This window comes from Ciconia boyciana, chromosome 11 (assembly GCF_034638445.1).
Source record: "Ciconia boyciana chromosome 11, ASM3463844v1, whole genome shotgun sequence".
In the NCBI taxonomy this organism is placed as follows: domain Eukaryota; kingdom Metazoa; phylum Chordata; class Aves; order Ciconiiformes; family Ciconiidae; genus Ciconia; species Ciconia boyciana.
Window position 1 is genome coordinate 5,557,760 of NC_132944.1, and position 567,183 is coordinate 6,124,942.

General features: G+C 47.5%; 12 protein-coding genes and 1 long non-coding RNA gene across 36 annotated transcripts; 11 read left to right on the forward strand and 2 right to left on the reverse strand.

Moving 5' to 3' along the window:
* The first annotated feature begins 44,809 nt into the window (after nt 1–44,809).
* CACNA2D2 (calcium voltage-gated channel auxiliary subunit alpha2delta 2) lies at nt 44,810–272,480 on the forward strand. The gene is made up of 38 exons (XM_072875834.1): nt 44,810–45,164; nt 67,848–67,929; nt 131,203–131,319; nt 226,329–226,388; nt 237,216–237,260; nt 245,391–245,529; nt 249,493–249,624; nt 249,897–249,954; nt 252,138–252,188; nt 252,361–252,460; nt 253,296–253,454; nt 253,946–254,053; nt 254,773–254,851; nt 255,069–255,118; nt 256,084–256,173; nt 256,837–256,905; nt 257,323–257,397; nt 257,841–257,915; nt 258,089–258,160; nt 258,473–258,544; nt 258,722–258,783; nt 260,786–260,862; nt 264,336–264,396; nt 266,807–266,904; nt 267,127–267,217; nt 267,362–267,424; nt 267,545–267,648; nt 267,733–267,831; nt 267,924–268,018; nt 268,288–268,335; nt 268,731–268,802; nt 268,969–269,121; nt 269,240–269,292; nt 269,398–269,453; nt 269,557–269,680; nt 270,186–270,295; nt 270,512–270,600; nt 271,256–272,480. Exons 1-38 carry the CDS (start codon nt 45,040–45,042, stop codon nt 271,382–271,384), a joined length of 3,342 nt encoding a protein of 1,113 aa, XP_072731935.1. The 5' UTR covers nt 44,810–45,039; the 3' UTR covers nt 271,385–272,480.
* A 1,826-nt stretch (nt 272,481–274,306) lies between these two features.
* TMEM115 (transmembrane protein 115) lies at nt 274,307–277,376 on the forward strand. Its single transcript, XM_072876018.1, has 2 exons — nt 274,307–275,362; nt 276,106–277,376. The coding sequence occupies exons 1-2, from the start codon at nt 274,509–274,511 to the stop codon at nt 276,302–276,304; spliced, it is 1,053 nt and encodes a 350-aa protein (XP_072732119.1). The 5' UTR covers nt 274,307–274,508; the 3' UTR covers nt 276,305–277,376.
* A 103-nt stretch (nt 277,377–277,479) lies between these two features.
* On the reverse strand, nt 277,480–279,741 carry CYB561D2 (cytochrome b561 family member D2). The gene is made up of 3 exons (XM_072876024.1): nt 279,553–279,741; nt 279,416–279,453; nt 277,480–279,176 (listed from the first exon to the last, which is right to left on the reverse strand). The coding sequence occupies exons 1-3, from the start codon at nt 279,677–279,679 to the stop codon at nt 278,673–278,675; spliced, it is 669 nt and encodes a 222-aa protein (XP_072732125.1). The 5' UTR covers nt 279,680–279,741; the 3' UTR covers nt 277,480–278,672.
* Nucleotides 279,742–279,890: 149 nt separating this feature from the next.
* NPRL2 (NPR2 like, GATOR1 complex subunit) lies at nt 279,891–283,581 on the forward strand. The gene is made up of 11 exons (XM_072876017.1): nt 279,891–280,063; nt 280,324–280,415; nt 280,921–281,089; nt 281,344–281,452; nt 281,769–281,905; nt 282,208–282,305; nt 282,400–282,436; nt 282,594–282,687; nt 282,762–282,879; nt 283,102–283,244; nt 283,503–283,581. Exons 1-11 carry the CDS (start codon nt 279,917–279,919, stop codon nt 283,568–283,570), a joined length of 1,212 nt encoding a protein of 403 aa, XP_072732118.1. The 5' UTR covers nt 279,891–279,916; the 3' UTR covers nt 283,571–283,581.
* ZMYND10 (zinc finger MYND-type containing 10) lies at nt 283,582–294,685 on the forward strand. Its single transcript, XM_072876016.1, has 12 exons — nt 283,582–283,854; nt 284,680–284,788; nt 285,366–285,482; nt 286,631–286,684; nt 286,784–286,936; nt 289,071–289,159; nt 289,447–289,547; nt 290,930–291,102; nt 291,414–291,539; nt 293,327–293,448; nt 293,652–293,777; nt 294,454–294,685. The coding sequence occupies exons 1-12, from the start codon at nt 283,757–283,759 to the stop codon at nt 294,536–294,538; spliced, it is 1,353 nt and encodes a 450-aa protein (XP_072732117.1). The 5' UTR covers nt 283,582–283,756; the 3' UTR covers nt 294,539–294,685.
* A 1,167-nt stretch (nt 294,686–295,852) lies between these two features.
* RASSF1 (Ras association domain family member 1) lies at nt 295,853–301,845 on the forward strand. 4 transcript variants are annotated; one of them, XM_072876022.1, is made up of 6 exons: nt 295,853–296,140; nt 297,141–297,262; nt 300,007–300,111; nt 300,191–300,485; nt 301,222–301,337; nt 301,444–301,845. In XM_072876022.1, exons 1-6 carry the CDS (start codon nt 295,879–295,881, stop codon nt 301,588–301,590), a joined length of 1,047 nt encoding a protein of 348 aa, XP_072732123.1. In that variant the 5' UTR covers nt 295,853–295,878; the 3' UTR covers nt 301,591–301,845. The 4 variants fall into 4 exon arrangements, with proteins under 4 accessions (XP_072732123.1, XP_072732121.1, XP_072732120.1 ...); XM_072876020.1 differs by lacking the exons at nt 295,853–296,140; nt 297,141–297,262 and adding an exon at nt 298,965–298,993; XM_072876019.1 differs by lacking the exons at nt 295,853–296,140; nt 297,141–297,262 and adding an exon at nt 299,110–299,288 and having other exon boundaries at nt 299,988–300,111.
* A 110-nt stretch (nt 301,846–301,955) lies between these two features.
* TUSC2 (tumor suppressor 2, mitochondrial calcium regulator) lies at nt 301,956–307,148 on the forward strand. 2 transcript variants are annotated; one of them, XR_012044590.1, is made up of 4 exons: nt 301,956–302,365; nt 302,650–302,770; nt 304,320–304,760; nt 306,996–307,148. XR_012044590.1 is itself a non-coding variant. In XM_072876025.1 (3 exons), exons 1-3 carry the CDS (start codon nt 302,214–302,216, stop codon nt 304,383–304,385), a joined length of 339 nt encoding a protein of 112 aa, XP_072732126.1. In that variant the 5' UTR covers nt 301,956–302,213; the 3' UTR covers nt 304,386–307,148. The 2 variants fall into 2 exon arrangements, 1 of the variants encoding a protein (XP_072732126.1); XM_072876025.1 differs by having other exon boundaries at nt 304,320–307,148.
* Nucleotides 307,149–310,258: 3,110 nt separating this feature from the next.
* LOC140657949 (hyaluronidase-2-like) lies at nt 310,259–313,288 on the forward strand. Its single transcript, XM_072875730.1, has 4 exons — nt 310,259–310,315; nt 310,819–311,760; nt 312,442–312,531; nt 312,695–313,288. Exons 2-4 carry the CDS (start codon nt 310,834–310,836, stop codon nt 313,091–313,093), a joined length of 1,416 nt encoding a protein of 471 aa, XP_072731831.1. The 5' UTR covers nt 310,259–310,315; nt 310,819–310,833; the 3' UTR covers nt 313,094–313,288.
* A 156-nt stretch (nt 313,289–313,444) lies between these two features.
* On the forward strand, nt 313,445–326,515 carry LOC140657948 (hyaluronidase-1-like). 2 transcript variants are annotated; one of them, XR_012044549.1, is made up of 5 exons: nt 313,445–314,116; nt 314,337–315,568; nt 315,704–315,793; nt 315,884–316,309; nt 324,497–326,515. XR_012044549.1 is itself a non-coding variant. In XM_072875729.1 (4 exons), exons 2-4 carry the CDS (start codon nt 314,558–314,560, stop codon nt 316,199–316,201), a joined length of 1,419 nt encoding a protein of 472 aa, XP_072731830.1. In that variant the 5' UTR covers nt 313,445–314,116; nt 314,337–314,557; the 3' UTR covers nt 316,202–316,757. The 2 variants fall into 2 exon arrangements, 1 of the variants encoding a protein (XP_072731830.1); XM_072875729.1 differs by lacking the exon at nt 324,497–326,515 and having other exon boundaries at nt 315,884–316,757.
* Nucleotides 326,516–335,120: 8,605 nt separating this feature from the next.
* LOC140658070 (6-phosphofructo-2-kinase/fructose-2,6-bisphosphatase 4) lies at nt 335,121–388,593 on the forward strand. Of its 12 annotated transcripts, none has more exons than XR_012044586.1 (16): nt 351,469–351,585; nt 359,291–359,407; nt 363,083–363,179; nt 365,623–365,689; nt 366,902–366,976; nt 367,867–367,923; nt 368,250–368,371; nt 370,064–370,271; nt 370,855–371,001; nt 371,597–371,701; nt 373,413–373,542; nt 374,027–374,089; nt 377,260–377,324; nt 385,661–385,921; nt 386,707–386,793; nt 387,318–388,592. XR_012044586.1 is itself a non-coding variant. In XM_072876012.1 (14 exons), exons 1-14 carry the CDS (start codon nt 335,253–335,255, stop codon nt 385,718–385,720), a joined length of 1,365 nt encoding a protein of 454 aa, XP_072732113.1. In that variant the 5' UTR covers nt 335,121–335,252; the 3' UTR covers nt 385,721–388,593. The 12 variants fall into 12 exon arrangements, 5 of the variants coding, with proteins under 5 accessions (XP_072732113.1, XP_072732114.1, XP_072732111.1 ...); XR_012044587.1 differs by having other exon boundaries at nt 388,173–388,591; XR_012044589.1 differs by adding an exon at nt 376,038–376,193 and having other exon boundaries at nt 385,661–388,593.
* Nucleotides 388,594–391,145: 2,552 nt separating this feature from the next.
* Nucleotides 391,146–466,376, reverse strand: PRKCD (protein kinase C delta). Of its 6 annotated transcripts, XM_072876106.1 has the most exons (20): nt 466,358–466,375; nt 466,180–466,229; nt 433,744–433,828; nt 421,568–421,702; nt 417,414–417,613; nt 414,284–414,344; nt 405,147–405,303; nt 404,429–404,460; nt 403,681–403,766; nt 403,184–403,313; nt 402,439–402,539; nt 401,170–401,266; nt 399,566–399,699; nt 398,703–398,876; nt 398,036–398,127; nt 396,760–396,822; nt 394,397–394,535; nt 393,362–393,550; nt 392,983–393,111; nt 391,146–391,687 (listed from the first exon to the last, which is right to left on the reverse strand). In XM_072876106.1, the coding sequence occupies exons 4-20, from the start codon at nt 421,680–421,682 to the stop codon at nt 391,529–391,531; spliced, it is 2,058 nt and encodes a 685-aa protein (XP_072732207.1). In that variant the 5' UTR covers nt 421,683–421,702; nt 433,744–433,828; nt 466,180–466,229; nt 466,358–466,375; the 3' UTR covers nt 391,146–391,528. The 6 variants fall into 6 exon arrangements, with proteins under 6 accessions (XP_072732207.1, XP_072732210.1, XP_072732212.1 ...); XM_072876109.1 differs by lacking the exon at nt 433,744–433,828 and having other exon boundaries at nt 466,358–466,376; XM_072876111.1 differs by lacking the exon at nt 466,358–466,375 and having other exon boundaries at nt 399,566–399,696; nt 466,180–466,301.
* A 51,278-nt stretch (nt 466,377–517,654) lies between these two features.
* Nucleotides 517,655–524,251, forward strand: LOC140658130 (uncharacterized). The gene is made up of 4 exons (XR_012044614.1): nt 517,655–517,858; nt 518,176–518,386; nt 519,314–519,411; nt 524,120–524,251. It is a non-coding gene; the product is annotated as an uncharacterized lncRNA (long non-coding RNA).
* Nucleotides 524,252–533,400: 9,149 nt separating this feature from the next.
* Nucleotides 533,401–548,516, forward strand: RFT1 (RFT1 glycolipid translocator homolog). 3 transcript variants are annotated; one of them, XM_072876137.1, is made up of 14 exons: nt 533,401–533,487; nt 533,594–533,679; nt 534,298–534,414; nt 535,127–535,153; nt 536,292–536,481; nt 537,083–537,184; nt 538,170–538,304; nt 539,223–539,301; nt 539,573–539,623; nt 541,061–541,191; nt 542,430–542,574; nt 544,866–544,971; nt 546,300–546,549; nt 547,443–548,516. In XM_072876137.1, exons 1-14 carry the CDS (start codon nt 533,425–533,427, stop codon nt 547,605–547,607), a joined length of 1,647 nt encoding a protein of 548 aa, XP_072732238.1. In that variant the 5' UTR covers nt 533,401–533,424; the 3' UTR covers nt 547,608–548,516. The 3 variants fall into 3 exon arrangements, with proteins under 3 accessions (XP_072732238.1, XP_072732240.1, XP_072732239.1); XM_072876139.1 differs by having other exon boundaries at nt 541,154–541,191; XM_072876138.1 differs by lacking the exon at nt 535,127–535,153.
* Nucleotides 548,517–567,183: the final 18,667 nt, after the last annotated feature.

Sequence of the window (567,183 nt, forward strand, 5' to 3'; positions counted from 1 at the left end):
GAAAAGAAATATCTTTTAAAGATTCTTTAGAATGGTACTAACTGGGGAATGCTTTATATCAATTGTCTTGTGTGGTATACTGATGAGGTTGCTGCCTCAGTTCCTTTCCTGTTGTGGCGAAACAATGTCATTTTGCTAGTTCAGCATTGTCGGTAAGCAATCAGTGCACTACCCTCTAATCTCCATGATGTAAGCGAGCACAGGCTCCCCTACTGCCTCCTGCCTATTGACTGTGAGAGTCCTCTCATCACCAGCAATCTGCTTCAGCCATTTGTATGCTCCTTGGTTTCAGCCCTTTCCTACCTAACTCCTCACCCTGCAGCCCTTCCTTTTCCCCAGCACCATCCCTGAAGAGGGATCTGTGCATCTCTCTGGAAACAAGCTCCACTCTTCCCTGCAGGCTGCACCTCTCTTTTCCAGCTGCCCCTCTATCAGGCTTTTGTTTGTTCTTGACCCCCAGTATGCAGACAGAACTGTGCCTATTTACAGGGAGAAATATGGGAGTCTCTGGGGGAGAACCAGACAAGCAGGGAGCTGAGGAAAGGACTCTAACTTGCAGGTCTGGGACACTGTCCAAGGCATCAGTCTTCCAGTGAAGTACGTCAAAATTCAGAATAGTCCCAGCCAAATCAGCATGGCTTCTTTGCTATCATCCTTAGCAGAGATGCCAATGAACACCTCAGCCATGAAGGCTCAGCTTCCTTCTATCTATCTCCCCTGTGCATGATGGAGGCTCAGCTGTAAGGCGGCACTGGGTGACAGAAACCTACCCCTATAGTATTTGTTCTGTCCAAAACTCTGATCAGCCCAGTATTTACATACAAGAAAGACAGGGAGCTCAGGGATTGCTGCAAGAATGGAAGGCTCTGCTCAAGCTTTGCTTTAAAATTTGGTCTTTCTAAAACACATCCCAAGCCGTGCATGCTACAAGCCAGCACTTCTATTGAAGATGTCAAGTAGCAATATAAATCATGAGAGCGATGAGTCTATATATAGTAGACAGGCATGTATAGGGGGAAAGAGAGTAAAAGAAAGGGAGAAGATAGACAGATAGATGTGTGCTGTAGAAATGTTTCTTAGAAGCTTTTGATGGTGCTCTTCTATCCTTGTCAGGAAAAACAGGAATATGTCTGAAAGCTCATATATAAAAGACTCTCTCTCCAGCTTAAAATTCATCTCTGTGTCTTCCTGTTTGGTGTCTACATACAGGCTCAGTGACATCGTGTATTTTTATACCATCTGACATTGGTGCATCAGCCCTCTAAGCAAGCCACAGAAATCTAAGGTTGCTTCTGCAAAGCCTCATTCACAGTAAAGGGAGCTGGAGATCTGTTTAAAAGAAGTGATCCCTCCAATCTGCTCTGAATAGCAAGACAGTTCTGGACTGAGAAGTGGCAGGGCACAGGGCTGTTCAGCTCACATTTGTGAACTTCTGTTCTTATTTTGAGATTTTTGCGATGTCTAAGCTCGCTGATACTTGCTTTGTGCCAGTACAGCAACAGTGATGCAATCCTATTGGACATGGTCATCAAGGCTTTGAGGAATGGCAGTACTAGAAGTAGTTTTCAATGTTTACAAATTAAAATTTGATGCTATATAGTACACATTCATTCTTGGAACTCTTTGTTTCTTCATCAAATGACAGCTTTTGGTGGCAAATTAAAGTCAGATTACTGAAATGGTTATCATCCCCAACCAATTGCAAAGTCGTTCTACCTTAACATGCTAGGCTGAAAACTGTGGTGGTTCAGGAGCTGATTCACAAGCAGATCAGACACCCATGCCTTGGGGGCAGTAGTGTCTGTCAGAGGAGAAGGGAAGAAAGACAGGGGAGGTAACCACTTCAAGTTGTCTGATCTTAATCTACCACAATTCTGTCACAGCCTTGAGGAAAACCTGTGCTGACCCTCTTCAAGCCTGAGACAACCTCAGAGGCCAGAAGGAAGCTGGGATATCTCGACAAAACAGGTGTTGGGCAATTGCTGAACAGTTTTTGCAATGAGTGGGGCAGCCCCACTGTACTGGATTTTGTATCTATGAAAAGAGTGGGCTTTTCTCCGGAAAGGCTGATAAACTTAACAGCTGAAAAATAGAAGGGAAACAGCCATGCAGTGATTTTTGCAAGGGCATGTAGCAAACCAGCAGCAGAGATGGAGTTAAAATTCAAGCTTCCTGAGTCCCAGTCCCATCCATTAGAACACATTGCCTGTAATCTAAGTGTAGTGCAAACATCCAATTGATAAGCTTTTTACAACAGAGATGACAAAGTGGAAACTATAATCTCTTGGATATGCTGCTTTGTGGCCAGGAAAGGATTCTGTTGTAATTTTTTTTTTAAACTAGAAAGATTAGGCTGCCTCCCTTTGAATAATAAAATAGAAAAAGAGGACAAATTATATTTGTCAGCTCTGTCCACAAACCAGACACAGTATTTGACCGCCCTGCCCCTTTCCTGAGTCTATGAGAACCACAGGACTTGCGTGGGAAGCGTGGTGAGAGGCAGGCACAGGAGTGCTGCCAGCAGTGAACACTGTATGTCCTGATGGGGACTCATCACAACTGGCAGCAGTGACTTAGTCCTACTGGGTCAGGCTCCTGATGGAGAACAGAGTGAGCCTGAGCAGTGGTGACTTTGCTGTAGCAGGCCCAGTGTAAATATGACAGAAAGTCCTATGTGACTATGGAAGAAAGGTCCTTATGGAGCCTTCGCCCATCCTGGCAACCCTGCCTAAAGACCAATGGATACCCTTTCCCTTTCCGCTTCGAGAAAGGTGCAGAAGGACTGTCCTCAAGGCATGAAATGACAGACCAAGGTCAAGTACTTTGCAGAGCCAAATCAGGCAATGGGATTATTTTGAAAATGAATTCAAGAATACAACTTGCGGATATTCTAGGGGTGACATCTACAGATAAAATCATTACCTGCCCTGGAGAACAGCAGTCAGGAAAAGGATTATCAGGGAAGTATATATGAGCTACACAGGCACATTTCATTGCCATGAGATCATGGTTTCCAGTTCATATGTTCCCAAGGGCTATTTATTCATCTTAAAAGAATAGTTAGTCAAAACTGGGAGCCTGCAGAAGGGAAGAAAAATTACAGATACAATCAGCTATCTCTTCTGCAGTTGCTTGTATTTATGAGAATAAACAAAGTCCTGAATGTTAAAGGATGGGAAGATCCAGAAAAACAAAGCTGGGGAAAAATTTTCATCTGAGCCACAGGTGAGATGGGGAATTTTCAGCAGAGTTCCTGGAACAGGGGTGCCCCATTAGACAGCACACCCCAAAAGCAGCGCAACCCCTTGTCCTCTCTTCTGCTCTGAGACCTCATTGAAGTATTTCAACTGTTTGGCAAGTCACGAACCTGCCACAGAGCAGGAGATACACAAAGGTGGTGTTTTGCAAATGCAAGAGATGCAGATTCAATGACAGCAGCACATGAGGAGGCCAAACGAGTGACGCACACAATGTGTGTGACCTGACATTTGTGCAGTGCTGTGTTCTAGAGAAAGAAAAGGCAGATACATTTAGCCTAGAGAGCCCCAGACAAAGCTCCTTAAGGAACCTGGTTCAGGCTGAGGCACTCACTATAGAGGGCCTCTGTGAGAAAAGGCCAGAGGCTTGCTGTTTCACAGCATATTTCTGAGTCACTGAAACGCTAAAGAAAGAAAGAAACAGCAAAATATTTTGCATGAACTTGGAGATGGAGAGGTAATAAACATTTCTCAGTTCTATCCCTGCTCTTTCTGTTTCCTTCTATGGCACACCCGTGACGTGTTTCAGTGCCATCGGCAAGGTGAAGGAGCCTGAAACCACCTCCCTCCAACCACTAGCACTTACTCTCTCAAGCCTGCAGAGTCAGCAGTGTTAAGAAAGCAGCTACAGAAGAGCATGTGACAACAAAATAAAGTTAATTTGCTGCAATGTGATATTTACCCAGAAGAAAATAACAGAGCAAGGCCCGAGCTTTTGGACTATTACCCACAATCCCTTGCACATGACAGCAGTGACAGAGTGTCAGCTTCCATATGCTGTATTACAGTGACACTTGCCGTGCTAAATGCTGATTAGAATTTAAACGGAAATGACATCTATGTGCATTACTCTGCCATTAATCTTGATGCCCTACGTTTTATGTTGACAGTGGGCTTTTGCAGGGGGAGCCCGAAAAGACTTGGGGTTGTAGGGGGTTTTATCGCAGTTGTTATTATAGAAGCAAACGTGGTTCTGAACATGAGCATAACCCAATGAATTACAGGCCTCTTGGTATCTCAGAAAGAAGACAAGATCTTCGTACTGCCACTTGTTGGACAGAGAGCCCCGTTTCAGAAAATACTTGTATGACTGCGTGCAGTAAATTTTTGCCACTAAACCAGAAATTTGATGTGTCATTATCATGAGTTTATTCAAATATTTGATGCAGGTGCCTGCAAATCACGTAACTACCTTACGCTGTTACTGACTGTACCATAATTGTGTACACAACTGATGTTCACAAATGGAGCATGGTTGATTAGAAAATGAGACCTATGAGATGAGATTCTTCCTAACTGAATGGAGTGGCTGAATGGAGAAATTCACCTTCAGGAAAAGGTATGCATTGAACAGAGTATTGTTCCAAGCTTATGGAAGGGTTAATTCACATCAAACATCCTGGGGTCTCTGAGGAATGCTATGGCAATGACACAAGCCCTTTCCACTCATTTTAACAGTGCCCACCCACTGGTTTAAAGCTAAGCCTCAAAGGCAGGCCAAGAACAGATCCTCTCTTCTCTGGACTACTTCCTTACTGAGTTCTGTTGAAAGTCCCTTTCTTGGGATAACACCATAAACGCCCTTTTCGGGAGGGGCAGATATTTTAAAAGCTCAGTAATCCTTTAGTGAGGAGGTTATCTATCATCCACTACGGAGCTGGATGTAGTAGCCAGAACTCATCCTAGCTTAGATTAGGGCCTGTGTCTGACCTGTCTCTGCAAGTCAAGTATCCTCGGTCCTCCTGCAGAACCACAGTCCAGAATGGGGAGTGGAAAATGGTTAAACTATTTCTGAATTTCCTGAAATCACCACCTCTTCCAACTCTTAAACGGCTGATGAAATTTTTTCTTTAAAAAAAAAAATACAGGAAGACTGCAAGGCAGTTCGGGCTAAAACTAAAATAAAATTCAGCCATTTTTTCCCCTTTCCTCAGTACAAGATCTGCTTACACAGCAAAAGGCAACAACAAACCTCATGCACTACTATGGCATGAAGGAGAAATACAACTGTAAGGGCTAAGAGCTGCGCCCTCCTAGCCGAGAGGCCTTGCAGAGCTGCCTGATCCCACGTGCAGAAGGTTGGTGGGACAGGTCCATCAGGCTCCATCACTGCATAGGGGCTAGCTCACACCCTGATAGCTCTCCTGTGCTCCATCAGGAAGTGGTGACATGGTTACAGTATTGGAGCCATTCTCCAATCTACCTGCTTGTCCTTGCCAGTAGATCAGATTCAGGAAAATACTTAGACCCATGCTTCACTTTGCCTATTCCTGTACGTGTAGTATGATGATTTAGGTGCTCAGGTATAAGCACACACATATGCTGTTTGCCAAATCATGGCTGAATTCCAGAATCAAGTCTATAAAAATCATCAGGAAGTGTTCTATCAAAATTTCCAGGATGCACCTTAACTCTGCCCCAAGCCCCTGGTCTCTCTTCTTTCTACAGAAGCATTCTCACCCGGGCTCCAGGCATGATGGATGGCTTCCCTCTCCCTTATCTCATCCCTACAACACTAAGGCATAATGAGGGGCTTGGAGGGGAGGGAAGAAGATGCCTGTAGTGCCTGTAAAGTTGAAGATAACGTTTAAGCTTTGTTACACCGACAAGGCTGCATTAAGCTCCCACGACCTTGAGCGAGAGCTGCAGCTTGGGTTCCTCTCCTAAAGACTTTAATAAAGTGAAAAATTGTTTCAATACAAAATGTGATATTGGGACATTGTTCGTGCATATATTGAGCTTAAGTCAAATATTCTGTGTCCTCAAATCCAACTGATTAATAATTAGAACCAGAAATTCTGTCTTTACTCTAATGTGTTTAGGAAAACTGATGGATTTAATTTTTTTTATCAGCCAAAAGTAAGAAAATGTAATCTTTCTTAAAGTATCTAATACAACAATGCAGAATAATTAGTTTCTATGAAAACAGGCATAATAGGACAGAATAATAAATCACTTTCTGTTTTGTATCTGTCCGTCTGATGGAGGAGAGATTTACTATACAGTATAGCGCATGATGCTGTAGGAAATATCAGGCAATAGAAGAAATCTATAAGGGGATAAAGTATTTCCAGCTGCGCATTATAAAGAAGTGTTTCATCTCGTGACAAAGCTTCAGGGATAGGTCCAAGGAATTATCAGGCAAAAAGCAGCCCCTCTTAGGATTACAACTTGCCAAAATACTTTGGCCCCTAAAGCTCCAATTCTGCATCCTCCATGGCAATACTCCCATTTACTTCAATAGACCTGTGCACTTACTGAGAGTTATCCTTTACCCTTTTCTTCCATCTTTTTTGGTGCCTTAGACACACTAATGAACGGAAAGGGGCTGTTCCATGCACTTCTCACTTGGGCAGTGTAATCCACATTTTGTATCTGGATAAGCCAAGGCACAGTGAGATATATTGACATGACCAAGGCCATTGTGACAGGTAGCTAGCTGCCTGAGCCTGGATCAGAATCAAGTTCACTGCCAACAGACTTAACCCAAAGCCCTCTTAATTGAATCACGAGGAATAACTCACAAATCTCAGGAGGAAGTGGGATTCTCCAGCTGCTACAGCTCTGTTTTACTTGTCCTAAGTTGCAGTTTTTCTTACTTTTCTTCAGCTTTCTTCTAGGAAAGGAACCAGAATGAAAGCAAGGAGGTTGATATCTTGACTATTCTCCATGTACATTCATGAGGTGTCCAAAACAGGTTTGTGGCTGGGCATTATCATCCTGCTTTCATTGTCAGCTGCTAGAACATCATCTCTGTGCCGGTTCCATTTGGACTTGACTCCAAAGGCATGATTTAGTCTGACTCTTTTTACTGCAGGTGAGTTCATTCTGATTTATCTTGCGAAACCAAAACAGAATCTGTTCCTGTGGGTTTAGTCAATACTTGCACAAAGAGCATTTTTCTTTGATCCTGGATTCTGCTCCCCTTCTTGGGAATTCTTTTGAGATCAAAAAGATGGTGGGAAAGACAAGAAATTGGACAAGGAAAAGTATATTTGCTTAGGTCCTGTTTGGAGGCATTCCCACAGAGCTAGTGACCTGAAAACAGTCACATGGAGGAAGCTGTGCTGTTAGATTCAAATGTATAACTTTCCTTGGCTGATTTGACTCAATTCATATGGAAAGTCCAAGAGTCTATGCAATTCTTGCTGACTTCTCTGCAGCACAAGTCATGGTAACATTTATCTTTTGCCTGGTGATGGTAAATGGTCTCCAGTTCTTCCTCCTTATAGTAGGGCATCTGAGAGCCCTTCCTTTTCATGCGTTGTCAATGCGCTATACACAGTTAGTAGTGATCCTCAGGAATAACAACAGTTATACCTTTGCTTTTAGACCACAATACTTCCTCAGGTTTGTAAATTTTTTTTTAAGAAACAAATGCATGCAGGAAGGACTTTACCTAGAACTCATAGGAAACTTGCTCTATAGTGAAGCATGACATCTCTTTAGCAGTACATAGTAGCAATATACAACAGTTTAGGACTAGAAAGAAGAAGAAATGAGCCACCAGACCAAAACCAAAGTGTGAATCTAAGTAGACAAATACAGATATTTACAGCATACCCAGGTATTCACTGCTATAAGAATGAATACAGATACCTTATTTCTTAGCTATAAGACATCTCACCAATAATAGATCACCCTCTACAGATCTGGTTTGGTTTCTGTTCCATACAGAATCACTCAGGCCTATGCCTAATCCTGCATTATCACCCCCAATTCCACCATAACGTACTTTTTTTCCCTGCACTCTTGGTATGCCACTGCCCAAACCTTTCCCATTTGCAAGGTCATCTGGGATGTACAGTTTAAAGGGATACAATCACTACAAACACCACTAGTTAAAAGATCAACTACAACATGTTTCCTTTGCAAATAACAAGTGCAGTAATCTGATCATGAGACCTCTGTCAAAAAAATATCAATTGCTTTTAAATGCCACAAAAAGCAAGGAGAATGGGAACTCTGCAATGATCACACCACCTAGAAACAAATACCATCTCCAGGTCAGTATACAACACCCCCCTCTACTGGATAAAACCCAAACAGATAAAGTGTGTGTCAACGCTGCTGTACAGTCTGGACTCCCTGCTTCTGCAACAGCAGGCCAGAGCTTCATTTGTGCTGCCCCTCTGCCATTCCTGGTATGGAGCATCTTCATAGCTTTGAAGTGCCCAAGCTAGTAGAGACTTACTTGTAACCTGTTTTGTGATATTACAGATGTCCAGTATGAAATGTAGTGGTTGGGATAGACTTTTCAGAATGTCTCCTTCACTTTGAAGGACTCCTCGCTCAGTTTTTCTTTCTCACTCCCAATGGGAGATACTTCTGGCCCAGACTTGGACTTGTTTACCCTTTAAGCTGTTCCCAACTCTTGGTAGCTATTCTCAAGCTGTCACAATCAGTGTCACAGGAAAATTACCACATAACATATGTGACAAGTCACACCTACACTACACAAAAGGCAAAATTATGCAGTGATGTGTCAAATGGATCATATTCGTGTATCACCCAACACGTACAGTTCATAAAAACTGACATCTCTTAGGCAGCCAAAGGAAATGACAAATTACAGAGCATGCAGGCTGAGGAACTGACAGGCTGCAACAGTGGCTAGCCCATTCTCAGGGCACAAAACCAATGCCTTCCTTCCTCCACAAAATCTATATACTCACCTATATAGATGGACTCTCCCATTTCATGTTGTGACAGGTTATAAACATCCCAGAGAACACATCCAAGCATCCATATCTGCAGTTGTCCCTCCCTCCATCTCTGGATAACTACCTGCTCTGTTGTCTCTGAGCAATTCCCCCAGTGAAGTGGAACTGCTAGAAGACGTAGACAGGCAGGCTGGGGGGGTCGATGGCTGCTGAAGGTACAAGCCTGGGACTTCAGAGTGCCAGATCCAACTCTCTCCTCTGCCACTGACTTTGTGTGTACTTTGGTACAAGTCATCTAGTCTCTCTGTGCCTCGATTCTCCTTCTGTTAAATGAAACAGCAAAACTGTCCTGCCAAAAGAAGTATCATGAGAATAAGTATTTTAAACAATGCAAGCGCTCGTATATTCTAACCTACATTTATGCGTTCTAGCTTAGCCCCTTCAACAGCCCAATAAAGGCTTTACCGAGCATCTGATGAAATCAATAAATAGATGTCCATGCATTTCAGCAGGCAGTGGTTAACCCCCTGTGAGAGAACGGGTGGTGTCTTCATTGCCTGTGTGGCCAAGAAATGTTTGTTGTTAGACTTCTCCCTTGCACTTTGCTATTCCCCAAATACATCTTAAAATGTAAGGAGGATCTCAATCACTGACAGCTTTGAACCTAGAACTAGGTAGCTATATCAAGAAAGCAAAATAACAAGCTGCAAGCAGCAAACAGAGGAAAGACAATACTAGGCTGGGACAACGGAGGTCTGAGTTCAGTTCTCAGCTCATTCACAGATTTCCTGCATAATCTTAGATGAGACATTTAGTATCAGTATGCACCAGCTACTCATCTGCAAATCGAGGATGAATAATCATTACTTTGCCCTTGCTTTCTATTTAAAGTGTAAGCTCTCGGGGGTTGAGGCTTCCACTTATTGTTGACAACTCTACATCAGCCATGAAACGTTTCTCTGAATTGCAGAAGAACTGTATTATAGATGCAGAATGTCCAGAATACTGTTTGTAAACCTGGGTCCTGTAGCCTGGGTCCTGTAGCCTGGGTCCAGAATAGCCACATGCACTGAGCACAGCCAGTAAGCTCTACTGGACCCTGTCATAGGCAAAGTAGTTGAAACATAGCATTGCATTAACAAAGCAAGATCACTTCAGCAGCAGATTGTCCCTGTACATTTGCGTAGAGCTGTGCCCTGCTAAATGAGATCCCCTTGATACAGATATACTTGAGAGGGCAGTGCAGCAATGCTGGAGACAGCTCTGTGAAAGTCAGCTCATATCTGGAAGCAATGGTATTATTTAGGAATTTCAAATGTCTGGAGCACTCTAGCCCTCTCTTGCTCCTGATGAGGGAGATGTGATTACATACATGTAGAGTGTGAGCCCCAAGCCCAACCAGGATGTTCAGGAAATGTCAAAGTAAAGGTAACAATGACTATAAACTCCCCCACGCAGGGTTAATCCCAGTCTGATGACAGTATGGAGACAGACATCACCCAAATATTCTATTCTCACTCCCCTTCTGTCTCCAAGAGACTCTCTTCCAGATCCCTCTCCTCTGACAGGAAGAGGTAGCAGAGCTCAAGTAAAATGTATTTGTTAAAGACCATATAGAACCAAGGACCCACGTCTACACAGTGGATTCAAGAGATTAAGCTCATCTATTTCCTGAAGATGGGCTGCATGAAGAGAAAGTAAGTGAAGCTTGAAACACATCCCGTGTGAACTCAGGGTTGATCATGAGCATCAAGCCATTTCTACTCTTCTACTGCAGGAGATGCAAGAACAAAGAAATGGCTCCTGTGGGTGGGTTTAATTTTTTAACAAGTTACCATGTGGCTCTTGTTCCAAATTTTGGGTATTTATCTTTGTAATGTCTATTGCAAAAACTGTAATTTTCCAGCAGCCAGGTACATTGAAGGCAAAAGTACTAATAATGTGACATCATTATTTTTGTTCCATAGCAACATCCCCCCACACCCCTTACACAACAGGTTATAAGTCTGTAAAACTCTGCATTTTACAGCGCTATAAAACTCCTCCAGCTGTTATAAATATATCGTTTTAAGCGCTTGCATTTAAAAAAATGAAACAGAAAAATACCACTGAAAAGTTCAATGCTTTTTCTTCTCTACATTCAATTGCATGAACTTTTTCCCTGCTGGTCTCCCAGACCCACTGCTGGGCTGGCAGATTTCCACAGAAACCAGGGGAACGTTCAGGATGCATGCAGGCTGTTTGTTGGTACAAAAGCATATATTTTACCATGAGAGATGTCCAGCGGGGGTGAACTTTTACTAAAAGGATGCATCTTGCTTGTTTGCCAACATGGCAGGTGCATGTTATCTAGTTGGATCCAGGGCCATTGGCAATGGATTTGTAGAGATGGAATCCATTGTGGTGCTGTAAGATGGGACAATATAGTCACTGGTATAGCTGCTTCCTAATTGCAGGCGAAGGGACTGGTGCTGTGGCTATTGGTTATAACTCCACCTCATGCCCCATTAAACTTCTCAGCGAAGCACTTAATCCCACTGGGAATCTTTCATTTAGTCAATGTAGGTGGGGCAAATCTTCACCGAAGCAGGAGGTATGGGCAGGGGAAGAGGCAGAGGTTATACAGTGGCACAGGTCCAGGTCTTCTCTAAGGAGTGCACAGGCACTACAACGGCAGGGACTGGGGAGAGCCTGCCTTGGGACAGCATCATCATTTGGCAAGCCCCTCGTTTTCAGTGATGCTTGTATTAAAAGAGTTCATGAATTAAATATGCACTATTTGAAACCAACACAAGTTTTGCCACCAATTTAAATTTGGGAAAGACACTTCAAGTCCAATAAGCATCCATGGAGTCTCTTTTCTAAGCCCAAAGAAAGGAAAATCTCAGCCTGAGCTTGTGCATTCAGTGGAAAGAGAAGCTAACTAACTGTAGTCCTCAATCACCAGTGCCTCCCATAGTGAAGAAAACCTAGTCCCTGGAAGAATATTGGCTGTTGTTGCTTCTGCTTAAGTTGAAACGCTCCAGGGCAGGGACTGGCTATCACTCTGTACAGTGATGAGTGTACTCAGAGCCCTGATCTCAGCTAAAAATCTAAAGGTGTTGCTAGAACATAAGTAAAACCCGTATTAAATAATCGCAGGTGAGTTCTGCCCACTACCTCAGATATGCTCTAAGCTGGGACCCCCATTTTACTGGGCTGTGGATTTTACCATCATCAATGAGGCTTCCAATTTTTTCCTTTTTATGCATATTATTATTATTTATATTTTCCTTGCCAGTGCTTGAAGCCATCATGACAGTGTATTGTGTAATGACAGGATAATTGTTTGGTTTATTGATCATTATAAACCATTCTGCATCTCTGTGTAATTTACAGCATTTTAAGTACTCTCTCCTTTCCTCTCCATTCCCCTGCCGTGGGGGCAGCTAAGTAGATCAAAAACCCACAGGCTATGAGCAATCCAATTAACAATGACAAAAAAAGAAAAACCTTTGGAAATGAATGAGTCCTTACACTGTTTCTTTGATGATTCCATATTGATCCTTTCAAGCCAAAAAGAAAGTAAAAAAAGTGAAGCAGTTAGACTTGAAGAAATGAAAGTGCAGGAATAGTGAGGAAGAGAAGGAAGGAATGCTGCTGAAGGGCTTTTCATTCAAGTTCAGACTTTGCCATCAAGATGTTGTGCTAACATATCAGGATGTCAATGTTACATTGCTGGGTCAGGACAACAGGCAACTGCAGCTCACTTGTGCTCAGCCTGCAGGCTGATGCCCTACCATGGGCAATGTCCTCTGGTAGATGCATCAGAGCAGTTGATGGAGGCATAGCTCATCGTTACAACAGCCCACTGTGACACTGCCTGCGTGTCCCAGGACAGAGAAAAGGCCGAGGCTATCCATTCCAACTGTGGTTTTATCCAGCCATTCATCTTCTGCCAGCTGTACTGAGATATTTTTATTTGTGCATGCAGCTAATGTTCTAGATGCTTTATCTACAGTTTACCCAATGGGCACTTACTCAACCACCAAATAACTCCTCCAACTTCCTACTTACACAGTTTTACCCCACTCCTCCAAAAAAAGCATCAGGCACCATTATAAAGACAGTACAGTACTGACACCAAGAATTTTCATGCATTTATACCTGAAATTACAGCAATTTTCTCTGTAGAACCAGGGTTTTCAGCTGCAAGATATAAGTAGATGTCAGCATGTCATAAGCATCCTGCTATTCACACACTGCTGAACAGTATGAGGTGTCCCAGTGGAATGAGAAGGGGACCACAGTACAGAATAAGCATATAATCATTGGAATAGGTGGTGCTTGCCTGACTCCTACTTGGAAATACCTGAAGAGACAGGAATTGGCTCATTTACATCCTTGAAAAAAATGACAGAAGTGTTCTGGGGCTGTTGGGGAAACCACTAAGAAATGAACAGGGAGCCAGAAGAGGTTCCTTATCCACTTTAATCGTTATCTATGAGTTTCTGAGGAGATACTCACTGGAATTTCTATCTGTTCTTTCAGCAAATGGTTAGGAGAGAATAGGAAAGGGGAAGGGAGGTAAGTTGCCCCTTGGCCATTTTTTGCAGGTTACTGAACCACTAGATAGAAATCAAACAATGCAGAAAAGTAAGGCAGGGGAAAACTCCTTGGAAGAGCCCTTTCTCCACCTGATGTTGCCATGTTTATGATGGGGTTGGGACTCCCAAGCTAGTTCCTCTCTGCAGGTATGTCTACAGTGCAATCAGGAATGTGATTGCAGCACATACTGGCATCCTTCAGCTAGTTCAAATTTAGACAGCATACACAGCAAAAGCAATGCAGACACAGAAGCACAGACTGGCTTTATCCTATGCAGCATCCTTTATTTATTAAAGATGAGAGCCTCCTGTGAAAAGCCTGGATTGTGCCCCCATTTTGACTGCCATCTGTTTGATGATGGCTTGGTTACACCTATACACCACTGTCAAAAGGGAAAAGATTCTGGATGAAGCCTATATATTCACAGCATACATTGAAAAATATAAAAACAAAAGCTTATCATCATGCTCATTTGACCTTCCAGGATGTGCCATCATGGCATGCCAATATATATGTATTGTCTCATTTTGAACATAGCTTATAGCTCCCAATTGCCCTTACAGTCAGGATGAACATCTCCTCACATGGGTTTACTTGACAGCTCTTAGTGAAACCTTTATTCCTCTCTAGTACACATGATCAAGATCCGTCCTGATTTTTCATGTTCCTTTACATTCAAAATCAACTTTTCTTTTTTTCAAGGTTTTTTTTTGCCACAAGACACAGGCATGACGTAATCAAGAAACCCAAACTACGAGCACCTGACAGAAGATTTTCTCTGAAATACAGAACTACTTTATAGCAATCAATAAAGCACTAGAGTAAACCCAAGCCTGCAATGGAAATTCCCCCAGCTAAAATTGAGCCTACCATCAGTGAAGATGCCATCACTGGAGGACTTAAAAGTATACATCAGAGAAGAAAGTGTTCAGTTATCATTACACCAATTGCATCAGTCTCTGGTTGCCTTTGAAAACTCCAATCTGCTAAATATTCTGTCCATTGTCTGTTTCCCTCTCCTTGCCCCGGAATTAAAGGAAGAGAAAGGACAATTTCAAATGTTTTTGAAATTCTACAGAACAGACATATCTGCAAAATCTGCCTGTTGAGTAGATGTAACACTTCCCAGCAAAGTGAGCTGATGCCATCAAATGGAAAGCAGCTTTGGAGGGAAGGGTCTCAAGCATAGAAGACTCCTCAAATGTATTCACTTGGGCTACTTAGAACAATACCAGAGACATAAAGAAGTCTCCAGAAACAGCACGAATCAAAACCTGTTGGTTTGAACTCAGTGGAAGAGAAATTTCAGTCCCTTGAATGGTTTCATAATGCATCAGGGCACATCAGAAGTGTAGGAAACAGTCTGGCAGAATTGCATTAATTTTCATGAACCCAGCAGTCCTGGAAAACCATGAAAACTGCAACATAATGAAAGCCTGGAAGGGAAAAACCTGCCCTCTTTTTCACTGCTGGAGAATCTGAATTCGGATTCCATCAAAGGAGAGAGTCTGAGAAACCACAGCAGGAATAAAAATTAACCCTTTGGCTCATGAGACTGCAGGGTTGAGAAGCCACCATTCTCCCAGTTACTAGTCTGCCAAAAGAGATAAACTCCTGTACGAGCGCTGGCCATCTCTATGCAATTAGACCTTAGCACTCTGCATGACACAATGAACTGCTGCCAGCAGGAATTAAGGAAGACATTTTCTTCTATCTTCAAAGTATTCATCTTCTGCCCTCATTTCAGGGTCTGTCTCACTGATTTTAGTGGGAACAGGATGCATGTGTTAGATTGATAATGTCCTAGATGGATAAATGATGCTCCCAACAAAACAAACAAACAAAAATACACTTCCTTGCTCTTATGTGAAGTGACAAAAATCAACCCCATGTGCAAACTCCTGCCAGATTGTGTAAATGGGCTTATCTTTTCAGATATTTCAATCTCATACATTTTATTCAAAATTTGCACCCCTAAACACAAAAAGCAGGAATTGTCTACATATTACTATTTTTGTTACTGAACAGAAGAATAACTTAAATTCTGAAAACTATCTTAACACACAGGGGTTATATATTAACTACTTCATGCCTACTTCATGCTACTGTATTGTGATGAAGAAAGTTACGCTACTGAATGTAAGCACAGATTACATTCTGTAGGGCCTACAAATGTACCTTGGTTTCTTTCCTGCCTTTGCTGGTTGTGAAGCAGCCAGCAATTAGCTAACAGCAGTTGCTCTTCCGGGAGCTTTGCTGACATCATCTCCAATGCCAGGGAACAAACAAAGCTCTTTTTGCAGGATAAAAAGCACAACATGCATTGAGGTTGTTGTTGTTAAACAAAAATAACCAAGCTAATTTCAGCTTCATTTAAAAGCATGGGAAATAATCATTGCTCAGTGAATGGGAAAAGGACAAAATCAGTACAGAGAGAAATCATTTGCAGGGTCGTGAGAGACTTCTACAAGCAATGAGTTCTGAAACTATTTTTAATATTACTCAACAGTGTCCTTTAAATATCTACTGCTCCCTAGTACAAGGTTTTGGGAATCTTTCAATTTAAAGAATTTCTAGATATGAATATTTTTTCTATTTTCTCCCCTTCATCTCTTATATAATAAACATTTACAGTTAAATAACATCATTATTTATAAAATGTTGTTTGATCAAATGACTTATTTCCCTCAAAAATTTTTAGCCCCCTTGGAAACCCACTCAGAATGGCAGATCATCACCTAGCTAGATGCTGAACATTTACATAGGAAGAGACATCCCTGATTTAACTGGCATAGTAAAAATTTTGCCGATGTGCAAGTGAGACACAGAGAAATTAACAGCCTTGTTCCAGTTTGTCTACAGTGCCAATCAGGGAGAAGGGATTGTAGCCACTGAGCCACTGTCCGATACCTTAACCACAAAACCAATGTTTTTATGAGACTTTGATCTTAATCACGCTGGAACAAGCCCAGAACTACTTTACTGTGTCAGTGCAGCATCCCTAGAGATACCACTGTAACCCTAAAGATCATTTTGCTCAGAATGGTCAGCATCCTGCTGACCACAGCCTACCTCATTCATTTTCCTCCTGGTCATGACATTTCCCATCTGCTGACCTCCAGAACAGCTTTCTCAGGAGTGGAGTGCTGGGATTTCTCACTGTCCTGCATTTCAAACACAAGCACTACTCACAAACAGGTACTGGCCCTGAGCTCCGAGTGCATGACAAGGCCTTCCTTGACCTCCCACCTGCTCTACAAGGTAAGGAAGGGTTAGACTCAAATCCTCCAGCAGTACAAATCAGAGCACGGCCTTGGCCATTTGAACTACAGGAACACCCTTAGACAGGGCAGGGTTCATAGAGCAACTGACTTATCTACAGGCCTGATGGGAAACCTCACCAGACAGTCTAGTATCATCATTCTCCCATTTCCAAGGGAGGAGCAGCTAACCCTCATGAGGGGTAGCCTGGTCTCATTTCTTCCCTCAGGGAGACTACTGCCCCTTGTCCCTTCAAAGGCCTTTACCGAGACTTCCCAGCCAGGGCCCTACTCCCTCACCACACACCCAACCCACATGAGGACACAGCACTGCCCCTCCAAAGCCCACCTCTGGCTATGCTGCCTGCCCTTCCCCACTCCCTCTGCCCTGGCCCTTCTTCCTCCCAGCACTGCCACAGAACTCACTGAGCCCAACGAGCTCCCCTTCTGTCACAGGTATCTCTCCGTCCTCTCCTCAGGTGGTTCCTGGGTAGCTGCTCTCCTTCACAGAGCTAAGGCCTGCACACCTCAGAGCCCCTTCCCTGAGAAACTACTCCACATACAGCCTAGGTACTCTCCCCCTTTAAAGGGCCGTTCCCCTCAGGCCTCTTCCTCTCTCTGAGCGGCTGTTCCCCTCAAGGCCCAGGGACTCTCTCACCATCTCTGAGAAGGCCGTTCTCCTCTCTGAGGGACCGTTCCCCTCACGGTGCCGGGGCTCTCTCCCCCGCTCTGGGGGCCGTTCCCTTCACGGTGCCGGGGCTCTCTCCACTGCTCTGAGGGGCCGTTCCCTTCACGGTGCCGGGGCTCTCTCCCCCGCTCTGGGGGCCGTTCCCTTCACGGTGCCGGGGCTCTCTCCCCCGCTCTGGGGGCCGTTCCCTTCACGGTGCCGGGGCTCTCTCCCCCGCTCTGAGGGCTGTTCCCGTCACGGTGCCGGGGCTCTCTCCCCCGCTCTGAGGGCTGTTCCCGTCACGGTGCCGGGGCTCTCTGGCAACCTGTCCCTTACTGTGGCGGGAGCAAAAGCCCGCCCAGCGCCTGGGCCCTCACAGAACGGGGCAGAAGCGGGGACGGGCACCTGGAGCTACACCGCGGCTCGGGAGCGGGGGTCTCTGGGTGTGTTTGCACGGCTGAATAACCGTGAAGTGCCCTGGCACAGGTGAAGCATGAGGTGTTGGGGGATGAGTGGGTGGGCGGGAAGCCGGGGACTGAAGAGAAGTCACTCGGGAGGCATGGCGTGTGCAGCGTAAGCACTAAATGTGTGGAGTGGGTGTCAGGGAGAAAATGACCATGTGTTTATGTAATCTTATGCAAATCGATGTATATTTATGCAAATTTGTGTTAAGTAGATTCTACTGGTGCTCTGGTTTCAAATATTGGTAGGTATGTGCTAATACATGTAATACACACTTAAAACTCTCCTGCAAGCCACTGTGACCCAGTCGGTATGTTATTACACATATAGACAACGTGCTGTCTTTTAGGTAAGACAGAAAACTAAAGTATCCCCAGCTGTTTAAGGTTTTAACATGGCTGTTAGGTGTATTTGATCTAGTGTTCTGGCCAAATTCCAATGAGTATAATTATACCTCCTCTACCTACTCCAGCTCTCCTGCCAGCTTTACCTGGTAAAATGTTTTTCTGTTTTCCTCTGGTATGTGGTGTTAAATACCTACTATTACCCCAGAGACTAATACATGGGTTAGCTGTTCCCCATGTCTGGAATTTGCCAGTACTTGAGCTGGGAAAGTTTCAGGGAGCGTGTTTCCCATCTCTGTGACTCAAAGGAAAATGGAAGGGTCAATTAGATGCTAGCAATTTTGATTCATATGATGAATATTCTCCTGCTTCAGTGTTGTCTTGTCAAAGTGCCCAAAGTTGTTTCTAATTTGCAGGGGAGTTTATGTTCTAAGCCTAGAAATGTTTGTGAAATTGATTTGTAGCTCAATATATACATATAACAATGCCTGCATATATGAATGTATGGAAAGTGACTCTGTAACCAAATAATCAATGGATGTTGTTAAGTGACTGAATTAAGGTTGAGACAGAATTAAGGTGGTAAGGAAAAGCTCTGAAATTATTGTTGTGCTAAATACATGTCTTGAAACACGCAGTGGAACTGATTCAAGCTTCCCTTCAGAGTTGAGACTGATAGGTATCAATATTCAGAAAGTGTCAGGAGCTGGATGTGGCAGAGGACTACAAAAGACCTGATCAAGTGTTGTTGAAGGTGACATCAGCAGAGCACAGCCACTTGTAAACTGAAGAGAACCTCTGTGTTGTCTCATCAATTGAAGTTGAAATAAATTGTAAACAACACTGAGTTGAGGGATTTGATTTGATTCAGAGTTTCAGAGCAAATGTTAAATAGCCTAGAAAGTGGAGTGTATGCCATGTTTTATATTCATAAGAGTGTTTTTCTATGTGCATTAATTTAGTCGCATAATGAGTGACTAAAATTTTCCTTTTCCCCAAAAGCAATTTTAAAAATTGCTACTAAGTTTCCAGATATTCCTATGTGCTCTCTAAAAGGAAATAAAAATGCAATTAAAGGGAATGCTAATTTCCTCAGGACTAGAACACACAGGAGGATGGATCATAGCTCTGTATCTGCTCCCGGACTGCTTGGTGGGTCTGGACAAATCTGCTCTCCATGCCTGTTTCCCTGTTTGTAAAATGGAGATAATGTCTCTAACCTTTGTAAGGCATTTTAAGACTTAATGGTGAAAAGTGTTGTAGAAGTGTTACATACTATTAAAGGTGTTCAGGATTTTCATTTAAAATTTAAAAAGATAAGAGTTTAGACATTAGAAACTAAGGCTGTACTGATAACTTCAGATCCTGTGTCAAGCACTTTTTTTATTTTTCAAAATGGCTTACAAAGTAAACCATTACAAAGTAAACCATGATGGTATGTCTGCAGTGTGTCAATCGGAGTGATGTTTTCCAACAAAAAAATGGGAAATTAGTCTTTGTTTCTCTGAATTTCTTTGCTGCTTTAAGGAGATACTCTTTGGGTTATTTTCCTTGGTGAACAATCTTAAATTACTTTTTTGTTCATTATAGATTTCTTCTGCGTCTTTTCATTGTGTAGGACATTCTTCTAATTGAGAGATTTTCACAATCAGCCTCTTATTTAGTATTTTTAAAAATAACTTTTTTCAGCTTTTGAACTTTTATACTCTGAAAACTTGTTTAAAGGAGCCAGAATCCACCTATTCCATCTGAACAGCTCTCCTGTGTAATGGCAATAGAGAAACCCTGAGAATGGTATGGATTACCACAGCTGAAAGAGGGCTGATTTTCCTGCCTTCACTAGGTAAGTGGAAATTTCTGATTAGATCTATAGTACTTTCTTGGCAACTGAGGCAGGATTTGGTGTAAGCTATTTAACAAATAGTCATTGGTATTGACACTTGTCATAATTTTATTATGTCTGGAAATATTTAATGTTTTTCTTAAATTGGTGTAATCTGGAGTAATTTGACCCTCAGCTTTTATTTTTTAAGAGAGTGTATTTCTAACCCTGATGATAGCAAAATGAGAAGCTTGCAGACGTCTTCAGCATGTGCCATTAGACCTTGGAAGTCAGAAAGGGCTATAAAGAAGCTGTGGTATGTGCACACACGTGTGTAACAATTTTACAACAAATGGAGTTGGTCTCCTGCAATAGAAAAGTAAACTCTCTATTGGTGCTGTGTTGTGTAGTTGTGTTCCCTGCCTCGGTCGGTACAACCATATTTGCCTTTGTGCAGGGAAGTTGGCAGAAACTGCAGCATTCCCTGGCATCCTCTTGGATGCTGTGGCCTCCTCAGACTCCTGCCCGGGGATTCTCATTCGAAGGCTGACAGGCAACTTGAGTGCTGCTAAGATCATTTTGCCATTTCTTCACCGGAATAATTTTCACGACAACTAAAATACTCTTGCAAAGGCATATTCTTTTCTGAGATTTGTCTTGGATTACTGCAATGATATGCAATATATTAAAAGGATTTGCCTTGTATTGTGATTGGCCTCCATCCTGGCCAACACAGCAGGATTTTAGCTTGGTTCTCTAGAATTAACAACTGTGAGCTGCTGTTGTGTGAGCTTCAGGCTCTAGCAAGCCCATATTCTCTGTGGTTGGGCACAGAGGGGTCTTGTAACAAATGCTCACCCCTAGGTTTGCCATGGCATTTTGTTTCCTCCTTCCCCCACAGGTTTGTTCCTTAGACATTCCCAGGTGTTTACTCGTGGAACAGTGCTGCCCTGGGGTGTCATCTGTGACATTTGGGTTTGCTGGAATAGGGAAATGGTTCATATCACAGGTTTGTCCTTTCAAGACTTTAAGGATGTACATGTATTAAATGTGAATCTGTCAATCGGTGTAGAAGAGAATACCACTGCGATACTAATGCTGTGCTGAATTGCACTTGGAGCTGAGAGCTAGAACCTCTGCGATTCCAGTTCTTTGGCCCATTCTGTTGCATTACCTTGGGCAAATCACTACATCTCCGTCTCTAGCCTAACTCACGAGAACATTCTATGTGGGCCCCAAAGAAAAGCAATCATCTCCATAAATCTTTGGAGCTGTCTGCTTTCTGAAGGCATATCCCTCGTGGGGTAGAATTAGGAAGTGATCCTCATGTCTACATAAATCCACTGGCCTTGGCTTAGCATCTAACTTGCATCTAAAGTCCGTTGTTGAGAGTACAGCTTCACGGTATGCAGGGGCGTGGGTTCTCTGCGCATTTCAGCTGCAATAAGTACATGCTGATTTCTCTGGGTCATATTCTTCCTTGTCGTGGTACAGTTCAGTCCTTAATCTCCCAGCCTCATTTTGTCTATTTGTAAAATCTGACATGTCCCTGCTCTGCTGTGGAATGCACTGGAAAGACCTAGATAGAGAGGCTAATAATGCTCTTTATTTTACTCACCTCCCAGGGGTCTAGGAGAGTTAATGTCCGCACAGTGCCTTGGCAAGTGTAAAAGTGCTTAGCTTCATTATATATTGATTTATGTGCAAGAAAACTACACAAACTAATAAAACATGCAATGTACTTAAAATGGACTGTAGGCAGAGGAGAGAAACATCTTAAATCTAACCTTAAAACATGGTGCAAGTCATGTGAATGAACTAGAGTTAGGTGGGCTTCCCGCCAAATCCAGCACAAATGGGAAAAGGTCCTATATTTGGAAATAGCACAAGGCCCAAAGGGGACTGTGTCTAGATGAGAATTCCCATGTGGAGACAGAGACACGAATTAAATTAGAACAGATATTAGAGCTCTAGGCCAGATTCATATCCTCACTGCAGCAAAGTAAACCAGAGAAACACCAGCAAATCACTGATGTAACGCCAGCATGAGTGAGAGGAGAATCAATCCACAGGTAATAAGGGCAGCATCAGTGCCTGCCTAGGGTTTCATCCTGTGCTTTGTCCTAATTATGAGTAGATTAATGGCATGCTAAAATACAAAACAGATTTATGAGCCATTGCCATCTCCCTCTGCATTGTTGTACAGCTGACTCAACAGTACTCTTACTCCTTGGCTAGAAGGTCAGCTTAGGTTTTACTAAGCTAGGGCTGGGGCTCAGACTCAGACATGCTGCCTTACTGAATGCTGCTGCTAGGATAATGCTAAACTGAAGTCCCATCTGCTCTCTCCATGTCCTGTCCAGATGGATATTTAAGATGCCACAGCACATCTTGAATAGAGGATAACCCTATGTATCTAGCCAGCATTCTTCCTTCATTACAAAAGACTCAGACTAGTTTATATTTGAAGTCAGCAGAATTACTTCTATGTTTTCTTGCAAAACCAGTATCTTTCCAGACTGGACATACTGAACCTAGAATGGGAAAGGAGCAATGTGTAAAATGAAAGAGGCAATATTATGTGTTGATCATTGAAGAAAATAAGGAAAAACACTGTGGGGAGATTACTGTGTGCTATTGCTTGAAGAGTATTTACTGAATGTAGTATACCTATAACAGTGCATTGCCTTTTGGGTAAAGAAAATGGGCTGATGCACAAAGCAGATGATCAGCCACAAGATTTCCTGGATTCTCTTCTCAGTGTTGCCCCTAATAGACTGTAGGCAAGTTCTTTCATCTCTCTGTGTCTCCGTTTCATGACCTGTAAATAGCAATAGTAATAATTTGCTGGTTTTCAGCCTGGCTGTGAAACTTGACCTGCCACTGTTAACAAAATGTTTTTACATTCTCAAGTGGGAAGAGGGTTCAGCTGCATCTTCACTCTGAGTTGCTGATTGCCAGAAAGTAGAAGGATGTCTAAAGAGAAAGATCATATGATAAATCTCTTCTTTCTTATATATTTCCTCATTCCCACCCCAAGGAAGCAGTTCTGTTCTAGACCTTTCATTCTATGCTTGGCAAAAATCACAATCATTTTCTAGTGAAACCTTATTGTCCAACTTTCTTCATCAACATGTGCAGCTTTTTCCTCAGTAGACACTTGTCTTTTAGAGGAATGCTGCAGATTGGCTTTGCTCTCTGCCTTCATTGCAGCAGCCTTTCTTGGGGCAAAATTCTCACTCGCCTTAAGCAGGAATTTGCTTGAAGAGCGAAGTCAAGACTCTGGCACTAACCCATTTGAGAGGAGCTTGCACATGCTCCTCTGAGAAGAGAGAGCATGCCATGGTCACTGCATTAGGACTTAGTACCTCTGGACTTGGATCCATTTGTTAGTGAATTTCTCAGCCTCCACCCGAGAAGATGCTGGTTGGATAGGATTGACAGAATAACTTTTGACCCATATATAATCATATATTGTCACAGCGAAACTTCAGGGTCATGACAGTAAAACAACTTTGTGATAAGATTTTCTCAGTTCCTCTGCACTGCTGGGATGCAGGTATAAAATCGGTGGACAGCTAGAAGGGTAAAAGAACCTCTTTCTTTTCATGGGACATCAGATGTGCACCATGGTGTTTGATACCCCTGATAGAGTTATATCCACATCTATCCCAGTAATTTTTCTTCGGGGTCAAGGCTATCTCAAAATATGCTGTTATTTTAGGGACAACGTGGGGAAGGTAGATGTGGGCATGGCATCCACAGCCCTCTGGATGCAACACCTGAAATCTCACGTGTCTGCTGGCCCTTGATCTGGCTTATAGACTGCAGCAAGACTGCTTCTCTTGGCATTGGCATCTCCCTGCTCATTGCCAAAGCTGGAGTTCTGTAAACAGACCTCATCGTGGCATATGTTATATTGCCATACAGGCAACACTGTTCTAACTGATTAATAACAAGCAGCTTGATAGGATTTGGGGAGGCACTGGAGTAATTAGTAAGATAAGGCCAGGTTTCTTTGTGCTGCACTTTCATGGATGACAAAAGCTTTCCCCCTGAAGAGTTTCACTGATAAATCTGTATATTATTATAATAATAATAATAATAATAATAATAATAAAAGCTTTTTGCTAAAATGCAAGTTAGATATTCCTTTAGGGAATAAGAGGAAAGGAAGTGTTCAAGCCCTGGTACTGATGGGAGGCCAAGAGAATGGAAGAGGAGAGGAAGATATGTCAAAGCTGTGCTGCTAGGAAAGGACCTGCTTTTCTGCCTCTGCTGATCGCAAGGTTTGGGATTTAATCTCCTAACAGCTAGCATGTTCATATTGGTAGCCACATTGGCAGGGCTGACCGTTCAGTGCTTACAGCCTGGGCTGTCCATGCATCACTGGGGCACAACGTGCTGGTTTCCTCTGGCAAGACAATCAGGATTGCTGTTCTAAACTGGGCCGTTCTCTGCCCTTCCACGGACTCGCTCCCACTTACACTGATCCAGGGATCAACAACATACAGACTGTACAGGGCAAGTTTCAGCTTCCACATAGCTGGCTGTTTAGCTGCTGGTGGCAGTGGGATCATAAATACTGAATATTCTTTATTTATCTTCTCAGCAGGCATAGTTTCTGTTAGCTGTAGTGAGAAATTATGAGTGTGGGTTTGACTCATACAGAATAAGTGACCAGGTATCAAAATTGGAAAAAAAAAAAAGAAAGAGTAAAAGGCTACAAATGTTGCCAAAGTGACAGCTGTTCATTTACTAAAAATATCTTTTAATATTGCTGGAACTTTTAAAATAATCTAATTTATATGGAATATTCCTCACTAATTGAAGCTGTCTCTTTTTTTATTAAATAGAAAGGTTACAAAAAAGTATATTGACGTTTTGAGAGTGAGTCCTCTCAGGAGCACACTGACTGTAATGAATAGGATTTTACATGATGCAAGCCCCTAAATGCCAACAGTGCTATGAGGAAACCTGCAGATTTTTGTAATAGTAAATGCAATAGGCAAGGCTTTGGGCTATTGCATCTCCTTTCTGGAGATCATTGTTGTAAAGCTCAAAGTGTTGTTTAGCCCTTGGTGTTCTCATTTATTTCCACAGCTTTTTCTGAAAGCAGAAGTTTGAAAAATGAAAGTCTTTCAAGAATAATCACTCTCTAAACACTTAATGCTGCTGTGACAGCACTGTCTATCACTCAAGATTTAACTTTGGAAATCCACATAACATAGAGAAAAAAACCTTTTCCAATTAGCCGAGACTGGAGGCAGATTAGTTCTCAAATGCAGCACTGAGAAATGCCAGGTTGTATATTAATGGAGCACAGGAGCTGACTTCTGACCATAATTCTGACTGCATTGGGTGGCGCATAAAATGGAAACAGCAGCTCTCCCGCCTAGAGATGCAGAACTAGCTAGTTAAGGTGAGCTACCCTTGGGTATATCTCATAGGTCTTAGTGATCTACAAACCTGTCAAGTACAAAATATGTCATCCTCATTCTTTTATATAGATGGGGAACTTGAGGTGTGGAGAGGTTAATAGATTGCCCAAGGTCATACCGTTGTTTTGGCAGACCTAAGAATGGCACCCATGCCTTCTGTCTCTAGTTTTATGGACACGTGCACACATTCAAGTCCTAGCCGCAAAGTCTGTTGAACAAACTTTTTCCCTTTTTTGATCTTTGGGACCTGATTGGTGTATGTCTTCATGATCAGTAGAGCTGCAACATTAACAGTCTTTAAAATCTTTTATAGTGTAGTTCTCTTCATTAGAGCAAAGAGATGGTTTTCCCCAGTCAGCAAGATTTTGATGTTTAGATCCACGGTGGAGCAAGGCTTGTAACAATTCTTGCATCAGGAGTTTAACATTGCTTTTTTCAGATCTGTAGCGCAGACTTCTATCACTTGAGCTAACAGGGTACATTGTTATACTGCTATATGTCATATGATCCCAACATTAAAGGATGCAGAATAAAGAAATAATCTGATGCACACTGTCAGGAAATTTCACAATCCTGTCTGACAACAGATGATGCAGGAGGGATGGGTTCAGTTTCAGGTCTGTGTTGTAGTTCCCTTGCTCTCAGTCAGTTCTCTCTCCTCTTGAGCTCTCCACTCTACCCCAGTTTTTCTCCTCATCTCCTTTTTCACTCATTCCATCAACAAGCAAAATTCCATCAGTTCCAACTCACTTTCCTAATTTCCATCTCCCTTCCTTTTAGTTTGTAGTTGCCCTGTGCTGTCTTTCCCCCTGGGCCTTCTTTTGACCCTACACACTTCATCTTCTGCCATCTGCTTGGCCCAGAACCTGACTTCTTCCCTCTGCGCTTCCAGCCAGTCCTGGGGCTCTTTCTCTCACCCTCTTTGTGCCTTTTTAGCTCCACACTCTAAGTCTGGTCCCTCCTATTACCTTACTACATTTTTTCCTGGAGATGGCAAAAGACATATTCAATTCCCAGTGTCATATGTGAGAAAGAGCTGAGCAACCTTAACTTTAGGCATTGCTACCAGTATTACATATTTATATTTTAGTTAGGCACACAATATTCTTTCAGAAGAATTAGATCTAAAGATTACAGGACATTAAATGACAAAAATAATTTAATCTGATGATAAGCAAATTGAAGATGTATTGAATAAGAGGCAAATGCTGTAGGTGAAAAAACAAACAACAAAGGCAATAAACAAACCACAGCACGGTTTGCTGTGCCATCCTTGGGCAGTCCTATCCAAACCCCTCAAAAGAACCATATTCTGGGCCCCTTCTTATTGAACAGGCAGGTATTACTTGGTTTCTTCCAGGTAATGCTTCTAATTGCTCTTTCATTTGTGACTGCTGTTCTGAGCTTTTGGAGGGTTATTTTATACCTCAGTATTTTGTGCTGGAGGGACAGGAAGAATGGGATGTGATCTGACCAAAGGACCAGATTCTGGGAATTCTCTTATTCTAACCCAGCTCTGAAACGGACTCTCACTGCATCCTGGACTAATCACCTAGCTTCAATGTCTTCAGCTTCTTCAGTTTTCTAAGACAGAGATAGCAGTACTGATCAAACTACTGCAGAAGGGTATTGCACCAGGAGTCATTTGCGTTAAGTAGGATGACACTATAGCTTTGGTTTCTCCTGCTGATTTTGATAGGAAAGGTAGGTAGTTATATTTTGCACCTCTGCTTGCTTCCAAGACGCTATTGCACTGCTGAGCAAAGATGAGCCTGCAGTCCCTGTACCTACTGTGCTGCTTTTATTAGGACTACTACATTAGAGCCTTGGTGACCAGACAAAAAATAGGGCAGAGCTGAAATGGTTCCAGGGAAAGGAAGTGTCACAGGGAAGATAATAGCAAAGCAAAGCGTAGATTCTAGCTTTCATATGTCTCAAGCTACTGTTGTAACTACTGGTCCAGATTCCCGAGCTCTCTGAAGCCTCTTTTTCTTCGGAATGCAGGAATTAAAAGCTGGCTGACAGTGGGAGAATATAAGCCACCAAGCCAGTGATACTTTGTTGGTTTGTTTGGGTTTGTTTGTTTGTTTGGTTTTTTTTTTTACTGAAGTCATAACCAGTTTTATACTGATGAAGGATGTGGGTTTTACACTTTGCATAGTCCACTGAATGAGTATAAATAACATAAACTGTGCAAGTGCTGCTTATATAAAATTGGTGAGACCAACTCAAAGACCACAAGGACCACCACTAAGGTCTGTGTGCTTTCCTTAATTTCCTGTAGAAAATGCCAGTAAGGATACCATATCAAAGAGGATTTTTGGATGTGAATTCTGATTACTGCAGACTGAACTACAATATATGGGGCACATAAAACTGCCATACAAAACCATCCAAACACAGTACAGTTTTCATTAAACTGTTTGCAGGTGGGTCTGGTGAGAGTGGACAGAAACATCCAGGTGTTTTTATTCATCTCTGAGATGGGGCAACCCACTTTTAAATAATTTATTTTATATATTTCGTGATACTTATACTGGCTTTTAGTATTGCAGTTTCTCACACCACCTGTCCAACATTGACCTATTTCTTTTTGCTTCAAGTTACTACCTGAGATTTAACTGCAGCAGACAGTCGGTGGACGGGGTACAGGGGCAAGCATTGAGGCATATTGGGGTTGGTTCTCACTAGAAAAAGGAACAGTCTTCTCCCCACTGCCAGGAATACACACAGCAGTAACAGACTAATGCTCCTACATTGCCAAGGAGAATAAAAGAACAGCACATTTGCTAAGAAGAGAAGCTCTAATAAATACTAAAGGGGTAAAAGTATAGTCTAAGGTTAGATCAGAACATTAGTAGTTGGGCAATGTGGATCCTATTAACCACTCAACATTTTATAGCAGATATTATGCATGTCAAATCTGTCAGCTGATTATAAATACTGGCTTATTTTACATAAGAAAACTGCTGTCCAAAGCTAATATGTTCAAGTCATCACTAAGTAAGTCCCAGTTAGACCTAGTGACTGTAGATGTTTAGGCTTAGATATAACTATTTCTGCATTGGGGCAAGGGAGTGTGCTAGATGCTCTCTCAAGGTCTTCCAGTCTTACCTTCCAAGGCTCTCTTCCAGTCTTACTTTCCAAGGCTCAGTAACGTCTGTGACTTTACAGTAGAAACTTTCTTGAGTTTCTACAACAGTGAAGCTGGCATAATAATATTTACATTTCCCAGGGGTATAACAAGAAGCTAAATGTAATATCATCAAGCCTTGCTATTCAAAAAATGTCAGAGCTCTGAATTTCACCAGCTTGGGTTAGAAATTACAAATTCCTTGTTCTTCAGGTTTGCCTACTGGGTTCCGAAACTGTCAGCCGCATGTGGCTGCATGAGAACCCTGAGGACAAGGAAATTCCTTTTTTCCCCAACAATCTGCAGATACTATGCAAAATATAACAAAAATCACCACCACTGTTTGTGCATAAAGCCAATCTGTGGAGGTCCCTGTAAGTGAGGTAGTAAAGAGGCATAAGGGACTGTGAGGGTTTTGGCACATCAGACTTTCCTCCATAGTTATCAAATGGTCTGAACACAGTGAGCTCTGCATGCCTGTGAAGGTGCTCTGAGCACTCGCCTGCACAGGTTTAAGGCAGACTTTCTTAGGTCAGTATTCCCCGATGAGGGCAACCAAAACTGGAGAGGTTTGAACTCCAAAGCTGAAGTTTATTACCCATCACCACAGCAGTTTTTAACCCTGCCCAGAGACGTGATCCAAAAGAGGGTCATGAAAAAGTGTCACTCCAGCTGAGATCTTTCTCATGTCATTCTTCCATGTACATGTGTTTTCTTCAGACTTCCAAATCCCAGGCTGCAGTCCATACGCTCTTGCAGTGCTACGGGTCTCCCCCACTGCTTCCTGCCAAGCCTCGTGCCATAGCCAGCTCCCAGAGGGCTGCCTCCATACAGGCCATATTCCTGTAGGAAGCCCTTGACAAACTAATACAATAGTTGCCAAAGAGCAGATCATTTTCCAACAGCTCAAGAGAGAGTGAGTGGTAGTGAGAAGACCTGTTAACTACTGTTTGAGTGGAATTTTGTCAGGGAAGTAGGAGAGAAGGAAACTGATTCATCTGAGCTAATCTGCAGACATGGGCTAACTGTTGTCTGTGGGCTACGCCCAGTTCACAGAGCTCCGGAGTGAGATGTCTTCATGCCTTGGAGACAACACCAACGTGAGCGTTGTACCTTAACCTCAGCCTGCCAAGCCCCATCCAGATAGACGATGCATACTGGGAGTTTGAATGACCATCCCTGCCCAGCTTTAAGCAAATCTCTTCATTCATCTCCAGCATGGCTCTGTAGTCAACTGCAGCAGAGCAGTGTGTAGCCTGCTCTTGTCAGCCATTCAGAAATGTAGAATTGTGAAAGTACAGTTAATCGATAAAAACATCATAACTGAGAATATGCAGAAAGATGTCATAACCCTTTTGGAGGGAATCTGTGTGAAGTTTATTGGTGCAAGAAGGATCAATCTGTGAGAGACAGGACCTGAGTAAAGTTGTCTTAAGGATGATGGTGATGATGACTAAATAAACAACCTACAAGCATGCACAATGGACGAAGGCGTCACTGGCTTTTCATTACTGCTCTTTGGTAACACCAGTTGGGATCAGGCTCCCCTGAACTCAGCTCTGCAGGCTGTCCTTGCCCTGATGAGTTTACAAGCTGAGAAATCAGATTCATGCTGACTATGTTTAAAAAATGTGGACCTAATAAATTACCAGGTTCAAATAATTTGCATTCCAATGGGGTGAGGGAGCTCCCAACTTGCTGGATGCTGACACCAAATTCTTGCTTCCTGCAGTATCAGTAATGGGCATAAGCCCAGTCTGTTTATGCCATCTACAATAAAATATTTGCATTTCTTGAGTGGCACCAGAATTTTTTTTCCTCATCATCAGGCCTTTTAACAACACTTCTGCTAGTTCTCCCTAATGGCTCCTAACTGTGCTAATAAGCATATTGTGTGCAACGTGGCATATCTGCCTTGGGATATTTTAGGGACATAGTAGACGAGAGGCAGCAGACCAGCCAGTGTGAGTGTAATGTTTCATGTTGCTAGTAATTTGTTCGTGTTAGAAGATATCTCATGTTAACCCAGCTTAAAAAAAAAAAGTTATCAACCATGTAAGCATCACTCATTTAGTTTAGCTTCAATATTTGACAAAATTATGAGGACTGACTTTAATCATTAGGACCATGATTTCAAACCAGGGTGGCAGCATTCACTGAATACAAACATTCCTGACTTACCCTCCTGTGAGAAGAGACCTGAGCCCTGTGGAGCCTATTATAAAAGACAGTTTGATGGAATAGGCTGAAATATCAAGATTTATAAATAAAAGAAGATCAAGAGAACTGTACATAAAACAGCCCATACCAAACTAACCTAATTACTCTCTATGGTGAGGTCAGTAAGAGAGCTGATAAAATGAATGTGTATGACATTTCTATCTGATTAGACCTTGGAAAGCCGTTGATAAAAATCTCCTATCAAAGGGTTGGACTCTTTGGCTGCTCTAGCTGCATAAGAAGGTCCCATGCGTTGAAACAGAGATGAGCAATGAGGAGGTCATTCTTGGGGCCACCACATTCTTACAGGGGTAGGTCACTTGCAAAGACCCTCAGCATAGTTTCCCAGCTCCCCAGTGACTAAGAGCAAGGCTGCATGCAGAGTAACAGTGGTTTTTATGACACTTACATCAGAAATGCTGTTAACTTCAAAGAATCTGCTAGACAATTCATTTGAAAAGCACGAAATATGTCAGGGGAATGGGATAGAAAATGGTTGATGGGAGGTAACATGGGAAAATGTGAGATGAAGCACTTGAAACTCCCAAGATCACACAGTCGGCAGTGTTTAGAGAAGACATGGAGTGTTCTAGCGCTCTCTGGGGCTTTGGGATCCTTGTTGGCAGGAACTAGAGCAGAGCAAGGAAAGAAGAAAACATATTTCTCTAAAAGCTCAGCCATGTTGTTGTGAAGCCTAGTCTTAGCCCTCTGTGCAACCATTCATACTCTCTTTTGTTAAATAACTGAGCAAACTTGGACACAGACACCAAAAGGGGCAATTCACCCTTGGTAAGAGGGTATGTGCAAACACCCATGTGCTTTTCTCTTGCTGGTGGCTTATGCTGGCATAGTTTACCTTGCAGCTGGGGGCAGAGGATAGGAATGTGCACACAGCTCAGCTGACATGCAGGGATTTGCTCAGTCTCCATAACCTTTAATTTGGAGTAACAGCGTGCATGCACAGCATTGCACAGGAATGCCTGCCTCCTAAACAGCTCCACGCTTACACAAGCCACAAACCTTGGTAGGATTTAGGAACAGATCAGTCTCCCTGATATATCAGCATCTCTGTAGAGCTGCCAGCTGAGACTGGGACATAGTAGACCTCCAGTTCATTTCCAGCTGGCTAAAAAATCCTCTCAGATGGAAATGACTTTCATACCAAAATTAACCTGGGCTGGTTTCAGACCAATATCTTAAAGGCGTACAGATTTTCTACTACCCTTTGAATCATCCAGTCCCCCAACAGGGAACTTTAATGCCAGTGCAGCATCTGCTGTAGAATATTTATATTCAGGGCTTCCTGTGTGAAGCTCTGGATGGATGTGATTACTGAGTATGTTGGAAAAAGGACAGTTTACTGCCTGGCTTTTATTTCCAGCTATTTTGTATTTCTATGCAAGGAGCTTATATGCCATGTTGTAAACGGCTGGTTTTCTTGTATGATGTCTCTTTTTTTCTCATTCTCTTAATGGGCTTCTCGCTAAAACTGACGTTTCAGCAGCATTCCCATTATTAGTTATGATGCCAGTAAATGGAGGTCTCAGTAGTGGGTGAAATTTAAATTGGGTTTGAAGAGCATTCAAGTAATTCAGCGCTTTACTTTCATTTGGTGGTTCAGTTTGCACAGTGTATGATTTAGTTATTCACATTTTAGTTACTGTGTTGATGTTGTTTAGCAAAGACCTTGTTTTGCCTGGGACCCGACTATAGCTCTCAGCCAGTCTAATGTTGTTTACTGTAGCTAGTATGAAACTAATGTTTTGTTCTCCGGGTTTCTGTTTGATGTTATAAGCCGAGTCACACTAGCTTGTGCAGGAATCATTTCCATTTTGCTTTATATTGCTCACATGAAAAACAGCTAGCAGTGGGAAAAGACCTATTTCTGAGCATAAATGTTAGGTATGCTTTGCTCTGTTGGGAATTTGTAGTAGTATAGTATCTTGGATAGGGCTTTACTTTTTATTCCAAAGAGCTACCCTAAACTGCAGCAATTGATTTGAAACAGGATATAAGAGACTAAGCAATCCAAATCTGTGTTGTGAAAGAAGCCTGCAAAGTTTACACCTTTCCCTTGGACATTTTCAATCATCCTATGAAAAATTCTGACTGGGAAGAAGTTTTCATAACTGAGACTTATATGAGTCTTGATAAATATCTCCCAGAAAAGAATAAGCTTAGCAGTAAATATTAGTCAGCATTGTCTAGAAGCACCAGAATTCTTAGGTTGTATTTCCAGATGTTGACAATAACTCTGTGCATTAATTTCATTAGCTGTAAAATGAAGACACATATTATCATTATCCCAGGCCAACCTGGGAGATGTTCCACTCAGATGCTAGCTTTGTCAGACCAAGTTGGCTCCCATCAGTTCCACATCTGCCTTACGTGTGTGCCAGGGGTTTCATCCAAGACCATGCATAGCTAAGCCAGCCGACACAGTTGTGATGTCAACTGGAAGCCGCAGTAGGCTCCGTTCCTCTGACCGGTGACCTGAGTGCGTGAGTAGGATAGCTTCTCCTTGTGAGGAGGTGCCATCACAACACAATGTAATGTCATCATGTCACTTGGTGCTGTCATGGCATGATGACATTAATTCATCATATCATGGAGCAGTGCTTGTTTAGCGTGATGGAGCAGCATCTCAGGAGAACGTCCAATTACCTCGAGATGTACATTGAATCCTCCTGTCACGTTTGAGATTCACCTGAATATGGATGTTAGAGTATACCCTGTGATGTACATACAGGAAGCACAGAATGAAAATAATCGAACCCAAATGATCTGGTCACTCACCTTGGCATTCAGTCCCATGTATCCACTTCCCTTATCTGAACAGAAGCTTGAAACAGAAAAATTAAATACCGTGGGCCTGATTACTCTTTCATTTATGTGCGTGTAAATCAGAATGAATTCCACTGAATTCAGCAATAGGTAAAACATCTGTCTGTGAGACCAGAATTGCACTCCTGAAACACTGAAAAGATACGTTTTAACCTTTACATTAACACAAAGGATATCCCAAGCTATTAATAGGATGCATTTCATTTTTGCCCAATAGCCTAATTAAGAGCTAACTCATACTTGAGGAGAAAAGGAAGCAATTTGATTTACAGTATCTTATGTGATTAAATCACCAGGGAAGAGAAAGAAGGATTTGAGATGGAAGGGGGGAGTTTTAAAACATATCATTTGTGAAGAATGGAATCTCTTTCTTCTTACAACCCTTTTGCCCCTGTGTTCACAGCTTAAAGAGGATTCACTGACTTTTATTTATTTGCGTAAACTACTGATTTTTCATCTTGCAGGGTGGCTTCAAAATCCAATGTGAACTTTTTAAGGCATCTAATGATCCATTCTATTATCCCCCAGGACAACGCTAGTTCCAGTGATTTCATGGGGAACTGAGTCGGAAAATACCCTTTTTCTCCCTTGCGGTCTCCTAGGCCCTTGAATCATGTTGATATCTGGATACCTCTTTTCTTTGCAACAGTATGGTGGTAGCCAGAGTCAGCAAATGGACCTGGAGTGAGGGTTGATTGGGGAAACAGATTCACACTGTATGTAGCCCAAACAATGTACCTACAGAACAGCTCAATTTCTATGCCAAAGATGAGGCCTTATTGTCAGGTAGTTTTAAAAGCAGTACAGATGCACAGGATTCCTTGCCCTTCTATCTAAGCATATAATACTGCCATTTTTTTAAAAAAGCCCTCTTTATTGATTTTCATTTTGCGATAAACATACTTACAAACTTAGAGAGACTTGAGAAAGTGTAAGCCAATACCAACAGAAAGTATCACGGGGCGTATAAAATAGAGTGTTCACAGATATTGTTGTTGAACTAATAAAGAGGCAATTCAGAATGTAATAAAGCATTGCAAACTTTGGCCATCAACTTTGGTCAGAAGTTTCATATGCATGAATCTTCATGAGTGAATCGTGCCACGTGATGACAGTAATGTTTTTCATCTGTGCATCTCAGTGCTTTAGAGGTGTCTAAACATTTTACTGACTGGAAAATTGTGGCACTATGTAGCAAACCAAGGGATTTGCCTAAGGAAACACAGATAATTTCTGATATAATTAGGGCTAGAAATAAGGTCTCCTGATACTCTTAGCTTAACCGTTAGACCTATTATCTCTCATAGCCTAGTGTAGAGAAAATATCATGGCAGAACTGCTGCACCCTTTCTTCCTAAAACAACACTGCCAGATCCTAATCCCATTCTGCACCTATGTAGCATATCTCTTCCAGTTCCTTCTCCACAGGATCGAGGACAGAATGGAAATTGAGATCCTCTCTTTTTCAAATCCTGCTTTTCTCCCCTCTATTGCACTACCAGCCAAAGGGAGCTCAGGCTGGTTTGAAGGCAAAAATATGTCAATTGCACTGAAAACTCCACTCCGCTTTCCTGAACCCCAGGTAGGACAGGATATTGCTGCCCCGTTGCAGGAATGATTTGGCACATGGCATGGGAAGGGGGTCTGGACTCTGCAAAAACGATTGCCACCAGAACAGAAAACCCTGCAGCCTTCACTAAACTACGAATCTGGCAAACTTCAAGGACTGTACAAAACAAGGGGTTAGCTCTGCCAGTAAGTGGCAGGAGCCATTTTGGCAAGGTGGGAGATTTAAAAAAATAAAATAATTGGCTATTTAAAGGAAAGTAGTAAATATGTTCTCACCTGAATGCTTATTTATTGTTCCAAATTGTTCGCAGCCTTGACCTTTACTTTCATTGCTAGCACCATTACTTAATTTTCCCTGTGTCCAGCATGCAGGCACACTCATCAATTTGTTGCATAGACTGCGTTATGGCATGGTTGTGGGTAGCACGAGCACTGTAGAGGGAAGGCGTGATTGGGCTGTGTTCCTTTTTCAGTGCATATCACTCCTTGAGTGCTTCACTTGCAGCAATAGGGTGATACCCAGTGAAAGCTGGAATGTGTTTAGGGGGCAAGAGAAGTGGCTGGGATGGTTAAACATGGAATGCATTCACCCTTGTGTGTTGATAACCTGTATTTGGCTTTATCTTTTCATGTCCCTTTTATGCCCCCCTTACACCCACAGACATGGAAGGGCCTGACCCACTGCTGTTCTCGCTGGTCTTTTGCTACACTTGACACTTTAACCCTGCCGAGCACTTGCTACATTAAAGCTTATGGGCATGCATGAATCATGAGCTACCTTGGCCATAATTCAGGGAGCTGTGGCAGATGTCTGTCTTCTGGAAAAATGCCACAGCCACCCACAGCTCATAGAAGAATTAACCTTGGGAGATGCATGCAATTGCACTAGACACATGTGCAGTGCATCTCCTCCAGCTGCAATAATGCCCAGTGTCTCCTTGGGAGGACACACCTTCTGGGAAGCATCTCTTTGTGGGCTCCTTGTTTAGTCCACATTATAAGGGATACTTCAGAGGTGATCTGACCAGTTTTCAGAGTTCACCGTGGAATATTAACATGCAAAATCATGACAATATGTTGTTACTGTCCAGTGAGCTGCACACACTGTGATTCACAATCCTTTAGCTTGGAAGTGGGGTGCCCTTTGAACATACCCTTCTCTTTTTGATTTTTCAATGCTTGCTGTAGCTGCCTCCTTTTGCTGTAATGCTAACTAGGATGAACAGGCCAGAGATATTTTTCTGTCATTTTGGAATACCCTCATCGGTAGCACTGAGAAGATCAAAATGACACAAGAAGACAGAGACTCTTGCTTTAAAGGAGTATTTCAGATGTAGGAACAGAGAGAAGTGGAGAGATGTAATGTTGGGAAGGAGAGAGAAAAAAGGAGAGAGAATTTGGCTTGGTAGCGTCAGGGAGACTGAGGGAAAGATCCAGGGGATTTGAGGAAAGACAGCGCTGTCACCTCATCTTCGGACTAAAGAGCTCAATAGGGCAGGTGAGAAAAGGGAAGGAAAGATAAGTAATGGGAGGGAGGATGCAGAGGGATAGGATACAGATTCAGAGAAAAAAAAGAGGAAGAAAAAAGGCTCTTAAAATAGCAAAGAATTCACAAAGTTTAGGTTATATCATCAAATCAGGAGGATTATACAGTTTTCACTTCTCCAGAATAAGTAGCACGATAGATTTGGATCCTTCAAATACTAGATGTTCAGGGGCCACCTGTATGTGGCCAGAAAAGAAGGCAATGGTCATATCAGAATATGCCAATGGTACTAAAATATGCATGGTGAGAAAGAAAGCAAGCTGGCTTGTATATAGGGAACAGCTGTGCAGAAACTGTCTCTGTACCACTGTAGAGAACCACCAACACCTCTGTTTGGGAATGCAAAGAGTCTGCTTTGTAAACCCAGAAACAGAGGCATGTTCTGATTTAGGGCTACTGCAGTTCTGCCTTGATGCTTACCACTTCCACCTCGAGGGGAAAAAAACAAGTGCCAGAATGATTTAAAGACAGAATATCAACCCACACTGCTGCAGGCCTGCTTTCCACATTTTCTTGCCTTTATAGTTTTAGCTCTTGTTCCAAGAGAAGGACTTCTCTGTGTGTGTGTGTCTGTGTGTGTGTGTTTCCTTCCAAAATTCACACACAAAATCAATGACTGAAATTCTTAAGAAAGACATTGGTAGAGATTTTCAGAAGCTTGCGAAGCATAATATCCCTCTTACCTTCCCCCCCATCAAAAAGGCAGCACTTTGCAGGGAAAATTTGTTTGTGTAACTTGATTTTTTGTGTCACTTTTCTTTCTATCATTTGCATTCCAGCCAAATGCAGAAGGGTGAAGACAATCTAGAATGAGGCACACCTCTTCAGAATCACAAGACCTTCATTCAGCCCCTCCTGTGCTACAAATGTCTTGTTTGATGTTAGGAAAATCACTTCATGTGCCCCATATCTCAGTTTTCTAACTGTAATGTGGGAATTACACTTCTTGTTGTCTCGGAAGTGGTGGGAAGATAAATCTGTTAAAGACTGTGAGATGCTCAAACGCTATGATGTGGAGATGAACGTTAGGCAAACATGCAAACAGAAGGCCTCACAGGTCCCTTTCCATGGATTTTATTCAGGCCCCTATCTGACAAACAAGTATCACATTCGCAACCCCAAGGGAGGACATGCAAGTCCTGAGTTCTAGAAGGACATTTAAATCAAGTGGAAGTTCAAGATCAAGGCTGTAGCATGACAGTAACAGAATTTTGCTTTATAGGCAAAGAAGCACAAAGCAGTGCCAATGTCTTTATTTGAAAAACTCCGTGAGACATTTCTAAAACAGATTTTCTGTAAAATCTGTTGCATTCACAACTACAGAATGTTATGATCTAGCACAAAAAGTTTTTATAGCTACTCAAATATAATAGAGGAATTCCAGGCTCAGGCCTATAAAACCTTTTATAGAAGAGCCCTCCTTTACACACTTCCTATGTATAATTCCTGCAAATCAGCAGCTATTTCTGTACCAACTGGGCATTTAAACGTTATGCAGGAATGTTGGCAATGCTGTTCAGGATGTAGTAGTACCTATTTGATTAATGGATTTTTTTTTTTTGCCCTATAATTGAATGCTAATTAAAATATTGTTTGGGGGAAAAATTTGGAAACACATGGCTGAAGTTTAAATAATTACCAGTCATGTGTTTAGTTCCAGAGCAAAGTGCTTTTTTTTTTTAATAATGTGCTTCTTTATTCTGTCTCCCAGCTATGTTGCAGCGTTTTACAAACTGTAACATACAATGATGGTCATTACTATTCATAGATTCATAGAATTTAAGATTGTAAAAGATGATTAGATGATCTAATCCGACCTCCTGCTTAGCAAAGACCAGACATTTCATCCAGTTACCCCCATATTGAGCCCAGTAACTTGTGTTTGACAAAACTGGATCTTCCAGAGAGACATCTACTCTTGATGTGAGGAATTCAAAAGGCAAATAATTCCTGGATAGTCCTTCCAGTATTTAATCATCCTTACAGTTAGAAAACCCTCAGTTCTGCACCTTGTTTCTAATTTGAATTTTCTGGCTTTAAATTCCAGCCATTGGTTCTTAATATGTCTTTTTCCACTAGATTAAGAAGCCCTTTAAAAACCCCTGTGTTCTCATGATAAAAGTACTTATATGATCTAATCAAATCACCTTTAGGTCTTCTTCTGAATTTAATAATAAGAAAAATCTATTTATTTTGTAGGAGCACTTACAGGCCCCAATCGCAGAGCAAGGCCCTGAGGAACTGACAGTTTTTAGGGCTCAGTTTTTGGGAAACTGGAGTTCACTTCCCCTCTGTCAGATTTCTGGCGTGTCCTTGGGCATGTCACTCAGCTCCTTTGTTTCTTAAGTGCTCACCTACAGGATGGGAGTACCACGAGTATATATACCACAAGTATATATTCCTCCACAGAGTATATATGTTAACAACTGTAAAGTGCTGGGGAAACAATATTAGTCGCTGTGCTGAGCACAGTAGAAGCACTTAACAAGACGGCAATCCTAAATCCTAAATGAAAAAAAAAAAACATCTCCATGTTAGATACGGGTCAAGGTTGAGTATCTCCTGTACTGAACTCTGAAACAAGTGCTGATTACAGTTGTGAAGTAACTGTGTTTTAAATTAAAGCAATAGTGAGGCATGACTACATTAGGTAACTGAGTGCAATGCTCTGTGACTTGATATGATGCTGACCTCAGCTGTTTCACCCTCACATCGTGCAGAAACATTGGATCCCAAAGATAAATGATTCCATGGCAGATGACTTGGACTTGAGCTAAACTGACTGACTGAATGCTCCCATATTTTTTTTTTTTGCCACACCAGATCTGTAGTTTGAGCGCAGGTACAGATAAAAGCTGGAGGAAAATATTGTCTTCAGCTGTCCCAGCTGCCTCCAAAGTGACTGTGGGACTATACCCAATTTTACATACTGGCCAATCAGCCCTTTGGCAATGAGGCTATGTCTTTACAGAGCTATAAAAGTTTACAGTCATGGATAGGGCTTTGCATCCTTGTACTGAAAACAAAAAACAATAAAATTGTTAAGTCAACAGGCAAATCCCAATTACACGTCCAGAGTAGGCTTCCAGTCATGCCCAAAGCCTCTGTAAATCACCCAGAAAGATCTTGAGACTTTTCAGTTTGAGATGGAGCGTATGTACTTCATAGACTGTCTAGAAAACATACATAGTACAAAATTATTGTGTTGAAGGAATCAGTTCCAGCTGTGAACTCAGACCAGGCCTTTGGCTTGGCATGACATCAGTTTGGGCAAAGAACCTGTATGCTTCTCTAAATGTGCACTCTACGGGCTCTGTAATGTAAGGCCAGCATAAGCCCTGAAACATGCAGGTAAGTGCCCCTTGGAGACAGATAGGAAAGGATTTTGGAATAGCTTTTGTCTCGTCCCTGTGCTGTTTCTCTTTCCCGTCCATGGGTGGTATCCTCAGGCCAGGTTGGATGGGGCTTTGAGCAACCTGGACTAGTGGAAGGTGTCCCTGACCACAGCAGGGGGGTTGGAACTAGGTGATCTTGAAGGTCCCTTCCATCCCAAACCATTCTATGATCTATGATTCTATGATGCCTCTTTGCTCTTACTTGCAGATTCTTACTCGCTCCAGCTCAGAAACTGCAAACATCCATGGTGCTGTCTCCTTTCTCCTTGGGCTCTTAAACGCAATGTGGCTTTCCATGACTTGTGGTAAGTGCAACAGTTACTTATTATGTTTTTATCAATGTTAAGTGCATTCTTTTCTCCTCTTTCTGAAGCACTAACATCTGGCATCAAGCAACCCTACACATCTTTAGCTGAGGAGCTCAGGTTTAAGAACCCTGAGTAAGAATAAACCTCTGAAGTCAGGATGTGTATTACCTGTTATAATTGGCTCACTCTTAATTACCTCTTCCCCTTATTTGTCTCCCTCTAATGGTATGTCAACAACATTTTCTAACCTCTCACTCAGCAACTGATTTGTCAAGACTGTAGGTACACATTTGCTCCAGTTACACGCGCGTGTTTAGCCATGGGGGGCAAAACTGCGCTAGCAATTATACAAGTGTGGATCTGGACTAACTCCATGAAAGTGCTTCAGGTTTAAACAGATGTATTTGTTCTGCTGAACTACCTTTCATGTACCAAGCCAGGTGCTTGTGCCAATCTGCCTGAAGCTGAAGCCTGTGTCCTGGGACACTGACTCGCCTTCATGGCGGGATCCTGTGCAGAGCTGTGCTCCCCCTGGACATGCTGGAATCTCCCCTACAGCTGCCTGTCAGAAATACATAAGCAGCAGCATTTCACTGTAAATTGCTAAGAGGGGGACAGAAGTAGCCTTGCTGTCTAATTCCTCTCAGTCACTCAGACTGCACGAAGGGGATGTGCTTTGTGAGGACAGTGTGGATGACTCTCCCTTCTCACCAATGTATGCATGAAAGCAGAGGCAGGGGAAGGCTGTACTTGGTTTACCTGAAGGAGTAAGGAAAGAAACATGTCCATGCAGCAGTTATTGACTGCTGCAAAGGCTCACATTTTTCCTGTGAAATGATCAGTCATGGGAGAGTTAAACTCACACGTTCTCTAGCATTCACCTGCATTTGCAAATAAATCAGCCATAAGAACAACTTAGACAGCCTCCTCCTACGTGGCTTCTCCACTAAAAGACGTGGGAGAATGGCAGTGGTGCTGCCTGCTTTGCTGCAACCCTGCCAGTATTTCAGGTATTGTGCTGAATTTCACAGGGTCCTGTATAGATTATGGTGCTTTGACTGCAACCTTAGGCTGATTCACACTTGCTCTGAGAACCTACACTGACATATTAAAAGCTCCTCTGGAGACTATAGCTTGAACTCCATGTTCAAGCCCACGTTCGTGTGCCTTGGTGGTGCTTGGTGCTGCAGGTTGGACAGCGTTTCGAAGAGGCCACAGTGCAGCAGCACCTGCTGCAGAAAATATGAAGGATAATGTATGTAGCAATGCTGTCTTTCCTGTCATTCTCAACAATACCAGGTAGAAGATGGCTCCACTGATTTGCTTCCCTCCCTTTTAGGGCAGTGTTGATCTTGCAAATTGTTGGCATAAGGTCTTCATAATACATAGTTTTACGCAGGTCCTGGGTGTTCCTCTCTCCTGTGCACAGCTTGGAAAACAATCTTACAGCGTTTTTAAGGGTGGTAGTAAAAGGAGCTCCCTGATAAATTCGTATACATTTGTGCCCTGAGAAATGGACTTTGGTTGTGAGGTGACAGGGTTAATCTAGCAGCACGCAGGTGTGAAACAACACTTTTTCCTGCCACATATCTTGGTTAATACCATGATTTTGCCCCTTTACATTTAAGACTGTTTCAAAGTGGCTTGCTACTAACCAACCTATCCATGTATGGACTGCAGAGATCATAGCAACAAGTACCACGTAGTCAAAAGCATTTGAAATAACAAAGAAAAACAACGGCAACAAAACTAAAACAAAATGTCCATCTCAGCAGTGTGGGACTGTTCTTTAGAAACAGGGACGTATCAGGCAAGGCTTTAGTGTTAAGAAACCCAAACAGCAACATTTGAAAGTAATTACTTGACGTCTAGAGGTCCGCTCCTACTGTAAGACTACAAGGTCAAATTTTGCTCTGAAGGATATTGATATCTGGATTAAAACAAAACAATTTTAAGGATTTTGGAGAGCCACGTCTCAAAGAAATAAATCACCCACGCCATTCTGAATGTGTCAGGTTACTGTGCCTGCGATGGCGAGTTGCTCTGTACATATGCACAGTTCAAGCACAACAGGCTGGAGCATCCAGCGTTGGAGCTGCTGCATACATGCGATGCATTTGCAATTGTAGAGCAGCCAGCTGCTGGATGCCAGGCATTTGGAAAAGCAGTTGATAGCCGTGGCAATACACACTTGTGTCCCTGAGCTTTTCTCACAGGACAGAGGATCAGATTGCATAATGCAGAAAAATCCTGTATTATAAAGGATATCTGGCAATTGCAATGTTGCCTCATAGACCCTGGTTATCCTGTTAGAATAGGAACCTGAAATCTGGACCCTGTGGGCCCATATCTTGAGTTGAATTTTATCTGTTAGACAGATGCTAACCCACGTCCTCTGGGAAAGAAAGTATGGATGTAACAAACAACAGAATTTGTCTTTCAAGAGTTTGGAAAGCCAAATTCTACACAATGAAGAGTGTTTACTATCTGCTGCCGACTCTGCCAGCAATGGACAAGCTGTTTATCATATTGTCGCTCTGTTTCCCATGCATACGCTAGAGATTATCCACTTACCACTGCTGAAACACACTTGGAGGTTGTAAATTGGAAACTTCTATCTGACAGGTCAGTAACTGCGATTTCAACTGTAATAGCCCATGCAAACCTGGCTTAAACTACGCGTGGTAGGTGCAGTTGCAATGCAGGATGCAAAACCAGACCATATCCTGAAGGGCGTGCAAAGAATAGCCATAGTCTGCACATGGTACATGAGCTAGAGAGGGAATAATGAATTATTTCTTAATATTTTATTGAAGTATTAAGTTACTGTGCATATCCATCTCTGTGTTGAACACATCAGGTCAGTGTCTGATGTTTTTGCAAGTCCAATTTTCTGGATTCGAGTGTCGGTTTTACTGCTGACTTCTAACATAAGTTGGGAAAACGATAGTGTTTTTCTACCTCATTAAAAGAATTGTCTCTGTGAACCAGCTCAGGCTAGAGTCAGCGCACCAAGTCCTCGTTGTTTCCATTTATGTATCAGTGCTCCTCACTGCATGAAATTCGTGGTGTGTCTGGATGTGACCACATGAATTCAGGCAGCAGTCTTGGTGCTGCCGGGATACTGGGATTCTGAGTCTGGGTCTGTGTCACTCCAAAATGTTTCTTTTTCCCATCAGAAGCAAAGGATGGAGGCAATTCATCAAAACCCCTCCTGCAAACCCCTCCTGCAAACCCCTCCTGCAAACCAGGGCATGGAGCGCTTCAGAGAAGCAATCTCTCCCCATCAGAATCCTACCCCCCTCCCAAGCTGGAAGGCTTTTAACCTCTGTGCTGGGATCCAAACTGCCAGGGGCTCCTGTCCTGCCGCTGCGCCTTGCTGTTCTAGCGGGCAGGGCCAAGGAGCCTTTGCACCTTTAAAGCGCTGAGGTATAGGTTGTGAGGCTCTTCCTCAAGGTCTGTCCACACGCTGGCAATCTTGCCAATATTACGCCTTTTCTGAAGTTAAAGAGGGCAAAGCGGCGGCAGCTACTAATTGCCTGGCCTGTGATTGTCCAGGTTTAGGCTATCTGGGGAGGGAATCGGAGAGCGTGTGGACGGCGTTCTTGCCTCTCCTTTGCCAGCTGTCCCTGTGACTCGCCAGTGGTCAGTTTCAATGAAGCCGAGCAGCTTGGCTTTGGATCTAGAGAAGACGAGATCGCACTGCAGCTACCCAGAAGACAGTGTTGCAAAATCCAGGCCTTCAGAAGTCCGGCTCAGAAACCCGGGTGACTTTGGGCTGTGTTTGTTAATTCTGTTATTTTTAATTTTTAGCCTGCCCCCTTGGCACGCTCCCGAAGGCTCCCCAAAGCCATAGCCTGTTATGAAAGAATAATCACAGCCGCTGTTATTATTATTTAACATAACTGGAGGTTCCCGTACGCCGATCTGTCTCCGGGAGGTGGCCCCGAAGGAAGGAAAGCGCGGTACCCTGCCAGAATGGCGATGACAGGTCCGCGGGGGGCAGCACCCGCGTGGGCGGTGGGAAGGAGCCCACGAGGTCCCTCGTTGGTCGGGGCGGGGACCCCCCCGCCACCGCCGCGGCCGCGCCCGGGGAGGCGCCTGCGCTTGCCGCCCGCCGGGGGGGACGGGGGACAGACCCGGGGCGGAGGGGGGCGGCGGCGGGAGGGGGGGGGCCGCGGCGCGGGGCGCATGCGCGGCGGCGGCGGGGCGGCGGGGGCCGGAGCGGCGCGGGGGGCCGGAGGGAGGGAGGCGGGCGGGGAGGAGGCAGGGCCGGGCTGGGCCGGGCCGGGCCGCCCGCCTGCCCGCCTATTTGAGGGAAAGTAGCGGTTCGCGGGCGCTCAGTGCCGGCCGCCGCGGAGAGGCAGCGGGCGAGCGGCCGCCGGTCGGTGCCCGCAGCCGGCGCGGCGCTGCCCCCCTGCCGAGGACTGCCGCGCTCGTCGCACGAGTGGCGGCGGGGGGAGCCGCCCCGCGGGGCCGCCGCCGCCTCTGCCCCTTCCCCGCCGCGCCGTTAATGGAAACATGGCGATGGCGGCTCCGACCGGCAGCGCGGCGCCCGTCGCCCCGGCCCTCTGCGGCCACCTGGCCCTGCTGCTGCTCCTCGCCGCCCCCGCCGCCCACGGCTACAGCTTCCCCCAGCAGCACACGTAAGTGCCGCCGCCCCGGCCGGGACCCCCCGCCACCGCGGCTCGGCCCGGCGCGGTGGCGCATCGCGGGGCCGCCCCGGGGCCTGCCGGCGCCGCGCGGGGGAGCGGCAGCGGCGGGCGCTGCCGGTGCCCGCGGCCGGCGCCGCGCCCTGCCGTGCCGTGCCGCGCCGCGCCGCCCCGCCGCGCTGGATGCGGTCGGGCGCGGGGTCGCCGCCCGCTCCCTGCCGGCCGCCGGAGCGGCGGGGCGAGGAACGGACCCAAAGTTGCTGGAAAGCACAAACTTCCCCGGCGGGTGCCGGCGTGCAGGGCGGCTGTTGAAGCGTTACTGTGGCGAGAGGGGGGAAAGACGAAAAAGGACTCCCCCCCCACCGGTTCAAGCACACAATGTGGTACCCCCAGCCGGCCGTACCCCCCGGAGTTGGGGCGTAAACTGATAATAGATGGATAGTTCCACAGGCTGTCCGAGCTGGCGGGTCTTCCTCTCCCTCCCTCTGGACCGACCGACATCGGCTGTAATCTATTGAAAGTCGGAAAGCAGCTCATTTGGGTGAGGGGGTGGGGGACTGGAGAGTCGCTGCAGGAAGGATATAAATAGATCTTTTTGGAAGAAAGCGAGCGTTTTGGAAGTTAATGTTTGGGAATATTTGCTAACACATTCGGCTCTCTTGCATACCGTCATAACCCTGAAGCCCTGTCCCCCTCCACACAGCCATGCGAAATCTTGCCGAGATGTATTTTAAGAGGCTGTCATCTCTGTTATGAAATGCTGAGGTTTGTTGACACAAAACTGAAAAAAAAAATCCAGACGATTCAAAGTAAAGGCTGACACCGTGTCCTTACAGTCTGCGTTTCTGAAGGTGGGGAAAGATTTCAATGACATAGAGTTAATAATAGCAGTGTTGCCCTTAACTTTGTGCTGCCCCAGTGGATGTGCACTGCTTTATGTCACAATTTTCTTGTCATTTTTGATTTGCTTAAGAACAGAAATAACGTTATATATATATATGTCATACGAAGTATTTTTGAAAGCCTTTTAGATTAACGTCTTTGATCTCAAAGTACATTTTTACAGGCATGTAGTCAGGCCTTCTGAAAAGAAGGCTTATCGGCAGAAGAAACAGCGTTGTTTATTTGGGAGAGCTGTAGCTTACTGTGTTAATATCTGGCTTCACCAAAGGCATGGTTGTTTGCACTCCTTGTTTATTCAGAAATACCTCCCATTCTAATAGATTCTTTCTGAATTATTTTAGGTCTTGTATCCATATTTCTAATTATCTTTGACCTTCGGGAGCCGATGGGTTCCCTTTTCTTGCTGTCACATAAATACAGAAATTCCTCAGAATAAGACCCTGAGAAATATCTCCCTACAGGGGGAGGAGAGGAGAGGGAACGTGCGAGTTCTCGTCCAAGTACCACAGCCTTATGGCCTGATCCAGCATTGCTCTCACTTGAATAATCTTTACTTCCATGAGAATCCCTATAGAAGTAGAGGGGATTGTATATGTGGCGAAGCACAGATAAAGTTTGTGGGATGTTTTGGGTATTTCAGCAGCTTTTTCAGGGGTTGTAGGTTGTTGCTTTCTCCTTTTAAATTTGGAACACAGAATCATATAATAGAATAAATCTCTTCTGGGTACCAGTTTACAAGTGTGAACTGTGATTTCTTTCTACCTGCAGAAAGTTTTATAAGGAGGTTCTTATACCAGGAGAGACATACTTAAGAGAGGCATATAATTTGTAAATAATGCATTGGCCTTCCCCTCACCCAGACGGATTATTATCTATATTGTTCTAAAAAGCTGTCTCAGTTTATTAGTCAAAGCAGTTTTATTCCAGATAATTTGGTGGGCTTTACTAGGATAGATTTAGTTAGATCAGTGGTCTTATCAGAGTGGGCCTGATCCTGTACTGAGAGAGGCAAGATGTGTAAAAACTGAACCCAGTGGCAAAGATTCATAATTTCTTGCAAATATGAAGGAATGGTCCTGAAAAGACTGTGTGTGCCTCTGGTGGGAAGTAATGCAGTCTGGCTGCATCCAGAGAAGAGGCACAGAAGGGACGCAAGACCTCAGCTTGACCTGGTATCTTCTTGCTCGTTTTATTCCCCTTATGACCTGTCCTGTGAACCCAGAGAAGAAGCGTCACGAACGGATATTTGATGATGATGCACAATTGCTGGGCAGTAGGTTAATGCTGTAACGTGTGGGCTGAAACACCTTGCGAGCTCTGCCCTAGGGCTGCCGTGGTTGTTTCTCGGGAAGGAAATATTTAATGGGAGTAAAGAGTGCAATGGTAGCTGGCACCAAGGCTCGAACAGCACTCCTTAATTGTCTGTTCCCCCTTGAGTAGCTCCCTGTCTGCAGTCTTTTTCTTTTTAAAGACGCTGGATATAACTTAAATCTTTTTGGAAGGTTTGTCGTCAGAAGCTGAGTTGAGCTGATGAGATGGGCTGCTAAATTCTTCTTGTTAGGAGCCAATTTTCTCCTACTTTGGACCACGCACCCTTGTAACAACAGCGAATGATTCGGACTGTTGATTAGAAACCTTGTTTGTCTTTGGAGGCTTTCTCTGTAAATCACTTAAGTCATCTTTCACTACAGGACTCTCAAAAATGAGGCTGCTTTTTTAAGCAGACCCAGAACTGTTTCATTCTGACAGGCAGCAGACTGAATGATTAGGATATTTTGCCTAAGGGGGAGAAAAGAAGAAAATAAAGAACAATTTTTTTCTTTTTTTTTTTTAATTTTTTGTTACAATTGTATTAATTATCATCAGTGGTTCTGTGTGTGGATTCTTGGTTCCGTCCCTGACAAATCGCTGGTGTTCCACATTATCTCTCTCCTCCCGGGTAGCATGCGTTTAATCATCTTATGCTGAGCTAAGGAAGGCTTGGCTCAGCCAGTTGTCCAAAGGGGAATTTCTCATTGAGATTTAAAAAGCAAAATCCCAGATTGGAACAAACCCATTGGGGCGGGCACATTAGGTGATGTCCACTGACTGACAAGGCTCCTTTTAGGAATGGTCACGTACAAGAATGTGCATCTGTGTGGTCAATGGGATTAATGGCTGTGGAAAGAAAGGCTGTTGGTTGCAGTTAATTTTTCTTTTAAATAGTACACAGAGGGATTCCTGTGGCGGCACGGTAACAACCTCTGCTTGAATTTCTGAGAGATTTGGTATTAGGTGATTGAAAGCCTGGTCAATCAGGGGAGTCCTGCACCTGTATTGCCGTCGCCTCCCGTTAGCAGGGATTGCGTGCATGTGAGTGCTAGAGAATGTGGCTGCCAGTACCGCTGCCTGGGAGCGGAACAAACCCCCTCCTCACTTTGCAGAAAGGCTTTTTGTCACTTGGACTTGAAAGAAAATTGCCATCTGCTAGAGGGTGGCGAGCCATTTGCTTCTTGTGAGGAAGCAGGTGTGTGCAGAATTGCTGTGCATCCGCTGGTGAGGCTTGGCTTCATCGCTGCTCTGCAGGGCATCTCTGACCAGCCAGCCAGAGGAGAAAGGGATGTCTGCAGGGGAGGGCACCAGCCTGGGGACCAGGGTCCGGTCCTGCCTCTCTGGCATGAGATTTAGCACTTGTCAGATGCAGACAGTAGTTTTGGGCAGCGACCTGGAGGTGTTACCAGTGTTCCTGTGGGATAGTGAGCAGCGAAGGTTCCTGCTGAGAGCAATAAGGCCTAATAGGTGCCCATCACCACTGGAAGGTGGTCTTGAGGCTGCCTCTACCAAATTAATTGCTTCCTTTTAGCAGCTTTTGATTTGTACTTGTGTCATTTCACCCCGAATGAGGTTAATGATGCTGGTAGTGATGGCACATCTGGGCTAGCAGGTCTTGAAATAAATAACTCTATTAGGACTGGATGCTGTAGGGTTTGCAGGATACCATGTAGAGGAAGCTCCTTCTCTTGTTCTACTGCCCACCTGCTGTGCAGTCAGAAGATATCTTCCAATTATGGTTTGATGCTTGGGAAGGGAACTTGTCTGGAAAAGAGCAGAGAAGAAGTGGGGAGATGGCCCTGCTTGTCTTCTGCTACACTTGGCTGAGCAGAGAGACAGCTCCCTGGGAGGGCAATCTACCCCAGTGAGTGACTGACAGATAATGTCGCTCCATCCCTGTGAGGGCTGAGCACTGGTACCCAGTGGAGGCACAAACACCCAGTGTCCCTGCAACAGCCCCATGTGGGCTATGCATCAGAGGCAGAATCTGCTTTGGGGTGCACAGAGGGGCCCTGAGCTGCCCAGAGGTAAAAGGACAGCCTCAGGGATTGGACCAAGTGTTTTTTAAAAGCCATTTGCAGTATTTCTTTGTCATTTAAAAAAATTTTCTCTATTCCTGTTGCCATTCCTGAATGCTTCTTGCCTAGGTATTGCATGGGGAAGGGGCAGGCATCACAGAGCAGGGTATTACTGCTTTCTTGCCTGTCCTTGTGAAACCTGAATGCCGTACCCTGCCTGCAGTGATCCCCTTCAAGATTGTGGTTTCAGGAGTTTGAGTTTTTCAACTGTATACATTGAAAAATTGTTAATTTAAATTCTCTTGAGGGAGTGTGTGGGTTCCCACTGAAATCAATAAGGCTCCTGCACGTAGACGTGAGGGTAGAAATGGGCTCGTGCTTGGTGTTTGACAGGCATAGTTCAGAAGCTGCATTGTGAAGAAGCTTTATGTGTGTTGTATGCATGTATGTAACAGTCCCTTAAAAGCTGAAGGTGGTTACATAGGGTTTAAATGAAAACCTGAAAATTTATCCTTGAACGAGCTTCCTGGTGTTAGGCTTCAAAAGCCATCAGAAAGGCTCTTGAGGCCTTAAGTGCTGGGGCATCTGCACACTGTAACATTGTACATGTGCACAAACCGTACGATAATTTAGACAATGCTTTCTTCAGCCACTGAAATACTCAAGTGGGATGAAATAAAAGAAAAAGTCATTACCAAGCAAAATACTTGAGTGAAATATTCAGCAAGAAAGGACACTATCTGAAAGTTTTGATATTTCCTTTTCCAGGAGCTTCTTGAAAGCAAAATGTGTTTTGATAGCAAAATTATTTTTTCCTCTCTGGGGTGTTGGTAGTACTTTGTTGTTTTAGAGCTGTTCCTGTAATCTAGCCTTCATCCTCAAGTTTATTATTGCTGGGTTGCGTGGGGAATGGGGTTGTACAAACTGTTGTTACTGGAGAGTTGGTTTGTATCAACAAGCTATTAGCATGGTTTTCTTTAGGCTGAATCATTTGATCTTTCAGAGAATGCACGTGGATTTTCTTCATAACTTTGACAGTTGTCCTACGACCCTTCCAATTCTGCCTCAGCTATTTTCTTTCGGTTATAAATATCATAAAAAATACAAGGTGTTTACCCAGAGCAAAGGATTAATTCTGCTGTAAAGCAAAGCGTTTTCTCGCATTGACTGATGGTGTGAGTGATCAGGATATTTAGCCAGATCAGCTTGTGGCTGGTGAAAGGGCTGCAGGGCAAGAGACACAAGGATCTGCATGGCAGTCAGACCAGACAAAGGTTGCACGTGGTTTCTGTATCTATTCATTAACTCTGCGCAAGGTCGTTATTCTTGCCTGTGATTAGGCTGCCGTGCCACCTCCTTGGAAGCTGCTTCTCAGTCTGGTGGGGACAGCGCAGGAGCTGTTGTACAGCGCACCTTCTCGCAGGACCAGGTGAGACTGCCTTTCAGGAGATCCAGGGTCAGGCCTCCTCCCCTTGGTTCTAGTTGAGGCTGAGAACTTCAGAGGAGGTAATTGCTGATAGCAATCAGATTGGATGCTAACTAGGGATATAAACCATTTAGTGCAATAGCTCTGATGATGATAAAGCCTTGGGCTCAGTTGCCAAAACAGAAGTTGAGTTTGCATAATGAGCCAAGTGCCTTTGTGCAGTAACACCACTGAAGTGCATGGAGTTAAACCCAAAAAGTACGGGATGCAACATGATTTTTAGCTCTGATTTGTGTCAAAAGTCCCTGAAGTTCTTGCAGTGAAAAGGAGATCTTTAATAAGAATGAGAATGAGTCCCCTGTCGTGTGTCGTGTCCCCCCCCCCCCGACCCTTCTTTCATTGTCCACAAAGGGTGGGAATGGAGCTGCTCTTTCCATGGACTAGGCTGGAGCTGCTTTTGCACCAGTGGGTATCTGTTATGAATCCACTGAAGCCCTGGACAGACTTTGGGTTTCCTTGGGTTCTGCTAGTTCCTGCTGTTCTGCTACCCTGTCCCGCACCAACACTTGGGGAATCTATGAATCGATATGGGTTGTGCCTACAGTGAGTATATGTATCACTGTGATAGAAAACCTGGAGTGATGGATTACAAAAGGCACGTTCATTTACCTGACAAAGGTTGTCTATCTTGAATTATTTATGAGGCTTCACAGCAAGCTAGTAAATTTTGTAAAAGCAATGGAGTCCTGGTAATGTGAGCCTCTTCGCTGCAGCTTCCGTAGTAGAGTTTTGCTGAGAAGGTACAGGAGGTGGGGGATGGAGGAGGAGGAAGAAACAGGCAGCGAGTGGAGGGATAGAGAGAGACTGCTGTTTTCATGTGCAAATGATGAGGTGTGCAGAGCAATGAAGTGCGAATTAGTTAGATCATGCTGTGCATTGGAGCAAAAATCTGTGTAGTGTTAGAAAGCAAGTTATGCTTCAGGGAAGGGTGGGGGGGAAAGGATGGGGAGTACAGCTGCAAGGACAGAGAAGGGTGAAAATCTCATGACCAAGATGCTGGCAACTTCCCATCCATAGGAGTGTTATTTGCAGGGGTAGCTTCTTTAAAGTATGTACTCATTTCGGTGAGGTTTCCTTATCTGAGTTCCACCAAATGAAGGATCAAGCCAGAACTGGCTAGGCTTTTCTGTGTGGCATTCAGCAGCTGGAAGGCTTCTGAACCTGCAGAGCATGTGGCTGTGGACCAGAGGGGTTTGCTCAGGATAACCTGGAAGATGTGTGGCCCACAGGAGCATTAAGTCGGTGTTATCCAACAGGGAAAGCGAGGGCAATAAGAGTCTGAGTGCTGGCAGCAGCATGTCAGCTTGCCTCGGTCCCTGCTGGAACACCATTTCAGAGCTAAAAATCAGTGATGCGGCAGTCACGGTGCAGGTTTGTGGTGTAGCTGCCACTGCATACCTGATTTGTTGATAAATAGAGCCTTCCCCACTCTTTCAGGCTTCCAAGCCTCTTGGCCTTCCAAGCACAAAGTTACCCCTTAAACTGTTAAACTGGTGGATAGAATTGGGAAAGAGTGTTGATATGATTCTCCTTATAAATACCAGTGCCTTTCAACTCATAATAGAGCTGGGTCCTGAAACTTTTGTCGCAAGCTGCCAGTCTGTTTGCTGTCAGTCTGTTTCTTCTCCAGTGGGCACTTAATATTCTTCAGTCCAGAAGAATCCAGTATCCAAAGTGAGTTCACATTCGTCCTCCAAATAAGAAAACAAAACAGGAGGCATATTTCTAAATATTTTTCAGAGCCGACCTTCTATAAGCCACTTATGCTTCAAAAATCAGCTCTCGCTGATTTAATTTCTGTTGAATTGGAGATACTCTTGTATTTGAATTCTCATCTCTATTGAATTTTGTGTAATAATATCTCTTTATGGTGGCCAATGAACACTTTCTCTACAGTATGACACAGTGAGGGTCGTGAATGCAGTGCCTTGTTTGCATTTCTAACGTATGGTGGGTTTCACAGTCAGGTTTTTGGCAGCTGTAACATGGACACCAAAATAGAGACAGACTTAAGCCAAGCGAAGCACCTAATATTCAACTTTATCAGGTGTTGAAGATTGAGTCAGATTCTGGGCTGTGAATGGTTGAACATTTTTTTTTTTATTGCTCCATAACGAACGCAGTAGACCCAGGAGTAGCCAAAGTACCATTTCCTCATGTCTGAGATAGTCTTATAAATTAGAGGTCTCTAGTAAGCATTCACTGTAGTGTCACATTCTTGGGATCAGCAGGGAGGGGAAAAAATAACGTATTGTGTGGTGCTTCCAGGACCCCTCTGCAGGGGGAGGGATGCCCATTGCCCAGGTAAAAGTACACCTTCTGCAGCAGCATGTCATGCATACCAGGGAAAAAAAGGGCAGAAGAAACAGCATTTAATTATTCAAGACCTGCAAGCTGAAAAGAGTTTCAGGACAGTGAGCTCGGCATGCGTTGCAGCTTTGTGGGCACTCTGCTTTCCCCTCCTCCCCTGCCTGCTCTGGGAAGGAGGGTAAATTACAGGGGGGGGGGGAATTAATATTTTTCTCTTCACACAGCTCTTGGTTTTTATTTATTCCGTTTTTGTTTGCTGGGAAATCTTAATAATTGTCAATCAGTGACCAAACTGATGACATTATTTTGCCTCCCACAGAATGACAGCACTTCTAAGAGCACAGACCAAAAGAGCATCAGCCCAAAAGGGCCCCCTCTGTGCACAGGCAGGGATGTTTTCCTGCCCCTGCTTGGCTGTGTGCTGTGGGACTGCTCATGATTGAGCCATTCTTCCTGATGTTGGATTTGTTACCATGCAGAAGAATTTGCTGTTGTCAGTCTTGTCTGCTGTACTCTGCTACGGCTATGTTAGGTTTAAAAGCTGAGAAATGTCAAAAAATTTTTTGAGATACTGGGCCAAATTCATCCCTGATGTAACAATGTTGGGGGATTATGCCGGGGACAACTTTCAGGCCTTTGTCTTTTAACTTTTAAATATCGTGGTGGTTGTGGTTGCTTATGATGTGATTTTTATTGTGAAATGGAGAAAAGAAATGCATCTAACACGTCTACTATCTGCTCATGCTTTGGTCCCAGTTTCTAAATAACCCCATTTAGCACCTGCCTGCCTGTTTGACCCGGCAACAAAAATGTTGTGTTGGCATTTCTGACATCAATACCGCCTTTTTACCCATCATCTTAAGGCTAAATTGAACCCTTCTGTGTCACTTGCTCCTTGCTATGTTTATTTGTTTTGATCTAGTCTTTACTTTAGAGAAAAATCTAACCAGCTTTGTCTTACTCCTACTGTATGCTAGGGGCTGGGGCTTTCTTTTGTGAGAAGTGGCTCTTTCCACAGGTGAACCTCATACCCTCAACTTCCCCTGCTTCTCTGTGCTCCCTGCCCAGATGTGGGGATGGAGCAGCCAGGTATGAAAGGGCTCTAACAGCTGCATCTTGGCATGAGGTCTCACTTCACCGCTGTGGCTGCTGACCTAGCTCGTACCTTTTCCTCCTCTTACAGCCCTGTCCTGACAGCCTTGCTGGTGCCGTATTTGCTCAAGCAGGCACAGCGTTACCAAGCCAGACGTGAGGCTGCATCCCGAGGCCGGTGCTCTGCGTGGAGCACTACCTGTGGCAACGCTGGTGTGTGGGAATCTTCTTTTCCTGCCTTTCTTCTCTTGACACCACTCCAAGTGGAGCCTTGTGCTGAAAGCATTGCTGATTTGTGTGGTTTATGAATGTGATTATGCGTGCTGAAAGTGGCCTGTTTTATTTTATAAGGGTCATTTAATAAATGTCACTTATTTGGTGACTCTTAGGCAACTGAGCGCATGGCCACCTTCTCATCGGGAAGTGGCTGCCAGACCCCGTCCTGTTCTCAGGATTCACAGCTGATTACCTGAGGCCCATATTGGGGTCACAAGTAATGCGTATACCTGCAGTTTCTCTACTTAAAAATGTATGCCCCTTGTTGGATGAAGGATTCATGTGCAAAGCCTGGTGCTTCAGGGGCTGGGTGGAATTGCTGTTTCATCCCGCACCAGAGCGGCCAACTTGCAGTACTGGGTAAACTGCACTTTATTGAAATGTTCTGAAGTTTGTGAAGTTCATTGCACAAAAGTCCAGATCCCACGACCAGACCCAAGGACTATTCCAAGTACATAGTATTTTTTTTGTCTAACTTTCCGCATGAAACTAACCTTGCTTCCTCATTTGGCTTGGCTACAATATTTATTACAATGTCATTCCTTCTCATTTTTTTCTGCTGCTATGATGTTCAGGTTTAGTATTTATCTTCTAATAGTTTCTGAATAGCGGAGTGCTTGTCTTACTGGCAGTGACATATAGTTAATCTTGAGCACAGATAGTTGTGAGAACTCCAGACAAACTTCAACCCTTAGTGGCATGCTTGTGAGTGAGGAAATTAGCTTGGAAATTGTTGTTAAAATTGCTCCTGCGTTAATCTTGCTGTGATACCACAGCTTCTGGCAGTATGTGGGTTAGCAAGATGCTTGTGGCTGAGAATGAGGGCAGATTCTCGCTTTGGAAGAGTCTCAGCAAAGACCTTGTCTTACACCTTTGCTTTGAGGAGATTTACACTGAGGAATTTGGCCCATTTTTCCATTGCAGGCCTGTCTTCCAGGTGTTCTCTTATCCCCGATTGATCTTCTGGCCTACTTTCTATCCACTATGCGTTAAAAGGTGACCAACCTGTCAGTCTTGGCTAGCATCGGGAGCAAAGCTTGTGTGCCTCAGGCTTGTTCCCGGGGGAGAAAAGTAATTCTTTCATGGCGCCCTTGGGATTGTCCCCCCTCCCCATTGCCATATAAGCATCTTGTCCTGTTCTCCATCTTCCACTCCTTATAATGTTTTTTCACACACACTTTGTAATAGCACTTGCACTTCCCTATTGCTCATTTTGCTGATGAAACTAAGGTTTCAGAGACTCCAATATGTCAGCGGTGGAGCAGGAAATGCAACCCGGATCACGTAATTCCTCTTTCTCTGCTCCTCCAAATGAATCCATGCTCTTCGTTTAGGGATAAATGTTTCTTCTGCTACGTACTAACAAAACATCAGATTAACTGCAAGAACAGAAACGTAGCCAGGAGGATTTGGACTCCAGGGACAGTATCTGTCCCTTTGGTGTTGAGAGAGTGGGAACTGTCCTTGTGGATGAAAATCTTCTCTGAGGGACACTATTCTCTGGCAAATGCCTGGACATCAAAGCTTGGGCAGTGTTGCTCTCTGTACAGTTAGGTGGAGGGCAAGAGGGCTTGCTGCCGAGTGCTTAGCACTGGGCTTTTGCAAATTAAATGGGTGCCCTCTGCTGCATAAGCCCTGCGTTGGCTGCTTGTGCTGTGTAAGTTACGGTCAGGCACCTTTCCCAATAAATGCTCTCTTTAAAATTGCATTTTTGTGCTGATGATGCACTCATTTAGAATTGGATCTCTTGTGCTCATTGCTCCTTGCGGCAAGCGCTCACCAGTGGGACTGGTTACTGGGGGAGCTTTAGGGCAGTAGCTTCTTACCATCCCTCAGATGTTTATCCCCTCGGACGGTACCTGAGATATCATCTGAACACTTCCCACTCAGAGAAATTCTAGAGGCCATTAAGCTGGGTAATTTACATGCTTCTTGAGCCTGTGCCTAGGGAAATATATTTCACAGGTAATTTCGAATCTCTTGGCGTGTGGAAGAAGTCATTATTCTAAATAGAAAGGGGCTGGTGATGTCACGGGCCCCATTGAGAGGACCACATTAGAGACTGGGATTTTTCTCTTACAGAAAAGAGTCCAAGGCATTATATTCATAGGGGTTTTGGATGTCAGATGTTTTTGGTCTTAATGTCAATACTCATTTAGAAAAGCAGAAGAGAGAATTATCTTGTAATCTTAGATTTCAGTTACCTGTGAGCATATTGTGTGTGAGGGCTGGGAGGAGACCTGCTCCAGGGTATCCACAGGTGGGTATCCATAGATTTGTGAGTTTCCTGCTTTGGTGTTTGAGTGCTGTCTTCCAAGGGCAAATGTCAAATTTAGCGTCAGGAGGTTGAGTTGCAGTTCTGACTCTGCTCCCAAAAGTCTGGATTTGAGACTACTGCTTTGCCTTTGTAGCTCCTTTCTCCCCTTCTGAAAAAAATGGACAATACTTTTGTCAGACTTATTAGGAGGATTTGACAGTTCAGTGTTGATCAGTCCCCTCAAAATGATGATTGATGGGCTGTTGCACTATCTGTGCTTTAATTGTGATACTGCAGTGGTGAGGGAATGTGGACGGTAACTATGATAATTGTGAAGCCAGGTTGTGGGTGCACTGCTGGCTTATTAGCTTGAGGCATGTGGCGAGGAAAGGGACACATCTGTGCTTAGGCTCCAGTAGAGTTTCCTAATGACCCTTCCCTTTTGAAAGGGAAGACAGCTCATTGCAGAGCGGTGTTTTCTTGCAGCAGGGGGAACTCCCAAGGTGCTTGGCACAGCATCCATGTTCCTAAAGGTGCTCCAGCACAGCATCCTCCTTCCACGGGGTCCTCCAGGACGGGAGGTATATCCTTTCTGGTGTGAAAAGCTGGCTCTGGCTGGAGATGGGGAAGCTGAGCCTGAGGGACCAACATCCTGAGCATGTATAGCAAATCCTGTAGTACCTTCTGAGTATTTCCAGTGTGGTTCAGTCACCTCCATTTCAATAGGCTTGTATCCTTTTCAAAGGAAAGGTTGTGTGTATATGCTTTTTCCCTGCGGAGGGAACAGTGTTTGTCCCAGCTGGATGGGGAGAAGGAGAGAGGAGGTGACCTGTGAAAGCTGACGGTTTCATCCCTGTTGCTGTAGTGCCGAGTGATGCAGCAGCACTGGGACAAAACCAAACTGGGCTTCATGTTTCCACTATCCCTGCCTCAGAGCATGTCTGGATGCCACCTTGCAACAGGAGAGGTCTTGCAGACAGCTTTTGGATGTGTATCACAAAGTAGTGAGGTAATGGCATAAAATGCAGTAAGCTATTATTTATTTTTTTTAATGCTCTCCACCCTCACCCCTTTTTTCTTTCACTGCTGAAAGGGACTAATACAATGAAGAGCTTCTGCAAATGAAGGCGACTGCATATGAAATAACAGGGTTCTGGGTGTTTGGCTGGTGAGAGATGCAATGAGTGAGCATCGCTAAGTGCTTTATAACAGCAATGATTACAATGCTCTCTTAGGAGCCAGGAATCTCTCAGGCAGGGGGATGGTGGGGAGAGGGGTTGTTTAAGATGGGGGATTTAACTAGATAGTCATCTAGTGACAGTGACACCCAGAAGGCCTCTGAGGAATGTTGCGTATGATGCTGTGAGAGGCTACTCCAAAACCCCAGGAGACTTGGATTAACGTGGTTAGAGGCTGAAGAATTATGGCAATGGATGCCCCTAAATAGCTCTTGTAGCAGGAGGTCTTTGTGGTAGAGGTTAATGATATCCTTTCTTGGTAAGGAGAGAAGTTGTAGACACAAATTCAGCAGAGCTCTGACTAGTCAGTAGTCCTCTATCAGACTCCTTAGCGTGGCTTGTGTTTTAGTGATCAGATTAATCATTGTGTGCCTAGTCTATTTCTGATCAGCAGAAATCTGCAATGGGAAGGGTGGATGCTGAAAGCAGTCCTCTGGTGTCCTGTGGCTAGTAAGAGTTACCCAGTGTGCCATTTTCAGCTTGGCCATGTTTGTGTTTTGCTGCAACTCTCCATAGAACCATGACTCTTCCTGGCAGTAGGAGCATCACTGGGTGGAGTACCTTGCGTGAACCAGAGCGCGTTGGGAAGCTCTTTCTTGTCAGGGGCTCTAGTCGATCCTTTATTTCCTGGTTGCCGTTGTGGCATAACATCTCTCCCTCACCCTTTAAGCAGCACACTAGAGAAATGAGATGACTACAATGTATGCGTTCAAAACTGCATTCCAGCCATCAGGACGTGGCACTCCTTTATCGTGCTTTGCCCCGTATCTTGACCAGACTCTACACAAATGACCCAAGCAAGGGGAACTGTTTTGCTTTGTCCAGTATCTTACTATTTGCATAGCTGGGAGGTGGTTGTTCTGAACTATGCTAAAGTCTTGCAGGAGCCTGCATCAGCTTGGGTAGTCCTGCTGTCGCTCAGCAATGATACAGGAGCACGGGGAAACTCATAGCATCTAATCACAAAGCTGTTTGCCTATGCTTTAGATGACAGTGTTCTGGTGGCACGATACAGAAACACTACCTGGACTGTTGTCTTCTAGCCATCTAGTTTGAGGTACTCAAGTGACAGCTTCGCTATTTCTCCAGGCTGTGAAAAAAGCTCTTCCATCTCCAACCAAAAGTGCAGATCCTGCAAGGTGTGGCTGTTTTGTCTTCTGGGGTGGTTCAGCCTTCCATCTAGTGATGAGGGTTTACTGGAATGAACAAGAAGATGCAACAAGTTATCCTACTTCTCTGTCTAGCTCCCAAGAGAGTAATGAATTATACACAGAATAAACAAATAACCTGATATGTCTGTCATTATATCATAAAGGACTTTAATAATTCATGCAGCTTGCAAAATCCTTGCTGAGACCTACCCTCCATAACCTTATCTTTGCCGTGGGGGATGGGATCTCTTCAGCCTCCACTCAGCTTGCATCTGTAAAACATAAGGAGTCAGCGAGGAGGAAGGTTTTATCATAAAACTTCATCTGTATAATGGGTTGCAAAGCGATGTGCAAGGGTTATCAGCCGTTGGGGTCTCAAGGGGTGCTGGAAATGACAAGTGGCTGCACTGGGTGAAATTTATTCAGGTAGTGTGCTTCATAAAACTGACACCTATTCTCGTATTTATTAATTCATTGTGTTTCAAGTCCAAATTTGTGACAGGCTTTGAGATCAGGAGCCCAATTCTAATCCTGCATAATGAGAGTGCAAACATGGTGGAACCCATGGGCTTCTCTTGCTCCTGATGTGCATCAGCAAGTATGCCATAGAAATCTAGTTTCAAGATGTAAAATAAGAGCATAGCTTTCAAAAAAGCAGGGAGGCTAAGGCATTAGGTTAGCTTTGGCTCCAAACAAAACAGTTAATTGTTTTGGGTAGCATGTTGCTGGTATCACCAATACATCTCCAGTAACGGCAGCCATTGCCTTTGGCTTATTTTGCATGTGTTACAGTCCTTCTGTGGCTTCTGCCACTGTCACACAAGAGGTCAAAGTATGTGAGCCACCCATTAAAGTTCCCATTTGCAGGACCATCCCCATAGCAGCAGAAACAGTTGATTTGGATCTCCAGACATAAATTCAATAACTAATTTATTCCTGTTGTTTTGCTTATACAGTTGGTAAGTGGCTTGATTAGACTCCCTGCGTGGCAGAGGACTTCTTGCTGAACTTGTTCTGTCTCCCAGTTGAAAATAGTGAACTAGTGTACCATGTCGAGGTGCCCAGTTCTGCTTCCACTTACAGAAGTATGAGTTGGTGGCAATATGCTGAGATTTACCCCTTAAGACTGTGAGGATTAATTCTTGCACATTTTCAGTGTATTTGGGGATCCTCATATGGAGGTCCTGCCAAATAGTGCTCTCAACATCCAACTATCCATCACAAGATGGCTGCATTGAGCGATTGGCCTGAAGATGAACTCTAGGCTGATAAGGATGGGAAGAACTTGAAGATGGGGTTCACTGCTGGAAGTGCCTTTTGAGAAAGCACTCTCCTCTGGCATACGGCCTGTAGAAGATATTTACTATGGTTGCTTTGCCATTTGTTCTTTTAATTGCTGTATCAATGAGAGGCACGTGAATGCGTTTGATCAGAAGAATACAGTGCCTGCGTGGGGGCCTTTCACAGCACTGCCGGGCAAATGTACCAGCTAACACACTCAGTGACTTCTCCTTCCTCTTTCTGTTGGCAAATCATCCACCAACAGATTGCGATTTTCCTCAAACCTACTCTTAGGCTTTAAATTATTCACTGAATTATCCTTTGGCCTCCAGCTCCTCTGCATATCAAATACTCCAAATCAGCTTTTTGTAAAGTTTGAAATTCAAGATATTTTGAGTGGACACGTAGCTCTCAAAGAATAGTTATAGTGGCTCTTTGTCATACTGGGAGGGCCTTTCAAGTGAGGTCTTGCAGGGATCTGCCCTGGACCTACTTTTATTCAACACTTTCATTAATAACTTAGGCAATGGAATGGGAAATATGCTTATAAAATTTGCAGGCAACGCTGAGCTAGGAGGGGTTGGATGTACTTTGGAAGGCATTATCAGAATTCAAAATGATCTAGAAAAATTGAACGGTGAGCCGGATATCAGCAAAATGAAATTCAGTGAAAACAAATGCAAAGTGCTGTACTTAAGAGGAAGAAATCAAATGTACAAATACAGAATAAAGAATATCTGTCTGGGTAGCAGTGTGGCAGAAAACATCTTGAGAATTATCGTGGATCACAAAATTTGAGTCAATGAAGTGCTGTCGTAGCAGAAGGGCACATTTATTCTGCAGTGTACAGTAGTTTCTTGGACGAGACTGGGGAGGTGGTGTTTTCCTTCTCATACAGCACTGGGTTTGACTTCTGTTGGAGTACCTGATCTCACTTTTTGGCATGAGCCTTTGGAGATGTAGGTAAACTGTAGAGGGTCCAGAACAGGGCAACAAAAAGGATGAAATGTTTAGAAAACAGTGCAAAAGAGGGAAAGCTGGAAAAATCTGAGTTTGGAGTAGAAAAATAAAGAATTGAAGGGCAAAGGATGCAACAGAGTAATGATCTTCCAGTTCTTAGGAGCTTGTCATAAGAATTTTTCAGTGTCTGCTGTAGGTGGGATAAGTGGGAAGAAGGAAGCGAGATTTAGGGTGGATAAGAAGGGAACTTTTTCACCACATGGTGGAAAATGGAAGTGGAAAAAGGTACCATGGGGATCTTGGGTTCACCTTCAGCGGAGGATTTAAAGAACAGATTAGATGATACTTCATGCAGAAGGTTCAGGTATTTGTGTCTTAGTGCAACTAATGGTGGAAGAGGAATTCCCAAAGCCCCTGCCATCCCACATGTCTGTGACTAACTGAAGATCTACTACCTGTCCTGTTTCTAGATGGAGTTAGACCTTAAATGGTTAATGCTTCTGTTTTCTGATGGAGAAATTGTATTTACAACTTGCTTATTGCCCTAAATGTCATTGGTGGCAAGTTGGTGGTTACTGTTGGTTTTCCCACAGGTAGCTACAAGAATATTTGTGCTCCAGAACTCTTAATGAAACACGGATTTTCTGTATAATTGTCAGACTATTTTCCCCTTGCTTGTTGCCCAGCTCTATCTATCCGGCAGGTTGAGAAAACTCCCCAGTTATCCTTTTTATTGTATTGTAATACTTGTTGGGGCATCAAACTGGGATCAGGATGGATCTGGTAGGGGGTTTGGCACTTGCTTTTTTTTTTTTTTTTTTTTTTGGCAAGACATACCCTGCTGCAAGAAGTTGTAAAGATGAGGCAGGCAAAAGATAGGACAAAGAAACAGGCACAGAAAGCTAGCGTGTGAATCAAGGAGAACAAAGTAATTTGGTGATAGAGCTGAATGTAGAACACGCTATCCCACTATCTTTTTCCCTTTCATGTTTCTTGAAGATCTTCCTTGGGATATAGTTTTAATATTCATTTGTCCCTTCCTTCCCTCCTATAATAATGTCAAAGATGCATGCTTATTATAGGGGAGACCAGATGGTGGAGGTGAATAACATCTTGACAAATATTAAGAAAAGACTAGTCCATCGGGCAAATTTTTCCCACCCCTCCTTTATATAAATACCTGTGCACATACTTCAAATTAAAAAGGAGTCATAAAATGACAGCGTGGGAGGCTTGATAATGTCTGGAAGCATGGTCAGTAAGTTAGTTATTTTGAAGGAAACGAGTGTTCTGTGGAAGTTGTATCTTCAAAAAGAATAAAAAGGCAACTTTGTTCTTCCTTGACATGTAAGTATTGGCTCGTGGGGTTTTACAATCTAGGTGTGTTAAATTCAGAAAAAACTCAGGGGGCATGAGTGTACACATACACACATGCACGCGTGCGCACTGACACACGCACTATTATAGTTAAAGGATTAAGCATCTTGAAGGAATAAGCCAATTATAAGAAGTTCCTGCACAGCAAAAATTAGACAACACAGTAATTAATAACCTTATTAAACAGCAATATTTGGGCACTGAACCAAAGCGTATGAATCAGAGTGAAGCATTCTTGGCTGAACACACTGTGTGAAGTGTAGACACTTGTACAGAACGCTCTCTGTGTAGAACCCAATAAGCTTTGGGGCAGTATATCTACTTAGCCAGTAGTTTTTCCTCTTGTCCTCTCATGTTTGTGTGAATCTTTCTCTTATTTTTTGGGCCAGGAAGGCAGCAAGAGAAAAGGACTGAGTCTCCTTTTTATTTATTTATTTTTTAACATCCTCTCTTGCTCGCAGCCAAACAAGCACTCTCCTAAGGCTGCTTCAAAAAAAAAAATAAAGTGTCCTCAAGCAGAAAACTAATTTTCTTTCCTCTTACTTCTCCTTTCCCTATGCTTTTGTGAGAGGCCGCTTGCAATGAGGCTTATATTCATTAGTAGTTTGTGTAACTGCCTTACCCACCCCTAGGTTAGACATGAAGAGGTGTCACTGCAACCCGTGAGGGGTCTGTCCCATGTACCCTGGGCCACCAAGGGGCAGAGCGACCCTGGGCTGAGCTGCAGTGGTACGTCCTCGTGGTGCTGGCCACAGGCTGTCGGCGCATGGCTTGCACTGGTGGCTTGTCTGCAAATGTCTTCAGCTTCTGTACAGAAGACCAGGACTCCAGGCTGCCATCTGTTGTGTGCACAAGTGTGGGAGGATGTGGGCCAAGGACAGCCTGTCTCCTGTCTTTCCAGGCAATTCTCATTTTCTTCTGAAGCCACACAGCTGGAGCAGTGGTGTAGACTCACAAACCAATGTGGGCATGCACAGAAGTCTCTGCAATGGCTTGGGTCACCCAAAGCATGAAGTGTGCCCTAACCCTAAGTAAGGGTTGCTGTGACCAGTGGCAAGGCACAGGTGCCCACGGAGCAGGAGTGGGACAGGTGGGACGCTTTGCTTCCTGGTCCTGACTGCAACAGCAGTTATTTGCCTCCTGATGTGCTGCTTGTCACAGTAAATATTTTTGAAGCTCTGCTGCTTTTTTTAAGCCTACTTTATCTCATCTTTAAGAAAAATCAAATATGCAAATTATGAAATCAATTAGCATTTTTGTAGTTTTCTTTGGAGAGGCAGTGATAAATGGTGTTGTGTTTTCAAAAATCATTTATGTCCCTTGTGAAATGTTTCACAGAAGGCTGTAAAATATACAGGGAAAGGAAACAAAACCATTTTTTTCAATGCAAGAGCTTTTTAATGTGTATCCTGAACGTGTGTGATCATGCTTGTGCATGTGATAGTTGTAGAGTTGTTAGGTTGGAAGAGTCCTATGGAGACTCCCCAGCAAAGGCAGAGCCAGCTGAGATGATGGGGATCACTGGATGTGCTGTGCATGTCACTGCTAAAGAGGGGACAGGGAATGGTGGGGCTGCCAGGCTCCTTGCCTGCGGTTCCTGTAGGCACAGAGCTACTGAGTGCAATCGCAAATACTTGAGCTCAAAGGTTTTCTCCTTGCCCATGTTAATTCACTACAGAGGACGCTAAAGTGGTACTTGGTTTAAGGGGGAGACTGCGCACATGGCTCATAAAGAGGGCCTGGTGGCTTTCTGTGAGCAGCACTACATCCGTGCTAGTGGCTTCCCAGTCGGTGCATCAGCTGTTTTCTTTATGCTTTATTTGTAAATGCCATTTCACAAGAGCAGTAGGGCACTCCAGGCTGTGTGTTTTGAGGAGTTATCGCTCCTCAAGCCCTGTAACGCCACCTGAGGCGTGCAGTAATGGCCCAGGAATGCAATGACTGTCATGTCTTATTGCTTACAGCTTCCATATGAGACACGCTTCAAAGAGAAATCTCCATGTTCATAATGGGCTATCAGTTTCTTTACCCTCTTCATCCTTGCTACCATCGTCTTACATAAAATTTTAAGTGCAGCGGCCTTGGGAGAGAAACAAGAGGCAGAAGGTCAACTGAGACAGAATAATAATGGATTTTATGTCTGTTTGGTTGGTTTTTTAAATGATAGCTTTCAACCCAGCATATGGCAAGTGAGGTGAAACCTCCAAATTCTGGGATGTGGCCCACTCTGAAGAATTCTGGTCACAGACATTACGAGGGCTAGAGGGACATAGTAATGGGTCAGATGATACACACAAGGGCTTTTGCCAGTGCTGTGGTGTGGGTAAGGGATGTGCTAGCTGGAAACAAGAATTTTTACTACCACTGGCAAAAGCTCTCGTATAGCCATACTACACCAAAAAAAGAAGCTGCTTCTGCTATTACATTTTTTTAATCTAGAAACCTGGTGTCAGCTATGCAGAAATCCCCTCCTGCCTTTTTTGACAGTGTAATACACTTTTTTTTTTTAATAGTGGTATCTAAGGCTTGTACTACAAGGCTTAGCTGGGCTTTTTGGGAAACTGCTGGTCTGTAAGGTTGAGAGCCAGGTATCGTAAGGCTGCACAGTTAAAGGGAATTGTGGTCTTTCTCATGAATGAAAAATCCAATGGCTTTTCCCTAAAATAGTAGTACTTCTTGGGGTGGAGGCAGGGGGTGGAATAAGTTAAAAAAAATTTTTTTAAACAAATCTGCTGACTAAATTTAAATTAATTTTAAATCCCAGCTCAACTGAGCGCTCAGTGTCTCTTTTGCATATACCAACAGAGTAATACTGATGCCTCTGTCTTCCTCTATAACTAATCCTCTCTGAAGGCTTGGCCATACCTGACATTTATGCGGATATGAGCCGTTGTTGATGGATACAGCTCAAGATAGGCGGTAATTTTCCCTTGCTGTGGTGGTGTAGGTGTTCCTGGAGGGACCTGACACAGGCAGGTGTCACTGAAATCGAGGATCTTGCACAGAGCTGGAAGTTAAGGAAAGGTGTCAGCTCCATAAGTCCTCAGTGGGGTTTCTCGGACCTGTGGCTGAGTATGAGTGTATAATTGATTTTTTTTTTTAGTTCACTGGACAAACTGGAGGAGGGGAAAAAAATTTGGTTTTGGTGTTTCAAGGCATTTTTTTTAAATTAATGACTTGTGTAAAAATAAATATTTTTTGGTGAAAATACTTCAGAAGATTTATGGATAACTTTGGACAACCTGAATATACCTTTGGTAGCAAGGAAAATGTTTGACTGGAAAAGGAAAAGAAAGAAAAAAAAACCCAGCGCAAAACCTCCCTCAGCTCTGTCTGTGACCTGTTATCTTTACATGGGCAGCCCCACTGAAGGCTTTGCTTTCCCTCCTTTGGCAGAAAGGTGGGTTTGCAGATGTCTTCACCCATCTCCTTCCCTGGATTTCCCTGCCTCCCCAGCCAGGGTTCCAGGGGAGAAGAGACAGCGTTGCCTCTGCAGGAACGTGGGAAATAGCATAAGTTACACTGGAAAACTGGGAGGATTTGGCATGTGCAATTAAATCTTTTTGTCATCCACAGCCTTGTATGTTATTAACTGGTATGAATTTTGCCTGTGCAAGTAACATGCGCCTGTCTGCCTCCCTCCCTCTGTCTGTTTGTCCCCCCACCCCTCACAAGTGATGCTTCAGCTCTGTTCTGCCGGTCGTCTCAGGCATCTTTCTGCTTTGATATTTCTGCCCATCTTTTGGGCCGTGCTGTATAATTCAGAGTCCTCCGTGGCCTTGCTTCTTAGTTGGGTTTCTTTGCTCCTTGATCTCCAGCAGAGCCTCTTCTGTGGCTTTGCGGGTGGTGGGGGAGCGTGTGTGGGCTGCCTGGGGAATGTCTCTTTGCATGAAGAATGAAATCACTTGGTGAACCGATCCAAAGTGCAAAACCCACAAGCTGGTCTGCTCCCTCCCACCATCGCTTTGCCATGCTGCTGGTCTTACCTCCTACTCCTTGTGCTCCTTCCCTCCTTTCTCTGGTGTAGCGTTGAGAGATGAATGTTGCTGTGGAAAAAGCACCAATGGCAGCGCCAAGTGGTGCAGAGGCAATCGAGCATTGCTTTTCCAGGTCAGGTGGGAGATTTGACATTTGCGTGGCCAGCGGCTGGAGTCAGGAAATCTCATTAAAAGAAGGAGAGTTATCAAGTTCTGTGATTTAGAAAAGGGTTTTTTGTTGTTTTAACTTGGTGTTACCGCTCTAAGTGGAAATCTGTGTGGTTGAATATATCAGAGGGTGTTGTGCGTGTTGGAAGGACTGGCAGCCAGCTCCCTTGCTGTACAGGGATCAGGACGAAGGAGATGCCACATGGCAGCTCCTGGCCCTTTCCATTGCGCCAGGAGACAGCTCTGCCCGTGGTGGACAGAACTGGTGTCTGGCTCTGGCTGGGCTTAGCTGAAGGTGCAAAGCAGCTGGGCCATTGGGCACTCAATGCCCTGTGCTTGGCTCCTGGCTCTGCCCAGGTCTCTCCTGTTGTGCCGCAGCAATATCAGTTGCTGCAGTAGGACAGGCACTGCTGGTCCTACCGTGGCTCTGTTTGCTCTCTGCCCTGCTGAAGCAGTAAGCTGTTTTCTGTACACCACAGCACTTTGACCTTGTTAATCACTGTGGGCTTAAATAATTATCTACTGCAACTGTTTATATAAGAAGGAAAAAAAAACCCCAAACCACAACCCACCTACACCTTGCAATTTTGGTTGTACCTTTTTCCCCCTTTTCTCTCTGTGGTGCCTTGTGCATAAATTTTGAAGTCTTGAAGTTTATAACCTGCCCCACCTGTAATTCTCAAAGCCGCATGTTCTTGGTATTCTGCCTGCACCTGGTGCTGCAGAAAGAGAGCAGTTAACTTAGCTGAGGGCACCGATTTCCTCCCTTTACCTTCAATTGCCTTGCTTATCTGCGAAGTGTCAGGGCTCTGACTCTTTCTCTCTTTCTTTCTCTCCCTTTCTCTTTCTTTCTGTCTCTCCATCTCTTGCAGTATGCAGTACTGGGCCAGGAGGCTGGAGCAGGAGATTGATGGAGTGATGAGGATATTTGGTGGAGTCCAGCAGCTCAGAGGGGTAAGCTGTCTGTCTTTTACCTGTGCTGCCTTCCTTGTGGCAATGAATGTTCTCATCTGCAGAAATCACCTGTGTGAACACTTGCAATAAGTCACCCTCTCAGCTCACTCCATGTGCAGGGTCATGGCTGGCTGTGCTTCTGGTTGCTGGTCAATTTGATGCATTTATCGAATGTGTGGGCGTGAGTGTGTTTTGTATCTGTCTGTCTCTCGGGCTGCATGTCACTGCTATCTGAGCATGTACCTGTAGGTTTTTTTCTATATGACACACTAAATGCATCTTAAATCCAGCTAGCCTTTCCTCCAGGGACTGAAGGTAGTCTAATCTTTGTTTTAATTTTAAACTTCTGTTGACAAAGCAGGAAATGTTCAAAGCATAATCTGACTAGCCATTGGAAGCTCTGTGTGTTTAAATATACATTGCAGATAAAACTGTAATTCTTGCTTGGCTTCTGTTTCCAAGTGCACAAAAAACCCTGTTACTGATGCCGGCATCTGCCTCCTGCTCCCTGACTTAGCACCAGGGTCCGGGTATGGCAGGCTGCAGAAGCCAGACCTCCTCTTTTTCTGGCAGCAGTGCTTTGGGTTGGGTTAAGGCAGTTACAGAACGGCTTTGTCATGGTTTATTAGGTTTATGGATCAAAGGGTCTTTGAGACCCTCCCTGTTTCCTCTTCCCAGTAAGACCCTGTTTCCCCTTCCCAACACTGTTGTGCTGATTAGCTGTTTTGAAATTAAGTAATTTGAAATTAAGGTTATGGTGTTAATCTAAAGAAAACCAGCTTCTCTAGCATGAAAAATGTGTTGCCCCAGAAAAAAGCATGGGGTGTATTTGTGTTTTCTCATGGCAGTGGCATGTTCTTCTCGGATGCCAATTATTTATGGGCCTCTTACTCTCTGTCTTACACTAGTTAGCCAGCTATTCTGGCTTCAATAGAACTGTTCATGTTTTATACTGTTGGTTGTAACCCATTGTCTAAACACAGAAGTTGCACTATTTTCTTTTAAATGCATTTTAAAATTAATTTAACCAAAGGCTTGCAAAACTCTTCATAGTTCATCCTTTATTCACATTCATATTTGAGCTCTAGAATGGTGTATCTGGGCTTTGCTTGCATTCATTTCAACCGAACTTCAACTGGATTGATATAAACTTCATGTGCAGCATGAAAAGTGTATACACCACTTTGGTTTTAACAAATATTTTTGATTGTATCTGTGCATTTTTGCAATGCAGTCTTGCATGTTGGCAGCATCTTAGAATCGGAGGTGGGGATGCAAGTTCTCCAGGCAATACGTAGGTGCAACAGCCAGCATACTCTTTAGCAGAGCACATTTAAAAAAAAAAAAAGACTGCTACTACATTTTGTACATGTCCTCTCTTACAATTTATTCTTATTAGCTTTGATTTTGCTCCTTTGCATGTTAAATAGGTATATCATGTAATTTTTTTAATGTCGTAATTAAATAGAAATTACACCTCCAATTTGCCAGCACTTGACTTCTATTGGCCAGTCAGTCAATTACAGGTAAGAGAGCTTCCCACTTTTTCTGTTTAATTCTTCTGATAGAACATAGTGCATCACTTTAATGGATTAATACCAGATAAACTGACTACAGAAGGATTGAAGGGGTTTTTTTGAAATCTGTTTTGGAACCTGCTTGTGAAGGGAGGGAGCTGTGCATGATTGTTGTCTCTCGTGAATGCATAAACCACCTGAAGCCAAGAAATAAGCTACTGAAAATTCCAACATGCAGCTGTTAAAACACCAGAAAGGACTAGCAGAGGCTGTCAGTGAATCTCCAGGGGGGAACTTGGGATGTGGAGTTCAGGTTTGATTCATAAATGCAATATCAAGTGAATGACACTTAAAGACCACATCGCTTGCTAGTGCAAGCTAGCATAGCTTCGCTGATGTGAAATAGCACAGAGTGCTTCATCCTGACGAACTCAGAGCTGTACTCGCAGGGAGTCCTCTTCTTGTAAAGGGCACTACCTGGGCATGACTTGGACTTTGTAGCTCACATGGTCGTGCTGGCTTGCAACTAGGATGCAGGTGTTGGAGTCCAGTACCAACCTGCAGAGCTGCAGTGTGCCCTGACGCAGAGTGAGCAGGCTCAGGGGAGAAGGGAAAGCCACTGCCTGAGGAGCAGTGGGAGCTGAAACGTCCGTCTAGCTGGAAGCAAATCCCACCCACTGGGATTTATCAGGAAGGTTTATTATTAAGCAAGAATAGGTCCATGTGGGGCAGGAAGGATAAAGAAAAATGGGGCAAGCAGAGCCTGTTTTGTGCCTGAACTTGCTGATGTTCTTTGGGGTTGCCATGTTAGCCTGCGACACTCAAAGCGTCTGCAGAGGCGCTTCTGGTACACAGTGCGTAGGGAGTGATATTAGAAGTAGGGGAAAAAGTGCTCCAGTGTCACCGAAGACAAAGCTGGTCCTTCTGAACTCAGTGGGGTCTGCCGTGCAGGTGGTGGGTCCTGCTGCCAGCTCTCCTGTGTCTATGAAGCCTGTAAGCACTGGGTGTGTTGCCACGCCAGAAATGGATCTTCCCTTTCCAGTTCAGGCCTGACTATCAAAATGACAGACCAGTAAATAATAATAAAAATAGCCTCCTCCGAGGTTTTTCACGTTTACTTACGAATATTTTTTTCTTGTGTTGATGTGAAAGGATGTGGACCTGTTCTTTGGTTATTGACTGAAATGGTATAACTGTTGTGGCATATGAGGCATGAAATTTATTGTCAGAAATATGGTGTCCAGGAACATAACAGTGCTGAATATTTTATCTCGCTGGAGTGCTGCCCACCCAAGAATGATTTTTATTTTAACTCTTCCGTCATTTCTTAGAGTTGGGGTACTAAATGTCAAATGCCCCTGCTTCCCTCCTCTCTTGCAGGGTGAACAGGCAGTCATCTCGTATGCTTCGCCTGGGGAGATTATCCAAGCTTACACCATTCAGATGCTTCTTTGCTCAAGTGGAGCATTTTTCTGTAGCAATTACAGAGGAGGGTGAGAAGCTCTGAGATGCAAAGGGGTGTCATGCTAGGGGCTCGCCTTTCAGCTGAGACACACCTCATTTCTCTCCTTAAGTCCAGACCTGGAAAACACTGAAGTGCAAATATCCCCGTTGGTCAGACTGGCTGTGGTGGGGCTACACATATATGTGAACGCTGTGGGCTTGGGGCTGTAGGGAGGACTGTGGCCTTGCTGAGTTAATTCTCTGCCCAGTGAAGTCGGCGTTCAGCCCTCTGGGTGCTTGTGGTGCAGCATCATGTTGGCTGGCCGGTTGCTCCTGGTATGCCTCAAAACAAATCCCAGCACTTGGAGATTAGGGCATGTTGCTCTTCCTGTCTGTCCTCGCCTCCCTTGTGGATCACCAGAAATAACTGAGAGCACAAATCATTGCTAGTTTAACTCTGACTGGCACAGTGATATGTGGAACCCTAAAATGCTAGCTGAATAGGTGGAAATTTTGTAAATAATTTTATTCTAGAATGAGGAATATTACACTAAAAATACAACTCCCTGACTACTCTATTCTTTTTCTGTTAGTGACTTTCTTCGTGGCTACGGTGGACTCTTCATCACTTTGCAGGACAAGAAAATGTTTGGTTTTGACATTTCCTGCTACACTGCACTAAATTCCTGTTTCTTCCAGTGTTTTGGCACAAATAAAAGTTGTTGACTTTAGTCAACAGGGGACAAATTTGTTGTGTTTCCAGCCTAGATGGTTTCTTCATGTGGCAAAACCTGCTCCAGGGTAGACTCTGGTTGAGAGAGATTTCCCATGCTGGTGCAGCCCTGTCCCAACCTACCAGTGTCCTGCTGTGCTGGCACTTGCGGCGGGACCGACGGCAGCAGAGCTGCGTGTGCTGCTGGGTTTTGTGCCTCGCGAGGCAGCTCCCCTGGATGTTGTGTTAAACCTTCCTTGCTGCATAGCCAGGCTGAGGTTGCAAGTCTCCTCTGGCTTGTTACCTAAATTGTGTTTGATCCTATGTCTCCTGAGGTGAGCAGCTAGCTGGTCAGACCATCTTCTCCTCCTCCTCCTTTAGTACCTTTTATCTGTGGCTGCCTGTTAATGGGCTTGTTTCTTTGCTAACAATTATTGAGGAAGCCAAAGCCTTCAGAATGAGATGGGGAGAAACTAACCAGTGTAAGTGCTGAGCCCCCTTTTCTGCGCTGTCTTCCTTTCTGCTCTTCTCTCTGGCCGTCCTTCCTGAGCACTGCTTCAGTAGCAGGGCTGAGCACTCACCCGGGGGCATTGCACAGCGGCGATGCAGCCGTTCGCTGTTCCGCAGACAGGCTTTAGCAGGGGCAGGGTGAGTGGCAGAGCTGGACCCGTGCTGCGCCTGCTCTCCTCTCGGTGGTTTTGATGAACGGAGCTTCAAGTCTGGCAAGCTGTTTTTGCACCTTCCTGCCCTTTCCTCTGGGCTATTGAGGGAAGTCAAGAGAATGTCCGGATCTGCCTTGCCAGCATATGACTGGAAGATATGGATACTGCTGGCCTTGGTGGTGAGGAAACACCCAGTCTATAAAAGGTCCAGCTGGCCCCAAACCTGAGCCCAGGGTGGGGCGTAGTGAGCACCTTGCTGGCAGAGCTGGGCAGGCAGTGAGCTGCTGCATGAGCTGTGCTTGGTCCTCAGCCCGTGGGACTGCACGGAAAGGAGGATGAGCCCAGGGAGAGGGTGCCCTTTGGGATGCAGCCTGCCACCTACAAGGGCTTTGCTGAATGTGGCAGAGCAGAAATGGCTGGACTTTGGTCCTTGTCATCAACATCTTATTTTACTTCTGTGGATTTTTCATTTCTCTGTCTTTTATTCTTTCTTGTTATCTTGTGCTGTTTTCTCAGCTTTGTTTTGCCAGTTTGGCATCTCTGCCTGGCAGAAGTGGTGCTGTTCATTCATCTGGCCTTTTGTGAAAGGGAAGGAGAAATCCTGCTGGCCAGGGCTTGGGGCAGAGTGACCAGGATCTGTGCAGGCGTCCCCACCTTTGTCTGCCTTGCCGCATCACCTGCAGCCTGCCTGTCCCTTCTGCTCAGCGCTGCTTCTCTGATACGTCACCTTTTGTTTTCAAAGCATGGCCATCCGTGAATTGAGGCAGCCACAAGTGAGGAACTGTGGTTGAGCCGTGCACAAACAAGAACTTGGATTAAAAAAAAATGGTGTACTAGCAGAGTTTTGGCTTGGACCTGAAGAGCTGAAGTGGCATCTACCTTGTATGTTACTGCAGTCACTAGCACTCCTCCTGTGATGGGGTCTCTGCAGTACTGAGTGTTTCACGTGGCTGTGTGAGTGCATCCCTTGCAAGGCTGCTGGTGCAGAGCTAGAGAGTCTCTTTAATGCCAGCACTAGGAGGTAAGACATGTTCTTATCAAAGGAGCTGCCAAGGTTTTCCGTTCAATTTTTTTTGATCTTGGGTAACTACTGGCATAATAGTAACATAGCCTAAATCTTCTGAGTAGCTGTGGTATTACATGATGTTTAATTTGCTCTTTTATTTTATCTGGGTATAGAAACACTCACCTGGTCATTCAGTAGGGCTGGAGAATTTGGAAAGTGTTTATGGCATTTTAAATGAATGATGCTAGCAAATCAGAGCTCCCCTGCACAGTGCTCTGCACACAGTGTCTGAGGAGCATGTCTGCTTCCAAAGGGCTCTGTCAGATGGACCGGGCATTTACAGAAGGACAGTGATGTGGTCCTTAGACATGGCAGAGTTGGGAATAAGATGCTAACTTCTGGTATTCAATCCAGTACCATAATCCACAGTTTGGACTTCAGAACACCGTAACAGAGCATCTGGCCTTTTCCTTCTGAGGAGTCAGCCCCAGCCTCCGGAGTGGGAGACGAGTGATGCCCAGTGACTGCACTGCGCTCAACAGAGTTGAGAGACCGTTTCAGCCCAAAGCTTGGGCAACACACACAGCCAGCTGCTTATGCTACAGCAGCGCTGAATGCCTGCCTTCGTCCAAATGCTGCAAGGGAGAAGGGACCTAACTAAGTTTTCCAACAGCCAGTGCCCCTCTGAGGGCTGACCAAGAGGATGGAATCTGTATCCCAGTGAGATGACAGCTCCATGCTCTTGGTTCCAAGAGCTCCATGCTCTTGGTTCCCAAGCTCATGCATTATCTGTCTGATCCTTACTGTTCCTCTCCCCCTTTTTCCTCCCCCTCTCCTACCAGCGTGCACACAGCCTGCTTCCGCACGCCATCACTGTGCTCTCCCCTGCTCCTCATGTTTGATAAGAGGAAGTGTGCGATGCCAGATAAACACATTCCTGTTCCAAACTGCTTGGGTTTATTTTAATCTGCCTGGGCCGTTCAGCAGCCTCAGCACTCTGTTCAGCACTGAGTGCAAAGCCAACAATATATTATCAAGGAGGAGCCTTTAAATGTCCTTAGCCTTGCAGCAGCTTGGTCGGAGAAGGGAGATCCTCTGTCACCCTTTGCCTGGGCCGGTGTCTGCCATTGTTAGCCCCCTTACGCCCATCGTCTACTTCTCACTCTTTCTCTCTACTAGAACCATATTGTATCCGTACTGGGAGATGTCAGGGAAACATATGCTCCAGCTTTTAGTACATTTGCATAATTAGAGTAATGTGTATGAATAATTTATAGCTCTTTGTGGCTGCTCAGTGTGTGACGTTAGCACCCCTTGCTAAATCCTTTCCAGTGGGTGGTGCAGATCCTGCACCAGAGCCATTGTGCCGATGCAGTGTACAGCCTGTTGGCAGATGCAGGAGCCCTGCTTTGAGAGATCGGGGTGTGCATATATATATGTGTGTGTGTATGTATATATATATATTTAGTGGAGAAAGATGGACTCTTACAGTTACAGGGGAAGAGCAGGCTAGAAGTCTGAGAGGCTAAATTGCCTTAGACTCTTAGGCTCAAAACTTGTTCCCTTTATGCAGAAGCTGTGAATTAAAATGTTCTGCAACATTTGAAAGCTGAGGCAGGGATTTTTCCAGCAGGACTCAGGTGTGACTAGTTTGTTAGTTTGTGTGCCAGGTTTATGGGGTTTTTTAAATGACTTTTCAGATCATAAAACTTAGTAGCTTGTGGGGGTGGGGAAATAAACTTGCCTGCACTGTATCACAGAGCCTGATCTCAATCAGTCAGTCAATAAATAGTAGCAAAGGATTGCCTGGGCACTATCTCACTATTTACCAGCTCTTCAGTGTGTGAGTTCTCATGCTGGAAAGCCCAAAGTCCCAGGTAGGTTTTCTAAAGGAGCGATCCTAGTGGTTGAATTCTGGTATTTATGTTCCAGTTAATTTTAGCTTAAACTGTATTTGGTCCTTTCCAAATGTTTGAGAGCCTTGGCTGGAAAGCACTGTGTAAACTGGAATGAAGTGCAGGCATGCACACTTACTAGCTCATTAGTATTACCCACTGGGAAACTGAGGCAGGTGGTTAAGCAGAGTAGGTCTGCATAACGAATGTGTGGTGCAGCCTGGGCTGTTCTCGATCATGTGTACAGCCAGTGGGTCCTTAGAGGGGTTTATGTTTAGAAGGGTAACAGGCATAGTAATAGTCCTTAAAGCCCTTGCTTTGAACCTTTTCACTTTACAAAATTACTTTGTAAAGATAATACACTTGCAGCTAGTTGGTGAGTTGGCAAAATCAGAGGGGATTGCTGTTGAGTTTTATGGAGTCATTTCTGATTTATATTGCTGTCAGTGACAAGTTAAATGAGCCCAGCATTCAACAGACTGATGTTCAGGTGCATGCATCTCCTGAGTGCACTACTCTTCACTTCATGTCCAAAAATGTAGCTGATGTACCAAGCCAGTCAACAACCATGTTTGTAAGATCCTCATGAATATTCAGTGAAACTCTTACAATTGATGGTGTTGCCATTACACAGCCATATGAACCCATGGGAGTGATGAGACCTTGGTCGGTGTTTCTGGAAACCTCCCTCAGACAGGTTGTCCTGCCCCTGACTGTGTGGTCCCCACATCCGTTCCAGGCTAAATCGTTACCTTCAGGCTGCATTTAAAAACAACGCAAGACAAAATCCAAACCAACCCTGCCAGAATGCAGGATGAATAATTAGGTGGAGATCATTAAAGTTTGCCTCCTTAAAAACATACATAGATTATTCTCTAATGGAAAGTTAATTGTTTTATTATTCTCTCCAGATGGTTCTTTTCCTTTACATTCACAGGGGAATTGATATAGCCTGGGATTCAGTCTCCTGTGAGCAGAGTTGATAACCAAAAATGCAACTCTGTCGCTGATCAAGATACAAAACAATAGTAAATATGTATACGTATTCCATCATAGTTTCAGATTTTAAATATTATAGGCTGTAAGTGCCCCCTCAACTCGAAATGCTGCAGGCTGTGGAGTTTGCATTTCTCTTCCTGGTAGGTTTGTCAAGCAAATGCTAGGTATCGGACACTACCGAATCCTGGTTTTCATGTGGCTGATGAATTGCTTCCAAATACTGGACTGTGGAGGAGCCTGCAACTGCCAGCGCTGAAATTTGCAGTTGTAATAAAAAGGTTTAAAGAAGGAAGCTGTCGTTGGATAACTCTGGGTTATTGTATGGAGGAAGCAATAAGATGTGTCACATCTCCTTTGTTCTATATGCAGAAATGCAGGAGGGCTTGGGAAGGTGGGGAGAACATGGTGGAGGTGACTTGTCAAGGGCACAGTTGTGGTTTTTATGTTCTAGTGTGGCTTCAACCTGGTAGATTGCAGCTGCGAGCTTGCATGTTAAGTGAGCATATTTATCGTTTCTCATTACCACAGATCACCTTTGACATCCGATGTGAATAACTTGAATGGGCCCCTTATTTCAAACACCCAGCCATGCTGACCTGTTGGCCTTCAATGATTCTGCTGGTTTTATAGGTACTTATTTCCTTTTAATTATTTAGAGTTAAAATATTATTGTAAGGGAGGGAGAGAGAGTGGAGTCTGATATTAGATCAGCCTTGTCTTCCTCACTGAAGTCCAGGTGGTGTGCTTATATCGGAGAGCTTTGCTTGAAGACTGAGGACCTGTGCTATGATTAAAGCTGTGCTTTGCTGTTGCTGTATGGAAAGAGACGGCTCTGCTTTCGGGAGGAACTGCCTCTTGGGAGACTCCAGGTTTTGGTAAACTTCAGGGTTCTGTAGCTTCCCAACACTTGTATCCTTTGCAGCTAACTTTGACGATGCTGCATACAATGAGCTTGAAGAAAACACACTCTTTTGTGTCTTACGGATAAGCCAGGCCTTCTCATAGTTTGAGAGGTCGTATCCAAAGCAGAGGGAATGAAGGGAGAAAGGAAGATGAACAGGCTAAGGAGGAAATGTAGCAGGAAGGTGATGCTAATGGTTATGGATTCTCCTCTCCCTTCTGTTGCTCTTGGGCTGATCAGTGCCAACTGATGTACGTGGAGCATCTCCTCTTTGTTTTGATATATTTTGGAGGATTTCTGTTTTGGTTTTGGGGATTTATATTTTTGTCTGGTCCTTGTGATTCAGTTATTCACTGGGCTTCAGATTTTATTGACTTTTTTCCCTTTTCTAACTGACCTTTCACACCTGTAAGTGTCCAAGACAGATTTAGTATGTGTTTGTTCAGCACCTACCATAACTAATAGCATCATGCTTTTTGGACACTGACCATAGTATAAATATTAAATAGTAAGTAAGAGTGCTTAGAAAAATCCTGTCTGAATGAAACATGAGATTTGCCTGTGTGAAGAGATGCTGTGAATGAGAGGCATGGCCATTTCTATCAGGGCTGTTCCCTAAATGTCTGGGTGATGTGTCTTGGACTGGTGGCAGGATCTAGATGTTTGTATGTGTCAGAGAAGGCACTCTAGGGATTGTTTAAGCAGTAGTATTAGTTATCATCTGTTGGATGCCCAAGTGAAGCCTTTGCTTGTAGCTAGGAGGCAGGGAGCAGATTTTCAGTTCCCTGCTGTGACTGTAAGGCCAGGTAAATAGAGAAGGAGGAGACAGCAGGGGGTTTATGTGACTTGAGGAGCAAAGAAGATTGTAATGGTAAATGTTGGATTACTTTTAAAAACAAGTAGGTCGCTGAAGACACCATGGTTGGTGAACAGAAAAAGAAAGAAAGGCTGATTTATTCCTTGTTCTTCTAAAGATTTGTTACACTGTAAAGCTCACTTCACTGCTCAGCGTGCTGTCATTTTTAATTTTGGAAGTTCTTTGTTTCTCTTTTTGTCAGTGGTCCAGCAAGGATGACACTGGACCTGAGATTAGGGACCTGGGATCTTCAAAAGAGCCTTGGTTCCCGGTTCCCCTGGGCATTGTGAGTAGGCTGGGCCTTACCATAGTGCTTGTTGGGAACATCATCTGGTGTTTCAGTTTCCTGCTGTAGCAGGGATTTGCCTGTGACCCTACGGTCCTCAAGACAAAACGTTTAAAATTCAAACTGTGTTTTGTCTTCTGCCCCTTTTGCAGAGTGCTAGCATGCAAAAAACCCCCATTCTTCTCCATCCCTGCCTTTTGTAGAAGGGGAAAAAATGGCTACTTTACATCAAGTGATAATTATTTGACATGAGGTATCTACATGGAGTATTCACAGCATCTATACAGTGTATGTCTGATTCTGTTTATAAATGATAGCTCCACTGTATTCTTAAACTCTCAGTGTCTTGGTGTTCATTGAAAAAGAAATCATAGCATGATAATACCGTGCTTACATCTAGTGCATTTCATGGCTGATTATTAAAATTACTTGCAAACAAGTTTGCTCTCACATCTCAATACAGAAGAGAAGGAAAACATTACAGTCTGTCCACTGTAAGTAGGTAAATTGAGGCTTGGGCAAGGGAAATCCTTACTCTGCACAGTGAGTCTGATGGAGAGCTGGGGAGGGAACCTGTGAATCCCGACTCCAAGGCTTATCTTCCAAACGTCTTCCTTAATAACAACTGTTCCGTTTGTCACTTCTGGCTCATTACTACATCTATTAGCACTGAGCAATGGATCCTAGGAAATAAGTGAGAGAGACAAACTTTCAGCTTTGAATTCTCCCTTAGGAAACTTATTTCTGGCATGTTTCACAAGTGGCAACTTCTTGTAGGGTTTATAATGTGGTATTTTCTCTTTGGCTCTGCCCTCAGCTCCCTCCCATGACCAGGTGATATGCCTTTGCTCTTGCCTTGCCTCTGCTGTTGGTGAGTGCGAGTTTGGAGGGCTGTGCTCCTGATGCAGAGCCTGAGCAGCAGTTGATTGCTAGCTTTCCCTCCTCCTTAGATGTGTGCTAGCTCTCGAACGACATTCTGAGGTGCCTGAAGCATTCTGTGGAAGAAAATTAATTGGTTTTGACAAACCACAGCAGTCCCTTGGGTGCCTGGGAGTGCAACATTTATTGAAACCAGGCAGGAAATCAAAACGCTCTGGTGTTCATTCACCTCCAGTGCAGCTGTATCAAAAAAAAATAATAAAAATATCCTTAACCTTCCTCTGGATTTTTGACTCTGACATTTGGATCATCCACTAACTTTCTAATAAAATCTCCTTTTTCTTGTTAAAAGCGAGTTTAATGGTCATGAAAGATGCCCGAATGACAGCCCAGGGAGTAGATGGTCTCTGTTTACCCACAGGGCAAATGCAGCATCAGGGCAAATGTACCTGCCATTGTACTTCCACCTTGACCTGCAGTATCCCAAAGGAGGGTAGAGAATTGCAGGTTTTCGGCACTTCTAGGTTTGGCCTCTCTGCTTACACAACTCAGTAAGGAATCAGGCTTCTCCTGCTATTGCAAAACAGTATTAAGGAAGGATTTTTCATCACAGCTGTAAGTATAACAACTTCAATGCAAACCTCAGACTGAAAGCACTCTGCTAGCAGAAACCATCTCCTAGCCCCACTCTTCCAGGAGTCTGGCCTGTCTTCCTAACATATTGGTTACAATATGATTCATTTCTAAAACATATGCTGATACCCAGTGCAAGTTACAACCATTCTTGTTGGCAGAAGAAGATACCTATATGTGTGGAAGGTGTGCTACGGTGCGTAGCCCCTGCTGTGTCTGTGCCTACAGCGATGTGGATGCCCTTCACTTGGACACTGGCTTGAGGTCACTGGTCTGCTCTGTGCAGACTTGCTGATGGGAGTCATTAAGTTACCATCAAGTTTGAATTAGTGTTGGTTCACCTTTAAAATATAATCATCAGCACTGTTCTTCATATGACTGAAGGCAAGACTGGGAAATGAGGGTAGCAGTTTTTAAACAAAAGCTAGTTACTGCCTAGGTGCAGTCACAAAATAGGATTGGTTTTAGTTTTACCTGGGGTGTCCACCTGTCAGCCTGTGAAGTGGCATGTGGTTGCTGGACCATGCCCTGCTTGATAGGGCTGTGGAATCTTTTTACAGGTCTTTTGCTGTCTGTAGGCGTCCCCAGGAATGGTGTTAGTAGGGGGAAAAACATGCTTTTAGCCTGTAGGATTAGGGTTATCGCAGGTCCTGGCCTCATGGACTGGAAAGTACTAGAGCCACTGGAAAGGACTGGGGAGAGGATTCACAGACAAATAATGTAATGGAGTTATTCAGCCCCTCCAGGGGCCTTATTGCAGCAGATTTTGGGGGGTTTAGCAGGGTTTTTTTTCTGTTGTCTGTCACCGCAAGATTTATGTGGGTATGGTAGGGGTGAACACTCTGAATTCAGTAAACAAGTCTCTGGGGGAAGCTGTGTGTTAGGCAGAAGGCCTTTGCGTGTGTTCTCGGCGGCTGCAAGTGCCAAACGGAGGTGGGACACCAGGCTAAGAAACGAGCTTTGCCCCAAGACTGTTGGTGTGGTTAGAAACCCTGCAGGTGGATTGAAGCTCCTGCTAATTGCTGGGGTGACAGAGATGGGGAAGCGATGAGGACAGAGGAAGCATTTGCTTCTGAAGTCTTGCTGTGAATTGGCTCTTTATGGTTATTGCTTGCAGAGATGGAGCAGGGGTGCATGGTGTCTGTAAAAGGGACAGATGGGGAGACCAGCCTTAGTAGGTCCTTGAGACAGAGCAGGTAACGTGACTGCGGCAGCGAGTGGAGGAGTGTGAATGGCTGCTCACTCTGCGTCATGGTGAGATGGTGAGAACTCCTTAAGCAATTAATTAGCACAGCTGAGAAGCCTGAGCTCAGTGCTGAAGGTGATCTGCAGTTGTACCAACAGATACGCAAGCAGGCTTTATTTTTCTGGCTTGAGACCTAGCTGGGGGCCTGTCTTGGTGGTTGTTCATGATTAGCTTTTAGAAGCATTGCAGTATCTTGTAGAATAGCTTGTAGAAGCAGTGCCTTTAGAAGTCCAGTAATGTGGGAGGCCAAAGAGGGGGTTATCAGCGATCCTAAATGCAGCTTTGGCAGGTCTGGGTACTGTAGGAGAAATGCTCACATACATGGTCCATGGCAGAGTGGTGCTTCCTCGCTGTAGGGCTGCACCATCCCACCTGTCTGATGTGGGGTCACATGGAGGGAGATAAATGGGCACCAGCACTCAGGAGGATGGTCAGAGTGTGGATGGCCATATGGATGGGGTAGTCAAAGGTTCGCACTGGAAGCAACTGTGATCTGAGTGCTGGCAGAGTTGATGCACGGAGTGGCAGCAGTGCTCTCTGTAATTACTGCATGGGTTTCTTCCTTACCTTTTTCCTCTTCTAATGATTTTGCTTTCTGGAATAACAATTATCTACTTTGGATATCAATTTCTGTAGGAAACTGTCTCTAGCTAAAATTGTAAATTAACTGCTTTGAAGCTTATGTCCCAGATGTCAGTAGTGATAGATACTGTTGAGTGGTTTCTAGCTAGAAAAGACTTTGAGCAGTGTCATTTTTCATGGGAAAACTTCCCATATGCTTCTCCAAGAGGCTTTTCTGGGCAATTAAGTGACATGCTGTATGCAGAGATAACGTGAATTCAGAGAGCTTTTGCATTTCATCTTCTATGACATATCGTACATACAAAGAAAGTGGTCACCATGGGTTTGGCCCTTGGTCTCAGTTACTTCTACAGGAGCAGGTCTACACCCCAGCTATCGCCCATAACCAACAGGACTCTGCGGTGTTTGTTGTATGAGCAGTGATACAGTGTGAAGCTGGGATGTGGGAGGATCTGCAGCAGAGAGAATCCCATCCTTAAGGACAAGGCAGCCCACTGAATGGCGGAGTAAACTACTTAGCCTTGCAGGGCACCAAGGCCCTTCAGCTCCTAAGCCAGTGGGATGCCTGGTAACAGAGGTGGTAATGCTCCGGACAAGGTTTAAGTGTCATGGGAGTAAAGAGCCTTTGATGCAACTGAATGGCACCTTCTTTTCCTCTCTTATTTAACAGACTAATACAATTCTTCTCACAAGGAGCACGTGACTGGGTGGCGAAAACCAAAGTGTGATGCTACTCACATCTAGGGCAACAGGACAAAGAAGTCTGGGGGACTTCTGCCAAAATCATCATTCTAGATGCATGCAGGGTCTCTTGTGGCTCTTGGCAAAGGAAGGGTACAGCAAGGATTGTGAGTTAGGGGGGTTTTGCAGAGTCCCCCACAGAGAAAAAGAGAACATCTTCTGGTAGCACTGGTTGCTTCAATCAGCTTGAGAACCAAGGTGTGGGCTCTCCTGGCTCCTGCATGGCTCCGTGCACCATGCCATCTGCCTCAGCGCTTCCCAGGAGTCAAGCTCTCTTCTGTTCAGGATTTTCCTTGCTTGACTCCTCTGTGCCAGCAGTCCTGAGGTTCCTGCTGCTTTGCATTACAGCCACGTGTCAAGAAATCCCAGCTCCTGGGGTCAAGAGCTAAGCGTTTGCTTCTTTATCAGATATTTACTTAGGAGGATTTCATTATATTGAATCTACTAGCTTTGAATAAATTCATATGCAGTAAATTTATTCTTGTTCTTTTTGAAGGGACTTCTATGCTAGAGAAAACTTTGAAGAAGACCATTTATACCAAAAGCAATTACTTTCCTGGTAATTTTGTATGTATTTTACTGCAGATACTGTATTTCTATTTGACTATGAGCTTTTTCTTGAGTGCTACTGCTGTGCTGGAAGTGACAAAAGTTAAATACTTGAATTTGTGGTGCCCCAACATTTTCACAGTTAACACTGTGAAAGGCATTTATTTGTCTACGCACTTATTTGAACAAGCTCCACCTGTCTGAATAAAGCTACGCGTTGATCGTATCAGAGTCCACTTGTGGTTGCTTCATGTGAAGTGTATGGGGGTTTGGTTTTGTTTTCTTGGGGTTTTTTGGTTGATTGGTGTTTTTAGCAAGACCGGTGTGTCAGCTTCTGTTGTTGGATTTCTTCAGCTGGATGGTAGAGATGGTCTTACGTGATACTGCAGAGGACACCTCCAAAGCCTTGTCACTCAGTTCATGAGCATCCAGGAACTGTACTCTGCAATATGGATAAGCTTAAGTATTGGCAAAAGCAGCTTACCATATGATTTGGAATAACAAACCAACCTGTAAAAATCCATCTGCAAATAACTGTCAAACGTGTGGCAGGGCTAAGGCTGAATTCTTCACTTCAGCAGCTGGTTTGCTCTGCAGTACGCTGTAATGCCATATATGCAGGAATCTCTTTCTGGTGCCTCAGTTGCAGCCCTCTGTGCACAGGATCTCCTGCAGTCACTTGAACACATTCAAAACAAAGCAGGAGGAAAAGTAAGAATTTAGGCAGTTTGGTCTGATAATCCAAGGCCTCTCTCCACTGGTTTATTTTGTGCGGTGTACTTCAAAGGAAAGAAGAACACCAGGTAAGTAATTCAGCACCTCTGTGTTGAACAATAAAACTACTCTGTGGTCCCTGTGATTAAAAAGCAATGCTTTGGGGCTGGAGGTTTGCTTTACCAAAATTACTGGTTGCATAGATATTGATGGTGGTAATAGCTGTCCATCCTCCATTTAAATGTGCTCTTAGCATTTCTAGAGTGCAAGCATGTGGATGGATCCTTTTCAAAATGGACAAGGGGAAATTGGGGGGACGTGCACAAGGGAAGCATATTCATACTAAAATCCAGAAGAGTAGAATATAATTTTTTTCCAACATGAGTTTCTCATTAACAAGATGTGTTTCATTTAGAAGTGGCTTATTGACTGGTTTAAAAAAGGAAAAACAAAACAAAAACCTTAAAGAAGTGTAGGTCCCTGTTAACTTGCAAATTCTATATTCCATGCTGGATTATTGTTTTTTTGGGAACCAATGACAGTTACAATGTGCATGTCTACATATTTCATCAGAAAGCAAAAATTGTTTTTTTAAAGGGAAACTATTGTACAGAAAAAAATCAATTAATTCTAAACTATTGCTGTTGTAGGCTGTAACAGTTGTGCTCAAGCCCAAATCTGAAATGAACAAAAAACATGTCATCTGAACAGCCCTCAACATCCCAGTCTAAACTTTGGCTAGCTTTAACCCTTGCAATAGACTGAAGAGAAAAATCACATAGTGACTTTCCTATTATTGCTGTAATGAGGTAGACAGAAACATTTGTCTGAGCATTTCTATGGCATGAGAATGTCGTAGAGCTTTCTGGGCTGTTCGTTATCCAAGTAAGCCACTTGCATCTGGAGGAACCACACATCCCACTTGATTTTTTGACCTTTTTTCCTCGCATGGCATTTGGTTTAGGATTTAATGACAAATAGAAAATTTATTTCTGGATCAGTAGGTCTGTGAAGTTTCAGTTAGTCCAGATAGGGCACAAACTTGAGCTGATTTGCTGGCAAAAGGAAGGACAGGCTTTTGTGTTCAGGTAAAAAGTAGTTGGTCAGAATATCTGTGGTGGGGTCCCGTCTCTGTCTTGAGCCTATTCTGCGAGCCTGCGTAGGTCCTTGATCTCTGTGCATCATCCTGGTGTGGGAATGTATTGATGGACTCCCACAGTGAGGATTTCCAAATTCACATTCAATGAATGTTGGTAACACCCGCCACAGAAAAACCTAGGGACAAATTGCACGCTATTGGTTATTTTTAAAAGGAAACCAAAAGAAAAATAAGCACGCTGTGAGTGTTTTGTAATTCATGTTTTGAAGTTGACACTCAATAGGTAGAAATTAGCCTGAACTGAAAGTAAAGAAAAACTTTGGGCACAACAGGGCTTTGCACTACTTTGCTAGTATTCATAGAAAAGTGCATTTTGGCAGATCTCTAGTTTCAGCTTCTTCATGTGCTATTATAACCCTCTTCATAGAGATCCAGCAAACCTTGGAAAAATCACACATGTGAACTCACTTAAATCTCCCCCCCGCAAGCTTCTGAATGGGGGTTTAAGGCTCAAGCTGCTTCTACTTGTTGTGATCTGCTTCAGTTTTAGTTATTTTTCTCATGAAAGACTGAGCAGAAGTGAAATCGGTGCTGTAATAAAAGGTGTCCCTATTTCATAAGGACCTTAAGAGCAGCTGTTGAGGACAAACATTAGCCTAAGAAGGTCTCCAGGGGTTGGCTTTGACGGAGGTAATCTTTCTTGTAATACCATTCCTAATGTGGATCTCTGTTAGCTATATGTAGTAATTTCTTCCTCTGTATTTGTTCTGGAACATCTCTAGGGCTGCTTGTATGTGCTGTAGAATATTTACTGTATTTCTTTCCATCTATTTTGCCATGGTCTTATAATATGTATCTGTTGCAGATCTGTTCTCTTCTAAATGTGTACTGTTCCTCCTAGTTTCTCCCTTACCCCTTATAGCAGGTTTTTGTTTGTCTTCTCCCTCAGATGTCCTTCTCTGAGCGTTGCACCTGTGAGCTGAGGGTACTTCAAATTGCAGTTGCAGTTCCTGCTCATGGTATTTGCAGCGTTGGGAGCAGAAGGGAGAGAAGCGGTACAGCAATGGTTGCCTCAGTATCCTCTGATTCTCACTGGTGGCTCCTGTTCAGATATGTCTGTTGTCCAGCAGATACTTAGGAATTCAACTATGGTAGCTACAGTCTCAAGCTTGTTGCATTTGGTCCTGGCGTATTTCCCCAGCAAATCCTTCCTGCTAGCTATTCACTTCTCCTGTCCTGACGCTAGATGTTATCAAGTGGCATCTTGATGCTTTGAGATGTCTGGAGGTGTTTTAGGAATCTTGTTGCTCCTACTTCTCTTTCTTTGCATCTCTTTTCCTGCACAGAACATACCATAATAGAATAACACCTCGTGGAGGAGACTGGATTTTGTTTTGACTATTACCGCTTGATCACATTTGTCATTGCTTTTTCCTGCTTATTTTTTCCATGTGTTGGATTTACCTAAAGATGTTTTGGTCAAATATTGAGGCACCCTAAACCATGGAAGAACAAGTCTTCTCTAAGAATAATATAGAACTCTTGTTCAAATCTTCCCCTAACTCTGCCACCCCAAAACCTATCTTCACCCCTATGCCACCCCACCCATTATACATGCAACTCCAATGTTTCTGGTGGCAGATGATTTCTTTTATTTGTCATCTAGAGCTCTCCTGCCTGTCTGGCCATTTGTCTAGAAAATCTAGATAGCTTTTAGACCGGTCAGAAGAATTCCGTGGCACCGAGTTAACTAAGAGGTCGGGGACTCTCTTCATCTCTGAGCTTTTGTTTGTTCCAACTCAACAGAAGGGTGTAGCATTTGGGATGGGTCTGTGTCACGTCCATGGTGTGCAAGGGAATCACTCTTGCATCTGTTCTGCCACCTCTTCTGAAGAGCAGCTCACAGCTGCAATTTCTGCAGCCAGAGGGACTCGGCAAGTGGTGGATCAACAGGATTGTCCAAACTGTCCCAGGGAGGGCCCTGGAGATCGCTGGGTGTCAGCCAGAGCCAGGCCTCTGCTGCTTTCCTGGGAGACCTGGGGCTGCATCACCCATCTGTCATCCCCTAGGAAGGGAAGAGATCCAGCTGACCAAACTCAATTACTTTGTCAATGAGGATAAATAAGGATCATAATCCAATTGTTATGGCAATTGCAATGCAGCAAACTCGAGGCACCTTTCCAAGGCTTCTATATTTATACTTCACTCATTTAAAGCAAAAGGAGGCAGACCAGCTTTTCCCGGGCTTTCCCCATCTCCCGAACAAAGCACATTGCCAGCTCAGACAGCCCTGTGATGGTTGATGGATGTCAGCAGGACCCTCTCTCTTACTGTGTCTTACTGGTACGCTCTGCGTCTAGCACCAGGGACTGAAGGCTGGTGGTGACTTACAAAAATAGTAAATACATAATAATTAATTAATAATAAAAACCTTCTTGGCACTATAGTTCCCAGCTGTAGAGCATTGACTTCACCCTCTCAGTACAAAGCTTTAGCCAACAGCTACAGGTGGTGATCCCTTGTACCAAAACTATGGGAAGTTAGAAGTATTTCATTTAAAACCTAAGTTCATAGTCTTTTTAATGTGAAAATATAGCATAGCATCCAAGTTTGTAGTACTCAGGACTATGGGTGAAGGAATTTTCTGAAAGTCTATAAGCAAATCTGAACAAAATTGATTATTATCAGGTCCTTTCAGGAATTTGTCTTAGTTTTTTTCTATGTTCCAATCATAACAACAAGATAATGAAGACAGATTTTTCCATAGCTGTAACTGAAAGCTTGGTACAGGCTGTAGTTGAGGCAACCAGGTCATACTTTGATTGAATTATTAAAGATTGTTGTATCTAATTGCTCGGATACAAGGAAGTTAGGTCAGCAGCATAGCACCTACAAAGTGAGGTCTAATGTTACATTAGACCCCTTCTACAGGTAACTTGTGTGCAATGCATTTGTTCTAATGACTCATGGCTGATGCAGATGAGGTGCGTGCCATGACTACTTGTACAGTGGTAGACCACATATCCACGATCTTCAAAGGCAGAGCTGCCATGCCCCGCTGCGTGCCACAGCGGCGGTGGTCGGGGGCTGAAGGGCTGAGTGGGGAGCTCTGAAAACACAAAGGTGTCGAGTCTGGAGGACTGATCTCTCCCTGGTCTCCTCCTATGTAGAGACCTATGTTCCCGCACTCACTGTGAAGTCATAAAATCAATTACAAATTGAAGGCCAGATTCATGAGTTCACTTCAGCTGCTCTAGTGGTACAAAACAGCTGCAAATTTCAGCTTTTATGCTGTTGTTACTTCCCCCAGCTTTTATGTGTTAGTAGCTTTGCCTTTAAAAGCATTTTTTTAAATGGCTTGAGATTGATGCTTAACTTCAAAGTGCTAACAAATATTGCATTGCAAATTCCTCCTTGGGCTACTTGATTACGTTTTTTTTTTTTTAATAATTTTGAAAACAAAGGATATTCTTCAGGGAAATACTATGCTAAGGTGAATGATGTTTCAGAGCACACATCAGTGCAATCTGAACGGGGCATTGCAGTTCCAACAGTCAGTTCTAAACCCAGGATTCACAAACTAGTACCATTTGGGTGCTCTTGTTAGAATTGATTGAATCATGTCAGAGTTCAATTTGTTTTTTAAATTTTTTTTTAGATTAACTGTGGTTATTTCATCGTTATCTTCAATACTGAAAGTTCTTACTCTCACTTCTTTTAATAGTATTAAGCAAAAACATAACAATCATGATTAAGGTTTAAGAACCCAAGTTAAGTAACATATTTCAAAATGTAATATATTTTTTAAAAAAAAGTCTCACATTATGCAACTACCACACAATTTAATTTTTGGATGGTTTCATTGTGCATTTCAGGTTGCAGATATTGCTAGCTTTTCTTTCCAGTCTAGTGTTAAAACATCAAATTTCCCAATTTCATCATGCATGTTCTTGCACAGTTGCTTTTTAATATTTCATCCAAAATTACTGATATGCCTGCTCTGCTTCATAATGCTTTTTTGGGGACTAATGACAACTCCTTAGGATTTGTAGGGGTTTTCTCATGTTCAAATTGGTAAGTATTCTTCCCACTTAGCTCTATCTTAACATAGATTTATTTATTGTAACTGAAAGCTCCTGGGGGACAAAATCGCCCCTGGCTTTATAGCCTTTTTAGCAGGTCCTTAAACAATTAACTTGAATTAACCAGCAATGTCTGGTGTGTGTGCCTGTACGGGAGGTAGGTTTGTGTTTGTATAGCCCCACAGTGCCATCGAGAAGAGACAACCCTACACAGACTAATGCACTGTTTTCCTGGATTTGAATGGCTTTTCTCTAGAAACATCCTAGCCATGGTTTTCCGAAGTTTATAAAATGACTGTCTCCATGTGTCTGCATAAGTCAGGTGTAAAACCATCCAACAAGTTAAATCAGAAATCAGACAGAGAGGGGACAAGGGAGGGGAGATTATATAATCCTCTTTACTGGAACAAGTGAAAGTCTCACTATTTTCCCCAAATAGGCAATATGCTCTGTCAGCACAACAATAAAGTGCGTGTGTGCATATTCATCACAACCTGTATAGCCATACATTTGTATAATTAATCAGGATTGGGGGAAAACACATTTGCATCTACGCAAATGGTCTTCCAAAAAATAAAGCAAGGAGAGACTGTTCCAAGTAATCACAACAACTCTCCTTGCTCAGTGCAGCAGGTCGGCTGACGGCGCTGTGAACTTCCATGGAGCGGCTTAAGGAAGGAGATTTGGCTATTAATTAATAAGTTCAACACTTGTGCCTTTGCACCCGTGTGACTGTGCCTGCCCAGGGCAGCGGTGTGTGGTTGTGGGGGGCAGGAGGCACGTGCATGCAGTCAGTGCGTGTGTTGATGATGGCTCCTTTGCTCTCGGGAAGATTAACCTATTTTTAGACCAAACTGTTGGTGTGAGGCCAGAAGAAACCTTCCATCTTTTAGATTTATGGAGGTTGCCAGGCAGATCTTAAACACTTTCTCTAAGCTGCATTTATTTGTATTTTGGCTTCTTTTTGAAGGCCAGGTTCCCTGTATCTCCTTGGATAGGACTCTCGATGTTGAAATGGGTCTGGAGTTTGTCAAGTAATCTAATTCATTCAACATTTGGAATTACCGTGCTAAAAAAAAGTAATTTATTTTCTAATTATTCCCTGTCTTGCACAACCGTGCATCGCTGAAGTGTCGCTATTTAAAATATTTATCTCTTTCCACTATGTGATCTGCTTGAAGGCCATGGAGGGGTGATGAAATAAAAGCACTCATTCCCAACGCAGGCACATTACTTTGACTTGTCTTGGGCTGTTTTGACGTCTCCCTGTAAATACATTTATTTTTCATTAGGATGTTTCTGGGTTTGTGGCATCCAGGAAAGCCAAAGCCATTATGCTGTTCATCTGTTACAGGCAAAATGAAGATAAACAAGTGTAATGAACTCCTGCTGAAGCCATTTCTCTGTTGTCTTTCCTTGCTGGAAGCGTGTGCCTGTGCGGGTACAGCCTTGCTCGTGCAGGCTGGATGGGTGTGAGCTGCTGTCGGCACTTGCATTATTCATTTGCGAGGAGGATTCAAGCTGCAAGTGCGCTGTAGTCCTAAGGTTTTGCTGTTGTGTCTGGAGAGCTCAGGCATGGGGCATCACACGTGGCTTCCTTCAGGGAGCTGTGGTTTTTAACTTGTAACCTTGCTCCCACCCACTTGCTCCCACAGCAGTTCCCTCCATCCCTCTCCACTGTGTGGCAAGGATAAATACAGCGGAGATGGAAATGTGAGGATGTAGTGCCTGTGAGGTCCAAGTAGGTACTGATGGGGCCGGTGCTGGGGATTGGAGGAACCTGCAGAAGATGACGTGCTCACTGCAGGGATTTCTTGTGCAGGCTGGATAGCCTCATCGCAGCGATGGGCTCAGGAAGACTAGCGGAGAGCCTGTGGCATAGTAGCAAATATCCAGTACGGTTGGAGGTTGGTGGATAGGGAGTTAAACACAGCCAGAGACAGGAATATTGTTTGGAGATCAGGGAAAGCTTGGAAAGGATAGAAAGTAAGCTGCAGAGAGGCATGAAGACAAGAATAAAAATGAAAGCGAATATTGAGCTTTCTGGGGTGGTAGATATGCTCTTTCTTCTTCCTAGTCTTTCAATTATTTCTCATTTATTTGATCCCTCCCTCCTGCGCCCATCCCCACCCTCCCAAACTGACTTGCTCATTGAGTCTGAGCAAGTTTATGCTGAATTTTAAAATAACTTCTTTTTCTCCATCTCTAAACTGCTAATCTCCCAGGCTGAGGAATCCTGGGACAAAGAGGAGTCTGCAGAGTGGAACTCTGTAAAATTAGCTTTTGCAGCATTAGTGTTTACACAGTTACAGGCTGAAGACCTGCGCCCCCCCGCCTGGCAGTCTGCCTCCCTTCCCCGGGGAGGCTGTATGGCAGCGCAGAGCAAGCTGCCTTCCTCCTCCTCCTCCTCCCTTGCAGCCATCCCTCTGCTGCAAGAGGAGCGGAGGGGAGACATTCACATCCATTCAGACAAGGGTTTAATTTGTGTTGTCTCGGGCTCGTCTGCTGTTACCAGAATGCGTTCTCTCTCAAATACAGCATAAAATCCAAATTCTGGTGCCGATGTCAAGTCATGGGGGTGATTAGCTGGGAAAAGAGGGCATGTGGGGGGATGTTTTTGGGGTGAAGGCGTTGAGCTCAGACTTGGCGCATGCTGTGCATTGCCGCCTTGTGCTGTAAGTCCCCCGTCTGATCTTGGGCAAGTGATTTAATCTGGGACCTGTGTGTGCAGGATAGGGATGGGTTTGGAGCCGAGGGAAGGTGCAGAGGTGAGTGCGTTACAGGCTGGTGTACTGCTGCAATACCCCCAAAGGGAGAGGCCTGTCCGTGCCTTTGGGAGATATGCAGGTGGTGAATGGCTTTGAGGGAGTTGCTGCAACATGGAGGCTGCAGAGCCACCCAGGGCCCTCTGCCTGGGTGCCCGAGCGAGCAGAGAAGCCAAAGCACCTGTATCTCCTGTCTTTACACTCATAACCATGAACCGTGCGTTGTCTCATGCACTAGAAACGCCTGCAGTCCCTCTAAAAACAGAGCTCTTCTGGCTTTTAGAGGCCTAATGAGACTGCATGTGTGTGTTGTTCTTATGCAGCAATAGATGGTGCCCTGAAATCTAGCTTTGAGCTCCTTTTGACCATTTCATGTGCTCTCTTATGCCCAATTTTGGTGTAAGAACACTCCTCTTGAGCAACTTCCACCAGTTTTCACTCTCAGCTACTTGCTCTCTGCAAATCACCTGTTCAAACCCTATCTCCATTGCCTGCACTTCTTTATTCCTCACTGCTTCTGCTGTTGTTTATTAAGTTGCTCTGCGTGGCATCTGGGGAATTTGTTCATTGGAAAAGCAAAATGAAGTTGCGTTACAGCCTAACACATGTAGCAGGCTACTCGCAGCCTGCCGGGCCTTGAGCAGAATCCAGCGCTAACGCTGCAAACCCTCCCCGCTTCCTCTCTGAGCCCTGCTCAGCTGATTGCCTTCTATTTTTCCTTGTGGTGTTGTTATTAATAATCATATACCAATCTCCTTTGACAATCACAATCATTTCCTGGGAGAGAGCGAATCCAAGTCAACCACATCCAGCTACCCAGCGAAATGATGCTGTGTCTACCGGCCTGATGAATGCCGCTTCTGTCTGTGCCCTTTCTGTGTGTGGAGCACTTGATGATGCTGGAGGCGGTGCTGGAGGTTTTGAGCTCCGTATGTTTCTCAAGGAAACTGGCTGCAGGGAGGAGACATGGCTGCCGAGGATTAAAGGGGATGGTGATTTTTTGGGAATGACTCTAAGAAATAACATAGGTCTGGCTGTTCCCCTGGATGCATCTGTCTGCAGAGGTCAGGTGTGATGAAGAGGCTGTCCAAGGAGCTGGTGTCCTCAGTCCGGTTCTGCATGGATAAAGTCTCTGCCCTTAGTGCATGGTTGTAACTGGCTTTGCAAAAGGTTTTTTGGGAGTAGAATGAGCCACATACCCTGTGCTTCCCCCTGTGTCTGTTCCCCCAGACTCCATCCTCCTGTGAGTCGAGTCCCAGGGAGCTCTTGCTAACAGGTTTCCTGCTGGAAGGGATTTCCAGTGGCAAAATGGGGGTGAAGGTTTTTTCCCAGAGCTCACCAGTTTCTCAGTTAGCTCCCTTTTACTCTTAGCTTGGCTTTATGGGCTCTTAAGCCACATGTGCTGCTAGGTTTTTCTACCAGACCAATTTCCCTCGTTGCAGTTCTTGACAGCACCACTTTTTCTCCAAGAAACATTGGGCTGCTGAATGTCTAGTGAACTCAATTGACCTGGATGGATGGGACAAGCCAGCTGGGTGTGCTTTGAGGCAGAAACCACCCTTCGTTCCTTAAAGGAGTCACTACCAAAGAAAAGGTCGTGACTGCAACTTGCTGGGGTGAAAGATTGTGCTTGGGTGGGAAGGAGAGCATGGTAGGGAACTGCTCAGAGGCACGGGGCAGGGGGCTCTGACGTGGGGTACCTCGAGTATCTCTGTTTCTTCTCCAGGGTGCCTTGCTCTGCAGCCTCCCTAGATCTGCCTTTTATTGCATTTCATTAAAATAGGTTGTCTTTTTGGCTGATGGGATTAGCATGGCTGGCTGTGCAACGTGGGAAGCTGGGGTGGGCGGGCACATGTTCCACGTGCAGAGGGATCGCCAGGGGCTCGTTGAAGTGAGGTGCCCAGGAATGGCAGAGCTGTGGGTTGTGTCTCGGGAAATGAGGTCAAGAAACCCTCAGGAGCTCAATTAACCACAGATAACCAGGATGAACTAGGACACCGATTGCATGACTTTGGCGAAGATGAGAGCCCGTGGCCTGCTTGGTTTGCTCCAGGCTTAGAGTGTCTTCGTTTATTTTGCCTTTATTTTTCACTATTTTGTTCTTGGATTCAGAGCAGAAAGCCCAGACCTGAGCTCCCCACGCATTGCCCTTGTGACCGAGCAGTGCTCTCGTGTAGGCAGAGGCGGTGAGTGGGGTGCAGTCTGCTCCGTGCACAAAAGCAGTGCGTGGCTAGCATCTCCCTGGCCATCTGGCTCCTCTCCTTCCCCTCATGTTCTTGTTCTTTGCTCAAGCAAACTCTGACATATATTTGTCTTTTCTGTATTTCCTTGTGGATCTTTCTGTGAAATATTGTGAAGTGGATCCTGTTTTATGTTACAAGCCATTCGTAATGAGATTGGAGAGAGATACAGGATTTGACTGCAGTGGCTGTTAATTTTAATATGCTGTGAATCTCGAGGTAGCTTTTTATTCTTCCTACATTGAACTTGCATGCTGCTGCTGCTACAGTCTGCATGGGAGACATGTCATGTGAAACAAAAAGGCTTAATGAAGGACAGAGGGAAGAACTTTGCCAGTATTTTATAAAACATGAGTTTTATTTTCTTAAACATAAATCATGATGTTTAGAGGTTCATGATTTAGCAGCTCTAAGAAAAAGTTTGGTAGCAGTAAAAAGGTAAGGCGGTGGTTGACCGAGGCCTTGAAAACGCACCCAGCTCTGCTCAGCAGAAGATCAGGGTGTGGTGGAAAATACCAGTCCCTGCTGGTCTGAACAGACAAAGTCCTTCACAGGTGAGGGACAGAGGAGAGCACATCAGCAGCATGAGGCCACGGATGGCAGGTTAGTGCTACAGAATATGTTCCTTAATGGTTGGATGAGTTGGGCAGAGACCAGTGAAATGAAAGGGGAAAGGACAGGTCAAAGTGGTCAGGACCTGGGAAGGAGGACTGGGGAGCTCTTTGTAAGATGCTTCAAGTAGATTCTTGCCCATGTCCTAAACCAAAATGAACTATAAAAGCCCACATGTGTCTAAAAAGCATCAGCTGTAGGGAAACCCCAAAGTGGTACCAAAAGATTCACAGTGGGGATCTGAGCAAGCTCTCTGTGTTCACCTAGCTCTGAGGAGTGCCTTCTGGACTGAAGTTTACTGAGCTCTGGGAGTAACGGAATAAGGGTGTTTTAGTTTTGTTGTGGTTTTGGGTATGTGGGTTTTTTTTTTTTTATTACTACAGCTGTTGAGCTGAATGGCTGCTCTCGGACTGCCTTTTAATTCAGAGAGGGAATGTCGCCATTTGTGTTCTGTTTGTCAGTTGTCTGTGAGCAGCAGACTGTAGATGCAACCACATTTGATCATTTGTCAACTTTTCCTTTTGTGCTGAATATCTGATAGCGTTTTCTGAAAACTCGTACCACTTATGCTCGTTTGACTAGCTGCTGCAACAATTGCAGGTGATGAAAGAAGAGAGGCTGGGACATGGCTACCACACATCTGCAATTGAATATTTGTCAACAATAAGGTACTCGCGGGGCTTGCTAATAACAGACATCGGGAAAGAGGTGGTTCCAGTCTTCACATGCAATTACTAGTTCCCTGAATCTGTGGGCAGACTGAAAGCATATCGAATCGCCTTTGCAGAACTGCTCTTGGAGGTGTGTTTCCCATCAGCAGCTGCCTCGGGGGTGTCAGATCCAGAGCAGACCTATAAATTCTCAGCGTGGTGGTGACCCATGGTTCCGAAACCCTTGGGAGGTGTGTGTGGGACCTGGCTTTGCTGCTACAACCATTGAAGATTTTCATGGAAGAGAGATGAGAAATGGTAGGTCTTTTCAGTATCCAGCCCTTGTACTCTGGTGCATGTAAAGTCCAGCTCTACAGGAGCTCCCCTGCACAGTGATCGCTGCAGGCAGGGGGGTCTTGATTTGGAGGTCTGGGGAAAGCTGGCCCCACTCAATGGGAGAGAAGGATGCCCTTTCCCTGTCTCCTCCCCTCTGCTCAGAGCCTCCCTGAAGCCTGAGCAGAGCAGAGCTGTGCTTTGACCTGGTTCCTGCTGTCAAGTGCTTCCATTTACTCTGTGAAAAAAATCTTCCTTGCTGGCTGTGGGAACCACACTCCCAGGAGGAGCCCGTGACTCTGGCCGCTCCTTGCCCTGCACAGGCACCTGCACAGAGCTCCCCAGTCAGACCAGGCTCTGTGAGCAGCAGCGAGCTAGTTTTTGGTAGGGTGGGTTTTTTTCCACTTTTGTTTCTCATCAGAGGCTGAGTAGTGTGCTCGCACATGGCATATCAGGCCTCTTGCAGCACACTTCATTTAAAAAGCTAATTTGTAATTGCAAAGCAATACACATGCTCCAGCAACCCCCTCCTCTCCAAAGCAAACAGAGAAACGCCACAGAGAAATAAAATAAAATGGGATGAGAATTATCCATGCTTGCTCTACTCCACTGTTTGTCTGCTGGGGGAAAAGAAGGGGCGAAGCGAAGTTGCTAAAATAAATATAATAAAAAAAGAAGAATAGAAAAACAGCCTCTAATACTTAGCGTTGCAAGTTGAGATGGGGATTAGCCCTGCCTGTCTTCCCGTTTAGCACAGTGGGCTCTGAATTGTTGTGGGATCGAGGTTGCCTTTTTCATATTTACCCTTCTGCAAGCAGGTGTGGATGGCGGCAGCGAGAAGGTGATGCCAGGCCTCCTGCCCTGCGGCAGGCAGGTGTCAAGGCTGAGCTGCTGTCCAGCGCCTGGCCAGGACTCTGGTTGAGCTCCTTCTGCACCCCTTGCTGTCCCAGTGTATTTTTGAGGGGGGAGCAAGTGTTTTATCTTGCTGTGTAGCTATGGATTAGACTGAGTCTGCCCCTCAAGGGACTCCTGAACAGCCTCTGCTTGTATTCGTTGTGTGCCCATGCCCTTCGTGAGTGCTTTTTCAGAGCAAGGAGACCAGCTGTGTCACTGTGTTAACAATGCAGCTGCTGCCCACCTCTGTCTCCTGCCTTCCCCTCCTGCCCTCCTTTGCTTGCCGGCTGCCTGGCATCTGCTCGGCTGTGCCATCCTCCTTGCCAAGCCCTCCCACTCGTGGTGGGTTGGGGAGGGGACGGGAAAGGTGAACTTACTGTTGGGCTTTGCTCTGCAGAGCTGCCAGCTCCGATTTTGTCATCCCTGCTCCGCTCTGCCTCTACGAGTTCAGCGGGGGCATTTGCAAAGACATTTGCTGTAGTTCCCAGCATGGGTTGGAGGGGCAGGGAGCTGAGGAGGAGTAAGCAGCGCTTGCTGAGGAGCATTTCAGGGTTGAGATGTGAGGTGGGGGCCGGTGTGTGCCAGGATCCTGTCACAGCTGATACCTTTTACTGCAGCTTTTTTGCAGCATCAGAAAAGCAGGGTGGAATTAGGCCATGTAGCCTGTGGTACGAGCTCTGCTTGTTGGTATTGTTAATGGCTCTGCTCAGAATATGCTGACTTTTTCTGAACAAAAGCTAAAAAGCAAACCTTACAAATTAATCATTATTAATACTTTGCACTCACTTAGCTACGCACGCAGCCATTCAGGGTGGTAAATACCCATTCCCTTGCTTGATCATTGTGGCTGTGGAGTGCTCAGCTCGGCCTCTCTTGGATAGCAGCAAAGCGTTGTACTGGGAGCTCCTGTGTTTGGGGGCAGCCTGGCAATTGTGGGACAGCAGCTCTCCTCTCCTTCTGTAAGCTCACGTAAAACACAAGTAAACCGCTTGAAGGCTAAGGGAGTTACAGGGATGCTATGCTGGCATGACTAAGATGAACCTGGGGAGCTCATCTGATGCCAGTTGTCATTGATTCTGTGACTCCTCTATTATTTAGATGTGAAGGCTGACTTACAGTGAAGTTTGCTCTGGCGCTAAGTTTGTCCTACTCTAGCAAGGTCAGGGATTTCTTGGGATTATGAGCCAGAACAGAAGGTTATGCCTCCTATACCGGGTGGTAATGTGGAGTTCTTTGCATCTCAGGTCTTGAGATCTTCTGGCAGGGTGGAGATGCTTTGCCCAGCCAGCAGGAGAGAACAGGGTACTGGTACGGCAGGAGGTTGTTGCAGGTCACGATATCTTGTCTGGCCAAACTTTATGGGAATCCAGCACTAACACACTTGGTGCTGGGCTCCCAGGAGGAAAGCAGGACTGGTGTGACAAGCACCAATGCAATATCTCAGCCTGCTGATGAGCATGGCAGAGCATGGCAGTGAGCATGTGTGGTTTGCAGAGCACATGGAGGTGGCAGGTTGGGTTGTCTTCTCCTTGGGTTGCACCTTGTGTGCTGGTTTAACTGCAGTAATGTGCTGCCAGATTACTGGCAACAACCAGCTGCAGCAGCCTGGTACCCTGCTCCGCTGGCATCTGTGGCTACGCAGGGCTGTGAACTGGGAGTGAAATGCTCATGTCTAACCTGTGAGTTTAGTCTCTCAGCGACCAAGTTCACTAGGCGTCTCAAAAATAAGTTCTCGGCCTTTCCATATCGTGACTTCTTCCACTCCAAGTACTACCCGTGTAATCTCCTGCACATTTCAAAGCTACTTGAAACAGCTTCTTGCTTTAGTGCTTGCCAGATTCCCCCCCAGCTGCCAGGAAGAGAGTAAGCAGCCGCTGCCTGTTCTACTTGAGAAATTCAACTGCCAAGTGGTTATTTACAGCGGGCAGAGGAATGAAAATGTTAAATGAAATCAATTGCTGGCAATGTGAAAAAAGGAGGGTGGGGGAACCCAAACCCTTACAAAATCAGGATTACGCTGGCTGCAAGCTGCAGCCACCTCAAAAGGATTGCAGACAACAAACAGCAAAATGACAACGACAGAAAGCTGTGCCCGCATTAACGCAGCCTTGTGCTGACTCCGACTTTTGTTTCTATTTAATCTCCCTATTCTTGTCCAGTTTGGTCCCTCTCTTGGCAGTGGGTGGGGAGATGGAAGAGTTTTGTGAAGGAAGCTGGATTGTGTTAAAACAGTTGTTTCAATTCATTTCAACATCAGGCTCCCTGCCTGGATTTAACCTGGAGGTAAGTGAAAAAAATAAAAACTAAATGAGCCCTATCTCCCTGATGAACATTGAATTTTGCCTTAAAAATGGGAGTATCTTTATTTCCCCTAACTTTTGCAGGGTGGAGGTGGTGGGAAGGTTACCAGGAGAGGCTGCTGGCTGGTTTAGTTTTGGCTGGATCACAAGTCAAGTTTTTTTTCAGTGTCAATCCCTTCCTTTACATGGAAGCCTAGGCTTCCCTGCTACATCTCTGCAGAGACAAGTGAATCACAGCCTTGCATTGGGCAGTGAGGCAATTAATCAGCCATTAAAAAGGAAGACCTGCTGTCCTATAAACCAATTAGAAGGGAACTAGTTGCTTGTGTAACTGATGCAGTGGGGTTACTAGTAAGTTAAAGACCCATTGTGGAGAGAGAAGCTGAAATAAGTCTCTGTTACAGGGGTTTAAAGAACATGTTGAAACCACCAGAGCACCAGATCTTCCTCTAAAACAGGAATCTCAATTTGCAGCCGTATGTTGCAGTAAACACTGTCCCCTCTGCTTGTCTTGCAGTTGGCTGAAGAAAGTATTTTTAACTCTTGATGATTAAGTGTTTTTAAAATTCCATCTTCTCTTAAATCTTTACTGGGTGTCTTGGTGGGGGGGGTGGAGAAGAGGAGGAGGATGCATGGTGGTCTAGCTCCTGGAGACCACCTCCGAGGTTGGGTACAAGAGGTCAAGCAGCGCTCCGGGGCGCTTCACTGCCTGCCGGAGCAGGGACGGCTCTGTGTCGTGCAAAGGGGAGCGATGCAGGATGTGGTCACTGAGGTGCAGCAAACCCTGGAGCGGGTTTTGGTGCTCTCTCCATTAAGGCAGCACCGTTTTTAGCTTGTCTGCAGTATGGGGCTGCTTTCAGGACCTGGGCTGATGCTTTTGCATAGCACTGCCTTTGTATTTGGGTCAGTGTTGGTGTGGGGCAGGATCACCGGCTGTAGGCATGGTCTGTGTTGCTGAGATGGCACGCTGTATTATCTGTGGCTTCTGCAGGGTTTACTCCAGCAGCCACTGGAGCAAATCTCAAGTGTTTAGCTGGTTGCATCGGGCTTTCAATTCTTGGCAGTTCTACTAATGTGCTAATTTGTGCTGCTCTCTCCTGACAACACGCTCAGTCTGCTGGCTGCTGAGCCAAATAGAGCAGGGAGGGTAACCTCAGCCTGCTACCTGGGAGCACCCAGCTGGGGCCTCGCCCCAGAGAAGGGCAGCATGTGGCTTTTAGGACCAGCCCCGTGCTCCATCCATCCTGGCAAGGACCCGCAGGGATCGGATGGTGCCGGCCGGGGTGGCTGTCCTGGCTGTAGAGAAGGAAGCACCTGGGTGGGAGGATTCTCAAGCCAATCCATTAGTTGCCTGTTCAATATATTCTGCTTTTAGAAGAGGTGTGATTGCCATCGTTGGACTGCTAAAGTAACAAGATGTATGTTTAACTTTACCTAATATACTGTGTGCAGCTACTTAGGAACAGTGCAAACTAGATAAATAAATCATGGCGCTGCTTCGGTCCTAGCAATGATTTGCTTCTGCTGCATCATAACACGGGGCCTATTAATTTCACTGGGAATGTGGGACTCTGTGTTCACTTACCTTACACTTATTTTCAACAGCATTAACGTGCAGAATTTTAACAGATCATTCTGGATCAAACAAGATAGTTGTTGCTAATCCTTTTTTGCAATTCCAGTAAGTAGGAATAATTTTAGAGTAGATTTGTGGTAGGCAGATGTTGTCTCTGTGTTTGTAGCATAAAATGTTGGAGAGGAAGTGTGGGGTGGTGGTTAGGGTGCTCTGAAACTTGCTTGGTGACTGCAGGAAAGACACTTAATTTCTCTGTGCCTCTGTTTTCCTGCCTCCCTTCATTTCACAATGTATTATTTTTTATTTGTGACTTTTCTTGAGAGCAGTATTTGCATTACTTCTACACTTACGATGATTAGGAGCGTTGGCCTGTCCTGCCCACTGATGCAATCCTGTACCAATCTGAGTACGTGGTGGCAACACAAGCTGTACCTGTGGTTCATCAGCGATGAACTGCTGCACAGGTCAGAATATCAGTCTGTGACAATAAGCTCATTTTGCTTACTGCTAAGGAAATTCTGCATTTTAGGGCAGCTTCTACAAGAGCTTTGGGCTGATCCTGGCCCTACCAACAACAGACCACACACTGTTGTGTAAATGCTTCAAGTCTGGCCAAGTGGAGTGCCTCTGCCTTGCTCTCCAGATCACTTGTCATGACCTCCTGTTCCTGACCAGCTCCAGTTCAACTAATTTCATCCTTATTAAGCAGTAAGTGTGGGCTTACAGTCGGTAGGGTTTGGTGTGTTTTGCTGAGTCAGGCCTTTAATTATGCCAAGCTGATGACAACTCTGCATCCTAAGTGAAAGATGCCCTCGTGATCCATCCAGCCCTTGGCTCGCGAGCAGGGAAAGCATACACTCCAGTTGAAAGGCACCTCAGCTGTAGTCCGCTGAGCCAATCCTCAAATTGAGTTTGAAGTCATTAAGTGGAAAAGAAAATTTTTGTGACAAGTGATTTCCCTGAGCAGGTGACAAACTATAATGAAGCAGGGCGGTTTGGCTGGAAAGGTTTATGATAGCAGCTGTGTTCCCTTCCTCTCCTGTGAGCAGTCTGGGCAGGAGAAGATTCGTGGAAAACTGTCCATGTAGCTGCAAGATGTGTATGTCGGACTTGGATTAACTTTCCCAATCTTTTCCCCTAATTGTTGCTGGAGATCCTTTGGGAACAAAGGCAGGATAGGTGACTATTTAATTGCCATTTAAGTTGTACTCTTCTTCCCAGCAAAGTAGTTGGTTGTGAAAAGCTTGTGAGCAAATAGCACCCCTGGAAAATGGTGTAACGTGAGGACTCCGAATTATTTAGATGTGCTGTTGCTGGTTATATTTACACCATTTCTTCCTCTTGCTTTGATTCTGTTCCTGTGGGACAGACGTAGCCAGCATGTGTTGGCAACAAGACGATGGGTGTGTTGGGTACATGACAGTTGGCATGGCTTTAGCAGGTGGCTATAAAGATTCAGCGATGGGCGTATCATAGCTGCATACAGAGCTCTTGCCAAAACAGCGAGATGTTGCAATGCTGCCCTTGGTCAGAGCTGGAGGAGAAAAGGTGCGAGTGAGGACACCGGGATGGCTCTTGCAGCATGGGGCGAAGTTTGGGTAGAAGAGCACCGAGAAGCTGATTTTAAAAAGCTGAAGATGCGCAGCGTAAGAGCTGCTACTGACAGCAGGATGCTGGAGCAGGGCAAGCAGTTGCTCATATTAATGTGCAGGTAACCAAGTGTGACAGACCACAGCGACAACACTTGGAAAAGTGGTGCAAAGGGTGAGGAGTAGGCTGTCTTGGCTGAGCAGCATGCGGGTGTCCTGGCCCAGACAGTGCCTGGCTGTCTTTAATTCCACTTCTGTGCTGTGTAGGCAAGAGATTTTTCTTGTCTTGGTGAGCTAGTGATTAAAAATTAAGTCCTTAAATAACAGAGATGGGGAGGGGGGGTGGGTGATGGTCCTTAAAACGGGTCATGTTCATAGTATACTGCTAGCCAAGAGGTTTCTGGGGTGTTCCTCTGAGGTGGTGGGTGCCTTGTTAGAGGTGAGGCTTGGAGCACTGCAGGCCAGCTGCTCCTGACTTCTTTTTTTCCCCCGATTGCTGGATATGCAGTGTGTGGGTGGGTGGTTTTTTTTTTTTCTTAGTACAATGTCAACTGCTGGCTGAGCAGTGTTGTGGATTTAAGGGTTATGTGCTCTGATGGAGGTGCTGCCAGTTCTGCCCAGGAGGACCAGGTGTGTTCCTGGGGAGCAGTCGCGTTCTGCGGGTGCTCTCACTTGTTGCAGAGGAGCCTGATCTCTGTGCTGCCTGCTCAGGGTGAGCTCTTAATGACCAGCCCTCACCCTCTGGGCTTACGCTGGTGCCTGCTTAATGGGATTTCTTCCACGAAAGATGAATCACCCAGGCTAGATGCTGCTGTCTAAGGCCACCAGCTGCTGACCTTCAGGACAGTCGGATTTATACCTCAGAGCAGGCATTGAATTCCTGATGCACGGGGCAGTGCTGAGCTGGGAGCTGCTCGGTCCGGTGTGCTGTCCATCCTACACCAGGTTGAATTATCCAGCTGTCCCTGCCTCTGCTGCTGCGCACACAGGCTGGGATCTCCAGCAGCAGCACGCAGGGTGGGGAGGTGGTAGATGATGACCAGCTGTGAGGGCCCCAGTGTGCTAATGGGCCTCATTTGCCTTAACCAGCCTCACCTGGGATCCATACCCACTGCCCCAGCCTCAGGAGCTTCATTTGAGCTCAGGTCCCTGTGTTTTCCTGAGCTGTGTTGGAGGTGCGCCTGTCCCCAGCCCTGGTCCCTGCTGTGCTGGCTCCCTGGGTGGACCCCAGACCCACACTGCAGGTCCTTGCTGCAACCCTGCCTCTGGCTGGGTCTCCTGGATGGACCTGGGGGTGACACTGCAGGTAGCTTGGCCTCCAAACCTGCTTCCTGGATGGACTTTGGATCTACATTGCAGGTAGTCTCTACAGCTCTGTCTCTCTCTTCTTGCTCTTGACTGAGCTTGGTGGGTGGACCCTGGCCCTGACTTGTCACCTCGCCTTGCCTGGGGCTGTCCGTGGGACCTGTCACCACTCAGCCCTGCTCAGGCTTGGTGGGACTGTGCCAGGTGAGCGAGGGCGCCCTGTGGTCACCCATGGTTCCTTGTAGGTTCCTATGTAGGCTTGTCCCCTATGTAGAGCAGCCCCACTCTCACTGCTCCCTGGCACCAGACGTGGTCTTGTGGGTGTAACATCAGGCTAATTCAATGCTGCTGTGGAACCCTTAGCAATCGGCTGGACTGATCTGAGAATTCACTTTTCTTGAGCTTCCACCTTCACAGCTCTCCCTTGTCCCTGCCCAGGGTTTCTGGGCTGCTGGTGTTTGGGATGTGGTGTGGAAAGTCTGTCCTGTTCTAGTTGGGAGGTGTCTCCCAGGCAGAGAAAGGGATGAGGATGTTACTTAAAGGGGTGCCAAAGATTTAATGCGTGTGCTGGGAATAGAGCAGGAATAATTTCCTGGAGGTGCTAGCTGTGCATAGCACTGCTCTGCACACAGGGGTTGAACGTGGACTGGGAGAGGGATCAATGGGAGCAAGTGATGCCAGCTGGAGACACCAGAAGCTTTTTAAAAAGAGCTTTAAAGCAACACAAAATCCAACACACTTGCATATTCCAAGCAATGCACGTAAGCAAGACTCACTTTTACATTTTTCAGAGCAGATTAGCGATTTTCTAATTAGGGAAAGAGCCGAATATTGAGCACTGAAATGGATAAGCGACTTAAAAAGAACACAGAAAATTGCAAAGTGAAATCACTTAAATCAGCCTTGTCTCCTCCCCCCTTCACGCTTGGTATGCTGTTTATCTTGGGAAATGGGGGGAAAATAAATTCCCTGGAGGTGGCACATACACGTTGCTACCTGAATGCCTCGGATATATCTATGCAGAGAAGAAAAAGCCCTAAACTGCAGATTTTGATTCAGCCTTCTGGACCTGCAGAAATACGAGCAGGGCTGCATCCTGGGCTTGGACTTGGTCTGTCTGTCTTACTGAGCAGCAGTTCTTTGCTAAAGTTTGGTCTGGATCTGGCTGTGGATCGAAAACATCCCAGTTGTTGAGGGCTATTTGGCCCTTTGAGTGGTTCAAAGCTGGGCAGAACATTGCCTTGGTTATGATTCTGACTGAGTTCCCGGCCAGCCTCTTCAGCTTCTTCCTGGATGCTGCCAGGCACAGATCTTGAGACCCAAAATGTTTTTGGCTGTCTGCTTCTAGAAGAAAGCATACTTTAAGGGTTTAAGGCTTGTTTTGCTTGTCAGGCCTGAAGCTCTTCACCTTTTCATGCCTTAGATTTGCCATCCACAAAATGGGGCACAGTAGTTGCCCAAATTGGATTGCACCGGTCTACGTTGGTGCCTGGGCTTTGGAAGGGGCCAACACGAGGCGCAGAAGGAGAGGTGCAGAAGGCAATTTACCCCAGGAGACCTTTTCTTATGCCCTTGTTATCTCCAAGATAAAGGTTAAGGAAATGTTATGAACTGTGAGGATGTGGGGCAGGGAGTGTATCTTGCTGTGCACACAGGCAGCACTCGGCACACAGCAGCCACTGCTGGACCATAAATAAATGTTAGTGGGCACTCTCTCTCCCAAAGCACCTATCATTGCTGCCATCCATGTGGAAAGAGGAAAGTAAATAGATTCTTGGATTGTCTTAAAGGCACAGGGAATAAGATAGGATCAGTCTATTGGATTTGTTGAATAAACTACAAAAAACAAGATATAATTCTCTGCTGACGCAGGGTAATGGACTATGTTGTATTTTGCATTTCAAGCACCAGAGCATTCAAACTGAGCTATCAAAAACTGGTGGGCTTGTTTGAATTAACCATGGCTTGAACTGGGCACAGTATTTTTATGACTTATTTATGCTCCAGTAGAATTTATGCCTGGCTGCAGCACACGTGGTACACGCTGCTTGCCCAGGGAGTTGTGCTGTCTGCCCCACAGTGCTTACAGCAGGAATTACATACTGGGGAGCCAAAAAGCTGCTTTTGTCTAAAAAGCTGACCGTGCATCTGGGACTGCATCAGTGGTGTCCCAGAGAAAGGAAGGTAGCTTGCTGGGTGGAAGCTCCTGGTGTAAATCCAGCCAATATCACTCCTGTGTTTTGATTAAAACTTCCATCCAAAAGCCATGCATCAGCATCACTTGGTTTGTTGGCAGCTCCATGGAGGCTGAGGACAACCCCTCATCCCCTGGCTCTTACCCCTTGTCTGTCTGAGATGCTCAGATAGTAAGATGTTACAACCCAGAAAAATCAGCATTGTGCTGGCATTGGTGCTGTTTGTTGTCTTCCCTGGTCTGTGAACACAAAAGCGTGGCGCTCAGTTTTTGCCCTAAGAGGGTATAAAGTGTCAGGGACATACTTTGTGCCCTTTCCTTTTAAAGAGGTACTTTGTACTGGCCTTAAAGATAGGTAAGAGAGATTTGTGCGTTCCCTGGCAGCTGTGGGGAAGGAGAAACTTTTCCTTTCATTCTCTAGGTGAAGATTAGAGATTGTGAGATGAGAGGAGAGAGGCTGGCAGTGGAACGACCCACTGGTTAGTTCATGGAGTTGGCATTTGGGGGATGCAGCTTCGGTTCCTACGGGGTGTTTCTAAGTATTTGGCCAAAAGCAAACACGTGAAGAAACTGAAGCGCACAAACAACATAAGAAACAATCAGCCCTGCGAGCAGGCTCTTGCTATAGCTTTAAGCCATCTAAAGAAGTATCATTGTATCTTATGAATTGTATTCAAGTTGGAAAACCTTTGCTGTGCCTCTACAGTTGCCTTGCATGCGTAGAGAGCACATAGCTCTTAGATATCTTCTGGCCACCTGCAAATTAAGAGAGCCTCAGAACGGTGTAAATTCATTCTAGTGTTCATTCCTATTTCCTCCCCCCAAAATAGCTTGAGAATTGCAGATTTCAACTGCATGGCTTGCTGTCTGGTGTTGGGCTGCAGTGAACACAGGTATTACTGGGCAGCTACTGTCACAGCAGGCTTTGTGGACAAGAGAGGACATTTTAGCTACAGTTGTGTTTTCCTTTGTCTTTGGGAAAGCAGATTTACAGTCTTTGGCGTGTGCTGATGCTGGCAGGTAGCGCAAGGTGATGCTCGCTGATGAAGTCCTGTGTCTCAGGTGGCCTCCAGAAGTGCTCCTGTCGGATTTACACCCAAGATAGCTGCTTCTTGCTGTACGTGACTAGTGTTGTTTTAAGCAAAGGTGAAACTGTTTGGCAAGTTTCACCTCTGTCACCTTTGTTTTTTCTGCTGAGGAAACATGGCAGGTGGGTGCATCTCCTTTGGGAGCCACAAATAGCTTCATTTGTGATATCTCGTGTCCTTTGAGGCCATAGGTTTGATGCCTTTCTGCTAAGTACAGCCTGCTGGAGCACATGTGATGCAACCTTGGTCATACAGACGGGCCCTCTGGCACGGGCACTTAAGAGTCCATGGACTAAAGCATTTATTTTTCTGTGTGTATGCAAATGCTCGCTTCCATGCACAGGCTCTATGTCATGGGAGAGGGGATGGCTTTTATCCCACAAGGGGCCAGCTAGAGGGACTCTGGTGGGGCAGCCATGCCTCAGCTGTGTTCTTGGGTGTCCCTTGCAGATGCAATGAAATATTGCAGCCCTTCACAACGCATGTTGCAGTCGCCGGGCACTGCAAGCAGGGCTTTGCTGAGCTGGCCTCTACAGACCATCAGACACGTGGCAGAAGAGGAGGTGGTTAGGTCAGTAATGCAGCAGGACTAAACAAAACCCAGCTACCCTGAGTTGCAGCCTAACTCTTTAGAGCTGCAGCAGCCTGCCCTGTCAGCCTGCCTTCTCTGCTGCCTCAAACCTGTGGTTTTTCATTAGACGTTGTATCTGTCCTAATAAGTAAAATAAGCCAGTGCCCATTCTCTGGCTCTGAAGATAAGTGACATGGCATGGTTCACATCCTCGTGGTTGACCTGTCCTCCCCAAAACAAAGTAACCTCACCTGGACTGTCTCTCTGCCACAGTATGTTGGGGAGAGGGCTGGTGGGTCTGGGCCATGACTGTCTGCTCCGGTGTGGATGGTGGTGGGGCAGTGCTGTAGCCTGTGCTGTCGTCCTCTTTAGTTCCTGGTGTAGAAAGAGCCAGCAAGTCTCCAGTAGTGCTGAGTCAGTAGGGCAGGGTAAGCGTCTGCACATCAGTGGGAGAAGATACCCTCGTGGCTGGGGTGCAGGACTGAGGGTGCTGTTCGAAGGTGTGCCCCGCTATCTGCGGGACCTTAAGCTGTGAGGATGACCATGTCATTTTTCTCCAGTAGCTGAGATGCTGGCTTACAAAAATCGGGAGAAATACAGCATGGAGGAGTTCCAGCAAGGTCTCACCACCTTTGTCAAGTAGCAGCCAACTTGCCCCACTCAGTGCCCAAGCGGGAAATAAACTTGCTAAATGAGTATATTTACTGCAAATGAATTTGTACCAAATCTTGTATGTGCAGCAAAATCCTCTTAGATGAGCATCTGATAAAGGATTAAAACTATTAAACGATTAAAAAATCCCCTCCGCCAAATGGTGAAATATGCAGATTATACGGTGCTTTGTTGTTTTGTTTTTCCCCTTGGCTTTGCTATTCCCACCCTCCTTGCCCTGTTTGAGGGGAGGGAAGAGAGGGAGAAAGGGCTCTGCTGCAGCCCCCAGAGGCACAAGGGGTGCCAGGGAGGCTTGCACTGCTGCGGGAGCGGTGGTGAACTCCATTACACAGCAGGAGGAGGAGGAGGGAAGAGGTCCCCAAAAGCTCTCCCAGCTGCATGCTGCATCCTGCTTTTCCAGGAAGCAGATGGGTTTCTCCTTAGTATGGAGTTTTCCTCATGGGAAAGACTGGGCACACTGGGAGGCTCCTGGGAATTTGGAAGCCAAAACTGGTGAAGCCAGGGAACAAGACTAAACTCTACGGGAGGGCTATTCCAGGCAGGGTGGCGTCCCAGAGGAGTCTGCATGGGTACAGTCCCACCAGTAGTCCTCTCCTTATGCAAAATAGGGGAAGGATTGCTTTCGGGCAGCTCCTGAGGTAGCCCTCTTCCCCTGAGCTGCCAAGTCTCTGGTGAGGAGCTTCTTCATTCACAGGTGGGAGGACCATCAATGTTTCCTTCAGCTTTAGGACATGTCACCTTCCTTGGTAAGCTTGTCTGCAGAAATGTCCTGGAACTCAGCAGCTTCCTATTCTTTACAACATCTGTGTTGCAGGTACTGGCAGGTGACCTTAGTTATCTCGGATGGCAGCAGGCCGTCTCCCCTGTCAGAACATCATTTGACTGTGACGCATGCATGCCAATGGTTGCCTCTTGGGTGTGCATTGCCAAGCATTCAGGGCTTGCTAGGGGTTACCTTAGCACACAGTTTTAAGGCAATAATTGGGACAGCAATCAAAGACCCAATATCAGAGGAAAGGTGCCAAATATTCCGTTCTGTGAGGGGTCCAGCTAAAGCTCTGATGGTCGTTGTGTTCACGAGGCTTATGTGTGTGTCCTGGTTACAGCTGAGATAGAGTTAATTTTCTTTATAGTGGCTGGTATGGGGCTATGTGCTTTGTCCTCATGCTAAACTAGAAGGTGTGAGAAGGCTGCCTCGTTACTGTGCCTGGGGTGGCTCCTGATGGCTCTTGGAGAGGAAGGTTTGGTGGGAGAAGGGGTAGGGGCAGGGTACAGGCCACTGTTATGACCCTAAAGGTTGAAATGAGAAAGAAGCATCAGCCTGTCTGCTGTGAAAGGAGCTCTGCTGTGGGCTCGAGCAGAGCCAGGATTTCCCTTGGGCTGCCTAAGGCTTGTTTCGCACTGTGGAGTTGGACCCACCAGCCAAGGGCTGCTGCTGAAAGTACCCATTTCCCTGGTGCGCTGGGCACAGGCACTGCTCTGCTGAGGATGTTTTGGGGTCAGGCTGGATGAGAAAACCGCTTCATTAATGTAACCCTGATTAGGCAGTTGGGGACTGCATTGGAGTCCAAGTCATTAGGAGCTGTCAGCAGCCGAGCGTTCACGTGGAAGGATGGGAGAGGAGGAAGGAAGAGCCAAAGGGGCTGCTGTAGTGGTGGTGTCAGCTCAGTATTTATGAGGGGAATAAGCCTCTGGTGTTTTATGGCCTGTAAGATGCTGTTTTCTCTGGGTCTGTTTGATTAGATAGGATTATCTCAAGGGCTTGAATGGCACATCATTGATTTCTGCTCACTTTCATGGGGACATTCAGCAGCCCTAATCTATACCCCCTGTTTCTGAAATGCTAAGAGGTGACAGCCACTGCTGGGGGGCAGCCTGTCCCAGGAGGGGCTGTTTGGAAGTGTGCACCCCTTATTTTGTGTGACTCCAACTCCCCTGCTTTCCTGCTCTGTGCCCTCTGTTTTGATTGCTTTTGGGCCATCACTCACTGTCTCCCAGAATCAAGAGCTGGTAGGATGATTCTGTCTCCTTGATGTTTTGGGGAGAGCTGGACAAGAGCAGGAAAGGAAAGAGATGGGGGAGGAATTTAGCAGCTCCGAGGGGTGACCAAGAAGTCCAAAAAGCTGGTTCTAGCTGGTATAGCACTGTGGGAATGAGTTCTGGTTAGAGGCATGAAGAGGTAGGGACCAGATTCAGGGTTATTGGGCAGGTGATGGGATTTCCAGCTTCTTGTGCCCAAGCCCTTATTTAGCATTCATCACCCATGTGGAAACCTTGTAAAAATCCTATCCCAGGTACCAAACCCTCAGAACCTGTCCTTGTGGGTGCCAGAGTGCTTCAGGTAAGGGCAATGTGGTGCTGGCAGCAAAGTCAGGCGGGTGATCTTGACCAAAGTGAGTCAGAGTATTTAAGGGCTGCAACAGAGACCAGCCTCCCTCGTTTCCACGTTGTAGCTGCTGGCAGAAACCCGAAATGAGATGCGAAATAGCTTTTGTAGCTATTGTCCATATAGACTGGAGGCTGAGGGGTTACAGGGCAGACTTTTCCAACAGGGTTAACAGTCTTCTGGCCACATGCAAAGAGGGGTCTTTGTGCTGTGGAGGCAGAGAGCAGGGCAGGAGGAAAAGGAGCATAAGGACAGGCTTTACTTTATCCTGGCCTGTTAGGTGTGGGAGAAACCAGTGCACCTTCAGCAGTGTTGGACTCGGTTGCTGTGAGGAGAATTGCAGAATATTTTGTGTTGCGTAGTGCGTGAAGGTGAAGGCAAGGACAGCGTGGAGATGTGGGGGCTTGAAGGGGACGGGAGAGGGTTTGGACAGTGATCTTGTTGGAAGCATCCTGGCTTGCATTTTGGTTCCTGCTTTGCCTCAAGGCAGTCACCGGTGAGTAGGTTACTTCTGCTGCTTCCCCGTGCATGGGGGACAGTGGCTTGATGAGCAGAGGAGCATCCTGACCTGGTGGCCGCCAGCATCAACAGAGGGGGCTGTCTGCAAGAGAGGCTGGCGTGAGCTGCTGGGGCTGGCAGCACCTCTGGGCATCTCTAAAGTTCAGTGACTCTGTTCCACTTGGCATCATAGAGCTGATGAACTTAACAAGCTCAGGGGGCTCTAAAAGCACTGTCCTTGTTAGCTGGTCTCCTCTGGAAGCAGGACCGAGGGAGAGCTGGGAAAGAGGAGCAGAGTGCCCGTGGCATGGCAGGAGGAGGGATGTGGGTGGCAGAGAGCTCCTGGGACAGGGCTGAAGTGGGGACCTGTGGGCAGAAGAGCTGGTGTGGGCAGACAGTCGTTATGATGCTGCGGTGCAATCTGAGGCCAGGGCACGGAGCATGGAGAAGAGGGTGGCAGGACTGCTCAGACCCTGGGGTTAATAGTTCCTCCCTTGGAAACTGCATTCTGTTTAGCTTTCTGCTTCATTTTTTTGGAAACCTTTGAAGCCTTTTTCTCCCAGTTCATCTGAAACAGAGACACTTTTTTTTTTAATTCAGGGGAAGTGCTGGCACTCGGCTCCTGCTGGGAAAAAAGTGCTGAAGCCCAGCGCCTGCTGGTCCCTGCTCGCACTGTGCCCTGATTAGCAACTTGTGCCGGAGGCCGTCAGCACAGGAGGCAGGGCCCCTCGGGGAGCGTGGGATGGAGGGGAACGTGGAGAAATCTCAGCCCTCGCTTTGAGGAGACTTGCTGCCTGGTTTACCAGTGCTGGCAGGGCATCGGGGCTGCAGTGCTTGCTGCCAGCTCTGCCCTGCCTGCCTGCCTGTGCCCTGCTGGCTAGCCTTGGCATGACCTGCCTTTCACGGCTAGCTCTGCTGCCTGAGTTTCTTTAGCTCCTTTTCCTATAATGGAGGCATGAGCACAAGTGAGGCAGGCTTCCCCTTTCCTCTGCCTGTCTGCCTGCATGGGCTGAGAACCTGGTTTCCTCCCTCGGCTGATGCTCATGGTGCTGCCCAGGCATTTCTTCTGGTGGTGTTTGGAAGGTGGGACTTGGATTAGACAGAGGGAAAAGAGTGGACAGATTGGGAGTTAAGCTGAGCTCTGCCAAACTCATTTCAAGAAGGGCCTCGAGGAGCCATTGGCAACGTCCAGCCTGTCCTAGCCCTTCGGCGTTGGCTGAGGAATGTTCAGGGCTTGCCACTGCAGTAGTAAAACCTCATCTTAGGCTCCCAGTCAACCCCTCAAAACATCGAGGCTGGATTTCTCTTCCCTGAGGTCTGGAGGCAGTAAGAGCAACTACCAGACTATTTCAGAGCTTGCGGTGTCAGCCCAGAGCTCAGATGGACATCAGGAAGCCTGCATCTAGTTCCTGCAAAAAAATTCCATCCCCAGCAAGTGAAATAACCTGTAAAATCATTTTACTCCCATCTGCTGGGACTATTTGCTACCATTAGTAGTAAAAATGGTCCTATAGCAACTATAGGCCACCTCCTCCTCCTCACTCCCACTTTAGTAATGAAAACACTCCCTTCTCATCCATATCTCTCCATCCTGGAAAGTTTTAATCAAATAAACCTGGCACATGCGCTCCTGAAAGGAGGATGCTCTATGTCAGCCAAAATCTGTGCCTGTTCCATTTTCTTCTGATTTAATTTTCTAGAGATTAAGATCCTGCTCATCTCCACTCTCAGAACTTGGCTGCCTTCGTTTTGTTTGTAGGTCTTACTCTAGTGGGTTTTTCTTTTCTGTCGGTGGCTTTGTTTTGAAAATCCTGAAACCCCAAGGGTATTGATTCCCGGGGACCCAGCCGGCCGTGAAATCGATAGGGAGCTGTGCCTCCCAGCACCTGGCACCATCTCACCCGCGCTTGCCCCCGCTCCTGAGAAGCAGCTTGTCGTCTTCCTCCAAATGGCTTTGGCATTGCCGGCACGTGTTGCTGCTGAAGAGCATTTCTCATGTGAATGTGTGTTTTCATAGCAGGGGGCTGTCTCCTGGCTGCTGACTCCTGCTTGCTGTGCAGAAGGTTGTCTGTCTTTGCTGCCATCTTTGGTTCAGCAGCTACATGTAGCCTTAATGGCAGTAAAAGTTTCACCCTCTTGTGCTAAAGCTGGGGTCAATCGTATGGATTTCGGAAGGTGGTTGAATCGCAGATTGCAGAATGGTTGAGGCTGGCACGGACCTCGGGAGGTCATCTGGTCCAACACCCCTGCTCGAGCAGCGTCACCCAGAGTGGGTTGCTCAGGACCGTGTCCAGATGGCTTTTGAATGTCTCCAAGGAGGGAGACCCCACAACCTCTCTGAGCAACCTATTCCAGTACTTGGTCACCCTCACAGGGGGAGGGAAAAAAAAAAAAGTGTTTCCTCATGGTTTGACAGACCCTCTTGTGTTTCAGTTTGTGTCCATCGCTTCTTGCCCTGTCACTGGGCACCACTGAAAAGAGCCTGGCTCCATCTTCTTTACAGCCTCCCTTCAGGTATTTATAGGCACTGATAAGATCCCCCTCAGCCTTCTCTTCTCCAGACTGAGCAGTCACAACTCTCAGCCTTTCCTTGTATGTGAGATGCTCCAGTCCCTTAACCATCACAGTGGCCCTTTTCTGGACTCTCTCCAGTAGTTCCAGATCTCCCTTGCACGGGGGATCCCAGAACTGTACCCAGCGCTCCAAGGGTGGCCTGACCAGTGCTGAGTGGAGGGGAAGGATCACCTCCCTTGACCTGCTCGCTCTTCCTAAGGCAGACCTGGGTACCGTTGGCTTTCTTTGCTGCAAGGGCACGTTGCTGCCTCATGGTCAACTTGGTGTCTACCAAGGCCCCCAGGACCTTTTCTGCAAAGGGAAGGGGGGAGGAGTAAGGGTCATATCTTTGAAAGCCTGTGTTTAATGGCTGGATTAAGTGCATTCATACCTCTCCCTGCTGAGTTTGTCGGTGCTTGCTTGCACCCTGTTCCCGTTGGCTTGGCAGACTGATGAGCTTTAGCTTCTACAAAGCGCAGGGCTGTGGATCTTCTGCCTGGAGTTCCCCTGGTTTCCCCAAGGTATGTTTGATGCAGGGAAGACTGCACATTTGGGGGAGAAGGCGTCTTCCACGGGAAAGACTCCTGTGTTTGTGCCAGTAGAGCGGAAGCGTCCCTAAAGCTGACCCCCACCCTGGCCTCTGAGGACTGTTGTTTGTGAGAAGACTGAAACACCCAAATATTTCCAGTGCTCTTTGCAGGCTGTGCAGATGTCTGGGGTCAGTGGTGACAAATTATGTAGATTCCTCCCCCTTCCCTCTATCCTTTCTCATTTCCATTATCTGCCTTTTGTAGAGGCTGTAATTTACTGCATTTTGCAACCTTGTAATTTATGGCTTTTTTATAATTCTTTCTGAGCTTTCAGAAGTAACAGCTCCATGTACCCCAGTGCATTTCATTGTCACACTTGAGGCTTTCCCACCTCCCCCTGCATTTCCACTCTTTTCTTGTAACTTGCCTGTTTACTTGCTAAATTATTATTGTGCACTCAATAAAAATTGCATTTAAAAAGTGATAACTGAAATGACATTTAACATGGAAAGCACTTAAGCATAATTACACTATATGCATTACATCATTTTGTGACAGTTAAAAAAAAATATCTGAACAGGGGGTTTTTTTGTTGTTGTTGGGGGCTGTAGAGAGTGAGTGCTGGCATTTCATCACTTCTAGACACATATCTCTCTCATTTTCACTGGAGGGCTTTGTCCTGGGATTTTTCTGTCTTCTCCTCCCTTGCTGGTACCGCAGGTCTCCTGTATCTGGTGCAGTGGCATAGAGTGAAGAAGTCAACCCTGTCCTTCCCAGGGGTTCAAGCTGGCATAACGTCTTGAGAGTTTGATATGGTTTATTCCCAGCTGGAAATTTTGATAGAGTTAGTTTATTTGGATCAGTGACTTTAGCAGACTTGCTGCGGAGCTGCGCCGTCACTTGTCAGCACCGGGGCTGTGGTAAGGGGGAAGGGGAGGAGGTGACAGCCCCCGTGGCAGTAGCAGTTGCACATTGTCTTGGTGGCCCACTTGTGGAGACTGGGGTAACAGAGTGCCAATGTACCCTCAGCTCCTGATTGTGCCCTACAGTGATTTTCTTTCTGAAGGAAGCTGCCGCTGGCTGTAGCTGAGAGCTAAACAGTTAATGTCCTTGCTTTATACTGTCCAATAACTTCTACAGAAACAGGGGAAGTGTGCCAACCCCTCGTGACCCCGTGGCTCGTATCCTCACTGATATGACTACTTGATTATTAGATTACCTGCAAATCGCAGCTCCTTGACCATCTGCTATGCAAAACTCCTCAGCTCAACCCCAGCATCTGTCCAGCCCAGCCATGCAGACTGCGCTGAATTCCTGAGCAGATCAGCACAGCTTCCCAGCCGTGGTTTCTTCTGCCGTGTCTTGTCCTGTCTTTTTCCTGCTTACCTGCTGCAGAACTTCCATGTATGGAATGCTTCAGGGGTGATCCTCATTCCCTGCCCTTCTTCATTTCACCAGAAAGTAAGATGAGCCTGGTCAGACGGTCATATAGGCTGCAAACCAGCTCTGTAAATCAGGTCCCCATCTCGTGTGGGGAACTGCAACTGGAGATACAGATTGGAGGTCCTGCATCACCAGGATGGTCTCCCCAGTAGGAATTGTGGTCTCCTTCCTCTGGGAGTCCTGAGCTGCTTGGAAAAGGGGTTGAGGGGTGGTGGACCTCTTTATGCACCATGAGCAAAGTGCAGAGACAAGAAGAGGGACCTTGAGTAGCAGGGCACAGGAAGATCTGAAAAAGCATTTGAAATCTAGTGAGCAGATGATAGGAGCCACAGTGCTTGACATTTCCAGGCTGCATGTGAGGGATTTTTGGGGCACGTTGAGATAGAGAGCACGTGTTTTCTGCAATTCAAAGGAGTGATCTTTAGGAAGTAATGTCTGTGGTGGGTTTGGATACCAGTCCATGAATTGGAATGGTAGTGGGCTTGTGGGGAAGTGAGAGGGGTAGGACAAAATGGAAGCATGCCTTTATTTAAAAAAAGAAGGAAAGGAAAAAAAAAATAGAGAAACAGTGAGAACATTAGTGTCCATAAGCAAACTCCCCAGCATGTCTAGAAATACTGTGTTGCTTTTCTGTGGTTGTGTTGTGACTTGCCCTGCAAGTTAATAAACTGTTAATCACTTTAAGGGTCATTTAATTCAAAATGTTCACTGAAGCATCCTGAGGTTGAGATAAAGGAGTTTTGTGAACTCAGGGTTTTTTTTCCCCTTTTTCTTCAAATGCACGCATAACTAGAAACCATGCAGAGGCAGTAATAACTAATATAGCTAGGAAAGGAATCTCCTGGAGAGATTAGTCTATGCTTTTTCAGGGAGGAAAAGGCATTTCTGGCTGCTTGTATCGTTTTTTTATTATGATTTTTCTGAGTTGAGCATAAAAAAGGGGGGGGGGAATCTATCTATAAAATCCTCATCCGCTTGACAATCAGTCTCATCTGGGAACTGCTTGGTGTTATCTTGGCTTAATTCATTAGTAAGAATAAAAAAGGCATTAAAAATGGACATCTCTATTGAGAGCACTTAATTCTTTGCAACAAGAGTCAATTATGTCCTATTGAGTAAGCCCCATGCAAAACCACTTACTTGTGAAATTCCTCAGCCTGATAGCAGACCTGGAAAAATAAGGCAGAAGGAGGGCAGAACCCTACGCTAGCAGGAGGCATGAGAAATACCTGTTTTGCTGTGGATTTGCCCATTGTCCGAGTTGGGAGGCTGGGTTGCAGGGGCTGGTGACATGGAGGTCGGTGATCTGAAGCTGAGTCTGTCAAAGGAAGAGAAGAGAGCAATTCTTCCATGAACTCAGCAAGTGGCTGGGAGAGCGCTTTAGCTTTCCTAATGGTTTTATGGCCGAGAGTCTGCTCCCCCCCCCCCCCCCATTTCTCTTGCACTTATTTCACAACAGCTTCTTCAGTTTCTAAGGTAATGGGGCTGAATGTTCCTGCAATGCATTGCGGAGGATGCTCCTACGCTGTGCAAGCTCTGCTTTCAAAGAGGAGACTGGGCTGGTTTTTTGTTGTTTTGTTTTTGGTATGGGCTTGTATTGGGACCCCTTTGAGATGACGGCACATTTGCTGCCTATTTGTCCAGGTGCTCAGGATGAGCCCATCACCACAGAGTCTGGGTGCCTAGCTCGGGTGTGGAGCTATGTGTGGGTTTGGTACTGAGAACTGCTGTCCACGTGTATAAGACCGATTGTTTCAGTCTGTGGGATGTTGTGTTTCTCATTTCAGCAGGAGTTAATTCCAGCAGCCCTGTCACCTGTGTTGCTCAAGAGATCAGGTACAGGTTCCTCCTGGCTGCGTAAGCTATGGCACTGGGTGTGCTGGGAACGCGGCATCGATCACTCGAGGCAGAGGATTTTTCTGGTGACGGCAGTAGTTTTGATAAGTTGGATGAGGAGACTTATAAATGGTAGGAAAGGGAACGGCACTAAAAGGAGAAGCAAATTGTGAAGCATGTTTCCTGCTACAATTTTTGTGGCTAAAATTTGGTGATACTTTAAGATGTATATTGGTCATCCAAACACACAGAGATATATGTGGTCTATATAATCGTCTGAGTTTTATTTATGATACAAAACCAAGTCAGCGCTATTATTTATGAATATAGCTGTAAACCTGCTTTTCTGTTATGTGATCAGCTAAACTCCACTGCAAAGCAGCCTTCAGGATTGCCCAGCCTGGAGCGCAGTGACGTGCTTCAGGGCTGCAGGAGTGAGCAGGGTGCTGCTGCCGTTCTGTGGGGCTTAATCCATGATCCACTGGGCTTGGGCGAAGAAGCTGCAGAATAAAACCCGAACGTTTGGAACACGAGGCAGAATCCTACGGCCCTGGGAAATTATGGTTTCCTCTTTAGAGCTTGCTCCTTCCTTTTAGGAGGAAAGTTATAAGGTGGCATTAAAAAGCACCTGCTGCATTGCCATCAGATGTCTCTCCATTTGAGTTTAAATGTCTTGTCTGAAAGAATTCCCAACCAGGTTTCCTTTGAAGCAATTGAAGCTGCTTGGGTTTCAGCTTTTGCTGCTGCTGTTTAGAGTAATGCTAATTAACATTCTGGGCAAAGGAGCAGAGAGTGGGGAAGGGAAATGCTTATGATTTGTAAATGCCACTTTGCTCTTCTGGCACTGTCCCTCCAGGGAGAGGATTTCTTTCTTCTTGTTCTTGTCGTCGTGCCCCCCCCCCCCACCCCCTTGGAGTAAAGCTGATGGTTGGGCATGTATTTTGCCTTAAGCGTATGCATAATTTTTCACTGTGTCTACCTGTGTAACGGCAGGTGAATCTGTATGGATGTGAGGGTACCTGCGTGCATGCAGAGCACGGATGTGTTGCTTTGAGTGTACGTGAACCCGTGGCTGGTGCGTGCGAGCCTTTACCAAAGGAGGAGGCATGTGGCAGGCTTGTCCGTGCTACAAGTTTCCCATTCCCTTGATGATAAGCTACAAGCAAACGGGGATGAAATCAGAAATTGGCAACATGCTGTCAGGAGGGATTAATTTCTGTCCCTGATTAACTTTATGCTGGAACAGCAGGAGTCTAATACTTCACTGTACATGGTGCCTGATGCAACCTTTTCTTACACCGAGTAGATCTGAATCCATCCCCAGTCCTGCTCTCCCCTGTTTACGTTATCTTAGATCCAAGTGGCAGGGCCGTTGCTCTGCATGTGTAATGACAGGCCACGTACGCATTTCCTAATGCTGATGGAAAGTACTGAAAAAGATCTGCCAGTGCTTTGGGGGTCTGGCTTGAGCCATACAAGGGCTTTGTTTCTGCTTGTAGTAGCTTTAATGCACTGGTCAGTTCCTAGAGGCTCCTGGTGGAATATTAATACTCTCCATTCATGTGCTACCTTTCCTCTAAGGCTTCCACAACACTTTGCAAAAATTAATGATAAATTCTTTCAAAGTGGGAGGTCAGTGAGACCATTTAGACACGGGAAGGTGATTTGCCCACGATCACGCAGGTAGGTTGGTACTGTGCGTGTGGCAAAGGGGGAATATGGACCAAGTCCCCTCTCTCAGCCATAACTGCCAGACAATTGCTCCCCATCTGTGCCTAAAGCTTAATTAAGATTGCACGCTGTCGTAGGGAGAGTGCAGGTGTGGAGCTGAAATAGCGCTTTGTGTCAACAGCAAAGTGCACAGGCAGAGCTGTGTGGGGAGCTGTTCCAGTAAGAACAGATGGGTCTGGAGCTCGGCGGTGGATTTGTGAGCATGTGCCTGTGTGCAGGGGGAAAGGGCTGGGACAGCAGGGACTAGAGCCCTCAAAAATTGGGAAAGAACTGAAGAAGGAGAGGACAAGGCAAGTGGGGATGCAAGTGCGTGCACAGATTTGTGTGATGGTGTTTGGGTAGATCAGAGCAAGCGCTTCTGGCGGCTCTGGGGGTGCTGGCTCCCTCTGGCCCAGCTCTGGCTTTCACACTGTGGGTGCTTCCCTGCACCCTGCTAATCCTGGGGTGCGATGGGGACCTGGGAACTGAGTTCTTCCCCATCTCTGGGACAGCCCTCCTGCGATTTTAGCAGTGTACGCAGGCAGAGTTTGTCGGCTGCTAGGAGTGATGCAGGGATTGCAGATCATCCTGCTGTCTCCTCTCTGGCCATATGGAGAAGAGAAGCTCAGAGCCCATATATACCTCCTTCTGCAAAGCCTGTATGTCTGGCTCTGCCTGGGAAAGAAACCGGCTACCCTTTGTTCTCTGTCCTAACCCTGTAACACCTCTTCTAGTGAGGAAGTCAGCTACACTAGTCGTATGGATCACCTATATCTAGCAAAGGGTGAGTGCTTTCCTTTGCCTTGGTCCTTCTCTCATGTTGAGGACCAGCCTTCCAAGAGCTGAAGCTGACCTGCTCCGGCTGATACCAGGGAGAGGATGGGAGAGCCTGTGAGTCTGTGCTGCACCATTCAGGGCTGATGGAGGAGAATTTGCCATCGTTAACCCCCAAAAATGCTGATCAAGCAAGTAGTGGCTGGTTTGGGAGGGAGCACTCGGTGAGGTTGGCAGGAGATGGTGCAGCAGGGAGCAACTTCTGCCTGCAGCCCAGCGAGTGAGCGCCTGCATGTTGGAAACCTCATGGGGTCTGTGAAGGGTGGATCCATGGGACCCTTGCCCTCTGCTCCCCACCGAGGAGGAGTCCATGTCTGGTCCTTCCCAAGACAATAGTGGGCAGCCCTGTGCCTTGCTTGCTTGTCATAGCCACAGCTAAATGAGCAGCTGATTGAGAAGGCGGCTGGTGCAGGGGGGAGGGCGATTTACTGCTCTGCTAAGAGGTCCCCACTGTATTTTCTCTTTAATTTGAAGGGCTCCTCAACAGACTGTCAGGGCTGGGATGTGATGGCTGCACCTGCACGGCACTGGAAGGCTGCGTGCTAGCAAATCCTGCGCGGAAATAGCCTGGAGTGGGGGGCTGCAGCAGCAGGCTGGATTTAGCAGGCGCATCTGACTGACGACTGCAGTTTTTCACTGGCATAATCACATAGTTTGGAGGTTGTGAACATGAGGAAGGTGGAGGAACAGGAAAGGGTGGGACACAGTACAGATGGATGCCGTTGAACCCCCCGTCGCCACAGTTTTGCCATCGCACATCGCTGCTAACCTTTACCTCCTGCTCTGTTACTCCATGGCAGGCTGCAGGCACTCACTGTCCCGCTCTCGTCAGCAATCAAATAGGGACCGGGGATCTCAAAATTCCTCAAATCTACTCTTGCAATTCCTGCCTGAGCACTCTTGTACTGTCTCTCTGCTCTTCCATCAAAAAATGTGTGCCTTGTTACGCTCAAGACTTGAGCTCTGGTTTTGCTCTGTTTTTTTTCCCCCTGCCTCACTCCTGATCTGTATTTTCTTTTCCCCCAAAGTTTTGGTTTTGGGCATCTGATCAAAAGTGCCCAGCTTTGACAGATGCCTGGATATTTTGGGGGCTGTTTTGAATAGCACCCTGGTGAATAAGGTTGCCATCACCAATGGCATTTCCTAATTGTCAACCTTAATTGTAGTTTGAACCCAAGACACTTGGATATGAAAAGCATTAACTTGTAGGGGAAGAACAAATGAATTTGAGTTTTTTAGCCTACAAGAGTACAAACTAAAGTAGGACAAATCTTCAGATATATAACAGGGAACAGCAGCACGAGGCAGAACTGCCTGTTCTTGATTAATTCTGGGTCTTTCCACCAAGAACATGGTTTTAAATTGCAGCAAGGGATTTTCAGTTTAAGCATCATAAAAAGTTTTCAAGTAGATTGTGAGGTACCGGAGCATTTTGTCCTGTGAAGCACAGGAATCTCTATTGCTGGATGTCTTTAAGAACAGGTCAGAGGAACTTGTTAGGAATGAGATGACTGTGATAGTTATGTTAGAAATGACACATCCATGATACTACCTTCTGTTGGAGGCATCTAAGTAGGCACTACATGAACTGATGAGATCCCTTCCAGCCCTATTCTCTGTGATGCTGCAGAGGTTTCTGAATCTTTTAGTGGAGTCTCTCCACTTGGATGTTGGATCTCTGGAGGTTGCCTTCAGAAGAGACGTCCCGTGGGATCTCTGTGGGTGCGTCTCTGTCCTGCCCCTGTCCCCCTCCAAGACTGTGCTGAAGACAATCCTGGGCTGGGTTTCCTGGCTGGAGAGTTTGGTGCTGCTGTGCAAGTCTTGCTGGTGAGGCTTTGGAGGTGGGACTAAGTTGAAAACCTCAGCTGATAGGACTTTGCAGAGGGTCACCTCTTTATTAAAATCTCCAGGTATGTGGTGTATTTTTGTTAAACTCTCAGTTTCTGGACCCCACAGGCTCAGGGAGCAGGAAGCACTAGCAGGAGAAAGGATGTGTCTGGAAACGCATGGAAGAAAGCTGTCTACAGATCTATTCTCCATATCCTCTGGGGACAAGGCAAAGCTTTATGAGCCTATGCCACAACAGAGAGGACTTTATATGAGACATAAGTAATGACTTTCTAACAGGCTGGCTAGGAAGACACTGGAGGACATCGGCCAGGGAAGCGTGGGCTCTCCACCACTAGTGGGTAAGAGCAGGGCTTTTGAACAGCACAGGTTAGATGGATCCTCCGTGAGCCGGAGGGATGGGTTGGACAAGTGGGTCTCTTCCAGCCTTGCTTCCGAGTCTGTGCATTTACAGAAATGCTTCCAGTGCTTGATATTAGGGAGAAAAGCTTGTAAACATGAATGCCTGAAGATCAGAGAAAGCCCCAAAACCTACATCAGAAGGTAAATCAAGAGAATTGCAAAGTTGCTATTTTTAAAAGTTCAATTTCTTTAAAATAGATCATTACTCTGCAGAAAACTGTAGGGGTAACTGTTGACAGTGCTGACTTATGCTGCCCTAGATTTCAATCGCTCTAGCTCTAATAAGAGATTTAGTTTAATTCCATGTCAGTGGAGTTATCCCAAATTTGCATCACTGCAGCTGAGAGCTGAATTTGGCCAGTGGTAGCCATCAATAAGAATAAAAGGCAGTGTGAGGTAATTGTTACTCTTTTTCTTGTGTAGTTAGAAGGAAAGCCTGCAAAATATGTCTGGGAGCTTTAGTGTTAGCGGCTGCACAGCACAGCCTTTTTCCACAGCCCTTCCTACAAGAAGCAGCAGCTTTTCTGGCACATAAGATAAAGCTGTTTTGGGAAAGAGGCCTAGTTATTTATTCAAAGTCAAGTCTCTGAGGATCCAAGAGTCTTGCATTGCTTGACGCAGAGCGAGGAAAGGAGCCGTACATGCTTGGGGTATGCTTGCGGGGAATGGGGGGCAGCCTTTGCCCGGCTGCAGCAGCCCTGCCCCGGGCACTGTCGGTGTGCTTCGGCAAAAGAGGCTGGGTGGGATGCTTTCCATCTTCTCTCATAGCAGTGGTGGTCCCTTCCCCATCCTCCTTGCTGCTGGGGAAACTGAGTCTGGTGAGATCCCGTTTTGTGTCTGTATTAGCTTTTGTAATTTCGGTGTCCTAAACATTTAGCCTTGGAAAAGAAACAGCACAATAAAGGCAAATGAAGTTTTAAACCATCCAGCAACTGTGAGAAAGGCAGAACTGCAGCCACACAGAGTCCAGGGGTGATCTGAGAAGCAGAGAAGTTTCTTGCTTTATCTTTCCCTAACCATCTTCATCATCTTCTCCCGTTCACCTCATTCACAAGCCCTCTGGAGCCATCAGCCCCAGCACAAACCCGCCCTCCCTACCTGGGCTTCCTGCTCCATTCCCCCTCTCCTCCAAACCCTCCTTCAGTGTCCCCTTCCTCCCAACCCCTGCGCTTGTCCTGGTGGGTCCAGCGTGGTGCTTCAGCAGAACGTGTGCCTGCCTGCCTGAGAGAGCACTTTAACCTCTTTCGGTTAAACTGACAATCCATTCCAAAATTGATTTTAATCCTTGCTTATAGGTAAACCAGTGGGAAATTGAGTTCTGTTGAACCAATATAAATCAAGCGTGTACTTCTGGAAGAGCTTCACGTGGAAGGATTTGCACCACTGTATCAATGCGGCTTTTGGTCTGACCTATCCCTTGTTTCGGTACAGCACAATTTCATTCTCTTAGGGACACTGGGGTAAACCCAGTATGATCCATCGTGTGAAGCACTGATTCTGATAAAAATAGTATAAAGCTCAAATATAGCATAATAGTACATCTTTATCTGTGACAGCATCCCTCCTAGCATGCACCTAGGGTATTCTAGGTGCAATGCCTCCTGGGGTATTCTAGGTGCAATTTTAATGATTCTGATCTGAAGTACGGCTGGTCTGTATAGACATGACTTAATCAAACTGGTTAAACTCTTCTGCATATATCCTGAAGGAAAGCAGTTGAGGTACCTTTTAAAAATACTGTGTTTTCCTTACTAAAGCTTTTGTTATGTCCCATATAACCAAAAGAGCAGCCAGAGCCAAGGATCAGGTTGGGTTTTTTTGTTTTGTTTCTCTTTTACTGTACAAGTGTATATTTTTAGAGATCGTGTGATCTCTGAATGCATTTGGGCATTTGTCTGAGATGCTGTAGCTGTTCTCTCCCTCTCGTACATTAGCATAGCAGGCTCTGGTGGGCTTGTGCCCTGACCTGGCAGCAAGACCCACGCCATCCACGTGGCTGTGAGTGTGCAGAGGAGTGCCTCGGCAGAGCTCCCATCCTGGTTGAGACCTTATGTTTTTAACTATGCAGTGATTTATTTTTAAAGCACTTTATCTGAAAGGAGAAGACTGAGTTTGAAGTTATGTGGTGCTGAATTACCTTGCAGAAGATTCACTCTCTGCAGACACCCAGGCAGGACTGTTGCTCAAGATCTCCCCTTACAAGGGTTTGGGCTGCTGAAGACTAAAAGCAGCTTTCCAGGCTGGGAGAGGTTTTCTGTAATCCAGGCTAACTGTGCATAGCCTTTTATCCCTGTCTAGTTGCTAAATTATGCATAGCAGTCTCAGGTCTGCTTCAGGGCTGGCAGGCCTGAAGTCTCAGCCATAGCGGCTCGTGATCCTGGGTTGAGCGAGCAGAAGTCCAGCCGGTGCCAGTGCCGCAGAGGGTGGGAGATGTGGGTGCCGGTGCCGGATGGGGCAGGACGGGGAGTGCTGGAGCAGCTCTGCCTCCTCATCCCTGGTGGAGTGGCCTGCCTTCCTCTCGTTCCCCATGTCCTCTGTGGTACTGCTGCCTTTTAGCAGGCTCCTTAGTGAAGGAAGGAGACCTTAGTTCTGTGGTTTGTTTGCTTCAATTATAGCTGACTGCCCCTGAGGAGCAGCTAAGCTGTGTGTTTCCCTGCCCTGCTTCTGCAGGAGAGCTGTGAAGAGCTACTCGGAGGGTGCTTGCTTTTTATTACGTAGGTGGAAGGAAGGAGCGCAGCAGGGAAGTGGCACTGCACGGAGAGAGAGGGAGATGGGGTTAGTAAATGTCAAGCTGTTTGCCTCCTGCACGCACTCAGGCACATCCGCAGGCTGCAGGAGCAGCGGCTCTTGCTGAGGACGAGGCAGAGGTTGCAGCACGGGGCAGGTCAGGCTCCACGGGAGCTGGCAGCCTGTGCTGCTCCTGAGGGGCACCGTGGCGGGCGCCTGGGCTCGGGGCTGGGTTCACAAAGCCACGTCCTCAGGGCTGGTGGCGTCCATGGTACCAGCTCTGGGAGCTGGCATGAGGTGGATTTGCAAAGTCCTCGCTGGACTGTGGCACCACTGCTCACCTGCGGCTGCTTCCCTTTGCCTCCCCTGCTCCTGACTCCTCGACAGGGAAAACCTGGATCTAGCACCTTCCTGGCCGATGGCTGCTTTGCCAGAAAGCCATCCCCGTGCCCTCTGCCGGTCCGCATCCCCCTTGGCCCTGCAGTAGTGTGTGATCTGCTCTGTACAGCGTGGTACAGGCAGCACTGATTGTCCTGGCGGGCTGTCAGCGAGGCCGCTATCACTCTTACCACTGCCTGCTTGATTATCCCTGACGCTGCGCCAAGGCTGACATCCTCCTAATGTAATATAGACACCACGATGATTACCATCATTGCAAGAACTATAAGCACCAGACGATGAAATTTAACAACAGTAGGTGCAGCAGGGACGAGGGTCGAGATGGGAATCGTGCTGTCTCTGCTTTGCCTGTGGCCCTGAGCAGTCTCCATCTTCCAGCAGGATCTCTGGGGTTTTACACTCCTTTTCCTCTCTGTTACCCAGCCACAGTGCTCCGTGCTTGGCCTGGACCATCTCACGGTGCTCTTGCCGGTCACTTACGTTACTCGGCAATTCTTCTCTAGGCTCCCTCTTCGTCAGAGGGGTCTGCTCTGCATACCCAAGGCACGAGCAAGTCTGCTCGAGGGTTCTCCCTGTTCCTCTTCAGTGATACTCTGAGCTGTGGGGAAATGGCAGGGCCCCACCGTAGGTGAGATGTGACTCAAAATGGGCCAGACTGCTGCTTGTCTGGTGGAGACCAACAGATCCTGAAGCTCCAGGAGCAGCACTAGACAAGCGTCTGAGCAAGCGGCGCCTCAAGGGCAGGTATCCTGCTGCAGTATTTGTTGTACCAACTAATTCCCTTTGCAGACACCTGGGTTACTGTACAAAGCTGATCAGCGTGGGCCTGGCTGCGGGAGCTTGAAGTATCCCCCTGAACAGAGAACCTCCCTGCCGCCCACAGTAATGCCGGGTGGGAAAAACCTTCTATTTGCCTGGTGTATGGCCTTTGTAGGGCATGACATAGCACAGTCCCGTCTCTGGGGCACGAGGACTTATCTCAGGTGTGCATGGCTGTCGTGCCTGTAGAGGTGCGGTTTGGTCTTTGGCCTCCCTCACCTGGAGCACCCCTACTTTGAGGTGCGATGCTCTGGGAGCAGGAAGGCAGCCCGCTCTGTTGCTGCACGTAGTACTTTGCTCTTTTGCAAACATGCTAGGTTTGCACTGTGATTAAACGCTGGTGTTTGGACTGCAGCTGTCCAAACCAGGTGTATTGGATTCATACGGGGAGGGAATAATTTCTGGAAGTGACTGTTACCCAGACCAGATGCCTTTGCAGCAGGAGCCGGAGCGCTGCAGCCTCTCCCGGCGGGGCTGCAGGGCTTGGCCCTGAGCAAACCCCAGCTGGGGTTTGAGCTGTGGGTACAGCCTGTATCCTGGCCCAGTGGGGCCGAGAGCTGCTGGGGTTACCAGCTGCCATGTTAGGGTTCAGCTTTTTGTTTGTTGGTGGTGTTTTTAAGTGGGGTGAAGGGGGAGTCTTGGCATGGAGATGATGCTGTGCAAGCATAGCAGAGCGCTGCCCCTCGCATAGCTCGATTTTGGGGAAGGGCTGCTTCTTGGGGGATGTGAAATGGAGCTGGGGGGAGAGGGAAGGAGAAGGGGTCTGTTTTGGATTGCACGTGTACCCCACCATCCTAGCCCTCCTGTCAGTGTCCCCCCCCTTATCCTGGGCAAGGAGGCTGAAGGCTGGCCCTGCCGCTGTGCACGGGAAGCCAGCGCCTGTGGGAAACAGCAAGGCTGGGCCTGATGAGACAATTTTTACTTTCTAGTGGTGCCCAACGGCACATGTGCTAATGGTCCTATACAGGGAGCTCCACCGGAGTTTGTTATTTTCCTTCATGTTTTATCATCAGATACCTTGACCCATGGGAAGGTGCTGGGTCCTCTTGTGGCAGCTCATCAAGTAGTGATTTCTGCACTCGTGGGAGTATTTCTGCACCCTTTTCTGTTCCTTCTCGGGCTGCTCAGTTTCACGGTGCTGGGTGCGCTCACGGGGGATTGGGGAGTGGCAGATGCCTTCTCTGAACCTTGACAGCTCCCTGGCTATATGGGCACAGAGGGAATTAGTAGCAGAGATGAGCATCATTTGGTGTGCATTAGGAGCAAGGCAAACAAGTGAATTTAGAGAATGGATGTTCTGAGGCAACATCAGATCTGCCTCTTTGGTTATACAGTTGCTGCTGTGAAGGCGTATTGGCAATTGGTTGTGTTACCAGCTCTGCTTTTTGGTAAGGCTCCTTAGCACTTCTGTGCTGGTTTAGATCATCTTCTCAGCTGTTTATAATTGTACTATGCTTAGAAGTATTTGGGATTACATTTTTCATGTTGCAGGTTGTCTTGAGCTGTTTGATTTTTTTCCCCCCTGACCTGCCACCATTATATATATATATTTTTTTTTTTAATTATTTCAACTCAGTACTTTCTGTTGTTTTGCCTGTGTTAATATGTCCCCCTGCTCTTGCCACTTACTAGTACACTCTCAGAATCCACTGCTGGGCTCTTCTTTCCACTGCCATGCCTGTATCTTCTGGCTGCCGCATTCAGCTTCAGCCCTTCCCAGACTTTTTATTGAGATTTGCAGTTTATAATTAGGTCTCGATCCTCATCCCCTGAATACAACAGCTTCCTCCTCTGTGCTGCCTGAGGGTTAGTACCTCCCTCTCCTGTCCAGTAACTTCAAGTTTGCCAACCATGTTGAGCAGGGCTAATGCAAGGGCATTACTTCTTGTTTCAGCATGGCTGGAGCATTGCAGGGTTGGGCTTCACTCTTGTGTTCCTGCATTGCCACCCACTTGCCCTGCCTGTCGGGGGATACGTGCAGACTGTGAGGGGATGGGGTGTGTTCACAAAGGGGTTGCAAAGTAAAAGCTGGTCTACCAAGAGCATGCAACCTGCACCCCCCTCCCCGAGGGTGCCGGTACGGCTGTGTGTGAGTGTACCTACATGGAATCAGAAGCAGTGGTTTCTTGACTCCGAGGTCGCTGCTGTTACAAATTTCAAACCCAGGTCCCGGAGCACTGGATCACAGGAGAATTTCAATGAGAATGGCTTTCTAATCTGGACAAAACTAAGGGCCTTTGCCATCGCTGAGGAATGTTTGGCATGTCTTTGGCCAGGAAATTTGCCCTCTGATTCAGCTCAAGGAAAAACCCAATGTGGGAAATGTCACCTTAGATAAGTAAAACCTGGCCAAGTTCTGAACAACCCAAAGTAAAATGCTACAACGGAGAGCACGAAGCTATCTTAATTGCCTGGAGCACTACCATTCATTCCCTTGCCTGTCCGATACGTTCTTGTGCTCGTATGGTCACTGTTAATTCATGCTGGATTGTTCTAATTAACGCAGATGAACTGTTCAGCCAAGAAGACTGCAGAGCTCTGCAGCTGCAGAGAGGGCTGGAGGAACATCTCCTGGTTTCTTTTTCAGTTTTTTCCTCCCTTGTGGACAGGCACCGTTTCTGTCCGTAACCAATAGGAGCCAATTTTCTGTTTCATAATAGGAAAATACTAATGTCAGGACGCCCTCCTTATCCAAAGCTTTCTCCTTGAAGATCGCTACTCTTTGCTTTCCTAATTGGCACTGCTCAGCTGGAGGTAGTGCACGCCTTCCAAACACATTATTTTGTTATGCTGTTACTTACAGCATAAGAAAAGAGTATGAGAGAATATTGCTTTGTTGAGCTTTCCTCGCTTTAACCCTTTCTGTGCCGACGTGGGGCGTTTTTCTCTAGCACGGGATGTTTTGCTATTGGCAATACGTGCTTTTCGGTTTGAAGCTCGGGGTGTGATGGCTCTCTGTGAAGAACGCCTGGAAATCATTTCTGTTGGAGTCTGAGGATGCCTCTAAAATGTGTTCTCTTACTAAAGCATCCTCTTTGGAGTCACTGTGCTCGCATAACGATCACCTATAATAAGACAGGAGTTGCCGAATTGATGTGAAATATGGGCGGTTTGGGGACCAAAGTGATTTGGGTGAAGCCCTTGGAATCAGGTTGGCTGAAAACTTAATGCTTGGAGTTACCCTTCCCTGAAGACTGGCAGGTCTGGAGCCTGCGAGAGCAGAGCCTCGGGGAGGGCGCTGGAGCCATGCTCCACGTGTTTCTTAGGGGCTGAGGAGTTGGACTAGGATCGCAGATGTTTGGCTTGCTGTCTTCTCTTCGCTCATGGGCCGTGCTCTTGCAGGTCAGTAACCAGGAAGATTCACAGAAATGCTGTTTTCTCCAGAAACTTCAGAAATGAGCAGGTCTGAGACTTTTGTGTGCCACCCCACTGATAGAGGCGGGGTGGGTTACCATCCTGGCAGCCAGGGCAGGTTACCTGAATCCCTTGGGGCTTTTTTGGGAAAAAACCCAGTTTCCTGGAGTTAGAGCTAGGATGGAGTAGTGGTCTATGTGGGCACAAGGCTGCTGGGAGAGGTGTGCTGTCAGGAATTTCCTAGTGGCATGGAAGAAAGGAGGAGGTTGGGCAGAGCAGGGACCCCCAGCGAGAGCTGCAGAAAGCAAAGCTGAAGCCTGAAGATTAACCCCGTAGGTCTGGAGGGACCGTGCAAAGCCAAAAGAGCAGCCTTTTGCTTAGTCTCCGAGCGTACTCCGGTGGCTTCAACGTCAGAAACCACTTTGTTTAACCAAAAAAAGGAAAGCGGAGGCTGGGGGGGGGCAGTTTGTGTGTCTCTGCTCAGGCTCCTGAATTCATCACCAGTTGCCTTTCAGTGAGCGGAGTCGCTTCCTGCTCCAGCTCATTAACATCTGGAAAAGAAAAAGGGTGGAGTAAGTAGTTTCCCAACGTATCAGGAGGGTCTCATCCTGTTCTTGAGCTGTGTGATGTGCTGCTGTCCGGATCCTGGGCACCTGCCTGCCTGTACCTTTATTTTTGCTGGCTCCACCAAGAGAAGCAGTTGTGGTGGTATCAGCCTGGTGGGTATCTCTAGCCGAACTTCTCCTTAGTCCTGCCTTTGTGCTGCCAGCACGGGGCAAAATGTCGGGGGTTTCTTGAGGTACACGTTTGTCTTGTGGAAGCTGGTTGTTTACTGTTTGTGTTTGGGTGCTGCTCCGAGGCCCAGGGCAGAGGCAGGCAGATGTTTAGTGAGGAATGGTTTCTGTACCACCTGGTCTCTTCCTTTGTTGTAATGGTCAGGTCCGCAACAAACCAGCAGTTACAGGTGGAGTATTTCACCTCTAATGAAGCTCCAGCAAAGAGGGTTTTTTGTCCTGTGGGAAGCAATGATTCAGCTGCCAAGGATCATGCAAGCTTGGGTAGGTGCCAGACATGCTTAGCATGGAAATTGCAGTTAAGCAGGGAGTCAGCTTCCTCCTTAGGGAGGTCCAGCTCTCCTTGGAGGGTTTTCTGCTGCTGGATGTCTTCATGTCTGGAATTGCAGGTATTTGCATGTAGCCCAAGGATTCAGAGAGAAGCAGAATCCTGTTTGCTGTGAGGTTTTCTTCATGTGTCTTACTTAAGAAAAGGTAAGGCATGAGGATATTTTTTTTTTCCTCTAATGTCAGATGATTGTAAAAAGCTCTTCTCTTTTACCCTGCATTGGTTGCACCTGAGTTTGCAGACAGGCCAAGCTAACAAGTCGGAAAATGATCTGAGGAGGTGACTGAGGAGTTGGTGGTTGCGAGGTCTTGTGTTGGGACTGAGCCCTTCTTGTTGGGGCAGTGCTGATGCCAACAGCGCTTCCCTCGGGGCTGGCATTGTCCTCTGCAGTTGTGTGATGTGGCTTGGAAGGGCAGGCCCATAGATCACAGCTGCATGCTTTGGGTGCAAACATTCAAATCCAGAGAATTGCATCTGGCCTTCAGGACAAATCCCAGTATAGATCTGTGCCTCTCCCGCCCCTCCCCATCACAGCCTGGCCAAGTTCTGGGTTGGTTGCAGAAATCCTGATTTCCTGAGGATGCCACTTTACTATGGCTTGCTTAGAGATGAGGTTTTATCTTACTTCATGTGATCCCCTTGCTCCCATTCCTGGTACCTACTGCTGCCTGTGCCCGGGGCTGCCCTGCTTGCACCCGTGCTGCTAGGCTAACGAACCCTGTGGGCAGTGCACAGGGGGCTAGGGGCAGGCAGGCAGTTGGTCCTGCATTTGCAAAACCCAGCAAGTGGCCTTGGGGAGGGGACACGTGAGTGGTCAGTGGGCTTTAGGGGTGTGTTTGGGCAAGGGAGAGCACAGGAGGGAGCGTGGTGGCTCTGCCTGTGCTGCTGGTTTGGCTCCACAGAGGTGGGGGGTGTGGGCAGCGTGGTGGGCAGCTCAGCTTTTGAGCAAGGAGGGGGATGCTCATAGCCTGCAAGCATGAAGGCAGGCAGCTATAAAGCCAATGGTGTGGGCAGCAGGTCGAATACTACTTTCTTTTTTTTCTTTTTTTTTTTCTGGTTGCAAAGCCTTTCTTCCCTTGTTCCCCTCATTTCCAAAGCTGATTGTTACCTAATCCACGTTGCTAAAATTCTTCTGTGTTACAGGATCAGCTTTTCTGTGGGAAGATTGCTGTACTTCTCTCTAGTATTGACTGTCTTTCTTTCTCTTGTTTCCCTTCTTAGATCTACAATGAGAATAGAAACCTGTTTGAAGTCAAGGAGAACGTGCCCAGGAAATTGGTGGAGAAGGTCGCAGGGGACATTGAGAGCCTCTTGGCCAAGAAAGTCCGTGCTTTAAAGGTAAGGTGATGGGCCTGTGTGCTGATCCTTTGTCTCATACGTTCAGTTTAAAGAAGAGGGTTGATGCTGGCATAGCATTATGATCTCAGCTTCAAAGTAATTTCTATGGTTTTGTGGCCTTTTCTGGGAACTGCATCCTGCAGTCGCAGAGATTCGTATGGAGCATGACTGGGGTGTGAGGCGAGGACTATTATGTAAGGATCTACTGTAGGTATCTTCTTGCTTTTTATTTCTTCCCACTGTCATGTGAACACCTGAAGGTGCTGCCACAAGAATACAAGTGAAAGCAAAAGCCTGGCAGCAAATTTGACCCAGTTGTTTAACTGGCGGTGTGGTGAGCGGGAGCAAAGGTACTGCGGTGTCCCTGCAATAGCTTATGGAAGTGTTTCAGACAAATAGGGTTTTTTTCCTGTTTAGGAGAGGATGCACTGAAATGTTTATGCTGGTGCCTGGCACTTGAATCCTGTGATTGACTGCATGGGTGAGTTACCCTCATGGGTGCCTGCGTACACTTCCACTCTGTTGTCCTATTTCATAGCACTCCTTTTAAAATGAATTCATTTTATCTGTAGTGGAGCAAGGTGACCTGCTCCTGGTGCCGGCTCGGTAAAACCCAGTGGTGGCTGTAACGAGGCAGCAGCGGGGCCATGCTCTGCTACAGCATTCTCTGCTACTGGGGCAGAGACGAGTAGTTGCCTTCCAGGAGAGATGGAGATACCCTCTCTGCTGCAGAAGGGTATAGGAGCCATGTAAGAGTTTCAATTCCAGGAGCTGTAGTGTCCTCTCAAATACCTGACTGTAGTGAGCAGGATGGAGTTGTGCAATGGACACCTGGCAGTATGGCCAACTGAGCATGCCTTGCAGCTTGATTAACTAGAAGGGTGATAGACAATGGGGAGGCTCAGAGCAGGTAGCATAGCTCTTGTGTCTGCATAGGGACACTATAGCTAAAAAGACTTGGTCACCCTTCAACCTGATCGGCAGGAATGGGAGAACAGGAAGAAGTACCATGGTGAGGGAAAAGGTGTTGCAATAACTGAGGTGTAACTAAGGGAGTGAGAGTTTGGAAGTGATCTATCTCCATAGTTGGGTAAGAAGAAGTATCTCAGAGGAGTTATGCAGAAGGAATGGCAAGACACCCATGGAGGCCAGGGGAGTCTCAAGACCCGATAGGATCTGAGTCAAGTGTGGTCAAAAGCCAGCTTGACTGACGGCATGGCGTGGGGTTGTCCACAGTAACTGATAAATATGGTAACTGTAGGGATTTGAGTGAAGAAGATTATTGTGTATTCAGTTTTTGAGTTAGGGAGGTAAAGATCAAGCCTACTTGGGACTCTCACCAAGTGTTTTAGCTTGAATGGAAGGAGCTGAAGTGGGACTAAACAGGTGGACGTTGTCACCACTGCACTTGGGTTTGCAGAACTGAAGAACAGGGAGACCAGTTCTTTTCGTAATACGAGCTTACATCCCTGTGTTCGCGTAGTTTGTGTGCATGCGTGAGCATATATCATCTATTAAATATTCCAAAGATGTGCACCACCTGTAGATGCTGGAGGAAGGCATGGGTGATAGAATTTAATTGCAAACTTGATACGCACCTGAACAACTTGTGGCTCCTGTGGGATGGGCGGGGTAGTAACATGGGGTTATACTGCAAGGCTGTGCTGGGTGGCTTCCACTGTGCCATTTGAATTTGAGCTGAGCAGTTACTGTGTTTTTTTTTTTTACCCTTTGCTCCAGCTCACACAGACTTGCAGAGAATTTGTGCACCTTCTGGTGCTAGGTCAAGGGTAGGACTGCTGCCTGTGGTACAAATAACCTTGTTCATCTTCCAATTTGACTTCCTTTTTGTTGGGTTTTTGGGCAGGACTGGTTGGTGTGCTGTTAAGAGCTCACCTGGTGCTGGACCCAATGCAGAGGAGTGATTCTGGCAGCACTGGTTAGGTAACGGGCACTTGGTGCTGTTGTATTGTAGTGGAAACAATGATCTGTTGACCTGAATTAGACCTTTCAAGAGGACTCCTTCAGAGCATAGTTGCCGGATGGAGCAGTCTCTTACATCCAGCTTGCATGTAAATTCTTGGCACCTTGGATTGGTGGTACTGAAAACAAAATCTGGAAATGGGGAAGTTGATGGGAGGAGGACAAATTGGATCTTCTGAATTTCTTCCACATTGTGCTAAGCTCCTTTGAAGCTGTGGGGCTCCCACAGCTTCTTTCACTCTCCAGCCTGTGTTTTCTTCTGTCTCAACTCTCCCCTTAGTTGAATCATCTCCCCTGGAGTCATTTCCTCCCCTTGTCTCATGACTCACAAGAGTGATGATGACTTCTTGAAATGTATTTTTCAGTATCTGAGTCAGGTGGGACTCCATGTATCAGTGAGGGCAGGTGAGGAGGGAGAAATGGATCCTCTCCTTGAAGTATGAATTGCCGTGTCACTCATGTACTCACTCTACTGAAAAGATGCCTCCCTGTCTCCTTTGCTGCAGGAGAGAGAAGGGATATTGCCTGTGCTTTGGTGAGGCTTTGCAGGAAGGTGCTAGCTAGCCTTTGGGCGTGCACGATGGACGCACGCTTCAAGAGTGCTGTTCTGATTAGGTGGTGATTCAGTCCAGCCATCAAAGAGCCTGTTTTCCTCTGTTTCTAAGTGAAAATATTAATGTGTCTTTATTAAAGTTAAACTATGTGCAGAGCACTTATCAATAATACATAGTTTCTTACCTTGTGCGTTGCATTTCTAAGCAGCAGAAATCAAGCACAAGGAAAGCAAACTCGGCTATCTGGTCCTGACAGCAATGGTGCAGTGCTGTGGCACGGGTCTGGCACTAGCAGGATGCTCTGATTTCACACATGCTTTTCGGAGGAGTGCCAGAGCCAGAGGTGTTTAGTGAAGAGGGTAATTGCTTCCTAAAATAACAGCCATCTACAAGGGGCTGGTTATTTGGATGCTGTCCCTCCCTTTTTGTTCCAGACCATAATATCTGATGACAGCCTCATCATGAGACAGAAAAATTCCTAGCAAGATCTTTTTGCAATCCCCACCTGTTCCAGCTGGCACTAGAGAAGGGCATCTACATCTGGGTCCTGGGGGACTTCTACCCCATGTCCCATGCAGCGGCCTCTATTTGACATGGAATTTTATCACCGCTAACTTCCCTTTTCCCCAGCATCCTCCAGTGTCCTTTCTCCATGATGATTTCATTGCTTCAAGCCTGCCCTCACAGTCTCCTTTGGGCTCTGTAGTTCCAGCTGCCTTTTATTCCCAAGCTTTAGCAGGAAAGGGAGGTCAAGAGGTGGTCTTCAATACCAAAAGTACAGCTACTCTCCTTTGAAATGGAAGTAAAAGATATTGCTAAGGTGGAGTAACTCCTGAGGGAGTTGATGTTAAATTTACACAGTGTATTGCATTGTGGGGAAGTTCCAGGGATCTTGCTACAAGGTGAGGTGTGAGGGAACAGTAGGTATGTTCCTGACTGGGTAGAAGTCTAAGGGGCTGCTCTTGTCCACGTTCATGAGCTTGCCCTTGTTAGGGCTCAGAAAGATATCTTCCTTCATGTGTGGAAAGGAACGAGGTGGCGGGTTGCCAAATGACTACAAATCCCGGTTGTATTCTCCTTGTGCTGGGAATTACAGCTGGCTGGCTTGTGGATCGACATCATCTGAGACTAGAATTCAACAGGTTGGTTGTTTGCCAAATAGATTGTTTTGCCTTTTTTTTTTTTTTCTTAAATTTCCTATCTCTTCTTTGATGTCTCAGTGTGTTTGGACCCCTCCTTGCCCAGAGAGATGTATACCTACAGGCTAGGACTTCTTTGGTGAGCTTGTTTAGGAGACCAGCCATTGGAGTTTGCTGCTGGTGGCGTGCTGAGCAAGCCAGGGCAAAGCCATCACCCCGGGGTCAGCATGGGGCAGCTGCCAGCTCTGGATTCCCAAACCCGAGAGGCATTTTTCTCTTTTCCCCTTTCTTTTCTTCTCTGTGTAGCCTGTGTAGGATTCCCCACTTCACCCGTAGTGGTGAGGCCTTCCCTTCCTCTAAAGCCTCAGTGGCTGTTTGGTGAGGTGGTGAAGATGAGCCAGTTCTCTGTAGAAAGGAAAGGAAGCAGCAAAGATAAAAGGCACTGGAAGGAGCCTTCCTTGCCATGAAATCCAGCCCCTTGCCTTCTCCATGTGCCCAGAACACAAGGGCATCTCTTCTTCTCTTCCCTGTGCTGTTTGCCGTTCCCGCTTTGTGCTCTGCCTGCAGACCCAGGCTGCTCCTTCCTGCCGCACCATGTCCCTGGATGCCCCAGCCCTGTCTGCTGCTTGTGGCCACCGATCTTGAGATCTTGGCAGCCCAGCCCCACTTCCTCACCTGTGCTGGCAGCGTCAAACAGCGTGGATCAAAGTGAGAGGGCGGTGGGGGGACTGCTGAGGTGATGAAAGGCTTCGGAAAGCATCGGTGCAAGCAGCTGAGGGGTTGCTGCATCATTTCTGCTCCGCAAGCCTGATGCCTCAGGAAATTCTTCTATTGCCACAAAAACATCTCTGCAGTAAAAAGGTGGTGGGGGAACAAGAGGAGGTCATTGCTTGTGGTGCAGGATCTAGGAGGGTACTCCCCCCTCTCCCTCAGGTCTACGGATACCCCAGATCTGTTTCTTTTATAATACTAGGTGAAGTGCATGAGTGATGCCTCTGAGTCTGTCCTTTCCTGAAGCTCCACAGACTGGGGGAGAAGGGAGTTGTGATTTGATGAAGGAGGAGGCTGAGAGATGGAAATTTTAGATCCTAGGGTATGTTTTAGGCTTGTTTGTACTTTTTATACAGTTCTTGCGAAGCCTGCTTTTGGATGCTGACTGCTTCATCCTTCACATATTTAACCACAGACAATTTGCTTTGCCTCCTGTGAGCAGCACATCCCACAGTTTACTGAGTGGGTTATGCCCTGAAGTGAGCTATTTATATGCCGTGACCGGCCTAAAGACTGCTGTCTGTGCTGGTGGTCTTCCCTCACCTCTAAAAAGAGACCTCCCTATACATAAAACATGGTACGAATGTCTGCGGGCTCTGACGTTGCCCCCATGGGATGCTGGTGGCATGGTTGGGCTGGTATTTTTTCCAAAGAGCTGGTTTAGTTTTGCATATTGTACATCACTGGCAAAATCTTTTGGCTTAAGATGAAGTTCGTTGTATTTCTGATGGACCTCAGCTGTGTGCAGTGTCAAATACAACACATTGAGCAGAAGTGCAGCAAAGTGGCATTTCAAGTTTCAGAGAATTTATAATATGTGTGTATTGTAGATATATATGTGTGTGTATTTTACATACATGTGTGTATACATAGGAGGTTCAGTGCACTTTGCTTGACTCTGGTGATGAGAGAACTAACAGCACTTACCAGTAGTGAAGGGAAAAGTTTGTGGGGTTTGAGTTCTCTGTTGTTGTGGAATTTAACTGCCTATTTTTCTTGCTATGTATTTAGCTCCAGTGTGGGATGAGCATTTGGGGGAAAGGAGGGGTTTGGTAGGAGGGTTCAAGGCTCCTGTTCCTCCAGCTAAGGTGTATATATTTCCGCTCATAATATATTTCACTGAAGACTTTCAGATTTTCCTGTAACAAGAGTAGGAAAACCTACACTTGGCATTAGACGTTTTCTTTTGGCAGAAAAATGAATACAAAGGACAAGACTGGGAATTTTCTGTGTTTTGAAAGCATACTGTGGGGACGTCTGGCTGGGTTTCTTGTGGTTGCGAAGCCTGGATGAACATGGCTCTAGGAGATTGGGGTGTTCCCATCTTCCTTTGCCTCGGATCCTAAGGGAGGGTGGCTGGAAGAGCTGGGATTTCATGCACGGCAAAGACAGTTGATCTGGAGATGAGTAAGGCTTGCGTTTTCTTACTGCCTTAAGCAAATTTCTCAGTTTTGTCTCTGATTTCCACCCCCAGCCCTCGATTTTGGGTTTTCCCACTTACTAGCATTTTTTCCTTGCATATTCCTTCTGATGTGACGGTGCACTTAGTACTTGGCCATGCTTTAGGATCCTCTGATGGAGGACAAGGTGGGAGTTTGGTGTGTTACCATGAAGTACTTACCAAGCCAGCTTTTTGGGAGTGAGAGCTGGTCAGCGGGGGCATCGCGGGAGGTAAGAGCTCAGGCCGGTTGTGCTTTTAGTCCCGGTTGAATGCTCAGTGCATTACTGTTCAGCTGGGACAAGTTCCAAGCTCCATTTATGTCTGGCACAAGCATATATCAAGAGTGCAGAGGGGATTTAATTGGACAGGTTTATCCCTCTAACAATTCTGATAGCCCTGAGATTTCCCTTGCAGGTATGTGTTGAACGGAGTCTTTATCAGCTCTTCTGCTCCCTGATAGGGACAATAAAAGGTTTCACTTGTCTGAAGAGCTGCAAAACTTGGCATGCAGCAAAGCATCTCTCAGCCCAGTTCAGAGCATCTCCCCATTCCCTCCTCTCTCTGCGGTGGAGGCGCTGACCCCTGAGGCGGCGTGGGCTGGTAGGAAACTGGCAGTGCGGGCACGGTAGCTTTCTCTTCTCTCCTTCACCGTTGGTGGTGTTGCTGTCCTCTGGTCTTGGTGGCATGTGGCCTTCAGGGCAGGCAGCGAAGGGGGTCAGCATTCAGCAGGAGCAGCCCTGGGGTTGTACTGGATTTCTCCTCTGCTGCTGGCAGTGCAAGGGCCCATTGCTGTCTCGCTGCCCTGCTGAGCTGTCTGAAGCAAGTTCTTCCAGGCACTCGTTGGCCAAGTCATTGGTGTGTTTAGCTAGAGGGGTCCCAGGTCAGAGGGGTCTCCTGAGCTGTGGTGCATCAGGGGTTTGGGTTGGGTGGCAGCATGCGGTGCTGCACACAGGGCCCTGGTGGGTTTTCCTGCTGCAGTGCGATACGGCCCTGGATTTTACCTGGTGGGGGACTTCTGGGCATGTCAGAAGGCCAGCAGTGGTCACACCCTGGCCTGCTGGGTTCCAGACCAGTGTCCAAGCTAAGGGACACTTTACCTGTCTCGCCTAGGCAGCAAAATGGGGGAGGAAAGAGGGAATAAACATAGTTCAGGTGAGCTCAGATGCAGCCTACGGTTTTGGTGGGATGTGGGGCTTCATTGCCCCATGCACACCCACCCTGTTCCAGCCGCACAGTCAGGAGCTCTTGCATTCGTGGAGGAAGGACCACAACCAACATCAACCTGGCACATGCTGAAGTACAAAACATTTAAAGGTATGATCTCTGTGCTTTGTTAATTCATAGTGACAAATCCATCCCTCTTCCTGCTTCTTTGCTAATTGCTGGTTGGTGGCTTTTGTTTTTAATTCTATTTTTAATTCGCTCCTAATCAAATCCTGGCTGACTGTCCCCATGTATTTATTTATTTATTCATTTGTGTGTGTGTGTGTCTTCTCCTGCCTCACGATTGTTCTTGCGCTGGACCTGCTCCAGTAATCCAATTTGAATCCAATCTCCCAGGTCTGGAATTCTAATTTACAGATTGCAGAGGGGAGCTGAACAATGCCCACACACCAGGATGGGGGTTTATTGTCTAATCTAATCGGGGACAATCAGATGTTTGTAACAAGTCTATCAAAACTGTATTGGGACAGTTTGCTGAGCAATGTAACCAGCTTTCTTAATAGCACTAACACGATTTAGGGCTTCCTGCACTTTCATGCAGATTATGTTGAATGTTTCCCTTTCTTCTCCCATGAAGGCTTGGCAGCAGCCCAGCCTGATGGGCTTTACAACTTTGTAAGCCGCTTGGTACACTCTGTGGCTGCGGAGGTTTGCGAGGGCGTGGGGGCTCCTGCTGCTGCCTCCCCCGGCACGGCTGCACGCTGGAGCTTGGAGGGCTCCTGGGGTGATCCCCTTTGGGGGCACCCATGCGAGGTCCAGAGTCAGCATCGCAAATGCATCTGGAGTCACAGATAGGGGAGTGAAAAGTGATGGTCCTGACCTGTTAAAATATTCAGTAAGTTTCTATAGCAGGTCTCTAGCCCTGTACGTGTGCTGTCAGCCTTCAGGCACCATGGGCTTGTCTGGCTGTTGGCAAAGAACAAATGAAGGAACCTTTGTCCTTTCTTGCCCTTGGCAGATTAAGGCTGTTTTTTCTAGGTATTTGCTTTAAGAAGTTTGGATGGTTGCAGTTCAGAGAAGAGACCTCTCTGGGGTTTTTTTTTTGAGATGTCCTCCCAGGGCCTGGAGCAAAAGAGGAGGCAAAACCAGTTCTGCAAATGAGCTGATGTCTCTTAATATAGCTCTTGAACCCAGAGCAGAGTTTCCTTACTTTTCCTGTGCAAATAAGTAGTTTCCTGACTTTCCCCTTCCCAAAATCTGAAATACCCCTCTGGTCCCTTACCCTTGCAGCTAGCTGTCAGCCAGGAGGTGAACTTACACTGGTTCTCACGCTCCAGGTCTGTACCCCTTAGCCCTGTACCCAGTGCCTTTGCCCAGGGATTTATTTTAGGCTTATGGGTTCCTCCCTGCCCCAAAGCATCTTCCCTTTGGCAGGTGCTATGAGCTGCCCTCATCCCCGAGGCAGCCGGTCCCTGCGTTGCGTCCAGGGCTGAGGTTCGTGTCTCAGGTCACAGAGCAGTGCTGCAAGCTTTAGTGGGGCTTTTAGCCTGAGCAAAGCTTGCCCTCATGCCCACTCTCTGAGCGCTGCTGGGCTGGTTTGCACGCACAGGGAGGAAGACACTGAACTCCCTGTAACGGGAGCTAACCTTTCCGTGAGGGTTTCATCGCTGTGCATGCCTTGTCTTTCTGCACTCTGCACCCTATGGTGTGAGGAACCCAGAGACCTCTGAGACCAAGTGAAGAGAGAGATGAATTGTGCTTAAAGGGTGTTTTACTGCCCTTCCTAAAACTGTGCTGTGTATTTGAGAGCAGTTTGCATGTTGTGTTTCAGTTTTTCCTGGTTTCTCCGGTGCAGGAGCAGTGCTCTTAGCACAGGTGGAGGTAACTAAAGCCATTAGTGTTGGCAAGGGATTTGCAACAGTTGTAGTTCTTGGCTGTCTTAAAGCTCGGATCTGTCAGCTTGGTCCTTACCCTCTCCAGCTCCTGAGGTCTGGCAGGGCTGCCTTATTCTGTGCACTAAAGGGATGTGTTGGAGGATGGTTGAAAGGGTAAAAGAAGATGGGTAAGACTTACTGGTCTATCTGTCTAGACAGATATAGATATAAAAATGGTGAGTGATGCAATAGAGGAGGGGGTCTCCGAGGGAATTGGTGCTAGGGAAGAGAATTGCCATTTAATTCTTTACAAAACAACCTTTAAATATGGTTGTGAAGAAATGTTTGCAATGATAGCAAAATAAAAGAAACCATGTCGCTGAAAAAGGGATTTATTTGAATTTCCTTGGTTAGTTTTGGTGTGAGAAAATGCATTTCCATGGCAGTTTGGTAGCTAGAGTTGCTTCTGTGCCCTGTCCTATGGCTTCGTAATCTGTGCGTGGTGGGAGAGGGCAAGGGGAGGATCTTTATTTCCCGGGGGTTGCCTGTACTTTTGCAGGGAGTGTGTACCTCTGTGCTTACGGATCTGCTCTCAGTCCCTGGGAGTTCAGCCCCTGCCCTCTGTGCTGCTGTATGTCCTTGAAGAGCATTCTGAAGCCCAAGATCTTGGGCAGAAAAGACTCCCACTAGTTTATTCTCTTGTTTCATGTTTTTCCCCCTGAATGTTTAAAATGCATCATCTGGAATGGAAGGCTCTTATATTGAACGGGAATAATTGACCTGGGAAGAAAAACTGAATCATTTTGAATTCAATTCAGGTAGAAGGAGGATTATTTTTTTAAGGGTTTTATCCCCTAGTTGAACTAAAAATCAATTATTTGTATTGTTCTGTTTATGGACAAGTAGCGAAGTTAAAGACTCTAATGATTGAGGGGGAGGAGGCTTGGTCCTGCAGGTTAATGGACTTGCATGAAGCTTTTTTTGTCTCAAAAGCTCTCTTCAAATCCCACCTTCTTTTCCTAAAGAAAGTGGATTTGGCAAGTCTCATTTCTGCAGCCCACGAAACGCAAATCGGCTTTGGCACTGTTCATCTTGGTAGGTCTCTGCACGAGAGTCCTATGACTTGAATGGCAGGGATAGCTGCAGGTGAAGAGCAGGAGGCTCATGTGAAGATGGCTTGCGTAATAAGCGTTTAGCTTGGCTCTGTGCAAGTGGTGCTGTGCTGCTATGTGTGAGTTGGCACGCAAGTGTGCTCTCTGTCTTGTAGCATGGTGTCTAGCGGGGACCGTGCTTTCTGTTCCATGTAGCTCTTCTGCATCCGCTGCATCTTTAATGGCGTGAGCCTGAAACTCATCAGCATCCAGCCCTACCCCATAGCAATTATATATTCCCAGAGCAGCTGATGTCCATTAAATATTTGAGTGACACTACAACAATGTGTAAAATATCTGTGATAAGGATCTAGCAAATCTTAATAAAAAAAAAAGCTGACAAGAATGTAAATTGCACATACAACTGTGATAAAGAGCCAGAGATAACATTAAAGAGATTGTATCAATATAATGCAAGTTTAGTGCCAAAGCCTGTGATCTGCTCTTTAAAGAGGAGTTGTCAGGAGCCCGTGGTATTCCAGCAGACAGTGCTCAAGTCGTCCCGATCCTCTGGACCAGCCGTCCCTGCAGCCAGCATGCTGCATGGGAGCTGTCTGCTTGCAGGGGATTAATGAAAACCTTTCCTGCCACTATAATAAAAATCATATTCCTTGGAAAAAATAAAGTGCTCCTCTGCTTGCTGGCCTTTGGGTCCCTCAAAATGCAATTAAAAAGCAGCTTAATACAGCCATGTGATGAGAAATCTGTCAGCGTTCACAGGCATGATCTGAAGTGAAAGCAAGATGAAACAGATGCGAGCAAAAATATTTAACCGTGCGCCTGCCTGCCTGCCTGGTGGTGCTTGCAGAGCAGCCGGCTGAACCGGGACGTGCGGGGCTGGAACTGGGTTAGCTGGAGGAGCTGGCAGCAGGAGCGGCTCCTCAGGCACGGAGCTGGGCTGCAGCAGCACCTGCGAGGGCACGGGAGCTCATCCGTAACCCAGCCTGGGCTTTGTGTGTCTCTGCTTGCCGGCGCCTGCCAGAGTCCCCTGTTTTTTCTGGGCTGGTGTTTCTGCTTCACATCCTTGGTTTCTGTCCCTCCTCTACTCTTTCAGATATGCCATGTCCCTGAAAGTGGCCAAGGAGCACGGCAGTAAAGGCTGTTGGAAGTACCCTTACAAGTTTGATGGAAGGGGCAACTCCAGTTTTCTCAGTGTGGTGCAGGGCTGCTGGCCGTAGGTCAGAATTTGTGCCTGCTAAAATGTCTTCCCAAAACTTTAAACATAGTAATGGGAATTAAAGCTAATTTTAAATGGTGGGGTGTTTTTCTGCAGGGATGAAAATTTAAAAAGATTCCTTTAAGTAAAGCAGGTAATTTCTTAGCAAGTGGGGATTATAAAGGCTGGGACTGAACCATGCTTCCAGACTGGGATGCTAGCGCAGGGCTTCCACGAGCACCAGCAGCGCTGCGTGTCTGTGGCTGGTCACCTGGCTTCGGCACTGCAAAATGAATGGTCGTCTTTGGCCGTCCTGCGTTTGCCTTTCGTGTGCTGCTACTTGTAAGAGGAGTGAGTTGAAATCCCACCTCAGCTCCACACAAAGAGCTGCTGTAGCAACAAGAACTTTATTGGAGTTGTGCTGGGAGCAGTGTTTCATGTTGCACGCCAGTAGATGGCACAGCTTTTATATCAGCTAATTATATAGGGAGAAAATGCGGGTCTGTGCCATTCCTGTTGCTAATCTTAGCCATGCCTCGCTCTCCCCTCACACAAATGAAGATGTCTCTGCTGATGTGCCTGTAACTGAGGAAGTTGGATAAGATTATGGGAGGAGATGTTGAGCTTTGCAACATGGGGGGCAGTGGGAAACCATGATGGGGAAGAAGAGGTAAGCAACCATGCTCTTGGATGAGCGTGGAAGCAGATGAGCAAACTTCAAGGTGGTGGTAGTTTGGCTTCCCACACACATTCCAACGAGTGGTGAATTCCCTTAGGATAGATATATTTGACAGCTCCCGCTTTATGCATGGGGAAACTGAGGCCTGGAGAGATCATACTTTGTCTTTGATACACCTGGGAACAAAAGCTGCACTACCTAATTAAGTTCTGGGACTTTAGCTACAAGGTGTCCTTCATGCGTGGTTACTACAATAACATCTCCCTAGAGCTCAAAGCTCCTTCGCTCTGCTCTGCTTGGGCTTAGCACTATTGTTCCCTGGCCGGTTCAGGCTTTGAATGTGAAATATTTTAGCAGAAAATGTGAAATGCACCCTTCTGAAAGAGTTCAGCCTCAAATGTTTTCCCTACATGATGCTGCCTGGCTGTCTTGCATCGCCCCTAAGCCAAAGCAGTGCTCTGGCCTGTTCAGGCTTGGCACGTGGAGCTTGGTGAATGGTGGCCGCTGGAGCTGGGAGGGTTGCTCAAGTGCAGCAAGACAGCTGTGAGAGGGAGAGGGAGGCTGCTCGTCCCTCTGCGCCCCGTCCTGGGTGATGTGCAGAGACCCCATCGTTAGAAGCAGTCTTTCTTCCTACCTTCTGCCTGCTGAGGAACTTCTTGCCATGAAGGCTGAAATTGATTCTTGCAAGTGGATGGAAAGGATATATCCCAGATCTTGAGGGTCTGGAGTGCATGTGGAATATAAAACAGAGTGTATGTATGTGCTGCTGTAAATAGAGTTGTCACTCTAAAAGAAATGGAGTTTCTAGTGCTTGTCAGATCACTTTAAAACCATTTTTATTACTAGATTACATTCTAAGATAAAGTTTATTGTAGCAAAAAAAAAAAAGGGAAGGTAGGATTTGACTGCAGATTTGGAAACACACTTAAAAATTATGAAGAGTCTTTGAGCCTTAGCTGAGGGCAGACTGCCTGCTTCAGGGTTTTCCTCTGGGGCATCTCGTGCCCAGCTGCGTTAAAGGAGGATTTCCTGACTTTGGTGCAAACTCTCCCCTAGCACGTCACCTTTTATAACCAAGCAATGATGTGCCGTGTGGACATTGGCACAGAAACTCCAGCTCACAAGTCCGTGTCCTGCGTGTGGGGCAGAAACTCTTCCAGGGCATGTGTCCCAGCTGGGAGTCCTGGGGAACACCTCGTTCCCCGAGTGTGGCTTTAAAACAACTGCCCTAAGGATTTCGTGTCAAAACTGAGGATCAATCCTGGCACATGTTGACTTTCTTCTTTCCCTTCCTCTCCCCCGGGAGCATTGCTCCTTAAACGTTTTGCTGTAGTTATATCCTTTGTCTATGCTCTTACTTCTAGTGCTAAGTCTGCAAGCAAAAGAAAACACTGGGTAGGTGCCAACTCTCTTCTTACCTCTTCCTTTCAGATACCAGTAGCATCCCTTTTTCTAACCCAGCCCCTTCCATCTTTTCCTCCTAGTTTTACCTAGTGATATTTGTCTACCTGTGATATGTATCAGTGAAAAAGTTGTTCACTTTTGCCTCAGCTCTTTCTTTGATGCAGCATGCCAGAGAAAACGGCAGTCTCCTCCTGCCAGACTTGGACTTTGGAGTTGTGTTGTTTCGCATCTACTTGCTCCATCTACCATCCTAGTTTAGCAAACCGCAGACCAGATGCTGGAAGAAGCAGTTGCTTTGCAAGCGCCATCTGAACGCTGCAGCCCCCCGCACTGCCCAGAGCGAGCGTGGTATGGAGACGCAGACGGAAGAGCGATCTGCGACTGGGGAGGGATGTTTGGATGCAGCAAACGTCCTACTCCCAAACCAGCTTGTGGGTTTGGTCAGAACTTGGCTGTTTTGGATGTTGCACAAATATTTGCAAGTTACTCAGTATCTGGAGTGGCGAGAAGAAAGTTGGCTGGATTTAACCTTTAGACTTGCGCAGAGCCATGTTTACCGTAACCTCTGGCCTCTAAAGAACCGGATTTATTTTGCATACAGACTAATGCAGGCAGTCTCCACTGCCTTGATACTAGTGTTTTTCTCTCTCTCCCACCTCCAGCCCCTACTCAAACCCAGAACCTCTGCAAGGTCCCATTCTGCATAGCTGCTTTGCTCCCTCTGTGCTGAGCGTCCCTAAAACCTGAGCCGTAATAGCATCCCTGCTAATTATATCACTGCAGATTTATTTCATGGTAATATTATTGCTGGCCTCAGGCATCACCACTATCATTGGAAAACATCGAATGATCACAGCTCCTTAGCTGCCTCCATTAAACCTGAGAGAAGCGTCTGGGCCTGTTTATAAGTTTGTCTTTTGATGAGAGCCAAGGATTGATGAGCTAGTGGATGCGAGGTTTGCAGAATGTGCCCTGGAGGGAAGCTTGCCTTGTCACGGCAGCCATAAGGTGCAGATGGTAGGATCGCTAGCTGAATGCATATGCAGCCTGGGAAGCAGGGAGCAAGGCGAGAGCGTCACCTTTATCTCTTCAGGGCAGACCTTGCCCCCTCCCTCGCAGCAGCATCCAGCGCTGAGGGCTGCGCAGCACTGTGCAGGATGGCTCTGCGCTCCGGACCGGCGGTGCTGGCAGCTTGGTTGGAGCTGCTCCCAGGGAATGGGGCGTTTTGAGTAGGCAAGACGTCTTGTGACGCTTTCTGCTGAAAGTCTTGGAGGTAGGGCAGAAGAAAAGACAAAAATATCAGTGCTGTTTTTCAACAAAAAATGGACAAAAAGAATTCAAGACTTTTCTCTGTTTTCCTTGCTAGAAATAAAATACTGTAGCTGGTGTGCTGGATACCGAGGCCTTCTGCTAAGAGCGTGGCTGTAGGTCAGTGCTGTATCCCCAGGGCTGTTCTGTTCCTGGGACCCAAGCTCGTAGCTGCTTGGTGCTGCAGGCTGCGTCCCTTACAGAGCGCGGCAGTGGGATGGCAGTAGGTCTGCAGGGTGAAGCACTTGGTGCTGAAGACCTGATAGCCACACTCTGCTTTTTGGAGGATATATTAAAATATTTCAGCATACATCCCAGTATTGTCCAGGTTTGTTGCGAGGGAATTTTTGTCTGCACCTCAAGCCTGGTTTGACTTGCAGGGATGGGGTGACCATCATCCCTGGCCAGTGTGTTGCTCTTCCCCATGGATGCCCGTGGTCCCCAGACAGCCACCTAAGGGAACAGCAGAAGATTATCACAGATCTGAGATTTAGCTCATGTGGAGAATGCAAGGAGGTAACTTATCAAGATCCCTTTCAAGATCTATAAAAGTAGATCAGTTGTTATTGATTTCACTGTGTCTGGCCGTAAAGTCCATTTTGGTTATGGTGTGACGTGCTCCAGCAGGGCAATGAGTGGGCCAAAAACTTGACTGAAATGGGGTCAATAAATTACATGCAGACAAAAGGCACTTACACTCAGACTGCATCAAGTCTCCTGGTAATTTCAGCAAAACAGTCAGAGCAGAAATATGCTGATAATTATTTAAATTAGACTCCAAGCACTGAATTTTTTTCTTCAAGTAACAGCACTTCAGCACTTGTCCAGATGAGTGCTAATTTACCCAAATGGAAAGGTTTATTAAACATGCCAGCCAGTGCTTTAGTAATATTTAGGACAGTAATTTTGCTTTATTATATCTCTTAACAAAGAGGACACAGGCTTCTTGATCCAGCACCAGAGCAGTCAGGGGATGTTGGGAAAGATCTACGTCAGCTCTGCCTGGTCTTGAATTAAGGTGCATCATTTCTGCTTCAATTCTGCCTCTTTGCTAAGTGCAGACCTGGCCCCTGATTTGAAAAAACTTCCCTGACTTGACCAGATTGAGGGACACTCAAAATCCAGGCATCTTCTAGGTGCAGGAGTCACGGCTATGATTTGGAAATGCTGAAGGATGAAATTGAGTTTGCTTCAGTGAAATGGGCCCTGAGCCATGTGCTGAGGAAGATGAGCCTCAGCTGCTCCTGCTGCCCTCACTTGCTCTAGGATACATGTGGCAACTGTGTCATTTTGTGGAGAAATTCAGGTGCACAAAGATGATTCCAGCCCATCATTTGCCGTCCCTCACTGCTCTGTCGCACGCGGCCTCCTGGTCTCCGTTGTTATCATGCGTGTTGTCATATAGGTGTGCCTACAAACTGGTAGACACAGTTGAATCTGAGCTGGAAGCTGTCCAGCGTGTTTATCTTTGTTTCACCACCAGGGCTGTCTTCAGACTAATCACAATGTGGTATGCTGGCTTTGGTGTTTCCCTTAGGACTCTAAATTTCTTTGTTTTATATATTTGAGAAGATGTTTCACTAAGCCCGATGGATTGAGGTTCTGCTTAAAACATCCAGTAGAAGTCTTCTGCTGCTTTTTGTCTGTGGGTGCAGATGTTTGGTCCTGTCGCTTCTCCCAGGACTCAGATGGGGAATTGGGACTACTTGCATGGATTAGAGATAATATAGAAGTGTCTTAGTGTGACAGTCTCCTCACATAGAGGATGGTTAAATGGCGTGAGTGCTTCTTGGAGATCCGTCCAGGGGAAAATGTCTTTTAGGCCTTGAAATTCCTCTGGGTCTTCCAGAATAAAGACCATCACCTCCTTTATGTGTGCATGCTTACCAGGGTCATGAGGATTAGAAACACTGTATAATGTACCAAAATCTATGGTGTGCTGTTTGTATCTTTAAGACCTTGTCTGGGGCAGAGAAGCAGGGATGGAATTTTGAGGAAGACTTCAGTTTGCAGCCGTTAAAGTTTTAATAGGAGTTGAAGGAACAGGGTACGGACAGAAGCTCACTAGCTTTCTGCTGTAGGACAGTGTGGTTTGCATACATCATGTTCATTGATAATGGTATTTCTCTATCATCTGATTATTGGTGGGAACTGTCATCTTTGCCGTTATATAGTAGATGTCTTTACTGAAAGTTTTTCCTCCTTGCTCCTTCCATAAATTTCTTCCTCTCTTTCTTTCCTCTTTTTTTTTTTCCCCCCAAGATTGTTACGTTAAGCTATCATACTATATATCTTGGGAGCGTCTGGAGCTCTGGCTGTTTGCAGAAGATTTGGCAAGGGAGAACCTATTGGAGTTCTGGGTTGTAAATTCTTCCAGAGCTCGGATGCAGGGTGCAGTCAACGGTGATGGGAAGATTTTGGCTCGATTCCAGGCACTTGGTCTGTCTCCTGTACCATCGGGTGAGCAAGGGGTGTCAGAGCAATGATTGGAAAGGCTGTGGCTGCTCTCCTATGCAAGTACAGATGTTGAATGTCCCAGAGGAGAAGCAGAGAAGTGGATCTTCTCTGGAGTTAATGCAGAGGCTCTCTAATCTCCACAGAGAGCTGGAGTCACCCCAGACAGGTCGAATACTGTTGTGTCCTGTTCTGCTGGAAGTGCAGAAGAGCTGCCGGGAGGAAATGTGCCTTCTCTGCTCCTCAGCGTGGGTGGGCAGGAGGCCAGGTCTTTGAGGGACCATTATTGATTCCCATCCTCCTTGTGCTCTGGAAAGGGTGGAGCACTGTGCTGTCACAGCTCCTGAGAGGTGGGCAGCGTGTGTCCAAGGGAGGGACCTGGTGGACAATGATAGCATAGCATGGAGATGGACACCTTGCTACTTGCATGTGCTTGGTCACCAGCTCAGCCTTGGGCTTCCTGCTCTTCATTGTGCAGAAAATTATGCCCATAGTGCATCTGACGGCATGGCGTCACAAATGTTTCTAGCAGGCTGTCGCATCTCTAGAGCAGCAGAGCTTGTTGTAGGGAAAACAGTGCTGCCTTACCCAAACGTGTTTGGTGAGACTGGCTAGCGAGCTCTGCTCTGCTTGCCCGCCCGCTGCCACATCCCACCAGGCAGCTCTCCTCTTCTGGTAAAGCCCACTTTCACCAAGGTTTACAAAATATGGCTGCTGCAAAGTGTTTCAGGGCAGCAACCGAGATAAAACCCAGCCATGGCTCTTGATGTCTTGTCATGCAATACCGTTGCTATTTACAGTCCTGGCAGTTGGCTGGTAGGAATATGAAATTTTCAGAATGGGGAATATTAATGGAAATAATTTGAAAGGAAACTCTTGCTCCGCATCATTGACAATACATGTTTTTTAGCGTTTGGCATCTGTTAGGGAAGTGTGCTGTGACACCTCATTTATGGTGGAGCCCCAGTGTGCTGTGGACCGTCAGTCAGTCTCATCCATCCACAGTAACAGGGATGTGGGGAAGCAGCTTAGAGGAGTCCTCCTGGCTTATCCCCCTTTAAAAAGTGTAGAGAGACAGACAGTCTGGGATTCAATTTTACTGTTCTAGCACCTTTCTCACCACCCTGATTGGAAGTGCTTAACCTCCTCTTCATTAATCAGTTTGAATTTTATCTGAAATTCATCCTCGATGAAGGCAAATTAGACAGAGTCTGCTGCTTTTCAGCCCAATCTTGGGCTGAAAATGATGGCAGTGCGTGCAGAGGTTAGCAGGTAAGTGCATTGCAGCTTGCATCAGAGTGACACTGTATTTTTGGTGGCTCTGTACTGACAAGGCTGGAGGAGTCAGACATGTCATAGAATCATAGAATACTTTGGATTGGAAGGGACCTTTACAGGTCATCTAGTCCAACCCCCCTGCAAGAGCAGGGACATCTGTAACCAGATCAGGTTGCTCAGAGCCCCGTCCAACCTGACCTGGAATGTTTCCAGGGATGGGACCTCCGCTGCCTCTCTGGGCAACCTCTGCTAGTGCCTCACCACCCTCATCGTAAGAAATTTATTTCTTAACTCCAGTCTAAATCTGCCCTCCCTCAGTTTAAAACCATTGCGCCTTGTCCTGTCACAACAGGTCTTGCTAAAAAGTCTGTCCCCATCTTTCCTATAGGCCCCCTTTAAGTACTGCTTGAAGTACTGGAAGTACTGGAAGGCTGCTAGGAGGTCTCCCCGGTGCCTTCTCTTCTCCAGGCTGAACAACCCCAACTCTCTCAGCCTGTCCTCGTAGGAGAGGTGCTCCAGCCCTCGGATCATTTTTGTGTCCCTCCTCTGGACCCGCTCCAGCAGCTCCATGTCCTCCTTGTGCTGAGGGCTCCAGAGCTGGACGCAGCACTGCAGGTGGGCTCTCACCAGAGCAGAGGGGCAGGATCCCCTCCCTCGACCTGCTGGCCACGCTGCTTGTGATGCAGCCCAGGGTACGGTTGGCCTTCTGGGCTGCGAGCGCACATTGTGGGCTCATGTCCAGCTTTTCGTCCATCAGGACCCCCAAGTCCTTTTCCGCAGGGCTGCTCTTGATCACATCATCCCCCAGCCTGTATTGAAACCAAGGACTGCCCCGACCCAGGTGCAGGACCCTGCACTTGGCCTTGTTGAACCTCCTGAGGTTCACACAGGCCCACTTCTCCAGCTTGTCCAGGTCCCTCTGGATGACATCCCGTCCTTCTGGCATGTCAGCTGCACCGTTCAGCTTGGTGTCATCTGCAGACTTGCTGAGGGTGCACTCAATTTCGCTGTCAATGTCCTATATGCTCAGTTCCCAACAGGCGCTACAGGCAGCATAGGCATGTGACATTGTACTGGTGAATCCCAGGTGGCGTGTGGTTGGGGTGCCACAACCCAGAGCAGCAATACAAGTCAATCACCGAGTCACTGGGGTTGGCAGGGAACTCTGGAGATCATCCAATTGAACCTCTGCTCAAAGCAGGGTGAGCTGGAGCAGGCTGCCCAGGAAATCAGTTGTTCTTAGGGAGGTTGCTGTCATTGTCCTCATTTTACTCATGGGGAGAGTAAGCCCTGGGTAGTGACTTGGCTGTGATATCTGGAAGGTGAGTGCAGGTGGTTAGGTTGACGTGCATGGCGTGATGGTGAGAAGGTGAAGAAGGCCTTGAGGCTGCAAGGAGCGTGTGTGTGTGCTTACTCATCGTTTCATGAGCTCCTGGTTGCAATGGCACTGTTTTTCCACTAAGGAATTTTTTTCAGGAATCAAAGCTACTAAGGTCTGTAAGACTTGAAGAGCTTTAAGATCAGTATATAAATGTATCAGAGAGGTTTGTCGTCTTCTCTGAACAGCTCCTTTACTGCTGGATGTTTTTGTACAGGGATGAGTGGAAAACAAGGAATAAGGGGGATAAGAGGCAGTGAACTCTGTTTGTAGAGTCCTTGGCCTTCTGGTCACGGGAGAAAGTCACCTTTCTACTGAGATCCTCCGTAACAAGGACTCTTGGGAAGTGGTCTTCCTCTAGTGGTCTGCTGAAGTTCAGCCTGTGGGGGCAGTTGCGCAGTCCCCGATGAGTGCATGGCCTGCTGGTCCATCCTGCCTTGCCCACAGAGCAGTCTTACAGCTCCGGCCACAAGGTTTCCTGGAAAAATTAGGCAAATAGCCAGACACCCTTGTTGGAGTCTGACAGAGCCACGTTCTCCTGCCCAGGTGTGGAACGAGCATCCCACTGCGGTAGCTCTGTCCCAGCCAGCCAGAGAGCATCTTAAATGTCTGATGAATCTTTCGTGGCAGGATTTCAGCCATACCCTCTCCTTGGGAAGAGGTAATGACTGCAAGGCGCTTGCTTTTGAACTCCTCCATCTATCCAAAACCTGCGGGCCTTCTCCCGGATGAGACTCTCTCCTGATGGCTGCGGCCGACGAGGCGGGGAGCTGGGACTGATTGGCTGCAGTATTGCAGAAAGCTGCCGGCTAATTTACCTAATCCATAGCGCTGAGTTGAAATGCAAAAGTGCCGGCTCTCATCACGCCGCAGCTGCAATTTACATTGGGAAGGAAAGGGAGGAGCACGCCCATGAGAGAGAGACAAGCTCTTTTGCTGTGTGGATCACCGGTCTCCACTCCTACTTGGGGTGCAAAAGAAATGGTAATCTCACATTCTGCTTTATTTTCTATTATTTCTTCCCTCTCGTCCTGGTGAGGGCAGATAGTGTAAGAATTAACCTCCAGGGACATCAGTGACTTCCTAGCAAGAAAAAACATCATTTGCAGGTTCCTAAAAATGAATTTCACTGGCAGGAACCACACCTAGAGGACCCTCTCTCTGTTAGGATATAGACATTTTGTAAAGTGTCCTGAGTCCTCAGTGTGTCGTGTCTGCTGTGGATCTGGAAGGCTTTTATAGCCCGAATCCGACTCCCTCCTGCAAAGCACCTTGCTGTGCTTCTTGTGGGGGTTCGGGACCTGGTGTGTGAATCTGCTCTTTGCATGAGGTTGCTCAGTTGATCGGTGGCAGGTTAACAGCTTCTCCTGCATCTCGTGGAAAAGAGGAACACGGTGAAAACCAGAACAAACCAGATTTTGCTGCACTGCTTGAAACAGCTTGTGAGCTGGGAGTTTGTCCCTGCAGTCCTTTCCTCATGCCTTCTGCTTTCTGCTGTGACTGCTGACTGGGACGAGAGCAACTCGGTGTCGCGGAGCAGCTCTGCAGGCAAAGCCTTCTGGCAGTCTGGACCTGAACCTCCTTTGTGCTGCTGCTGCTCTGGTCTAGCTGCTTAGCCTAATACTTTGATGCTTGTGGGTTGCCTCATTAGGAGCAGGAACTAATGATGGAGCTAGTGATGTACTCCTCGCTTCCGAGATCGCACACCAAGGCTGGTTTTGCTGATACAACATCTTTGCTCACAGTTGCATGAAATTCTTCCTAGAACAGTGCTTGGAAAGCTGTTCTTAAAATCCTGGGCAATATAGCAGGATTCTGGTCTAACTCCCTGCACGAAGCAGGGATGGCTAGATGTGTTGGTCAGGGCCTTGTCTGTTGGGTTTTGAAGATCTCCAAGGGTGAAGCTCCTACACTCTGGGTCCCTGTCCCAGTGTTGACCAACCATACGTGATTGGTGGTTTTTTAGAATTTGTCACATTGTGTCTGCTGCTTCTCATCTTATCCCTGTGCACCTCCAAAAAGAGTTTGGTTTCCGCATACTCTAGAGATGTGTTGAACTGCTTGCACCCTGCTATATTGCCCTTCCAGCAGCCGCAGGAGCAGTTAAAGCCCCTGTGAGTACCAAAGCCTGTTTGTTCTTCTGTCTAGAGACTTTCCCTCACATGATCTCTTGCTTGGTGCCTCTTTCTTTCTTTGTTCTTTGGCTCCTTTACCCCATTAAACACATGGTTTTGAATCAACAGCCAGCGTAACCCTCTGCCTGCGTACTTCTATTTCTGGCATGCCCTGCATACAGAGCCTGTGTTTTAGGTGATGCCCCATCTTATTTCAGTGTTCCTGCTCCAAAGAGACGACTTCTCAGCCTCCTTGCATTCAGGAAAAAAATGTTATGCAAACGGCTTCAAGCCCAACCTTTTGGCCCTGGATTGCAACAGGGAGCTGGATGTCACTGTGGACTTGGGCCAGGCAAGCAGAGGACGCTCCTCCCTGGTGCTGATGCTATGGAGAGACATAGAGAGACCCTCCTGCCTGCTCTGGTGCTCGCTTGTCCCCAGGGGAGATGGTGTAGCTGTGCTTGAGCACTGCAGTTGCCCGGTGTTGGGTGGTTGAACACTGGACCGGGTTGCCCAAATAAGTAGTGGAGACTCCATCCTTGTGGGTACTCGGAGCTCAACTGGACACAGTCCAGTGCCAGCACTTGATGGCCCCATCTGAATGGGGACCAGGACTTGGACATATGATGGTCTTTTTGTCTGAGAGAACTAAAGTGGGCTTTCACACTCTGAACTGAGGAAGGAGGGTTGTTGGTGGTGCAGCAGTGGTAGAAGACAAGCTGTGTGCAGTATGTAGGACACCCGCTCCTGACTTCCAGCCAAGCCGAGCTGGAGGAAGGAGTCTTACAGATGACTTTGTCGAAGTCATCAGGAGAAGAGTCCGTCTCCGACTTACTTTATAGGTCTTGTGCAGATTTCGTGTGCCAGAGCTAAAATAATACATGACTTGTTAAACTGGCTTTTTTCACAGTTGTAGGAAATAACCCAGCCATTCAGCTAGAGCGGCAGAGAGCACCCATCAGCGTTGGCAGGGTGGGTTATGCTGACTGCTGTCAAGATGCTGTTTCTGAGGAGGCTGGTGGAAACAAGGGAGTTGGAGTGGTAAAACTACGCCGTGCTGGGCCGCACTTGGCAGAGCAGCTGAAACAGGGAGTGCAGGGAAACTAAACAGGAGCACAAGGACTGCCAAACTGATGACAGTAACGTGTGTAGGACAGCATGTTAGAGAAGTGAAAGAATCAATCTGGCTGATTTTTCTGGTAAATTCGACAGGTGCCTCCAGGACATAGGTGTTGCACCAGTGTCAGGTTCACCTGGCCTTTCAGGTGGGGCATCTGATGGACTCGGAGTATTTTCTGGCTGCGGCAGGGTGTCTGCTCTTTAGGCATGGAGTTTTATTTAAGACTTCCTTTACTGCTTTGCTAAATCCAGAGCTGTTGCTGTAGAGAAGAAGGGTAATAAAAAAAAAAGGGAAGAAAAAAGGTTGTAAAATTGAATTGTGCAGAATCTGGAATATACCAGGAGCCGCCACACCTGATCCATGGTAAAGAGGAATTTTTCTGTTCCTTGATGGGGTTCCTCTGCACATTCAGAGCATTCAGAGTCTGCAGCTGTCTCTGGGCTTTTTGCTGTCTTTCCTTATTGTAATCTCCTAATTGGTTTGCTACATTCACTCCTCAATTGCTGTAAGCATTAAAGTGTAGTAAGTCCCATTAGATAGCCCTTTTCCATCTACATTACCTACTTAAGCAAATTTCAAATTAAGATTTTCTTTTTTTCTGCAACTTCAGCCTTTCTGATGTGCTAAGTAACTTGTGCATTAGAAACGCTGGTCTCATGGGCATTGGGTTCCCCACCTCCCTCCCTCCCTGGTCAAGTCATGGAGAACTGATAGCTCATCACAGGAATGCGTTCGCTGCATGCCGCTCTGATGTGGTCCTTTGCCTGGATGCGTGTTTGTATTGTGGTTTTGTTGTTATAACGGGAGGATGAATGATTCATTGCTGTCTCACAGCGGAGGGGTCAGCGGGTCGCCCACAGCCATATCTTATTATCATCTGGAACTTAGTCTGCTGAGGTATTGCTAACCATCTGTAACACATACCGCTTATTTCCGTGGCATGCTCGTAACCTCTGCTAATTATTTATAAAGGGTTAATTAGTAGGATTCTGTTCTGAACAGTGACCCAGTGTTCTTTGTTTCTGGTCCTTCAGCTAAAGTAACAGCACTCTTACTGAAAGCAACAGTAATTTATTCTTGAGAATAAGGGTTTTGAGGTGCTGTATCAAAGCTCCACAAAAAAACAAATGTGGCATCTACCTCTTTCCTCTGATCACTGATTTTGTAATTTTATAAAAGAAAGCAATCAAGTTTGTCTCATTATATTGGTGCTCATTGTTCAATTCCATTATCCTTTTAGGCTTTTCTCTGAATGTTTGTTCCACTGTTTTAGTAAGCCTTGAAATTAGACTAATTCCCCGGATCACTCTTCTTCCAGTTTTAAAATTTAGATGAAACATTAAGATTATTGAGTTCTGAAAATCAAAGAGACAATAAGGTAGAACCATTAACGTGCTGAAAGAGACCATTTGCCTGGTCCCGTTAGTCCCTGCTCCGAAAGCAAAAGCAGAGGGCACCTGCTATAATTAAAAGGCAACAGGTCTACTACAAGTTAAAGGAAACGCTTTTTAATACAGCTTGTAGCTAACTGGTAGAACTTGTTGCTCGAAGATGCTGTCAGAGCAAGAAATTTAGCAAGACACAAAGAAGGGAAGCTTATTATGAATAAGAACAGTAGCTCTGATTCTGCAGTTGTTGTGATAATCCTCGCGAGTGTAGCGTTGCTATTGTAACAGTGGGTTTACTTGAGTGATTGGAGACTTTCAAGATCAATGGGAATATCTGTAGATTGACCTGAGGAGAAGATAAATGACCAAGGCTGTTCTGTTTCTTGCTTTGGGAAGATTTAAGGCAATAATTAGTGAGGCCAGGAAAATTATTTCCCTTCTTGCAGATGGATTTTCTAAGATATGTAGTTGCAGTCTTTCAGGCTGAGAAGATGAGAGTTGGGTCTTTCTCTAGACAATTTGCAGGATGCAAGAGTTGGTGGGACTCCAGGCCACCTCCACTACAGCAATCTCTCTGCTTTTCCTGAAAGATGGATGAAAACTTTCCTGTTCATGCTTCACAAGCACACCACAGACTGAGACCACCTGGCAATAACTCTCTCTAGAGAACCTCCCACGCAGGTATCTCCTACTTTACTGAGCTCTAGACTGCTTTGTATCTACGAAGTACAATTGGTAGGGAGGAGGAGTATCTCTTATTACACCTGCCTTCGTAGCTGAGCCCAATAGCTACTCCACCTTTTCAACTCTATCAACTGTTTGGATATGAAATATATATTTCTTAATCACTAATGGGAAGATGAACAGGATAGATGAGAACAAGCCCACTGCTCTAATGGGAATTTTAGGCATAAGAGATGTGTGTGCACATCTTCAACACTGTCCCTACGCTTCATTACTGCTTTCTAAGCCTTTTCCTTTAAAAATGAAACAGTTTCTTAAACAGGCAGTAGTTTTTCATGCATTTTACTCATTCTGTCTATTAAAAGATCTTGACCCCTCCATTTCCATTTTTTGGGATAAAAGTAGTAAGTTGTGCCAATTTGGTAGTCAGCGTGTGGAAATCAGTGTGTCTATGAAATGCATATTCTCTTTGATTGCCTGCATTTAAGCCTGATTATGTTCAAATCACCCAAACATCACAAAGTGCTATGCAAAGTATAATAACCTGTCATCAGAGGCGGACAGAGAGAAGGGGAAACAACCCTTTAGATTTTGGTAGAACCCAAAGAGTTTTACACATCAGCTTTTCAAACGCCAGCCTGCTGGGAACATCTCGGAGCCCAAGAGCCTGGGTGCTACTTTGCAAGCACCGAAGCGCAGAGATCTCTGAAAGGGGCGAGGCTTTAATGCCAACAATATGTTTTGCATTTTAGTAAATCCACCCCAAAAGTTGCTAATGTTGCACAATTCACTTGTATGCTACCAGATTCCACCAGTCGTCACTGATACTAACAGTCTGACATGCCTGTTGGGTGCAATGGAGATGGAAACAGGTCTTTTGCCAGCCTCCAAAGAAAATGAAGTAATCTGCTAGCCTAACGCCCAAGTTGCTCCTGAGTGGTATGTCCCAGAGACTCTGCGCTTGGCCTTTGCCAGGCAGATTTCTTGATCCATTTCCCCTCTAATAAGAGCATCCAGTATGCTCTGATCGTGGTCAGGGGGGTAAAACCACTCCTGCTGCCTTGGACTGTCTCAGAGGCAGTGTCCACACTTCTCTGCATCCCTCCATGTGGTTTTTTTGGTGTAGTGCTCCCCACCTGGGAGGCAATTTCTGCACCCCTAAAATGATTGCCTGGGTTCCTAGCCCAGCAGTCTGTGGCCACAAAATCTAGATGTCAAATAAAATACCTTATTTATCTTCTAGGTTATGATGCTGGTGGGCTGGCAGTACCTGGCACCCATCAGGAGGGAGATGAAGACACCCTGTTATCCCCCTCCACTGCAATCCCGCTGTGGTACCGGGATGCCCTGCGGGATCGCTGCATGCTGTACTGCACGTGGCATGGACAGAGCCTCCTGCTTTCCAAGGTGGCCGGTCTGGCACTTCTTCATCGGAGCTGTGTTCAGTCAGAAAGGTTTAAGTGTGGGGATGGCTTTTAAATCACTAACTTACATTTATGAAAGCAGGGAGAGGGTTTGTCATTTCTCTTCCATAGTGCTGAGACTATTGTATGTAGAGTCCCATCTGGAACTGGGGTCCCCTGCTGTGCAGGCACCATGGGAGAAAGAAGGGATGGAGTGGGAGCCGTAACTCTGAGTCCCCATCTTCCTTCTGCCTCTGTGTGGCTGCTGGTGATTTAAATTGTCAGCTTAACGCATTCATCCCCTTAACTCAAAAATGTGTTTGAAGAGAGGAGGAGGATAAGGGCAGACCCCTTCCCTGAAGTGGGATGTTTGGCTTGCAGAATTCCGGCTTTACTGTTTCCCAATTAAGGCCCAATGATGTCTCCAGTGGATGGGAGTCACAGGCCTGCCTTTGTCTGATAAGCTTGGAAGGTCTCTGGGTTGGGAGCTCTCTCCTACATGCGTATGTGTGTGTATTTGGGTGTGCATGGACAATGCCTGGCACAGCAGGTCTCTGGTCTGGAGAGCTCTGGGTACCGTCACAACACAAAACCACGGCAGTACCGGTGCAGCGGGTGAGCAGAATGAATGCTGTTTGCTTGTCTCCAGGCAGCTGTGCCTGGAGGTTTCCTTGTCCTCTAAGAAAGCATGGTTGTTGCAGTTTTAGGGCTGTGCTCTCAATCTCTTAAGTAAATTACCAAGAAAAATGGTTGGTGCTATTTTTTTCTCCTTGTGCTCTGCTAGTTCTGTTTAGGGCTGTTGTGCTGGATTTTCTTCCTTTTATCCTCTTGTTTTTCAGCATGTCTGCCTTTTTCCTTTCTCTTTATATTGAGATTTGTCCTTTTTTTAATAGAAATTAAAATGCTACATCCCCACCAATCTGAGACTGAAGCAAAACTGAGACTAGAGAATAGTTTGTTTCTAATTGAGATTTGAAAAATATCCCTCAATAATGCTTTCAGCTATTATGTGTGGGAATATTTTGATTACACTTGTTATGGCAAGCCCACGTTCTGCCATTGCAGGATAAGAGGACAAACAAGAGCAGTATTTCCACCAAGAGGTGTCTATCCTGAAGAGCAGATGGCTCGGGGTGGAAGCCGTGTTGCATGTGCACATACATCACTGCGTGGTGTGAAGAGGCACGCGGTGATGTAAAACACTGTCAGGTTTGCTTACCCACACTGGGCTTTTTTTCTTTGTGCTTCTGTAGCCTTTAGCACTGCGGAGCTCCAGCCCTTTGGGGATTCCCTGAGCACCAGGCAAACATCCCCAGTGCCTTTGCACCGTTTGCGGTGAGAGTGCCCTGGAAGATGGGCTGAAGGCTTTTGACATGGGTCTGTGGGTGTCTATAAAAGACAACTGAGAAAAGCCAGCCTTGTATTGTTGAGCTTAAACTCCCTGCCTGGAACGTAGAGCTCAGCTGTAAAACTGGTAGGCGTCTATAAGTCCCAAAGAAAAAAAAAAACCCCAGCTGGAAAATGCTGCAGCGCTGCGAGTGTCCAGCATGGGCAGGCAGGAGGGGAGAATTGTCAGCAGGAATATTCTGGCAGTATTCATGGAGTTAAACATGCTTTGTAATGTCAAAATACAGACGGATGAGGAAAGGCTAAGCAGCTAACGGCTAGCTCAGTAGTCCTAAATCTGCAGTTGAGCTATAAACAAGCGAAGCCCGATGTCCATCGGCAGCTTGACTTGGGAGTGCCTGGCGTCTGCGCATGGCTGAGCTCGGCAGTTAAGTGTCGTCGTACAGCTGGCTCTGGGAGCGAGGAGTCGCTCGGTGACAGACAGTTAATGGTGAGGCAGCTCTGCCATTTGGGCAGAGTTCAGATGGATACCAACCCATGAAAATAGCTATATTTGGAGAGAGAAAAGAGCGTCTGGATGCTTAACGCCATCAGGTGCTCTGCGAAGGACAGACAGGAATGGAGACTGGTGAGGAGAAGTTAGTCTCCTTAGGTTTGAGCACAAGACACGGTTGAGCCATGGCATCCCAGTATCGTGATCGATGCAAGGCGTGACAGTGAGCTGTCTTGCTGCCCACACATCACCCGTGTACCTTTCTGCTCTGTGCAATGGGAGAGCCATGAGCCAACAGCTCGTAGGCTTTGACAGGTCCCTTGGCTGCTCGGTTGTGTTTTTTTTTTTCCTGAGTGTTCAAGTCTGGGGTGCCACGCTGGACATCAGGCAGTCAATCTGTGTGTGAATGCAGCAGAATAACTAAGAATCTGCCAGAGACAGCTCCTGGCAGAGCTGAGACCAGAACCTTGATGGCTGGAGTGAAGACCTGGAGTCCTCAGTCAGCCGCCTCCTGGGTGCTTAGACCAGGCTTGTGTCTTGTGTCCGAAACCAGCCCCTCCAGAGCCCACAGCTCAAGCTGGCATTCATCAGCGCTGCCTTCCTGCTTCTAAAACAAGCACCTGTGCGTGCCCGGCCTCCTCCGCCCCCCCATAGGGCTCTGCTTCATCCAGGTACGGTGCTGCAGAAGAGGAGGCTGAGGGCTTGCAAGCCTGAGGGCTGAGCAGTGCTGGAAGGGTTTCCCATACCCTCTTTAAAAATAAATGTACTTGCATGTATGGATTGCATTCTCTTATGGAAGGAAGTGTCCTTAATAATAAATGTCTGTTTTCCTACATCTAACCACTCCAGCGCTGCATACCTCCAGGGTCCTCGGTGTCAGCCCTTAGTTCCTCTCTCCATTGACTTGCTTCCCATACTGCGAAGAGATGGGAGTTGTTCGACCGGTGTGAATGCCACTGCCATGGCAGGGCGCACTAGTGCCTGCGCTGCCTCTGCGGGTGCAGGGTTCAAGACCCCATCCTCTTTGCAGAGCCAGGCCTGGCCCTCCTGCAGTCTCCCCAACGTCGTGCAGCAGGCAGCATGGGCAGGTGTATTTGTCAGTTAAATGTTTGCTCAGCTGGGCAGCTGAGAGTGAGTGAATCCATGATTTTTGTTCTCCTTTTTTTGGCGAAAAGGTCAAATTTACATTGAATAAATTTGTGTTCCACATGGTAAAAACAAATGTAACTGCCTGAGTGCATGCAAGGGGCATTGCCTGCTAACTAGGGCGCTCAGAAGAGCGCTCACTTATGTCTGGAGGCAGGCGATTACTCTCAAGTATTGTTCTTTTTAGAGCAAGGCTTTGCAGGGAGAGCAGAGGAGGAGGCGGGCGCTGCAGGGAGAGGGACGGTGGAAGCGTGGCGGCTGCTGCTGCAGCTTTCAGCTAGCTGTGGGGAGGCAGAGCCAGGGCCGGGCTGGTCAGGAGGCCTTCCTTGCCGCATCAGGGAGGGCTGGAAGTCGGTAACCCTAAAACACAGTGATTTGTAGAGCAAATGGCTGAAATCTGCTGGAGCTGCAGGGGTGGGGGAAGTGCTGAGCATCATCAGCTTCTCGAAACAAGGCCTGTGGGGCTTTTCTTTTTGACCTGCAGGCGTTTGAGGAGGAGCTGCAGGAGGATGCTAGAAGAAAGAGGGACATCGCAGCCATGGGGAGGAAGGCCAGGGCTAAGGTGCAGAGCCAGAGGCAGCCTCATCTCAAGGCTCTTCCCAGATCTCCAGCTCTGCCCTACTTTGTCACTCTGCAGGCTCTTCTCTCTCAGCAGTTCATCCGTTTGCAGCTTTCTCTCTCAAATAATCCTGCCCACCTCTGACCGTGGAAACTCTTCCTGGTCAAGGAGTGCAAAGCCACTGTGCCCTTGTCGTTCAGGTCTCCCTGGAGAGCTCGGATGGAGATGGAGAAGGGATGGCTCTTACCTGTTCCCCAGCCCTGTGTGTGTGGGTGCTCAGCATTTCCCTCCTGGCAGGCATCCCTCAGCACTGCCCCCCTCCGAACGTGGGTTTTCCTTGCGCTGAGTCTGTCTCCCTGCCCACGCAGCACCTGACACACTGGAGCTGAATCAGAGCGCTGCAAATCCCTCCTGGGGAGCTGGGCTCTGGCAAGCTTTAGAAGTCTTCTGCTGGGCATGGCCCGTAGATGACTGGGAGCTGTATCTGTGGGGCCACATTGCTGCCCCGTGCTATGTGTCTGAGTGCGGAGGGGTTGGTCGCCAGGCCGGGGGCTTTCCATGGCTGTTCGGGTGGCTCTGCTCCTTGCGCACTGCCTGCCTCAAGCACAGCCTTGGGCAGTGCTGGTTGCGCAGCCAGGGAGGAGGCGACTGAGCTTTTTGTATGCTGAGCACAGCTACATGGCGGGTCAGTCATCCCAGGCGTTTTATTACCTCTGTCTGGCCTCAGCCAGGAGCCAGCGATGAGTTGCATACACTCATCATTTATTTCCACTCAGAGACGTTTGTTGTCTATGTGCACCAAGGCCGTGGTTTTGCAAACAGCTAAAGCTGCTGGTACTTGGCACTAAGCACTAGTGACTGGCTAGCTACTCTGAGCCCTCCTCGCACTGGTGGACCCTTCCCTGAGCTGCCCGGACTCACCAGCTGAACAGAGCTGCCCCTTGATTTGTTTTGCTTGGACAGTTTTCTTCCAGCCAAGCATACTGGATCATCTCTTGGAGGAGTTGGCACATGGAGGAGGACAGCAGAAGAGGGGAAGAGAGTGGGACCATCCCTCCTCAGCAGCTTTTAAGCATCCCCATGTCCATGGCCAGCTGAGGAGGGATGAAGAGAATTTCACTGCTTATTAAAACAAGGAGTCAGTCAGTGGTGGACCAAGAAGATGGCATCAGCTCCAACAGACATATGTTTGCATCTCCAAGGAGGGGAAGCCATGCTGCTTATAATGTAGGGCCAGACTATGTCCTGGGTGGGGAAGAAAGGGAAACTATTTTGGGGAAGAGAAAGTAAATCTCTCCAGGGTCCCTGCAGAATTTAGGACAAGAGATAAGTGCAAATAAGTGTAGTAGAGGGAGAGGCAGGTTTCACTGCAGGAGGTGAAGCGTGGTTATCTTTTGTTCCTTCACCAGTACCTTTTATAAACCCTCCTAACTGTGTTTTCTCTTTGAGTAATCCCATCAGGGTTTTTCTGTTCTATCTTAATTTGTCCAAGTTAAATGTGATTTCCAGGTAAATGAATAAAACCAAATAATTCTCCATTCAAAGTTGTGGCAAGTCTCTAAACCGGAGCGCTGGGGACACGTTAGCAGTGTGCCCTCGTGGAAGCTGCCTAGATGAGGTGGAGAGCTGCTGTTGCAGGGCCAGAGGAGAAAAAAAGTGTCTTTCAGGGGGTGGGAAGCCTCCCTGATGTGCATCAAGATACTCCATGCTACTAGATGCTGATGATGGCCAGCTGGAAACCCAAAGGCTTTTGAGGAGTTAGTGAATGTGCATCTGGTCCAAGTGTGGTGTCCAGAGACCTCCACCTTTTGGTGACAGTGGTCACAGTAAGGAGTGAGCTCTGCAGCTGCATCAGTCTTATTCCAGCGCTGCATCTGGCTATGGAGCACGGAGAACGATGTGACGTGTGCTGCAGGGCTTGTTTCGTCTTACGCTTCCTTGCTATTGCTTTCGTGCCTGTTTTGCACAACCTCTGATTGCTGAAAGGATGCCAGTTACCCCCCTGGACCTCCCTGCGGGCCCAGGGCATTGCAGTGCTGGGAAACAGCTCTGAGAGCAGAAGCTGCACCCCATTGGGTGCAGTGAGCTCCCTGCACCCCAAAGGTGAAACGAGTGACAGCAAATGTTCCTGGTGCATGTTCTGCGCTGCATGTGCTGCTCCACAGGGACAGGTCCAACCCCAGGGCAGCCTGCAAAGGGAAGACCTCCCTGAGAGCAGTTCCTACCTGCTCAGCATTAAGTGATGTGGGTCCCAGCCCCCCTTCCCCAGTTGTTATGCAATGATTTATGGTATCTGCGATCTGCTGTTCCATGGATAATGCCCTTGTTGCATTCAGCGAGTTGTTCGTTGGGTTGATTGATTGTATGACAGTGTCTGGGAGCTCTTTTGAACCTGAGGATCCTGCAGATGCTTCTCTCTTCCTGACCACTGAGAGAGGGGAAGCTGTTCACGTGCCGGTGGTGGCAGTTTCACAGCACTGGCTGTGGTTTGAGAATTGGCATGTTACTTGGAGCTGATGGAGGTAAAATCATGGCTGTAGGGATAACGGGGGGATAAACCCATTGAACAAGGACTGCCTGGCCCTCAGTCACAATGCTGTGCTGGGGAGCTATGGCTTGGGTCCTGGCTCTGCTGCTGCCTCCCAGGCAAAGTTGGACATGTTTCTAAATATATAAAGGGGCCCTGGAGGATAAAGCTCTCCCCTGTCCTCTACTGTGAGGATAAATTCATAAGTGACTGTGAAAATTTCCAGCCCTGCTGCAAAGGGCCTTGGAAATACCTGGAAAGGACAATAAATTTCCAAGCTGTGAGCATTGCTTAACCTAAGCTGCTTTCCGTGGTCTCTGCACTGCAATACCGTGGTTTTGGAGTCACTCTACCATTTGTCCTTCAAAGAGCACAGCAAGGAAAACAGTTTCTTTCCCAACTCCAGCATTTATTCTGCTGGTACCATTCTGTTCCTCTCGTTTTAGATAGCATTTCTGTGCTCCATCTATCAGACCTCTGGGTGCCCTGGAATCAATCAGGAATTCCAGCCTTGTGCCTGCTAATTGCGTGGCCGTTTGGTGGCTGGGAGCTCTTCCAGCTGATAGACGGTGTGCATGGAGGTTTTACTCCATCTGACTGACACCCCGTGAGCAGCATGGCGTTGTGTGCATGCCCAGCGTGGGGGAGAGGGTAGGCGCTTGCGCAGCCGTGCAAAACAAGAGATGTTGTGTGTGCATGGAGGTGTACCCTCGCTGCTACTGGGAGAGTGTTTAGGCTGTCACCGTGGGAGCTCTGGCTGTCGAAGAGGTGCTGGGTTGGCCGGAGCACTGCACAGACTCGTGTGTGATGCTGAAATGCTGAGACAGACCCTGCAGGGGTTTGATGGACTCGGAAGGGTATGAGAAATCGGTGGCCCTCTGTGGTGGGAAGGCAGCGAGGAGCAGGTACACTCTGACAAAAGTAGCTTGCGCAAGATGCTGACCATGATGGCAGAGGAGTGACGCATAGCCAGGTCTGTCTCCCAGCCTTGTAGAAGCTGGGATCAGTGGCTGAGCTCAGAATAGCTCCGAGGTCTGCATGGCCTCCATGACTGCCCACAGCTGCCCTGAGCGGTGTTCTGGTAGCCCTGCATGGCTGGCTGGTGGTGACTGCCATGGCATGCCTTGGAGAAGCCTTCTTGCATCTGTAAACAAATTTGGATCTGAAGGCAGAGCGTGCCAAAGTGACAGGTTTACCCTTCTGAGGCACTTTCATTTTGCAGGTTTGACTTGACGTGTCAGGCAGCTTCTCGGATTGTAACCTGAAAGGGTGTTATAGGAGATGCTGTACTCGGGGTGACATTTTTAATCTTTCATCTCTTCTAGCTAATGCGTTTCGCTGATCAGTTTGCCAGGCAGAGCGGCCTCGCTGGCGATGCCAGGTCTGAGTTCCTCTCCCGTCTGCCTCTCATTCTGCACGCGCTGCCACACGGCTTACCAATTGTGTTTTTCATGAATAATTTGTTCGCTCCACATCAGGCAGTCTGTGTCATTCTGCAGCCACCGGCTTCGCAGGGGGAAACAGCCAAGTGAACGGAACAGCCGGTGACGCCGGTCATGGGCGAGTCTGCCCTATGCCTTCCTGCACTCAAAACAGGGGCTTATTAATTTCTCCTTGAAAGCAGCGTCCTTTGCTGCATGCACGCGCACCGTGTGCATCTCCTTTTGGCTGTACGATCTTGAGGAGTGACGTTTCAGTGTTAGCAGGTGAGCTGGATGTTGTGCCCTTCCCCAGGAGAGTGTCTCACCTCTGTTTGCTCCTCGCCATGATGCGTCTCTTGTGGTGGTGCACTGGAGAGCAGTGAGGGACCGAAACAGCCCTTGCCCCTGTTGTCCTGGCCTGGGACTTTGCTCTCTAGTTATCCTGCAGGTCCCAATGCTGACACAAGTTCCCTTTTAAGAACAGCACCCACCCTGACAGCCCTGGTGTGGGTATTTTGCAGTGAGTGCTCAGCTGGGACGCTCCCAGGTGCGGCTTTCCTTGGGGAGATTTCTTCCTATTACAAGTGAATCTCATTGCTGTGGTCCCACCAGCTGCTGTCTGCACGGCTTTCCTGGGGATCAGCTGTGTCTCGAGGCAGCTGAAGGAGCTGGTTCAGCCCTCATACTTCAGCGGAGCAGATAACAGCTTCGATGAACTGTGTTATTTGCCCTGGAAAATTCTTGTTAGCGCTCTGCTGTTGACAGGATCGCACAGGATTTGGATGTCGGATTTGCTCCTTGCGGTCCTCAGAGCAGCATCCCGGTCACAGCAGAAATCAGTTCAGATTCCCATGTTTGCTCAGGAAAGCCCCGCTGCCAGAATAAGGCGGGAGGCAGCAGGGCAGGCAGGGGGCTGGCTGCGGGGGGTGCCCGCGCCCTTGGGGTGCAGGCGTTGGGCATAGTGGTATCTCGGAGGGACACGGTGCTTGCCAAGCCCTTCCTCAGGAGACTGGTGCAGGGTTGTTTCTCCCAGTGTATTTTCTGACGTTTCTCCCATCTTGTTCCAATGTTTCATCACAGCTGGCCTTTACAGACATTCTTCCTTCCAGAAATACTGGCATTAGGCTATTAAAGCTACCCCCTTTAAAAAAGAGGGGCGGGAAATATATGAATATCCCTCTGGAGTACCAGGGCCTGCAGGCAGGCTCCATCCGTGCGAGCCCCGTCTCTGTCCTGGCACTGCCTGCCGCACTTCGGCACCCGACCCAGAGTCCGTGAAAGTTGAGGTGAAGATTTCCCATGGACCTTCTGAGCTTTCCGTCTGGCCCTAGCTCATTTGTGTAGCATGTGGTACTGGCCAAATCTGATATAATCGTGTTTTTACAGGTGGGGAAACTGAAGTCTAGAGTGGCTGAGTCAGGATATGGATCCAGTCGCATGGGAACTCGGTGCCCAGGCTCTGCACATGCCGGGAGAGGGACAGAGGGAAAGGTGCAGCAGCCCAACTATTAGATGGAAAGGACCGTACTTTCACAGTCAGGAGGGTTGAGGTTCCCTTCTACCATACCAGAGCTTTTTAATGGCTTTGAACCAATGACTTTGGCCTGAAAGCCTTGCTCCCATCTTTTCGATGACCCTTAGGTGCTGTGGTTGCATGGCCGGTTCAGAAGCTCAAAGGCAGACCGGCGCTATCGGATGCTTCTTGGATAACAGCCCATGGGCTGTCATTTCTGTTGGCTTGTGATACTCAGTGCATGTTTTCAAATACCAACTGGAGTTGTTTGCAAATGCCTAGTAAATCCCAAAATAGCCCCAATTTGTTGAATTTTGTGAATAGCATTCAGCCCACTCCAGTTACAATAGCAGCCTGCCTCCATGCCTCGCCGGAGCTTTGCGGAGGTACAATAGTGAGTGGAACGACGAGTGAGGCTGGGCGAGCAAATGTTATTATTCCAGCTTGCTGCACAAACAATGGATGCTATTTGTTTTGCTGGCTTCTAGAGCATCTTGTTTGTATCGGCTCGGATTCTTTCGCTGCATCCCTCGTTTTTCTTTTGTGGCTTTCTACTCTTTGGGGATTCATTGTGCTGGTGAAGCATGGTCCCTTTCGGTTGGTGCTCCGGAGCTGGAGGACTGGTGTTGGGATGTGAATCACCTCCGATTGCCTCTCCCTTGTGCGTGGGTGGGACACGGGGGATGTCTGTCTGCAAGCATCCTTTCTTCTAACCCGCAGTGGCATGTCCTCAGTTCCCCGGGCTCCCTGGGAAGCCTGGCAGATATGGGGCTGCCTTCCCCTCTCGCCCCAAGCTCCTCTTGCTCTGCTGTTTACATGCCGGAAAGTTTATCTGCTGCAATTTCTTCCCAGAGTCCAGCAATGTGATGATGATGAGGAGTGACAGGAAGGTCACAGCGCAGGGGAGGAACGGGTGGGGAACGTGCCCTGAGCTCGGCTCTGCCTCCCCAGCCCTGCTCTGTCTCTGCCGGGCACGGTCTTGCCGGGGCAGCGGGGACATCCTTAGCTGCCCTTGGGGCTGCTGGAGGTGGCAGCCTTCCCTTTCCCCAGGGACCTGCTTCGCGTGAGACGGCCCTTTATGGCTCTTTAAGGTCCTTTATTTATTCATTGTTTGTGTTTCTCATCCTGCTTCTGAGTCAAAGGGTGCATGTGATGAGCCTGAGTGAGCTGCTGGGGACAGGTGGGTGCTGATAACTCTGGCTCCTCTCCCCTGCCGGGGGGATTTCCCTGTCCCACCACCCAACCAGTAGGCCGTGTGCTTTCCTTTTTATAACGACTGTTGCCAAGTGTGGTGTGCTGCAGGGGAGGTGGGCAGACCTGCGCTCGTCCCGGTACTTGGTCTGGAAGAAACGGCATTGCTTGAGGTGGAGAAGGGGTCCAGGGAGGGAGGCAAGGCTGCTCGCGTGCTGCCCAAGCCATTGGGCTCAGCAGAGCCAAGAGGCTGCCAAGCCACAAACCCCGATGTGAGCGTGGGAGATGTACACGAGCGCGATGGGATGGGTCTTGCTCTGGGAGTCAGGTGGAGGTGGGACTCATCGCACAGCCCCAGGGTGCTCAGGCTTTGTTTGTTTATTATGGGAAGGGAGCACTGGGTGCTGTGCTCCCTCTCTCCAGCACTATCTGAAGCCTCAAACCGTGAGTGGGATTGGAAAGGGTAATATTCGTTAGCATCTTAAAAATAAAAACAAAAACGTTGCTGTCTCTTCAGATTTGCTGTAGGCTGATGGACTGCTGGTCCGCACCAAGCAGTCGCTGCCCAGCGGAGACCTCTCTCCGAGGCTGGCTGTGGTAATTGCAGGGCATGGCGCTCATCCGAGCTTGGCATCTATATCTAATCTGAAAATAAGTCACTATATATTTCATTAAACCAGCTGCTGCTGCTTTTATTTGCTTATTTTGAAAGATGCTCTGTTTCATTGAAAACCAATTTGTTTTAGAAAAATGGTCTGTTTGTGTTAGCAGCCCGTGCCCTGCATGGCCCGTCCTGCCCCGTCCCTCCCTCTGTGGGAGACTCAGCAGTGGGGCTGAGCCACCGTCCACCCACACTGCAGGCGATGGGACAGGAGGAGGTAGCCCCATGGGTGATGTCCTGTCCTGGGACGCACATCTGCATGTCCTGACTGTGCAACAGCCCTGTGACCTTGAACAAATTGCCTGCAAATGGTTCGGTCCCTCTGTTCCCTGTCTGTAAGGGAGAGATGGAGCAGCAGGTTTGGAGGTCCCTGGGTTGCCATGAGTACCTGTGGGTAGGTGAGCTGTCAAGATTTGCCCGTAATTTGGCCAAGATGAGGTGAGTGGGCTGGCTTCACCACTTTTCCTGCTGGAAAGCTGCCTGAAGTAATTGCTTGGCCTGCTGTGCTCAGCTTAGCTAGGTCTCTTTGACCGTGACACAGTCTCAAAACAACAGCAAATGAAACCTGTTAACTTTCCGGATATAACCCTGCCCCACCTCACTGAATTCTGAAGTTGCAGGAATTGTATTTTAAAGCTTCACGCCACAACTGTGAGAGGTAGCAATGTACTTTCCTTGTAAAGTGGAATTTGAGATTCTCAGGTCATCTCATGGCCGAGGGATTGTTGCTTTGCAGAGCGAAGCCCCCAGCCCCAGGGAGGGAGAAGGGATGCCACCAGCTCAGATGGGCCGCGAGGAAACCTCCTACAGCCGAAACTTTGCACGCTGGTTACGCATGTATCTGTTAACATACGGCAATTAGGAAACTTATTTCCAGCCCACTGTTTGCCGTGACAGATTCCTGAACCCCTGCCAGCGCTTTGTGGGAGGAGCTGTTGCGGAAGAGGAAATAATGGGAATCTCGGGCTTTTTATAGAGCTACCTGTTCTCTCTTGGCTGCATGCGTGGTGGCACCGCACGTGGTGGGCGGCCAGAGGGGGACCTGGCTCCAGGGGAAGGTGGGAGCCGGTGTTTCTGCCAGATGGTGAGCCATGAGGTTGAAGCAAGCTGGTCGCCCACCCATCCAAAGCCTGTCTGTACCAGGGTGCTCTCTTTTGGAGGGTGCTTCCCTGTCCTTGCAGCCGGCAGCTGCCTGACCGGTTGCTGCCTGTAAGAGGAGCAGATATTTGGGAATTTTTAGGAGTTGGTGGTGATTTTGATGCCTCAGCTGTTTGGCAATTCAACTGGAGATGTGCAAGCATGCCTGGTTCTCAGACAAAAGTAGAGCTCTGCTGGGCACATTAATCCAGGTCCTGAATCGCTTGGTTGCCCAAAAGTTTCTAGAAAATTCTCAGCCTTGCACCTGAGTGAACAACAGAGAGACTGACTCTTTTTTTTTTTTTTTTTTTTTTTTTACTTTAAGGCTTTAGGACTCTCCCAGCTGGCTGTGAACCACACAACCAGGAGAGAAAAAGAAATCCTCCTCTTCTGTCCCAAACCGAGTCTGTCTCTCCCCACTCTTACTGTCTGCTCACTCTGGTTATTCATTTCTTGGATACTCCCATTTTTTAAAAACTAGTCCCTTCTTTAACCTTCTGCCTCCCAGGCAGGGCTGGGCTGGAAATGGGCAGCACAAGGGCAGGAGTGTGGCAAGATGACACGAGCAGTGGTGATGGGAACGGGTCAGCGAGCTGCGGCTGAGACCTGCTGCTGGATGAGCTGAGCAGTTCGCACACAAATGTACTGGAAGCAGCAGCGTGGGAATTTATTTTTTTTTTAATGAGAATTTAGTGGTTTTTATAAGACTTTAATTTGCTACAAGAGCAAAGGCTGGGCAGCGAAAGGGAAGGAGGCAGATCTCGGACTGATGACGGGAAATGGTTTTGGTGGTGTTTTTTACCTGCACGGCACAGCACTGGCCGCAGAGGTGCTGTGGCTCAGGCCAAAAGCGTGGCCAGGTTTACAGGGAGGATGGGTGGCTGTGGATCACGGGTGTCCACGGATCCAGGTGTGGGAGAGAGGAGGAGCTGTTGCTGGAGGCCAGCTGGTCTCCTGGGGCAGATCTGGAGCTCAGGGCTGCAGGAGGTATCTCGGAGCAGACCTTCCCTGCTCTAGATGCAGCCTCCTGGGCTGGGCTTGCTGCTGCTAATCTTCCCTGGGGACATCGATGCTCCCTGCAGTTTTGGGAGAGAAGAACCCAATCTGACGTCCCCGTGCTGTCCCTGCCTCCCCTTACACCCAAAGATATGGTGCTGTTGGTGTGAGGGAAAGGAAAAATGTGGTCAGAAAGACCCTGGCCTGGCTCTGTGTCTCCTGCTTCTTTCCACACCTTTTCTGTGCACCTCAAGGTCATCGGGCTGTTGCTTTCCACAAATTGCATTTTCCGTTCCCCCTCTTGCTCTTGTGTTCAGCCAAGTCCAGCTGCTGCACAGCCGCCGTGATTGAAGCGTCCAGGTTCTCGCTGCGATGGCAGAATACCTCCAAGTGTTGCTTTCCTTAATGCGCTCAGCCTCGTTGCCTGGCGAGAAGCTGATTGCCCCTCCAGATCTGGGCGGGCACCTGTTAAACACCGCCTTGTCCCAAACGTGCTGGCTGAGGAGCCCTTTTCCAAGGGCATCGCCCCCCTTCCCCACGTCTGCTTGCACTCTTGCGTTCCCCCTTCCCCTCGGAGCGAAACCTCCGCATTGGGAGCACACACCATGTGGTCTGCCCTCAATTAAAGCGCGTTTGCCTGTTGGTATTTCAGAGATGGAAATGACCGCAATCCAGAGCGTTTAAATTAGGCGTGACGGTATAGGAACGTGCTGTCATGCTGGTTACCAAGGGCTCTTTCGGCGTGATGCTGAGATTCAGGGATGCCGGTTAAAGAGCATCCCTTTCATCCTGACTTTGTGCGGTGAGGGCACAGTGAAGAGCAGGCTTTACTTGGCAGAAAGGCAAAGGGGAGTAAATCGTGGGGGCTGTATTTATTGCTGTTAACTGTCAGTGTGGGATAAAAGACCAGCTGGATTCATAAACTGTGTGTAACCCACCTTGGGGACAGAGACATCTTGGCTGTGGTTCAGGAGGGAGTTTTCATCAGGAGTTCACAGGCACGGCCAGCAGCTTGCGAGACCAGAGCTCTGCTGGTGCTGCGTGACGGGGTGATGGATGTGGCCTACGCAGCTCTCCCCCGTGCTTTCTGGGGTCCCCGGAGAGCTGCACCCCACTGCAGCAGCCCTGCAACGCCACACTGGGGTCGGGGGGATGCCAGCCCGGGCAGAGCCCCGAACCCCGCTGGCCTCTTCCCTCTGCGTCCTCCTGAAGGGAACAACCCGTGGTTTAGAAAAGTGATATATCAACTGTCATTAATTGTTCTGGTCTCCATGACTCAAGCGTAAATGACGCAGTGATACCTGTCTGAGCCAGCGGCTGGCTTTCATGAGGGGAAGGAGCAGCAGCAGTGTTTTGGGAGGGAGCTGCTGCCAGATTCAACTCATCCCCATTGCTGGGGAAGCCCAGCAGCCCCCTGAGCGTCCCCCGAGCGAGGAGGGTACCAACAGCCCCGGGCTGTCCTACTGCAACCCACGGCGAGACAACTGCTCCAGAAGCTCCTCCACGCTTCTCTCTGCAGCTTTATAGTAACAATAGTAATTGTTGTTTAGTAAAATAGTAAATTAATAGTAACAATAATAATAAATGCTAGCTGAGCCATGCTACAACATACAGCATAAATCCTAGTGCCCTTCCTGGGCTGAAACTGCTGGTGCGAAGGTTGGGAGCAGCCTCTTAAAATGCAAATCATCATTAGTGGTGTGGAAATGCTGTGGTCGTAGCCTCTTATCCTCGTTGTCTCCACTTGTATTGTAATGAGAGGGCTGAGCGTTCCCCTCCCCGCAGCGGGGGTGACAGAGCTGACTCAGGCAGTTTTGGGGAGCAGCAGACAGCTTCCCAGAGAAGCGGGTAGCGCGTGTCGTTCTCGGCATCCCAGCAGCACAAATCGACTGTACCCATCGCCAGATTTCCTCCCAGTAGCCTGCAGTCCCTTTGCTCCTCACCACTTTTCTTTGATTTTCTGCAAAGATTTCTTGGTCCCTGCCCCAGCTTTCGTTATTAAATGGGTGTTTTTCTGTCCGGTGCTTTATTTTTGTGACTGTGGCATGCACGCTATTGCTCACTTAGGAGTCACTGCTGGTTTTGGGGGGAAAAATCAGGGTGAAGGGTGGCAACATTTCTTCATTACCTTTTTTCCCTTCTGTATTAGTGAGACTCTGCTGAGGATCGTGCTGGAGAGCTGTGCTGGAGGGTGCTCTGAGGGCGGCCGTGCAGCCTTCGCCTCCCGCGCTCAGCCGTGTGTGCACACATGGTTGTGTGTGCTGCTTGCTGCACGCTCACACAGCTGAGCTTATTTCTGAAATGCTCAGCTGCTTAATAGCAGCTGCTCCTGAGGTTGGAGTTGTTCTTCATGCAAGAACAAGCCCTGATCCCTTGCCTAGAGAAGGTGTTCAGTGGCAACCGGGTTTTGCCCAAAGCCTTATTTGTATTACCTGTGCCTGGAGACACCGAGAGAGAGGGCTGCTGTTTTGCCTGTCTGTCTGAATGCCATTCGAGAGGATTTTGCAGAGGTAGTTCCCCAAGGATTTTGCTAAGTGCTGTTCTTCCCAATAATTTTCCAAATGCCATTTGTATTCCAAGTAGGGTTTTATTGCAAGCATTAACAGCACAAAGAGTGTACTGTGGCTCTTTCTTGAGTTAACTACAAGCAGCTGTTCTGGTTTGAAACTCAATTTCCCTCTTTTATGCTACAGTTGACCATATTTCTTAACAAGATCTGCCTTTCGCAAGGGAAATGGTGTCGGGGAGGACCACGCTGTTCTGCACCGAGTCTTGCCGCAGCCTGTTTCTCTCCATGCCACCCCAAGTTGCCATGCGGAGAGCATCAGTGGGGCAAGAAAGATGAGTCTCATTAATGAGTGGGTTGGTTTGGGGTTGGTTGGGTTTTTTTGGCTAAGAGCTATACTGACTCTTCCTAGCTTTTCAGCCAGGCACAAAGCATGGCAAGTGTTGCTGACGTTGTCCTTGCTGACCTGAGCGGCGTCCACCCCATTGATGTACAGGTGGAAGGCTCTGCAGCTGGCGGCTCTTCTCCTGGACCCTGGCTGCAGCATGTTACAAGCCTCATCTCTGATTAGTGTTGTACTATCTTATTTTTGTTAAAAGTAACAAAAATTGAAGCCCAGTCCCTGTTCCGCGATGTGAGTAGCATTTAAAGTTGATGATGATTGCAGTTCTTTTAGCCTCTTTTGTTGCGCAGGGTGGTTTAGTATGTTTACCCACAGTATTTTTGGCATGTGGGTTTCACAATTTGTTTAGCAATGTCAATACCATCTGGAGCATCATCTATTTAAAGTACATTAGAGAGATGAGGAACAACCTATCATATTTTTCCATAGGGTGCATCAAGATTGGAAATGAGAGTCATTCAGAAAGGTTTAATGGGAAAGAGATGTTCGTTGCACTGCATGCTCGTCTCTTATCACGAGCGGTTACAGCTCTGGTGCCGTTCCTCTGCTGCTTTTCCTGATTGTATCACGCCACTGTATAATATCTGCCTTGAAAAGCAAACAAATCTGTCTTAAAGATAGGATGAAGGGACGGTACCTTTGACTTACTCCCTTGAATTGAGTAGGACAGCTTGCAAGGGGCGTATCAGTGGAGAGGATATCAGACGTGGTCTGTGATAAAGGCTGCAGGGGGATCTGTTCCCCACTGCTCGTGGAGGTTCACGGATGCAGTGTAGGGGTTTGATCCCAGTTACTGTGCTTTTGGGATGCTCTAAGCTGGACCCGCTACTGAACAGCCTTGTTGGCAGCTGAGGACCTGACAGGGGAAGGGGTGGGCTCCCATGTCACTCATCCATGGGCCAGCCCAGCGTGAACACCAGGCCCTGGATCATGGCGAGCTCCAGCTGCTGAAATGGAAAACTCTGGTCCTACTCCGTTGTAGATCCCCTTTGCTTTGAGTAGCACCAGGGTTCAGCCCTCGTTCAGAGGCACCTACAGAGGTCAAGGGACTGTGTGGGTTTTGGGGTGGTGCAGCCTATCTTCACCAGCAGCGCTGGGGATGCAGGGAGGCTCTCAGCAATGCTGGCTTCAGAGGTCCCAGAAACCCTTGGAAATATCTTCTCTGTCCAACACTGGAGTGCTGCCCATGGTAGTGCCCTCGGGTACGTGCACGTGGGGCTCTGCCAGCCTGCAAGTCTGGCTTTCTTCTCCTAGTGCTGGGACCGCGTTTGGCAGGGGTTAGCATTGCTGTGCTTTCCATTAGATCACGGTTTCTGATCTTCGTCATAGCACCGGCGGGACAGGCAGCCCCAGCCTGCTCGGGAAGGGCAGCTCCGGAAGGGTGGGAGCACGGTGCTCAGCTCGGCTCTGACGGCTGTTTGGCATCACTGACGGTTCGGTGATGTCTGTAATTCCACCCTGTGAACCCTTGGAGGGGTGCTGGGCGAGGCTTAGAGCACACCCGCTATTACTGACAGTGAATCATTCACGAGTGTGAACCTTCCTCACCGCACGCTCCCAGCTCCCATTAACCTGGGGGGATTTGCAGGGTTGGTGGGGCTCCAAACGCAGCTTGCATCCTGGCGAGAGGAGCAAAGCCTCCAGATGAGCTGGGGACAGTGATGTGGGATTGCTCGTATGCTCTCTATCTTCAAAAGCTAGAGACGATTATTTGACACCTATGCAGTATTAAACCCAAGCGAATCTTAGCTGGAGGGTCCCTGCAGCACGCTGGTCCCTTGGGCGCCCGGTCCCAGCTCAGCAAGATGTGGTCCCTCTGCCGTCCCCACCACCTCTCCACTGCTTGCAATTCATAAACTGCTACACTGCTAAAGGGCACTCTCCTGCTCTGCATCAAATGAGAGTAATTGAATTTCCCTTTCCCTTCGGTATTTAACATTATTTTCAGGTTGTGTTGGCATTAACGAGAGCCTGGCCGCGGTTTTCATAAGGATATTTATAGGCCCCTATGCAGATGAGAAGTGTCGCCTCCCCGCATCATGTGCCCAGCTTGGACGAATAAATTTCACATTGCTACTTTGAACTGGGTCACCAGCAACTTCAAAAAAATATTCCTCTGATCATTTTGATACAGGTTACTTAACAAGGGAGATAAACTAGTACTTCAACACAATTGTAGGGAGAACTGGATTTGCAGAGCCTGAGGCGGTGTCGGGGCGGTGGAAGCTGTTCTGATACACGCTCTTCAAAGCCTCCTACGTTTTGCCAGCCTTAGCATTTTTAATCATTTTGCTGGCTGGCATTCGTCTGGTAAGAGTATCAAAGCGCTCCTGCAAACGGGCGAGTGTTTTGCCACAACCATTAGTACAATCCTGCGCTTGTCAACTTCTTCCCCGTCAGGAGGTTGCAAGGAAAAATCCTTGGCGTTTTAAGCTACGGGGGTTTTTGCTCTCTTGTAGAGGACAGGCTGTAATTAGTTCTTGCTGCTGGATTTGGGGATGTCAATTTGTTTATTAGAGGAACTTGGGTTAAACCTCATGGCTCCAGACCCCGCTGCCCAAGGTGCCTGGCAAGGTGGGAGAAGGTACCGGTGGCCCATGGGAAACTTCCCGGCTCCTTCTCCAGCCAAAGGAAAGTTGACATCCCTGGTACGGGGAAAAGTATGCGTTGGCTCTTGCCCGTGCCCACAGAAATGCTCTCCTGTATCACTGCATGCAGGTAAATACCTGCCCTTAGGCGGCCAATTGAAATTGAGATCCAGGTAATAATTAAAATAATTGTGTTGAGCTTAAACAGAACGGTGACCCACCGAAGTCTTGGCGTGCCGGCTGCACATTCATCACCCCACAGCCCGAGGTCCTCCTCATTTATTGTAGCGCTGGCAGAGTGTGACAAATCTGTGCGACAGGAGCTTGAACACTCGCTGGAGCAGGGGGACCAGGAGCCAGTGCTGCTGCACCTGCACTGGGGTGTGTCCGTCTGTCCGGCTCTGCTGCCGGAGGAGAACGTCTCTCCTCCAGTCTCGTGTGCTCCTCTCCCGGGGCTAAAAAAGTGATCCCGATCAAACTGATAGAACCTCTCCTAAACCACTTGTTAAACCGTTACTGTGCCTTGGTTTTATTTTGTTCTTGTTTCTTAAAGGGATCTTAACGTCTTACTGAGATGGTCAGATGAAACCATCCAAATCCCAAATTTCAGCCTTTTTACACAGCTTAAAAAGGAAAAAATGACAAAATTTCAAAGTATAGGTATAAAGTTGTGATGAGGTATCAAATACAAAGCCCTGTCTGAAATGAAGTATGTAGATGCAGATCCTGCGGTAGAGAAGGCGCGGGAGCACTGGGAGAGGGGAGGGTTGCTTTCCCCCTGTGGAAGAAGAGGAACGATGTCCCGGGAGATTAGATGGGTCACCCAGGGGGACGAGAGCAGAGCAATGAATTAGCTCCTGGACTGCCAAGTCCTATCATTTTAATTAGGAGACCATCCCGCCAGGATTTGGTCCTCAGTGATGGGCAGAGCTGGTGAAGGTGCAATCGTTTTCAGGAAGCTGTTTCACTCCATGGGTTAGCTTTGGACACAGCAGTGTTATCTAGGTTTGGGGCCTTTTGCCTGGGATGGGACAATAAATCATAGTTAACTTTAGATTAATCATTTCTACACATCTCCGTGTGAAGATGGCACAGATTTCCCCGTTGGGTTTCTCGTAAGTCATACCGACTGTGTGAAGAGAATATTTTCCTATCAAGGAAGCTAAATAGTTCATCTGTGCTCCTGGCTGTCCTAATATGTTTGAGAAGTCTTTAAAAAGCCCAAGAGAAATAATTCCAGATTATTGAAAGCAATTTGTCTTGTAGAAGACGAACGTGCCTGCATTTAAGTGTGTCTCTGTATTTTGGGTCTCTGATTTCTTGGGATGTAATTGTAAGATCTTGTATTCATCTTGCCTGCTTGGAGCTCCCTGCCCGCCGTGGTGGCTTTCTTGCTGCCAGCCGTGCTGAAGGATGAGCCGACGCAGAGGAGGTAGTGCCTGCACGTGAAACGGGTCTGTCCCTGCCCCGGGACAGAGAAGATGAGTTCGATCGCTTGGGCTGAGTGCCAGTCTGCTTTCTGTGGCCGTGCACTGACCTGCTGGTGGGATGCACTTAACGCTGGACCACTCGGCCCCTGGATGGGGAGGTGGGAAAGCCCAAGCCCATCACGCTGTGCTGGCATGGAGGTGTGTTCACCATTATCATTCCTTTGGGACCACACTGAGCCACGTGATTTCTGGAGTCAGCTCTGACCTAGCCATCTCCTCCCAGGCTAGCTGCCCCTCCAGAGCGGGATTTATCCTCTTTCCCCATGGAGCGAGGCAGTAGCCTTCGCCATGCCCAGCTCTGGGACCTGCCCCACTTGCCCGGCTCCATCCTCCCTGGGGCATGGCACAGGGCTGTTTGCTTCGTCCCGTGAGGAGCTATTGGATTTATCAGGACAAGGTTGTTCCCCGGTAGGGAGCTGCGGGCTGTCCCCACAGGTGCTGCGTTTGCTGCTGTGCTGAGGGACCTGAGTGCGGGTGGCCCGGTGGCAGGGCCAGCCCTGCTCTCTGTGCTCGCCAAGGGGAGGGGGGACTCGTCTCTCTGACTTGTGCTGTACAAGTAAGCGCAGATGTTTTTGTTTAATACATGTTGTAATGGGTGTTTCTGTGGTGTCAATCAAACAATGCCATTTTCCCAGGGTGAAGCTTGCTGAGACAGCACTGGTGAGCAGCAGCCTCACACAGGAGGGTTATTTCTACCTGGTTTTAAGCAGCTACCGAGGATTAGTCTTTTATACCCAGGATGGTGCAGTGTGGGCAGCAAAAGTAAAACTTTGAGCTGCAAGCAAATAATTAGGTTTCATTCCTGGGGACCCGCAGCAGAGAGAATGGGATCAGCTGGGCTGAGACCTGCATCTGTGTCTCAGTCTGAGGTTCAGCATCTCGGTCCAGAGTCCTCTCTCCTCGCGGTGCCTGTGGCTCCAAGGGGAGGCTTTGTGGAGCCGTACCCAACTTCTTGGCAGGGCTGTGCCCTTGCAGGCTTACCCAGATCACAGCTCAGCATCTGTGGCAGGCTGGGAGCTTGCAGTTTGAGAACAGCTAGAGACTGGGAAGGGGTCTGAGATGTGAGGAAGGTCCCTCTCTAAAATAAATCTGGGAACATTCTCGGAAAGTTAATATCTGCTGTCTTAAGAAAAAAAAAAAAAATAAAGAGGGCTTGCTTCTTCTCCCCAGCAGACTTTAATGAAGGCTCCTACAGAGTGTGGCTTAATCGCTGTGAAATTATCACTTCATCTGTGTGATATATCTCTGTGTCTGTATCAGATCCCTCTGAGTGGTTCGGCTGTCATGTCAGCTCCGCCACGCTGCCAGGAGTGACTCGTCTGGCCCCCTCCCTGCTCCCCCCTCGCACTTAAGATAACATGGAGGGAATTTTTCAACAGCCATAAGATGGTAATCCATAAAGATGGATTTACATTAGTCTAACAAAGACCGAGACATTGATAAATGAAGGCCTTGCCTACGCGAGGACTTGCTGCATTGGTGGTAGAGCACGTGTCCTCGTGGGGATGCTCTGGCCCAAGGCAGAAAGCAGGATGTACCAGCAGAGGTTAGCCAGTGCTGCCCCTGGGCACGCAAAGGGGCACGCTGCTTTACTACCAGCCAACAAGGCTTCGGTCCCGAGCTCTTGGCTATTCCCGTGGTATCTGGCATGGGAACACAGCATGCAAATCTTACGGGGCAGCAGGGCGGGCTGGAAATAGGAGAGTTTCTGCCCTCCATCTGAATTACTTTGCTGTAGTCACTGTAGTGTTATTTTTTAATTCTTCTTGGCTGCGTGCAGCTATACATCTCCTGTTCAGAATAATCCTATTTGTGTTGCAATAACAATAGAATTACTGCAGCGAGCATCAAAGCCCGTGTAGGTTGTAAGCGTTTTGTTTCATAATCTCAACATGGTGATGATGATGATGACCTTTTGCTGTCTGCATTTCCGTGTACCTGTGTCTCATTCTTATTAAATATCCTTGCATTGAAATCTCTTGCTAATCTAATCTCCCCATGTGGCTGCTATATAATTATCTCATTTTGTAAAATATTGCATCTGTCATTCTCCCCCCACCACCACTTTTGGAGCAGAGGGAGGGTGAGGGAGAGAGGGGAGCAGAGAAGCTGCTGGAGGAGGCAGCAGTAATCCCACTTAAGTGACAATTTGTACAGTATTGGTTTGTAACTGCTGCTGCGCACACCACCTCCGAAGGACCATGTTCCCGTCACTGCAGGAGGCCAGGACGGGTGGCCTCAAGCAGGAAACATGTCTGCTGGGGTTTTTTGCTTGTTTTGGGATTTCTGATAGCTTTTCAGCTTGGTGGTTTTGTTCCCACTGTGGTTTCTGCCCATGTAAGCTCTGATGCTGTTTCCGTGTGTGGCTTCACAGTGAGGATGGACAGCAGAATCGTTCCATGCTGACCTTCCTCCCCAGCACAGGGTTTGGTGCCAGCCAGCGCTGCCTTCGCCCACGCAACCCCAGAGGGGGATCGTTCCTCCCTGAAACAGCTTTCAAATTTCTGCTCTGCAAGAGCCTCTCTTGTGCTGGAACTGAGAAGCTCCTTTGCTGCTCTCAGTTGAAATGAAGGTGGCTGCTGACCCAGCGCTGGAGAGGGGCAGCAGCAACCTGGGACCCAGAGCCCCTCTCTGGGCAGTCGTCTCTGCAAGGTGGCACAAGGCCCTTCCACACGGAGCCACCCGCTAATCGACAACCTAAAATAAAAAAGTGAACATACAGCCATGGTCTTCACCGGTGATAACACAAAGCTTTGGGGAACAAAGAGCCACAGGGCTTCGTTTTTGTAAACCATCCCCAGGGAAGGACCAGAGCGCATCTGCTCTGGCAGGTCCTTTCTAGAAATAGCAAGTTTAATTAATCATCCTGTTTTCTTTTCTTAAACTGTATAAATTCTTTTTCCCCTCAAGGGATAATGCATTGCTGCCTTTTAAGTAAGTACCGCAGTTGTAAACTCCTGCCATACTTCTGTCTGGGAGCACATCTGTCTTCTGGCTTGGAGCACATCTGTCTGTGCCTCCCAACCCATCGCTCCCGCGTTCTGGCACAGTGGGAAAATCTGTATTTCAGAAAGGAATCACATGGATACTTCCAGGCTGTGGAGGGCGTCAGATGCAGAGCCCTTTATCTCCTAAACCCCCTTATCTTTTAATTCTGAGACATTTTTGTCTGACAGTTCATAAATTAAAAATGTTTCTTAGGTGACTTTTTGCTCCTGTTTCATATGTATTTCATGAAAAGACTTTCCAGGCATTTGAGTTCTGGGAAGAATTATGCAAAACGAGAAGCTCTGGTTTTATGTTCTTATGGGATGCACTTGGCATGCTGCAAACCATGACACTAAAATCAGTGACTGTGCACTTTAAAAATACTAAGCTCTTTAGGGAGGGTTGTGAAATTTTCCTGTAGCCCAAGCGTAACCCTGAAAACACATCGGATGTGTTGATTTATCACACCGAGCTCCGAACTTCAGTGAAGTTCAGGTAGTAACCCTGACCTCGTGCTGCACTCTGGTGGCTAAGGGCAATTTTGATGTAGCGACGGTCTCTCTAATGATGTGGTAATGCCTTGAGTGCTGGCTAAAGACTGTCACACCAGGCTTTACAGGTGTGAGTGACGTGTGCCTGACATGTGGGTTTATGGAGAGACGTCTTTATAGCATGCCTCGACCATCTTTGCAGCAATATAAACCTTTGGGACTTTGCCAAACCAGTGGCTGGGAGGCAGGTGAGACGCTGCAAGCACTTGGATTGCGTTGCTGGGCTGCTGAGCCCCGGGGCTCCTCTGGCACGCGAGGGACACCGAGTGCTGGACCCCTTGGGGACGTGCTGCCTGGCACTGCGCGGGCCACCGCCTCTTCCCCGGGGGTGCATGGGTGATGGTTACTGCTCCGGGCACACAAGGGTGAGTCTCTCCATCCACGACTGATCGCCCCTCTGCCTCTTAAGCCTCTTCTCTCCATGCTGCCTCTCCAGCAGCTTGCCATGCCTTCTCTGATGCCAGTGCAATTGGGTTTGTTGTTGGTTTTCTCGCTCCTCTCGATATTTCTGTTGTTTCTGCCTCTTCCTTCCCTCTCTACAACATGGTCACAACCTCTGGTCATAGATCGTTTTCACCACCACCTTCTCTTACTGTGGTTTATCTTCAGGCGCTGCCTGCTTCTCCATGCCCTGTTTCACCTGCCTGACCTGCCTGCGTTCGACGTTTTCCCCCCGTGCCCTTCCTATGCTTCTCCCAGGTCTCCAAGCCATCATCCTCAGAGTCACTTTCCTGTCGGGCAGCTGCAAAGCCCTTTTTTTTCTCTTCTGTCTTTACAAATTTACTTTTCTGCTTCAAAATACCCCCTCGCCAAGGCCTTCTGCTGTTTGCCTTTGGCTTTCCGCCTGCTCCCTCTGTTCGCCCTGAAGTGCACTTCTCCATCTTGTCTCATGTGCCTGCAACAGCCCCCAAAAATACAAGCAGAGCTCCTCGATGGCTCCCACTGACGGTGGCTTTTTGGCTGCGCTATTTGCCTGCGTGGCATGCCGGGAGCAAAATCCATCTCCCGTAGGCAGCTTTTTGCACCTCTGTGAGATTTCAGGGACAATATAGCTGCATATATATTGATAAGGTGTACGGAGCAGAGAGGACAATTGAATTGCCATGAGTGGAGCATGCATCAGTGTCCCTGACAATCCAGTAATTAGCTGGCATAGAAGAGCGAGCAGTGAAATGAGCCCAGCAGCTTGTTCACAGGCATTAGGAGCTGACTCCCACGGAGTACCTGCTTTCTGCCCTGACATCTCGGTCTGCAACGAGACCTGATGGCTGCTTTCACTTAAAGTCACCGTCACCTTGGAGATCACTAACAATGAGCAAATGTGCGGACGACAAATCCTCGCGCAGGCGCCGGTGGTCCTTACCTGCCGCAGAGCGGGGATAGGATGGTGGGTGCCCCCGCTTTGTTGCTCTCTTGCCCCCCTTGCTCTCAGCTGGGGTTGTTTGCAGGATTGGGGGGGGGGGGTCATGCTTGTGACATGGTGGCAGCACCCCAAAACGTTATTATTGGACACTCCGGGTCTCTCTCCCTTCCTTTCTGTTCTGAATTTTCTGTGTTGCTGGCAATGTGCATCTGTGATGGAGGTGTCCTTGCCTTGGACCAGGGTTGGGGACACCAGGGAGGCAATGTCCCCACCTGCTCCGCAGGACAATTGCAGACAGACACGTCAGCAGACGTGTGCAGGTGGGGTATGGCGAGGAGGGGTTTGCACAGCATTTGTGAGCAAAAGTCTGTTGGGGGAGATGGATACTCTGGGTGAAATATTCCTGCTTGGGTTGTCGAGAGCACTGCGCTACAGTCCCTCAGCACAGGCTTTTAAAGTTAACCTGCTTTGGAATAAGAGGGGTGATGGATAATTGGGTAAACGAGAGATTAAAAGGTATGGAGTAAGTTTTCTCGGTGCTGTTGAATTCCCTGTAGGATCAGTGCTGTTTAGTGTCTTCGTATATGGTCTGGGAAAGGAGGCTGAGAACACCACGCCAAAGGTGCCTGGTGCTCCTGGCTTGTCCTGGGTGGTGAGAATGAGTCAAGTGCAAAGAGTTGCAAAGGACGTCAGGTACCGAGCGGCTGCCCGGTAAAACAGCAGGTGAAATCCAGTGTCGTTGAAGGCTGAGTGACGCACACAAGGAGAAATGTATCCTCACATCCGTAAGCAGTGCCGGTCTCTGACCTGGCTGCTGCTGGTGAGGAGTTGTGTCTTGGGAGTTAGGATAAACACTTCCATGAAGATATTGTCTCGGTACTCTGTAGCAGTCAGAAAAGCAGATCAGATGTAATGAATTTTTAGGAAACAAAGAGAAAAGGAAACCCGGAACACAGTTATGGATCATTGCATAAATCTACCATGTGTCTGCATGGGAAATAAATACTGTGTGCAGCTCTGATTCCCTGCCACAAAGAGGAGCGGGGAGCCAGAGCAGGGACAGGGCAGGGTGACAAGGGTGATGGACATCCCTACGAGGTTTGGCAATGTAAGCGATGCTCGAAAGCTGCGGAGGGGTGGCCAGGGGAGCACGGCCTGGGGCTGTGCAGGCAGGGGTGGGCACTGCGAGGTCAGTAGGAAATGGCTTTTCTTTGTTTCTGCTAACCAGCTGCTGGGGCATCAAATCAAATTAGTAGATGGCAGGACCAGAGCAAACGCATGGCGGCTCCTCTGTGGCAGGAGGAAGGAGAATGGTGGAACTGGCTGCCAGATGAGTTTAGAAAGCTTCCAGAAGTAATTAGGCAAATTTGTAAGAGGAAAATGCCTTTGAGAGTGTTGCTGGTACTGCCAGCGATGAGCTAAATCTCTGCGCCATGGGATGCTGGTGGTCAGGAGGATGCAGGAGTATCAGTGGGTGCTTGCGTGACCATATGACTTTCCCTGGGCATCCCCGGTGGCTGTGCCTGGGGAGATGGTACTGGACTGATTGAAACTGGTTCATCTCTTCTCTGGGTGGCTTCACCCTGCTCTGTTGGGGACATTTGCACGTGTTGCGCAAATGGAGCAGTGGGTTGGTAGCCTGCAGCGTAGAGGAGCCAAGCACTGGAGAGCTGAGCACAGCCAGCGCAGGGCTGGGGCAGCAGCGTGGCATCATGCTGGCATGGCTGTGAGTCCTGCTGGGGCGAGGATGGCTGGTGGCCCTAAAATCCTGGTACCAGATGGGTATGAGGGTTACAATCATAGGAGGGTGGGAGTGTGGAGGGAGTCGAGCTCCCAGGGGTAATCTCTGAGGAGGAGGCATCGCTCAAGGAGCTGTAGGTGGAAATTGGAGCTCTCCATGTCACCAGGGCCGCACCCAGCATCTCTGGAAGGCACAGACTCTGTCTCAGGGCAAAAAGGTCGCTTGTGTTCCTGTTTTCCTGGCTTCGTGAAGGTGTGTTGGGCTGTTACCTTCACGTGAAGGAGCTGGATAGTCACTGAGAGAGGTGGGGAATGAGAAATACTGTGTTAGCATCCGCTGCTGGTGCCATTGGTGTTCCTTGACCCTGATACCCTGCTCGGTGCTCAGCCAGGTTGTCACTGCTGCTGCAGTGCTGCTGCCGTTCCAGGGAGCACAGGAGTACCGATGGGAGGGGGAAAGCAAAGCAAATAAACAAGGAGTGCAACTTAAAATCTCTTCAAGTGTGCAGTGTTTTGTGACTAATACTAACGTAATTGCTGTCATGCTTTTAACATAATGCTTTTATCTCCCAGATAGACTCCTTCTTCTGGTCATTAATCTCCAGGGTTTCTAAGCAAGCAAGCACTGGAGACATGCAGCCGTTATGCCGAAGCATGGTCAGAGGTGTGCAGAGCATCCCGGAGCAAACCCGGGACCGGGGCTGCGGGTTACCTGTGGGAGCGTGCTCACAGCTTCACTCTGAACACTCAGAAATCCCAGGGCTGGACAAGGCTACGTGTATTCTTTATGGTTTCTTTTCCTTTCCATACCCCCATGTCCTGCTGGCCCATAAACCCACGACAAAAGTCGTCTGACAGCTCCCTCTGTGCCTAAACTGTCTCCATCTGCTCAGCATCCCCCCATCCCTCTTTAACCTTGAGGAGCAGCGCTCTGGGAACAGCTTCTATAACCTCTTTCCCGGTTCTCCAAGGTTCGTAGACATGAAGGCCAGGAGGCACAGTTGCAGCTGTCAGCTCTGACCTCCTATCTAACATAGGCCAGGGAATCTCACCCCGTAATTCCTGCCTCAGTGCCCTGCCTTCTCTTTGAGCTGGAGAGCACCACATGGATGGACCCCATGGCAGTGTGTCTGTTTTTGAGATCGTGCTGGCCTCTTGCAGGATTGTCTGCTGGGGTTTTTGCTTTTGGTTATTTTCCGTTTGGCCTCTCTGGCCTGCTGTGAGCTGTGTAGGATCAGCGGAGGTGCGGCTGTGCTGAACCTGCTCCTGCTGCTGGGGGAGGGCCTGCTCACAGAAACCTCCTTCTGGAAGCTCGCTCCGGGCAAGACTCTCCTGGTTGGTGTTGCTGGAGGCTCCCAGCCCCGCAAAACAGCCGCTCTGGCAGTGGCAGAGCCGAAGGAGGAGAGGCAAGGAAATCCAGGATAATTTCCAGGAAATCATCTCACTGCCTCACTTACTTACTGCAAAGGTCTCAAAACGTCACCCGGCTCCCTGAGACACCCAGACATGCTGAGGGTGAGCTTCCCTGCGGTTTTGTAGCTGCTCAGGAGGAGCAGCCCTTGCAAAACTGCAGCCTTGCCCCAGTGCTTATTTAGCGTGACAGTAAGTAACGCAGGGTGCCAGCCACACGGGATCCTGCAGCGCAGGGATGCTCTTGAGACCGATGCGAGTCTGAGCGAGGCTTTGACCGCGAGGTCTGTCATACCTGCTGAGCCTAAAATGATCTGCAAGCCACCTCGGGACGAAGGGTATCATACCCCTGCCTGCAGGCACTGCGGCTGTGGGGGTGGTGAGGGAGAAGGGCTCGGGGAAGGGGCCGTGCCGGGACTTGGGAGCCATTGGGCACACGGGGCGTGGGGAGGGCAGCTTGGCTGTGTGTCCCCCACCCCATTTGCTTTATACACCGCATGCTCCCTTGAACTTGTGTGGATTTCAAAGGAGGAAACCGAGTCAAACCCAAGTGCTCGCCCCCTCCCACCTTTCCCCACTCCCCCGTTGGCCATGTGAATGAGAGAGTCTGGGGTTTTTTTTTTTACAGTCAGGCAAAATCTCATCTTGCACACTGCTCCCAGCGTGTCCGCAGCCGGCTGCGGCTTGGCACTGGGGGAGTGCCAGACCCAATGGAGGCTTGTGCCAGAGGGCAGCGATACGCTGAAGAGTATTTCAGACCTTTCTGGCCTTGCTGGCCTATGACTTTTCCCCTCCTTCTGCTCCGGAGAGTTGAAAAGGATTCCCCTTCTTGCGTCCTTCCTCTGTTTGGAAACCAGCTGTCCCTGCGGATCACAAGGAGGGAGGGGGATGCAGATGGATGCAGCAGGCACCTCCCGCCTGCTCTGCCCATCTCCATCCCCGGTGCTGCGTAGCTGCAGGGTCAGGTCAGGCTGTGCTACCCGCCGCCGTCCCGGGGCTGGCAGGCACCGGAGGCAGCTCTCCTCCGTTGATGAAATGCTTCTGACTGCACACTCAGAACAATTTTGACATTTGGGGGAAGGAGGGAAATCTCACCCGGCATTGTGCATGGTTGGCAAAACTGTTGCTGACAACATGAATAAAGGTGGACGGCTCTCAATCAGCTTCTCTTTGCTATTTATTTCTAATTTGGACATATTGTCAGCAAACCATCTCTCAGATCAATTTGGAGGATTCTGTATGTGAGTGTTGCGTAATGTTTGAGCTGTAATTATATTTGTGGCTTTCGGTGTGTTGCGGAGCAGAAAGGTGAGATGCCTTCTTGGCCTGCAGAATCCTGCAGGGATTATTGCTGGCATAGCCGCTTGCTTCTTGGGTTTTGGCAGCTCTTTGTTCCCTGTGCTGCGAATACAGCCCATACCCAGGGGAGTGGAGAGCCTTGGGGGCTGCGGTGGCGGTGGGGATTTCGGGCACTGTACACCCTGACATGCTGCGAGGGTTGATGTGGGTAGGTGGGAAGTGGATCCTGGGCAGCAATTTTGAAGAGAATAAGCTTTTCCAAATCTTACCAGGTGTGGCAGAGAGACCAGGTCTTTGCTTTGTCTCTGTCCATTGAGCAGAGCATTCAAATATAACAACCTTTACAAGGCAAATGGCATTGATGAAGCACCAAGATTTGCTTTGCTCTTGTCAAAAGGCCGGTCTGACACTGGCCATCACGGGGCACATTGGCAGCAGCAGGGCCGTCTGTCCTGTCCTGCACACGGACACGTCAGCATACACTGCTCTGGGGCATCCATCCCCAGCAGGCCAGCAGCAGCCACCCTGCCGCTCGTCAGGACGCTGGGCTTTTCTGGGGTACTTCCCCAGCGGGGGCTGTTCAGAGCACCTTGCTTCGCCATTTCACTCTTGATATGCAGGTGAAGTGGGTGAAGTGGGCTAGGAAACGTCGCGCTGGGAGTGCACTGACTTTTGTTTTCAGTAAGCATCCCTGAGACCCTGTTATTCTAACTCCCCCAAATGTGGCTTTTCGTATTGATGGTCTGAATTAACTCAGATGAAATGGGAGCATTGTCCAGCTCTGTACATGTTGTTGGGATGATCCCCTCCATCGCCTGTTCAAGCAGACAACTCCCAGGTCACTGTCAGAAGGCAGGTTTGGTTTTAGAGCATGTAAGAGCTCATTCCCCCACCACAATTTCTATGTCGTGTGTTGAAGTGCCCCTCAGGAGGTACAGTCAGGATTTAAGTGGCTGCGAGCCCTTCCCATCCAGCGTGTCCCTGAATGGACCCTGTGAGACCACCAGTGCTCAGGCAAGCTGCCTGCTTCGTCCTCAGACAGCACGAGGGGACAGGGCAGGGACCGTCCTGTGGCTCCCGTGCCAATCCCTGCTGCAGCAGCACCTGCAGAGATGCCATAGACCCACTTGATGCCCATGCATGAGTTTTGGCTTCCCCATCTATAAAATAAGGGTGCCTTCCTTTTTGTCCTTGGTGCTGCGCTATATTAAGGATCCCCCTATGGTGCTGCAGCTTGTCCTGGGTGGTCCTTGCTGCTGGGCCTGGAAGGGCAGGAAACCATCACCTTCCTCTGCGCTTTGGCAGTGGTTTTGGTGCAGAGGGGCCGGGCATCCGTGGCCCCCCGTGTCAACAGCCCAGCCCCCGGCATTGGCAGCCCGGCCCCCCGCAGCCGCTCCCCCCAGCTTGTTCCTCTCCCAGAGCTGCAACAAGTGCGTGCTCCGAGGGGGTGATTGCGTTGAGTGTTTTACTTCTTCTCCAGTGTACGGTGCCATATGGGAGCGTACCATCAGTCAATTACGGCTTCTTTTCATATCTAAATAAAATGATTTGTTAATTTGAGTGAGTGATCACTGCATGGCCGGGATGCTTTTCCTGCAATGGCAAACAGCTTGCACGCTCGCAGAGATGGATGGTGAGCCGGTGCCACTGGATACTTTCTGGGGTTGTTTTCAATTTAGCTGTGAATTGAATGAGAAGAAAAACGTTTCTCTTGGCAATTTGATAGGCGCTAGCTCTTCTGACAGATGTTGGAGTTTATTATCCCACTGGGACAATGTTTTGTAGTTCGGAATTGCTAATTGCTTCGAAGGCTCGGTGCTGTGGGAGGAGCAGGATGCGGCTGTCGGCAGGTAGCGGGTGCCGCCAGCACCCGAGGACCCAGGGTGATGGACACCATTGCCTTCCTGCTAATGGCTTCTGACCGCAGCCGCCAGCCCACGTCCTGCGTCCTGGCAGCCTCCTGCCAGATTTGCCAGCGGGGCTGTTGCTGGCTCCTGCCCCTGGGGGAGGGGGTGTTTGGGGTGGAGTCCCCCAGTGCCAGCACCCATCCCTGCCCTGCTCTCCCCTGTTCCTGGGTGGCACTGGCTGCAGGCAGAGCAGGCAGGGCTGGCAAGCATGCCGGTGCACATGTGGCACCAGTCAGTTGCTCCCGGCGTGTGGGGCATTTAGCCCATGGGGCAAAGCCCGGCAGCTGGTGTAAAAGGTGCCTGGCAGCATTTCCTCTTGTGCAGGTTTTAGCTCTGTGGCACTCAAAACAGACTTGTGATCCTCAGCCACCTCATCTGTGTCACGATACACTGGGGTTACCTCGGGGCTCTCCGGGTGCTGCTGCGTGCGGGTGCCCTCCCTGCTGTGACCTTGGTGCCAGCAGCCGGCTTGCAGTGCCTCGGGGCTGGAGCAGCAGCTCCCACCTCCTGCAGCCTGGCTGCCCATCCCTGGGGCTGGTTTTGCTCCTGCCCTGCTGCCCGTTGTGCTGCTCTCGTAGCCGGCTGCCTTCCCCCTGCCTGATGTGCCCTGCTCACCCCACATCAAACAGCCTAGCACACGCCTGTGCTGTTGGCGTACCCGCAATGCTTCAGGTCACAGCAGTAAGTCTGGGAGAGTGCTGCTCCTCTTCAGTCCTCCCCACATGCTCCGGCTGGCTCTGGGAGAGGAAGGTTTAAGATGCACAAGCAGTTAACAGGAGCTGCAAGCCGGTTAACATAAATTATTTGCAAGCCCATCCTCCTGAAGTGGAGCAGAGCTGCAGACGGAGGTGAGCGCTCGCCTCTGCAAACAGCACTTGGCAAACATCAGCGTGGCGGGCCCTGGGCGAGAGCGCTCCAGCGCCCGCGTCCCTCCGCCAGCGTCGGGGTGTTTGCTCTGCTAGCTGGGCCGTGCAGGCGCCGCCGAGCTGCTTGAGGCTGGTTTGGATGAGGATTTTAGATAGAAAGCTGTTTGAGCAGCTCCAATAGCAGCAGCTTGCTGGAGCGCCTTCCCCTGGCAGAGACGTCACCGGGTTGTGCTCCTCCTTGCATCAGAGCTGTCTCTTTGCCCTTCGTTTGCAGGGTACCGAGTGCTGTTGGGACCCTCAGCTTCGCTGTCTGCAGTGCCCAGCGTGCCCCAGTGCGGGGAAACCAAGGCCTGGGGCTGCATGGCCGCTCCCGGGGTGGGAGCTGCGCCCGGGGGTCCTGCGGGTCACTGTGGGCAGCAGCAGGGATTGCACCCGGGGAGCAAGTGCATTTTTGGAGCCTTGCTTGCGCACCCGCTCCAGGAGCCTCTCCTTGGGGCAGCCCCTTTCTCTGTGACTGCAGTGACACCCCTCACATCCTCTCTGTCACGGTGAGAGCACAGCAGCCCCTGTGTCCTTCCCGTGCCCTTGTAGACGGAGAAGCCTTTTGCAGAGCGGAGCACAGCAAGGGCAGAGCAAGGCAGCTACAGCTGCCGCGGGGTCGCCCTGCGGTGGTGCTCGCTGCGCTGCCGGTGGGATTTGGGTCCCCGCAGAGAGCCGGCGCGGGTCCTGTGTGGGGGACAGTGGGCAGGAGTGCAGAGCTGGGGGTGGCGGAGGCTGCCCAGGCAGCGGGAGGGCAGCGGGCTGTGCTGTGCCCGAGCTGGGGGGAGCGGGCAGCGCCGAGTGCCCACCCCTGCTCCAGCCCCAGATTGCATTTGCCCACGAGCACGGTTATGCGGGCTGCGCTCCTCTGCTCCTGCTTCATAGCTAGAGCTTCATTGCTTCCCTATCCCCGTCCTGGAGCTTTGGTGGAAGTGCCTGCAAGGAGCTGGGCTGCGTCCGTTCTTCAGACCATGCTTTGCCTTCCTACAGGGACTTTTCCCCTTGTCCCATTGCTTCCCTGTCTGGTATTTTTATTTTTTTAACCCTTAACATAATGCAGTGCCTGTTCTGGGTGTGGGATTCGTATATCAAGTGGGGTCTGGCTACGGTCTCTTATTTTGCCTTTGACGGGCTGTTTGGGCTCAGGCAAATAACCTACCGCTCTGTGCTTGGTGTCCCTGTGGGTCAAGTGAAGCTGATGGTGACCAATACAAAAAGTGCAGAGCTCCCTTGCTGTGTGTGGCAGCATCGTCATCCGGGGCTTGGCTCTCCGGTGGAAGTCACTGCCGTGGCTATGCGCAGGAAGAACGAGGGCTGGGGTCCCTGGGAGGACCTGGCTCCTCCGCAGCTGCTGTCCCAACGTCCCTGCTTCCATCCCCAGCCTCGACATCAAGAGCAGAACAGGGGATATGGAGATGTTTGACATCGGAAGGTCGGTTGTGTTGAAAGCTAGAGGTTTGTGCGTCCTCCCTGTTCGCAGCTAATTACAGGAGGGATTAGTCTGGGCTGGGGTAAAGTCCCTACCCATGTTGTTAATGATGAGAATTAAACCGGCTCTGGCTCCAAGACCAAACCCCAGACCCCAGTGCTCCCGAGCCTTGGGGAAGCCAGAATCTGAAACCTGGCTCCAAGCCTCCAATGCGTGTCTAATTAAGGCTGAACGAGGGAATGCCTGCTCCTTCCCAGCACTGGGCCTTCACTGGGTCGGGTCCTGGCTGGGTGCTCCTTGCTGCCTGCTGGAGCTGGGCACACTTGTGCCTGGGCCTCTGCACGGGAGGGGACTGAAACGCATTGTGGTTTCAAGTGAAATTAAGAAGAAACGCGATCCTGCATGTATTTTAGTCCATATAAGGTTTTGTGTAAGATTGTTTGCAAAAAAAGTCTCCTAAAAATGGGACCTAAGCAAGCTGACAGAGCTTGAAATACGTTTGTCTCCCTGCCAGTCTCCTCCTGCCCCCGTCCCAGAGCCTCAGCTGTTGCTGCTCCGTGGGGCACCAGTGCCCGGCCCCGTTGCGGGCAGGAGACGCTCTCGCTGTGGGCAGGCGGTGCCCAGGGTTGGGCTGCTCCTCCCGGTGTGTGCCATGAGTCCGTGCCCTCTGTCCCTCCACAGCAGAGGGAGGTACGGCCGCAGCCTGCCGAGCCCTGCCGGTTACCCAGCCCGCAGGCAGGGTGCTGGCAGGAGATGCCTGGCGCTGGGTGAGCCTTGCAGCCCTGTTTGCCTCGTGTGCCACCGTGCAGGGGTTGTTAGAGAGGCCGGGACCTGGAAGGGCTTTCTGCAAGGAGCTTTGTCCTTCATCCCCCTCCCCGGCTCCCTCTGCCACCATGGGGGATGAGGGACGAGCCGAGTCGCTGGCACACTGCTGCATCCAGCCAGGCTACCCCAGCTCTTCTGCCTGTAGCCTCCCCGCTGCTGGTGTCTGAGCACTGCTGGGTGTTTCGGTGTCAGCAGGGCTTCTCCAACCACCGGCTCGCCCCAGACTCCCTGGGGCAGTTTCTTGTGCCAGCAGCACTGGTGCATGTGGGTCACCTCCTCCACAGACCATCCCCGGGGCCAGCCGGGACAGGCTTGTGTCGGTGGGAGGGTGAGGTGTAAAGGCTGTGTCCTCTGACCGTACCAGCAGTACCCGTGTCTTGCATGTCCCTCTGTGGGGTGGGACCTCCCTCCTGCCTGGCCCTCAGGGGACGGGGACCGAGCCCCTGCTCCATGGGAGGGCACAGCAGGGATGTCACCTCGCCTGCAGCTGGGTCCCTGGAGGAGGCTGAGGGATGGAGCGGAGCTGCCTGTTACACCAGGTGCCTGGCGGTGGGCGCTGCCAGCAGCACCTCTGGGGACGTGGTTTGAAACGTGTGCGTGTCTGCCCAGGGCTCGTGTCCTGCTTTGTCCCAGCAGAGCCGTGCTGGGGAGGGCAGTAGGCACCGTCAAGGGTGCTTGCAGTAAAGAAGGGGCAAGAAGAGGCAGGGAAAACGCAGCAAGGCCACGCCGCTGCCCAGAGCTCGGTGATGGGCACAGGAAATAAGGCTGCACGGGTTGCAGCTCCCACGGGATGGAGGCTGCGAGCTGAGCCCCTCTGCTCTGCCCTCGCAGGAAGGGAGACAGCAATATCTGCCCGGTACTCAGATGCGCTGTTGCATTAAGCGTAGCGGGTTGCACGGTGTGGGTTTGTTAGCGCTGTAATGAAATGGTTTTTCTTGCTCGCGTGGTATCGCAGGGCCCGCGACACTGCTGGAGCAGCAGCGTTTCCCCGGGTGCCTGCGTGCAGCCGGCACGTTTCCGACGTGCTGCATCGGTCTGTGATTCCTGAGGAGGGGCTGTGCCTGGCGTGCCGGCGTTTTCCGCAGAGGGGCCATTGGATCTGGGCGCTTAGCGCTTTATTTTAACTTCTGTCAGGGCTGCGGAGAGGGGGGAGACGGGAAGAAAGGCTAAGAGGAGAAGTGATGGAAATCTTGGCTGGCTGTGGGAGAGATGGAGAAGCAGATTGTAGTGTAGAAGTCTTTGATTGACCACAGTACCATTTTGTGGCTTTTTCTCCCTCTTTCTGGATAAAGCTGCACCGTGACATCCATGCCATTAAATAGGCCATGTTCAAAAGAGAAAATTGCTGCTATTTTCCCCCTTTACTTTACTGCCATAAAAAATTGATCCCACATAGCATCCTTATTTCAAAGACTGCTAAAAAAAAATACAAAATTCTCATTTTGGTTTCTGACAGCTACATAAAGCATTTTTTAAATAAAAGGGATGTGAAACATATTAAAAAAAAATCTCAACCCTCCCCATCCCCTGAAGTTTTTGCTCCAGAAAGATGCCCTTATTTTGAGAAGTGGGTGGGGAGAGAGAATGCAATTGTGCCAGCGTGAGAAGGGATTTTGTTTCTCTCTTTTCTTGTGGCTGGGGATCAAAATTAAGACTTTACTGGTAGCTGGACAACAGCTGGAGCAGCAAACCCCCTTGCTTACCTGGGCTGGGATGTGCTGCGCTTTCTTCAGTAGCAGAGTGCTTTTTGTGATGGCAAGAAGCTTGCACCGAGGTGGGAAGGCAGCAGGCTGGGGAGCTGGGGTCTGCTGGGCGACTGGGGTCAGCAGGCTGAAGGATGCTGGGCAGAAATGGGGCGTCTGAGCATATGAGGAGGTGGGAGGGTGATGGGTGGGACGAAAGCAAGAGGAAGAAGTGGGAAGCCCAAAAAAGGATTTAAATGGGCAGGTCACGGCACGTACCTGTGGAAGGAGTAGGTAAGGTAAGGACTTGGGCAGCTTTGAGTCAGCGGCGATGGAGCACGTGAGAAGGACGGGGTGGTGTGGGATGAAGGGGAGTGTGGACCTGTCAGAAGGGCGCTGCAGAGAGCAGGGTAACGGGAGGTCAGGTCAGCTCTCACGGGAGGAGTTAATTGTCTTAGTAAGAATCATCCCATTTAAGCAAGATGCTCTTCTGAAAAGAAGATTAAGCAGAGGGACCGTTGACAAAGTGCCGAAAGGGGCTGCCAGGACTCCAGCGAGCAGCAAGCTGCTGCTCCCCCTCTCTCCACCTGCTCCCCAGCTCCTCCGCCTCTGCTCTCTGCCTGATTAACGACCAATCTCCCACGGCCGCCAGGCACGGGTGCAACCAGGCCATGGGCGCCCATCCCAGCAGCAGGGGTGGGTGCCACGCTGCAAAGGCGGTGAGGATTTCCAGCTGAAGGGTGGCCCTGTGCTCGTTCCCTGACCTGGCTGGGTGCCCCGAAGGTCTGCAATTAGTGCGATTCCTGGGCGGAAGTGTGGTGGGCACGGTACAAGGTGTCCCTGATGATGATAGTTGGGACAAGGCTTGGTAGAGGACTGGAGAGGGAAGGTGACAGCAGGACGAGCTGTTTGAGCTGCACAGGTTGTAAATGTATCACCAAAGCAAGAGCAGCGTTGCTGTGTGCTGCGTGCCCAGCCTGCTTGCTCCGAGCGAGCAGGGCCATCAGCGAGGCTATCAGATGTGCCACCAGATCCTCCCCGTGTCTTCTCCCCGCTCACATTGACATCTGTTTGCCTTTCGTGTCCAGCAGGCCTCTGAGTTATGAGGCTCTTTCCTTCACCAGGATCTTAGGGAGATGATGAAGAGTTAGATGAGCTCTCCATAAATAGCTCTGCCATTAAAAACCCTCAGCTCCTGTTTTATTGTTAGCAGGATTAGCCATCTGCAAAAGTATAGGCTTAAGACTCGGCGGTAGGCTTTGCCCTGGTAATATGTCTCTATTTTCTCAGGCTTGATTTCTCCAGCCAACCTGGCTCTGAATGCAATAAATTTTGCTCTTCTTTACATCTCAGCTGATGACTTATTCTTTGGAGCCTGTGTCCTTGGCTAGCCAGAGACCTTTCAAAGCTAAATTTTGTGCTTGCCTACTCTGCAACCAATGAGGTCCTTACAGAAAGGACCAGGATGCGTATAACTGTTCGGGTTGAAGGATGCTACTGGTGCAGTTCTCCAGTCTCCAAATTAATCTTATTTTTGATTAATAGCCTGGACACAAAAGGGGATGTGCTAGTCAAATCTATTGGGGTGCCACCTGCATTATGCAGGAAGAGGAGGGTCAGGCTGTCACCAGGGAGCCCCATGACCTTGAGGACTGGCCAAACGCGAAGAGGCTGGGATGGAAGGATGACACAGCGCAGAAGGATAACACAGCGCATGGGTGAGCACGAGAGCTCCTTCTGCAAATGGGGGATTGACCGACTAGAAAGTCTGAGCTGTGATTGTTAGTTGTAGGGTGACCATGAACTGCTGACATGATGCGTTTGTGGAAAAAGCACACGGGATCTAGGAGAGCTTGTAGGGAGCCCCACGCTGTGAGATGGGGGTCAAAATGCCATCCCGTGGGGGTCTGGTGAACTGTGGTTTACAGTGTAAACCTGTGACCGGCAGCCACGTGGGCAGCATGCTGCCCTGGGCTCCCAGCAGCCTGGGAGCAGCTACCTGTCCTCTTCAGCCATCCCTGCGACGGGCTGGCAGCTTCCAGGGAGGGGAGAGATGGGGGCTAACGGGGATACCTGCCCCACTTCATCTGGGGCGTCTGCCTGTGAGCAAGGGTTGGGGGGAAATACAGTTGTTCTTGTAAATACAGTAAGGGGGTAAATGTGCAGAGGGAGAAAGGTTGTTCAAGCTGACATACAGCATCAACCCCAGAATAAATGAGAAATTTCCAGTGGATAGCTCTGGGCTGCAAACGTGAAGGTTTCTAACCACCAAAGGAAGCTGATTCTGGAAAATCACCCTACCAGCGGTCGCAGAGGCAATCAGCCGACCTGTCTTCAGGCAGGTTCATTAGCAGTTTCCAAAGGGGTTCCCACAAAGCCTGTGGTTGGTGACCCCAGGGGACCTCCCAGGCCACCGTGCCTCCAGCCACCCGAGGGCAGAGCCGGCGTCTGCTCCTGCAGCGTGCCGATGCGGCTGGGGCGCTGCGGTACAATGCTTGGTTGTTTTGGGTTTGTTTTATTTTTTTTTCACTGCAATATAAACTCAGTGTGTCTTTAAGGCCATGTATGTGTAGGGGGATTTGCTGATGGCTCATCTTTCTAGCAGGCTTTTTCAGCTGAATATCAGTTTATTGCTTTTGCAAATTGTCTGGTGCCTACACAGAACCGGCTGCCTCAGCAGAGGGCTTTGCCAACAACGTGCTCTATAAAAGGGTTATTAGGATAACAAGAAAGAAAACAGAAACCTTTGCAGAATCATAACAGTATAGCGTAGCCCTCCCCCTCCCCTCTCCCAGTTTATTACCCTCAAGTGCTTCTGAGTTGGACTTCAAACCAATGTGCTGCTGAATATAAACAGCAAGGTTAAAGTACCCTAGACAGGAGCTAACTCTTCGGCAATTATCTGGTCAATGGCAGAGCACCGATCTGTAGCTCAGCATAAACATCATCAGGAAAATATGCACAGTTTGCAAATTAAAAAGCAATTGCATTGTCTCGGCCCAAGCCAGAAGCCTTCTGGTGTGATTAGGGTCTCACCGGTGGAACCAGCCAGAGCATCCTTCGGGTCTCTGACATCAGTCCGTCGTCACAGGAGCCTGTCGCTGGATATTTCTGTTTTATCTGCAGCAGTTTTGTACCCGTCTGGGGGACATGTTTTATCAGCTATTTTTGTTTTCCAAAACAGCGCAGATTTCACCACTAAACGGGTAGAATAAGGCAAGAAAAAGCCAAGGTAGTTATTTGAGATACTTTTGAAATGATACTGTGTTTTTCTGAGCTTTATGGAGAGGGAGACGTTAAGTGAAATGTTGTGGTTGACACACCGCAGATTTGGCTTGTTTGTTGTTTTTCTAACTTTTGGGGTCAACTTCTAGAATAAAAAACCTTATTGGTGCTGCTGTTCTCATCTCAGCTTGTTCTCTGCCTGTTGTGCCCAGCACTCTCTGCAAGAGGGGAGTTGTTCTCTCTTGTTTGAAACCAGCTGGGACAGAGAGAGATAAATGACTTGATGAAGGTCGCAGAAAGCCTGAGCAGAGCTTGTGTCTTTGAGCCCCCAAAGTAGCAAAAGGCTGGAGTCAGCTGCCTCTTCCTGTTGCCCATTTCCTTTGGGGCTTGAGAGACTTCATTGCTAGTTCTGGGCTACATGCTTAAGTGCTGAGCTAAGGCTTTTGGACGTGAGCCTTGGAGGGTATCATGATCTAGAAGGGATTTGCACAAGCACAGGTTACATGGTTCACCCAGAGACGTGGGGCCATTTGGCGTGTGAACACAACACCGTAACCAGCTGCCCTCCGAGTTCCCAGTTTTGTAGGCGACTGCAAATCTGCTTTCATTTAAAACCAGGCCTTTTGGTGGAAAGACGATGGAAGTCACCTCCTCAGCTGTCACTCTTCCCCTTGCTGTAGGGCAACCTGAGCTGTCTGAAGCAGAAGGGCTCCCGTCCTGGCAAAGACAGAACACCATCTCATGTTAACTTCTGCTTGTTCCTGCCTCTTTCTTTCCCAGCCCCATTATTTGGGCTCTGCTCAGCTCCATCTTTCACTGTCCCCATTCACTGAGCTCTTTCTTTTCCTTCCTTGCTGTTTTCCCCCTTTCTGCCAAGGCCAGGAGAAGCTGTGTTGAGCTCTGAGCAGGAGGCAAGAGCCAGCACAGGGCTCGTGTGCTGGGTACCCAGCATCAGTGAATGGAGGTGACGATGGGTCTGAGCGGGCAGGGTGCCTTGCCCTGGGTGCTGCCAGTGTCTGGCACATGTCCCAGCCCCGGTGGTGCTTGTTAGACCTGCTGTCAGCTGGGGCCAGAGCTCAGTCCCCTTCAAAGTACTTTTGCCCAGCACAGCTGGCAAAAAGGGGGTGACTGGGGGGGTGGAGCCCAGTCACCCCTCCTCCTAAAATGGGAGGCAGTGCTGCATCCCTGTCCTCCTAGGAGCCTGCAAAGGCCACCTTCGGTCAGCTCCGGTATCCCGTTCCCATAGCAATGCTTTCTCTCTGCTGCTTGTGGCCAGTGAAATGCATGACGAGGCTCCAGCGTTGTCCTTCATGCTGCCGGGCTGTGACAGGCAGGGCAGGGACGGCAGCGCCGGTCACTCTCCAACATCCTTTGCCGGATCACCCTCCAGGTCGGCTCCGGTGGTGTGAACATCCACTGGAGCATTTCTTTTTGAGATGACAAATAACCTAGCAGCCAGTACATGGGTAGGTGTCGGCGGGAAGAAGCTGTGCTCGGAGTCCCCAGGGCTGAGCTGCCGGGAGCTCCCAGGGCTCCTCGCTCCAGACCTCTGCTCCGGCAGTCTGGACAATGCATGTGGTGACAGTCCCTTAGGTGTGCGGCTGAAACGCGGCGTAGGACTGATGCCAGCACCTTCCCAGCGAGCTCAGCCACAGGAGGGGCTCCAGGGAGGTGTCTTGTTGGGAGCCAAAGCTTCCAGAGGAGGCACCTGCCCTGGGCATGTTTCTTGCTGCACAGTTTCTCTGCACTGCTGAGCATTCCTCCTTTTTAAAATTACAATTTTCAAGTGGAGAAAAGGACCTGGTGCCTTTGGGTCGGGTGCTTACGGAGGGTGTTTCTTTAACCATCAGGTCCCTCTAGTTAGGCTGGGGTGAGCAGCTCAGGAGCTGCATTGCTTGGGGTGTCTCTGCTGGGAGCGAGCTGCCCTCTCCCCAGTTTCGGGTCTCCATGAAAGACTAGTTTCGGCTCTGCACCAGCCCTTGTCACCTACACTGCGTTTCCTGCGCGGGCCCAGGAGGTGCACGAGCATCGGTGGTTGCGCCAGGCAAGGATAAGCAGCTCGGCTCCACTTAAGCAGGGAATCGATAGGGGATTAATTTGTATTAAGAGAAACACACGCTGCAAAGGGAGGGTTCTCCCTTCTCCTGGAGGTGGGGGAAGCTACAGGCAGGACGTGGGGGGGCCCTGGCAAATGCTTTGTACTCGTCACCCGTCAGCGCTTGGCCACGAGTGGCCACCAGAAGCTAACAAGAGCGGTGCTGGTGTCTCGGGAGGACGGTGGGGAGCCGGGAGCTGTGCCAGCACTGGGCTCCCGCTCCTCGCTGGAGCACAGGGAGATGACTGGGCTCCCCTTCACATTTCTCCACGCAGAGCTGGCCCCCACGGGTGCTCTGCATCGAGCAGTACTTCATGTTTATGGGGCATTTTTTTTCTGCAACGGCTTTTAAGGCGATTCCTTCTATCTGCTTAGTCTTTTTAAGCTATGGGCCAAATGTATTCCCACTGACACCAGGGTGCTTGCTTCAAATGCTGTTGTGATGGCTCATGCGCCTCTTCTGCCAAGGAAGACGGCTCCACCGAGCTTGGTGGTGGTGTGCCTGGAGAGCGGGGTCACCACGCTGGCACCTGATGGGACTCGGGGCTGCGTCCTGCTCCTCTGGAGACAAGTTTGGAGAAGGGGCTTTCTTGCTTTCCCTCTCCTAAAATTGCATTTTAGGGCCTGTAAAAACGAAAAGCAGAGCTAAGAGAGGCCATCACCAGTCAGGCCTGGTGCGAAGGCACCTGGCAGTAGGGGTGATTTACGTGGGAGGTAGCCCAGTCACCCCCGCATCCTCCCCAGAGCAGCCAGCCGCATGTGGCTGGGGGTTTGCTGTACCGGCCAGGATTGTTCACAGCACAGCAGAAGTCACGCAGGTGACCTTGGTGGGGACGCAGCCTGGCTGGCTGGATTGGCACCGCTGCTCCAGCCGGCGAGGCTTGGTCCCCAGGCAGAAGCCTCGCAGAAGGCTGTGGCGCCTGTGACCTGGGGTGTCACATCCCACGGGGCCGGATGTGCCCTGAAGCTGTCCCAGCTCGGCGGAGAGCTGGGAGACGGGGCAGGGTATGTCCAGCCTCCGGGATGGGGACAGGGACTGAGGTGCTGGGGCATTGCCTCCAGACCAGCTGCTGGTGTAGGTGAGCCAGTAAGAGATTCAGGAAAGACTGGTTTTTATGGCTATTATATCCAAAACTGTAGTGAATTTGGAAGGAAATGATACGGTGATGGTTTTTTTCTTTCCTATGTGTTTCTTGCTGATTCTGTGTGTGCAGAGCAGGGCCTGGAACCAGCCGGGTGCTGCTCCCTGCTCCTGTTTCACCTTGTTTTACTTTGTGCGGAGAGGCCAGGGAATGAAAACGTTACTCACTTTTCTCTGAAAAACTCTTTAACATTTTTCCCATAGCTCTAATACCAGAGCTAACCTTTCACTTGGAGTTTGTTGGAGCAAATCAGTTATATTGGATGCCTTGGTGTTACAGTTCTCCTCTCCCCCTGCTTCCTCCCTTCGTGCATGTTGTTTCTTCTCACTGTTATTTCCATACCTTCTCTCTCCAGCCAGCCCTCCCCAACGTGCTTGGAGCCGTTCAAGCGTAGGCAGCGTACACTATCCCATATCCCAGCCCACCGGAATAACATTGCGTCTTTGAGCAAGAGGGGGGAGTGGGCAGCATCTTCCCATATCCCCACGTTCAATCTTAAATGGCAAATGAGTCCCCTTCCATCAAATGTGCCGCACGTTTGACAAAAGCAGAGACCGAAAGGGAAAGCCAACAAGAGCGATGGTGAGGTTCAGTTTATCTAAGGCATGAGCTAATTCTGCTTGCCTGGGTTTGATGCTACATCATGCACCAGCTCAAACCTACCACAGAGAAACTGCACACGTTTGAGCTCTCGTCCTCCTGTAGCTTTGTACACACGGTGTCTGCTGGGGAAATGCTCCATTTTAGCAAGTGACTAGAGATGTTTACAACAAATTATATAAAAATCAATAGACTCTCTGCTGAAGGGTCTGCCTTCCCGTGGGTGGTGAGCTTCAGGAGAAGGCATCTTGGTGCTCTGCTCCTGCGGCTTCCTCCTCGGCACGGTCCTGGTTGACGACAGGTTACCCCGGGAGAAATGATAAACCCCTCGTGTTCCAGTTTATAAGGTAGCAATCAGATCAGGTCAGGTTTATGATCCACCTAGCTTATTACTATCTCTATTAGTAGCTGCTAGCAGATGTTGGGAGAGAAGGATTATTACTCTCTCAATGCGTACTTAGCTGGCAGATTATTGAAATTTCTTTCTAATCCTAAGCAGTTACTTGGGAGGTATAAATCCTTGAGTGATAGCACTTATATTCCTCTGTACTTTGATCTCGGCTAGCATAACCGATGATACTCTGATTAATCTGATTTTTGTTCCTTAAAAAAAGTATCATGTCCCCAGCATCTCGAGGCACTGAGCTCCACAGGGAACTGTGTTTCTCATCGTCAGATCTGAATGTTTAAATAATCGAGCTCAGAGGTACCTTCTCTCTTACATGGGGATTTATACCTCTGTGTCCTTTGAAATTCATTTCTTCCTTTAAGTGAATCAAATCCCCTGAACGTTTTCAGCCCGAGTTCCTCCCGTGCTCCCAGCGGCCGCGTTGCTCTTCCCTGCCCCGCATCTGCCTCTTCCCCCCGCTCGGCACACAGAACCATGCGCGTTGTCACAGATGAGGGACCCACTAATTTATAGACCTGCTTGCTCATATGACAGTTTTATTTACCGCTCGCTTCTTAGCACAAACTAGCATCTTTGGACCATCGCTTCCACTGAGATGTTTGTGCTCTGGAGTGCCTCCATCTCTTCCTCAAATGGTTGGGGTTAATTTGGAGCTGCATCAGCACGCGTGACAGGCCCTAATTGTCGTTCCCCAAAAGTGATACCCTGGATGTGCTTGCCCTGAATTTCACCTGTTGACGTGCTGTTGAATTCCCTGAATGAGCTGACTCCTTCCAAAAGCTACTTGCATGTGTATCTAGTCCCATCTGATGTCTTTTCCCTCTGTAAAGGATTGCCGCCTTCTCACTGCTCACTGTATGCCCAGTTAGGATGCTCCTCTCTTCCCTCCTGCAGCATTTTGGTGCCTGTGCACTGGGAGATGTCCTTCTCCTTCACCTCCTGCTCTTTCCCATCCTCTTTCATTTCTCCTTCCCCAGACTGACCAGGCTCAACTGAGATCTGTTGCACGGAAGAGTGTGCTTTGACATTCGTTTGCTCTTCAGGAGGCCCCAGCAGCTGAGCAGTGCTTTATAAACCCATGAGCATCTCCATCCAAGGAGCTGAACAAATGCACTTTTAGAGATCCTTGGAAGAAAGGCTTTGCCACAGGTTTTCTCGCATCCAATCTCCACCCTCCCCTGCACTCGTTTGGTTTTTTTTTTTGCCTTTCCTCCCACTTGAACAACAAAAAATTAGGACATGATTGGAAAGGTTGAAGTGGATGGCAGTGGTTCTACTAGACTGCAAGCTAGGCACGGCTCAACCCTGCCAAGGTGTTTGAAGGGAAGACAAATACCGATCTCATAACACCTTGTACAAACGAGGTGGCGTAACCCTGGCTCGCTCCTTGGCACCAGCTGGGCCCTGGCTGGCGCTGGCTCGGGGACCGGTGCCTGGCAGTGTGCTTCAAGAGGGATGTGAAATAAAAGACAGACAGAAGGACAGAAAAGAGGATTAGAAAGCAAGGACCCATTTGCAGTTATTACAAGAAGAGGTTGTTTTTTTTCTGCAGAAGGCAGAGGTAAAACATGATAACAGCCCTCAAATACATAGAAGGTTGCTGTTGCTGGCAGTAACGAACCCCTCCTCCTTCCCCACACCTGCATAATTTTTAAACCCTTTGGTATCTTCCCTTGCGTTCATCCCCTTTGCTGCAGCTTCCATCTGCCGCTGCGTAGTGTGAGCCAGGGGAGCGGTTTCACCTCTGCCCCATGCCGTTCCCATCGCTCTGAAGCCCCGACTGCAGGCACTGTGTGATGCCCTGGGGGCTCAGCTCACAAATCCCAAAGGTTTAGAAACCCAGACTCAAACACAAGATCGAATTGTATTTGTCCTACATGTCATGATTTTGAAGGTCATCTTCCAGCCAGATGAGAGTACCGTGAAGGGTGTTCAGTTGGCAGTGCCGGGGTTAGCTTGTGCTTGCTGCGGTCATGCTGACGGTAGCCTGGCAGTGGCATGGTTCGGTGGCTCTTTCGTCGCTCTGGATTTCAGTGTCGGTGGTGTGCTGGTCACACCAAGGTGCCGATGTCTAAGCCGAGGAGGTCTCCAAGACCCATCTCTAGGGCCCACCAGGGCCGCAGCAGCAACTGCTCAACCACGTGCTTCAACCCTAAAGTGGGATATGCACATGTCCTGTGGACAGTGTTGAATCAACACCTCCACGCTTCTTATCCTGCTGTAAAATCTTTGAAAGCTGGTGATATCTTGAGATAGAGATTTCTTCCAACTCCAGCATTTCGGATGCTCGTGCACTGAATGATAAAACAACTGAGCGTCCCCTGCAGCTGGGGGGAATAGGACGTAATACGTGCGATGGTCGTACGCTTTCCTTTTGCTTCGCCACTTACCCAGCACAGCTTTCAGCAGGGAGACATCTCCACAGCACTTATTTATATATTTTTCCTCCCCTCGCTCCTCAGAGAAATCAATTCCATTCCCCAAACAATGGCGAAGGCCTTGAGGAGATATTGATCTGTGGCAGAGCTGGAGAGGGGAGCATTTGTGACACAGAGATGCTCTTTTGTAAGTAAAAGATAATTACCAGATCATGGGGACGCTTGCTGAATAGGATGACATTAAATAGGTATCAGGGTGAAGGGCACCGGGGCCTCCGAATGAAGCATCGGAATAGCACTGTCCTCCCCGTCAGCTCCAGCCCCTCCTCTCTGCTTCCCTCTGCCATTTCTCCTGCTCCCCACCCCAGTCCCTCCTTTTCGCCCCCACCTCCTTCCAATTTCATCTCTCTGTCCCCTCCCCATGCTTCCTGGTTGTCCTATCTCCCCCAGATAAATACCGGGTAACGCTGCCTCGGATGCAGCCCCTCCTCGCCCGCTGGGGATGCCTGCTGCAGCAGGGATGCACCTGGAGCCCGCCGCCTGCTGTCCCCAAAACCAGGGCGGCAGAAGGAGCTGCCCTCCTTGCCTTGGTTTTGCTGGTGCTTCCAAACCCTGGTTTATTTATTTCAGTGCTAGTAGGGAAAACAGCCCTCTGCAGCAGCACCGAGCACTGTAGCAATGAACCTGTGCTGGTTTTGGCTGGGATAGAGTTCATTTTCTTTATAGTGGCTGGGGTGGGGCTATGGTTTGGATTTGTGCTGAAAACAGTGTTGATAACACACTGATGTTTTAGTTGTTGCTGCACTGGTCAAGGACTTTTCAGCTTCCCATGCTCTGCCAGGTGCAGAAGAAGCTGGGAGGGGACACAGCCTGGACAGTTGATCCAAACTGGCCAAAGGGCTATTCCACACCATATGGTGTCATGCTCAGTGTATAAAGCTGGGGAAGAAGAAGGAAGGGGGGGACGTTTGGAGTGATGGTGTTTGTCTTCCCAAGTCATCGTTACGCGTGACGGAGCCCTGCTTTCCTGGAGATGGCTGAACACCTGCCTGCCCATGGGAAGGAGTGAATGAATCCCTTGTTTTGCTTTGCTTGTGTGTGCGGCTTTTGCTTTCCCTATTAAACTGTCTTTGTCTCAACCCCCGAGTTTTCTCACTTTTGCTCTTCTGATTCTCTCCCCCATCCCACCGGGGCAGAGTGAGCGAGCGGCTGCGTGGTGCTTAGTTGCCAGCTGGGGTTAAACCACAACACAACCCCATGGTGATTTTAATAGTTTTCAGGCAAAGGGTCTTGGGTGGGGCAGGGGACTGTCCCTCTGCTGTGAAGGTTCAGCTCATGGATCTAGGGTGAGGATGGCTGCTGGAGGACCTGGAGCCCATGTCCTGGCTTGTACTGCTGGCGCTGGGTTCCCCTTGGGAGCTGATGGTTGACCCTCAGCATGTTGGTAGTAGCACGTGTGCTTGAACCACTCATCTGCTTGCGTTGTCCCCAGGAGGTCCCAGGGTGCTGGTGGGTGCAGGGACCTGGTGTAGCCATGACCATGCCAAAGATGTGTGGGTGAGTGCACAAGCGGGACTGGGTGTGCTGGGAGGGTTAATAACTCCTAGAGCAAGAGCAGAGCTGGAAAAGGGGCACTTGGGAGCCTTGTCTCCGTCCCATGCTGCTCGCAGGACCTCACGGGATGCTTTCCCCTCCGGAGCAACACCTGCCGCTGCTGTGAGTGACGGTCCAGTTCAGCTTGTGGAGGAGCCGCAGCAGATTTGTTGCCTGGGCTCTCTCTACAAGGCATCCCCATCAGCCACCAGCTCCAGGGTGCCAGTCCCAGAGAGATGGGGGCCTTGGCACAAGGTGTATTCCCAGGTTGCTATCCGTCACAGGGAAGATGCTTCGATGACTCCTGATGGGACACAGTACACATTTAGTCAACTCTCAGGCAAGATTTCCATTGCTTTAACGAGAGCTTGGGCCACAGAGGTTGTCATGTGAGCGGGCAGCTCTTCTGCTTGGTCTCGGCGTTGCAGGCACTCAAAGCCGTGCAGGGATCTTTGGTCACAGGGCTGGATGATGATGCGATTCACTGATGACTGGGAGAGCCGCTGCCAACTGCATCTCGTGAATTGGCACAGTGCAATGTAAGAAAAAACAACCCACAACTCAAACTACTACATCGTAAAATGTCCCTTTTTATTTACACTGACACTGGTGGTGTTCTCTTAATTACTTGCTGATCCTCCACAAAAGGATTATGGTGCATTTTGCAAGATTAATGGATCCCTTGTAAGATGAGCGACCCTTGGACCATGGGCTCTGCAGGCCTGGGAGGGAGGAGAGAGGGTCCCGTCCCTTTGTGGGGACGCTGGGAGCTGCGTGTCCCACCAGCCATCGCTGACTCGCCAGGTCTCATCCAGACAGTTCATAAAATCTGCCACCACAGCCTGAATGCCAGCAGGATCTGTGCTCACACACACTTAAAAAACCCAGAGAGAGGCGATGGCTAGCTGCACATCTGTGTGGGCAAGTGCTGCCGGGGCACTTCAGCCTCATGCCCTGGCTCTGGAGGTTTCTTTTGGTTCCAGCACATTTCCAAACCACGCTGTCCAGCACTGCGGTTCCTCTAAAGAGGAGATGCTTCCCGGCTGTTATCACGTGGTGTTGGAGATAACTGAGCATTTCCCTGTGCTCCAAGGGTGAAAGGGCTCTGGTATCTGAGGGTGTGAGCTGATAACGGCGGCAGCTACCTCCAGGCTTCCCCTTGACTTCAGCGGCCGTGGAGCTACCACCTGCGGCCAGGGATGCTGCCGTCATTTCTGCCTGGTTCCTGCTGCTCCCGTGCAGTGCTTTTGGGTTTTGCATCTTTGGGTTTTGCACCTTCGGGTCCCGGCCAGCGAGGTGTGGGGCCAAGCAGGGTGTCGGAGCAGCAAGCTGTGATTTCCATGCCTCCGTCGGTCACTGGCTCCCTCGAGCAGCCCTGTGTCTCGGTGTTATTAAGTGTCTGGGTGTTATTCCCTGCCATCACCAGGCGAGAGCTAGCTTCGCAGCCTGACCGGCACCATGCAAAAACAACAGAGTAGGGAACCTTGTGCCTTTAAAATAAAAATAAAAAAAATTATTAAAAAAAAGCCTATTACCATTATTGAATAAAATACCAACAATTTAAAAAACTCTTTTAAATATTGTTGCTGCATTTCCAGCTGTTAAAATCTTCTGTATTTAGTTATCATAATAACAAAGTGCTGCGGCTGATTTGAGCAGCGGGGAGGCAGCGCCATTATTCAGAAGGGTTTTAAACGGTCGGGTTTTCTTCCTCGCAGTGGTGCGCTCTCGGCTATTAAAAGTCCCTTTGTTGCCTTGGCACCTCTGGCCTGGGTGGCGGAGGTGGCACCCGCGCGCTGGCAGAGGGCCCTGCCAGCGCTTAGCGACGCGGCGGTGCCACGCGGCTTTGGCGGGATGCCGGGGAGCCGGGCATCGCGGGCGTCTGCAAAAAGCGAAGCAGAAAAGCTCTGCTGCTCCGCTGGAGAGGTCTCACGCTGCAGAGTTCATGGGGAGGAGGCAAACGGAGCGAGCAGCACCTGAGCTACCACCATAGGGAGCACAGGGCCATCTAGGGAGCTCTTGGCCAAGCTGAGCTCCCGGCTGCTGGAGGAGGTGGGCGTGCTGCGGCCAGGTCTGGCAGGGCAGGAGGGGTTGTGCTGCGTCAGCACTTTGACCGTCCCGTCCATGGCCTGACTGCAGCCGCCCCAGCGCAGAGGCACTGGAGCAAGACAGAGGTAGGTAGGGAGCGGGTGTACAGGGTGAGCATCCTGGAGGTAGGATCCCTACGTTCGCTGGTTGAGCTGGATGCATCACGTTACAAGGGGTGGCACGAAGTCACGTAGCTTGCTCCTGCCCTGGGGAACAACAGGTCCTTGATGTACGTGGCAGTGGGGTGCAGCTGAGTCACGCGGGATGGGGCCTGGCAGCCTCCCTGCGGCAGCGTGTCGAGGGCAGCCCAGTCGGGGGTCAGTGATTGACGGAGGTGAGATGATTGCTGAGCACTTGGTTTCGTCACCCCAGATTGCTGGGGATGGAGAAGAGGGCAGAGGCACCTGGTGTGGGAGACTGCTGCAGGGGCTGGGGTGGCTGGAGGAGCAGGAGCTGGCTGAGGACAAGGATGTGGCAGATTTCCTTCCTATAGAAAAATGCTATTTTAGTACCACCTCCCCAAGGCGGCGAGGGTTGGCAGAGATGTGAAAAAGCGTGCAGACTCTCAGAAACGTTACTTGAACGGCCGGGCAGAGGCACGCTGCTACTATGCAGCCTCTGGGGACCACAGCACTGCCGGAGCCGGTGAGCCTGGTGGGAAGGACCTGCAGCGTGCGAGTGCCCATGGGACAGCCAGCGCAGGCGGGGGCACTGGGAGGAGGTGGCAGAAGATGCCAGGTCCGAGTGAAAGGAGTTCACGGTGCTGCTGGCCGAGCGGCAGGCAGGGCTGGCTGCGACCTGGCCTCTCGACCACTGCGTTTCGGGTGCCAGGCCACGTGGAAGCCTTGTAAACATATTGTCCCCAGGCTCCCTGCCACGGCGGCGTGTTCCTCAAAAGGTTACCTCCAACCAGGGCACGTTGTGTGTAATAGGATGCAAATTGATAGCGAGACAATAAGGCTGTCTTGTGAGCCCTTCCGACGGGGGCCAGTGTTTAAAAGTCAGCCTGATTGCCTCGCTGGCAATTTGCATAGCATTAACCAGAGAGATTTTCTTTTTAAACTTGAGCTTTTTTTTTTCCCCAGAGGTCACCTCAAACTAATTACAGCTCTAGCGCCGCTTTACAAAAGAGGGCTCTGCGGCTGCAATGGCAGGGTTGGAGTGTGAGGAGGAGACTTTCCCGGCGCGGGGAGGGGGGAGACCTCGTCCATGTGAACTCAGGCGGGTTTTTGTGCGTGCACCAAGATAGTTTAATAAGAGAGCCCCGTTGGGTGCCGAGCACTGTGTCTGCTATGGGAGACAGCAGCGGCAGGGCTTGAGCCCTGGCGCGTGAAGGGGATCGATCCCCTCCGTTGTTGTCTCCAGCACAGGCACAACCTCCTCCTGGGTCTCACCTGCAAATGCAGCTTTGCTGGGCTGGAAGGAGATGGGGCGATCCTGCTGCCTGCTTCGGATGCTGCAGTGAAGAGGGTTGGGAGAGCCAAGTCCTGAGGTGTTTGCACCTTGTCCTTCACCATGGTTTAGTTCAAGTGGGGATTTCAAGGTGTTTTCTTTGAAGTCGGTGTAAAAGTGGCTGGGGCCTCAGCCAAGGAGGTCTACGGGAGAAGTGGCGTCAGGCTGCTGGGGGCACGGTGTCATGGCTGCTCTGCTCTGACCTGGGCCATTTGCTTTTACAGTTGAATTCTTTGGGTTCAAACTGGGCTGGTGTCCACGTAGTCTTGCAGTTGGACTATATGATCACTGTAGGTCCCTTCCACCTGAACTATTCTGTTCTGTTCTGTTCTAATTTTCTAGCAGGTTCAGAGCTTAGTGTAGATCTTTGCTAACCCAGTTCAGTTTGACCAGGGTGACGAGCAGTGCTTTCACTGGGCAGCTCTGCCAGCAGGCCCGAACAACAGCCTGGAGCAAAGGCAAGCAGCTTGGAGGGAGCCGGGGCTCCCCTCTCTTCCCCTGCAAAGCGGCTGCCCAGCCTGCGAGCAGGCACGAGGCTCTTCAGAGGTTCAGCTAAGCTGGTGCAATGCACGGCCAGCCAGGGCTGTGACGGAGCACCTCTCGTTATCAAGGCTGTCTTCAAGACACGAAGCGTGCGCTCCGTGCTCGGCGACCCTGGGTGGACGTGGGATGGCCCTTCCAGATGGCGTCTGTCTGCTGCGGTGCTTGGTGGGTGGGGTTTGCCACCGGTTGTGCCGTGGTGTGAACAGTCCCTGCAAGGCGGCGAGTCAGGGCGGCAGCGGGTTCGAAGAGCCAGCTGGACAATTTTATGACCATCGATATCGTTTGTAGTTATGCAGGCCATGGCTATGATACAAATAATTAAATCTCATGCTTCACAGCATCAGCTGATCTCTTGCTGCAGTCAGGAGTGAATCTCCGAAGCAGAGCGTGTGCAACTGGTGAACTCTGTTAGAAGGGTTGGTTTACATCCCCTTCCTCTGGCTTGTTCCTCGGTTTCCTTCCTCCCACTGCAACTGTGAGGCTCAGCACCAGCAGATCCCCTTCTCCTCCTTCACAAAAGCCCAGCAAGAAAGTCGTCCTCCGAGTCCCTTGGCAGGGGTGGAGGCAGGCCAAGCAGGAGTCTTCCCCAAGCTCCCCACCAACACCAGCTGCCTGCCCAGCCATGTCCCAGCCACACTGGCCGCGTGATGCTGGGGACCTGACACCTTTCAAATTCCCCTCGGTTCTCCCTGCTGCTGTTGTCAGAGGCTGGAGATGCTCGGAGGAGCAGCCTGCTCCGGGGTGGCATCCCAGCTCCCACTGCCTGGTCTGCAGGTAAATCTGCCTGCTGGGGGGCGTCCTCTGCTCCTGCCCTAGGGCCTTCAGGCCGTTTGCTCATTTGCCTCCCAGCTTCTGGCAGTCCTCAGATCCTGAATCTTTGGGGTCTTTCCCTCTGGGCTGCCATGACACACTTGTCATCCCCTACCAAGACGGTGTGTGGCCATGGCCTCATCTCGCAGCGTTCTTCAGCCTCCTCCCCCTCGTTTCCCGGAGAGGCTCCTCCTTCCAGGCTGAAGCCAGCTGGATGCACACACATCATCTCCTTTCTCCCTGGCATCCTTCTACCCCAATTTTTAGTGTATTATCTGAGATGTTAGGCCCAGGAGCAGAGCTGACAACACTCCCCCGTGTTTGTCAGTGGCTCTGGCACTCTTGATATCTTCTCCATTCCCTGAGCAGCCCCTTTCTGGGACAGCATCCCGGCCAAGCCCAGGATGAAGATCAGCAGTGCGATGGCACTGGCTTATTGAGCAACCCTGGCTTAGCAGGCCACTGTGGCACTGTCCTGCTTAGCCAGGGACAGCAGAGCTGCTGCTGCCATGGCTCTGTGCCTCGTCAAGGGAATCAGGGTGGGAAAACTGAGCAGAGAATATTTTTACATTTTTTCCTTCTTTTTTTTCTTTCTCTTTCCTTTTTTTTTTCCCATTCCTAAAGATTGAGTATAATCAGAGCTAATCAGAAAATTATGAGCTGTCTGATTGCTGATTAGATTCCTAATGTTAATATAGTCAAGAAGCCTCTCTTAGCGTTGTATTTTAAGAGAAGTGTAAAAATAACGTCTTAGAAGGAGCGAGCCGGAGCTGCTGGAGCAGCAGGGAACCCAGCACTGGCTCCGGCGAAGGAGAGCAGGGTTTCACCGCTGGCAAGAAACTCAGGCCAGCAGAGAGGGAAGGAACAGGACCTACCCAAACTATAGCTAGGTGTGTTGGCTTCAAGGGGGCTGCAGAGCCTGGGAGGAAGAGCATAAAACCAGCCCTTCCCGTGGGTTAGTCCTTGCGCAGAACCAGACCTAGGAATTTCGCTGCTGTGCTCTGGGAGCGGGTACGCAGCTTTCTCTCTTGCTTCCCTTCCCAACAAATAGAATCTTCCCAGATAGCTTAGTTCTTGCATCCCCCAGGGTCATGCAGGCAAGAGACAGCCTCAGGTGATGGTGAAAGGGAGCCCAGGATGTGCCCGATGCCAGTGAGTGAGACCGGGATGTCCAAACCCGATGCTGAGCAGCCAGCTGAGAGCAAGCATCGTGCAGGAGATGTTTCAGCCAGAGCGTGGCACGCTCTGGTGGGGTCACTGAGACGACAGCACAGGACCTGGGCTGGGCTTTATGCTCCTTCCCCCCAAAGCCTTCCAAAATATGCGCATTTGTGACGTAGGCTGTATCCAGGGTTTATCCTTCAGCTCTTCTGGCTGTGCTGTGGTGGCATTCCTGGTGCTGTCCCAGCCAGCACCCTGTGCTGGGGTGGTGGCATTTGCTGCCTTGCTTTAGCTCTCACCCATTCAGAGCTGGGCAGAGGACTGGGATAGCCTTGTCCGCTGCCTGTCAGCTGCCTCTGCTGCCTGTGCCGCTCTGGCAGCGCCCTGCCGCCTGCCACGGCTTGCTTTCCAGGACCAGGGAAGTGCTGGGTGCTGCTGAGCACCGTCATTACTGCCCCTCTTTGCTGGTCTCACAGATGCACCAAGCTGTTAACGTCTGGTCACCCTTTTCTCAATTTTCTGCTGGGCTTTCAAAATTAGAAAATATTACTGCTTGGTGGGCGTGAGAGCAGGCAGGGCAGCAGGCTGCAGAGCTGCCGTGGCCGCAGCGTGGCATCCTGCGTGCGAGCTGCTGCCGCGCAGACCAGAGGCGAGAAGGCTTTGCTGCCATCCTGCTGCCATGGGACGGGTGCTGCTCAGGCAGGAGAAAACCTCAAGATAAAAAAACAAACCTGCCAAAGCCTTGCTGATGGTGGTGGAGCAGCCCTTGCCCAAAAGGCGGGGGTGAGATGTACTCTGGGGTGCTGGTGAGCACAGAGGATGCTCCTATGGATGCTGGTGGGAGCTGGGAGAAATCCTTGTCTGCTTGTGCTTGGCTGGGCCATTGCAAAAATCCTTAGGGCCTGCCAGAAGCAGAATTGGAGGGAGCCGCTGCATGATGGTGGCCCAGGCTTGCGGTTTGGCCCTTTTTCCCTGTTTACGCGCTGAGGATCGATCTGCAGTGTCCCCAGCACGGGGCTGGTGCCTCGAACTGTGCGGTGAAGCTGCCAGCCCTTTCCACAGCTATCCTCCCCAGTCCCCACTGGCACGGCGATAACTCCCCGGCTGAATGGCAGGTATTATGTTCTGGCGCACTAATGTTCCCGTTAATAAGCTCCTCGCCATTCACCGTGTGTTTTACTTTGATTCATCCCGACGGCAGTGCTATATAATGGACTATATACTGTAATTGTCCCCCATTGTCACTGCTTAATAACTTAGTATGATGTTATCGCAGTAATTCGTATATTTTTTTGCAAACTTTGATGAATTATATTTTGTTCTTAGTGAATTAAAAAAAAACAGGGAATGGTAAAAGGAGGCAGAAGTTAGACAGAAGTCTTCTCTAATTGCAGAGCGGACTTAATAATACAAACGTCCGTAGCCGGCGTCTGGGCTGCTTTTGTTTCTGAGCCTCTGGGAAGAGGCCACTGGGCCAGCTGGGAAGGAGCTGCTATTAAATAGCATTTCTGTTTTAAGACATCTTGATCAGCAGGAACTGGCTCTGTGCTTGGGGGATTTATTTTGCTTTGCTTGCTGTTGACAAGCCCAACCTCAGACACAGCGGATGGGATTTACGCTGGTGTCCACAGACAGAGGCGAGGGGTGATGTCCATGGGGTGGGCGTAAGAGCCATGAGAATGGCTGCCATGGTGAGCAAGGGAGTGCAGATGCTGGTCGTTGTGCTGTGCGTGGCTTGGGCATCGCAACAGCCTCAGCATGTACCTGGACGTCTGGGAGGAGTTTGGGCCCAAAGTTGAGCAGCAGGAGGTAGAAGAGCTCTGCTGGAGCCTGGACAAGTATCCTCTCCACGTTTGAACTCACTGGCTGCCTCTCCAGGTTAGGTGTGCGACATCCCACCAGATATTTGTGCCGCTCAAGCGTTTGTCAGCATCTCCGAGTGCTTATGGTTCCTGACCCCATGTCTGGCAGGGGAAGGAAAAGTCCAGAAGAGATCAAACCCCGAATGTGATGAAAATCAAGACAGGGAGGTGGATGCCTGGGCTGGAGCGCCCTGGGTGGGAGGCAGGGGAGGGCTCCTCGGCATCCACGAGGCGGCAGGTAGGGACCTAAATGAGTTTTTCCCTGTAACATGTGTCCTGACCTTTTTTTAAAAATGAAATCTATTTTATTAATTTTTTCTTTTTATCAAATCCGTCCACGAAACATTAAAGATATGACTGTGGAAAAGGTCAAGAAACGTGTAGTTGTTGAAATCTTGTTCCAGTTGATGGCTTTTCCCTTACGGGAGCTCTTCCACGCCTTCTCCTCCCCCGCCTTGGTCTTTAAAACAAAAAGTGTCAAGTCGCCTTGAGTTTTGGGATTGACGGTGACGCTGAAACGTGCTCCTGGAGCAGGATGGAGGGAAGGGCGTTGCAGGCTCCCCAGCAGTGATGCTGCCCTTAGGGAGCTGCAGGGTCAGGCCAGCGTTGCCATAGGGAAAACCTGAGCTGGAAAGAATTTCTCCTGACAAAGGCAGACCCCAAGGGAGGGCTGTAGGGTCTCCAGCCATGCCGGAGCCGTGCGCCCCAGGGAAGGGAGAGGCTCCTTGGGGGGCTGTTCTGCAGTGAGGGCACGTCTCAGACGAAATTAATAAAGACAAAGCCCAAGAAATGGGCATAGTGGTGAGTGAATGTGCTTTGAGTCCCTCTCCTTGGCTTGGGTGGCTCTTTATTCGCCGTGAGAATGGAAGGCAGTCACGCTTGCCGAAGGAGAGGGAGGGGAGCTGAGGTCTCATTACAGGGGGCTTTGTTAGCACCAGCGCTTTCTGGGCGCCACGTCTGCCGGGCAGGAGCTACGTGCCCAGATTTGCAGCAGGCAACGAGAGTACTCTCCTTATAAAAGGACCAAGAGGAGGAAAGAAATAAATTAAAAGACAATAACAGAGTCAGGAGTGGATCTGTATTGAAGATCATTGGGAAAATTATATTACAGGAATGTCAGGAGTCTGTGGAAGCCGGAAAATGGAGAGATGCAGGGTGAAGTCGAGTGGACGCATCTCCTGCCAGGGGTTGGGCTGGGTGTTGGACGCAAGGGTGGGCATCAGATCCCCTTGCATCCATGGTGGGTGGTTGCTGCTGTTTGGTTCCTTCTTTTATTGTAACACCAAGGAAGCTGGGTCATGAGTTGGGCTTGCTGTGCTGTAAAAATGCAGAGTCTAACGACACTTAAATTTTAGGCTCCTGACAAGAGAGAATAGGTGAACGGAGGGCAGAACCAAAGCAACAACAGTCCCACTCCATCAGCACAGCAGCCGACCAGCAGCCTGGATTTGTCGTGTGGTCAGAGTAGGGGCTGAAGGGAAATACTGCGTGAGGATTTGGGACTTTGACCAGGGAGGCAGAGGAGTGGGAAAGCACGTTGGGACATCTTGCCAAAGAGCAACAAAACCTGAAGAGCTTGAGCTTTGAGCTTTGCCAAAGAGCAAGAGGCTGAAGGGCCAAGAGAGGGTGAGCGAGCATCTTGATCTCAAAAAGGGGTGCACAGTTCTTTCTGAAATCTGGGCACTGGGGTGAAGAATGTGAATGATCCCATCATCTCAAAGGGCCGTCCAGCCGACCCTCCTGCATCGCTTGGGAAAGGGAAGAAACTGCCCTGGCAAAACAAGGCCGGGGTAGGGAAATGGCCTGAGATTTGTGTTGCATCCCCGGGCAGTTTATTGGTTTTCTCTGTTTGCTGGGTGCGAGTGTTCCTGATGCAGCGGCAATGCCAGCGTTGCCAGTGCGCAGGGGATAAGTCAAACTCCAGAAGCCTTTTCTTACATTTCTGTTGTGTAAATTCATAATAACGGACTTTCAAAACGAAGCATATAATTTGTTTGATAAATTGTCAGGCCATCTTTATGTATAATTGTTGTGAAACCTCAGTGATGGGCGAGCCCCAAGAGGCCGCCCAGCCCCCTGCCAAGGCTCTGCCGGGCGTCCTGCTGCTCCGTCCACTCCTGTCTGCAGCATCCAAAGCCATGGGTCCTGCCTGAGAGGCTTCACTCATTGTAGTTTCCTCTCAGGTCTTCAAGGGCACCATTCACCCCTCAGATAGTACGTTTTCTTTGCTCAACCTCATCTCCTCCGCCTTGTTTGCCATTCCCCCTCTGCTGTGGCACAACCCCTCTTGCTCCCGGGGCAGGGCTGCGCACGGTGCTGGCCACGGCACTGGCAAAGCCCTGGACCCTGCTGAGTGCTCCACCTGGGTGCTGTCAGTGTTGTCCCCATGGCAGAAGAGGACGGCAAGAATGGAGAAAGGGTGGAGGTGGATGTCCCAAAGGGATGGAAATGGGTCCTGGCAGCTGGGAGGCTACCCCTTGCCCCGTGGAAGTGCCGGGGGTAGATGGATGAGCGTTGAGGTCACTGTGAGCATTGGGAAGAGCCATTTGGTGACCCGCTGAGCTTGCTCGCTTCCACCTCCCTGAAACTTCCCCCCGGCGCCTGGAGCTGCTGGGGCTTGATTGCCATTCTGCTGAAAGTTTGAGCAAAGCTGGTTCCAACTATGGTGCTTTTATCAGAGCAAAACACCACTAAAAAGTCCTTTACAGGATTTTTTGCATTACAGTTGCTTTTCTTTGGTGTTTTAAACTGGCAATTTAAACTGCTCTGGTCGCGTTTATATTGCGGTGGTAGTGGGGGCCCGAGTTACTGGTCAGCGTGTGTGACCCCTCTTGGGCTGCGGGAGGGTGGCTGGTGGCACTGGGGGACACGAGGAAGATGCTGCGCGTGTCTCCAGAGGCATTCAAGCCGGGAAGTTTTGGGGGCTCCTCTTGGGGCTTGCTGGGGGCATGGGGTGGTGACATTTTGGTGCGTTCTGGGGGCATTTCTGCGTGCTGAAAATCTGCTTTACCATAAAAACTTAATAACGGAGGAGCTCTCGCTGCGCCGTGATGTGCCGTATGGAAATCCCCACGCGGCAGCAGATAATAAACGAGGTGCTTTTTAAAGCTCGCACATCACAGCGCAGCAAGAGGTGATGCCTTAAAATAAATCGATCGTAAGTGGTTTCCAGTGCAAGTTTTCTAACAGTCTCCGCTTGAATGAAAGGTGAAGAGCTAAAGAGGAGGATTTCAAAGGCACAAAAGGCCTCATCCCCATGGAGGGGGGAGCCGGGGACCCACCGGGATAGAGGTGTGATGGCCGGCTGTGCTTTGGGTTTCCAGGGATGCCCTCCTGCATCTCACGGGAGCTTCTCTGTTGTTGGTACCATGCGGAGCACCGGCAGGGAAGGGGCTGCTCATTGAACTTCTTGTCATTTTAACGTAGGACTGACTTCTCCAAAATAAGGAAGGATAAGGATAAGGAAAGATTATTTTTTTTTCTTTGGAGACTCTAGCTGCTAAGACCTGGCTGGGCAAATTCCTCCTTCTCCTGCCCAAGTGGCAAGCCGTATCACTTCCTTTATTTTCCCCTTTATTTTTTGAAAAAAATGTTCCCCCAAGCTCTAAGTAAAATTGATTTTTAAGTGAAACTATCTCTTATAATTGCTGCTGAAATGCCTCGTGGTTATTGTAATGGATTTTGAACTGTGACAAGCCCTACTTGATGATCATAACTGGAGCTCCGCCGATTATTTGAATGTGGTTTGTTTAGGGAGCACCGTTGGAGCGAAGGATGGGGAGGAGACGGGGTGGAGCAGCGGGCTGAGATGCTGAATAACACGTTTGCTGGCCCTCCCAACGCCACAGAAGCTGAGGCTGCCCTGGGACCTCGTGCCGTAAAGCGCCATCTCCCAAAACCCTTTGCAGGAGCTGCGTCCCTCCAGCCTGCCAAGCCCACCGCTCCCCTGTCCCGCGGGAGCCGGCAAGGGAAGGAGCCCAGGGCAGCACTGTCTCCTCCTCCCCAGCTCAGTGAACCTCCTGCCGTTGCGTTTCCCCAGCCCTGACCTTCTAGCAAATGCATCTCGACCTGAATTATTTCTGGTTGTCTGAAACCTTATTGTGCAGCAAGCGAGCTGCTCGTCACCTAGCAAATGAGAACTGGGGGAGAGTCCCCAAGCCCTTCCCTTCGTGGCAGAGCTCTGGCAGACCCGCTGTGCCACGCCGGGATGCTGTGTTTCTGCCCAATAGCCCGGCCATCCCATCCCTGCCGTGCCGGTACCACCGAGCCCACAGCAGGACCCTGGCATTTGCTGTCCCCAAAGCAGCCGATAATGAGAGCCGTGGGTCGCGGCGCTTGCCAGGCTTTTAGCTTTGGTGTGTGCGGTTGGCAGCCCTCCCGTTAGCAGCGGTGCCGCAATTGTTGGGCGGCTCAGACTGGGGTGGGCAGCCCTGAAGTTGGGCAGCCCTGACAGCAGTGGGACACGTCTGTCCCACCCGCAGCTGACGAACGGCACTGGAGCCACGTTTGTCAGGTGGTTTGTATCCAGCACCCCTCGGGGTGCTGCTGACATGCCCCAGCCCTTCCGCATCTCCTGGGAGCTGGCTATCAATATTCCAGCTTCATCCCAAGAGAGACTTTCTTCTTTGCTAGCCAGGATTTCGTTTAGGCAATTAAATGGTGAGACCTTAACCAGTCTAACTACTTTGGAAGTGGTAGAAACTTCCATAAGGAACAGACTGGGCTTTCCCTGCCCTGCTCATCTCCTGAGCTCGTGCTCCAGAAGAGAACGACGGCTGTGAAATGAGCACGATTTAAAGCTGCTGGGCTTGGATTTATCACACAGGACAGCCTTTGAAAAGCCATTTACATCCTTTGTTTTTTTCTCACCATCAAACACTCTCTAAATTTTAGGCGAAAAGGATGCCTGATGTGCAGTCCCAAGTCCTCTTCCTCCTGAGGGCAGTAATGAAATGAATGCGAGCGTTCCGATGGCAGCTTGCTGCAGCAACTCCATCGCCTGCGAGCCCCAGGGATGAGTTTGGATCAGGCTGAGACCTGAGGAGGTTGCTCCTGCGGCTGAGGGACAGCAAGTGCCTGCTGTCAGAGCACTGGCCCGGCCAAGCACGTCCTCCGTTATCATCTATGCTATCTCAGAGGCTTGCGGTGTTTGCCCTAGTTTGGACTGGACCTGCTGGGGGATGTCCTCTAGTTTCTCACCTCTGCCTTTTCTAAGCTGCACGGCAGAGCGTAGCCATCTGGAGCAGCGTTCCCACCCCGCGCTGCTGGCCGGGGCAGCACAGAGAGCCGTGCCGCCATGGGGCAGCTGAAGCCTCCTGCTCAGCTCTTCCTCTGGCTGAATATTGGGATCTCAGAGCAGGGGTCCCTGCTTTCTTCTCCATCAACTGTAGAAGGTGCAGAAAGGTATCGTGACTGCAAATAGCGTGGCAAAGGGGACCGAGGAAAGTGTTTTTTCTCAGGTCCTGAACAGAGGAGGCAAGCGTGCCTGGCTTGGCTGCCTCCCAAAGCCAGGCAGAAGCACGTTCCAGCAGGGCTTAACCACGATGGCATTTAGCAGTGTGGTTTGAAGGCATATCTAATGCGGGAGCAGGTTTTGCTGCCATGTGTCCAGGGCGAAAGGCAGGAGGATGCGGGCAGCGGCGATGCCAGTGCGGCTGAACTCCCTCTGCTGGCTCCGTGCAGGGGAAGGGTGCGGTGAGAGAGGCCAAGCCTGCCTGCATCTGCCTGCACCTGCCTGTACCTGGCCCCATCTGTCCATCCTTCATCCCATGTCCCTGTCCCGCTGCTGGTGGAGGTGGGAACAGATCCTGCACCCTTGTGTTCGCCCTTTCTCCCCCAGGAGGGATGGGGCAGTGGTTATTTGGGCATCGTATTGGTGAAAAGAGGAGCTGGGGAGGGTCTGAGCAGCTGAGCTGAGGCCTTGCTATTGCTGGTCCCCAGGGACAGGCGTCCCCGCGGGCGCACAGGGCATGGCCCCCCCTGCCCTCCTCCTCCCCTCCTGGGGAGCAGTCAGGGCAATGGGGAGCAGGGGCAGAGCTGCTCTCTCTGCTTGTGGTTTTGGAAAGCAAATGTCAGCCCTCATGGAGGGCAGAAACGTGGGGAGAAGGGTAAGGAGAGGGGCTTTTCTCCAAGGGGAGCAGTGCTGAAGAGAGCACCCGCAAGGCGCATGCCGTAGGATGCCTGGTTACCTGCACTGTCCTTTTGCCCTTGGTGCTCTTCTGTTTGCAAGAAGTTAAGCTGCTCTGGAGGCCTGAGCGATACTGTGGAGTAGGAGAAACCTCGCGGGCAGCGATGCCCTCCCTTTCCTTCCCCCCCTCAGCAAATATGTGGTAACCGTCCGCTTGGGATGTTTCACTCCTCCGCTGCTTGTGGTTGCTACGGCTGGTCATGGTGTTCTTATCAGCAAAAATTGTGACTCTGAAGGAGAAGGAGCAGAGAGAGACGCTGGCAGGGGAGCAAGAGCCACGCGCTGCTGGCCTGCAGAGTTGTCAGTTACTGCGATGGTCAGTAAAACCATTAAAGCTGAGGCTGTGGGGCTTGCCCCAGGCTCCCAGGGCTGGCTGCTGACTGTGCCGCTGCCCCGCATGGGCTCTGCAGCGGCTCTGGCTCTGGCTTTGCTCCAGGTTTGTGCTTGTAACCCTTGCTGCTGGCGGGGCTGGCTCTGCGGAGGCGTCCCCCGCTCACCGCCCTGCCAGACCCCAGCAGCCAGCACCAGCTGGTCCAGCACCGGGGTCTGGAAGCCCTTGGAGGATTTACCACCTGCGCTTTACTATTCACTGGCACTTTATTTGCCCTCCCATGGGCAGGAGAGCATTAGCAGCCAGCGCCGGCCCCAGCTCCATCCTCCCCCAGGGATGGGTGGATCCAGGCACCAGAGGACGAGAGACGGGCTCCGGCCACCCCTTTCCCTCCACATGGCCGAGGGAGTTATTGACAAACAAGTTAGTGCTCTGAAAGAAAAACACTGCAGCATGTTTGAAGCTGCCTCCTTGATCAATACTCAGCCGTGGCTGAGCCTGCCGCCGACTGGATTTCAGATGATGGCTGCTGGGGTAATAAGAGCCCTGGGATCAACTGTCTCGGAGATTATTACAGGATGAGACGCTTCACTGCTTTACGGTGCTTACTCAAGATTTATATTCCCTATGTGTACATAAGGGGGTTGTCGGCTTTTGTCGCTGGTTGATCATTTTTGGATGGCGGTGTGTGCTGTGCCATTAGGGTTTGCTTAGGGGTGTGCGTGGGGTGAGTTTGGTGCACAGGGAGAGGACAGGCTGGGGGTGAGCGGGAGAGCCGGCGCAGGGACACGGTGGAGCTGGTGGCAGGAGGTGGGACCGTGGCACAGCGAGAAGGTGCCCTCTGCTCTGACGCATGCAGGCAGACCAGGATGGAGGCATGTGAAACACGTGGAACGGGCTTTCGCCTTTCTGGATGCTCCACGGTGACAGATGCGGTTTCGGGGTGCCCCATCCGCAGAGCGGGGGTTGGTGCCAGAGGAGCGGGCTTGAGCCATCCTCATTCCTCCATCGTGGAGGAGGAAGAGCTGCAAAACCAACTCCCAGGGGGTGTTCCTGCCCGAGGTTTGGATTGCTTGGCTTCGTCACGTGTGTTTGTTTTTCACCTTCTTGTCTTAACCTTCTACCTGTGTTTCCTCGCTTTGGGAGAAGGGCTGGAGTGATGAGATGCTGCGTGGGCCTCTCTGGCCTGGTAGCGCAGGGCTGTTTTAATCTCCAGCAAAGATCTCTCCTTCCAGCTGTGTGCTCAGGTGCAGGAGGTTAATACACTTCACGCAGGGAGGCACCCAGACAGGGGTGATAACAGTTGCACGGAGGGGAGTTAAATGAAGGCTTAGCAGGAGCAGCTGTCCCTTGGAGCAGATATCCCTGGGCACACGCAGCCGCTGCGTACCAGGCCACCTCCGGGCCCTTCCTTACCAGCTGCGGGGAGAAGCTGGGGACACCATCGCAGGCTCCCCGAGGAGCATCCCCCCAGCATCGGCACAGGTGTGGGGTGCTTCGTTTCCGTGGGGAGGCTTGAGACACAGGGGCCGCGCTGCTGCTGCTGTTATGTGGGGCTGCTCAGTCTCCTCTTGCAGGGTGTTTGCAATAATCCTGTTTTATAAATCCAGCCTTGGCCTTTGGCCTCCCTATGCTGCTCTGGTCTCTGCTCTGCTGCCTCCCAAGTTAAATCCACTTCTCTGACCGAGCCAGGAACAGCCAGGGCATACTTATTGCCATGTGGGGGCTGGGAAGAGAGACTCAGCAAAGCGTTGGACCAGTTTCCCTTGGAAAGCCACTGTGCAAAAATATTGGAGCAATGCAGGAGAGCCCTGGGTGCAATGGGGGCGAAGGGGCAATGAAATGAGGAGGAGGAGGTGGGCAGCACCCTTGGGTGCTTGCTACGTCGGGGACAGTCCCTCTGCACGCTGGCCCCTCAGGCAGCAGGGATGCTGACAGTAGGGACGGTTCCCTCTGCCTCGAGAGGAGGTTGCGGTCCCCGCCTGCGCCAGCTCCGATGCTCAGACCGTCTCCCACCGCCTCGCTCCCAGCAGCTTCGGGGCATCAGACCGGCTGCCCCCCCCAAAGGTGCTGCTGTGGGCGAGCACGCGTGGGTGAGCCGTGCTCAGGGTGGGGTGGGTGAGCTTGTGGGTGATCGGGGCTGAGAAGCGAGGTCCTGGAGCAAAGCGGGGGAAAAACAGCAGCCGTGCGTTTGGAGGTGCCATCCTCTAGGCAGACCGAAGGTCACCCACCTCCTCCCTCCTCTCGGGGCGGGGAGCCTTCTGCCTTCGCCACCACCTGCCCATCCCGAGTCCGTGCTGTCCCCAAGGCTCCTCAGTCCCGGGTGAGCCGGCGCGCTGAGCAGGGAGCTCCTGGTGGATCTGGCTGGGTGAGCAGCGAGGCGGAGGGGAGCGCCGTGTGGAATACGAAAGAGACCAGGGTGCGATAAAGCCCGCGCGGCACCATCCCCCTCGCAGACCCCGCCGTCAGGATCTCCAGACACCAATCCCTTGCAAATCTCCTGCTGGCCTCTCATGACCTATGGAGTCGTTTCAATTCAGTGTTTTCAGCCTCTAAATCTCCTGTCCTTAGCCCCCAGTGACTTCTGGGGAAAGAACCGTGCTCTTTAAAGTGCCACGGCCAGGGCAGTCCCTGCATCAGAGCCTGCTGGAAATTTGCAGGTATTTCACACCCATGCCTTATTTTTGGTAATTCCTCTAATTTTTCTTGCTGTTTGAAGCACACAGTTGACAACCCCAGGTCTGAAGTCCCCGGGAGGTTTCAGTGGCTGCCATGTATGGGCACGAGACCCCAGCCTGGCTCCCCAGCGTGCTGCCTGCATCCCAGGCATCTCGCAGTCCCTGCACGCAGTGCACCTTGAGATGGACTGATTGATCTGTAACACTTGAAAAATAATGGTTTAATCATTATTAAGGATTAGAAATAATCCTTGAGCTGTATTGATCACAATAACATTATTCGCGATGAACTCATTTGGCATTAATGGGGACATCCTGCAGCAATGTGTGGCTCCGGGCAGACCCGTAACCTTCCTCGGGGAGACGCGGCCTCGGGGGTTTGCTGGAGCAGCAGCACCTTCCCAGCCCTAAAACATGACTCCCAAGTCCTGCTTGTGAGCAAAGCTGTCGCAGATAACCCCCTCGAGGGCTCCGTCCTCATTGCCACGGTTTTAGAGGATCCCAAATCCAGTGGCCGCCCATCCCGTTCATGCCAGCAGCCCATCTCTGGGCAGGGGCTGGCCGGGGCTGCTCCCATGGGAGCCCCCCGACACGGCGTCACTCCAGGCGTGTCCCCCAGCAGGGAGGGAGACGGGCAGAGGATCCTCTGTTGCAGAGGAGGGATGGCTGGCTGCCCGCTTGGTCTCTCTCTCCTCCCAGTCCCCATCTCGATCACGTCATCAAAATGTCTTCAGCAAGGAAAATGCTGCAGAAGCAACAGCTGGGAGATGCCGGGGCGCTCCTCCCAGGGTGGGTGTCCGCCGGGAGCCAGCACAGCACCCTGCTACGGCTGTGCCGTCCCGCCACAGGCTCCCCCGACCCTGCAACGTGCTATTTATCAAACAAGAACATCTGGATTTATTTTTTTAAAAAAACAAAGTTGTGTCCGGATCGATTTTGATGAATTGACGTTTTCCAGAGGAAAAATATCTTCTGTTGAAGTGTCATTCCTGGGTGTAGCCGTCCCTTACTGCACCATTTGCAACCCTCCAGGCACTTCACACAAGGCGATGAATAGTTAAAGATGTCCATAAATCTTACCCCGGCCTGTAATAAGCAAACACGCTCTTATCAAGTATAGAAAAATGCATATTTCACCACTGCTGCTTAAAACACGACTTGGAGTAAATGCTTGTCTTTAATAAGCCATCTCAATATATAAACAGAGCACAAAAGCTTGGGGGAATGAGGTGCAGAATTGGGGCCACAGCTTTTCTAGGCAGCTCTGGGGAGGCAGGACAGTGGCTGCGCAGGTGAGCACCCCGCAAAACTGCCCCGAAAATTAACATTACTTGGCTTTTCTGTCCAGCCACGCGTTGTCTCCCATTCTCTTCTCTTTGCCACTGGAGCCATAGATATTTTGCTTCAATGCTCAGCTGGTAGCTGATCTTTGCCCTTGGATGCTGGCTATTGAAAGCAAGCACTTTGATTTGGAAATCAAGATCAAAAAAAGAGAAAAGATTAAACAGGAACGTTTCGACCGGTGCATGCCAAGATTATGCAGTGGTGGATACACGTTTCCCTTCATCTGATAAGAACAAGCTGTGTTCTCTGGCTGGGGAGGGTCAGATCTATGATGTCTTTCACTGCTCATCACCTTACTTTCGAGTACCTGTGCTTTGCTGCGCTCCCAGGAATACAGCACCCACCATCGTGGCCCTGCTCCTGCCGTGCTGCCGGGGCTGCCACTCTCCTGCCGGCAGCGGGGACCCATGAAGGACACACGCCGTGGAGCCTCGGGACTTCCTTTCCCCCGAGCGTCTGCTTAGAAGGGCTGAGGCATTTTGCATCCCCGTGTGCTGATGGGAGCGCTGGAGGAACTGGTGACAGCGGGGATGGCGCCCGCGACTGTGCCCAGGGCTCCTGCCCACCTCTCTGGAGATTGTCGTCTCGTGTGTGCGTGCTCTTATAGCCAGGCACCCTCCAGGCCCTGGGGAAATAAATTCCCAGGGATGCAGCTGGACTTCACCGCCCCAGTGGGCTCCCACCAGCATACCGGGTCCCTGCTGAGCAAAGACGTGCTGTTTCATTCTGGGATTTGTGGTTCACAGCGTGAAAGTCGGGTGTGCAGCAGCACTGGGAACCTTATGTGCGCCTCTGCGGTGCTGCCCAGGCGGTGACTTGGGGTTGTTGTTTGGCCTAGGATGTCACCATATTGTTGGTGCTCCTTCCTCTTCCTCCCAGCCCGTTCGGGGGGCTGGAGGTGGCCAGGGCTCCCCTCTCTCCCCATGCTCTGGCTGCCAGCATTGCTTGCGTGGAGCAGAGCATGTCCCGTCCCACTGGGGAATGCAGGGAAACGAGGAGCAGGCGATGCAGCAGCGCCTGCCGTAAGGCACATCTTTGCTTGATGCATCTCCCACTAACTCACTGGGGAGCCTTCCTGGGCTGTGACAGCCTTGCAAGCCTCATGGCCAATTAACCCTGTACAGATTAGCCATTCAGCCCCCGGAGCCGAGACCTCTGTGGCGTGTATTCCCCAGGAGCCTTGTAAAGCCGACTGCTGGTGGGAGCGGGTGGGCTGTGCCGGGTGCTGCGAGGCTGCGGAGATAAATCCTGCACCCCTACGAGCAGTGGGGGTGCCCGGCACCCAGGGGTCCGGGTAGCCCTCGGCTCTGCGGGCTGGCTCAGGACACCGTGCTACCTCCAGCTGGGCTTTGGTGCTAATTGGGTTGTACAGCCCTGGCGGGCAGCTCCCCAGGCAGCTGCCCGCACCCCCGAGGGCCTGGGGCTGGTCGAGGGACGGAGTGAAAGGTCTGTGTTACTTGTTTTGCTCTTGGCTTTATTTGCGTAGTGATGCAGAATGGATCCTGTTGGAAAGCCTGGAGCTCTTGCCCTCTCTGTCCCCTTTGGCTCTATTAAAGGGCAGATTACAGCTTCTTCCCAGCACCGCCGGTACCCCAGGGACTGCCTGGTCTCCAGTCCTGCCCTGCTGCACCCTCCGTGCTGGTGAGGCCTCTCATGGCTGAGCCTGAGCCCAGCGAGGCTGCCCCGGTGCTGAGCATCGCCCCGTCCTGCTCCTGGCAAGCCCTGGTTCCTCTGCCTACCCCAGCGCGGGCAGCAGCCTGCCTGTACTGCCTGCTGCCTCCGGAGCTATCAGGACCGAGACGCTTTTGTCTCCTTTGAAGCCTCATGCGCTTTAGTGAGAGGAGGTTGTGCTTGCCCCAGCCTTGGGTGGGACCTGGCCGGGCAGCTCAGCCCTGGAGCCTCCCGCCGCAGGCAGCAATTGCAGGCAGAGCTGCTGCGTCTCATAGCTGCTTCCTCTCCTGCTCGCCAGCTCCCTGGGAGCGCTGGTCTGTTGCAGACGGGCTCGGTGCCGCTGAGCCGATGGCCCTGGGCATGCGATGGGGTGAAGGAGGGCACGGGCACGTGAAGGGGATTAGTTCGGGTGGGCAGAGCCACACACCTCTGGGCCCCAGCGCTGGGGCATTTTGAGGGGGTTTCAAAGCATTTTTGAACGGTCTGCCCTGCCCTGCAGAGAGCTGGGGGCCGTTGGCGCAGGGACCCAAGTTCAGCCCTTGCCCTGCGCTGCAAATGGGAGCCTGCCCGGCTCCAACAGTAATGCCGGTGGCCACCAAGCTGCGGTGGCTCAGCCCTGGTTGAGTTCAAGGGGCAGCAATTCCTCTGGAGACACTGGCTTGCTCCGGAAAAGGCAGGAGCAAGCAGAGAAACACCGGCTCCCCGTGCCCAGGACATCCTTCTCTAGGCATTGCTGCCCGCGATCCCTTCTTCTGCCCCCCCTGCCTGCGCAGCGGAGGGGTGGCAGGCTCCTGGGGGATCCCCGAAACAGAGGGATGGTGGGTGCTGGGGTAGCACCCACGGTCCCGGGTTGACGTGGACAATGCCCAGATCCTCTCGCTTTCCATGGGCTCACTTCTTCTCTCCCGCTTGCTTTGCAGAGACTTGCCAACGCGGCGGAGAAGTTCCAGAAGGCTCACCACTGGCAGGACAATATCCGGGTAAGGCTCCGCGCGCCCCGGCCGCTCCCACCGCCTTCCCCCCGGACGCTGAGTTCCGTGGAGGCACCTGCCTCGGGGATGACTCCTGGCACAGGAATCAGCTCCTCGTCCCATCCCTCGGCTCTTCCTTCCCTCCTTGCCCACGTTCTCGGCTCCCTCGCGAGTTACCACTGGCCGTGCCGTGCTGCTCGGCACGCAGGCGGCCCCGGCACTGCTGCCTGCCAGCGCTAATGAGAGCAAATGAAGCGATTTTGAGCTCGTTTCCAGCCTCGCCTCTGCCTGTACATGCCATGAGGAGAAGGCAAGAGGTGAAGGTCGAGCTGGGGGCTCAACGCTGAGGGTTTGGGGGCCCAGGGAGACTCTTACCCCCGCCCACCATCTCCAACAGCCAGCAGGTTCGGTGCCAAGCGGGGTCTCACGTGGGGTGATGGCAGCAGTGGCTCATCCGTGGCACCTGCCAGCAGTTGCGGTGGGGGCTGTTTTTGGGGGAAGGAGCAATCTGGGCTAGGAGAGGGAAGATGCGAGTTTAATGATTGCATTTGACTTTGTAATTCTGGCGGTGATAGCGCTCAGCGGGAACCTGAAGGATTCTGTCTGGAAATGCTCTCAAATTATAACAATAATACAAAAGGAAGGAAAGATTGTTTTCCTTCTAGTGCAAACGGAGTCTACAATAAAAAATACTCCTGAGCCACCCAGCCGCTTCCTCCAGGTCGGGCCGGATCCTGCCCAGCCCTGGGAACCCTCTGCAGTCGCTGAGGGGACAGCCCGGGGACAGCCCCGCTGCTGGGCCTTGCTGGTGTGTTTTGGGGGGTATTTCTCTGTCTGCAACCGCGATCCACTCGGGGAGTAGAGGAGATGGGGACCTGGAGCCACATCCCGTTCATGCAGACCCTCCTGCCGTTGGTGGTGGTCACCAGGGTTTGATGTGGAGAGGAGGAGGCAGGAGGAGCAGAAGAGAAGGCAAGGTGTCGACCTGCTTGGCTTTTGCTCGCCACGTGGCTGGTGTGGGGTGGACGCTCACGGCCGGTTCTCGTCCCCCCAGGAGCTGTGTCCCGTAGGCACCCGGGGAGGCTGAGCTCGCAGGGGTCTTCCCGTCATTAGCAGAAGCAGCCTCGCTAAGGAGAGGTGAGGTGGCCCCGCTGGCCCTCCTGTCCAGCAGACGGTTGTCATTGGCACCAGCCATCACCGAGACCTTTCTGCATGAGAGCACTGCTGAATTACTGTCACCTCTTTCTGGGAGGCCGGTGGAGGGGAGGTTAAGAGGTTAACGAGGTTTGGTGCGGGCACCGGCTGATGCCAACGCCGATGCCTTGCCAGCACCTTGGCCGCGGGCTCAGGGCTCCCAGGGGAGGCTGGGAGCAGCGCCGGGGGAGCCGCGGGCACCTCCCGTGGGCTCTCATCTCCACCCCTAGCACTGGCCTGCCCTTGCGTGTCCTCCGGGGTCAGGAGCCCCAGGGCAGCTCATCCCCAAGCCACGCCTGAAGCTCGGCCGTTGGCAGCCCAGGGGCATCATGGTGGCCCCGGGCACGCTGCGCTGGGCTGGCACACAGGGGTGGATGCCCCGTGGCCAGGGCATGGGCAGGGTGGGCAGAGCTGGAGCCAGGTCCCTGCATTTTGCAGCAGTCCTTGGTGCTTCTGCTCGTCCCCTGGGCCGCAGGGACGGGCAGCTGCTGCGCTGCGGGGGCTCCTGCTGCAGGGCCCCTCTGCAGCCCCAAAGAGCTCCCTCTGCATCCAGACCCGGCTGCCTTCCGCTGCGAGGGGGTAACAGTCGGGATGCAAAACATGCCAGGAAAGGTTGTCGCGCTGGGGAGCTCTTGGCTCATTTTGCCATTCACGGCACAAACCTTTCAGAAATCCGCTTTCGTAGAAAAAATATTTTTAATAGCACTGTTTGCAACCCCTTAATCAAGGTAATTAGGAGCAAGTCACCCAGAAACAATGTGCAGCGATGCGTCACCGCAGAGCTCACCGCAGCTTTATCAGGACAGCCCAGACCTGGCTGGGACACTTGATGGACTGGCCCGGCTCTGCGCACAGCACCCGGGGCGCTGGGTGTTGGCCGCCCCAGCAGGCAGCCCTGCCAGGCCCTGCCTGCCTCAGCCCTGCCCACATCAGCCCTGGTTCCCGGGCAGAGCAGAGGGATGGAGGGGCTGCATAAATGGCTCTCGCTGCCGGGGTTGAACCTCCTTTTGCCATCCTTCATCCGTAAAATGGCAGGGCACGGTCAGACCTGCACGGCAGCACCGGTGACACTGGCTCTGCTGCTGCCCCGGCTCGTTGCCGGTGCTGGCACGGGCAGCAGGCAGGGAAGGTGGCAGTGCAGCATCCCCAGCTCCTCCGCTTCTCCCTTCCCACCGAGCGGCTCGCTCCTGGCCGCAGCTCTGCCCTCCTCTCCCAGCGTGTCGCGTCCTAACCTTGCGCCGGAGTCGATGACAGATTGTGGCGAGCGCGGTTATTTTTGTTTCCATCCGAAGGCGCGCCGGCAGATGCTGAGCGTTTGCGCTGCATTAGTGCTGACGGCAGCCCCATTAAACCTTGCTGCAGATGGGTTGCTATGGAAGTCCGGGGGAAAATGAAGCAGGAGCAGGAGCCCGAGCGGCTGGGAGACTGCTGCCAGCAGTCGCTCACGACCCATCTCTATGGGGAAAGTTTCTTTTTTCTCTCTTTTTTTTGGTGTCCCCAGCTGCGCGCCGGCCACGCTGGCCTTTCTGAAGGTGTTGAGTTCAGCCTCCTACCTCAGGGGGCTTTGCAAAGTGCTTCCCTGTTCCCAAAACACTCCCCCCTGCCCCACGCTGTCCTGGCCCGTCCCTGCTCCTTGTCCTCGCCCACCCTCAGGCCCCCCATGTCTCCCGGCCGTGCCAAGCTGGGGCCATGTCCCTGCGTGTCCCCAGGGCTCTCCTGGACACCAGAGCCTTTTCCTTGGCCAAAAGCAGTCTTGGCCCTGAGGTCACCCATGCAGTGGCACCCAGGGCACCCCTCACATTGTCCCTCCAGCTCGTTTCACCCTGGGGCTGGGTGGCAGCTCACGGTGGCATGGTGGGCAGGGACAGAGGGACAGCGGGGCAGGCTGCGGTGCGGGGCCATTGTATCACCCTTGGCGATTTGGAGGGGGGAGAGGCCGTGCCCTTCCCCACCTGCGCAGCGAGGGTCTCTCAGGGATGCATGTTCACCCACCAGCGACGGCTGGCGGAGCCCCAGAAAGGTGGCAGCTGGGTCCCATTGCCATGGGGCGGGCTCCCACCACGGGGCACTGTGACCGCCTGGCACTGGTACGGTAAGAGACCACAAAATGCTCCCAGTTTGCAGTGGCCTGTCCAACCACTGAGAAGCTTCTGGCCTCCGGGCTTGCACCCAGGGCTCTGCAGGGGGTCTGCCAGGACAGGCTGGCTCCACTCTGTCAGAGCCACAGGGGTCTGTCCCTCAAGGCATGTCAGGGCTGTCCCCCTGCTCTGGATGTCCCCAGCCTTGTCCCCCAGCCGTGGCAGCGGTGCTGAGCCCCCCGTGCAGACCATCCCCAGCAGGAGATGGAGGTGCCAGGGCTGCAGCCCACACCGCAATGCTGTTTACCAGGTTTCCATCCTCTGTTTGCCACCCTGCTCAGGCACGAGACCAGCAAAATGTACCTATAAAAACGCTGGAAGGTCATGTTGAGTTTTTTGCTGCCATCCTTTGTATCCATCCTCGCTGACAAGCTGCTGTGCTGCCTGCCGGGTGTCACAGCCAGCTCCGTGTTCTCCCAGCTCCTCTTTGCCTGCATGCTCCGCATTCCTCCAGGGTTTTCCAGTGCCTTAGGTTCTTTTCCAGACCTTCAGCCCCGTCCCAGCACCATCAGCGGGGTCTCGGGTGTCCCGCAGCACGCGGCAGCAGGGGCTGTGCTGACCCCGGGGACGCTGTCGAAGGCGCAGGTCTGCGCTGCCAGCCGCGAAATGCATCCCAGGGCATCATCATCACTGCGTGTCAGTCTGCTGGGGCTGCTGGAGCTATTTGTCCCTTTAAGGGACAATCCGATGCTGCAGAGAGCCATCCCCGCATTTATGTGTGCTTGGCAAGATTATATAAATTGCCTTTAAAAGTTGACTTCTTTATAAGCCATTTTCTGCTTCATAAAATGTTTATTACTGTTGTTTTTCTCCCAGTTCTTCTTCCTTGCTGCAATTCTCCATCGCTACACTGGGAAGCTTCCCTCTTCCTGCGCCTGCTGCCCCCCTGCCTCCCACCTCTCCCCACCTTTCGGGTGCTGGAAAGGGACGTTTGAAGGGTCAGAGCCCAGCAGGCCCTTTCTCCTTGGAAAAAAAAAATAGCTATACATTGAGCCGTGGATGTAAGAGCTGCTGGGGACAGGGTTTAACTGCTGGGCACAACTGGGTGGATTTGGGGTGCAGTGGCACGCGTGGAGGCGGCAGAGGGAGCGCAGGCAGCCCCACGCCGCTGCCCCATCCATAACCCCCGCCTGCAGGCACGCAAGCAAATAACAAAGCCCAGATAATTTCAAGCTCCGTTAGAAATGAAGCTCTGGGGAAAAGGGGATCGCTGTTTGCCAAATGGGGAAGGACAGGAGGAATAACAGAGATTTCACTCCCGGCCGCCCAAGGAAGGTGAGGGATAAAGCGGGGGGACACGGTGGCACGGCCGGATGCCCCTCCGTGGCCGTACAGCCCTGGATGCAGCATCCCTGCGGGCACGGGGCCCTGCTGACCGGCTGCTCCGTCCAGCGTCGCCGCAGCATGCCTGGCGCGCGTCTGCGATGGGAGCGGCGGACACGCTGCCACGCGTAGGCACCGGCGCTGTTTCTGTGGGTTTGCCGTGGCGATGCAGGCAGGGCTTTGTGTTCAAAGCGGCGTTAGAAGGGCGAACGCCAGTTCCTTATCCCTGTTTCATTTTTCTCCTCCTTTAATTACAGATCCTACTTATCGGCCGAGAACAGAAAGATCGTCGCCGTAACCTTGCACTTGCCCTTGTAGAAGGTTTACCTAAAAAGTTAGAAAATAAAATCAAATACTCTAATTTGCAGTCGTCTTGCCATTTCAAACCCAGTTTTCATTACAGCACAGAAAGTGCATTGAAGCTGTGTTTATAACCCTCTTTTAGATAACAAATCACATTTTCTTTTGGCTGGCGAGTGTGTAGAATTGATATTTTTTTTTTCAGTTTAATGGGTTTGTGTGTTCAGGAATGATCTCCATCAACTGAGAGTCTTTATTGTGTTTGATATAATGTCAGCTTTCATTACGCTCGGAGAATTACTGTGTTAAAGCACCAACCTTGCTGTAGAGCTGTTCTGGCCGAAACGCAGAACAAGAAAATCATTCACAAAAACCCTGTGTCGGTGCCGTTCCCTCTTAAAAGCCAAGGATGGGGCTCGAGGGGGCTCTCCTTGCCCCCCGCGCTGCAGGATGGCTGGGCCACCCATGGTGGTCCCATGGCTGTGATGGTTTGGTGCGGGGGCTGCTGGCTCTCCTCCCGGTGCTGCTGTCCCATCCCATCCCGTCACTGGCAGGGCAGGGGGTCCCGGGCACCCACCGATTCTGCACGGGTGCTGGCATCCCCTTGGCACTGTCTGCAGCGGAGGGGAGAGGCAGGCTCGAAGGAGCGGGAGCGGACGGGAGATGCCGTGTAAAGAAGAATAGCCGGCGAGGCGTGATCAGATAAAACGTCTTCTCGGGGAGATGAAAAAACTGTTGACGGGTCACTTAAATATTTCCCCAGCTCTGTCAGAGAGGCAGAGGGAGGAAATTGCTTTTAAAAAAAAGATGCCAGGGCAGATTATGATGACTGTTTCCACCTGTCCTCGGTAATGCGTACGGTCTCTGCTGCCGGATGGGATGCGAAGGGACTTGCATGGCAAGGGCTGCAGGAGAGGCACGGTCCCCACCAGACCGGTCCTAGGTCCATCCGACAGCCCAAGGTGGCTGGGACTAACCGTCAATATTTTCCTCTTCCTGGGGGCTGGGGAAGGATTCATCGTGACACATGGACAAGGATAGCTCTAGCCCAGTGGAAATAAAATGTTCGGCCACCCCCAGCCGCTGCTAGTGTTTTTCATGATGGCCAGAGCCAGCTGTGGCTGTCCTTGCAGGTAGGAATTTCTCCTAGGAATTCGTCCGGTCCCTTTGGGAGCCTGGTCCTGGCTGTGTCCCTCACACCGCCCCGTGGCAGCTGTTGCAGAACCACTTTCTCTGCCTCGTTACACAGCCGAGAAGGCTGCCGTGCCTCCGGCAGGGCTGGGAGACCTTGTGGTGAGCCCTCGCCCGGCTGGGACCTCCAGCCCCAGCCCCAGCTGGGGCAAACTGACCAGCATGGACCCGTCCCCAGGCACGGCCATCAGCCGGTTCCATCCCACTCCTCCTGACGTGGGTGGGCTTGGCAGGGGCAATGCTGCGGTGGGAACGCGCTGCGTCCCCCTGCTCGTCCCCTGCTGCCACCCGGCCCTTAACACAGACGCAGGGCTACGGGTGCTGCAGGCGCGGTACGAGCTGCGGGAGCTGTGTGACGCGCTGCAGGCTATCTTCATACAAAAGGTGCAACTATAAGCAAAATCTGTTGCTATTTCTGTGTGCTTAATGGTTCGGGGACACGAAGAACTCCCTAAATATTTGCTGCCCATTATAAGTGCTGATGACAGAGGAAAGAGCTGCTGGTGAGCAGAGCCACTGGCGCTGTGTGGGCACGCTGGCTCCTGTTTGCTGTCCCTGCCTGCTGAATTGTCACCTGGCTCATCCCCACATCGGCACGCCATGGGCTGGGATGCTGGCCCTGCCACCGGCCCCATCCAGCAGCTGGGAAATGGGCAGATGCCAGCTTGGGATCCAGCTTGTCTTCCCCACCACCCTCCGAGTTCCTCCTAACGCCTGGAAGGCAAACTGCTGCAACATTTGGCTCTTCCAGAGCCAATTAAATCTTGAAAGAGATCTCCTGACCGTAGGCGTCACCCATGCCACTCGGAGAAATGAAACCCACAGCAGGAGGGCTGAGATGGACCCAAATCAGTGAGGTGCAGTGGGAGCTACCTGCAAAATCGCCCCGAGGAGCTGCAGCGTCCCCAGGGCCTGTGATCGGCAGGGTGACCCTTACAGGATGGCAGCGAGTGATCCTGCGGAGGACAACAGATCCGCAGGAGAAGGATTAGCCAGCTCGGGTGATCTTATAGAAAAGCTTTAGGGGGAGAGTGAGCCATGGCCCGTCTGCTGCGTCCCTGCCAGCTGCATGCTCCGGCTGGATGGGGTGGAGCAAGGAGCTGATGTGCCACCGGCAGCTCCTTCCCAGGCTTTTTCGGGGCGGTGGCAGCTGCGTGCGTGACATGGTTTGATTGCCACCTCGTTAGACTGCTGGCTTGGAGGTTTGGGCCAGCACCCCTCCATCCTGACATCTCTGGACGGCAGCGAGGTAGCAGAGCACTGACCTTTCTAATGTTATTTTTAGTTGCTGTAATTGTTTTAGGCAAAAAAAGACCTATGTGAACACTCTTGGAGAAGGCTGTGCGGGTGGTGGCAGGGAGGAGTGCCACTCACCGCCAACCTGAGACCCCCCGTGCCCCTCCGTGTCGTGGGCTTTGGTTCAAACCTGGTCTGCCGGCGCGTGGCCAGGGAGCGCCCGTGCCAAAGCAGGGTCCTCCCCTGAGCTGGCAAAGCTCCAACTCGCAGCTCTCCAGAAGCTCACAGCCTGGTTTCATTAATTAGCTTTTTGCTTGGCGTTTTGGTGTAAAACCGGTGAAGGACTGGAGCACGGGGCTGTTATGGAGGGCTCAAGGGGTCAAGCAGGACATAGAGTCCCCGGCGAGACTCTGGCATGTGGCATCCCCAGAGCCCCGTCCAGGAGGTCCCGCCTGGGTCAAGCCCTGGCCGGGGGCTGCCTGGTGACACCAAACCGCAAGGGTTTGGCGCAGGCGTGGTGGTTACTCAGTGGCTTTGCTGGAGAAGCCGGGGCCATGGCTTCAGCGGCATTTGCAGATTAGTCTGTGATTGCACTTAACTCCCAAAGTCATTAACCCACTGAGGTTTTAGGAGACCGAAATAACCCCATGCTTACCCGCTAGCGACACGGCGCTTGCAGTGCCATTACGCAGATGCCGTTTGGCAATTACGGTGTGAGAAAATGGGCAGCGGTTGACACATCATCGAGGAGCAGCTACCCAGCATCTGCCTCCCCTTCAACATGAACCGGCGAGTGCTTTTTGGAGGCTCGTTTGCAAGTAACGGGGCAGTGTTTTGCCCTGAAATCCCTGGACGTCTTCACCTCCTTGTTTTCTTTATTAGTATTTATTCTGAAAGGCTCTAGAAATATCAGTGCTATTTACACAGACTGGGTGCTTGGTTTAATGTGGACCAGAGGAGGAGGAAGAGAGGATTATGTGAAGAAGGCAAGCATGGTTTAAAAAACACATATTAGGGAGAGGAAATTGTAGGGCCCCTTGTTGCTTCTCAGGAGACCCCCAGCATCTCCCTAGAGGGTCTCGAGGGCTCTGTCCCTCCTTTCTGGAATAAATTCCCACTGGCTCCACTGGCCAGGGACATGGATGCCCTGCCAGCTCCCGCGGGCTCCCTCGCACCCCACCGGCCCCGCAGCATCAGCGGGATCTCCAGTGGCGAGGAGAGCGGAGCCTGGCATCAGGGCATGTCCTGGGGCCAGGGCTGCGGTGACGCTGGCCGTCCCACACGTGCTATCTCGTGTGCAAACCTCAGTGGTGGCGTGAGGGGGGCCGGGATCTCACCCGGCTGCTCCTGGGGTTGTCAGGGCTTGAAAAAGTGCGTGGCGAGGGCTCTGTGATCCCTAGGGAAACCGGTGGGAGAGACGTCCTTCCAGGAGGTCTGCTTCCCATGCCGTGCCGTGCCGTGCCGTGCCATGCCGTGGGAGCACTGGCGTGGGTGAAAGCAGGACCAGGGGACCGGCTCTCCTCCCCGAGCATCACCTCGCCACGCTCTCCCCCACTGTGGGAGCGGGGCCACCACTTGTCGGAGGGGATTCGAGCTTTTTGGAGGAGCCGATGGAAGATAAAATGAATAACAAAGCACCTTCTCGATGGCTGTTGGTAGTCACACTCACTTCTGATTAAAGATCATTAAACATGAAATTAGCTCGTTTGTGTTACGGGTCTCCCGGGGGTTCCTTTAATTAGGAAGTGCAGATGGCCGCGGACCCGAGGAGACGGCAGCGCTGGTGAGGGGCAGGGGCGTGCACGGGGCCGGGAGCGGCGCAGGGAGGGCATCCGAAGAGAAATTAATTTTTTTTCCCCCTTTTCTTGTTGTTGTAAACCCCTCAGCATTTCACAACAAATCACAGATAATTAATAAGTACATTCCCTTAATGACTAGGCTTTTTAATAGCAGAAATTGGAAGATGCTGCACAGATTATTTTTTCACTTCCCCCTCTCGGTGCTGCCTTATTGCTGTGATTTGAGACACAGAGCCCGCAGCGGGGTCTAGCCCCTCTGCCCAGGAGGGTGCTGAAACCGGCCGTCGCAATCCCCGTCCTGGGGAACATCGGCCGCGCAGCCCGCCGGGGTCCCCCTGCGAGAGAGCAGCATCCCCGCTCCAGGGAGTTTTCCGTCCCTCGGTGGTCTTGTGTCTTAACAGCCTGGGGAGCAGCAGCAAACGGCTCTAGGGAGCAGGTTTGTGGCTAGAGGATAGCGCCGGCGAGGGGTTAGTGCCTGCCAGCTCCCAGTGGGGCTGGGACGATGGAGCGGGTGGTGCCGGCTGCCTGGCGAGCTGCTCGGACCTGCCGGTCCCTTTCCCTGGCACGAGCCTGTGACTGGGCTGGGCTGGGTGTCTCGGTGCCACCGGCTCCGGCACACGCCCCTGGCCAGGCTGGGCTGGGCGTCGTGGTGCTACCAGCCCCGGCACGAACCCGTGGCCAGGCTGGGTGCCGCAGAGGCAGGAGCGGGGAGGATGGGGATGCAGTCAGCGCCGTTAAGGTTTTGTCTGGGTTTCTGTTCTGGGCCCAGATTGCTTTCCTTGTTAAATAATAACAGCAATAATCATCCCAAAACGCTGCCTGTGCGTGTGGGGAGGAAGGCTGGTTTGCGCGGCGGCTGCTGACGGCTGATTGAGTGGCAGACATGTTAGCGCTGCGACGGCTGCCGGTGCGCCTGCATCGCGCTCACGTCCCGGCACGCAGAGCAGAGTCTCCGAGTGCCCTTTAATTACCCCTTCTGATGGCACACGAAACGCTGTTGTGACAGCACTGCTGCTCTCCGAATTGCCTCTTTAGGAATTTTATCAGCTGCCTCGCGTCCTGACATGCGGGGAAGAGGAATCCGAGCAGACCTTTCTGCCTAAATAGGCTCTAAATACCCCAAATTAATGATGTGCGTTTCTCCGCAGAAGTGAGAATGCTCTTCTCCCTGTTTCTGCCGTGCGGGGAGGGGAGCTCTGCCGGCTGCAGGGCCACTGCTTGCCACACTGCCCGTGCCTGGCTCTCCCGTGGCTCCCGATGCTCGCAACAGGACCAAAGCATCCTGGGCGTGGGGACATGGTGCAGCCTCACAGCCGGTGGCAGCGCAGAGGCCGCGGTCGCGCCAGTGGCACTGTCACGGGGCCGTTTGGCTGTGGCGGAGGCTGTGCATGGCCCAGCACTGCTGCGGCTCAGTGGCAGCCACGAGCAGAGGGAAGCATGGCAGGCGATGGCTGGTCCTTGGAGGATGGACGAGGGGAATGTGGGGTCCCGACTGTGTCCCAGGGACAGCATGAGGTGGGCAGGGTTAAGTCTCCAGCAATGTGGTGGCCGCCAGCAGCACGATGGAGGTGCCGAGGGGACAAGTAATGGGGAGGGACCCCTCTGCCATCTCCATCCCTGCCTGGCACTAACTCAGCTCTCCCTTTTCTCTGCAGGAGGAAGACATTGAGTACTATGACTCCAAGGCCGACACTGAATATGTGAGTACCGTCCCTGCTGTGCCGCTGGCACAGTCACTGCCCTGGCCCGGCGCTGAGCCCCTTGCCGGGACTGTCCCAGCACTGTATGGGGACGTGGCACAGCATTCATGACAGCTGGCACGATGAGAGTCTGCGGTGGGCAGCGAGTGCCCGATGCGCAGCCGTGTCCCCCCCAGCCGAGCCGTGGTGGCATCTGTCCGCCGGCAGCAGGCAGGTGGGCACGTCGCTCTGCTGCCTGCAAAAGTTTCTAAAATTAAAGCTGGTATCTGAAATTCAAATGAAGTGCAAACCTTTAATTAGAGACTGAATCTAATTCTCTGCCCCCCTCCCGGTATAGCCGTCCTGTGATTTCTGGCAATCAGTGCTTTAAATACAGACCCGACAGCTCCACCCTCCTGGTACTCCCGAGGGGCTGCCATTTGCCGGCTCCTCTGCGCGGTGACGGTGACGGCACTCAGGTGCCGCGCTGCGGGCGCAGGGCGCTCCGCCGGCAATAGCTGCTGCCCTGTGGCACCCCATTTTGCTGGCAGGTGACGGGTCACCCGGCTCCTATGTTGTGCCGTGCCACGGGATCCTTCTGAAATAGGGGCTCGCCGGGTCGGCGATGCTCTCGGCACGGGGCCGCTGGGGAGCCGGGTGCATTGCGGTGTCCTCGGAGCTGGCCAGGAGCCCTGTGCGGGGCGGGGTGGGGGCTTGGGGACAGCCCCAGGCAGCGCAGTGCCCCGGGAGCGGTCCTTGCCCTGAGGCAGAGCCGGCAGCAGACGTGCCATCGGGGGACAGTACTGCAGCGGGAGGGGAGGAGCAGCAGCACATGGTGTTGGCAGCAAACTGCTTGCAAACCACACAGCCTCGTCCGAAAATAACGCTCGGGTGACCCCGCAAGCCTTCAGAAGGCCCTGTGCGGAGGGGAGGGGAGGATCCAGGCTTGACGGGGTCCCACCAGCTCAGCTGATGCACCCTGCGCCGAGCTCCGGCTCTCCTCTCACCCCACCTCGGAGGTGATGGCCCAGAGCAGAGCTGGGGGCGGGCTGGAGCAGGGGATGGGTGCGTTCAGAGCAGAATTACTGTCGGACCACCAGTGCCATTGTTCCCAGGCGGTGACAGCAGGAGGGATCCTTGGCAGGGGAAGCGAGAGCCACGGAGTCTGGGAGGTGGAAGGGAGAGGTCGGGCAGATGCTGTGGCCGAAGGGGAAGGCGCTTGCTCCCCCGAGCAGGTCTCTGCTCACGGTCCTGCTCATTCGGAGCAGGGGATGTCTCCTGTCCCTCCCCAGCCTGGGGGAAGCTGCCAAAGGAGGGAGGGGAGGATCCTGCTCTCCATGGCTGCTCCAGAGAGGACAGGGCTAATGGGCTTAAAATGCATTAAAGTGGATTTTGGATAGAAGCAGAGGAAAAACTGGCTGGCGGTCAAGGCTGGAGGAGACAGCCTGGGGAGCAGGACGGCTCCCTGCCTGGGGGGCTGAGGAGCGGGACTGATGCATCCATCAGGCTGGGCAGGGCTTTTGCCATTACCGCCGCAGAGCGGGGGACAGGGGAGCTGGACGTCCCAATACCCGGCGTTACCCCGACCAGTCCCGGCTGCCCACACCCAGCTGGTGTCGGCAGTGGCAATCCAAGCTGGCAACTCGTGACTGTTAGCTTTGGGATTAGCCGTTTCTGGAAGCGAGGAGAGCTTCCCAGGTTGCATTAGGCAGGATTAGGAAATAGGAGGCATCTCGACCTCGGAGCTGTGCCCGCTGAGCCCTCCCGGCACACGGGGCACCGGGGAGAACCCGCGCACCGCAGCGTGGCACAGTGTTCCTGGGGACCACGGGGCTCAGCTCCCCGGTCCCCAGCCCTTCCCCAAGGGAGGTGGCCTGTCGCTGGGGAGGAACAGCCTTGCAGATCTATCATCGGCCACACCGACTTCAGTCTTTCTCTGGGGAAAAATCAAGCAAAATGGGGGGTGTCCTCTTACCGAGGTTTGTGGGTTCAGCAGGGAGGGAGCTTCTCTATCAATGCTATTCCTGCTTCCCAGTGAAACCCCAGCAAATTTAATTCCAGCAAAAATAATGGAGAGAGAAGGTGATGCTGAAATAAAAAAGGAGGGAGATGATACCCAAAGGTCTGAATGGAACTAAATAGTGCTCTTTCCATCTTTTCTTTATTTAGCTTCAATTTTTATATTTAAATTGAGCAGGATCTAGCTGAAATGGAGTTAGTTCTGATGGACAATGCCTATTCAACGTAACTGGGGCTGATTCACAAGCCTTACGCCGGCTTTAACTACGGCAAGAAAGAAATGAGCTTTCTATTTATTTTGCTCACATCTCAGCTCCACTATCTTCCTGAACAGATTTTGGATTTCCAAGTGGTTTTTAACAAATGGGAACATCAGAAAATTTTCCTGGGGGTCCCCAAGGCTCTCAAAATGTTTGCGGAAGCGAAGTTTTCACCTTTCCCTGCTAGCAAGGGCTATGGGGTTTATCCAGGGAGAAGCATTCAAATCAGCAGACGCTCTCAGTTGGATATCACAGGCAGAACAATGCAGAAATAAAGTGATTTTCCATCTTTAGTACTGTGTTTATGGTAGGGGATGATACTTAAGTCACGGCTACGGCCAAAATCCCCTGAGATTCGCCGTTCTCTGGTGGGAGCTGATGGAGCCATGCCCAGGTCCTGGCTGGAGGACCACGTTACGGGCTTCATTTTCTGCTTCACATCAGCCAGGAGCTGTTGGTTCCTGGGCTGTAAAGTGGTGGACGAGAGGTTTTGCTGTTGCTGCTCCTCCCGTGATCGGAGAGATGTACCCGGTGGCAGTGCAGCATCCATCAGGGCCTGGCATCCACCCCTGGGGACATCCACGCAGGCCCTGGTCCTTGTCCCCGTCCTCTCTGCAGGGTGCAGGGCTGATGCGATGAGGAGAAGTGGGATCGTGTCATTTTGTCCCCCTCCGATCTGAATGTCGTTGCTTCTCCTCCATAGGCATGCAGTTTGTAGGTGAAGGTACTGCTCGCCCCGTCAGCCGCGGGCACCTGCCCGCCTGCTCGAGGTCCCTGAGCAAAGGGGACGGACGGCGGTGGGGGGCTGTGCACCAGCCTTTGCAGCCTCCGGTGCGGGGGAGAGAGCAGCACCGGTCCTGGCTGCAGGCAGGGGCTGCTGGCCACAGGCAGGGGCTGCTGGCCGCAGGCAGGGGCTGCCCACTCGCTGCTCACCCCGCTCTGGAGATGTGGTGAGGAGAGGGAGGAGGGAAAAAAAAGCCCCTAAATGTCAGCAGCAGATGAAGGGTGTTGGAAAATTTAATCTTCCAACTTTCTCAACTAATGTGACATTTGGATTTCCTCCTGATAAGCTATCAGCCCCAGAAGTTTCTTTCTTTTGCCTTTTTTCTTTTTTTTTTTTTTTTTTCCCCTTCTTCTCTCCTCTGGCTGGTAATTTAAAAATAAATGGTCTAGAAAGATCTCTAAACAGTACCTTTGGCAAAGATTAAAAAAAGCGAAGGGGGATAGGGGAGCAGGCTGGCGGGAGAGGCTGATTGTTATTTATAACCTGGGCTGCTATAAAAGCAGGAACGTGGCTGGAGAACACACCGTCTCCCTCCCTGGCATTAAATTGCCGCATTTCAGGAAAAGCTGAGATATTTTAGAAGGAGAAAGGCCCTTTTGCATGGGCTTGGAGTTCCTCAGCAATGTGCCTTGGAGCTTGCTGGGGGGGGCAGAGAGCAGGACCGCAGCCCCGGGGATGGGCTCAGCCCCTCTGCTCAGCCTGCCCCGCTTGCTCCGAGAGCTGGCGCAGGGCACTGGTGGGTTTGCGGTTAAGGGGAAAAAAATCCTTCTGAATTTGGGAAAAAAAAGGGGTTTTGACATTTCCTCAGACTCCCCAAATGGGGTGAAGTGCTTTATTTGGATGGTTTCAAAATCTTTCTGTCTCAGAAGGTGGGAGCAGGTTCCCCCAGGACAGCTTGCGCAGGGAGAGCAGGAACACATGCTGTTCAGATCGGAGAGCTGGCCCTTTCTTGCAAAAAAAAAGGCATTTTCTGGCAACAACAAAACGCTTCAGCCGAGGAGCCCCCGGGTCCTGCCGCAAGGCGATGCTGCTGGTGGGTGCTGTGCGGGCACAGCCGGGGGCTTTGCCGGGCAGGAAGGCGTACACACCCCCACACCCCCCCCACCCCCCGATCCCTGGGAGGCGGATGAGTTCGTGCTGTCACCACTCTTCTCCCCGGCTTCTTGTGTGACCAAACGGTCCTGAGCCCTGGGATTAATTTCCCCTTGCCTGCAGAGGACAGCAGTGAACCCCCCCACCTCTGCAAAGGCTTTGAGGCTTGCCGGTGAATTGAGCCACACATCCCATTTATATTCATTATTAGGAGTAATCGCAGCATGTTGATATGAATATTTCGCTGGCTTTTCTGGACTTAACATGGATGGGTGCCCCTGGGAAATTTGAGAGGATGTGTTGGGATCTCGGTGCGATATATTCTTGATCGGGCACGTGAGGGGCAGGATGCGGGATGCAGGGATGCTGTTGGGGTGGTGCAGCTTGCAGGAGCTCTGCTGGGGCCAAGGGTACCGCGGGGGAAGACTCTGGCTACCCGGCGTGTTTGGAGCCACAAAACCCCAGCTGGCGTCCCGGAGCAGCCGCCTGCGCCGCTAGCCGGACCAGCCCTGCGTTTGTCATCTCGGTGCTGCCATTTAAGCAGTCACCATTAGCTGTGATGGCTCGTTCCCATGGAGATGAGCAATGAACTGGGGTGTCTGCATCCGCGGGAGCTGCCCGGCCAAGGCTTCGCTGCTGCGCCAGGTCACCTCCCCGGCTCGATCCGCAGCTCCAAACCCCGTCACTGGTGGGGACCCCCCATAGTCCTTGTGCCCGTGGGCAGGCTGGCTCTCCTCAGCCAGCGCCAGCCTGGGTGTGATGGAGGGCAGGTACTTGCCAAGAGCACGGCAGCCTCCAGTGAAGCTGTTGGGTGGTGCCACTGGTGCTCGCTGGGTGCTGGGGCATCTCTGGGTTTTGCTGCCTGTCCGTCATTTTGGGAGACTCGAGAAAATGTTGTGACTGGCAACCCAGCTGCTAAAGCACTGGAGATGGCAAAAGCTCTCAGCACATGATGACTTCTTGCTGGAGCAATAAATACGTATAATATTGATATATTGCTATGGAGTTGATTTCTAATGGTGTGTAGCAAATAATATATTCAAACTGTAGCATCTATTTGTGTTATGTCGTACATATTGTAACAGATAAATAGATGTTTCCAAGTTCTTTTGAAATGTAATGATGAGAAATGCTGCAAAATCTGGCTGGGGGCCTGCCGAGATGCTTGCAGTTAAACCAGTGTAAATCTGGGAGAACTTGAATCATCTTCTCCTTTGCTCTAATATAAATTTAATGCAGAATTTCTTCCTCTGGCCTTCCCAAGGTGGCTCCTTGTAGCCCCAGCCTAGCACCAGGATGCTCCCATCCCTGCCTGGGCTGGGACGGCTTTGCCTGCCTTCATCTGGGTGGAAATGACCCCATTCCAGGGGCCAAATTCAGCCTGGCTTAAACAGGAATAACTCAGTTGTGGTGGGAAATTTATGGATAAAGGATAAACATAGCTTGGACAACATCAGCTCTTTCCACGGGTCCGTTTGCCGTATAGGTGTCAGTGATGCATGAAGTGTCCTACGTATAGCTAGCTGTATATTTGTCTCTGAGATCTATACATATGCCTCTTTACAGCTACAAGAATGAGAGCAGCCAGACAGCGCCGAACCTGGCAGAATACAAATTAGCCCCTCAGAAGTGGGTGATATAACGGAATAATGATAAACAGAGGCGCGGTAATTATATACAGTAGTTCCAGCTCTGGTGAAGTGGGGAATAACCATGCCAGCGTGGGGGAAATAGGGAGGGTTGGATTTTCCCGGCTGACGGTGGGGCCAGCGGATGGGCTGGACCCGGGCAGGGTGCCCCGCCGATTTGAGATGGGGAGGGATGGGGAGGTGTCACCAGGACTTTGCTGGGCTCAGGAAAAAAAAGGTTTTAGTGTCAAAGCAGAGGTTTTGGTGCTGCAGGTGCCCTGGGGGCTTTATCCTATCTAAAGCCTGTTTTCAGCAGGCTCCTCTAAATCACTGTTCGGTGCTCAGAGAGGTTGGCAGGGGCAAACTATTGTGTGTGCAGCTGCTTTCCCCCAGAGACCTGAGCCCCGCATTGATGGCGGGCTTGGGGCTGGATCCACTCTCCAGCTAGCCCATGGCCCAGCACGCAGCCGGGGTGCCGGCTCTGCTGCGACATCACAGCTTTGCAGGGGGTCCGGCAGTCAGTTTGGTGCCTTTTCGCCGGATTTACGTGAAATTGAGAGCGTAATCTGGATTTCGATCTTGGTGACGTGGCTCAGGGGGGCTGGGGACGGTCCCTGCCCGCCTCCCGCTTGGCTACTGCGGCTGTAATTGAGTTCAGCAACTTTCTGGACGGCTGGAGCCCCAGCGCAGAGATCAGCTCCGTGGCGTGTTTACACTCGCGGTGCATCGGCTAGAATTAAAGCCCAAACCTCGCATATCAATCCTGTTATTCTCCCGAGCTGTGGCGAATGGTTTGGCCACCCCTCACAATGTCAATGGAATGTCACCGCCTCGGTGGCCGGCTGGAGCTGGCGCAGGGGAGGTGGCATCTCTACGCGTCGCCTGCGAAGGGGAAACTGGGAGGAGGCCAGGATGGGTGTTAAACGAGCTTCACAGTTTATTTCCCAAACACATCATTTTCCTTTAAATATGTGGCTTTTTCCATGAGAAATTCAGATCTTTTGCCCCGTGGGTTTTGTTGAGAGGAGCCTGGCCGGTGGGAGAGCTGCTTGTGCTGGGCCATCGAGGACAGCAGGATGGGACCATCCCCTACCCCTTGTCCCAGCTGGTGCCAGGGTGCTTTGCTGCGGGACGGCATGGGGCGTCCTTCCAGGCGGCCGTCCCCAGCACGGCACCGCACGAGCCCTGCCTGGAGCTGCTCGCGCTTCCAGTCACGTCCGCTGTCGTTTCTCCGGGGCTGATCTCTGCTACCGCAATCAGACAGCCTTACACGGGCTCCAAGATAGGCACTTCACGCAGGGGGAGGCACAAAGGGAGAGGCACTGAGCTGCTTCTCGAGGGGAATTCGCTCCCTCACCAGGCAGCTCGGTGGCCAGATCCGCTCCTGCTCTCCTGCACCCCGCCCTGCCCCTTCCACTCCCGCAGCCGGGGCCATGGGAAGGCAGCCGGAGCCGTCCTGCACCCCTGTGTTGCCTGTCCCTGCCCGCGGACGGGGCAGGCAGCTCCGCAATCGGCCCCTCTTCAGCGGGGATGTAGCTCTGGGGGCACAAAGGGCAGATGTTGCGGCATCTTCCTCCTCCTCCTCCCCACCCTGGGCATCTCGCAGCCGGCTGCAAACAGCCTTCCCCGGCCACTGGGCTCGTGGCAGGGACACAGCAGCCTGGAGCCATCACCTTCTCCAGGGTTTCTTTGCTCCCGGCAGGATGGCAAAGGCGATTTCCCCAGCTCTGTAGCAAGGCCACCCCTTTTCTCCTGCTTCCCCGCATGGCCCCGCGCCTCGGCTCCGGCCCTGTCCCGCTCCCTGCGGCCGCTGGCCGTCCTGCCTGCCCCAGCTCAGCCCAGCCCTGCCTTGCCAGCGGGTTCTATCCCCATGCCGTACTGGCGGCAGGGCCCCGGGAAGGGAGAGGAGGGCTGGCAAGGCGAGGGAGCGCGCTGCAGCGCCGGCAGTAAGGAATTCGCCGTCTCTCCACCGTAATTAAATATTGTTTGCATTGCTTATTGACAGAGCGCTAAGCTGCACTCCATTTTAATTTGTTCTTTGATAGTTGCCTTTTGCTGCTAATTGATTTTCAAGGCTTTTTTTTTGTTTGGGGTTGGTTTTTTTTTTGTCTGCTTTAATACCTGCCGTGCTACCAACGCCGGAGAGGCAAGGATAACCAGCACTCGCCTTCGTGCCCACCCACTCCCGGCACCCGCTTCCCCGTGCTGCCGGCACTGGCACAGGCTGCGGGCCAAATCCAGGACAAGAGCCGGCATTGCCAGTCTCCGTGGGGGGATGTTTGGTGATGGGCTTTGGGCGGCAGCGTTCCCAGCGTGCGCCCAGGGCTGGCACCCCCGGGTGACCCCATGTGCTCTGCTCCTTCCCCAGGACGATCCTGATGGAGAAGAGATCGAGAGGGAGAAGTCCAACTCCTTGAAGCTGGAGTTCACTGATGACGCCAACTTCAAGACCAAGGTTAACTATTCGTATGCTGCCGTGCAGATCCCCACGGACATCTACAAAGGCTGTGAGTGCCCCTCCTCACCTGCTCCGCTCTGCTCTGCGCTGCCAGGCCGGGCTCAGCCTCCACCTCTCCTGCTCAGGGTGCCGCAGCCCCGGGGACCACCACCCCGGGGTGCCCCGGCTGGGTCTTGTTGCCGGGGCAGGCTGGCGTCCAGCTGGGTGGGCACTGAGCAGAGGCAGAGTCACCGTGTCAGGACGGAGGTGACAATGTGTCCCTCCCCAGGGACCCTCAAGATCTTAGCACGGGCTAGAGAGGCAAATCAGGGGTTCGGGCTTATTTGGAAGGGATGGAGAGCAAAGGAGAAATGGTAATTATGGCACAGGGTAGAGCTCGGCTGTGCCCACGCAGCTGTGATCCTCCCTGGCGAAGAGCTCAGCAAAGCTCAAGGAGGTTCAAAGCGGGAGCTGGAGACGGTCAGAGGGACCGAGCAGCTCTGTGCAGGAGCAGTTACGGCGATGGCAACTCCCTGCTCATAGGAGGGAGCGAGTCGGGGCTGGGCGGTGGGAGAGGGCGAAGCAGGGATGCTTCCTCGCTGGCTTCGGGCTGCTTGGGGCTGAGGTCATTGAAAGGGAGGCAGAGCAGCTGAAATCCTGCAGGGAGGCAGTGAGGGGGGTTGCAGGACAGTGCGATGCCGCCCTGCGGCAGCCCCCGCTGCCAGGAGCGTGCCGGGGGTGTCAGCCCCATGGCTGTGCCCCTGCGGAGGGCACGGGCTGCTCTAGGAAAGGGGCCCGGGTCGGTGGGCCTGCCCGGGAGCGGGCAGGGAGCAATGGACAGACAGATGGATGGACGGACGGACGGATGGGATAGGATGTGCCACACCAGCTTTCAGTTGCCGCCGGGAGGTGACACAGTCCCTGAGCTTCCAGAGCGCTCTCCACCTCGCCCTGCCGCGGTGGCACATGGTGACAGTCGGTCTCCATGTCCCTCTAGTGGCTGCTCTGCACCAAGCTGGGGACTGCTCCCGGCTGGAGATCATCCTCCAGCACCCATGGCCGCATCCTGCGCCCAGCCCCAGACGCTGCTGTTGGGGGGCACCCCTCGTCTCCCTGCACCACTGAGGGCACCGCTGTCCCCGCACCCCCTCGTCACGGTGGCACTTGCCGAGGGCTCCCAGGTGGTCACGGCGGTGACAGGGGCTGAGTTCACGTTCCTGCCCTCGGCAGCCCTTTCCCAGTCTACAGGCTCATTACTGGCACGGCCGTGCTCAGAGCCGCATCGGTGCGACGATTTCGCCACGGCGGCAGCAGTGGATTAGAAATTTGCAATTAGTTTTATTACCCAGCTAGCGCAGGCCAGGCAGCTAATGAAGCACATCATGCGAGCGGGGGGCAGGCGAGTGGGCTGGGCTGCGCAGGATGAAATATTCATTACTCCTCACCCCTGCTCAGTGGCCGACACCGCGGCTGATGCCCTGCCACGGCCACGTAAATCACCCCGCTCAGCCACGGGATGAGATCAAATTGGAGATTAACGTGCTCCGGGGACTCGCAGCCGCTCGGAGAGGGATGCTGGAGAGGGGACGGGGCAGTGGAGGGTCCCAGGTGGGGAAAGGGGCCGCAGCCACGGGCACAGCGGTGCATGGGTGCAGGGATCAGACCGTGCCCAGCCACGCCGGGGTGCTCCAGAAAGCTGGGGTGCAGGGCAGGGTGCTCAGCCGCTACACCCCAGAGAGCAGGTTCGGGGTGTGGGCATGGGGCCACCTGTGTGCCTCCTCCTGCTGGGGACACCAGGGAGTGTGGCCGGTCCCCACAGAGCCACAGGCAGGGAGCATCTCCCTGGTGAGACCCGGCGGAGAGGCGCTATCGCTGCCTGGCACGCTAATTAAACCACTGCAGAGACGCCCTCCGCCGTCACCCCTCGCTACACACACAAATTACATCCTATATGTGTTTTATTTACTGTGCCGTTTTTAATTAAATCTGCAATCGCTCGCTGGCGGGGCGGGGCTGGGCTCACCCTGATGGGGACAGGGACGAGATGGGGACAGGGATGGGGATGTCACTGGGAGGGGGTCTGGCAGCTCTGGCCTCGACTGAGGGGGACAGGAGCCATCCCGACTGTGGACACAGCCTCCCATCCGACGAGCAATAGCTCATCACTCTGCGCGCCAGGAGAGCGTAGGGGCTGTGTTTGTGTGCAGGGAGGGTATAGGGGCTGCATTCATGCACAGGGATGGCATAGGGGCTGTGTTTACATGCACAGATGGTATAGGGACTGCACTGACGTGCAGAGATGGTTATAGAGACTGCGTTCATGTGCAGGGACAGTATAGGGACTGTGTGTGTTCACAGGGAGCGTACAGGGGCAGCTTTCATGCACAGGGATGTATAGGGGCTGCGTTTGTTTGCAGGGATTGTATAGGGACTGTGTTTGTTCACAGGGATGATACGGGGGCTACATTCATGCACAGGAAAGGTATAGGGGCTGCGTTTGTGCGCAGGGAGGATATAGGGGCTGTGTTTGTGCGCAGGGAGGGTATAGGGCTGCATTGGGCACAAGCCTGGTGTGGCTGACGGGCCCTGAGGGGCTGGGGGTGCAGGCGCTGCCGGGGCTGTGTCGGTGCCAGCGTGGTGCCCAGCCGGGGCTGTGGGCGCTGCCCAGGGCTGCTCCCGGCAGGCAGGACCCCGGCAGCCTGCTCACGGCCCCTTCTCCCGGGAAAAACCACGTCCTGTGACAGAGCCAAACAAGAAATCATCCTAAGTGCTCAGATAACAGCTCTGTGTGCGGGCACGGAGCTGAGAAATGGCTGAGGAGATACGGACGGAGTAAATCGTGGTTTGAAGGCACAGCTGCCTGAGGGAAGGAGAAGTCTTACTCAGTGGTGGTGCTGGGGTGGAGGGATCTGGGATTCACCCTGGGTGGAACCTGCCCACGTCCCGCCAGCGCCTTGGGGCCGTGGCAAAGGCTTGAACGGGTGATGACGGTGTTTCGAGGAGGGACAAGCGTGGGAGGAAGCCTTAGGAGAGCTAAATATACTCCTCAAATGCACCCTGGCTCCCCTGCAGCACCGCACTGGTTGTTCTGCTCAATGCCGAGGAGAGGGGCCACTCTCGGGAGCTCTTGCACCCCAAAAATGCATTGAGGGTCCCCCGGAGGGAGCAGCGCCTGGCCTCGGGGTGCTGCCAGCCGCCCGCTCCTGCCCGCAGCGGCACGGCTGGCACCTCCTCGCCCTGGTCCCGGGGCAGCCCGGCACGGGATGGTGGGGGGCTCCCCATGCCTGCCCAGGGCTCAGGGCACCCACAGTGTTTGGGGTGCCCCGAAGGGCCCTGTGAGTGCCAGGAGGTCCTGCTGTCCCCAAGGCAGCCTCCCCACGGGCCAGCCAGCCCCGTACCTGCCTCGCCATGCCGGCCCCCCCGCGCTCTGCCAACCCCCCTTGATTAATCACAGGCTGGGGCTGCTGGCAGCTTATCTTTTGCTTTAATAGCTGAATAATTTAAAACCGTTGTTTGCCGGCAGCTTAATTGCTTTTGCGTCAGGTGCGGAGGCCAGCGGGAATGCAGAGCAGGGCCCCGGGAGGTTCTGCACGGCCCCGCAGGGACACAACCCCTTGGCTTCCCAGCTGGTGGCTGTCCCCGGGGAGCGGGGCTGGCACAGTGGCAGGGGAGCGGGGTGTTTTGCCCGGAAGAGGGTGAGATGGCAAGCCGACTGTCCCCAGGGGTGGCTGTCCCCGCCCCAGAGCCGGGGGACAGGGACAGGGAGCACTCGGGGGAGCCCTGGAGGGTAGCTCCGGTCTCTGGGGACAAGGGACAGCAGGGTGACGCTGCAGCCTCGTGGGAGCGAGGGGGCTGTGGGAGCGGCTGCCAAGCCCCTGTGGGCTCCTCCGTGGGAGAGGGCAGAGGGGAGACACCGCCTCTCCCTTCCTGCCAGCATCACGGGGACGCCGTGGTCCCTGTCACCCCCCAGCCCATCCCAGGCTCCGCTGCTCCCCCGCGCCCACCCGCCCGCCCCCGGCTCTGTCTCCCGCAGCCACCGTCATCCTGAATGAGCTGAACTGGACGCAGGCGCTGGAGGACGTCTTCATCGAGAACCGGAAGGAGGATCCCTCCCTGCTCTGGCAGGTGTTCGGCAGCGCCACCGGTGTCACCCGCTACTACCCCGGTGCGTGGCGGGGTCAGCGGGGGGCGGTTGCCCGTGGGGGGCTGGCCGAGGGCAGCCTGGGCCCTTCTCACTGTGAGATGCAGGCGAGCGTCTCCCGGCGCCCGCCCTGGGGGCTGCCCGGCAGACGTAACCGTACTGTGCCGAAGCCCGCTGGTGTGAGCTCCCCACCAGAGCCTGCCGCTTCCTCGGCCGTGGGCATCCCTCTCCCCCGTCCCCCTCTCCCCCACCCCGGGACAGCCCCTCCTCGCTCACCGCCTGCCTTCCCCCCACAGCCACCCCGTGGAGAGCCCCCAATAAGATCGACCTCTACGACGTGCGCAGGCGGCCCTGGTAAGGGGGTGCCGGGTGGGGAGGGGGTCCCTTCACCGGCCCTTCCCGGACGGGAGCAGCCAGCTCCCCCCTTTTCATTTCACACGTGATTGTCATTGGCAAACAGACGCCGTAACACGGGCAGGGGCATCCGCGCTGCGGCTCTCGGCTCCCGCTCCCCTCCCCTCTTCCCGGGAAGGCAGAGCAGGATGGAGAGAGAGAAATCCTTGGATACAGATCGGGCGTGGAGAGCTGCCCCTCGCCCTGCTCCCGCCCGCAGCCACGGCGGCCGGTGCTCAGTCCCGGCCAGCATTCCCATCCAAACGGGAAGACAACCAGCTCTCGGAAACCATCAGCTGGGAGGATGGAGAGAGAAACGGGCAGGCAGCGCCAGGCTGTGGTTAAGCGATAGCTGCAAGCAGCCATTTGGCTGCACACGGAGTGAGGCGGGGTGGAATCGCTTCCCCTCAGCCCGGGTAGAGGTGCCGGCCTGGCAGCGCTCGTTGTCGTGCTGCCCGCGGGGCTGGGGGAGCTGCGGCCCGGTCCTGCCCACGGTTGCTGCCTAAAAATGTGGGCATGGAGAGGAAAGCAGGCACGGGTCTCCGGCACGTGCCCAGGGAGCCCCGTATCCCAGGGGAGCACCCCCTGCCCACCCCCCTGCCTGCGCCAGGAGCTGCCCCCTCTCCTTGTCAGAAAATTAGTGGCCCTGCTACTATGGTTAATTGTCTTTGATTGCTCCACATTAATCATTAACTGTTCTCCACTGGGGTGTCTGTGCGGATTATTGGCAGAGGGGGGACTGGCAGGCCTTTTCGGAGGGGCTGCTGCTGTGTATGGGGTCTACCGAGCCCGGCTAGCCCAGCCACCTGCCCGCTAGCCAGGCTGACCACGCACTTGCGCACCCAGCCCTGGAGGAGCGGCAGCACCCTTTGTGCTGGGGGGCAGCACGCCCCCAGGGACGCCCCTTTGGGGTCCTCTCCTGCCCTCGTGCCGGGCTCTGGTGTGGCACACAGCCCTTGCCGCTCCGCTGCCAGGCCTGGCAGGGGCCGTGGTCCTGCCTGCAGCCTCGGCGGGGCCGCCAGCGCCGCTCGCCTGCCTTCCCCTCCCTTGATGAATGGTGCTATTAACCACAGCCTTCTCCCGCGGAGCCCGGGGTATTAATCTGAGCAGGGCAGCCGGAGATGGATGCGCTGCCACAACCCATTACGGGCAGCATCTCAGTTGGGCTCCGTGCCGCGCCAGCAGCCCAGCCCCAGGGAGCGGGTCAGGCACCGAGCCCCCCGGCCCCCGCCGGCCAGCAGGAAGCCCGCGGGCAGCTGCCTGCCCATCCTGCACCCCGGCGTGAGGAGGGGTGTTGGGGACACACGGCGCCTGGGCCAGGAGGGCCCCATGTGCCAGCATCCCACATCCTGCCCGGGTAATCGCTTGTAATTAGGGAGCATCAGGACCTGGGATTAGCAATCAGAGCCTGCCCCTTCCCCAGTCCTCCCCAGTAATGGTGAGTAATTGATACTAATAACACGCTAATTAATTTGCGTCAGGCCCGATCCTGATCAAGCCAATAACGAGGCTCCCTTGGACTTCAGCCATGGCAGGATCAGGCCCCACGCGGTGGGATGAGGAGGCTGGGCTGTGCCTGGCCGTTGCCGGGACGGGTGCTCAGCACCATGCCGGCTCTGTCCCACGCAGGGTGGCACAGCAGGGCCGGGAGTGGGACCGGGTGCTTCAAGGGGCGAGGAAGGGTTCCCTAATTGTTTTCGGGGGGGAGGATTTACGTAGCATTATTATTTTTCCTCCTCGTAGCTAAAAATAACCTAATCAGCCTGGCCTTTGAAGCTACCAGGGGGGTAAATAGCATCTTAATATGGATGTGTGTGTCAGCATAATCAGCGTGCAGAAAAGGGCCTGTGATGATGGAAGAGTTTAGCATTTAGAGCTCATTAGGCTGATACGGTACCAAGCGGCGGGTCGCTGGCGGTCTGCCGTGCCGTGCCATGCCGCATCCTCGCCTCCGCTCGCCTGCCGCCGCCTTGTCCCTGCTCCTCACCACGGGGTCACCGAAGCCGTGGGTGCGCAGGCGGTCTCGGCGCGGCTGTCGGGCTGCTCGTGCCCTGGCAGAGCTTTGTTCTTGGGCTGCACCCAGCAGGGTTGGGGTCCCCCCCCAAAATGAGTTGGCCCCGCTGACCCCCCTCTGCGCCCCACAGGTACATCCAAGGCGCCTCCTCCCCGAAGGACATGGTCATCATCGTGGACGTGTGAGTACGTGGGTGGGGGCCATGGCCAGGCTGAGCCAGGCCAGGACGGTGGCACAGCTCCCTGGAGTGCCACTGTCCCGCGGTGGCCCTGGGGAAGCTGTGAGGGACAGCGCTGGCGGGGAGCCCCGTGCCCCCTTGCTGCCGAGCCCCCAGCACCCCTCTCTCCTGCCAGGAGCGGCAGCGTGAGCGGCCTCACCCTCAAGCTGATGAAGACCTCGGTCTATGAGATGCTGGACACCCTCTCAGATGATGACTACGTCAATGTGGCCTCGGTGAGTGCTGTGGGGCGGGCGGCAGGGCTGTGCCCCCCAGGCAGCTCCCAGCTCCCCGCTGTGGGAGCCCTTTGCCCCCAGACCCACCTGGCCAGGGGCTCTGCAGAGAGATACATGCCAGTTTTTTTCTTCTTAACCACCCACCTGCACATAAGCGAGGAAATGGCTGCTCGGGGCTCGGCTGTACGTGGTGGCGAATGAAAGCTGCCCCCGTCACAGGGTGTTTGGCAGAGATTCTCCCAGGGTGATCCCAGCCAGCCACCTCCTGTCTGTCACCAGCCAGTGACATCATGCCCCCCGTGGCGATGTCACCAGCTCGTGACCTCATGCAGCACAGCGGCTGTGCCACCGCATCTGTGCATCTCTGGGTGCCCAGCCCATGCCGGCCCTCCCCTGTCTGGCCGCAAGCACGCCAACGCTAATTAACGTGTCTGGCTCAGCTCCGTTAGCTGGATCGCTGCTCCCCTAATGAATGGGCCCTATTGCCAGCAAATGAAGCTGTGAGCGAGAGGCAGCACCTGCTCCCGCTGCCGGCACGGCACGGCACGGCACAGCACGCCTGCTTGCACGAGCCTGGGGGGTCCTGCAGAAGCAAGGGTGCAGGCAAGCCCTGCACTGGCAGCACCTGCTGCCGGCACCCGCGCCAGGTGGCTCGGTGCTGGATTTGGCCCAAGCTAGGCCCCCCTCTCAGCATCAGCTGTTCCCGCGACATGGGACACAGGATGCTCCGGCCGCCCGTGGAGCTGAGCGTGGTGGGTGGTTTGTGCCCACCGGGGGCTGCCTTTGGGTCCCCGTCCCCTTTCTGTGACCCACTGCCCTCCCATTCACCTCCCAGTTCAACGAGAAGGCAAAGCCGGTGTCATGCTTCAAGCACCTGGTGCAGGCCAACATCCGGAACAAGAAGGTCTTCAAGGAGGACGTGCAGGGGATGGTAGCCAAGGGCACGACCGACTACAAGGCTGGCTTTGAGTACGCCTTCGACCAGCTGCAGAATGTGAGCTGGGGGCCAGGCTGTGGGCTGGGGGGCAGGGCGGAGTGCACCCATGGGTGCTAGGGGTGATGGGAGGGCTGCAAGCACCCGGCTGCTGCCCCACGCCTGGGGCTTTGGCGTGCAGAGGGGTCCTTGTCCCCCTTTGCAATGTCAGGGGGACATCCCACCCCCCGGCACACTGTAGCTGAGGTTTTGCTGGAGCCACTGCCCCTCTGGGTTATTAAAAGTTATCAGGGCTGGGCAGAGGGGGCCAGATCCAGCCAGACACCGAGCTAGAAGCAAAATAAAGATGAATGGTGCTATTAGGTGCCGAGCAGCAATAACCACAGCATCATTTCCAAGCAGGCAGCGTCCCTCCTCCTGCCTGTTCACCCCAGCCACCCTCGCTCAGGAAAAGAGATGGGTCGGGGCCAGCCCTCCTGGCCACATCCAGCCCCGTGCCCGGCGCCGCCCGCTCTGGGTCCGGCCTCAGGCGCCGTCTCTCTGCCCCACAGTCCAACATCACACGTGCCAACTGCAACAAGATGATCATGATGTTCACGGATGGCGGCGAGGACCGGGTGCAGGACGTCTTTGAGAAATACAACTGGCCCAATAAGACGGTGAGGGGCTGGGGGTCCATGTGCCAGGCCGGGGCCGCTTGCCAGGGAGGGAGACGGCTGCTGCAGCTCCATTGCCGGCTTCCGCCTCATTTGCTGTGAGCCATGTCGCCCTCCTCTCTCCCCAACAGCCTGCTCCTGCGCCAGGACGCTGCCCTGGTAATGGGGTGGCTGACGTGCCGCTGCCGTTTACAGCTGGCTCCCACCTTGGCGTGTGGGGCCAGGCGCCCCGTGGGCTGCCGGGGGAGGATGGGGCTGGCGGGACCCCCAGGAGCCTGCCCTGGGTGGGAGCACACCCCAGGCATGGGGGACAGGGCTGCTCGTAGGCAGGAGGCTCCCCATCGCCACCCAGCTCCCCAGGACCTGAGACCTGTGGGGCGGGGGGATCCTGGGCCACACAGGACCCACGGAGAGCGCAGACCCCTCCCTGTGCAGCTATGCCCCCGTGCAAGGACCCGCCGGGGTAGGTGGCTTTGGCTGATGGGAGGCAGGACTGGCCGGCTCCAGACGGGGAGAGAGCGGCTCCCTGCCCGCCTGCCAGCGCAGCCAGTGTTTGCAGGAGCCTTCTTCTGCCTTCCTGCGCTTGGCCACGGGCAGCACGGTCTGCGTGGCAGAGGGCGATGCCGCACTGTCCCCAGGGAGGTTGCTGTCAGCTGGGAGCACCCGAGTGTGGAAGACCAGGGTGCCTGGCGGACGGTCCTCACCGCCGTGCTCTGCCACAGGTACGGGTCTTCACCTTCTCCGTCGGGCAGCACAACTACGACGTGACCCCGCTGCAGTGGATGGCCTGTGCCAACAAAGGTGAGCGGGGCTGGCACCCGGCCGGCACGGGAGGCTGCGGGGTTCTGGGCTCGCCCCTCGCACGGGGGCCGGCACTGTGCGTGCCGGTGCATGCTGCTGCTGGCAAGGCGCTGGCTGCAACCCTGGGGGACGGACAGCAGGACGGACAGCAGGACAGCCAGACTGCCGGACAGGCAGACAGCTGGCTCTCCATCTGGCTTTCTTTTTCTTTTCCAAGGTTACTACTTCGAAATCCCCTCCATCGGCGCCATCCGCATCAACACGCAGGTACGGCAGGGTGCCGGCAGGCAGGCAGTGCCACCCGCCTGGCAGCTGCAGGCAGAGCTGTCCTCCCGGGGGTGCCCTGCCTGGGGACACGCTCAGGCAGCCCCAGCCCCACTGCAGAGAGCCCAAAGGCTGGCAGCGAGCGTGGCAGCAAGCCGGGGAGCCGAGCCGAGCCCTCAGCCAGGCCTCGCGCTATTGAAATAAGTAATTCATCTTCTACAGCTCCCCATGGACCTGCCGCCTTTTGAGTGACTAATTATGAAACGTCAGGCGTTAATCAGCGCAGAGCAGAGCCAAGCGTGGGCAGGGAGCGAGCGCAGGCAGGGAGGGAGCAAGCGCAGGCAGGGCCAGCCCCAGCAGAGCCAGGCGTGTCCACTCCCACCCCGTCCCCCTGCCCCTTTTCTGCCCCTTTTCTTTATCGGGTGCACACGAGGAGCCATGGTGGGCAGGTGATGGAGGGTCCCCAAGCGGGGCAGCCCCTCAGGGCAGGGCTGGCATCGTGGCACAGGGGCTGCCCCCCGGCCCAGAGGTTTGCTTTGTCAAGGTGAGCCAGGATAAGGGAAACCTGTGCCGGGAGAAGATCCCAAAAGGCTGGCGGTGGCAGCCAGGGAGACAGCAGCGATGTGGTCTGGGCGTGACGGAGCCAGCCCAGCCCCGGGGGTGGATGGGAGCCGGGGGGACTTTGGCTAGTGCTGCCTGGGGGGCCCCTGCCCTGCCCGTGCACAGCCGATGGCGAGCAGCACCCTGTTTGCATCTCGACAGGCCCGTTCAGTTCCCAGCTGGAGCCATTACCCTCAGGTTCCCAGCTGCCAAGCCCCCTCCCCTAGCTCAGCCTGTAGCTGGGGGCTGGCACCAAGCGCCCTGTTAATAATCCCTGGGGTGTGCGTGGGGACAGGGGTGTCACAGGGTTGGAGCAGGGAGGCATCTGGCTCCCATGTCATGCTTCACCCTGCCCTGTGTCCCTGCAGGAGTACCTGGACGTGCTGGGCAGACCCATGGTCCTGGCCGGGAACCGAGCCAAGCAGGTTCAGTGGACCAACGTCTACCAGGATGCCCTGGTAAGGACCCCCAGCCCCAGGGTGCGTGTCCAGAGAAGGGCAACAGAGCTGGGGAAGGGTCTGGAGCACAAGGCTGATGGGGAGCGGCTGAGGGAGCTGGGGGTGTTCAGCCTGGAGAAAAGGAGGCTGAGGGGAGACCTTATCGCTCTCTACAACTACCTGAAAGGAGGTTGTAGAGAGGTGGGGGTCGGTCTCTTCTCCCAGGTAACAAGTGATAGGACGAGAGGAAATGGCCTCAAGTTGCGCCAGGGGAGGTTTAGACTGGATATTAGGAAATTTTACTTCACTGAAAGGGTTATCAAGCACTGGAACAGGCTGCCCAGGGAAGGGGTTGAGTCACCATCCCTGGAGGTATTTAAAAGCCGTTTGGATGAGGTGCTTAGGGACATGGTGTAGTGGTGGTCTTGGCAGTGTTAGGTTTACGGTTGGACTTGATGATCTTAAAGGTCTTTTCCAACCTATACGATTCTGTGATTCTGTGGGACACCAGCCCCAGGGTCCCACACAGCCCCAGGGTGTGGGTGGGGACACCGGCCCCAGGGTCCCACACAGCACATGCCCCCATCTCCCTTGCCAGGGGGTAACCCCCCTCTGCTGCCCACCCCCAGCTCTGGGCCCTGGGGCCAGCGAGGGGCCGTGGGACACCCTTCTGTGCTTGTGCAGGGGCTGGGCCTAGTGGTGACGGGCACGCTGCCGGTGTTCAACCTGACAGAGGACAGCAGTGACAGGAAGGTAGGAGACTGTGGCTGCCACCGCCCTGGCTGCACTGGGACCCCCGGGTGTGGGGGGGTGACACTGGGTGCATGGCTGCAGGGGGGGCACTGGCTCCCCCAGGGTGCTGCCTGCTCTGCACCCCCTCCCTGGGATGAGACCAGGGGTGACTGCCATCCCTGGGACCCAAAATGGCCTTGGCTAGCTTTCCTGGCCCAATGGGGACAGCTGGCAGCTGCAAGTCCCTGTGGGGTGCAGTGTCCCATGGAGGGCTGATGGGGGGCTGGCACATCTCGCCCTGTGCCTCTGCGGTGTCCGGATCTGACCCACGTGTTCCGGGAGGGAGAAGAGGGCCATCCCCTCTTTCCCCATCCCTGTGCTGGCGGTGGCAGGTGACAGCCCTGCTCCCGCCGCCTCCCTACCTGCGCTTCCTTCCAGAACCAGCTCATCCTGGGCGTGATGGGGATCGACGTGGCTCTCAACGACATCAAGAGGCTGACACCGCGATACAACGTGCGTGGGGGCTCCTTCCCCTCCGTCCGCGCCCTGTGCTTCCCGAGCCTGGCGTGGGAGCCTGCTGCGGGGAGCCCCGAGCTGCCCCCCCAGCCCCCTGTAGCACCTCCAGCAGCGCTGGCAGTAGCGGGGTGCAGAAGCCATGGGTGCAGGCAGGGACCGGGGCAGGCGGGCGGGCAGGGTGATGCTCTGGGACCCAGAGCAGAGCCAAAACCCTTGCAGGGAATAAACCTTACCAGCCTGGGGAAAGGGGCAGCGGACAAAATCCAGAGCAGAGGTGAGAGATGCTGTTGGCCTGAGAACAGAAATAGATGGACAGAAAAGTCTGGGCCCCAGGGGTGGCATGGGGTGAGCTCTGCCTGCAGAGATGAAGGCGGTCACACCGGCACGGCACGCTGCAGAGCCACCTGGCTGGCCTCATCCCTCCTCCTGTCCTCCCACAGCTGGGGGCAAATGGTTACGTCTTCGCCATCGACCTGAACGGCTACGTCCTGCTGCACCCCAACCTGCAGCCCCAGGTGAGGAGGGGCCCGTCGGGGCGGCAGCAGCAGGGGTTAGCCGGGCCCTGTGGGACACGCGGCTTCCTGGGGTCGTTAGGAGCTAATTGTGGGAGTTGTGATGAGTTTGTCTGGACTCAGCAGCGGCTGCGGGAGCCCTGAGCCCGTCCCCGGCTCTCCCTTTCTGCCTGCAGATCATCAATTTCCGTGAGCCGGTGACGCTGGACTTCCTGGATGCTGAGCTGGAGGATGAGAACAAGGAGGAGGTGGGCAGACCCGGGGGCAGCTTTTGGGATACAGGCTGGCCCCCCTATCTGCCATTGCAAAGGGCACTGGGCCCCTCCAGCCTGCCCTGGGGAGCACCTCATCCTACGGGCCCCGGCACAGCTCCTGTGGGGCCACGGCGGGGATGGGAGCTGGGTCACTGTCCCCTGGGTGCCAGCATGATGAGCCCCCCCAGGCTGCTCACGCCTCGCCCCTGCACCCCACGGGTCCTCAGTGCCACCTCACTGGGGTGGGTGCCCGCGGGCACGTGGCCAGGCTCTCTGGCCCTCAGTCGCCTCCTCCGTGTCCCGCAGATCCGGAGAAGCATGATTGATGGCAATGACGGGCAGAGGTTCATCAAGACCCTCATCAAGTCCCTGGATGAGGTAACACTGCAGGGGAAGGGGGTCACGGCCGAAACTACCGCCGTGCTGAGCGCCCAGCCCCGGCGGTGGAGAGTGAGGGGCTGTGTCTGGCACCGGGCTCGGAGCCGGGGTCCCATGTCACCACGCCGGCAGGGTCCTGGCACCGCAGAGGCCTGACTGGCTCCCTCTGACCCACAGCAATACATCGACGAGGTGTTCAGGACCTACACGTGGGCCCCCATCAAAAGCACCAACTACAGGTGAGCGGTGCTGCCAGCCCACCTGCGCTCGCCCGGCTTCGGCTGGACCTGCACCAGCGCAGGGCTGCGGTCTTGTGCCTGCAGCTCGGGAGGTCTCCGAGGCCACCAGGCACGTGTCCCATGGGCTGCGGGGTTGCAAACGTGCTGTCACATCATTGCACACAGCCAGTGATGGCACTCCCGAAAGTGCTGCCCACCAGTATTTGGCACTGCTGAGCCAGGCCACAATCCCCGGGGCTCAGGACGGGCGCTGCAGGGCCGGCGTGCAAGGTGCTGAACAAGGGACACTCCTGCCACTGCCCGCCCGCGCAGCCAGGGGCTTGCGCAGGTCTCTGCCTGCTCCGGGGTGGGTGACAGTGACGTGCACCCACCCTGCAGCACAGGCAGTGGCTTCAGAGGCAGAGAGCAAAGCTCCCTTCTGCGTTTATCGCCCAGTTTGCACCAGCAGATGTGTAAAAAAGACCCCAGCATCGTCATGTCCGTGCTGTCCAACTCGTGCTGCCTTCGTCCTGTGAGGAGCCGTGTGGTCCCCCTGCTGCCCAGTGTACCCTCCTTCTCCTCGCCACCCAGCTCAGGAGGGGCTGGCAAGGGTCACTGCCACCTCCCAGCGCTGCCAGGTGTCCGCCGTGCAGCCCTGGTCCTGTCCCCCATGGTGGCAACCCTCCAGAGCCAAGCAGCAGCGTGGAGGAAGGGACAATGACACGGGGTGACACGGCTGGGGCTGCAGGTTGATCTGTAGGGCGAAAGGTGCTGCCAGGGGCCTGCGCTCCCGTGGCTCCGCACCACGGCAGGGATGGTCCCCGGGGTTCCCTGGGACACCGTCAGCACAGGGTGCCACTAGCACTGAACAGAAAAAAGTCACCACCCTCCTCTTGCCACCTGTGGTATGGGGTGCCACCACCTCGGCCCTCTGTGCTGGTGTGCCACCACCTCTGCCATGCTTTTTGGGGTGCCCCCATCTCTGCCATGCTTGCTGGGGTGCCCAGTCCGTGAGCCAGGTGGAGTGCAGGAGGGACTGGCTGGAGGGGTGGCTTGGGGGGCAAGTCCAGGTCCTGGTGGCTCAGGTGTGGGTGTGACATCCGATGAGAGTCAGGAATGTGGCCCTCACCTGCCGGTGCTCGCTTATCCCGGGCAGCACCTGGCACAGACACCGTCACCGAAGGCCACTGGCCGCTGCAGCCGGCACCCAGGAGCCCAGCTCCCTCCGGCAACGTGTCCCATGGGTTCAGCAGCCCCACCACCACCTCCTGCCACCTCCTGTCCCATCCCCGTCCTGCACCCTGTGTGCCAGACGCTTGGCTGGTGGATCCCTCTCCTTGGCTCACCAGTAGCCATTGCCTGTGTAACGGTTGTCTTCAGTCTCTCCTTGCTGGGAAGGTTTTGCTCCTTTCGAGGGCTGTGTCTGTTCCTGCCTTCCTCCCTTACGGGGATGTCGTGTCCCTATTCCACGTGCATCTCCCTTGGTTCCCGGGCAGGTCCATCCTGCCCATCTCAGCCCTGGCTGGACACGCTTGCCACCTCCTGTGCTCGGGGGTGCCCCCGCGATGGCCCTGCGTGCCACCAGGATGACCCTAGGTGCTCTGAGGATGGCCCTGGCTGCCCTGGGGGACAAACCTGGGTGCCACCAGAATGGTCCTGCGTGCTCCAAGGGTGGCCCTGGGTGCCTCAGGATGACTCTAGGTGCTCAGAGGATGGTCCTGGTTGCTCCAAGGGTGGCCCTGGGTGCTCCAGCATGACCCTGGGTGCTTTGGGGACAACCCTGGGTGCCACCAGGATGACCTTGGGTGCTCTAGGGGCGAACCTGGGTGCCCCTAGGACAGCGCTGGGTGCAGTCCCTGGAGAGAAGGACACAGCGGGGTGTGCGGGAGGCCAGCGGAGCTGCTGCCTGCCGTCAGCTGGGGCTGGGTGCTGCCGGGGGGTGCCAGGCAGGGGCTGGGGGCCGGCCGAGGGCTTTGGGTGGGTGTAAAGCCTTACACCGCCTGTTTGCTCTCCCCATCCGCAGCCTGGGGCTGGTTCTGCCTCCCTACAGCACCTACTACATCCAGGCCAACCTCAGCGACCAGATCCTGCAAGTGAAGTGTAAGTAGCCCCTGGCTTTCCCTGCCGCCCTCTCGCACTCCCGCTTGCCCCCACGCCGGCCCGCGGCTGTCGGGGGGGAGAAACACGAAGCAGTAACTTGTGAAAAGAGATAGGGATCACTATGAGAGGCAAAAAAAAAAAAAGCCTTAAAAATAAGAGAGGCGTGAGTAGAGGTGAATGCACAGAGGGAAAGCGAGCTGCCTGCCTGGGGTGCCCCGGGGTGCCAGGGTTTGGTCCTTGCGCTTTGCACCCCAAAACCCGAGCCCCAGGCTGCAGGCAGGCGCTGCCCGGCGCAGGCAGGGGCTGCACCGCTGCCCGTTCGCCTCTGGGGACGAGGGACGATGCTGTAGCAGCCAGTTAATTTGCGAGCCTGGGAAAGTTTGCATGGTTCTCTTTAATTTCCTTTGGTTTATTACGATTCTTTGGTTTTGGTTTAAGCCATTTATTCTTCTTTTTATGAGTTCCGTTTCGGTTGGTTTCGATTTTTGTTTGGAATTAATCTGTGTACGTGTGTGTTAGCCTGGCCCCCCCTTTCTCTCTCTTTCTCTCTCCCCTGACCCCCCAGCCTTTTTCCCACCGCAGGTCCACGCTGCTCCCGGGGACCCTCTCCCCCGTGGGAGAACCGGACCCTTCCCCTCTCCCCTCCGGTTCCCCCCGTTTCTCCCCCTCGGCCGCCCCGGCGGCTTGACCCCAGCCCCCTCGAGATCCGGCCCCTGCCGCCCCCTCCATCCATCGGCAGGAGCCCCGTGTCCCCGCGGGGACGAGGCCAGGCTGTCCCCGTCCCGGGAGGGGGGCTGCCCCCGTCCTCCCGGCTCTGCCCGCCGTGCCGTGCATGCCCCCGACTCAGTGAGGACATTTCGATATCAAGACTGTTGCAACTGTTTGCTACTGACTCTCATTTTCCTTTGGAGTATTGGATATATATATATATATTTCTCTAGTTATATCTTTGCAATTTTTTTTTATTCTTATTTCACCGTGGCTTTTTCTTTTCCTTTCGTTACTGGGTTTTTCTTTCTTTTTCTTTTTTTTTCATGTCGTTTTTTGCAAGAGGTTTCCTTTTGGTATGATTATGATACACAATATTTTTATTCAAACGGCGATTGAATAAAATATTGTTTGTGCCCCCCTTCCCCCTTTCCACCCAACCCCCTTTTTTTTTGTTTGTTGTTTTTTTGTTTGTTGTTTTTCTTGCTTTCTCTCTATGGTGGATTCACACAGTACCAAACATCAAAATGAAGGGCAAGTATTTTCAGTCTCAGACCACTCACCTTCACCACCCCGTCCCCCGCCCCGTGTCCAGTCCCCCCCCAGCCCCCCTGCTTGCCCATCTCCCTGCCCGTTTGCCACGCCGAACCTGCAAACCGCCACCGACTCGCCCTTCCTCCCTCCTCCTCCTCCTCCTCTCCTCCAGTTCCCCCTTTATTTGAAAGCAACATGTCTTGTTCTGTCCATGAGAGCTTTGTCACGACGATCCCCCCACTCCCTCCCTGCGCATCGCTCCCAAACCCAGTTCGATATTGTTCAAGAGCCGATCTCGTATGAAACTCTGCCATTTTTGATCCACGAGGTTTTTCGTAGCTAGTTTGATACCCCGCTCTTCCTGCCCCCTCCCTCTTCTTGCTCCTCTCACCCCGCTCGCCCCCTCCGGCTCCTTCTCCCCTCACCCCCGTCCCCTCCCTCCGCTTCCTCCTCCCCAAGACAACTCAACCTGAAAGGGATAGGGCTGTGCAGGGCGTGGGGGGCTGCGGGGTGGGCGCCCAAAGGTGGCGGGGACGGAGGGCAGGTGGGGGACCCAGTCCTCTGCCGCCGTCGCCCTCTGGGACAGGCTTTTTTGGGGAAGCCCCCCAAGCAGAAGCGCTCAGCGGAGGTGGGGATGGGACTACCCCGGGGCGATGCCACCCCGCTGCGTAGGGGACGGCGAACCTGGCCCCACGGGGATGCGGGGAGGCCGAGCCCCGAGGTGCTGCGCTGCCCGCTCCCACGGCTGCTCGGAGGCCGGCCCGGGGCCCAGCATGGCATGAAGCCCCTGGCAGCCGCAGCATCCCGGCGCCATCCGTGCCCCCGGGAGCAGCCGAGTTTGAGCCCAAAGTCCCACCGAGCCCAAAATCCCACCGAGCCATCCCTGCTGCAGCGGAGCGGGATGTCGCCCGTGTGACGCAGCTCCCGCGCAGCCCCGCGGCGGGCCAGGGGACGCCCCGGCACGTGTGGTCCCCGGGGACCCGCCGCCACGCGCCCTCCCGCACGAGCCCCGCGGGGCACCCCGCAGGCAGCGCCCGCCGGCAGCCTGCCCGGCAGCACCCGCTCCCCAGCGCGGGCAGGGGGATGGCTGTGGGGGGCACGGCCGCGCGGGAGGGGACGGGGGGGACGGGGCCAGGCGGGCAGGACAGCGGGGAGGTGGAAGTGTCACCCTCAGCCCTGTTCTATCAGCTTTGAGTTGCCTCCTCCCGGCGCCCCTGCGATGGCAATGCTGATGGACCAAGTACGAGTGTTTTGTACTCCTCTCCTCCTCCTCTTCCTCTCATCGGCTTGTACCCAGCCCCTGCCTACAGCCCTCGGAGAGCAACAGTCCAACCTCTGGCTGTGCCCTGCAATGCACTGGGGGCCGGTGGGAGGGCGAGGGGGTGGCGGTGCCCGCTGGGGGGGCCGGCGGCCCCGGGGTATCCCGTGGCACCCCCCCACGCACCCCCTAACCCGACTCGCCCCCGCAAACTGAACCCCGCATCCGCTGCCCCTCTGCCGGGGGGGGGGGCCCTGAGGGGCACCCCAAACCCTGCTGGGCTGTGACCCCCCTGCTTAAAGCAGAGCGAGAGTCGGGCTGGCAGGTGAGCATGGGCCCCCGTCCCCGTTGGGGTCCCACCGCCCCGGGGAGGGAGGGGGCCGCCAGCGCCCGGCGGCAGAGCCCGGCAGCGCATTGCACGGCACTTCGCTGGGCGGGCAGCCTCTGGTTGGACTGTCCTCAGCAAGGTTCCCCGTTTGGCCATGTCGATGCCTGAAAACTCCTTTTTCTTTTTCCCCGACAACCGAGTGTTTTGGTGATCCTCCGGCCAGGAGCACAGCATGCGGTTCCCTGCCCTCGCCCACCCCCCGACCCCCCCCCCGAGAGAGAGACGCCCCGCGCCCTCCCAAACATGCATATATATACATGTGCGCGCATATATATATGTGTGTGTGTCTCTGTGTGTCCCTGCGTACACGCCACCGGCCGCGCGTACGCAACCGCCCGCCTTCAGCCCGCGACCGAGCAAATTCGAGCCAAGATGGGCAAACCTCTCCCGATTTGGCTATAACTTTCCTTCCCGTGCGGTGCCAGCGACAGCAGAACGGCCTTTTCCTTCCTCTCTTGTTACCAAGAGCAGCAAATGCCTTTTTTTTTGTTCCCTCCCCTCTCTCTCTGTCCGTCTCTCTCCCTCCTGGCCCCCCGGCATCCCCGTCTCCCCTCCCCGCCGGATAACCTTCCCTTTCTGTTGCAGATTTTGAATACCTGCTGCCCAACAGCTTTGAGTCGGAGGGACATGTGTTCATTGCTCCCAGGTAGCTTTGCGTGTGCGCTTGCCGAGGTGTGCATCCGCCCCGGCCCCGCTGCTGACCCCCCCATCACCCCCCATCCCCGCCTCATCGTGCCTTGTTCCCCCTCCCCTGTCGCTGTGTGTGTCGTGTGCCCGCTCGGGCAGGGGGGCTGCCGCCGGGACCCCGGCCCCGCTCCGCCACCTGGTTGCATCCAGCACGGTATATATGCACCCGGTGCAGCCCGCCCTCTGCGCGTGCATATATAGGTATAGTTTCTGAAAATCCCCCTGCCGAGCGAGGGCCGGCGGTGGAATCATACAGTCGCGCTGGCCGCGGGGGCGTAGGGAGAAGGAAGGGTAGGTTTCGGCTCAAATTGGGGATGCCCCGGGGGTTTGGGGAGGCTGCTGGCCACAGGCTGTGAACAGGGATGTGAGGACAGCGTAGCGGCCCCCGGACAGACAGACGCGTCCCCTCCCCTGGGCCGTGCCACCCAGTCTTGTCACCTAGCGGGGACGAAGGGTTGTCCCTTGACGAGCTGTTCAGGGAGCCCCGCGGCTCTGCCGGGACCCTTGCCCTTCCCGCCACTGCAGTACAACCTCTGACTAGCCCTAATTAGCATTACCAGCTAATCACCTGTCACTTATACATCATTACAACAGCTAAACAACCCTTAGTAGATGCTTTAGCATTGCAGTTCTTGGGGACTGCAGCAGGTCGAGGCTACAGCGCAGCCGCCTGTGCCACCTGCGGGTCCCCCCTGCCCTCCCTGCCTACAGCAGCTGTTCCTCACTTACACTAATTCTGGGTAAACCAGCCCAAAACGCACGGTTATCCTGCAGCCCCGGCTTTTCGGGGGGCCTTGGTCCCTGGGCGCTGCACAGGGCAGCAGGGGTGATGTCCAGGAAACGTGGGAGCCACAGCAGAGTATTAATGAGAAACAGAAACACCCTATTATTAAAAAGTTGACCTGTAAGTGTGCTAAGGGAATAAATACAGAGGTGATGTCTGAGCCCGAGGCCCAGGGAGTGGGTCTGCCCCCCGACAGCCCCGCTCAGGCTGCGGTGATGGGGTCAGTGTTCAGCATGGGGCTCTGTGGCCGGTGCAGCCGGAGGGAAAATGGGGGTTTGAAAATCAGGGCAAGCCCTTCAGTGCTCCCCAAAGCTGCTCTGTGAGCACCCTCCGTGCAGTGGGTGCCAGCCCGGTGCGAGTGGGCAGCAGGGAGGAGCCGCGTGCCCGGGGAGGGGGCCCGGCACCCAGGGTGACTGTATGATCTGCCATCGGCGCTGCCGTGCCCACAGGCCACTGGAAATTTTCAGAAACCGTATGTCCCCCGTCCCCCGTGGGTGTGTGAGTACCTGTATCTGTGCGTGTCGGTGTAGATATTTAGGTGGCTGCTCCCCCCGAGCAGGGGGCAGGGGGCTGGGACGGACTGGCTGGGGTTCCCCAGCTTTTTCAGCTGCTCTGTGGGCACGCTCCCTCTGCTCCGGCATTTGTCCTCTTAACGAGGTTTTTGGCAGGGTCAGGAGCTCGGCGGAGGGGACATGAGCGGGGGGAGCCCTGAGCCCCCCAGCACCGCCTGCAGCCACACCACTGAGGCTGGGAGGCTCTTGGCACCCCAGGGTGGCACTAACCCATGCCATCCGGTTAGAGCCTCGTGGTGTCCGATGGCATCGTGGCTGTCCCCGGCATCGGCGGGGCCGGGGCTCCGCACTCAGGATGGTCCCAGACCAGAGCGGGGACACGGCACCCCCTGCGGTGCCCGTCCCAGGAGGGGCTTGGGGCCAGCGATGCCTGTGGGCAAGCGCCCGCCTCTGCCGGCCGGGCCTCACCCAGCACCTAACTATCTACGCACAGGGTACAGGTACGGGTGCCGAGCGCCTGCGCGGTGCTGCCGGCGCAGCCGCGGGGGCTCCCAAGGCAAACCCCCGCTCGCAGCTGCAGCGGAGCCCTCACTCCCTGGGGTGCCGCAGGGGCAGGGCAGGGTAGGGTGGGCACGGCGGTGCCCGCCTGGCCCCGCAGGTAAGTATGGTGGCAGAGGCGCCCAGTCCCGCCAGTAGCCCCACCAGTATGGGGGAGCCGGGCTCAGGGATGTACCGCTCTGGGGCAAACTGGGGTCCATCAAACCTGGCCCTGGCAGAGGTTACGGCACTTCAGTGCCCGTGGCAGTGACGGACCCGGTGGCTGGTGTGATGGCCGAGCCGGCGGCACTGCAGGCAGCAGAGGGCTGAGTGCCGGGCAGTCTGCAGAGATGCCCACAGCCGGCTGCCCCAGTGGGGTGACACCCACAGCAGCAGTGGCACGTCACCACCGCCATGTCCCCCGGCAAGCCCGGGCGCTGGCAGCGTGGCCATCACCTGCCCCGCCGTCCCCGGGGGAGAACTGACCTTGCCTTTTCCATCCTCGCGAACGACAAACCTTGTCCCCCAAACCCCAGAGAGTATTGCAAAGACCTCGACTTGTCGGATAACAACACCGAGTTCCTGGAAAACTTTATTGCCCTCATGGAAAAGGTGACCCCAGACTCCAAGCAGTGTGAGTAGCTGGGGATGGCTGGTGGGGGGGCTGGCGGCGGGGTTTGGGGGGTATGGGGACACGGGGGGAGACGGGGGCAGGGGGTGAACCGTGCCGGGGTTGGGGTCCCGGGAGCCGCCATAGAGTGGGCGCCGGTGCCGGGCAGGGGCGTGCGGGTGGCCCCCACAGGGCCGGCCCTCACCTCCTCCTTCTCCTCCTCCTCCTCTCCATCTTCCTCCCAAGGTGACAACTTCCTCCTGCACAACCTCATCCTGGACACGGGCATCACGCAGCAGCTGGTGGAGCGGGTCTGGAAGGACCAGGACCTCAACACGTAGGTGGGGGCGAGGTGGCCCGGGACGGGCAGCGCTGGCTGGGGGCAGAGGGGGATCAGGGGGCTGAGATGGGCTATGGGGACGGGACAGGGGCAAGGCAAAACCCTGCTGATGGCCGGCGTGCCCGGCCCCTCTCCTTGCAGGTACAGCCTCCTGGCTGTCTTTGCAGCCACCGACGGGGGCATCACCCGTGTCTTCCCTAACAAGTGAGTGTCTGGAGGGTGTGTGCATGCCTGGCCCCACGCGGTGACACGTCCGCTCCCGCGGGGCCATCTCTGGTGGGACCACAGCTGAGTGACAGCCGTGGCCGTGGCTGCTCCCCCCAGGGCTGCGGACGACTGGGAGGAGGAACCAGAGCCCTTCAATGCCAGCTTCTACCGGAGGAGCCTGGACAACAAGGGCTACATCTTCAAGCCACCCTACCGGGACGGTGGGTGCCGGCTTGGGGCAGCGGGGGGTGGCACAGGCTGCCGCTAGCCCCACAAGTCCCTCATGCCACCCCTGCCCTCTGCAGCCGGCTACCGGGGGCTGGACCTGGAGAACAACACCATCGGGATCCTGGTGAGCACCGCTGTGGAGCTCAGCATTGGGGGCAAGACACTGAAGCCAGCAGGTAGGCAGGGAGCTGGGTGCCCAGCCACCAGGCTGGGGGTTCCCTGTCGTCCCGCCTGTGCCGGGACTCACCCCATCTCCCCGCTGCCCCAGTGGTGGGGGTGAAGCTGGACCTGGAGGCCTGGGCTGAGAAGTTCAAAGTGCTGGCGAGCAACCGGACAGACCGCGACCAGCTGGGCGCCCGCCGGGTACGTCCCCTGGGACCGGGGAGGGATGGCCACGGGGACAGGGAGGGAGCTCTGCTCGGCAGGGACATGGCTGGGGAGTGCTGGCGCGACACGGTGCCCGTGGTCCCGCTGGGCTTGTACCTCCAGCGCAGCCCTGCCCGTCACCCTGCTTGGGGCACCCATCCCCATCCCCTGGGGACGCTGCCCGACATGTCCCCTCCCAGGAGGATGGCACTGGGGGGGAAGACAGTCCTGCTAACCTGTCCCTCTGCCCCGGTTTTGGTTGACAGTGTGACCCCTCGACCAGCTGTGAGATGGACTGTGAGGCCAACAACAAGGTGGGTGGTGGGCAGGGGTGGGGGCAGCGGGGGCCGGCAGGCAGGGGGAGCGAGGGATGCCTGGGGGGGCTCCCCATCCCCTGCCCGTGCGGTCCGGGCGAGCGTGCCCACCCTGTCCCCCTGCTGCTCCCGGAGCTTGGCCAGCCCCCACCCCCCCTTGCAGGGACAAAGCCCCGGGAGTTGGCCCCTGGACTGAGGACCCTCCCCAAGGGGTGGTGGTTCCCGTTCCCTGCACCCAGCGCAGGTGCTCCCGGCACCAAGATGCTCCTGAGCAGGCCCCAGGCTTGGGGACACCGCGCTGGCCCCCTGCCTGACTGCCTGTCACCCCCCCGCCCTGCCTGTCCTGCCTTGCCCTGGGCACGGCTGGGGTGGGTGACGTTACCCTCCTTCCCCAGGACCTCATCTGCGTCCTCATTGACGACGGGGGCTTCCTGGTGCTCTCCAACCAGGAGGACCACTGGTACCAGGTGAGCGGTGCCTGCACGGCAGCTCTCCTGGGCGTAGGATGCCGGCGGGGAGCTGAGACCTCTGAGCTCGTGTCATGGGTGGCGTGACACAGCCCCGTTCGAGTCCCCACTGGGGGAGACCATGCCGAGGTGGCCTTTGGGTGCAGACTCAGTGTCCCCATCCCAGGTGGGCAAGTTCTTCAGCGAGGTGGATGCCAACCTGATGTCCGCCCTCTACAACAACTCCTTCTACGCCCGCAAGGAGTCCTACGACTTCCAGTCTGTCTGCGCTCCCGAGGCCCAGAGCAACACAGGCGCCGCGCCACGTGGCGTCTTCGTGGTGAGCGCCTGTGGGGATGGCGGCCACCGGGCGATCTGGGAGCTCGGGGACCCGCGGGGGTGTCCCTAGTGCCCTGTACGGGGACTCGCTGGCTCACTGCTCCCCTCTTTGCCCGCAGCCCACCGTGGCCGATCTCCTGAACCTCGCCTGGTGGACCTCAGCCGCAGCCTGGTGAGTCCCACTGCGTCCCCTCCCCGGGGGCCGTTTCCATCGGGGGGTGACACCGGCGCGTCCCTGAGACTGAGACAGCAAGGCAGCTGCGTTCTCCTTCCGCAGGTCCCTCTTCCAGCAGTTCCTGTACGGCCTCACCTACAGCAGCTGGTTCCAGACGGGTGAGTCCCGGGGGAGCCCCGGGCTGGGGGCGGGCAGGGGATGTGGTGGGAGGGTGTGGTGGGGGGTCCGTGGCCCCTGGCCCACGGCGCTGTGCCGGCGCAGAGGAGGTGGCAGGGGACAGCATGGAGGCCAGGGAGACGAGCTGCATCATGAAGCAGACGCAGTACTACTTCAGCACCGTCAACGCCACCTACAACGCTATCATCGACTGCGGCAACTGTTCCAGGTGGGTCCGTCCCCGCTGTCCCACTGCCCGGGCAGGGTTGGGGACATCCCCTAGGCTGCCTTTGCCAGGCCCCCTGTGCAGCCACCTGCGTGGGGGCCATAGGAGATGCCGTGCAGTGCTCGGGGGGGCTGTGGTACCCAGACAGGGGGGACGGAGAGCAGTGGTAGCTTCCCTGTGGGCTGTGGGGTGACGATGACATCCCCAGGGCTTCTCCAAGTGGGACCAAACCCTGAGAGCCCATCGGTGCTGGTTCCCTAGGCAGCCCCTTGGCCTGTGGACAGGGATGGGGACAGGGATGGGGTTGTCAATGGGGACGGGTATGGGGATGACAACGGGGATGGAGATGGGGGTGGGGTTGGGGACAGGGACGGGGTTGGGGATGGGGATGGGGACGCCCTGCTGGCTCAGCCTCCCCAGAGCCACCCACCAGCAGGGCTGGCACCGGGGGCCAGGGGGAGATCGGGGCACAGGGTAACTGGGGTCCCCACTGCCGTCGCACCCCCAGGCTCTTCCATGCGCAGAGGCTGGCCAACACCAACCTGCTCTTCGTGGTGGCCGACAAGCCCCTCTGCAGCCAGTGTGAGTCCGTCAAGCTGCTGCAGGCAGAGGTAAGAGGTATCCTTTGGTGGCCCGGCTGCGTCCCACTGGGATGTGGTGGCAGAGGGGTGGGGGGACAGGCAGGGTCTGTGGGGCAGGGCAGGGGGGCCATGAGCTGCAGGGTATGGCAGGGGTGGAGGGAGCCGGCCCGTGGCCGGAGGGGCTAGGGGTGGCCATGGGGTGCCCCATAGGCCCCCACTGCCCTGTCCCTGGTGGTTTCCTTGACCTGCGAAGCCCCCCCGAGGGACCCCAACCAGTGTGAGCTGGTGGACAGGCCCCGCTACCGGAAAGGACCCCACATCTGCTTCGACTACAATGCAACAGTACGTAGGGTGCAGGGGGGAGCAGAGCTAGGGGGGCCCTGGGGAGGATGGGGGCAGTGGGTGCACCCCAGGGGGAGGAGCAGAGCCATGGGGATGTCCCCAGGGGAGCAGAGCTGTGGGGTGCCCCCCGAGGGTAATTGGGGCAGTGGGTTCCCGCTGAGGGGGTGAGTGGAGCCATGGGGGTCCCCAGGGGAGCAGAGCTGAGGGGTTCCCCCCTGGGGGGGAATGGAGGGGTGAGTGCCCCACCCCCCGTGTGGGAGCAGAGCCATGGGGTGTCCCCCTGAGGGGAACAGAGCCATGGCAGGATCCCGGGGGTGCAGTGCCATGGGGGGCCCCCCCTGGTGGGGGTTTGGAGTCCTGGGAGGACCCGCTGGGAGCCTTGGGGTGCCCCCTGGGGAGATCAGAGGCATGGGGGGTCCCTAGGAGAGCAATGCCATGGGGTGCTCTCCTGGGGGGGGGAGCAGAGCCATGGGGGTGCCGGGGAGAGCAGCACCATGGGGTGCCCCCGGGGCGACGGTACCACGGGAGTCCCGGGGCAGGAGGTGCAGCGGGGCTGCGGGGGGGCGGCGGGTGCCCCTGCCAGGGCGGTGGGTGCCCCTGGGGCACCGCGGCACTGCTGGGGGTGCCCCACGGCCCCTCTCCCTTTGCCCCCCAGGAAGATACCTCAGACTGCGGCCGAGGGGCTTCCTTCGCCCCCTCCCTGGGGGTCCTGCTCTCCCTGCAGCTGCTGCTCCTCTACTCCAGCGCCAGCCGGCACCCGCTGCCCCCGGCCGCCTGCCTTTAGCCCCCCCAGCCGCACCGCCAGCTCTCTTTTCTTTCACGCTCCATCTCCATCCCCCGCCCCGGCCCGGTGGAGCGGGAACAACGTCCCCTCCGCCGCCCCGGGGACCCCCGCGATGCCGCCCCGCGCTCCCCGCCGGCCGCAGCCAAAGAAGAGTCGGGGTGCGGGCAGGGGCTCCCCGGCAGAGCGGGGACCGGGTCGGTGCCCCGGCGTCGCGCCCTCCCGGCCGCTCGGACTCGGAAAGTGGCGTCGGTGCCCTCCGCCCGCGACCCCCCCATCCACCTCGCCTATTTTTTTAGCCTGAAGATTTTAAACCAGATCTTTCTACATCGAGTTTCCAACATTTTCGCCTGGAGGACGGCGGTGTTTATTGTCAGCAACGAGGACACATGGGGAAAAAAAAGGGGGGGAGGGAAGGAGAACAAACACAAAAACACGAAAACAAATAAGAAAAAAGGACTTGACTTGACTGTGCGGGTCAGTATTATTTGTTCCAGCGGGTACCGGCCCCCCGGCCCCCCGGCGTGCGGGGCGGACGGCAGCTCCCGCTCCCTGCGGGCTCGGGGCCGGGCGCGGGCGGCAGCCGGCCATGGCCTGCGCCGGGGCGGGATGGGGCCCGGGCCCTGGGCTCCGCGCTGGGCCCAGCCGCTCTCCTGCGTTCCTGGGCACAGACACTGGGGTGAAAAGGAGGGGGAAAAAATGTATTTTGTTTCTTTTCCGTTCTGCAGATCACTGTGAAATCCGGCCCGCCCCGCCCTGCCCGGCCCCCCCCGGCCGCCCTCGCCCCGGCAGCCCTGCCAAAGAAGCCGCGCCGGCCGGGGGCCGTGCTGCTTGTCCCCGCGGGGGCCGCACCGCGGGCCCCGCAGCGGGATGTGCCGAGCGGGGCGTGGGGCAGGAGGTGCCCCCCAGGAGGGACGTGCCCCGTCCCTCGGGACCCCGGCACGGGGGCTGCCGGCCGGCCGCGGCGGGGGGAGCCGCTCCCCGGGTGCTGCTGCGGTCCTGGCTGGGGGGCACCCGGCACTGGGGGGCGGGAGGTGCCCCTGCAACGGGGCACCCCGAGGTGCTGGGGGTCACGGCGGGGCACTCGGGTGGGCGCGTCCCGCCCCCCCAGCCGAAACGCTGGGTGCCGAGGAGGCGGATGGAGCGGCTGCTCAGCCCCAGCACCCCACCGCCCCCCTCCGCCCCGGCCGGGAGAGGTGCCGCGGGGCTGGGGGGGCAGCGCAGGGTGCAGGGTGTCCGGCCGTGGCACCCCGGGGTGCTGCGGTGCGGGGGGTGCCGCACCCGCCGCCCACGGCCCCCCCCCGCTCCCGGCAGCGCTGGGGGCCGCTGCCCGGGCGGGCAGCCCTGGGACCCTCACCCCCCGGGACACCCTGCTCAGAGCCACCTCATCAGCCGGGGCCAGGGGAGCCCCCTCGGCACGGCCACCCCGGGGGGGCTGGGGGGGGGGGGCAGGCGCTAATTAGTGCTGGGGTTAATTAATGGTCATTCTGCTTGTAGCTTTTTCAGTGTGTGTTTGGTTACTGTCTCTGGGAACCGTGTTTGAACAGATGGCTCTGTGTTACCGGGAGTGTGTGTACTTCTGTAGTCTAGTTAGGTGCTCTGCCAGAAAACCACCACTATACATACCTATAAATATATACATATATAGTCTATTTTAAGTTAAAAACCAATGAGACGAAGGGGCGGCATGGCCCCGGGCCCCCCCGTCCCGCCGGGGTCGCCTCCTGCCCCGTCCCCACCTGAAAGCTTCTCTCTGCTCATTCAAAGGCGTTGGGTTTTTAATTGATTTTCTTTAATTTATTTTTCATTTCTTTGGGTTTTTGGGGTTTTTTTTTGTACAGAAGAGTTGGAAAACTTCAAAAACCAACAAAAAGACAATTTGTAAGATATCGTGCGTGTGACTCCTTGTAAAATATTTTCAAATGGTTTATTACAGAGACTCAGTTATTAAATAATGTTCATATTTTCACTTCACAGGCGGTGGCTGCGTCATTGCCCGGGTGCGTGGGCAGGGCCGGGGGGGGCAGGGAGCCGGGGGGGGCAGGACATGGGGGTGCTCCTGCCGGCCGGGCCGCTGCCTGCACGCCTGCCTGCAGCCGGTGCTGCGAGGGGCCGGGCCGCGGGCAGGGACACCCCGGCAGGGACACGGGCAGGGACACCCGGGCAGGGACATCCCGGCAGGGACACCCGGGCAGGGACACGGGCAGGGACACCCCGGCAGGGACACCCGGGCAGGGACACGGGCAGGGACACCCCGGCAGGGACACGGGCAGGGACACCCGGGCAGGGACCCGCGGGCAGGGACACCCCGGCAGGGACACCCCGGCAGGGACCCGCGGGCAGGGACACGGGCAGGGGTAGAGGCAGGGGTGCAGGCAGGGGCACAGGCAGGGATACAGGTAGAGCTGCGGGTTCACAGGCGCCCAGGCGCTGCACAGGAGGGGCTGTGGGGCAGCAGGGGGGCCCAGCCCCCCATGCAGCCCCTCCGGGCCCCCCCATCTCCCTGTGTCCCCTCAGGACTGTGTCCCCGCTTCCCCATGTCACCCCCCCTCCCTGCCTGCGTCCTCTTCTGTCTGTGTCCCCGCATCCACGTCCCCCTGTCCTGTGGGGTCCGTGTCCCCGAGAGCTCCCCGTGCCCGCCCCACCCGTGTCCGTGTCGCCCCCAGGGTTTGTGCCGCACCCCCCATGTCCACGTCCCCATGGCTGTCCGCCCCGTGCCGCCATAACTGTGTTCCCCATCCCTCTCCCCCGTGCCCCCGCCTCCCCCGTGTCCGTGTCCCCCGTGACTCTCCCCGAGCCCCCGGCCGTGCCCCCCCGCACACGTGGCCGTAGCCGCGGCCGGACTCCGCGTCTCGACGCGCCTGCGGCGGGACCCCGCCCCCGGGCAGCCCCGCCCCGTCCCGCCCGGCGCCGCGCATGCGCAGGGCCGCTGTTTGTCCGCGCCCGGCCTGGCCCAGCAGCGGGGCCCAGCGCGGCCTGGCCTGCGGCGGCGGCCGGAGGGGCCCGGGCCTGGTCGGGGGCCGAGCGGGGCCCGGCGCGGGGGAGACGGCCTCGGCGGCGGCGGCGGGGGGAGGCCGGGCGCTGTAGCCCCCGCGGGGCAGCCCCGTCCCGCCGGTGGCGGCCGAAGATGCGGCGGTACCTGCCGGTGGCCCGGCAGCACTTCCTGGCGGCGCTGGCCGGCACCAGCGTGGTGGTGAAGTCGCTGAGCGCCGCCGTCCTCCTCCTCTACCTGCTCTCCTTCGGGCTGGACACGGCCTACGGCCTGGGGGTGACCCCCGGCTACCTCCTGCCCCCCAACTTCTGGGTCTGGACGCTGCTGACGCAGGGGCTGGTGGAGGAGCGGGCCTGGGGCCTGGCGGCCAGCCTGGCCACGCTGGGGGCGGCCGGCCGGCTGCTGGAGCCCCTCTGGGGCGCGCTGGAGCTGCTGGTCTTCTTCGCGGTGGTGAACGTCTCGGTGGGGCTCCTGGGGGCCCTCGCCTACTTCCTCACCTACGTGGCCTCCTTCCACCTCGCCTACCTGTTCGCCGTCCGCATCCACGGCGGGCTGGGCTTCCTCGGGGGAGTCTTGGTGGCCCTCAAGCAGACGATGGGGGACAGCACCGTCCTGAAGGTGCCCCAGGTCAGAATGAAGGCTGTCCCCATGCTCCTGCTCCTTCTCCTGGCTCTGCTGCGGCTCGCCACCCTCGTCGAGAGCAATGTACTGGCCTCGTACGGCTTCGGGCTCCTCTCCAGCTGGGTCTATCTCCGTTTCTACCAGCGGCACAGTAGAGGCCGCGGAGACATGTCCGACCACTTCGCCTTTGCCACTTTCTTCCCCGAGATCTTGCAGCCCGTGGTGGGTCTGGTGGCCAACCTGGTGCACGGCATCCTGGTGAAGGTGAAGGTCTGTCGCAAGACGGTCAAACGCTACGACGTGGGCGCCCCGTCGTCCATCACCATCAGCCTGCCGGGGACGGACCCCCAGGACGCCGAGAGGAGAAGGTAACCGCTCGCCCTGCTTCCGCAGGGATCACGTTTATGGGCAGCGAGGGTCGTGTTTAAAATCCAAACGAGGAGGAGCGGGGAGATTTGGGTCCTTCTCCAGCGGGTCTGCAGGGGGCCACCCTCCCTACTGCAGAGGTGGTGGGAAGCATTTCGGGGGGCTGGTGGGACCTTGTCCCGCTCTTCCAAATGCGGTGCAGCGGTGAAGTGCAGGGGAGGAGCGGGGAGATCCCGGGGAAGGGGCAGGCAGGGGTTGGGGTCAGGGGTCCCTATAGAAGGGGGACGGCGGCTGCTTGGGGAGGTGCCGGCCCCCTGCTCGCAGCAGCCCCGCACCCGTCATCGTGGCGCGGGGGAAGGTGCTGAGTCAGCCCCACGCCCCGGCCCTCCCACACACCCGGCGTTGGCCTTCCCGAGCTCCGGCAGGAAGGTTTGGACAAGGCGTTGGCGCTGCGCTTTCCCCTGCCCCGTTTTACACCTTTCTTCCCCTGTTCCCGGAGCGGCCCGTGTGCTGTCTGACAGCCTCCGAGCGCACCACGTGGCACGGGAACTCTGCGTAGGTAGTCTGGGAGCGCAAGTGGGTTTCTGCGGGACAGTCCCAGGCGCTCCGGGTCATCTCTAGCGCTGCTGAATCCACCCTCTCCTGCCGGGACGACCTCACACAGTGCCCCGTGGGGCAGAGCCATTAACCCCTGCCCTGCCCGTTGGACCTGGGGTTAATGCGCCCGTCTGCCCTTGCCCCGCAGGCAGCTGGCCCTGAAGGCCCTGAACGAGCGGCTGAAGCGTGTGGAGGACCAGTCGGCCTGGCCTAGCATGGAGGACGACGAGGAGGAGGCGGGGGCGAAGGCCGACAGCCCGCTGCTGCCCGACCCCGGCACGGCTGGGAAGGGCGCTGGCCAGGAGTCCAGCCTCATCACCTTCCAGGATGCCCCATCCCAGCTGTGACTGGCCGACATGCCACCCCCCTTCCCCGCCCCGTCTCTGTCGGAGAGCTGCTAACCCCCCTCGTGTCCCCCCCACGCAGCCGGGACGCTCAGCGGGGAGCAGGGACTCCTCCCGCGGCAGAGGCAGGGGGCTACCTCATTCCAACGCTTCGTCACTGCTCACGGCCAGCACCGGGCACCGAGGATGACGACGCTGCCGCCACCACAAGGACGGGGGTTCCTCGAGCCGCTCCCCTCGGCACAGGGCGGGCCGCGGACGTTGGCACCAGCAGCAGGAGCTGTTCCGGGAGGGGGACGTGGGGCTGATCCAGCCTCAGGTGTGCCCCACGTGTGCCGGGCCGGCTCCCTGCCCCAAGGCTGCTGCGCTTGCCCGCATGGGAGCGAAGTCAGCAGCACTTCCTCACTTCTCTGCGCCAGGGGTTGTCCAGAGCGCTCAACACTTATTTCCTCCTTTCTGAAGGTAGTTTTGTCCCTAATGGAAGGAATGGGAAGGCTGGTGGGTTTCTTTTCCAAATCCCTTTCCCGTGGGGAGCCTCCTCTGGCCCCGGCAGGAGCTCACCATGACCGGTGCGAGGTTTGCCAGGCGGGTGGACGGGCCGCTGGGCAGGAGGGGGCCACCCAGGCCCGCACGGCGGTGGTCCAGCACTGCCAGCTCTGGGCTTTGCGTGTGAGGGGTTCTCTCCTCCTCCCTCTCCTGCCCCTGAAGCCAGCCCTGCGAGGAGCCAGTGCCCTCGGCCGCACCCTGGCTAATCCGTTTGTCAGATTACACTAGAAGCTGGAATTAATTTTTACAGTGGGGCTCTCGCTGCTTCCTGCGGCAGCAGGTTTTCTTTCCTGCAGGTAGAATACGGGCTCCACCTTCTCTTTTCCTCTGTGTTGATGGGCTTTTTTTTTTCTGGATGGAGAGGATGCTCCCTGTGACAGCCTCCTCGCAGCTCCCGATCCCCCGGGCTGGGGATAGCCCGGGCCGTGGGTCGATGGTGTCGTGATTATTTTTTTAAAGGACCACATGAGGTTTTGTCAACCGGGAAACACACAAACATTTCGGTATCAATAAAGAGTTCTTCGAAAGAGTCAGCTCCCGCAGAGCGCGGGCAGGACGGGGGGCCGGGCACAGAGCAGCCCGTGGGGGCTCATGCGCAGCAGCCTGGGGAGGGGGTTTCTTTCCAGCTGCTCCCAGCAGGCTGGGAGGGCCTCTTTGCAAGCAGGATGAGGTGGGAGATCTGCAGGGAGGGGATGTCTGCCTGCACCCCAGAAGTCCCCTGGGCAGTAAAGAGGGCTTGTTGCACTGTAGCTGCCTGAAAACTTTATTGAATAAAAGCTCTGGATACAGAAGAATTTCCCAGCCCGGGAGCTGCTCCCAGCTCTCCGGCCCTGCCGAGAGCAGGATATGTGCCAAGGAGGAGCCGCAGGGCTGCTGCAGCAGACGGAGCCTCACAGCGCCCAGCTGCCCCAATGGCAGGCGGGCTAGAAGGAAGGCTGTTGCGCCGGTGAGGCGATAAGGTTGCTTTCTGCCTTCCCAAGGGCTGTTTTTGCAGGCTGGCTCAAGAGCTCGTCCCGAGCGCCACTCCCCCTGCGCTCGCACTGTTCCCTGTGCCCCTCAGAGGGACTAAATACCTTCGCAGGCTGCTGGTTTGCATCTCGGCTCGGTAACTTGCTCTGTAAAATGACCCCCACCTCCTGCCAGGCTGGAGCTTCACTGTCCAGCCTGCGGGAAGGATTTGTGCGTGGCAATGGGTGCCCGGATCTGTGGCCATTGGGCAGGGCTGAGCACACCAGTCCCGGGGAGCCCCTGGGTCCCTGCACAGGGCTGCGCTGTGGGGATGGATGCCGTGGGTGCTGCCACCCTGCCTCAGCCGGGCTGAAGCCACAACCGTGCTCTGTGCTTTCACTGGCCAAGCTGCCTTCATGGCAGGAGAGGCAGCGCAGTGCCCGCTGCAGCCTCCCAGGTGAGCAGGGACTCCCTGCCCTCCTCACACGGAATGCGCCAGCTCCTGTCCTGCCTGCTCCAAAGCAGCTCTGGGTGGTAAGGGAAGGGAAAAGGAGCAGGAATCCTGAGTGAACCCTCCGGTTCCCAGCACTGAGCACCAAGCTGCTGCGGGGACCAGCAGCGTTACCTGTGCTGGGAAACATCCCCATCGAGGCAGGCACGAGATGGGCAGCTCCTGCCCACTCGGTGTCATGCGCATCGTAGCCGCTCCCTGGGGATGAGACACTACGGACAATCCAGGACTAACGAGAGATGAGTGGGTAGGAATCTAGTACCGAGAAGAGCCTGTGCGAGCAGGGGACCCCCACGGGGGGCTGCGGGGGGGGGTGCCCCGGCCTCACTGGCTCACACAGGGGAAGTTCCAATCCACACCGAGCCCTCAGTGCTGGCTCCGCTTGCGGTACAGGTAAGCGTTGCTCACCTGGTTCATGATAACCAGGCTGGTGAGAAGCGGACACAGCATGGCGAGGTACCAGGAGACGCTGGTCACTGAGGTGGTGAACCACAGGGAGCACATGCCCAGCATCAGGCTGGCGCAGCCCAGCAGGTAGCCCACCAGCCCCGAGGTCGCGTGGTACAGCTTCAGCTTGGCCAGCGTCCAGTTCTTCATCAGCTTGGGGTAGAGCAGGAGCACCCCGCCTGCGCACTGCCCGCTGGCGTACAGCACGGTCAGCAGCCCCGTCAGGCCGTGCCAGGTCACGAAGTGGGCCTTGCCGTTCAGGTGCTTGTTGTAGGTGATGACGCCCAGCCCCAGGAGGGCGCAGAGGAGGGCGAGCAGCTGGAGGGCCCAGTGCACCCGCACTTTGACTTTGCGGGAGAAGGAGCGGAGCAGCGAGATCTCCGGGGAGAATATCAGCAGGGCTTCCGTCATCAGGAACGAGAACTGGGAGACAGAGGGCAGGGGGATTGGCACCGGCGGCCCCCACCCCTCCGCCACGGCCGGGGGCAGAACCGGCAGCGGGCCTGCGTCCCCCGGGACACCCGCCTCTCCGCCTCCCACCGCCCACGGAAAGCAGAGGGGCCTTATCCTCTGCGCCGGGTGCTCTCCGCCAGCAGAGCCCCTTCCTCTCCCCGAGGGAGGTGCCCACGGCCGGGGGGCAGCAGCGGGGCGGCGGGACTTACCGCGAGGGCCATGAGCAGCGGGTGCCAGGAGAAGAGGCCTGCAAGGGAAGGGCAGGCGCGGAGGTGAGCTGAGGTGAGCTGAGGAGAGGCCCGGCCCGGCCCGCCCCCCCCGGCCCCGGCCCCGCCCCGGCACTCACTGGATCCGGGCCGCGCCAGCACGGCCACCGCGGTGGGGAAGCCCAGCGCCACGAGGTGGGCGGCAGCGCCGGCGGCGGCGCGCAGCGAGCGGTACAGCCGGGACTCGGTCTCGGCCGTCAGGGCCATGGCGGCCGGGGGGGAACTGCCGCCGCCGCCGCCGAGACGGCCGGGCCGGGGCGAGGAGCCCGATTGGGCCAGGCGGGCTGTCCGTCCGCGCTAGGGCCCGCCCCCTCCGCGCAGCTCCGTCGCCGAATGGGTGGGCTGCGCCGTCGCTCAGAGTGAGGGCCCGCCTCCGCTGGCGCGGCCGTGTGACGCAGCGTGCCTCAGGATTGGTGCTACGGTGGCCGGCTGGGCCCTGGGCGCATGCGCGTTGCGGGCCGCTGCCCCGCCGCCGTCGCTGCTGCACCGGGGCCCGGCCGGGCCCTTCCTGGGGCCGCCATGGGCGGCAGGATCGAGTGCGTCTTCTTCAGCGAGTTCCACCCCACGCTGGGGCCCAAGATCACCTACCAGGTGTGGGGGGGAGTCTGCGCCTGCCCCAGGGCCTGGGGTCTGAAAGCACCTACCGGGGGCCGGTACCGGGGCAGGGCCCTGGCGGGGGCCGGGGCCCGGGAGCACCTGCCCGGCGCGGGGGGCTGGGGCCCAGGAGCGCCCACAGGGGAGAAGGGGGGGGCGGGGCGGGGGTGGAGGCTGCTCCCCAGGTGGGGGCACGGGGGCGGGCCGGGGCTCGGCAGCCGGGTGAGGCTGGAGCGGGGCCTTGTGTGCCGCTGCAGGTCCCGGAGGACTTCATCTCTCGGGAGCTCTTTGACACCATCCAGGTGTACGTCATCACGAAGCCCGAGCTGCAGAACAAGCTGATCACCGTGTGAGTGTTGGCAAGCCACCCGTCCTTTCCCCGTGGGGGGATCCGCTGTCCCCGCCACGACTGGGCAAGTCTCTGCCAGCGGGAGACGACAGCTTGGTGATGTGACAGTGCCAGCTGTCCGCTCTGGGCTCGCAGGGATGTCTGTCCCAGCAGTCAGCGGGTTCGTGACGATGCCTGCAGTGACCCGTGCAGGGGGTTGGGTACCCGATTCTGGGGGTAGCTGGTGCTGCATGCGGTTCTCTGTCAGCCTCCAATCCAGGAAAGTCGAACGAGTCTTGAGAGGTGTGCTTGTTTTGAAAGGACACTTTTCTTCTCTGATGGTTGGCTCTTTTTTTTCCTCCCTTCTTCAGACTGTGTGTTTTGCCCTCTGAGCATTTGGGGATTAGACATCATTTTTCCTGCAAAGCAGAGAAGCCCCCACCTCCAGAGATGACCAGGAACTAGCCTTGTGTGGGGTCAGGCCTCCCTGAGGACGTAGGTGCAGGTTATACTTGTCTTCCTGCAGGACGGCCATGGAGAAGAAGCTGATCGGCTGCCCTGTGTGCATCGAGCACAAGAAGTACAGCCGAAACGCTCTGCTCTTCAACCTGGGCTTTGTGTGCGATGCCAGAGCCAAGGCTTGTGCGCTGGAGCCCATAGTGAAGAAGCTGGCTGGCTACCTCACCACCCTCGAGGTGAGGCCCGAGCCAACGCGGGGGGGAGGCTGGCTGCCTCACGATCTGCCCCGCAGAGTCACCGTTGTCCTGGCGCACGCTGTGGGTCACTGGGCATTGCTGGGGTAGGGGCCAGGTTTATGGCAAGGAGGGGATCGTGCTGGTTTTACCCACATACCACTTGAAGTTTAAGGGAGGATGGGATCCGAGATGCGCAGTTCCTTTAGCCGGTAATCCTGTGGGGAGGAGCTGACTTGATTTTCTGCTCTCTTTAGCTGGAAAGTGGCTTCATCTCCAACGAGGAGAGTAAACAGAAGCTGGTTCCCATCATGACCATCCTGCTGGAGGAGCTGAACGCCAAAGGAAAATGCACCCTGCCCATAGGTACAGCAGCCGCACTGGCCCAGCAGCAAGGGCCAGGAGCAGGGCAGGGTGGTGCTGGGAGGCAGCCGGTCCATCCCCTGCCCGGGTCGGCTCTGCCTGCGCTGCTCCTGGCAGCTCCCTGCTGGTCTGCGCTTGGAGCTGAGGGGCGTCTGAGCCAGCCTTGCCCTGGGTGGCTCAAAGGACCAGGAGGGATGGGGTTATGGGCCGCAAACACCTTCCTCTCTGTGGTGTGGTGGTGTCCTGGGGCTGACGGTCACGAGCTCCCGAGGGAGCAGAGGTTTCCGTAGGGACTGAGCACTCCGCTTTTCCCGGCCAGATGAGTCGAACACCATCCACCTGAAGGTGATCGAGCAGCGCCCAGACCCCCCCATCGTGCAGGAATATGATGTCCCCGTCTTCACCCAAGACAAGGACGACTTCTTCAACTCCCAGTGGGATCTCACCACGCAGCAGGTCCGTGTGCTTGACCAGGGGCAGCACAATTTGAATGGGATCTGTTTCCAGCCTGCCCAGGGGCAGAGGGAAGTCGGGCTGTCCTGGAGATCACTACGTTAACGAGCATGGTTTGGTGCTCCCCTTGTCTTTGTGCTCGGGCCTGCGAGCAACCCATTCACCCAACATGAGGATAAAATGCTGCTGGGGATGGAGTCTGTCCCAGCACGCTCCCAGACACAGGGGAGTTTCTTGGGCTTCAGGGTGATGCCTTGGGCCTCTCCGCTCTCTCCCCTCTTAGCTCTTGCTTCCTTCCCCCTTAGATCCTGCCCTACATCGACGGCTTTCGGCACGTCCAGAAGATTTCCGCAGAAGCCGATGTGGAGCTGAACTTGGTGCGCATTGCCGTGCAAAACCTGCTGTGAGTGCGTGGAAGGGGGCCTGGCCAGCCCACAGGAGGGGGGGTGGTGGGTGCTGGCAGAGAGGGTCTCTCATGTTTCCCTGTCTGTCTGCAGGTACTACGGGGTCGTCACGCTCGTCTCCATACTCCAGGTGGGTCAGGCCACGGAGCACAGGGCTGCGAGTGGGATTCGGGCAGCGGCTGTGCCATCGGGGTGGCCATGTAGGGGGACACACCAGGGTTTGGAGTGGGGCGGGTCTGTCTGCCAGAGCCGTGGCTGAGCAGAGCTGGTTTTCCCTTGGCCTCCAGTACTCCAACGTCTACTGCACCACGCCGAAGGTGCAGGACCTGGTGGATGACAAGTGTCTCCAGGAAGAGTGTCTGTCCTACGTCACCAAACAAGGTATGGTGACCCCGCGCTGGGCTGCTGGCGGAGACAGAGGGAGAGGGCGACTGACTGGTGACTTGTCCCCGCAGGGCACAAGCGAGCCAGCCTCAGGGACGTCTTCCAGCTGTACTGCGGGCTCAGCCCTGGCACGACGGTGCGAGACCTCATCTCCCGCTACACCCTGCAGCTCCAGAGAGTGGACGAGAGGTCGGAGCCAGCCCCCTCCTGCTTGGTTCCCGAGGCCGGTGGTGACACCAGGGGTGGTGGGGAGAGCGTGGGGGAGCGAGGAGGGAGTACCCAACCCCTGCATCTGTAGGTGGGGAAACTGAGGCAGTGGTATGGTGTGGTGGAACCAGAAGTGAATGGGGGGAGCTGGGGTGTTGGAGGCCTCAGCACTGTGGTCCCAGTCTCTCCCCTCCTCGTCCCCAGGAGGCTCATCCAGTTTGGCTTGATGAAAGGCCTTATCCGGCGGCTCCAGAAATACCCCGTCAAGGTCGCCCGGGATGAGCGGAGCCACCCAGCCCGGCTGTACACGGGCTGCCACAGCTACGATGAGATCTGCTGCAAGACCGGTGAGGATCCGGGCTCCTCTGTGCAGTTCCCAGGGCCAGTGGAAGGCAGAGGGCTGCCTGCGTGCCCAGGGCTGGACGCTGGTTTCGGGGTCTCCCTCGCCCCTTTGGGAGCCTTTAAACCGCAGGGAGATGGGACTCTGGGCCGGAATGGGCTCCCAAGCCCATGCTGCCAGGGGGAGGAGTTGGAAGGGGCCTGGCCAGCCCCCCGACACCGCTGCTGGGCACCCCACTGACACCCTGCTGCCTTTTCCCCCCCAGGCATGAGTTACAAGGAGCTGGATGAGCGCCTGGAGAACGACCCCAACATCATCGTGTGCTGGAAGTGACGGCAGCCGGGGTCCGCACCGGGGCCCGTGTGTCCCCCCGCGCGTCCCCCCGCGCGTCCCCCGTCTGTGTCCCCGAAGCCCGCTGCGCCCCGCCGGCCGCGGTGGCTCCTCCGCGCCGCCAGGGGGCGGCAGAGGCGCCGCCGTTGCCGTAGCGACGCGCCGTTGCCGTAGCGACGCGCCGCCGCCATGGCCGCCACCGGGCCGGCGCCGCTGCTGCCCGCCGAGGCCGAGGCGCTGGTGCGGGCCCTGCAGGGCACCGAGCTGCGGGACGCCGGCGGGCAGGGGTGCGGGGGGCCGCCTTGGCTGGGGACGGGGTGTGGAGGGGGAGGGCCCCGGTTCTGGGGTGTGCCCGGAGGGTGGGGGGGGGGGGCACGAAGAAGGGGCTCTAAATTTGGGTTGTCCCCGTTGGGGCTGTGTGAGGTGGGGGGAGAGGAGGGGACCCGGTTTTGAGGCCTCCCTGGAGGCTCTGGGTGGGGATGAGGAGTGGTCCCAGATCCAGGGGGGGAGCATCCACAGAAGGTTTAGGGGAGAGAGGAGGGGCCCTGGTTTTGGGGTGTCCTCAGAGGGTCTGGGTGGGGATAAGGAGAGGTCCCCAGAAGGTCTAGGGTAGAGAGGAGGGGCCCCAGTTTTGAGGTGACCCCAGAAGGTCAAGGTGGGGTGGGGGAGAGGAGGGTCCCGAATTCTGGAGACCTCCTGGAAGGGCTGGGAGAGAGAGGAGTGTCCATGTGGGGTGGGGGGGACAAGGAAGGGCCCAGGCTGGTTCCAGGACATCTCTGGGATGTCCCCAGAGAGTCTGTGTGGGTATGGGTGACGGAGAAGAGGACCCCCAGTTTTGGGGCGTCCCCAGTGGGGTGTCTCATGGTGGGTGTTGCTGGGGGCAGGCAGGAGGGCACTGGAGTTGGGGCTGCCACAGGTGGAGCTGCTGCCCCAGGGAGCGTAGGCTCAGGGGACAGTGTGGGGTTTGGGGGTGCCTGGCAGGCTTGGGGCATTTCCTGGGGATGGGGGTGCCAGGAGCAGGTTTCCCTGCATGAGGGACCCTCTCCAGGAGCACAGCGGAGCCCAGTGGCCAGAGGTCTCTGGCACTGATGTCCGTGCTGGCTGCCCCGCAGATGGCTTCGGCAGCACGAGTGTGTGGAGAAGCTCAACATGCATGCCATCCTGAGCGCCTCTGCGGGCCAGGAGCAGCTCCTCACCGAGCTGCTGGTCACCTACGCCAAGGTGAGCCTCCTTGGGTGCAGTAGCGATCCCCGTGCGAGGCCTTCAGCCTTGAGCTGGGGTTGTCTTGTGGACAACGTGCAATTTTGGAATAAAATGGTGAAGAATCTGCTGTATGTCCAGCGAAAATGTTTGACTGGTGGTTTGCCAGTGTTGCTTTTTAAAAAAATTAAAGGTCAAGCTGTGGTATTTCTACTTGCTGGTCTCTGGTTCCTCTCTGGAGGTTGCTTTGTTCTCTCTCGTGCACCGGCCCCTCCAGTTGTGGATCCCTGCCCTGTACCTGGGGTGTTGCTGCCCGGAGCGTGCCAGGCTGCACCGGGACATGTGGTGCCCTGGACCTGCTCAGCTCCTCGAGGTCGTATTCCCCCTTTGCAACCCCAGGAGTTCTCTCTGCCCTCTGGTCTGTTGGTGAAAAGCTGTTGATTTCTGAGCTGGGTGAATATAAAGATAGCGTGCCCCAAGGCCACCCTCCTCCGTGGGATGACTCCAAAGTCTGTGTGGCTGAGCATTAGCGATAAAACTGGTTCCCACTCTGGCACTGGTCTGAAAGGCTTCGCTTCCCCGTCCCTTCCCTGTCTAGATTCCTGTTCTCGTTGGGGAGCTGATCTCTGTGGAGATCTGGAAGCACAAGATCTTTCCCGTGCTGTGCCGGCTGGAGGACTTCAAGCCAAGAAGCACCTTCCCCATCTACGTGGTGGTGAGTACAGAGGGCAGTGGGAACAAGCCTGGAGATTTGGGTGTGCACCGCTATGCTTAAAAATAAATCTCACCCTGAAGATCTCAGAGCTGAGCTTTTACAACTGACCGGGCTCAGAAGCTGCGATGGACAGCGTGACTCAGTGGGAAGCACCTGGTTTCCCAAAGCCACAAGCAACAAGCCCGTGTCCTTGCCACCAGGAGGGACAGGGACCCGCTCCCAGGGGAGCTCTGCCCCATTAGGGCTGTGCCCCTGCCTAATCCAGCTCGGGGGCTTGCCGGAGCTGCTGGATGTAGCAAACGTTGCTCCTGGAGGTGGCTGCGCTCCTGCCCTGCAGCTCCCAGCGACTTGGTGCTACGCTGGCTCCCAGCCAGCAACACCCCTGGGGTATTTGCCCCTCTTTGAGCACTATTTTTCTCTGGCACTTCTAACTAGAGGGCACTCCGAGGTTACATGCCTCCGGGTTAAAAAAAACATATCTTTTTCTTACTGAGCTTCTGGGAGCAGCAGTCCCTTGGGCCATTCTTGGCAAGGAAGCGATCTTGGGAGCTCAGCTTCCCTGTGGAGGCATGCAGCCCTTGACCTAACAGAATCTGCCTGAGGCTTGGAAGTTTTAGCCCATTTTCAGTCCAGGGTAACACCTTGCTGGAGAAAGGTGGTGTCTTCCCTGGGCAGCTGTTTGTCTGCAACATGGCCTCGAGGCAGTTATCTCGTGGTTCCCAGCCTCGGGACAAGGCTGTCTGCCCTAGTCCCAGGGGGCTGAGAGCAGCGCGGCCATGCAGAGTGCTGCCCCATCTCGGGCAGTGACTCCATGCTGGTGCCAGGGGCTGCAGCTTGCCCGAGGGCTATGGTTGTACTGCCACGTAGTGCAGAGACAGAGCCCTGAAGAGCCCGGCCTGCTGGGAAGCGTGGTTCTCTATCAGCGTGTTATAGTGTCCTAGGCATGTTAACATAAATATTAATACGAACTGCGTGGACTGGAGTTGTTTTAAAGATTATATCGCTTGTATTTGGCTCTTGGATTTGCGTTTGGCCACAATCATGTAAGCAGCTTCTTAGAAGAGCCCTTTTCCTGGTCCCGTTGCCTGTGTCCTTGGTGCTGGTGACTGCTCCACTGTTAGCTCACTCTTGCCATTTTCCTCCCACAGCTGCATCATGAAGCCTCCATCATTAACCTCTTGGAGACAGTGTTTTTTTACAAGGTAAGAGGCAGGTTCAGCTTTCTTCAGTGTAAAGACCCTGGGGGTGGAAAGCCATGGCTGTGGGGGCTGGCCCTCTGTGAAACTCTTGTCATTGTGAAGGAGATCTGTGAGTCAGCGGAGGACAGCATTCTGGATTTAATTGATTATTGCCACCGAAAACTGACCCTGCTCGCAGCTCGGAGCGCCATTGGACAGATGGTGACCCCGGTGGAGCTTCGTCCCGAGGATCTGGCCAGCCCCTCGTCCATGCAGGTGAGGAGAAAGTCCTGTAGCTCACTGGGGACACGTGTGATGGAGGATGTGGGCAGCCTGAAGAGGGACAGGGGGGGCCTTCCCATGGAAAACCCCTTGCCTGCAACTCCAGCACCTCCCACCCATCTCGGAGGGCATCTGGTGCTGGTGCTTGTCCGCGCCAGCAGCTCGGCTGGGCTGGCGGCTGCACCCACCCCCCTCCACCCCGCAACCGCACTTCCGCCCTTTCTTGTGACAGTGCCAGCGTGAGGCTTCCTGCAGGACGCTGTCTGAGCTCCGAGGGGGGGACGCTGGAGAGTTGATAGTTAGGCAAAATATTCAGTACAGGGGTTTTGGCCATTTGCCATTGCTCTTGAAAGCTGTGTGGGTACGTCTCCCTGGAGCTTGTGAAACCGCCTTAGTTCAGGCTGCCACTGGAGCCAGCCAGGGTTAACCATGAGAGGGATCCTTCCCTAAAGCGATGCATGATATGACTAGGAATTGTCCTAATGTGTTTCCCCCCCAGCTTCCTCAGCCCTCTGAGAAATACCTCCTCTCTGTGCTGGTCTGGGCCAGCAGCGAGCCCGGAGCTGTTCCCAGTCAGGTGTTCCCAGGCTGCCGCACACACCTTCCTGGTGTGGGAGCTCTTTTTGCTTCTGGTGCTTCTCAGCACCTTGAGTTTTCTCCTTAAACTGCGCACATCACGAGGAGTGTCTGGAGAAGTGGGGTTAAAGTGATAGCCTGCAAGCTTGGCTGTACCTCCCTGTATTGCCTCCATCCTTTGGCTTGTTGCCTGAGCATGTGCTCCTCTTCCAGAAAAGGGAAGGAAGTGGAGCGCTCCGGAGCACAATAGGGATGTTTTCCAGGAAATGTTTTCCCAGCTGGGGAGGGGAAGGGGGTGTCTCTGTTAGTGCTTTGACACGGCTCAAGTTTAAAAAATTATCTTTTCTAGCCAATAGGGTTCTAAAAAGCACTCTTCTCCCAAGGAGCCTGGTTTCCTCTGATTCATTCCAGCCCCTCCTGACTCTACATACAGTAACCCGCTATGAAAAAGCTGTTCCTGCCCTCTCCTGTGTTGTGGAGCCTGTTGTCCTTTGTGACTGTGTGTGGTGGTAACCCCTTGGAGCAGGACCTGTTCTGCTGTCCCTCAGAAGCACAAGCAAAAGATAGTCCCTGCCTGAAGGCAGCAGAGATGAGGTCTGGATACCAGGAGGAGCTGTAGGAAACAGCTTCACTGGGGGAGTTTGGAGAGGGAGGTGGGGAAAGAGCCCATAAGGCTTTCTTAGTAGTGTGTGGGGCACCAGCACAGGGAGTGCAGGGCTTCTTACCACAGGAATTTGGAAGGGAACTGTTGCAGTGGTGCTTTAGAGAAATATGAGTTGCTGAGGTCAGTGCTCTGCACATGAAGATGTGAGCTGTTGAGCGTCTGGGACTGGAGAGGAGAAGCTCTGCCTGGGAGAGGGAGAAGGACTTGGCATCTCTCAGCCTAGCCATCCCGATGGTCTCGAAAGAGGCTGAGTCAGAGGGTGGTCAGGCTGTTAGCCTGAGCACGCGGGGGATGAACGGGGTGTCCACGCTGCCTGGGAAGGGAAGGAGGCCGGGTGGCTGGAGAGCATGGTGTAGCTGCGGGCTGGGATAACCAGAGGCAGATATTCTAGCTGGCTGTACGCAAGCTGGAAGGGAGAGGCAGATCTAGGAGGGGTGGATGTAGGACTGCAGCTGTGCCAGGGCCAAGTTTCTCCCTCCTCCTCCTCAGGTTCCTCTGCTGATCATGCAGCTCTCCCCTCCCTCAACCTCACTGGTCTCCGCAGGGCTACTGGCCACAAGGTGATCCTAGAAGGGGAGATAGGAGCGGTCCGGGACTGGCCTCTTTTCAGGGGGTGTCCCTGTGCAGGGGCACTGCTGCCAGTAGCCACCCATGACCTGTTAGGGGTAGGGAGATGAAGGACGAGCAACAGTGGGCTGCACGCACTTCTGTGGCTGCCCTGGCAAACAAGCAGCTCTGGCACAGTCGAGATGAGAAGCAGAGTTTGTTTTGCAGGGCTCTGGTTTCCTCCCCAGTCTGTGGTTACCGATGTGCAGCCAACAGGCTGCCTCCCTGCAGCTCCTGGGAAATGGGGCCTGAAATCCCGAGGCTGTGTTTGTCCCTCCACAGGAGCTGCAGAAGCAGGCAGAGACGATGGAGTTCGAGATTTCCCTGAAAGCCCTGTCTGTGCTGCGGTTCATCACCGATCAGGTGGAGAGGTAAGTGCCCAGGAGCAGCACAGGACACGGGCCGAGCCCTCTGGTTGAGATTCCGGCGGGGCCGCAGCGAGTGCCTGGACCCCTTTCAGCAGCTGGCTGCATCCGTGGTGGCAGTGGCACTGCGCCCCGGGAGGCAAACACAGCAGCACTCCACCCCGCTCCGTGGTACTTGCGGGAACCCAGATCATTGTTTTTTTCCTGCCTCTCCCAATTGCCTCAGGGAGCGTTTGTATCTGTTCTGGCATTTGTCTGCGAGCGCCACTTCACCCTTTCTGTCATATCTCCAGTCTGCCCCTGAGCGCACTGACACGGATGCTGAACACCCACAACCTGCCCTGCCTCCTTGTCCAGCTGGTGGAGCATTGCCCCTGGAGCTGCCGTGAAGCAGGTACGGATTGTGCCCAGTGGTACCTGGGTGGCATGCTGGGACCTGCATCCACTGATGGGTCTGCTGCAGGATCCCGTGCAGAAAGCTGCTCCCCCTCTACCCTCCCTTCTGGCTTCCTCCCCTTGATCCTCACTAGTGCTCCCTGCCTGAAGCTTTCAGCTCGAAAGCAGCTGCAGTACAGCTGGGCTGGGGACCCAGCAGTGCTCCCAAAAGCCGATCCTTGCAAAGGGCTATGTCTCTTCTGAGCTGATCACGGCCAGGACAGGAGCAGGAGCGTAGCACGTCTGCCAGCCCCACCTGCTCCTCTGAGGAGTCTTGTCCTGGACGCAGAAGGACCAGAGTGCCAGTCTCAGCCTGTCTGCACCTCTCTCGGGCAGCACTAAGAGCTGGAGCCAGACATGGGCTCTCCCAGGCAGCAAACCCATTGCCCTGAAGCTGCTGGTCATTGAGCTCCGCTCTTGCCGAGGGCCTCTGATCAGGTTGTGCCCATCAGCCGTCACCTGTGCCATCAGCCCTGCCTCCTGCACCTCTGCAGCCAGGTGTGCCCCTTCTCCCAGCCCCCCAGCTTTCCCACTGCCTGCCTCTGAGCAGTGGTGGGGCACAGCCTGGGGCCTGGGAACCCCCACTCCCCTCCACAGCCCGGCACCAGGGGGGTCATAGCATGGGCCAGGGAGGAAATGATGCTGGGAAGCACGTGGCTCTGCGCCTGCCGAGAGGAGCCCAGCTGGATGTGGGAGCTTTCCTCCTTCCTCCAGCCAGGAAACACATCCCTTCTCTCTGCCTGTGTGCTCGGGGTGTCACAGGGAGCTTTGATCCAGGACCCTGAGGGAGGCACTGGAAAGAAACAAGAGTGCAAAGGCATTTCTAGGCTGTGCGGATGCAGGGTTACATCCCCCTCCACCCCCCAGAGCAGCACAGTAGCTCCTGGAGCTTGTTTTGTCACTTCTGTTATATTCATGCTACTTCTGGCTTTCACCAGCGGAAGAGCCTCCAGAAGAGCAGGTATTGGCCGTGCTGATACCCCAAAACATGCCTCTCCAGCCGCTCTGTTGCTGCAACATGGGCTCCCCCACCATCTACCAGTGCTCTACGCTCCTGGCCAAGTACAGAGGGAGATATCACAGGGATCTTTCGGTTCCTGCCACAGCCCTATTGTTTTAATACCTATTCTTTATGCTTTTCATGCTCTCTAATAGATTGTCTCAGTACCAAGAAGGCTGCTATGCTGAGCAAAGGGGTGGGGAAACTGAGGCAGGCAGAAGCAGAGGGGCTTGCCTGTGGTGGAGTGAGGAAGTGAGCATAGGCTAGCACCCCCACCTTTGAGCTGTCTTCCCTTGGCAGCGCTGTCTCTCCCTGGAGCCACGTGTTCTTCCGTCCCTCAGGCAAGCTCAAGAAGTTTGAGAATGGCGCGTGGCACGTGGTGCCCCCTGAAGACCAGGTGAAGATGACCAAACTCGATGGGCAGGTGTGGCTTGCCCTTCTCAACCTTCTGCTCAGCCCCGAATGCCAGCGCAAATACCACTTCGATGGCTTCAACAAGAGCCAGCTCCTCAAGGTAGGGCCCTACACCACAAAGGCCGTGGGCCCTGCAGCACAGAGTAGGGCCTTGCCAGCACCAGGCACCTCCGGGCATCTCTCCCCATCATCGCTGTGGGCTCCTAGGAGCCAGTGGTGGGAGAGCAGGGGGGTCTGTCATCGTGCCAGCAGCAGCAAAGCTTGTGTTTGCGAGTGCACCTCGTGGGACCCCCACGGGTTGCTCTGCCAGTGCCCCACAGATCCCTGCTCTTGCCATGCTGCTTCCCCAGCTCTGGCGCGCTTGCCTTGACCTCTCTCCGTTCGCTCTTCTCATCCCTTCCGTGGACGCAGCTCCGTGCGTTCCTGACAGACGTTCTTGTTGACCAGCTGCCCAACCTGGTGGAGATGCAGAGATTTCTGAGCCACCTCGCGGTGACAGAGCCGGCTCCCCCCAAAAAGGATCTCGTCCTGGAGCAGGTATCCTGTGGCTCTTCCTCTGCCTCTCCAGCCACTCTGCTCTAAGCCTGATAGCTCCCTACGCCCTTTTCCTCCCACCAAGCTCAGCTCTGGAGAGGTGGTGCCCTGGTAAAGCAGCCAAGCACCCATTTCACAGTTACACCCTTATTGCCAGCAAATTTGTCCATGGATGACATGGGAGCCTTGTCCGGCTGCTGCAGTGGCCAAGCAGTCATAGCTAAAGGCAGAAATGCTGGGTTATAAACAGTTCTCCAGATTGCATTGAGTCCCTGAGGTGGTGGCTGCATGGGGCAGAGACAACCCCTGGCTTGTTTTGACAATTAACTCTTTATTTAACATTTATCAGTGTTTTCCTGCTGAATTCTGGACTCGCCAGGGAAGAGTCCCCTTTTACAGCGCTGGCCTGGGGCTGCTTGGCTGCATATGGAGGGATGCCAAGGTCTGGTGATAGAGGCTGGAGTCATCCTGGTCCCAGCTGACATCTGGGGCTTGGGAGTTGGGCCCTGAGGGTCTTCAAACAGTGTGAGGTTCTTGGGGTTTTTAATTTGTGCAGTGATAATCTCTGGAGAAAAGTGTTTCTACTGCCTTCTCGCGAGCTGAGGGGAGAAACTTTGTGTGGGGGCAGATCTGCAAAGAGGCAGCTGAGAAGAGCTGGGAGAGCAGAGGCTCTTCCCCACTGCTGGAGGCTCCCACACCGCTTCCCACAGCGGATGGGTCGGTCGGGCAGCGGCTGTTTGGGCTGCGCAGAGGGGGAGTTCGCTGCCCCCAGCGTGGCCGGCCATGCGGCCGGGGAGGAGGGTGATGTGCCCTGGCTGGAGCTGGCTGCAGCTGAGCCGGAGGCACGGCCTGTGCGGGGAGCTGGGGCTGGGGAAGGCTGCAGACCAGCAAGCTGAACGGTTGGGGCTGGGGACAGCAGCAGGGTGGAGGTGGTTATGGATTCGCTCCATGTGCCTCCACTGCCAGCGTGTCAGTGGGGCAGGGACAGGCAGCTGCCACGCTGGGGACCTCGTCCAACCCTGGCCCAGGCTGCTGCCCTTGTCCGTAGCTCTGCTTTTGTGCCGGTGCTGCTCCTGCCTCTGCCAAGGGCTGGGGCTGAGCCCGGCGGGCAGGCAGGGGGAGCCAGCTGGAAGCACACACATGGGCTCCCTGCTCTGCCCAGAAAGCGGTGAACTCACTCCTTGTCGCCAAGCCAAGCTGAGGAAAGGCCTTTTTCCATTCGGCTGCTCCCAGAGCAGCTCCCTCCCCTTCCAGGCCTGGCTATTTTTACTCTGCTGGAGAAGGCAGCGCTGTTTGAAGCAGCATCGTCCTCTCCCAAGCCTGAACTCCACGCGCTGCTCTTGGCTGGCGCTTTCCCTTTTGCGCCGGCCAGCCCTTCCCCGGGTGTTCGTCTTCAGGGAAGTGACGAGTGGAAAAATCAGCTCAGGCAAACGGCTCTGGAGCACAGGGTTCATGCCGCTGCTGTCACACAGGGTGCTGAGATCCCAGGGCTTTCTGTTCGGGAGCCCGGGCCTCAGGGCTGAACTCACTCCCAACCAGACCCCTGCAGGTTTCGCCTTGTTTCACCCGAACACTTGTTGGCGAGTGGATCCGTCCCCTCCACGTACCCAAAAGCACACCCTCGCTCCCTGCGCCTTTGCCTCTGCACGTGCTGCCTCTGCTCGCCCTCCTGGGGGGTGCGCTCCTCGTGCCCGGGGCCAGCTGCCCCCCCCGCCCCAAGTGCCCCCATACCGCAATGCCTTCGGTCTGGCTGCAAGCACCCCTTCCTCCTGCTCTGCCTCTCCCGCCAGGTTCCCATCATCTGGGACCACATCCTCAAGAAAAATGCAGGGAAGTGGGAGGCCATCGCCAAGCACCAGGTGAAACGTGTCTTCAGCCCCACCGAGGAGGAGCTGAATCTCCAGGCACGCAGGTAAGGCCCTGGCACACGTACACAGGATGCCCAGTGGAGCCAGTATCCCCATTAGCGGGGGCTGGAGCTCAGCACTGGGAGGACAGAGGGGTCTGTGGTACTGGCTGGGGATGTCCCCTGAGTGGCAGGGTGCAGCGGGGACAGCTCGCTGCTTGTTGGCAGTTCCCCGTGAGCAGCCTCACCCCCTCTCTTGCCCACCACAGGTGGGCACAGACCTATAGCCTGGACATGATGGAGGCTCTGGCCCCCGACAAGCCCCGCTGCAGGGTGTGTGGCACGGAAGCGGCCAAGCGGTGCTCTCGCTGCCGGAACGAGTGGTACTGCACGCGGTAAGGGAGCCCTGCCACCTCCCAGTGCCCCCCTGCCCCCCCCCCGGTGTCCCCTGCTCCCCAGAGCACCACAGACCTCACCGGAGGATGCTGTGGAAGGGCCAAGGGAAGCCAGGGGTCGCACCGCTGCTTGGCACTGCTGGCTCTCTGTTTGCCACGTACCTCTCTAAGTCTTACGTTGGGGCTGATGTGCCGGGATGCTGGTGGAGGAGATGCTGGAGAGCGTTGTGTCACCACTGTCCCTGTGTCTGCCAGCCCACACCCACAGCAGCGATGGGCTGGGTTTCCCATGGTGACGCTGTCTCCCTCCCATGCACCTTGGTGGGGCAGGAGCATGGAGAAAAGTGCCCGTGGCTCTTGGGGTGCAGGTGATGGGCTGGGATGTGGCAGCTGGGATGGTGGCAGTAAATTAAATCTTCTGTGGTCTTGAACCGTATGGCAAGGTCTGGCGTTAAACCATCTTAGCCCCTGGAACTGGGGGCCACATCCACCTCCCTGTTGGGCTAATGCTTGGCCATGCCAGATCCCCCCCAGTGCCTGGAGGAGTGTGGTGCTGGGGTTTGTCCTTGTCACCAGTTTACTCCCGGGATGGACGTGGCCCCGCTGCATCCCTGCTCGAGCTGCGGGCGCCCCACTTTGCAGCAGAGCCCCTGAGCGGCGGTCTTCCCCTCCGCAGGGCGTGCCAGGTCCAGCACTGGCAGAAGCACAAGGCTGCCTGCAACCTGATGGCCGAGGCTCCCAGGAGAGCGGACGACCTGTAAGAGAAGTGGCGACTGGTGTCTGGCCTGCGGCTCGGCAAGGCCGAGGTTCACCCTGTGTGCAGCCCAGCAACTGGAGAGGAGAAGCCGGCCAAAGGCCCCTGCTCCCAGCCCCGGGCAGCGCTGGCTGGGCTCATCCTCTCCCACCTCCCTGCCACGCAGCCTTCTCCAATAAACCTCCTTGTGCACCCCGCTGCTGCTTGGCTCCTGCTTTTTTTCTCCTAGGTGAAAATACTAAGCCACTTCCTCCCCTCCCTTGCACTTAGGGAGGGGGGTGCGTGTCCATTTTTCCCCTCTGCAATAACAGAAATCCCAGAGAACCCGAAAAAAGAGCCGAGAAGGTTGTGGTTACCAGAAGGGCCAAGCCCTCTGCAGCCGAGGCGCGTGAGCCGAGGAAGGGAAGGGAAGGGAAGGGAAGGGGGCAAGAAGGCCTCCATGCTGCCACTTATCTTTTGGCCGCCATTGTTAGAGCGGTGTGGGGAGGCAGAGGATGTGGTTAGCACAAGCACCTCGCTGTAAGAAAGCAGATGAGTTTCTCAGGTGTTTGTCATCTGCTCTCTTGCAAGGACAATTCCCCCCCCTCCTCTCAGTTGATGTGACATTAGCACTGAGGGCTTGGTCCCCTGCCCACCAGCATCTCTCTGCAGGGTTTACTGGTGGCCTGCTGTGCCTTGGGGTGAATCCCCACCTCTCCCTGGCCAGCAGCCGCTGCCGAAGGCTGGAGTCTGTATCTGAGCACGGCTGGGAAAGGCTGGTGGTGCCAGCACTGCCATGCATCTCCTGTTCTGATGGGGTGCCTGAGACCCCCACGCACACCCCAAAACAGGCTTTGCACCAGCGCTGCTGCTGCAGGAGCCACGACAGCAGGCAGGAAACCATCTCGGTCTGGGTGCAGCCCCGGCCGAGCAGCCTGGGCTCGGGGCTCGGAGCCTGGGCTCGGGGCTCCCCCGGCTCTCCGGGGGAGCTGTGGCTGCTTCTCGCCCGTTGCCAGAGCTTCCCCCAGCCCCCTTCCCCGCTGGGAAACAGAGGCACGGAGCCAGGCTTGCCCCGGGCCTGGGAGAGGTGGCAGAGAGCGCCAGGCTGCCGGAGCGGGGCCCCCCTTCCCCGGCAGCGGCTCCGGGAGCCTCATCCCCGCCTCCAGCCCGCCCCGCCGGGCTTGCCGGGACCGGGGGCGGCGGTCGGGACCCCGGGGCGCTGCGCGGCTCCCCCCCACCCCCCCCCGCTCCTGCCTCAGTTTCCCCCGCTGTGCCCGGACGGGGCGGCCCCTCCCGGTCCCCGCCCCGGCCCCGGCCCCGGTGCCGGCCCCCTCCCCGCCGCCGCGCAGCGCCCGCGGCCGCCGGGCCATGGAGCTCATCGAGCTGCGGGAGCTGCAGCCGGAGCCGCGGCCGGGCCGGGGCCGCCTGGAGCGGACCAACGCGCTGCGCATCAGCCCGGCCCGCCGGCCCGGCCCCGGCCCCGGCCCCGGAGCGCACCCCGACCCGCGGCTGACGGCGGCACCGGGCGCCGGGCACCGCTTCGAGCCGCGGCGCCGCGGGCTCCACACCTGGTGCGACCTCTGCGGGGACTTCGTCTGGGGCGGCGGCAGGAAGAGCCTCCAGTGCCGCCGTGAGTACCGCGCCCCGGGCCTCCCGCCACCGGGCACCCCCCCCGGGCACCGGGCATCCCGCCACCGCGCACCCCCCCGGGGCACCAGGCATCCCGCCACCGGGCACCTCCACCCGACACCGGGCATCCCACCACCGGGCACCCCCACCACCGGGCACCCCACCACCGGGCACCCCCACCGGCTACCAGGCATCCTGGTAGTGGGCACCCCAAGGCTGGGCACGGGTATCCCGGCACCAGGCACCCACACTGGGCACTGAGCAGCCCGGTACCGGGCATCCCCACTGGGCGTGGGCATCCTGGTACCGGGCACGCACACCAAGCAGCAGGGGTCCTGGTACTGGGCACCCCCACCAGCTACCGCGCATCCCAGTACTGGGTGCCTGCACGGGGCATGGGCATCCCAGCACTGGGCACCCACACCAGGCACTGAGCGTCCCAGTACCGGGCACCCACGCTGGGCACCCGGGCATCCCCGTACCAATTACCCCCACCGGGCATCAGGCATCCTGGTACCAGGCACCCCCACCGAGACCGGGCATCCCCGTACCAGGCACCCGCAGCGGGCCTCCGGGCACCAGACACCCCCACCGGGCACCAGACACGCTGGTACTGGGCACCCACACTGGGCACTGGGCAGCCTGGTGCCAAGTACCCCCACCAGGTACCGGGCACCCTGATACCAGGCCCTGGGCTCCGGGCCCCCCGGCACCGGGCACTGAGCATCCCAGCCGTCAGGCACCCACCCTGGCCAGCCCAGGCAGGGAGCACAGGCACCGCGGTACGCGCCAGCAGCATGGCACAGCACCGTGTCCCGCGTGGGTGCTGCCCCCTGGGCCCTCGGCACCGGCACGGCGTGGGCAGGCAGCTGGCACTGGGCACTGGTACTGGCATCGCGCACCAGCCCTTGCCCCACCGGGCACCAGTACCCTCGCGGCACAGTCGCTGACCCTGACACCCAGCGTCGCGGTGGTGACACCGGTCCTGTCCCCGTCCCCAGACTGCAGTTTCACCTGCCACTACCGGTGCCGGGCCCTCGTGCGGCTGGACTGCAGCGGCCCCCCAGACGCCAGTGATGAGGACGATGGCACCGAGCAGGCGCTGGAGAAGGACACCAACGTGGTAGGGCCTGGCCCGTGTCTGCGAGGGAGGGTGCGGGCAGGGGGTGACCAACCTGGGGCTGCCCGGGCTGGGGGTGGCTGAACTGGGCTGTGCCATGCTGAGCCGTGTGAGACCATGTCATGTCATGTCAGGCTGTGCTGTGCCACACTGTGCCGGGCCATGCTGTGCCGCGCTGTGCCAGGGTACGCCATGCTGGGCTGTGCCGAGCCATGCCGGGCTTTGCTGTGCCATGCTGGGCTGTGTCGTGCCGGGTTGGGCTTTGCTGTGCCATGTCGGGCTGCGCCGAGCCTTGTTGGGCTGGGCTGTGCTGTGTGAGGCTGTGCCGTGCCACACTGTGCCAAGCCATGCCGTGCTGTGCTGTGTCAGGCTGGGCTCTGTCAGGCCATGCTGGGCTGGACTGGGCAGTGCTGTGCTGTGCCATGCCAGGCTATGCCACGCTGGGCTGTGCCAAGCCATGCCAGGCTTTGCTGTGCTTTGCCATGCCAGGCTGTGCTGAACCATGCTGTGCCGTGCTGTGCCAGGCTAGGCTGTGCCGAGCCGAGCTGGGCTGGCCTGGGCTGTGCCAAGCCGTACCGGGCCGGCCTGGGCTGTGCCATGCCATGCCATGCCGTGCCAAGCCATGCCGGGCTGTGCCGCGCCGTGCCACGCCGGGCGATGCCACGCCGGGCCGGGCCGGGCCGTGCCGAGCCGGGCCGTGCCCACGCTGCGCTGCCCCGCACCGTGCCGTGCCCAGGCCGTGCCCAGGCCGTGCCGCCCGGGCCGGGGCACAGGCGGGTCCGAGCGGGCGGCGCCGGGCGCGGGTGAAATCACCGCCGGAAGCGGGGCCGCGCCGCGCCGCCCCCGGCCCGCGTCAGCCCCACGGCCGGGGCGGGGCCGGAGCGGGAGCGGGGCAGGGACGGGCAGCGCGCTGAGCCGAGCCGAGCCGAGCCGGGACCGGGCCGAGCCGAGCCGGGACAGGACCGCGATAGGACCGGGCTGAGCCGAGCCGAGCCGAGCCGAGCCGGCACCGGGACAGGGACCGCGACAGGGACCGGGCGGAGCTGAGCCGGGAAAGGATCGGGACCGTGCTGAGCCGAGCCGGAATAGGGACCGGGGCCGGGCGGAGCCGAGCCGGGAGCGGGAGCGGGCTGAGCCGAGCCGGGACCGCGACCGGGAGCGGGACCAGGAGCGGGAGCGGACTGAGCCGGGCCGGGACCGGGACCGGGACCGGGACCGGGACCGGGAGCGGGAGCGGGAGCGGGCTGAGCCGAGCCGGGAGCGGACTGAGCCGGGCCCCAGCCCGGGGGCCGGCCGGGCTGGCGCGGGGCCGGGTGTGCCCGTGTGCCCGCGGGCTCGGCGGGGCGGGGGGGCGGGGGGGCCGCTCCGCGGCCGCCGCCGTGGCCGTGCCCGCGGCCGGGGCGGGGGGCGGCGGGGCCGGGGGCTGCGGGGCGGCGGCGGCGCTGGCGCTGCGGCGGGGCGGCGCGGGGGGCACGGGGGGCAGCACGGCCAGCAGCGGCTACTGCAGCCAGGAGGACTCCGACTCCGAGCCCGAGCTCTTCTACACCGCCCGCACCTCCCTCGGCCGCCGCCCGCGCCGCCGCCAGGTCGGTTCCCCGGCCGCCGGCCGTGACGCCACGGGGGGACGGGGCGACGTCAGCCGGGGGAGCGCACCACGGGGCCGGGTGCTGGGGGGCAGGCGAGGGTGGGCTTGGTGCGGGGCCAGTTGTCGCCCCAGCGTGGGGAAAGCCTGGGGTGAGCGCAGTCCTGCCGTGGGGCGGGCGTGGGGTGAGCGTGGTCTTGCTGTGGGGGCGAGGGCGGGGCTGAGCACGGCCCTGCTGCGGGGTGAGCCGGGGGGGTGAGCGTGGCCCCGCTATGGGGCGAGCGTGGGGGCCAGCGTGGCCGTGCCGTGGGGCAGGGTGGCCCCGTCCGGTTGGATGTGCCGCCGTGGGGCGAGCGGGGCTTCGCTGCCTGGCACGGCCGCCCCGTGGCCCCCCCCGGGCTGGGGCTGCTCCCGGAGGGGCCGACGGACAGCGCTCGGGGCTGCGGGGTGAGCCGCCCCCGGGGCAGCGTCACGGCTGCTCCTTCCCACGGGGACCCCCAGCAGGATCCGGCAGCGCCCGATTGCCGTGGGGCGGCTGTTGGGGCCGGGGCCCCTGCTGCTCCCCAGCCCCACGGCGCTGTGGGGACACGTGCAGCTCTGCGCGGCGGCTCTGCAGCCCCACGTAAATACTCATTAGTGGGTGCCGGCGGCGGGGACGCCGAGCCAGGATGCCTGGGTCCCCCCCGTGCGGGGCCAGCACTTTGAAGTGGGGTGCCAGCGGCACGGGCGGGCTGCACCCCCAACCCGGCCCTTCTGCCTCGAACGCCGGGGCGTCCCCGTGGGCGCCCAGCCTGCCCCGGTGCCGGGCTGGTGGCTGCCGGTGCTCTGTCTCGGGGATGCCTCTCTGATCTGGGGAGCCAGGAGGGGACACCTGGCCCGGGGGTGTCCTCGCAGTGGGTTCACCCATCCCTGTGGCTCCAGGGATGGGGACCAGGGTCGGGGGGGGGTGGCCGGTGGCGGTGTCCCCCTGGGGCCGCGGTGAGCTCAGCCACGCTTCCCCGACACAGCCCAGCTCAGCGCCAGCTGGGCTGATGCAACCCCGCGCAACCGCCCGCGCGTGTGTCAGCCGGTGTTTCGGGACAGGCTGGGGGGCTGGCGGGACGCCAGGGCAAGCAGAGGGGTCACCCCAGCCACGGTGCCGCTCAGCCCGGCCGCTGTTGCGCAGGATGAGCCCGGCGAGTGGGAGAAGGCAGAGCTGGACCAGGCGCAGGTGGAGCAGCGGATCAAGGAGTACAACAGCCAGATCAACAGCAACCTCTTCATGAGCCTGGTATGGGGCTGGCGTGGGGCCGGGGGGGGGTCGCGGCACCCTGCCCTGGCCCCACTCACACCCCCCTGGTGTCTCCCAGAACAAGGACGGCTCCTACACCGGCTTCATCAAGGTGCAGCTGAAGCTGGTGCGCCCTGTCTCGGTGCCGGCCACCAAGCGGGTCCCCTCCCTGCAGCCGGGGCGGCCAGGGTCGCGCGCCCAGGGGGTGAAGCGCCGCACGTCCTTCTACCTGCCCAAGGGGACTGTCAAGCACCTGCACATCCTCTCGCACACCCGTGCCAGCGAGGTCATCGACGCCCTCCTCCGCAAGTTCACTGTCGTCGACAACCCCCGCAAGTTCGCCCTCTTCGAGAGGTCTGAGAAGGATGAGCAAGGTAGCGGCCCAGGGCAGCCCTGTCCCTGTAGCGGTGGCCGTGTCCCTGTGGTGGCAGTTTCCCCTGGGCGGCAGCGGCCCCGTGGTGGCAATGTCCCCGGGGCAGTGGTGTCCCCCATGGTGGCAGCATCCCCATGGCAGTGGTGTCCCCCGTGGTGGTGGTGTCTCCTGTGGTGGCAGCATGCCCGTGGCGGTGGTGTCCCCCGTGGCGGTGGTGTCCCCCGTGGCGGTGGTGTCCCCCGTGGTGGCAGCATGCCTGTGGCGGTGGTGTCCCCTGTGGCGGTGGTGAACCCAGGGCGGTGGTGTTCCCCATGGTGGCAGCATCCGCATGGCAGTGGTGTCCCCCATGGCGGTGGTGTTCCCATGGTGGTGGTGTCCGCCATGGCGGCAGCATCCTCGTGGCAGTGGTGTCCGACATGGCGGTGGTATCCTCCCTGCAGTGGTGTCCCCACAGTGGCAGCTTCCCCATGGCAGCAGCATCCCCATGGTGGCAGCACCCCTGTAGCAGTGGTATCCCCCTTTGGTGGCAGTGTCCTCTGTCGCCATGGGTGTGTCCCCCGTGGCAGCAGTGTCCCCCATGGCAGTGGTGTCCTCCACGGTAGTGATGTCCCCATAGCGGCAGCATCCCTGTGATGGCAGCATCCCTGGACCATCAGTGTCTGTCGTGGCAGCGATGTCCCCATAGTGGCGGTGTCCCTGTGGGGGTGTCCCCCCCGTGACACGTGGTGCCGTTGCAGTGTACCTGCGGAAGCTGGCCGACGAGGAGCAGCCCCTGCGGCTGCGGCTGCTGGCCGGCCCCAGTGAGAAGGTGCTCAGCTTCGTCCTGAAGGAGAACGAGACCGGGGAGGTGAACGTGAGTGCGGGGATGGGGAGGGGACCGGCACCCACACCCCCTGGGGGACGTGGCCATGGGGGGAGATGCCACGTCCCCGTTGCGATGGCAGCCCATGTGCTCGCAGTGGGACGCCTTCACGCTGCCGGAGCTGCACAACTTCCTGCGCATCTTGCAGCGGGAGGAGGAGGAGCACGTGCGCCAGCTGCGGCACCGCTACGCCCGCTGCCGCCAGAAGATGCAGGAGGCACTGGCCACGCGCACACCGGGGTGACCGTGCCACCCGCACCCTTGGCCAGCCAGCGCGCCGGGACCCTTGCCTGCCGGCGGGTGGGGGCTCCGGGGAGGGGGGGTGGAGGGGGCCGCCCCCGGACCCACTGGGCCGTTGCAGCCCCCATGGGGCTGGCCCAGGGAGTGGTTGTCCCCAGGGGGGGTGAGTCTCCCCGAGGGGTACGAGTGTCCCCGGGGAAACGAGTGTCCCTGGGGGGAAGCAGGGCGTCGAGCACCAATAAAGGCATCTGGGTGACGAGGCCTGGCCTGCGGCATGTCCTTGGCGGGGAGGGGGGCGGGGCGGGCTGGGGCTGCGGTAGGAGGGGGCACGACGTTCCCCCGGTGCCGTTGGGGCGGGGGTACCCGCACGTGGTGCGGGGCCGCGGCGGGGCTCGAACTCGCGTCAGAGAGGTTCCCGCCGGCGCCAGGCGGGGAGGAGGGCACGCCCCGTGCCGCTCTCACGTGACGCGGGCACCTCCTCCCTCCGGGGTCACGTGCGGGGGGCATCGCGGGCGCCGGAAGTGTCGCAACGCGGCGGCGCCGCGCACGCAGGGAGGCGCTCGGTCGGCGTCGCCGAGCGGCTCCGGGCCGCTTCCCCCCCTCCCCCGCCCCGCTCCCGCCGCCGCCATGGGCGCCAGCGGCTCCAAGTCGCGGGGGCTGTGGCCCTTCGCCTCCCCGGCGGCGGGCGGCGGCGGCGCCGAGGGCCCCGGCGGGCAGCAGGCCCTGGCCCGGGCGCGGGCCGCGCGCGCTGCCACCCCCTTCGTCTTCACACGCCGCGGGTGAGAGGCCGGGGAGGGCGGGCGGTTGCCATGGCGGCGGGGGGTTCCGCCGGTGGGTCGGTCCAGGCCTGCCCGGCGCGGGGGGACAGGCCCTGGCCTGCCGCGGGACCCTGGGGACGAGAGGGCATCCCCCGGCAGCCGCTGAGCCGGCAGCGGGTGGCCGCCGCAGCCCTCACGGGGCTGGTGGTGCCGGCCTGCCCCAGCTCCCTTCCCTGCTCGGGGTGCAGGAAGCCGTCGGCCGCCGGCAGGCTCTTACCTGCCCGCCTCCGCTCTCCTCTCGGCAGCTCCATGTATTACGATGAGGATGGGGATCTCGCCCACGAGTTCTACGAGGAGACAATCGTTACAAAGAATGGGAGGAAGCGCGCCAAGCTGAAGAGGATCCACAAGAACCTGATACCTCAGGTAGTGTGCGGAGAAGGATGGGGAAAAGTGAGCGCCAAAGTGCCACGGTGACAGCTGAAGTCCCGGCTTTGCCTTCTACCTCCGGGCGTCTTCTTGCCAGGAAGGTGAAGGCTTTCTGTCACGCCCCCAAGCTCCTGCCTCAGAGCTGTGGCTCTGTGTGTCCTGGCTCACACCCGTGGTCACCTAGTGAGTCTGTGGCAGGAGAGGGGAGAGCTGATGACACCCTCCAGCCTCCCTTTCCAGAGAGAAGCGGTGCCCCAGCACTTTAAAGCTGCCAGGCTGCGGAAGATGGCTCAGCTGGGTGTGTGTTGTGGGGCGTGGAGTGCCAGGCAGCCCTGCACGGCCATGGCGTCCCATCGCTGACCACTTTCCCCAGGGTGCGGGGTGCTGCGCTTGCTCAGCCAGTGTCACGTCGCTGCAAAGGGCCAGACCCTGGCTTCAGGAGCAGCAGCCAAAGCCCATCACCCACTGATGCGACTGTGCACGTTCCCGCCAGCCCCTCTGTAGTGACAGCAGTGTTGACAGCTATGCATTTTGCACCTCAGTGCAAAAGTCTCCTCCTAAAATAAGCAACTGGGGTGAAGCCAGGCAGGGGCTGGGACACTGATTGAGGGTCTCGGTGCAGGAGAAGGATAGCCTGCATGTAGGGAGGCTTCTGAGGGCATAAATGGAGAAAAGGGAGGATCAAACCAGGGCTGGAGAGAGACCCTGGAGGAGTCTTCCTAAGTAAGCAGAAAGGCACGGCTCTAGTGAGCACCTGGGGCGAGCCGTTGGCATGCTCCGAGGGGTGAGCAGTCCCCTGGTGGGGTGGGACCCCTCCGAGTGCTGCACAGGCAGTTATGGGGGGAAGGATTCAGTGCCGCTCCCTGGGCTGGCGTTCTCACAGAGGCAGGCTTGGGCTGTGGGCGTGACTCCTCATCAATGTGGGTTGAAACTCACCTGGTTGGAAAGGTCAGCTGAGCTGGAGAGAGCAGGCCCTGAGCCCCCGCTCCACCCCCAGCCCCCCACCTGCCAGCGGGTCCTCCCGGTGCTGTAACAGGAGAAGGCTTGGACAGAGCATGGGAAAGGCGCCTGTAGCTGGCGTGGAGGGAGCATGTATTCAGCAGCCTCCCCTCTGGATAGAAAGCTGCTTTTCTTGTGCGCCAGCTGCCCTGGCTGCTTTCTCTCAGAGAGCTCTTTTCATTCTTTTAAATCCCGTGAATGAAAGGTGCCGGATGAAAAGCCCAGACAGCCAATATCTGCCAGTCATGCACCAGCTGCTGCACGGGCAGTGCCTGGCAGAGCAGCTCCCTCCTTTCTCGCTCTGCTGGGCTCCGGACCCGCCATGTGTGGCAGCCAGCCGCGCCTCTCTCGGCTCTCCAGGGACAAGTTCGAAGGGCAAAGTGCTTTCGCTTTGTGTGCTGCTGTTCAGGCATACCTGGTGTCATGGTGGCTTTACGGACTCATGTTCCTCGAGGGCATGGTGTCCTCTGTCTGTACGGGGAGACTCGCAGGGCTTGGGGCTGTTGTTTGGTGGTTCCTCTGCTCACCACTCTGACTCTTCTTCCAGGGCATAGTGAAACTAGAGCACCCTCGCATTCACGTGGATTTCCCGGTGATCATCTGCGAGGTGTGAGTCGCCAGACATTGCTGCCTGCGGGTGGGAGGCCCTGTCCCACCTCCCCCAGCCTCGCCAGGCGAGGGTGCGTTGTGTTCCCACCCAAGGAGGACTCTGGGCGTGCGGCAGGGACGGCGGCTCTCCCCTCGCCCGGAGGTGAGGCGGGATGGAGCAGGCCGGGCTGGGCTTGGCTAGCGCTCCTCGCAGGAGATGGGTGACCTTGTGCAACGACTGCTTACAAACATCCTCGCTTGAGTCAGAAGACTAAAATACCTTTTGTAGCCTCTAGCCGACGTTTGATGGGTAACTGGAACTGCAAATGTGCTGCTGTGTGAGCTGTTAAAGGGAGAGCGAGCCTGCACTTCTCACCAGACAAAATCCCCTGCTTCTCAGGTATGCAGCCCAGGGAGAGCCAGGGCAAGGTAACGCGCTGCCCGCGGCCCCAAGATCCCTTGGGCCCGGTGGCTCAATGGCCAGTGTTGCGGCATGTGGCTTGACACAGGTGTTATGTGATGCTCCCCCAGGCGGGTCTGTTGATGGAGGATGAAGGCTGAGGGGAGGCCGGTCTTGAAGCATGTCCGGCTGGCTGCTGCACTCCTCTTGGGAGGGGGATGGAGGTTAGATGCCGCTATCTTGGACCTCCATCTCTTCCTCCTGTGCGTTTCCCTGCTTATGCCGGCTCTGGGGAGGTTGGCTTCGCTGCTGCCCGCAGTCCCTCTGCCTGCAGGAGATGTCTGCGGTCCGTGGCCGCTGCTGGAGGCATCGAGGTCCCCAGCTCTGCAGCAGGCTTGCTTCTCCCATTAGCAAGCTGGCTCCTGCCGAGCACTGTCCCTCACCCACTGCAGGGCCGGGTTGCAGGGGAAGGCGTCTTGTAAAGTCTTCACCCCCTGTTCCCATCTTGAACATACCTTCCAGTGGGGTGGGCCTTGACAGAGCCGAGCAGGAAGGAAATAATTTCTTCCCTCCCCATCCCCTGAAAACAATCGAGATTGGTGTGCCTGCCCCGGCTTGGAAATCTCCCTGGTGATGTGAACTATGGTTCCTCCCACGTCCCAGCTGGTGGCAGGAGGAGAAACGCAATGCACTTTAAAGGGAGGCTTTCTGCTCCGTCTCGGAAGGTCCTGCTCTTTTCTCCTCTTTCCTCCCACTTGAGAAGGTCGAGGTCGCCTTGGCAGCACCAAAAAACCTCTCACCCCTGTGTGCAGGTCCTGGGGCGCCGAGCCAGCTGCTGCGGGGCCGGGGAAAGGCCTGGCCCGTACTGCCCATCGCCAGCACCAGGAGCCACTGCCTTCCTGCTCAGTTGCCCCCAGACCGGGCGGGCAGAGGAGGACCGGCCGCGGGGCAGCAGGCACAGCTTTAAACTTGGTCAGAGCCTGCTCCCTGCAGTAGCCGGCTCGGCTTTCCTCCTCTTTTGTTCCAGAACTTATTTACTTTCTAAGCACTTCAGACATTTGCTACCTCGATTTTTAATTTAAGCTGCTGGCACTTGGCTGCCAGCCCTGTCGGCGTCTACATTGGATGTATCCATCCCCGCGCCCGCCGAGAGCCGCCCGGGCGCGGGGCCACATTCCCAGCTTCGGGGAGATAACAGCGGCGTGGCTGTTGCCGTCTTCCTGTCACCACCTCTTCCCTCCGTGTCCCCCCACCCACTGTTCCCATCAACAGGAGCGAGCATGGAGGGTGAAGCACGGAGGGTGAAGTGGATGTGCTGGCTGCCGCCGGGCAGGGAAGCAGGCAGGGCTGGATAGGGCTCTGGCAGGGAGCTCGTCTACACTGTGATGCTGGGTGCTTCTTTTGACATCTTTTGTTCTCCTGCTTGCTTGAAAGAGTCTTGTCTTAAAACAATCCCCCACTGAAGTGTTTCTTATTCGCACCACCTGCTCTCGAGTTTGTCCCAGGCCGGATCTCGCTGGGAAGGGTGTCCCTTGGGCTCCGCAGGAGAGCAGGAGCTGCTGTCCCCAGGAAGAGGAGAGAAAGCTGTGGCCGGGCTGCCTGCGCCGCCTTGCCCCGCTGCCATCCGAGGGTGCAGGAAGCTGTGCCGAACCCGCCTCGGGTATGGGGGAAGGCAGAGGAGGAGTGGGGAGGGGGCCGGTGCCATTTGCCTGCCCCAAGGGGAGCCCCTTGCCTGGCTACCGGCCAGAAATCTGCTGACAAGGCAGGGCCCGAACCCCGGGGGGGGCAGAGACCGAGACCGGCTTAGCAAGGATGCTTTTGTCCTCCCTGACAGGCTGCGCACCCTTCCCCCAGGGCATCAAACATGCTTCCCCCAAAAAACCGCCTTCTCCCACCCCCTGCCCGTGTCACCAGAGCGGCAGCGAACCTCCGCAGGCTGCCAACAAGCTGCGTCCTGCCCCGCTTCTTCCCAGGCTGGTCCCCCAAGCAGCCAGCCCCCGGGCCGCCTCCCCTCCGCCGGCCTCCAGCCCTCCTGCAGCAGCAGGGCCTTGGGAGCACCTGGAGGGATCTTAAAAATGTGAAGGTCGCTGTAAATAGTATCTGTGTCCACTGTGGTGTTGGAGCAAGAAAAAAAAAAAGGAAAGTTTTCCTTTTGATTCTTTTTTTTTTCTTTTTTTTTTTTTTTTTTTTTTACGATTTCTGTGCAACGTTGTGCTTTCCCGTGTGGATGTGTAGCTGAACCGTACTCACTGACACTAGGCTCCTTGCTCCTCTAGCGTGTGGGTAGGACCCGTGAGTTTGGGAAATGTACACTATTTATGGTCCTTCCTCCCAGTGCATCTGTCCACTTTTGTTAAATTTCAATAAAATTATTTGTAGAGCCCGCAAGTCCAAGAGCTGTCTTACTGGGGAGGGTGTGTGGGCGAGCGGTTGTGCCCGTGGGCGAAGGAAGGAGATGCTGGAGAGCCGAGGGGAGGTGGGCTTCGCCGTGCTGGTCTGTTTGCTGCCAGCACTTTGAGCCCCCTCTGTTTTTGGGAGGGGGGTGTTTGTGCATGTGTGGCTGAACTGGTGGTGAAGGAGCCGTATCACGGCCATTTCCAGGTGCTCCAGTTTGGCACATGGCGCTGGCAGGAGTTGGTGGCTTTGTCAGGCTGTGACTCTGCTTGTAGCTGCTGTGACATCCTTTAAATATGTAACTAAAATGTGTTTATATAAATATATGTAATTTTCTGGTTCAGCCCAATAGGGTTGGAGCTCAGGCTCCTCTCCCCTCCCGTGTGGGGAGGGAGGTCTGGGGGGACCTGGGAGGCAGCAAGGGACCCGGGTGTCGTGGGCAGCCCAGCCTCAAGCCGAGCTCTTCCCATCCTGCCCGAGCCCCGTGGGGGGAGGATCCGCCTGTCTGCTCCCTCATCGCCTGCCCTGCCAAATCAGTGCCTCGTTAATCACCGGGGCCTGATGACTTTCTCGAACCTAGTGTGACCCTGTGCTGGGATGCTGCCCGTCCCCCGAGCGGTCCATGGGGCGAGCATGATCTCACTTTGTGCCCTGCGTCCTGCCCCTGGCCGCCCTGCAGATGTTTTCCTGTGGCCACTGCCACTTCTCATCATTTCCTCCGTGCAAGCTGGCTCGGAAATGAGCCGCTGACGAAAGCTGTAATGAGGGTGAGTGGTGCGGTGTGTCTTGCCAGCGCTTTGGCTTGCGGGGGATGAGGCTCAGGGACTTTTGCCCATTGATCCGTAGGGGCCCCAACCCCAGGAGGGACGGATCGTGGTGGCCTCAAGGGGGACTGGGTGGCCGCACAGGGCATTATGGCTCGGTTAAACAAGGTGGTGGCTGTGGCTCGCTAGCCCCGTGAGCATCTCCACATCTGTTGGGGCCACCCCAGTCCCCCTCCTGACACCCGCGGGGCAGGGCTGTACCTGCAGCCCCCAGCCCAGGGCAGAGGCGGGTGCTGACCTCCCCTCCTGGCCCCACGGCCACTCCGTCCCCATCCAAGCTCCTCTTGCACCTAGCCCGGACCTGTCTGGCACGAGCGGATGCGACTAACGCCCCGTTCTCCGGCAGCTGTGAGGGATTCCTAGCCGCCCGGGTGCCCGCGTGGGGCAGCCCGTCTGCTCGGCTCACCCTGGCTGCTGCCCACCTCCACCGCCCCACTCCTGTCTCTGATCTCGTGCCCAGCAGGGAATGACTTAGCATCATCTCGTGCTCAGTGGGGAGAGACGGAGAGGGGAGGCTGGATCTCTCCAGCTGCCCCCTCCCAAAATCCAGGGTCTTCCCTGTGGGAAGGGAGGAGGGAAACTGAGGCAGGCAATGCTGAGCCCTCCTGATGGGACGGCAGCGAGAAGCTGCATTGTGTTGAGGACTTCCTGCCCTCCCGGCAGCGGATAGCTGTGACCCCTCTGGCCACCCTGCTGCCGCGGGGCTGGTTACCTTCGGCGCGTAAGGCCGCAGAGGATGGAAAATTTTAGGCATTTCTGCTGCCGGCGAAGGGAGCCTGTTTACTGCCCAGAGGGGAAGGGCAGCGCCCGCCAGCGCTGGGATTTCTTGGCTCCCCACAATCTCCCCCGAGGGTTTTGGCGGCCGCCTGGCCGGTGGCCAACCTTCCCTGCCCCTTTCCCAGCCGGTGCCCGGCATTGCCCGTGGGCCGGGCCGAGCCGTGGGGTGCGGCCTGGGTTCGGAGCGGCCGGCTGTGACACCGTGCCCGTCCCTGGTGGTACTGTCACCCTCCTGGTGGGAGCTTCGCCACAAAGGCTAGCACCCAAGCGGGTCCCGCTAACTGGAGCCATCTGCGGGTGCCCATGGCCCTGGGCTCGGCACTGCCGGCACCAGGGGCTGGCACCAAACAATGCCGGGCTCGGCGCTCCTGCCCACTCCCTGGGGAGCCGGCGGGCGGCCGGGGAGTGTTTCCGCAGATTCAGCCCCGTTTCCTTCCCCCACCAGCCCCGGCACACCCTCACACTCTGGCCCCGGTGCTTCCTCTGCGAGGGCACCCCGATGGCCCCAGCCTGCTGGGGCCAGCCTTGGCCAGAGCACGCAGGGGACGGGCAGGACATGGGGACGGCCACGCTGCCAGTCCCTGAGCCCTGCCTGTCCCACTGTCCGCCTTGGGGGGACCTACCGGAGCCTCGGTGGCGCCCCGGGAAGGAAGCCCCCCCCCGGTCCTGCTGCGCCTGCGGCCCCCCTTGTCCCCCCCTAGGCAGGAAACCCGCGGGGCCACGGCTGAGTCAGCAGCACCGACTGCCCCGGCCCCGCACAGGACGTCCTGCCCGGCACGGCACCGCCCTGGGGACAGCACTGCCCTGGGGACACCGCTGTTCTGGGGACACCGCTCTCCTGGGGATACCACCGCACCAGGGACATCACCATCCTGGGGATACCACCATCCTGGGGACACCACTGTTCCGCGGACACGGCTGTTCTGGGGACATCACCATCCTGGGGTCACCTCTGTGCTGGGGATACCACCATCCCAGGGACATCACCGTCCTGGGGGACACCGCCACTCCGGGGACCCCGCTGCCCTGCGGACATCACCGTTCTGGGGTCACCGCCATCCTGGGGACACCACCATTTTGGCGTCACCACGATTTTAGGGTCGCCACTGTCCTGGGGCCACCGCCACTGTCCTGGGGCCACCGCCTTGGGGTCACCACCGCCGCGGGGACCCCCCCGCCCCGCCGAGCGCCGCAGCCCCCCGCGCCCCGCGGCGCCCCCTGCCGGCGCCCCCGCGGCCCCGCCCCGCCCCCTTCCGCCGCGCGGGGGGCGGGGCCTCCCGGGCCGTACCAAGCGCAGCGGGACGGGGGGTGGGGGGGGTGACGCGCCCTGCCCGGTGCCGCGGCCCCACGGAGGGGTGCGTGTGGGGAGGGGGTCGGCCGCCGGTCCGCGCCCCCGGGAGCCCGCGATGGTCCGCGCCGCCACCCCGGCGCGCCGCGGTCGGGGCGGGGCCGGTCGGGGCGGGGAGCGGCGCCCCCGCGGGTGGTGCGCGCCGGGGAGTTTAAAGCGGCGGCGGGGGGGAGGCGGCGCCGGTGGGAGCCCGCGGCGGGGGATGGCGTGAGGCGAGTGGGAGCCGGGCGGGGGAGCGCGGAGCGGAGCGGGACGGGCGGGGAGCGGGGCCGTGCGGCCGCGCCGCGCTGCGCTCCGGCGCTTTGTGTGCCGGTCTCGGACAAAGGCGGCGCCGCGCCGGCAGCCGGGGGAGCGGCGGGGAGCGGGAGCGGGGGACCCGGGGCAGCGGGGGAGACCGGGAGCGAGGGGACCCAGAGCGGCGGAGGAGACCGGGAGCGAGGGGACCCAGAGCGGCGGAGGAGGCCGGGAGCGAGGGGAAGTGGGGGCAGAGGGGACCGGGACCAGGAGCGGGCGCAGCCGCTTGGGACCGGGACTCCCAGGACCCAGTCCCCCGGGAGCTCTGCCCGCCACCGCTTCCCCCCGCCCCCCCCGGACCCCTCTGCCCCGGGCGGGGGTGGTGGGAAGGGGCTTGGGGCAGGGTCTGCCTTGGGGGGCGCGGGCAGAGCCGCCCCTGCCTGCACCCCTCTCCTAACGCCGCTCTCCCCGCTGCCCCCAGGCCCCGTTGGGCAGGATGCGCGGGGGCTGCGCGGTGGCGGTGGCCGTGCCCTGGCTGGCCCTGCTGGCCCTGGCCCGGCAGCCCCCTGAGAAGCCGTCGGCCACCCCCCTGCTCACCCGCCGGCCCTTCCTGGTGGCCTGGAATGTGCCCACCCAGGACTGCAAGCCCCGCTTCCAGGTGTCCCTCGACTTCAGCCTCTTCGACCTGCAGGCCTCCCCCAATGAGGGCTTCGTGGGGCAGAACCTCACCATCTTCTACAAGGAGCGCCTGGGGCTCTACCCCTACTACACCAGCCAGGGCGTGGCTGTCAACGGCGGCGTCCCCCAAAACAGCAGCCTGTCCGAGCACCTCGCCCGCCTCCAGGAGGGCATCAGCAAGTACATCCGCTCGCCCACCAAGGAGGGGCTGGCCATCATTGACTGGGAGGAGTGGCGGCCCATCTGGGCTCGCAACTGGAAGCCCAAGGACATCTACCGGGAGGTGTCTCAGCAGCTGGTGTACCAGCGGCAGCACACCTGGTCCCGCGAGGAGGTGAACAAGCAGGCGGTGTTCGAGTTCGAGTCGGCCGCCCGGCAGTTCATGGTGAGCACCCTGCGCGTGGCCAAGAGCTTCCGACCCAAGCAGCTCTGGGGGTTCTACCTCTTCCCCGACTGCTACAACCACGACTACAGCAAGAACAAGGAGAGCTACACTGGGCAGTGCCCGGACGTGGAGAAGACGCGCAACGACCAGCTGGCGTGGCTCTGGAGGGAGAGCATGGCCCTCTACCCCTCCATCTACCTCGACCTGCTCCTGGCATCCACCCCCAACAGCCGCAAGTTCGTGCGGGCGCGGGTGATGGAGGCCATGCGCATCTCACAGCAGCACCACGATGGCTACTCCCTGCCCGTCTTCGTCTACACCCGGCCCACCTACATCCGCAAGCTGGATGTGCTCAGCCAGGTAGGGCTACGCCACTGGGACGTCCTCGTCCCAAGCCCTGGGCACCTGGGCTAGAGCCGAGGTGGGTCAGCCGAGGTGGTCCCTCTGCCCGTGTCCTATTCCGGTCCACAGAGTGGGATGGCTCTGGAGGCCAGTGGTCGCTCCCATGGTGTCACCAGCACCCTGTGGTTTGGCTGTCCCCACGTGGGGTGGGGAGCAGCATCCTTTGGCATGGGGCTGGCCCTGGGGACCAGGAGGGGTGCCTGGCCCTGCCTCCCTCCCTCCAAGGGGGTGTCATGGTGTGGGGATTCCCAGCTCAACCCCTCTGTGGGTGCATGATGAGGTGCCACAAACCGCCCCTCCTTATGGGCAAGGTGTCTGGCAGCAGGACTGGCACCAATGCTCGCCGTCACCAAGGAAGTGCCTGGGAGGTGCCGCAGGGACTCCTGGGTCCTGGCAGCCGGGGCCCTGGGGTATGTGAGCCCACAGCCCCCGTGCTGTGCTGGCTTAGCCCCCGAGGAGGAGGGTGGTGTTGGGAAGCCTTGTCCCCAGGGAGGTGGGACAGTCCCCTCTCCCTGTGGCCTGGAGCAGGGACGGGTCTTGCCTCCCTGACCCCACAGCGGGCTCTTTGGAGTGCACCGTGCTGGAGGGTGTGGGTGCTGCATGGGGTCTACGGGCACTAACTGGGCTCTGTCCCCATAGCCGGACCTGATCTCCACCATCGGAGAGAGTGCGGCGCTGGGTGCAGCCGGGGCCATTTTCTGGGGTGACGCGGACTACACCAAAAACCGGGTAGGTTTGGCGTCAGTGTGCCCCTGGGGAGGTAGATGATGGGTGGGGGGTTACCTGCTCCCAGAGGGGGACCAGTGGCTCAAGGGTGGGGTGTCCTCTCCATCTGGGGTGCTTTTCTGCCTGGGGCACTCCAACATGCACCTGATGCTCCCCCTTTCCCCAGGACTCATGCCAGATCATCAAGAACTACCTGGAGGGGGACCTGGGTCGCTACATCGTGAATGTCACGACGGCAGCGCAGCTCTGCAGCACGGCGTTGTGCCAGGGCCGGGGCCGCTGCCTGCGCCAGGACAGCACCGCCGATGTCTTCCTCCACCTCAACTCCACCAGCTTCCAGCTGCGGCGCCGGGATGGGGATCACCCCCAGCACCCCCTCTTCTGGGCTGAGGGCCAGCTGTCCTCTGCTGACACCCTCTTCCTACGGACCCACTTCCGCTGCCACTGCTACCAGGGCTGGCAGGGCAGCAGCTGCCAGGTGCCTGCTGGCCCCCGCAGTGAAGCCCCTGGCCCCCTGGCACCGCTGGGGCTTGCGGTGCTGTTGCTGCTTGCAAGCTGGTGCTAACCCCCCCGGACTGAGCTGGCCCCTCCTGGCACCCCCGTTCTGTGGTGGTCTAGGGGACCTATTTAAGACATCCCTACCTACCCCTGCCTGTGAGGCAGCTCGTTATGGGGGGCTGCCCCTCACTGTGGGGGCAGAGCTGTGTGGTTGCCCCAGCTCTGCCCTCCCTGCTGTGGGGCGGCTGCCCCCTATGGGGATGGAGGGCAGGGTTGGGGGCGGGGGGCCTCTCCTGTTGTAAGGAGAGGGATGGGGGCGAGGGGGGCATGGGGGCCGGGAGCGGGTGCTGTGTGGTGCTGAGCCCCCGTGCGCTGCCCCACACCGAAGTGCTTTACCTCGAATAAAGCTGGGTGGAGTGTGAGTGGGGTGTGGGCTGACTGGGGGGCACAGCATCCCTACTGTTGCTATCCCTGCTCCCAGGCGTGGCGGGGGCGGGGGGTGCGGCTGGGGCTTAGAGCTTCCCCCGCGCTGCCGGAGCCGCGGGACGCGGCCGGGCCACCCACGTGGAGGCTGCCGCGGGACCGCCCCGCGCTCTCCTTGGCCCCGCCCCCTGCCGCAGGCTCCGCCCAGGCCGGGCTCCGCCCCCGGGCTGCCTTGGCCCCGCCTCCCGCCGGAGACACGCCTTCGGCCGCGGAGCGTGGGCCGTGGGCACGGCGGGATCCGCGCTGCGGGTGCGGATTCCCCTCGCCCCCCCGCCCCGCTACCGGGACAGCCGCGTGGGGACACCGTCCTGCGCGCCACGGCCGGGGGTGGGTACAGCCCTGCGGGGGCCGGGGACGCCCCTGTGCCGCGAGTGTCCCCGCGCGGTGCCCTCGCGTGGCTCCTGTCCCCGTGCCCTTGCAGCCGCTCCCGGCGCTGCCCCGTCTTCGGGGTGCCCGCGGGCACGGCCCGGCCCCGCGTGGCACAGCCACCCTCCTGCCAGCACCCCTCGTCTGCTGTGCGTGGCCCCAGACGGTGCCCTCCCGTGCCTGCTGCCCCCACGCGTCGGCGTCCCCGAACTGTGCCCTGCTGTGGCCGCTGTCCCCACGCGTGAGTGGCCCCAGACCGTGCCCTCCTGCGCCACCGCCGTTCCCCGGGCTGTGTCCCGCCGGTCGCGGCCGGCGCTGGGAGCTGCCCCCGGCAGGGCCCTCCTCCTGCCGTCTGATGGCCGGTGCTCCGCACTTCCCAGCGGCGCCTGCCCGGCCCAGCCCACGTCTGTCACCGTGACCTTGCCCCCCCCGCCCCCCCTCGTGTCTGTTTGTCTTTCCAGCCCAGCTCATCCCCGGCCAGTCACTGGGTGTTGACTCTCCGCGTTCCTCCCCAGCCGGACCCGTCGCCGCCGGTCATCAACCGGGGCTGGCACGCTGCCGCCCCATCTCCGGGGCCGCCGTGCTGGGCTCCGGCTGCCGATAACTCTGGGGACTTGATGTGAAGAGGTGGCAGCGGTGACCCTGGGTGACTGGCACCGCCCGGGGACAGGGGCGTGGGTTAATGCCGGCCCCGGCTTGGGCTGGCGATAAAAGCGTCGAGGCCTGCCCCCGTCTCATCCCGTCGCGGCTCTCCCCAGGCAGCTCCGGCACCCGTTCTGTGCCTGCCGGCACCATGGCATCGGGGTGGTCCTGCTGGCTCCTCCTGCTGCTCCTGCCTGCCCTGGCCCGCACCGGGGGGCCCAGCCCCGTGCTTGTCAACCGACCCTTCGTCACCATCTGGAACATCCCCACCGAGCGCTGCAGCAAGGAGTACAATGTCACCCTCAACCTGGAGGTCTTCGATGTGTTGGCCAACGACCAGCAGTCCTTCATCGGGCAGGACATCACCCTCTTCTACAGTCAGGAGCTGGGGCTCCTCCCCTACTACACATCCGAGGGGGTGCCAGTGAATGGGGGGCTCCCCCAAAATGCCAGCCTGCAGGCCCACCTCCACCAGGCCACCCGGGACATTGAGGTCACCCTGCCCAGCCCTGCCTACAGAGGGCTGGCTGTCATCGACTGGGAGAAGTGGCGCCCGCTGTGGATCCGCAACTGGGCCTCCATGGGCATCTACCAGCAGAAGTCGGAGGAGCTGGTGTGGCAGCAGCACCCGCAGTGGCCCCCCAAGCTGGTGGAGGAAACAGCCAAGCAGCAGTTTGAGCAGAGCGCCTGCAACTTCATGAAGCAGACCCTGCAGCTGGGCGAGACCCTCCGTCCCGACAGCTACTGGGGTTTCTATGGCTTCCCCAACTGCTACAACAACAACTTTGACAGCCTGCCCTACACTGGGACGTGCCCGGCAGTGGAGCAGCAGAGGAACAAGGAGCTGCAGTGGCTCTGGGAGAGCAGCCGGGCACTCTACCCCAGCATCTACCTGCCCCCCTGCCTCAATGGCACCAACAAGGCGCTCGCCTACGTCCGCCACCGCATTACCGAGGCCTTTGCTGTCCAGAGCGGCGTCCTCAACAGCAGCATCCCCGTCCTGCCCTATTCCCAGATCGCCTTCGACTGCACTGTCGACTTCCTTTCCCAGGTGATGGGGACATGGGGACATGAAGACAGTGGGCACCTCTCAGGCTGATGGGTTGGTGCCGGGGAGTCTTTAGCTCTGCTGGGGTGGCGCGGGGGCTTTGGGCACCGTTGACTTCTCCTCTCCCCTTGGGTGCAGGAGGACCTGATGAACACCATCGGGGAGAGCGCGGCTCAAGGCGCCGCCGGCATCATCCTCTGGGGTAGCCTCAACTACAGCACCTCCAAGGTGAGTGTGGCAGGGCAGCACCGCGCCACTGCCCGCGGGGACCCCCCGTTCCCCAGCTGTGCAGGGCTGTGACACCGCGTGCCGTTGCAGGAGATGTGCCTGAGGCTGAAGGACTACGTGGAGGGGCCCCTGGGCCACTACATCGTCAATGTGACAGCCAGTGCCGATCTGTGCAGCCAGAGCTTGTGCTCTGGCCAGGGCCGCTGTGTGCGCCAGGAGAACAAGCAGGGATTCCTCCACCTCGACCCCTTCCGCTTTGCCATCGACCTGCAAGCCGGCAAGCCCTGGCTGGTGGCACAGAGCCTGGAGTCCATTGACGACACCGCCCGGCTGGCCGAGGAGTTCAGCTGCCAGTGCTACGACAAGTGGCAGGGACCCCGCTGCAACACCCAGGTCGTTGCTGAGTGACACCCCCCCATGCTGGGGACACCGGGGTGGGCAGGGTGACACCACCCCGTGCCCCGGCACCCTCACCGTGGGGCTGGGAACCTGACCGCGGGGCTGCTAATAGAACCGGTAGGCACCGATTTCTGTAACCCGGGTTGCTGACTCAGCAATACCTATTTTAAAGCGATTGGCAGAAGGCATGAGATGAAACGCTGCTTCCCTGGTCCAGCTTAGATGAAGATGTTGGCATCTTCATCTGGATGTTTAGCTTGGGGTGGGGGAATCACGTACTCAGTCCTCTGATTTTAGGCCCTAATTTGGGCAATCTCTCCATGATGGGACTGCACTGCGTAGCACTGCATGTTTACTGGGGACTTAAAACTTGCACGCTTATTTCTTATTCTGGTTAATGTAAACCACTGCGAAGCGCGGACTGTCCTCCACAGCATGTGTGACAAGCCAGCTCTCACCAAGAAATGAACCCCATGCTCAGTAAAAAGGAAGGGCAGTATGGAGCAGCATCTAGTTTAGATGCTTCAGTTAAATCCTCTTTGCTAAACTGCACCTTGCTAAATGGTCTTATCGGAGGTTCTTCCTTCAGTTGCTGGGTAACGGGTTGTCTCCTCCTGGTAAAAGCTGAGCCATGGCTCTATGGCCCAGCCGTGTCACCTGAAGAGTCCCAGGACTTGTGAACTTCTGGTCTCGTGGCATGGCCTTGGGACAATGTCTCTGCAGAAGAGACCACCTCTCATTCACAGATGTCATGGGGAAGAGCATCCCCGGTGCGTGCACCATGCAGCCCTCATCTTGCCTTTTACACTCTGGTGCTAAGAAACCAGGCTGGGCTCTTCTCAGAAACGGCTCAGCTGGTGGCAGATGGGCTGCTGCTGCTTGGTCTGTGGGTGGTGAAACAGGAACTCACCCTGGGATCCCTTTGTCCTGTGCCCACTCTTGAACCACCCCGGCAGTAAAGTGGCTGCCATTTCCCGACTGAATTGATTGGGGTTTGGGTAAATAGCTACACCACAGCTTCAAACCCTTCACAGTACTGTCTCCCGTTGCCCGTTGCACTGCTTCTGCTTGAGTTAATCCCGACACCACTTCAACCCGTACCGGTACATACCGATTCCCGTCAGAGATCCGAAAGGGACCAATGTAGTCTACTTGCCAAGTGTCCCGTAAGCCTTTATTATCTCTCAAGTGTAAGGGTTGGTCCTTAAGAGGGTTGTGTTCCCCTCATCGAGCGCGGCACGGGCTGCACACAGAAATGATGGTGTTACACAGCTCTCTGGTTACAGACCACCCTCTGCTAGCTGCCTCCTTGAACAAGTCTTTGTTTCCCGAATGGCCTCGTTTTACCTGCAACCATTCCAGCAAACGTTCCCATTTTTCCTCCTCACCTCCTACAGCTACCCCTGCTAGGGGGGTTAGTGAATCCACTTGATTATTCAACAGGTGAGCTGGATGATTCCCTGTCTGGTGTGCAGCAACCCAGCCTACTAGAAAGGACTTTTGTTTAGCGACATTTAGGATTTCTTCCCATTTTTCTTGTTGCCACACCGGTACCCGATTGACCTCCCATTGGTTTTGTTCCCAGAATGGGAGCCATTCCGTACATCCCTTAAACACCGCGTACGAATGCGTGTAAGTTATCACTGGTTTTTCCACAGGCATTTCCACACCTTTCCCTCTCTTCTAGAGAAAGCGTCAGTGAACCATACATTTTGTAGGTGAGGTTCAAATGGGGGGGCAGGTTTTAGACAAGAAGGAGGGGGTTCCTGGTCCGGTGAGTTGCCGGAAGGTTCTTGTACTTGGAGAATTTTGGGTGCCCCTTGCTCTCTCTGGTGTGTACGGCAATAATGACCCCATTGCGCATACGGCTTTCTCACTGTTTGTCGCTGTGCAGCTCCTACAGGAGGTGGGGCTCCGGCCAGTACCGGATTCAAGACCTTGAAAGGTCCTCGTGGAATGATTGATTGCTGCCGCATGATTTTCTCAGCCTCCTGTAAAGCCAGATTAACCACAAAAAGGCCCTTTTCCCAGACCGAGCGTCGTTTTTCTGCATCTCTAAAACTACGCAAATAAAACCCAATGCGGTGAGCCGGACGCTCAGGCCTGCGCTGCCACATCTGCATGGATAGTCCGTGAATTGCAAAGCCCCATTCGATATGGAATGGATCTGTCGGGTGTGTTGGCCCGGAGGCTTGGTAGACCCCGGCTTCAAAAATCAACACTTTCAAGGCTTCTGCATGAACGGGGGTCCAACCCCAGGCAGTCCTTTTCCGTGTCAAATCGTGTAAGGGGCAGGCTATAATGGAGAAGTCGGGAATGTGTTTTCTCCAAAATACCAGCAGGCCCACAGGATGCTGTAGCTCCCTTTTGCTCTCATATACTTAAAGAAATCAGTCTGTCTATAAAGATATGTTAGTCCCAATAACGTCAGAAGATCCAAGAATAACTCCCCTTGAATACAATCTATATGGGCTATAGATCCGCGTCAGCCCGTCAAGCCAAGAGAGGTGACAGTGGGCCGCTCCTTGTGGCTTCCATTTTGTCTCTCGGGCCGTCGTCCGTGATGTCTCTCGGGGCTCACAGTACAGCCATTTGGGGCTCGTCCCTCACACAGGGGCAGGTGGGGCAGTGGGGGACTGCTGGGCTTTGGCTGTGGGGTGGCCTTGGCCTTGGCCAGATGAGTCGGACACCTCTGGCAGTTTGCGTGGCCCATGGAGGTCGAGCTGACGACGGAACCTTTCTGTGCTCTCCAGTTCAAATGGAGAATTTTGATGAGTCTTTCTTGATGGCAAGACTCATCTTGGTGAAAGACTCCATCGTCAGCCCACCGAATGGACTGGAACTCATGGCTGCAGGCATTTTCCAGAGCTGCTTGAGAAAGGAGAGGTGCTCGGTTTTGCTCTCCTTGGAAGAAGTTGGAGTGTCGTTTGTGGTCCGGTTGTCCTCACTCCAGGGTTGGAAAGACTCTTCTCCTCTTACTGCTCCTACAGCAGCGTCCCCAGCTGCTGGATCACCCCACCCTGGAGAGGCAGGAGAAGCTGAGCCTGACGACTGGCCCAGCTCATCCGAGGAAGAGGAGGAGGAGATTGCAGCTGGTGACAGCTGCCTTTCAACCCCTCTGCTCTCATCTGGGCTCGAGCTTTCGTCGGCAAACATTTCCCTGGCCAGCCAGGCTTGGTCCTGCCAGACACCAGCCAACGGCTGACTGGTGCCGACTGGTGCCAACTGCGAGTTCCCATGGGACATTCTCAGACGTCACCGTGGCGCCCGTGCCGCATGGGGGTGACGTGGCAGGCTGGCACCCGTGCCCTGGCAGAAGGGAGCAGCCAGAGGAGAAATTGCTGAGGAGCATTGCTGCTTTTCCCTCCCAGAGCCAGCGGTGGTGGGACTCCAGAGCCCAGAAGTCAGTCAAGCTGTGCTGAGCGGCTGTAGGCAATGAGAGGACCGTGCCGTGTCCGCTTGCAGCCAGGAGTGGGTCCGCAGGGAGGAGCGGGGACGGCTGCAGCGTTGGGCATCCCAGTGCCCCGTTTGGGAAGGTTTGCAGCTGGGCACCTCTGACCCCTGCAGACACGTCCTTACGGACTAACGTCCTTTGCTGTCTTGTCGCTGGAGGCTGACTGTAAGGAAACATTGTCCAAGCTGTTAAAGCCGCCTCGGGTTTGCGTTCACCCAAACGCAAAGAGGAGCGGCAAGTGCGTAGGAAGAAGCCTCTGCCAGGCGCAGGAGAAGGTAGCCCAAGACACGGGGAAAGCCTTGGGGAAAAGGAGGAGGATTCCTCCAGTCCTCCACTTGTCCTAGTGGCATTGCAATGCAGAGCCAGAGCAGGAGGACAGCTCTTTCTGAGGAGCAGACGGCAAGGAGGAAGGGAACCTGCTCGGCAGGGACTTGCTATTTCTCTTCTCTCTGGGGACGGGGTGGCTCCTGCCTTCTCGCTGGGCTCGTGCAATGCAGAAGCAGCAGCTCCGCTGGGGAGAATCCTTCTCCTGACATCTCCTGCCCCAAGCAGCAGGGATTCCCTGACGTCAGCCCCTTGTTCTTGCAAACTGCTCGAAAGGGGTGGCACTTTTCTGTTTTGAACTAAGGGGTTCAAACCCTCGGAAACTCTGCACGGAAGATTTGGGAACGGGTGAGAAAATTCTGCTTGGGAGTTTTTCAAGTGCAGAGCTGGCAGAGATGGGGTAGGTGACACACCTGCTTCGTTTCCTGCTTCTGCCTTGGTGGGTGAAATGCAAACTCGGTCTGGGCTTCTGCTGTGCAAGCAGGACAGGACAACTGGAGAAGGTTTCTAGTCCAAAGAGTTTATTACCAACTCCCCTAGGCTCTGTTTCCTCCCAACTCTATTAAGCTCTGTTTGTTAGCAGCGCTGTTAATTAGGCACTCGTGGCTTGCTGCTGGCTCTCTGTGCTCTCTCTAGGGTGTGCTGCGCTGGGGTCCGTCTGCAGGGTTGGGGCTGCAGGTGCAGGTGGGGCAGTGGGGGACTGCTGGGCTTTGGCTGTGGGGTGGCCTTGGCCTCAGCAGAGCTGAGGCTGCTGCCAGCATGGGCATTGAAAACCATGGAGGAGCATTAGCAGCACGCCGGAGGCCATCGGGGCTTTGGCTGCTGGGTGGTGGTAGAAAGAAGAGCCCCAGAGGGATGAACCTCTCGCTGCCGGCTGCTCCGGCAGGCTCTGGAAGCGTGGGAGCGGCTGCCGGTGGAGATGGATGGGTGCTGCTGAGGCCGGGAGGTGCTTCAGCCCGTCGCTTGGCGGGTGCGGTCATCTCGGGTGGAGACGCCTGCGTGTCCCCTGCGGGCTGACCCTCTGGGCTTCTGGAGGGGTGCCTTCCGTCCACCTCTGGCGCATCTGGGGCTCTCCGTTTGACGCCAACTCTCCTCTTGCACTTTTCCAGCAGGTGGGGATGCTCTCTGTTAAAGCTGGGGTTATAGTAGTAGAGGATCTAAAAAAAGCAGAGGAGAAGAGTTAGTTGCCACCATCCCAAGGCTGGAAAAGCCCAAGCTACGAGAACTAAGACTTGGAATTGCAGAAGACGAGTGCGGATATTGAAAAGGACTCTCAGGGGCCTTTGAAACCTAAAGCTCAGGCTAAAACGTTACGTGACGGTTCTGTTCAGGCATCGTCACCCCTGGGATTTTGCCATCCGGGAGCAGAGCAGTGTAGGGTTTCCAAAAGCATAAGAACTGCTTTCGAAAGCCAAATACCAGGACTTTCCAGCAAGTTCAGTGTGGATATGAGCAGGCAGGTAGTACTGTGGTCCTTAGGTGCGTCTTCTCGGCATTCAGCAGGTGCCGCAGGAAGGTCTCAGGTTTGGTACGGCAAGACACGTAGCAAAGACAGTACAAGAACTCAGGCTATGCTGAGTCCGTCTTTCCATGTAATGGGTTCAAACTCAGTGAGTATGACCAAAGTGTATTTTATCGGCCTTTCTACTAGTTAGGAAGACTAACTCAAACCTTCCTGAAAGCCACCTGAGAAGGAAATTCAAACCAGACCGCTTGCTACCATCCTCATCTCCCGTATTACAGGGCCTTATGTGATGTGAAGGTCCGTCCCTGCCGCAAGACTACTGTGAGCGTTAGCTGATGAGCAGAGCAACTGCTGTACCTGGCTGTGAGCAGAAGCTGCTGCTGCTTCTGCCAGGAATTCAGGCAGGGAGGCAGATCTTTGGAAATCCCGTTGCATTTTGGTGAATCCGTAGAGGTTCAGCTGTCGGAGGAAGCTCTTCATGCTCTGCGTGGCAAAAACCCGCAGAGGTCCTCCCCTGCCCAGCACCTCCTCTTTGAAGAGTTCTTCATTGATGGCCACGCATTTTCCACCCTCACTCCACCAAATGGACCGAAACTGGTCGCTTTCCACCATTTTCCAAAGCTTCTGGGGAAAGCAGAGGGCTGAGAATCCATGGGCTTCGCCCACGCTCTTGCTGGAAACAGGAGGGACTCGTTTGGCGCCGTGTCTGTCACGGCCGGGTTGGACATCCCGCTCCTCCTTTCTCGCTCGTACGGCAGCGTCGCCGGGTGCTCTTTCCCCCTGTCCTGCAGGGCCAGGGGAAGTCGTGCCTGCCGACTGCGCCAGCGCGTGCGGAGCAGAAAGGGGTGGTGTTTCTGCGGGAGACGGCTCCCTCTTCATTTCCTTTGTCCCAGCTGGACCGAAGTTTCCCTCGCTGGCCATCGCCCTGGACAGCCAGGCCTTGTCCTGCCGGTCAGCAAGCAAAGGCCAACTGGCACCGGCTGACGGTGGGTTCCAATGGGATCTTGTGACAAGTCACTGTGACGCCCGTGCTGCATAGTGGTGACATCACAGCGTGACATCACGGTGATGTTTGGCAATGGTGCGTTTGACCATGTTTGACTTGCTTTGTTTCTGGCAGGAAACCCCAAAGCAGTGGCTGCTTCTCCACCCGTGAAGGGCTCCCAGCGATGGAGGGGTGTGTCCCGCCTTTGCTGGCAAAGCCGTGGGTCTGGGTGGGGAAGGGGCCACGCCGAGCACTGCCAAGGGAGGGGAAGGGTTGAATGCCTGAAGGGGAAAGCCCGCTCTTTCCATGCCTGCATGAAGCGTGGAATACTTACGCTCAAGGTGCCACCCCGGAATTTTGGCAGGTGACCTCCGTGTCCGTGTTGCACCTGCCGCAGCTGGCGCGGGAGGGCCGGGAGCAGCTCGGGGGTGCCTGCCCCACGCTGCAGCCCCGGGCAGGGAGGTGACTCCTCCTCCGGCCTGCAGAAATGCCCAAACCTGCATGTGCAGAAATCCCACGGGTGAGCAGCCAAGGAGCTCAATGCCACCGGGCAGCAGTGCCAGGAACGCCGAGAAACCTTCTCTCTCCCTGGCTTCTCTTCTAGAGAAAGCGTCAGTGAACCATACATTTTGTCGGTGAGGTTCAAATGGGGGGGCAGGTTTTAGACAAGAAGGAGGGGGTTCCTGGTCCGGTGAGTTGCCGGAAGGTTCTTGTATTTGGAGAATTTTGGGTGCCCCTTGCTCTCTCTGGTGTTGTACGGTGGTGGTCTCTCTGGGGACGGGGTGGCTCCTGCCTTCTCACTGGGCTCGTGCAATGCCGAATGATTAAGTGTACTATACAAGCAGGAGAGCTTGTATAGTTGACGCATCAGTTTTGGTAAGAAAACCCTATGACCATGACAACATTTCCAAACATCTGTTTTCAAGATGCGCTCTCCAGGGCACAAATGTCTTTCAAAAAGCGGTTACTAACACCAACAACCTTGCTAGAATAACTTGGTGTTGTGAGTACTCCCAGCACTTGTACGGACACCAACGATAACCAGCATGTGATTTCTGCAGAGTTACTACAGCTGACTTGTTAATTTCTTTTTATTACATTGAATAAGGATGCAGACATGGTTAGACCTTTGGATTCCCCAGGCACAGCTTTCAGAAACATATACTGGGTTATTACAAAGCTCTCTGCCAAGCTAGCAGACCCTGAAAAAATTAGTCATAATTAGATTTGGACCCATATGAATTGTTTAATCTAATTCTTATAGAGATAGCTTGGTAAATGTTGGGTGGAAATGTTGGAAACAATATCATCTTAGTGTTTTTTGTATGTGGCATGTGATTTAACCTAATGAACGCTCAAATGCACTCCTCCTGAGCTACAGAGATTCTGATATTTGCCACGTATTAAATGCTGAATTTGAAAGCAAAGTTCACTTTGCTATTCACCCAAAGAAAGTGACTATGAATTTCAAGTCCTCTTTATGCCTGGAAGGTATCACAGCTATGTGCTTGGAGCTTTTAATATCCTTCAAGTGTCCAGCTTATGAATATCTGGTGCATCGTTAGGGGCTGGTTTGGGGCTTCTGCTGGGTGCAGAAATTTATGTTATCTCAATCCATTAACTGAACTGAGCATCGAAATGGGCATCAGGAACGAGACGCTTCCTCTTGTGTTGCAGAACGGTCTAACACTGTCAGAAGCTGCATAAGCACTGCAAGAAACCCTGCCTCTAGGTGCTGGCTTGCAGCTTGTCTTAAATAAAAGTGAGGCTGGAAACCTGGACCAGCCTTGTTCCTTGTTGTTGAAATAATGCAAGCTTGGGCATGAACACAGTTTGTCACCTTCAAATAATAGTTTTAAATGTGTAAGAGGATTTGTTTTATTCATCCTACTTATGGTAGCTATTCCTCAGTCCTTGCCTCTTGCAGTATATCTAAAGACACCCAAGACACTGGATTTCATGTAATCTAGCTTGTCTTACTCCAGACTCTGAGGAACAGAGACTAGAAAGACACTGCACATCCTGCCAACAGACAACTCAGAGGCATCGAACATCTGCTGGGTTGGTTTTTTTCAGGTCTGAAAACCACGCTACGCCTTTTAAATGCGTCGTGCTCTGCAAATCCATCTGTGGCACCGGAGCGAGCCCGCGCTCGGCAGGAGCGTGCTGGAGAGGAGCCGAAGCAAGCGGTGCCAGCAGCAATCCGACAGCGGCCCCGGCCCTTTGTGTGGTTCACATTTCTGGCTGCTCCACGTCTCCTGGTGGAGTATGCTTATGGTGCCATCGCACCAGCTCCTGTTTTCTGTGCTCCGGATGACTGGAAAATCTGTTGTGCTCAGAGTTCACTCGTCCACTGCGTTACAGGGTTCACACAAAATTAGTTTCTAGGCTTTTTCCATGTGCTGTTGCAAGAAATAAGCGCAGCCTGTCACTTAAAACTGTCCTTACATTGCCTAGCTTTTCATTTCAACAACTGAGTATTTTTTGTCTAGGTAGCTTAAGCCACATGTTATCTCCAAAAAGAATTTAGCATAAGTACTTACTATGGTTAACTATCCCAAACAGAGAAAATTGAACTGCTGATTGCTCTGAAACTAGAAAGATTATGTTACAGTCTAGAATGAAGATGCTAATAGTGAGAAGCCTTTAAATGCTTCGATATGACTAGGACATAAAGTAGTTTAGCTGAATGGCAAGGTGTAGATTAAGTCTTGCATAAAACGGATGGAAGAAAGCCCTCCCAAACAATCCACAGGCTTTTCAGATAAAAGTTGGAAATTAGAGGCCTGTTAATTAGCTAATAAGAAAAGTTCTCATCTGCCTTGTTCCCTGACTAAAAATGTCAAAAATCAGGAAAGACAGAGAAATTCCCCACATTGTTAAAAGTCAGTTTAGTCAGACACAAAGATACTGTTTTCAATTTTGTCTTTACATTAACAGCCCACGCCTATGGTTAGATGACCAAGAACGTGACCGTATTTTGAGACCTTGGGAGTTGTTTTAGGGTCCCACTAGTTATCATTTGCCATTGCATTTCACTTCATCCATAGCTTTGGACAGAAGTCCTAAACTCAGAAGTCCTAAACTCAGAAGACTGGGAAGCAGGGTCTTTCAGACCGCTTCTCCTGCAGCCCTTGCAGCTGGGTGCTGAGCTTCTCCCATGGCCTTTGGACTCGACAGACGAGTACAAAGCTCTTGTGGAAGAAATAAATCCTTCCCAAAAGCAGGTCACAGTACCTGTATGGCTTGAAATCAAATAGATGGCATGTGGGTCTTTAAGATGCTTTTTATTCCATTTACATCGCAGTGGAGGCTTGTGGCACTCGAGCGCTGATGACTGTCTAAGAGCCCAGGTTGCTTTGTACACATGCAAGCACATTGCAGCCAAAGGCAGACAGAGGAGCGCTGCGTGCCCTGCTTTTGGAGGAGAAGCTGATAATGGGTGCCAGCTTGGTGCTGTTAGCAGCATCTGAACAGAGACGTGCTTTTGGCTGAGACTTCTGGACTAGCGAGCACCTATTACCTGCGTGTAAATTAGCACAGCCTGGGGATAAGAAGTGAACAAAAATGCGTTCCTACGACTGACCGGCTGTCAGGCTGCATGAAGTGACTGCAAAACTCTCGGTGCGCGCGAGACCAACTTTAATCCAACACAAGTTCAGTACAAGCCATGACAGAGCGTCAGCAGAGACGGCTGCTCCAGTTAGTGCTGAAGCACGGGATGTGCGAGTGTGAGCCTGGGAATGGGTTCTGGTCGCTCTGTTTAGCTGCAGTTACAGAAAGTCCACCTAACTACCAATCGAGCGCTGCTCTGCTGTATCCAAGGTTTACAGGTGAGCAGCTCACCAAACCATAGCAGCTAAGAGAACTTGGAGAGAGACATCTCAGAGGAACATGAGACCAGAAGGAGGAGGCGGAACAAAAACTGCCTCCAAAGATGCTTGACTGTGCAAACAGCTCGAGGTGCTACCCAGAGCAACAGAGGTTTTTTTGGCTTTGAATAAAGCATACCCCCATGTATACCAGTAGCGTCAAGGACGTGCACAAGGCTTCATTGCTTTCCTGTTGATTAATACTTCGAATAAAACTTGCAACTTCTCTTTCACATGCAATGTCACAGCTCACTTCTGATTATTGCTTCAAAAGTGAAATACCAACCCCTACAGAAATCATTTCCATAAGCTTGAATGTCAGACCCCACACCTCCTCCCAAACCCCAGCTCAGGCTGAGTGCCGTCTTTTGTTCACTCACAGCAGCACTGACTTGAACGCCAGATCTTCTAGCTCCCAGTTACCTAAAATGAAAGTGGCCCTTCCTTATAGCCTCTTTGTATTTGGGTTTTGTGTTTAAAAATCACCCACTTCTTATCTTTTCTCTTGCTTGGGTACTGCTACGAAAGATCTGAAAAGATCTAAGAAAAGATCTAGGAAAGGTCTAAAATGGTCTTCAGGGGCCACAGACCCTGCTGTTGCCCTGGATTTGGCACACCTCGTTTCAGAGCACTAGCAGGGATTCCAGACGTCATTCCTCTGATTCACCAGATTGCAATTTCAGAAGTTACTTGGAAAAAAATGTAAACCCTGAAGCACGGTTTGTGGGCTCTCAGCAAGTGTTTAAACATCCAGCACAAACAGCAGACCCTGCTTCAGGTTATATCAACAAAAATGCCTCTGCGTTTGGAAACTTGTCCTACTTTGCTCCATAATTTTTTAAATCTGCCAGCAATGGGGCTGGGCACCAGAGCAGGACTTTCGCCACAAAAATAGGGGTGCAGGAGCAGCTCCTTTCTTACGAGTGTTTCGAGTCTTACCCTGGCAGTGCTGGCACGCAGGTTGCAAGGGCTTCCACGCTTTGTCAGGGAAACGCGTGGTTTGTGTTTGTCACTGCCGTTAGGCCCGTCAGAGGCAGAACACTCGTGCTATTTGCAGCATCTCTGCTGCTCGGATTTGGCAGTAACTCCTCTCCTAGTTATTTTCCACCCTGGGCTTTTAAAAACAGGCTAATCAGTCTCCTGTGCTGGCATTAGTGAGTCAGCAGGAGCGTTATCGACAGCCGGAGCAGGGTCAGAGTAAGGCCTCGTGAACCGACTCGAGCAAAGCTGTTTGCTTGCACCGTGTAAAACACCTTGCAAACTAATTTTCCTCCGATGACACGGTAAGCATAAGACCACACAGTGCTCCAAACACTGCTCTGATCTGCTGATGCAGACTTAAAGCAAACACCGAATATTACAGCAAAACTGTTTGCATGAACTGTCCTGCTGCGGTGGGTTGACCCTGGCTGGAGGCCAGGTGCCACCGAGGCCGCTCTGCTCCTGCCCTCCTCAGCCGGACGGGAGGGAAAACACAGCAAAAGGCTCGTGGGTCGCGATGAGGACAGGGAGAGATCACTCGGCAATTGCCGCCACGGGCAAAACAGGCTCGACCTTGGGGAAAATTAATTTATTACCAATCAAATCAGAGTAGGATAATGAGAAATAAAAAACAAATCTTAAAACACCTTCCCCCCACCCCTCCCTTCTTCCCGGGCTCAACTTCACTCCCGATTTCTCTCCCTCCTCCCCCCATGGCGCAGGGGAATGGGGGCTGCGGTCGGTCCATCGCTCTTTGTCTCTGCCGCTCCTTCCTCCGCAGGGGAGGACTCCTCACACTCCTCCCTGCTCCAGCGTGGGGTCCCTCCCACGGGAGACAGTCCTCCATGAACTGCTCCAACGTGGGGCCTTCCCGCGGGCTGCGGTTCTCCAGACTGCTCCAGCGTGGGTCCCTTCCACGGGTGCAGTCCTTCAGGAGCAGACTGCTCCGGCGCGGGGGGGTCACAAGCCCTGCCAGCAAACCTGCTCCAGCCTGGGCTCCTCTCTCCGTGGGGCCACAGCTCTGCCGGGAGCCTGCTCCAGCGCGGGCTTCCCACGGGGTCACAGCCTCCTTCGGGCACCCACCTGCTCCGGCATGGACCTCCACGGGCTGCAGTGGATATCTGCTCCACCGTGGACCTCCACGGGCTGCAGTGGATATCTGCTCCACCGTGGACCTCCACGGGCTGCAGGGGATATCTGCTCCACCGTGGACCTCCACGGGCTGCAGTGGATATCTGCTCCGGCATGGGGCCCTCCACGGGCTGCAGTGGATATCTGCTCCACCGTGGACCTCCACGGGCTGCAGTGGATATCTGCTCCACCGTGGACCTCCACGGGCTGCAGTGGATATCTGCTCCGGCATGGGGCCCTCCACGGGCTGCAGTGGATATCTGCTCCACCGTGGACCTCCACGGGCTGCAGTGGATACCTGCTCCGGCGTGGACCTCCGTGGGCTGCAGGGGATATCTGCTCCACCGTGGACCTCCACGGGCTGCAGGGACAGCCTGCCTCACCATGGTCTGCACCAGGGGCTGCAGGGGAATCTCTGCTCCGGCGCCTGGAGCACCTCCTGCCCTCCTCCTTCACTGCCCTGGGTGTCTGCAGGGTTGTTCCTCTCACATATTCTCACTCCTCTCTCTGGCTGCAGTTGTGCAGGATTTTTCCCCCTTCTTAAATACGTTATCCCAGCGGTGCTACCACCGTCGCTGATGGGCTCGGCCTTGGCCAGCGGCGGGTCTGTCTTGGAGCCGGCTGGCACTGGCTCTATCGGACATGGGGGAAGCTTCTAGCAGCTTCTCACAGAAGCCACCCCTGTAGCCCTGCCACTACCAAAACCTTGCCACACAAACCCAATACACCTGCATTTGATTGTAGCTCTTCTCAGGAGGAAAAATATGATTTGACAGATTGCTGGTCATAATTCCCAATTAAAACATAAATAGCTGTAATCCTCTGTGCTGTTGGGCAGAGTTTGAGGTTAGCTTTGGCAAAAACAAACCAAGCTGGAATTGAAGTGCAGGGAAAAAAAACGTTGAGACTGAACCTGCCCTCAGTGCAGAGCATATATTCTTGACTATCTTATTTGTTCTAATATGCACCAATTGGTACCCGCACACAGCAGATATCAGCTGAGATAACCGGGAGTTCAATATTTGAAGCCCGGCTTTTCTCACCATAACAACAAATCTGTAAAGAGAGTAAGAGGACACGGATAACTTGCAGCATCCAGCATAGCAGGTGCAGCCTCGTTGGAAGACTGACTTTTGCCAGAATATATTATATACAGGCTCAGTGCACGATGCGGACCTACAGTGGATGTCTGAACACAAATACCTTTCATACTCTGGGGAGTGTGCGTTGTGCAAAGCATCAGCAGAGTATACACAGTGCCAGAGAGGCATGTGTTTGCTTCCTTGTCTTCAAGGCAGCTGGGAAAAGAGGCGGTCTGTAATCTTATGCTCCTTTTATAAAATAGTGGAGGTGGTGACCTTTGAATATGGTCATCTGAAACCAGCCTGCTCTCCCTGACTGCATAAACCAGCTCTTGGGGCACAAGTGACTCTGTATTCACTGGCCTAGAACAGAAAAGCCTCCCTAAAACAAGGTACCCCTTTCTCCCTGCATCTCTGCTACCCTATCGATATTTGTTAGATGGAGCAGATTTTCTGTCAAAAATCCATGCTGCATTTAATCACACTGAAAACTACCTATGCTGCTTTTTATTTCATGTAATAACACTTGCTCAGTTTGCTTTGACAATCTGCTGATAGAATTTGGTGAATCAGTAATTACATTCAAATTGAATGAATTTATTTGAAAAGCTGCATTCTCCCCATCAGTGTATGAAACCAGGTGAGCCCAGGAAGAACCACCACCAAAATCTACTAGCAGCTACTCTTCGGGATGTTGGTCAGAAGGGTCAGAAAACTTTTTCCTCTTCAGTTATGGCTAGAAGGTGTAATACGAGTGCTGGTTTTCTGTTAGCTATCAAAGTAAGCTTTACCTTTTTCTTCTAAGCAAGAAGAAACTATTTCTACATATGCAGATTTCTATAGAAATACCTACCAATAACACAGAGTAGAGGGATTGCATCTTTGGAACGCCTCAGTCTGGGTTCTTGCCCGATAAATTGATGTAAGAGTTAAAATAACAAGGCAGTTAACTGATGAGTAATCCCCAAGTGAAACAGAAGGAATATACATCAGTGTTCGTTTCTATCATGGTCTGACCATGCCCTTTATTCTTTCTACTACACAGACACTAGTGGAAAGAAGTGCAACACCAATGCAAGCAACTTGCCAAAAATGTGCTTAATATAGTATTTATATAATCTTCCTACGTGCTGTCTGTTGGGAAGGGGGGCTGTGATGAAAGATACGGTTTTTTTCTTAGTCAAAGGTTATGGAAAATCTCAGTTGTCTGGTATTGAGAAGCAACACTTGACTACGGCTGCACATACAGAAAACAAGCAGCACAAAAATAGCCGGAAAAACACTCCAGCAATGCACAGAACAAGATTCCCCCTTCCAAAGGGCCTGAGAAGGGCCAGGCAGGCTCTTAGGGTTTGACCAGACTTGAGATGAGAATTCCCACTCACCAAGATAAGGCTTCCCAAACATCTCAAGTCCAGTCTCAGGGTACCTTAACATGTTCCTATGCTTCAGGACAAGAGTCCACCTCATTTTTTAAGATGTTATCATCTGGAAAGCTAAAATAGCTCAGAGAAAGGAAAAATGAGGTACAGCACGATTACATGAACAATCCTATTAACTTTTGCTTGCCAGTTCACCAACTGATGTGTTTCAGCCTTTTATTCTTTTCCTGCACACTTACAATTTATCTGGGTAAAGACTGCAAAATATCTTTAAGAAAAATAGTTGTGGTGCCTGGCTTAACCAAATGCAATACAGTCCTGCATTGCCCATTTCCCAAGGGATTTAACAAAGGATCCAACAGCTTAAACCTTCCAACAAAACTGGGGAACTCGACCACAACCCAGGTAAAATAGTTACAAAAATCTCATTGATTTACTCATCTTTAAGTTAGTGTCATCCAAGGATAAAAACTATTGGCTCACACTAAAATAGGAGAAAATTAAGCTGTGAAAATAACAGTTAATGGCATCAGTGCCCCCAGACAGCTGAGGCTTGTCACAGCAAAGTTGTTCTGATCAGCCTGATCAGACGCTTTCCCTTGCCAAGCAGCTGAAAGCAAGCTGTATTTTTGTGGCCTTTTCTGTGGTCTTGGGGTAGAAATACATGCTGGGCAGCAGATCTTGGAAGCCACAAAAGCACATTTAGGGCAAAAGATTTTCCAAGGTCTGTAAGTGTGGAAATGTTTCCATTTAACTATTTTTGAGAAGGGCGCGGGACTAAGTCAAACATTTTCCGAATGGATGACCCTGCTTGCTCAATCCATCCGAGCACAAGCTGGGACAAAATATCCCAGGCAGAAACTTTGTACGTACTTATCTTGAACACTTCTCTCCTGCTGAGTCCTCCTAAATGCAAATAAATTATCAGATTTTTTTTTTCCCGTGAATCTGTTCCTAGTTCCGCTTGCCTAATTGACTACACCTCCCTAGCTTGGACAAAAATACTTGACAACCTGATCAATGGTTGGCTGCACAGATCTTGAGCGAAACCCAAGATTTCTAGCAATTCTTGCTATTAATACCTGTACTGGTTTATCAGTGATTTAATGTGTTTTCGTTTTAAGAACACTTAAGTCTTCTGCAAAGTTAGTATCCCGCAGTACAGCTTTTCTGGGAGCGCAGCCGGCTGCACAATGCCAAACCGTCTGGGACAAGAAGGGACAAGCCCGATCACAAGCAGACAACAGGACGAGCGCTGCGAGAGCCGAGGGCTAAGGTTTGTCTTCCCACCTTGAAGAAAAGCTGCGGAGGAGGATAAACGTGGCTAAGCAGAGAACAAAAACCACCAAAAGAAAACACGAGAGCCCTGTTTGATCTGCAGCGAGGCTCTGTCCATCAGCCCATGCTGGATTACAGGCTGCCTTTGCAACTGGTACTCAGGACCTTTTCTTCTGCCAAAAGCGGAGTCGAAATTTCTGGCTGTTACTGAGCTACTTCTCACTGGCTGGGAGGGAAGGGGGGTCACTTTGAACCCTTTCACCAACATTTAGCAGTAAGGAATCCTCGCAGCTGTGTGGTTTTGTTGGGTTTTCATTTTTAAGGCCAAGGACAGGAGGGTGAACTGCCGCAGCGCCCAGCCCCCTGAGCTCCATTTCTGGCCCTGCCTCACTACCTGCTGCTCATGCTGCTTCACGCCAGCTGCAAAAAACTCTTTTTTAAACTTTTTTTTTTTTTAAGAGAAAGGGATAAGGTTTCACTAAGCCCAGAAACCGTGACTATGAGATGTTTTAAGGGGAGAGCAGACAAGACCGAGGGCCTCTCCCCTGTCCTAAGGGCTCACAGCGCAGGACGTTTCTTACAGAGAAACTCTCACACGACTCCAGCAAGTGGCCCTTGCTCCAAGCTGGCAGGAGTCATATACCAAAACCAGAGTTAACTAAATCGAGTTTTGAGCTATCCCATCTGTGCCAGTGATACATGCTCTGCTCCAGAACAGCACTGGTGACGCGGTGGCTGTGCGCACGCACCGCATCATCCACCTTCTTCTCGCTGTTAACAGTGGGCAACAAAGCTTGCTAACGCAGAAAAGGCCACAGTTACGTAAAGTCACTTGAGCTTCTTAAGAAGATAAAGCAAATTAATTATTAATACTTCAGATGAAATCACAGGGAGTGAATAAGGATTACGTATTGTCCAGAAGGTGGGCACAGACAACTCCCTGCTCCATAGAGCCAAACACGGCCAAACACTACGGCACCTCAAGAAGCTCTTCAGCTCTCTAAGGGATGCACAAGGAGCTGGATCTTCCTCTGGCGGTTCCCCAAATGAAAAGAAGGTTGTTCCTCAGCATTACATCAACAGTGAAACTTTTTTCTCCCCTACTTGCCCTCAGTTCCTAAAAAATCAGATTTCCAGAGGGGTTTCTGCACGGGTTACCACTCTCTTTTGATACAGACTGGAGGAGTGGTAGGGGTTTGGTCTCTTAAACCGAACTAACTCAACCCTCGCTCTGAGTCACCCTACACGCACTTCAAGGAAGTGATACCGAGCACCGTCCTGACCTCAGCTGCTGAGCTTCCTCATTACAGGAGGCATCATCATCATCTGGAGATAAGCATGCAATACTCCCTGTTTACAAGACACCCCCCCCCCCCCTTCTTTCATGTGGCTTAATTTCTGTAAGTGTTTGACATTTAAGAAGCTGTACTTTGTTAACTAAAGGTTTAAAGCATTGGATGATCCCCAGGCAAAGCCAGCATAGTTACAATGCTTATGTTACCAGTGGGGATCTGAAACCTGCTGCCCAAACAGCAAACTTAGACTTGATCTCACTGGGAGAGAGCCTGGGAAGCAGAACAAAGATGTGTAGGTAGATGAAAAGACATCCTGCCAAGGTAAAGGAAATTTGCATGTGACTTTTATGCAGAAACTAAAAAATTTTCTTAATTCACTTGCTTATGTCAACCATTTTCATCTCAAAGAAAAATTATTCTGATTTTTCACTATTAAGTGGTTTTAGACTGATGCTTCCTTAAGCTTCCTACATTTTCCGTTTGGCCCCTCTTTCCTTAGTAGTGGTGTTTCCCCCTCCCAAAACTTGTTTATCTGTTGCTGCAGGGCAAATGCTCCGAAGGACAGATAACAACCCGCTCCTGAGCACGGTGCTGCCTCTCCAGCTCCTTACCCCAAGTACAGGACATGCTTACAGGATGGTAACGACTCCAGAGCTTCTATGCACGCTCATTGATTTCATGCCTACCTCAAACAGCCTAATAAAATCACAAAGCTGTTAATGAAGCCAAGCCACAAACATAATCAGTCCCTACCCGAACAAGATAACATACACACTTAAAATATCACCACGAGGATCGTTGTCACCGAGCCTGAGCTGCCGAACTGTTCTCAGGGATCCTACGCAGCACGGGCAGGGCAAAGCTCCAGCACAAAGCAGCTGGGCGGCTGTGCCCTGAGCGCGCTTAGGGCCTGCAGTTGCCCAGATTTGCTTCACCCGGGGCCCCCTCAGCTCACTGAAAGGGGGACCCCAGCCCTGCCCTGTTTCCTTAGCTTGCCTGGGGACACTGGTGGGGTGGGGTGGGGTGCGGTGCTGCTTGGACCCGCTGGGTCCGTGCTGGGGTCACCTGTGGCTCCTGCTCGTCCGCTCCACGGAGCAGCCGCTCCTGGCCTTGGCTAAATGCTTGCTGCTGCTGAAACACCCTTTTCCCTGGAGATTGCTGATCTCTATCTCCCACCAGGCTGGCTGCGTTCACATCCAGGCCTGCAAAATGGCTCCAGTTGCTCCTCCTCCCTCTCTGTTAAATTATTTGAGGTATTTTTAAAAAACTTGGCTCAGCTCGGAAAACGCTAAACCCTGAGCAGAAGGTGAACGAACGGCTCGAGTCCCAGGAAGGAGCTAGCAGCGGCGCTACCGAGGGGAGGGCGGCAGGGCCCGCACGGCAGCTGCTCCCCTCCGCAGCCGGTGCCCGCTGCGCCCGCGCTGCCCTGCGGCGGGGCCGGCCCGGGCCGGGCGGGCGGCTGCGCTGCGGGGCCGGGCCGCGGGCGGTGCGGGCGCTCCCGCAGCTGCGGCCGAGCAGAGGTGAGCCCGTCCGGCGGGAGCCCGCGCTCGCCCCCTTGCCGGCGCTGCTGCCGGCCCGGCCCGGCGGGAGCGGCGCTGCCCGGCGGGGCGGGGGCTGCCCGGGGCCGGTCCCCGCCGCTCCGCTCCGCTCCGCCCCGCGCGGGGCGCGCTCCCCCGGCGGGCAGCTCCGCGGGGCGCCGCTGCGGCCGCGGCCGCCGGGACCGCCTCCGCCGGGCGCCTGCCGGCGGGCTCCCCGCGGCCGTGCACCGCCGGGCCGGGCCGTCGTCCGCCGGAGCCGAGGCGCCGCCGCAGATGTGGGGCTGCCGCCGCCGCCGCGGCTGCCCGCAGGGCCAGCACTGCCGAGGTAGGAGCCCCGGCCGCCGGGGCCTCCCGCGGCCTCCCCGCCCGGAGCGGGGCTGCTCGGCTGGGGCGGGGTGCCCGCCGGGGTGTCCCTTCCCTTCCCTTCCCTTCCCTTCCCTTCCCTTCCCTTCCCTTCCCTTCCCTTCCCTTCCCTTCCCTTCCCTTCCCTTCCCTTCCCTTCCCCGGCTGCAAAGGTGGGGGTGCCCGCGGGGCAGCCCCCAGCCCCGGAGGGTCCCACGCGTGTCGGCGTGCGTCGGGGCAAGGCTCGAGGGGGAAGGACGTGTGTTCTGGGACACCCTGGTCTGAATTTTCCCTTCCAGCTCCACCAAGGAGTAAGGGTGACCGGCATCTCGGAGGCTCGGGAGGTGGGAAGTGGGAATCGCGGCTTCTGCTGGGAACAGCCCAAGGCAGAGGAAGGTTTGGGAGATGTGCCGTGGAAAGAGGGAATCGTAGCGTACCAGTGGCTGTTTGCATTCCGAGTTATTTTTGGAAATTGCTTTGCTGTGAGGGATTTGTTTTGTTTTGTTTTTCTGTCTGTGGGAAGGTGTATTTACATTGTGCTCCGCTGAGCGTTGATGCTTTCCCTTGGCCGAGGAAGGCTGTAAAATCAGTGTTTTGGCAAATGCTGATCCAACCAGTTAGTTGTTCTTCCCCTATTCCTAATGGCAACACCATAAAAAACACGTAGTCTGCATCTTTTTTAATCTTGCCCTGTGAGATTTGGCTGCTGGCTCGTTGGAGCCTTCCTTGGAAAGGGCTGACTCTGCCTGAGGATTGAGGGATCTGGCGTATTCGTTAGGCACTTTGTGTAATGCAGGATGACAGCTGTGACGCAAGTGCACCAAAACTTCTGAACGTGGGCTCAGTCTTGGTTATGTTTGGGTGTTTTTTCCCCTTTCCAGGAAAATTGTATTACATAGGCTGGAAGATAAACCTGGTGCCTTCCTGGGCTCTCCTGCAGCCATGGGGCGGGACGGGGAAGCAGAGACGGAGGCAGAAGCGGAGTAGTGTTGAACGCAGGTCTGTTAACGGGACCAGGGAGCTTTGGCCTGGCACCCTCAGCTGCCTGGTGCCGTAGAAAATTGGGTGTCACTGGGTGTAGAGTGGCTGTGGCTGCTGCCCAGGTCTCAGAGGATTGCTCTTGTTTACAGCCATCGCTTTGCTTCTGCTGGCGTTATAGTAGGCAGCTGCCTACTTCATCCATGCCCGACTCCAACGCAGGATATGGAGATGGATTTCAGTAAGGTTGGTGGCTTCCAAACCACCCGGACTAAGGCGGGGACCCTGATTCAGCTGTTGAAATGCAGTGGTGGGCCACCACTTACCCATGGCTGAACGGAAAACCCTTCATTGTTCCTTGGGTCGTTTGTGTGCTGCTTGCACCGGCGTCTTAAACGAGCAGCGGTTTCTTGGCTGTGCTGAAATGGATACTGCTCTTGCTCCTTGTTCCCAATACCTCATAGCCTGGCTCAGTGTTGACTCTGTAGCGGCTCCCGTTGTGCTCATGTGGGTATTCAGAGTGTGGGGAGGAAAAAAAAAATGTTAATGTTGAAGAAATTTTAAGACTCTAAGGTTTTTACATCTTGAAAAACATTTATTCTGAATTAAACATTTTATATTGCTAAACATTGAAGAGAAACTAGTTAACATGAGGCAAAACCATACCAAACCAAGTACAGCTCAGAGTGATCCCATGTAGGGTCAGTTGATTTTGTAGTGCTTTGCAGAGAGCTGAAGATGGGACTGAATAAATACCAGTTGTGGGACTCCTGGTGCTTGTCCAATGTGTTGCGGAGCAGTTTGCGAAGTTTCCAGTAAGTTTGCTTAATGTGGTCTTACTCAGCTGCGAGGCACTCCCATAATTATGGCTGCAATTAAAAGCAATAACAGCCATTTACATAAGGCCCCAGTCCTTTTAAACCAGCGCATCATCTAATGAGAGCATTCCTGTAGGGATAGTTATGCAGGACGGGGGCCCAAAGCTGAGAGCGTTTCGGGGAGGATTTTGTTTCAGAACTGTTTTGAGGTCGTTTGAAGGAAAGGATCTGCTTTAGTCAAGTGATGTAGGACATTTTGTTATGAAAAAGTACTGTTATAAATATAACCCTTACCAGTAGTAGGATGTCGTTGAATTACGTGTTTTTAGCACTTCATTTTTTTTAACATCTCATCCATCTAGTTTAAAAAATCATCTTGGTTATGCTAGTATTTTTCTCAAATTTGATTGCATCAGTGTTCCTTCTGCTCTTATGAGTAAGAGATTTAGTGAATCTGACTTGAGGATGATACCTAACTGCTGACGAAGCACTATGGATGTGTATTAAATTGCTCACTGACGTTGCATGGTTTCCGTGGGGCTTGAACTGTGCACGTAATGTCCACAGATTTTTCTTTGAGATGAATGTAAACATTAGACTTTAAATGCTGGAAAACATCATACATTTGGGGAGCGCTTCAGCTTTCTTCTGAAGGAAATGACCTGGTGGAGTAATCTCACCTTCTTCTCACAACCTATGGTTGTGGAGTTTTTTTGTGTTGTTTTTGTGGGGTTTCTTTCCTTTTTTTTTTTTTTTGTTTGTTTGTTTGTTTTTTAATTTACTGAATACAGTGTAAGCTTGTGTCCCCATACCCTAGCTGGGGCAGGTCCTTGGGAAGAGTCACAATACAAATGTAGTAGAAAGGGTAAAAATTCTCAAAATACAACTGAGGAAGCACCAGCCATGGGTCTGAGAAGTGCTGAGTTCCTTGGCTCTGCTCCGGTTTTCCCCAGAAGCCTTTTTTTCCTCATTTTAAGTCAAATAATTAGTCTGTTAACCTTTTGTCACAGACATAGCACTTGACTTGCGGTCTCTGAGAGCGCAAGAGGTTAAGTAATTAAATTGTATAAGGGAGTAAAAGAGAATAATGAACTCCAAACTCACTAGTCTGTCTAGTTGGGCTCTCCAGGGGCTAAAATTAAGTAATTTAAGTTGATTCCTGTTTTTACTCAGTTTTTATTAGGCACTCTAAGTGGGGACATGGGAAAGAGTCCCACGCTGCTTCACGCAGGTTGGTATTTTCGGAGGTGGTGGATTTATTTCAGGTATGATTTGGTTGTGCAGAGGGGTAGTTTCAGGGGGAGCGCTGGCCTGGCTGACTCCGACAAGATACCACGCGCGGCCAGGCTTGTTCTTGGGTGCCTGCCAAAACCTGGCCCTAAATATTGTAATCACATGCTAATTATGAATGCTAATCTCCAGATGCACTTAACGTATTCCCAGGTGAAGTACTGACCTTGTAGCTGTCGGGTGGTGCTGGGTGCAATGTAGCTGTTTTAAGTAAAATCACTGTGGTGTGGTGGGGCTGTGAATTTACATCCATGCAAAGAGAAGCAATATTTGTGGTTTTGCATGAAATGTGTTAAAACTTACCCATGCAGTGCAGTTGTAAGTGCGTTTGAGGCTGTGTTTTGATAATGTCAAACAAACTCATCTCTCATCTGAGAAGCTGGTAAATGGGGGGCTCTTCTGGATGTTGGCGTCTGCAACGTTTAAGGATCTGAAGCAACGCACTGGAATTAATCCTGAAGTCTTTAAGTATGTAGCTGCCATGGTAGGTCCTGAATGCAAACGATGAGTCTCCTAATTGCAACCGACTTCTATCCATGTGATGGATAAAAGGGATGTTTTGTAATGTTTTATTAATAAAATGGGACGGATTTGTCATGAGTGCCCTTATGGAAATAATGTGCCTGTTACAGCTTTAAATTTGTATGTGTCGGTGTAATTTCAGCACGACTGGTTACTTGGATATCTGAAATGACTGTGTGGCATTAGTTTCCAGATGATTCAGTACGTTACTCTCTTGTTTACAGGCCATGCACAAGTAGGAAAAGGTAGGAAAGGGTAAATCAGAATGAGTTTTAAGTTCTTATTTCCCCTTTTCACTCTAAAGTTGACCACCTAACTTGTTCCCAAATAATTATTTTTCCAAATGTGAGTTTTCTTCTCTTTCTGCATAGCGTCAAGTCTTCGTCTGTTCCATGGTTTAGGAGCTGGCTTCATGCGTGTTGTGCCTTGGCACCAGGAATCGCTGGGCTGCCGGGGGAGCTGTGCGATCCAGGCTCCCTGGCAGCTGTTCTCTTCTAAACTGGAGTTACAACAGCCATGGAACTGTTGTGGGGTTGGTATGTCGCTGTTCAGGGATCCCGAACAGTGCCTTAGACGTGCTATTTCTGCCTTGCTGGGAAAAGCCACTTGTGGTGTTGCACCTTTTGGAATGGACTGACGCGGGAATGACTTCTCCGTCTGCAGACAGCAGTGTATCGTGGTAGCTGGGTTACTCTGCACTGAAACCGCAGAGGCTTGATTTGATCCTGCATATGTTTTAGGTGCATAAATGGGAAGGTTTCCTTAAGCAGCAAGAAATCCTCATGACTGGATTATATACAGTTTGCCAATGGGTAGTTTAAATCAAATGATGCAAGGGACAAAATATTTGTGGTGATTTATTTATAGTTAAAAGCTTCCATATGACACTACACACCCCTTTTGACATAACCTAACCAAGGAGCACAACAAACACGAATTGTTTTAATGCATCTGAAACTGCATGGGAAACTGCTTCTAACAATTATTGCTGCCACAACAACACTTTGATTTAAGGCTAGCTTTTTATTCCTTTTAAGTTTTCTTTTATGATCATATATCCCTGGAAATCTAATTGATGTTGTCGGTTAATAACAAGCAACATTTGTTGTTCATGGGATCCCTACGGATATTCTTAAGCAAGGAGCCTTGCAACATTTACCTCTTGCATTAAGGCAGGGAAAAAAAAATAGAAGAGCTTTGTAGTTCTTCTACTACCAGTGTGAAACTGGTTTCCCCAAAACAATGGGGAGATTTCAGGGGTTTGTGACCTCTTGCAATTAAAAAATTTCAGATGGCTTGTGAGAGGCAGACTGATGGGGTGAAGGAGGAGGGGAAAAAAGCAGCATGGAGGAAAGAAGCACTCCTGTTACAGCTGAAGTCATTACTCGTTTTTGGTAGGAGGTTGATCTAGCTGCTCTTTTTTTCCTGAGAAATGCTCTGTTTGGGGATTAGAGTATGGGAGCTTAAAATTCAAGCAGCTCTGGAAGAGACGTCTCACATGGATTTAGGCCTTGGGGTTGCAGTTGTTTTTTCTTCCCCAGGGTGGGTCAGTTCCAAGGACTTGGGCTCATCCGGTGTCAGCCTTGTGTCTGATGGGACAGGTCGAAGCACTTTGTGTAGTGGGAGCACTGGCAGGGCAGCTTTGCTCTCTTGGTAGCCAGTTTTCACTAAAACGTAGAAGACCAATGTTTTTGAGACCTCTGTCCTGTGTCAAGTAAGGTTCAAACTGGTCAGTGACTCCAGATGTGCCTCCACGGTGGTGAGGGGCAGACCCGAGGAGGACACGGACCGACCCACCATGCGGTGGCTGGAGCCAGCAGGCCTGGGCAGCTGGTGTGTCGCTGGAGGTGGAGAGTGTATGAGGGCTGGTGTGCTTATTTGCTTTTGCTCCTTTTTTGTTTGTTTGTTTTCCATCTTTATATCCCATATATGTTTTGCTTTCAATTTATATTTCAATTTAAATGTTTGAATGTGTTTGTATATTTTCTGGTGCCACAGTCTCACATATGCTATATGTGATGGAGTATGGCCTTCTGCACACCTGAATCATTCTTTATAATTTATTTTCTCTAGGGACACTTGTGCTGAAACAGTTATTTTTAGGACTATAAAGAGAATTCAGGGGTTTTCCTTTAACAAAAAAATAGAACGTTTCTTTGCTAATACTAACTCTCACTTGGTAAACGCTTCCCCTTGCAAGAGTTATTATTTGTAGCATTTGTGTTGTTTAGCCTGTCTGCACTCCATAAATTGGATTATTTTTGCTGTCGTAATTTTATTATCCTTATTAAGCTTCCTCATCTACATATTGATCCTCTTAGTCTCAGGAAGCTGATAAGCCATCTAGCTGTACTTGCAAAACACACAGAAAATGAGAAATCTGCCCTGGAGGCTGTGAAGACTGAGATTCTCCAGCGATTTGGATCTCCATATGTCTGGCCTGTACGTTTTTTCCCTTCGGTGCTAGGTTTTAGACTACATGACAGCATTGCAGTTTGCCAAACTAAGATTAATTTTGCTTTTATTATAAATTCTGTCATCAGTAGCTTCTGAGAAGCTTTGCTCTAGTTTGCTTGTATTTTTATTTGGATGAATACACTCCTTTTTCATAAAGCTTAAGAATATTTCCAGAGGCAGCTGGTGTCACATACGCTGTGAGGTTTTTTTTCCTCCTTGTGTCAGTGTCAGTTTTCCATGCTGGCTTTCCAGAGGGATTTATTCTTTACTTTCAAAAACCTGCTTTCCTGTCCCCGTTGCCTACGGGACACGCATAAAACCAAGTATAACTGTAGGTAGAGGACTTCATGGGGCAGCGATGGGGCCCGAACTCGTTTGCTCTTGCTTCCGTTGCCGTGGGCTTTTTCCTTAATGACCTATTTATCCCATACGGTAATATATGCTGGAGTACTAGACTCTGTTGGACCTTTAACTCCTGTCCCCCCATTTTTTTGTTTGTTCCAGCTCTCAGCCCAGCCTGGTCCCTCTTGCAACGTGAGGTTGTATCACCTCCACCTCAGCCTCTCCTGTGCTGAGTCCATTTTGGGTGCTTCTGTCTATTTACATATTATTTATGTCACTGAAATGTTTGAAGACCCCTGTTTCGTTCTTGTTCTCCGTGACCTCTCTGCACAGTCACTGCTTATTCTAACGAATTGTTGTTTCTTCTGTCATGATACTCTTCCCCCCTCCCCGTCCCGCGTTTCCTCCTCCTCCCACAATTTGACCTTGCCTTGCTTTTGTCTCCCCATACCTTATTTCAGGCGTTCACATGGCTTCGACTTCTATTATGTGCTGATGACTCACAGATGCACTCTACACCTCTGACGGTTTGTCACCCGGCCCAGCGGCTGTCTTCCTCCTCGCCTTTTGCTCTTTGATTTCTCCATCAGTAGTCATTTAATATTTCAAGCCCCAAACCCCTGGTGGTGCTTCCTATATTCTCTTCATCTCTTGTCTTTTAAAACGCTGCCACCTGATGGGTAGCTTTGTCCCAAAGCCTTCATGATTGTTTAAATTAATTTGTTTTACTTCATGCGTTTGGATGACATGCAAATTCTGCGTTCTCTTTGTCGTCAGTATATTTCTCCTTTTCTAGCTCATCAGACAACTTTCCTAATGCATGTAATAAGATTTTACAGATGTTTTACTTCAAAGTGGCTGTCCTGAGAAATTCTACTGCTGAAGTCAGTTGATAGTGCTTGGTTTTAAAGATAGTGCTTAAGTATCTTAGTTCTGCTCTGAGAAGGCAGCTGCCCTTGTTTTGCTATTTTTTATTTAACAGCGCAGACCTAGCTGTTATAAACAAGTGGGATTCATGGCATCCTAGCTGAATGAAATGACAAAGGATACGTGTACGTCATAAATGTTAAACTATCTAATATAAAACTAGCTGTAAGTGAGCATAACGCATAAGCCTTTCAGCCTGGAGAAGGGTTGTCTGTTTTATTTAAAATTGCTAATCCTTTCCTTGTGCTCCTTTTAACTATACTGTTACTCATAACAGCAAACCCAAACTCGGAATTGGGAAGGTTTTTCTACTATGCTTATGTGACTGGAAAGGAATAGAGATTTTTAAGGTGATAAACACTTTCAGACTGCTTAGTAGAGGCTGCTTTTATGCAGGTTCAAGAGGCACAAAGACAAACGTCCTAGTGGGTGCAAGTATGTTTTTGCTTTTCCTTCTCTTTCAAATATTACGAGTTTATCAAGCCTTGGTTTTCCTGGGTTGTATCACGGATTCCAGGTAACAGCAGTGGAGAAGCGGACTCGCTGCTCTAGCACACTTCCAAGGAAGAGGAGAGCTTATCAGGGTACACACCGGCTGTCCAGGGGTTGTGCAAGGCTGTACGTGCTGTTGCTGTAGTAACAACATCGGATACTACCAGAACAATGTGTAGGAACGACTGTCCTCAGTAGACTTACGTCTTGGAAACTCAGTATTTTCAGTTACCCTCTAGACCTGTAGAATGTAAATAGGCAATTTGTGCAAATGCCATGTATTTTAATGTCCTCTTTCTGCACTTCTTAGAAGCACACCCCCCCTCATGTAAATAGTTTGAAGTCCCGGGTATACTGTAAGCCACAAAGGGTTTTTTAACACTGGCTGGACTCAGAAAACATGAATAATGGATGCCATCTTTCCTTTACGTTGCATCATAACAGGAAGAGTTAAAATGTTGCTTAATGTTGTGACGATGGAAATAGTTTTAAGCAATACCTGGAAGCACCACTTGAGGATCTGGCCTATTTTTCAAGGAAATAATATCAATGTTCTCTCAGAGGTGAAGGTGGGAGGTGGCTGCTTGGACTGGAGGTGTAAGGAATTAGTGATTTATCCTTCAGATTTAAAGAATACAGTTAATGCAGACCAGCCTTAAATCTATGCCTCATGTTAGACTTAACAAGGGAACTTCCGTGCATGAGAACAATGGCATCTCATTGATAGGGTTTATCTTCAGACGTTAGGTTTCTCCCATGTTTAAAATAGAGCGATTATTTCTTCTGAAATGTGATAAACATCTAAACTAACATCTTTATATATTCAGAAATAATAAAAGTACTATGAATGGCCACGCTTTCAAGAATGGTTCACATAAAGATAATGAAAGATCAGAGTGACAGTGTAGCAAAGTGTATTTTTGTTTTTATTTAGTTGATAATACTGTGTATGTAAATCTCCGTGTATGCTTTGGGATTCTCATGCAATCCACGTGTTGGTGAGACGATGTTCTGCTGATAACCTGTATCTCCCCAAGTAATCTTAGATTGTCTGACAGGTTTTATATGCATACGATAAAACTTGTGGGTTCTGTAGAAAACTATCCAAGACTTTATTGGTACAATTCTTACAATAAAAACCCTCGTATAGTTAGTACTTGTTTCCTGGTCATTAGGTCGTCATGGTTTTGAAAACACATAACTGTGCTGGAATCGAGCCACACACAAACACTGCTGTAAGCGATACATCATTGTTTTGCATGCACGGTGCATAACTATCACGATGTTTCAGTAGACGATGAAGAAAATCCAATGAATGCAAATTGATGTGGGAGTTAGTCCTCTCTCCAGCCAAAGAAGTGTGGTGTGAGGCTCCCGAGTGCCTGAGCCTTGCCAGATTTTCCCTTGTATCAGATGTGTTGATGATTGTTACAATAGACGGGAACTTGTTTTCTCACCGATTTACTTTATACCAACATCTTCTGTTTGGATGAGTTATTTTCCTTATCTGTGCTAAGGAATATTATTTTGTTTCAGCTTGAGGAATCTTTCTAGTATCTGTAATTATACAGCTTTGTCTGTGTGGGATCTTGGATGTTGTTTAAATCTATTCCCCAATTAGCTCTAAAGAGATTTCTTGTTCTTAGTAGTAGTTCGTTCTCATATAAAGCATGGTTACATGTGGGATTTTTTTTTTTTTAATCTCTTTGGTAGATTGATCTGTAGCCAGGAAATCTAATAGCAAAATGAACTCTTATAAAATAACTTCTAAAGGTGTGTATTGCTGAGGGCAGATTCTTTTTTTAGTTCTGAATCCTTAATGGCTGTACTTGTCTTTGAGGTAGCAGTCTACTTCAAGACAACTAGAACTCTTTCCCTTTAGGCAGTGATAGGAAATGGGATATGGAGTGGATGGTGCCAGTACTAAACTTATTTGTTGCTCAGAAGAAATGGAGTAAGTGCTAGGGCCATGTACCACAAGGCCTGGTCCTTGTGATTTCAGTTGGTTTGGAATCAAGTCCTAAATGGAAGAACCTGTGGAGATGGTATGGGGAACCTGCTGAACTTGTCGTGTGGGATGCTTGACATTTTTGGGGACTTAGTGGGCTCTTCGTCGCTTTTGTTGGGTTGCTTCCTGGAATATTAGACTGTGGGAAAACAAAAAGGATGGTACTTTTGGTTGAGGAGAAAACCATAGGCAGTCTTGAGGAGACGGGAAGTCTTCATTTAAGAAGTTGACATAACAAAAAGTCCTGAGAAACTGAACTGAGACGGTATGAATCAATATGTGTAACTTTGCTAATATAGTATTACCTCTCTCTTCCCCGATTGCTCATTGTGCTTGTTAAGCTCTTCATGGGAAGGAACTTACACTGTTCTCTGTGGGAAGTTGTGTGAGAAGTTTTTAACTTATGAGGGATCTCTTCTGCAGGATGACTGTTCTGAGGAATTGTCTTTGTCATCATCCAGGAGCTCAGGAACAGCCCGGGGGGAAGAGAGCCACCTGTTTGCTTGCTAGTGCAGCTTCCTTTATCTCCGGGTTTCCTTGGCAATTGAAGAGCAAAGTTGAGTTAGTACTTGCCTTACAAATGTGGCAGCATACCTAGCAGACGGGCATTGTGTTTAGGTAGCTTGTTAAAGACCCCTCTTCACAGTGAGGAAAAACCTGCCAGGCTTGACCTGTACTTCAGGAATATGGGAATTACCTGGGGGAGGGAGCAGTCTGTCCCCTGCTGAGGTGCTCATGTAATAAGGGATGTGATCGAACAGGCCAAGTGTCCCATCTGCTCTACAGTAGTTTTGGTCATCATAGCGAAAACTCAGTGCAGTTGCAAGTTTGGGTGCTGTCATTACCCGTGAGCTGTAGCTTTTCACCATGTAAGAGCACCCTAACAAATGCTTGGTCAAAACAAAAAAAAAAGTCAGCACTACAGCCTATAAGGTGTGTGGGGAGAAATCTCTCCCATTCCACCCGACATCCAGTTTTGAAATGTTGGAGTGTTGTTACTTGAGAACAAAAAGGATGAAGCATAGCTGTGCGTTTGGTCACCATCTCTTCTAATTGGCTTGCAGTGTTGTAACTGCCTTGTATATTAGATAGCTGTCACGGGCTGTCCTCCGGTGATGCTTCCAGCTGCATAGATTTTGGCCAATGAAGGACTGCCACGAGCCTGCTGAAGGTACACTTGACATCTTTTTTTTTTTTTTTCATTAAAAGAGAAAAATCAATTATAAGTTCAATAGGAATTATCCTGTATGCTTTATACAGATATATTGTGATACAGCGTAGCAGGCTGCTAGCTAGCTGGTCAGAGTCACCTAGTCCGTGTGGGAATGGGCAGCGTTGGCTGGATGTTGAAGCTGGATACGCAAGATATGCATGCGGCTGAAGACTGTGCTGGTGCGTGTCTGTATTTCTCGAATAACATTAATACGTAATGATCTTTTCAAATTCTGCGCTCCTCTGTGCCTCCTGAAACTGTACTGAAACTAAGCTTGTGTCGTGCTATGCGGCTGAAGTCTTTTCGAGGAGCTGTAAGCTGGGGGGCATACAGCCCTCTCTAGACCTTCTTAAAGGGGGAATGAAGACTCTAACGCTGATCTCTCCTCCTCTCACCATTGCCCTATGTAGAAAATCTAGATACCCATTTTAAGATGGGATCATTTAAACTAATTCCTGATTTTTACTAATAGCTAGAGCAGCAATCTGCCAGTCCCAATAGAGAACACCTGGATTTCGGGATTTAGGTTTTTGCCAGCTATTTACTGGCAGGTGTGTGTGTGGAGATCAGGTGCTATTGGTTTTCTCAAAGTGGTAAATAACTGATACCGCAGGGATAAAAAAAATTACCTCCTGGTATTGTGGAAAGAGAGAATAGAGAAATGGAAGTATTAGGTTAATGATGAAATATAATTTGTTGGTGTTTAATATCTAGAAAGAAATGGGAATATTTAGTTTTGAGTGTGGACTTCCCCCCAATATTTTTTTTAATTTGGTTGAGAAAATAACTCCGGATTAGTAGATAGACTTTTCTTCCCTGTAGCTTTCTGTAACTCTGACTCTACCTTGGGTGCTTAAAAGCCAAGAGCTGGTGTATTTTAGTACTGGCATTCTGCGAAGCTTTGGTACCTCCTGGCGCAGCGTTCACAGCGCGACTCAGTAGCACGTTTCTGAAAGGTAAAAGTGCATTACCGGATTTTTCCGGGGGAATGGTCTGGGTACAGGCCGTCTGCTGCAGCTCGGCCTGCTGAACGCGCTTCCGCCTCGGGGGGCCCGGAGCGCGGGCTGCCCTCCCCGGGCTCCCTGCGAAGGCCGGCCCGGTCCCGGCGGGGCTGCGCGCCTTGCGCCGCCTGCGGGGGCGGTGCCTGCAGCCAGCCGCCAGGGGGCGCCTTGCAGCCTGCGCGCCCGCGGAGTGGCCGCGGGCGGTGCCAGGGCGCCGCCTGGCGGGCGCGGGCGGCGCAGGGCGCGGCGGTGCCGGGCGGGGCGGGGCGGGGGCGGGCGCGGGCGCGGGCGGGACCCGGCCCGGGGCCCGTAGCCCGTAGCCCCGGCGAGCTGCTGCCCACCCGAGAGCTGAGGTTAACCGCAGGGCTTCCCCAAGGCAAGGGAGGCTCTCGGCGGTACCCGGTGAGGTGCGCGGTGAAGGAGAATAACCGTCACAGCGCTCATTTCCGTGAAAGTCTCCAGTTCGTGTCGTATTTTGTAAACGCGCAAGCTAACGGTTCAGTACGCTTCCAAGTGTTGATCGTTTGTGGTGCTCCGTTTCTTGGAAGGCGCGGCTAACGTCACAAACAGCTTTTTTTAAACGTCGGCAATAAGAACGGGAAGCTTGTGTTTCAGCAGCTTTTTATCTCGAAAGTTTTGCTCTGTGCTCTGTATTTCAGGAGCTTCCCAGAAAAAGCTGCTTTGTGCTTTGCTACGAGAGCAGAGAGCAGGAACAGGGTATCGTTGTAGCCTGCCCAGGGCTTGTAAGTGCGGTGCTGAAACATCACACGTGCTTTATCTCAGGACCTGCCACAGTGTGGGGACTCCTTTGCAGGCATCCTGCTTATATAAACCATATGTTGTGACCTCTGGCTGTGTCTGTGTATCCTTTAGTTGTTTTACAGATATCTCTTGAATCTTCTGCGCTGCAGAAGGGTTTGTGAACTGGTTTTTCGTGAGCTGTATCTGCTGTGCTCAGTGTGGTGAGGGCATGGGCACATGGAGGACTGGAAAGTCTTATTCCAAGTAGTGAGCTGGTGCTGCTGGAGCGATGGTGGAAAAGAGAGGAGGCAGGGATGTTGGGTGGTTTATGGATGTTTTATAGGCTGTCAGACTATAAAGTGATATCTGTACTAGGGAAATGAGATACATGAAAGTGACTTGCAGATATTGTAGAACTTGTATTGTGTGGTTACCATATGATACAGCTTATTTACAGATACAAAGTAGGGTTTCTGTAAGATCAAGCAGAAGCCTTGGTTCAGTCTCTTTTGTTTCTCCCTGTCTCAGAAATAATTACCACTTGCTGTATGCATTAAACCATAAGAGTTTCCTGTCTTGTCAGTCAGTCGTTTGAAAAGAGTAAGTATGACTCGGTTACTGGGCTCAAGCACGTTCTGTTTCTGTGCAGCAGTTCATTTTCCAAGACTGCCTTTCCCCTCGACATTTTGTGTCTGCAGAGAGGTGCTTTTTCAGGTAAGCTTTCAGCTCAGCGTGGCCCTGAGAGCAGAAGCTTTGTGTAAAAGCCTTCCAAGGAGTAAAGGCTTATTCGTGGTTTCCCTGTAGCAAACAAAGCTGAGTCCCCAGCAGTTCACCTGCAGGAACCAGCCCTGCTTCTGAAGCCTTTGTATGAGGACAGTGGTTGATGATGATGTGATTATGCAGAAGGTGATCTCTATCATTTATTGGGAATCTAATGAGCAATGTTTCTTTGTTCCGTCTTTTCCTAGGAATTTAATGTAGTGCCCTTAAAAATGATGTTCTGAAATGAGACCTCAGGAGTGGCACAGTATTTCTGTATTCACTTTCTCTGTGTCCTTAAATAGCCCGTTACTACACTGAGATTATAAAAAAACCAATGAAACACTCCCCCCACCCAACCTTAAATGTGTTTCATCAACAACAGAAGTTAGTCATCCCTCAAGCCGAAATCTTTACCTCACAAAAATAAAGGCCAGGAGGCTGAGCAGGTGTCCATGCACACCTCTAATGCCATTACAAACACCTGGACAAAACCTTATTTAAGTTTTGCACAGGTGCCACTGGTTTAAATCTGCCTGAGCAAGAACAGAGTTCGCTGACCGTGTGCTTCATGTTTGGGGGACAAGCCTTAGAAAGGCGTTAATTCACCCTGCAGACCTCTGAAAAATGCTATTCTTGTACGAGCAACCTCAGGTCAGTGTTTCCAGCCGTGAGGCAGGTGTGTGAGTGGAGTTTCAGTTCTTCTGCACTGTGTGGATTTGCAGAAAGGAGATTTAGGAGAGATTTGCATTTCTAGAGATTGGAAGGATTTCATACATTTTCTACTTCATGTAAAACAAGCCTGAGAAATCTCTTCTGAGTCAGCGTTCCTGTTAGTCTGTTGTTCCTGTTAACATTACAGTACGTCTGTTGGGGACTTGCCTGGCTTTACTGGAGGCACTGTTAAGAAAGCTGGAGCATCCTGGTGGTGGCATGCCTCGCTGCGGTCAGAGGGTGAGGCAGGTATGTCCAGATGCCCCTGGAGTCAGTCATCTGTTCGTTGCAATGTTCTGTGTACACTCAGTAGACAGGCTTCTGGGATTAACCTGGAACACAGATTAAACTGTTCCTGCTCACAACTCTTTTGGCAGCTGTTGGAAGTAAATACATACGTAATAGAAGAAACGAAGAAGCTTTTAAGCGTTCAAAAACTCCCTCTCTCTCCTCCTAGTTTTCTGACCTTTGTTAATGTAACTCCTATAATCCCCTCTGCCCTTCCCCACCTCGCCTATCAACTTGAAACAAAATCAGGAAAAAAATACTAGCATAAAAATATAGCACAGGCGCCTATGGTTGAAAATTGTTATCGGTCTTGAAGAGAAGGAAATCAACTTGGAAAAGACGGAAGGGCAGGTCATGCAAACATGGTTTTGGAAAACCAGTGCTAACTCTCCCCAGGGTGTGTCACCAAATGTCTCAGAGAACTGATTTTCTGTTGTTTAAAAAGCTACCTTTAGGTTGTAATGGAATAGAGAAACTAAAAATGATCCTCGGATGCTCAGAGTCTGACTGGTATAAAAAACCCCAAACATATGTACTGACCTTCATTTGTATTTAGGTCGGTGTCGTAATGTCCGACAGCCTGAGAGTGGATAATAATGAAAACGCGTATTGCGCTTCACTACCCTATCTTCAGTGCATTGCATTTATCTTCTGTAGAATATACAGATGTATGTAATAGTGAAATATTCAGCTTTTTTAGGACTTTGCTCAGCCCAGTTAATGAACTTAGTTTGTGGGATTTCTCTCGCTTGTAAAGCTGATGAAGTTGTTGGGGAAACGCGACAGCTGGATGTTGTATTTAGCCACACACTGCGCTTACTGCAGCACAGGATCTTTTCAGTGTACTTTGTGAATAGGTATTTTTGGTAGCTAAACAAGATGTTAGAAACCTATTGTTTATTTATGGTTTTCTGCATCGATATGCACTTAGCCTTCAGGCCAAAATAGAGTTTACTTGGGAAAATGTATCGTTCAGTGCCTGACTTCTTACAACACAGCGTATGCTCCCTGGACACGCTATTTTTAGGGCTTTAAAAAAAGGCTCCTCTGAGGCAGTGTGATGTTCTCTGCAGCTGGACTTTGCTGGCTGCGGAAAGCAGAATCACCTGCTTGGCTGCGCACAACGCGGCTGCACCCCCGACCCCTCGTTATCGTTGCCTGCAGGAACAGCCCCTGCTTTGCTACCCCAGCCCGGGCCGCTGACTGCCCCGCTCGGCCTGATGTGAAAAACAAGCTGCGTGGCGTGGCCTCAGCCTGCCAGGCCGCTGCCCCGCCGGGCCTAGAGACGAGGGGGCTGCGCGGAGCCTCTCCCGTGAGGGAGCAGGGCCGCCGCCGGGGCCCAGCGCCGCCCCAGCACGGCCCCGGGCCTCCGTCCTCCCGCTGCGGGGCGGAGGCCGAGGCAGGGAGCCCCGTGAGGGGCCGTTCTGGCCCGGGGGCCCCGATCGGGCCGGGGCAGCCGCCGCAGCGCGGTCCTGCGGGCGGCGCGGGGCCGCTGCTTCCCGCGCCCGGCCTCGCCTCAGGGGGCGGCGCGGCCTGGCCCCCGCCGAGCTGAGAGGCGGTGCTGCCCCGCCCGCCGCCACTGCAGTGGGAGCCGGGAGGCGGGCGAGGATGGCGGCGGCGTCGCCGGCGCGGGAGCTCACGCAGAACCCGCTGCAGAAGACCTGGGAGCCCTACGACAACGGGCTGCCGGCGGGGCACAGCGCCCAGCGCGGCGGTGAGCGGGGCGGAGAAGGGGGGGGGAGGTGTCTGCCCGGGCCGCGCTGTCGGAGCCCCGGCGGGCGGCAGCTGTCAGCGGGACCCCCGGGCGGCCGCTCCCCCTCCTCCCCGGTTGGGCCGCAGCGGGTGAGCCGGGCCCCGCGGAGCCCCTCCCGGGGGCGATTCGGCCTCAACGGGGTCGAGGAGCGATGAAAGCGGCGTGAGGGACCGGAGCCGGCGGGGGTCCCGCCGCCGCTACCGTCCCCCCTGAGCGCCAAGCCCTTTGCCTGGGCTTTAACGCGTCTCTTGCCTCGCCTCTGGTGCGAAAGGCTCCTTTAATGGTTCACCCGGCCCGGGGCTGATGTGCCGGGGACGGTGGGTCTGCTGAGTGAGGCGGTCGCGATCGCCCGTGGAGGATTGCCTGAAGCGCCGGGGAAAGCAGAAAAACCCGAAGCTGCTGGATGTGTGCCCAACGGAAGGCAACAAAGCTTGGCTGGGAAGAGTATCTCTTCTAGTCGCTTTTGTTGGGGTGGGGTTTTTTGTTGTTCTCTTTTTTTTTTTTTTTAAACGCTCTGGTTCCAAGGAGCGTTTATATTCAGTGTATTCTTCTTGAAGAAAGGCCTAAAAATGTCACTGTATTTTTGGTTTTTTTTCTTTTAAGGCCAATGCTGTATCAGGCCATCTGTTGTATGAGTTAATGGCTTTCCGTATTTTGAGGTGCAGCCAACCAAGTCATCAGCCTCTAAAGACTTTGTCTGTGGCGTTTGTAAACCATAGTTTATTAACAAACTTTGCCTCGCGGGTTTTTTTTTTCTTTTTTTTTTTTCCCCCCTTACTTAAATAACTGAGGTTCAGTGCACGGCAGTTTTGCAGACAAAAGGGGCTTTGTCGTGTGGAATTGTTTTTATTTGTCATGCAAAGAGGCTGCGCTGACAGAAAGAGCTGAGGGCTCTGCTGGTGTGGCAGGCGTCCATGGGCTGCTGCCTCTCGGCTCTGGTCTTGCTTTGGTCCAGCCCTTGCTAAAAAAAAAGCCCAAACTTTCTTGGTTTCTGCTAGGAAGCAGGCATGTGTTTCTGTGTGAACTGAATTATTCCAGCACCTGAAAAATAGTAGGTGTTAAAAGGAGGTGAATGCTGAAATGGGAAAAGGGTCAGAAAGTGTGCCTAATTGCTTTTGTAAACACGGTAAGGAGAATGCTTCATTTTGACCTTAACGTGGCATCTCTTTTCCAAACAAAATAACATTTGTTACAGCTTTGACACGACGCTGTTTTACAAAAAACCTTGCAAGAACAAAGTTGCATATTGCTCATGTAATCTGGTGACATATGGAGTCTTCTTGGCAGAATTATTTAGCTTCTCTTGACTATAACTTTAAAAAAATTATTTTCCATATCTTTTTTTTTGTTGGTAGGATTCTGTAATTTTTGATGCCCAAGACCCTTTATAATTGAGAGACCTTTTTGCTGAAAAAACCTCCCAGATTTGGAAATTTTTTTTAATGCTTTTGCACGTGTTTGCTCTTGCAGTATACGTATAATATGTCTACAGTCACTTGTGATACATAAGAATTACAAACAGCCTAGAGAGGAGCAGAACTTACTCTTCCTTGATAAAACCATCTACCTTCTTTCAGCAAACTAAGAACGCTTTATAATTTTTCCCATGCAAAGGGGCTGCAGAGTCCTTTATCCTCAGATTTCCACATATCATGCATTTGATGGGGCAGTGTGACCTGCAGGCCCTGTAGGCGTGCTCTGGCAGCTCAGGATGGACTGCTCAGGCTGGGTGATGCGGGGCAGTGTTGGGTTGACTGGTTTCAGTTCTCTGCTTTTACAGGTAACTGTGTGAAACGTTACTGTTCAAAAAATACAAGCTCAAGTTGAAAGTGGATTTCTTGTCCTCAGGAGTAGCTTTCCAGTGGAAGCAGTGAAGCTAGTCACTCTGTCTTCTGATTTTCTAGGCTAAGTAAGATGAACTCTTTCAGTCTTCTTTGGTTGGGTTTTTTATTTCCTCCTTCATGCTGATGACCTTTATCTGCACTATTTTTAGTCTTACTTTATCTTTCTAGAAGGTGAGTGAGCAGAGTCATGCAGACTTCCAGTTGAGGACTCAGCAGATCCATCTTCAGAGGGACTTACCTCTGTTAGCAGTTTTTCCTGTGATTTTTCTAAAAGTTGTAGCAACTCTAATTATCTGGGGAAGAAGAAATCTGGCTAGCTGTGCCAGGGTTTAGCTGTTATGGGTCTTTGAAGAGCTAGTTCTTTTAGTCTGTGCATTACGAGGTTTTCAAGGAGGAGTTCTGGCCGCATGCAGCCTACTGAGCAGACTGAGCTTTTACGGCTGGTGAGACCCGTAAAATGAAGGTAACTGTTCTAACTGACCTTCCAAAGCAAGACTTGTAGGCAGCAGAAGCGCCTGTTGTTATTAATAACTGCTACTTACCTTTTGTGGTCTTTTGTGAAAGGTTTTGTCTGTAAATAGGTTGCACTAAAGCTACTCTTGGCATTGGATGTCACATTGCTTCAAGCTCTATGAATCAAGCAATGGGCTACAAACATGGACATAAAAAACCAAATAGCAAAGTATGCTATAGTGAAAGTTGTTTTGAGAACCTAGCAAAGGATGTTTATAGAGTGAGAGATAAATAGTGAACTTCCTGTGGTTAAACATTTCCCCCCCCACTATAGTTAATGGCTTTGTTTCCCTAAAGCTGCTGGAATTTGGCCATTCTAATGATTTTTATTTGCTGTTCATACAGCAGTATGAATGTACATCGGGTCAAAAAAAATATATCAAGATTATCTTTGTTTTAAAGAACTCTACCCTTTGAGCTCATGCTGCTTACCTGTAGTTGTACTCCAACCCTAGGAACTGAAGATGGAGAAAGCGAGTGAGGTAAGGACAACACCTAGCTGTAGCCTGAGGATCAGGATGTATGATGGGGCCATCGCTGCTGGCATCAAAGCTGTAGGAGGCAAACGGTAACCCCGAGAAAGTGGACGGCAGACCTGCTAGGAGCAGCTGGTGGCACGAGGCTGGGTAGAGGACAAACATGAATTCTGAATCCCTTGTACCAAGGTGATGTTAGAAACTGGTGACTGGGACAAAAAGAGGAGTGGCAAATTAGAAGATGATGGACTTCTTCAGGTATAGGAGCAGGATGCTCTCCAGGAAGAGCAGCAGGATGGGGAACTCATCCCTGCGGGATGTGAAGAAGGGTGACCGATTGTCATCATTGATCAACAGGAAAAAAAAAAGGGTTAGCAATAGTTAAATTGGATAAGTGAAAACATGTAGGGCTAACCTTATTTGGAAGGGTGGTTGTGCTGGCTTATAGTTAAAGGTATTTGCATATGAGCCTCTAAATAGTACAGTGATTTCGGAGAACAGGCCTTGAGTCGAAGGCCATAGAAGCAGCAAGAATCCTTCATAAACTTCAGATGGCTAGATACAAAAATCATCTGACCTTGGAAGTTGTCTTAAAAATTTCACACAGATATGGAAAAACCAAAATCTCATTTTGGGTGAGAGGAAGGGACAGCTGATAATATGTTAGGTAGTAGGTGAACTTGAAAAACATCAACTCTTGTGTCTGATTTCACAAGATCATGGGAGTTTTGAGGGCTGATGAAATGCTGCACAGCTGATCCAGGGTGTTCAGTGTCCCAGTTTGGTTTCACAACCACCTTCTGTATCTTGCATTATTTCACAATAGAGTCTAAAAGGCAAGAAATGAGCATGTAGTTTCTTCTTTCCTTGATTGTTAAGTCTGAAACTTCAGAAGGGTAGGCAGTAATAATTTTACTCTGACCTGCAACTTGCTGTTTTGTTCACTAGTATATAAGACATTTTTTAACTAGGATAATGACTTTGCTTAAATTGCGGTACTTGATTTTAATGAGCTTCATCACTTGGCCATTTTCCTTCACTGGTTGGTATTTTGGGCATTTTTTTGTGTGTTCCCTATAAGTGAGGGGATGCAACATAAATTTCTTTTTGATGCTGCTGTTTATAAACATGGAATCTTACATGCATGTATTACAAACATCTATTTTAAAGAAAAAAACTGAGTAAAGTCATAGAGCATCTTTAGCAAATGATAGCATACAACCCTGTAAGTTTTTTGTTGTTCTGAATGTGTATGTTCCTCTAGCAAAATTAGTGTTGATAGCACATCCACAGGTTGGGACTGTTGGAAACCCTTAAGAGTTACATATGTGAAGCAGTATTAAAAAATGAGTTTGTTTTCTCAAGACTAGATTGTGTAGAGAGATTTCTGGAGGTAGACCAGACAATCCAGTGATAAGGAATTGAGAGAAAGCTGCGCTTGGGAGTCTGCCTTGGTTCTGCAACTTGCACCCATAAAACTACTTTTGTGCTGCAAATTGTTTTTCATATAAAGTAAGTGATGGTGAGGTGCTGTGAAAAGGGGAATTGAGTGTTGTGCTATTGGGAAAATACTAAACTAAAGAGGCTTTTGTATTCCAGCAGTTAGATATGTGTAACTTGTGTTTTGTTTGTTTTTTTAATCAGTCCATATCCTTATGTCAAAATAGCTTACATTTCTTCAAAGGAAGGTGTAAGTCTTGAGACACTGACATTTTAAATACTGTCATTGGAAGGAACGTTCCTCCCTACTTGCAATGAGTGTTGGCAACTTTTTGTTGAGAAAGTTGTGGTTTAGATAAAATGAAAGAAAATGAAATTATTTTGAACTTCTGAGTATTTGATACATCCTCAGAACTTTGCATTTTGTTTTAGTGTTGACTTTTTAACTGAGCTAATGAGCAAAGTTAAGCCTTGTTAATGACACAGGATTCTAAGGAAGAAAACAAAAACCTTTGTTTGCTGCACTGAGTCTTACGTGTGTTGTTGAGAACGCTACACTGAGGTACAGAAAAAATAAAATAGTTGCTTTGTGTGCTTTTATTTTCAGTCCTGTCATTTAGTTGTTACCATCTGCTGTTTTGGGCAGCAAATGTGCCTTTAAGTTCTACCTCTGAATGCATAGGTGTGCTTGTCACAAAGTGCCACCTGTTTAAGTGGTATTAGACCGCAACCGCTGTTGGCCATCTAAACCAAAACACCAAACGTTTTCTAGAGTCCTGAATTTTAGATAGCGAACTGGCATCCTCTTGTTGAAGACAAGCACTAATGGGTGGTATATGCCGTAGCACCATGTACTGTGTAGTGCTGTTTACAGGGCTATGGCATTATGTAAAAGCAGAGTATTTAAGATGATTGGAATCAGTGGTATATCTCCTTTTGGTGTGCAGGGTATCTGTCTTTGAAGAAGACAAGCGCTCTTGGGTCAGCCTGGCACCTGATCAGAATAGGATTGGAACTTGTTTGATTGGGATCAGCAGGTAATTCCCTTGGTTTCTGCTATATGGTCGCACACTAAACAGCGGTGCACAGAGCGATCAGAGTGACAGGTTAGGCATGCAAGTTAAGCTGTATGCATAGGGCTGTAATAAAGGCAATTTTGCTAGTTTTTCTACTTTCTTTGAGGAAATTTGCGTAAAAATGCATGTGATGCCAGACTTGCACACTGACTGCTTGGCAATGGGAGGAGGTGTCCCTCTTACATGTTGTTTGATCTATTACAAACTGACGTTGGCGGTAGGACTTAGCTTAGAGAGTGGTCGTCAGTGTAATCTGTGAAGCAACCATTTAAGCGGGTTGCAGGTTTCTTCACGGTAGCTTCCTAGCCCTTAGTTTTGCAAAATGGAGTTTTGCTCCAGTGTAGGTTTATTGTTACATTACCGAAAGACTATGAGAAGGCTAAATTTGTATGGCTCACCCCAGGGGAAAAAAAAATAAAAATTGAGGTGATCTAGATGTAATGTTAGTTGGTAAATTCTGTTCAGAATAGGTAGAAAAGCTTGCTTCACTTAGCACAGGTTCCTTGCAGAGCAGGTGGACTTGAGGCAGTGTACAGAGCCTTTCTGTACAGATCCTGGTTTGTCTTTGTTTTTATAACTCTTATTTCACTGCATACACTGGAAAATTATTTAAAACTCAATCTGGATATTTCAGATGAAGAACCTTTCAAATTGGCTTTGAAGAACAAGGTCTTCTCCTAAACCTTCTAAGGGCTCAGGCATTTTTCTCATCTCAATATTTTATTTTATTGTCCTTAAAACCAGAAGCAAAGCTGTTAAGAGTACAGCGCTTACTAAGCTTTACACTTCATAGACTTTGTTTCTTCTGAGCCTTCCTTCCTCCTCTTGGAGTCAGGGTTCAGAGGCCTGAATTTAGCACAAAGAGGAAAAGGGACAAGAAAACATTGTCCTTGTTTATAGGCTTCTGCACAGAGGAGCTTACTCTGAGGGCTTTTATCAGTGTCCTTCTGGAGACATGGACATGTTTGGATGGATCTGTTTTGGTTTGCATTCAGTTCCCTATAACTGTAATTACATGGCGTAGTAGACTGTTTCATGGGTTTGAGGTTAGGTATGGTTTTGCCTGCTCTCTCTCATGAAAAGTGGTGTATTTTTAATGGGTTTGGGTTTTGATTTTTTTCTTTTGAACGCGCGGTTTAAGAAAGTGGATCTGTCTTTGCTAATCCGTTTGTTCTTTTTCGATGGGTTTGCTATGCGGAGTAACTGCCGGATTCATGCAGGTGACTGTGGGATGGGACTTTGTCAATCTAAGGTTTGGGAATCTCCGGCAATCACAGTGCTTTGTACAACAGTTTAGTTATGCCTTACGGCGTAACACTGAGATTTAGTCTTTTGGAGCGACTTGACTCCTCCTCTGTCAAGACATTGAGGAAACTGATGCACATGTGGATTGTCTAGAAATTAATTCCCTTTGAAATAGGGGATGGAGGGAGCCGGTGGTATCTTTGCGCCACTTTAATATCTTCTTTCTTTTTAGGCAGTTCCTTGTAGCTGTGATAGATTCATGCAAGGTATCCGTAGTTTTGTGCTGTTAAAGTGTTCAAAAACTTGTCATTTGAAAGGAAATGCCTCAAGGTTTTCAGTTTATACATATAACTCCTTTACCTTCTTACAGTGTTGTTTTTTTTTTTTTTAATTAAACACTCTGCCTTTGATTAAGAGTATTTCTGTACGTATATCTGTGTATTGGATTATTGTGCTTGATTGCATAGAATACTTGTGCTTTATTCCTAGTAACCATCAAAGAACAGTCAAAATGAGCTCTGTTTCAAGAGAGATTTTTGTGTTAATAATATTGAAAAGAGAAATAATAAATAGTGAGTACCGTGTCATACTATAATGTATTAAGCCGCAACTGTCATGGTTGTTTTGCTCAAGACCAAAAAAAGGTTGAGCAGTGTTGACGTCTTAAAGATTTAAAAATTATCTAAAAATTGTGTACACCTTGCTGTTTCCTTTCAATGCAAGCACTGAACTGAGGTACCTAGGGGTGTAAGATGTCAGTGTCCATTTTTGGTATTGTTTTTGTATGTCTTAAAACATGTATGCAAATACATAGGTTTCTTCTCTTCTGCCTGTATACAACTCACGTGTCCAGCATTGCACTACCCCTGACCCTTCCAAAATTCAACACAGCATAAGAAACCTGGTTAGGTCCACTGTACCCCTGAAGAACCCCCCTGAAATAGTGAGACATGGTGCATGAGCTGCTTGAATGGTCACTTCCTCAGAGAGCACATGGATTGTTATTTTCCACCGCAGTATAAGCCTTTGCTTTCTGGGAATGTTAATGGTAAATCCTGGTTTTCTGTTTCAGTATGTATGACCAATTGCCCTACTCTGATTGTCATGGTGGGTCTCCCAGCAAGAGGAAAAACCTACATCTCGAAGAAGCTGACACGCTATTTAAATTGGATTGGAGTGCCTACAAAAGGTGATGGATTTACTTTTGTTTACATCAAAAGGACAGGGCTAATGTTAGGTGTTTATACATTTAATTCCCAGTAATTTCATTGCCCAGTTTGACTAGTTAAAATCCTTCTGCTTTGTTAACTTATTTTTAAGCAATAGCATACACAGGCTCTCTGTTCTGTTTAGATAGTAATTAATCAAATTCTGGTGACTGTTCATTTACCTCCTTGTTCTGCCAGGTGCCTAAATCAACTTTTTGCCCTTGTCCCTTAAGGCGTTGGTTCTTCAGCTGTCCTTTTTTTTTTTTTTTTTCCCCTCCTTCCCCGTTCTTTATGTGGGTGAAAGGGAATCTTGTTTACAAGTGGATGAGCAGTCAGCACTTCTGGGTTAAGGTTCTGACTTCTCCATCTTCTTTTCTCTGTGAACTTTGTGCAACGTGTAATTCTCTGTGTAACTCTTTGTTTAACTGCATTTGTGGAATAAGTTACAGCTCTTTGAATATTAAGAGCCCAAGGAACTGAAACAGCCACTTGTTATCACTCTTAAGGACTTTATATGTGTGTTTTGGGTGGGAAATGATGGCTCAGATTGGCTATGCCACGGACCTCATTCCCAGGCTCCTGTGGTATCTTGTGGGCCCAGATTGACAATTAAACGAGGCCTAAGTCCATTTGAGGTTCTGAGCAGCCATCTCCCCTGCCTTCTCCTCTATCTCTGTAGAAGAAAAAGGTAGTTTTTGTGTTCTGTGATTTCTGTGTCTGGTGCAGTAATGGTAGCTTTATAGTTATGAGTAGTTAATAATTTAAATAACATTAAACATTAGATCATACTAAAGTGTAGACTTTTGGCTAGAAATTCAGAGATGTATTTCCTTGTAGCTCTAAGAAATCAAGATTAAGAGTTCTGGCTTAAACTGCCTTTGGATTCTAGGGTATAGCTTTTGGATTTGGAGTTTTCTTAAGGTCTTAGAAACTTGTCTAATGCGTTGTTTTAGATGAGACGTTATGGAGGATACGCTATATTTTTTGAGTATGAGAGTTTACAGGATGTAAATTATCACCTAAATTTTGATTGTTTTCACACAGGATCACCCTTCTGATGAGCAGTATCAGATATTTAGGGACTTCAGTTTTATCCATAAGGTTGAAGTGGAATAACAATCTAAATACATTAGCCTATATCCAAGCTGATAAAATGTATACTATAGAAGTATGTAGATACGTGTATATGTCATTGTGTTGAGCGTTTTACTATGTGAACTTTGAAAAGTAGAAATCCAGTATTGGACAACAAAGAAGATACCGTCCACATCTGGCTCATGCTTGATTGGATATACCGTCCACATCTGGCTCATGCTTGGTTGAATATATCCCAAATACAGTAAAATAGGTAGGGGTGGTCTGCTTCAGTTACAGGAAAAATTTCATGGGCTACTGGGAGCAGCACATCAGAAAATATATGTGCCTGTGCTTAATAAAAATAGTTACAATGTTGCTGCCTGATCTTGTGTAAAGTTGCTCTTACACAACATAAAGTTGCTCTATGAGCTTCCATCCTAGGTTGCTGGTCATGGTTTGTCTTTGTTAGAAAGGGTGCCTTGGGATTTTCTTGGAAAACCACAGGCCCCTCCTGTTGTTTGTGTCATCAGTGCTGCAATTTTACTGAAGCTGAAATAAATTTAAAGTACCTCACTGACTGAGGGAATAGATGACACGTTGCCTAATGCATCCAGTTGATTGGGACTGAATTGATACGTTGTAAGTATTGAGTAGCCTTAACAGCTGTTACGCTTTGGCTCTTAATGTCTTAAAATTAGTCTGAGCTTAATGTAGTAAGTGTTCTTATTCTCAGAGACAGATGGTTAAAATTATGAGGTTATGTAAACCAGCGAAAAGATAAATGCCATCATTTCATGTAACATGCATTAAGGCAAGCTGGAGAGTTCAAGAACAGAACGTGGAGGTAAATAGTCCAGAGTTGATGTTAGTTGAATCATTTCAGCCATCAGTTCTGTGTTTTCTTTTGTTCCTTCCAAAATCCTCTGTTGTTTAGAATGTGAAATGGTTAAAAATACAAAGGACTTTTGTCTGAGCTTTTTGAAGGAAATGAGGTCAATTTGATGCCTGAATAGAATTGTGTTGCAGCGTGGTTTTTAGATACTGAACTTTGGGAAGCTTTTTTGAATAGTTCTGGCTGTGTGGTAGTTGTGATACCAGTTAGCTGTGTGAAACTGTTCCACAGGGGTGGATGCTAGTAATAAGGGATAGAGATCATCCCACTAGATAGCACTTTTTCTTTTGCTGTGCATGACTCTTTTTTGCAGTAACTATTATTTCTTATGAAATTCATTATTTTTTATTTTTAAAGGGCTATTGCCTGACAACACTGGTCATCTGAACTTCTTGCATCTTCTGTTTTTCTTACAAGGAGCCACCTTTTCATGTAGCTGGTATGGCCAGTGCTTATTAATCCTGTCACAGAATAACCTGGATTGTACTATAATCCATGTCATACAGTTGACCACATCAGCATTGTTGAATTAAATCAAAACTTCACTTTTTGGGAGATAAACAATGTTTATTTCTTTATCCTCTGCTCCCCATCCCAACAGCAGCTTACGGTTGAGCTCTTTTATCCTATGTCTTTTTTTTCTTAATTACAACTGAGAAATTGTGTCTAGTACTCTTTCCAGAAATGAAGTCTGGCAAGTAGTTATACCTTGGCGGCTTCTCAAACAGAACACTTCAGTTTGATCTAATGTTAAAAAAAAAAAAAAAGCTTTGCAGTTCAGCAGAGAAAACCTATAGGTCAGAAACAAGTTAAACATTAATCGCACTTCAGAGACCTACTTTCAGAGTTGTCGAATGAAGTTAAGTAGGGTACAGTGACATTGTCTGCCGTGTGGCAAACCGCATCTGCCTTGCCCTAATCCCATATCCGATATTGTGACGTGTACAGTCATAGACATTATAGACCTTTGCCCAGATAAGGAATAGTTTTCTTTGACCACTGTTAAGACATCACAGTAAGATTATGTTCACTACTTACGCAGTTTGTTGTTTGTTTTTTTTTTTTAACACAACTTAAGCATTTTTTTAAATAAACGGAATGGGGTTGTGAAATAGTATGTACTGATCCTTAAGGAATAGAAATATTTAAGCCGAGTTCCAAGAAAATGTTTCCACAACTTGAATTTTAAGTTTCGTTTATCAAAAGCAAGATTGGTTAGTCCTATTTAGAACTCTTTCTTGCTTAAATAAGAGCTGAAAGCTCTGGGAGGTGCTGTCAGAATATTATTTCGCTGCAGATATACACAGAAGAAAAAGCTAAATTATTAGTAGTCCTTTGTAGACTACTGAAATAGACTGCCAACCACCCCTGTAAAGGAGGAAAAGAGGTTTGTTTTGTTGTTCAGGCAAACTGGCAGACAGAGGCGCAGCAGTAAGGTCAAGTGACTCCATTGAAGCCACCTACAGCCCAAATGTTCTTTTGCCATTTCCATGATTTGTTGTTGTCTTTGTATTTAAAAACTAAACAAACAAAATCCCCAAAACACAAGAAGTAGTATGATATGGAGACTTCGTACATGCTAAATTATTTTATCCTTGCAGGTAGTTTGGTTTCAAAGCTGTCATAACTTTTGTCCTTTTTATGTGAATACTGTTAGTTCCCACTAATACTGATTTCTTCTTGGCAGAATTTAATGTTGGTCAGTATCGTCGAGATTTGGTGAAAAAGTATAAATCTTTTGAATTCTTCCTGCCTGACAATGAAGAAGGCTTGAAAATCAGGAAGTAAGTTTTGACTACACAATGTTTGGCTACACAATGCTAATTGTAATAAAATGGTACCCTGTGCAATTTGCTCTTGGAGACTGCTTTAAGTTGCATTTTTGTATGCTTAAGATGACCCTTAAGAGACTGCAGTATGAAATTACAAGGAAAATAAATTCTAGAGGAGGTGGAAAAGTGATTTGTTTAGGCTGCTTAAAATTTGGGGTATTTTTTTTCTTAACTGCTTCATCTCAAGCACCAAAAATGAAGAGAAGGTAAATACTTGATTCCTTTTCACCTTTCAGTAGGCTGTGACTGCTGTTATTCCTGCAGATATTCCAGGATGTTTTCACACAAAACAAAGCAGTTTTAACAAATAGTTATTATTTTTCTTACCTTTTTGTAAGGTAATAGATGTGGCTCTTTCTGCTGTCTAATTCCTAAAATGCCATTTTAGAGCTTTTGTGTGGATCATAAAGACGAAAAAACCCACATAACTGCTTTTCTTTTTGGTTTGCATACTGGAATTTTTTGCCTGGAGTGCTTTGAATGTGTTTGCCATTATCCATTCAAACGAGCGGGAATGAAACACTGTTAATCTCTCCCTGAAATTGTCTTTTTGGCCACCATGCAGGTGCTTCATGCAGTCAATCAGTGCACTACCTCGAAAATTGCCATGTTTTCCTAATGCTATACAAAGCAAGGTGAGCACCAGTGTGAACATCTGTGCCCAGATGAAGCACTTGAGACTCCCCTCTTGCTTGGAAAGAGTCCTGTAGTTTAATGTAGAGGAAAGACCTTTAGAAGAAAGAGAAGGTCAGAGCAAGAGGGAGCTGCCTCTTTCTTACAGAAGACCAAATAAGAAGGTCTTTTGATTTTCTTGGCCATTCATTGTCTTTTTTTGTATGTTCAGGAAAACATTTAAGAGAATGCAGTATGAAATGAGAAGGAACAAATTTTAGAGGAATGGAAATGCAATTTGTTTAGGCTACTTAAAATACAGAGTATTTTGTTCTTAATTGCTTCAGCTCAAGAATAAAAAATGTCTGGACTTTCCTACTGTCTGGACTTTCTTTTGTGGCTGTCCCTCTGCTTGTCCTCTCTCTCTTCCCTTTCCCCTTCAGCAGCAGTTGAGTATTGTTAATGTCTAAGAAGAACAACTTGCCTAAGAACCTCCTAATCCTTTGGGACCAAAGAATAGATATAAGATGCATTAGCCTTGCAAGCCCCTACCTTTTGCTTAGAGGTAGAGCCAAATGTTTAATGCGCCTGTCACCTGTTAGACTAAATGATGGGGAATATAACATGAAATGGGCTGTGTGAGCTAATCTGACTAGTTAGCAATGAGTAAAGAGGGTTTATATTTATTTAGTGAAGACTTGACTGATGAATCTAAGTTCCTGACATCTATTAACCGTGCCAATGTGGAAATACTGTCAGGATTGAAAAGCCTTCGTTTTTCTTTTAAGATAAAGCTGTGCATGCAGAATATGGTAAATGTAAGAGAAGAGTTAAGCATTTCAGTCTGGAAGTCAAAATAGGGTAGTAATGCATAGAAAGGCTGTTGAAATGGACAGGTTTTTATGGTGGTACTGCAAAAAGACTGTACTTACTGGAAATAGATGAGGCTTTGTTCTACTAATGAGTAAATTGTACACAATGTTAATGTTGCCCTCCAGTATTATTTTTGTGTTAGAAATCATAATGGACTTTGAAGATAGTAGTAATGCTGGGGAGATAGGAAAGTTGCAAATGAATTTATTCTCGTCCAGATTTAACACAAGTGTAAAGTATGTAGGGGTGGGTTTTTTGGTGTTTGTGTCCTCAGCCATCTCCAGTACTAATTACATTGGGTTGGTGACTACAATGGGATGTTATTTTCACCTCTGTCCCTAATACTTAGTGCTAACTTTGTTTTGCTCTCTGTTTTAACAGATTTTTTGACATAAGCAATTTTTACACAATAGTTCAAAAGAGAAGTAGTAGATTACTGAAAAATAGTTGTCTATCCAATTTAACGTAGGGCCTCAAGATAAAAGCCCTAAGTGGGTTTATTTTTTCCCTCTTTGAGAATCGACTTACGAAGCAAAAAATATCTATGAGTAGGTAATCGGGAAAAGATTACAGTTGCAGGGATGATTCAGTGATGTTATTTTTGATCAGTGAAAGTTTATCCTGGTCAGCAAAGTTGATAGGTATTCTGTGGTACTGTATAGTTGTATCAGTTGCACAGAGGAGCACAGGACTGGTCTTTTTTTAGGCAGATAGCCATGACCACGTTTCCTTAGTGTAGCTTGGGTGACCTCTGTTGGTTTTTCCCATATTGGGGGGGGGCTGATTAAAAAATATGTGTTTTTGAGAGAGATTATCTAAGGTTTGCAGGGCACTTTGATCACAATGCACAAGTGCATTAATAAAATGCCTTTTAACTAGCATTTGAGTTTTACTCTCTTTCATTTTTAAGACAGTGTGCCTTAGCAGCGCTGAATGACGTCCGACAGTACCTCAGTGAAGAAAATGGGCACGTGGCTGTAAGTTTCTTGTTGAAGACACGTTCTTGAGATGCTTCCCTACAAAACAGTGTGTGTCTGCTGGATAATATACAGCCTGAGTAATTCCAATATCTCTTCAGTATATCAGATTTTTTTTTTTCTTTGGGAGATGTTAGATCTGCCTTGTTGCTGCAGTGAAAGGAACACTGAAGTTCAGGGTGATGATGCCATATTGAGCAACCACCTTTGTGATTTGAGGGGTTAACCGAGGGGAGGGTAACACTGAGAAAAAAATGTCCCCCTTCTCTCCGCATAATATAATGTACTGTTAAACACATCTGTTGTTTTGGTTGCACTTGTGTTTCTATTTGATAGTCTAGTGTTTCAAGTGAAAGGTATAGACTTACTGAACAAAATGCATCCTGAGTATTGCTTGGCAGTTGTGTTAATGACATGAGAAATCTCTGAAGAGAGCAGGAGAATCTCAAAGTAAATTGCTGCATCTGAGTGTTTAATAATGGGATGCAAAACATCAGCTGTTCAATTATTGACGTTGCGTATTCACATTAATTTGCATAACATTGCTTTTCTTAAGACTACTGACACAACTCTGTGGCGTTTTCATTAACTAATCACGCAAAACCATTGACTGTAATTACAAGTTTTGCTGGGGACATGAGGTAAACTTTATACTTTGACAAACTTCATACTTTGGTAAAACACTGGTGTGTTCAGAGCTAAACACAAGTTCTTACAAAAATGGCTGCATATATCTTGTAATTCATGGGCAGGATTTACAAGTCTTGCAGATCTTCTCCCCTTTAAAAGTTTTACGCTCAGATTTTGAATAGCGTATTGATTGCAGCATCTTTTTTTGTGTAGTATAAGTTCACTAAAAAACTATGCATTAGTATGTAATGCTGATATGGGCCAGGAGGAAGATTCTGTCCTGTGTTATGTGTTAGGCTTAAATTCTGGTTGCTTCTTCCAAATACAGTGTTCTGCTAGTGGTGCTTTCAAAATACTACTTTTTTTTTTTTTTAAGTATTTAGAAAATCATGTGTGTAAAGTAGGAATGTCTTGTTTTCCTGTTGACTATGTTGAGGTAGAGGGAAGGGGAAGTGTATTCATTGCTTTCCTTCACATTGAGGGACTTTGAACCCTTATTTTTGTTGATATTAACACAGTGCTTTTCACAAGCTGTGATTTTTTTTAATTCCTCTTTCTCTCTCTCCCTGTAATTATTCCTAGGTCTTTGATGCTACAAACACAACTCGAGAACGTAGAGAAACTATTTACAAATTTGGTGAAGAAAATGGATATAAGGTGAGTCAAAAGCAAAGGAGTTCTGAGCTAATGCCTGGACAAGTAAGGCAGTGGTAGTTTTGCCCTTACCTGTACTCTGAGTTAGGAAGTGCACTAGCATAAGCCACATCCTTCCTAGATGTTTAGTCAGTAGTGCATTTTGTGTTCTCAAGCATTGTTTGTGATTAAAAGTTACCCAGTCCTCATTTTTCTTGTCTTTAATGTTTGTACTGTTTGGAGCTAGTATCTTTTATGCTATGGCTTCAGTGCTGCCATCCTGGACCTGTAGTTAGTGTACTGTCAGCAAGAACTATTTAAAATATGGTTCTTAGTGCAGTTCAGATTTTTGCTGCAGAAACACATAGGGAATTCTGTATTAGTTCTGTACAAACCAAAAACGTTCTGTGGCTTTCTACCTTCTGTCCAGGATTGCTTTGCAGTTAGCTGTTCTCTAGTAATCTTTCATTTCCTCTAAACTTGTCTCTCCAAACCTTTGAGACAGCAAAACACAAACCTCTTTTTAAGTGAGGCTACTCCATTAGTTGAAAGGCTTCTAAATTATTATTTCTGAAGTATTAGTTACTGTTTGTGTGGCTGAACTTGCATCCTCTGCGCTTACTTCTTCCTCTTCCATCCTAAATTTTTCTCACTGCAAAATTTTTCCACTTACAAGCATTGTTGGGGAAAAGAGTATAGAGCATGATGCTTCAGGGAATGGTAAGCCAACAATTTCTGATGAGAGGGTCTGTAGAAACCTCTCAGTAAAAGGAAGAAAGTTTTAATGCATGGCTCTGTTAAAAAGGGGTCAGCATGGAAGCAGGCAACATGCTGCTCGTGTGTTAGTCTCCAGAGGCATTTTAATGCATCTTCCTTTTTCCTTCTTTACACGTGACTTCCCATTTGGACTGAAGACTTTTTTTGTTGAATCAGTATGTGTAGATCCAGAGGTCATTGCTGCAAACATTGTGGTGAGTATAGAAAAGTTTGCTTTAACTGCTTTAAGTTAAAGAGTTTTAAAGTAGCTCAGTATTTTTAGAAGTACATTATAAGAATTTCCAGTAGCAAAAAAACACTAGCTCCCATTAATGGAACACTTCATTATTTTCCTGTCCATGTGTATACTAACTCAGAAGTTTAATTCTGTGAAGAATAGCTCTTTTTGCTTTACATGTATTTTAATTAACTTCCAGAAAATAAGTTTTTGTGTTGTGTTCTCCCCCTTCCTATTTCTTTAAACTTCCATTAAAAAGGGGAAGAAACTTACATACTACTCTCCTGTTTTTATTTTAAACAGCAAGTGAAGCTGGGTAGTCCTGACTATGTTGATTGTAGTAATGATGAAGCAACAGAAGACTTCATGAAAAGAATAGAGTGCTACAAGAACTCATATGAGACATTAGATGAAACTCTTGACAAGTAAGTAATGAAATAATATTGTCATCACAACTGGGTTATTTTAAGATGTTTCCTTAGGGGACGGAGTATTCCGTATCTGGGATAAAAGCTTTCTAGTCCTGGTTTTGGTTTTTTTTTTTTTTTTTAATGCCTTGAGCTCTCTTTCCTTTGGCAAATTATAGATAGTTGACTCTGGGGGTGTAGCCTGGAAACTTGCTTGCTTGAGGAAAATTGGCTAATGAGTCTCTGGGACAATATTCTTTTTGATTTCCTCACTTGGAGAATGGTATGATTCTTCTGGGATAGAACCAGCATTTAGAAATTATTCCAGACTTGCTGTAGTGGTTGGTTTTTGTTTGGGTTTTTTTTTTTTTTTTAGTACATAGGGGAGACCTGAGTGATTTGTAAGCATAACTTCATTTGTTGACATGGCTAAGATGAATTTTGAACACATAAGTCTTAAAAATGTGACTTCTAAATTTATTTATTTGTGCTTGCAAATTATCCTGCAGATGCAGGGCTGTGAGAAACTTCCTTAGCTAGATCATTTGCCTTCATGCTAAAGCCAAACTCACTTATCTGTTTTTCATTCACTTTCAACACTTGAAATTAAGGTAGGGATGAACCATGTGCGGAGGAGCCCTGTTTCTCTTGGTACAGTCCAGGACTTCAGTGTGGGATTTTGAGCTGCACTCATACCAGGTGCTCCTGGTTTGTTGCAGGACCAGTGCTATAGAGAAGGATGAGCTGCATTTTAATGTAATTGAGTGTAAGCAGTGTGAAGCTGGTTCAATCAGATCAGTTCATGCATGTAATTTCTGTGATGGACCTAATGGTTGTGCCTGGGTGAAATAGTAATGATTAACTCCAAAGAACGCTATCGGAGATGAGGTGATGATGCTTGCTTCTCATCACCTCCATTTGGTTTTATTATAAGTTTTCTTGTTTCATTGTGGTGTGATGTCTCAAATGCATTGCTAGAAACCAATAGTGGTTATTTTCAGCTTATTAGACTTTTTTCCTCCTTTAAACTAGATGCTACTCTAAAATTATAGCTCAGATGAGAAAGGGTAAGCAGTGAAAATTGAAATTATAACCTGTCTGATGCTGAGAGAAGGTAGTGGTGGGGTAAATTACAGTAGTGTCAATAAATAGTTGTTGATAGAGTGGTTGAGAAAATGTCTTGCTTCAGGCTAGTCCCTGGTCCTTCTGATGCTGTAGTTTTCTGGAAGGGTTAACTGAGATGGGTAAATAGTGGCTGTGCCTTTTGGCCCCTGGGTGCAATCAGACAAACGCTTGCTGTGGGGGAAGCGTTTGTAACCTGGAGAAAAATATCTAGTGTCGTAAAATACCTGGATATCTTATTGAAGCTACCACAGTTGAATGACTCCACTGAATCTTCCTTTCAGTGGTAGGGCTGTATTTTTTCAAGAGTAGGATCTAGATTTGAGAGACAAAGTGCAAGTAAAGGGAACAGAAAAGAAAGTGATGTGAGAAGCTTACATGTGAAAGGAATAGAGTTCATCCTGTATTTTTGGAGTATTGCATTGTTTCTTAGGACTAATGCATATTCTGGGGGTAATCGAGGGTTTGTTTATTCCTTTGGCTTGTTGCCCCTTTGTTTTATAATGAGAGAGAGGGTGGGAAGATTGTGGCACATGCTAATAGAAACTATGTGGAATTTTACATATTTTTTTTGTTTGCTCATGAAAGGGATCTTTCTTATATTAAAATTATGGATGTTGGAAGGAGTTACCTTGTGAACAGAGTAATGGATCACATTCAGAGCCGGATTGTCTACTACCTCATGAATATCCATGTGACTCCTCGGTCAATCTACCTCTGTCGACATGGAGAAAGTGAACTCAATCTGAAAGGGAGAATAGGAGGAGATCCTGGACTGTCTGTCAGGGGGAAAGAAGTATGTACCTCCTGAACAAGTGTGGCTGGGTTTTGTGTGTATCTATGCATGTATGCAGTTTGTGCTGTTTAATTTCAGCTTTCTTCTTTTACACCCTTTTCCTCTTAACATGTTTAAGAAGGATTTTTTTTAGTTGTGTATGTGGGTAGTAGAAACCGGGTGGACACGCTTTGTGTGTTGTGATTTGGTACATGCTCTTCTATCTGTCTGTCGTTCTGTTGGTTGAAATTCCTTTTTATCGTACAGCACAAAGCAGTTGTCAAGAGGGCTTTATTGTTTAACTGTATTTTTGTAAAATCCTGATTTGTTGGATAATTGGGAAGATTTACAAGTTAAAGCTGAAAGGAAAATTCCTGGAGGTAAAGATAGAAACTGCAGAAAACTTGTATCTTCTTGTACTCCTTTCCTTCCCTCTCCTGTCCCTCTTGGCTTAACGGAATGTGTTGTATTTCTTAGCAAAAACTTTGACAGAGCCTTTTGGAAAAGTTATAATGAGTTTACAGAGGCTAGAGCCTGCGTGTTCCAAACCGAACGCTGTGGTGGCTCTGAGCCCTCATCCAGTGTCTCATGGCTTTTCTTTCAGTTTGCCAAAAGCTTGGCACAGTTTATTAATGAGCAAAATATCAAAGATCTGAAAGTTTGGACCAGCCAGATGAAAAGGACAATTCAGACTGCTGAAGCCTTGGGTGTGCCTTATGAGCAGTGGAAGGTTTTGAATGAGATAGATGCAGTAAGTTCCTCTTTTCTAAATGTCTAATAAGTTGCTTTGTTTGCTAGAGATGAAGGAATTACTTAACTTTGTAATGCTATGCCTTTTATGGGATAGAAAGTCATTTAAGCCGGTTCTAGAGTCTGGAAAAATTGTCATTAATTCCTGTTAACAAGGCTAAAAGTTTTATTAAATTTTGCCATAATTAATTTAGTCTTGGTTTGTCTTTCCCAGTAAAACATTCCCCTGTAGAAGCCATGATGCTATGAAATTTTTGGTAGGTGGGGATTGGAAAGAAAATTTTGGTAGGTGGGGGTTGCTAGTTGGCACTTTCCAGCTGCACCTGTAAGATACATAAGCAGGTGCAATAGGTAAAATGTGACCTTGCTTGCCCATATATGTAACTTCACTTATATAGGGATTTAATGATTCCTTCTAACCACATCTGAGTCCAGCTGAGTGTCCTGTTCATCATGCGTGACAATTTTGTCTTTAAGTGTCAGAGTAACAAAATACAATTGTTAAAGGTTATTTATATATGGCTTTATTTAAGAGTGATATCTGCTTTTTGCACTGCTGGAAATACATGCTTTTTAATTATCTTTATTACCTATAGGGAGTGTGTGAAGAAATGACATATGAAGAAATACAGGAAAATTATCCGCTTGAATTTGCACTGAGAGACCAAGATAAATACAGATACAGATACCCTAAAGGAGAGGTATGCTATTTTATTCTCTCTTAAGGTGAAGGGCTTCCTTGTCTTCTTGAATACATGCATACTGGCTTTAGGAAGAAAAAAAAATAATTAAAATTAATAACAAGATTGTTTCTTTCTCCAGGGGAAAGCACATAGGAGCTTGCAAGGATTGAGCCGAGACCATTTAATTTGATTCAGGGCTTGAAAAATAAAACAATATATTTAGAAAAACAGTTGAGAGCTTTGATCTTGTGGGCATCGTTTCTATGCTTGGTCCTGCAGTGGTAAAGCAGAAAGAATGATTGCAAGGCTTCAAACTATTGCATATGCAAACATACTGCCAAGATCGCCTTTTTCTATTCATCCTTGCTGTAGATAATGGCTGTTTTGCATGCAGTTCTGGCTGAAATGCTAGGGAAATCTGTAGCCGCATTGGTCTTTCACTTTAATAAACTCCTTGCCTCTGGGAAAATAACTTGCTGAGGGCTTTTCTAAAGCAAATCCATTACAGTGCAGCAATAACCAGATGGTCAGATGGCCCGTCTGTGGGTGCTAAAGGCTTAGGATTCAGGGCAGCAGGGTGGAGGAGTAATTCGACCAGCTGCTCCGCTGTTTGTGTCATGAGGAAGCGGAGCTCTGAGGTCTTCTTTCCTCAGCAGTCAAGAGTAATCACTGTGATAAGAGCAGTGTTCTTGCGGATGTGACTGCTGTCTTACTAATGAGGCAGTCATTAAGCTGCAAAGTTCTCTTAATCCATTTGAACAAGGAGTGTGTGTTTTTCAAACTGATGCCATGCTCTAGCATGGTGACAAACATGTCAGACTGCCTCGTCGCCTTGGGGTGATGAGTTGATCTCAGTCGTTTGTCAAAGGCAGTTTCTGTGTCGCGGGTAACCTCGCAGGAGTTTGCACAGCCTGGCTGGAGACGCTGGGTTTCTCTTGCCAAAGTCTGAATCGGCAGTGCCGCTTTCCAGCTGGGCAGCCTCCATGCCTGCCTTGGGACCGGGGTGAAGGCTTTCTGCTGTGATCATTCCCTGCCCTGCTGGGTGATGTGCTGTGTTCTCTGCATGTGCAGCGCATGACGCATTTTGGAAGTATTGTTTTCACTGTGCATGTGAAAATTAACTTCAGCACGCATCTGTGGACATCCTGCTGTTTACCTGCAGCAGCAGGTTCACTGTGCGCGTGCTGTGCAGGACAGCTTGCAAGAGAAATCTGTCCTCCTTGCTTTGTGACTTTTGATGGGATGGTGGTTGCCATCACCAGACCAGTTCATCAAGCCCATAGCTTGTTTTCAAAGGGCAGCCTGAACAAGTCAGGCTTTGTGAACTGTTTGTATGCTGACTGCAGGCTGGGCTTCCCAGATTTTTGCTTGGAAGAAAGATGCTTTTGAAGATGAGGTATAGAAAATAACGTGCAAGACTTAACCTGTACATTTGCAGATGCTGTGAATTAAATTTTGGGGATTTTGTGGAAATTTTTGATCATAGTGACTAATTGAATAAAGCTTTTCCATGAGGGAGGTATATTTCGTTATATGTATGCTCTTTGATAGTCTGGAAGACCTGGACTGTGTTCTTAATTTAAGGAAAATTATTGCTACAGTATTTGTCTGTGCACTAATATAACATTCAGAAGATGACTAATCTGAAAGTAAGATCCACTGTATATACATATACTGTTCAAAGAGTTTTCCTTTTTTAATGTACTGTGTATTTCTCCTCCCCGCCCAGTCCTATGAAGATCTTGTTCAGAGACTGGAGCCGGTAATTATGGAACTTGAAAGGCAGGAAAATGTGCTTGTCATATGTCACCAAGCTGTCATGCGCTGTTTGCTCGCATATTTTCTTGACAAGCCTGCAGGTAAGTCTTCCTTGATACATTACAAGTGGTCTGGTTTTTGAAAATTTACTCATTAAGGTTCCAAACAGTAAATTCTAACCATTTCCTTTATCATCAGAGGATGGTTGTGCTAGGCGAGTACGCAAGTGTAATTTTTTGTATTTGACCCATGTGTCAAACTTGGTAGTTGATCTTTATTGAGCTGCTCCTCACCTGAAATGGACCTTCACATTAGCACATGAATTTACCCTGTTTATTGTTGTTGGCATATGTTTGTCAGCAGGTATTATCAGTGCTTAGCTCAGGGGCTTTAACTGAGATTTGCCACTAGCTGTAGTGTTTGTTTTTCTGGTCTGTTTGAATAGCATCTCTGTTGCGTGCTAGGGAAGGAGACAGATACGCTGTCAGATAAAAAGGCTTTTAAGTGGTTGACTTGTAACATAATAGAAAAGTTAGCGTTCTTGTAATCTGTATTTCATATGTAATTTGTTGTTCGATTTCTCAGAACAACTGCCTTACCTGAAGTGCCCGCTGCATACTGTCTTAAAGCTAACCCCGGTGGCTTATGGTAAGTAGTATTAAATATAAATAATATATAAGTCTAACTATACTGTGTCATCAGTAAAGTTTATGAAGCATTTACATTAAAACACATTTTTAATTTATTTTGCTTTAAAAGGGAATTGAACAATTGGGTTTGACGTTGCACGTATGCCTGTACAGCTTTGTTAGAATCAATGAATCCTTCTGTTAATGTTTGCTTCGCGTTATGCCAGAAAATACATATGTATTAGTGAAGGCCTGAAACTACCAGTGGCTGTAACTGCTAGTGGACAGTTTTCTTTGGTACTCTATTTCACTAATACGTCTGGCAAACCCCTGCCATTTACCTGTCTGGTACAGTAAGATCTTGGTTTTTCTTGATGTATTTGAGGGTATTGCTTTTTAGAAGACAGACAAATTTACATTTATGTAGGTTTATCATCTTACAAAGGGTGTTCCCCTTACCCTTAAATAACTTTGTTCTCTTTTCCTGAAGTATTTTTTCATGGACCTTCACATTAGCACATGAATTTACCCTGTTTATTGTTGTTGGCATATGTTTGTCAGCAGGTATTGTCAGTGCTTAGCTCAGGGGCTCTAACTGAAGTTTGTCACTAGCTTGTAGAGTGTGAGGTATGGGTTGCAACACGTAGGGTGTGGGTTATAGGTTGCAACAGGTAGTTCTTGGGTTCTAGGCCGATTGCTAGTTAAATTGTGTGTGTGTTTCAGCCTCAGCTTAACACGTGCCTGCTGTTAATTTTCTTTAAGTGATGGCTTAATGATATCTTCTGATATCTCATTACACTCCAAAAGATTATTTATGGACAAAGAGAACTACCTCCACAGCTTACTAGGAAATGGATTGCCAAAAAATGCTAGTCGAGTTATTAATCCGACATGCAAAGCTGTCTTTGATTATGAGCTTTGAAAAATAACAGTCTAGACCTGTACTTTGTTTTTTGTTAAGTTCCAAATAAAGTTAGATGAAGTAAATAGCTGTTACACTGCAAAATCTGTCTGAAGAGATTTTTGTCTTTTAATTGCAGTGACGTCTTACAGTAAGTAATAACTGTCTATGCTTTGGTGACATCTGGTGTTCCTAGCCTTGCATGACAAGCTGGAGTTTTGAAAATGGAGATTTAGAACAGCTAAAACTACACCCCCACCCCCAGTCAATTTTTGGAAACTGGATTCTCTTGACTTGCTATCTCAGCCTGTTTCCACAGAGAGGTTTTTGTTTTGGGGTGTTTGTTTCCTTTTTTTTTTTTTTTTTTTTTTTTTTTTTTTTTTAGTGGGAAGTTGGGTGACTGTTCATAAATTTTAAGAGGGCCTAGATGGTTGCAGTGTTCACTCGCCCACTAAATGAGGAAAGAAAAGAAGTGGTATGAAATACTGTCCTTGTCCTTTTGTCTTCAGTGAAAGAAATGCCATGGTTCTTTTTTAAAGTGTTTAATATGTATGTCTGACTAGCACATTTCAGTTGACCTACTTTTTGGAATTTGACCATCTGAAAATACAAGGGCTAGGTAAACTATTTATACACTAATATTCTATAGCATTGTTTCACGTTGATGTATCCCTTGGCTCCAGTGAGGCAGGATGCAGGATTGAACACGGTGTGTTTAATACCTTCCAGCTAATCCTGTTCTGGGGTAATGCCTCCCTTAGGGGTTTGTTCTTCCTGGCGTCTGAAGCTAACATCGTTCCCACCCTGTGTGTCTGATCTTTAGTAGGGGAACATCTGTTATGGCCTGACAGTTGGATTAGGATAAATTAAACTTTTACCCAACAATGCAGTATAGCGGTGGTCTGTGTGGGAGCACACAGGAAGGAGAAACTGCATCTTGCTGTAGGTATGAACTTGCACATCGGTAATTAAAAATGAGTTGGGAATATGCACATTGTAATTACTGTGGAGTAACTCATGTCCCTTTAGTTTATATTTAAAACTTTCCATGCGATATTTTTTTTAGGTCTTAAACTCAGCTAGTGGTAAGGACCGAGAAGTCTCTGTGGAAGTGTGTCTGCTGTGTAACCAGTCCTTAGTAATGGCCAGCGTCAGGGATCAGAGCTTGCTTTTGCTTGGTGTGAGAGGTCGCAATGGATCTGTGAACAGAAGGATGACTAGGGTACTCTTCTGGGGAAGATGTGCGCTTTTCCCCCTTACAATCTGTTTTCTTGTTGACTATTTCTCTTGAGTCCTGGCCCTCCTGCAGTGTTTGCTCACAGTGTGCATGGCAAATGGGGTTTCTCAGACTAGGCTTCCCTGAGGGAAGGCAAGTATTTGCCTTACTAATTTATGTTATTTTTTTAAAAGTGCAGTGGCTTTCTAAGAAAAGGCTAAAATCACCTTCTTCTGTCATGTGGTAATTCTATGCAGTGTGTTATGACTTTAGGAAATAAGTGAGCAGAAAAATCTGAACACCTATTTCTGATAGAAGATGGACTCTGGTGTGTCAGAGGAATTTGACTATTAAGGAATGTTGAGTAGGGTAGTGGTAGCTTATAGAAGTCATGTTCATGTGAGATAAGACAGTGTTTGGCAATCAGCTATTGCTTAAAATTGTGTGGCCGCAGTGTATTGAATAATTATAATTCTCTAAGCGGGTCAGTTTATACTACCTGAGTAATAGTTGTCTCTTCTGACTTTAATTTTTCTTGCTTCTCTGGAGTTTTCCATTTTTGGCTGAAAAGGAGAAGTTCCTTTTCAGAAGTCAACCTTAAAGTTCCATTTAGCTGGGGGTTAAAACTCTCTTTTGCATGCCTAGAGGAATGGGGTTGCTAACAACACGCAGCGTACCTTCTCGTAATCATTTTCATGTTTTAAAAAATGAAAGCAGCATTTATCCTTTGTATTAACAATGAAATTCTAAGAAGTGTAAGATGTTTAAAAAAACCAAAAAGATACAAATAAGAACTTTCTGACTGAATGTTGTTGTTCATGTATATTTAAAATAGGAATTGGTTTCAAAGAAAATAATGATAAAGCTGACGTGAGAATAGGAGATGGATTATCAGATTGAGAATAATGTTCATCCTGGTGGAATAGATTCATTTCAATAGCTTTAGCTATTCAGAATTTGGGAAACTAGTATAAATCAGAAGGGGGAAGTGATTATCAAAATTAGATTGCATCTTTACTATAACTTCATTTTTAAAGCAGACCAATTCTAAAAATGTGTTTTCTATCAACAGGATGTAAAGTAGAATCTATATTCCTGAATGTTGAAGCTGTAAACACACATAGAGATAAACCTGAGGTAAGAATATTTTTCAAATCGGAGAACTTGACGTGATATACTGTCTGAGCTGATTTCCATTGTTCTTGTGGTTAGAAATTATTTGATAACTCAGCTGAGTGTATTTAATTTTACATACCAAGCTTTACTACTGGTTTGCTGTTGGGGGAATGGAATCCTTTTTATTTATCTTTTTAAAGATTTATCTTACATACGAGCTCTAGCTGGAGTAGTTTATCTTCAAAAAACGAACGAGAATTTGAAGATACGATATCAATCTAAAAACTGTATAAAGTTCTTCCAGGCTTTGTCATTCAGCAGAAGTAGGGTGTAGTCAAAAAGTACATTGTTATGAATGCCACGCCTACTTTGGAGAGAGTAAATAAATCATCAGCTTTTTCATCACTGCGATCATTGCTATATGAAAAAGAGGAATCGATGATGCCACCTGCGTTTTAAGCCAAAGTTGGAGAGGAAGACTAGATCTTGGGATACAGCAGAACATCTGGGGAAAAGGAAATTGAGTGTATTTGTAAAATGTAAGTGGAGATAGGATGTCAGACCATGGCAGCTTCCTACTCTCCCTTGTGTCAGGCATGTGGTTCTGTGCGCTCATAAGCGTTGACGTGAGCTTAGGTTGATTCTGCTGCTTGTGCAAAGCTCTTCCATTGCTGCATTATGAAAGTTACGTAAAATGTGTCATGATGACAAATTTCTGGTTCCCTTTCACATCCTCGTGCTAATGCTACTAGGTATGGTACTGATGCCTTGCTGAGGTTATAAGCCATGCCTACTGGTGAATTAAAAGTCAGTTTGACAATATGAGAAAAAAGGGCTGTTTGTGGTGGTTTTCAGAATAGTGGTTTATGGTGAAAAGGAATCTGGCGATAAATGTGTTTATATGTGTGTATTCAGTAAGGCACGTGACACAAAGTGCCTTACTTATATGAGGGTACACATTTGTGGCAGTTGCGCAGGATTCATGCTGGAGCGGTCTGCGAAGTTTTGTTTTAATGACTTGGGTATTCTTGAGTTCTGAAAATACAGACTTTTGGTTGTTCGTAGCCAAGACATTTTCTATTAGATAGTTGTGTTGTGTATTTCCTCTCTCTTCCCCTTTCTCCTTTCTCATTCTGCTTTACCACTTTTGTGTCTTAATTTGGTTTGTTAGGTTTAGGAAATGCATTCTGTTTTCACAGTGCCTAAAAGGTGTTGGAGAAGCATTGGTGAAAATAGATGAGGACGTCTTAGAGCAGGTGTTACATTATCCATGTTAAATAATGTAGATCAACTGAACATTTTTAGTTTGGCTGTTAAAATATTGGTGCTGAATTTACAGCTTGGTAAAGTGTCTTGGGAACTGCTGTTGGAAATACCACTTCTCTAACTGAAGGTGTTTATTTTGAGGGGGAAAGCTCTGCCCGAGTCACCCAGTGACTCTTAACATGTCTAGCAAGTGATGTGGCCATACTGATGGTGGTGCTGGGTGATTGTATTTCAGGTGCATGTAGAGGATCATGCAGATAGGTGAATTGCAGTGGACACAAAAACACAAAGCTGTTCATTTAGAACATAAATAAATTGAGTTAATGAATTTTAAAAAAGAAAAAAAAGGAGCAGAGGCATTTTTATTAAAAACCCCCCAACACTCTTCTCCCTCTGTCCCCAAAGAAACCCCAGACCAGTGAAGTATGGGTGATGATACGCTGTTCATTTTGTAGGGCTGAATGAAGGACGAAGTTGATCCTGTCTGTGTTTAAATGCTGCTCAAAGGGCTATGAAAATTTCAAAAGCTTCCACTTACATCACCTACGAAAATGTTAATTATTTCTGTAAAATTAAATTTTCAAATAGTCTACTGAAGTCAAAGCATTTAATTAAATACAGCATCACAGATAACAACATTGCTAAACAATGAAACTATTTGATTAAGAATTGCCCAGTGTGCTGTTCTGTGCCCCCACAAGTAATTTGTAGTCTGTGTTTCAGAACAGTGCACTTGCTCCTTTTTGGCTTCAGCTGAAAGCATCTATTTTCAAATTGCCAAAATGCAGGCAAAGCACTAGAGTATTTGTTTATAGTATGTGTAAACTTCATTGTGTGATGATGATTTGTCTGAGGTGGATTGAAGCCTTGTGTTTGTCAGCATTGTAGTGGATTAAGTTCCTGACCTTTTCAAATGAAGGAGTCTGTAGACTTTTTACTGAAAATAATTCAGGAGAATTACTTTGGCTGTTGCTTGAGTCTCCCCTCTTTGGGCCAGAAAACAAGCACTGGGCTAAAATGTCTACTTTGCACCTGTGTCTTAGTCAGTGAATGACAGATGGGGAGATTGCTCGTAGCAAGAAACAGAGATGTCCTTTTTGATTTTGTGGGTGGAAGGCGAGAGGGAGATGTTACGGAAAGCCGAGTTTGCTTATCACAGTGTAAAACAAGTAAGACTCATGAAGCCCGTCAGCACGAAGTTTGGAGAATTGGCAATGACTTGGCCTAAAACGGGCCAAATCTTAGATTGAGATCTTAGAAGGAACTTTGGAACAGTTTATCATAGTCTGCTTTTTTGGTAGAAGGGAGAATACTAGGTGCACGGTCTTTGGGACTTGCATGAAGTGGTACCATGGCCGGCGTGATTCCTGAGCCTGGCTCCGCACGGCTGCACTCAAAGTTGTGCTTCCTGGCACGAGTGTGTGGCTGCCCTGGTGTTTTGGTTTTGTTTGGGTTTGAATAATTTGCTGCATTGAATGTCTTTTTTTTTTTTTTTTTTTTACCTACAGCCTCTGCAAAATGAGGTGAGATCTAGTCGGTGTGATCAGTCTTGAATGGTTAAGGTGTCTGGGAAGAGATTTTTCTATTTTGTCAGGTGTAGTACATTGCCTGTAACACAAGCAAATGTTAAAGTCTTCCCTTGGGAAAGAAGTATATGGCGCAGTTCAGCAAAGCATTGAAAGTTGCTTAATGGGTAGACGTGCATGTGCCGAAGCACAGCTTTAAGTGGATTCCTGCTTGGGCCTGTAAAAGACTTCCTCCTAAACATTAATGACTTGAGCTTTTGGTAATATTATCAGCATGGGATCAGCGATTACTGTAAATACGTTTTCCTGCTGTCTAGTTCTGGGACACCAACCAGCTGTCAGTTTGCTGCATTCTCGGGGTGTGGGGGGTTAAAAAAAATCTCTGCTTTTAAATAAATGCAGCTGTGTACTTGTGAAGGAATCTGATTGGTGTTTTTTGTTGCTCTTACTGCTGCATGATAAATATTCTCCTCTGTATTTTTATTATTATACAGAATGTAGACATTTCCAGACCTCCCGAGGACGCTCTTGTAACAGTCCCTGCTCATCAGTGAATCCTGTGTGCTGACCAACTATCGAACTTGGGGTGCTGTTTTCATCCTACTACTTCAAAATAAATTGAAAAACTAACCATTCCAATCACTTTGAAATAAAAAAGCCCCACCCAAACCCAACAACTCAAAACCCAAACCAAACGTTTGTACAGCGCATGACTTGAAAAAATTACCAAATCACAATAAAACTGTATTGCACTGGTTAATTGATTGTGAATGAGTTATCAAACATTGATCGGCTGTCACTGGAATGCTGTTTTTGTAAGTTGCTATAATTTAAAGATCCTGCAGCATTAAGTTTGATTGTAACAGCCAGCAATCATTTAATGTTAGTTGCAGTGTGTTTATGAAAGCCATAAAACACAACATGCTGTGTGAGATAAGAAAAAGTTTAAGTTTGTTTCCTAGGCACCAGTATTATCTATTTCAGTGCCCTTGGGAGTGATTGGACTGCTATGTAGCATAAAATAACAATCCATAGTTACTGTAAAACCTTAATCCTGCTGATCCATAGCACTAGTGCTCTAGATGTGCTAATTAATGATGTGCTGTTTGAAGAGGGTAGCAAGTTTTCACTTAGCTCCAGAACAATTATTCAAGGTACAGGAATGTGTATAAATGTTTTTAATATATGACTTTTCTTATCAGCTGTTCTACATTAACTAGACTTTAGGGTTTGTCTGCCGGCAGAAGTGATTTTAAACTTCCTCTTTTCCTGCTTCTTGTACAGATGTGGGTGATCGATGAGCGTTTACAGCTCTGCTCCATATGTTTTGTACCCAGATTTTATCTAGGCTACAATAAGCAGTGTTGACTATTTCAGAGCGTGGAAGCAGAGTTAGCCTGATGATTTTGCAGCTGGGTTGTGACTCCAGTAGGCGCAGGATCTCAAACCAGCAGGGTGTGCATCCTAAACTGAATTACAGCAAAAATCTTTCACAGGCTGGAGAAGACTGCAGCTTGTTTGAGATGTGGTGCCATGCCTTGCCTCCTTTCTCTGCGGTGTTACGGTGGGCAAGACGAGGCAGTGGGAAGCATCTGTGCCATTGAAGCAGCTTTGTTTAGGTAGCATCGAGTCTGGGAAAGACAGAAAATCACCAAGTCCTGGAACTGTCTTCTGAGGGGGGGTCTTTTAGTCTTGAAAGTAAGCAAGCGTGGCATGTTGTGGAAAGCTTTTATCTGTTACGTTTCTCAGGTGGTATGTTTTTCCAAAACTGGGATTTTGGAAAAAAAGTGTTACATATCTGCACTTCTGAAATGACATGGAAGTTTTCAGAGGCTTATAGCAATCGGGAATGTCTGATATAACCAAATAACCTCCTGGCCAGAGAGCCTCCCACTGTACCTTGGTATGCAGGTAGTTAAACCGGTGTCCCAGGATGGGCTGGGACTGGGGGAAACCCGGATTATTTTCCTCTCTCTGTTGTGACTGTGATGTGGGAGTGTTTTGTCACTTTTCTGTGTTTAATTGCCCCAGCCTCTTGGTGTGTGCTTTGCTGTGAAAAATGCCACAGAGGAGGAGACCTGAGCCTGCCATACCCACTTGCAGATGTTAATTCGTGAGTCCGGCTGCTTTTACCTGACAGTTGAGGTGACATCCTTGTGACCTCTCAGGGATGCCGGCCGTAGTCGGGTACTGAGAAGCCGCACTGAGACGTCTTGGAGTGCTGTCACCTCTGTGGCCCATGACTAAGGAAGTACCATGCAAATTTAAGCTAAAGGCACAACGTTTTTGACGGAGCCAAAATCTGCGCAGGCATCTGCTGTGGAAAAACTGAATTTTGCTGCTTGAAAAAGGACAGCTTGGGCTGTTGGAGGAAGCAGAGGGGGAAGATGGAAGGGGCAGGAACTTGGCTGGAGAGGAAAGCTGGGCTTGCCCGCTCTGCGGCCGGTGGAGGTTGCAGAGGGAGGGGAAGTGGCAGAAGCGCCCAGGACCCTCCATCCCTGCCAGCTGCTGCCAGCCCAATTTCCTGGGGCTGCGGCTGCGTGTTGTTCTCTTTGCTGAGCGTAATGTGCTGATGCGTGCCACGGAGTGAAGCGGATGTTTAAAAGCAGTCTTGTGCTCACTCTAAGGGGTCTCCTATTACAGCAGGATTGCTTAATAGTCCTCTCTGGCTTATTTTCTTAGTAAAAGAAAGGCCTGATGCTGGGCGGGAAGCGGCAGTGACAGTTTGTGGCACAGCGCGCTGAGGGAAAGCTGGCTGATGAGTACTGGATTGTTTATATTGTGCCGTTTATTTCTCTGTTTATGCCTGTGCTGGTTCTTTTCCCTAGAGGTTCCTCCTTTTCCCTAGAGGAGCCTTCCTGCAGAATCTTCCTGTTTTGCTGTGCAGATCGCATGTAGCTAATCAAAATAAAACTGAAATGGCAGGCTCTGTCCTGTTTGGAAACCCCTAGCGCTTTGTTCCTGGGGGAGGCTCTGTTCTGTAGGGGAAAAAAAAAATGTACAAAGCAGGGAGGAGTATAACAAGGAGAGGAAGAACAGTGGCGTAAGAGCGTATTTGAGTTAATATGTGTGTGTTGAGCCTTTCCAGAGAGGACTGGGTGAGAGGGACCCTTGTGCAAGGCAGAGTGAGACCGCTCCAGCCCCGGTGAGTGGGCTCTGGAAGCAGCGAGCCCGTGCCCGGACTGACCGAGGGAGAGCCCGTATGCCATGGTAGAAATAGTATTTTAAAAAGGTGTGTGTTGTTTTTATTCCCACTCCTGTGCTTCCCAGGCTCTCCAGACCATGTATCCGCTGGTGCGTGGCAGTGGTAGTGCTGTTCCCAGGACGGCAGTTTTGCCCAGGTGTGCTTTGGTAAGGCAGTGCTGAAGAGTTGCAGGGACACCTTTTGGTCCCAGAAGTAAGGCTAAAACCTCAGTCGTCTTTCTAAGCAGCAGCACTGTTCTTGTTGCGCAGCTTTTCTCTCTCGATGCCCACGGCTATTCTGGAAGCAGGTACAGTCCCAGCTGCCATCATCTGATCTAATGTGATCCCTCTGACTAGGAATCCATTTACCATTAATGAGGCTATTAGTCCCTTTCTAAGCCTCAGTTCATCGGGTCTTGCAGTTAGATATTCTGTTTGTCTAAGCCCTAGGGTGTGTTTATTAGGGTTTATCCCAGACAGAGTTTTCTTTCTTCAGTGTGACAGTTCAGTGTGCTTCGCTTCTGCAGCCTGTTCTCCTTCACATTTACTCAAACTGAAGCACTTTTTGCTTTCAACTTCCTTGACTGCATATCGACATTCCCCCTTGGGTCTGTCTCTGTTGTTAAGATGCGGCTTTCATCTGATACCTCTCATTGACTTAAATAAGCTGTATCTTCTGCCTTGTCTTGACTACCTTGTTTCCTTTTAGCTTCATGTTACAGCTGTCTAGTTCTTGCTGCTTGTGGGCTAATTTCTAGTACCTCTGGATTCCTGCATTTTGATGCTCTATTTCGTGCTCCATTTAATTTTCTTTGAGTCAACGTCAGATGCTCAGCTTAAAAGATTTCAGCCAATATTCTTGGAGTGCCTGTGGAGACATCTCTGCACTCCTAAGGAATTTCTGGGTATGTTGCATCAATTGCTAAGAAAAATACAAACAAACACAACAAATGCCAGCATGTTTTGGTTTGTTTTGTTTTCCTTGTAGTCATGCAGAGTGTGACTTGTTTTGCCAACTCCTCATGGTCTTAAGCAGATGCTGGCACTTTCTGTGTGTCCTTTGCTGCAGAAGAGATGCTGCCTGTAGAAGCTTCTTTCTGAAATCAGGTGGTTGCTTTTCTTCCCTTCAAAGAGAGAAGTCAGAGAGTGGGTCAGGCAGTGTGCTGGTGGGTGCAGAGATTTCCAGGACTTGAACGACTGTGCCCAGCAGCATTTGTGTGTGCGTTCTCAGAAACCTCCTCGGTGTGGTGTGTTTATGGTGCAAAACAGGGTGAGTTACCCGAGGGCTTGAAGGCTGATGAGAAAGGAAAGGGCTGATGCTAATGTAGGAGAATTGGTAAGGACAGAAGTGATGTTGGCACACTTCAACCCCAGAATCAAATCTGGTGCTGCTTGTTTATCTCCCATTTTCAGAAGAAATGGCTGAAAATCCTAGAAACTGGGGTTGGGGAGGGGAATGACTTGCTTTTTAAGTTGGTGCATTTTGACTGGAGTTGTGTGTATGCTGCCTGAGAGCGTGTGCTGGGAGCCCCCCTCGCTGTGTGCTAGTGGGGCTCTGCTTTTCCTTGAGTGGGACTGAAGAGACTTGTTTTCAAAGTAAACTCTAATAAATGTGGTTATAAAACCACTGAAAGATGATCCGATGTCAGTATGACATCCGCCAACATGCCTATGTATCCTGAAGTGCATTTAAACTTCATGTTACCAGCTCTTTAGGGCAAACTTTACGTTACCAGCTCTTTAGGGAGTTATTCAGAGTCCTTTCAGTGACGCTTACAACCAGGATCAGAATTAGCTTTATAGCTGTTGGTGTTAAGGAGTCATTTCCTGGAGTACGCTCGAAACAAGGAGAGTGGGCCTCCCTCCCTCCAGATTTTACCAATTCTTGTGTGGTTTATGACCTTTGCTGTGCGGTTCTGTTTTTTCTTACACTATATGCATAAAGACTAGAAGAGATAGTGGATTAGAAAAACGTGGTTAAAAACGGTGGTTAAAGGAAAAAGTCTTAAAAACTGATAACATTGTGACCTGCGTATGGTGTGCGGAGACTGATTGTCCTACCAGACCCGGTGTAATACGTGTCTTAGAGGTGCTTTTTCACTGGCAGCAGAGAGCCTGCGTTTAGGTATCTGAGGGAGTTGGGCTCTGTGAAGCGCGTAGCGGCTGCAACGAGGTCTAAGCCTGGCTTCTGACTTCCGCTGACGGGCTGGGACCTTTCCTTGTGTTTTACAAAACATTTTGAGGAAATAAGCATTAAAACTTGCTCATCTTTTGCCTTGTGTAATAGCCATGTTAAGCAAACTGTTAAGTTTGCTGTTAAGCAAAACTACAGCTGACCATGAGACCCTTGCTTTAAAATCTTTTTTACCTTTCCATTTGCAGAATGTAGGTGTGGATCGGTCAAGAGAAGAAGCTTTGAGGACAGTACCTAACCACCTATAGCTCCCGTTCCCGGGGGCGGCAGCCCTTCCTCCATCGCAAGAGCATTAAGTAGCAGCTCAGGTCCCGGGGAACGGAGGAGGTGTTGCTGAGCGCCAAGCGAGTTGGATCGAACGCGCCTCCCCTTCACTTTAAGACATTTCGAATGTGATTCACCTTCTTTGGAGAAAACCCGTAGTTCTGGATAACTCCCAGTGCTGAAAGGTATCCGTAAAAAGATTTATGGGAAGCAGAATAGAGTTGGATTTAGATTTTTCTTATGTAAATTTGTGCAGTTTCAGTGGGTCTTATTGTTCATCTGTGGATACTGCAAGATGGTTAATTGCCCGTGTCAATTTTACTGTCAGATTTTAACTAGATTTTACTTTCTTTTTTAAGTGTTTTTCTAAGAGTTCCTCTTATTTTTACTGTGAATAATTGCCTAGGATTACACGGATATTTTTTTGATGGTGTATTTAACATAGGTGAAATTCTACATTTTGAGCATTGGAGGCTTCGTGGTGCAAAACTACTTTAAATGGGCAAGCCTATCAGCTCTGTTAGCTTCTGTGTTTTAAATTGAGCTTTGGTTTGCCAACCACAACTTAAATTCTTCTGAAATGGGGAGACTTTCCCCTTGTAGAATAAAAGCATTAAAGCTAGATTTGCTACCTGAAAGATTCTAGTGTTTTAGAAAATTCTAACGTTTTCCAGGGGCCAGCTGTATTTTGGAGGGCAGTGGAAGACACAATGTTAAGTGGTGGACGTGTGAGTATAGCTAGCAGCCTGGGTAATGAATCGAGAGAGAGACAGACGTCCTTTCTGCTGCAGTTGCAGGAGGGGCTGAGCAGCTTTTCTGAGACTGGAAGGGAAGGGAAAAGGAGTCAGGCTGTCAAGGGCTGGAGAAGCTGCCTGTCTTAGTAGTGCTGTGATTATTTTTTTTTTTTTTTGGGGAGGGGGCAATTTTTGGAATGAATTTCAACATAAAAGTATATGTTTCTCTTTTATAGCCACATTTAATATGTACATCAGGAAACAGTACAGAAAGGTTAGGTGGAGTTTAACCCTTCTAACAGCTCATGCAAGAAAAACACCAGGTAAATTCTGAAAATATTTTTAACGTGGCACCCCTGCCTTGGGTTTTTTTTGTGTTGTTTTTTAGCACCTTCCACCATCCCAGTTCTTCACCGCTCTTTTATACCTTGTGAAACTCCAGTGCTAAAAATGGAATTTTCTATGTCTGTTGAGGCCGCAACCTTTTAACTGTACTAAATCAATGCGTATTTTGTATGTGTGTTAGCAGACAGCTGAAGTGAGCTGCCAGCACTGCTGCTGGCTTTTAGTTCTGAATTGAGGAGAACTATTCTTTGGTACTTGGACTGTGTTTTTTCTAAGGACTTCTGTTCAACTAGCTGAGCTTTACCATGTATATTGTTGGGGGTTTTTGTTTTGTTGTTTGTGGGTTGTTTTTTTTTTTTTTTTCCCCTCCTCTTCTTTTTCTCAATTCCTGTGTGGAATACCGGGCCCTCATAATGTAGTTTTGCAGGCAAGGGCTAAATTGTCTTTTGTTTGTGCAGGGTTTATAAAATAATGTGCTGCTGTTATTATTTGTTTTAATAAGCTAATTTCAGCAATATATTCAGCTCTGGAAGTAAGCCATACCGTATCGCTGGGTTCTGTTTCAGAAGAGGAATGCGTAGGGTACGGAACGACCAGAAACACTTGCTTCAAGCGCTGCTGTCTAAAGCTTTGTGTGTGCGATCCACGCGTTCAGTGGTGCCCATTTCAGATCTTTATTAATTCAGCTGTGTCCGTAGCTATTGTGTGAGGAGAGAGACCACACAGCGCTGCTCAGAGAAGTTAATTTATTGATGCGTAGTTAACAAGGCCACCTTTGTGGCCAAAATGTAGATGTAATTTCCCCTCCCAATTTGACATGTGTTAAGCGTGGGAGAGCCAGGCTGTGCTCCAGGCAGCCCTCGCTTCTCCAGGCCTCCGCCGTCCAGCCGTGACCAGGAGTTGTTAAACAGTTGTTAAATTGAGAAAGTCAAAGTTGATCCGTAGTTGCAGAGGGCAAATCCCAGGAGACTGTATTAGAAAAGCGGGGTTTTACTGGCAGACTGCGGTACTACTTGAGCTCAGACCTGGTTGCAGAAATGTGGTGGAAGGAAAGATTTCTCCTAGTGAGAGCTGAGCCCAAGGGCCGCTTCTCTTCACTGGCAAGCATGGCTTGAGGTGTCTCCCCTCTCTCCCTTTCTTTGTTTTACCTCTCTCAACTTTCAGAGGTGCTGTAAAATTCCTTGAGGCTAAATGTTTTATGTATAGTAGGTATTTTTATAGCCTGCTTTTGAATATACTGTGATGAGTGTTTTACTAAGTGGGTGTTCAGTAAAAAGAATTGTATACAAGTGTAAATAAACTGTTATGCTGATACTTGAAGAGAAAAAAAAAAATGAAGTTGTTTGTTTTACTTTAGGAAGGTACTAAATCACTGACTGCATCCGACCCTTTCTACCTGGCAAGAGCAAGTGTAGACAACGAATGTAGATTTGAAGCGAGTGATCGGTTCTCCCCGGGGCGTAACCACCTTTCTGGAAAGGCACTGTTCAGAATTGCAGGTTATTGTCACTGTCTAAAAGCTGCATACGTGTGTGGTGTCGTCCCCCCCCCCCCCGACAGAACCGTCACTGACAGGGGAGCTGAAAACCCTCGTCCTGACCTTGTGTATTTGTACCCATGTTTATTTTACTGCCTTCTGACTGTTAATGCACTTGCTAGCTCAGATGCAGTCTCTCAGATGGGATTAAACTGTCTTTTCTTACATCGTTGGCCTTCGTCGTAGTCTTTCAGACAAATGTAATCATTTGACCTTTGATCCAAGTAATAAAGATCAAATGCTACAACATGTGCTGATGTGTGTTTCTTTCCGTGCCCATTTACAGTAGCTGTAGTGCCAGGTGAGCGTTCCTGCAGGTCAGCAGGTTTCCACAGCTTTCGGAAGCATAGCTTGGGTTAAGAGAGCTTATACGTAGGCATAAGAATTAAGTTAGCTTACTCCATCGGTTGCTTTACTCTGACAAATGTAATTAAAGTAAACTCAGTAACTGAGGAAGATGTTGGAAGAATCTGTTGAATAAATACAAGTCAAGATTTGCACGCAGCGGAGGAGAAAGGTAAGACTTTATTAATTTTACCTGGTCATTGGTATTTTAAGATCTGATCTACACTGTTCTTGTATTGTCTTCCAAATGCTGCTGCTGTTTTGAGAAGGCTGGAGAACCAACAGCAAGATGCTGCCTCCTGGTACAGACTCGCACGTATAGGTTAGGCAGATGGCATTAAATTTGCAGGGGTACGTGTCATTCTGAAGGATAAGGACAAAATTAATTACTACTTTGTGGTTTAGCATTACGTACTCAAATGTCCCTGCCTTGTTGATCACTGTATAATATGCTCTTGGGTGGTAACCGTTTGTATCTTCTCTGCTAGGTGGAAGGAATGTTTTCTTCGGTTTTAACTCTACTGTGTGCTTATGTTTGTGTGGGAGGTAATTTTGTTTGTTTCTTTTGGCGCTTTTAGGCTGCTTTCTGGACAGAACTCTTTAATAAATGCCTCCTGTCCCATGTGCTGTCCGCCAGGTGGCCCTCGGGGACAGCGGTCCAGCGGAGGAGGTCCCCGAGGCTGTGACCTGTGGAGGCTTCGTTTCAGGTGGCGCGGTTCACGCAACGCCCTTGGCTAAGCAGTGCGGTGCTGCCGCTGAGGAACGTCGTAACGTCTCCGCGGAGGAAAGGCGTCTGTGCTGGGCAGGCGCGCTGTTAGAAGGCGCGCTTGTGGCGGCAGGGGATGCTCCAGGTGGGTCGGACAGATACCAGCTGACAGAGTGGCTGCGTGAAGACCAAGGTCCCTCCTGAGCAGGTTTGGTGCCCGTTACTCCAGAGCGAAGCAGGTAAGCGCAGTGAGCAAACGTTCCCACAATCCACAATTACTTCTTATAATTCATTACAGCTTCTTGCCATCCAAATACCCAGTGCTGCAGGCAACCGCGTTTGTAACTTCTCATGTAGAAAAGCATTTCTGCTTGGGCACAAGCATCCAGCACTCGCCTTTGAAAGCAGAGTAACTTTCTGCTGAAAAGTGGCAAACCAGAAATGACTTGGTATGTTACTCGAAGGGGAAAAACCCAAGTGTGCTGCTCTCCCTGGCAGCAACTCGCAGCGTACTGTGTGCTCCCCCTCTGACAGGGGTTGGTGTAAGTGCGTGTGGTGGTAACTAGGCAAAGCTGGTGTTTGGAAATGCCAACTGTGCGCTGACTGCTCCAGCCTCAATCTGCTGTACGCTTAGATGACATCCAACTCGTACTGGCATTACTGGAATTAAAACAATAAGCTAGAGCTGTTCTTCAGAAGAAAAACAAAGGTGGCACTGTGTTGTTTTGAGTCCCTATGGGGGGGGGGTGGGGTGGGGTGGTGCGTGTGTGTGTGTGTGCGTGCTTGCGTGTGAGAGCTTTCTCCTCCTCTTTCAGCAGGATTAACAGTCTGAAACTACCCAGAAGCTACAGGGCACCCCTCAGAGCCCTGTAGCATTGTGTAACTGTTGGACAAACTGATACTCACCAGTGCATTTTCTTTCCGCCTGCTCAGTGGTCGAGAAAATTAAATCACTTGCGATAGTGTTACAAAATACAGAAAGCTTTTGAGAAGCAAGGGACCTTGCTTCATTCTGTATTTTACGAGCTGACGGCAAGGAGAAGAGTTTTGGAAAGAACTTTGCAGTAATTAGTTTTTCTCTCTTGTTAGTGGTTAAAAATAAAAATTCAGAAGTAGGTATTGCAGCAAAGCAGGATCTAGTTTTGTGCCCTTTTTACAGCAAGTAGAAGGAGCCACAGCTGCTGTATTAAAAACAAGCAAAAGTGGAAGAAAGATTTTGTGCTTGCAGTTAAGCAAGATGCTTCCCCTCCAGCAGAGCAGGCAAGGGCTACGAACGCTCCACACGGGCGTTACCTGGTGCTTCTCTCCCGGTAAGCTGCTGTTAATAGGAAGTGTGGCGTTTAACAGAGGAACTCGTATTCCCAGGCAGTGGCTGTGAATATGGGGTGTGCTGTGGCTGCTGCGGGACGCTTAGGCCTCGCTGTGTGACACTTGTACTGCCTCAGAGTAAATACCTAGGATGGTTGCTGAAGCCTGCGCCTGCTTGGCACCGACTGCTCTGAGTGAGAGCCAGGCTTTAGAAAAGCGCAGTTGGAGCGGCACCGAGCTGCTTCCCACAACAGCTAGCGTTACCCTGCGAATCTCTGCTTTTGTCTAATGCTGCATTTTGGTGAATTCTCCTAAAATATTAGTATATTTTTGTAAGTGATCAGGGCTTACCAATTGTTACTTTTTACTGTAGTTTAAAGACAGACAACTGGAGTTTAACTGTATACTCTAGAAAAAAATCATAAAGCCATGAATGAAAGTTTAATGTAACTTTCTTTTAATTGAAGACAAATAAAAGAACCAAGGGCTCAAACACGTTTTAAAAAGACATCTTCTGTTTCCTAATGTCTTCTCTCGAGCAAAATATACAGCATATATATAACATAACTACATTCAAGTACCAAACAGAATTTACATTTTCCCCAATAGAGAAAATAATGCACATGATTCACATACCTTAGACCCAACCATGCATAAAAACACTGCCAATAAATCAGCAGTTGGACATAATTAATCACACTACTGTGTATTATTCTGAAGTATCGACAACATCGTTGGAGCGCGTAACACTTAGCACTGGGGAGTTTTAGGTTTATAACGTTTAACCCTGCTTTAAAGTCCGACTCTGAACAGAGACTTATTTGTCTAAGATCTGTTCAAATTTAGGGTTAATAAAAGAAAATCCATCAAATGCAGATTGATCCATGGACTCGATCAGGTTTTTGTCACTGTAAGACAATTTTGGCTTCTCACTCAGGAATTCTCTGTCAAAGTTGTTGTAGTCGCTTGCTGACTTCTGTGGTAAAGAGAGAGGGAAGATAGTTTGAGACAAACTTTGTAATTCCTTCCAGAACAAATTGCTTAAATATGACAGGTTAGGAAGTTGTTTCTTGAGCTCCCTCCTTCCTCCCCCCCTAGAGAAAAATCTCCTTTTTGCCTATTTTAACAGCACTATAAGATTGGAACTGGGCAACTGCTTATTGTTAATTGAAAACAAGTAGCACCAGGTCGCTGCAGAGAAGAACCACCTGGATTTGTGATAATGTTTCATAGAACTACCCAAAGATTCTCTATTGACAAAAGCAATCCAGCACTTACGTTCAAGCCCAACAGTTTCTTGCCATTAACCAGAACTTTTAAATTCCTGAAAGCATTTTATGGTCTGTACTTGTTCAGACAAAAAGCGATGCCCTGTTGCAGCTGCTTTGTGTCTGGATAAAATACTTGTGCACGTTTCATAAAAATTCACGTTACTACAGAGCGTGTTTTACGCTCTGCACCTCCAAAGGTTGCTGTTTGTAGGATCCTTAGTTTCCAGAGTTCCCATTTCTATGAGAACATGCAACATGGAGCCTTTCTGGCCTTCTGTTCTTGAACAGGACAGCTCTCCTCCGAGTACGTAAGTACATTTTAAAGAGACTGCGTTGCCTCCAGATCATTTTACCTGTACCAGTACAGGGTGGAGGAAAACCGGTTTGGATTTTCAACCAAGTGAGATGAAGCAGCAGCAGCCCACGGTGATACAGACAATGAGTAACGCATGGTCTGTTCTGCAGATGTTTTTTCAGGTAACATTAGGCATGTACGTTACAAATAGTTCAGCAGTATAGAGAATGCATCTTTTTGCCCACTTGGAGACTCTGGGCTGAGTTTGAAACAGCACGTATTTAATGTGTGTACAGAACACCTGCAGGCAGTTACCAGCTGAGTAGCCACAAGGTATTGGTCCTTCTCCCATGTGGCATTACAGAAGAGAAAAACGCAAGAATCTATCAACGTTTCTAACGTTGAGGAGAACGGATCTCAGAACTATCAGTCGATTTCCCTTAAGAATGTATTAGTAAAGAAGCTCCTTGAGAGAGCATAGGAAGACAGTCTTAACAGGAAGATTTCAGGGCAGTGAGAGGAATATAATAACTTTTTATAACGGAACCATCCCAGAACAATGGGGTTTGAGATACATAGCTATCTCATTTATAAACTGTGAGGAGAAACTTGCAGTAGGATAGTTTGAGCAAGTTAGAGAAATCACCCCTTACTGCTAGGCTGACATTTGCAATACTGCTACAGATCGAAGAATAACCCACGTACCACTTTTGGCCTGAAAGGGGGGTCTACCTCCCTCTTCTCTAGCGCCGTCCAGTTGATGGTTTTGAAGAAAGGATGGTCTCTGATACTCCCAGTGACCCCAAGTCGTCTTGTTGGATCCCTTTCAAATAGCTGCAAGAGAAGATAACCTAGTAAGCCTTATGTCTGCTCAAAAGGTAGGTGGCACTGGAAGAATAATGGGTATACTGCTAAAAGAACAAAAGTTGCTTACAGTAAACAGACCATTAGTAATTAATCTGACCTGGCTTTCCAGTTGTAAAAGTAATTTGCTTGCTGATGAACAGCTCCTTTTAAAAGCCTTGATTTGTCCCTCCCTTGACAAATACAGTACCGTGACCCACTCGTTGATCAGCAGTCCCACCTTTTCTAATATATCTTTTGATTCCTTGGTAATCCAGCGTGGGTAGTGAGGGGTGTCCACTCGGATGGACTCAAACAATTCATCTTCGTCATCCCCATGGAATGGGGATTGTCCAATAAGCATCTCGTACAGCAGGACCCCAAACGACCACCAGTCCACAGAGAACGTGTACCGCAAACCTTGCAGGATCTTGTTCCACAGAAGCAGCACAGAGGAAGAAATACAAGTAATTAGTAAAGGGCAGCAATACATACCAAAAACCCGACGAGGGATTTTAAGAGAGAATCTTTAATAACTAGGATACTTAGGGGGAAAAAAAAAAATCCAGCTATTTGACAAATTGTTGACACTGATGGACATCTGTAGTTTTATCCTTGGCTGCTGCTTGTGGAAACGTGGACAGCTCAGTGGACAAGTCTTTGCCCTCAATTCAGAAATTTCCTCCATTAAACGACCATATACTTGGAAAACATCTCTAGTTTTTTTTTTACAAGACAAAGGGAGAAGCAAGTAGCAGTGAAAAGTAGATTACTACCAAACAGCCTTTGACATCATTTATAGCTTTAGCAGCTAACTACCTTATTTATTTGGACTACTTTGCAAATTGGATTAAAAAAACCAACTACGAACACAGGGAATTTAACTTAGTGAGATTCCCTTTAGAAGCTGCTTTTGCTTTGAATTTTGGTTGTTTGCATGGGCACAAGTCTCTTCACCATCTGCAGTGCACATCATAGGTTCATTTTGCGGGAGCCCCGTGTGTATGCTAGCTGTAAAGGCATAAGGGAGAGCTAGCTGTTCAAAACCTGAACGTTTTAACATTTCAAAAACATGGTTTTTTAAACTTGCAGCCATAGAATATTTACAAATCCCAAGTACCTTCTACAAAGAACTCAGATTTAATGTTTTTTCTGTGCTAGTTAGACTTTTACATTTCTGAACTATTAGTCTACAAAGGGATGATTAATCACAACGGCCATTCTAACAGCGGTGTATTAAATCCATCCCAGCAGTACGTGGCAGTGGCATACTGACCTCAGGAGCAATGTAGTCTGGGGTCCCGCAGAAAGTGCTTGCCTTGTTCTCGCCAACAACATTTTCTTTGCACATTCCAAAATCGGCTATTTTGATGTGGCCTTCTTTATCAAGCATCACATTGTCCAGTTTTAGGTCTCTGCAAAAAAATGTTTAAAAAAATTATGTTTTAAGGACAAGTGAGTCCATTTTTGTATTCAGATGCATGCAGTTTCTTCAGTGATAAACACCTACCCTACATCACACAAAGAGGCTTTTCAAGAAAATAATCATCCATCAACACAATACATACAAAGTAGTACTTTTGTACTTTGAAGGCAGGAGGGAGAAGGGAAGAAGTCTCTCTTGTCAGAGTAAGAAAGAAGCTGAGGTGTATATATAGTGTGTGACCTTATAATCCTCAACACTTGCTTTCAGATCCAAAAGCACACCCAGTGCTCCTGTTGCTTCTGGAAGGAGGCGTGAGTTAATGCCCCACCAGCTGACGTAGTGCTACACCAACTCCGTAGCTCAAAAGAAGGATTGTTGGATTCTTACAGCATTTGGCAGGAGTACGAATGGTTGAAGCCTGCCCAATTTTTAATACTACCTGTGACTACCTAGTTACAGCACGAGGGGGTTCATGTGTTGTGGCCACAGTCTGTGAAGCGTCCTATTCATGTCTTTTTTTCAGAATAACAATATTCAATCAAGTAAGAGCTTTCTAACAGCAGTTTCCAAAAGCTACATTCCCTCCCTTGGACTGTGATGCATTTTTTGTCCATCTGGCTGCAAAAGCACATACCAAGGAGGGCAGGCTGAAGAGAAACTGAACAGCCCTTCTGCTTACCAAGAAAGACTTGAATAGAGCAGATAATTTTACATGAGAACAGGGCAGTCTTTTCTGCTTGGTAACTTAAGTTCCCAGTATCAGCTACTTGCACTACTCAGGCGGTGAGCTGCAGCTCTAACCAAGAGTCCCTGATCTCATGCAACACACCATAAATCCTTCCCTGTTTGGGCATCAGCTGCCGTTCACCTGAGTAAATTGAATATATTTATTTGAGATGGGGAAAACTCATTGTAACTTAGGGCACTGCACTTCCCTAGCTACAAGAAGTTCTAAAATCTTTTTGTGTGGATGTACGCTTACATGCAACGCCTACCTAAAACTGCTCCAGTCAGTCAGGTTCTGTGATTATACTGGTTAAACATCCTGTGTGAGATGGGGGAAAAAAAAGTGCCTTTGGTTTTGCTGGTGTCTTGTTGGAAAATGGTACCGTTTCTCTGAAAATATTTCATACTATGAAATCTCCCTCCAGCAACATTCTAATTTAACATAGGGAAATTTAACAGCAAGCCTAAAAATGCTCTAGAAAATCTGGGATGGAAGCATTTCATGCTGATGACAACGTATGCTGGAGGCTGATCCTTTCCCGTATAAAAACCTGCAGGAGGCAGTGGGAATACAGCTGCGTACATTAAGGACCTTCCTGGGTTATGGCTGTCTTCTCGGAGGCAGACAGACTTGTAAGAATCATCTTTCTCCACCAAGGAGGATTCCTATAACGTTCATCCTCTTTACAAACACTTTTTTACTAGTCTCTAACTTCAGAAAAGTTACTAGTTACTAGTAACTAGTAACTAGTTAAAAGTTACTAGTCTCTAACTTCAGAAAATTGCTTTAAAGGTTGGATGCTCCAACAGAGGCTTCCTGTTTTTGTAAAGGGAGATGGACAATACCAGATGGTTTGGTGCACGTTCACCTAAGGCCTTGCATGACTTGCTCTCAAGCACGCAGCCGTTATTCCTTGTTACTGTTTGTTACAGAGGTAAGAGCTACCTGAGCAAGTAGTTACCAAAGGTGCTTTGAAACTGGGGGTGGGATGAAAAGGCTGGAGAAAGGAAATTGAGATAAAAACTACATTAAAATAAACTTCTGATCTCTTGTAGCGTGGCTATTTAGAGTAAGAAGCAGTTGATCAGGATCTGGCCCCTGATGGTGAGGCAGAAGCATCAATATTGCGGTTTCAACGGAAGGCAAAAGCAGACAACTTTCACCTCAGTGGTCTTCACAAGGCTGGTAGGAATTGATAGCCTCAAGGACCCTCTCCCTGCCTCCAAACTAAGTAGACTCATGATTTGAAGGCAGTGTTTAAAAAGAACTGAAACAAAACCGCTTTTGTGTAACATAAATAACATTCCATCATTCTCGTTGCCAAGGAAAAGACACACAGATACAGATTCATCTCAGGCATGTTAATGTCCTTGGAATAACATCAGATCTCTGACAGCTTTTACTGCTTACATCAATCAGTAACTCAAAGATGCATGAAGTGCTAAGACAATTCACAGGTCCCACACTGGAGCTAGTTGGTACTCACCTATAAATAATGCCTTTGCTGTGAAGAAACTGTAGCCCACATAAAATTTCAGCTCCATAAAACCTGAAAAGACCAAAACATCTTTTAATCTGTCTTGCTCAGTTAAAACATAGTCAATGCAGCTGGCCAAAAGAGCTGCTGTAAGCGTCTCTTCATGGAGTGAGAAGTATTGTACACTCTTTTAAATACTAATACACCTGCATTTATATAGCTGGATGCTGTAATCTTCAAGTTAATCCCTTCACCACACATCTGTGTTATCTAATGCCAAAGAGTAGAGGGGACAGCAACTTGCTTAATGCTTCATTCCACTTCCATTAGGGAACGTTGTCCCTTTTCTACTCTTTAATAGTCTTTGTATGTATTTACACAGAGATATGCACATGCCTTTTGAAAGACAGCTACCGGGAGCTCAATACTCAGGATTGCTTTAGGAGGGACTGGGCACTAATGGCTAAGTTAGAAAGGGACCTCACCTCTCTCCTTCTGCACTGCCCAGTTGCAGCAGACACTGAAAAGTAGCATTGCTTCAGGGCCATTCTCCTCAAAAAAGAGGTGATAATCCAGAGGATATGAAGAAAAATGCTAAAAGAATGCTTTTCTCTCCCCCCGGAAATGTATTAAAAGTTGTGGGTTTGGTGGGTTTTTTTTGTGTGTGTTTTTTGTTTTGTTTTTTTAATTAAACAAATACAAAACTATTTCCACTTCTGTAGAGCAGAATGAACGTTGACCCAAAAACTTCAGAAACAGGTACAGAGGATGCCAGGAGAGGCTGCCAGATGCACAGACATTTGCTGAAACACAGGTAAGTGGGAGGGGCTTTGTCCAGATTTTTGCTGGGAAAAATAGGAACAGAGCTTGCCCTGACCCATAAGGGTACTATCACGTCAACTTAGCAATACTAGTAAATACTGTAAGTTGGTTTTTGTTCCCCCATGCTGCTTTCCAATTTTTCCATCAAAATACTGTCCTAAAGAGCACTGAAGCTTTTGCTTTTCAGTGCTGGCTCATACTGCGGTTTACCTAGCATTTCTAGGTACAAGCATCCCTTAAAGTAAAATGTCACACTGCTACGTAATTTAAGAAAACCTAACTCCACACATCATTAAGTGAGCTGCTTCATTGTATCAAACCAGTGTCTAGAACTACATTTTCAATCATCTACCACTGAAACTTGAGTGAAAGACTGCAGGTAAGTGGTGCAGAACTAGAAGCAGTAAAACCAGAGAGACTAAAATCATTCATGGAGATAGGGACTGAAGGGTTGTGGACTTACGTTGCTCTGTAGAGATCAAAACGCCCCTTGTCTTGTATGTGGAACATCAAGTCTCCCCCATTCAGGAACTCCATAACGAAGAACAGATGATCCTGTTTGCAAATAACCAGAGAATGGAAAAATTACTGATGCTATTGTGACCGCATATGAAGTAGCGATGTGGCTACTGGGGACCAAGCAGCCACTTTCCTCCTCTCCTGAAGTATTTATCTATTTCATGCACCCCTAAGAATGTATGAGGCTGCTACAGATTTGAGTAGCCTGGTCTTGTATTGTAAAGCTAAATAGCTGATCTTGTATTCTGTGGATTTCTAGACTTAATAAAAATATGCATTTAAATAGACTTACTGACTTCTACCTGTGACAGTCATCTTTTTTCCCCTCACTGAGGGTAAAGCTAAGATCAAGGATTTAAATTAAACTCTCTCTTATTCCAGATTGCGTAGATGTTTTTCTGATCTCATTGTGTTCTCATCAACATATGTAGGGGTCATACTCATATTTACTTTCCACAAGGCCTGTGAAGTATTGCACAGAGCACAAGACAAGGAAATTTAATTCTTGCATCACTAAGTTACTTTCACTTGACTGCTGGTAACAGTTTAGGGCTGGTAACAGTCAAAGGCTAAAGCTGTTGTGTTGCTGTTGCCATTGGGCTTTTTCTTACCTTTGTCTGAAACGTGCAGTAAAGATGCGTGAGAAATGGATTTTCCCATGCAAGTGCGAGGACCCGCTTTTCCACCATGGTACATTCCACATCATCATCAATTAGCACCACATCTTTTTTCAGAGCTTTGATAGCAAAGAATTCATTCTTCCCTTTCAGCTCAGCAAGCAGAACCTACAAAAAATAAAAGATGAGATTACAGCACATGTAGGAAAGACTGTTGCTGATGGTATCAGTGCAGGAAAGTCAAAGGTGTTTATAGCAGGTGCAATGACAATTAAAAAGCATTTAAATGGGGAAGACGAGTGAGATCTGGGAAGGTGAAGTTGCTGGGCATAGAGATGAGGAGATGGGCCTCAAGGACCACGTAACACAGGCACAGCAGCTTCCAGGGCAGTTCTTCTGTCAATGTCTTGTGAGTGTATAAACAGAAGACATGTAAAGCCTGTTCCTTCATTAGAGCTGTAGTTTCACAGACAACAACGGACAGAATCTGTGGTGGTCATGCTGCTCTCCCACACCTCCCCCTGCCATTGCACTGGAGCATTATGAGGCTGTTTCTATACAGAGGGTATGAACACAAAACATCCTTTTGCACTGTGGTGCACAAAGGGCAATTCCTCTGCCTCGATACTAAATAACTGACAAACTGTTGGGCATTATGAATCACATTTGAGTTTAGGCAAGATTCAGATGATGAATTTCTAGTGTCTTTGTCGAAGATGGCTATATTCAATTCTGTTAAAAGATTACCTACCCAAGCAGCTGTAACAGTAAGACCTTTCTGGTTAATGGAAATAGCCCGTCACATTGCAGAGATCAAGCAAGGCAGTCATCTTAAGCTCCGTAAGTTTGTTACGTACCTTTCCAAAACTTCCTTTCCCTAGTACTTTATGGAAGACAAAGCTGTCTATGTTGAATTTTCTCCTGCTTGCAATTCGTGACGCTGTCTTGGCTGTGCTTCCCTCCCAGAGTTTATCGTACTCGCTGTTATCTGCTAATTCAAACAGGGAGTTTAAAGTTCAATATATGCAGAACTACTGCATGACTCAGATCCCTCGCTAAGAATTAAGTACTGATGTGCTATTTCAATGCATCTGCTGCTGGAATACTGGCGAATCTAAACATGAGAGTCAACTCCTGTAGTTTATAACAGAGTTTAAATTACAGAAGCATACTTGGTAGCATTGGATTTGAAATGAATCTGTAATTGTTTCTAATGCTGGGTTTAAGCAATACTTCGACAGGCATTATAAAAATCAAAGGCCCTAACTTTTCCCTGTGACTAAGTTATAGAGCAGAATGTGGAGGAAAACATACTTTACAAGGACTGCTTGTAAACAAAATATTTTTCTTCTGTTAACAGAACAGGCTAGTCCCTCAGCCTAAGCAGAGGGGCCATAAAAAGAGCTGATTTATGCCCAATACTGGCTAAGAAGTATGATCATACAGGTTAATCCTGATTATATCCTAAAATTAATAACTGTACCTTTTTTTGACCTCTGCTGCATAGATCTGCTGGGTCACTAACAAGACACTGATGATAATCATGAGACGATACCGTGTATGCCCCCCTAAGCTGCCCAGCATCTGTGATAACCCAGGGAGGAATCACAGTGGCTGCACCCTGACTTAGTATTCAGCCAAAGCACTGTTGCAAGAGGTTTTTTTTTTCCTCTGTTCTGGCAAACCAGAACAAATACGGTAAGTAATATCAACATAATTTTCTCACTGGGCATTTCAACAGAATTAGCTCAATGTATGGATAAGTATATAAAATCCTGTACCACTCCAAAACTACCCATTACCTCTTACTGAGCCTGGTGATTTCCATCTGGTAAAAAGTTACTACTTCTGTTGCATTTATTTTTGCATAAATTATCATAGGTCAGCAGTTACGAAAATAAGGCTTATACAATGCTAGAATGCTTTAGCAATAGTAAAAAACAATGCAAAACCTTACTCTGAACCTGTAGAGATAGGACTCCAGCTACTACTTAAACTATTTCAGCCATTCAATCTCAAGTAGTATTTTGGCTACTTACATCCTAAAACAGATAGCACTTGCCATTGGTTTCTAATGGTTTGAGAACAAATCAAGATAATTAACAACGTGCATGACATTTCAGTTACAGGACGGAGGGAAGCGTGTTGTACGCCTATGTCTGGGTAGCGAGGCATCCTCCAGTTCCATCATGGGGAACAGTGCTGCAGTGAGTAAAGCAAGCATTTTGCAGAAAGGTGGGTATGCTCATGGACTAAAAACTACAGGTATTTGTCAAAGGTTATGTAAGCATTTTGTGTGGCTAGGAGAAGGTGAAAATAAATATATGCGTATAATTTTTTTTTAACAGTGCTTATGAAAAAAATTGTCTAACATAAGGCAAGAATGAATAGCTCCTTAATTTGTTAGTTTGTGTAGTCTGGTAGGTAAATGGCTAAATTAAAACATTGACGCTTTTCTCACCTGTTGTATCTCCTCCTGGAGCTCTAGGTTTCTTATCAAAATCTTGATAAATACCAACACTTTCTACAGATCCAGAATCAGACCGTCGTGTAGATTTCTGAGGAGGAGGGTAATATTTGAAATTATATTTGCACTATTACTTTAGACATAACAATAGCTGTTAAATGTAACATGATGGCAGTATAAACTTTTCTTTTTAATTATTAACTCCTAGTGCGCATCTTTTCTCAAGAAGTCTGGTTCATAGACTATTTAGCCACATTCTTTACATCTTCAGATCAGCCAATTGCTTTAATTCCTTCACCCCAAGAAAATAAGTCATTGGAATTCCTGAACAGCCTACGTTGTATCGTTCATTGCAAAATTATTAAAGGTATAATGGTTTGAATCCACAGTGGGAAGAATTTAAACTGTGGGAAAATGTCCCCTTGGATATGTGTTCCTTTGAAACAGGAGATGGGAATCACTGTCATACTGGACATACTGCAGTCGTACCTGTGTGTGACATCTGTCTTTAGCACAGGGAAACAAATTTTATGTATGGAAGATCCCCAAGATCAAATTTTAGTAATGAAAAGATCGAGCTTTTCTGTGTCGTGAAAGAGCTGGCACAACAGCTCTCACTGTTTTCAAAGTAAATATCCTGTGAAAGCTTAGGAACACTCAGCTCAGAGGAAATACTGTTGGCTTTTGTGATATATTTTCCCGTTTTATTTCAGAGCTTGTATCTGAACCTTTATTTGCAAGTGAGAAGTCAACCACAAGAGACAACTATGCTGCAGCAGGAGATGAACAATGTTAACTATGGGGCCAGTGTTAATTCCAGAGGAGTTTTCTATGTGTATATATCAGATTAATAACAATTGAGAATATCTGGTATATTTCTCCTTATTTATTTAATTTTAGCATTCAAGTGGAATTCTAAAGTTGGAGCATGGAAAAACAGACTTCAGAGTTATGATACCACTGTTTAAACAATTAAACAGAAAGGGAGAGAATAACCTTGGCACCACAGAAGAACAAAACTGGGTTTCAGGAAACTACACACCTTCTAAAAAATTCTTTGTTAGGTGGGATTCCCCCCCCCAATTTCAACTTCAGGCTATTGACATCTTTGTTACTCTCTTTACAGGTCAAATTAAAAAGAAAAAGCTGTTTGCATTTCGTCTGTTCCAAACTCAGTTCCCCATAGAAGTGATATGGAAAAAAAAAAAAGCCAAAAATGCTCTGAAAACAACTAATTACCTGACAAATGGCAACAAAGCCTACCTGGCTAACTTGATTCAAAGCTTCAGCTAGCAACTTCTGGTTTATTCCACATAAGTTTGCCACCTTCTTCTGGCATTTATGATGCACATTCATCCCACATTCTGAAAGAAATGTAAGGACAGTTACACAAGCATCAGGAAAATACTGTCCAACATTACAACAAAAAGTGCTGTTTCTCTGTGCAGTTCAGAAACCTTGTTATAAGACCAGATTGGACATGGATCTATCATTATTAATAAAATTGCAGTTTTAATCTTTAACTCAATGAAGGCTACAAAAATTGTTCAAAAGGAAAAACAACTCCAATCATCATTACTTTATTCTCAAAATCTGTTACAATAAAGATCATCTTGCCTTTTTGTGGGATAATTATAAAAATGGTATTTACAGTAAACACTTTCAATACACTTTTAGGCACTACCTTGAGTCAGATGCACCAAATTTCAGCTATTCCCAAAGTAGTAATTTTGATCATGCTCAAGATCACACCTCCGCAGCATGTTTTCTGACTGCATTAGAAGCTCACCTTGGCTGAGCTGTCACATGAGCCAAGTGCCTATTTGTGTCTCTCTAGTAGAACAACTTTTTCATCCACACATGGATGAGATGAATCCCGTTCTATATAACACACACATACAAATGCACAGTGTGTAGCAATAGCTAATCTCTAGTGGGGGGCGGAAGGGGAGAGACTACACTGGAAAACCACGGAGAGGTCCCAGCTGCCCTCCCGCCTCCTCCCTACCTTCGCATTTGAGTCCTTGTTTGACCAGCCCCCAGAGCAGGCTGCCGCAGTGGTCACAGAAGGTAGGGCTCATGTAGTTGTAAACTTTGAAGCGATGAGGCATGTCGATGTTGAAACGTTCCTTTTGAAACTGAGGACAGGGAGAGGGGTGAGGCACTTGACCCAAAACAGGACCGGCTTCTTAGAGAAAATGGCTTGGATATTACAAAGCTACAACAATTTTATCTTGAATACCCCAGTCTTAACATCCGTCATCTAGCAGGGGAAGAATCTGCCCATCAAATACTACCCACCCCCCTGCAGAGCTTTTAACTACTTTTCTTGCTTTAAAGTTTCATCCCCGACATGTTACATACAATCTTCAAGAGAAGACAGTACCTTGGGGTGCACAGCTAAGCACCTCCCAAATGGACTTGGCTATTTCTATACAAGGTTTTGTTAATTCAGGAGTGTTTAATTACATAATTACACTCTAACTATATTGTTCCAGCTCTTACCATTGTGTCCCTGCTGTTGGCTGCAGTACCAGTACACCTCCCAATGATTTTATCAATACATTTCTTATGAATAGCAGCATTGCATTCTTCAAGACATGCACAAGAAAAAAAAGGATTCCTTCAGATAATAAATACATGGGATGAGGTGTTCGCATTTCATAGCATAATGTGAAAACTGCACTCCTTTCCAGCATACTATATACACCAAAACCTTTCTTTTCTATCAAGATGATGATCTTTTTTAAGCTGATTCCCCCCATTTTCTTTTATCATAACCTCTATTTCTAAACTAAATCTGCCTCCATAGGCAATGCTACAGCATTTGATAACAGAAGGACTATATTATGCTTTTGAGTTTTGATATCTCCCCTGCTGTTCGGAGTAATGCACAGAGATCTATGCTAAGTCAAAAGTGCTTTTCAGTTCAGCGGCAGAACCCCTCAATAGTTGTAATTCATTTTAGAAAAGGTTTCACAAAACCTGCTGTCATAAATGAGTGCAACTTTTCAACAGCATTACACAATTATGAGAAGAATAGCCAAGTCTAAATGTTGATACTAAAAACTCAGGTAGGAATCATAATTAGACAGCCTTAGGTTATTGTGCAAAACTGATGTTTAACATCTGCTACTACCTATGGTAATGATGCACTGTGCCATGCATATTTACAGAAGATTTTTCAACAGTAACTATTAGATCTACAGATTCATGTGGAAAGCAGTACAAGAAAAAGGTAAAACCAACTTACGCCTACATTTGTATCCCTGCTTGTTGAGTCCCCTGAAAAAAGAAATGGTAAAGAAGGAAATAAAAAAACATACGTTTGCTGGAATAAAAGGTGGGGGTTTTTTATTTTTACCATGCCAACCAATCAATCCTTTGTCTATGGGAATATTTGTTCCAATTAATAAACTGGTCTAAATTCTGCTATTCAGAATCCTCTGTCGTAGGAAAGCAAGGTTTAGAAGATAAGGTGGTGTGTTTTGATAGACGAGCAAATTAGGAGGGAAACCCAGAAAAGACAAGGTTTCAATCACATGGGAAGTCCTGATCTGACTTACTACAAAAACAGCCTTACTATGAAATGGATCCAGCTTCTTGCTCTCTATGGGTCTTTACTCTGCTATCAGCCACTTCACATCTCAAAGTCTGAGCATTATTTTCGCAGATCCACCCATCTCAGCCTCTTGTGAAAGAGCTCCTGTTACTCACGGGCCAGATCTCACTTGATGCTGATGGAATGTTTGCCAATTATTTCAGTGGCAAAAATGTTCAAGTTCTATTTTTTAATGTGAGAGAGAGAACTATAGTTCTTAGGTATAACAATGCTCTTAGTAAATATATAATTTCCATTTCCCAACACATATGAATTTACATGCCATGTTTTGGCTGAAGCAAATACCTGAAGTGAATTTTGCAGTTATTTGGCCCTTCGGGGTGGGGGAAGCTTAGTGTTTCCTTCTTACCATACAAAGTCTTTGCAGACAGAGCAAAACGTAGGTTGTCCAAAGAAGGTAGCAATAAATTCATGATTTTTGATGTAGTGGATTTTGGCTTGCTTGATAGCTCCTCTCCTGTTCATAGTTACTGTCCCCTCCTCTTCCCTCATTGACTGTTTGCAGTCTAAGAGAGAAACAAGATGACACACTTTTAATACTAAAGTATTTAAGGTATTAAAAAGATTAATATTTGCTTCTCCAAAAAGTTCAGTTTGTTTTTCTGTTTCAGACTGGTGTTTCTATTTATTTTACACCTGCATTCTGCAGACTTTCAGTCCAACAAGGGTGGAACACATGCACCCGCTGCTTCCTAAGGTGTCTCAGTATCCTTGTTTGCAAGCACTTCCCTCTCCTGCTCATTCAGAAGAAGCCTTCAGCAAATGAGCTGAGAGGAAGAAGCAGGAATGGAGTACAGTCTTGCTAGAGAAGTGACAACCACAGTTGTTTCTTGAAAAAATGTAAGCTCCTATATGTTATGTGATTTATGTGCAAGAGAAATAAACGTTTTATTGGAAGCACGAGGGTCTTCTCCTTCAGCAGAAGCCTTTTCATGCTGCTGCTCCGCATGCCCTCCTGAACCAGCACGACAGCAGAAATGCAGGTGCAGTGCTGCAGGACCTCCTGAGTCACCACGGGACCATAGTACTGTCAGATGGGTTTCTTCCAGCCTCCAGGATCATTAAGCAGTGAGGACAAATGAGATTTTCAATTAGACATTTCCATTATGCTATCTCATAACATTGATGCTATACCTGTCAACACATCTCAGTCTCATTCCTCTCCCCTCCTAGCCCCCATGGGGTTACAGTAGATAGTACTATATAATACTATAGTAATAATAGTACATACTATAATATATAGTGTAGCATCTAATACTGTATTACATAGAAATTACATATAGTATTAGCCAAGAAATAAAACAACAAAAAAATTCTAAGGCTCTGAGTCCAACTGGCTCATACAGGTCCTTCATTACAGGTTATAGTTATTTCCACTCATTTCCAAGGAAGCTTCCGAGTTTCTCTCACAAAAATGAGCATTTTGTGTCTCAATCTTTCAGCCACAACTCAGACTATATAGTCTTACTTATACATTTTGAAAATAATAGGAGTTTGTAACAGAGGTAACCCCATGAAGGTGTATCAAGAGAGATTGGTTATTTAACCCTAGGACACGTTTCTTGTCAATAGAGAGGAGGGACAATCCCATCCAGCAGGAAAAGATAAAGGCTTGAATCAGCAACAGGGAGCCGATCAGCTGCTAACCTCATCAGCTCTGGCCAGCACTTTGTGGGTTCCAATCTGGAAGAAAGGTGGACAGGGTTCACAGGTTGAAAGTGCTGCAAAGTTTAGGGTAAGAGGAGATTGCCGTTTGCAGGGTGGGAGTTTCCACAACGGAGTAAGGAAGCCAGAAGAGCGTTTTTCCCATTGTCAATACAATTGGTTTTTACTTGTTCCATGGTATTGCTGCCTTTTATCGATATCAATGGGAGCTTTGCTTTTTATACCAATAGAAACAGATTTGTCTCCTTTGCCAAGTCACACTAACTACAACGCCTGAGCTTACTACAAAGTTACACAGGAGCTCTGTTTTTCTTGTCGCTAGCTGCACTTGGTTTTTGTCATTTTATTAGCTGGCTACCACCACTGCTATTCCAACAGACTGCTGAACCTGGAATACAATCTATCATTTGATACCATTTAGAGTGTCCAAACTAATTTATCAGTCACAGCCAGCAGCAGCCAGACTGCAGCAGCATGTACTGTCTTAGAAAATAAAGGACAACATCAGCTCAGAGATTAAGGAAAGATTAAGCATATTAGTGAAAAGAAAGATCCAAAAAGGTCCCTGGGTTTTGCCACTAGGTATTAATGCACTTTTCTGAGAAACCGGCCATCTGGTTCAGAGAAAAACCCATCCTGCCTCCCCCTGAAAAGAGCTCACAACAAGCACTATGACACCCTGGCACTACATATGCCACCGAGTTACCTCTTCCCCTCCAGGAACAGGATTCAATTCTGCTGTTCAAACAGGCTACTGAGTTCACCCAACAAAAACTCCCATCAGCTGCTGCACTTCAGCTTGTCGAAGTCTGCAAATAGTACTATCTCTTTGTTTAATCCTGCTGAGCAAATACACAGACCTCACCCGCTGTTCCTCAAATGCTTCAGGGAAACCACACACCGAAATGTGCACGCAAGGAAAACAACGTTGTTGAGACTCAGTAATACTTCATATTGTTTGCTGCATGAAAAGGGTGTCTTCATAAGGGTGATTTAATCAGTAACAGCAATGAAGCAGAGAAAGGCATGTTGCTTTATAGCACATATTCTGAGGAGATAACCTATGATGGAGCAGATTAAAGGACAAAAGCATCCCTAAAGTCTGTAACACAAGCAAACCAAGTTTTTAGTGAGGAACTAACAGAATTCACCAGGTGAACAGGACACAGCTTCTCCTCATGCTGAAATACTTGTAGCAATTTAGTATTGCTGATACTGTGTGCAAAATTCTCTGACAAAACTTGATCAGGATATGGGAAACTGTGGTGTTTTCTCCCTGTCTGGAACACTGACGTCGAACTTAACAGAAATATATTAGACTGGCATCTATTTTTGAGAGGGCAATTAACAAACTAATCACTTAGTTTGCACAAAGGAAAACAAAACAAAAAAAAGAGAGAAACCCCCCCACCTTCCTTAAACATACTTCAACTGTAAGAACCCTTGAGCACAGCAAAACTTTGAAATCTGCATGTGAGAACACACAGTCTTCACAACCAGCTGCCTTATTAAATACCAAATTAATTTTGCCCAAACCAACCAATATATCAAAGTATAGCTGAAAACATTTTTGTATGCTTCAGAAAAAGCTGAGAGGTTTGGACAGCAGCTGTAAGTCAAGTGCATCTTGAAGCTGAGATGGCTCTGAAATGATAGCGTATTTCATTCCAATTTATTGTGGGCGTGTTTAACAAGTTATCTTCAATGTGTAAATTACCTTTAATGTGTATTGCTCCAGAAGTTTTAAGAAGTTCAGCCAACCATGGACTCAACTGGGGAATAAAGGCTTTATTTCAAAGACGCAGAGAGAATTAACAATTACAAGGAAGTAAACTTCCCAACAATGGTATGGATGGGGGGGGAGGGGGGGGGGAGGAAGACACACAAAATGAAAGCCTTTGCTTCCCCGTCCAAGCAAGCCAGGATTTCCATAGATGAAATGTTTGTCCTGCGCCAGCACATGGTCAGAAACAGTCATGTACAAGACAGCTGAATCAGCAACTATAATCCATGTGACCTCTGCAGCCTGGACCTGAAATGAATCATTTTGGACCCAGCACACACCATTAAACATAATCTATTTCCTCTATTGAGAACTGTGGTTAATATTTATCACTGACACATTGTTAATGTATTTCAAGGTCCCTTCTCAAAACTTGCAGCTGACCTGACAAAAGCACCCAGAACTCCTCCGTGCTGTATATTCATTAAGGAACCATTAAGCACGCCTGTGAATTGACACTGCAGTTCTCCAGAAGTGCTGTAAACGTACCATTGTATACACTATTTAATTGCAGTGCCAGTCCTTTTGAATATTTCACAGTCCTTAACAGCCACTAACATAACATGCAACCCAGTCTGGAAAACATTTCCTAAAACGATATAAGCTAGGACTCTACTGAACTGCAATAAACCTCAAGGTGAGATGTCAAATTGTCTCAATTGAACCTCAAAAGTTCAAGGACAAAAGAAAACAACCTCCAGAATAACCCCACTAGATTTTTTTAAAAGAAAAAAAACAGAAAAAATATTTACTGTTTGCAGAGTTTGTTTTTCATTTTAACTTGCTCACTTCACAGTTCTGTTTGTGAACAGAGGAAAGATAACAGTGCTACTGTCAGAAACTGAGTACCAGGACTTCACTTCAAACAGGAACAGGCAAAACATCTTCCAAGTTAACTGGCTGCTCAAGTTGAGATTTGCCTGAAACTTTATAATAAATTACAAAAACTACTAACATTTCTGTTCAGTGTCCCCTTCTGCTGTTCTACTGCCTTGCACTTGGCTTTGTTTGAAAGTTAAGTGTGTCTTCAGGTCAAGAAAAATATTAATCTCACAGAGCAATCATTAAAAAGGAAAGCTTATTCCTCACAAAGGAGACTTTCCTGGTATGAACTGTCTCAGAGGAAAACTGCTCTTTAACCTGGTCCCAGAGAGAATTGCTTTACAGACCATCTGTACAAAAAAAAACCCCAACAAACCATTTACAGAAATACAAGTTTCCCAAAAGTCTACATTTCTGTGACATGAACTTGCTATGGTAAATCATTTTGGGTTTTGTGATTATCACAGTGTTTCATTTACAGGCAGAATATTAATATTGCTATATATTTCTGTCTCTTTTTTTTTTTTTTAAACCCATTTCCTCCATTCTCAGTACTTGTGGATTTTACACTGCTGACACTGAAGCAGCAATACCAATAATTTGCTATTGTACAAGCCAATACTATTTGCTCTCAAAGCTAGCACATAATCTCAAATTACCTATCTCGGCCCCAAGCAGCTACATTACAAGCTTTAGCACGAGTGGTCAAAAACAGTGTTACAAACTCTTAGTAGCACCTTTATGAAAAGGTACGTATACTACATGTGATAGTGTACGCATTTCTGCTGTAAGAAAAACTACAAGTGTGTTATGCTCTGTTCTGCGCAGAGACTGGGACACCCACAGGACATGGACTTCTTGCCTGCTCCTCGAAATAAATGAATGAAGTCCTGCCTCGGCCACCGAGCCAGCACCTACTACTGTTTTGACTGACAGAGCATTGAGGTGGACTGCTCTGCGGCTACTTTTAGCATGTCGCTACTGAACTAGTCTTTCATAGGCATTAATGAAGTCAATGGTCTTTTAGAAAAGCGCTAAAACAAAACACCAGAGTTTTAACAAGACCTGCCTTTCAATCCAGGAGAAAAAAAGCCCATGTCCACGCCAGTCTTTGTAGCACCTACACCATCTGCAGAGCTGCTGTGCTAACACAGTCTGCTTGGCTGTACAGAGTACTTTTTTTTTTTTTAAATTTCAATAAGTGTTTTGGTTAACACTTCTGCACAGACACCAGATATCTCTCGTTTGTTGTGGTAAAACAGGGAATAAACTGGAAAATGGGTTTTCTCTTTTTTTTTTTTTTTAAAAATTACAAAGGCACAGTAAAACCAACCTTTAAAAATACAGCATCTAAGTCAAATTTCTTGTGAACATATAACTATATCAAATTTTCTCTGCTCTACACAACGCGTTAGCGACCTTACCAACCAAATACACTTCCAACTTTGTGTTTATGAAATCACACAATTTCTGCAAATGTTTGATTTTCTTGAAGACAATTAAGCCGGAAAATGTTTTTATTAAATTCATGCAATCGTACTTTTAGATGCAGATTAAAGCAGATGGTAGGTGCCACTGAATAACTATCACATCTGCCAAATTTCTAGAAATAGTATTTTCTCAAGTTAAATGATTAAATCATACCAACTTCCCCATTTAGAATTATAAGGTCCAGTTCTGGCTTTTCAGCCCTTATCATTATTTTTTACTAATAGCGTGACAATCCTTCCCCAACACACCTCATCCATAGAGAAACTTGCTTCAAATTTTAATTTAGACCCATACAATATCCAGACTGTGATAGCAAATCTGTTATTTACCCTATTATTTTTTCACAGATGCCTCGGAAAAATTCTAAAATCTCATGCTTCCCCAACACTCATCTCAACACACACAGAGAAAACTATATTCAAAATATATGCGGCTCTCTGGTTCACGTTCCTCTCCCAGAAGTCAGATACTTGAGATATCAAAAGTTCACATGCAAATTACTCACCTTCTGATCTATCTAATAGCATTTTAAGGAAAGAATTCACTAACCCTTCCTCCAGGAAGCTGCAGCCAGCAAAACAGCAATTCGGAATTTAAAAGAAAAGACACAAACATACTTCCAAAGCCTCCAAAGCTGCTAACACCGCACAAGACACTCAGCAGTACAGCAAGCCACCTCTGTGATCCTGGGTTTTCTTACTCGATAAGGTCATTAACTACATTTGAATAAACAAAGATCAAGCAAAGCATTAAACGTATTGCAACTCCCACCTATTAAAACTAAAGCTGCTTTACAGAATCATAACCTAGTTTCAATACTACAACAAGAGAAGGAGGGGCAGAAAGAAAACAATATTCTGAAATGAAAATGGAGGCCAACACCCTGTTCTCATCAGAAGAAAAACTTTTAATTTCCAGCACAAACTTATTTTCAAATCACAGGACAGAAGACATAAAAACTCTTTGATGGCTCTAAGTCAGGTCTCTGCAGTCCCCGTTTTACAGGGCCTAGAAAGAAAAAAAACCCTAAGACTGGGAAGACTTTTCATATATAGCCCTAAATTAACTGCCCAGGCCCCAATCTGCAAAAAGGATATACAAATGAAATGTCTTGGTGTAGCCTACCATGGAGCAAGTTTTAATACCTGTTTATTCCATGAAAATATTTCTCTAATAATAAATCTGATAATGGAGCAATAACATGCTTACTTCTCAATACCGTTGCCTACCACTGAAGCAGAGAAAAGCAGTTTTCTCAAGATGGCAGAGTGTTTGCTACTTAGAAGGAAGGGTTGAAAAACAACAGCTTTTGTTTGCAAAACAAGCCAAAAAAAGAATTAGGCACTTTTGCAAAGTACTTGGAGATTTTCAAACAAAAGATAGCACCTATAACTCAAACATACTAATGGTAGCAATACCTTCAAATAAACTAGGGAACAACTGAAATACCACTGTCAGAATAAGCCTTTTTTAGTATCTTAGAAACACAGCTACCATACAGTTCTGTATGTAAAGGCGCACACGAGAAAACAAAATGGTATGTGCATAGGAAGGAATGTGAACTGTCTCTGAGCTTCCAACTATTAACTAAGGGTTTTAGCAATGCAAAGAATGGAAGTCAATACAAACATCTTTGTAATGTACTAACAAACTTCTCTGCTCTAACACTGGTAACTGCTAATTTAACTAGAGAAAACATTTACAGCAGTGCAATGGTGAGCCAAAAATAATTCAATGTTTGCCTATTTAGCAATATACAGATACTGACATGAGGGAGGTCTATAATTTTGAGGAGGATTAGTATGTTAAAATGTATTGATGTTTGATGTGAACACTGCAAATATCAGATTGAGTGACCTTCCTTCACAAAACGTAGATGTATAAATGTCTTGAAAGGGAGTTTCCACTGCCTCTGTGGTTTGGTTACCAAAAAGGTATTGGTGAGTAATTTTCTATAAAGCAGAAGGTAAATAGGAAGTTGTTGCAAAGTAGAAGGTCTAACAAGAGCATTAACGCATGAATCTTAACTTGCCAATTAAAGTACGATTGCATGCCTTAATGATCTGGTTGGCATTTAGGCTTCATCCACTACCAGCTGCAATCCTTAATAAAGGCAATGAAAAGAATTGCAAGAACATTGTATCTATTTTTAAATTGTTTTGATCAGTAACTAAGTACAATTATTTTAGTACTTAGAGCACACAAGTATATTATCTCCCTACTAACAGCTAATAGCAAATTATGGAAGGTTTTCACTTATGCTGTCTCTACTGTTCCTCATGTCTGTGTGCAGAGGAGGAAATACGCTTCAACCTCATCAAACAAGCAACTGAGAATACTGAAGTTGGTTTTGTACAGTTTTGATTGAGAAACTTTTAAGCTTCCTGGACAAATGGATTTCTGTATGTCTCATTAAATAGATAGATTCTCATAATACCACTGCCCCATGAAACTGCCTTGCACAGGAAAGCCATGACTAAGACCAAGACAAAGGTTTTCTAATATAATGGCTCACAACACTTTGAATGCAAACCAGAATATTAGCGGTGCATAACCAGAGAGCTTTTGATCTTCAGAGACATGCTCTTACAGGTTCTTCAAAGTCACACAATTTTTAAAAATTTTGCTTTAAAGAGTTAACTTTTCATAAAGGAGACCAAAACAATGAGTGTATAGGCTATTTTTTTTGCCATTGCAAAGATAAAATGTCAACTCTGAAATGTCACCTACTGCATATCACATTCTATCTTTAGTAGCTTTTCTAGTAACTGCTACACAGATTGCACATATGGTACAAAAATGTATGGTACCTTCACAATTAACTTGTTCTATGAGAGCAGAACTATGTTCCCTGTATATATCTGGGGGAAAAAAAACAACCCACCAATGCTTTAAAACTTACTGCTTACTCTTTCCACTTATTATTTACAAACGCATAGTAGTAAACCATGTAAGACTGATAGGCTAATATGGCAGACCAGTTAAATTCCCAAGAAATAATGGTTTCGTGACTTCTAGTACGGGAAAGTTTTAACTACTAGCTAAGCAAGTTGTGAGGTTTACATCATTTCCTTTAGGAAAGAATTCCACAGATACACAAATCCCTGCCAAAATATTTGTTTTTATTACTGAACTTAAAGCTTCCCGACTCGTAATTAACTATCTTCTCTTACCTCCTAGTTTCTTCGCCAAAAAGTGTATGTAGATTTCTGACATATACAGGTTGTTCACTTTTTAAACTGATATGGCAGAACATTGACTAGATATTTGCATTTTAACACTTAACCATTCACTCATTGCTACAATCAGTTTCCATGATTAGTGAATATGACATCTGAATCCCAGGAAACTCAGACCCAGTTCCCCAATCCACAAAAAAAAGTTTCCCACATAAGCTAGAACAAGAGACTTAACTTTTTTGCACCTAAAAAGGAACTGATAATATCTTTTCTATCACATCAAAACATGAGGACAGACATACTAAAGAACCAAAAGTGGCTAAATGCAACAGCAATAAAGGGCACAAAGGCATTTAGAAATTAACAAATGCAGCCATGACTCCACAAAACAAAAAAACCCCTATGAAACACATCAATGAAATCAGAAGATTCTACTCAGTACACCAGGTGATTTTTTTTGTGAGCTACATCCTGTGTTCTACAAAAGGAATGTGAAAAAAGGTTTTATTTTTACATAACTGACTGAAAATGAACAGTTGACATTACCTGCATCTTCCAAAAAATACTGCACAGCCATCAGCACCTTCCCCTGAGGTTGTAGGTCAAGCTATGGAAAGAAAGATACCAACAGTGAAGTATGTGCTTGACTGAAACTCTCAGGAATTTAAACAGCTCCTTCTAGGGAATCAAAGTATAATATTCAATAACTATGGGATTACAAACCTCCTCCATATCTCACTGCTGCAGCTGAACCAGGGGCTTTTATTCTACTGCTTTTACTAGTGTGCTACATTGCTTTGATGTCTACCCAAAAGTTCAGCGCAGACAAAGTTCACATTGTTTTTGAATGTCCCTTTCCCGTTTCTGCAAAGAAGTTTGTTGGCTTCTGTTTTTACTATTAGTAAACTCAATTTGCACAGGAACCCAGTTTTAAAATAAAAAGTCTATACAATCCTTTATATGTTTATTGAGAGTACAAACCATAAAGATATCAAATACTGTTGTCTGTAATCAAAAGACAGTGGTTATCATCAAAATTTATTTTACTTTCCCCTTTAAACCACTACACATGGTTTCTGTGTAGACCAGCAAAAACAAATGCCTTTTAAGCCAATAGCTGAGGTCAGTTCCTGTGCTCAGAAAGTAGCCACTAATTCTTAAACTGCTGTCTTCATAAAAGGTAAGAAGCTATTAAGCATGAAAGTCTGATTCAGTCTTCGCTTAGCACTGAGCAAGTATCCCTGGGTTAACCGTAAATACAACTTGGAGGATGAAAAAAAAGAAAAAAAGAAAACCACAATTACATTAGATGCACCTGTGAACATATCCCCACAAATCCTATTACCCTACTGAGATAATGACTACGTTTTCATCTTTAAGGCAATGTCTGACACTCAAAAACATTGGCCCAGCAAAACTTAGAGAAGGCACAGACCTCAGTTACAGCTGCTACTGACAGCTGTCTCTCCATACACAAAAATAACTTTATAGGCTATGGTAAGCAAACTAACATCTCTTCGCTGGGCATGATGGTCTGTCCAAGTCATGACAGAGGCTGCACAGAGGAAGTTTAACACTGATGACATCTATGTGGTACCTGTTCTACAGATAATAAGCAGAGGATTTCTGACCACTGAATTGGCTAAAACTGATCACTTAAACAAAAACTGATCACTATTAGTTTTAACTACTCTTCTGAATAATTGCTCTTGTCTCAGAATTCAAGTTAAGGTGGGGAAAGAAAAGTGTATGATTTCAGAATGTAACAGGTGAGTACAAACCAGTGAGATCCTACCGACCTAGCAAAATCTGTAAGCCCCTTCAATGTCAAGCACCCCTTTAAGAAAGTTTTTTTCTGAGATTTGCATGGTGAGATAGATAGTTAGATTTGCACATACTCAGAGCAAAATCCTGCCATTTTACAGCAAAAATGGACTTGAGAGACAATAGGAGAGTTTTTTAAAAAAGTATTCCCATAGTAAGCTAAGCAGCAACTGGATACTCCCTCCTATTCATATCCAGCATTCGGGAAAAGCATTCGTGTATCCATAAGAGTTCGTGTATCCATCCCCTACCAAGGAAGGACCAGCATTGCCAGTTGTGCGAGAAACGAGATGCTCATCAAATTGGATGTAACCAGGAACTATCTGTTACTACCTGCTCATCCTGCTTTAGCCCACCCAATGAAAAGGTCTTCTCCTGTAGAGTTCATGTTCGGGCAAGTTCAGAAACACTCCAGTCCAGAAGGCTTTGAATACAAGACTACATGTGAAATTTTAAGGAGATCTGCTCACATTTAGCAAATATTTCCTTAGCACTAACTGTAGTCCAAATACAGAGACGGGCAGTTCCTGTATTAGCAAATACATGTAGCTTCTGGGCAAGCCGTCTGGAGTACAGCTTCACATGCAACTGGATGATGGGCAAGACTATAGCAACTATCTACCTAGCCAGACAGCTCTCACTCAAATTATAGGATATCCTGGTATTCCTCTCTGAATCTTATTTCTGCATTTGGAGAAATGTTAAATATTCAGGACACTAATTAGAGTTGCTTCAAAATTTTATAGAGTTCTCTGGGACAATAATGCCTCATCACATTCTCACAACCCTTTTTGTTGAACCAGGATCTCAGCAACTTTATCAAATGGGGGGCAGGTGGGGGGGGGGAAGAAATTGTATTTATTTAAGCCTATTCAGTTGGGTCTGAAAGTTGAAAAAGAAGCTAGAGAATAGGATTTTACAAAGATGATATCATTAAACCCTTAATTCATTAAAAATTCCTTATAATACATGAACTAAATGAATAAAACAATATGTTCGACATTTCAGATTTCTGGGCTCAGCATTTTGATCCTCCCTGCCTCTGTCACTTTCCCCTCTCTCTAGATGTACAAAACAAAAAATATTTAATATTTTTAATTTTATATTTATTTGGGGTTTACAGTACAAAATTAATTTGCATACAATTATTTAAAAGTTGTTGTTTGGGTTTATGTAGTTAGACAACTAATAACAACTACTGGCATTTAGACTAAATGTATATTTCTAAATTTAAAACTGCATTAAACCCTAACTTTACCTCCCCTGTTATATTTCTGAGTTCAACTCTCAGAATTGTGCTCAGTATGATACAGGAGCAATGACACTCTGCAAGATGCCATACCCCTTGGCTTCATGTACAAAAAATTGTTTGGGACACAGTGGCAAGAAAAGATACCAGGATAACAAAAATGGGGATTAAAGGATCCCCATTATAGCAGTATCAAGCCAACTAAAATTTATTGTAAAAATAAATAAATAAAATTAGAAATTCTAAGTAGAAATGCCTTGGAATAAGCTTCACCTTTCTTTTTCTCTGGATGAATTACAATGATCAGATCCAATTTAAACATCTGCTACTTGCTATAAAAACTGCTAGGCTTTATAAAATAGGCATTTAATGTGATATATGCCATTATTCAAACACTAATGCCATGGATTTTATTCTCAATTTCTTGAACTTTGATTGTACATTATCTGCTTCGAAAATGCTGCTAAAATAATTGTCTTGCAAGCCCTGCCACACATACTAAAGGGATCAAACCCTCATAGTTTAAAAGGCATAAGGCATCCCTTCAGCTTGCAAGAAACATAACAAGGTCAGCAAGTTTAAGGAATTAATCTTTTTCCTTACCCAGAATTCTGCTTTGCCATTGCCTTTCTTGCACCGCTCTGCTAGGACTGATACACCTACAGTCACTTCAGATAATGGCTCTTCTGCTGCTTTCATGAGAACAATCTGAATCACCCGTCCTTCGTAAATGTGGGCATCAAAAGTTGATTTCCATTCTGGATACATGGTAGGTTTCTTCTGAACTAGAGTTTTTCCTCTCTCTGAAATCCACAAAAAAAGGACAGAAATTGTAAAACCAAATAATGTAGATCTAGTACTTAAACTCAACAAAATAAAATTAAAAAAAAAAGAAATCAAAAGCAGACTTGCTATTTCTTGTACTGTGGTTGGGGCAAAATTTAAATATTCAGTTCAAACATTCATGACTTGGAAGGCAAAGCTCACCCTGACAAACAAGGCATGCAAAGGCAGTGAAGGTGTTAACATGCAGCCAGAGAGACCAGGAGGGACAAATCCCATTCTGGAATTCAGAAGCTGGTTTAGTCAGTCACAACTTGGCAGGGAATATTTGCATGGCTGCTTTCTGGTATCAATCTCCATGACATGTCGTCTGATCATAGTGAATACCTACTGCTGTAAGATAAATTAAGATATGTCTTACACTGACCCAATTTAAATTGAAACTGGTGGCTGAGAGATAAAAGGCTCCATATTTCATTAATCTACTTCCAAGTTATCCCAACATTTCACTTCTATTCATAAGTCACTCTCTTTGGCATTGTACTCTGTCTCTGCCATGACTGCTACTTTTTGAATTATATTAAGAGGCTTTATCTGTCCTCTCTAGCACATGCAGACCTTGTGTAGTTAAAGAATACGGAAAGGGCTGAAAGGACTTCAAGAGAACATCTCTGCAGACTCCTTTCTTAGGAGTTTTATGGTGCTTCACTATTCTTATTAGACGGATTTTTTCCTAATACACAGCTTAAGCCTCTCTTGCTACTGGTTAAGCTAATTTCTTCCTGTCCTTACCTCAGGCACAGAAAACAGCTGGTGACTGCACAATCTATAACAAGCTTTAGCATATTTCTAAGTCTGGGTCTCTTAGTAGTCCCATCAACACATCCAAAATGATACTGCCTCCTAAGCAACCACATCCAGCTCTTCACTGTGACTCTGGTACGCAATGCCACCTCCCCAGTTTTTCTCTGTGATTTGCTGCCAAGCCAATTATTTCTCATTTGTGCCCAGGTAACTGAATATAATTTTGTACATTCTGCACAATTTCTGCTATTTATCAAGATCATTTGCTGCAATAAAAGTGCTTTCTAAGTGCCTCTTCAGCTCTGAATGATCCATTTCCCCCCTAAATGTGTAATCTGTTCTTATGATATCAAGGCAGTAGCAAAGCAGATTAAATAGTTGGACCCTTCCCCAAGAAGCTGCAGTGTGGTCTGCCTCCTAAAATTAGCAACAGAATTTACATTCACTTCAACAAAGGAAGAATTAGATACTTATTATTTACAAATCTTCCTGGAAACTCAAGGCAAAGTTTGTGTTCATTCATTAATAACTTGCTCGACGCACTCCACTCAATTGTGCTGAGCTATCCAAACAAGAGTAGCAAATAGCATCCTTGTACTTCTTTATTAGGGAATGCCTGCCAACAACAGCATTACAAATTACAACTTTGACAAGCAGACCTAAGCCTGCTTGCCAAAGGGCATTCTGAAATGCTCAAAAACAGCCACCTGAGGACCTCCTCCGTTTCAAAGCAAACTTGAGCATTCCTCCTTTACTCAGTCAAAACCTTTTACCTTGAATTTGGAGAACTCTGCAGAAAGAAAAACTCCAGTTCTTAGGAGTGCAAACCTACTTCCATAGCCCTGTACTTGGTATTCTTAACTATGGAAGAAGTTGGAAATATTATGATGAAAATATATAGGGAAAGCTCAAACAAAACACAATTTAGAGATTATTAGGACAGACAATAAAGGTGAGGGGAAATTCAAAGCAGGGTGTCTGCACAGCAAGGCTTTTACACTAGCCTATTTTTTTGATTGCTACAGCCAGACCCCTTCATCAAAAAGGCAAGCTTCAGGAGGCATCCTTGGGAATATGAGAAATTGCACCAATTTGCAGAACCTTTGACAATAGTTCACGGTTTGCAGAAGCAGCAGCAGTTTACAGAAGCGTTGGTAATACTCCTTGTAGGATTCTTAGAGGGGGAGAGAACTATTTCAGTCTGTTCACAGGACTGTCCCTATTCTCATGTCCCAATTAATATCTGCTTTGATCAGTTACTATATACATTTTTACCCTGTGTAAAACTGAAAGAAGTCATCTGAATTACTGGCAACAACTTCCAGCCTGGCCATGCTGCTTTTGTAATTAAAATCATACTAATCAAGATTTGTCATGGCTCACACTGCTTGCCTGCAAATGAACACTTAAGTGTCAGCAAAGAACAGCCTTTAAGAAGAACACTCTTCTTACCCCTCCTGTATTCAGGCCTCCTTTGTTTCTCTGCTAACACTACTGGCTTCAAAACATTTTACATGATTGCAAATTGGCTTAATGCCTAATCATTAGGCAAGTGATTTTCTTCTTCCTATACAATAAGCTTTTCCTTGATCATGTTTCAGTGTGCAAATCCAACAAAAGTTATTCCAGATCTTGTCAAAGATAACTGATAACAGCAGCATCAGTTTCTTTTCCCGATTACCCCAATCAGTCACTGCTCCAAGGTTCACTGCGCTCTCCTCCCCCATTTTTTAGTACTTCAAAAGACACGTGCAAGCAAAGAGGAGATGTGTTGGGACAATTCTACTTCTCAAAAGGAGACAGCTGAAAAAAACAGTGGATTTATTTAGACACTTCCACCTCTCCACACATTCTGGCAGCTGCAACACTTTCAACACCATTTCTTCAGAGGTTGTCCCAACAGACTAGGAAACTGCTTCTTTGGAGCTTAACACATTTGCTCAATGACAACATTTTCTGGAAGGGGCACTGCACCTTGTGTTTAAAGTCTAAATGCAGCTTTTACCTCAGCAATAAGGAGAAAGCCCAGTCATAGTGTGAGGAAGAAGAAAATTCACCCTTTCCTGCATTCTTTGATGTTTTGTGAAGCCCTAGAGCCATAATGCAGGCTGCATTCTAACCCAGTACAGCAATTCCCTCTCATCCTGTTTGGCTACAGTGGTGCACTCTAGCTAAATGTCACCAAATATTATAAACCTTTGGACCAGTTTCTGTAAGAAGCAGTCTTTGAAGGCTGAAGGCCTGCTGAACAGGGAGGTGCTAACAAGACCTCGGGTGGAAGTCATTCCAAGCAAATAATTCTGCCAAAATGCCTCAGTTTCTACAACAACAGATGACACTTCTCATTATTACCTATCCTCCAAGTCAATAAAGATCATTTACTACTCTCTGCTTGAGGATAGTTTTCTCAAACCTGCTGCAGTTCAAATCCCTCTTCACGGCACTCCACTACACGATAGGACGAGAGGAAATGGCCTCAAGTTGCGCCAGGGGAGGTTTAGACTGGATATTAGGAAATTTTACTTCACTGAAAGGGTTATCAAGCATTGGCACAGGCTGCCCAGGGAAGTGGTTGAGTCGCCATCCCTGGAGGTATTTAAAAGACGTTTGGATGAGGTGCTTAGGGACATGGTGTAGTGGTGGTCTTGGTATTGTTAGGTTTACAGTTGGACTTCATGATCTTAAAGGTCTTTTCCAACCTATACGATTCTGTGATACACCACTCTCCCCTGCAAAGCTTCTGCAAGCAGAGTCTGTCACGAACTGGAGAAAGCGATGCTTTATTTAACATTTGCAAAACTTTGTCATGCAAAATTCACAACTCACCTGAACCCATGCAAAAGTGACATTTCAGCTGCTTCACCACATATTTTGTGAACAGTTGTGTGTTGGTGGTGAAGTAAGAAACTAGGAAGCTTAGACTTCACCCTACCAAGTGCTGAGCACTCTGGCCGCAGTACAAGAAAGCACTAATAAAGAAGTCTTGTTTTAAGGTGGCGATAGAGACAAAAGTCATTGTTATTTCTCCCATTCTGAAATAAAAGCTCATGTTGAAGTGCTTGGCATGACAGGAACAGCAGGACTCACTACCATTCACAGGCTGAGAGGGATTGCAGTATTTCTCAAAAACTTATTCATATCCAGAAAAGCATCACCATTTGTAGCCTCACCTGTAGTCAACGCTTCCTTCATCTTGATAGCACAGAAAGGCTGTAGTTGCTCCCCTTGATTCTGTACACGTCCCAGCTCAAATGAGTTGAAAGATATCCGTAAGAAGGGGGCCATTGCTCACAATGATACACAACCTAAGTGGAAAGAAATAAATAAAAATCATAGAATAAAAGACCTGGTCTGAGATTTGTAAAAAACAATACACATTTCTCAGCAGCCATTGTAGCTGACAGAACCCATCCTCTAAACAAGTCTTGAATGCAGCTTTGAGACCATGAGCCTGAAGTAAAACTGGCACGTACTGAAACAAAAAAATGTAACAGGCACAATCAAAGACTGAATTTAAGACACCCTTTTAACCATATCCTATTAAAAGTAAGTAGCAGTTATGCCTTTGACTCAGATCTTGCTCAATTTTTAAACACAGAGATCCTATTCATTAACACACAAGTGTATAAACATTCTTATCAAATAAGTAGTTCACAAACTAATAGATTGTTTGGGGTTTTTTTAAACATTTTTTTCCTCACACCTGGAATGAAGGGTGGGTTGGGAGAAAAAAGGGAGGAAGAAGAGTTTTGTCTGTTCCACATGTATTCCCAGTATCTCTCACAATGCAAGGAGGGAGAGCTAGGAGGAAAATTAATCATCTAAAGCTCATATTATTTTGTTGCATTTAGGTACACATTATTTTCTTTTTTAATTGCTACACAACCTCAAAAATTCCCAGACAGAATTCTAGGCACCTCAGCAGGCAATCAAATGATAAAAGGAACACCTTTGGTTAATTTTATTTTTAAAGATTATCTGAGAAACTACTGAACCTACATACAATTTCTGTACACTGCAGCAAAAACCACGACCAGATGTACAGTAAGGGTAACATGTCCTTAAGCATGATCAAGTAATTGCACTGCATATGAGCACTTGATCAACATTAACAACCTGAGTAATTGGTTCATACACGAGTTCACACTTTCTTCCTCACTTAGATAAATGCACAGTTACAGAAATTTCTGAAACCTAGATATTTCACTGGATAAGTGTGCATTTTATTTTCCATACTTAATATGGAAAACATGTACATTCCAAATACTACCACCAAACTGAAACAAGTATAATATCGCACGACTTCTACTCAAGCATTGCTTTCAGGTGGCAGTGTACTAATCCTAGGAAGCGTCACAGAGCTAATGATTCAAACTGTGAGCCTCTATACCTGCACATACCAGGCAAAGGGAAGAGGGAGAGGTAGAAAAAACTCCAGCACTACTGTGTCACCTGGTTTCAGCTGTCAGGAATTACAAGAATCCAAAACACCTGTAATTTCTAAGTCAGCAAAGTGGTGTTTCACTAGTCTTCCCTCATTCTCAAGAGCTCCTGAACTTTGAGCAGATTACATTTTACAATTCGCAGCACCTTCAGCAAGGGAGTTAGCCCTGTAGCTTGCATGTCAGTATTGTTTTGTGAAGCAAAAATTACTTATTCAAAGGGAAAACAGTCATTTGATAGCAAGAGAATGCTAGTGCGATCAGAGAATGAGGGATGCAGACAAGGAGGGATTAGGAGAAAAGAGTTAACGAAGTAACAGGAAGATATTATGAAAAAAATAAAGAATTGAAACTGGGCTGAGCTGTCCTTTTGACTGTAGATTGTTAACCAGCTCGGTGAAGCAGCACTAGAAAGACCATTTCAAGCAATCCTGCACATACTTGCATTTTTTTTAATGTAAAGACATCGACCCGAGAAGCAATTAACATTCCTCTTATATCTCTGAAGGCCCAGAACAGTCATTTAGATAAAAGACTGTGAAATCAGAGTCTTTGCAGCAAGACAGCATATAGCTCCCAACACCATTATTTGCACATCACGCAATCTCCCTATGCGGAGACCATTCTCAATAAATGGAAAAATTTTATGGCTCCCTAACATTCATTGATCTAGTTTTTATTAACTGACTGTTTCCCTACTTTCTTTTCTGTAGAGTAAGACAAAGTTAGAAAGCAGGTTTAGGATTACTTGGCACCGTTGCTTATCCCACTGAAGAACTGAAAGCCACGACTATAATTCACATTCACTCAGAAGGTCATCCAGACTCGCAATAAAACAACAAACCTTCCCCACTAACCCACTGGTTATTGTAGCTTGGAGCACCATTTTATGAGACTGGAGATTGAGATGACCTCACAAAGAAAGAAAAATAGACAGCTTTTGTAAAAATTAACAAATACCATCCGATACCTCACTTTCACAAATGCAATGTAAACACAATGCTCATAAAGAGTTTTAATGAGGAACACATTTTAGCTGCTCAAGAGACCTTGTGATCACTATGTTCAGAACTACCCTCAAGTGACTAGCTACATGATTTGCCAACACCAGATCACATATAGTTACTACTCAATATGGATGTAAAAGAAACCAGATTTCATAATCATTCACTTCTGGGGAAACAGCTTTAAGACCCAATTAGGCCATAGGTAGAAACAAGCTGGGTAGGTCAGCATGTAGCTCCGACTGGAAAGTTTATTTGACAGGATCACAGGACCGCAGGATAATTCTGGCTGGAAGGGACAGCCCAGCTAGAAGTCACAATTTCCAGTAAGTCTGGGACTACACTAACAAAAAATTGGAAAGCACTAACAAAGCTAAACTAACAATTGCATGATTTCACTCAGACCATCTGACTCAAGCCAGTGTTAGTCCTGAAACAGAACACAAGGCTTTAACGTTTACCTCTAACTCCAGATTAACAGATACAATAGAAACAGGTACAATGCATACGCATTTTGAATAATCCCACAATCTTCCTCATTTCTCATGGCCAAATAATTTGAAGGCCACATTTTCAGCTCTTCTTCTTGGTTTTGAATATGGTTATTTGTTTCAGTTTCACTGTACTTGGCTTCAGTGCAACCTCAAACGCTCACTCAGAAATGCTACGCACAACCAATTCAGCAGTTAAGAGAAAACAACAATATTCCAGAATTTCTGATGATGTTCAAATGCGCTCAGTCCAAGGTCACTGTGAAACTAGAAGATACCTTTTTGCTTTTCCATTTAACAACAACTTAAAAAAAAAAAAAATCTCAACAGCTTATTTTCACATAACAAACTACCTGTTCCTGCCAAGTTTCTCTACCCTTGCACATTATGCTTTTTTCACAAAAGTAGAGATTTTAAGTGGCTTCATGCAAAATCTCACTATATATGATAGACTATATTGTGACGCAGGGAGGTTAAGTGAGAAAGGAGGGTTTGGATTTGCTCCTCAGGTACGTTTTCCGATCCTTGTCTATGCCAAGATATTGCAATGAGATAGTTGACAAGTATCATCTCTACTGCCGTAAACAAAAACATACCCCACTAAAACTGTTTTTGGCAGTGAAACTCAGTGAGAGAGATTCCTTTTAATTCAACAAAGTTTCTCAAAATCCCTGCTGAATACACTCATCCAAAGTTTTGTCACATTTGAAAACCGAAAACATCGAAACCAATACATATGGGTTTTTTGTTGCATTTTAGACAAGAGTCCCTCTCTAGTCTCCATGACTATTTCAGAAGTGACAGAACAAGTGTTGACTCTAGTTTTAAGAACTGTATCTGTCAAGAACTGAAACTGCTATAAAACATCAGCTATGAATTGAGGGAGATTTTACAATCTATTCATACAATCTGCATTGCTGCTATGAAGTATTAAAGCCAAACTGTTTTCCCTGAAGGGTGTGATTTTATATCCAAACCACATGGTGGAAAAACTGAGATGCGAACTCCAAAAATACTGCAAGTCTAAATTACAGGTTCAATATCTCAAACAGTTTCAAAGCCATGTGCAATCTGAAAAAAAGCTAGGGGAAAAACCTTCTAGTAACATTACTCTATATGAAGTACACAATGATGGCCACACTGATTCAGAGTACACCATCGGATGCTGTCCAGCACAACATTTGTTTTGTCATTGTCCTGGTTTCGGCTGGGATAGAGTTGATTTCCTTCCTGGTGGCTGGTGTAGTGCTGTGTTTTGGGTTTTGGTATGAGAATAATATTGATAACACGCTGATGTTTTGGCTGTTGCTGAGTGGTATTTACACTGGTCAAGGACTTTTTTCAGCTCCCCATGCTCTGCCAGGTGCCCAAGAAGCTGGGAGGGGACACAGCCAGGATAGTTGATCCAAACTGACCAAAGGGCTATTCCACACCATATGACATCATGCTCAGTATATAAAGCTGGGGAAGAAGAAGGAAGGGGGGGACATTCGGAGTGATGGCATTTGTCTTCCCAAGCAACCATTATGCGTGAGGGAGCCCTGCTTTCCTGGAGATGGCTGAACACCTGCCTGCCCATGGGAAGTAGTGAATGAATTCCTTGCTTCGCTTTGCTCACGCGCGTGGCTTTTGCTTTCCCTATTAAACTGACCTTATCTCAACCCACGAGTGTTCTCACTTTTACTCTTCCGATTCTCTTCCCCATCCCACCGCGGGGGTGGGGGGGAGTGAGTGAGCGGCTGCATGGTGCTTAGTTGCCATCTGGGGCAAACCACGACAGTTCTTTTTGGTGCCCAACATGGGGCTCGAAGGGTTTGAGATAACGGCAGATTTGATTGGAATGTGCTAGATGATAGAATTTATAGCTGTTATTGCTGTTTAGCTATTAATCAGCAGGCTTCTGTGCTTGTCATAAGGCTTGCTTTCCTTACTGTATATTAGAGTCTAAGGCTCGTTAGTGGCTGCTTTTTGCTTTCGCTGCTTGCTGTGCTGCTGTGCTGCTTATCACCTTATTCTGCTGTGCCTGGGAACATTTTGATAACAGCAATGGCCATGTGCCTGGGCTGGGAGATGGCCAGGACATCGCTGCTGTTTCTGTGCTCTGCTTTAATTGGTGATGTTTTGCCTGTGAAATTTGTTATTAAAACAGTGATCTTGGATTTATTTTGGTATTATCTAAGTGCTGTACTGAAACCATTATTGTATGTCGGGTATTACCTTATGGAGGAAATGCAGAATTGTACATTCACTACTTTCTTCTACAATGCTTCCTCCTTCATTGCAATAACTTTTCAGTATCTTGAACATCCTTGGGTAGTTAAGATATTTCTATTGGTATTGCTTGGGAATATTGTTTCGATCTTGTCCTAGATTAGTAGGCAATTTAAGAATATCATCCAGAGATCTGCCCCAAGGCCAGACAGTTATGAGTGGCAGGGTGTGTGGGATAGCATGGGCAAATGCCTAAGTTATTGGGCACCTCCAGTGTTTTGGAACTTCACCCCTGAACAAGTGCAGAATCCTGAAAAATTAGTAGAATATTTGGAAAAAGTATGTCGTCACCCTGCCAATTCTAGGGAGACACAAATCACTGCAATGTGCTGGGGTCTGGCCCATGCCTACCGAGCCCTGTTCAACACTATTCAGAACCCTCAAGGATCTGGTGACAAAGTGAGAGGCACTGCAGCTGCTCCAGCTACCCCTGCAACAGGCACTGCGGCTGTTCCGATTACCCCTGTGACAGGCACTGCGGCTGCTCCAGCCCCCCCTGAGACAGGCACTGCAGCTGCAGCTGCTCCGGACAACTCTGTTACAAGCACTGCTGTTCAGACAGAGGACCAACCTGTGTCAGTATCAGTCGCCCCTATACATAAAAAGAAATCCTGGAAGCGAAAGTCAGCTCCTTTAGAAAGGGAAGATGAAGGAGCAGGGCCATCACAGAGAGAGGAAGAGGAAGACGAAGAACTCGTAAATGAGACGGAAACCACCCGATCCCTATCCCTGAGTGAGCTGCGAGATATGCGAAAAGATTTCAGCCGTCGTCCAGGGAAGCACATTGTCACCTGGCTGCTCCGATGCTGGGATAGTGGGGCCAGTAGCCTGGAACTAGAGGGTAAGAAAGCCAACCAGCTGGGATCCCTTTCTAGGGAAGGGGGCATTGACAAAGCAATTGGAAAAGGGGAACCAGCCCACAGCCTCTGGAGCCGACTCCTGTCAGCTATAAAGGAAAGGTATCCCTTCAAGGAAGATGTTGTATACCGCCCCGGGAAATGGACCACCATGGAGAGAGGTATCCAGTACCTAAGGGAATTAGCTGTGCTGGAAGTGATTTATGGTGATCTGGACGATGTGCGGTCACCCACAGATCCAGATGAGGTCCAGTGCACAAGACCTATGTGACGGAAGTTGGTACGGAACATACCACCGTCGTGTGCCAACTCATTGGCAATACTGACCTGGAGAGACGGAGATGGTCCAACAGTGAATGAAGCTGCTAGTAACCTCCGGGAATACGAAGAAAGTATCTCTTCCTCCCTTGTCTCAGCTGTGGAGAAACTGTCCCGGAAGGTCCAGCGACTCGAAGAAGATATGTCCTACTCCCCACCTATACGGACCAGTGTCTCAACTATTAGGAGTCAGCGTTCCTCTGCTCAAGGGAGAGGATATAGAGGGTACACATCACGGGGCACCCTATGGTTTTACTTGCGTGACCACGGAGAGGACATGAGGAAGTGGGATGGAAAACCTACCTCAACCCTAGAGGCATGGGTACGTGAGTTGCAAGGAAAAACAATCACCAAAGGGGGTTCTTCCAGGAAAATTGCTGCTCCGGTTTCCAGTGGACAGTTCCCCAGACAGAGTAAAAGGGCTGATCTTACTCTTGATTATAATGAAGAAGCTCCTGACTCGTATATACAAGAAATGGGTAATGAATATTGTGACCAGGATTAGGGGGGCCCTGCCTCCAGCCAGGTGGAGGAAAGGGACAACCGGGTTTACTGGACTGCATGGATCCGATGGCCTGGCACATCAGACCCACAGGAGTATAAAGCTCTTGTAGACACCGGTGCACAGTGTACCCTAATGCCATCAAGCTATATAGGAGCAGAACCCATCCATATTTCTGGGGTGACAGGGGGATCCCAACAGCTGACTGTATTGGAGGCCGAAGTAAGTCTAACTGGGAATGAGTGGCAAAAGCACCCCATTGTGACTGGCCCAGAGGCTCCGTGCATCCTTGGCATAGACTACCTCAGGAGAGGGTACTTCAAGGACCCAAAAGGGTACCGGTGGGCTTTTGGTATAGCTGCCTTGGAGACAGAGGAAATTAAACAGTTGTCCACCTTGCCTGGTCTCTCAGAGGACCCTTCTGTTGTGGGGTTGCTGAGGGTCAAAGAACAACAGGTGCCAATTGCTACCACAACGGTGCACCGGGGGCAATATCGCACCAACCGAGACTCCCTGATTCCCATCCATGAGCTGATTCGTCGACTGGAGAGCCAAGGAGTGATCAGTAAGACTCGTTCACCTTTTAACAGTCCTATATGGCCAGTGCAAAAGTCTAATGGAGAGTGGAGACTAACAGTAGACTATCGTGGCCTGAATGAAGTCACGCCGCCGCTGAGTGCTGCCGTGCCGGACATGCTGGAACTGCAATACGAACTGGAGTCAAAAGCAGCCAAATGGTATGCTACAATTGATATCGCTAATGCGTTCTTCTCAATCCCTTTGGCACCAGAGTGCAGGCCACAGCTTGCTTTCACTTGGAGGGGCGTTAAGTACACTTGGAATCGACTGCCCTAGGGGTGGAAACACAGCCCTACCATTTGCCATGGACTGATTCAGACTGCACTGGAACAGGGTGAAGCTCCAGAACATCTGCAATACATTGATGACATCATCGTATGGGGCAATACAGCAGAGGAAGTTTTTGAGAAAGGGAAAAAAATAGTCCAGATCCTCCTGAAAGCCGGCTTTGCCATAAAACAAAGTTAGGTCAAGGGACCTGCACAGGAGATCCAGTTTTTAGGAATAAAATGGCAAGATGGACTTCATCAGATCCCAATGGATGTGATTTACAAAATAACAGCCATGTCTCCACCAACTAGCAAAAAGGAAACACAAGCTTTCTTAGGCATTGTGGGTTTTTGGAGAATGTATATCCCAAATTACAGTTTGACTGTAATTTGGGACTGTAAGCCCTCTCTATCAAGTGACCCGGAAGAAGAACGATTTCAAATGGGGCCCTGAGCAACGACAAGCCTTTGAACAAATTAAACAGGAGATAGTTCATGCAGTAGCCCTTGGGCCAGTCCGGGCAGGACAAGATGTAAAAAATGCACTCTACACCGCAGCCGGGGAGAACGGCCCTACCTGGAGCCTCTGGCGGAAAGCACCAGGGGAGACTCGAGGTCGACCCCTTGGGCTTTGGAGTCGGGGATACAGAGGATCTGAGGCCCACTGTACTCCAACTGAGAAAGAGATACTGGCAGCATATGAAGGGGTTCGAGCTGCTTCGGAAGTGGTTGGCACTGAAGCACAACTCCTCTTGGCACCCCGACTGCCGGTGCTGGGCTGGATGTTCAAAGGGAGGGTCCCCTCTGCACATCATGCAACTGATGCTATGTGGAGTAAGTGGGTTGCACTGATCACACAACTGGCTCGGATAGGAAACCCCAATCGCCCAGGAATCTTGGAAGTGATCATGGACTGGCAGAAGGCAAAGATTTTGAAATATCACCAGAGGAAAAAGTGATGCGTGCTGAAGAGGCCCTGCTGTATAATAAACTGCCAGAAAATGAGAAGCAATATGCCCTGTTCACTGATGGGTCCTGTTGTCTTGTGGGAAAGCATCGGAGGTGGAAGGCTGCTGTATGGAGTCCTATATGACAAGTCACAGAAACTGCTGAAGGAGAAGGTGAATCGAGCCAATTTGCAGAAGTAAAAGCCATCCAGCTGGCTTTAGACATTGCTGAATGAGGAAAGCGGCCAGTGCTCTGTCTCTATACTGACTCATGGAGGGTGGCAAATGCCCTGTGGGGGTGGTTACAGCAATGGAAGCAGAACAATTGGCAGCACAGAGGCAAACCCATCTGGGCTGCCGCACTGTGGCAAGATATTGCTGCCTGGGTAGAGAACCTGGTTGTAAAAGTACGTCACGTAGATGCTCATGTACCCAAGAGTCGGACCACTGAGGAACATCAAAACAACCAGCAGGTGGATCAGGCTGCTAAGATTGAAGTGACTCAGGTGGATCGGGACTGGCAACATAAGGGTGAATTATTTATAGCCCGGTGGGCCCATGATACCTCAGGCCATCAAGGAAGAGATGCAACATATAGATGGGCTCGTGATCGAGGGGTGGACTTAACCATGGACACTATTGCACAGGTTATCCATGAATGTGAAGCATGTGCTGCAATTAAACAAGCCAAGTGGTTAAAGCCTCTGTGGTATGGAGGGCGATGGCTGAAATATAAATATGGGGAGGCCTGGCAGATCGATTATATCACACTCCCACAAACCTGCCAAGGCAAGCGCTATGTGCTTACAATGGTGGAAGCAACGACCGGATGGCTGGAAACATATCCTGTGCCCCATGCCACTGCCCAGAACACTATCCTGGGCCTTGAAAAGCAAGTCCTGTGGCAACATGGCACCCCAGAAAGAATTGAGTCAGACAACGGGACTCATTTCCGAAACAACCTCATAGACACCTGGGCCAAAGAGCACGGCATTGAGTGGGTATATCACATCCCCTGTCATGCACCAGCCTCTGGGAAAATTGAGCGATACAATGGACTGTTAAAGACTACACTGAGAGCAATGGGTGGTGGGACATTCAAACATTGGGATACACATTTAGCAAAGGCCACCTGGTTAGTCAACACTAGAGGATCTGTCAATCGAGCTGGCCCTGCCCAATCAAAACTTTTACGCACTGTAGAAGGGGATAAGGTCCCTGTAGTACACAAAAAAACATGCTGGGGAAGACAGTCTGGGTTACTCCTGCCTCAGGCAAAGGCAAGCCCATTCGTGGGATTGCTTTTGCCCAAGGACCCGGGTGTACTTGGTGGGTAATGCGAGAGGATGGGGAAGTCCGATGTGTACCTCAAGGGGATTTGATTTTGGGTGAGAATAGCCAATGAACTAAATGGTATAATGTCAATTGCTATATAATACTGTGTGTCATCACTTTTTCAATAAGGATCACCCAGATTAATGAAGAATGAACTTCAGTGAAAGCAAGCAAAGTACAGTGGTGATGGAACCAGAACTGGCTTCAACATGCAACAATCCAACACCACAGACCATCTCTTCTGCCCTGAAGGACTATTATGATGGATGGAGCCCAAAGCCATGGACTAAATGAACTTAATTGTATTAGAAGGGGTAGAACCTGGGCATGATGTAAATGGTATAGAATAAGGGGTGGATACTGTCCTGGTTTCGGCTGGGATAGAGTTGATTTCCTTCCTGGTGGCTGGTGTAGTGCTGTGTTTTGGGTTTTGGTATGAGAATAATATTGATAACACGCTGATGTTTTGGCTGTTGCTGAGTAGTATTTACACTGGTCAGGGACTTTTTTCAGCTCCCCATGCTCTGCCAGGTGCCCAAGAAGCTGGGAGGGGACACAGCCAGGATAGTTGATCCAAACTGACCAAAGGGCTATTCCACACCATATGACATCATGCTCAGTATATAAAGCTGGGGAAGAAGAAGGAAGGGGGGGATGTTCGGAGTGATGGCATTTGTCTTCCCAAGCAACCATTACGCGTGAGGGAGCCCTGCTTTCCTGGAGATGGCTGAACACCTGCCTGCCCATGGGAAGTAGTGAATGAATTCCTTGCTTCGCTTTGCTCATGCGCGTGGCTTTTGCTTTCCCTATTAAACTGTCCTTATCTCAACCCACGAGTGTTCTCACTTTTACTCTTCTGATTCTCTTCCCCATCCCACCGCGGGGGTTGGGGGGAGTGAGTGAGCAGCTGCATGGTGCTTAGTTGCCGTCTGGGGCAAACCACGACAGTCATGTATCCCTGGTCTCTGCCCTGTTGCAAGCTAAAACCACATTCTGTGCTATCTAGGATAGATTCTGCAAAATCCACAGTAATTTCCATGAAGCTTTAAAATTGAGAGCTTTTGACTATTTAATATGCAAAGAAAATCAACCATGTTACTATCAACTATAATATGCATGGAGCGAGGGGGGAGGGAAATTAAAACATCTTCACATCACCAACGTCAACATCTGCTGGATGAACAAATACTCGGTTTTCACATGGATGTATTTGTAACACGCAGTTTTAAAGAAATCTTCAAAACATATTAAAATCTTAAATATTCCAAGGAGAATTTTCACAAGATTTGCTAGCACAAAATTCACATTAGATTAAAAATCTTCTCCAAACAGATACAAGGGACAAAGGGTAAATTCTGCCGTTTCTCTCCGTCCAACAGCGCACAGCAGCTATCAGGGACTCACGCTGCAACTGAAGGTGTTATTTGTCAGAGTTCCTTTCTTGCTGTAATTCTGCCTTGTTATAAACAGTGAGGGCAAACCACCTCTAACACAATCCAGAAACAAAGATGCGGTTGTGACTTTTACACAAAGCAGGAAGTAACATCAAAGCAGTGGATCATCTGGAGGAAATGCTGGCACAGGCCAACAACAGAGCGCTGAAGAGACTAAAAAACTAATGGACCCAAACAGAGCACAGACTGTTCCATCACTGATATGGGACTATATATCCAAGAGAAATACAAATGAGAAAACTCCCCTCCTGATTTGAGCCTCTGATTTCCTTGTAGTAATCTGTAAAACATTTTGTAAATGAACGTAAAGCTGCACATGCAGGTCATGGCTTTTCCATGCTGTCTCACAGAAATGCTCTGGATGGTATGAAATGACTGCTTTCTGCTTGGGTCCTTGCTGAGGCTGCTTCCAAGGCCACACAAATGCTTCGAGGAACACCAACACTGGTAGCCAGCACCATGCATAGCTGACCAATTGGTGTTCTTCCCTAAAAAGATGCAGCAGTAACTTTTTTCTTTTTTAAGATGCAAAAATATACATTATTTCCAACTTGCAGGTATTTTTTTTACACAAGGGTTTCCTGTCCTCTATTCTGGCAATGGACGAGGTGTTCAAGAAAGATAGCAACAAACTATTGCCCAACTTATTGCCCCCACATCACTTTCAAAAACATGAACAAGGACCTCCTTCCTCTTTGTGTATGGCCTACAAAGGTGATTATGCTACTTTCATGGTGATAATACATGGAAGCTTGCAAGTAAAGATGCTGGAAATGTGATTAGCATCCTTAACCTGTGCACACCACTAATGTGCACATTATGGGGTTTTTTTGTTCCCAGGTATGCTGCTTTATGCTTACATTACAGAAAAACTCACACGAAGCAGACAGGTTGGCTACAGTTCTTGAAGAACTCCCTTCACAGACAGGTATTCTTTCAGCTGACGATCAAAATAATCCCATCTGCAAGAGAGAAGAAACAATACCTATGCTGTAGGACATTTCACTGAACCAAAATGATGATGCTAACTACTGTCTACATTGCACGCCTACAATTAGTCTACAGAGAATTTTAGCAGGTTCTGTTGCAAGCCCTGGCCTCTATTTGATGGTCTGTGGGAAGAAGTCAGTCTAAAAATGAAGTCCGTTTAAAAGAGGCTTATTATATTTGCCGTTATCAACCTTGTCAAGAAGACGCACTGCAGCATTCTTTATCAGCTGGACTTCCCTAAGCATTACTGACTATTGCACTACTGCTATCCAGCTAAAGCCTGAAAAACATACCTATAACCAACACCAAATCACTATACATCATGATGCTGAATGCTTACAGCTGCTAGAGATGGCCAAAACATTATCTGCAGGTACTGCTTTGAAAGCTTAAAATCCACAGAGGGTTTGAAAAGTGTTCTCCAAAAAACAGGGCTAAACTCACACGTTGCATGTAGGTCCCTGCAGGAAAAGGAGAATTCTTCAAAAGTACTGCCTCTGCATCAGCATCACTCTTGCTTTTATTTAGGTTTAGCCATTTGTCATTTAGGTTTAGCCATTAAGATGCAACTATCTCCTATGAATGGTTTAATTTACTCCAGTTATTAATTTGATTAATCAGTCTATGGAATCCAAGAACAGTAATTAGTAACATGAAGCTTTTCAGCAACTATTTTGATAAACTATCTTATGGAGAAGATTTTACAAACAAAATAAAAAAAACCCTTAAAATTAGAACTGTGGGACTATACACTTATGAAAGCAAAATATATCCATTAGGTAATATTTAACAAAATGCAGTTATCTTCAGGAAGCCAAGAATGAAAAGAGCATCTTTAAAACAGCTCAACCACCTACAATTTCTGTAGTAAGATTTCTAAAACAGTGTATCTTCATAAAATGTTTTTAAATAATTACACAACAGGACTATGAAAAGTGAGAAAAGATGACAAGAAGTTTAACACCACAATTCCATTTACTTGCTGTTAAGTTTATTGCCAAATGAAATTTTTTCTGGTTCATAATTTCAAAATGACAATTCTATACACTAAATTCTAGTGTAAATGCTGTAAGTTTTGGGGTTTGCTTTGTTTTTTTTTTTTTAAATAGTACATGTAGAGTGGTTCACAGAGTCCTACAAACCTAGCTTGGAAAAAATGTAGTTACCATTTCCTTCTTTTCCCCCCCCATACTTTCTTTCAGATACTTCTGCTTTTGTTGGGTTAGGACAAAAGCTAGAAACAGAAACAATGACATAATAAAATCTGTCACTGTTTGTGTTGCAATAGTCTGGAGAAAAATCCATCTAGATAAGCCATGTAGCAAGAGATGTTCCTTGGTTTCATCCCACTCAGCCAGAAGCACAGATAATTCCAAGTTTCCACGCCTTTTTTGCATGCTCAGCAGTCCCAAAATTGCCTGAATTTATAGCTGCCATATAAATTGTCGATATTTCCCCAACACTCTCAAGGCCAAAAAAAATTACTGATGCTTTCCCTATCATTATTATGAGAAACGTTTCAAAATATGAGCATCAGAAACCTTTTTCTGAACAGACCAACTCTTTCAATCTTGGCAGTGCAAACTCCTGAGAAGCTTGAGGGGAATGCAGATAGCAGGCAAGCAAGAACTAAAGCAGACCTTATTTTATGGGGTTTTTGGAAGATGTACACCCCAATTTATTTGAGCATATAATAAGATATGATTAGCTCAGTAACAATAGTTGACTGTTCTTAAAGTGGTTTCAAGTGCATCGAGTAAGACAGATCTGGGTTTTACACTAGAAGATCAGTAAGTTGAGGAAATTTTGGACTCTGAAATAGACAGCAGGACAGGCTGTTACGCAGCATATGCTGCAAGATAAAAAAAGCATTTTACACTGAATGTCCTTTTTCGGAAAGGGAAAAAGAACACTTGGAACAACAAAGTTGGCTTTTTCGATATTCCACAGCTACTACTTGGGAGGGGGGCAGGGGGGGAACTACTGTCAGCTGCTTTTTCTTTAGAAGTATATAAGAAATAGCCATTTAAATACTTTTTTTTTTTTTTAAACTCCCGAGTTCTCCTTCCTCTTTAAATGCCAAGGACTAAACAGTAGATGAAAGCACTGTAGGCATGCTGTTTTTCACCATTACCAAAGTCAAGTCTGAAACAAAAGTGCAAATGAATCCTCTTCATTAACTTCAAACCCAAACATCAGACATTAAAAACATGCAAGAGGAGAAACACTGCCTGAAGTCCAAAGACTTTGTTCATCACTTCTGATAGCGCAAGCTGATATCATTTGATAAATAGCAACTGCAACAACATGGAAGGATTAATACAACGAGGCTGGCTAGGTGAAGCTCTAGGTGAGTGAACAATTCATTAATATCAAATCACGTTATGAAATGGGAGCATGTCCAAAATATGAGATAGGAGGCAAACCATGTTTTTTCTCTATGCATGCACGATTTAAGACTGATTAGGAAACTTTTTTTTTTTTTGACATGGGGAGTAAGTAAAGGGTTTTTTTCCCTGCAATTAAATAACACAATCACCTCCGTGTGAGAGGAAAAAACCTATCAAGTGAAAGGGATGAAGCTACACCTCTTCCTCCCAACAGTAATACACCAAGCTATACACCACTTCTGGCTCTATGTCACTAAACAGAGCCCTGCATGCCTTCTGCAAGCCTGAGCCCACAACTATCTCTTGGCTCCCACTTCCTCAACAACATTCAAGGAATTTGCCAGTATTTAGTCAGTATGACTAAATTGCAAAACTGTACATCAAGTGTATCATGTGAATACGAGTTCTCCAAAGGAAGCATGCCATTCTGCAAGAGGGTTCATAGACATTTTTGTAACAACCAGCACACTGGGAAAGCTGAGCTACTCATACAGCTTTCAGAAGAACCAAACCAAAGGAAAATAGCCAAAGAAAATCCAATATTTTGTACAGTATCTGGTTAGGTATCACCATAATCAAGTGGGCAGGGATCCACATTCAGGCATACTCCATTAGCATCCTTTAATGGAGGAGTTACACACCAAGGCCATCCCTCAGCACCGTCCTCACTCTTGCTGAGTATTTTGATCCAGGATTCATTATAACATTCGAGATTTTCTTTCCTATATGTAATTATGCACACAAAGCTGTATGCATAGTTTTCTGTGCAATTTTAAGTTTCCTGGAAATTGAGATATATTTCCCAGAGACAATAACACAAAATGCCAACAACATATTTTCAAATCAAACAGAAAACAACATGACAACACTTCAGCTAAACTTTTACAACCCAATATACATCACCTTTCTCTTCAAAACAGTGGTGGTTTTGGGGGTTGGTTTGTTTGGGTTTTTTGGGTGTTGTTTTTAGTTGGTTGGTTGGGTTTTTTTTACTTTCCACTGAAGAGGAAAAGCTCTTTCCTCTTAACTCTGAAACAGCCAAATACCGTAAAGAGAGTATGTCAATTACAGTTTAAGAAAAAAGGGAAACTGGAAATTCGTCTTATTTCAAACTTACTGGGTTAATGTCTCTATATGAACAATGAAGCAGCAAAAAATGGAAATAGAGAAACTGAGGATTCAACAGAAATACAAAAAATGCCTTCTAAAACATGTCAATGAGAGAACAATTTTACTTTGCCCTTTTGAAAACATCAGCAGATTATGCAGTTTAAGTGCCTCTCACAGAGCACAAGCCTCCAAGCCAGAAATTTATATGACCGCCAGCCCTATGACCTAATCCTCCAAGTATCTGGAAAGCTACAATATTCATTAGTCGAGAGAACTGTATCATCATTCATACACGCTGGAAATCTGCTGCTCAGATAACCTCGTCAGAGGAAATACAATTCAGTTCATGGATGCATGATTTTCATCAAGGCTTTTAAAGTAAAAGGACACAAGATTTGTGAACCAAAAATTTTGCTCATTAACTGTGTATTGAGTTGTAGGAACAGATCCAGTCCTCCCTCCTGACTGCGTCTGGCATTGCTGGGGTTGTTTTGTTTATTTTTTTGAGAAGCCATTTTTTCCCCTGAGGGCCACAAACATACTTAGTCACTTCAATCAGACATTAGACAGCAAGATGGGCTGAATCTGCCTTGCTGAGCACAATGCTCCCTCTTCCTTGCTGCTTCCTGGTACTCAAAGGCTGCTCAGGGTAGGTAGGAATCATCCTTTTATCCTGGTTTGTTTGGTGTTTGTTTTTTTTTTTTTTGTATTACCTAGAATGTGAAGGCCAAAAACCACAAAAGAAATATAAATAACCAATAAAAGTCAACTTAATCAAGACTTTTTCTATGGTTTAATAACTGAAAATAAACAGTGAAGCCATACACGGATACATGCATCACTACCTGTGAAAGCATCTCTCACTTTTGCAATGAAGAAATGAAATAAGCACAACTGAGCGACACAGAAGGATGTATAGGATGATGATAAATAATGAATGGCCACAGGGACTGATAAGGAGAAATTGGAAAGAAGCAAATGTAACTGAAATTTATTTTTAATTAAAAGCATTTGCTCCTGCTGTAATTTCAAAGTTCAGGATTAGATTTCCAAAAACAGATAAGAAAATAGAACCACAAATTATTTTTAACTGTCCCCTCCCCTCCGAATCACTTTCTATAGGAAATGAAGATTTAAAGCTCTACAGTAGACCTGGCATTCCCAAAAATATAGAAGAAACAGACACAGCTCATTAACAGCAAGCTGAATTAAAGCATAAAGGGATCCTAAGAGAGATCTGGGTTATTTAAAGGTAGCACAGAGTTTACAGTACAAGTTGTAATGTAAACTCAGGTTGAGATGTACTATTTAATACCATTTTTAATTCCTTCCTTTTTAATCCTCCAGATAAGAAGTTAACAGCAAACCTTTATGTTTTTACCTTTTCCTGAATTTTGTGGTTTAAACATATAAACTCCACACTGTGATGACATGGATGCCATTTTTATCTAAACACTGGGATAGATGTCTGCTAAGAGCCATATTAAGTGATTTTCCACTGAATTAATAAAAACATATCATTTTAGTACCCTTATTGGGGAAGAAAACCTTTAAGCATTGACATGTCTGGGACACAACACAGTAAACAAGAAAGAAAAAGCTAAACAAGAATCCCTGGAGCTTTAGATGAGCCAGAATCTTGTTTGTAGAAATAACCATGGCAGGACATGCTCAACTATTTTGGGTTTTGAAAGTAAGAAGTCCTGTGGACTGGGCACTGTCAAGAACATCCTCTGGCCACCTTCCAGAAATGCTATTCCTACTACTTGAAAGACCCAAATTTCTGGAGGATGAGTGCAGATCAAATTATTAGATGCATATTGTCTGTCATGGCTTTTTCCAGCTTCCACTCCAGTACTCATCCTACTAAAAACTGGAGAATCATTTAAAAATGAGATGTTTGGTTTGCATATGCAAAACACTACACAGAGAAATATAAAACATATACTCAAGAACTTCACTTAACAACACTGCAAGTCAGCATCTGTTTTGTTACTTTATTGGATCATGGCACTAATGAACATGCTGATAAGCAAGACACAAACTTCATTACTTGTCTAAAAAAATACTTTCAGGAAGCAAAGACATATGCAACTGACTTGCAAGGGTACCTAGAGATTACCCAGAAAAGTAACACAAGTGAACACAAACACTTTGATTACAGTTGTGCTTTCATGTCCCAGTTAGCCCACAGAAGCAACGGAGTATTCAATGATTTTCCTACAAACAAGCTTTCCTGGCTCATTATGGCCTATCATTTCCTCCATCACTAAATGGATAAATGAGTTAAAGTCTTGGTTACTTTCCCTGCATCTTCCAATTATTTCTGACTTTTTGCTGTACATGTTCTTTTGCCATAAAGTGCTTCTTTGTGATAATTTTTATAGCAATCTTTTGATAGCAAATCACAAACTGCTATCACTAAATATTACCTCCTGTACCATGTCATGGTTAGGAAGCATACCATTAGGACATGTCAATTCTGTCACATCATTAAATTAAAAAGGATGGTGTATGGCTGCTACTGGCACGGAAAAACTCACAAGGAAAACCAAACCACTGTAAACCACAATGCTCCTAAGGCAATAGCATATACAGTGCATACAATGCTCTTCCCAATCTTTACAGTGCAATCATACTTTTAAAAGGGACAGGCAGGTAACAGACTGCAAGTATGGGAGGGAAACACACAGGAATCAAAATGCTCCTAGTAGTTCCAAATGCAAATGTTCCCACTCGGAATTAGAGAAGATCCCTTTCTTAACTCTCAGCATGGAAAGACTGCATGTCCCCAGGCAGCAGAGTGGGAAATTCTCTTTCCACATGGTGTAATTTGTTTGAGTAGATCTGCCCTTAATGGTCTGCCCAGTCCTGCCTCCAAATCTTTCCTCTGTGTATTAGCTCTGTCCACACTGCCTTGATTCTTTCCCTCCTTGAATGCCAAGCAGCTCTTTCATACTGTTTACTATGCAGCTTGCTTAATCACATCTTAATTGCCCCAGCATTTTGTATATCTGAAATACCTTTCACTTCCACGCAGCAGTGGGAATATCCTCCATCTCACACGTCAACACAGCTCAAACGAGCAAGTAGTGGGTGCTGGCAAGGAGCTCTCCTGTTATTTACAACAAGCCACATCCCCAGCACAACTTAGCCCAAAAGACTCCTTTCTGCCTTATGGTTTACAGCACTCAGCACTCTGCAGGCCGCAGGATGCTGGCTTTTCCCCACAGGTCTGGATATTTGCTTCCACTACAGCACTTTAAGTACATAAATCCTGTTCTAATACTGCTTTTTCCATGTTAGCAATTACTGCCGAACCCACAGACATGTTATGTGACCAGGACTGAGAGGTAATTCACACAACTAAAAAGAGGTAAGTAGATGCCTGTAACCCACTTCTTAGGAAAAGTTACTCCACATCATGGATAATTTGAGAGTCCCCTGTATTGAGTAAACAAAAATTAAATCAACTTTGGCCCAATGAATTTCAACTCTGTGGGAAAGAGCTGTAGACAGCTACATTTCCAGCCTTTAATATACAACCCCATTCTGCCTCTGTGGGACTTTTAAAAAAACAAATATTTACTCAGACCTGAAACACAGCTATACGGAAAAATGTATTTGCTTACATTGTGAAAAGCCTTAATTAAAAAGTAGTTTTGTAAATGTAATTTTTATGCTCCTGTAATATATCTCCTTGTCCAAGATGCAGTTTTCCAATTAGAGCATTAGGGTTTTCTTAACTGTTCAAAAAGGAAATCCATCTTTAAAAATAAAGCTATGAAACCTATTTATGTTAGAAAATGTCAGAATTATAAAAAACAGCACTTAAAATTCACCTGAGGAAATGTGAAGGGAGAAAAGAACCTCATATGATTCTCGTGTAGCTGTCGGTGCCTGCTGCTCATCTAAGATGTGTACTGAGAAACAGTGGTTATTGGTAAGATATGCAAATGTATATCATACTCACCAAGATCAGATATCCTGAGGAAGAAGAACCATTTTGATAATTATCTCCCCACACTAACATTTTTGTTCCACTAAAGTCTAGGGTTTTTCAGTATTAAAAAGTTATGAGAAAAATATTTGCATAAAGCAATAATGACATTCAACATCTATTCATTGAATATATCAAAAAATTGATATAATCTTGACTACCAAACATATACAAGTACATATAACAGGTCCCTGGACAAAAGGAAAAATTGAACTTCCATATGTACTTGTGTAAGTGAAACTGTGGAAAATGTTTCCAGTATTACTGATGGAAATACTGTATGTCATACAGTATTTGCTCAGTGGTTTTATAGAAATATTTTCCTTATTTTGTTAGGACTTTGGATTATAGTCAGGTATAAAAAAATTTAATGTAGTAACAACTTACACATCTCAAGCAAATGATACAGACCGTTCAAGCTGCTTTCATTTCCTTTTCCAGAGGAACAGTGAAAAACGAAAATGCAGAATAACCCCTGTGTTGCTGACTTCAGACATTACCCACAAAAACTACACAGAAACCTCTAGAACAACAAAGCCTGCATCTGCCCTACCATTCTTTATAGGACAAAAGGATACTTAGAGAATAAAACAAGTGCTTCTCAAGGAAGAAATAGGAAAAAATGGTGAATATAGATTCCTTCCTGTCATTGCAAATAGTCTTAACACATTTTTCTAGCAATAGCATTCATTTACAAAGGAAGATAGACAGATACAAGACACCCAACTAGCACAAGCAAATTAAGAGAAATTGAAAATAACTCCTTTAAAAAAATGGTGCTAATCATATTGTTATCAGCCCACATTAATGCATTGTGTAAATCACACAGCAAACTGGATTTGTATCTTGACCTTTCTCAAAATGCTTAACACTGACTAAAAGGCTCAGTGCAGTGTAAACATTAGTAGACTTGTATAAACTGGGGCATTACGAGTTACAAGAGTTTCAATCCCTAGTTATTACAGAGTTTGTTAAAATTTCCCAAGGTTGTCACCTCTGACAGACTCAGATACAACAAGTAAAAAATACCCCAAGTATTTAGTACTGTTCTGGGGCAATGATGCATAGTTTAGGTACTGCCCAAGAAATACACTCTTCACCCACCTTGAAAGTAGACCTGAGAAGTTCTAGGGTTTTACTTCAAGTCTTTGAACAAAAAAATAAAGTAGAAGCATTTTAAGCATTAATCTTTTACTGTTGCAGCATAGAAAAGCAGTTTAGGAAACTTGAACAGTACTAAGGTAGAGTTGTTTCCACAGTCACTGTTTATAACTTCCAAAACTATGTTGAAATTTAGGATAAGCAAGTACATTAAAACTCTGTCTACAGAAGAGAAAACACTGATTAGCTTGTTTTTTCTTGTCAGTAAATATTTTTGGGCTCTTGGTTAATTCAAAATAAATCTTCAGTATGCTATAGAATGGAAACATTAATTTCTGCTCTCCAAACAGAAAATAGTGAAATTCTCTAAGCAATTTGTAGTAGCAAGGTTAAAAGATAGTTAAAATTCTTCTAGCATCATCTAGTGAAGTTACAACAGCTACACAAATAAATGATTATTTCAGATACTTGTGCAGACTCAGAGCTCAGTGGAACACAGTATTACATTTATGATCTTGGCATGAGAGAGTCAAAAGAACGAGGTTCAGGCTTGTGACTGTTCACTGCTGACATCCATGCATCCATTCCCATTTACTATCACCACCTACCTACTAGAAAATGAGGCTGACCAAATGGATAGAGAAAGCCTTGTCTAGTAGTAGCAAGACATCATCATATCTAAGGATTATACTCTAAAGTCTTAAAAGTCAGAGTTTTACTATTTCTTTCAAAAACAGTCAACAGGAACACTTTAAGCCAGGTGTCAGGGTGGCCAGTTACAGGTTCCTAACAGCAATTCTACCTGCTTTTGAGGCAATGTGTTACTGAACTTACATTCAGAATTTTTCATTCTGTCTCCTACAGGAAGGGGAATCAACAGTCTTTCTGTAATTTTGGGAAGATGCATTACGCACGCAGGTTAATTAATTTGCTTCCATAATCAGACAGGGGAGAAGAGTATTAGGATTCCTCCTTGATATGAGTCATTCTTGTGGAAACTCCCAACTTCCTCACTTACTCATAAACCAAGGCCAAAGAGTGCTGAGTAAGTACATAGCTCAGAATTGCAGGGACAGGTAATCTGCCATTACAAATACTTACTAAAAGTTCCAAAGTCCTCTTTCAAAGCCCTTTTTCAGGTCTGAAACGAAATCAGCAAACTTAATTTCCAAGGGGCATTTCAAGCAGTTTGGAGACTGTCTACTCACCTTTGAGATATGTATTTATAAAAGTATAAGCAAGAATAATAGACATGTTTTTTTCAAGAGCTATTCCTTTCAAGGGCCCTGCAACAAATTTGTTCCAAATGGCCTGAAAACCAAAAGTGATTTTATGATTATGGTAAAAGTAAAAAATCTTCCTACCAAGTCAAGAGCTATTTAAGCTATTAAGAGTTCAATATGTCAACTCCATACTCCAAGTATTGAGTTGTCAACTCCATACTCCAAGTAATAATACTCCAAGTATTATTTAAAACTCTATAGCAGCCAGCAAAATATAGCAAGAATTACTGTAATATTATTTTTAAGATGGTATTATACCAAATGCACATACTGGGTCCACTTTAATTTCTTTCATAGATTTTGAATGCAAATCCATGAAAAGCACTTTGCAATAATGTTGCTGGGAACTACCGTGGCTCCAAACGTTTCCTAAGAAAGATCATGAACAATGTCCTGTGAAGCCGAGAGCAATGGTAAGGAGCTGTATATGGGCTTGGTGGGTGGCTGGATGTTGGAACCTACCAAAAGGACAATCTACTGAAGAGCTGAAGGGCAGATGAACATAACTGCATGTTAGTTTTGGATGCGAAGACTATAGGCCAGGCTTAAGCCAGGCTTGATGTAAATGTTAATAGCACCTTAATTGACAAGTTCTCAGTTTATATCTTACACAGTGTTAAGTAAAACCTATTTATCCTACGAAACTGCTACCCCACAGAACTCCAAGCTTCCCCTAACAGTACCTTCACAATAAATAATAAGTAAAACCAACTAAATATAAGGACTGATGGAGTATGGAAATACCCAGGAAACTGGAAAAAGAGAACCTCAATTATAAAGATAAATTTATTTTATGATAGTCTCTTCCTGATGTATTAACCAGCATTAGCAAAGTACATTTTAGCAAGAGTTTCTGTGTTATCTACTCAACTACCTGGCTAGAACGTATCTGAAGACAGTCGTAATTCAGAATGGGCAGATGGCAAGACCAGGCTTAAAACATGATCATTCTCTTATCTGTTTTCTTACACACAAGGGAGGAATTATTTTGATAGAAGTTTCACGACACCTCATCCAAATCCTTTACATTGAGGAACACTACAGCTAAGGGCCTTCGGTTTTCATCCTGGTACAAATGCCTAGCTTGCCTTAGTTTCAGCACGCATCTCTCAAATAGGAAACAGAGTAGCATTCTTTCAGGTTTCAACATTCGTTGGACTCACTACAAACAATGACTGAAACCTCATTTTCACATCCAAAAATAAACAAGAACAGGGAGAGATTAGATTACATAGCAGCAATCAGTGACTTCTGCTACTACAGGGAGAGAGGCTAGTATCCATAAAAGGAGACAAGGTCCCAAGTTGAACTGTACTATTTTCCTTTGAGTTTGACCTTGAATGCACCATGACATTGAGAAACCCTTTAACTTCTCTGTTCCTTAGTTTGCTCTAATAAAACAATATATATATACTTGCCAAAGTGCTTTAATTATGAAGACTGGCGACACAAACTGTAATATTAAAAATAGATTTTGTTAACACCAACTCTCAGCTCAACTTGGAACAAAGAGCTGAATTTGTGCCTCGTATTTAGAAATGAAATTTCTAAATTCTAAATGGAAATTACTTGTGTTGACCCAATCCCACAAAGAACAGTTACACGGAAGAGCCTATATTTTAAAATCCAAACTGTCAATCACAGCCACGTCTGCAGAACAACTTATCACACGTCATCTAACCAGTGGAGGAATCAAATCTGTAGAGCAGTAGCCACTGGAGGCTTTGTGGCATTAACCAGCTCTCAAAATACAGTTCAGCTCTATGGGAACATACCAAACATTCCCAGACACTCTGCCTGTAAGTTTACAAACACTCCATTAATAATGGTTTAAGCATCTAACAGGAGAGAGATGCTCAAACATTACATTGAGGGCCAACAGTATATGTAATGCAAAATATGACTTAAGATCACCTAATAAAGATAAAGAACATATTAAAAACCAGAGCTCCTTAAGAACTCAAGATTGTTTCCTCACTGGTATCTAGTAGGTGAAATAAATGTTTTGGACCACACGGTATGGAGAGAGAAGTCAGCAACAGCCAACCCACAGAGCAAAGAGGAGAGATGTAGAAGCATAACAAATGATTCAAAACGTGTTTGAAAGCTACAAGCATTAAGACAGCTTAGAAAACTGCATGACAACTGTATCTAGAGGGGGGTCGGGGGGGTGGGAGCAACATGTGGGAGAGAAAGGTGGAGAGAAACTTCAAAATTATTACTTTTGCTGCTAGTTTTCACCTCTATTTCGAGGTGAATCATCCAGGGGGATGATTCCGAATCATCCAGGGGACAGACCCTGATGACCTGGATGTTGGGATACGTATGGCACATTTAAGATTTTTCCATCTCCAACAAACTAGCAGGTTGTAGATAGTGGGTTATGGATTAGCAGAGAATTTATTCTGCTTATGTTTTTCAAGTGACAAGCCTTAATTAATTATATTTAGAATAATTATTTTGCTCTCATCACACCTCAGTCAGCTCCTATCGCTTCTGGGTTTAACCACTCCTTTTGGCATAGCTTACAGACATAAATACTCCTGCTCAAGCAAGCTGTAGGAGTACATGGCAACACACAGTACATTAAAAAGACATAGTAAAGAACAAGGAACACGGCCACCATGAGTGGACTGATACGATACTAAAACCTTTTACCTGGTAATTCCTAGTTCCAAGACCTAGGCATTAAGTAGTTGGGGGGTGGGGGGGTGGGGGGGGAAGTTGTGCTACAACTCGGGAATCAAGCACTCCATGATTTAAGGGGATAAACAGCTCATGTGCAAGTATTTTGACCTTAAGATATCGCCAACTTCATTTTTCATGCTCCTTCGAGGTGGCAGCATCCCTGTCAGGATGCATTCCAGGGACCACAACAAGCTGCTTCAGTTGAGCTCCTAAATATGTCCGTGTCTTCTTAGGAGGCACTGTATGCCAAAACACATGCCAGGAATGGATATGATGGATACAACAGCCCTGACTAGAATCCCAGCTCCTCAGCAGGTTCAGCAAAACCAAACTGTGCCACCTGTAAGCTTAGGGACTGGAGCAATGGGCCATTCCTCCTGCACTAAGGGAGATGAAGGAAAGGATTGGTCCTGGGCTGCAGAGACAGGGAGAGCCCCAAGAGTTGGGGCTGTTATGCCACCAGTATGACCTTTCTGGTAGCAGTCAGGCTAACTTACCGTGCTCTGACACATGCATGGTAGGCACCAAACCAAGTTGGTATTAATACCCCTAAGCAGTCTGCTGCTCCAGGCAGCTACCAACCTCCCCAAGCATAATTAGGCAGCCTGTCTGCAGCCTTCAAGCCCTACATAAATCCCAATGCCAGCAGCTGCAGAAACAAGAGGAGGTGCTTTGGTTTTGTTTTCTTCTTCATCTTTGTTCAAAGGAATGAGTGGAGAAGTTTACCTTTATCCTTCATCACTCATCTTCCTGGCTGCAAAAGTCTATTCATGGGACTCTTCCCTGTCCAGCTTTTCTGTCTGGGTTCTTTCCCAAGCTCCAAAACCCAGACCTGTGGCTTCTAGAAGCATTTCTAAGTAGGGGAAAATAAACTAAGATTTTAAAAGATTAATAGAAATAATAATTAAAAAAAATATTGTCAAACCAGCAGATCACTTTTGCTGTTGCCCAAGGAGTTCTATAAAGACTTGAGAGTTCTGGAGCTTGAAGCTGATTTAAGTTACTTAGTTGACCCTGTCTTTATGCTGAACACATTTTATATGCAACCCATAGGACTATATTTTTAAAAGAAAAGCTTAAATTCAGATGTTCACAGAACTCCCATGGAGGAGTATGCCATTTGCTGAGGCAAGGGCAAGTTTAGATTTTTCAGAGCCCAGCATTTTGATGTCTCACATTGCTATGCCAATGAAAACATTACTGGGGGGAAAATGGTTAGAATAAAACTCAGCAACATTGAGGATTTTGTGGAGGATGTCAGCAATATCATGACCAGAGCTACAGTCATTCTTGTTACATTTGTAGTCTGTTGCTCATGCAAGAATTCTGCATGGACAAGCTAACTTCAGCAGCAGGTCTTTCAGCTGATCTTTTTCTTCCATAAATGCTCCATTTCAAGACATTAGTCAAGGCCTTTTTTTTTCCCTCTGGTTTTTTTTGTGTCTGGGTTTTGTTTTTTTTCCCCCTCCATCTTTTTGTGAGGGCAGCCGGGGGCTTTTTGTTTCAGAAGGAACAAAAAAATTAAAAAAAAAAATTAAAAAAATTACAGTATTTTTTAATCTTCCACGGAGTGCTGATCATTATTTGAGCGATGGAATTTAATTAGATGGATCACTGGCTCATTTCCAAACAGTAGTTCCTCTTTTGCCAAGAAGCTGAAGGATGGTGCCTTCTGAAAGAACATTGAGCAACTTTTCTGGAAGCTGACTGACACGATCGTGTCTATTCCACATGCATTATTTGAATATCATATACGTATTTCAGTGTGGCATCAAAAAGATAAAGATCCATCTGAATACATGCAATTTAACCTATGTAAGCACATACTTCTTTCAGATTGCTCCTCTTCCTTTGAAAACACGTTTTTAAATGATGAGACAGTAAAAAGATATTATAATGCAGAAGTACTTAATAGGTAGTTCCCATGTTCTGTGTACTTATGTATACAATTACAAATTAAGTTATGACCTCTGTTACCCAAATGATTCATTCAAAATAGCAATAATAGCCTCTGACATGCATTACAGGCATGACTGCTAGCAAACTCCATTGACGTTGCTTAACATCTCTGACTAGTAGACGTGTTTTCAGTTACTTACAACTATGTCTAATTTTAATCACCACATTGAAGTTCCACAGACTTGGCAGGTTTTCTGCCTCAAAGGGACAAAACTCCTCAAAGACGAGTTTTTAAAGTTTCATCCAAAAAATTTCAGCTCTTTATTAGGACATGGCTAGAAATCACCTGGAATGTACTTTGGAGACACAGGTGTAGTTAAAATATGAGACTAGCATCTTAAATAGATGAGAATCTCCTACTTTTCCTATAACAATTTCCCTTTAAAATGAGGATAATTCCATCTCTCAATGACACTGTGAAAATTCTCTGAAAAAGCTCGAGTTACTCTAATCACAAACACAATACAAAGGACAAGAAAATTACTGACACTATCTTCAGAGCAGTTTAAGCAAACAAACAAAAAATCAAAATAAGATACAATTCCCACAGAATTAAAGGACAAGAACAACAAAATACCCCCACCTTCTCCCAGCCTTTACACATTTAAGGAAGCTACCACATAACTACAGACTGGCCCAGTTGTAGTTTGCATATTAATCTTCATTTGAGCATTTTTCAACATTTCATAAACTCATTTTTCTGGTGGGCAATGGGAGATGTGATATACACACAGTGTCTGGAACTGGCATGACTGCAGCCCAGTGGGTCCTTCCAGCATGTCATGAAATAAAAGGACCTGTTCTACCAAAGGACAGAAGGACATAATTTCTATCCCACTGTATTCCTTGTTCCTAGTGACCTTGTTAGGCAATTATCTTCCTTTATAAGTGGAAATCTGGAAGCTTGCCACTTCAAATAGCTGCATAATAAATGAAATTGTCTGCCAAGAGTACTCACCTGTCATACCTGTCTTTCATACTGGGCAAGGTTTTCATTCTGTCTTCTAAAACTTTTGGATATGGGCTGCATCTAACTATGCTTAGGCAAGACAGAAACAGTCACATCATCAGAAGAGGATCTGGGATTCTTCCTTGAATACACAAAGTAGTAGATGAGTAAATGTGCTAACCCAACAAGTCACCAGGTTTGTCTTTCTCGGGGAAACCCAGCACAACAATGTACGCCTCCTACCTGTTTCTAGCACAGCCTAACCACAAAAATTTAACTCTATTGAGTTAAACTCTATTAACTCTATTAAACTCAAATAATAAAGAGCAAAACAAGTATTTTGTAGACTCACTGTTTACCTTTTTTTCTGATTTTTCTTCAGTAGTATCTTCCCAGACACATGAGTTTTCTTTTAGATAGCCTACAACTTTTAAGACCCAGGCTAAGGCAAATCTAAGTCATAGTGACCGAGTCCTTCAGGGAGTAGATGCAGTGCTTGCACCTGCCAGGAAATAACAGCTGACAACTGAGCAAAACTGAGAAGAATCCATCTACATGAGCCTCATAGCTTGAAAACTTTTCCTGCTTTTCCAGATAAACTGGGCAGAGCCGCAGGAGACAAGCTTTCCACATTGTAAATGGAGCAGCAATCAAACTGAACTGCATGATCCTCATTCTCTTGAGCACTCACACTGAAGTCAAGAACAATTATTTGAGATAGTACCTGTGGCTCTTGACAAGGAGACACAAGCTTCTTGCAACTGCTATAACTTTATCGCACTTAAATATCCTGAACTCGGACAATAACTAGAATATGAACAACAGAAAACAAGTCAGAGGGCAGACAAGAGAGGAACCCTTATGTTTCATACAAAGCATCACCAGGAATCTTTTCCTTGTTCACAGACAAAGAGCCAGCTTGGAGGCAGAAAGGAAAATTATTAAAGCTATGCCTTCATAGAGAAGAGTTAGGATTTAGTAATAAATACAACTTTGCAAAATGAAGTAAAGCATGTGTATGCTTGCAGTAATCTAACAGAGACCTTTTTCAATTTGATTCCATAAAAAGTTATATTAGCCCCTGAGAATAATCAGGACTTTCAATGTCTCCACAGGCACTGGGGGAAAAAAAAAAACAAACTAAAACAAAACAAAAAATGTAGATCAAAGCATATATTAAAGCGTCAGCCATCAAACTCTGGAGCCATAACAAAGGCTTTATAATCTAAAAAAGATTAAATTGTTGCTATTTTAGAGTGTTTCTGTGAGTGAGAGATAAATGAGAACATGGTAGAGGTCCAAAATATACCAGCTGAATAAAACCCAATCTGTTATATTTTCCAAGACAACAATCTGCTCTATGAGCTTTATTAGAAAAAGCATGGCGAGTCTAGCCAATTTTTCCCTGAACAGGAAAACCTCAGCCCTGTATATGAATGGCAAGAAGAGCCAAAGAGTGTAACAAAGACCCTTTCAAACACGGGAAAATCTAACTAAGAAGGACAAAATGGCTACTGTGAAAGAACCAAAACTTCTATACCCTAATACATTTCCAAAGGTGGGGTTTTATAGGAATACATGACTTTATTTGTATACCCTTACACTACACACTAATGTCATATCAGTTCTTTTGAAGTATTTCACTAAATAAAACAAGTGTAAACTGTGACAGACTCAAAGTGAAGAACTGTACACTCTTGCAGAATTGTTTGGTCACAGTACAGTTGCTCTGAATTTTACACTGCGTATTCACAGCTCTGTTCACTTTACAAAGCATTTTGAAATGGAAAAACCTCCAGCTATAAGCAACTTCTGAATGTCAGCTCACTGTACTACCTCCTATATTGCTAGCTACTGAACAAACACCCATTGGGAAGGTTAATACAAAACTTCAGCAATTAAAGGAAAAATCTTTTAAGTTGCTCCTTTGAAGAGATTCAGACAAGCAAACTAATTATTGTGGCAGATCCTGGAAACATCTGATTGCAAACCGCAGAGGACTTGACAATAGCACAATGGATTTTGTTCAGAAGAAAAAAAGTGGGAAAAACACCAAACACTCCCATTCCTTTAGGATGACCGAGAAACTTAATTTGGGGCAAAATACATTTTACCACATCACATGTTTTTCTCTGGAGTTTTACCATCTATTTCTAAATAAACTAGATACTAAAGCTGTACACATTTTCAGAGACCACCAATTTGTTTTTTCTCCAAAACTGGGACACCTGTAAAACCAGCAGTTTCCATATAACAAATTAAGGACACAGAAAGATGACTTAATGACTGATCTCAGAAATTCATTAGATTGCAGTATACTGCTTCCTGCTAGTATTACCATTGGAATTGGTTATTTGTTCTAATAATGGACTCTCTGTGGAAACGTTACGTTTCCTAGGAGTGCAAGCGAATTGCCATCAGTCTCTGGAAGGAATAAAATAAGAGAGAGAATCAAAAACAACCTAGTAAAGTTTCTTAAAATCAGCTTTTGACTGTTTGCTACTTACATATCCTATGTATCACACAAACCAAAGGTCAAAGAAGAGAGCAAGCTGGACAACAGAAAAACAAAGCTTTTTGGAGTTTCATGATCTAAAAGGTTTCACTGCAGACCTTTTGTCTTTAAAAGACATTTTAAGTACTGAACCGCAGCTGGCTTTTCAGCAAAGCACAGAAATAAAAGGCATAGGATAAGGAAGTGGAGCCCACGAATACAAAGTGAAAGATGAGTTTGAAACAATTCTGTGAAATATGCTCTATTAAGACTGATGTCACCAGAATATGTCATGTGAAAATGTGTTTTAAAGTACAGAATTTGAGGTCTCAAAGTAATTTCTCTCTTGCATAAAGCAATATCAAGATTATGTTTTGCTATTTTCGGACTTTAACAACAAAGGGTTGGGTTTTTTTCAGGGTTTTTTTTGGGGGGGGTTGGGGGCAGCGGAGGGACACATCCCGTAACAGGTGCAATGGTACTGGTTAAAACAATTGTAGCAGAAGGAAAAAATCATTGCCTTCATTAACATTTAAATCAAATGGGCTGTCTGGCTAAAGTCAGGGAAATTTCATTCCTGAAACACAGGCTTGCCGCATGAAGTATGAATGTGAGAGTTTACTTATTTTTATGTCAACGATGGTGCTACTATGCCAGCTAAATTATGACCATATTGAGATCTTTGTGAGCACATCTACAGCAACAGAAAAACTGGTTTAACTGCTTTCAATCTGGTTTTAGTCAAATATTGTTCAAAGTCGGGTGAGCCCAAGTAACTCAAGTCACTATCTAATTCCTTCCTGATATGATGGGCTGTACAGTATTTGAGTACATGCAGGCAAACCAAAGTCTAACAGCAACAGATAAACTTGGTTGTCTTTGCAATAGGAAAAGGCTCTAGGCAGAGTGAAGTACAGAAGTTTCTGGCTTTTGGTTGGGCTATGAAGTAAAACAGCATTTTGCTTTCCCTGCTGGGTTACTTCTAGCACTGTTAGCACTGGATGTAACTAACAGGATAAAGTCCATCTGCGCTCCCCTCTCGGGCCCCTTGACATGTCTCATCAGTGCAGCCACAAAGCCCCTTATGCTGCTGCGAGATCCCTTAAGTAACATGCCGGCCACATCACTGCTACTGGTTCGGCCCTTTCTACTGGCCTATAAAGAATGCAATGTTTTGGTTTGCACAGTTGGAACACACAATGAAACATCTTAAAAACTGTTTCAAAGTCAAAGCTTACTTTTTTTTTTTTTTAGTATTTAGCAGCACCTGAACACTCATAGCCTGCCCAGAGCACTAGTGTTGTGCTCCAAAAGACCAATTCAGAACTTGGACAACTTCAACACATAAATGATGTGGGAACAAGCTTAGAAATACGTTTATCAAATGCATAGTCAGAGCCAACCAGCACCTGCATTCCAGGATTCACATTAAAGGAACAAAAGCAACCAGTCTACTCCCTCTTAATAAGTTGCTTGCTAGGGGCATTATTACTTGTAGCTGTTATTATCACTGAGCTGTAAGAACAAACATTTTCACCACATATTTATGAATATCACATGCATCTGATGTCATATGGCATTATACATTTGCAAAGAAAAAAACCAATTGTACTGTTTGAGTTTGTGGGGATATGCAACTAATGGACACATGGTGCAAAGGTTCTTTAGCTGACCCCCTCCGCCTCCAGCTATCCAACTCAAGCTGAACACGAATTACAAGAGTGCTAATTCTATATACATGGGAATATTGAGAAAAGTTTAACAAAAAATGCTGCAACAGCTGAAGTCATTGCATTGCATATAAAGACTCAGAGGCTGAGAGGACAGGCTTACATCTCCCATTCTTTGATGTACAACTTGTGATTCCAACTTGCAGCTGCACCAAACACGCAACAGGGGCTTCCCATAACTTCAGCCTTCCCTGTTACCATGTTCCTTCTCCAACAGGAAAGGGTTTTGCTCACTGATAACCAGAATATGCCTTTCTTGCAGTTTATCAGATCAAGCATTCAGAAGATTCAAAAAGAGAAATTCTGTTTAGTTCAGTGCAAAGATTTGCCATCTCAGCCAACCATAATCTCAGGTAAATATGAGGACGATATGATGTTGCTATTCTGGTTTTCTGCAATTGCTTCCAGAGAGAAACAGTCAGTATCAGAACATGGCTCGAAGCAATACTGAGCAAGAGTCTAACTGGAATCTGAGGAAAGATGAAATGAACCAAAAAAGCTTTTCCAGCTTCTTTTCCGAGATGACAAAACCCTTTCTGTTACTCCACTCATTTTCTCCCCATCTTATTAATATACCTGCATGGGCACAAAAGATGTGAATTCTTCATGTAAAACCTAACTTCAAGGAAAAGAAATCTCTCAAACTTTATAATACATCATAAAGTCCCAAAGAATGCACAAGAAAACTCACAAAGTCTCAAGACTATTTGCTTTTCCCTCAGATGTTGGCAGGAACATTTACCTCGTCTTTGTTCTAGCCTTGATGCAATACTGTATGCTGTCAGTTACACGGAAATTTCTCCAATTTCCAACAGAGAAGGGCTCAGGCTGTGCAAGGCTGGAAGTGGGTGTTGCTTTGCAGCACACTCAGCTGAGCTCAGCGTGGCCAGTCCTACGATGCTGGATGAGAGCTAAGGGAGGTAACCCAGCCGGATGGCTCAGCACTTGCCCTGCTTGAGATGGGTCTGGCAGCAAAGCATGTAAGATGACAGCCCACAGGGGGGTCCCCCAACCAGGCACCCACAGTCAGGCTATTGCAATAGGAGAAACAGGCAAACAACTCAAGAAAACATGATGCATTACCCATGTCTTCTGGGCAAGCAACAAGCCCAGCAACAATTTACCCAAACTACACAACACATTGAGTTAAACAGAAGCAGAACAATTCTGCTATCCAGTACAAAAGCACTCTTGCTGTTGTACCTCTTCAGAGTCCCATATCCAGCTCCAATCGTTCCCACCCCCACTTCCCTCCATTGCTTCATGCATTGAACACAGATGGTAGATAGAGCTACACTATGGTATTTATACACAGGCTTTAAAAGACTTACAAAGTATAGAAACTGATGTACTGCAAAGTGTATCTTTTTTGTAGCTTTCCAAATTTCCTAACAAATTACTTCGGGAGATTTAATGGTTAAACAATTCAGTAAGGGTATTAAGCGGACTTCGGAAAATAAGACCTGATCAGAAGATCATAAGTATGCTCTTCTTCATTTACTTACTGCAACTTCATCCACCAGAACTCCAAATAAGAGCTAAAGGACCAAGGAATAATACCAAAAGCACAGAGACACAAACAGGCATTTTTTTAAGTTGCTTTTAACTCTTACTTATTAGGTGGCAGGGTGCTCTTAGTCACTAAAGCAAAACTAAATGCACTAGAACAAGGATACATTCTTCCATCTTGGTCTGCCTGGGACACCTTGCCTATAGCAAATGTTTTCAATTACAGGAGTCTGGCATCGTTTTTTATGCTTTTAAGAAGATAAAACGCTAGATATGGCTGTCTTTCTTTTGAAGTATTTGAGTGCCCATACTACTGCCTCACAGTGTCTGAGAAGTGTTAAGTGTACAGCCTAGCTTGGAGAGCTGTTAATTCAAAACAGAGCTGTATAACTCTCTGGTTTGTTTAAAGCAAAGAAAATATCCCTCTGTTGAGACTCACTTGAAATTTTTTTTTAGTATTAGGATCAGCTTACTCCCTGGAAAGCAGCATGAAGTAGTAATAAGAAAGTCAGATTTATGAAGAAAAAAAAAAAAGACCAAACCCATAATACAAGTAGATAATGTTTTTCTCTAGACTAAAATAATGCCAAGATCCTTCCATAGCCCCCCAAATAAGATTTTTTGTCAATGGGATGAAGTCTTCAAGAAAGTAAAAAAACCTCAAGAACTCAAGCATACCATCACTATGTGTGTGTGTTTCAAAACATTTTAAAAGAATTTAGAGCCTTTTCTTCACCGTCTATCGAAGTGTATAGCAATTTTTCCAGCAAATGACAATCCAGTAATTGACAGTTAAATTTAAGGAACTGAAAAGAAATTATTTTTTTTCTACTGACTGACTTACATTACAGTCATCACAGATGTTATCATAAAGTCTTGTAACAAAAAAGAAATAAAAAAGGAGTCATTTTCTGTTTGACTGACAAAACTGAATACATGCTACATCATGGCTTTCAGAGTATTTTTAGCTTAAAAAAAGATTTCCATTTTAGGTCATTACAGCCAAAGAATACTGCTGATAAGTAAAATCAGTTTTGTTATCAACCAGACAAAGCTCAAGTCCTTACTGCTATGGTAATTAATTTCTCATCATTTATTTCATGTGGCTGGAAGGGGTAGAAAGATTTCTTCCTGGACATTTTTCCATTCAGAGTCCTAAATCATTTTACAAGTTTCATCTATCAATCAAGTTGAACTTTGCTCTAACAGCAGCAGCAGCAGAACTTGTATCCTTACAAGTAGCAAATCAGTTTATAAGTGTTTAGGACGATTGTGTTTGCATAAGCTTTTGTATTTAACTGCATCAGTGTAAGAACAGACTTGAAGTGGAACACCACATATGCTTAGACAAGGCTTAGCTATGATAAGCTGACTCAATTTGGACACAGCAAAACTGCTGAAATGCATTTATAATAATGTTATCCAATTTAATTAAATATATTTTGGCCTAGCTACATTAAATACCTATATAAGGTCTCATTTTCTTCAGGCAGAAGATGGGAATTAATTGTTAACTTAGCTATAATCACATATTATAGAAGATGAACTGCTAGTTCATCCCTAGGAAAAGAAAAATCATTAAAATAAAAGACTTCTCCAGCTTTTTATGAAGCATTAAGTATTTACCCACAATGTAAAGCACTGGAAAGTGCTGGGAAAGCCCTATCACTGTTTTAACAGTCTGGAAAGAAAAAAAAATAGTGAAATTTAGTTCTTCTGAAAATACATCAAATTATGCTTCATGATCCAAGAACAATTCTCAACCTGACTTTTTGTTTCAGCACTGACATACATACTTCTTACAATTTTTAAAAATAGATTTAACCTAATCTCTACTACATTTAGAAATACAGTAATCTATGCATTAAAAAATATACTTGTATTCCTATAAATATATACTTCACTTATGTTTTACTTATAATTATATATTCACTAAATGCACTAACGTGTACTTTACTTAAGCAGTACTTGGAATCTAGTATGCTATTTTAATAATATATGCTTGAAACTCAGCTGTGAATAAGATATACACTAACTCCATATAAGAAATGTACATGAAAGTACTTTTCAGTCAAAATTTGCCCTTCAAGAAAATAGATATTAGGGTTATAATATATATTACATTTCTAAGAATCAGTATTGAAGACTTCTTGTCAAGATTTGCTCTTTAAAAGGAGAAATGAATGCTACTACATGTTACATTCAAAATCAAAATACAGATCTGAGAAGCTAAACACAATGCTGCAAGAAGTTAGCAGCTCCCTGCTTCAAAGTTTTAAATTAGGCTTACACAATGCAAAGCTCTAGTGATGGAAAGATTAGGCTCACAGTTATTAACTAGTAAGAGAAGAAGGAAACAAGCAACAGAACAACACACAAAAAGTGGAGGAGATTGAAACTAAAAGCAGATTTTGGGCACAAGAGGTCCTTTGATTTGTCCTTTTCTCTAGCTAGGAGACAAAATAAAAAAAGAAAAGAACTCGACATAAGGAGAGACAATAAAGGGCTGGCCTGTTTTGGCTTCTCTTCCCGTTCCTTAAATACATATCTATGTAAACTTGCAAGCAAATAAACATTTCTCTTTGCTTCAGCTGCCACCCACTGGAAAAGGAAAGCAACATTAATCCCAAATTGCAATACCATAAATGGGTCAGAAAACCAATCTGACAGATGCTAGTACAGATTACATTAAAGCCCTGGGATTGCCTTGAAAATCTTAGTGGCACTGCTAGAAATAAGCAAGCTTGCAAATTAAACTGAAACAGAAAACAGAATACAGCAACAAGCCAGAGTTCCACTTCCTCTACCTGCCCCAGCCCAGGCTGGTGGGCGTTCGGGTTGTATGGCAAAAGTTTTGGAGAGGAGCTGGAGTTTGCAAGGATGAAGTGAGAGTAACAGGGCTGGCAGCACCCCTCTGACAAACATCGTGCAACAAGGACGAGCAGCATCGCATAGCCTGGGAGTTCTCATCGCTCTGCGCTGGGCTGCTCCTGCTGTACTCCAGGTCTCTCTCTCTCCTCATATTACTGCTCTCTCTCCCACTTGCTCTTGCCTTACAACAGTAATCAACTTTGTTGCCTAAATGGCAGCTTCGGCATTCCAGCTTTCCCTCATTGGTAACCCCCCTATTCCCTTCAATGGACACATGGGATGTCTGTGGTGCAGGAAGCTGGTGGTGCAGATCCAATAACTTAATCATTTAAGTAATAGAGCAATGTGGAAAGGCTTGCTGAAAAAACAGTATAGGCTGCAACAGAGCATTATCATCCACTTCAGATGAAACTTGGTCTAACTTTAGATAAAATAAACATATACTTACACCAAAAGTGCTTACCTAGGATAGCAATATGAGGAAAAGCATGCATGAGGAAAAGATGCAATGACAGCAATATAACAGCATGTTGCACAAATGCAACAAAACTCACCCTTAAACTGGAACACTGTCCTGCAAACATGCAATTCTGGTGAACCTGCACTGAGGGTGTGATGGCTCAGCCAGGGAAGTCAGCAATCACAGCTGAGACCATTGGGCAAGCAAACCTGAATGATACAGACACGACCTGACTTCCTGGAGAAAAAACCCAACCTCTATTAAAATGAGACCGAATAAATGGGGAGAATTAGATTCCAGAGAAACTTCCATATTTAAGATATTCTCAAGCGTATATGCGATGAAGCAAGTTTTGCTAACAGAATAGCTACTCTGCAATTATGCATGAGCTGAAAGGTATAAATTGATTGCAGATTCCCTCACCGTAAGAGTCTAAGGAAACTGGAAGAAGGGAAAAAAAGCCTAATACAAGCTCTGTGGGGATTAATAGACAGACCTGTAAGTCCTTTGGTCCAAATCACACATTTCCTCAAAAAGGCCTGTAGAAAAAAAAAAATCTACCAGGAAAAAATATCTGGCAATATCCCCTCATGAAATTTCTCTTCTGCTGTTGTAAAGGTGGGGAGTCCCACAGTGGAACAACTTCACTGGACTTGCACAACAAGAGATGCTTCTTTCACAGGGCAGAGTCAGGTCCAAGATACCTGCCAAAGTTGTAATACTACTTCGAGCTGTATCTTCCTGCTCTCTAGTTCCCCAACAGGATTTTTTTCTAGGCAGGACACAACTGTTGTCTACTGACCCTTGGTTGTACCTGTCCTTCCCTAACCCTTGTGCTAGGTTTGAAGGAACTAGGTAACTGGGGATGCTGGAGTCTCCTTCTTAGCTGAGAGAATGGGAGAAGACATGTTCAAGTGCCAATGGCTCACTGCATTCAGATCAAAGCAAAACGGGATGCATTTTAGCTCTTAAATTACCTGGAAGAATTTAGGTCCACATTAAGAAGCTCTTGCCCCTGGGATGCTGCTTCTTAGATAAACTTGTCAAACAGAAATCGTAAGTGTCAGCTCCTGTCAGTTATCGAGGAACACAAGCAAATGTAATATGAGAGAGCTCGCACAATTTCCTGACAGACAAATCTGCTCTGGATATTTGGCAACTGGCATTCCCAAATCATTAGTAAGAATATTTGAGTTCAGTGAAGGCCACAGTCATCGGCCAACAGACACATAAGGAAACACATGTTAAACTCTTGTTGAACAATTCACAGCTCAGCACAAACACAGCATTAACAGACCACCACACTGGATGTGAAGAAATGTAATCATCATCACTCAGTGACTATTAAAAAAAAGAAAAGTTTCTTTTAAAAAAAACCCAAACCAGATATCTATCAATACTGCAAGCATCTATAATCAAATCTACTCCTTCACATGCAGAGATACTTGTATGACTGATGGTTTCAGATCCAGTTTTATTTAATCTATAAAAGGAACAGAGTTCGTTATCAAAATGAAAGATCCTGGCAGCACCTACTTGATGCGAGACAGCCATCTGTGCTCTCTCTTACAGGAATAGACATTAAATACATTTTTTAAAATAAGCAAGAATAAATCTTACTTTCACAAGAGTTTTCCAGTAAAATATTCTGACACACAACTGTGTTCTTTAGCAAGTGAAATATTTTCTCCAGTTCAACAGGCACTAATAAAATCAGTAAGGTACCAAATACTCATTTTGGTTACATAGCCAGCAAAATGCAGTCACCCAGAGGCATTACAAAACATATCATAAAAATCTTGAGACAAAACGTACAGGGCAGTCAGTGTCATATTTCAAACATGACAGTCTTTCAAAGTTATTGCACTATGTCTATTCATCTCAATTTTCCTTGAGAATACAAGTTAAGAGCATATAATGGGTCCTACTTGCTACTGGCTGGACCGTATCTTCCTACCAAATTCTCACACAGAGGGCTTTTTGAAAAGGAGGGACTGTTTCTTTTAAGAAATACAAAACTCTTCCTTTGTTCAAATAAGAATCAAATACAGTCTCCTCCTAGAATAGCATAGTTCAGCCATCAAACAATGTGTTAGCAATAGCTTAGCTACACTGCCTTTGTACTCACTGGGGAATTTCCCAGAAAAAGGCAGACTGCAGAAGCCAAGCCTAACCTTGAGTTTGGCTGCCAGACATTTTTGATCATCTTTTCAAGTATCTATCTACATATTCAAGCATTTAAATCTTAAAAAAATCTGGCTATAAATTAAAAAAAAAAAAGTTTTACTATCAGAAAGATAAATCTGGTATCACAACCAAAAATCCTTCTTCCCTTAAGCTGTTCCTCATACTGAATATTGATACATTTGATGCACTGAAGTAAATTAGGTATCATTAGTATGATGAGGAACAAAGGGTACTGACTAAACACTCAGATTTCATGAGTTCCTTAGGCAGAAAAACCATGGCAAAGCTTAAACTGCACTTCCTCAAGAAACCAGAGAATATGATAAAGAATCAAATATACAAACAAGGACTTTATTAGATCTCTGATAAATAGGTGTTGATGGAAAAAAAAATTTTCAAACACTCAGAAAGTAACTGGACACTTGAGTGCTAAAAAACCATGCAGTTTTCTCTCTTTGTCATCTCATCATTACAAATTTGTCACACAACAAACAACTAGGCTAAACCAGCACAGGTCTAGGCTTTCAGCTCCAAATCAGTAGCATGTGTGACTTCAGAGCTCAGGGGTGAGGAAAAAAGCTGAGGCTGAAGTTTAGATTTACTGCATATGTTTCAAGATATGCTGTATTTATAGCAGGTAGCCAGGAGTAAACCAGGTCTATAAATACTTAAATCATTTATGAGACTGCAAAAGACTAAACATAATGCAAATCAAAGCCACTCATGCACAAACATACATCCCATTTTAGAGCTTTTCAGCCATCCCCGAGATGAGAAACAAGATACTAATTCAGAAAACTCCTCTGAGCCCAGTGAGGTGGAAGGGACTTCAGCCCACATGCACCTCTTCAGAAAAGAGAGGGACCCTTACTAAGCTGTTCAGGAAGAGCTTGTTTTAGTAGGGCCTCTTTGCCACAGACACATACAATGCCTAGTGCAAGGATACCTTCACCTATTAACCAGTCTCCTAGGAGCTATCCCAATTCCACTCTCACTACCAATGGGTAAAAGTGAAACCACTGGGTTGCATTTCAACCAAACAAGACCATAGTTTGCTCACAGCTCTAAGGAAAAGTATTAGGAATAGCAGGATAGGAATATATGTTGCATATCTGTTTTGTTCTCAAAAGTGGGTAGCACCTTGGAATTAAAAATAATCTTGTTCTGGGGCATACAGAGAGGCACTGCCTTTTTTTTTTTTTTTTTTTTTTTTGTAAGTTTGATGGTTGGCTGATCAAATGGGAGGAGGTGGCAAGCATGCACCTCCTCCCTTAGCAGTCAGGCAAGTATCATACAAGGCTTAAAAGCTTAACATGCATCAGTTTCATGAAGTTATCTGTGATGGTCACTCCCAGACTTTATGGATCATGACTATTATTATATGAATACCAACTATGCTTAAATATCCTTAAATAAACTTTTCCAGATAGAGCATTACACTCACTGGCAAAGAAATTACCAGGAAACACATTAATTTCAGTAAGAGGATACTGTAAAAAGTAGTCTGTGGTTTTATGCACTTTCTTAGCTTGAGAAATATTTTTAAAGAATTGATTTTACAGCCTGCCTCTCTGTTTTGCAGCTATTGATATACTATTGATATATCTGTGCTGCACCACTTCCACCTTTTAGTCCGAAACTGTAAAATCTATTGTCAATCAGAAAAGAACAACAACTAATGTAATAGGTTCAAAACGTAACTTCATGGATGTCAGGGCACCTTTCTGTCACTGAAAGGTAGACATAATGTTCCACTTGCATAAATTTTAATTTAAAAAAAGCCAACAGAAAATAATCTGAAACACACAGATATACATATCAGATTTCCATTCTCTGTGTCAGTGTTCCTTGTAATACAGAGTCTGGTCTAGATGAGACCAGAAAAAAAATCTTGCACCGCTCTTGCCAAGGACAGATTTGTGAGGTCCCCAGTACTCCTGTGCCAGATCTCTCATTTCTCTACCTTTCTTGGTGTCTCTGGTAACAGGAGCAGCACACTGGTGCAGCTTCCAGTCATAAAGGCAGCATGTATAATCTAGGTGGCCCTATAGAGCTAGAGGCAGTACACTACTTCCTACAGAGCAGACTTTTGCAAAATTACTCGAATATCATAAAAAGCTGATGGCGTAGCTCTGGCTTAGAGAGGTAATGCCTCTTTAAGAACATGTAAAAACTCTCTTGCAGGTAGAAATAACTGCCTTTTAAATGAGGACATAACACAAGTCATTTCAGCATTATTTTACCAAGGCTGTAAAGAGCTCTCCCAGGCTCATCTCTGTTAATTGCATCTTTGCAAAGCACAGCCAAGCAGATGTGGAATGATTACTTTTAATGTGCTACCCAAATAGCTTTGAATGGGCACAGGTAGTTTTCCCCCTTTCCCTATTCCTGCTCATCCTTTGGCTCCACATAGAGCTCTATAGAACCAAATTCTGCACTCAGATTATGCAGGTAAAGGAAGATTCAGAGAAAGATGACAAGTTTTGCCATGAAGCAAGGAAAACAGTTAAAAAAACTACTGGAAGACAAACTGTTCTGGTGCTTTTTAGGCAACTTTTGGACAGAACCTGATGACCAGGATGGAGAAGCTGCATTAATGCAAGGATAATTCCAGAGAAAAAAATCGCATTACCTTTCTCAGCAGTGGATGATTAACAGAGGAATTCAGTTCCTAATGGAGTCAGCCAGCCCCCAGACTCCACTGGTAAATCCCTTCTTGTCATCTTTCACATTCAGCTCTGACTCATCTGCAACAACCATTTCTATCCCTAGCCTATTCTTTTTACAGTAGGTTAAGTATATATTTCATAAATGTAGTGAGGGGGATGGTGGACTATAGATACATAACACATTTGGACTGCAGCATGAAAAGACACACCTGAGTTAGCTTTAGGGAACTTAAATACCTGTGTCAATGCACCCAATACGGGCACATACCTCAGTGCTGGCTAACACCTGTAAAGTATTTACACTGTACAGTCCACACTGAGGCTTGTGCCACTGCAGCTTCACTGTAGATTAGCTGGACTGAAGTGAACTTTGATACATCCACATGTGCTACAGTCCCACCTCCAGTCACAGTGCAGCTGTGCAGCAAGAGGTGGTGAAGGGGCTCCTCTTTTTGGGAGCAGCAGCCAGAGCTGAGCTCCAGCTATGGACAGGCAATGCATCCACAGGGCAGAGGATATGTGCCTCTGCACAGAGGCATGGTACAGTGAAGTCCTTCAAACGGAAACAAGGATGGATGGTTAATTTAAACTATTAGGCCCTAAAGTACTCAATTTGACATGAACTTAAATTATGCCTAATGAAAAGATGGGTTATAATTAATGAAACACAAAATGGAAAAAAGTTTGAGAATGAGCTCTTCTCTGGTCAGAACAACATGAGCATCTTCCTGATCAATTATCTCATGCACATTCACCCAACAGAATTACCTTACATACTCATTAACCATGCATACATCATAGCTGTGTAACAGAGTATAGTTTTCTATACTTTTGTATCAGCCACTGAGTGGCAGCAATTCCTTCATACCTAAATCTGAACTATGAGATGTAGGATGAAAATTTCAAAGTATTGCTAACTCTTAATTCTTTTATGCTACCTCTAAATCTTTTTATGTTTAACATTACATACAACCATACAAATAATTCCTAGTGAAATACCTTGTTATGTGTTTCAATTTTTAAATTGTCAAAGTTTCAAAAGTTATGTACTTTATTCTGATAATCATACTTCCTTGAAGTTTGCTATAATCAATTTTACAAAGAGACAACTTTGAATAAAACTGTGTCAACCAAGGAAATTGGAAATGCCAGTATTTAATCATTTATTTAAGTGAAACACAGACCTGCATTTTATTGTGAAACCCAAGGTGAGGGTGAGAAAATTAAAAAAAAATAAATCCAAACCTATGTTTTGTAGCCTTATGTTTGCTTCTTTCCTTGGTATTTGCATGTTCCCATACTAGTATCCTGGGATGACTGAAATCTATCAGTCCAAAGACAAATATCTATTTTTTTAATACAGCCATTTTCAGGAACTAAAATAAACAGGAAATGCTACATATACAATTTTTCAAAAAGATGTTTATGAATTATTTCTTAACCACTTATGAAGCACTTCATGGCCTCTTGTTCAGAAAGCTATATTGGTTATATTTGGTTATAGCTTCCTATTTGATCACTACAATGCTGCATGGCATTATTTGATAGATGGAAAGCTGAAGAGGTTATTTGCTGGCTTATTACATTGTTAATAGACTAATGACTGTATGAGGCCAAGGCCCAAATAAGATTTAAAAGAAACTAAACACACAAGTGCATCCAGGATTTTTACACAGACTATTTGTAGAGATGTTAAATGTTGTAATTCAGGCTTTAAACGAGTCTCTAAAACTAGGAAAAGATCTAGCATGAGAACCTATTATCCCACACCTGTCTTCTCTGCAGATTCAGTTCTGTCCTTGGAAGCATCCAACTGTCAAGAGACAGGATACGGGGCAATATCATCCTTGCACATAAATCCCCTGCAAAACCTCCTAGGTCCAGATTAACACTCTGCTCTGCGCTACTTGAATAATCTAGAAGTGAAGTGGTGCAATAGTCAAGAGCACACGAGTAAACAGATGTCAGATGTAACCACAGAATGCCATAATTCAATTATTTTAATATTTCATACCCTAATGCAAACGGGGAATTCTCTAGCAATGAACTGAAAATTGGTTTTTAAGAGATGCACGCCTGGCATGTACACAAAAGCAACAGGCATTCCTGCTCCTTCATTTCTTATTGTCTGTCGCCATTCAGCTGGAAACCTGACCATTTAAAAGAGCTTGCATTTTATCTGCTTCAAACTCACCGTCGTGAGAGAGACAGAAACAGAGTATCAACGCGGCTAGGTGAAAAAAAAGAAAAAGTTGGTATTATCAAACTTGGCATTTCTGCTACAAGGAAACTCCTTGTTTCTGTCAAGGACCACACGGATCTCGTTACCTCCTCACACGGGGCACAATCCTCTCTCTCTCCCGCCAACGCTCCGCGGTGCCTGCCCATCCCTCCGGCCGGAGGCTGACAGACGCTCCCCGCTCAAGGTCGCGCTTCCCCGCAGACCGAACGAGCCGGCCCACCCCGAGCACCCCCGAGCTCGGCGACGCGGAGGTTTCGGTAGAGAAAGTCCTCGGCCGGGCCCGCCCCGGGGCTCAGCCGGCTCCCCGGGCTCCCGCCGCAGCCCCCCGCCCCGGGGCGCGGAGCCCAACATGGAGGCGCGCCTGAGGAGGAAGCCCCGCAGCAGCCGGCGCCCCGGTGCCGGAGGCAGCCCCGCCGACTGCCGCCCCGCAGCCCCGCCGGGAAGAGCTGCCCGGCCCGCCCGCCCCTCATACCCGACCCGCCGGGACACACGCTAGAGCGGCGCGCTGAGCCCGGCGGCGGCCGAGCCGGGCGCCCCTCTCCCCGCCGGGAGCCCCACGGAAGCCGGCCGGGCCGGAGGGAGCTGGAGACCGTGTCGCTTCCTCATTCACCCCGCGCCAGGCAGGGCAGGAACCACCAAGCGAAGGGAGCCCCCGCGCCGGGCGCAGGTACCGGCACTCACCCGCTTCTAGAGAGCCGTCAGGGGCCGCGGCCGCCGCCGAGTTTCGGGCGCTGTCCCAGGAAAGAGCGAGAGTGAGTGAGTGAAGGAGCGAGTGGGTCCCCGCCGCCGCCACAGCCCGACCCGGCACTCCCCGCCCCGCGCTCCGCCCACGGGGCGCAGCTGCGGGCCGCGCGCTCACCTGCTGCCGCCGCAGCGGCCCCCGCGCCGCCGGCCCCGCCCCGGAGGTGCTGAGGGAGGCGGCAGCGCCGCCTGCTCCCCCTGAGGGGAGGCAGTGGTTGGCGGCGCCCCGTCCCTCGGCAGCCGGCGCGGCCCCTGCACCTCCGCTTTTTTCGTCCCCCCCCGTCGGAGGCGGCCGCGTGTGGAAACGCCTCAGCCCCTCGCCTCCGCGGCAGCCCGGGGAGTCCTGGGCTGGCCGGGCGCCAGCACAGCGTACCTTGGCGGGCGGTTTAGCCGAAGGGCCCCCGCTGCTCCCCTGGCACGATGCCGAGGTGAGGAGGCCGCGGCCGGAGTAGTGTTGGCGCTGCGGGCGCTGGGTCGTGTTTGAGACGAGGAAATGGGTTATTTTAGAGTTTTTTTGGGTTTTTTTTTTTTGGTTTACTGGTCACCAAGACACGAAGCGCATTTGGGTTTGAGGAGCCGGAGCTCGGCCGCTGAGCGCTCGGAGTGTGCCCCTGCCTGGTGGGGAGTGGCAGTCAGGTTTCCTCACCCCTTTGCCATGTTTTCTCTTCCAGGCTTTTATTGAAAATGTTCTACGGTGGCTTAAAAGCCATGGATGTTGTTTTAATAACGGGGCCAAAGCTGGGTAGGCTGTAGCTCTGTGAGCACTGCCGTCACCTCAGCGACTTTACCACAGAGATGGCCTTTGCTGATGTGCCTGAAGTTAGAGGCCTTCATAGCACATTCAGGGTCCTGGCCAGGGCTTTGCCCCAGTTTGTACTCTGCTCTGAGTAATGGGGCTTGGTTTTTCTTGAAGTCTTTGGTACTGCAACTGTCAGTGTTAAAAGGAAATGTTTTAGGGATGGGTTGCAGCACAGGAATGTGTGAAGTGTAAGAACCAGAGAAAATACTGCCATACTTCTGTAGGAATCCAAAGCAGACCTCTGTCATAATTTTTTAACTCATACAGGTTGGGTGTAATTACTCTCATATTTTCATCTTAAATGGTCTCATTCTGCCCTAGCTGAAAACAGTGATGAAACTCCCAGCGTTTTTTTGTGCCGCTGTGGTAACTGCGGGTGTTTCTCCAGGCAGGTGTTAGGCTGTGGTGTGCAGCTGAGGGTGTCAGAGCGTTGCCAGGGGCTGTCACCCAGCTGTTAGATGGCTGCTGTCTCATCTCTAAAAGTCAAATTCCACCTGTTTGTTGTCCAGCTTCTTTCCAGATCATTTCACTTGATGTTCATAAGGTAATGTGGAAGTTCCTCAGTTGTTCTGTCTGACACCAAATCTGAAAGGCTATAATGTGTGTATAAATCAGCCTTGTCAATAGTTTATTTATATATGGAGAGTCTGAGTTAATTTATTTTAAAACAAAATTACCATCAGCTGAGAGCTCTTGTGGATACAATGATAATCACAGTTTGGGTGAAAGCAATGGAGCGGAGTTGTCTTGGGTCATTTCCTTTTTACTTCTGCTGCAAATTAAACTACGTAGTATTTTGTATAGATACATGTTCTTATGCATGTTTGGGTTTTTTTAATTGGAAAATATAAATAATATTTTCCTGCTTTGAGACAGAATATCATCTGATTAACTGTAATGCTATAATAAATTGCATTAAGATCCTCATTTAAAATTATGTAGATTGCTATTACAATGAAATCTGAGGAACTTTATATGCATGAGCAATTCATGAATGTTGTATTATAAAAGCAAAACTAAAACTAGTTTGGGAGGGGAAAAAGCAGAAGCTAACTGTGGCCAAGCAGTTTTCCTCATTTCAATACTTCCAATGAAGTTTGGCAAAACAGAAAGTGCTTTAAAATGCATTTCATTTAATTTCATGTTCTTTGGGTATTTAATGGAGTGTAAGTGGTAAGAGAGAGTCCATTTTGGTTTGTGACCGTACCATATAATGTTGCAGCAAGCCATTTGTTAACTACCGTTGCATTTCAATTATTCAGAGCATTACTTTAGTCCAAGTCTTTCTGAAAACAAATAGTCTTTTCTTGTTTGGACTGTGAAAATTTTGCAAGGCCTAAGGAGATTTGTGTCTTACGTCTTTGTTCAGTCAGTCAATGGGTTCAAGTTGAATTAGGACTGAGTAAAGATGTAAAAATTTGATCCACAGGAAATAAAATGAAGGATCTTCTCAACTAATACAGACATGTGGCTTTAGAAACTTGAGGTGTTTCCTGGTACTGAGACTTTCTTGCTGGCTGATTATTTTCTGTACTTTTGCTTTTAAAACTCAGCAGTGCAAAATGCGTGGTAGTGCTCTTACAGTTGGAGATTGTCTTTCGTCAGAATACATTCTAATGCAGCTCAGAAGGCTTTATTAATGCATTTTACAGGCAGTGGTGATGAGAAGGGGATGAAAATCAGTTCTTACTCAACAGCCTTTAGCCGTGCTCTGTGTCAGCTTCTAGGTAAATGGTAAGGCATGCTGGATTTCATTGAGATTACAGGGTAACTATTGGAAAACAAAAGATCAATCACAAAAACAGGGATGTGGAGAGGGACGGGGCACAGGAACATGGCCATTACTCTCTGTGATGCAGTTTTCTGAAATGTGCCTTTAGATATTTTGTTTTAAACCAACTCGAGACTGTTTTCTCTTTACATTTCACCTCTCGGGTAGCTGGATAGACAGCCTGATATCTGCCAAACCCATGGTAAGGCACTGCTTTGGTACAGGAAAACTTTGGGGAGAAGATGAACTGCCAGGGCCTGAAGCTGGATTTCCTGTTGAATCTTCCAATCCAGAAAACCTGCTTTGCCTGGGGCCACTTAATTTTTGCCATATAACATGATGATGGTAAGGGGTGATGTGACTTCAAGCCCTTTCATGTGCTTGGGGGGAAAAAAAAAAGTGAGAAAACTTTCTGCAGCAAATGTAAGTAAAAAATTTGTAGTAGAAGTTAAGAACTTGTTCCCTGAAGATTTCAGAGCTAGACTGGTACCAAACTATTTTCCAAAAGTGTGTAATCACCTTTTGTGAGCTGAACCAGTATATCTACAGTACCTGTTAACCTTGAGCAAACAAACCTGATTTTAATTCTGATGGCAGATACTTGATGTATGCAAAGATGACTTCTACTTAGCAGAAGTGTCATTTCAGAACAGAAAACAATCATGGCAGTTATTGCCAAGTTCTTTTTCACAGCCCCGCTTTGTAACAGGACTTCACTGGTCTCTCTTTCCCAAGCCTAACCACCAAATGCTTGCTCGTATTTCCTCTTTTCTGATAGTAGTGGGGGTGTGAAAAGAAGAGTCTGGTGGTGATGGGAGTTTCCACCCATTACCTTCTACACAGGTCTGTGGTCTACTGCATAGACTCACTTTTTGAAGTGTTTTGAACATTACGTATTATCATTTATTCAGCTTTTTCTTAAGGTTGAGGTTAAAGGCTTGTGTTCTCTATAAGGCTTTTCCTCCAGTTTTTCATATTTTCTCCTTGAGGGACATGAGCTCTTTATGGATTGGCAATGACATGGATACTGAATTTGGTCATATGAAGGTCTGTCTGGCTGTCATATACATTTGGACTGATGTCCAAGTGAAACAGACTAGCCTTCCCTTTCTGAAGTCTTGCAACTTTAGAAATTCTTTTGATAATGATATAAATTAATTTCTACTGCTTATCTTTGCAGTTTTTATATTGACTAAGAAAGGGTTTATTCTTTGTATTAGTCAGCATGCCGTTTATTGTGACTTGCAGCTGAGTCAGTCTTTCCTACTTTTCAAGGGTTTGCTTCTGTGCATGTTGCACGTGAGCAAGCCATTGTGCCTGCACAGAGCTGTAATTGGGTCAGGAAGACTATCTGCAGGTGAGGCACTGTGGTTAGGCACTACATCTAGGAGGAGCTGTCATCTCTATTTAAATTTATTGTGTTTTAGAACTTGCAGTTGCATAATGTTCTGTGCTTAGTAAAGTTTAAATAAAATGATGGATTTCTTTTGTTTTTCCTGAAGGATGAGACGTGTAAGTTAGTCAACGGTTCTGGGGAAGATTTTGATGTCAGATGCAAGCAAGCAAATTTCTACATATTTGTATAAGCAACTTATTGCAGAGTGGTTTTTGTTATCAGATGTGAGCCTTCAGAATTTGAGATTAAAACTGAGATATGCTTTATGTCCCAACCACTCTGCAGTTTTACTCATTTGGAGGAACTTTTATATACGATACACTTATGAACCACGCAAGAAAATAGTTTCCTGATGGTTTTTCTGAGACACCTGCCTAGAGCATTGCCAATTCTTGTGATGTTTGATGTTTTTAAAGACCTGCTCCCTTGAGAAAGTAATTATATGAAAATCTTGGGCACTTTTTCCTCTTTCTTAAATAAAATCTATTTTACGTGTTTGTATAGAAGATTTGCAAATGTAATCTAGGAGTTCCTAAAAGATTGAAAATCTGGGATACGTATAAAAGGAACTCAATCTCTCAAGGTCTTACAAATACCCCCCTGCTGCCTTCTCCTGTTGAGGGTAGGAGACTGATTCCTGCATTTTGAACATTTGACACTGTAGTAGTAGACTTAGTTTAATCTATGTTTTTCAGAAGAATTTAAATTAAAAAAAAATATTTTAGGGTATTTACTGCACACACCCCCTTACATTGGGTTTCAACATGCCAGCTGCCAGTGTTGATTTTGAGCAATGTAAGTGTTCTACTTCCCCTTATGATAGCTTTGCTTCGCAAAGTTAATATGATGGTAGAACAAGGAAGTGTATGTATTGATGCAATTCTCTCACTCGCCAGTCCTGTTCATACTTGGTTTTACATTTCTGTGAGTATTGAAGAAAGAACTGTGCTATGAAAGAACACAAGCATCATTTTCTGATTTCTTGGTTTGTTTTTAAGCTTTCTTGAAACAATTCCATTTGATTTTTGGTGTTCATGTAAACTTCAGGAGATTAAGATCCTGTTCTTGTCTCTCTCTAAGATACCTTTGTTCTGTACAATTCACACTTCTGTGCACTGGCTTGGGTAAGGGGGAGTGATGGTTATGGGATTTTTTCACAAATCCCTTTTGATTTGCAGCTGAAGTTGTCTCATCAATCAACAAGAACAAGCTGGAGACCATCAAATCAATGAACTTAGGCCATCACATGACTTCAGCAGACTTCATGACCTGAGAGGAATGACAAGTCTCAGCAACTACCATGGAATCACCTGAGGCATACAAATCTGCTGAATATGGCTTTTGTTTTAAAGGTGATGTTTCAAGGGTGTCAGGTATGAAGAGCTCCAATGTTCAGGAAATTCTGTCAGATGATAGTATCTGGTGAAATGGTAAGATATTAGGATAATGCACATAGGTTTTGTTTTGATTTTAACCCTATCTCATTTATGGATATTTCCAGGGATTACAGTTGCATCATGTTCATTGTGAATCTTGAAGGATTAGAACAGGAGGTTAAGGGCTGCTGGTCTGTCACTCACAGTGGCAGCAAAGTATGGCTGTTAGGGGAGAGCACGTGAGTGTGGCTGCTCTCTACTGTCTGCTCCTGTCATGCTTTATGCCCATCTCCACCGCTGTTGGCAGCGGGCAGGGGAAGGACTGCTCTGCCCTGCGCTCTCTTCAGTGAATGAGCAGGGCACGCAAGGCACAGTAATAAGAGCTACTTAATACGCCGTACCTGGACCACCCCAACCCTGGGACAAAGGGCTAGTGTTATTTTTCAGATTACTGTCAGATGGTCAGAAGTCATTAACTAAAGTTTTTTCTTTTTATCAGTCTAAATGATTATCCAAAAATGAAAACCGCGGTGGCATTACTGTGTGGGGGGAGTTTTTTGTCTTAAATGCTTAAAATGCTTTAGCTGTACTATCAGACTGTGTAAACAATAACATGGACCAGTCCCATGCTGTGACTGGAACAAGACTTTGTTTGCAGAAAGAAAAATATGTCCTATTGTGACCTGGTGTGAGGATGTGGGAGTACCTGAATCCTAATGTCATTGGTCAGTTGTGTAATTTTAAAGTATAGTTTGACCACTGCAAATGAACAGCTTGCTTTTGGCAGCTAGTGCTACTAACTAACATTTAATTCTCAAGTATTCTTTCCTACTTGGGCTGTAGGCTTGGGTATTTTTCGTTGTTAAAGTTATGATTAATGATGTTGTTTTTGTGTCTTCCAGGCTGTCCATCTTAATCAATCTTCTTGCCTGTACTCAGGCATATATTATTTAGACCATTATTGTGTTATGATAGCCATTTAGTAGGATTTATTTTTACTGGTACAGCAAGTGCTGCTATCAAAAGCCGAGCATAGTGTTGGTGAAACAAGATAGTATGCAAAATAAATCCTCGTAAACCTTTAAAATGAAAGCGAACATCAATAATGAAACTACAGACTGTGTGTGTTTGCACAGCAGGAGGGTGGAATATTGAAGTCACCTGCCCTAGTCATGTCGCAGTTTTGTTGAACCGTGCAGGGAGAGTTTGGTGTAGTTAATGTCTGGGGTCATGGCATAGATATTGAGTCACGCAGCTTCAGAGAGATGTCAGCGTGTTTCTCTTCCCCACATTGCATGGTGGTTAGAGAGATAGTGTTTGGTGGAAATAGCAGCTCTGCACTGAGCTTGCCAAATAATGGGTGAACCAAACTCCTACTGCTTGTGCTTGTTTACTGCTTTTGGTAGCAGGGTGAAGGGCAGGATTTGACGTTGCTGTTTAAAATCTGCTAAAATAATAAAGATGCTGAGTATATTTACTCTAGTTTTTAGTAGGCTAAAAATTGATTCTTTCCCTGAGGACTTAAATGTATAGAAATAAATTGAGGCTGCTAGCAGCAAAATTGAAGAGGAAAAGCCCATCTGCAGCAGAGCTACTGAAAACATGTGTCTGAAGATAGGTTATATTGTTAGAGGCACTAGAGCCAGTATTCCAGACATATTTCCTGAATAAATTCTGCAGTGTATCTGACCTCTTTGCAACTGGGGCATTTGTGTAACTCAGCAGTCTGTTATGTCTCTTGTAAAAAAAAAAAAAAAAAAAAAAATAAAAATTTTGGGCATTACAATTCTTCTATTCAAAAGAGGCTGTAGAGTTGCTGCTTTTTGATGCAAGTATGGTGTCTCGTGTCTGCTGAATTCTAATGTCTGGCCTCGCTCTTCTGCACTTGGAAAGTGTTTATGGGGTCACACCCATATTTCTGGTTAGTGTTGATCTGACCCTGTACATGTTTGAAGGTAATGCCACTTAGAAACGTTTTTAAGTATATGCAATTTAAGTTAGTTGGTCTGTGATACCTTTTATTTTTGTAAACTAATTATTTAATGCATAATTAAACATTTTATTATTTACATAATATTACATATAATTAAATATTGTGGTTTACACATTTTATGTTCTACAGCATACCTGAATATGTGTGATCATTCATGCCTGGATGATGTACAACACACGTGAATGTGTAGGATGTTTCAGTAGGCTTAGTGTCTTAGACCACCACAGATCCTTCTTTTTCCAATCTGATATTAAATGTGATTCACTACCTGTCATTCTCATTATTAAAAAGGTGCCTGTGTTTTTTCATGACAGAAAGGTAAATGGAAGAACGATTCGGATGTTCAAATATTAACTAGCTGCCTTCTCATGCTGTCAATAGAGTAAACTTTACTATATTGCTAAGGACAAATAGGTGCTATTTTTCTTCATTGGTCACACTCCTCCAATGGTTTTGATTTGTTTGAAGACAAGGACAGAACTTTTAGAGGGACAAGTTTGCTGTATTTCCAACTATTTTTACTCTGCAAAAGTTTCAGGAATGTGTTTGGAGGCAATTTTTTTTAACATTTCTTTACTTTTGGTTGTAGGAAAGGATATATTCTACATGCAGATTTAGAACTGTAGGGAAGCTTTTATTAGCTGGTTATACAGAAGATGCCAGTGATATAAATCATTTGGAGGAGGAAGAGGTGAGAGAAGAGGTAATAGTTCCCTTATGTTTATTCAAACTTTCTGTTTTCATGTAGGCCCAGAGTAGAAGAGAGGAAGTCATTCCTGGTCTATTTAAATATGTTTTTTTCCTGCTCATGCTTTTAGGAAAAAGTATAGGTTCAGAACAACTCCGGAGCAATTTAAGGACTTGAGAACCATTGTTTATTCTCTCTTAATGATTTTATATCTTCCTCTTCAGCAGTGGATATTTTAAAGCAGTAGGGCGAACTCTGGTTGACCGAGGGTCTTGTATTCTTTGTTTAAATGTAGATGAATGCACCCTACAGAAGCAGCAATAAGTATCACTATTTGTGAAAGAAGCATAAGTATCACTATTTGTGAAAAAGAACAAATTAAATTAATGGTGTGCCTGGGTCAAATCCATGTATTTACAGCTGTCCTTTAAGGAAGTGCAGATGAAAATCTAGATATGCTCTTTTAGACTTTATATATCTAGGGGAAAAAGCCCCACCGAATTGCAAAGAGCTAATGTAATTTAGTAATTTCCTTTTTTGATTTTGTGGGATCACACTTCCTAAACATACAGCTATTGGATAGTCAATCTATAATATTGTTCTGTTGGGGTTTTTTTGTAAGTTGATTATAAAGCAGGATTATTTAAAAACTTGTCTCGTTCACTCACAAGTTCACAGCTGCTTTATAGTAGGACTAGAAGCAAATGTTCTAAAAAGTTGCTTGTAGGTAGCTGTGGTGAGGTTCCCATTTCAGTTGGCCTTCTGAGGATAATCGGGTAAACGTGACATTTGGGAGTACTTCCCTGAACTTGACCTGCCCTCAAAACTGTTGCATTTGGCTTTTTACTGAGGAAAAAAAATTACAGTCTCAGTGTAAGCAGAAAGAAAAGGAAAATGCTTTTTTTGAGTTGTCACAGATGAATTCTTCTGGATAAAATCTATATTCTCTTTATGAGATTTAATTTCATTTCTTCTGTTATCTAGGAAGTAGTAGGGTAAACATGCACACAGGTATTAATGTGATTTTTTTTGTGATATGAATTTATCTTGCATTTTTTAGTTAGAATAAATTACAGGCTTTGTTTTTTAGAAGAGCAGGAGAGAAATGCTTGTCTTTTAGTCATCATAAAACCATTCAAAAAGACAAAAAAGCTTCATCTGTTTGTGAGACTTAAAGCATGCAAGTGCGCAGCTAAAAGGTGATTGTTTTATACTAGAGGTATAATAGCACTCCTAGACTGCACTTCATTTATGCTTGTAAGAAGTACAAAGTTGTTAATGCTATTTTAGGCACCCTGAGGAATTATGATGGTAGCAGCACTGATGTTCCCTAAGAGCTCTGGAAAAAAAAAATCATTAAAATTCTTTGTGGTTTTTTAGATAATTATGCTGCATACATATATGTGGTATTCTATTTTTTCATTTTATGAATGAATAGGAATGACTGTGAATTTTTGGTGTTTCAATGACTTTCATGTTGGAAAGTGGGTTGTAGGGATATATCCAATTTCAGGTTCCTTTTTTGAAATAGTTCTTTCCTAGGCTTCTTCAGAAAGCAGTGTTCCTCTACCAGCAGTTCAGAGCACCTGACTCGGATTCCTGTTCTGAGTTGCCCTGTGGAGGACCGTGTTTCTTTGCATTAACTAGAGGGAGAGTATGTTGCTTGAAGCAAACGGTCAGAATGCCTCCTTGTCTCCCCTGAAATAAAGAAATCTCTATTTCTTTCTCTAACTACAACATTGACTTGAATTGTTTGATAACAAGTATGTATAAAATCAGTTTCGCTCAACTTATTTGAGAATAGCCAGAAAGTCTGAGCAGAGCTATTTCTGTGTACACACGTACTTTGTACACAGAACTTAAAAGGTGAAGGTGAGGTGATTCTTATGTTGTGTAGGTTCTGGTTTCTGTTGTGGGTACTTAAGTATCTTGAGGGTGACTTAACTGGTTGGGTGCTTTCGTGAAGTAAAAGAAAAACTGCTAAATATCTGCCTACTGTTTGCGTGGTTCTTAAACAGGGTGAACAGACTTAACAGCTCGCTGCTGCTGAAACGCGGAGTCATATCATCCCCCACCTTCTAGTTCCTGTCTTCCTGCCTACTTCTTCCAAGTACCTTGTGCCAGCTTTGATGCTTGCTGGAATACTCCATGCATTCATTTAACTCATTAACATGTCAGCAAACTGTCCCAGCAAAAAAACAAAAACCCCAAACAAACATGGTCAATTTTCTGCCTCTTTATTGAATAACATAGGCTCAATGAAGGGTTTCTGTGCTTGAGAGACATGTAGGATAAGTGGAGAACACAATGGGAGGAAGGCAGCAAAATTTCTGCCTTTTGGCAGCTGGAGCTGTTATGATGATTCTGGCATGTATGAAAGAGCCTAACCTACAATGAGTTCATTAAATTAGATTTCAGTCACATGTGGAGTTCAAGTGGTTAAATTGCATTTGGTCCATGTCTTTTTGGGCATGTGCAAATAAGCTTGAATTTTAAGTATGATGTATGTAAATGTATACTAAAGTAGAACCATGCATGTAGTCACATACACTGCAATTTCTTCTTTGAAGTTAAGTGCATTTGTGTGTCCCTAGGTTTGGATCTTCAAGCTGATCAGGGGGCCAACTGCTGCATTTCATTGATCCAGCTGTAAATGCCAGACTTATTCTAAATAGTAAATGTCTTCAGGATTCAGCTTGCTTTTCTCATGAATTGAGTTCTCAATCCAGATACGTGGAGATGGGAGGAAGAAAGCATTTTGAAGTGCTGTTATCATTCAGAAATGTTTAAGTCTTGAATTTAAAAACAGTAATTCAGAAAATGGTCACCTTGTATCTCATACTGAAAAGATTTCATTCCTTGAATCCTAATTCATGTACCAGGTGTACCAAGAATTCACCTTTTGAAACTGAGGACTTTTTTGATAGGCTTGTGATATTGCAGTGAATTATGGAAGGATAATAACATAGCAGAAAGCTTTAATGTCATCCTAATCTGAACTCAAACCTATTTTGTTTTCAGGTCATAATAATCAAATGGAGACTCAAGCACTGAGGTCTGCTCCCAGGCAGAGCCACATGCTTTCAACTAGCTTCGTTTGCACATGGGTCCAAAGGTTCCAGCTTGGATCCGTCTATTCTTTACCTTGTAATTTTCTTCTCTGAGACTTTCCCTGCTGGTTTTGTCCTCTTGGGAATATCCTTCTGTTAGATATTCCTTATGTTGCTATTTGTATGCTTCTGTGTTCCTCTACCCTTTCTTCCTTGTCTTTTCCTTTTACTCTGTTCCTCTTTGCTCCTTCTTTTACAGGTATTTCTTAATATACAATATACCTTTAGTCTTAGTCCAGCTTCTGGTGGACAAGTGGTCACAAGACAAGTTTGCAGATGGCTTAAACAGATGTTCATGTCAGAGTCAAAATATTTAACTCCTGAATTACTGCTAGGCATAGTGCCTCTAAAGCTGATGAATATTGCCAGAATGGTGTGGCAGGGGGCTTGTGTGGCTCCTTTTCAGATTGCATTACTTTATATCTCAGTCTGACACCTTTCAGGAGAAATTAAGTCTGCTGAGAATAGCTTATATTGTCTTCATTGCTGTATTAATCTGTAAGCCACAGTTAGTCAAGATCTGTCCTTGTGCCAAAACAGGAGGGCTGTTTTGAACTAATTGAAGGAATCCATCCTGCGTGCTCTCTAGCAAGGTCTGGGTGAATTTATTTTTAATCAATAAATGCAAATTGTCACTGGGTTGGTTGGTTTGTGGTTGTTTTTTTTCTTGCATACCAAAAATGAAGATGAAATGTCGAGATATTCAGAGAAGAAATTGTGTGTGCTCTGGGGCATATTATTTGAATGTAAATATGTTGTTTATGCAAGTTGTTCTTCAACTGTTTTAATACTGTGATGCTTAAATTATAATAGTTTTTCATAAAGTTGTGATTTTAGTTCTTAATCATTTATTTAATCAGGGAAGGTATACAAATAATTAGTAACTTACAAAATATCCTAATAAAAATAGAAGCACGTGAGTACAGTCATCACGAACTAAAAATGTAAGAATATGACTGATTCGTCTGAAGTGAATTCCTTGTAGGTGCTTATCAAGTTTTAGAAAAAGTACAATTTCAGAGTTCAAATGCTTTAGTAAGACATGAGTTAAATACTTGGAGTGAACTAATCTGTAGGCACAACAGGAACTTGATGATATAGTAGGTGGTAAGATTAATTTATGATAAGTTATAATGGAATTCCCCTGGAACTATGTATTCCACCTACTTGAATGCACAGTAATTCAAAAGATTGACAGTATGCAGCATATGCCTAGACATAAAAAAATTGGCAGGTTACTGTAAAACAGGGGACTAAGTATATGACTAAGCCACTGTATGTAAGTATCTCTTATTTCTGGTGTACATTGTGGTCTATATATGTTGAACTGCAGTGGTTCGCCTCTTGTCTAATAGCTGTATGTTTAAACATTTTTATTTGTCCAGAATACCAAGCCTGTGTATATTTTAATTTAAAGCATGAGGTCTGCACCTAACAGGAAGTGCTACATATCCTTCTTGAGATGAAGTCACATTTATTGTAGCTAATAACTGTGGTGATGTGTTTGATATTTTCAAAATCACTCTGTCTATTTTAAAATTAGATAGGCAGAAATTCTGGGAATGTTCTGAGAGATTGGGATGTTGGAGGGGCAGGGAGAGAGAGTAATGGTTGGTTTGGGCCACTTTGAACAAACTTCCTGTTATTACTGGAATTTTAGTACAGCATTCAGTGTGCATACTGAGAATATTTGGTACACTTTTTACCTATGTTTACCTGATGCAAACTACATAGTGAAAAACCATGTAAAATGTGATTGCAAGTTCCTAAAGTGATAATGTCTGTTGGTTTTGAGTGGCTTATTACTTATCTCTTTGGGATATTACATCTAACTGTGAAATAGTTTTAGATGATAGCATTTTTCTGATCAGTGTGACACAATTCATTAATATGCTAAGTTATTAGCAATGACCTAAGTATTTCAGCACATAGTTTGTCAACAGAAATAAACTGATGTACTCTGAATCTCCTATGTCTGAAATACATAGAAAGGATTTCTTTTTACAGAGGTAGTAATGCATTGTCTGCAATGACATAAAGTGGCATAGAAGAAGAATTCTGTTTTGTTATGCTGAGCAATAAGAAAATTGAAAGGAAAAGTGGTAATAGTATCTGCTAGGATGACCGAATTCACTTCATTATATATAAAAAACCCAAATTCTTTAAATTAGTGGATAGAGAGAACTTTTTCACAGCTTAAATTCTTTTGACAAATCCTTTTTTTTTTTTTCCCCCCCTATATGCAAGACTTTCTTAAGGAGTTCTGAGGGAGCTTATAAAACTGTCCCAGAAATGCATTTTTAGTGATATTGGAAGTGGGGAGGGGGAAATCTGATTCTGATTTCTTTTTCTTGAAAAAAGTAAACTACTGATGACTATGAGAAGGTTGACTGGAATGTTGTCCCATTCAGGACAATCTGACTGATGGCGCTCTCAGCTGTTAATGGTCTCTGCAGATTGAGGGACACTTCTTTGGGCATTAGGAATAATTATAATTTGAATTTAATCCCCTTTTCAATACCAGTAACATTCTGGTTTTGGCAAAATGCATCATGTGTGTTTTAGTTACAGCAATTGAAAAAACCTCAGTAAATAGAGTCCTGCCAGGTAGTGATCTGTTGCCAGGAAATGTACTCTTGCTTTCTTCTCTATAGCTTCATTAAAAGAAAGTTACAAAAGTACTTAATTGAAGATATTGCAGGAACATAAAAACTACTAAAAAACCCCAAAAAAACCCACCACAAAAAACCCTAAAGAAACTCTTGGCTAAAACTCTTTTCACTTGATAGCGTGCAATTATAATTTTACATCTTAAATTGTGCTGTGATTGACAAAGAGTCATTGCAGATCATTTTGCTTTTCTTGTTTTGACATGAGTACAAAGCTGTTGTTCAGATCCTGGAAATATTTCATGGGCTACAAGTCTTGGCTCAAATTTCAGTAACAGGTACATTTTTCTGAGAAGCTTGATAAACCAGCAATACTGAAATTATGTGATGTAGATGTTAATAGAGCTAATTAGATTTGTATTGACATCTACAATATAGTATTATTAAGAAAAGAAACTAATGTAGACTGATAAATCCACTTTGTAGAGAGGCTTCAAATTGTTATGTTTAAGAACTTATTTTAGCACAGCACAGAGGCATCCCAATCTTATTAAGAAGACTTATATTGAAAAATCTGGCTTATTTCCAGATACATGTGAATGTGCACTAATGATGGTTATTGCTTTCAGATGTGTCTGTATAAAACTGTATGTCATTTCCCCAGTTTCAGGTTTTACTCTGCAAGTTGCTAAAAATTTCGCTGTGATCCAGAGGAGCATGTAAGCTACCTAGCTGAGGTTCAGCGCAGCTCTGAATTGAGCACCACTTTGTTTTGCTTTACAATACTGATTAATGTGTGTAGCCAGTGTACTAGGTAATTTAACTGTCATGTTTCCAGCATAAGCTGGTAGAAATAAGTTTCTTAGTTGTCACATGGAATAGACTGAAAAGGTTGGGCTCATCTTTTCTTAACTTGCCAGCTAAATATGCTGTTACCACAGTAATGAGGAAGTGGTCCAGTTTGGTAAAGGTGGTGTGTGTTTTTACCTAAGCATATATTAGTGGATATATATATATTGGGGGGGGTTGGGGGTGGGATTGTAGGGCTGATAGGAGAGTGTAACATCAGTGTGAGAATAATGGTGCAGTTAAACTGGAATGGCTTGTCCTGTTACCCTGTGGGACTGGTTGTGGCTGACTAATACACCCACATCAAGCCTCAAACTTCTCTATGAAAGAATATTGTTAACAGCTTATTTCACAGAATATTTTCTCCTGAGTCTAAGACCAATATATCTAGATTTGTGTCTTGGAGGGTTAGAAAAGTTAGAAACTTTGGTAGGATTATTAAGACTCTGTTTGGTGTTCTTGTGCTGCTTTCTTATGTCTTCATATCATGTTTCTACCCTGTTTTGTAGAAATTTTTGGTGCTTCAGAATGTATTTAAGAGAAGCAGCGTGCTGTTCTTGGAGGCTCTGATTCATGTTTTATTTAACACTGCAGATGAGGAAATGCTGGCTGATTTGGGAGAAATCGTCTTCTGTGACCCTAGTAGAATGGGAGTGCCTTTAGAGGATAAGGTATCTGGAGACCAGGAGAGCTGTTACGTGATCACTTGCTTTCTCTGTAAGATGAAAATAATACCAGTTACCTATTCTTTTAAGTGCATTGCTGTCTCTAGAGGAAATCTTTCCTTACTGTTATATATTAATAGATTAAGTTCAGCTGCAGGGCAAGTAGAATGAACTGCAAAGATAAAGAAACCACGCCCGGGTCTGCAATGGCTGAAATTGCTTAAGTTTTGAGCTGCTGCGGTTCTGAAGTGTTCATCCATAGAGCGCATGCTTGCAGAACATGCTACGTCTAGTTACTGAAAAACTTGCTGTTCAGAATAGCTTGCTACATATGGAGGGTCTTTGCATATATAACATAAAAGTAATTCAATGTTTTCAAATTAAATTTTCATTTAAAGGATTATATATATTTAGTTGTAAGGATTACAATTTGGTTTTATTAGTGAAATCTGTTAAGTGTTGTATAGAGTACAAGAATGGAGTGGGTGCTTGGCGCTCTGCACTCTCTTGTGGCTTGGTCCTCTGCTTATTACTAGTATATGATCTGTCACTTACAACCTTGGTAATTTCAAACTCTGCTCTGGACCACTTACCGTCCCAAAACAAGTTCTGATGAAATTCAGCCAGTGTTAAGTGGGGTCCTGAAATACCAGGGTTTCCAGGCTTTGAATCCAGGAGCTACAAAATACAGGAGAGGGTCTGAAAAGCACACCTTTAAGGAAAGGATCATACTGTTATGTCAGTATCTAAGTCCAGTTTTGGACAACATTGCAGAGCACTCAAGGGAAAAACTTAAAGTATGTGATCAGGCTTACCTTATAAGGTCACAGTTTGTCAGTGAGGAACAAAAACATTCTTCACTGAGGAAAACCATGTTAAAGAACAATTAGAATGGAGAACAGTGGGCTGTATCAATGGCCAGTTCTGCTGAAAACTTCATTTCAAAGTGTTGAAATCTAGAGTAACTTACTAAGCTATGGTGTTTTGTTAGCTCAGACATACATGAAGTACAGGTGAGGAACTTCAGATGCAAAATCATTCATGTAAATAGTCCCCAAGGGATATGAAGGAATGTGGTTCTTGAAGGCAAACAACATCTTTAGACAAAAGGTCACCTGTTAGTGACCTTTTCTTGTTGTTTATTTGCATTATAAGTGAAACATCTGAAATGAGACGCTCTGTAGAAAATTATCTAAGACAGTGGTGCTCAGGCATGTATTAAAATGCGTTTAGGACTTTTATCCACAAGGAAGTTTGAAGTCAAAAGGAAATATAGTGCAGAGTTCACTTCCATAGCTGTTGAAGCTTTTCTCTGTCAAGATCTAGTTGTCCAGGGTGTCAGGTTTCATCACTTGGCTTGTAAGTCTTTACAAATCATCAATTGCAAAATCAGAATGATTTCCATCATGAAGCAGAAGCTGCTTATCTTTGTCTCACAGAATGGCTTAGGCTTACAATTCTGATCTTTTCCCTAAAGGGAAAACTGTCTTGTATAGTTGTTGCAAAAGTAGCTGCAGGGGGGAGGGGGAATCAAGTTTGTCTTTGACAGTGGCAGTGTAGTAGAAGGAATTGTATTTGTTATGTCCCACTTAAGTGACATCAAAGTAATTAGACGTCTTGAGGTAAGTTGTCCTTGTGAGATGGATATCTTGATGAATCAGGAGGTTGAATCTCATTTAAATGTGAAGTTCTTTTACATCCATATTGTGCTTCCTTTCCTTGTCCTGTGTTATTTCCAAGTCTTCTGTGATTCTATCTGTTACTGTTTTTTTTCTTAGTTATTGAATAAGGTTTTGGAGAATGGGATGAAATATTTTCCTCTAGCGAGTCTGCAAGAATAGTTTAAACATTACTGTTTTCTTTCGATAGTGCATGGAAGAGGTTAAGGGAGTTCATCAGTCCTTCTTGCAGTTAGGGCATGTTTTATGTGTCCTTGCGTTCCACGCCTTCCAGTTGTGATCAGCTGCTGTTCCGTAAGACACTTTCCTGAATCGTTCAGGTAAACCCCAAACCTTATAAATAGGGAGCAAGGTGGCTGTTTAACAAGAAATACTACTGTTTTCCTAATCCTGTTACGTTCTTTGCAAAGTACACTTGGTTTCCTAATCACTCATGTGGACCCTTTTATTTTCTGTTTGTGCTTTACTATAAGCAGAAGAAATACGGTTGAAATAGCAAAGGAAAAAAAATCAGGATGTTACATGCTGCTACATTCAAACCTGATGAGCCTTTACAGACATGTGGAAGAACATATTTTTATTATGCAATTCTTCCCTATGGTATTTGCTATCACAGTTTTTGCCAAATGACTGCCAAATTTCAGCTTGAAACAGGTACAGCATCACAGCTGATAATTTCACTGTTCAAATTATTAAAAACCAAGACTAAAAAAAACTATCTAAAAAATATAAAAAGCAGGTATTTCTTTATTTTCTGAAACTGGAGTGCGTTTGGGTCAGGTTTATGCTTTTGTCTTGGCAGTTGTGGTAGCTAGAAACTTCTTTTCAATGACAACTGACATTGTCATGTGATCATTTAAATTTGACACCTAAGTTTTCAGGAGGAAAAAATCTTCAGTTATTAATGTTGTTTACTGTAAATGTGCCTGAAGGAGTCCCTTTCGCCCAACCCTGTGTAAATTCAGAAAAGTCTTGATTTGAAAAGACATGACAACTGTAAAGGGGGAGGAAAGAGTAGAGTGTATGGCTGAGTGACCAAGATAATGAATGGCATGGAGTGGGCATGTTAATATTATAGCTTCTTTGATTTTAGATGTAAATTTATTTAGGAGAGGCTTACATAAATAAAAAGGGAAGGATGCCCTTTGGTAAGGGGAACAGGTGAGTGACCATAATGGGTGAGGGAGGCAAGTGAGGAGTAAAGTTGATATTGATATCTTGATAAGGGTGTAGGGAAAGATTTGGGATAAATCTGTAGACTAGGGCAGAGAAAATCCAGCTCAAGCTAGAATGACCTAAGACTGTCTTTATGGCCCTTCTTTAATGGATTTTGCTGGTTGGCAATTTGAAATGTTTTCTTCCAGGCAAGGATGTATTTTCTTTCAGGGGAAAAATTAAAAACCCGGAATATCTTGCAGTAACATCACAGGCTGGGACACTACTGATACAGATCGTTGGGTCTTCTACATGGGAAGGCTTTTAAAAAGGAACTAGGCACTGCCCTTTTTCTTTACATTACCTTTGATCTGTCCGTTTGCTTACTTTAGGCTCTGAGTACTGAAAGTGCCAGCTCTAGGATTCTTCAAGAATAAATTGAGTGTAAATGATGGTTATTTCTCATAATTCCATTCAAAGGACAAAGGTTTGGAATAACAAAAGCTTTCTTTCTCCTAAGTATTGCCTAGACAATATTTATTTAATATTACACAAATATCTAGAGTGAGTCACTAAAAATCTCATTTCTTCTTGCTTATATACTTTTCAAAGAACACTAAGATATTCTTTTTATAGACCTTCACTTGCTACAGAGTCTGCCAGAAATGGTTGATTAGGCCAGTGATTACAAAAACCAATGTTTTCATCTGGTTTCTGTATCCTATTGAAGCAGAAGTCAGTAGGGAAATTGGTTATTCTTTCCCTTGAGTCTTTGGCGTTGGCAGGAATGCTTTATGAACTTCAGTCAGATTAAAATTAATAACTATTTTCTTTATCCTGTCTTTCCAAATTGCCATGAAAGCTTTATATTGTCTTCTGTGCATGGAGGCGCTTTTTCAAAAGGGATTAATGTGTTTGATTAGGAATACTTAATTTTAATGAAACTAACTCAGTAGCATTGAAAATTACTTTTAATTATTGCCATTAAAACCTAGTTGCAAAATGTCCTGACCAAATGGAGTTTTACTAATGTGTAGAACTAGAGCCCTGTACAGTGCTGTGCAGTGGATTGCCAGAGACCAAGCTGTAGACTTAAGGAGCTGAAGGTGACAGAGGAGTTTCAGTGCTGTTAGTGACAGTTCCATCCTTTGATTTCAGTGATGTAGAGTAACTTTAAAAACCACGAAGGCTACAGAGGGGTCAAGTGCTGAGCCAAGTGGATGACCTGCTGAGTTGAAGAGTGAAGAAAATCCCTGAGTTTAGCCTGTGCTTTAGCTGGTCTAACCTGCAGAGGATAAGCGTGGGGATTGTCTAAAGCAAAGAATGATAAATTCAGCCATAATTACGCCAATTAGGATTAGAATCCTCTGATGCTTTCATAGTAAAGAATAGTATAAACTATAATGCAAGTTATATGGCCAAAGTATATCACAGATAACTGTGTAGTGTTACTGTCCTGATTTTTCCTTCTTGTGGTTTCACCAGGCTGGATCATTCTGTCTCCAGTTCCAGTACTTGTGCAATACTATTTTGTCTGCTGAATAGGCCATGTGCTGTCCTCCACACCAGTAGTGAAATAGACACCTGCATCTTACTCCATATGCATTTGACACCTTTTAAGGTGCAAGTCAATATACCTTGAGCCATTTATAAATTTATATTATCTGCATTTAAGTTTTTTCTTTATAAGGAAAGCAAGTTTTTCTTAGTTTGCAAAAATTTGAGTGCTTTAATCTGAACAAGCAAATAATGTGACAACATGCATACTGGGCAAACTGTCCTAGCCATATAAGTTCATAAATGCATTTTTGTGTATCAAATAAGTAAGAAAGTGTTTCTATCACTATATATCTCAACAGTCAAGAGACTGGATTTAGAGGACATTGTCATTTACTGCTATTAATATAATACCTAACTTTGAAGAATATTTAATTTTCCATCGGTGTTCCTTTAATCAGTTTCTGCAACAAAAAATGGTTTAAAATATCTCAAGTTATATGAAAGAGGAAATTCCCAATCAAAATACCTGTCAAACAGAGCTTCCTAACTTCCTTGTTTGTCTGACAGTGATTCAATCTGCCTGATGATGGTGACTCAGGTGTAATTCTTTTTTTTTTTTAAAGGTTCCTGGTTTCATGTGGATACTTCTATTGATAGACTGAGTCTTCTGGTAAGGGATTTCCATACTGTGACTGAGGCGCAATGCAAGCAATGCAACAATTACCTGATACTAACGGGTATTTTCCTGTAAGTTGGTATTTACATTTTGTTTATACCTTTAGCTGAGAAATCCAGAAGATTTGCCAAATGTTATGCCTTGCGAGTCTTAAAGCTTCCTCTCACCTGAGAAATAGTCACTCTAGATTAAGTGGAGCACATACTTAAATGAGGAATATTCTGAGACCTTATCTGGGTTGAGGAAAAAATGTGTAAGCTAATGCTCATACTGTCTGGGCAGCAGTTGCTGCTGCACCTGAAAGCAGTTTTATACCTGCAGCATTTCTCTTCTCACTTCCTGCTCAGCTGCTTGCTTTGTCTAGAATGGTTTGGCCATGGAGATTGAGGATGTGTCCTTGGACCTGAAAAAAGCTGCCAGAGCCCCATTGTCTCTGTGATCCAGACTTCTTAGGTCTCTGTGAGACTTTTCCTTTACGCCCGTGCTTCCCTTTCACCATGCTATAAAATGTGGCTTTTTCTGTCACTGCTGCTGGCTGATTCAAGCAGTAGCTGACACCTCAAGGTGTGCTGCAGTGACTCTCACTAGTGGCCAGCAAAGTGGCACCAGTGCCATCATCCAGACAGGAGAGGTTTTTCCTACATCGGGTTAGAAGTCTTATTTAGTATTTCATCAAAGAATTCCTGACAAGCTCTGCTGTGTACCTTGTTTTCTGTTCAAATCTACTTGGTTTTCTTAAACTCTTCTATGAAATGAATTGCACTGCTTAAAACGATGTCAGGAAAAACCTAGATTAGAACTATAGAGTCACGGTCCTGTACTGTAAGTATGTTCTTGTTATTTGTATCAACCTCAGTTTGTGAAACTGACTGCGTACTCATGAATTGTCCTACAATTGTTTTAGTGGAAGGCAGCAGAATTTTTTGCTCCAGATCTGTTTATTCCTGTAGTCTAGTTCACAGACAATCTGAAGGTCTTTCAGGTAAAAGAAAGAAAGAAGGACAAGGTTGGTTTGTATTCAGATGGCTGAAAATCCTTTCTCTTACTTGCAGACCCCTTTAAGCAATTTGTTTCCAAATTAATCTTGATGTAGGCCAAATGTTAACACACATCACAGATGAATAAGCACCCAAGCAAGTCAGAGTCTTTTTTGGCCTTACCTGATCAGCTCATCAGCTATTTCTTTATTATTGCTGAGCCAGGCACCGAAGGGAGTCCCCATTTCTGCACTAAATTCATTCCTTCTGTTTTAATTTATTTAATAGTTTATTTTCCCTTGTACACTAAACAGAGACAAAGCTTCACCCCTCTAGGTTACATCTTCCTGCTTTTCTTTCTGCTCTGAATCACTGTTGGAGAGAAGTTGTGGACTGTGTCCTGGCAGATTTTGGTGACTGTGCCATTCTGCAGCACAGGGAAGCCTGTGTGACGTTGCTGTCCTGGAGCTGTGTCAAACACACCATGGATACTTTGTAATTTGAATGCTAAAACTGAGATCTGCCCAAGTATTTGCAAGCAAGAGCCAAGAGGTAGAAACACAGAAAACAAAACCAGCCTTTTAAGCAGTGTCAAGAGGTTTTGTAAAATTTGCCACAGGCAAAATCCGACTTTTTCATTTTACAACATGTTTGGCTTTTCTGTGAAGTTAGATATTGGAGCTCTCTGCCTTTGATTTTTGTTGGAAACAGAGAGGGAGACTTTATATATGATGGCTTCAGAAGGTTAAGAACCAAGCATTTCAGTGTCCTGGATAAACCTGGCATTGAAAATATGTTTGTACAGCTGTCACCTTTGTCCCTTAAGCTATTCTCTTCTGCGGTCAGTGGGTGTTTCTCATCTGTCTGTCGGATGACAGCCCGGGAAGGGACACACCTTGTGGGAAAAGATTCTTTAAGTCTGTGCCCTTTTGACACTGTTCTGAGTGGAGCAATGTCCTGAAAACCTTTCTGAGAGAGTTCTTTGCTGAATAAAAAATGGTTTTTATGAGGCAGCATCTAAAATTGAAATGTGTAGGTCAAAATCAAGTAGCAGGAAGACATTTGGTTAAAAAAAATGAAAGAATCACTTTCTATAAAATGCATTTAGGTATGTGTATGCTAGAAAAGGATCCAAAATTAAATCTATATTGTCTAGACCTTTTTTGCACAGTTGCAAATTCAGTGCAACCACCATCCAGCTAGATCATTTATGAAAATAAATGCCTGAAAGTGGATTCTCAAGCCTTCCTTATAAGCGATTTCAACTTCATCTGTCAGCAGTAAAAATACAAATTGGTAGAGTTAAGCAGTTTGGCCATTAAGGAATAAAATCAGAACTAATCCCCAGAATGGAAGAGTTTTTGCCCATTTGTATTCTTACTCTGTTTCTCTTTCCATTTGATGTGACTTGTTGGAAATTTATTTAGGATACTAATTACATACCCTTCTAGTGTTCTATCACCCTATCCTACTTTCTTCTTGTACAACAGAAGTTAAACACAGACCTCTTTATCTTGGGGGTTTCTGCAAAGATACTCTTTACAGAAAGTAGTGCCTAGGAAAATAATTGAGAGGCTTTGGGACAATCTTTAGTTAATTTATCTACTTTTTCATTCCACTGTTCTGGTTTAAAACTGTTCTACAGTACCACTGTGTGGAAGTAGTGGTTTGGTAAATAGAGATGCTTAGAAATAAGTAATTTTTCTCTAATACTGCAAATTACATGCTTCTTTCTTTAGTTCTACTTTCATATTTCTCTAGAGCATGATGAGCAAAAGAAAAATGTGAATATTCCAGGGAAATAGGTGATGAGTCTGTGTTTTCTTTTTTTGTAGGATGTTTAGGGTTTTTCTTTCTTCCTTCTCCCCACGCTGCTCTCAAATGCTCTTTATCCATTGGCACATAAACAGAAGAAGGAGAGGCAATCATAACAGGATGCAGAGCACTTATTCTCAAGATGATTTGGGGCAGTTGAAATCACAGTTAATTGCAGCTAAGCAGTGGAGCTTTTGATACCACCAGGAGTTTTAGGCATGGTGCATAAATTTTTACAAAAGCTGAGATCTGTGTTCTGTGTTTTCTTAACAAAGAAGGAAATAGATATTATGCAGTGGATTAAATGGAATCATTCTCTTCATATGTGTTTTGGCTGTTCATTTGCAAATGCACCAGCTGTGATTTATTGGAAATCTCATCTTGGTGTACCCTTTCAAAGAACAGTGGAAAGCCCAGATTAATGCAGTCTGTGCTGTCAACAAGCTGAGAAGTACCACATGGGTTTTATAAAAAAGCTTTAAAAACAGGGTTTGAGGGGTTTCACCAGGTGGGCTTTTTGGTTTGTGGTGATTTGATTGAAGTTTTTTTAATATATATATATTTTTTTTTTAAGCCTTTGATTCTGCTAAAACCTGGCTTGGTAAATGATTCCATGTAAAACTCAGGATTCATTACCATTTGAAGTTTAATTTTGGAACATTTTACCAGGTGTGTAACCTGCTGCCATATATTTGAAGCAAGGGTCAAGTTTCACTTTCTTTTTGAAGAAAGCAAAGACATTTTCTGCAGTTCTGGCTGGATTAATATATATACTTAGAATTCAGTGATACAAAGGGCTCAGTTGACCTTGCCACTGCCTTCTAAGAATTTGTTTTGCGTGACTTGCTGTGTGTTGGAGGGGCTAGGAAAGCAGTTTTGTCAACTGCTCTTGTCAACAAGAGTTGACAAGAGTTGTTTAGAGTCAAGGGTTATACAGATTAATCATGTAATCATTAGCTATGCTCAAGGTAAGTAGTTAAGGAGGACTTGGCTATCACATGGTAAATAACTGCAGGGAAACCTTGAGCTAATAAAATGTCTCTTGCTGATGGTGAGTAGTACTACATCACTCACCAGATCTGGTTCTGGAGTCCTTAACAGTCTCCTATTTTTAGTCCTTGAAGGAGGGGTGTGTCCATCGTCACGCACTGATGACTAAATCTTTTGGAGTGCTTTGTGGGCCTATAAATACAGAGTGCACTATTTTGGTTGCAGTACCTGTGAAATGGATCTTAGAGTGAGGGAGAAGTTCTCTGCCAGCAAGAGTGGTATTCCTGTCTGACACCTGTTTTGAGGTTGCCAGCATGTCGCATGTACTGTGCTACTGAACTGCATTTGTGTGTAGTTCAATGCTACAGAGGCAACCAAGACTATTTTGATTTTTAAATTGTTACTTCTAAGGCAAATGTTAGCCAGTGAGCTTTTTGAAAGGACTTCGGCACAATCTGGAGGCAGAGTGCTTCCAACCATTTTTTATTTCAAACAGAACAGACCTGCAATGAAGAACATTACTGTTCTTTGCACTGTATATTGTGTATGGTCTTAATTGCTGCAAAATACTGATTACTTTTTACAAGCTTGTAGAGTGTAGGTCAGCATAGTAAACAAGTCTTTTTTTAGATGTTGGAGTGTCCCTACAGATGTGAAAGTGTTAGGCAAGCATTATAGATCAGAGTAAACCTACTTAACTTAATGTGCAGGGGTAGCACTCCATAGGTATTGCAGGTATTTTTTTCATGATCCTTTAATTTTTTTTTTAATTCAGTTGGAGTAGCTACAAGGAAAAAAATTGAAGTAGACATCTCTTACTTGCTGTCATTTTGTAATATTCCTACCCACTCTCCCCCTTAAATTTAGCCCATCTGTATTCATATTCTTAATCTTTTACTAGATTGACTGCTTCTGTGGGCAGAGGCAAGCAAAAGGCACGGTCGAGATAACTGGCCTACAGGGCTGTTTTGTCTTACTGCTCTCTTTAATGAGGTACAACCTTATTATGGGGTGAATACTGCAAGGCTGTTCTGTGAGCACTGACAGGATAAACACGCTTAGTGTTGCCAAGGAGAACAAAGGAAAATGTTCTCTTTGTAAGTGTTGAGCCTTGCTCTGATGCTCTCAGCTTTGTGAAGGAACTTCTAAAAGCCCCCAACATAGATCCATGTGAGCAACTTCTAAATTCAAGGCATGTGTACCCGTCTGCTGCTTTGAACAGATTGTGTATACCTTTGACAGCTTCTGGATCCTGAAATAGAAAAAGAAACAGAAAACTCATGTTTTTGACTTGGTCACTGTGCTGTGTTGGGTTCTTTTTGGCAGTGTTGTATAGCAGGAGCTATACCAACTGCAAGATGGGAGAATTGTTTGAGGTCTTTTAAGACAGGGGTTATGTCTCTGTGTTCTGGGGACTAATATGAGGATTTGACAGTTATCTTTTAAAGGAATCTGAACTATGGGACATTTGAGGAAAGAACCAAGGGAATGGTGGGAACAGTGTTCTGGCAAGTGCAGCTGCAAAAACATGAAGCTGTTTCTCCCTAAAGATTTGGAGGAAAATATCGGTGTTTCCTTTTGCAGCAAATCTTGGGATGTGTAAATGGAAAAGAGAAAGACAAGGGAGCCTTTACCCTGCCCAACAATATTTCTGAAGGCAGTTTGTTAGCGCTTGTGAGTCATATGATGTTATCACGGATTCTTTTTTCTTTGATTTCTTCTCTTCATTTCCATTCTGACAGCTTAAATCTGGGTGGGAGAATTTCTCTCTCTGGCTCCTACCTTTTCTCATGTTCTGCAGTAGCTGAAACAAAACATATGAAACTCTTGACGTTCTTAATACGTGAAAGAAAGACTTCCCCGTCATCTCTGCTGAAGGCCTGTACTTCAGGATTTCAGGAAGAGTTATTTCTGTGCTGTCGTTATGTTTAAGATTCATAGTGCCCTCTTCTCTTCCCTGTATCTCTTTGTAGAGATACCTTTTGTGATAATGCAGCTGCTTTCAGTCTTGCCCTGTTCATATTTTGATAGCAAAGTACTGTAACAGGTATGTACAGTAAAGAAGGGATCGAGATTAGCCCTACCTGAAGGGGGGGAGGATGGGACGAAACCCAAACTTTCAGAGAAATAAATGGCTGTACTCTAGTGCCATGAGCTCTCCTTTTTGTCACTTTGGCCCTAAACCTTTCTGAGTAACAAAATGAAAGCAGTTTTTAGTTCTGTTCTCCACAGAATCCATTCCTAGAGGAGGGAAGAAAAATGAAAAACACAAGTGTGTTTTTAAATTATAGTTTTCTGAGGTAAAGTGCCAGTGTCACTAACCACATTCAACAACATTATTAGCTGGAGCAACAGAGGTAAAAGCAAAATAAAAGGGAAGCAGTATGCCTTTTGCCCCTCAGACCACACAATTACTGAAATGGTTAGTTTGGGGCATTTTGAAGCTAGGAATTAAGAAATTATTGGAGTGTTGGTAACTTTCCATAACACCAAAGTGGTTTTTATCCCATTCTCTGCTGAAAATATTGTCTCTCACAAAACCTAACGTGATCTAGCAAGTTTGGTACTTTCTGATCAGGTGAGGCTGTAGTCTTGGGCAGCAGAGATCACCAGGTTTGTATAAAACGAGGTACTTTGTGTGCTGTGCCGGTACTCCTTACTACCTTAAATAGGCTTTCCCCCATTTAGTATTGCAAACCATGCGCAGCTAAGATCAGAAGATCTCAGCTGGAAAGGGTTTTTTTTTTTACTGCCTGTTGGAAACAGGCAGTAAAAAAAAACTTACTTTCTCTCTTGTGTGTGGTCTAGGATCTCGTACCCCAGAATCCATTCCAGTTCCCAGAGCCTTCTCTATGAACTAAAATAACTGACTTATCCTCCCTGTTATAGTGGAGGAGCTGTAGGGTGAGACAATGTTTAATGCCCATCACTTAGGACAATAATATTAACTAGTTTATGCCTTTGGTGTAATAATATCAACTTTTGCTAAGATGGGTAGAGTTGTTATTTCATGAGCTACTGACTTGGTTGGCAGACCTGCCCTAACAGTTAGCTTTCTTGGTCTCGCCTCAGTTCCGCAACTATTCACATGTGTTTGCAGGGACTGTTTGTGTAGTGTTGCTCTATACCAGACTGTTGAAACCACCACAAAAAGTATGTGTGTAAAGTATGTGTGTGTGGTTTTCTTTGTGGTTTTTTGTGTGTGTTAAACTCTGATCCTTTTACTGATCCCCTTTACAGCGCAGCTCTATGAATAGTTGTTCTGGTATAAGTGACAAGTTCTGTCCATTGCCACACATGGGCACAACAGATGACCCAGCTCAAGCTGCTTAAACTGACTTTTCTGCTAATGTGTGAATGTCATGACATGCTAATGCTGATGTCATGAAACTGTGTGAGGCCTTTACTGAGGGTTCATGGTGTTGTTTCAGTTTCCATTTTTCACAGAAGATTCTCACTCTATCTTCGTTCAGTCACTGGAAAACTATCTCCAGAGCTGGTGGAAAACATCTGAAACTCATGATAATTGTGTCCATCACAGCATCCTACTGTACTGGAGTGAATTGGAAGAGTCCTTTCTGTATTTAGAAAGCAGAGCTTTGAGTGCTACTGTTTGAATAGGGATATTGTGTCTGTCAGAATAATACAGATTAAAATATGCTAGAAGGAAAACTTGCAACACCTTAGATAAGGTATAAATTAAGAATTAACACCAATTATTGGGAATATGACATTACAGAAAACATTAATATATATGAACGTTTTTCATATTGAGATAAGTGGGGTCAACGTATTGGCTAAAATGATACATTGGTATACAAGGTGTGCTCATGACAAACTGTAGTCTTTGAGTGTTTGGGGGTTTTTTGTTGGTTTTCAAATTGTTGCTCCTTAAATGTTGGGTAAATATTTAAGGGAATTAAGTCGCCCATCACAGTGAATTTTTAGCTCAACTGTTTGAAGTGAATACGATTCCATTTCTTGTATCATTCGATGTGTTGAGCAAATTGACAGAGGCCAGATTAACCCTTGTTCTGAAGCACCCTCTAGAAGGCCACCTTGGAAATGCTAACTCCGCATTCTCTACAGACTAATCTTTCTAAGATCCTTCTATAGGAAAGGAAGTTGTTTTAGGATTTCAGATTAACTCAGTTTTTGTATGTCACAATTTATTTCACCATGGTGTTTTTCATACACAGATATTTTCTACTCGCTGTGCTTCCCAGCTAATCTGTCCCTGCTGGCCTGACAGAGTGCAGATCCATAAAACACAAGTCATATTAGCAGAAGCTCTAACTTGAAAATGTGGATTAAGTTGTACTCTTCCAGGGGTATGAATTAGGAGTACATGGGCTGAAGCTGTTAGTGTGTCTGGCTCAACACTGTAACAGTGAGTGCAGAACTTGGGCTACAGTTTCTGCTTAATATTATACTGTTGAGCCCGAATGATGAATACTCTTACCTCTACTATGATCCTATTGTTTCTATCTCAGCATTTGTGTAGGCAGTCTTCCGTGAGTAGAAGGGGAGGTAGAATACAAAATAGCCCTAGGTGCACAAGCAAAATACCTTTTGTTTTCAGAGTATCCAAAAGCTATGTCATCTCTTTTTGAGTGAGTTTTCTATTTCAGGAGCACTATGAAGAGGCTTAATGGCTTTCTGCTTGTTCTCTGTTGTACAGTCATATAGTTCTTCCCTTCCTATCTTTTCCCCTGGCATTAGAGAACAGCTTCTTGCTGTTTGCAGAGGTACTAATCAGTGGGTTACATTAGTACAGAATTTCCTAATTTATATAGTGAGAACATTTCACGATGTGTATTCTGTTTCACCATGCAGAGTGCATCACAGAGCGTCTGTCTGCTTAAAATGCAATTAAGGACTACAAAGCCTGATAGATCAACTGCCTGGGGAAACAAGGTTTACTTTGTTAGGAAGCAAAGAGAGAACATTGTGAGTGGTGTGTTCAAAGTGAGGATTTCTTTCTTTCTTTTTTTTTCCCCCCCTAAGAAGAAATAAGTAAACTTCAAGTACAGTTGAACACCTGCCTAGCAGAAGAACTGTTCTCAATCATTTGGAATGTTATCAGCCACTGCTGAGGTATTGTCTTAGATCTCCAGCACTTCAGCAGTGTTTAGCATCTGATTTAGGCCATAAACATATGCAAATTGATACTGGTACTTTACAAACTGTAGTCTAACCTTTTAAAGGATTACTGTTCCCTGCTAGATTGACCAGAATTACCCACTCTTCATTTTGTGGTATGTTCACATTTTCACCGGAATAAGCTTTACCATTCTCATTCACTTTCTCTCTCTTTCCCTCCCTCCCTTCCCTGCCCTGAAAGAAATTGCTTGCATGTACTTTATGGTACTGACACCCTCTTCCTTCTGCAAGAAATTGTTGGGTTGTTTTGGTTTTTCTTTCTTTTTTCCTTAACAGAGTTTAAAGACTTAATTATGATAATAAGAAATAATGTAGCAAAAATACTTGACTTGTGACTCTGAGACTATCAGCCATTTTCCATGAAGGTGAGGGGAATGGAAAATCCAATTCTATTTTCTGGAGTTTGCCTTGTGTTAATGCTGACAATTGTAGTATTCATACTTCATTTGTTTCTTCAAAAAAAAAAAAGTTTTCTTTGAGAGATGATGATAACTGGCACAAAAGATTCTTGTCAATACTTGAGGAGCACTTGTTGCAAGGGTTTCATTAAATGCTTAGAGAAGAAAAATAATATTACTGGTAAACCTTCAATATATCACAAACATTTTAGGTGTTTTAGATGAAAGATTGTCTTGTATTTCAGTAATCTTGATTATAACATGAAAGCAAGCAGATCTGAGATACTGAATTTATTAGAAACTAAATACTTGAAGCTAACTATCATCAGCTTTGAACACTTTTGGTCATGTTATAGGTGTTCTTAATAAAAGTGATAGCTGGGACGAAACTTGTAACTTAATTTTCTGACTAAAGGCTACTTTAATGATCTCTGTACACACACAGAATGAAATTTATGAAACTTTTTTCTACCTTTTCACAAACTACTTGTTCCAGCAGACTCTCTTTTATGCCTTTAAATTCCTTCATAAATTGCCTTTCTGCCTGATTAATTTCCTCAGTTAAGGTAGCCATGTATTTTGTGAGCGTTATTGTATTTTCCTTGTACAGTCACACACCTAACTATGCTATTTGTATTTGTTTAGGGCAGTCACGCAATAGAGAAAGATGAACAATGCTAAAAATGAAAGAATTCTGGACAGATTTTAGCTTTGGTTTAACTGCATTAACTTACCTTTATTTGTCCTATACATTTGATAGCTTGATTGCATAAAGGATGCACATCTGTACTTACTTTTAGCTGCCAATATCTTCAACTGATTTTTCTGAAGTTTGAAGAAGTATGATAGCAAAGAAAGAAGAAAATGAGAAGTCATAATCATGGATGAATAAAAGGATGTATCATTGGAAGATCATTAATTTGTTATTTGAAACAGGAATTGTCCCTAGGTACATTTAAATTGCTCTTCATTACTTTTTTTTCTATTGCTTCATTACTTGTCTTATTTACTTCATTACTTTTTTCTATTTCTTTAAAAAGCATCTTGAATTAGTTATGAAACCTGTTATTTAAGACAAGTCTTTGTATTTAGCTTTCAGCTCTCTGTAAGTATTTCTAGCAATCATGCTAATGGTTTTGCTGAATAAAATGCCTTAAGTGTCTTAGAACTACACTTCCCTTAAAGTAGCTAAGCCTCTGTCATATTGAACAGTCCCAGGTGCTATGTTACATAGCAGGACATGGACAAGGCCATATTTAAATGCAGAATAACTGCAGAGAAAATGTATCTTTACTGTAGAGTTGAGAGCACATGATTAATGACCTGGAAGATTTGCCAGAGCTGAGCTCTGCCAGCAACCCTTCTCATTCCCTAACACTGTAGGTTAACATTTTCATTTGCCTCATTTTATTGGCACACATGAAACACCTAAGCTTGGTGCCATCACACCCCTCCTACTATACTGGGATTGTTTCTACCACAAATTACAGGGTCGTGACTGACCGAGAAGGGCAGGGCTTGGTCTCTTGTACCTTTTTATGGCATTGCAAATAGCTATGCAATCATCCTGGAGTAACAGTGCAAGAATACAAATTACAGACTAACCCAGTCTGCTGGTGTCTCAATGCAAGCGCTTGTTTATGTCAGCTTCACTCTGCTAGTTGTTTCACAAAAGGCTTATGGACATAAAGGGCATGTTGAAAGGTCAAAGAGGTCTTGTGTGGGTGTAAGGTGCATTTAGTAGGTATTGTTGAAGTTACTGGTGAAATAAGCTGCCTGAGAATAAACCATTGGTATTTCATTGGTGTACAGCAGTTCAAAGACAGTAGAAAGCTCCTTCTCCAATCTGAACTGCAGATGAGTATGGGAAGGTAGACAGTAATTAATGGAACTAAAATTTAGTCAGAAGAATAATCTGTTTCCAGAAAATGCCAGCAAAGCTGTGACTTTGCTTTCTGATCCAGTGTAGATGCAAAAGCATCACTTATGTTAGGGTCCTTAAGTAGTTATTACAGAGGTGGGAAGGAGAGGATCACAGATCCAACGCTCACAGGGTGAAAGTTCACATAAGTGTCGAGGTCTGCTTGGTAAGGGTAAGAAGTTAAGAAAAAAAGTCTGACTCACAAAACACTAGCTACAGTACCAATCTTAAAGGAAACTGCTTTCTCAGATGGTATTAGTAGTCATGGTCTTCTGATATTTGGTGTAACAACAATTGTACATCTCTATATAATCATTAACAGCATACATTGTATAGGAAGGTCAAATTCCACTCTCTTGTCCTAAAGTTAGTTGGAATGAGAAGGTGCTCTTTTCTGTCCCCCAAGGTAAAAACAGAAGGCCTGATTTTTCTTCAAGCCCTTGGGAAAATCAGAAGCTGGTGCATGAAGGTCATGTAGAATAACTAGCACCAGTTTGATCCCCCTGTGAATGGTGAAAGAATGGTGGAAGACTCCAACTCAAAGATACTGTGTTGTGATGCTGGCAGGGATGACACTCATTTTGAAGTCTGAAGCATCACAACCCAAACAATCACTTGAGAAGAAAAAGTGTTGGTTTGGAACAAAACAGAAGTATTTCAAATGGCTCTGCTTTGAATCTCCTGGTGAGTTCCATCTCCTTTCATAACACTGCAAGCTGTTACAATATGTGCTATTTATTTTTAGGATTAATACAGCACAAAGGTTTAAAGCATTAAAACTTTCTTACATGGGTTTAAGTTCTGTGGTGAAAAAAATTCTCTCCTCCAGTTTGTGAATAAAACTTTGATTTCAAGAACAGACAGGCAAATAGCCATATTTAGAGAACGGCCATTGAGTGTGGGGTTACTTCTGGTTTCGTTTAGCTATATGTTAGAGATGCACATTATCTTTTCAGTTGCATATTCGGATCATCCTGTACTGTAATGGACTTGAACACACAGAACAATGGAATTTTGCCCATTTCTTAGGTAAACTGAAGCCTTGGAAGTTTGAAAGCACAGCTCTTATTCTGTAAAGTATCAGTGCATGAAACATTACCCAAAACAATCTATAAAGGAATTGGCATTAACTGGAAGTTGCAGTTAGAAGCTACTAACTCAACCCTATATTTAAAATCTCTAAGATTTGGAGAGGGAGAGAAAATGGTAGACTATTTTTCTCAATTGTGTTTAAATCAAGCCATTTACTGCTAGCATTCTGCAAAAATGTTTAAATCTTCCATCTGTCTTTCCTCTTCTCAAAGGTATAAAAATAGATATATTAACTTTTAAAGCTAAGCATACAATAATCATCTAGATCAGAAGCTTTCCTGAAGCTTATGTTGTCTTTTGTCTATGTAGAGCTTCTGGCAGGGGGTGGGGGGGTGCATGGGTGTGGAGAAAGTTGTTGATGTTGCTTAGAAGCACACTTAATTCTGATGTGCTTTATGCTGTTCTTTCCTGCTTATGTATCAACTTTTTTAAAAACTTCATTTTATTTATCCTGTTTGTATGGAGCCAGCATCAGTCTCTCCAAACTTGTGAGTGGATCGGCATTTTACTTTGAGCCTCCGACAGTTACAGTCGCACCTAATTCTGAGATGCTTTCTGCTGTGGTACTTTGGGAGTGTTCCAGTTTCTTGAAATTACACAAAGATATTAATTCATAATTCTGATGATGACTCCAACAGTAAATGTTTCATTTGTTTGGTTGGGGGATAGGGAATGAAAATTCCCTGCAGAAATGTAGCCAAGCAGAGAGAAGGTTGAGATGCAGTGATTTATAGCCTTATTAGAACAAAATTATGTGAGGCTACATGGCCTTTAATAATATTAGATGTATTGCCTCGACTGTGACTTCATTATGTTTTACGGAGAAATTAGGGACTGAGATATCTAAAATATGCATGTGTATTGTCAGCAGTTCTTGGTCCATTCTGGTTAAAGTGGAACAATTCAGCAAGATTTCACCAATCACTGCCATGGGAAATGGTCTATTTTAGCTCTTAGCAGAGTTATTTCCGAGAACAATAATCCTTCTTTAAAACCCAGGTTTTGCATCTTGTTACTATTCTCAGGTACTGGTTTTCATAGAAATCTTTGTGGGGCTATACAAATGCTAGTTCAAACTCTAAGTAACTTCTCTATTTACTCAGAACTAAGGATTTGTGGCAAGACTATAGCTTTTTTAGGAGCAAGTGTACATCTTTCCTTAAAATCAGCTATTTGGCTTCTGTGTGAGAGTTGAGCTGGCCCAGGCTGATCTGGGTGAGGTGTGGCCTCTGCACGTGTCCTGTGTTTGATCACTTCTGCCCAAGTTCCTTGGATGTTTACAGCTATTGCAGGATTTTAATACCTAGTTGTGTTTCTGTTGGCTGCCTGTGCCTTCGTAATAGCATGTGTCTGCATATGACTTTTCAGGACTGTAAGTGGTCCACTCTGACCCTGACTGCATCATGTAGAGATGAAGATCTGAGGGAAACAGCTGATCTCATGAAGTATCTGGTCCTCTTCTGATACAGTTATGATCTTACATCAGTTGTTTCACCTGTATACTTCCAATTTTGCCTACGTGAAGGAGGCTTTCTTATGATATGTTGAGATTTTGAAAAGAAAAATGTAACAAAGAGAGCTAATTAAGACTTTTCTCTCAAAAATATTTCTGATTTCAATAACAAAAAAGCATGTTTGGATAGAGCTTACTATTATAAGAGTCTACATGTACTTCATGTAAATAACCGTAAAGGAAGAAACACAACGACGTGTTGGTTTAATTACTTTCAATTTATCACCATACATTAAATCACTAATATATAGCAGCTTCAGAAGCTTGAATAGTATTGATGATATGTGATAAGGGAAGAATGCTGCAGTCCTTATCAAACAAGTGTGTGAGCTTTTTGAGAGTGACTATTGGGCTAGAAGATACTGCATTCCAACTGAAAAAAAACCTAAGAAGGTCCTAATAACTGCAGTCATTAGCAATGCTGAGGAACTTCTTAAAAAATGACAAGTGTTTAAATCAAGACATCTTGAATAGCTATTAATATGGACCATTATCTTCTTGCTTCTTTTGCATTTTCTGATTAAATTATAGCAGGTGACAAGTCATTACAACTAAAATGACTGCATAGTTGCAGAGCAGTGTTTAACAGCTGCTCCGTTTCTTTCGACAGTTCAAGTTCTTGACTAGCTCTGTTAGTACAGCACTCCATGATTCTGTTGGTTAAGGTTTTAGTACATACACAGAACTATCAGTGCACAGTAGCTAATTCAGTGTCTCCCACAGCCTTGTTCTGGTAACTGTTGTAGCTGCCATGCATAATGCAGAGCAATCATGTGCCACACAGTGCTGGAGAATTTCAGTCAGTGAAATTTCATAGGACAAATGAGCTACTCCTAAAGCCATTTGCCTGACAGTTTTTTCAGTTGGTAGCTCAGAACCCTTCAGTAAAACAAGAACCTGGTTTACTAGAGACTAACTGTAGTATTGATGTTTACTGAGTAATATTCTATTAGGATTTCTTACCTTTATGTTTACAAATAGAGATGTCATCCCTGTCACAGTATGGGAAAATCTCTCTACCTAAAGCTTATTGATGCTGTTTGATTCCAGAAGTTGGTACATTATCAAATGTTGCAGGGTATGTGGCAACTATCATCTGCTGTACCAGGACTATTCTGCGTATCTCTGAAATGTGGAGCAGTAGATAGCCAGGATGCTTCGTCGATGTCTGTTTGAAGAGGAGAACTTCACGGTGGTGAGTTAAATGAAATTAGAAGATTGTGTTTTCTCCATTGTCTCTGGGATGTTCAGGTGTGCTGTTTTTCTTGATTTAATATTTCTTGTCCTTTTTTGAAAGATCAACTTTTTATTTCTTTTGTAAAAACTAGATTCTGCTAATAGTGGGTTTCTGCTGTTTCTGTAGGAAAGTTTGGTGTTTTTTTTTTTTAGCCAAAATAGCCATAAGATGTATCTCCACAAAGAAGTGCACAAAACAGCTGAGAAGATGAAGAAAACTGGTAGTGTTCTTTTAGTTGAGGTCATTGATCTCTGCAGTTTCAGTTCTAGCAGGGACAGCAAGGCAGGGGATCCACATCTGAGAAGGTGTCTGCATTCCAGAGACAATTTCTGTACACTGTCAGACTTGGGAAGTTCGGGTCCAAATGAATAAATAGGCTCAGGTAAGCAGTTAGATGATTGATTGCAGTCAGAACCATGATAGTTACCAAATTAGCCCTGTTGCCTTTGAAAAAAGAGGAAGAAAAAAGATCTGGTATTGCGTCTCATGACTGATCTCTGATGTTCTCAAGACCCACAAATGGAATATGACTGTAAATGCAAATTTGAACTTTTTTTTTTCTCTCTTAAATGGAAACCACAATTCTTGCCTAACTCCTTCATGGAAGGATTAAACATTTTGATAGCTATTATAAAGGGAAGAGAAACAGGAAGGCATTGTGGATCACTTATACTCTATCCATTGCTGGTGTCATTGCTGTCACTTCCTATTTGTTTTATAAAGAGATCTGCTCAAGAGGTAAAGCTGGAAAAGGAATTCAAGGCAATGGGGGGGAAACCTTTACAAAAAGAGGTCCATTTGTCCCTCTCTGAGTCCTTACTTCAAAACCAACAAGTTTTGTGCCACTTTGAGTGCAAAATATGTAATGTATCCTGTGCTGAGCTTACCGTGACACACAGGATGACTTTTTATTGTTATTCTCGTAACAGCCATGCTTTAAGAAACCTCAGAAAGAAATGTTTTCTTATCTGTCATAAAATCCAACCCTTTATAATAGCTATCAAAACTCTTAATCCTTCCATGAAGCAGTTAGAGAAGAACTGTGGTTTCCATTTAAGAGAGGGAAAAAAAAGGGCAGTTTGCCCAAAAGTAATGGAGAGAAGCAGCAGATTCAGTAGCAGAATACACCCACCAACGGTGCTTTCTTGCTAGGCCTTATAAACTTTCTTTTAAAACAAATGTTTCTGCATCCTTTTAAGTCAGTAGAATATAAAGCAATACCAAATTTACTTGGCATACTTGTATTTTTTTATGTAGGTCAGATTTTTTGCTTTCCTAACTTGAAGGCTATGGGATTGTTTCCAAACCGTCTGATGCTTTAAGGGTCAGGAGCCTTATAAAGAACAAACAAGAAACTAAATTTTGCTTTTGCTTACACTGGGTTCATTCCAGAATAACTCAGCCGATGTTCCTGAAGTTACTTACCCTTGTGCAAATCCAGAGTAATAAAATAAACTGAACTCTTTCTTATCTTGCTTCAAGGAGGACAAAAAATAAGAAACGTATTTGTCAGGTGACTTTTCTTTTGTTAGCTAGGCAACAATGAAACTGCTCTTACCTGTTGGTTTTGCTTTATCTTTAATTGTAGTTGTCCTTCTGAATTTGTTTTGGTGTTCCTTGTGAATACCAAGACCTCAGAGTTTAAGGAAACACTATAGAAAAGGGGGTTGGCATGGCTAAGATTCTTCTACATTGTGGGAAAATGTCCTTAATGAACCAAATGGATAAATCCACTTAATCACATAATCTTTGACAATCACTTGCTTACTGTTTGCTCACATCCATTTTCTTTGACAGCATGATCCTGAACAGTGGAGGCTATTTCTCAGCAAGTGTATTCTGGCACTTTGTCTAGGATTTTAAGCAGTGGTTTGTCTCACGGTGCAAGTAATTCCAGCTTGTGACTGGTTCGTAGGCTAACGTTCCCTATTTTATAATGACCCCTTGAAGCAGGGTCCCAGTAGTTGCTGCTGTTGCTATGCCACAATGCATAAGTGTGGCTTCTGCTGTCACCCCATTTCTACAGTAGAACCTGGGTGTGAACAAACAAAATTTGAATTGTAGAGTCCTGAAGCAAATAAATTTCTTACTGTAGTAAAGGTACTTCAGTCATATGAATCCTTTCTTCTCCTGCAGTTTCTAGCCATTTTGAAGTGCATTGCTAAGGGGATTAGAATCAGAATAATTAGGTTGGTAGAGAGATCAAGTCCAACCTCCCACTTAAAGCAGGGCCAGCCTCAAGTATCTAGGATGTGGGGAAAAATCAATTGTTTTTCCATTCCTGAGCTGGGGGAGGGGAGCATACATAAACTTGGATGTTTTGTTAGAACGATGACATCCGCTTTTACCCTGTTTTGCATTTCATCTGGTGTTCAAACTTTGTTACTTTTCCTGAAAAAGAACATCAAATAAGACGTTTAATTGCAACTGTCCAGATTGCTGTAACTTTTTCATTTCAGCAGTAATGGAAACTGTTAGTGAGAGGGAGTATTGGACTGAAGACTCTTATGTTGTTTTTTATTTCCCATGTTATCAAACCAGTGCACTTAAGAAAGCATCCGTTTTAATTATTATGTAAATAATAAAAGTACCAGAATGAAAGTAAGTTCAAATTTAATTATGTAAATAGCAGAAATTGGAGAAAACTTTTAAAATGACACTGTGATGTCCTGTACACTTAACAGCACCCCTTGGCATTTTTCGAGTTCACAGCTGACTATAAAATTCAGTCAACATGGTTTAGAAAATACTACATATTCAACAGCCGTAAAGAATCCAAGCTGACAATGTACATTTACAAAGGTTAATAGCTCTTAAAAACAATTTCAGTACAGTGGTTCTGGGATTAAGTTTCTAATAATTGTACAGCTGCCTGGGCAACTGGAGAATTTGACTGGTTATGTTTAGACTAACAGTGGAATATGTCTAAGAAGCAGAGCTACAGAAACAGAAATTTGTCATTTCAAAGTTTTAGTTGTATCATGGACAGATTTAAAAGTTCAGACCTGTTTAATGTCAGAGTTACCCTAGCACACAAACCATCCAGCCCTCCCAAAGACATCAAACAGCATTGGTAAGAAATAGCAAAACCAATAATTTTTGCTGAAGGTGCTGCATGGTCTTGGAAGGGTCACTGAAGCACACATAACAGTTCTCTTCTGCAGTAATGAATTTGTCTACTACCGCAGGCTGAGCTTGTTTATTAAAACTGGATATGAGTGTACATGCAAAGAGATCTTGCCATTATGCAAAGAGAGGTCCTTAACTTTGGCCATATTCAGCCTGGGTAATAGAAGCTAGCTGTCATTAACCTTACTGGCCCTCCTCCCTAAAGTGCTTTCTATCTAAAGCTGAAACACTCACATCAGTAGGCAGTAGTATCAAGGCAGGAGCAAGTTTGTGGGTGTTGAGAACAGATGCAGCCTGCAAAAATATTTTAATAGTATGTTTTTAATTTGCATGGGAGCTGGCTACATATTTGGACTGTATCTTGGGAGCAAAGAGGAGAGCCCCAGGCTCCCACCCACACTTGTTTATCACAAAACCCTTTGACATTCTCCCCATAACACGGGGTGGGGGGAGAACTCAGCCCCTGTGGGGCTGAGTCAGAAGTCTAAGCAGCATCTCAAAGCAGTGATGCAGGTGAGGGGCCTGCTAAGCCTCAAAGAGTATTTTTTGCCAGATTTACAGCGTGGCTATATCTGTACAGATTATCAAACACTAAAGAGGGAGAGAAAGGGAAGGCTGTTTTCAGAGTCTTCAAGAACTTGCTTAAACAGTAAATGTAAGATTTTAATACACATTTTTGTGGACATCAAAGCAGCTCCAAAAGGAGCTGAAGAGGAGAAGGCAGATGAGATTCTGAAGGGATTTCTCGCTGCTCAAACCTCAAGTCAAACCCAGATGCCAGCAGCATCCTTGGGGCCAGGCAAGCAGAGATGTAGTTGTATGTACCATTTCCTTACCTTCAAAGCTCATGATGGTTTATGGATATATAAAAGGGTTTTTAATCCTAGTAACACTACCAAGAATACCTAAACCCTGGTAATTTTACTGAGAATAGATTCTAATCCACAGTTCTTGCCATCTTTTGGTTTCTGATATGCTAATTTAATGCACCATTGTTTTTGATGGGATGCCATCAAATAAGGGAAGTCAGAGACATTTAAAAATACATAGTGCTCAGGCAAGCTGTTTCATAGCATTTAGTTTTTCTATCCTGCCCTGAATTAGGAAGCATAATTTTCATTTATATCGAAACGTGGTCAAATGTGTATCTCCTGTCTTGGTTTTGTTGCTTGGTGTTTTTTTTATTTAAAAATCTGAACAGAAAGAAAGGGTGGTTTTCTCCCAGGAGCTGTCTTGGAAAAATTAATAACAAATGTGCTTTTAGCTGGAAGCAGCAGCTCTATGGAGTAGGATGAGTAACTGTAGAACAGTGTAATGTAATCAGCTGTACTGAGCATTTAGAGTTTCTCCATATGGATCAGATGTAGTCTTATGCCTTTTAGTTCAGTGGCCTGTGTATAGCCTGCCAATCAAGCCTGAACACATGACATGTTTGTTCCTAAGCAGGATTAATGTTAAGTTCACAGGCTTGATGGATCTATGTATGATACTAGGAAAATACTTTAATAGCGAGTGCTCCACAAATGATACTGTTACTGGTACCTTTACGAATGATAGTGTGTTACTTTAGTTATGAAAATGTACTATATTCTAAGTGAAACTATTACCTGTTGATTTCAACTGTGTGCGCTGTGAATGGAGCAATTTCAGTCTGCCATTTGAGAAATTTTAGAATAAAATAGCCTGCTGTATGCCTAGAGTTAATTCAATGCTTTCTGTGCTTTCATCACGAACTAAGCTCTCAAGTGCCATATTGATAGTCCATGCTGGCAAGCTAAATAAGCTACCAGTGTTAGGTGCTTTTTACAATATGAGAGCATCTACTTACGATTTATATTGTATTGTTAGGATAAAAGAAGTCACACTCTTCACTGACTTAGAACTATACAGTTTAAAAGCAGACCAGTCCTCAGAGTTTTAAGATACCACAAAGAAGAACAGATGAAAAATTTGAGGAGCCTTAGTACAGTCTTTTACCAGCCAGCAGCAGAAGTGGGTAGGGCAGGATTGCAACTGGGGAAAAAAAAAAAAAATTGCCACGGTGTGATTATTATTTATTAGAAAATGATTCATTCTCCTGAACTGCTGCAGTCTAAACTTTTCCCACCTTAACTGGGTATAGCAGTCAATTCCATGCCCCTCAAGTATTTGCAGTGGCTGGAACTAGCATGCCAGGATGTCAGTTGAAGGTAATAGAAGTTTTGGATGAAAAAGGAGCTTTATGGATTACAATATTGGGTTGAAAGATTAAAGATGTTTAAAGGCTTCCATCTGGGATCCCTAAATCCATGAAAACTATGCACTGAAATGTTTTAAAGAGTTAATGAATTATAAATAAGAAACTTACCTCATTCATTAAACATAAGTGCATGCTCACTCATGGATGCACGTACTCAAGCTAATAATACAAAATGAGTGTTCTAAATGTGTGGTAAAACTATGAATATCACTCATATGCCACTTCTGGTGGGGGAAAAGGTGTAGCCAGACTGTGAAATATGGAAAGGCTAAAATTTCATAATAGTGATGTGAGTTGAAAAGTTGGGAAACTATGAACAAGTTAACAAAAATAAATAGCTGCTCTGGTGTTGAGCTCAGTTCTCAGAGCCCTGATCAGCAGTGTTCTGACAGTTCAGACACTGGCAGTGAATCAAATATTTCTTCCTTCTCCAGCACCAGTCATCCTAACATGCCTCTTTGGGGAAGAAGTGTTTTTTCACTTTGAACATATGGCATTATCTTGAGCTAACTGACTGCTTTATGAACAAAAAGGACAAGTCTTATATCGAAGAAGGCCAGGAATGCAACTTCATTTCCTCTTCCAAAGTTTAATCTAAAAAATTAATTTGCTTTTTTGTACAGATTTAATTTGGAGCACATATGCATGACATATGTAACATCATCAAATAGTTACCTGACGCTCATCAAAACAGTGGCAACAAAATAAAACAATAACTTCAAGGTACATATGGGTAACTGTACTGACTGGTATGAATTTGCATCCAGAGCTGGTTGGTTTCAATTTTGTAACAGTAGTCTCTGTTAAGAGAAATAGCCAGAGTAGTGGCTTTAAAATGGAAGCCTAGATTTTATGCATGTTCATACCACCTTTGTGTATAATGTATAATATAAGCATTTGAAACCTTAAAATACAGTCACTCTTGTGTGTATTTTACATACTGTAATAAACTAGCATATTTTCCTGTGCTGCTGGGTAGGCGTCACAGTGTCATACATCATATTCCCAAGGAGCACAATGCATTTCTCTGCAAACCATTGCTATTTTCTCTTTTGGCAAATGATAACCACTGAGTTCTGGTGAAGTGATCTTTGTGCTATTGTGGGGATGCCATAAAAATGTCACTTACTGAAAAAACAATGGCACCTTAAGTGGCTTGGCATTTGTATGCTACAAATTACATATGGTAAGTAGGTGGATTTGTGAGTTCAGCATTTAATGTAGAAAGTTATGTGTAAACAGTAAGTAGTCAGTGTGCTCCATAATGTTAGTGAAGGAAGAGACTTACAATAGGACAGCTCTGCAAGTAAGATTTCTATTTCTGAATATCATTTTCAGGTTATCTATTGATCTGTTTATCTCACAAAACAAAGTGCTCAATTGTGCACATCATGTGAACTTTAAATAGCTTGGGACTGATTTTGCTTGAAAACAAGGAGTAACTTTATTGATTTCTATGGAGTTAGCGGTGTAAACAAAAGTTTCTGATCCTGTGATTTTTTTTTTTTAATTTTTTTTTTCCTTTAAGGTGGTTAAATGCAATTTAAGAACAACAGATTACATAACTCTATGACACTAAGAGCAAAATCATGTTGTTGTGGACCCACTGCTCATTACCAAGTGCTCAGGTTAGATGAAGGGCTTGGAGAAAAAAGCTCTAGTAGATGTACTTGTTTAAAATTTTGTAACTAAGTTCTCCTCACCATATCTTAGCTGACCCATTCAAAGCTTTAGGTGAAAACAAACCCATTTCTGTTTGTGTACTAGGCTTTGCGCAACAACAGCTGAGGCATAGGCGTATGTCTGGTTTTGCTGCTCTGTTTATAACCTCTGGCAAAGGGCTAGCATGAACATCTTGGGACAGTTCTTTTTTTCAATCACTTTAGCAAAGTCCACCTAAGAAAGGTGATGTAGGAAAGAAACTTCTTGGACTCCTCCTGTCAAAGAGAATCTACTGACTTTTCAGCTTAATTTTCATAGCAGATGACTCCCTGCATCCAAGACTTCCGTAAAATTCATTGTATTTACTTAGTATCTTTAATTTTATTTAAAATTACATCAAGAAAGTAAAAATTATCCTTTCCTTTTGCAGTGCATGTTTTTAGGAGCAGACATTTTCACAATTTTTTTGTCAGTGTTCTGAGTGCTTTGTTTTATTTTTAATGTAATGATAAGTCAAAGTAAACTGTACAGAATTGCAGGCCCAGATATCTGAAATACAATCATCCATCAAAAGCCCTCAGTGGGACGATTACAGCACCCACATCCTCCTACAGCAAACCATGATTATAGGAGAAGAATGCTTGAGGGCTGCAGCTGAGATGAGACAATGTGAAGTACTCTTGCTTCAGCCTTCACAAAATCACCTGCTACAAGTCTTAGTAATGAGATAGGTGAGATTAATGGAATGTGTGTGTTCTTCATTAGTACTGCCTTTACATATTTTGCAGTTTATTTCAGCATCTGTCCTAATGATGTCTGTTTAAATTAGATCCACATCTCATGTGGTTTTCATGTTCTTTACAGAGCAAATACAGCTTTAAACACTCCTTCGATATCAAATACAGTGCATATCCAATACCTACTCCTCAGTGTTGAGTGCTCTCAGCATTGCTTTTCTACCTGACTCATTTTCTTTCCTTCCCAATATACTCCTTGCTTATTAAAAGCCAAGAAGACGGCTAGTGTCGTCATTCCTTCCTAATGTTTTTCAGCTGTTCGTCTTTCCTACCTCTATTTCCACAACTCACTCTAGGATCTGATTTTCAGATGATACACACCTTATTGTCACCTACCTGTATGTAAAGCAAGGGTAAATTAGGTCTAAGATGTTACTCTGGTTTAAACAAAGAGCACTGTGATTTGTTAATGCTTTGCACGGACTGCAGAGCCCTAAGGTGCCGGAAAAGATCCTCAGCAATAAGTGATCAAATCCAAAATCTTGCTGTGCCATACACAGACCAGTCAGACTAGTGATGCTTCTGTGAGTTTCCTTTGCAGGAAATGCTTCATGGGGAGCCTGAGCTCTGAGCTCTGACTTATCATTACATTAAAACTTGTTAGTTTACAAATTCATTTTACAAAGGTGTATATAAGAAGGTAACAGTTATGTGTTGGGGACAATAATATTACTAATAATGGTAGAATCCTTCAGGTACATCAGTGAGAAAATGCATGCATTTATTCCTTTGTGTCTTAAAGTACATCAGATGAAAATTTAAGCTTTGGATGTATCACATGGAAAGCCATATGGCCACATCCATGCTTGGAAAGACATTTGACTTGGCTAAATTCATTTCTCAGCAAGCTTATCCTTGCTGACTGCAGGATTTGGGGATTATAACAGGAATGTAGACAAGGCTGTCATGTCATTCAGCATTTTTAGCATGATGTAGGTATGCGCACAGGTGGGCAATTAAACACTTTGTGCTTCATTTCCCACTGGGTGTCAGTTATCATTTCACTCCCACGATTGGAAATAAATATCAGTGATGATGGAGCATCCTCCTCTACACTCCATAGTCAAATGGAGGCATAGCAGCATCTGAAAATGTGGCTTGTTTTCTTTGTGTCAGGGATGCTTTGTCACTTTTTTCCTAGCCCAAAGGTAAAGTATGTGTAAGCCTTGCTTATTGGCATGGGTTTTTCCTCAGAGCTGTACTGCCACATCTCTGGTGATGTGGATAATGTTTTTGTTGTTGCTGTTGTTGTTTTGGAGAAACTAAGGGATAGAGAATAACATGTTGTCCTCTTGTGGAAGTGGATGCCTGAATGAACAGAGAATTCTCTGCAGAGAGTAGTGAAAGGTAGCAAATGGTGCTGAGTAATATTGCCTTCGTTCACAGAAAGAGTCCCGTAAGAAAAAAAATATTTAGAACTGTAAATGAATTCTAGTACAATAGGGAACAATCTTGATAAGAAAAAAAGCAACAGGAACAACTCCAGAAAAGAGGTGAGATTTTGGGTGATCCTACAGTTTTGTGGGTGGGTTTTTTTTTTGGGGGGGGGGGGTTGGTGGTTTGTTTTTTTTTTTACAGAGAGTATGGATGCTGTTATAGGGAGTTTGTTTTAAAATAAAGTACTGTTTGTAGTAGAACCACACAGATCTTGTGTGTTCTGAGTCTGAATTTTCATTTATAAAGCACAACTGTGTGCAGTAATAGACTAATTTAAGATGTATGGCGCAGATAATTTCCTTGCTGTGCTATAAAACATAAAGGATAGTGAAATCCTAGTTTGCTTATGACTCAGGCGCAGAGTCTCCAGACTGACCTTTGTGTATCCTTCAATTTGGCTGCAAGAAGCTGACTTTTTTTTGTCATCCCCTCATTTTCGTAAAGGTAGCCTGAAACATGGTTCTGGAAAGTAAGAGCAAAGATGTTCTCCCCTGAAAAGCTCATTCTCCTAGCTTCGTATTACCCAATATTACTTAGCTCTTGTCTGGCGAGGTTTAGTAGGTGGAGGAAGGGAATAGGTCTTATTTTGAGATTTTAAAAGGAGCTGAATTTTATATTAGCTTCACAGTTTATTTGTTTTTATTCCTGTCCAATAAAAAGCTGCTTTTCCATGGGAGCCTGAGGAGAGCTCACTCAAGATGAAAGGAAGTGGAATGCATCTGAAAGAGCAGCCAAATTTTTGATGGCTTTTTCTTGCTGATGGTATGAGCAGTTAAATCTTTTTAAAAGGCGGTGTTGCTTTCCTCTTAGCCTTGTCGGTTGTACAACTCTTTTCCATCCTTTGTGAATGTATCATACTTGATCATCTGCCAAAACCCGTTTGTTTAATTAAATTCTTCTAAGAACAAATCACTCGTCTATGAAGTTTGAAGGATCATGTGCAGCTTTAGTTTCCCCTGGTACTTTCAGGTTGGTTTTGATCATCCCCTTAGCATACTGGATTAGATTCCCTTTATGTGCTGCTTAGTGACACAAGGGGGATGCAGCAGCCTTGTATGGGCTAGTATAATATTCATTCTTCATTATATATAGAAACATTTATCACTGTTGAATAATCTGATGGATGCATGGTGTTGTTTTTCACCTTAAAATGGTCACTTGGCTCTATGTGCTTGAGGTGCATAGTGTCACATTTGTTTTAGCAATCTAAAATAGGAAACATGGGGAGGACTATGCGCAAGTCAGTTTGAGTCATTAGCAAAATCCAGCTCATGCTGATGGGAATTACAAAACTGATCGTGTTGGGCTTCCTCAGTATGTTTCTAATGAACATTAATGTGTGGCATGCTATCTGCTCATGTTAGTAATAATTTCTTACCCGTTAAAACCTATTGGCCCATGCTGAGTTCTGGACTGCCACAGCTGACCTCGATGGTTTGCATGAAAAAGCTCCTCTCAGTGAAACACAGAAATTTGTAGTCTCTGAATCCCTTCACTGGTAGACAGCTCAGGCTGTGGCAGAGGAATACACAGTTGAATGTTAACTTAAAATTGTTACCCTTGAGAGTATCTTGGTCTGCCTCCAGAATATAATGCCACATTACAAATAAAGCGTGTTTGTTGCCATTCAGACCTTGTAAGGTGTGAGCAGAATGATTCTTTTCATCTTTGTGGCAGTTTAATTTGAAGCACTTTCTGAGTGAGGGCTATGGGGAAAGAGTATGTATGCACTTTGTGTGGAGTGAGGATATAACTTGTTCAGTAATTATATCATTTGATCAATTTAGACACGTGTTTAGATGCACTTATCCACTATTTAAGCACAGAAACCTTAGAGCAGTAGGGGAGGCATTCATACCGTTTCATATCTTTTCTTACTTAAATTCATAGGCGTGCACATTTTTCATAGTTGAGCTTCTCTCCGTGTTTTGTAGTTGTCCATTGTCACTTGTCTTGAATGAGAAAGCAGTGTAGTTGCGAAGAGATGTTTATTATTATCTATCACTAAATGGACTAATAACCCAAATCTTCCAGACAGTGGTTACTCTCAGTGTTTGTTAGCCAAGGAGTCCTTGGTGGTGTGAAGGTTCCTGATACCTGTAGGTCCAGTAGCCTGTAGTTGTCCCTGGAATGTCACTTCATAAAGGATTTTGACAAACTGTCTTGGAGGGAACCAATAGAGTACACAAACATCTGTGTTATTGATTATGTTTATTGGCTAGAGTTGCTCAGGAGTTGCTCGTGATCAAATAATTGAAGCTTCTTGAAATTATTGGCAGGTACAGTGCAGAAGGATCTGCACTGACTTAGGTTATCTGCGTATCGACTGTTGCAGCCAATTGCTGTGTCCACAGCAATCTACCCTACTTCCCAGCCAACTGAAGCTGAGGAAAGCTACTGTGAATGAATGATCCCCTCCCTTGGCTCTCAGTTGTTACCATTTGCCATTTCACGTGAACATACAATCTGTGTTACTAGTAAATTGACTTTACAAAAGCGTTCCCTACTTTGTACTGCAGATGATCAATAGAATCAATGGCACCATATATATGGCATCAGTTAGCACAGAGCTCAATGAGAAGGCTGGGAAAAGCAACAAACAGTTCTTTTTCTACTTCTTGTATTTCCTTCTCATCTTTGTTTTAACTTTTTTTTTTCTTCTTTTGTTTTCCGGAAATGTATTTTCTTTTGAACTTTGCAGATATCACTTCTTGGTAATAATTTTTTTCCTGCTTTAACTCCATTGACAGTAATTTCAGCACAGTAAAACAACTGAATGTGTCTTTTGTTTAAAACTTTAGACTTTGTTTACAGAGGTGATAAGTTCTGGTAGTTAACACACAACATTGGGTAGCAGTTTGCCTCAGTACCGTGGCCAATTATCACTTCTTGTCAGAAACTTACTCTGTTTTGCATCGTATATCCACCACCTACAATTTCAAAGAATACTTCATGGCATACATCGTACAGAACATTCTTCTCGGAGGAGAAAGAGCTAAACAGTTTCAAGAGTGTTGGAAAACAGGTTTTAATTTTTAAATAGAAAATGTATTACATCTGCTTTAGTTTGTTTCCTAGTTTTCTCAGCATCAAAAAGTGTTTGTCACTTAGTTTTTTCAGGAAGCTCCTTGCTATTTATTGTTCACATTTCTAATTCTTCAGAGGTTGCAGACTTAAGGGACAAGGAACAAGACCATTCTTTCCTTTTTTTTTTTTTTTTTGTGGTCATTTGTTCCTATTTTCTTCTTTTCTAGTCATCCTTCATTTTTTCCAGAAATAATTTTTATTTTTATAGGATCAGAACTCTCATACTATCACATCTACGTGCTAACATTCAGACTGGCTAATCTGAGAACTACCCAGAGTCCACTACTTGTTTTTTATCAGAAGCTATTTTTGTAAAGTGATCCCAATTGCCCTTACATTTAATAAGAAGGTGTGAAAAGCTATTTACACCTAATCTAGTTAGCTAATTTTCATACTTTTAACTTTGTATCAAGGGAGCTACTTTCCTGTTGTAGTACTGTCTTCTAGCTACGTATCTAAATTCTTTCAGACTATGCTGTCACTTCATATGCTTACAACCATCATCTGTTGCCTGTAAGCCTTAATTAGTCTCTTTGCTTTCCTTCCTTTTAACATTTCAAGTTTGTCATGATTTACTATATTTTGCTTCATATTATTTGTGAGGAATAATCTCATTATCTTGTTTATACTTTAACCATTCTCCAGCTTGCTTTTCACACGAATGGGTTTTAATAGTTCCCTCCATTTCATATTATCAACTGAAATTCTTAATTACTTAAATGTCTCCTCAAAATCTAACCCTCCACATAATTATACTTTATATCTCTCTATTTTTGCAGTGGATTCAGCAAGTGTATGAGCACTGATTCAGGTTTTCATTACTCAGCTCTTTTGGTAGTAAGAAATTGTCTCTATCAGAAGTCATCCTGGTGAAGAGGTGGCAAAAGTAAAAACAGATTGGACTTCTGTACGTGTAATTACATGTGCAAGTGTATTCATGCACAATCTGAAGAGTTTATATAAAGAAAAATCTGTAATTGTTAGTAATTTTTCAGCTTTATGTTGGATATATTTTGGTGACTTCACCATCTTTGCCAAAGATAAAGTATACTTAATTTGTATTGGAGAAAGGGTTTATCATCTTCAATGCTGTAGCTGTGATCAATAATGGTCATTTAAAACTCTAGATGGCAAAGGAATCTTAATTGGACCCCATGTAATAAGGTCAAGTTGACTGTCAAGAGTGCTGTGTAACAGAAGGAATTATTCTCTCCAATACTTCAATTTGTCTTTCATTACAGTTGTGTAATTCTAAGTCACAAAGATGAGAAGTCATGCAGAACATCTGTGACAATTTTTAGGTTGCTTCTAAAGCCTTGCACACTGAAGATCTATAAATGTTACTAAATTAATGAGTAAAGGGAATTTCATGGAGTATTAATGATAACGAAATGACATTATCATTCTTTTATGTTTTTATGCAAGGCAGTTACACAGAGTGAATGAGAATATGTAACAGGAAGACTTAATTGATTAAAACATCTGCGCAGTAAGTGGGCACTTCAGCTTGAGCTGCAGGCCATTAAATACTGAACTCTTGATTGCTGTTCAACAAAATCAATACAGAACAGAAGTCTAGTGAATCTTGTGCCTGCAGCAGTAATACAGTTTGACAATAAAAATCAATGCCCAGTCCCAAAGTCTAGCATTTAATAGTATCCGTGGTTTATGTCTTTTATTGATTCTTGTGGTCCTTAAGGCCATCTGTTAATTTACTACCTCTGTCTGGATCTGGGGAGGTCAGTGACTTAGAGAAATATGTTATTTTTTGCTTGTTCTGCATTGTGGATGGGTTACTGCAACTAAGATCCATAACTGTCGCTTGTGAAAATGTTGCTCGGGGCATTTACCCGTACACGTCTCAAAACAAAATACCATTACCCAGACAGTGAATAGACAGGAGCGGTCCTTTCGCAAAACCAAGCAGAGTATTCCACAGTTTATTTCTTTTTAAAATCAGTCTCCTGACAGTAACAACCACAAGTTTGTGGTGGTGGTTGTATTTTTTTTTTTTTTTTAAAAAAAGTCTGTAATAGACTCTTTATTAAAATACAATTTTCATATAACCAACTTTATTTAGACAATTTTTATATACCTTGTAGAAATATCGGGACTGCAGGCTGGTTACAAATAGATCCTGTGTCATCTTATAGTAAACTAACAGCAATGTATGAAATATGTGAGAATTTCACTAATTCATAATTTAGTAATCAGGCATTTTATAATCTGCCTAAAAACAAATTGTGTCTTATCTTCATCCATTAGTGAAGATTTAAGAGCTGTGTTCCCTGAGCTTTCATTTCAGTAACAATTCTTTCCTTTCCCAAAACAACCCCGTGCATATTTATGAATGTTTTATAGAAGCATAACTCAGTTCTTAATATTTCACAGTGAGTCTCAAAAGTTTTTACTATTAACTAGTTTATTTTTCTGTATGTATACAGTACATTTTGCCCTGTGCTATATTATCTTCATGAAGTATTTTGTATATAATGGAAAATGAGGCACTTAAAATGTAGATGAGTGCTTGAATTCACAGGTCTTGAACACTACTGGGAATCGAGCCTGGTGTCTTGACTCACAGCCCCCTCTCTAACCAGTAAGTAATAATTCTTCCTGAATGGTGAACTACCAAACCCAAGCTGAAGTAATTGATCGTTTGCAAACCTAGAACACAGTCCATTTTCAAGTTGCATCAGAAGTCTTACACTCATTTGGTAAGTTGCAGAGCATACTCCAAAAAAAAAAAAAAAAAAAGGGGGAAAAGTTTCTATGTCCATACATGGTAAAGAATTTCTGAGAATTGTTTTGGAATTACTGCTGAATCACTCTCAAAATACTTGGGAGAGACTTATGAAAAATGCGCAGTGATGTGAAGCAAATTAGCTGCAAATATCTGTCCTGCCACCAAAATGTATGTCTTTTTTAAAGACAATAATTAACACATAATTTTCCCACTGTAAATTTTACAGAGCAGTTGCAATTTTTATTGTGAGATAGAAATGTAGGGTTAGAGAAGTAGTCTAGACATTTACTTATGATTTATTTAATTGTAAAAACCGCAAATGCAATGTCTGGTAGTGTGCATGGGTAATCCCATGCAAAATCACATCCTTTTGCTGCTTTTTGTTTTGATGTACTCTCAAGTATTGACAATATAGCTATGGCTGGTGAAAATATACCCCCCACACAAATAAACACAGCTTATTTTGTGTAATTACAGCAGAAAAATAAATATTCCTGATGGTGTGGCTTACTGTGGTTGTTCCAGTGATGACAGAAGCAGGAGACAAAATTTTGAAAATGGGATTTGTGTGTGTGTTTATTAGGCCAGCTTGTTTCCCTTTTGTTAATCAAAGGGAATATAATACCTTTCTCGCTTAAATTCCTGCCTTGCTTATTCACAGGTTAACCTAAAGAGCAAAGGAATGCATCTGTCTCTTCAGAATTTATATGCATAGTCCATTACAGCAAACCCTGTGACACATATGCAAGCCTACAATGATGTAGCTATGGCAAGTGGTACCTAATTCTGTCTTCATCTCTTAATGTAATCAACTGGTACACACTAATTCCCAAAACATAACTGGATTATCAGCACAGTCAAGCTTCTATCCAGTCACAGTTTAAAATGAAGCATGTTACAAGGCAATAGTAAAGGCATTTAATTGTTATAGTAGAGACACTTAAAACACTCTTAATTAGGCAGTTTGATTAATCAGAACATCTTTGAAAACACACGGAGTACTGATGGCTGTAGACTGAGATTCTGGTTTAATCATGCGCATATATAATCTGCTTCTTCCAATCTCAAGGTAGGCCTGTTTGCTTCATGGAAGGAGACTTTTGTTCCTTGCAGTGTTTGTGAGCAATAGCTGCTTTTCACTGAGGAGCAGGTATGAGTCCTTTTTTCTCCAGTTTTGTTCTAGTTTGTGGGGTCTTTTTGGGTTTCTTATGGTTTGTTTTGTGGGGTTTTTTGGTTTTCTTTTGTGTGTGTTTGGTTGGTTTGGGTTTTTTTGTTTTTTGTTTGTTTGTTTTTTGGGTTTGTTTGGTTTTTCTTGTTTTTTACATTGTAGGGTTGTACAGAGAAAGCCTACAAAAGCAAGGCACTACTGCGTAGTCCATAGCCTGGACAAACCTCCAAAGTACATAGTCTCTCATGTTCTAACAAACTCTTTCACCTGGATTTTTTTTTTTTTACCTCTGTCAATAGAATCTCGATCATGCTGAAGGACTCTTATTGTTGCCATCCACCAGCTTCTGTTTAGAAAAGTATTATGAATTTTATAATTTTCAGCAGCTCCATGGTAGCAGCATTGCAATAAAAACACAGGTTTTGAAGAAAAGAACAATCTTCAGATCCTAGGGCTACACTTTCATCTGGGATTCTTCCAGCTAGGAATGAGAGGTCATCCAAGAGGAAAGTGAGTTTAACTGGTACCTACCAGCATTTTCAGGCTACTGACTTGGCTACCATCTAATATGTCAAGTTCAGACATGAGTTACCTCATCTTTAAGCAATTGCCCCAGAACAGTACTTTTATATACTACCATGCAGCGTTGAACTTCAGTAGCGGTCAATGCAGTCTCCAGATTGGTTTTGCAGCTATAGTACAGATACACAGAACACAATGCACATGTTCCTGTACAAGCAAAATATAATCTAGTAACATTATAATAGTCAGAATCAGTAGTTCAGTTTTATCAAAAATATTTTCCAGACATTTGAAGCCTCTGCAGGTACTGAAAAATCAGCTTAACTGAAAAGTTATGATACTTACTGATTTAACACTATTAATGAAAGCGCTTCCTGAAGCTTTTCCAGGAGTTGCATCCAAGTACTGAGTGCCTTCAGCTTTTAAGATCTGCTCTATCCACAACACTTAACTCTTATAGAGAGACGGATATTTTTGGCTTTGTCAATGGGTCAGTAGTGACATTGAAACAAACTTGGAGAGTTTTTTGTGAAGATTTCAAGTAGCAGTAGCCTAATTGTGCTCTCAACAAAGTCAACATAGTATCTCACTAGATTAGAATGTGTTTAATGCTTTTAAAGTTGAAGTCTACAAATATACTCGGGTGAATGCGATTGCTTGCATGACTGGACAAAGTTCGAGACAGTATATGGGGCTGCAGTTTTAACTTTTTAAAGAACTTTGTATGTTTGTTTAATTACCTAAATTACTAGAACATGCTCCAATCCACATATACTACAACTTCCGGGTACTCCTGCTTAAAAAACCTACAGACATGCTAATTTTAAACTCCAATTTTAGATGTGTAGTTTTAATTGTGAACTGATCTCTTTCCTAAGTAGTGAGTCTTCATTAACTTGGATTCACTAATTACAGATCCTGGGCAAGCTGCAAGTGATGATGAGATGCACATCCTTGCAGAGCACCTGATGGTTGGTTAAACATTTGTGGAAGGCTTGTTTTTCCAGACATGGGTAAGTTTGTGTCTGCATTAGCAACATCACTGGTACCAATATCTGCTCAGAAGCCTACAGGAAGTCATTGGCCCTTGCAAGGGCTAAAATAATGTCTATCATGAGCAGTGACAGCGGACTTTTCTGCAGCTCTCAGGGCTGAGAACACCTCAGGGAAGGGTCCACTGGTTCTGAGAACTAAGTGTAAAAATCAAAACCTGGTAGATTCCACCTCTGAAATATGTGGTGGCTCATAAAAATGCCCTGTGTACAAGGAGTGGATCTGAGTGTACTGATGACTGTTACTGTCTCTTTGGTCTGCCCAGCCGGATGTGGACAGTTTTTGTGTAGAACAGCCAGCCCGTGTGGTTAGCTGTAAGAGGGAAACATCTGTTCCTGAACAGCGGCGCACACCTGAAACTGTGGGCAGCCACCTGAATGTGACTCAGCTTGTGGCAGTAGCTACTGATGCCCCATCACTAATGAAAATATATTGCTATTAACAGAGATGTGATAGAAGTGCAGGAAGGAGGGCTAGAAAACTACTGTCTGCATGCAAAAAATGCTTTTTAATCTACTGTCATCACTCCTGAAGAATTTGATGAAAATAGAGGCAGAAAGCCAGTAAGATAAAAATCAGCACTTCCTGTGCACTGTTCATTCTGTTACAGTTGTCTGTCTTTTACCACACATCATTACCAAGTGCTTAATAATCACTGGGATAACTTCTAAGAAATTATTTTACAGCATTAGCAGCTGGAAGAATGTGATGCCTGTTAATTATTTACATTATATGTCTCCCAGAATAACAGCTGGCAAGCAACTGTCTAGAACAAAAGTACCCAGTACGCAGATAAATGCTACGTTTATGTAAGTGTAGGAGCATACCATCTAATCTCTTAAAGCCAGTGCCTTCAGAAGTGATTAAATAATACGTGATGTAGGGACTGATTTGGAGTACATCTTGTATTGGTATGTCTTATGTAAATGGGAGGTACTTTTATCTGTGCAGGTATACACAAGATCTCTAATGTTTGCAGTTTTATAATGTGACAGAAAAGAGCTAAAGAGTCACTGCATGAGTAGTTAGTCTAAAAATCAGTCAGTCAAGACAGCTGTCATCTTTGAAATTTGACTGCCCTGGCTGATTTTGAGAGGAAGAATATAAAGATATTAGTTGTGAAATCTCCATTGGTGTCCTGACATGTGCAGATTTGTTCCTTTTTTCTTCAATGGTGTATGAACACAGATCGCTAAGCAACAACACCCTCATTCCAGGTAGTGGGAGTATGACTTACTACCAGAACTGCTTTTAGTTCTGGACAACTTGTGATTGCTGTTTTGCTGAGAAGGCAAACCAGTAAACTAAAACCATATATTTTGTCCTTTCAGAGTCTAAGCCTTTTCAGTCTGTTTCCCAATTTCCTCTTGGTTCCTTCAGTACGTATCTTCCCATGGGAGTATTGTGAGGAGTTCTACATGTGCTCACTCTTTGCTTGGGGAATGCACTGTTAGTGGGTCCTGTGAGGTCTTGATCCATAATGAGTCATTTGACCCCTCTCATATTGTGCCTTAGAGAATGGAAAGATCACACAGACATCCTTTTAAGGAGGCAGCATGCTCCTTCAGCGACAAAAAGGAAGACAGCTGACAAGCTGTGGCTCTTAAAACCTCTATGCCATTTTTTTAAGAGGAGGACATTCACTCTTAGGCTCGCCATTTTTTTTAAGAGGAGGATGTTTACTCTTAGGCTCTCTGCATTATTTCAGTCTCTAAATGCAACTTGGAGTTTCACTTAGTTAAATATGCTTTATTTCCTCTTCTGCCCTGCCAAGTTGTAATGCTTGAACAGTGGAAATACTGTGTTTTCCCTAGATGCAAATACAGTCTTGTGAAGGACAAAGTATCTGTGAAACACTGGGATGACAAGGAAGTTTAGGAATTGCATGGCATAGTTTTCAAATAAAAATCCCAAGATGTTTTTTAATCTTATAAAGGAATGGTCTGCTCCATTCCCCCTACCCCCCATGATTCATTTACTTTTCAACTTGTAGTTAGTTATGCAGATGTGTACTCTATCGTATGCTTATTGAGAATATGCAAATTAAGTTACACTATCCAGGCTGAAAATACTAGGGAAAAGCCATGATAAGATGATCTGATTGAATAGAGTGCTGTTTGTAGCATCTGGCTGTCACATTTCTGTTTGCTTGTCTTGTACGAGCATTCTGACAATTAATCAATATTGATATGATGCTCTGAATGTGCAAAGGATTGGGTAGAGTAAGTGCCAACATGATCATATGCCTTTTGGCAGAACTGGATGGGCTCAAAAAAAGAATGTTTGGCTTTAAGTTGTACAAATTTTCACTAGGTGTAATCTTTTCTCAAAAAGCAAGGAACTAATAATGAAGTAATATTTTGAGGGCTGTGAACAAGACCCTTTTTGCTATTTTTGGTACACATATTAAGAAGAAAGTGGTAATGATGCATAGTCAGGCCATTCATTTTTATCTGTGTTGACAGTACAGTCACAAATTTTCTACTGTTCGCAGTAAAATTCTGGTTAACGTGCTCTGCTTATTGACTGTAAAAATCCTCTCATGCAGTTCCACAGGAAGATTGGGAAGTCTTGCTGTTCCATCTACTGTCTATTCATCTCACAAATTGCATTGGAATAATTAGACTGAAATTTCCTATTTATTCACAGACTAGCAGAGGATGGGCAGTAACACTGGAAACTGTCCCAAAATTGCCCAACTATTTTGGTGCTGTCAGCATAATTCAGTCTCTGTAGCAGTCCAGCGCTGCCAGTTTTTGCATGTTGCTAATCAAATTTACTTTAGCAATTGTTGCAGAGGAGACTTGTGTGAAACTTCGCCCTCACCCTGGTGTTCTGGGGTGGGTTTAAAAAAAATAGCAATTCTTGGTCCCTCACTGCCTTGGCAATCCCATCTAGTTTTCCCTTTAATGTTTTCCACATATGGTTGTGAAATCCAGTGTCTGACTTCTTTTCTAAATATAGAATAATAATTCTTTTAAAAATGATTGATGCAATAAGTCTCATTTGTTTTCAAGACCTTTCTTTCTCCTTTTGCAATACAATGAAGTATTGAGCATTCTTCTATTGTCCATTTCACATAGTCACTTTTGAAGTAACCTTATTCTTTTTTTGTTTTACTGTATATTGGGAAGTATCTCCTTTTCAGTTTTGAAACAAAATACATAATAGCCAAGAGCACTTTCCTTTACCAGTGGAAGAGTAGCCATGCATGAGTAGCCTGTGCCCCAGTATTAGCATAGAGCTTGTTTTTTTACACAGCTGTGCTTGTTAGTTTGTTAGGATTTATAGAACAGAAGCAGTGATGGTATTAGCAAAGAGCAAGCTTACTGTTTTCTTAGCTGAATTTTGAGCTTTTGTCTCTTTCTTCCACTGCACTCCACAGCTGTAACCTCCTTAGGTGCTTCTACATTATTAAGGTGATCAAATGGAATTATCTTTGAATGAATGATTTAGTGTTCTCTCTCTTTAATGATGTGAGATTTGACTCAGAGGTGAGAAGTGGCTGAATGTAAGTCTGGATTGTGAAAAAGCAAGTGAATTAGGTTGTTTTATTATTAATATTTATTTTTTTCCCCTGGTGAATCTTCATGTGTTTATCATCTACACAAAAAGCAGGAAACAGCCTATGATTTTAGTAATATGCTTAGAACAAAATCTGAGGTTTTGAACAGCTTTCACTGCTTTGGCAGTGTTTTCCATTGTCAAATTTACAATTTTTTGTTTTTAAGTCAGACTCAAGAGGTTTCATCTTGCTAATGTAAATGTTCTTTTGAATAACTAAAAGCACGTTTGAAAAACCAATATGCAAGGGCAAGAGCAATTTTGAATAGACCGGTGAAAAATCCAGAATTACATAATGAAAAGGATTGTTTACTTTCTGTCACTACGGATTACCAGAGCATCTCAGATTTTGGGCTTATATTGCTGCAAATTATGTATTGTGTATCTGTATAATGGAATTAATTACATTGTTTGGTATCATGGTTAGAAGAGCTCTCTTTTCTTTGTTGATAATTATGTGCAATTAGTGACACACAGATGTAGAAAACTGCCAGAATTGCAGTAACAAAATAAGGCTGATTTCTTACGTAATTTCCTCACTAGCACTTTCCCAGGCTGTGGTAAACCTGTGTATAGCATTCAGAAACATTATCAACAACGTTACAGAACGAAGCCCAGTAGCATTCAGTATCTGAGAGAGGATGAAGTGATTCAAGTCGGAGTCTGACGATATAGTGCCAGTGGAATAGTCAGAAGGGACATGTATTCCTAAATGTTTATATAGGAATGTTGCAAGGTTCTCTGTGTGTCTTTGATGGAAAGCATTTCAAGAGTTAGTTTGCCACTAACAATTTCTTGCTTTTCTATTGGACTCTCAGCAAGACTGATAACATAAAATAGTGAGTTTTGCGTGCAGATGGAAAGGAACTTGTTTCGTAATAGACGTTAAGTTTTAGGAGTATGGTGTGGGTAGAAGATATGCATTGCTGGTTTAGTCTCAGACATGTGGTCAGATCTTTCTGTTTGAACTTCCCCACATTCTTCAGGATGTGAGTGGGAGTATTCTGCCATGCATGGAAACCTTAAACGACTCCTGTGACATCTCTTATGATGAGCCTCTGATATTATTTGTTTCTAATAAAAGAATTTTAAATTCACATTTAGGTAGGATGGACATGGAGAGCTAAAAATGCACGGTGAAGTACACAGTGCTTTTGAAATCTGCTAATGAAACAACTGTGGTGGTGAACCATGACCTGCAAGCTGCAGAACAGTGAGTAAAGGTAATAGTAACAGATCACGGCTCCAGATTAATAGTGCATTGTATGCTGTGCCTTTAGCTTTCTAACATAATGCTTATGAAGTCAGGAAGATGAAATTTCTTCCATTTAGTGGTATTTCTCTTCTGATGCAAGTAATAGTCGTAGATGCAGCAGCAGAATACAAGAACCAGGGTATGGCTTTCCTTACCAGGCACATACATTGCTGTGTGTGGACACCAGTATTTGTGAGAGGGATATCCAGCTCCTTTGATCTGGTATGGCCAGTTCTGTTCACTGCTCATTCAGAGTTTCTTCCCTTTGGTACAGACAATAAATTTTTTCAGGAATTTTGAACTTAGGTAAACCTGGGAAGGCCTACTTTTGGTTTTTGATTGGGTTACTTTTGCCCTCTTATGGGCTATAGAGTTGACTGTGTTCATTTTCAACCTCTCTTCCACTGGGCAAGAAGTCAAACCGTGACTTTTGGTAGTGATGCAGACTTTCTGGTAAAATGGAATATCTGGTAGGATATATCTCTCTCTTCATAGCATAAATTCTTAGGAACACAGGAAGTATAGAGAATATAAAGATACCAGCACCAAGGTGCCCATACGGCCCTGATACAATTATCAGGGAAAGAAAACAGAGCCCATTAAATGTGTCTAGAGTGCTTTCCTAGTCATGTTAAAGCTATACCTTCCACATTTATGAGTAAGTGGCCTAATAATTTATGCCCAAGTGTCTTGACAGTGCTACAACCAACCTTCTCACTAGGATGTAGGCGTGGTCAGGAATGCATTAAAGGATGACAGCATCTTCTGTTGCAATAGGCAAATTTTTACCCTCTGCAACTAAATGATGAACCTGCAGAGGGAGAGTGGAAGCAAAAATGCGTAGCCGAGTTGAGGCAAGCATTGGTTGCTGCTGTTATCTTTAGGGGGTTTATTAGTCCAATATACCTGTTGTTTAAAAAAAAAAAAAAAAAAATCAATCACCCCCCCCCCCAACCAAATCTTAGTAGTGAGAGTGGATATGTTAATTTCTCTTTTTTTTCAAGTTACAGACAAACTGTTGACACATCATGGTTCAATTGTAATACAGTTACAACTTGGCTGAACAAAGGGAAGTATTTTTTTATACCTGACTGCTTAGCACACAATCTCAGAGTGATTGGCAAAGCTGAAAAAAAGTATGTCTTTAAGAGGAAATACAACAGAACAGCTTATTTAGTAGGGAAGCAAGAGGGGAGTTTTACTTTACAATCTCCTTAAAGGACAAGGTTGGATAAATCCCCTAACATTGTTAGTATGATGCAAGATCTTGTGTTTCAAGAGTTGCAGAAAGGTATCTCATGTGATGACTAATCTCACTTGTCTTTTCTATTTGTCCATCACCAGAACTGTGATGTTTGGGGACAGCTGGTGTCCTTAGACCTAAACGATCTTATGTTTGTTCCATATAAGCCTGCAGACTGAGCCAGCTAGGATGGCAGTGAAGCTAAATTTGGAGAGTAGAGTCTTGTTCCTAATGAACTGAGAAACAGTAGAACTTGTCAAGGTGAGTTGTCTTATAACCTTGGGCTGCCTTGAGCTAGGAGAGAATAATTGTACTTTTGTCTGAAGAGAAAGATGTGCAATGAAGTCATGTTTTCAATTCAAATGGAGACAATGAAGCTCAGTAACTTGACTATATGGACATCTGGATTAGTGACAGAGATGATTTTGACTCTCAATATTGTTCCCCTATGTTGAAAAGTTGTTTTTAGGTGACCTCCCTAACAGGTAAATAGGCCTTTTGGGAGCTCTTCTTTTCCCTTATTTGTAGTTGAGAGAGGTCTGCTGGGCACAGTGTTAAGTTCTGCTTCCCGTATTGCTAGTGAGTTTTTTTTCTAATTGGATTTCAGGTTTTTGTACTGAAAGTGAAGTTTAACTGTTGAAGGATAATGTGAGAGTTTCTGAAACTGAATAGATAAACATATGCTAGGACTGTTTTATTTAAGAGATTCCTTGCTTGCCACTAAGGAATAAGAGGAATCCAAAAAATGTATTTCACTTAGCTGTAACTGTAATGAATGCTGGAGGATGTCCCATAAGGGGGATGGAGATATTTTATTCTATCAATTTGTCAAAGTAATCACTGTCTTGCTCAGAGGGGTTATTTTAGTGAAGAATGGAAGTCAGCTCTCAAGGGAGATGGAAATGAATGACATGAAGAGATACCTGACTCATAATTAATTCTGTTCTACAGATGATCGTGCACAATATTATATAATATCATACAAATGTAATTTGAAGGAGGCAGTGTATGGTGACTCACAAATTCTGTATTCTCAGCCTTTATAAGGCATTCCATTAAGTGATTCTTCTCCTCCTAGATGCTGAATTACTTAAAGGAGCAAAAACACTTACTCTGTTTTGTGTCAGATATCCTCCTGGTTGTTAAGTATAACTCCTGCATGTCTCCATCTACTTTAAAAGTAAGTCTCCAGATGACTCAAAGGAGAAAAGGAAAGAGAAACTGGAATATTTTACAGGAATATCTTGTATTCAGTGCATTTTCAGAATCCAAACTCCTCTAATGTGTATTTCAGAAGCACTTGCCAGTTGAGTCCTTCCATTCTGTATATTTTACCATGACAATGAGTTATTGTCACTGTTGATTTTAGAAGCCTGAAGGCCATTTCATGCACAAACAAGTCATGCTGAGGTCAAAGCAAGTTTAATAACACTTCGTGTTGAATTCTAAAATATAGGAGGATCATTCTGCATGAGTACTCAGTAGCTGTGAACTGTTTTAATGAACAGAGCCTTATTTCTATACGACTATTAAAGCAAATAGTGTTTGTGAACATATGTGTTTGTATAGCAAGTAGAAGTCTCTTTTGCAGGCTTTCTGCACCTCTTTATCTTTCAAGTACATTTTTCCTCAAGGGAGGTAGCCTGGAGCTTATAGAATGATTTTGTAGTGCAAAGATACCAAGCCCTAGCCTAGTAGAGATTTTTCAAGTGCAAGTGCTCACAGCTGCAAAATCTGTTTCTATAACTTTACTATGGCTATTATGCTCCAGAAAACACTTCTGTATGTTCACTAGTAATGCATTAGTCAACACCAAACCTGCAGCAGCAAGTATAACTGTGTAGTTAATCTTACAGAATGCATAGGAAGGAGGAAAAATGTACATGTTTTGCCTCAGCACCTACTCATCACCACATTTATAATTCAAGTTTGTAGGTTAGAATTTGAGATGTAGTACCCCCCCAGAAACAGTACATACCATAGTGATAGTTGAAGTTGCATATATCTGACATGAACAATAAATGAAGGCAGTTAATATTTTACAAGGTAAAGGAAACAACCCACAAGAGAACTTCTCATTTATGATTATTGCTGACATTATAAACTTTCCAAAAAGATTGAGAAATGTTCCATTAATAGTTTTCTCATTTTATATATTGATAGGCTTCCAAAGCACACTGCAATTAGATAAATTGTCCATTCAGTGTTCAAAGTGAGGGGCTGATACAAAGTTTCCTAAGCCAGTTAAGAGACAGGTAAGACAGAGGCTGTTAGATCATAGTGAAAATGGCTGGAATTTCTAGCCTTGAGGAAGGCAAGACAGAAATCATCTTCAGCTGAACATATATAAATACATAAAAAGGAAATGCTTAGTCTATAGAACACACAGGACAGTAAAGATTGTGCAGAATTGATTATGTACATGTTTAAGGAATGTACAAATTTTGCAAGAATTTTAAGCAAGGAGCTTGCCAGTTCCAGTGATAAAACTACTGTCATTTATTACTTCCCCCAGATTAAAGAACTTGGAGGTCTTTTGTAGATTTTAGAATGTCTGTTGAATGTTACAGATTTTTAAATTGCAAAGTGAACAAGAAAAGTGTAAAGCTTATTGGAAGCAGACAGCATTGTGCAGAACACTCATTGTTGCTCTTCTAATCAATATATGCTATTTCTTAAAATCTGCCTATATACACTTCATACTATATGCAGTGTAATCATTTGACACTGTTTTTGAAACCTTAGCACTATCCCATCCTTAATATTTTACTATTTGACTTGTATATTTGCTGCATTTTTTTGCTTTTCCTTTGAGTTGAACATTGGTTTACATTACATTTTACATATAAGAAAGTGTCAGTTTTCCATATACTTAATACATAAAATCTTTCAATAAATAAAAGTTGAATTTAAAAGTGAAATTGATAGGGCACTGAAACCAGTTGATCAAATTACATATAAAAGGTGCATTAAAGACCAATGCACTGTGAAAACTGTGAGGGAAAATTAACACTAACACTACAAAATCAAAGGCTACTCTGGAAAGCCAATACAGTGCATTTTTCAAATGTAGGATATCACAGAAAAAAACACTCCTCTGCATTCTTCAGAAAGCCCCTTTATTCTTCCATCCCAAAGAAAGGACATAAATTAAATCCTTGCTGAACTAATAATGCAGCCAGGAAAAAAAAAAATGCAAATTTTTGTTTAACCATTTAACATGCACAGAGAGATTAACTCAGTCCACAAGGCCTGGGGAAACTAATCTAAAAAGCCCTCCGGGGACACTTTGGTTAGAGGGAAGAGAAACTGGCACAGCAGTAACTCCTAGTGGGTCCTTTCCTCGTGAACAGCCTGTGAATCTCTTCTTTTGCTTTCTGCAGTTCTGCACTGAATTGGAAATTTTACATCCTCAGGCCTAGATATGTCCCTGATCTGAGAGGGCTGCTCACAGGAGGGAAGAAAGCTTAATGAGATTTAGTGCCTAGTCTGGTAAGTCTCCATGTGACTCCTTGCTTTGACCGCAACCTCCCTGTTACTTCAGTAAAGGAACAAGCTTTATATGATCAGGGGCAAAGAGACAGATCTCTTCTATGCATTATTTTTAAAAAAGAAACAAAAATAAAACCAGGTTTAACATAATTTGTCCTCTGCTGGCACAAGGCAAGGCTTCTGAGCAGTATAGGGAAAATAATCTTTTGCCACCCCAGGAATAAAATATTTTATCCTTGTTAATGAAATGGCAAAGTGTGGACTTGTAGCAGAAGCAGAGCAGTGACATTAAGCATCATGCTTCCTACAAAGCATGGGGTATTGTGATAAGTGAGCTCTGCAGAGCCAGTAGTGTACAGCTCCAGTTCTGTACCTGCTCAGCTCCTTTACTTAGAATCCACATGTCCAGCCATGAGACAGAATCATGCTGCAGGCCAGAGGGATGGGAAGAGGAGTGCATATCCATCTCTTAATGCAGTACATGCTATTGGGATGGTCTGCTGCCCTCAGAGCCCCTCCTTCCAGCTGCAGAGGCACAGGGTAGGGCTGGGCACACGAGCAGCGAGCAGCGGCATTTGGCTGCTCCCTATGGGTGTCAAGATCTTGCTTGGTCTCTCTGCACTGAATCAACTGGAGAGGATGCCATTGAGGGGGAAGGTTGCTCAGCCAGCACCAGGGTTTTTGAATATTTGTTTTGCTTGTTTCTAAAATTGGTCCTGACTGCAAAGCTAAAAGCTTTTTCAGCAGCTGGAGAAATCTACAGTCTTTAGCTGACAGCCTAGTCTGTTATTTTACGTTACATCATGCACTATTCTAGGAGGTATCGGACAGCAACAGAGAACTTTGGCTATGATTTCATAGCACAGTTGGTTTTCTAACTTGATTCCTCAAGGGACCTTTAAGGGAAAGGAAGCCCACAAGTAAAATTAAGATGTTAAAATATATTAAGTGCAGTATTTTAGCACTTAAAGTGCAGTATTTATTTGGGTTAATAAAATACAAATTTGCTATTGATCCTTTATACTGGATTTGATTTTGGTTCTGCAAATGAGATCTTGGTTTTAGAACAGATGAGAAGTGGCAACTGATCAGGCTTGTTTCAAGGTCTCACTGCTGATTTAAGAGAGACCTGCTTCCCAGTCTCATTTCGTCATTAATTTGGGAATTTTTGTCCCAAAGGAAATTAGCTATAATATTTTAGCTGAAGATTATTTCCCTTTTGAGGAAGTGATAGTATGGGAGGTGTCTAACTGCTCTTAACAGGTTTTAAATTTTCAACTTATATAAAGGCTGTAATTTGAAGTCAAAGTCCACCTTTCATCTTGAAATACCTTATTAATGGGGTAATGAAATAGAGTTATCTCAAGTGGAACAGAGCTACTGAGCACCATGAAACACTAAGATTTTTCATTTTGAAAGTCTGAAGGAACAGTGGCAACTCATTCTAAGGTCTGTATATACAACTGTGTACTGGTTTTGGCTGGGGTAGAGTTAATTTTCTTTACAGTAGCTAGTATGGGGCTATGTTTTGGATTTGTGCTGAGAATAGTTGCCAGCTGGGGTTAAACCATGACAAACTGTCTAGTCTTTTTGGACTAGTTCAACTTTGGAGTAGATCAAAGAGGTTCTTCTCTGCGGTAGAGGTTCCACGTACCTCCAATAATAACAGCGGTTTATCCCATTGTCCCGACCCAAGGAGTGTGTGTTCTGTGCTGGAGGAATAGCCAGCCTAGTTTAGTTCCAGATGTAGCCTAACTCTGGAAGTAAAGACCTTTGTAATGGTTAAGTTTATCTTGCCTCCTTTGCTGTTAAGGAAAGTGAACTATTTTAGAGTATGCTGCAACCAACAGTTGCTTCAAAACAACCAAAAGGAGTATATGTTGTGGTGAGAGGATGCAGGAACGCTCTAAGCAGGCATCGCCTGCTGTGGGAATCGGAGAGCAATTGTTTTGACTGCATATTCTCCTGAAGCTTTCTCAACACTGTATGCCAGTTCAGTAACTTGGTCCTCCTTTAAGTTATACCTCTTCTCAAATTATGTTACTAAAAATAAGCATTTTCTGTCAACTTAGTTGTTAAGCCTGCTCACACACAGTTTTGAAGAAAATCAAGTTAGCTGATAGGTCAATTTGTAAGTTTGAAATACTGTTCTTACTCTGGTTTTGACCTGTGTTGTGCCGCATTACTATTATGAGTTGGCCTATTCTAACTATTGTTCAGACATAACATGCAGTAGAATCTGAAAGATGCTACTGGAGTAAAAATACTCACTTTCAGTCTAACCTCAAGCATGTGCTTTGGGGATTGACCAGTGTGTCTTGCTGCTGGGTGCCTCAAAGGCCGTTTGCCATCTAGTGGCTTAGATGCATTAATGCCAAAAGGGTGTAAGTGGCAAAGCTGGTTCCTATTAAAAATAGTTGAAGTTACAGTTGTTTCTCTCTTCTTTTTCCACCTCCCTATGCTTTGCAGCTGTTTGTTTCAGCTTTATGAGGTGACAAGCCAAACTGTCCAACAAAACATCACTAATTGTCACTTACTGTTGCCCCTGGCAGATGCCTGAAACAGTCAGACTATTGCCTCCAGTTAGCATGCTAATTTCTCCTGTTTATTCCTTGATGTTCCCTACTTTTGTTATGAAAATGTTTGTGTATATATAGAGAGAATAACATGAATCCTTACTGCATTGTTGGTAGATGCTGCATGCTTTATGCTCCTCAACTGCATTTTTGTTTCCCTGTGCAGCATATCAGGCAATTTGTGATGTGTTTTAATCCCCACAGTTCAACCACCCCTATTGACATCCGCACAAGCCATAATATTCTCTTGGTTTCCACTGTCACCATTACTGCTACTAAGAAAAGCCCAGAGCCTGAGTTAGGAAAACATTTTTAATTGTCTTTTCCATTTTTGAGAACTGGAAAACTGCCTGAAGGGAGAGGGGAGGTGGCAATGTTTCCTCCCCTCTAGCTAGAATACCCTTCTGTAACCCAAACTCTGAGATCTCTTCCTGTCTCTGCAATTACCCGACACAGATTAGTGTCTTCTCTCTGTTCCCATCTCCCCATCTTTACAATGGGATAATAATATCTTTTTGTTGGGTTTTTACAAGTTAGGTGTTCCCCATATTAGTATCACACTTAAAAGAATTCATAGCTTATACTCCTCTGCCGTATACATCCACATCTGTACATCACTTCCAGATTACTTAAAAGAACATTATCAGGAAAAATGACCAAAGGAAAAAATCTGGAAAACTTTACTCTGAACAGCTAAAGAATAAAGTGGTGGGTGTAATGCTTCAGAAGAGGAGGGGGTTTCACGCAGAAGACAAAATTGATGGACAGATGGCTTCTTTGCATGAGCTTGGAGAATTTTGGTTGGTTATCTAGCTTCTCTTAAGATCCTGATTTTAAACTGTTGCTGTTCATATTCTATCATGAAGAAGTTGAAATCGAGTAGGGCTCGGATACTTCCCCTGCCCCCCCCACCCCAAACACTTTCTAACAGCTGCTGTTTGACATGAAATGTTTTAGTTCAACTGTAGCATTGCTAAGAAAAATGTGACTTCTGAGCCAGAAGTGCCGTGCTTTTGAAGGGAATGTTCTGTAACACAAAGATACAATCTTCTTATATATTGCTGCTTAAATAATAATCTCAAATAGTCTGGAACTACTACTGTGCTGATTTACACTGAGTCTAAAGTCTTACCTGTTTGGAAGACTTCAAGTCAGCGTATTATTAAATTCAAGTCTGTTATAATTAAATTGCATCTTTACTATTTGAAGGTGGTTTTTTGGTTGGGGCTTGGTTTGTTTTTGTTCTGGTTTTTTTTGGTGGGGGGTAGTGGTGGTTGTTGTTGTTTTGGGTTTTTTTATACAGAATGAAGTAAGATGCTTTTCTTCCTGCAGCGAGGGTGTTTCAGCTCAGTTTTGGTTGTCTTTCTCCTTAAGTCAGGGAGGACTGGTGGGTTTGCCCTCAGGTGAGAAAGGAATTGGTGAAACTCGCATGGAGATTTTTCATAAACCTCTGGAAAACAGCACTTGTCAGAAAATGCTATTTAAGATGGTATCTCTTCTCATAAGCCAGTGTGGAGCTTTTGGGGGTGGTTGTAGTGGAATACCTGCTTGCGAAGCAGAAAGCTGGCGCTGAACGTTAGGTTTAGCATCTGAGTAGACGGGAGCGCCCGGTTATTTTGGAAGTATGCCCAGTATATTATGTCCAAAGCATGACTGAAAAGGACACGTTTATCCTGTTACGTTAAGAACAGCTGGATGAGCAGAGCGTTACCTCCCATTCCCAGCGGGTTTCGTGCCCCGTGCCCGCTTTCCGCCCGGAGGCCGGGGCGGTCCCGGCCGCGCTGACGAGATCGCGGCGCGACGGCGGCGCCATTTCCTGCCGGCGGGGCAGGGCGGGGAGCCGATGGCCTCGCAGGACGTGCTCAGCCAGACCACCCGGCTGGCCTCCTCCAGCGCTTTGCTGCAGGTGCGGGGCCGCCCCGGGCCGCCTCCCTCCTCCTCCGCGGTGCCTGGCGGGAGGCGCCTCAGCCCCGCTCGGCCCGCAGGTGTTTCCCGTGCGGCTTCCTTCACAGGTGCTGTTCCGGCTGGTCACCTTCGGGCTGAACGCCTTCACTCTGCGCTACCTCTCCAGGGAGCTGATCGGCGTGGTCAACGTGAGGTGAGGAGGAGGCTGAAGCGCACTCGGGCTGGAAGCCCGTGTCCCACATCCCGACCGCGCTGCTCGCCTGGCCGACGTGAGGCTTCCCTAGGTGCAGGGCTCCCGGCGCGATGGGGCTCTGAAAGCGCTTGTGTTTGGTGCGGGCTCTCGGGGTTTATGGTCTGTAGGGTGTGTCGCTAATAACGCTTTGCATAACGCTGTTTTAATTTACTCTTGGTTTATGGTGCTTGATCGTTGAATAGCTTCGAGTTTCTTTTTTGGCCTGAAGCAGGGGTACTGCTGGCCTGTTTTCATGTTAAACCATCAGCTTTTGAGGGAAAGCTAGATACAATTGCGTAGTACGTGCTGTTGCTATACAATAAATTTTGCAACTACATTTTTGGTTTATAGCATGCTTAAAGTATTTTTGCTATTTGAATAATCACATGTAATTACTTTCGCTCCTTTTTTAGGAGATGGTGATAATTTACCTTATATTGCCATGTTTTCTTTGCATACCTGTTAGACTTGCCTGTCAGGCAGTCCTGTGTAAAAACTGTCAGTGATGCTACTGCATGAAGGATTTCAGAAGTAGCATGTAATGAAATAATTCTCTCTCTCTTCCCGCCCCCCCCTTAGGCTAACTCTACTGTATTCAACAGTTGTCTTCCTAGCCAGGGAGGCGTTTCGCAGAGCTTGTTTGAGTGGAAGTACAAAGCGAAACTGGACCAAAACAATTAATCTACTGTGGCTGACGTAAGATAACTTTAAAAATTTACTTCCTTAGAACTTATTTCTACTTGTTTGAGAGCTCACAAAATGAGAGCAAGTATTTATTTACTGAGGTACTTACTTCAGCATTGAGTATTTAGTAGCATCAGTCATGTTTTAGGACTGATGCAGGAAGCTGATCAAGTCTGTTGCTTTAGCATTTATGAACTTGATCTTTTTTTGGAGCACGTGGGAAAGCACATCGCCAAAGGTGTTATTGGGAGCTATTTGTTCTGTTATTTAGCCTGGAGTTTCATTTATGTTGTAGCTGTTAAAGGAAAATCCTGTTGCACAAATACATAGTCCTTTTTTTTTTCCCCTGCCTGCTCAGTCTTGCTCTTTTATTACTTGATATGCATTTGTGAAGCTGCTTTAGATATTCTCCCCCGCCCCCAAACTAATTTCTTTCCATGTCTTGAGCCCTGATACAGTTTAATGGCATGGCAAGATAAATGTTTGCATTGGATAGGAGGGATGTGAAAGGGTGAAAGAAAGGGTTGGAATTAAAGAACAGGGAATAATAAGTAGGACTACTTCTTTCAACTGCAGTGCTGTTTATAGCAGAAGTGGATAGCTTAAAGTCTGTGTGAAGCTGCAGCCAGAGAATGTAATCGCACATTGCAGCTAAGTGGATTTTATGACTTGTTTCTCCCTTCTGGTTCCTGGACACACCTCTCTGCTACTTCCTCTCTGTCAGATCTCGCAGCTGTGCAGCCACAATTAGGTGGGTTGAGAAGTAAGTTTACCTGTCTGATATGGTGGAAAACTACCCCTGCATGGAAAAAAAAAATAAAAGTCTTCCATTGGGTCACCCTACTGACTTTCCCTGGGACTGCACAGCTATTAATTAGATCTGGCCCAGGAATGGGAGGTTGTGCGTGGTCATCTGCATCCAGCTATAAAAAAGAGGGATTGTCCCTTTCAGGGATAGGTTTAATACTAATATTTTCAACGTATTAGATCTCTTCATTGTGTTATAATAAGTTTTCTTCTATTTGACAGCCTTTCAAGTGGGCATTAAATGATAGTTCACAATGACTGTGTGCACCCTTTTCTTTTCAAATTTTTCCTCATAGAGAAGCATGACTTAAAAAGAAGATGAACTTTCTTGAAGGATCTGAAATACATCTTAGGAGCTTGATGTCAAATACCTTAGGGATCTGATAATGGGAGGGTCAAATAGATCCTGCTGCAATGATACAAAACTTTCTGCACTCTGCCAGGGGCTTCGTGTTCCTGAAGTAATGTCAACAGAAGGTAATACGTGTCTGCACTCCTGCGCCTACCTTGGCTTTTTAGCTACAGTCGCTAATCAAAGTGGCTCTGAGCTACAGTAGAGCATTGTGAACTGGCACACCTGAGGTGCAGGCATGCATTTTCTTCTGCTCTCTGCTGTTGCTCTCTGGAGAACCAGTGATTTCTGGAAGAGTGAGACTAGCAGTTGGAGTGGTGGCATCTTTATCTGTTACAGCAAGATCCAACAAAGCTTGTCCGCCAAACCCCTGGTAACCATAGGCTATAAAAATTTGCAGCAGTGAGGGGTTTGCAGTATTCTGCAGGCTGATACGGGATCAGAATTGTTCGGTCCTAGGGAACAAGAAATGCAGATAGTTGACCTTATGTTAGGTTCTTGAGTAGAAATTATACAAGTGAGAAAAGTGTTTTCTGTGTCTTGCAAAAGAATGCCTTAAAAATGTTCACTACAAAAAAAAGTATTTTTGGTATTGTAACAATGGAAGTTAATTCCTCAGGGCTTTTTTTTTTTATTATTATGGCAATATGTGAAATTTTATTCTAACTTTCTTGGGTTTTTTTCTGCTTAAGTAACATTTCTCTTGATTGTTTTTATGTTAACTTTTTAGGGTCCCTCTTGGTGTTTTTTGGTCTATTTTCTTGGGCTTAGTCTGGCTACACTTGCTTGAAGTACCTGATCCTTCTGTGGTTCCTCATTATCAGGCTGGTGTAGTAGCATTTGGTCTTTCTGCGATTATTGAACTTCTGGGAGAACCGTTCTGGGTTTTAGCACAAGCTCATTTGTTCGTGAGGCTTAAGGTTAGTAAAGTACATGGGGTGTATGTGTGTAGGGGGAATTGTCTTTCTCTATTGAAAAGAATGATTCCTGAACTAGATCTTGTATATTCAAGCATATAAAAAAAACCACCACCCAACCTGTGTGTACTGTTTAGTACTATATGACATAGTTGTAACATAGACATGGATTTATACCCGTTAAAGCAAGAAAGTTGGTTTATTTAGAAATTATCACCTTAGTGATCATTAAATACTTATTTATTGGAGGGGGAGGCACACAGCTTCCACAGTTTTGCATTTCAATTGATTGTTGGCATGAAATTGTGAAATGCAACAATTGAGAGCATGATTGTCTCAAGCAAAATTTTCTCCCTTAAGTCCCATACAAAGGACTGGGAAAGTGCAATGGAGGAATTGTGAAATGCAAGAGTAGAAAATTTACAGAGAAATTATAGCCTAAGATGGTCAACTCCGCAGAAAGAAACTCTGTGATAAAGTCACACCAACTTTGGAAGTCTTACATACCTACATAAATTCTGTGTGTGAAACTAAGATATTTTAAGTTTGTGTATGTGGTTAAGCTGGCAGAAAATAAACCTTCTCTATTTTCTCTTTCTTAAAGGTGATTGCTGAAAGCCTTTCAGTAGTGTCAAAATGCATTTTGACAGTTATTTTAGTAGTCCTTTATCCTCAGTGGGGCCTCTACATTTTTTCCTTGGCTCAGGTAAGTTTCCTTTGTTCCTGTGTTCTCTTGTTCTGTAAATTCTTGATTTATCTGAATTTTTATTTGCTGGTGGCTTTGACATTTAGCCTGCTAAATAACTTGGAGGAGGTGAAAGAAAATGAAATGCTCCTGGGAGGTTTAAGATTTAGCACTTGTATTTAGTATTTTCCTAATACTTGTTATTGACTTGGCACTTTGACCCCAAGCAGCTTAATGGATGTACAAGAAACGGCCTTGTTCTGTCTCTGAAGGCACGTTTTGCAAATAAGGTTATGTTATTCTGTATAAGCTTTATCTTAACTCTTCTTCTTAATCAGTTATACATTCTAATGCTTGAAGACTCTGTTCACCACCTGGCTTCAGTATTCATGTTAGACTTAAGGTTTTACTGTGTAGAAGATTATAATCACATGTAATTTTATCAGCCTGTACCACCAACGTATATCACCTTATCAGAAGGTGCTAATCATGTGTAACACATACTTGAATTAAAATTTTTTCTTTACTACAATGAAGAATGGATATACTGGCACCTGAAAAATAGGGTTGTTGCCTGTGTAATATCAGTTTACCTAGAAATGAAAATGTGATCCACCTCAGATTTGGACATTTTGGTTATTTTTTTTGTTCAGTTTTTGCAGTGGCTGTAGTAGATAGCTGATAACTGATCAAAGAAAGAGATGTAGATAGTAGCTACTCTGTCAACTTGTTTTTTGACTGGGTGAATAATTGCTTTATAATTGGACTTTAAATAATCATTCTAAAAATGCTGAATAGAACACAAGTTGGCAAAGAGCTATGATAAAAAAATCAACAGCATTCTTGGGAAGTTAAAGTCTTTACCTTGTTTAAAATTTGACAGAAATAAGGACTACTTACTACATTTTGTTCTCACTGAATTTGGAACTCTAGCATATAATTCTGCCTTTGTAAGTTTATTTTGTATCACTGGTTGTTTTTCTTCTTTCCTTCCCTATCTTTCCAGCTTTTATATGTCAGCGTTCTGGTAACATGTTATGTAATTTATTTTGTGATGTTTTTGGGGTCTCCTGAAGCAACAAAGAAGTCATTTCCAGTTGCTAGAATGACAGCTCTATTACCTAATTTGGTGGAAGATGAGGTAGGCTGCACAGTTCATTTCTTGATTTTAAGTTTTTCTTGAGCTTTGAAAATTAGTTTGAGATAGTGGAGTTAATTGAGTGATTTTGAGGATCTCTCTGCACTGTAGAAGGTATGACTGATTAAAAAAAAAATTACATACAAATTCTGTTTGTGGTTTGCATCAATACAATCCTTGTCAGAAAAACATTCTGAAACTTGACCACTTTGTTGTTATGGGCTTGTTGCTGACTTACCTTTTCGTATCTTTGCACAAACCATTAACTGGAGATAGACCATGTGCAGTGTGCAGGGGAATGACCAGGTATCATTGGATCTGAGACAGGAAAGAAACCAGAACCATTTTACTATGGATTTTGGTACTTGGACTTTTCATAATATAAACATGGTGGTACATAGCATCCTACAGATACTCAAATATCTCTGATGTCCTCTCAAAAGAAAATGAGGCAAGAAAGAAATGAAAAGACACAGTGAGGAAGAAGACGTTTTGAAAAAGACTTGCAAATAGAAAAGGTAAAGGCAGTTCTTGGTTGCAAGACTTGTGGGGACAGTTTGAAGAGCAGTAAATGATTTGTGTCTACAGTGAAGATGAAAGTTATATTGGCGTGCTAAACAGCATGGGTGGTTTTTTTTTCCAGTCTCTAACTTTGAATAATATTTTCTGTAGAAAGCTTGTTTGGGTACTTTATCTGCAACAACAGTAATTTTCAGCAAGGGAAAAAGTCTTTGCCAGATCAGAGTGATATTGGTGCTTGAATTTAGCAATATTTTAGGTTAGTTGTTAGTAGCTATGACATTGTGGGTTTCCTCAGTACAGTTAGAGCTAGCCTAGAGTATTGTACTGGCTTTGTATTTTCTATTTCTACTCTGTAGTTTCAATTAGGTTTATTACATTTCAGAATGTCTTTTTTTTTAGACCTTTGTTAACTGGAAGGAAGCACAGTTGACTTGGAGTTTCTTCAAACAATCCTTCTTGAAACAGATTTTGACAGAAGGTGAGGCTTGACATGTGTTGGAGAAGAGCTAGTGAATACTATTTACAAAATTGACTTAAAGCTTGAGAAAGCTGGGGGGGTGTGGGCATGCAACTTTCGGAGATTGTTGCCAGCAGATGTTACAAACCTGAATGAAGTTTTTGAGGGTATTCTGAACTAGGTGCTGTCCTGTTTGACTTTGTGTCTTGACTACTTAATGTTGGAAGTGCCTGAACAAGTACTGGGAAAGAGTCAGGGACTTGTTCTTAAGTTCTTTATTTTGAACTTACAGGTGAACGATATGTGATGACTTTTTTGAACGTGTTAAATTTTGGAGATCAGGGTAAGTGTGATGGTGTTGTGGAATGGTGGCACAGTTTTCTGGTCACTGCTCTTTAGATGGTTCTGAAAATGGCTTAAAGTATTTGAAGAGAATTTGAAAATCTGAGATGATTTCAAAGCCTTTGTGACTTTGAGATACATTTCAGAGAATGATTGATATTGATATAGATATAGAAAATAATTTAATTTAAGATCCTGGTTCTTAATTTTATTTTTTCTTTGGATCAAAACTTTCCAATTGGATATGCGATACTATGTATTTTTTTTTTTTTAAGACCTTCATTACTATCCAAAGTGACAGTTGACTGTCTTGTTTTGTAATTCTGTTTTCCTGCTGTTTTCTGTCTTCCTTTTGAATCTGTGTTAGCTGTTACAGCAAGAACATTGTTGTTCATAGCATTGCATCTCAAAACTGAATTATGTTCTGTAAAATAATTCAGTGTGGTTGCAGAGTAATGTATGGCAGTAGCTGTTCAGATGACTGAGTTGGCAGCACCTCGGGTCCCTATAGCTTGGGGAAGGAAAATAGGCTGTAATTGTTGGCCCGCTGTTAGAGGTTTCTTGGCCAGTTTGAATTACGTTTAATTGCTGGCAGTAGTATGTTCCCCCATAAATACTGAGTATATGTGCTTGCCACTGGTAACTGTGGCCGCTTCTAATCCTCCTCCCCTGCAGAACAACTGAGCTGCCTCTTACTTGAAGGGTCTTTAGAAGAGTGATGAGTATAAAAATGCCTGTACTCTCAAAATGTTGAGAAACATTGGTTCCAAGTCCTGTGAAATCAGCCAGAACATTATTCTATTATTTCACTGTGAATACGTAAAGAACTTATCCATACGTCTGACTTCGTGTGCTCTCAGTGACTGTACCGTGTGTGTGTGTGTATATACCGTGTGTGTGTGTATATATATATACACACACACAGAGATGTCTTAGCACGTTTGGAGCAGTATCTTGCTGAGGGTGGAGGTGCTGGTAAAATGTCATGTAGGATTGCTCTTCCACTTCAGTGCAAGTAAAAAGAAAGAAGAACCTGACACTAAAAATAGATCTCTTTTTCTTCTCCTGTATCAGTAAATCCTTACATTCCTGTTCTCATTCAGTGAAATTCATCAGGATCTTTTAACTTCCTTTACAGTAAAAATTTAAATGTGGTTTGGTGCTGTTAGTAGATTGACATCTCTGTAGTTGATGCTTTTGTCCTAGCTTTGCCATCTATGAGCAAGCCTTGTAATTTTGAGCTGTGTTTGCTGTGACTGTCAGAACTTCTAGGGAACACTGCTCTAATGCTGCACTAAGTTCCACTTGTTTTCTTTTTTGTTTGGTGGAAATGTTAAATTAGAATTCATGTCATTGTTAAAGACTTGGAATTAAAATGTGTCTAAAAAAATTACAGTTTGCTGCTACGTTTGGGGTTTTTTGTTTGTTTGTTTTTAAGGTGTATATGATATCGTGAATAATCTTGGTTCACTGGTGGCCAGGTTTATCTTTTTGCCTATTGAGGAGAGTTTTTATGTCTTTTTTGCTAAAGTGTTGGAAAGAGGGAAGAATGTAAAGGATCAGAAGCAGGTATGTTTATTTTGGATTAATTACATGTCAAATGCTTGATTTATGTTACAGAGAAGTTGCATCACAGAAGTGTAACTGACAGAAGTGTGTGTTTAAATTTGAGTATAAAGGCTGTTAAAATTGAAAAGTTGAAGTGGATAACAAAAATGTCGAGTGAGTCTGGACTGAAAAGAAAATAGGTAAAATGCTAATGAAATAGAAACTAAGATATTCAGTGGCATAATACTGCCTTGTATTACAACTGAAGTTAACATCATCTGCTCCAAACAGTGTGATGTAAACCCTAGTGTACCTTATATTTCCAGATATACTTAGGCAATTACTTAAATCATGAAAGCATGCTATTTCTATCAAATAAATGCTGTCTGAAAATATTTTACTTACTTGAAAATATAAGTAGCTGTTAAGTGTTAAACAGTAATGTTTCCAAAGAGTGCAGTTTCAGGAAGAAAAGAATTGTATTTTCTTGAGCTTTTGACTTGTATGTGGAGTATCAACAGTTAAACAAGAGCTTTGTTCCACAGAGTAATACTCATACATCCTCTAGGTAAGAAATTCTTGATCAGTCATGAAGGTCAGCCTGGGCTTTTGTCTGATACTATGACAACCTTTTGCAGCAATCCTGCTACTTGCACTGTAGCACGCAGTTAAAGTAATCCCATGCTTCAGGTCATTGGTGGGCTCAGACATACGTATATGTATATTTTATACATAGTGTACCTGATATATAACTAGAAAAATCGTTATGAGTTTTCACTGTATGTCCTGAAATTACATTACATTACAGGAATTACAGGAATGCTTCTTGTAATGAGGTAGTAGAACTGACAAGTTGCTTGCTCTGGTGCGGCAAATCCTGTAGTCCCATGCAGTAATAAAAATCTGACCCTCCCACTGACTCAAACTGTGGCCTTGGGCAGATGCCATGCTCTTTGCCATTTACTAACTGTTAAACAGGTGCAAGTGCTGTTTGCACATTTCCTTGAACAGGCATGTTCATGGCTAATATTTGTGTAGAACTTGTAATGTGTAAAACATAGAAAGGAATATATATATATATATATAAAAATTGTTGGAAGGTAAGACCATGTGTATGGATAACTCAATAACAAAGGATAAGTTTCAACCTTTTTACACTGTGCAAACTGATTTTTTTTTTTTCTGTGAAGTGGCTTTTCTGTGTGAAAATAACTATTACATTGATTCTGATTCATGTAATTGACTACAATTTTTTTCAGGATGATGTTGCTATGGCTGCAAATGTATTAGAATTGCTGTTGAAACTTGTGCTTCTGATTGGCCTTACCATCACGGTTTTTGGCTATGCCTATTCTCAGCTGGCTCTGGATATTTATGGAGGCTCAATGCTCAGTACTGGAACAGGTAAAGATTTCTAGAACTGGCAAAGAAGCCATTCTTTGAAAAGAGAAACTGCAGCTATTATGAATTCTTGGGTAAATCAGCAGAATCTTTTTTTTTTTTCTGTGAAACTCCTATTGAAATCAGTGACTTAGTTTGTCTGAATCCAGAACTCATGCCTTCGTAATAGCATCTTTAACATGTAGTCACCTTAAACTAAAATATGCTGAGGAGCTCTAAATAAGTATGATCAGGTTTGGGGCTCTACCTTGCTGCAATTTCATATTGTTGGAAAAGAACATTTTAAAGGATTGTTTGACTACTCCGTGATGTAAAATTGCTAACTCCAGCTGTTTAAAACAATGGCATCAAACCCCCCAAAAATGCATACACAAACTGCAACCAAAAAATTTTAGCATAGAAACAATAATACTTTTCTTTTTGATAGTGCTAAACCACGTACTGGTAACAATCTTGCTATAGTGGTACATATTGAGGGGCAAGTTTTACAAATATGTCCACAGAAGCAGTCAAGGAATTTGTAGGTCACCTTGGATTTTCAGGGGAGAAAGTAGAGGTTCATTTAATTCCTTCTTCTTGAAACATAAACACACAAACTATAGCCTGGAGTTTTCTTGGGTTCTTTCAGTGGTTTGTCAGTTGACCTACAGTAGCTCCTGCTAGAAAAAACAATCTGCCTTCTGTAGCTGGGCCCTGTGTAATGTCTCTGTTCCTAGCTGATCTGTCTTGGGTGAAGATCTAGCAGCTCCTCAGAGGAGCTTTTTTGTGGCATTGCTGTCTGGAAATTTTGCCTGTGTGCTGTCGTGGGGGAGTTCTAGCTTGCATTTTCCATTTCACATCTCTTAATTATAAGAGAAGGTTAGAGGGAAGATGAAAGCATGTGGCAGTATATTGTGTTGAAGACAGTTGCTCCTGTCAGAGTTCTGCACCTTCAAACCATAACCTTGGAATATTGCTTATTGGGTATTAAAATTAATTGCAATTACCTTATTCAGTGCTAAGATAATTTGATATATTCTAACCCCATGGATACTTTTATATTTTTAAATGTTAAGCATTTAGATATTTTTGCTTTAGACCCTTGCATGTTATTTGGAAGCTGGTGCTTGATTTGTATAGTGATTTTAAGGAAAACCCTGTGTCTGCATAACCAAGAAAAAATGTTAATAGCTTTTGTATGTTGTTTTGAGTTGTCTTGCTGCTGGTTCTGTCAGATTTGTTTCTAATTTTAAAAGAAAATGTTGTGAGAGATTGTCATTCTGGGCCCCGGCAGCCAACTCTTTTTATTAAGAAAATGTTTTCTATCCCTCTTTCTCTTCAAGAATGAGTGTCTGGGCCTTAGACATTCTTACTTGACTGAAAAGGACTATGTTTAGGAATATGGATGCAAGTCAAGTGACTCACAAGTGATTTTATTTTATTTTTTTTACCTAATGGTAGTGTGTGAAAATGAAATGTTGAACATGTGTACTGACTTATTTGACCAGGTATTCATGGGTATATTCATTTGGATTTTTTTTTCTTTCTGAGTGCTCTCTAGTCTAATGTTTTTATGCAAGCGTGAAAAAGTCTTCAGCTCTGCCCCATGTCTGCAGTGTATTTACTGCTCACTGGGCAGTTGTTCTTTAGAACTGAAACACAAGGAGACTTGGTAATACAAACTACATCACTGCCATCAAGAAGGAATATTCATGGATGCACACTAACCTGTTAAAAAGCATGGTTGTTTTTTCCCAGTGTTATAACGTCTAAAGGACAAGAAAAAGATTTAAGGTCTGAATGGAGAATTTTGAAGTCAGGTATAAATTATCTCTGACCCATAAAAATCTGAATATCATTTTTCATCTAGCACAGTTTTGAATGTATTGAACAGCTTTTCTGTTTTTCTTACTGTTGTGTTCAAAATACACATTTTATTGCTTTTAGTACCTCATAATGACTATTGGATTAATTTCCACAAATTTCTGTACAATAGAAGATTTGGGTTATGATAAATATTAATTTTTAATTAGGAAATCCCTTTCAATAAAATACTTTTTTCTGATGGATATCTTTTCTCTTACTATAATAACTGCTATTCTTGGGTGTTAGGGGTTTTATTTTTGTTTTTATTTTGCCTTGTTTATTTGTGTTCTTGTCAAGGTATCTAGACAGGAAACTTGTTCAAATGAACTTAAGTTTCCATTATTAGTGATAGCATTACAACTTTTATGTCTTAGTATCAGTGAGTGTAAAAACAATGTGGTTTTATAAAAGAAAGAATTATCTTCTTACCATTCTAATATGTTTTTTAGGTCCAGATCTCCTCCGATGTTACTCATTATATGTCCTATTTCTTGCTATCAATGGAGTAACAGAATGTTTTACATTTGCTTTGATGTGCAAAGAAGAGGTGGACAGGTAGGAAATAGTGTCCCCAGAATATTCCTGTAATTAATCTGCATATGGTTTGCTTGGAGTTTGGTCTGTAAACAGAACAATTGTTCTGCGTGGATATGTGCGTGGAAACGCTTTTTTCCAAAGAGCAAATTTCTTTCTACAGTCACTTTAAGAACTATGCTCCTTGTCTCCAGAGCCAGGTGCAAGAGGTGGGCAAGCAAACATGCACTACTTCTGTGTTTTACATGCTTGTATTTGTTGATAACCATTGATCTTCTTAAAAATGTATTTTTAATGACCTTATAAAAAGATTGGTGCATTTGAAATCAGCATAAAAATATCCTGCCCCACTGAAAACCACCTCCTTATTTAGCTGTCTGCATGTTGATTTAGATGTAGAAGCTTTAGCATATGTTTAAATGTTTGGGTCAAAAGGTCAGAAATTAAGAAATAAAGATTGTTAAATTAGCTTTAGGTACATCACTAACTAGGAAAGTAATTAAAATGTGAAGTCTTGTTTTCTGCACATATACGCTTGAAGTTACAGTTTTTAAGACAGACTATCACTTAAAACATTACAATTTTACAACTGTTAAAATTTTTCACGTACAGTTGCTGTATATCAGGTACACTTCTGAATCCTCTAAATTGTGGGTCTGAATTCAGTGGTTTATCTACTTTAAGTAGGAGGCTGAACTAGGTGATTTCCTGAGATCCCTTCCAGCCTGGATTATTTCTTGATTCTGTGTTCATCCTGGGTTATTGGCTTTGAAGGCTGATTGCCTTCCCAGTACTACCATCAAGCTTTTTTCACTTACGTAGCGGCTGTCCCTTACAAGGCCTTTCTAAACTAAGTTCAGTGAGGTCTACTTTCCACAGTCAAAATAATATCTTTTTAGACTTAGCAAAGGCTGCTTTCATGATCCCTTTAAAGTGTGAACTTGTTTTCAAAGCCACTGTTTGGAGCAGAAACTAAAGAAAGCGTCATCTTGTTGTTGAGTATTGTTTTTCTTTAATACATACCTAAAATACAATAGCAAAAAGTCCACAAGTTTTTACCTTACTAATCACTGCTAATACTAAATTTGACTTTCTGAAGTGAGTATACAGCTGATTAGTAAAATAGAATTTCCTTCACATAATGTAGTTCTTGGTTTAATTTGTTTGATGTATTTTCCATTCTTTCAATGAATTTTTTTATTAACATCTTGGTTCTCAAATTCATCATCTTCCATTAGAAGATGGTAAGAGAATTTCTGTTTGTCATTTTAGAAAACAAATTGTGGTATTTCTTCAAAGATAACAATGTAACTGTATACATTGTTAAATTGCTTCTTTTTTTTCCCCAGGTACAATTTTGTTATGCTGGCCTTGTCCTTCACATTTCTGTGCATCTCTTATTTCTTGACCCACTGGCATGGCAGTATAGGCTTTATCCTTGCCAACTGCTTTAACATGGGTATTCGAATAGCTCACAGCATCCACTATATCTATGATTACTTCAAAGAAAGCACTTACAGACCTTTGACAGGCTTGCTTCCCTCACCATTTTTGGTACTCATTTATATCATAAGTGGAGTAATCACTGGCTTCTCAGAGGTAAGCAGATTTCGCTTTCGCTGTGAGAGTTAGTGTCAAACGACTTTTGTGTCCACAAGCAGAGAAATACCATTAGCAAAAAAGGCTGCTGAGGATAGGCTGGAAGGCTGCCATTACAGGCAAGGCAAGATACAATATTAAGAGATTTTATATTTGATACAAAGTTATTTCTGCCACCTGTAGAAGGTGTATCTGACAAGTAAAATAAAATTTAACACATTTCTGCTGTCTGTAGATAAATCCATGCCTTTAGTTCTTAATAATGATTGAAATTTTGCAGTAGCACAAAGAAAGTGTTATTAAAAATTGTGTAATAACAAGTGATAGAGGAAAAACAAACAAAACAAGAACAGAAACAAAAATTGCCAAGAGCACATTCATCACATTTATTCAGACTACAGGGTGGTAATTGTGCAGACCAATTATTATGGAGATGGTAGCATTTCAATGTACAAAAATTTGACAAATGGAAAATCCATTATGCCTTAGAAAGGAGAGCTTTATATTTTGGAATGGGAGATTTCCAGTGGGGTTTTATTAGAAAATAGCCTAATACGTTGCTGCAAAGTAGCAGGCTTGTGTGATAGCACCAGTAGAGTTTTCCTAATATCTCAATTAACGTATTTCTGCATGCCAGATGATAACGTCCACATTTACCAGGTATCTGCTGAATGCTCATTTTTTGCTGACAGAATTTTCTTAAGAAAGCAAGTGTTGTGACTACTAAAGATGATTTATTGTAGGATCAGTGCATGTGCAGTGCAAAACTGCGCTCAGCTTCATGGTGGTGTTAGCATGGTCAAGAGAGGTGTTGGACCTTATTTTTTATTGAGACAGTGTATCTACTTTGTGCTGACTAGTTTTCCTGCAATTGTTTGTTTCCTTTGTTGTAGGTATTCTTCTGCTGCGATAAGGGTTGGATGGCAAGGCTGATTCACATCAGCGTGGGCACTCTGTGCTTTGCAGCAACCATCATTACTATGTTCTGCACAGAGACCAAGCTGATCCACTTTGTCAGGAGCCAGTTCATCTCCCGGTATATGAAGAAAGGAACATGAAATGTTCGTGTGCAGAACAGTTCCTGTACACGCTTGCAGTAAAGGGCTGTACTTTTTTTGCATAAGATCTGTATGGAAAAAGATTTCCACATGTGTTTATGGGAAGCATTAATATTGGAGTGGCAGTGTAAAAGGTTGCCAGCTGAATATTATTTTGTCTTCTAAATGGGTCAGTACAGTGAAAGAGAGCTGAGTAATTTTCTCTGGATGCAGCATTCTTTTCTAAGCTTTTCTTCAAACAGCCTCTTTGGTGATGAATGAAGATCTAAGGTGCACCCTTCTGACATCACCTAGTTGACAGACTTCATGTAGAGAGCTCCCATTCTTACCAATGGGGAGTACTTGTATGAAGGCATCATATGGCTTATATCTTGATGTAGTTAAGAATGCCCTTACTTGGCACGGTCGGCTGCTTAACTGGTTAGAAAATGAATGGTCTGACAAAAATACCCCAACAAAACCTGCAAAACAAAAAAAAGCTGAGGAAAACACTACAGCAAGGACCAATAGCGATATAACTGTTACTGAAGTAGAACATAATGCAGTGCAGAGAGATTGAGTTGTCAGTGTTTTGAAGCGCAAAGCGGTGAACAGAAAGTTCTGACATTTACAAGTAAATTAATGGAATACACAGCATGTGTCCATGCTATGTAAGATTATTTCATTCAGCATATCATTCATGTATGAGGATATTGATTAAATTGTCAAAAATACCCTGAAGCCTTAGCTAAAAGAAAAAACGGTTTTTGAGCAGCGTTTCACAGAAGGTGTTAAGTACAGTCACACTGACACTGAAGTTCCAGAAGGTTGATCATAAAACTTATGTTCACTCCATTATTTTTTGTTTTTATCTGAGATTTTAAATGCCAGCATGAACAAATTTGTCTCAATAAAATGATTTTATCTTGTCCGTGAAGTCAAATGTTAAATATACTTAGTAAGATTTCTTTCAAGGATTTATGCACATTGAAACTTTCACTATTGGATAGAGAATGCTTCATTTTGTTACAACCAGTTTTCCTCATGTCTTGTTCCTTTACTTGTTCAATCTTAACCTTTGTATTGACTTTCTTTTTTAATTTTTGAAAATTTGGAGATTCAGAAGTTGTAAAATTAGATGTTAGGCTGCTGTTTTAGGTTCACTAATGGTGTATTTATTGCTGGTCTAATCTGGCAGTTTCAGAATGTACAAGTGGCAGGTTTACGGTGATCAGTGTTCCCTTTGCAGTGTTTGGATGGACCAAAAAAATGTCAAGCGATGAAAAATGTGTGCTCAAACATGTACAGTTGAAAGCTTTTAGTTTAGTTATGTAGCAATTCCTCAGATCCTCAGACTGCTTAAAAATTACTTCACTGTAATGGCATTGTGGAGTTCATCCTGGTAACCGTAGCCCACAGAGTGAAATGCTTTCTGGTATCAGTGTCTTCAGTTTGGTACTGTTAGAAACATTTTCTAAACTCTGGTAATTTTCACTTGGAGAATATCGCCAGAGATACTTTATATGTGAATTTGGTGATTGAAAAATTATCACAAAGAAGACAAAATGTAACAGTGGAAGGGAAAGGTGCACTTCCTCAGCTAATGGTGGTGTCTCCATTGTCTGGCTGGAGGGTAATAGAAAGAGACTTGCTGATTCTTCTGAAGTTATGAAACCTGTCAAAATAAAACAAACTCTACATTATTTTGTCCTGTTAAGTGAATTTGGTAGTCTTTGCCTTTTAAATTTTTCTCTTCTGAGTTGTCTTGCAGCTGCTTTTTTCTCATTTCTATCAGGTATGGAGTTTGTTATGAAGTACAGGTCCATATATTGCAGAAGGTTGAAGCTTCTTTATTATAAATTGTCAGTGCGTACAGTTTCTTTTCCTTTACTTGTTCATAATTAAAAAAACCCCACGACAGTTGAACTTACAGGTTCTTTTTAGGGTCTGTCTTTCTGCATGACTTTGGGACCTTACTGTGGGAATATCTCAATCTGTACAGTGAATCTTAACTAATTCTTGGAATGAGGAATTTTGTATAGCCCTGCACTTAAAGTGCTTTGGAGATTGAAGAACTTTTAGTACAAAATGAGCTTGAATTCATGCTATCTTGTCTAGTTATAGGATCCCAGGTGTACAGTGATACTACTTCTGCTGATAATATTGTCATAAATAGACTGATGCAAGAGCTCACTGTTCAAATAGTGGGCTGTCTAGTCGCATAAATCTTTTTTAATATAAATGCTGTGTATGCATTTAAAGAGAAGTTACATTTTTAAAATTTGATTTCATATGGGAAAGGCTTATAAATATCTCTCGTATCTCAACAAGTGAAAATGCAATTTCATATGAATCAGGAAGACATTTAAGGTGGCATAATCATTGCTCATTTGCAGATTAAGGATACATTCCTCTTAAACTTGATCTGTAAGCAGTTCAGTGATGGTTGGCTGGGGTTTCTGTGTGGGGGTGGTTTTTTGGTGGGTTTTTTTTTGTTTTTTTTTTTTTAATATCTTTTATGTGGCAGGAAACTGCAAGGATGTACAGGAAGTATAGATCTGTGAAGCTGTCTCCTGGTTTCTTATTTATCTGTGTGATCCTTAATGTGAAAGCTGTTAATTGCTTTATTTATAAAGAAGCAAACTCTGTCAAACTCAGGGACAAAATTGAGATTGAACTTGATGAAATTTCCCTTTTGTTTGCAGTTCTGTCAGTCTGTCAAAGGCCAATGGGATGCTTGTCTATAAAGTTCATGAAGCTGTTTTGCAGTGTTTTTCTGAAATCCTTTAGTTTAAGCCAAAGGAGACTTAAGCTTTTTCTTTGAGAAAGTGTTACAATTTCATACATCATGTGATGTGGTTTTTTTTAAATACGTGAATGAATGACATTCAAACAACTGTAAGATAAAATGGTTATATAATAGGAGAATACAAAATAAAATTTATTTCCTTTACATTTTGTTTTTGTCGTCCAGTTGCAGGCTTATTGGAGTGTTATTTTTGTCTTTGGTACGGTTGATGCTTAAATTTGGTGGAATTTCCTAGGATCTTTTATGTATAAATTCATTTATCAACCTAGAAACTTACACACCATTTCCTAACACACACACACTGATAAAATTTACTGTAGTATTTTTGTGAGAAGTGGCATCATTACAGCCACTTTTTTTCCTCTTTGTTTTTGTTGAAATGTATGTTTGTATGGATTGGAATGACCAGGTTTGTTTGCTTTTAAACAATGCGTTGTGATAAAAACTGTTTGAGTGGCCAGGAGTAAACCTGGTATTTAATGAAGTTTGTTAGCTGAATTATGCTGCAACTGGCAATACTAGTATTAGGTACTAACCAATTAACCAGTTGTTCAATGGTTTGTTCTTTTCTAGTATTGTAAATATTTTATTTGTAAAGAAGTAGGGTGGAGGGAGCATGTGTGTGCTTTTTTTTGGGGGGCGGGGTGGGAGGGTAGGTGTAGAAATTAGGAGTTAAAGCTTTACGTTAATGGTTGATCTGCTTTAGTTGGCATGAAAGGTCATAGATGTAAGCTTGAATGTTGACCACAGTTTAGCACCCGTAAGAGGCGTTGACTTGTTAGTTCATATGAAGGATTGCCTGAGTGTGAGTACCTTGAGGTCAGCTAGTCCTAATTTGCTGGGTTCTGGACAGTGCTTAAATCTAAACTTTGAAATCCCTTTTGTGGATTTTGTGTTTCTTGCTGTATGAACATCATACTTTTTAATGGTCTAATTACCCTTACTTTAAAGATAATACTGAAGAGAGAGGATCTGAGGCTTTTTGAACCATATCATTGCATCAATAGATCTGCTGAGATGTCATGATTTTGTTTGGCACAAAATACATAACTCATTTGCATTCTGATAGTGCTATGTCAAAGCAGTTCATTTTCATTATAAGCTTAAAAGGAAGTTTGAAGCTCTCCAGATCTAATTTACAGCTGGGCCATGGAAACTAAGTGCAAGGCATGCTCAAAAGCATTAGCAGCTGGGGAATCTAAACAAAACAGTGATAGGAAGTGCTTATCTCTGTTGCATTTTGGATTACTTCCACAAAAAGATGTTTGTTCTCTTTAGTTTATGGGTCTGAACTGTGGTTCATGTACTACCTTGCTGTGATCTAGAAGGAGGAATGAACTGGGATGGGATGTCTATAACTGCACACTGCTCTAGTGAGCTTCATTCACGGACTCTGAGTGTGCGCTTCTGTGTGCAGCTCAGGTAGATAGCTGATTTTCCTGTTGTAATTGTGGGGAAAGGTAAAACAACTCTGTTTTTTGTTCTGTCAGACTTCCTGTTTAGTTGTGGTAAGCAAGCATCTAGTAGAGCTTTGTGTGTTGATTGCTGGCTAGGTTTCATGATTCACAGATACATCTGTGTTCAGCGTGACTTATTTCCAGAGTTTTATGCTATCTCACTTATGCCACTTTCACAAAGTGGAAAGGAATGTAACCAGGAGGACAGATGTGTTATATCAGTGACCCGTTTAAGAAGACCGAAATAATTAAAGCTGTGTCAAAAAGAAAAAAATAATTGAGAGAGGTAGTAGTCCTTAAACATAGATAAGATGTATGACTAGTTCTAATCTGCTCATAAGCAAGACTCATGTTCTTTGTGATACGCTTTGGAGAGAGCTTCAAAAAGGGAAGAACGTAACAGAGCTTGGGAGAAGACTGCAGAGTTTTGCCGATAACTTTCTTGAATGCAGGAATATTTCAGACTCTTGCTCCCTCGTGGCTCCTCCTTGGGAGAGGGAGGAGTATGAAACAGTGCACTGATGCTGTTCCAAAGAGACTTGCTTGTGTCTCAGAGAGCAACCGAGACCCAGTCACACACTACCTGAGAGAGAGAGCCCTGTGATCGCTTGTGAATGTCTTCAATTCCTTCCTTGGGTGTGGTTGTTTGGTTTTTTGTTTTTTTGTTTTTTTTTTTTTTTCCTGACACAGTGTCATTCATATGTTGGTAAACCATTCATAACCAACTCCTTTACGTAGGTATCTTTCTCCTTTATTTGCTGAAAAAAGTCAACGTAGCCAGTCTCAGTGTAGACATGTGGTGGGTCACCAGAGTCCTGCACTGAGGTGGAATGAGGAATGTGTTGGTCAGCTAGCTGAAGGTTGTATTACAGCCTGCTTGCAAGCCCTGACAGCAAGGAGTGAGAAGGGAGCAAATTAAGGTTGCAGTGAAAAATTTAATTGTGGCTTCTTTTCAGTTCTGGATGCTTGACTTGGCAGTACTGATGCTTTTCTAATGGAAGGCTTTTTTTTGGGAATAATTTTATAAAACAAGTACCATAAAGTGCACTCGTGTGCCTTCTCTTATTTGTGTAATGATGTTTAGCAGTCTCTCGGGGGTGGGGAGATGTTGTGGTATGAGGAAAGGAAGAAGGGAAATGGGGCAGAGTACGGTACATGTGCAAGGAACATCGTGTCTTTCTGAGGAAAGGTCTTTAGTCTGTGAGTTACTTCCATCTCTGAATGCATTTCTGTCACTGCAAATAAAACTCTTGAGTATGTATCTGCACAAGTGCTTCTCCAGGCAACTAGTAGAACATGCTCTGAAGAAGCAGAGTATGCCCATGAAGTAGAGTATACTTTGCTACAAACTGCTTGTCATTCTGCTGTGCTGGTCAACTGAGCTTTTATTTATGCATTGAAAATACAGGCAATAGTGTGTGATAATACTCTCTAACAGTCCTCCCATTTGAGGTTGACTGTATATTTAGCCTGTGGAAACTGTGGGGTTTTCTGTGGTTCCTTCAGAACTATACTTATGGGTTTATAGTATTTATTTTTTTTCCCTCTCAGATGACTTACACAGTAGCTTTACATGTGTTCATCTGGGAGATCTGCTGAAGCACAGGGCTAGGATCAGGGAAGTGCTAGGGCTTCACACGAGTCCCGCTGAGCACAGAAGGGTTGCATGAGGACTGGGTGGAACCTCCCCTGCTCAGTAGCGAGTAGGTGTCGTGACCCATGGACTGGGTCTCATGCTGCGCATCTGTGAGCACCTTGGCTCAGATTCCTAAGGAAAAGTTGAGAGCTGTGAAAAGTCTGTAGTAAAGCCATGCAGGATAAGAAAGCTAGGATTGCTTTCTTGAGACAGCAGCTCAAGGATTCAGGAGGAAAACCACCTACAGGTATACATTCCTGAATGTAAATACAGTTGGAAGGTGGCAACTCAGGAGCCCCAAAGGTCCATTTCAGGGAGCTGCAGAGATTCCCTGCCGAACCATTTGCTAGTAGAGATGCTCTGAGTTTTACTGAGTGTTGTGAATGTACTATGCTTGGCAGCTTGTTGAGTTCCACTGGTTTTGTGCATCTAAACCAGTATATGATTTCTCCTTTTAAAGTTGAATATATCCTGCTTGTGGAGTCTATTTGCGATTTACAAAAGTTGCCTGAATTAAATGGCTCAGCGGGAGGATTGCAAATTTGTGGAGAGTGCAGGTGAACTAGGTCTTCTGGATTGAAAGCCAGAGACTGAGAGCAGGAAAGCAGAATAACAAAAACTGAAAACAAATGCACAGTATACTGGTCTGGTAACTGGGCATTCAAGGTACTTAGTTAGGATTCTACCAGGGCTGACTGTTCACGAGGTGGGGAGAAGAGGGAAGAACTTTCTCTCCATCCAGAGGAAGATTTAGGGAGGTAGGCCATCTGAAAGATATTCTGGTATGGGAGCCAGAAGCTTTCAGGGCTGAAGATGCGTTGAGGAAGGCTGGAAAAGCATTTGCAGTCTGTCAGGGGAGCATTATATCTCAGGCTATGTTAAGGTTCCTGCAGTTTGGGCCTTGTGGAGAGCTGCAACCAATTTGACTAGTCTGTTACAGTTAGGAGAAGGAAAATTAGTCTCCGTAGGGTAAGAAAAGGTGGATTTGAAATCAGAGGTTGAATTATTGAAGGAACGGAAGTGGAATCAGAGTGGAAGAACAGAAGAGGAGTGCAGAGCAGTGTGCCTGTGCTGCAGAAAGCCTGTGTTCAGCATCTGTGATGAAGTGAGTCCAGACGGCGTGTGATGAAGGATGTATAAAAGGCTAGACAATAAAAACTCAAGCTGAGGAGTTAGATGGGCAGTTGAAAAAAGCTTAAGTAGCTTTGGGGTGGTAGTTAGAAGCAATATTGTGGATTGAATCATTGAGCTTGTTAGAGGAGTTGCTTGGTCTTTGAAAAGAGCATTACAGGAAGAGCAAGGTGGTGTTGGATTAATCAGTGCAGAATTTAGCCCGGAAGACCTCAACCCTTGGGAGTGAAGTGGAGATAGTTGGTACAACCCAGACCACCAACCCAGACAACCCAGATACACCAAGTTACCCGGAAAACACATTCCTTTCCTCACCCCATGCTTCTTTGCATCAAGCCTTAGACCAGTTCTTTTCCACTAACCAGGCTGTACGGGCAGCCCTGATGCAAAAGCGTGGGAGAAATTGTGGGTGGTGGCTGACAGATCAAAACTCTGACAGTCCCAGAAGAAGCGGTCACACCATGTGAGTGAGAAGGTTCATCTCTAGTAGGGATCATAGGACACTGGGAGTACATGGCAATGAAGGATCAAGTTGTGGTGCAGACAGCGCTTTCCCCAAAAAGGTACACACTACCTGAAGGAACTCGGAGTAGACATATAGCAAGCCCACAGTTAGCACAGTTGGGGAACAGAAGTAGAAAAATACAAGGTTTTTGCGCCAATAATGTATGGATTGCAAATAGCAGTGTATGAGTATGAATGTTCATTTTTAAAAGAGTAGAAAATTTGGTGTATTAAGTATGGACTCAATCTTGAATGAGCAAAGAAAGGCAATTGGCAAATACTGCTTATTTGCAGATCCACTTACTTAAAAAAGGGTGTGTGTGTGATTTACAGCAATTTGGGTAAATGAAGAAACAGAAATGAAAGAAAGGGAGTGTCCCTTCTGCTTGAGGAGGTGAAAGTTCAGCCATTAAAAAAGTAATAGAAGACGACTTGGAGAAATCACTGTTTTCAGGTTTGGAACTGGATTGAGAAGCGGTTGCAAAATGGTGACCAGTATGGGGAAAGAAAGACGTGCTCAGGGAATGGTAAAACACTAACATCAACTACTGGGGAACGTGTGGCTCGGTCCCCAGGGATTATACAGGACTAATTGTGTGTGAAAAGGCACAACCTGGCTGTAGTTGTAGGAAAATGCCGAAAGACAAGCCGGCGGGGAAGAAGACCGGCCTGGCTGACTAGAGAGCTCTGGCTCGAACTCAGGAAAAAGAGGAGAGTCTATGACCTCTGGAAGAAGGGGCAGGCAACTCAGGAGGACTACAAAGGTGTAGCGAGGCTGTGCAGGGAGAAAATTAGAAGGGCCAAAGCTGAGCTAGAGCTCAATCTGGCAGCTGCCATAAAAGACAACAAAAAATACTTCTTCAAATACATTAGCAGCAAAAGGAGAGCTAAGGAGAATCTCCAGCCCCTAGTAGATGGGGGAGGGAACACAGTGACCAAGGATGAGGAAAAGGCTGAGGTACTTAATGCTTTCTTTGCCTCAGTCTTTAATATTAGGGCCAATTGTTCTCTGGGTACCCAGCCCCCGGAGTCGGAAGACAGGGATGGGGACCAGAATGGAGCCCCCATAATCCAGGGGGAAATGGTGAGTCATCTGCTGCACCACTTAGACACACACAAGTCTATGGGGCCTGATGAGATCCACCCGAGAGTACTGAAGGAACTGGCAGATGTGCTCACCAAGCCCCCTTCCATCATTTACCAGCAGTCCTGGCTAACTGGGGAGGTCCCAGTTGACTGGAGATTAGCAAATGTGATGCCCATCTTCAAGAAGGGCCGGAAGGAGGACCTGGGGAACTACAGGCCTGTCAGCCTGACCTTGGTGCCGGGGAAGCTGATGGAGCAGATCATCCTGAGTGCCATCACATGGCATGTAGAGGATACCAAGGGATCAAGCCCAGCCAGCATGCGTTCAGGAAAGGCAGGTCCTGCTTGACCAACCTGATCTCCTTCTACGACAAGGTGACCCGCCTAGTGGATGAGGGAAAGGCTGTGGATGTTGTCTATCTAGACTTCAGTAAAGCCTTTGACACGGTTTCTGGCTGCTCATGGAGAAACTGTTTCATGGAGAAACTGGCTGCTCGTGGCTTGGATGGGCGTACTCTTCGCTGGGTAAAGAACTGGCTGGATGGCCGGGCCCAAAGAGTGGTGGCGAATGGAGTTTACTCCAGTTGGCGGCCGGTCACAAGCGGTGTCCCCCAGGGCTCGGTGTTGGGATCAGTTCTGTTTAATATCTTTATCAATGATCTGGACGAAGGGATCGAGTGCACCCTCAGTAAGTTTGCAGATGACACCAAGTTGTGCAGGACCGTTGATCTGCTTGAGGGGAGGAAGGCTCTGCAGAGGGACCTGGACAGGCTGGATCGATGGGCCGAGGTCAATTGTATGGGGTTCAACAAGGCTCAGTGCAAGGTCCTGCACTTGGGCCACAGCAACCCTATGCAACGCTACAGGCTTGGGGAAGAGTGGCTGGAAAGCTGCCAGGCAGAGAAGGACCTGGGGGTGTTGGTTGACAGCCACCTGAATATGAGCCAGCAGTGTGCCCAGGTGGCCAAGAAAGCCAGTGGCATCCTGGCTTGTATCAGCACTAGTGTGGCCAGCAGGACTAGGGCAGTGATCGTGCCCCTGTACTCAGCACTGGTGAGGCCGCACCTCGAATACTGTGTTCAGTGTTGGGCCCCTCACCACAAGAGAGACATGGAGGGGCTGGAGCGTGTCCAGAGAAGGGCAACGGAGCTGGGGAAGGGTCTGGAGCACAAGGCTGATGGGGAGCGGCTGAGGGAGCTGGGGTTGTTCAGCCTGGAGAAAAGGAGGCTGAGGGGAGACCTTATCGCTCTACAACTACATGAAAGGAGGTTGTAGAGAGGTGGTGTCGGTCTCTTCTCCCAGGTAACAAGTGATAGGACGAGAGGAAATGGCCTCAAGTTGTGCCAGGGAAGGTTTAGACTGGATGTTAGGAAATTTTACTTCACCGAAAGGGTTGTCAAGCATTGGAACAGGCTGCCCAGGGAAGTGGTTGAGTCGCCATCCCTGGAGATATTTAAAAGACATTTGGATGAGGTGCTTAGGGACATGGTGTAGTGGTGGGCTTGGCAGTGTTAGGTTTACGGTTGGACTCGATGATCTTAAAGGTCTTTTCCAACCTATACGATTCTGTGATTCTGTGAAAAGCTGGTTGTGCAGTGTATCAGGAAGAAATAATAGAATGAAGAATAGACCAAAATACAAAGATAGACCAATCTTGGAAGAAGTGATTTAATCAATTTCAGTTAAGGCTTTTGAAAGAGTGAATCAAAAACATAGTAACTTAATATTCATTGTAAGTTCTTATGGTTTATTTTACAGGATGACACTACCAGTGTTATCGGCTTGAAGAGAAGTAGCTTAGTGTAGTGATGGTGACGTTGACTTCATTAATGTCCCTTCAAGCAAGTGTGTAACTATAGAGGGACTCCAGGAGGGGTGGATAAAACAGAAGGGAAAAGGTCTGAAACAGAGGAACACTAAATACTGACAAACTTTAGTAAGGAGTACGGAGAACTGTAAGGTTTAACATGTACATGACTAATGAAAGTGCAGTCAAACTGGGATGGAGGTAACACTGAAGGAAGATGGTATGGGTAAGTATTAGAGGAGGCTTTTATGTGTCTGGTAACCAAAGCTCCCTCCTGCCCCTTATGTCTGTATCTGTGTAATATTTTCAAAAGTTAACTGCAATTTCTGTTGATAAACATGATTGCTATTGATGAAAGTGACCATAAAACTAATAGCTCTCTTTAGAGTACCCATGGTCTAGTAACAATATCAGACATCTTAACCATGAAAGAAAATTTTTCTGTGCAAGCTATAATTATGAGTTCAGAGCAAAGACTTCTGCAATAAGACTGTGCCAAGAAGACATGATTCTTGGTAGTTATTGTTTGTTGCCTGCTGTATTAGAATACTGCCGTAACAATTATTTGTGCTAAATACAAAGCTTATCTGCTTGTTGAAAGGGGAAAGGTGGAACCAGTGGGTATCAGGCAAATAGAGAACAGTCATAAGCAGGTCACAATATTATTTGAGCTTACTGGCTAGAATATTAGCAAAAAAAGTTAGAGTAGAAGTAGTAGTAGTTTGCTGTCTGGATACAATTAATGCCTTACAAAGGCATTAATGGATAACTTGATCAAATTAAAAAATAATACCAATAGTAACACTCTAATTTTTCTTCAATGATAACATGGTATTTCTCTGCCATTAGAAATTACAAGCAACAGTGATGGCATATGAACTTATACTTAAAGAATGTCGCTGACATGGAATATTAGCTGAAGACATCCCTTGGCTGCAAACAAGCTTTACAAAGGAAAAAAAGTTAACTGAGCTTTACAGTCCTAAAAAGAAACAAGCACAAATGTAAGTTATAGCTGCTCATGCAGAACTTGAGCAAGTCATGACATGCAATTACCCTTAATCTTTGGCACTGCAATTAATAAAAGTTTTGATGCCATATCTCAGTTATCAATAAATCACCTGACCGCTAACAAGAATAATTGTTTCCAAATGTCAAAACCTTGATCAATTTCTATGCCGTTTGTTGCCATCACAAACTACTGATGTTTGTCTAGGTTATGACAACATGCAAGGACTGCCAAATACATTTTGCCCAGATGAATGTAAGCGTATATGTCAAACAAATGTATATGTGCGTTAGAACATCACAGACCAAAGGGAATGTTTCTGTTACTACACAGCAAGCATTAAACATCGGTGAAATCTGGCTTGCACTGATGTATTCATAAATCTTTATTAAAGTAGCAGTTCTGCTAAATACCTTCTAGAGACCATTTGTTATGGAAGGCCAGGAGTAGCTTGCAAATTCGCCTCTGAAATAATTTGTAAAACTATGGGGTTTATTTTTTGTTTCCGTGTTTGTTCTCTGTGGCAGAATGCACAGGATCTTTGTGACTGTGACAACTTCTACAAAGTCAGGGTTAAGCAAAGGGACTGAGATAACCTTTGGCCAAAGAAATAGTGCTCTGCTTCTCCTGATGGGCCATGGCACACTGGTTATATGTAAAAATGTGCTGTTCTTTTGATACATGGATGGAGTGACTTAACTTTTTTTCTTACTTCCTTTTAGAAGATCACTTGAGAAATTGCATAAGGCTCTATATAGAGTGCCTTTGCTGAACAGTATTGCTTTTGGCAAATCAAGACTGATTTTTAACGAATGCTACGGGTTTCTTAATTTCTCTATGAGCGAAATAATTCATTGCATGTCCCTTTTTTTTTCCCCCTCCAGACTGTCCCCAGAGTGTACACGCTGGTTCTTTGATACACTGACTACCAACCATTGCCAACAGCATCATGGCAAAAACAACAACAAAAAAAATTAAACCCCCTGTATATTATGTCTCATTCTTCCCACTCTTTGCTCTCTGTTGATGCCATCTGTGTTTTCCTTCAGGTCCTATGCTGTATGGATCCTTTTTGTGCTCTGAACTGTGAAAGGTTTACATGCATGTTCCAGTTTATCCTTCAGCTGAGTAGTGTATTATTTGAGCAAAGTCCATGTATAGCAATTCAGAACAAGGTTTAGACACAGTCATTTGCACTCCACTACCTAATTCTGGACTTAAATGTTTGTGTTCAAAGTAGGAAGGTGTTCATCTGGTCACAGCAAAGAAAAAGCAAAGACTAATTATTTTTAAAATACCTCCCTATTTTGGGCATGAATTTCAGTTCATTAAGTTTTACAAATCATTTGGAGCTGAAGTAAAATCTGAAAAAGAAAGGATCAAGGCCAGGAGGTGTTAAGCAAATATACTTTTCCAATAACAAATGGATTCTGTCACCTGAATTGAAATATACTGCCTAAAACTAGTTCCCTGGTAACTTTGAAAAATTTATGAAGGGTTCTGACTGGTTGGTTGGATATTTTTTCCCCTGCAGCTGTGAATTAGGTGGAAAAATACTGCAGCTGAACGTAACGTTGTTTTGTTACTAGAAAATTCACTGCTGGCATTGAATTCAGCCTGGAAAAGCAAATAGGTCATGACACAACATCTGCTTTGTGGAGAGCATAGTTATTACCACCAGTAATACTGCGAACACTGGAGTGGAAAAAATAACTCCAGAGCAGAGATGCTGTAATGATGCCCTTTTGACCATTGTTCTATGGATTGCATTAGCTGGATTTCCCCTACATGTATGCGTGGAAGGTAGGTTTGAACAAAATACTCGTGCTGCTCAAACATAAGGTGGAGCTGTTTCTTTGTGGTAGAATTTCCACCTCATGATCTCCACAACTCACTCTTTTTTTTTCCTTACCATGTTTTCCGTGTTGCCAGTGATTTTACAGGCAGTATTCTGGAGGCGTGTGACTAAGGTTTCTTAAACTCCTGTAATGGTTTACATTTGTTCTTAGATTTCATTTTTAGCTAATACAATCCATATGAGACATTAAGGGATCTCACCCTGTACTTAGCTTTGGTTAATCCCCCTCACCCTGTTGCTAATCTGAACTGACTTTGACTCCTGTACCATGCGCCCTTGGGCTAGTAGTAACTGTGGTAACAACTTCTTGCCTCTTCCTTGGGGCGATTGCCTTTGTGTGTCAGAGACAAGGGAGCCTCTGGGGTTTTTCAGTTTTTTGACTGCACCACAATATAAATTTTTTATTTTGCGCTGATGCTTTTTACAGACAAAGCATTCAAATAATCAGGAAAAACTTATATGTAACTTGCATGTTTAAAGCATTGACACCATTGGACACCTGCTTTACCTGTTTGGATCCTGACCAACTTTTCATATATTCTTCTAAAGCCAGACAAAGATAATTCCAGCCTCAAATAAAGCTGTGATGCTGCAAAACAAGAAGTGCTAGTGACTGCTTGGAGCTGCTAGAGAACTACTTATTTCTATCACTCTTAATATGCCTGTCAGAGTTCAAGGAGTGTCGGGATGATGCTCTTAGTCATATGATTTAGTTTTAGATAGTCCTGTGAGGAGCAAGGAGTTGGACTCGATGATCCTTATAGGGTTCCTTCCAACTTGAGATATTCTATGATTCTATGAAATGTGCCACAATGACAGCATAAGGAATTCTTCCTGCACTGATGCCTGTGAGTGGGGTGGCCTGTTTTACATAGGAACAAACTTGGCCAGAAAAATAGTGCTTTGCCCTGGGCTGCCTGGTAGATCAGATCACTGACAGGCCGATGTGGGTATCCAGACAGCTGATTGTTTTTTCATTCTTCCCCATGACGCTACTTTTTGTAGCTGTGCCAGCTACTCAAAACATGACCACTTGCTACGTTTTTCTAACAAAAATGTTAGTGCCCCAGTAACAGCAGAGCAATTGAACAAATATTTTTCCTAGAATGACAATTATTCTCTGCCCATCCTGGTCTTCAGTGTCATTTCCAGGTCGTCCAGACTCCCTGAAGAAGCCTGCCATGTACATTCTCACTTTTACTCTGGCTTCTTTGGAGTTATGGTTCTTTTGCCACTGGAATTTGGAGACTATCATGCCTGCTGCAGAGTAAGAGTTAAATTCACATCTTAATATGACTAGTAACTTACACACGTTTTAAGAAAAAAGATACTTATTTGTAGCCCTGGTACGTTGGAGGACCTGTGAAAAGATATTAAGGGTGTTTTCCTGTGGATAGTTTACTGCTTTTTTTTTTTGCCATTTAAAAATATTATAAATAGTAATAACTCACACATGAAATGTAGCAAGTTTGTTAATCAGCTCTAAGCACTATCCATTTCACAGAAACCACAGCTTCTGACAGTCTGCAGGAGTGGTGGTTCCGTGTAGATTACATGGTCTGGATTGTGATTAAAATCTTTGGCCTGTCTACCCAAAATTAATCCACATTAAAAATATTTTTGAGAAGAATAATGGAAAGAATACCTTCCTTTTAACAATCTGGACATGATACAGCAAATAAATCAGTTCTAGCCCTGCAAACACAGAGGAGAGTTAATGGGGGAACAGGCTATTCATTTGTTTATGCCTAGTAGTGTCTGCTGGGATTCACAGTGGTGCTGCTGTGTTGGTTTTAACAGAGATGATGCTGTGTATCCCAGCGTAGAGAAAGAATCCAAATGATGCTCTGCATTTTCCTGTTTTTTGCTAAATCAGCAAGTCTCACTTCTGAGACTTGCTTTCCTTTTGTTCCTCACTCCCTCCTTTGTCCCTTCCCCTCTGTAGAATGCTGCTTCTCTTATTCCTTCTTTTCTTCCTGCTTTTTTAAATAGAAGTCTAGTTATGCTTGCCAAAATACAGTCTACTGTAGTATAGCTGGGAGCTTGTGACTAAAAGAGTAGCTGAAATAAATTTCCTAAGCAATCTAACACTGGTGCACGTTGTCAGGTCTTGGAGCAGTTCCTCAGACAGTTTGCTGTACCTGTCTGTTCTTTGGTGAGGATAGGAGTAGAGGTCAGCATTTTGTAGATTCTGGTTTTTTTGTTGTTCTTTGAGTTGACATGTGCAAGTTTGTCATGTGGGACTTCAGCAGATCCAATCCCTCTTCGCTTTGAAAAAGGATTTGATATTAAATTATAAGATCATTATCAGGGAACTTCACCTATAAAAAGACATTCTCTACAATAAAAACGTAAGATACATAAATATTAAGTATTTCTTATCCATTTCATGATGTCTTTTTCTGTATTTTTAATAACAATTTAAAATTGTAGTTTCTAGTGAACATTTGCTGAGGGCAGGAAGTGTTCTGACATCCTTGGAGGCAAGGTTCGGAGTTAAGAGAAATGTTTTACAATGACTGTATTGACACCTGTGGCTCTCTGGGCTACTGACCCTACCGAAAGTAGCACAGCATCATGGTTCTTTACTTTGGAGTAATGATTTTGAAATATGGATGCAGTGCTGCCAGGGGAGAGTCGGAGACTGCAGTTGCAGTCAGCCTCCAGAAATGAGCACCCTTCTCCTGTGCTAGTAGAAAACCCTCTTGTGCCTGGTTTGCTTTAACTTTGCAGTTGCTTTCCCCAGGTCCTGACTTGCAGAGCTTCAAACTCTTACCCTTCTTGCTAAAAGCCAACTCTTCAATCTGGCTCACTTGAAAGTCTCAACAGTTAATGTCAAAGCTGTCCTGTAAACTAAATGTGTCCTGTGACTTAACTGGGTGATAGCCAGCAGCCTGAAATGTGAAATTCACTTTCTGTGTGTAGCAGATAGTGCTAAGTGATACTTAGCCCTGAGAAAAACTCATCACACACACAAAAACCAAAACAAACTCTGGCGCAACCCCTTGTGATAACGATGGTTTCTTTGTTCTCAGGTTTTGCAAACACTTAAGGTATTGAGTAGTCATCTATCAATTCTTTTAAAAGTCCACCCCCCTTAGGGTCACCTTCAGCCAGTGAAACAAAATCCTTTCAGTGAGGGCATTCTTCTCATATTCAATTCTGCAATGGTAAAGTTAACTCACCAGCCCCGGCCCTGCAGCTGTAGGTAAGAAACCTACAGTGCGGTTTCACTTTTTCAGCCCTGTTATGCCACATATTAGTCAGAGTTCATTTATTTCATTAGTTTACTTTGTAAAGCAATTACATAACTGTTACCACAACAGGACTGGAATGGTGTATTACATTTACTAAAATAATTTGGCAATTAATTTCAAATGATCTCTGTGCAGTAATCTCCTACATATAATAGAATTATTCAAACGCCTATGAACATTTTACATGCAGTACTGCAGTGAGTTAGATCAATCAAAAACTAATTGCATCCAAGGCATCAGTATAGCCTTCTGGGATCAGCTGAATACCAGTATGTCACAATAAAGTCATAATAATTGATGTAGCATTGAATCGTGCCTTTGCTTCTCACTTTTAATGGCAATTTTATTAGCCGACCAGGCTACATGGAAAAATGGAAAGAAAAGAGAAATGAAAGTAAGTTAAATACCAGCTAGTGGCCATTAACTTTGATTTAATTCTGTGCTTATGTGGTTTATCATCCTGACACTTCTGTATGCTTAGAATAGCTTGTCCTTGTTTTGCACAATTGCACTCTCACTGTACTTTGTATTTATATATGTAGAGAGGAAAGGAATATATGGAGCAGTATTCAACTCAAGTTGTCAACCCAAAATACTTCTTCTGAACTTTGGTTTGATGGCTCGGGCATTCTGCGTGAAAAGTATCTCTCCCGGTGAGTATTTGGTTTCTCTTAGGCTTTTTTTCTTTCTGAAGGTGTGACTCTTGGGTGATTTATGTCGTAGAAGTAGGGTGTGGGTACCAAAATATTTAATAACTTCTCTTTTCCCTGGCAGCTTTCTTGTAACTTTTAAAATTTTTTTAAACTCATAAAGCAGGACTATTGCTGTATCACAACTACTGAAGAGCAGTTTAACTGACTTTATACTTTTACTTTTTTTTATATGTGTATTAGGGAACAAAGAGGAATTACTTAGCTTCAAATTCAACTACGAACTTTTTATTATTTTCACAGAATCTATGAACTAGACAAGAGTCTGCTTTCCTTAGGATATTTGTTATTTGAACAGCCAAATTGACAGTCAACAGGTATAAAAAGATAGTTATGAAAGAAGGATTTTGAACTTAGATGAAAATTTTTTTTTCTTTTCATGTGTTTGATACCCTTTTGTAACATATCACTTCTGTCTTAGGGAAGTTTGCTGTGTTTTCTGGTCTTGTTTCTTCTAAAAGTCTGTGTTCTTTACCACCTTGTTTGGCTACACGCCTGCACCTTCATGTTGCTTCCCCAAGTGCAGGTCTGGCTTCTCAAAGGCATAGTTTTGGACCTTGTACATAATACATACTGGCTTTCCTAAAAGCGTGTTTCTCCCTCTGACCTATTAGGTAGCTAATACATTTTTGACTGACATAAAATGATTTGGTCCTTGGATGAAGGGATGTGTTTCAGCTATCCTAGACCACATCCAGGATCCCTAATGACAATCACTGCTTTCCCAAAATGAAAGATGGAGGAGGTGCTGAAGCTCACACCAGGAGGCTGTCATGATGTTGGTTTATATTAATAGTGTCAGAAAAGCAAGTCTTCTTTCCCCAAAGTGGACAAGAAAGGAATAAGACAGGAAGAGAGCAGTTAGAAAGCCATCAAAGAAAAGTTTTATCAGCCAGCATTTGCTCAGTAGGTTTTGTGCTCTTGACTTCCTTCTGCTCCTTCCAGGGTTGTGTGCTCTTGCTCATCCTCTTTTATAGTTATGCTTGTATTTGAAACCTTGCTGCCTCTATGTGCTGCAGTTTGGACAGTTGTATGTGCTTGTCTGAGTGGGTGATCCTGCACTGTAGAGAAAATATATTTCCTCTTTCTTCTGAAATACAGAAATGCAGTCCTTTTGCAGCCATCTTCTAAAGGGGAATGAGGAGGCGAGCAGGGATGGTAAGCTGCAAAAATGAGCAGGAAAACCACAGTTGCCTTGGGTGAGGCAGAGGAGGTTGTTTTGTCTTGTTTTATGGCAGAGGGATCTGAAACCAGATGTTGAAAACAGTTAAACACACTCAACTTGTAGAGCTATAGCTAGATATTCAGGTGGGAACAATGTTCAAACACAAGATGGAAATCCAGATCTAGACAAAAATTTCTGAACTGTCGGGGTTCATGAGTAATGGAAGAAAGTGATGTAAGAGGCTAGAAGACACATTGGTGCCTGAGAGCTGGCAGAGTACTGGAGATTAATGTAGAGCTAGAGGAAGTCTCTTCAGTCCATGTAATGGGACTTTTTCCCTGTGAGTTTGCCTCTGTTGCAAAATGCTGTTTTATCTTGTTCTCTTCTGTGTTTCATCTATCCAATCTTCTTTCATTGGTTCATCTTACTGCTGAATTCTTAAAAGCAGGAGCAGACTCAAATCTGCAAAGCTGCTGTGCTTGTGGATAAGCATGAAAACTGAGTTTTTGCTCTGGGTGAGCCTCAAATGAGTTGATTCAGCTTCTTAATGGTGGAAGGTTCAAGACAAATGTGAAATCTTTGGACTCTGTTAACGACGACTGCTCGGATCCTGATGCTGATGGATATATTTAAAAACCAAAAGCACCCAATTTTACTAGTGAAACTGTTGTCAGCTCCTAAAGATATCGGCATTCCTGGAGGGGGAAGTGAAGGCAGTAAGTGGACAAGTGATTTAACTGTAAGAACTGTCTCCTGTTGCAGTGTATGGGTGACTTTGCAGCTGGAACTTGGCCTCTGGTCAGGGCATTTCATCACTATAGAGTTGACAAAATTACAATTATCAGAAAAGTGGGTAAAGCATGGGAGGCGGCTGGGGAGAAAAAAAAAGCATTGAAAGTTTGAAAAACTGCACCTTTTTCAGGGCTGGAATTTTTCAGGCTGCATCTAAACAGCAAGACATGAGTTTGATTTGTGAAAAGAGAGCCAAGCGAAATCCAGCGTAGCTAGCCGAGCCCTGTAACAGCTCTGCTGTCAGTGTGCTGGATTCGTTCAAGTTTGCAAGCACCTGACCTGGCTGGGGCTCTTAGAAAGGTAGGCTGGGCTGAGACGGACACAGCTGCTACTTAGCTTATTTTTAAGTCTTGCTACTTGGCTTATTTTTGTGTAC

Bases quoted from the DNA above. Each gene is read 5' to 3' on its own strand.
- CACNA2D2 (XM_072875834.1), top strand. From the start codon at position 45,040: ATGGCGATGGCGGCTCCGACCGGCAGCGCGGCGCCCGTCGCCCCGGCC. The intron at 257,398-257,840 runs GTGCGTGGGGGC...GTCCTCCCACAG, and splicing joins GGCTGACACCGCGATACAAC to CTGGGGGCAAATGGTTACGT. The intron at 267,649-267,732 runs GTGGGTGCCGGC...TGCCCTCTGCAG, and splicing joins CAAGCCACCCTACCGGGACG to CCGGCTACCGGGGGCTGGAC.
- TMEM115 (XM_072876018.1), top strand. From the start codon at position 274,509: ATGCGGCGGTACCTGCCGGTGGCCCGGCAGCACTTCCTGGCGGCGCTG. The intron at 275,363-276,105 runs GTAACCGCTCGC...CTTGCCCCGCAG, and splicing joins CAGGACGCCGAGAGGAGAAG to GCAGCTGGCCCTGAAGGCCC.
- CYB561D2 (XM_072876024.1), bottom strand. From the start codon at position 279,679: ATGGCCCTGACGGCCGAGACCGAGTCCCGGCTGTACCGCTCGCTGCGC. The intron at 279,454-279,552 runs GTGAGTGCCGGG...CTTCCCTTGCAG, and splicing joins GCTGGCGCGGCCCGGATCCA to GCCTCTTCTCCTGGCACCCG. The intron at 279,177-279,415 runs GTAAGTCCCGCC...TCTGTCTCCCAG, and splicing joins CGCTGCTCATGGCCCTCGCG to TTCTCGTTCCTGATGACGGA.
- NPRL2 (XM_072876017.1), top strand. From the start codon at position 279,917: ATGCGCGTTGCGGGCCGCTGCCCCGCCGCCGTCGCTGCTGCACCGGGG. The intron at 280,416-280,920 runs GTGAGTGTTGGC...GTCTTCCTGCAG, and splicing joins CAGAACAAGCTGATCACCGT to GACGGCCATGGAGAAGAAGC. The intron at 281,453-281,768 runs GTACAGCAGCCG...TTTCCCGGCCAG, and splicing joins AAAATGCACCCTGCCCATAG to ATGAGTCGAACACCATCCAC.
- ZMYND10 (XM_072876016.1), top strand. From the start codon at position 283,757: ATGGCCGCCACCGGGCCGGCGCCGCTGCTGCCCGCCGAGGCCGAGGCG. The intron at 284,789-285,365 runs GTGAGCCTCCTT...TTCCCTGTCTAG, and splicing joins TGCTGGTCACCTACGCCAAG to ATTCCTGTTCTCGTTGGGGA. The intron at 293,778-294,453 runs GTAAGGGAGCCC...TCCCCTCCGCAG, and splicing joins AACGAGTGGTACTGCACGCG to GGCGTGCCAGGTCCAGCACT.
- RASSF1 (XM_072876022.1), top strand. From the start codon at position 295,879: ATGGAGCTCATCGAGCTGCGGGAGCTGCAGCCGGAGCCGCGGCCGGGC. The intron at 300,112-300,190 runs GTATGGGGCTGG...GGTGTCTCCCAG, and splicing joins GCAACCTCTTCATGAGCCTG to AACAAGGACGGCTCCTACAC. The intron at 300,486-301,221 runs GTAGCGGCCCAG...GTGCCGTTGCAG, and splicing joins GTCTGAGAAGGATGAGCAAG to TGTACCTGCGGAAGCTGGCC.
- TUSC2 (XM_072876025.1), top strand. From the start codon at position 302,214: ATGGGCGCCAGCGGCTCCAAGTCGCGGGGGCTGTGGCCCTTCGCCTCC. The intron at 302,366-302,649 runs GTGAGAGGCCGG...TCCTCTCGGCAG, and splicing joins TTCGTCTTCACACGCCGCGG to CTCCATGTATTACGATGAGG. The intron at 302,771-304,319 runs GTAGTGTGCGGA...CTCTTCTTCCAG, and splicing joins ACAAGAACCTGATACCTCAG to GGCATAGTGAAACTAGAGCA.
- LOC140657949 (XM_072875730.1), top strand. From the start codon at position 310,834: ATGCGCGGGGGCTGCGCGGTGGCGGTGGCCGTGCCCTGGCTGGCCCTG. The intron at 311,761-312,441 runs GTAGGGCTACGC...CTGTCCCCATAG, and splicing joins AGCTGGATGTGCTCAGCCAG to CCGGACCTGATCTCCACCAT. The intron at 312,532-312,694 runs GTAGGTTTGGCG...CCCTTTCCCCAG, and splicing joins CGGACTACACCAAAAACCGG to GACTCATGCCAGATCATCAA.
- LOC140657948 (XM_072875729.1), top strand. From the start codon at position 314,558: ATGCCGGCCCCGGCTTGGGCTGGCGATAAAAGCGTCGAGGCCTGCCCC. The intron at 315,569-315,703 runs GTGATGGGGACA...CCTTGGGTGCAG, and splicing joins CTGTCGACTTCCTTTCCCAG to GAGGACCTGATGAACACCAT. The intron at 315,794-315,883 runs GTGAGTGTGGCA...GTGCCGTTGCAG, and splicing joins TCAACTACAGCACCTCCAAG to GAGATGTGCCTGAGGCTGAA.
- LOC140658070 (XM_072876010.1), top strand. From the start codon at position 351,480: ATGGCGGCGGCGTCGCCGGCGCGGGAGCTCACGCAGAACCCGCTGCAG. The intron at 359,408-363,082 runs GTGATGGATTTA...TCTTCTTGGCAG, and splicing joins GATTGGAGTGCCTACAAAAG to AATTTAATGTTGGTCAGTAT. The intron at 366,977-367,866 runs GTGAGTCAAAAG...TTTGGACTGAAG, and splicing joins GTGAAGAAAATGGATATAAG to ACTTTTTTTGTTGAATCAGT.
- PRKCD (XM_072876109.1), bottom strand. From the start codon at position 421,682: ATGGCCCCCTTCTTACGGATATCTTTCAACTCATTTGAGCTGGGACGT. The intron at 398,877-399,565 runs GTACGTAACAAA...TATTTTTTGTAG, and splicing joins GGAAAGGAAGTTTTGGAAAG to GTTCTGCTTGCTGAGCTGAA. The intron at 394,536-396,759 runs GTGAGTACCAAC...ATTTTTTTGCAG, and splicing joins AGCAAAGGCATTATTTATAG to AGACCTAAAACTGGACAATG.
- RFT1 (XM_072876137.1), top strand. From the start codon at position 533,425: ATGGCCTCGCAGGACGTGCTCAGCCAGACCACCCGGCTGGCCTCCTCC. The intron at 533,488-533,593 runs GTGCGGGGCCGC...CTTCCTTCACAG, and splicing joins CCTCCAGCGCTTTGCTGCAG to GTGCTGTTCCGGCTGGTCAC. The intron at 537,185-538,169 runs GTAAGTTTCCTT...CTATCTTTCCAG, and splicing joins ACATTTTTTCCTTGGCTCAG to CTTTTATATGTCAGCGTTCT.